Source organism: Equus asinus, chromosome 21 (assembly GCF_041296235.1).
Source record: "Equus asinus isolate D_3611 breed Donkey chromosome 21, EquAss-T2T_v2, whole genome shotgun sequence".
Taxonomy (NCBI): Eukaryota; Metazoa; Chordata; class Mammalia; order Perissodactyla; family Equidae; genus Equus; species Equus asinus.
In genome coordinates, this window is record NC_091810.1 from 52,432,820 (window position 1) to 53,009,535 (window position 576,716).

The following is a 576,716-nucleotide window of genomic DNA, read 5'->3' on the forward strand; positions in this document are numbered from 1 at the left end:
GTTGGCTGGCTGCTGGCTGATCTTGGCTGGCTCACTCCTCTGTCTATGGTCAGTTGGTTGGTCAAATGAGGGCTGGCTGATCTACCATGGCCTTGGCCAAATGACATCGCTCTGCTCCACTTGGTCTCCCACCCCCAGCAGAATGGCCCAGGCTTGTTCAGGTGACTTCTGGGCAGGACTCCAGTAGAGCGAATGAAGTACACAACCTTGTGATGCCTAGTCTCAGAACCGGCATCACTTCGACTGTGTTCTCTTGGCCAGAGCCGGGCGCGAGGCCAGCCCAGGTCTGAAGTGCAGGAAGCGGGACTCCTCTTGGTGTGAGGAACTGCAAGGCTGCTTTGTAAAGGGTATGAGGACAACAAGGAATGGAGAATTAGGACTGTTTCTGCGATCATTCTACCACAGCATCAGATCATCTTCCCTTCCTGCATTTATCTTTTCACCCCAATTCTCACCGTCCTTCTGGAAAATGCTTTTCTTCTCATCTCCCTGGCTCTTTCTCTCTGCACATTAGTCAGCCAGGCAGGTGGGAGATTGAGTGATTGGAGTCATTGGAAGACAAGCTAACTTACAGAATAGCGGCTTGTGGTGGTTTTAAAACATGACCCCAAAGTTATTTGACACTCTTCCCATAAGAGGTGGGGTCTGTAGCCACTCTCCTGGATTCTGGGCCAGCCTGGCACTGCTCTGACCCATGCGGAACAGACAGAGTGACATCATGTGACTTCTGGTGCCAGATCAAAAAAAGACATGCAACTTCCCCCTGGTTCTCTTGGACCCTTGCTCAGGTGAAGCCAGCCATGTAGGAAGTCTGAGTACTGTGAGACCCATGCTGAAGAGGTCGTATGTTGGCGCCCTACTTGGCAGCCAGCATCAACTGCCAGTCATGCGGCCTGACCCTGCCAGTCAAGCTTTCAGGTGACCACAGCCCCGGCCAACATCTGACTACACCACATGAGGGACCCCAAGCTAATGCCCAGCTGAGCCCTTTCCAAAGTTCTGACCCACAAGATAGTAAGCACAGTAAAATGGTTACTGTTTTATCTGCTAGGTTTTGTGGCAACAGTGACTGGGACACAGCTGAACGAAGTATAAGCAAGTTTGTAAAATCGCCTCTTTCATTTAATTGTGAATGAGCCAAAGAGAATGCCATTTCAAAGAAAAACTTGTTTTATTGGATTACCCCTTATGCTTTATCATAGCAGATCTGACTCAAGTGTTGTCTACACATTCTCTTTCCACATTCTCACTTCCCATTTGCTCCTCACCTATGCCTCGGAAGCCGCTTGTATCGAGGCCACCACAAGCCTTCATAGGGCCACAACCAGAAATGTTCCCTGTCCTCATCTTCCTCAGCCTTTCAGTATCTCTCAACAGAAGTGACCACTGCTCCTTCTTGACCTCTCTCTTGCTTGGCTCCCACACTACCCCTCCTCTCCCATTTCTCTTACCTAAATGGTGGCTCCTTGGTCTCCTAAGCAGGCTCCTCCTCTATCCAGCCTCTAATAGGAGGTTCCTAGAGCTGCATCCTGGCACCACCCCACCGCCTCTATTCTCTCTTGATCTCAGCACTTCCCATCAGCACAATACCGTCTTCATGTGGAAGGCCTGCAGATTTGTCTCCACCCGGGAACTCTCCTCTGAGCTCTCCTCTCGCATGGATAGCTAGGTGCCATCTCCACTTGGCTGGTTCTCAATGGAGCTCTGCAGATGCTTCCTGGGATTCACCCAGAACAGTCACATCATTGTGTTGGAGCTGAAAGACTGAGAACAGGCTTCTTGGTGTTCTGTTTACCAACTGCTGTGTAACAAATTACCCTAAAACTCAGTAGCTTAAAACAATAATAAGCGTTTTGTTACATCTCATGATTTTATGGGTCAGGAATTTGAGCAGGGCGTGGCTGGGTGATTCTTCGGTTCCATGTGGTATTGATGGAGGCCACTTAGTGGTATTCAGCTGATGGATGGGCAGGTCTTGTTTGTGAGAAAGGAGCTAGGGAAGATAGAGGCAGGGGACAAGGTGTGGGTGAGGGGGAAAGCCACCGCCAGGTGTTCTATGGCCCAGAAGTCTGCCCCAGCTTGGGGGCAGTGTCCTTGGACCTGCACACATGCATATACCTACATAGGAATCTGTGACTCCTTCGCAAAGGATTTGAGGCTCCACAGCTGTATGTGTTTGGGGAGGAGCCTAGGAAAGGGAGCAGGTAGGAACCTTCTTGAAACTGTGAGAAGGATGACATCGTCCTTTGCTAGTGCACCCTCATTGCCCACTTTCGAAGGAGGGGTCAGCAGGGCCTCTGCTGACACCTGTCATCATTTAGAGTTCGCATTTAGTGATATCTGAGAGAGTGTTGGCCAAGCCTATGCCCGTCCATCTTTGCATCCCCTGGGACTCGGCCTCGTACTTGGCAAATTGTTGATCCAGCCTCCAAAGCAATGGCTGGTTTGTCTGACCGTGGCAGGCAAGGTGGGATGGCATCATGCACAAAAGCCAAGGCTTGAGGACCAGATATACCAGGTTCATGTCCTAGCCTTACCAGTGACTAACTGCGTGACCTCAAGCGACTTACTTAACATCTCTGAGGCTCAGCCCCTTCATCTGTAAAACAGGGTTAATTATAGTTCCTGCCTGGCACAGAATAAACAAGCAGGGGGTGATGGCTGAAAGGTCCTGAGGGGAGACTGTGTCAGTCCTGTATATCACGGGGCCTGGCACGCAATTGTTGTGCAAGATCTCTTATGGTTGATTTAAGACGAGACAGGGCCTGTGTTCCCAGCCTTCTGAGATGAGTTCTGTGACTGATGCTTACCATGCTGCATAGCTGCTGGACACCCCATGCTGTTTACCCATTCAGTCTTAAATGGGCTCTTGGAATTGGCAGCCCCTGGTGAAAAGATTGTTGCCGGCTGACTTCTCTTTAAGCAGACACTGAGCTGGAGTTTGCGGTGCAAGATGTTTACTAGGGATCAACACCCATAAAGGGAAGTGGGAGGAAGCAGGATTGGGCAGAGGGAGATTAAACTGTGATGCAAATCTGACGAACCTCGGGTAGCCTGGCAGGAAGCTCTGGAGCAGACGCTGACTGTCAGAACGCCCCATCAGGCTGATTTTCTCTCTCCCCTGCCTCTCAGGCACTGGGTGCGTGTGGCCTTGGGTGACGAGGCTCTGGCCAGGGCTACTCTCTGCAGCAGAGGCAGACCTTGAAGGAACTGGCAGCTGGAGATTATGTGCTGACCACATTCCCTACAAGTTCTTTCCTAAGGGGTGATCCAGTTGGTGCATCTCCATTTGACCACTGATATTTCTTAGTTAGCTTGTGGTAGCAAAATTGAGTGTGACAAATAAGTAGATCAAGAGTGGAAAGAAACTCATAAAGAGTCACATGTGGGAGAGAGAGATTTGCTTGTGTTTTGTAGGCTTTTATAATATAAAAGTCAAAGAAAGACATTGAATGGGACATTAGCTATTTAGTTTGTCTGTACCAATAATATATAAATGATCAGAGAATACTCGCTGTCCCAAGAGGATGCTGGGCACAGACCTCAACTGTAACAGGAGGGGCAGATGTATGGGGAGGAAGAGACTGTATTGCAGAAGCACCATAACATCTTGGTTGTGATGATAATTCTAAAACCATGGTATTTATTAATCACACACAGTAAACAACTTGTCAAAGGAAGAGAGAGATTACTTTTGAGAATCTAAAATGTGCAAGGTGAGGGTGCTGGAGGCCATGATTATTTCCCTTTTTTCAAAGTCATTTAGAGCCCCTTGACCAAAGTGTCAGAGAAAGAGGAACAGCTCTAGTGGAGCGAGGTCAAATCCACCAAGGGGCGGAGATGCTCAGGCACTCAAGCCAGGGTCAGGATGCCTTTGCCCGTGCTTTGACCTGGACCCCATGGGAAGCTCTGACTTCTGAAGCCAAATCAGAATTAGAAGACCAAGCACACCTGTTCAAAGATTACAAACACAGAAAAACCATCTGGAAACGTGTGACAGCTTTTCATTTATTGAAGCAGAAAGTCAATGTCCAGAGGTTTCATGCTGCATGACAGCCTTCGCTGTGTATTTAAGCCCATCATGGAAACACTGCTGGTAACCACCACACTGAGAGGGTGGTAGCCTCCAGTGAAGGGCGACTGGATCAAAATGGAAGGAGCTCACTCGCAGCTGGTTGCCTTTTCACACAGGTCTATTTGTAACAACTACCATGGGCAAATGGAAGAAATGATAACCACACACCCCCTCACAGGAATGGGCAGGCAGTAATCCGAGCCACTCGCCAGCCATGGGAAGGCATTGGTGTCCAGTGCTACTCCAGCCAGCCCCTCCCTTGACCACAGCTGCCTATAGGTCATTACTACCTGATGGCATTACTACCCTAAGGACGTAATGTCCCGTTGCTCAAGGTTTCAGATCTTTATTTCTTTGAAGTTTTTTGGCAGCTGATTTCTGATACACAAAGCACAAATTTGAGGAATCACTAATTTTAAATTTTAACAAATTTGTTAGTTCTATATATTGTGTCTGCTACATACAAGGCATTGAGTGCAGGGTGAGTGTATTTGGCACATACCAGATCAGGAACACACACAAATCTGCTTGTCCAAGGGCTCACACAAAGAGGCTGCCATGTGTGCAGCTTATCCTGGGAACTCTCTACAAACCAGTTTATAAGCCACTCAAGGACACCAGTCTCGTGATTCTCAGCCAAGGGGGACCACCTGAGAGAACCTTTCATGCCACCTTCCGATATCTGAGTTCACGTGGCGCTTGGCTTTTCCATATTGCTACACTGTAACCATCTTGAGGGGAAGGGCTATTGTATTCCTGTTATAAACTCAATGACTGGAAAAGGACTGGCTCATAGTGTATACGCAAATGTTTGCTGAATGAATGAGTGAGTATTCTGTAGGCCTGAAAGACGGTCTCAAAAGACCAAACCTCTAGCCATCCAAGCTGACTACTTCAAAACCACAAAGCCCACTTGAATATGCATGTTGCAATGTGTGGACTTAAAGTTCATTTTTTTAAAAAATTTTTTTATAAAAAAGCTAATTTCTTTCTTGCTAATGAAAGCACATCATATTTCATTCAGTTTCTTAATTTTTCTGATTTATAGAGTTCCAGTAAAATGTTATGATATGCTATAATACTCTTTTTATTTTAAAAAATACTCATGTAGCATATTTTCTAGAAATGTTGGTCAGGTCACAACTTCCTCATGGATATTCCCGTGTTACTCTCCCAATGTTTTTATCTTAAGATAAACCTGTTACTGAAACCTAGTTTAATTTGAATGTAAAATGGTCCTATTTATGCAGTCATTTAAAAACTAAGACAATTTGCCAACAAAGGTACTGAAAAACTTTAAAATATAGTATGTTGTAGCGCATCTTTAATCCTACACTGAGTCTGCGTCAGGACTGAGAGGGTCCAAGAACAACAGTTGGACCCTAAAGGAGCTAGGCATGAGCATCGTGCGTTAGTGTGCAACGCAGGGTTCGTAGTTCTTGTGGTGTTCCCACTTCTCCTTTCTTAAAAATCAGAGGGGGAAAGGCAGAGTCCCTGGCATTTTTTTTCCAGTAATGTACATTGGCCGAAGTCTTCTTTACCTATAAACCCCACTAAGTCTCCATCACGTGTCCCTGAGCTAACTCTACGCTGAGTGTAGATTCAACAAGTACAATCATGGCTCACCCTTCCTCCTTCCATCCCTCCCCCCATTCTCAGCTCCACTGGGACCCCCATGGCATAGAGTGTCAGAAACACAGGATCCAAAGGGCATAGAATGGAAAAGCCAAACTCAATTGTGTTCTCTCCACCTGACTGCACAGTGTTATTTAGGTTTGGCCCATGCTTATTGCTCATGTTTCCACGTTCCTCAAAAGATATCTGGGTCTTCTCCTGGAATTGGTGTCCATATGGACAGCTCTCGCCATAGACCGGCCTAGGAGAAGTCATCCTCCCCTTGAGTGTAAGCGGTGCTTGCTGTCCTGGGGCCCACGCTGATGTGCTGGTCCCAGATCAATGCTTACTTGCCCCCGCTGTGCACCACAGGTAGCATGTGAAGGTAGTGAGGCCTTTGTATTCCCCCGGCTCTCCCTGCTGCTGCCCATTTTCTACTCACTTTATTTCTCACTAACATGTACTCTAGAAGTGGGCAGGGAGAAGGATAATGTGGCGGAGTCCATTACTTTTGTGTCCTCTTTGGAAGGGATGGCCTTGGCACTGAAACCAAAGTAACTGACAGCAACCTGGGAAGGTCAGATGCTTCCTCTGGAGCAAGTGGCAAAGCTGGGGTGGTTGATGGCGCCGCACTGATAGTCTGGGCCAACTGGGGACACTTGGGAAGTGAGTTTGACCAGAGGACAGAGAAAAACTGGCCAGCCAAGGTTGTCTTAAGGTATTTTGGAGATTTTATTTCCTTATCACAGTCTCTTATTCTTCATACTCCAATATGGCTATTTGACCTATAATTGTACACATTTAAAACACAGAGATGGCAAAGAAAGTGACAAGTCATGGATATTTTTAAATGGTCATTAAAAAGCACTTTTCTAATATATAAAATGTCTTTAAATGTGATAAATTTGCCAAAGGGCTAAAAGAAAGACACAAAGCAAAAGTGAATTATACTACTTTTTTTTTAGCCTAAGATCTAAGTTGAAAGCTTCTCAACATGTTAGCACTGTACAGTACGAAAGAAGTGTGGAGGCAAATATCACTCCAGCGGCCTCAGAAACAAGAAGGCCAAGAGGCCAACCCATTTTACAGGGAGCAGACAGAGCAGACCGATACAAAAGGCACCCGACGGAGTGAGCCCAAAACAGAGCCAGGGCCGGTCCCACCAACTCAGCTCTTAGTCTGCCAGCACCGACTGAGAGGACCACTTCCACGACACCGGTGGACGGGCTGAATCCTTGCCCAGGTCAACCCCGGAGCTGGGTGTGGAATCACAGAACCTCCAGCAGGACTCAGAAACGGGTTGAAGCCAACAGAATCCAGATGACTTGCTGGCATGGTCAGTTGCCCCAGGGACTCACTGATCAGTCCTGTCAATAGGTTCAAAACAGGAAAAAGGACCCTCGCTGGCCCAGAACAGATCAAGGAGACCAGAGGGGAATTAAATCTCAGGTTGTTTGGAAAGATTCTAGATCAAGAATCTATAAAGCCTGGCCTGGGTATCAGGCCCCAAAACCAGAAATTCTCCAAGATGGAAGTTTCCATGAAACCTTGTGCTTTCATGGACTATGGCAGTGGCCAGTGCTTCTGTGTCCCCTCTTGTAAGGGGTGGCATCAGAACTGAACCCACAGCAATTCACAGTGCACTGAGAAAATCAAAGACCCCTCCAGAGGTCAACCACGTTAACACTCGGGCAAATGGCAGAGCCAGGATAGTCTGCAATGCTGTTCGTTAGTCCTCCTTTGAAAACTGCAGTTATTACAGTCGGGAGCCAATCAGCAGTCTCCTGGGATGGCCGGTCAATTTTGAAAACTCTGGCTTGGCACATTCTGACCAAAAGTAATAATGTTGTCCAAATTCATCTCTTTCTGATTTTTTTTTTCTTTTTCTCACTTCCTTTTCCTTCTTTGGTTTCCCTTTGGTCCTATCAGTGGGGAAGCTATATCCGTATTTCTAATTACTTCCGAAAGGACCACCCACCTCATAGACAACCCCTCAGAGGGAGAGAGCTCCCGAGGTTGTCTCCAGCAACATAGAAGACAGCTTCAAGCTTCCCTCTCTCCTTGTAAACGAAACCCACTGAGCCTGGCTGATGCAACCAAAGTTCTTCAGGGTTTTCACAAGATCCCGGCGGAATCTCTCACCCACAAAAACGTAGAGAACAGGGTTCAGGCAACTGTGGAAAAAGGCAATGGTTTGAGTGACCTGGAAGCAGATGTCAATGTTGGTGGAAATGGCACAACTGGAAATGAACATGGCATAGGCGTCAATGGTCTGCACCAACAGAACACAATTATAGGGGAACTGAGATAAGATGAAGACAGTAAGGACAGTGATGGTCACCCTCAGGGCCTTGTGCTTGGATGACTTCTTGGCTTGAATGAGAGTGTGAATAATGATGGTGTAGCAGCAAGCCATGACTACAAAGGGAAGGAAGAACCCCAGGATCACCTTCAGGGTCAAGACAGTCGACTTCAGTTTGGTACTCTCATCACTAGGGTAAACCATGGTGCAGATGGTAATGTCAGATTCCTCCTTGATTTGGCTGTACAGGATTTCTGGGATGCAGAGCATGGCTGCTACCACCCAGACAGTAAAGCAAACCATTTTGCTGTACAGAAGCCTTTTCTGCCTCCAGGTCTGTGCTTTCATGGCCTGAGCAATGGCGATGTACCTGTCCACGCTGATGCACATGATCAGCAGCACACAGCTGTAGAAGTTCATCTTGTACATGCTGTTTACCACTTTGCACATGAAGGTCTGGAATTTCCACTGGTCAGCAGCAGCAATGGCCCAGAAGGGAAGAGTGACAAGGAAGAGAAGGTCAGCGATGGCCAAATTCAAAAGGAACATGTCGGTCATGGTCTTCACTCTTGTGCAGTACCAGTAGACAAGGATGACCAGACTGTTGCCCAAGGCACCCACGATGAACACGAGCCAGTACAAGGGTGGGAGGAAGTAGCTGGCGAACTGCCTGACGTTGTTCTTCTTACAGAATAAGTCAGTGAAGTTGAAGTTTGCATAGTCATCCACAGAATATGTGGAGTGATAGATGTAGTCTTCGGACATATCAAGGTTAAGCATCTACAAGGAGACACAAAACGGCATTAGGTCAAGGACAATCTTAGAGGTCCTGTCTGATGGCAGAGGCATGGAGCACTTGACCCTTCCAATCCTAAATGGCTATGATAGGACAAAAGAAATATGTCTGTAGAAAGTGGGAATTCTGAGAGCATCCGCTTAGATCATAATGGATATATTTATTCCACAAATATTTATTAAGCACCTACGATATATCAGGTGCTGTATGCATGTGAAAGATACGGTGGTGAATGAGTCAGACGTGGTTCCTGCTCTCATGGAACTTACCTACTCGTAGACGGGGCATACAAACAAGTGACCAATTACAGGATGCGTGATGAATGCTCTGACAGGGTAGGAAAGAGTGCTTCAGGACCACTGATGGGCACGAACTTTTATCAAACTAAGAGAAGGAATCTGATCATCCCTCTCCCCTCTATTCCACCCTCCCAAAAAGATCCTCAGGGCTCTTAAACTTTTCCGGGTCCAGATCCCTCTGAGTCTTCTGAAAGCCCTCTACTCCAGAAGCACCAACATACATCACACATGCGCACGTCCACACCTACACACTCACACTCGTACACTCTCACAGCCATGCACATACACAAGCACCAGAACAGGATACGTGATTTTCAGAGTCCCTTGTTCAAAATTTGTTAAGAATTTCAAGAAAGCAGAGGAGTAAGTCAGGCAAGTGGCACTTCTAAGCACGGAGACCTGTGCAACTGTACAAGTCGAACACCCATGAAGCCAACCCTCACAAGTACACATACGTACACACAAACACACAATGAACACACGCATTTACAGACACACCCACATGCGCACAAACATGCCTACACTAACGCTGGCATGCACACATGTGTACACTCACACACATGCACACTCACGCATACCCACACTTTCAGACACATGAGCACACACCTTCACAATGAGCGTGTGCACACACACACACCCTCATTACAATTTCAGTGGGTTCCTGCCCCGGAAGCCATCCTAGAACCCCTGCTAGGGGAGGAGGAAATAAGGGCTGGAGATGAGAACTCAGACAGGAGCCCTTGAGACAAGCCTGGGATGGGAGGGAATGGAGGAGAGGGCTTCGACATGGAGTGGAGACTCGGTCCTGCGTCTGCCACTTCCCAAAGCGGTGCTCACAGCTCCTCAGACGCCCTCACTCCCCACCCAGAGCTCCCTGTAGGGCTCCCACATTCCCCCAGGGACCACCAGCTCTAGCTCCCTCGCCCTGAGGCACACTCCTTGCCAAATCTCATCTCTACCTTTATTTCTCTTCAGACAAATGCAACAGTTGTTCAATTCGTCTGGATGCATTTGGACTAGAAGTAACCTCAAATCCACAATCGATTTTTATTCTGTTTTACATATTAAATATTTAAGTATAAATATTTAGTTTACATATTTAACTATTCATAGCGAAATAATACAATATCCTCTGCCAGCTTTCTGTTAGCTGGGTTCTCCCCATCTATATAAGTTATAATTTCCATCTGATTCTAATAGCTTCAACCAGCATTTCCCAAACCATGTTTGGGGTGGAATATGAATGGTTAAATAGTTGAGAATCTCTGCATATCACCTTCTTTGAAATTCACAATGCCTGTGAGCGTATCCAAGCCTCTGAAAAGGCCTGCAGAACTTGTTTTATTTTAATGGCACATTAGAGTAGCAAAGATTCTGCTAAGTCCTTCAGAAACTTTTGAATTTTGTTCAACAATGTTTCCTAAACGTATTTGAGCATGGGACCTCTTGCGTATGTTTGTTGAGTGCTTATTAAAATATCAGGACACACTGAGTTGACTGTTAAACGGCAGTAGGTGTCAAGAGGCTGTTGTCTCCTGACTTCTGAAGCTCTCATCAAGACCTGAGGGGCTGAGTCCATTCCATTTGGGCCCTGGCTGGTAGGAAGTACCAGGAGGACCCCAGGGAGGACACCCAAGTTGACTTGGACTACAACTAGGAAAATCTGGAATCTAGTCCAGACTCTGCCTGTAGCGTGTGACCAAGAGATACTTCTACTGCAAAGAGGGGGACCCTTGGGGACTGGATCTAGGAGATGGCTCTTTAGGACCAGGCAGCTAGAAATGGCCCGCTGCTGGAAGAGCTGAGCAAAACTCTCCCTGTTTTCTGTGTGCTTCATCCTCAGGCCTGATTCATCCGTTCTCAGTTTACATTTAAAGATTTCCCTTCCAGCCTTGGCCATTGTCTGGAAAGCGAGTCTGTTGGAAGGACAGAGCTCATGGGTGATACATATTTTAGTGAAGATGCCAGGAGAATTTGGCCAAAGCTGGACGTGGGTGCCAGGCATGGTCATGGCCCCCTGGGAAGGTCATCCCCTAAGAGGTGGGGTCTGAGTAGACTTTGAGCAAAAAGAAGCACTCTTCGGGCGGAAAGAAGAATATGAAGGGCGCGGAGACCCAAAAATGGGGATCACTGTAGATGTAAGAGGTTGGGAGGATGACGTTTTGGAGGAAAGTCAGTAAAACCATGCAGACGAGCAGGTGTCAACTGTGAATCCACATGATGAGTAGGCATGAAACTGCTTTCATAGGGGTTTGTTTTTTCACTTTTTTTTTGGTCAGATAGCTTTAATAGACTCTCACATGAGAATGAGCCCAAGGCTGTGAGGTAGGGAGGCAAACAGCATCCCCATTCACAGATGCAGCCCAAAGGGTCTCACAGAGGGGACCTCAGGCAGTCCCAGTGTCCCGAGAGACCCCACTGTCTCCACAGCCTGGTAGGAGGTCACTGCATCCCGCCTGAAGCACAAGGAGTGTGTTTTCTTGTTGGGTGAGGGTTGGAGGACCCAGTGCTTCAGCATAGAATTATATTTAGTTAGGAACTCCCCAGGCATGTTTTAAAAGTGGTTTTATTTACTCACAAAAAAACTGAATTTGTATAAATTTTGTCAAGACCGCATTTGTTGAGAAGACCAAGGTGAGCCTATACCATCTTTACAAGTTCAAAGCTTTGGCCATCTTAATGAGGCTAACAGAGCAAGAGTTCACGTCCCAGGCTAGAGGAATCCTGGATAAACATGTCCCACTCCTGTCAGGACTCATGGTCATAGCTTTGTACATGCCTGCTGGGTAAATGTCCTCTGGATCTTAGACACAGAATCCTTTGAAAATCTCCCAGGAGATGCACATGTCAATATTTACCAATGTGTTTTATTCACTACCTTTGGAATACCTGCTGCTATATTTAACCCTTGAGCTTCCAGGTCAGGGCAGGTCCCTTTTTCACATGACGGACACCAGGCTTCCAGGAGGAATTCGGAGGTTGCAAAGCCAGTCCTTCCAGCCTCCTTGCTCTCGGTGTTGTGTCCTAGAGACACTGCTCTTGCTGGAGAAGCTACCTACCAAGGCTGTTCTCACAGCCTGGGCCAGGAAAAGATCTGGAGAGAAGATGAGCAAAAGACCTGAAATCCACACACTTTCTACCCCATGTTCCATCGGAGAGCACACGCTGGAGCCATCTAGCGTGAGCACTTCATAGAGTGACTTCCCGCATGCTGCCCTGGCTTTATTCCCAGGGTCTGCAGTGAGGTGAGATCTAAGGTGCTGCCCTGTGCAGCCCACTCTCTCTGCTGAGGGGGAGGGGTCTCAAGGGTCTTGTCCGTATAGCCCTGCGTCCTGCACATTAAGACCTACCCTAGACCTTTATTTGGCATTTAAATCCACAGAAGGTATAAAGAAAGACTTTTATCTCTCCTGAAGAACAGGTGAGGGTTTTTTTTCTCATGAACCATATGAATTTTATGACTGATCTGGATTCCCTTTTTAAATTGGGAAGCTCAGCCAAATTTATAGCCCAATTACAGTAACCAGACAAGACCTTTTTAGACCAGCACCGTCTACTAGAAATATAAGGCAAACCACAGGTTAAGTTTGCATTTTCTAGTAGCCACATTAAAGAAGTAAAAAGAAACAAGTGGAACTCATTTTAATAATGTATTTTATTGAAACCTAACATAGCTAAAATATTATCCTTTCATTATATAAGCAATATAAAAATTATTGGGCTATTTTACATCCTTGTGTGTAAACTGAGTGTATTTTACATGACAGCACATCGCAACTGGAGCAGCCACATTTCAGGTGCTCAACAGGCCATATGGCTGGTGGCTGCCTCACCGGACAGCACAGCTTTAGGATGGAACCCCAGCTCTAACTCCTCTCGGTCTTTTCTCCCTATTCAATCAATTTCCTCTGACCCCATTTTAATTTACTTTTTTTTTCCTATTCTGTTGTACGTGTCCTCCTAAAGTGCCTCCAGTCTGTGATGGAACATGAAGTGGGCAGGGATAGGGTTAGACAGGGCCCTCTTGTTCCTAGAAAATGTCCTGGCCCTCCTCTCTGAAGGGGCTGACCAATTCTCATTCATATCTTATTGAAATGTCTAGAAATATCCTTACCGAAGGTTTCTCTTACTGTGTTTCTTACCAAACTATGTCGTTCTCAGACCTTCTTAAAAACATGAAGTCTTTACCAAAGCTACACCACTATTCACAGAAGTCTGAGCTAGATGTCAATTCTTCTTTCGCGTGAGGAGTGATCAGTGTTAGGGGAAGGAGAGGCCCGGACCTGGCCAGGACGGCGTCTTTGTGAAAATGTGACTGTCTCATTCCTGCCTGGACTGAGACAATGGCACGTTTACAGTGTAATTGTTCATTCATCCCACAAATACTTACTGAGCGCAGTCTATGTGTCAGGCAAGGAAATGACTTCCAAAGGACCCCATTTGTGTGGATGATGGACACAGAAATGGAGCAGGACACTGGCAAGCTCCCCAGCCCCGGGCCGGGCCCTCCCGTGAGGCCGGCAGATGGGCCGGGGTGAGGTGGGCCGGGAGAGCGCGAGGGCTGTTTGCTGCTCGCAGGTCTTGACGGCAGCTCCACAGCTCAGAGCCAGGGCAGCACCGAGCCAGGGCGCATTGTGGGACAGCTGTACCACTCCTAAGGAGTAGTAGGGGCTACTTAATTTGGGGATTTATTTCATTTATTTTGGATGATTTGTAGCATTTTGATCAAGGGAAAAAAATTCGTGCACAGCAGTCATAGATTTGAGTAAAGAAGGGAATGTGTGCAGCAGCGTGCCAAGTGGCCGGCCCAGGACTCGGCTACGGGGGCTGCTTCCTCCTTCTCACACAGGCTTTTGTTTCTGCTCAGGATAAAAATTTTGAAACCTCAACAGGTTTAGAATGATTTTGAGATCTTAAAGACCACCAGGTCCAACCCCCTTGTCTTAGAGAAGATGAGACAGAGGAGAGGAATAGAAATGTTCTGCACAAAGCCCTCAGCCGCTGGGGGGAGGTCAAGGTCAGGCCAACCCCCACCCTCTCAGTCTTAACCTGGGGCACTTTTAACCCCTTCGAACCCAAAGCCCTGCTCTCCATGTTCTGATGTTGTCGAAGTGGCCAGGACAAATCTGAGCTGCAGCATCTGGGTGCCCAGCACTCGGGACGCCCAGACAGAGCAGCTGTCAAGTGCCATTCCCCCCCACCTCCCCCGAAGACCATGGAGCAGCAGAGGACACCTGGCGCCTTCCTCAGCCCAGAGCAGCCAGGAGCTGCCTTTCGCTGGGGGCAAACCTCAGTGCACAGCCAGGGCAAGGGGCCTGCCTGTCCACTGATGGCCCTGGCAGGCTCTACCCAGTACCACAGGCCCTGGCTCCCATGCAGGTGTGTCCTCCTCCCCTAGGGAACCCTTGTACTCGGAAGCAACAGCCCAAGCATCCAGGGTTGTGCAGCTACTGGAGGAGGAAGAAGGTCTCCAGAGCTTTCTGAGGCCTTCCTCACTGACTCCTGTTATCTCTGGAAACCTCCACCAGCTCCAGGCCGCCTCATTCCCACCTCTGAGAAGAGGACAGGGCAGAGGGCAAAGGCTGTGTCCTACAAGGCTGTGTCCCCCATTCTTGCCTAGCAGCAAGGTGGGTCCCTGGGTAGGGGGATGGGATAAGAGGGAAGATGGGGGCAGGGCAGGAAGTGAATTCCTTAGGAGCAGTGGCAGTTGGCGTTGGCAGGAGCTACTGCCAGGACACTCTACCCTACACTTGGGGAAGTATTAAACCCAACAGTGAGACTTGATTCTCGGTGCCTTTGACATTCATCCACAGGAAGCCACCCAGTGAAGCCGAGAGCACTGAGAGCACCCTCATAGCCATTTCCCAAAGAATGTGGGAGTCGGGGCCACAGTGGTCCCATCTTTTCTGCATTTAAATGGTGCTGGGCGCCTCTGACCACAGAAGGTCATTATTGGGGTGCATTTTTTCCTCCATGGGGCTGCCTTGCAGAGTTTGGATATTTTCCAAGATCCCAAATGAGAAGACCGAATGACGGACAGTCTCCGGAGCTGCCCCGGCTCTGCCGCCCCAACCTGGCTGTTTCCACCGCATCAGGGATGAAGGGCAAGTTCTAACTAAGGAGAACGGAGGGGTCTAAGTCCGGTCAGGAAAATAGACTTACCTCATTGCCTCACCAGGACTAAATTCATTATCTTTTTTTGTTGTTATGGATATGCGACTGTACATATGCAATTCTAAACATCATTAGCATAGCATGAATGATTTACTTGAGGTCAACCATTCCAACCACAGCTCTCCACAGACCAGGGAAACCTATAATGTACTGAGAGGGCAGTTTGTTAGCTCCGCTAAGATGGCTTGATTCCAGTTATCTACATGTAAAACTCAGATTTCCCTTTGAGAAAAGCAAAATTAAAACCTTTCAATATTTTTGTGAGGCATTTATGAATATAGCAAAAGCATAAGAATTTTATTTGATTCTATAATTGATTACATTTGGCTATAAAACCACAAATGATTCTCTGGGTAATGACTTCACTAAATTTTGTTAGCCTCTTTGTCTCTTTCAGAAAAATATATACCATTATGTGTTTTTTGTAAAGCCTTCGTAATGTTACGTAAGAAATACAACTAAGGTGCCCACCATCGGTCTTTTAAAAAGAAATTAAATGGATGCTCTCTTGCCCTCTTTTGTCTGAATTTCAGAACAGACACATGGAACTAAGCACATCCTAGTTAAAGATCATAAAAATCCTTACATATTAATAAAATGCAAAATAGCATTTTCCTCTGCCTTCACAACATACCCCTAAGCACATCTGGCGCTCGGCGTGTGCAAAGCCCTCTGCACAGCGCATTGACCAGCCCTGTATGGAACACTGCTGAGCAGAGATCTTACCCTGGGAAACCACACAGAGAAATCCTCCCCCACAGTGGATTCCTTCCCACACCCCCAAATGAGGCCAGAAGAGAGTGCATTTTGAGGAGCGTGGCTGTACTCACTGTGAATTCTGTGGGGGCCATGGTGGGTCAGATGCAAACTTGCTTCTGGAAAGAGAGGACAGAAATAAAAAAGAGGATTGACTTGTCAATGAATAGTAATAAACACCTAAGATGGAGATTCAATGTTAAATCTGTTTGTTCTCATGAAAAAAAAAAATCTCAAGCAAGAGTTACAATCTCTGTCATAGTGATGTCAAGTCAAGTGGTCTAGATTGCAAAATCATCTTGGTTGTTTCCATAGAAATGAAAGACCCCTCCTCTGAGAACCCCGGGGGCTTTACCATTTGCCCAGCACGTCCGTTTCCATTAGTTCATTTTCTCTTGACTCAACTTCTCTATCAGGGTCTGTTTTGCTGAATGCCCCCAGCCCCCCATTTTATCAAGCAGGGATTCCTAAAGATCACAGGGCAGCAGTTGATTTGAGAATGCTCTGGGCCTGGACTCCACAGGGGAAGGGCGTCTCGGTAACCAGGTACAGGAACACGGGGGTGGGGTGGCTTCTGCCAGCATTGGGGTCCCTCTTTCAGAGGGGCCCAGCACCCAGCGCCTACCTGCACACTCGTTTACAAGCTCAGGGCAGGAAAATGGGCCATATGTTCTCTGTACCCCTGACTCCAGCAGGAGAAGGAAGATCCAGGGCTGTTTACCAAAGCAAAGGTAGTGCCCAAAGCAAGGGGCCCCGAGCTGACTGAAATAACGCTTGCTGTTGTCTCCACGTGTTTCGAATCTCTGTAAAACCCACTCCTATTGGACCAAGGGAACAACAGCCTGACTCTCTTCAAGGAAGGGGTCTGTGCCTGAGCCAAGCATTTCCTTTTACCCCTCTAGGAAGTATATTTCAAAGAAAGATGTCCAGCACTACACTCCGAGGTTCTAGAAGAAACTACACTCCTTCATAAATCCGTTCCTAACCTGTTGTTGTCCTTTCCGTAACACAAGGTCACGGCTCACCCTGCTTTCTGAAAGTGCAGTGGTTTTCAACACATCACTTGTGTTGAACGTGTGGTACAGCCATGTTGGGAAACCGTTTTTCAGTTTCTTAAAAAGTTAAATATAAACCTACCCTGTGATCTAATCATCCCACTCCTAAATATTTACCTAAGAAAAGTGCAATCGTATGTCCACACAAAGACGGACTTACGAGTGTTCCAAGCAGCTTTATTTGTAATAACCAACTACTGGAAACCAGCGAGATGTCCATTGGGTGTCATGAATGGATAAGAAACTGTAACATCCATACAATGGAACAGGAATGAGCGACGGATACACACGGCAACGTGCATGAATCTCAAAATCATTATGCTAAGTGAAGAAGCCAGACCAAAAAAAAGTACATACTGTGTGATTCTACTTATATAAAATTCCAGAAAACACAAACTCATCTACAGTGACAGAAAGCAGCTGAGTGGTTTCCTGGCAGAAGGGAGAAGGGGAGGGCAGGGCAGGAGTCCAGGAGGGGTGCCAGGGCGCAAAGGAGGCTTCGGAAGGCTCACTGTATGCAGTGTGATGGCTTTACAGGCGTGGATGTACGTCAGAGCTTAGATTCTGCACTTCAGATATTTGCAGTTTATTGTAGTTGGACCTCAATAAAGTGGTTGAAGTGAAGAAAGAGAAAAAAGCGACATCTGATGAAAACCTTCTGGGTTTCTTCTCTCCTCAGAATCATATGTAGCTGTTAGCAGGCAAGGGGAAAGGCAGCCAGAGCTGCCTCCTGCAGCCTTCCTGCCAGCAGCTTCTCAGAAGTGCCTTGTGCTGTTCTACAGAAACTGAGGGCTCAGGATGAACCCGTGGTTTCTTGTTTTGGTTTTCGTTTTTGTGAGGAAGATTGACCCTGAGCTAACATCCGTGCCAGTGTTCCTCTATTTTGTAGGTGGGACGCTGCCACAGCATTCCTTGATGAGCAGTGTGTAGGTCCACGCCCAGGATCTGAACCCGCAAACCCCAGGCCGCTGAAGCAGAGCATGTGAACTTAACCACTACACCACCAGGCTTGCCCCTGAACTTGTGTTTTTTAAGAGTAGATTAGATGAGATTGATGGATGGCTAGATAGATAGGTAGACAGCTAGGTAATCTGTGTGTAAATGTATATGCGTTTGTGTCTCATGTACGTATTTCCTGGCTCTGTCTGCAGAGAGGGCCTAATAGCAATGACACAGTAGAATGAGCACCTAGTGCCCAGATCTTGGTTTCTAAATACCTTTCTCCACCAAAAGGAACCAGGACTCCTTGGAGAAATGTCTGATTCCAGAGCTAGGCAGGGAAATGACAAGACTAACCTGAGCAAGAACATGCTCAAAGGATCATGAAGACTTATCAAAAAGACAGAGGAGCCAACTTGACAAGGCTCCTACTAGCCAAACTGAGGCGATATGAGCATCAACTTAAATAATGATAGCAATAATTATAGCACAGTCAATGAAATGAAGATTCATGAACCCATATTGAGGAACATAAATGAATAAATAAATAAATGAGCAGAGAAAGCTCTTCTTATAGTGCCAATTAATAAATATAGAAGGAATGATGGAATTAGAAAAGTCACCAATGGACGCTGAAGTCAGTGGGTGAACATTTGATGAGGAACAGGATATTTACCTCATCTCAAAGGATTTCCCCCCACATACATATTGTCCCATTGACTTTATCATTGTCTCTCTCCCTATTTTTTTTTTTCTGAATCATGCTCTAAAAAAATGAAATATTTTTTTAAATGCCCAGTTAAGTTTGGAAGATCTCAACTCAGCTAATTTACTACAGCTTGGGGAGAAGGGGGTATGGGTTTGGAGACATTGATCAGAAAACATTTCATGTATTTCTAGTACCTGTGGCTTATGTCACCTCCTTTTTACTTACATGAAGAGACTGAATATTAATCAGATAATATCTGAGAAAACGAATTCCCAAAGAAAGAAGCCGCATAAAGAAGAAAGAATGGCTTTGGCTGTGGTTAGTTATAACTAGTTTTAGGTTGAAAATAGGGATTGCTGATAATGATAAGGATAAGTTTGGGGAAAGACCTCTACACTGCTGTGGGGAGTATAAATGTTTGTGACCTTTTTTGGAGGATTAATCCAAATCTGGCAAAATTTACCAAACATAACAGCTCTGACCTAGCAGTGCACCTGCTGGGAACGTGCCCGACTGGCATTCTCACAAAAGAACATAAAGGTACATGTACAGGAATATGTTGCAGCCTCTTTTTTTTTGCAGAACAAAAAAACTGGAAACAACCTAAATATCCAGCAACTGGCAATCTTCTGATACATCCATTCAATAAACCACATATAACCAGTAAATAGAATAACATAGATCTCACACCAATACAAGCAGGTCACCAAGATAATTAGGTAAAAATGCAAGGTGTCGAAGTTATGTTGCATGATCTTTTAAAACATATATAACAGGTTACACACTTCGCTGCTGGTCAATACCGAAATATTTTCTGGAAGGAACTTGAACAACAATGACCAGTGGAAAGTGAGACTTTCATTTTTTCTTTTAGGTTTTGTAAACTATTTAAATATTTTACTTTGTGCATGAAATTTTATTTTAAGAACTATCATAAAAATAACTTCTCTGCTTTTTTGTTTTTTTAAAAAAATTAAGTCCCAGTGCTCTTTTGTTCCTTATACCTGTTTGCAGAACTTGTCCAAAGGAGGAACTCACAGCCTCCTCCAGCCAGCCTGGAAAGCAACTAGCACCAAAAAAACAAGTCTAGTCATTAAATTCGCTGAGGCTAATTTTTGAAATGTGAAATACAAAGTTGATCTTCCTTCCATTATCAATGTGTTCCTAGCTCAGAAAATTTGGAGAGAGCCGAAGAATAAAAATGAAACCTGTTCCTCCCTAGACGCCCCCCGACAAAGACACTGCTGGCGGCCTTTCTATTTCTCTCTACTCTTTGTCAGAATACTTTTCAAATATTTTCTTCCACAAACCCCAAAGTCTCAGAGATTGCTTTCGTTTTCTTCTTGCCCCTGAGAAGGAGGGAAAAACACAGGGTTGGGGGGGGAACCCGCATATGACAGAATATACTGAAAGCAAGGCACCTCTCAACGGTCTGTTGGGAGCACACTGGTGTTTGACTCAGCTCTGCCCCAAATCTCTCCCCTTACCACTCAGTGTGGCCTCATTATGGGCCCTGCGGCTGCTCAAATCTGAAAAGCCTGCCCCTGTTTTGCAGCAAAGTGGGGTGAGGTGGGAGGAAGCACAATGGACAGAAGTGAAAGCCCCCGTCTGTCCCTTGGTCCATCCCTTTCTGCCTGTGGGACCTTGGCAAGAAGTGGCATGCCCTCCCTGAGCCTGGGTCTCCTCGTCTGTAAGTGGAGGGGATAGCCCCGCTGACTGCAAGAGCTTGCGTCGAGGGTCTAGTGCCGTGCTGTGCTTGACTGCTCTTTGCAGAAGTCAGAGAGCTACATGAGAAGGAGGGAACACTCTTCATCCCACAGCTCACTTACTCAGAGTGCCTTGACACCTGATACACTTGCTTGGCTTAAACACTGTAGAAGACAGGAGCCATGTCCTCAAGAAGCTTGCGCTCAGGTACAGTAGATACGTCATGGCTGCAAATACCAACAATGGTAAATGCTATGAAATGCTTTGGGAATTGGGAGAAGGAAGTCGTGTCACCAGCACTGGGGAAACCCAGGAGTGCGTCATTGAGGAGGTGACATTTTTACTGGCCCTTGAAGGCTGGAGAGCATGGGGACATGCAATGAAGGGGGAGAACACTGCTCCAGGGCAGGGAAACATATCAACGAAGGCAGAAAGGCCAGAAAGCGTGAAGTGTGTACAGGGGCCTTGGAGGAAGAGGAAAGGGAGACAGCTGCAAATTCTCCAAAAATGGAAAGTCCCTATTAGAAAGTTAGCCTGGAACCCGTTACTATCCAATCGTCATTTTTCTATTCTCTACTGTCCTTAAGTAACCAACCTGAAATCAGGATGGAGCCACTGTGGATGCAGCAACTTCCCACATCCACAGCCCCCACTGCTCAAAGTAGCCCTGTGAATGGGATACAGATACCACTGTGAGTCAGAAGCGCGGGGCCTTACTTTGGTCTTTATCCAACTGGCTACACAGAGACTGAACCATCCCTTGCATTTTTTGGTAGCTCTGCTTTCTTCACCCTGCACAAAAGCGGGGGCTCTGAGCTGTCTATGAGACCATCAGCTCACCAAGCTTGGGTCAGGTGCCCCCATCCCACCTCTCAGTAGTCACAGCTCTGGGCTGGGGGGCTTCCCAGTGCGAGCCTGTGAGTGGGATGCACACAGGGGGCTTCAGAGCAGATAGACAGATATTGGAAGAGAGAGGCTGTGGAACTCCAGGTGTTGAAATGGCAGGTTAACTTTGGTTTGTTCAGTGAAGGGAGGGAGGAGACGGGCTCTCACAGACCGGTTGCTGGACCCGATTTCCAGTTCAGCGCTCACACCAACTCACCTGACACGCCAGCCGTCCAGGCAGCAACGGTTAATTGAGGACTAAAGAGGGGGCATGTTTAAAGGACGAACAGTACTCCTTGATGAGTCATTTAAAGTTAAGTAGCTTTGCTTTGTTCTGATTAGAAAGGAGCATTTTTACAACGTACCAAAAAAAAATCCCGAAAAAGCAAACATATGTAATGAAGAAAATAAAACTCCTTAAACACCCCTTTACCTGGGTTAGCCATCGTTAACTTTCTGAGATACATCCTTTTAGACTTTTACTCTGCGACACAACCTCACACACACACACACACGCACGCACACACTCGTAATGGTAAGGGAATCAGACCCCACAAGCAATTTTCCATCTTGCTTTCTAGGGACCAGTCTTTCGTGGACCGCTTTTAATGCTAGTTCCACATGGAGCTGTGTCGTCAGATTGGATGGCTGCTGAGTATTCCATTGTCTGCATATGTCCCAGTTCATTTAACCAGTCAGCTCTTGCTACAAAGTTTGCTAGTTTCTAATCTTTTCACTGCGACAAAGAATGCTGCCCCATACATCCTTTCCATGGGGCAATCTCTCAGACCCAAGGACCTCATGGGGACTTCACTCTCCCAACCCATGGCCACCTTCTTCTCACCTGTCCCTAGCACCTGCTTCTCCCTCCATGAAGGTACAAATCACAGACCAGGCTGCCTTGAACCTAAGCTTCACGTGTGTGGGTGGGAGGGAGGCTCATTACTCACCCTGGAAGCCCGGGAGGGCACCACCTGATCCGCCTTTGCCTCCCTCGCCATTTCTAGCAAAGCACCTGATGCTCATGACCACTGAACAAATGAGTGAAAGCTTGGATTCTAGGAGCCGTCGTGGCAGCACACAACTGAGGGCACAAGTGACACCGGGACAGAAGAGGAGGGAGGGAGATACTCACGGCGGAGGGCAGCGTGAGAGGCTCCGGGAGAAGGCGGCCCCACCAGCTGTGTGTCTTGGGGAGACGGCTGGCTTGCTCTCTGCCTGGGATGAGGGATAAGCCTTCTATGAGTTCTGAACAAACAGCTACCCGGTAAAAACACCAGAAAGGAAGCCAGGCCACCCCTGCCTGTGCTGTCACTGGTGGGGTGGCTCAGGAGGGTGGGGAGTAGGGAGTCACCAGCTGCAGCTTCTAGCAATCAGCAGAGTTGATGATTTGCAACTAGAAATGGAAAGCTGAGAATTGCAGGGCTAAGGGAAACCATCCTCTCTGAAGATGCATGTAGAGACTGATAACGTAAGAACAATTTCTTTTCCTAGACAGCACAGCTACTTACAGCGAAAGCCTTGTCAGGCTTGCTAAAAGTGTGCATTCATAAGCTTTCTTTGGGTGGTGGTGTCTGAACAGGCCTGTGAGGGATTAACATCCCCAGCACTGTCCATCACAGTGTAACCTTTTTGGCCATGACAGATGTACCTAAATCCTGGAGCCTGCCATCCAATACAGTAGCAACTAGCCACGTGTGCCTATTTAAGTTAAATAAAATGTAACTGGTTTCTTAGTCACACTAACCGCATTTCAAGTGCTCAACAGCCACATGTAGCTAGTGGCTACCACAGGTATAGACTATGCCCATCATCTGTGAAAGCTCTATTAAATGGTTACTTTAGAAAGTCATGTATGTGACACGTATGTAGGGACATGGAGTGCCGGGGAGGCACAAATGCCTTAAAATTGGCATCAAATACAGTCAGATTGTATTTTGACATGACCACTATACATCAGATACATTAACACTGATAATACATTTCATCTTACGAATCATGGGTGTTTAGATGAAATTTTGAAAAAGCCTAAACATACAAAATGTTATATTTTTCATGAAGCTCACAGGTGAAGTCTTCCCAGCCAAGACTATGGGGGGGCCCGCGATGACAATGGCACCCCCTGCGTCTCAGGGCCAGGGGCTGTGCCTGGCAATTGAAGGGCATTTAGGGAATGGTTGTGGGGTAGAAGCTCCAGTCCACAACCTGCACCGTCGACGACAGCAAACACCCAAGTTGATCCTCGTCGTCATTATGAAGAAGGTTTCTTTTTTATATTTGTTCTGGGGGAAAATCACAACTACACTCCAGTGGAGACGGATTTCTTCTTTTTAGTGTATTGATTGTCCTGTGGACTCAGCGTGGCTCTCCCGCAGAGCGGCCCTCCCCATCAAACAGAACAAAGTGATACCTAAGATGCAGTTGGATTTATTTTCTAAATAGGACAGGCCAATGAATGGCCCCTAAGAAAGGCACAGACTGTGGGCAGTAAGAATGAAAGTGAGGGTTGATTCAGCAGCCTTGAGAGAGCTGTGAATTCCCTTACCTTGTCCCACATTCGCTGAGCATTGTGTCTAAAATGGTACATAACTGAGAATCAGCCAAATGCTCTGGCCTTTCACTTCTCCCTCTAAGTTAGCAATTATTGACAGAACAGGAAGCGGCAATGGAGGGAAAAAAATGCTCCGTTAACTGATTTCTGGCTGTCTTTGGCCAGGGAAAGCCGTGAATTTTCTCCTTCTTTGTATTTGATTGGGACCTGGGAAAGTTTTCAGGAGGCTGGGACACACACGATAGTTGCAAGAGGCCTGGGCAAGGAAGATGCTGTACTTTCTACCTTCTCTTGGCTTAAGCTGTGTCATCACCAGGTAAGGGCATTCCGAGTAGATACTGCTTGTCCATCAAATGGTTGGGTGAGGTGGGTGGGAGGAAGGGAAGCAGGGGAGGAGGTCAGGGAAGAAGGGAAGGAGTAAATGCGCCGTTGTGGGAAGACCCTCTCCGCCATGTGGTCCCCCGTGGTCCAGATGGGGATGCTTAGGCAGCATCAAGTTCTGGAAGAGCTGCTTTAGAACTCCCAAGTCCCCTCCCCTGGGATGCAGAGAGGCAGCACGAGGCTGGGGAGGCAGGAAGATATGACGAAACAGTAGAGAGAACTTCTGATTTCTCAAAGAAGCCTAGGATAAATGTAATCCTTTTTGCTGTCATCCAGTAGAAATTCATTCCTTGGAGGGAACTCCCATTCTTTGTTTTCTGTGCTGTGTTTCTTTGCAGGTAGAATTCAGATCAGGGTGATTGTAAGAGGTTGCAGGTTCCCTTTTATAATGGGTATTTCCCTCTGCATTCTCACCCTACCAAAGGTGAGTTCCAGAGGGCAGGGTAGTGTGTGTGTCCCCTCTGGGTCCCAGGACCAGGTGCTGTGCTTGGAGTTGAGGGGCGTTAGGGAATAATTGTGGAATGAAGCTGCAGTCCACAAGCTCTGACATGCACAACAGAGGAAAAGACCCCAGATTTGTCGGAGGGGCCAATGGGAAGTACCGTGTCTGAATTCCCTCTTGCTCGTTCCCACGTTCCAAGTGTCTGACATAGTCTCTGGCAGAGAATAAGAGTTTTGCTTCTATCTGCTTCTTTTCAGATTCTCCATGTTTAAGACTAGATTTGTAATCTTGTTCTCCTCCTTCCTGAGCCTTTTGTACACATTGGGAAAGTCATATTCCAAAAACATGTTGGCATCTTGGAAGAGGACGATGCTAGATTTCTACTCTTCATTGAGTGATGCCTTATCTTCACTTGGGAACTCCAGCATGTCTTGAAGGAGTTCAGGGTAGCTTGGTGGGAGGGTCTGATAGAGTCAGGTACAAGGAGTCCCAGGGTCAAACTTCCAAGGAGTAAAATCCATAAGGACTCTTCTTTGCCCACTAACTCCATGAGGACAGGGGTCATGGGGACTTGGCCATGGTTGCAGCCCAGCAGAATGTTCTGAGAGTTTATTAATAATCTTTTGACTAAATTAATGGAAAAAAACAAACCTCCCTTAAGTCCTGGGAATCTAGAGTAGTGCTATTCACTAGAACTTTCTACAATGGTGGAAATGTTCCACGTCTGCACTGTTCGATGCACAGCCACCAGCCACAGGTAGCTAATGAACACCTAGACTGTGGTTAGTGTGACTGAGAAACTGATTTTCAAGAAATTTTATTTAATTGCAATTGGTTTACATTTAAATATAAATAGCTACATATGGCTAATGGCCACCATAGTGGACAGTACAGATCTAGACTGATCCATTTTGAGCAGCTAATATTTCTACCTTAGCAAGAGTAGCTAGGATGGCTCAGTCTATGACACGAACCAAGGGCAGCTGGCCCATAGCAGAAACACTCTCCTCTCCTCCAGGGCAGAGGGGCTTGAATGGGGAGCTCCTCCCTCCCCAGGAGGCTTAAAGCCAGCACAGGATTTCACTCCACTGGTTTTCTAGGACACCTCTAGATTCTTTAAATTTCTCGTGTTTTGTGGTTAGCAGTAAAAATGATTAAAGGTCAAGAATGAACAGAAAGGAGTCATTTTTGCTAAATTCATTTACAATGAATAGCCATCGAAGGTTGGGAGGCCAGTTAGGAGGCAATTGTCAAGAGAGGGAGAAGGGGAGAGCATGAGTGTTCACCCCCTGCAGCAGCAGCAGGAATGGAAGGCGGAGGGAGAGCGTGGCCACGCGACCTGTGAGAGCTGGCAAATGAGGTGCTGCAGGAGCGGGAGAGCAAGGCCATTTGGAGGCTCCAGGAAGACTTGGGCACTTTACTAGAGAGGGGAGGTGAGAGGAAATGTTGATTTTGGCAGAGAGTGATGCATTGAGCATTGGTTGTGATGTGCTTGAGGTGCTGAAGTGAAGGTATCTGAAGCTCAGAGGGGAGGTCAAGAGTTCACCGTGCAGCCACCAAGCTCTTGCAGACATGAGCTATTTATAAGGGAAACAAGTGTCCTCCACACCTCCTGAGGTTTTGTGCTCGCAGCATGTGAATCGTTAGGCTCGTTGCGGGATTTGTAATTTTATTTGCCTCCCCTATTAATGATAGAAATCTTCCTTCTGCCCTGACACACTTTATCTCACTGGAAGATCTTATTTGAGTTCTTCATTCAACATGTAGCTGTCAAGTTTCTACTATGTGCCAGCCCCGATCTAAGAGATAGGGATGTGGCAGGAGACAAGACAGGTGGTATGAAATTAAATGACAGAGAATTAAAGCAGAGAGAGATGAAGGAGTGACTGAGGGGCCTCCTTCGCACTGGCTGGTTAGGGGAGGGCTCACTAAAGAGGTCACATTTAGGACCTGAATTACAAGAAATTCCCATAAAGGTGACGGTTGGAGGGCCGGCTCCGTGGCAGAGTGGTCGAGTTCGCGCGCTCCACTGCGGCGGCCCAGGGTTTGGATTCTGGGCGCGGACATGGCACCACTCATCAGGCCACGTTGAGGCGGTGTCCCGCATCCCACAGCTAGAAGGACCTGCAACTAAGATATACAACTGTGTACAGAGGGGGTTTGGGGACATAAAGCAGGAAAAAAAAAAAAAAAAAGGACTGGCAACAGTTGTTAGCCCAGGTGCCAATCTTTAAAAAAAAAAGGCGACGGTGGGGATCACCATTCCCAGCAGAGGGAACAGGCGGCAGAAAGAGCTTGACGTGTCCAAGGATGAGAAGACCAACATGCTGGGGGACAGAGAGGTGTGAGGAGTCACCAGAGAAATGGGAGGGGCTGGAGGCCGGGGTCCGTAGCTTTGATCTGATGCCAGGTGCGATGGAAAGCCACTGAGGGATTTATGTAGACAAGGACATGATCCAGTTTCCATTTCTAATAGATCCTGGGCTGCCGTGTGGGGAAACTTCAGGGAAAACAGCCAACCCTCGTGGTTTCTCTGCAGTGGGGGCTCCCACTGGCCGGGACCAGCTGACTGAATAAGAACTTCCCCTTGCCTGGGCCACCGCGGGAGCCAGAACCCTCAGCCCTGCCTGCCACTGTCCCTTCTCCCACTTCCACCTCTAGGGAGGCATCAGGGTGGGTTCAGAGCGCTCGGATCCCTCCCTCCTGCCACCCTACATGGAGCAAGAGCACCATGCTAACTGCCTGGAAACTTTTAGTGATGATGACAGCTAGACAGCAAGAGGTGCTGACAGGCTTTTTTTTCCTTTCTTATAAATAGACTTCATTTTTTAGAACAGTTTTAGGTTCACAGCAAAATTGAGTAGAAGCTACAGAGAGTTCCCACATAACCCGTGTTGCCTCATACATGCCACCCCCTCCACTATCAAGATCCCGCACCAGAGTGGTACTTTTGTTACAATCAGTACACCTAAATAGACACGTCGTTATCACCCAGAGTGCATAGGTTACTTTAGGGTTCTCTTTTGGTGGTGTACATTCTATGATTTTTGACAAATGTGTAAGGCCATATACGCACATTATAGCATCATACAGAGTAGTTTCACTGCCCTAAAAGTCCTCTGTGCTCTGCCCATTCATCCCTCCCTCCCTCCCCGCTAACCCCTGACAACCACTGATCCATAGTTTTGCCTTTTCCAGAATGTCATATAGTTGGAATGATACAATATGTAGCCTTCTCAGATTGGCTTCCTTCATTTAGTAATATGCATTTAAGGTTCCTCTATGTCTTTTCATGGCTTGATAGCTCCTTTCTTTTTCAGTGCTGAATAATATTCCATTGTCTGGATGTACCACAGTTTATTGATCCGTTCACCTCCTGAAGGACAACTCATTTGCTTCCAAGTTTTGGCAATTATGAATAAAGCTGCTATAAACATTTTTTTTAAAAGATTGCACCTGAGCTACCAACTGTTGCCTGTCTTCCTTTTTTTCTTCTTCTTCTCCCCAAAGCGCCCCCCTGTACATAGTCGTATATTGTAGTTGTGAGTGCCTCTGGTTGTGCTATGCGGGACACTGCCTCAACATGGCCTGAAGAGCGGTGCCATGTCCGCACCCAGGATCTGAACTGGTGAAACCCTGGGCTGCCAAAATGGAGTGGGAGAACTTAACCACTTGGCCATGGGCCGGCCCCTGCTATAAAAATTTATGTGCCAATTTTTTTGTGAACATAAGTTTTGAACTCCTTTGGGCAAATACCAAGGACCGTGAATGTTGGATCACATGATAAGACTATGATTAGTTTTGTAAGAAAGCACCAAACTGTCTTCCAAAGTGGCTGCACCATGTTGCATTCCCACCAGCAATGAATGAGAGTTCCTGTGGCTCCACGTCCTCACCAGCATTTGGTGTTGTCAGTGTTCCAGATTTGGGCCATTCTAACAGATGCGTGGTAGTATCTCACTGTTTTTTTAATTTGCATTTCCCTGATGACATAAGATATGGCGCATCTTTTCATATGATTATTTGTCATCTGGATATCTTCTTTAGTGAGGTGTTTATTAGGACATTTGACCCATTTTTTTCATCAGGTTGTTTGTTTTCTTATTGGTGAGTTTTAAGAGTTCTTTGCATATTTCAGATAACAGTCACTTAGCTGATGTGTCTTTTGCAAATATTTTCTCCCAGTCTGTGGCTTATCTTCTCATTCTCTTGACATTGTCTTTTGCAGAGCAGTTTTTAATTTTAATGATGTCCAGCTTACCACTTATTTATTTCATGGATTGTGCCCTTGACGTTGTGTCTAAAAAATCATCACCATTCCCCAGGTCATAGTTTTTCTCCTGTGTTATCTTCTAGGAGTTTTATAGTTTTGTGTTTTACATTTAGTCTATGATCCATTTTGAGTTAGTTTTTGTAAAAGGTGTGAGGTCTGTGTCTTGATTCATTCTTTTGCATGTGGATTTCCAGTTGTTCCAGCATCATGTGTTGTAAAGACTATCCTTGCTCCACTGTATTGCCTTTGCCCCTTTGTCAAAGATCAGTTGACTATATTTATGCGGGTCTATTTCTGGGCTCTATTCTGTTCCATTGATCTCTTTGTCTATTCTTTCACCAATACCACACTGTCTTGATTACAGACAGGTTTTTAACTTGAGGACTTTGAATGACCCTAAAAATGAGACCATTAAACTTTTAACTCTTCTCTTCTTTTCCTATACAAAATGTAAATAAAAAATGGACCCCCATCCATAGCCTCACTCTGCCCCCAGTTTTCTCCATCATGTTGACCATTTTACCCTGCCCCTGGTCCCATACTTGATAATTTTTTCAAAACATGGAAGTTCAATGACTGGTGTTTTCAAAAAGTCAGAAAATTTCCACAGCATTAAAATAGCTGTATCAAAATGTCCTCAGTTTCAAAATGGCCACATCAAAACAACCACAACAAAAGGTCAGGTGCCTACAGTGGAGGCCCAGAGAAAGGCTTCTTGCAGCGGGGCAGTTGACCTGAGACCTCTGGGCTGGTGTCTCCTCTTTGTAGTCACACACCCGCTGAGCACACAGACCCTTATAGAGTTCCTGCCTGCTGGGTGCAGGGAAACACGATTTAAGACCCCAGCACAGCTTTCAGATTGTCACAGGGTTCTACCTTAGAAATAACAATGCAGTTTCCAATATTAACCACATTTGGAAAAAATATGCCCACAAAAACAACATATAACAGCCTTCCCAAGCTGAGTGCTGCGGCCCAGCAATGTGGGTAGGTCTTAGCAAAGGGCGAAATTCTTTGAAAACAGTCAAAGCAGCATATCGAAGGTTCTGAGAAGTCCTGCAGCAAAGATGTCTACTTCCTATTTTTTAAACTGGGAATTCATTTTTCAGTAGCGTCAAGCATTTTATTCGGTATATCTCAGGCTGTCGGAGTTAGGACCCCCCATTCTTTTCCCTTTCTCTGCCATGTCTTGCTGAACCTTTGCCCCTTGTGTTTGTGATGACAGAGAGGGAGGCAACTGCTGTCTTGGCTTCTACCTCTGCTGCGTGGATCCAGGGGGCTCTGAGGAGAGGCCGGGGCACAGTCCCCCTTCCACTGCTCAGTCTTGCCTCTACCTCTGAGACGGCCCGTCCTTCCTTTCTGTTGGCCTCCAACATTGATCTCATTTCTCTGTCTGGTTTAAGCCTCCTACTATCTACCCAGTTTCTCAAACTTTCCCCCCCACCCCGGGAATGGCCAAGGAAGAGAGTGAAAGGTCCAGTTGGGCAGAACGTGCTGGATGACTGCCACTTCCTGTGTGACCCTGGGCAAGGCACTTTCCCTACCTGTAAGATGTAGGGATGGCACCCCCTCAAAGGGTTGCTGTGAGGGCACAAAGGGGTAACATGGGGAAGAGCCATGCCGGGGCCTGGCGCTCAGCACGTGCTCCTGAGCGGTACTTTCTATTGAAGGGTGTCGTCATGATGTCATGGTGATATCTGGGGTCTGTCCAATTCTGCACTTACCTACACGGTGGCCTCTGTTGCAGAGCCTCAGTTTCCTCTTTTGTAAAACAGGACATTAACAGCTATTCCCCAGGGTTGCTGTCAGAGTTGCTATCTGAGAGTTCAGCACTCAGGAGGTGCCAAAGCAACAACGCTGTCCTTGTTTTGTTAAAAAATTTCATTTCTAAACACAGAGAACTTCAGTAAATGACAATGCGGGAACATGATTCAAATCCAGCACATTTACAGGCTTGCGCCCTGGGGCCTCCTTTCTGACAATCTTTATACCTCATGCTTCCAAAGCCCCTTGCTTACGGCTTTCTCTCCTGTTCCTGAGGGTCAGCAGCTGAGACTTCCTCTTGACTGTGATCCCCACTCTTCTCCAGGGATAGAGAGGATAAATAAATGTCCTGAGCACCCATTTTGTGCCAGGAGCTTTACAAACATCATCTCATTTAAACCCCATAATAACTATAAGATAGAGAGTGTGTCCTTTTTGAAGATGAGGAAACCGTCTTTGAGCAGCAGCTAACTGAACTGCCTAAGATCACAGAGTGAGTGGTAGCCGGGATTCAAATCCAAGTGTGGCTGATTGCAAAGGCCATTCTCTTTTCTCTTCCCCTTCCTGCCTACGATACGCATCCTCCAAGGAGACATTTTGTTCCACAAATTTAAATTTTTACACTAAAGCTTTTCTTCACCCAGAGAATCAAAAAGTAGAAGAATACAAAGCCTTCTTCTCTGAGTCACACTAAAAACAACAAAATATCATCAGTACGATATTTTACAATTTGCAAAATAATTTTTACACATTTAATCCTTACCACCACCATGGGAGATAGATATTATTTTCATATTTATATTGTACAGATAATAAAATTGAAACTCATAGAAGTCAAGGGATTTGCCCAAGGTCACACAGCTGATAAGTGGTGGATCAAGATTTGCATCCAGGCCTAATTCAAAATTCTGCTCCTCTCCCTTTGCCTCAGTTGCTGGGTTTCCCCCAGATACACAGCAACACAGTCAGCATTTGCAAATAGCGTGTTTGTTCGTTCATTCATTTACCCAAAACTGATTTAGTACCTACTATAGCCAGACGGTATTCTAGGTACAGGGAATCCAGTAGGAGACAAAACAGGCAAGGGGCAACTCCCACAGAGCTCACATTCAAGTGCAGAGAGACAGGAAACAAACAACATAAAGTGAGATAAGTGATGCGTGCTCTAAAGGAGACAAGCAGGCTGCACCCCTTGCCTGTTGCTGCATAACAACCCACTCCACAATGTAGTGACTTCAAACAATGATTATTATTTAGCTCATGATTCTGTAAGTTGCCATTTAAGCTGGTTTCAGCTGGGAAGTTCTTCTGGTCTCAACCAGCCTCAGCTGACCGCAGCTGGGTCTGCTCAGGTGTCTGTGGTCACCTAACAAGTTGGCGAGGGGCTGGCTTTCTCACATGGCCTTTGCTCTGGTCCACATGGTCTCCCATTCTCCAGTTGGCTGGCCGAGGTTTGTACACATGGTGATGGTAAGGTTCCAAGAGAGAGCAGAAGTACACAAGGCCTCTCAAGGCTCTGGGCTCAGAACTGGCACACTGTCACTTCTGTCACATTCTTTTGGTCAAAGCAAGGCACGGGTCAGCCCGGATTCAAGGGGTGGGGAAACAGACTCCACCTCTTGATGGGAAGAGCTGCCATGTCCATTTCAAAAGGAGTGGATAGAGGGGGACTGTTAATTGGGGACATCAGTGAAATTAACCTACCACGCAGGGTGATGTGATAGAGAGTTAAGGGAAGGGAGAGGATGGAGCTGCTTCAGAGGAGGGGAGAGGGAAGGCCTCTCTGAGGAGGTGACATTTATGCTGAAGTATGAAAAGGAAGAGCCATTCCAAGAGACAGGAAAGAGCCTCCCCTAAGAAGAAGTTGTATACAAGACACAATCCCCATAGCAAAAGGTCCACACCCTGCGCACAGACCTACTAGACAGACATATATTAAATAGAAGACAGCAGGTGCACAGGAGAGCAATGCAACACAAGCATAGCATCAAAATGCTCATCCCTTTGCCTCCCTCCACCCCAGTGGCCCCAAATGGCTGCCAAAAGCCTTTTTTCAGTGGCCATTTTCATGAAATAGTTTTGGTTCCTTAGAGAAAGATGCCTCCTAAAGTAGGGATGTGGGAGAGAGGAGGAAGAAAAAGGATTACAATGAAGAATGAAGACAGAGGAGAATGCTAATAAGAAAGGGGGAGGAGCTGGAGAGAGAAGGGTAGAAACATGTCCAGCATGTGGTGAGCCCTTGATAAACACTTGTAGAATCCATGAACGGACAAGGTTACCATCCACTGCGTAAGATAAAGCAAATACCAAACAATTAATATAAGACAGAATAAGAAACTTCATGAGGTAAATATATAGATACATTCATACGTTTATGTACATACACATAGGGGGGGTGTGTGTGTGTGCACATGCGTGCACAATGAAGGAAAAAGGGAGATAAAAGGAAGCAGAAGGAGACATCTCTACTGAGGGGAGCAGAGAAGCTAAATGGCTTCAGAAGCTTGTGTTACGATTTGAGCAATGAGTAATACTTCAACAGGTTGCATGTCAACCTATGGTGAGAAGATTGTAGGACAGAGGCAATGGTATTCTAGGAGGAGTAAATGGCTTGGGGAATGCTCATAGGCAGGAATGGTTTGTTTTTGTTTGAATTTGGGGAAGGATTAAGTGAGTGGGTGTAGGGACGTCTTCCAGAGAAAAGAGTATTTCATAGAATAGCTGTTATGGTGAACTTCTGGAGGAGAAACAGAGGATTATTTTGAGCAAGACATTGTGGGAAGAAAAGAAAGATAATTCAAAACTCCAGGAAAAACAAAAGGCTGTGTAAGAAGTGAAATATAATAACAGTTCACTACTTGGTCTTGATAAAAATTCTAAATAAAATGATATTGTAAAGATGGGAAAGTAAGTGAGGCTGATGTGGGAACGAAATCTTCATCTATTATAACAAGAAGTAGGTGAATAATGTCTAAGATGGATTACCAAAACATACAGCTCAAAGAATGATTTAAAAACTTCCAATACAAAGTGTGGTCTGCAGACCAACAGCAGTATCACCGGGAGTTTGTCAGAAATGCAGAATCTCAGGCCAGCCCCAGACCCAGTGAGTCAAATCTGCATGTCACAAGACCCCCAAGGGATGGGTGTACTCAGTAAAGTTTGAGAAGCACTGAAAAGTTGGTTTGGGGGATGGAACTGAGAGTGGGGAAAAAAAGAGCTAGGAATTTCTTGTCTTAAGCCTTCAAAGTATTATTCCTTTACTTAGCCATGTGCATGTTATTTATTACTTTAATTTTACAAGTTTTTAATGGTTAAAAGAATAAATACCTGGGTAGAATGCGGTCCCTTTCTCACTAATATTTATTCTCCCTCACAACTTAATCTAATCCTGGCTCTGGCCCTCAGCTTTGACTAGGGTGACCTTTCTAAGACATCACAGCTAGTACCACCCAGGACTTCAGTCTCACTTGCCTCTAGAAGCTCCCTGGACAGAGGTGGTCCCTCATCTGCCATCTGCAGACTTTGCCATTAGAGCACTTCTCAGAGTTTTCTCTGACTCTCTGCACTCCCCTCCCCCAGCAACCTGAGAAGAGACCACAGCCACAAACCGTCTTCAACACCTCCCAGCATCTGTTTTTTCTCCAATTAAAGGTTTCTCTGGCAACTTATCTCTAGTCCAGTGGTTCTCAAAGTCTGTTCCCCAGACCAGCAGTGGCCGCAGCAGCATCACCTGCACCTTTGTGAGAGCCGTGGGGTGCCTCAGACCCATGGAATCAGAAACTCTGGGCACAGGCCCAGCAATGTGTGCTTTAACAAGCCCTCCAGGGGGCCTGCTGCTCACCAAACCATCCCCTGTTCTACTGCTGGGTTGGTTGGTTACAAATCTCGCCTGGGCTCCCCAGGAGCATCTCAGTGATAGCTTCGGCTTCCCAGCCACTTTCACAAAGGATGGAAACACAACCTACTCCAAGCCTGTTTTCTAAAAATGGCTGGAGCCCCTCCCTGTCAAATCTTTTTAGACAGTATTTTAAAACAGAGGGTTAAAGGGATTATATCACACATATCCCGCTCTTTGCTCCATACCACACCCCATCTTTGAGGTTTATCCTTGTGTTTGCTCCATGGCCTCATCCGCATACACGTCAGAATCAATTACAAAGTTGACGGCTCTCCGCCAACTACAGACGGACGGTTCTCCTGCCCCCTTCCTTCTCGGCTCCTCTGCAGCCCATACGTGCCCATGCTCTCAAGCCCCCAGACTTCAGCTGTCACCCAGGAAGATGCCCTGTGGAGATAAGTTCCCTTGTGGTTGAAGATGAGTCAGTGAGCCTGGGCCTGCCACTCCGTGCCACCACCTGGCTGCTCCCCTGTCTCTGTCACTACCATGAGCGATGAGCCCTTCAGATAACCCCAGACGAGGGCTACAGACTTACATCACTTCTTGATGAGCAACCAATGAGAGCGAGCTCAGATCCTAAGCTCCCACTGTAGGAAAGATTTCTACAGGAATGAGTTGACCTGGGATTGCAAACCAAGCCTTCTGCAGAATAGGAAAGCCAGATTTCAGCTGTTGGCTGGAGATGGCCCTTCTTGTTACTAAGCATCTGGTGGAACTACTTTTCCTTTCTTTGTCTTTCATCTTTGCTGCTGCAATTTTCGGGGGCTTCACTCCATTTACTAAAGGTGTGTGGGCGTTAAAGTCACGCTATGGAAAAAACATCACATACACACACCACAGGCTTTTTTTCTCCATTTCTCTGCAAGCAGATGCTTTTATGACTTTCTGAAATAAAGAAAACTGGCTGTTACTACTTGCTTTTTGCAGTTTCTCTTAGAAGTTCTGCTCCTACAAACTCAAAAGAAAAAGACGAGTAACTCCAATTTTTAAATCTGCAGAAGTATGAAGAGGCGGTACCCAGGTGGGGGAAGAAAAACATCTGAAAAGATGCTCTATCTAACTAGTCATCAGTGAAACGCACGTTAAACAAGATTTTCACCCTTCAAAAGACAAATCTTTACGGGTTTGAAATTGGACATTGGGGTGAGGAACCAGGAACTCTCACACTCCTGAGAGTGTGTGAACTGGTTCAGCCACTTTGGGAGGGGATGATGGCAGGATCGGTTAACATATAAGGCTTGCATCCCTATGTCGCAAACATTTTCCAATAGTATTCCCTTTAGAGAATATTCATGTATGCCCTCAAGGAGGTATGGCAACAATGGTGCTTGTGTCGGTGAAAAAGGAAAAGAACTTACATGTCCATTAATAAGACGATGATTTCTTAAAGGATGGTATATCCAATCTATGAAATACTATGCAGCAGTGAAAAAGAATGAGGTGGATCTATGTGAACTAACAGGAAAAGATTTCCGGGGTATTTCCCTAAATGAGCAAAGCAAATTGTAGATGATATATTCAACATAATGGTATTTCTGATGGAAACAACCAAATGACATTATCTGTCTAGCCACAAATGCACATTTATAATAGCAGAGAAAAGACTTTAGAGAGATTTATACCCAAATGGCCACACTGCTTATCTCCAGGAAGAAGTCAGGGGTTGGTGGTAATCATTGAATATTCTACTATGAGAGTATATTCAGGAATAAATTGCATAATTGTGTAATTAACGTTAAACATTTTAGGATTCTAATAAAAGTGTTTCTATCTGTTAAATACATAAAAAATGTGTAACTTCTCTTGAATGTTAAGTAGACTTGTATTTGTGCAAGTATATGACTACTTCTTTTTAGAAAGTTACTATAAAACCATCCCATTTGTCCAGATCTCTCATTGTTCGTCTGATAGTTAAGAGCAAAGATAGATCCTCTGTAGGTTCAACCACAAACACACATATACACACACACACACATAACACACACACACACATACCATCACTCATCCTGGGCATAGCAATTTCCACCCCATGCCACATTGTGCTAACTTTCAGGATGTCTAAACCACATCCAAGCAGGCCTTTCTGATTAGCTGATAGCTTTGTTTCCAGGCTTCCGTGCCATCTGATTGTCAACTCATAATTTCAGAGCTGCCAAAACCAAGAGACACCTGACGTGGTGGTGGTGCCTGGGTCTGTGGGTGTAGCCTGACAGCCAGGCACCTGGTTTCCTGACCCCAAACCACACAGCTCCCCATGTGGCCTCACAGGCACCTTTGTATCATGCTGCCCTGTCCCTCCCACCAACCTGAGCTTCAGAGCAGGCACCGGGGAGATGGGGAGAGGCCTAGAAGGCTGCTGATCTGACAGAAGTTACCTCAGGAACGTCTTCCTTACGACCTTCTGATCTATACTCCATTTAATGAGACAACGTTATATGATGGGGAGACATGGAGATTTGGAGGAAAATGTAAAACCAGATGTCACAGGGACTCAAATACTTTTCTTGGCATAACCACTCTCCCTCTCTCTCCACGGGCAGACCCACTGAAGAAGCCAAATGACAAGGCTAGAGGAAATGGCTTTAGACGAGAGGTTAGAAGATGATGTAAATGTCATCTTAGGTTCTCCCAGACTTTGGGGTGAACTTTCCTCTCTGGATCAGACATAGCTGAATTCCTTTTTATTTCAATGAGATGAAGATTTTAGGGCACCAAAATCAAAGCTTTCCTGGGGTCTTCATTCCCTGCCAAAGCCGTGCCAAGCCCCCTCCAGACACTACCCACGCTGCTTCCAGCCACTTTCCACAAAGGAGGAGCTCCTCGATGAGGCAAGCAATTGTAGGCTCAGAGTTGGCCACATTTCTTAAAAATTCGAGGTGGCCCAGAGGAGATATGCTTCTTTTTATGGCTCTGTTCCCTCCCAGAGGAGGACAGAACTTGTCAGCACAGGGTAACATCCAGCCACTTACTTGATCTGGTACAGTGACCACATTCTCCAAGAGAAACATAAAGAAGTAAAAAAAACATGATGTGTAAATGAAGAGGAACTTTAAACTGATACCACAGACATGGCCTCTTCTTTGCCCTGTCTTCCAGGAAGGTCCTCATGAAGCTTGGACAATAAAAATGGATTGCAGTCTGCCCATCCTATGATCTTGAGGGTCTCCCATGACAAACATACCATGTCAGCGGGCGTGGCTGCCTAATGCATCCCTCACACAGCAGGGCTGACCTTGCCACTGGCCTTTAGCCAAACCCCTCGATCCGCGAGCAATGCTGGGATTGCCTGTCACGGTCACCTGTGTAACACTCCCTTCTCCATGCCTCCCTGCCTGACCAGCCCGTTTCAATGCACACGTGCTTTCTTTAGCTCTTCAGTCAGTGTCACACAAGACCTGCTGGCCAGGGGCCCACTCTGTGTCTTCTCAGTGACTCTGTGTAGCTCCGCTCTGGCCATGATGTGTACATTTGATGGCTGACTTGATGGCAGTGCTTTTCAAACTTTGATGGGCCTACAAGTCACCTGGTGATCTTGCTAAAATACGGATTCTGAGTCAGCGGGTCTGCATGGAGCCTGAGAGTCTGCATCTCTAACAGGCTTCCAGGCGATGCCCGTGCTGCTGAACCAGTACCGCACACTGAGTAGCACGATGTCAAGTTTGGGAGATGCGGGGAGAAGCCTTGCGTCATCAGAGCCTCTCGAACAGAGAAGGGTTGTCAGGGCCCGAAGAGAGAGTGCACCTGACAGGCCTTGTACGCTGTGGTGTGCGGGGAAAATGGTGGCTGTAATTATTACTTTAGATTATATAAATTCTATGCTTACTTTGGATTCAGCGAGAGCTGGATTTATCCCTCTCACCACTTATTAAGCAGGGGTTGAGCACGTCACTCAGTCTCAGTTTCCTTACCTATAAAATGGGAGGTTAGCATTTAAATAAAGGTATTCTTGCAGAAATTCTGAGTCAATGTATAGTTACATATTCGCCTTCTCTTTGTTAATCTAAATGAACAAAAGCTGTGTGTGTGTATGTGTGTGTGTGTGTGTTTAACTCACTAAACATTTCTGCTAGATGCTGAGAATCTGGAACCAGAACTTGGCTGAAAATCCACTCCAAAACTATTAAATCAAACAGCTCTGTTAAAAGTCATCTTGATTTTCTAAGGTTTACAGAGCTTCTTAAGAAACCCAGAATGATTTATGGTTTGCTACCACAACTATATGAAGCTCGTGGTTTCAACCAAGTTTCACTCACTCAACCCTGAAATTCAGCAGAAAGCTGGGGAAAATCCACTGGAGAGAAAATTGCTCCTCTGAATCCTTCTGATCACCAGAGCTATCCATGGCCAGAACTTGGAATCCACTCCATTGGGCCAACATTTATCTTTGGCTCTGATGAGTATTCTAAGGAGGTTTAACCAGGAACAATGTAAACCCCAGTGCTTAGTATTTAATTCCAACCCACTCAAAAGATTCTTCAAGCCAGGCCAACGCATAGATTCAAACTGGCAGATCCCAAGAAAAGGTTTTTGAATTGAGGGAATTTAGAGGGAGCCATGGGCAATTCTGGCACAAGAATGGCCCATAAGTACCCGTCATTACAATTTGCTCCCTGCCCAGGATGTCGCAAGTTCTGCTTTGGCATTGTCTCCATTAATCCTCACCACCACCTTGAGATGTGGAGACTACTATTACTCCCATTTTACAAAAGAGGAAACTGAGGGAAAGAGAAGTTAATTAACAAACGGATTTAAATGATGGAAAATTTAACTATCTTATTTTTATCTGCACAATGTAAAATTAAGTTGTTAACCTGCTTAACTGGATCCATTCATTGTTTTGGAATTGCCCGGTCATAGCCACAAGTCTTCCATGATATACCCAAGGGTTTATACACAAAGCTGAATATCACGGTGCTATTGATTATATTAAACAATTGTAAACAACCAAGTCTAAAATCAATTACTGTAGATCCAGACAGTGGAAGGGTGTGCAGCCACAAATATATTTTCAAAGAATTTTTAGTGACGTGAAAAATTTCTAATGACATAATATGCAATAAAGAGGGTATGGTATTTACACATTCATTTATTGATTCAAAATAGTTACGGAGCACTTGCTTTTCTGGCAGAGGGCTGGGAATACAGCCGGCACATCGGACAGACTTGTCCTTGTAGAACATACAGGCTGGTGGGTATGAAAACTTCTTGGAAGAAAAAGACCCCAAAATGTTAGCAGTGGTCTCTCAAGGGAGTAAAGGTGCTATTTATTTTTCTTCTTCATTCGTATGGAATTTCCAAATTTTCTATAATAAACATGTATTACTTTTTTTCCCACAGATTCATTGAGGTATAATTGGTGCACAATGAACCATGCCTATTAAAACATGCAACTGGATAAACTTTGATACAGTACACAGCAGTGAGACATCACAACAGTGACCATAGTGAGCATAGCCATCACCCCCAGAAGCTTCCTGTGCCCCTTTGTAATCCTTTCCTCTCCCCCTACCCCTACTCCCCATTCAACCACCAATCTGCTTTCTGTCCCTGTAGTTTGGTTTGCATTTCTAGAATTTTATATAAATTGAAATATATACCATGTACTCTTTTTTATTTGGCTTCTTTCACTCAGCATCACTATTTTGAGATTCACCCAAGTTGTTGTGTGTATCAATAGTTGTTCCTTATTATTGCTGAGTAATTATCTGGCTGTCCCACAGTCTGTTACCGTTCCGCATCTGGTGAACATTTTGGTTGCTTTCAGCTTTTGGCTATTACAAATAATGCTTCTCCAAACATCCATGCCTTTACACACACATGTATTTCTTTTTCTCTTAGGTAAACACCTTGGAGTGGAATGGCTGGGTCATGTGGTCACTCTAAGTTTAATTTTTAAGGAACTGCCAAACCGTTTTCAAGTAACTACTGTTTTTACATTTCTACCAGGAGTGTGTGAGTTCATATTGCCTTCTTTTTAAAAGTTACATAAAATAAATGAATATTTGCTGCTGTAAAAAGAAAATACAAAAAATTAGGCAATACATAGAGTAAGAAAAGCTAAAGTTTCATTTTCTTCCATTCCTTTCCTAGTTCCTCATACATATTTATTATTAAACGTTTGGTGTGTGTTCATCCAGAGGCTTTCCTTTGCATGTGTGTGCACATGTGTGTGTTTGCATGCACATGCATGTGCGTGTCTGTACGTCGGGTTCTGTGATGCCTCTGGCTCTGGCTTACCCTCTGCACAGTGAGACCTGGAGAGCTTGCCTTTCCTGGAGCTCTACCCCCACCTCCTGAACTGCTGCTGAGTATCCTACTTCAATAATCAGGGGAGAAAGTGATGTTTAACATGGTTAGAATTTTATTTACCCATCCCATGGAGAAGCAGCTTTCTTCAAAATTTTAAATTAACATGACACTTGATGAAGGTCCTTGTTCTCCCCCTCACTGAGGAAATGCTGCCCATGAGAAAGGATCGCATTTCCTTCGGTTGATCCCAGGCTCCTGGTCGCACCACAGGCTTGACCGCCCTTCCAGAGAGGGAGACAATATTCCGTGACAATGTGATGGGCGACCATAAGGTTTACACGGCTCTGCCATCACGTTCCGTGTGTGCCTCTCTCATGTCTCTGGGAGCAGAACTGCCTTTTCCGGTCTACCGTCTGCTCCGGCACTTGGTGAGGAGGCTCATGCAGTTTAGTCATTCTGAAAAGGGCAAAAGGGCTTCAACTCTTCAACTTTCAGTTTTGGAGGGGAATAAAATTAGAGGTTTCTTTTTATCATGTCAGAAAATTTACCACATCTACCCAATATGGAGAGAGAAACTACTCTCTTGTTTAAAACAGACAATGATATAATCCATGCCTGGAGAGCTCTACAATTTTCTGCTGTCTCCTCTACCGTGTTTTTCCTCTTATTTTCTTTTGGCGGTCACAAAGCTACCGGGACTGTGTTAGATGGCACCTCCTTATCCCTCTCTCAGCCATTCTCTGGGGGCTAAATCATTTACACTTACATAAAATTGGGACCATATGTGACACCATTATATATCCTGCACTTAACATTATACCATAAACATGTTTTCATGTTATTAAATATTAATCCAAAAGTTAAATTAAATCCAAATCTCATCTGTTAATGACTTCACAATATTTCAGATATGGACATACCATAATTTATCTAACTATTCCGTTATAGTGGATCAATTTTTACTAGTAGACGAAGATTTTGAGTAGTACTTAGTGAAGAAAAGTTATAAAAATCATAAATTGTGATCAGTGGAAATTAGATTCTGGTGGCAATATTAAAATTAAGTTAGTTATCAGGTCTTGAATTTTTTTTTACTTATTGTCTTATGGTAAAGCCTGCCCCATTATTTTGAACTGTTTTCTGCTACTCTTTTTCACTTTACTCACTTTAAAGACTTTAATCTTTAGAAAATGTACAGAATTTTTACTCATATCTGATAGCACATTACTGATAATTACACATGTATAATCTAATAATTACACTTTACTTCCTAATCTCTGAAAGTGTGGTTGGTTAAAAGTCTAGGTATGTTCAGCCATTCCATAGGGGACATGAATGACACAGTCTATTTCACACAGAACGTCCCACTGTGTGTCATCTGCAAAGAATAAATTGGAGACATCATGACATTATCCTTAAATACCTCAAAATGCATTTCTAAAAAGTAACACTTCCCTATGTGGCGAAAAATAACACTATCATACCTAAAATTAATAATCATTCTTTAACATCATCTAATAGCCAGTATACAGTCAAATTCCCCAAATGTTCCCCAAAATGTCCTTTATAGCCTTTTTGTCCAAACCAGGAACCAGTCCCAGACCACTCCTTGCACCTGGTTGTTACATGCCCTCAGTGTCTTTTATTCTAGCCTCTAGTCTCTTCCTTCATGGAATCTTCTTATTGTAGCCACTAGACGTATAAAACCCCCCTGCCTCGTGGTATCATTTATCTTGTTCCTCTCTCCCATGTATTTTCCAGAAGTTACATCTACAGGTTGATTAGATCCCAGGTAAATATCTTTGGTTAGACTGCATCTCAGGTGATGCTGTGACATCAGAAGGCATGACACCTGAAGACGTGTAATATCTGGTTGTCCCATCATTTCTGAGGCTAAGATCAGCCATTAGGTTAGGGTGATGGCAGTCTGATCCATCTGTTGTACAATTATGTTTTTCTCCTGATGACCAGAACCATATCGTTGTGGTGTTACTTTGGTTCCATATGAATGTCCAGGTCCCATTGACCATTCACCTAATGTCTTTAACACAAGTTGGTAGTCCTTTCTTGGGTCTGCATTCTCATTGGAATTGCAAGATTATGATTTTCTTTTTTGTGTGTAAGGAAGATTGTCCCTGAGCTAACATCTGTGCCAACCTTCCTCTATTTTGTATGTGGGATCCCACCACAGCATGGCTTGATGAGCGGTGTGCAGGTCCACACCCAAGATCCAAACCCACAAACCCTGGGCCACCAAAGTACAGTGTGTGAACTTAACCACTACACCACTGGGTCAGCCCCTAGATTATGATTTTCTATCATCCTTCTACTTCTAGCTGGCATTCTTCTGTTAAATAATTTTATCTCATCAACTGGAGCTATTTGGTTACCCTGAAATAAAGTTCCTACTGGAAAGACAGTAAATGTATTTTCTCTTTAATTACACAATTTCCAAATAAAAAATTGGTACTAGCAGCCTCAAAGGAGTTTCTTCCGACTTTCTCCTTTTTGAATATCATTATAGACTCATAACTTTTCATATATTCAATGGATGTGTTTTTACTGAATTTTTCTTGGCTCCCATGATAATACTGTTTTCATCAGAACCCAACGCAGCCAAAACTGAGTTTAATTTAAAACCAAGTTTCAAAACAAGAGTGGTTCTAAATATAGCCTTCACACATTGGAAAGAGGAAGCACTACTTTCTAAGAGAACAACAGCAAGATAATCTAATACATTATTGTTATCATTCTCATTCTCATTCGTGTTCTCTCCTCATCTTCACCATGTGGGAGAATTCCAAACATGCACCTGAACGAAGGCTGCAAGCTGTGCTGGTTATGCTCACTGACTGCCAGCAATTTAGATGTGTTGCTACTAACGCAGCATGGATGTACCCATATTCAAGGTCAAGAGCTAGTTGATTGACCCATGCTTGAAGATGCTTCCAAGCCACAATAGGCAACTTAAATTTTTTTTCTTAACGTGCAGCAAGAACCCAGTCTAAGCTCTCTTTCTTCCTCACATAACAGATAGTAGAAACAAGAGCATCAGAGCCCAGTCTCAGACGGTCGCCTCAGTCCATCATGGTTTCCCCACCACGGTTTGTGGGAGAAATGATGCGGAGACCAGGCATTGTTGTTGTTGTTGTTGTTGTTGTTGTTAAAATAACTGTTGAGGGGGGCATGTATGCAGAATCCCCTCTCCTCAACACCGTCCATGGTCTGCAGGTCTGCGTTTTGATTGTGCTGTTCTGTGTCACTCCTGGCCCCTTCCCTGGGGAGCAGATCTGTCTGCAGAGAGGCCACCACATCTCTACTCCTCACCCGGTGCATGACGGTGCTTCGTTCTCCTTCAGCAAAGGCTGCAGCGTTCCCCCAGGCTGCTGCACACGTCCCAGCAGTTCCAAATGGAGGATGCACAGGCTGCAAGTCATCTGTAAGTTTCTCCAAAGGAAGAACAGAATTTTAGAACCAATTCACACAGTTGTAAGACTCACTTTACCTCACAAGAGCAGAGACCGTATCTGTTTTCCTCACCAGTGTGACCCCCAGAGCCTAAGACAGTGCCTGACATATATATCTATCGAGTCTCAATATACGTTTGATGAACAAATAAATGAACTTGATTACGAAAAGTCCTTAACTGGGTATAAATAATTTTTATTCTTTCAGGAAAAATGAACTCCATAAAATGATAATGCTGGGGCCTACCCAGTGGTATAGCAGTTAAGTTCACGCACTCCACTTCAGTGGCCTGGGGTTCGCAGGTTCGGATTCTGGGTCTGGACCTATACACCGCTCATCAAGCCATGCTGTGATGGCATCCCACATACAAACTAGAGGAAGATTGGCATGGATGTTAGCTCAGGGACAATCTTCCTCAAGCAAAAAGAGGAAGATTGGCAACAGATGTTAGCTCAGGGACAATCTTCCTCACAAAAAAAAAAAAAAAAGAAAAGAAAGAAAGAAATGAAACTGATAATAACTGCCAGATAGGAAACACAATGCTTTGATGGTGGCTTGGTACCTTAGCAAGCCACATGGCTGTTTTGGATCTCAGTTGCCTCCAAGATGGGTTTCTAATAAATGATATGAATGTCCCTCACAGCTTTTAGCTTCTACAAATAGATTTCCTTTTTAGGTAGAAAGTGAGTAAATTCTTCCACTAAGTTCCACGGAGAGGTGTAGTTGGTGAAGCCTGAGAAAGGGGTAGACTTCAATCAGTCGTATGCTGCAGCTTGTAAGAAAATCCAGTAGCGCTGGGTTACCGACTCACCTAGGGTCTTACTCATCTGCGTGTATCTGCAAATAAGCAGGCTTGACAACACACACACACACCCCTTTGCAAATACAATTCACTCATTGGGAGGGTCAACCTACTCACAGGACTTTTTAAAATAGCCTCTGCCCCCTCCTCTGCACGTGTTGGAGCTGTAGTAAACGGTTTTTATCTGAGACTAGAGCCAGTTGGACAGACCTTTCAGGAATAAGGCAGATGTGTTTGACTGGCTTCTGGCTCAGAAAAAACAAACACTCAGCAAACCAAACAGCACTTCTGGGCTTTCTGAGCTTTTGCATTTTAATCAGTGTTCTTGATTTTGCTCACAAGCCATCTTCCCTTTTAACATTAAAAATAAATCTTCCCTTGAACTTTTGCCCTCTGAAGTTTTGATCTCTGAAGGGTTTTTCCCCCCCCCCCCCTTTTTGCTTCTTTGCATTCTTTCAGAATAACTACAATACCCGCAAGGGGTATCTGTACTGAGATGAAGCGGGTTTGGAATAAATGCTACCCCCAGCCTCTCTCTGGTTTCCCGGAAATGCAGCCGCCTCTCTGCCTGAAGCTCGTTCCTGCCAGGCCAGTACTTGGACCCTGTGCTGAATAGTGGCGCATTTTGTTTCTTATCTTCTCTAAAAAATAACCCCAAATAAAAGACCCAGAAGAAATACGCTCAAATGACAGCCAAGCAGTAAACTTTCGGCAATGAACTGGACCAGAAGTTGGGGGGCAGGGGGTCATTTAAGCTGAAAATCTCCTGGCAGCAGGAAAAAAAGTGGTTTTTAAAATTAAGGTGGGAAAAGATGAAACTGCTTCGCATGTTGTAACTAGCTCAGCTACTCCGTATCTATTACATAAACCCCTCGAGCTGAGTTTCCTTGTTGTGCCAGCCTTTACGAGACCAGAGACCTACGGTCCACAGCCCCCCTAGAGCTTTATCAGGCCTTTGTGATCCATTTTCAACATGACTTGTATGTTCCATGTGCACGGAAAGTCTCATAGTGAACTTTTACTGAAACAGATGAGCCTGGCCTAAGTATTTTGACAAAATCTAAAATAATAAAAGATTAATTTCAGGCAAAGAAGTTCTTTGCCTGCCTAAGAGAATTATTGAAAAGTAGATTATTTGAGTTTGCTGATGCTACTGTTCTCGTCACCTACAAAAAGCATTTATTAAGATAAGCTCGTGATAAATGCCCATCCACCATCTGAATTACCTTAGGATTGCAAAGTCCTTTCCTTTTTCATTTCTGCTCTGCAAACACACACACACACATTCGTGCACATGCAACCATTCACACACGCCCATACACTTGTACACACAGAGACATGCCCATGCACACAGCCACATGCATACGCACACACAGACATGCGCACACATACACTCATGGACACACACTCTTCTTTCATTCTCTTGGCACAGTTTCTTGAATAAATTATTACTTGTAGGTGAAAAATTTAAAATCTACATTAGATCTTTATTTTTTGCCTCTAAAATAACAGTGGCTATTCATCATGCTGTAATCATTAGAGACTATTAGAGCCATTTTCTGTGACTAGTATATAATTAATATATCATTCTATTTCAAGTTTCCAAAATTCTTATTTTTCGCAAAGGAAGTGAATTTTATTTCAATTCTTTATGTTATTTAATAGGTACCGCATGTACTGTTCTTTGTGAAAGATCCACATTCATTCATTTATTACTTTTTGCCCTCTGAAAATGAGAACTAGTCCATTGGTATTTTTTGGTGGTGAAAGATAAAAGTACCAGCATAAATTAGAGGCCCAGAGAGCAAAGACAACCTTCTGATGGGTGTGAGCGAAGTAGAAAATGTACACGAGAATTTTAGGTTAATTAAAAGCTGAAAAACTATCTCTGCCTAGCAAATTTTTAAAAAGTACAGGAAGAGAATAGTTCCTATTTCTGCCCCGCGTGTTGCGTCATTAACTCGCACTGTCCAGAGAAGCAAGATCTTGCATTTTCTTTTTAAGTTCAACTCTTAGAGCCATTTTTACTTTTTCCTGTAAAATAACTCTTACAAGGAGCAGTACCTCCGAGTGCGTCCCTCTCTCTCGGAGAGCTTGCTAGAGGCCAGTCAGTGGGTTTGTCACAAGTTTGGTGAAGTAAACCAACCACCTCCGAAAACCACGATTTGTAACTTTGTGAGCAAACACCGATTTCCATAGTAAACATCCCAGAACACATATTTGCAACCTCAAGATTCAAATCAACAATTCTTAGAATTATTTTTTCAATGATGACGTTACAGGGAAACTATTTGCTCTTTTAGTAAAGACAGACAAGTTTTTGGCGATGAGATAAAATAGGAGTCCAGATTTAACAAAGTTTGCTGTCCTTTTCCTTCGGATCTGGACAAAGGCACTTTCAATGCCATCGTGTCTATAGCTTCTCCTCTCCATTCGCTTCGATTTTTAATTGTTTTAAATTAAGATTTTTTTTTTAGTTTTTGTTTTTATAGTATACATAGCATGTAAGTACAGTTTACAAAATATGGCATCTGATTTTAACTTTAATGAAGGACAAAAAAACATATTAGTGGTATTAATAAGTTATCTCCATAACACCAGGTGAAAATGTAAACAAGTGTATTATTTGGTTCACCTGTCACTTTGAATAATCCTCTGTCACCATGTGTATACCCCAGTGGTCCTGTACACTAAGTCCCCCAGATGGTCCCTCGACTTTGGAGGTGATGTTGAAGGGCTAATTCATACTTGGCTAAAGTACTTACAAGCACAAGTCTCATGGGATCTTTCAGAGTAAAGAAGAGCAACACAAAGTAATTTTATTGTGAAACATCAGGTGTTTTTTTCTTGGCAACACACTCTGAGAGTTGGTAAAAGAGCCAAATACAGTAGCGTTTATTTTTAGTCTGCTATTCATATACTTATTCTTGGAAATGGACAAAAATTAGCTGGTATTTTTTTCCTGAAAATTGAGTGCGTAAAAGTGTGAGATCCCTGGACAGGCTTTTAAAAAAAAATTACGGCACATTAATTTAATCCATTTCATAAGAAAAATGCAAAATTAGCGGGCATTAACTGAACCTATTGTGTCAATTATCTTACAATATATGTAAATCAAACCATCACGCTGCATGCCTTAAGCTTGTATCGTGATGTATGCCAATTATTCCTCCATGAAACTGAAAAGAATTTTTTTTAAAACAGCAGTTCCTTGGTAAAACGATCATTATGATTAACCAATTTGAAAAAATCACAAAACACTGTTTTTTACATGTCAGAAATGAAAACTAAAATCAAATAGCCTTTCAGCCTATTTGCGCAATAACATCTCTAGCAGGGTTGGGTTTTTTTAACTTTCACTTTAAATATTTAAATATGAGTTTTAGCCCACTGGGCAATTTTGTTGGCTTGATTAACTTACAGGTTGCTGTAATTGATATACTTCTCAATTCACAAAGTCAGGTGTGCAAGAACCATCACTTTGATTTTCCAGGATACAATTACATTTTTATTTTGAACTCTCATTTCATGGGGAAGGAGGAGAATATCCAACAATTTGGACCCCACCCACCCAAAATTCTGCAATTTTCCATGAAGCTAGTTTAAATTCCAGTAAGAGAAAGCTCTGTAAATTGACAAGTGCTTTAGACACATCAGAATTATGGCTTGTTTGCTGTTGATATTGCATTTTTTTATTATTATTCCAGTTAGGAGGAATGGGATCAGGGAGAAAATATTAGAATGAAGAAGAGGGGAGTGGTGATTTTGAAAGCTATTTCAGGAGATGTAATCCCAAGATAACCAAAACCAGCAGGAGAGAAAGGAGAACTCATGGGGGACCCTGATCATCTTATTGGTGGATGGCGATAGAAGGATTGGTGATAGAATGGGACCAAGACAGACTGGTGGGTTATCAGTTCTCCTTGGATATGTTGAATTTAAGTAGCTTTGGGGACACCCAATTGGAGAAAACCAGAAATCTCCTAGAAATATTAGTTGGGTATGCAAGTGAGAAGCATGGCTTGAAGGTGTAGATTTTTTTCCCCCTGAGGAAGATTTGCCCTACGCAAACATCTGTTGACAAATTTCCTTTTTTGTTTTTTGGGTTTTTTTTTGTCTGAGGAGGATTAGCCCTGAGCTAACATCTCTGCCAACCTTCTACTTTGTATGTAGGATGCTGCCACAACATGACTGACAAGTGGTGTAGGTCATGCCCACGATCCGAACCCACGAACCCATTGAACTCCAACCACTCGGCCACAGGCCTGGCCCCTTGAAGATGCAGATTTAGTGGTCATCCTCATATGTGACAGATGAAACCCTGGGAATGAATAAAATTACACAGATAAGGAGAGTACAGTGGTAAGACAAAGCAGCTGAGGAGAGACTTTGAAGGGACACCAGTTTTCAGGGGTGAGCAGAACAGCAATCAACCATGGAGAGTGAGAAGGGACAGAAAGGAGAGAGCAGAGTAGCAAAAGCCCAGGAAGGTGTCACGAAGGAGGTGGTTCATCCTGTGAGATGCTGCAAGGCTGACTGAGATGCGGTATTAGATTTAGCAACCAGACCACTTGATGGCTTTGAGAAGTCTGTTTCAGCAGGGAGGAGAAGGAAAGTGCCAGACTGTGGGGTAACTGACAGGTGAAGTGTGAGCAGTCAACAGGGAGCACTCTCTCAAGGAGTTCAGCGATAGAGAGAAGGACAAAGTTAGGGCAGCCAATTATAGGAAACATTTGGACAAAGGCAGGGCTGGTTTGGGGTTAATATTTGTCATAGTTCTCTTTCGTTTTTAATGTGGAGGAGACTTGAGCATGATTTTAACTGAGGAAGGATCAAAGAGAAGAAGAAAATGAAGATATAAGAGCTAAAAAAAATGTCTGAAGGGATAAGTAATGGAGTCGGGTCCCAGCAGAGGTGGAAGGGCTTGGATGGGGTCATAGCTGGCCCTGGACAAGAGTTCCTCCTGAGAATCAGTAGGACAAGGAGAAGAAGGGACAGGGGTGTCTAAGAGATAAGACAGGAACCTAGAGTCTCTGTGTAGTCCCCAAGATACTTACCATCCGTTTAATAATGTTGTCCTCTATTTCTGGAAGGAAGGTGGCAATAATAAACTGTGATAATCATTGTTCTCAGAGTAAGTCACAGCAAAATTGATAGACACCTTTCCCATAAAAGACGCCCCATAATGCAGTAAAGAAAATGAGCCTAATGCGTGTAAGGTTCCCGTGTGATGTATTTTTGTGACCAAAAACATATGCCAGCTTCCCGTTTAATTTTGCTAAAATATCAGCATGGGACCTGCCCAGTGAACCTAATTCAGATCGGATAGAAATTTTGACAGGACCTCACCAAGGCCAAGCATTCCTGCTCAAACAGAGGTCAGGAACGGGATTAGGAAACAATCGCAAACAAGCAAAGTCCTCCCATTGGCTCCACCCACCCCATCTCCAGCGGGGAAGGCCTGGGTCTGTTCAGCCATCTGGAGAAAAAGGAAGCGAGCTAACAACAGAGGGCTGCAAGCAAAGTGAAAACATCTGAATGCTGGCAGCAGCGTTCGGAGTGAAGAATAAAGAGGAAAGGGCATGTTCCCTTGGGTAGTCTCCATCCAGGTCTCTGGGTGACCTGAAATTTCTGCCCCATTTCTTATTTAAAGAGAACAGAAATGAGGCCCGGCCCTTAGAAGTACAGTGCCTTGATTGTGGTGACCACATAAAACAATGGCAAATGTAACAAAGGGTGTTTTCATATCGGCTTTTATTTTCTCTTTCTATCGTTAAATTACAGAAGTAGTGCCCGCTTAATAATGAAATTCAAATTACAGACACATATAGAAATCCATCCCCCCACCAACCCTGCCTGTCGCCATCTATTACCCCTGCCTGGATCCGGGTAAAGAAATTTATTGCTTTGTCTTTCTGAATTTGTCTGTATGTGCATTTCTAAGTAAGTAAGTGCCGTCTTACTATGACTACTATTCTCCGACTTGATTTGTCATTTTATTATATATTATGGACATCTTTCTATGTAAATGCACATGGAGTTTTCTTTGTTCCTTTTGACAGCTGCAGAAAATTCCACTTTATTGCAGCATAATCTATTTAGTCATTCCCCCAAAAGAGAAACATTTAAACTATCTCAAGATTTTCACCACTCAAAGCCACAGTAAACATCTCTGTACACACTTCTTTGCGCTCTTTTTTTTCTTAAATAAATTCTGACGAGTGAAGACAAATCACTGGGCGAAAGGGTGTGTGCCTTTTCAGTTTTGAAACTAATTTCCAGTTTGTCCTCCAAAAAAGCCATACCACTTTATCCTCCTAGCTACATTGTTAAGGTCTTTCTCCTCATGCCCTAGGCAATACTGGGTGTTAATAATCTTTAAGTATTTCCTCACTTATGATGAAAGGACTCACTTTGAGCAGAAATGCAGGAGCATCAAGGGAGCTTATCCTAAAAAAGCAGAAGGGGAATCATCTGTTGGGATTGAAGAGGAGGAAGAAGGATGAATGCTTGAGGACTAGGAAAACTTTAGGAGACAGCCACTTGGATGAAGTGGAACAGGAGCTGACCCTGAATGTCTAAGCAGCTGTGAAGCTCAGAGAAAATAGAAAAAAAAATTCAAAAAGTTTTTATGAAGCCAATACAGTTCATTATGTGACTTTTCTGGCTTGGGAGCAAGACCGAAAAAATGGATGGCTGGATGGATTTAAGGTTGCAATTGATCAAGTTGGTGTTGTAACAGAGAGTCAACTGGTAAGAAGTAGAAACTTCTCATGGTTGAGTGACGACGTGGAGGACCAAGAGCAGTGACTCAAGGAGAAGGGATGATGGAGCAGAAGAAAATAGGTCACAGTTAGGTCACAATCAGGTCAGAGGCAAAGTTTAAGGAAAGTGAAGGAGCTGAAGCAGTGTTCAGATAGTCAGTGATGATCAGAGAGGGTCATTTCTGAGTTCAAGATTTCAGCAGTGCAATGGAGCTAAAGTGAAATAGGGCTAAAGGTTGCTGGCGGCAGCAGGCAGAGCCAAGACAAAGTGGTGCTAGATGGGTGATCATGAGGGATGGCAAGACAGAAGTCATAGGCCTCAATGAGTATGCTTGAATGAGTGAATGATCCAGAAGTTGGTGGAAGATGATTACTGGAAGACAGGCAGCAGTGGGTAACTAGAGACAAAAGTGGTTGAGGGAAGAGTCAGTAAGTGACTATGAAGGATGACTACCGGTCCCACCATGGGTATGTGCATTGAGGGGAGGAGTGGTAGGAAGAAGGAAGCTCCCTCTTGGATAAGGAGTGTCCAAGGAAGAAGCGGAGACTCTTAAGACATCAAGCAATAGAATGTATATTCCACAAGGCACAGAGGAAGCTGGAGAAGGTAAGTGTTGATTAGGATTGCTAACAAGCAATTTAGGGACCCTGAAAGGATTGAATATGGATTAGGGAGTTTGGGAATCAGGGCATCAGAAGATGGCTAGAAGGATGGAATGGTCCATGTGGAGCTTCCAGGTGAAGGTGTACTGCTACCCCGCCATGGCTGTGCTGCCAGGAGCTCTGAGAGTTAGATGATTGAGCCTGTCCATTCTGTAGGGGCTGGGAGACCAGGCAGCTGGCTGCTGGCCTCTACATATGCATCTTTCCCCACTGCTCTAGCAACTAGCCACATGACCTTGCAAAAGTTACCTACACTCACTAAGCCCCTATTTCGTCCCTTCAAAAATAAGAGTAATCACAGTACTCATCTTGTGGGGTTGTTTTTTTTTTTTGTTTGTTTGTTTTTAAAGATTTTATTTTTTCCTTTTTCTCCCCAAAGCCCCCCGGTACATAGTTGTGTATTCTTCGTTGTGGGTTCCTCTAGTTGTGGCATGTGGGACGCCGCCTCAGCGTGGTCTGACGAGCAGTGCCATGTCCGCGCCCAGGATTCGAACCAACGAAACACTGGGCCGCCTGCAGCAGAGCGCGCGAACTTAACCACTCGGCCACGGGGCCAGCCCCCTTGTGGGGTTGTTTTGAGAATTAAATTAAATATTGCATTTTAAACATGAAGCATTTGTTACTGAAATACAGTAAGGATGCATTAAATGACAGCTATAATGACTCACATCACAGAGAGTTTAAAAATATATATCCATTTTGAAGAAATGGATATACATTTTAAATTCTAAGTAAAAAATACACTGGGTATATGGACAGTCTTTCAAACATACACAGAACCTTCTTATGGGGATACAAGCAGAGATCCTAGTAGAAAACTAACCCCATGGTTTTAATGGTTTCTCTCACACAAAATCAAATGTAGAAATTCATACTTTACTTTAAATCTCTTAAAATGAAAAATTATTTCTGTTCTATACATGCAGATATTAAAGTTTGGTTTGTCTTCTGGTTTACACTCAGGTCTCACTATTTTTAAATAAGACCAAATTATATCAGATAAGAACAATTAGGGACCTTTTATCTCCAATTGAATTACTAAAGGTATTGAATCTGTGAGTATTAGCAGTTCAAATTTATCTTGCACAAGTTTGTTCGTGGTTGATTGAACAAAGCTGTCCCCACCACCTTTCTCTAGCTGTACTTGACGGTACTGGGTAAGCTTTGCAGGCTGATCAAGTGCGGGCCAAATAGAGTCGCTCCACTCCTGGAAAGACATGCTCCCCTTAGGTTATCACCAGAGCCTTCGGTGGATGTCTTAGCCTCAGTGGTAGCAGTAAACCAGATGTGTGACTTATCTTTATATCTCCTTGGTTTTTAGTGTGGGGTTGGGTTATTTTTTCCCTTTAAAGGTGGTTTGTTTTTCTACTCGTGACTTATTCACCAACATTTTGAGCAAAGCGTTGACATTTTTGGCAAGATTAACTCCTAAAAGTAGATGCTAACCTAATGTTTAAGCTCACGCCAGGCTGCTGCAGTTTGTTATGTTCCCTCTGCCCTTTGTACCTTGCGTTCCCAGCTGACTCTTAACAACCCTTCAAGATTCAGTTCAGGGATCTTCCCCAGTGCTTTCCTTGAAGCCCTAGATTAAGCTAAGAGCCCCTTCTCTGGTTTCCCCAAAGGTGACCACATTATGTGGACATGACCTTCTAATGGGTCTGTCTCTCCTTCTCCAGAGTTAGAAACCTCGAGAGCAGGGACGTTGTTTCAATCATCCTTGTTCTCCCAACATCCAATAGGCATTTAAGACGAAGGGCCTAAGGCCTATAAAATGTTTGACATCTGAAATACAATATTTCAGATATACTGTAATATACACTAAAATATTGTGGGCCCACCATATGAAAAGAAAACTACAAAATCTAAATTAGTAATTGTTTTATGGGATATCTTCAAAATGTGATATTAAGTCAACTAATCAACTAGCATTCAACTCATAGTTATATAAAAACATAAAGATTAAGTCACAAGAACTAAACAATTTATTCTCAAAAACTCATAATTATAAAAGTTATATAAACGATCCAGAAATTACATTTAACATGGGAAATAGGGATAGCTGAATGTGTTTGACATCATATGATACACTTTCCAAGAGAAGGCATGCCCAGGGCCAAAAACAACCCACAAACCAGTGTCTGGAACTCAGCAGGAATTCACAAATGTTTGCTGAAATGTTCTTGTTTATCTTCAATTCAGTTCTTCAAGCATTGCTCAGAGCTTATTACGGCCCAGCCCTTGCTGGGGGAGCTCAGGTTGATCATATAATAAAGATTCCTTCCTTCAAGGAGCTTGAAATGTAGTAGTAGGAAAGGCAAACAGCTCAAACTGACTAAGAGTGATATTTCCTTTTGCCTTCGTTCTATTTAACCATCCCATTAAGAAAACTTCCATTCATGAAGACAGCTTACACTGGGCCATTCAGACTTTCCAAAGGGACTACCACCCCACCTTTGTAAGCAAAACTTGCTCAGCAAATTTAAGTCTGTTTTCCATTTTCTAAGATGGGATGCAGTTGGTGAACGTCTTTACATTGACAGTAGTCCAGGTACACATTTAGCAAAGATCACAGATCTAGGAAGGCCCACATTCCTGAATAAGACACTAGTACAGGTACTCCATCATTGTATACCTCTTTTTGAAATTTGACCCTTGAAATAAAAACACGTCTAAATGTACATCTCTGGCCACTTCTACTGCCTCACCTAATGAAAATTCTGGTTCCTTGCTCAGGACAACCTTCTTTCCCTCACAATCATCATGCCCACCCACAACTCTTCCACACACCTTTGAAAACCTATCCCAAATTCCATTGCCGTGGGGAAGACTCTCCTGAACGTCTCCTCTCCACCTTCAGTAGAGGCGACCTTTCCCGTCTCTGAACTCCCATGCTACTTATTGTCTGCTTCGAGATTGTTTTGCGAGCTTGCATTTTCCCTTGACTCGATTATAAGGCCATGTTTGAAAGGGACAAATCACATCTTGCTCATTGTTCCCTTCCCATAGTGTCTTTCATGCATTCAGTTTTCCATGAACAATCGCTGCACAGAAGGACTGAGCTTGTGGGTCTAACTCAAACCCATTTGTACACACGAGCGTGTGGAATAAGCATTCGGCAGACATCACCATATTTACAATAAATTCTTCTTGTACTTCACAAGAAGGTACTTCTCACAACCAATTCCTAACTTTTTTTAGGTAGACTTCACTTTTTGATGACTTTAGTGTTTGTTTCCTTTGGGGTGTTTTAATGTATGGAGATTTATCAGTAAAACTAATCTACATTTGGGCTAAGAAATTACTGTCATCCACACAATCTTAAAGGGGGTTGTAGTATTTTATGGTGAACCACTTCCTTGCCTGACCTCCTTTAATGCATGTGATAGTGATTTCACTAATAAAATTTGTCAGCACCCTCCAGTACTCTGCCGATCACTGGAGCATTGTGAAACCAACCGACTGAGGGAGCAAACAGCAGAAGAACTGAAAATAGCCTCCTGCTCACTAGAGACCCACTCAAATGCCACAGCTCCTACAAAGACACTTTCAATCCTGGGTCCTTCCCTTTTTTAAAGTCTTGGCTACTTTCTTACTTGTAACGGGGCAGGGTGGGGGAAGTTGGAGGGGACCCTGGTAGTATTACATGCGAGAAGCCATACTCCAAAGGCTCTGCCTTCTTCAAGATAATCCCCCCAAATGATTTTCCCCTAACCATTGCCCACCTACTACCAGTTCAGTGTTTCTCAAACTTTCCTCTTTCCCATATCACCTTCAAGGTTCTTGCCTTTTCTGTGCACCGCCTGAACTATTTTTTACCCGATCATTTTCTTTGTTATTTTCTCTTTTTACTTAAGGAAAGTTTCACCTTAGTCCCCTCAACCTCACACAAAGATCTATAGAGTAGGGGAAGGTGGGGCCTCCTGAATCCTTCCCCTTCTCCCCCAAGATGCTCACTCTTGGCCACAGAACCTTGCATACAAATTGGGCTCTGTAAATAGTGGCAGAATGAGTGAATCTGTCAAAAGTGCTAAGGAGACCATGATCACCTCCCATTCCTCCTTTTTCCTCGTCTTCATTGTAAACACCCCGAATCTAGTGGTCCCAGTGTTGACTGGTAATTTATAAACTCATAAGAGTCTCATTTTGTAATAACCTAAAAGGACAGAGTTGATCCTCATTTTATTTATGTTGAATTATGCTAAAAGATATATAATGGCCTTGTCTGTATGCCTCTCATCTAGTCCTTCCAAACTGACACACACACATACATTTTTAAAATTGTCACAGCGATTAAAAAAAAAAAAAATAGCTCACTACTAAAGTAGGGTGGAGCTGTTCTCCCTCACAGCTCGAGCTGTTTACTTTGGTAATCAACCCAAGCTAGTAAACAACCTGAAGCACAAGTTCAGCCTTTTCGTGAGCCAAATTCATCAATGTAAGACCAAAATACATGTTCATATTTGCTGACACTGTTTAGACAGCTTATGTAACAATATTCAACTCAGCTGGGTAGATTGGCTAACAGTGATATTATAAAATCCTTGGAACAGAAGATTTTAGATCTAAAACAGAATTTTAAATTAAAATAACTAGCTGATGCAGCTTTTCAGAACAACTTTAAAAATCCCAAGCCACAAACATACTCACAAATAAAATATTCACATTATTCACCCACTGCTTTGCTCCCCCTGCATTAATAATACCAAACGAGGAGTTTGACTGTGGGAAAATACACTTAAGATTCCTAGAAATGCAAAGTGATGAACAACTTTGTTTACTTAAATGGCTTAAAAATGTTTACAAAATCCCTTCTTTATCTTGTATCCACAACACCTAGTAAAGTGACCTTCTCTCTATGTGAATTCAGCAAAGGTCTGGTAGTGAGAAAGAACCAAAGGTTGTGAGGATTAACTATTGGAATGGAATATGTCTAGTCCACAGCGGGCACTAAACAGTGGCAACTATGGTCAAAGTCCGCAAACACTCACTGAACAGAAATGTGAGAGATGGCATCAGAAAGTAGAAATTTACCTGAGCTTGGAGGGAGTGATGCTGGGGGGCAACATTGAGGACCATCCCTCCATGCCTGGGAGGGCTCCAGGCTACACACAGGGGAGCCTTCTCAGCTGATCTCGTCCCTGAGGCTTGAGATCCTTCCAAGGGCAGCTGCCTGCCTGTCATCCCTGGATTATCCCAGTGAAGGACTCCCGACTGTGCCCCAAGACTCTGCCGAGTCAAGTGCAAACTGAGGAACTACCCCTTGTCCCTCTGCTTCTCAACAGTCATGGGACACTCACAAGCTCCTCTAAACAGAGGGTGAGGGGCCTTACATCCAGAAGGGTGGGGATAAATTTGGAAGAGAAAGCCCTGTCAGCTCTATTTGGGTGGGACTAAGTCATCAAGAAACTCTTGCCGATAATCATGAGATTTGGATCCCGGACGTGGCCTGGTGCCTCTGTTACTGGGCAAGACACTTTACTCTTCTGAGCTGCCTTTCTTCATCTGACAACACTATTTCCTTCCAGCTCTTACTTTGTCTGAATTAAAAATTATCCGTTTAAATTATTTCCATTTTACTGTGTTGACCGTTTAACTGACAAACAGGTTTTCCTTGCTGTACTTCCTTTTCTAAAGACATCATCGCTTCATAAGTTAGCTTTATTCTACAGAACTTATCTTCTACCACTTTGTTCTGGCAATGAAAGTTTCAAATTTACAAAGTATTGAGCTCAGTTCTTCGGATAACTCCTCAGCTTTGTGCATAATTCTGCATATCATTTACATTGAATAAAATGAATGTGGCAAGAAATGAAAAGAAAAATGAAATTCTTGAAACCAGAATACGATTTAAGACCCAGTGTCCCAGAATAGTTCACACCTGCTTTCTGGTTTTGCTCTTGAAAACATATTTGTATTAGTTTCATCACAGACTTGAGGGTCAGATGCCCGCACGCAGCCCTCTGAGGTCTTGCACACGTGGCTTTGGCTTTCAGTCTCTTCATCCATAAACCAAACAGGTGGAACCAGGTCTCTAAAATCCTTTCTAGGCTTTTAGGTCCCAGTTGTGATCCACTTTAAGTCACACTGCGTAGCGGCCAAAATCAACAAAAATCCAAAAAGCCTTATCTAAGTTAGGTATCTGTTCATGGGTCGGCGCCAACGCCAAATTTCTCTTCTCAGTTTTAAGTTTCCCAGATTCCCAGAAAGCTCCCCACTCTGTACTCCTTTTCTGTGTCTATCGAGCTAAGCTCACATTTTAGCTTCTCGCTGCCTCCCCAGTGACTGTATCTGGCTGGTGTTTCTGTCCTCTGAGCCTGCTGAAATGCCCACTTAACCGCCTGTGCTTTCACCCATCCAGCGCCAAGCCCCCGGCATTCGGAATAATCTATCTCCTCCTACACCTTTGCCTCTTCTAGGACAGTGTTTTTCAGAGTGGTCCGTGATCACTCCTGGAGTGTCAGTAAAAACTGCAGCTTCCGAGGACCCAAGTTAGACTTCCTGATTCAGAATTTCTTGGGGTGAGGCCAGGGAAGCATCTATTCCACAAGCTTCCCTGGGGATTCTAGGTATAACAGTTTGAAATTCACCTCTCTTTTACCGACACCGTTTGCGATTATTTTTAAGGGAAAAGGTGCTATATTAGGGATTTTTCCAGAAATATCAGAGAAAAAAAGGGGACAGGGTGAGGCGAGAATCATTCAAAGCTCTATCCAGGGACCTGGCAGCGCTGGCGCTGGCGGCCTATCCAGGCCAAGAAGGAACTCCCGGAGAGAAGAGAAATAAGTCTGGGGCCCGCGCAGCTGATGCCACGTGAGACTGGTGAGAGGTCGGGAGTCAGCGTCCAGGCCACAGCCCTCTGGGCCGCCAAGGCGCGGGAATTGAGGGACAAGCCCTTCGCAGCAACCCAGACTCCGCGACTCCGCCACGCGCTGGAGGTTGGGGGGGCCCCCAGCGGCCACTGCCCTCTGGTTGCCATTAGCAACGGCGACCGGCCCCCCAAAGACAGCGTGGCGCGAAAAGGCGGGACTTCCTGGCTCTGGCAGTCAACGCGCATGCGGCGGTCGGCCAGTCACACTGCACTTCCTGTCGCGTGATCTTGAGGACCAATAAAAGTGCATGGCTCCTGAGTCACGTGCCTCCGTTCCCAATAGCAACCGGAGGCTTCTAAACAACGTGCCCTGGCGCCCCAGCCTCCAGGTCCGACTGCCCTCGGTGATCCGGGCCTGGCGAGGCTCCGCCTGGGTTCTCCCGCTCCCCTGGGCTGCTGACGCCTGCCTGCCGCCATGGTGAGTAGCCGGCCGGCTGGCGCTGCACCGCGCCGAGGAGAGGGCCGCGGCGGCGGCTGGAGACACGGAGCGGGGGCCCGGAATGATGGCGTGGCCTGCAGCGGATCTGAGGCCGCTGCTGGGCCTCCCTGAGATGGGGAGGCTGCGCAGGATGCAGAGGCTCGGTTAACCTCGGCCGAAGCCCTTCCGGGATAATCCTAGGTGAAGCCCTCTCCTAGCAGCTTCGCTCCGCCGCGTCGCTTCATTCCTCGCCTCGGCCTGGAGTGCCCGGGCCAAGTCACACCTCGCAGGTGGCTGGTGGAGAGAGCTGGAGGGAGCTCGCTGCCAGCAGAAGGCGCAGGGCGGGATTCTCGTTCGATTCCCCCAAAACCAAGTTTTTACACACACACACACACCACCCCCACCTCGTTTGGCAGCATAAACAATGACGTGTTAACGGGCCGGGGAGGGAGAAGGTGATCGAATCCAGCTTTCTGATGTGAGAGGGACTTTAAGAACCCAAGCCCCCCATTTTACAGCTGAGGAAACTTGGATGGCATTTCTTTTGGCCTGTTCAAAAGAGGCCACATTTTCCTGTCTGCTGAAACATATCCCATTTATCTCTCCAGCAGATTTAGCATGCCGACTTAAATAGCAACCGTACTTAGAACAGTGCGCAGTACTGAAGCGTTCGGGAAAAGGGATGAAACCAGGGTTGGGGGCACCACCGAAATGGGCCACTGAAATACCTCAGCAACCGGAATTCCTATTTAGCCCACACTGTGTTCCAAGCACTCTCTTGCAGCTGAGGTTACAACTGTGAACACCACAGACCATTCCCTACCCTTCTTGAGCTTAGAGCTGGTCCCACTCATTCTCTTGATTGCCCTAAAGTATCACGAACAAGAGGAAAAAATGATGATGGTAATCTTACCCAAAAATTGACATCTGTTCCCATTCTATCTTCTGTCATTCCTTTCTGTCAGTTTGCTTAACAACTGAGGCTTTGGAGTCAGGCTCAGGTTCTTCATTAGTAAATGCAGATAATAATAATTATGCTAAGGTTGTTAAAATGATAAATGAGAATGCATATAAAATAAATAGCACAGTACCTGTTAAAATATTAAACACTCATTATATGATAGGTTTTATTAGATTGTGCTCATTTTTATCATTACATTTCCTTATACTCTGCCCTCCCCCTCAGTGTATGGCACAATTTTAGGACACTGACTTGGCAATGCTCTGGTAGGATTCTTGCTCTATGTTTTTAGCTCTTTTTATTATTTTAATAGAATATTTCTGCCATAAAATTTAAACAAATTCTGATTTCCCTATTTGGATGCCTCCATTGTTTCTAAATATCTTAGAGCTGATCATCATATCTACCTGTCTCATTTAACAGATGGCAAAACTGGTGTCAATGAGGTTAAGTGAGTTGGTAACAGATGGTTGCATAGCTAGATTTAAACTTGGTTTTTAATCCAGTGCCTGTCTGCTTATCCCACACATCAACCTCTTCCTTTATTTCTTGAATGATTTGGCGCGTGTACATGGAGGGTACGTGTGTGCAGATGGGGAAGCACAGGTTTGTGAATGCCATCTCCTGAGCTGCTGAACTCAGCTGGCCCATTTCTGCCTCCTTTCTCCACTCCCATCCATTTTAGAGGAACTTTGCTGTCTTTTGTCCTAATGTTCATCCTTCTCAGTTTCAGTAATTTTTTTTCTTGGTCTTACGACAGTCTTAATTCTTCTTGAGAGGAGAGAAAATAATTAACAGATATGAATCGGCCACTTACTCTACCTAAGGCACTATACTAGGAGCAGTGTGGTGTAAGAAGTGATTCATACCCTCACGAGCTTAGTCTAGTTGGAGGAGCAACACCTGAGGAAAAAAAAGACAACTGATAGTACAAGGTAGTAATCAGCCTGTGGTGGTGCCAGATAAGTAGCAGAGATATGTGCCAGTTTTTGGAGGAAGGCATGAGTAGAATTACTGAGGGTATCTTGGGAGGCTTCACAGAATAGGTAAAACAGGTTTGGCCTTGAAGGATGGGTAGGAATTCAGTGATGAACTAGAGCATGCTTGTACGGGCTGGTGAGAGCCAACTGTGTGCATTTCTTCTCACCTCTGCGTTCAGTGATATTATGTTGGTGGCTTGAAATCAGTCATGGTGGGAGTATTTATGCCAAGGAAATCAGCACGGGCTACAAATCAGAGTTTTATATCCTACCTCCCATCCCCAGAAAGCATGTTGCTAAACATTTACCAGCATACCACTGGGTAGGATTCCGATTCCGGAGTAGGAATGGAGAGGTACTTTTAGTCACGATCGGGGTAAAGGGAGTGACAGTCTAGGTGGGCAATGTGAAGTCACGCTTCAAGGCTGAGGAGCAGACCAGTCTGACTAAAGTCAAGTGTTCTTACAGTAGAGTCCTGGGAGACAGTGATAGAGAAAGAGTTTGGGGAGTTTGGAAGGCTCATGAGTACAGATTTAATGGGTACTATAAACAATGAAGAATGATTGAGGATTTGTGTTTATGGGGATTTTTTTTAGCAAGTTGTGACGTTGTTTTGAGATATTTGCAAGTGGTGGGAGATTTTTGCCCATACTGATGTGACTGTAAGAGATGACATTGTTTCTCAAGTAGGTGTTCCGTTTTTGGTTTTTCAATGCCTGGTGGAAATCTGCCTCTTTGTGAGTTACCCTTTAAGTTCGTTTGTCGGCCACACGTTTGTTGTGTGCCAGGCACTGTGAGGAGTCCTGGGGATTCCTCAGGGAACCAGAAATGGCAAAGTCCTGCCCTTATAGACTTACGTTCTAAGGAACTTGAGACTGCCGAGGGGAGGTGAGGATGTGGATGCGGAAAAGCTGTGGTGAGGGAGATCATGCCTGAGGACCTTGGGGTCGGCCTCCGCTGTACTGGAGACAGCCCTGTGTGCTGAGCGTGAGAGGTAAGCCTGACAAAGAGGCTAGGAAGTTAGCCCTTTGTCTCCCATAAGAAGGCTATGAGAGACCGAGTTATTCTAAAATAAAGGTAATTCTGACTCATTTAGCCCTACATCAGATGTTCAGTTTTACAATTTCCTTCTTTAATTTTCAGAATAGCTACAAAATGAAAAAGAACTTCATTAATCTCCAGCACAGAATTGTCAAGCTCTCACCTGGTTTACAATCAAGACCAATTAATGGCTATTTCAAAAGCAAATAGATTTTTTAAAGCTGTATTAAGTAGGGTAAGGTTAAGGTGCTTTAATAGATATCCAAAACCAGTAGCTTAAAGAATACTGGAGTTGATTTCTCTCTCACTGGACAGCCATGTCACTGCTCATCTCAGAGGAGTGGGTTGGTGCTGCTCCACGACGTCGTTTAGATATAGGTCCCTCCCATCTTGCTGCTCCCCCAACCCCCAGGTTTCAGAGAAACAGGGTGTGGCAAAGGTGCGCCCCATGTCTGAAGGCCCAGGCTTAGGAAATAGCACTCATCTCTTCCGCTTACCTCCATTGCTGAGAAGTAGTCATGTGGCCACACCTGACTGCAAGGAGGGCTGGGGAATGCCCTCTAGATGGGCAGCCATGCACCCGGGAAGAAGGGAATGCCCTCTAGACGGGCAGCCATGCACCCGGGAAGAAGGAAATGCCCTCTAGACGGGCAGCCATGCACCCGGGAAGAAGGGAATGCCCTCTAGACGGGCAGCCATGCACCCGGGAAGAAGGAAATGCCCTCTAGACGGGCAGCCATGCACCCGGGAAGAAGGGAATGCCCTCTAGACGGGCAGCCATGCACCCGGGAAGAAGGGAATGCCCTCTAGACGGGCAGCCACGCACCCGGGAAGAAGGGAAGAGCAGAATTTAGTGGACATCTAGCAGTCTCCACGACAGGATGTCCTGGATGTTGTCATTGTTGGTCCCTTTATTACATCTGCAAGACTAACAATTACATTACTTTTCTCTCTTTCAGGCAGAATTGGGCCTAAATGAGCACCATCAAAATGAAGTTATTAATTATATGCGTTTTGCTCGTTCAAAGAGGGGCTTGAGACTCAAAACTGTAGATTCCTGCTTCCAAGACCTCCAGGAGAGCAGGTACCAGAGGGCTCCAGAGGACTCCAGTGGGGACATGGGTCCTCTCTTCTAGCCCGTTAGGGGGATGCCATAGCAGAGGCCGTACAACCCATTGCCGGGATTGTCATGATCAGTCATTCACAGAGGGCAGCTACACCAAGCCTCGTGGATTGTGAACCTCAAGAAACCGGATTGTGGTGGGAGCACTCTATTAGCAGACACGCACATATGATAATTATGGGATTACAAAGTTTCCGAAGGGCAGTGAGGAAATTGTGAAGTGCTTGTGGGTTAATGATTGACTTGGTGTATTAAAGATTCTAGAACTTTATTTACTTGAGTTATTATTTAAAAGATTAGAGCCATATGACATGACAACTAGCAAGAAAACACCTATGCAGTTCATATTGAAGAATTGGGGGAGGGGAACACAGTGGGAAACCGTGGAAAGGTTCCTGACGAGTACCAAGATTGTTAGTTGATTTGTAGCAAAAGATGATAATTAGTTTGGTTGGACCAATAATGGAAGATAATTAAAGTCCATAGAAAATTTATGTTTGATCTAGAGGATAATAGGGAAACCAAAGAAAAGGACTGAAAGAGACCTCAGATTCCTTGGGGATCAGACTTCAGCACACTTAAATGTCAAGTAAGACATAAATGAAAGAGAGCAACAACTGTCCTAAAGCCGTGAACTTCACTCAGTAGCAGACCATCCACTGGAGACCGTTATCTGTTCAGCCCATTGATCTAACCTGGTAATCTGGTTTCCCAGCCCCAGCAGATGTCAGCGACAGTTTAATTGGGGAGGCTGTGGGACAGCCAGAGAGGGTACTTCATTACTCACTTATGCATCTGGGTACCTTAACTGCTGTTCATAATAATGAACTTGGGTTGCCCAAAGAAAGCATATTTTTTAAGCAGATTTGGTATGTTCTATTAAAGAATATAAAAAGATTGTTAATATAGTTAATAAGGACTTTCATCAAAAATATAGTTTTGGGGGCCTGCTCCATGGCCTAATAGTTAAGTTTGGCACACTCTGCTTCAGCTGCCCAGGTTCAGATCACAGGCGCAGACCTACACCACTTGTCAGCCATGCTGTGACCCACATATAAAACAGAAGAAGATTGACACAGATGTTAGCTCAGGGCGAATCTTCCTCAGCAAAAAAAGTAAAAGTACAGTTTTGATTTTTTTAGAATAGCTAAATTCTGCTGGCTAAGTGAAACATTAAAGAATGGTAAATCAAATAATATTAACTGAGTGTAACTGTGATAAGACTTTGGTGCAGTTCCCGTTTGTCCTTTTGGGCATGAAGAGGAAGATAAAGCTGAGGCAGTCGCTCTTCCTCTGCTGAGTGTCTGATGGCTAAGAGACTGTGAGGGTGGAGGAGGGGAGAGGAAAGGACTGTGTTACTGTGAAACTGTCATTGAAAGTAGGCGTGCACAGAAGCTTCCCCCAGGATTCCGCTGTTGGGCGTGTTGCCGAGATTGCTGGAAATGATTGTGGGGTTGAGTCACCCCCAGTGGGACCATGGGCATGTCACCTCCACCCTCCAAGCCTTTGTTCCATCTGCAAAGTGAGGGGATTGAGGAAGACGGTGCTGACATTCCCTTCCAACCCAACCTTCTCTCTGTGAGAGTGGCTTTTTAACACTGTTGTTGATGATGTTCATTTTTGTGGAATGGTTAGTGGTCAGTGGAGCTTTGACTCCATTAACGATAAGTTAGGTTTTTTCTTTCGGGTCTCAAGAATGCTAAGAGAAGCAGTATATAATTACCATTGATTTTCTCATAGGCATTTACTAACATATGAATAGTTCATACAATTATTGAAATCCTAGACAAATAATAGAAAGGAGAAATTACACTTTTCAGGTGACTTTTGAAATTACTAAAAGTGATAAAACTAATTTTAGGGGAGATTAAAGTAAAAAAAATTTTTAACTGAAAAACTAAAGAAAAAACTAGATAAATTGGGGAATGTTTCTGAGCATGTGCTTGTATTAAAGGATGTGCACATTTGAAGAATGAGCCACAATTTAATTGTTTAGATAGACATCAAAAATTAATTGAGCTTAAATTATTTTCAATCTGTTTTATTAATAAAGAAGCTGGTTCCCAGAGGGATTTTCACTATAACCCTTTAATCCTTTAGATAACATGAATGTGGGTTTCTAAGTTGTGTTTTATTTTGTAAATGGTGTTTGTGGTTTATCCTGAATTTTTGGATCGCGGTTCTCTCCAGGCTGGTGGAGGAGACCTTCACCGCAGACGAAGTCTCGGAAGTCCTGAACGGGTTGCAGGCTGTGGTCCACAGCGAGGTGGAGTCTGAGCTCATCAACACAGCCTATACCAATGTGCTGCTCCTGCGGCAGCTGTTCTCACAGGCTGAGAAGTGGTACCTCAAGCTACAAACAGATATCTCTGAACTTGAAAACAGGTAATAAAATTTGTACCTGCAGTTATGACTGTAGAGGCGCAAGCTTGATCGCAGAAGTTAGCAAATGCCTTTGCAGCTGCATTTCTTGGGGCTGGTACGTGAGAAAGTTCGGGTAGGGTGGCGGCAGAGCATCCAGTTACTGAGTGATTTCTCAGGTGCCACTCACATCCTCTTCCAAGTTCTGTTTCTACTGCTCCTGGGTGTTTTAAAGGCCTTTCAGATGTAGGAAATTGCTTTTCAGGCCTTTATTAATAATTCCTTACAGTATCTTTATCCTGATCAGTATTATAATTAACTCTTTAGAGATAAGTCAACTAAGAAATAAAGACTATGGAACAGTTGAAAAATTAATTCAAATTTATCAGTCCAGTAGTATTGGAAGTTTATAGCTAAATATTTGCATTTAAAAGTATACACATCTTTTAAAGATGAAATAGGAAGTGAAGGAGTAGGGAAGGAAACTGTATAATTCACCAACTGTCAGGAGGTGATTGGTGAGAAAACTTTGAGAAACTGACCTATGCAGAAGCTTAGAGGAGCAGTTACTGCCATTCACTTTATAAGCTTTCGTACAGTCAGCTCTCGTTTACCTTCGCAAATAGAAGGAAATGATCGGGTGGATCACCCCCAAACCATCTGTCTTTCTTGAGAATTTATCATACTCTTTTTCAGTAGATATCATGAACTAATTCCATTTTTCCAAGACTACTCTATTAAAATCAGTTTGTCTTTCTTGAACATTTTTTCGCTAACAATTATATTATATAATAGAGCAAGCGCCCTATAGCACCTCAAAAATAGAGTTGACTACAACTTTCCAACACATTTGTATTAACATTGTGGTTCAGTTCTAGCAATTATATTGTATACTCAGTAGGTACAAAATACCAGGTGCTGTGGTGTTCAAATTTGAGTCCACATGGTTTGGATTCTCAGCTATAACTAAATATCCTATGTAGTTATATCAATAAAGATATATCAATGACATCCTTGATAATAACTAAATACCACCTTTGATATGAAGTTTTGTTCATCTTGCTCTGCTCTCTCTGGTGTGTAATAGATTGGTACTAGTGATTTTATTTTTCTTATGTGTGATACAAATCTATTTCAAATAAATATCTTCTCATATTTGCTTTTTATCTTCAAGAGAATTATTAGAACAAGTTGCAGAATTTGAAAAAGCAGAATTTACATCTTCAAATAAAAAGGTAATCTTTGGTCATTCTAAGTCCATATCTCAATAGCCTGTATTTAAAATCTTGAAGTCACTCAGAGCATTGAGAGGCTGAAATGAGAACTCTCAAGGAAGAGCAGTTAACTCAAGAGCAGAATTCAAAGACTGCCTCTCAGATTTTTAGACAAAAGAAGAAAACCTTTGGGAGTAACTATGAAAAACTGTCTATGTCTGCTATCTCACACACACACGTAGGCGAAATCCTTGTAGTCCGTCTGACTCCTAGATAAAGTCTTCATTCAGATGATACAGAGCACAGGCTGTTGGGTCAGCCAAAGCTGGGTGGACATCCCGGCTCTGTGACGCCCTAGCTATGTGATCTTGAGCAGGTCACCTGAGACGGCTGAGCCTCGTCTTCCTCATCAGTCAAGTGGAGACAATACTAGTGGTTACCTACTCCTTTTCTTAATCATTCTCATTTTTGCAGTGACCACTTAACATTCCATTGTCTAGATGTCCCATAAATACTCCGTGGTGTTGGACAGTAATACTGCTGGGATGAATCCATGAACATGCACTTACAAAATAATTTCCCACTTATTCCTTTGGTACATATTTCTGGCTAAGAAATCTCTAGGTCAGACAGCGTGGATTCTTTTGTTTTTAATACATATTGCTAAACTGACAGAATATTTGTGCCAAGTTATTCATCTATAATATAATTGCCTAAATCCTCATCAATATTACAGTTTCCCCAGAGTCTGGGGTTTAGGCAGAAATGTCTGTTCCAGCTCCCAGAGGTGAAAATCCCAGTGCCTAGATACTAGGATCTATATCTTCTCTGGGTCTGAGCGCCTTCCCTCCCTCCTGTTTCTTCCACCTCTACTTTTTAAAAAACATATAAGGATGAATTTCATTTTTATCTCTAACTTATATTGGGCCCTGTGGGCCAGGCACTGTCCCAGGCGCTGGGACGTAGCAGAGACGCAGACAGTGAAAATCCCCACACTGTGGAGCTGCCATCCAGTGGACATATTGACAGTGCCTTCCATTAGAAAGTACAAGCGTCCACTGATTACACATGATTTATTCTATGGCGATTTCAGTTTTGTTTCTTTATTTCATTTCAGCCCATCATAGATATCATAAAGCCAAAACTTGCTCCACTTAATGAAGGTGGAACAGCAGAACTCCTAAACAAGGTAATTTTGTCATCGTTTTGAGAAATGGCAAACCCTCTAATTACGTATTCTCATTGCCTGCACAACTCTAGGGTAGAGAACCTGAGGTGGAAGGAGGTTGATTCAGGCTTTGGTCCACTGAGGGTAATTAATCCATCATAGTAGTGTTACTTTATGTTACCCACTGGGCCAGAGGAGGGCATACTTACCTTCCAGAGAGTCTGAAACTGCTCCTGATTGCGTCTTTTCATGGTGAAGTGAAGAGCATGAAATTTTTGCACAGTGTTTACTGATGGATGTTTGAAGTTTATGATCTATGATAACAATGAAGAGATTTTTTTTATTAGGAGGTTTATAAAAATTAATTACCAATATACAAATATTTTTCATGACTCCTGTATTCTCAACACTATGGTAGATATTGTTAGATAAAAAGAAGAGCAATACCTGGTCCTTTGCCCTCAGAAACCTTATAGTCTCATTGGGAAGGGAAAACTAATATTCTAAAAATGGAGACGGGCTGGCCCCATAGCCGAGTGGTTAAGTTCATGGGCTCCGCTTCAGCAGCCCAGGGTTTCACTGGTTCAGATCCTGGGCGTGGACATGGCACTGCTCATCAGGCCAGGCTGAGGCGGTGTCCCACATGCCACAACTAGAAGGACCCACAACTAAAATATACAACTATGTACTGGGGGGATTTGGGGAGAAAAAGCAGAAAAAAAAAAGAAGAAGATTGGCAACAGCTGTTAGCTCAGGTGCCAATCTTTAAAAAAAAAAAAACGGAGACAGGGGAATGTTAACCTGTGGGCCAGGTGCCACAGGGTGGCAGAGAGGACACGTTCCATGTGGGTAAGAGTGGTTGAGGACAGCCTCTTGGGAAGGCAGTGCCTGAGCCAGGCTGAAAGGCAGAGACATGAAATCGTGAGAGGGAAGAGAAGGGCCCATGGCAGGCAGGGGGACAGAATGGGCAACAGTCAGAGGCAGAAAGAAGGCTGGCATGATTTGAAACAGTGCACTGCTCTCTGACCAGGCCAATGTGTGTACTGGAATGTAGTGAAAGGTAAGACAGGACTGACAGGTGGCTCTCATGATGGAGCTGCGTAAGAGCAAACGCGTTGGTGTCAGCTCAGTCAGAATCCTTTAGGGCTTGGACACAGAGTATTGGAATGGTGACGATCGTGTTTTTAGGATAAGTGGTAAGTGGTGTGCGATATGGGCCAAGACTAGACGCCAGAGTTGCAGGATCAGCTAGGTGAGAGATGGCAGGGGAGGGGGAGTTTAGAGAAAGACTGAGAACAGAGGGCTAAAGAGAGTCTGAGAGACTGTGAGAGAAGGAACTAGAAGTCTTAGACCCAAAGAAGACACAGGTGTTGAGGCTGGTAGGCTGGGTGAAATTGGGATATTACCAATAACCAGGGCATTTTGAGTTGTTATATAATTTTAAGATTAAGTTTTTAAGTGAAACAAGTAATTTCAAGTCTTAAAAATACTTTGGCTAAAATAATAAAACTTGAATTTACTCACAAAGGAAATCTTAAGACTTCAAGAAGAGAATGAGAAATTGAAGTCAAGGCTGAAGACTATTGAAATACAGGTAACTGTGAAATACTTTAACAAAATTATTGAAAGAGTTACTTACAGACTAAATACTGAATGTGTTTTGTTTAACCTTGATTATAGGCAACAGAGGCATTGAATGAGAAGTCAAAACTAGAAAAAGCACTGCAAGATTTACAGCTTGATCAAGGAAACCAAAAGGTAAATAAGTCGTAGCTATCTTTTTCACATTTTCTAATAGAATAAGGTTATACTTAACATTGTCTTAATGACTGTTCATTATGCCCCACCCCCTGCCACTCCCTGAGAGGGATGCCACTGTTGTCCTGCATCGGGACATCCTTGCCCAGGAAAGGTCAGGTGAGGGCCGGGGAAGGGCCCAGTGGCAGCTACACGGCTCACGTGCCTCACATGTTCCGAGAGCCCATTGGCATACAAGATATTCTTAAGTTTATTTTTTAAAAGTTCTTCCCCCTTTCACTTTGGCATTCCAATTACAATGGGCAAAAAGGCAATAAAGGAAGTGTTTTCAGTTAATTGAATTTGTATTTTGGTTTTATCAGAACTTATTATTACTTAAGTTTGCCTTCGGTGAGTATGACAAAATGGAATGAATTTACTGGTTGTGCATCTTCCAGCCATCAGTGTCTAGCAGTACCTGTGTACTGCACTGAAATCCAGTGGTGAAGTTCCCCAGGCTTGTCTGAGGGGAATCACTGACTGAGTATCGCTCCCCCTGCTGGAAGTTATTGTGTGCACAGTTCTGCCTCCTGTGGCCTTTCCATTAAGGGTGGATCCTGTACTAGGATTTCATGTCAGCAGGACCACTGCGATTTTCAGTGCAGCACTGGCTTTTCTGATAGTTGTATTGTCATTGTAAGTGTCTATTAAACAATCCCCAAACCTACTTCATTGGACTTTTGTTACGCTTTCTCTATGGAAAATTTCAAACATAAACAAAACTAGAGATAATAGTATAAGGCACCCCCAGGACTTATCACTCCACTTTATCATCAGGCATGGCTAGTCTGGTTTCATAGTTACCTTTCCTTTCCTCTCCCCTCCCCTGTTTTTTTTTTGGCAGCAAATCTCAGACATTACATCACTTTGTCTGTATTTTTAAAATAGGACGATACTTCTTATATGGCTTTAAAAAAAAGGAAAATATATATGATTTTCAATCATTATATACCAAGGACCATAGAGTTATAAAACAAAGAGCTAAATATTCCAGAACAGCTTTATAATTTCTCATAAGCAAAACAATTGCAAACATTTTTGGATGATGAATTTGTTTTAAAAGCCATTTTGGACTTTGCTCCAATTTTACTTTTAAGATTTTGGCACGAGCAAAATGCATACACAACTTCACTAGTTGCAATGAAATAAAATCTTTTTTAAAGACCAGATTTCAAAAATGAGAAAGGAATTTTTCTTTTATTGATAATACTGCTTCATCTTCATATTTAGCAATTATAGACCATTTTCCTGTCTTATTAATACAACTCTTCTGTTACAAATTTTATCCACTCAAAAACAAGACCCAGGTGGGGAGAAGATCCAGCTGTTGTGTTATACTGACAAAGGGTGCAAACATGCATATCACTAGTTAATATGAAAAACTTAGAACCTTGTAAATTTAGCAAACCATATAATCAGTAAGCATTAATTAGGTTCTCATATTTATTGAAAATGAGTAAAACATATGACTGTTACGTTTTTTATGTAGATTATATTAATGTTATTATTTTTCCATCTGTATCATTTAAAATTCTTCACCAGGATTTTTTTTAACTTGACTTTTCAAAAATGAAACCTAATTGCCATCCTAACCTATTTGACGCGCAACCTTGTCAAATTTAGAATCTCACCTCTCTCCTGTTCCTCTTCAGAATTCCAGCAGTTTGTAAATCACATTTTACGTCCTTGGAAATCAGTGACCGCTGAGTGTCTGCCGTGTGCAGGACACCCTGTGCACTGAGGGCTGAGGGCGCGCTGGGCATGCTGGCGACCCTCGCGAAGCTAGAGCTTTCCCAGGCTGGCAAGGGAGGCTAACGTGCTTTCATCTCATGATGTTGAATTACCACGCTAAAACAGTTACCGTGTAGGATGTTAACATGAATTTATGTTAATGTATGTATTTTTCATAGGATTTTATAAAGGCCCAAGACTTGAGCGACTTAGAAAACACCGTTGCTACTTTGAAGAGTGAGTTTGAGAAGACACTGAATGACAAGACAGAAAACCAGAAGTCCTTGGAGGAGAAGCTCGTGACAGCCAAGCATGACCTGCTCAGAGTTCAGGAGCAGCTGAGCCTGGCTGAGAAGGTCGCATTCGTTTGTTCCTGTCCAGTTGAGGGATGAGTGCAGTGTAGAGGGACGAGAGTACCTCAGGGAAAGGCTGGACGGCTGCAGGTTCACCTTGTTTTGTCAAGGATTAGCCAATATGTGTTCTAAAGGTTTATCATTTCTGGGCACCAAGAATCTTCCATCTTTGGCACTAAAATATCTGTGATAATAAAAAATCTCCACTCCTTCCTACGTCATGATCAGATGCTCCTCCCCAGGTGGCTTACAAGTGCTGGCCCGCACCCCACGTTGCCCTCCTGCCCATCCCTGCTGCAGCCCGGCAGAGGGAGGGTGACCTTTTTTTTTTAAAGGATCCTATACTTTTTTCTTAATTTATGTGAAATGCATAGAGAACGGGTTCTTCACTTTAAAAATGAGACTCTTAAGAACATGGGAGCTAAAATTTAACTAAATTGAAAGTCCTCCTCCTAAAACACTGACACTGCTCTGGATTTGGAAAAAAGATCCTGGTTCTTTTACCTGAAAATCAATTTACTATTTCAAATGTATTCCCCACGTCTAGGGCTTAGTATGTTTGAGTTATTTGCCAGCATTGCCCTTGGGAAAATGTTACTATTTTATTGGCTTCTCATTTGAAAGAATGTATTTTTAAAGTTTCAGTAGTCTTAATTTTATAGAAGTATTTTTTTAAAAGAAATTAGAAATGAAGATAAGCAGAATATTAGTAAAATTAGAGCAAAAAATAGACATTTTCATCAGATTCGTTATTTCTTTCCTTAACTGTTTCTTAGTAATGGGCTGACATTTTTCACTACGCAGGAATTAGAGAAGAAATTCCAACAAACAGCAGCTTATCGAAACATGAAAGAGATTCTGACCAGGAAGAATGACCAAATCAAAGACCTGAGGAAAAGACTGGCAAAGTAAGCCATGCCGACCCCACCCCTCGGGTTTGTCTCTCCACTGGGCTGACGTTTGTCCTTCATTGAATCTAAGCTGGCGTCAGAGAGGTCGGGCCGGTGGCCGTTGCTCTGCCATCGAGTCCAGAAGCCTGCGTCTGAGGGAGCAGAGGGGCTCTGGCCAGGCCTCGTCCGCAGTGCCCACCAGGGCTGCTTTTGAGGTCCAGCTGGAGCTTCAGACTCACACGTGACTACAATAGGCTACTCTCGGCAGTGGAGTCACTTAGCAGCATCAGACAGGAAACGCAGCAAGCTAGCCGGACAGCATTAGGCATTTCTCCTCAGTGGTGTCCTTGCAGCAGTCCAACACCTGGTCATATGTGTCCTCGAGTGACAGTTTAGGTGCTAGAGAATGAGGTCCATGCAGATGGGTGCCATAGCCAGCGTGGCTTAGACGTCTGTGCTCCACATGGGACCAGTATCTCTAGTACAACCACCTGATGCCCAGGGAGGAACATGGCTGTTACCAGAACTCACCGCAGAGACAGGAGCCTAAAGCTGCTACTCCCACCGGGTAGTCATGGTTTGTTCACAGTTCTGTCCACATGTGGTCATTTTTGTCATTAGCAGTTTTGCCTGGAAACTCAGCTGACATTTTACCTTGATCAGGGTTCCAGGGCCACAGAGCTAGAAAGTGAATCTGAGATCACATTTGTCCTTAGAGAAGGAGGTTTGCTAACCTTTTACTCACACAGCCATTCAGCTATTTGTGTCCATCTGACCGTTTAGATAATTAGTGAATTTCTCTTCTAAGCTGTCATGGATCTAAGTGCCAGATACAGACTCAGAGTCTGCAGGTATCTGGCAGTTACCGGGTCCATCCTCCCACCTACTGCAGAAATCCCGAGTCACCAGCTAGGTGCCGGGAGGTGTCTGACGTCTGAGCTAGCAGTGCTCTCACGGGAGAATCGCAGTGCTGCTGGTTTAGTCACTGGAGAGGTTTCAAGGAAACTCATTTGGTAACAACAAACAAAAGTCTCTCGACATTATGTTCTTGATTTCTCTCTCTTTCCAGGTATGAATCTGAAGACTGAAAAGATTTCACCTGGAAGCTGCCACAGCATGACAGGACAAGCTGTTGTCACCTCAGGCATGTATTCCAAAGCAGTTTATTAATTCCCTCTCTTTATTTTTCTAATATTTAGACTTTGCTTCTAAAATTTAGAACTAGAGTTTCTATTTCGGTTACCTAACTGAGAAGATAGAAAACCTGCTGACTGATTCTGGCCGCTCACCCCACACTCCTCTCTGCCGCGTGTCGCAGTCTCGGTTCAGACGCAGTGAGGGTTCTTCATAGTGAGAAGAGCGCCAGTGGGGAGAACAGTCATAGTCTTTGGCGTTAGTATCAAGAGTATACGTTTGTAATAAGTGTTAAAGCTGGCATTGTCTACACCTGTGCGTTCCCCAGGGTAAAAATAAATGTACTGTTATTAAAGATAGTTACTACGAATAAACCTTATTTTTAAAAATGAAATCTCATTCATTTTCTCTATTTGATCACCAAAAAAGATATGAATTCATTGAAAATATGAATACCATCTACTATAGGCAGCATTTTTACCAATTATAGGGAAAATTAACAGTGAGCATGAGGACTCAGTTAACTTCTTTGGTCTCTCGAGCTAAATGCTGTGTTTATCCGAAGAGGGTCAGACACTTTTTGCAACATGACTTATTATGACTCTATATTACTGATGGAGAAGTCAGATCCGTCCTGTAGTTCTCCAGTTGAGAAAATGTCTGGACTCAGAATAAATGTAATCTTTGTACTTCAGTTTCGACAATATTCTTTTAAATTACATGTTAAATAGGAAAACTTTTAAAAAGACTTACATTCAACATAAAATCGGTTCCCAGACCTCAGATTCAACTTTTGATTATAGTTTATTTATATACATCTACAGTAACTGCATTTTTGAGAGGTTTTGATTGTAGTTTCATTGGTCCTGCTTTTTCTTGAGTGATTTTGGAGAGAGCCTTAGGAATTAGGAGCCACATCTGCAGTTGTATAATGCAACTAAACACCATAAGGATAAGAAGTGAAATGCGCTTCATGAAGCCGTAATGCCTCAGAAGGAAGGTACTTACTTTTAACACATTATTTAGAAAGTGATTATTCCCACCTCCAAAAGCAGAGTATTGTCCCCTAAGTGAACACTGTCTAGTAACAGAGGCCGCTCCGCTTCCACAAATGAGGATTTTATTCACCAAAAAGAGTTTACTGGTGAGAGGATAAAGCTCGTTGTTATGTGTATTCAAGTTTTTAATACTAGCCTTGAATTTGTCATTTTTATTATAGAATCTATGTTAAAATATTGAAGGAACAAATGATAAAGGGCAAGATAATTTCCTCCCAAAAGGACACAGAAGACAGTCTTAAAAACATGAATGAATCAGAGGGAGGGAAAAAATCCGGTAACAAGCCAGCACTTACCACATATTCTTTCCCACCTGTGTCTCACTATTCAGGCCGCTTATCAGCTTCCGTGTCCTTTCAGAGCTGTCACTGAGGGTTCCAGTCTCACCCCTTATTTCTTTAGCCCCAAAACTGATACTCTCTCCAAAAATCTGTTACATTGTTTATGGACCAGGATATTCTATATAATTCAGAAACAAAACTCTTGATGAAATGGCTAGTGTATCCTTCAGAAACCGTTTAATTATTTTCTCCCTACACCTTTCTTAGTTTGATGCCCAAAGGGAAGATAAGTATGTTGAGAAACCTGTATTGCCAAGTACAATTCCAACTTGCTTTTTGGTAGCAACTTTGAAATATTCTGTGTAGTGTGTTTCAGTTCAATAATAAATTCAAAAGGATTTCTGATACCTTAAAACCTAACTATGATCCACATTAAGATAAACAAATATGATGTTCTCTGACATAAATCCACATGATTCTTTCACATATAAATACTTTCTGTGCTTTGGCTTTGTCACTGTTTTGTATGTGTGTGCATTTTTTAACTCATGCCCTTAGCAAAATGCAATTTAAAATTTTTATTTTTGAATATTTTCCTAGTTTTAAGATTTATCTGATTTAACTAAGAAAGCAAGCCCTTTTAGTCTACTTATTTCGAGTTTCTAAGAATGTTGGCTCAAGCCCTAATTGAACTTTCAGTGTGCTGAGCTGTGTAGACTGCACTGGTGGCTGTCATAATGCAGCTGTGGTTTAACTTAAATATTCAAGGCTCCTGCTAAATTAGGACTCAGACCTTTTGTTGACGAAAATCAAATGTAAGTGGTGTTTGTTACTAATTTCTTCTGGTCAACATTTAAGTGTTTATTTTTTCTCATTATGTATTACATTTTGTGTCTATATTAAATAAATGTTTCATGATTATTTGCTTGTCCTATATAACTCATTATAAGGAAAATATTGCTCTCCATTGAAGTTGTAATCCTATTTGATAAAACCTTTGCTATTTGCTATTTCTAGTCTGATGAACTGAAAAGGGTTTATAAAGATGTTTACATTTTTAAATGCTCAGTGCTGGGGCCGGTCCAGTGGTGCAGCAGTTAAGTTCACACATTCTGTTTCTCGGTGGCCCAGGGTTCACCGGTTCGGATCCCAGGTGCGGACATGGCACCACTTGGCAAATGCCATGCTGTGGTAGGCGTCCCACATACAAAGTAGAGAAAATGGGCATAGATGTTAGCTCAGGGCCACTCTTCCTCAGCAAAAAGACGAGGATTGGCAGTAGTTAGCTCAGGGCTAATCTTCCTAAAATAAATAAATAAATGCTTGGTGCTTTTAGATATATTGGACTGCAAACATTCGGCATTAATGATTTCCTTTTACTTATGTGTAAATGCTTATATTCTAAAGCTTTGCGATTAGAAATTCAAGACATAATTTCTCTCATGTGAACAAGTCTTTCAGAAATAAAAGCCATCTCAGCAAAATATTATTTAATATTTAGACAAAATAGTAATACTTAGGCAATAAAATATTTAAACAAAATTTTCAACACTGCTTAGAGAAAAATGTTTCAGTATTTTACAGATAAAAAACTACCAATGTTAGACAAAACAAAATTGGAATTTGAAAGTCCTTCATAATTTTTGAAAAGTAACAGTTGACCTACTATCAAATTAATAGCTTATTAAATGGATTTTCATGAGCACTTAGAAAAGAAACTTATAATCACCAGGAGCCAACATGGGTCTCCATAGCAAGAAATCATGGCAGACTAAACTCTTTTGTGTTTTAGGAGAGAGAGAGAGACAGTATATCAGGATGTCAGCAAGATGCTTGACAGACTTCATGATAACCTTGGTGAAAAGGGTCTTACTTGGGTTCTCCCAAATGCAGACTTTTAGATAAGGATTGGGGAGGTGATTCTAGGAAGTCCTCGGGAGACTGAGGAATTGAGACAAATTGCGAGAGTCACCACTATGGGCACCTGGGGCTCAGTTCTGCTGGGGACACCCTGAGGCACTGTATGGAAAACATCTCCAGATTCTTCCACTGTCTAGTCTAGATTTCCCCTTGCCCTCAACTAGCATTTCTGCTGGTCAACGTTGCTTGCGTACTGAGATGAGCCAGACCTTCCTCTCTTAGACATCTGAGCCCCTGATTCTTTTGCCCTTGTCATGCTGTCGTTCTGAAATTTCCCATTTATTGTTATCCCCAAGTATCACCAACAAGCACCCCATGAATCCTAAGTCCAGATTCACGCTATATAATCCAGGTTCAGATCCTGGGCGTGGACATGGCACCGCTCATAAGGCCATGCTGAGGTGGTGTCCCACATGCCACAACTAGAAGGACCCAGAACTAAAAAAATATATCTATACAGCTATACACTGGGGGGATTTGAAGAGAAAAAGCAGAAAAAAAAAAGATTGGCAACAAAAGATTGTTGGCTCAGGTGCCAATCTTTAAAAGAAAATAAGAATAGTCAATACTATTGAAGAAGAACAAAGTAGGCGGACCTACATTACCTGATGTGAAGACTTACTGTAAAATTGTGGTAATAAAGATGGTGTGGTACTGCTGAAAGAAGAGACAACCAGATCAATGGAATGAAGAGCCCAGAAATAGACCCACATGAATATAGTCAACTGGTGTTTGACAAAGGAGCAAAGGTGGTACAATGGAGCAAAGATACTTTTTCAGCAAAGGGTGCTAGAACAACTGGCCATCCACGTGCAGCAAAATGAATCTTGACACAGACCTTATACCCTCACGAAAAGCAGCTCAAGGGGGCCGGCCCGTGGCCGAGTGGTTGAGTTCGCGCGCTCCGCTGCAGTGGCCCAGGGTTTCATGGGTTTGAATCCTGGGCGCGGACATGGCACCGCTCATCGAACCATGCTGAGGCGGCATCCCACATGCCACAACTAGAGGGACCCACAACTAAAAATACACAACTATGTACCAGGGGGCTTCGGGGAGAAAAAGGAAAAATAAAATCTTAAAAAGAAAATAAAGTAACTCAAAATGGATCATAGACCTAAATACAAAATGCAAAACTATAAAACCCCTAGAAGTTAACATAGGAGAATAACCTTGGTGACCTTGGGTATGGCAATGACTTTTCAGATACAAGACCAAAGGCACAATCCATGAAAGAAAGAATTGAGAAGCTGAACTTCATTAAAATTAAAAACTTATGTTCTGAAAAAGACAACGTCAAGAAAGTGAGAAGATAAGCCACAGACTGGGAGAAAATATTTGCAGAAGACACATCTGGTAAAGGACTGTTATCCAAAATATACAAAGAACGCTTAAAACCCACCAATAAGAAAACAACCTGATTTAAAAATGGGCCAAAGATTTTAACAGACACCTCACCAAAAAAGACACACAGTTGGCAAATAAGCATATGAAAAGATGCTCTACATCATGTGTCATCAAGGAAACAAATTAAAACAATAAGACACCACTGCACATCTATTAGAATGACCAAAATCCAGAACACTGACAACACCAAATGCTGGCAAGGATGTGGAGCAACAGGAACTCTCATTTATTGCTGGTGGAAACGCAAAATGGTACAGCTGCTTTAGAAGACATTTGCGCACTTTGTTACAAAACTAAACATACTCTTACCATATAATCCAGCAATCACGCTGCTTGGTATTTACCCAAAGGAACTGAAAACTTCTGTCCACACAAAAATCCACACATAGATGTTTATAGCAGCTTTATTCATAATTGCGGGAAACTTGGAAGCAACTAAGATGCCCTTCAGTAGGTGAATGGATCAATACACTGTGGTCCAGCCAGACACTCTGCCCCCGGGGAACTTCAGCTGCTGAGTGGGACTGTAGAGCAACGGCAAGCCACTTTGGGCTTGTACCCAGATAGTGAGCATCATCGGAGGAGAGAAACTTGAAGATGGAGTAAGTATAGACATCTCCTGATGAGTTTTGCTATTAAACAGAGGAGAAAAAAAAACAGGGCAGAAGCCAGAGGGTTGAGATCTGGGGTCGTCTTGTTTACTGCTGCATCCCCCATGCCCAGAACAGGCCCAGCACATAGGCACATTCAATCACTATCTCTTAAATAAATGAATGAATCAGACCTGATAAACAAGAAACTCACCTTAGATGGTAAATAGGGCTCTAGGTACTTGCCTTGTAAGCATTTTCACCACAAACATTTTCACCACATAACTTAATTCGCCAGTTAGGCAATTTTGCCATAAAAGATAAAATAACAAAAAATAAAAGAGGGACATTTAAAGGACATAATGAAATGTGCCGTACACATCTGGACTAAATTTAAATGTTCTATCGCATGTCCAGTCCTTATATTTCACCAAATCATCTAAGCCAGATTCTGTGCCAAATACCAAAATTCTGTCCACATCATGTTGTCCACTGTTAAGTAGCAAAAAATTTTCATCACTTGCAAGAAACTTACAAGGAATCACATAACCACGTCCTTTTTTGGAAGGAACAGGAGGAGCTTGATTCTTCTTTTGCCTCGAACTTCTAATATTGGGTGACAAGTTTGGTAAAGACGGCATTAGAGAACAAGTGTTGTGTCTACTTTGGCTAAAGCATCGGTGACTAGCGCTCTCGAACGCTGTTGTGAATGATAGCCGCCTCCTTCACGTTTGCCGTAGCTTGGGCAACTTTGGGTTTTGAAGGTGGGAGGGATGACTGCTCACCGAAGGATTTGTAAACTATGTTATCGTTTTCTAGTGTAGTATGCAATCTAGCTTTACACTGTCTTATTTCACACCTCCAGGCAGTTTTATCCCTGTATTTTCTAGTTGAAACCGAACTATCAACCAGTTGTTTTATCTTTTATGGCAAAATGGCCTCACTGACCAGTTAGTTATGCAGAGAAAATGTTTGCAGCAAAATGCTTGTGGCAAAGATGTCTACAGCAAAGATGCTTATGGCAAAAATAAACAGTGATGAGTGCCAAGGAGATAAAACAAAGCAGGAAAGAGGATGTAAAATGTTGCAGTAGTTGACATTTTAGATAAGGTTATTACTAAGGCCTCATGAGGAGACTTTTGAGCAAAGATCTGAAGTAAGTGAGGAAGCTGGCCATGGGATATGTGAGAGAAAAGCATTCCAGGCAGAGGAAATGGCCGGTGCAAAGGCCCTGAGGCAGGACCAAGCCAGAGGACTGAAGAAACAGCAGAGAGTGCAGTGCCTGGAGTAGTTTGAACCAGGGAGAGCAGTAGGAGAGGCAGTCGTAGGAACAGTGGGGCTCAGGTCCTGCAGAGCCGAGTAGATCACTGCAAGAACTTTGCCTCTTGGACTTAGTGAGACGGGGAAACCACTTGAGGGGTTGAGCAGAGGAGTGAACTGACGATTTATATTTGATAAAATACAACATCCATACTCAGTGGCGATATGTGGAATGCTTACCCTTTGATCTTAGGAACACAGTAAGGTCTCCCACCATCCCCATTTCTATTCAACGTTGTGCTGGAGGTTCAAACCAAAGCCAGAGGCCACGAAAAAAAAAAACCAATCCTGTCCTTATCTATAAATGACGTGATCGTGTACAGAGAAAATACACAACAATCCACAGGTAAGTTATTCACATGGAAAGAGAAGTTAACACTGCTAAAGATAAACAGAGTCATCCCATAAGATAAAAGTTTTAATCTTCCAGGAAGATATAATGATTTAAAGTTTTGATGGCCCCTAATAGCTTCAAATTCTATAATGTAAACATTGACAAAATTAAAACAAGAAATAGACAAATTCACAATCGTAGTGGAAAATATTAACACTTCTCAGTGATTGACAAGGCAAGCAGAGAAAAGATCGGTGGAGATGTAAAAGGTAGGAACATGCAATAGCAAATGTGGCCGTCGGACACATACAGCTCTTCTAAACCGCAGCGCCCACTTTCTTGTCAAGCACACACAGAATACTGGTGAAAATTGGCCGTACACCATACGTAAGGCAAGTCTCAAGAAAGTTCAACAAGCCGAATCACACGAAGTATGTTCTCCTGAAAATCCCCGTATGGTATAATCATAAAATTGACTGTCTACAGCAACGAAAATGCACAAACGACAGCTACACACAACACGAATGTGTCCCACAAATACGACGTTAAAAAAAAGTAAAATGCGGCTCTCTCTCCATTTTGGTGGTGGGCTGGTTGAAGATGGAATCCACTGAGGAAGGCAGGCCTAGGTCTTCAGCATCCTGTGTGCCAGTGCAGAAGTGGCACTGTGGAAGCCTCTATAACATCTGCGGCAGACCCCCTAAAAATCAAGGGCCTGGGTCTGAACATTCTCAGTAGGAATGGTTAAAGGCTAATGGGACCATACAGAGATGATGCTAGGTAGCTGATAGATCTGTAGTTCAACTTGATTCCTAGATAGAAGCTGGATTCATCTAATACCAGAACCTGGAACTCCTGGGTGCTGTGAGTCCTGGATATATAATAGATGGTGACAACATCTTTCTTTTATGCATGAAGGTAGATGATTCTTCAAATTAAAGATGGAAGCTGACTTCTCACCAGAAATGGTTTATAGAATCAACTTACAAAAATGTAAGAGGCAGCAAAGGAAAGAGTAAAATATTTCTTTCTATCAGCCTTCGATTCTTTGCTAGATTGTAAACTTCATGAAAGCAGAATAACTTCCTTATCCCTAATGCCTGGCCCAGAATAGATACTCAAAAAATAGTTGAAATGAATGGAAATCTCCCTTGATTTTTTTTTTCTTCCTTTTTTAATCTCTGGAAAATGGCAACCATCGTAATGGCACTTCCACAAGACATTTACATGGAATAACTAGGACTTAAATTTTGATTCTGATGTAAAATGTACATGTAGGTACATTAAACTATCTTGGTAACAATAAGTCTACTTAAAACTCTTAATATTTGAGGCCAGCCCCTTGGCAAAGTGGTTAGGTTCTCATGCTCCACTTCGGCAGCATAGGGTTTTGCTACTTTGAATCCTGGGCGCAGACCTAACACTGCTCATCAGGCCATGCTGAGGCAGCGTCCCACATAGCACAACTTCAAGGACCCACAACTAGAATATACAACTATGTACTGGGGGGTCTTGGGGAGAAGAAGAAGAAAAAAGATTGGCAACAGATGTTAGCTCAGGTGTCAATCTTAAAAAAGCCCTCAATATTTGATTATGACTTGATCTTTTAAGAGGCAATGAAGAATGACTGCCAAAACAACCTACGTACGTAAGGAATAGATATATAAAAGCTTACTGATATTTAATAGGAAATCTTTTATTATGAACAGTTTATTTATAGCTTTATTGGATATTTATCACTGATAGAAATTGCACTTACCACTCATGTACGGTTAAACAGTCATTATTTCTGCTTTATATTTAATATTGAAATATTCTTAATTGTTTTGGCTAAATTAATACCTTGGGACTTTTTTTTGCCCTGTATACTGTATTTACATCCATGAGGGTATATTTAACATGCAAAGGGTACCAAATACTCATTCAAATAATGGAAGTCTGGTACATCTCACTGTGATTTGGAATGAGATTTAATACTCATGCTCATATCAGAATCACACAAATGGTATGAAACTATAATCACTTCTGTTAGAGTATGAAATCTATTTTTTAGATTAAGATCCTTCTATTGAAACAAATAGAAGTATCAAATTAGTTTTAGAGTAGATGATGCTAACAGTCTAAGATTCAAAGATAACAGGGGAATAATTATCTCAAACTCTTGGAGAAATATGGTATGTAAATACTCATAATATACCTGATATTTACTTAGAATATCTACACAAGATCAAAATCAAACTTCATGGTAAAAATACCAGTTTTGAAAGGTGAAAGTAACCTGTAATTAAATGGTATAAGTGATTTATAAGCACAAATTGTGCTGACAGAGTTTATCCAGACTCCTTACCATAGAAAGAATAGATTAAGGATCTATAAGTGAAAAGCAAAATTTAAACCTATAGAAAAGCAAAGACTGTGACATTGGAGTACATATAAGCACAAAAAGGAAAGTGATAAATTTGTGCACACTAAAATTTAAACTTATGTTTGCATGCCATGCACCTGACAAAGGACTCCATATGAATCAAGAAAATGATCAAAGGATATGAACAGGCAATTCATAGATGAGGATCCCTGAGTAGTCATTCATAGGAAAAGATGCTTAATCTCACTAGTAATCAAAGAATTGCACATTAAAACAACATTGATATACAATTTTACTGCCATTAGATGGGCAAAAATGAAAACAACATAAACCTCACACTTCCACACGTTGCTAAGTCTGGCGTGTTGGGCTCTCATCATTTCTGGTGTCACTGAAATTTGCTGTTACTTTGGAGAATGGTTTGGCAGCATCTAGTTTATTTGAAGATGCTTATACACTAACCCAATCTCTGGGTATTATACTTTATAGGAATTCTTGGCATGTGTACTCAAGGAGATATACAGAAAGTTCACTGTGGTATTGTTTTTAATTGTAAAAACCTGGAACCAATGTCCATTAGAAGGATGGATAAATAAATTGTGGTATATTTGTAGTATTTGGCTGTTAAAATGAATTAACATAAAGTATGTGTTAACTTGATTACATCTCAAAAATAATGATGACTTAAAAAAAAATGACCAAGTGATATGTGCTGTGTGATAAGATTTAGCAGTTTTAGAACACGCAAAAGTGTTGTGTACACTTTTAAAAGTGTAAAAGCATGCATAAATACCAAAATCTGGTTTGTTTACCTTCAGAGGAGGAGGAGAAAGGTAGATTGAGGTGTACACAGGGAATGCTTCAATTGCATCTGCAGTGTTACCGCATTAAAAAATAGCAAATGTGAGAAAGGTTTGGGTTTATTAAAGCTGAGTGATGGTGATTCTCCACACATTTTTGATATGCTTGATATTTGATGATAAAAGCCAATATTTTAAAAAGCAAAAAAAAAAAATGCGAAAGAGCAGACATTATGATTCCATTTATATGAAGATTTACATAAATGACTCCATTTATATAAAGTTCCAAACCAAGCTGCATTTTTTAGAGTGCATGGATAGATGTAAAATCACAAAGAAGAGCTAAGAAATAGCCTTACCACAAAATTAGGGTAGTGGTCATCTCTCGGGGGGTGTTGAACTGGAAAGGGCAGGGGCTGGGGCGTGCTCTTGAGCGCTGGAAATATTTTTTCTTCACGTGGGTGGTAGCTACACAGCCGTGTTGTAATTATTTGTTACACTACACACGTGTATGTATTTTTCTATATGTATGCTATATGTCGTAATTTTGAAAGTACTAGTACTGAGCAAATGAAGACAGAGCCAATTTGGAGTAGGTTGTACATTAGGGATGGAAACCAGGAAGTCCGAAGGGTGGTTGTGGAAGCGTGCAGGTCCTTGCAATGCAGGAGGCGACTGATTTAGCAAAAGCCCTGGCAGAGAGTGCTGGAGCTATTTCCAGGCAACGTGGCACCTTGGCAAGCAGGGAAAAGATTTCGGGCTCCTCAATTCTTGAGAAGAAAGTTTTGTTGCATATATAACAAAATTATCTTTAAGATCTTTTTTTCTGTTGACTCTGATTGTATTTTAGAGAAGAAATTTAAAAGGTGGGGAAAAGCAGGCAGAAGTAGACCATAAACAAGGGGCATTGGGGACAATGGGAAATGGCAAACGAAGGGGGATTCTGCGGGGAGGAGATCTGTGGATGTTAATAAAATGGGCGGGGGATACAGTGCTTCACTGGGACCCGTGTGTCTGTGTTTTAAAGCTCCACAGATGATCCTGACGTGCAGCCAGTTTAAGAACCCAGTGTGCTCCTGAGGCTTTAGCGTGCCTACAAATCCCCTGGGGGTCCTGCTAAAACTAGGTTCTGATTCAGGAGGCTGGGAGAGGGGCCTGAGAGCCTGCATTCTCAAAGTTCCCTGGTGGGGCCCAGGCTCCGCCATAGACCTCCTTTTGACTATTGATAGGCAAAAGAAATCCAATAGAATCTGAACTATTGAGCTTGTGAAATGAAGCGTGTGTGTTTTCTGGCAGAGGGAGATTGACAGGGCTTCTCCTGTTATGAAATGAAGGAACAAGCACAAAGCAGCCCAGCAGGACATAGTGAACGGCCTTAGGGGGCCACTAATGGAGACAGCGCGGCCCAGGTGTACCCTGACCCTTGAAAATATTTTCACAGTGCTCCGTCTGTTTTTCTCCATCAGATTATGCCTTCTAGTTGGTCTTGATTCCTTGTTCCCAACAAAAATGTTTGAAGTAAAAAAGTAAATTTAGCCAACACCAACAAAAAGCATGGAAGGATTCATCCCAGCTCTCTGGGCCACGTGTGTTCAGAGCACATGCCTGGACCTTACTAACAGGCGGTCAGCTGGGAGGTCGTGGTGAGAAGCCACAGTGCTTTCCAGATAAGCTCTTTTCTGCATCTGTTCTCTCTGACCTGAAAAATGCCTATTAGTTCCATTGGGGCCTTTCTAAACGATGTCCACTTGGTGATGTTTACCCAAATTACTTACTTCAGACAACATAAGCTTCAATTCACAGAAAATCCTTTCAGGTTACTCTGTTGAAACAGTTGTCCTTTGGAAGTGGCATATGGGCAAATGGACTCAGTTTATTACATTTATTGTTTTCTTTAACCTTACTCCGACTCTGAGGAAGCCCTGAGTTTTCACCAGTAGTACTGGTAAACTGTACAAATTGAAACATTTATTTTAGCATCTCGCTACATTATTTTAGGTTAAGGTTTCTTTACTTTCAAGCCTTGGACTTCTTTTCATTTTCTTTTCTCTCATTTTTAAGGCTGCCACTAAAGTCATCTGTGTCCCATTAATTTTTTTCATATCTCACAGCCAAAGCCGGTCCAGAAACAGAGCTGTGGCCTCCTGCTGCCACCCCAGTCCCGGTTCTGTGCAGCCACCCTGCCTTCGGGCCTGGCCAGAATTCCTCACCACCTCACCACCTCTCTGCTGCTTGTCAGAGTTGCCAGATGGTCTAAATTTCTTTGGAGTGTTCAGTGAAGAAGGTCAGTACTGTCTCCCATCTTGCAAATGTGAAGTGGAAACTCAGAGAGGATATACGCTGTTTCCCAAAGTCCCTCAATAAGAGACACTGTTAATGCCTAAGTGTATATACAATGCTATAATAGATGCAATATGTATTTCTATTTATTTACACACATAAATATTTATATACACACCCCCCATAAAAGACTAAATTGAACACGTTCTCTGCAAGTTACGGGGGGAAAGCCAGTGTTAAACCACCTCCAATGAAATAGTCAGACAAATCCTGAATGTAGGACATTCTGCATTTAAACAATTAGCCTGGCCTCTACAGAAAGTTAATGTCATAAAAACAAAAAGGTGGGAACAGTGTCCTAAAAGCAACTCTATTCATAACAACTAAATGCAACGTATGAACCCTAATTAGATGCTCGAGTGCTATGGAAAGCGTTTGGGGACCACTCCCTGACATTTTTCCTTTGTATACCTTCGCAAAGTCTAGTTACTTACCTCCTTAGAACATTTTAGCTCATCCCTCTCCTAAGTGACATGCTATTCTACCTGCCCAAGATTTAAGCTCTACCTTTTTATTTTTTCAAAATCCCACAAATTAAATATCCCTCTGCACTGAGACCTGCGTCATGGGGTAAGGGCTCACCATGACGTTCTGGAGCATCATGGTGATGTGTCTTGATACATGTTTCTTTTTTTAAATCCTACAAAGCAATCGTTGAGCTGCATAGATCTGTAGTGGAAAATGCTGAGCTCTTAGTACTTTAAATATTGCTCTGTCTTAGTCTCGCTGTCTTTTCCTTCTAGATTCTAGGTAGGTGTATGTTACTTACTGCCCTATATGTCTTAACTTTTTAAATATTTTTTTACCTCTCTCTTTGTGCAATGTTCCAGAAAATTTCTTCGGACATATCTTTGAGTTCACCAAATCTTCCCTCAGCTGTGTCTAATCCACTTTTAAACCCATCCATTGAGTTTCTAATTTCAATTATTGCATTTTTCATTTCTAGAAGTTCCATTTGATTTTTATTCTAATTATCTGCATTATTTTTCATTCCCTGTTCTTTACTTTTTATTTTCTACTTTACCAGTAATGGAGAGAGGAGTACAGAAATCTCCATCATGATGGCAGCTATGTCAATTTCTCTTTGTAGTCCTATCAATTTTTGCTTTCTGTTCTTAAAGGCTATTTTATTGATTATATTTAACTTTGAAAATGTTATATCTTTCTAGTGATAGATGTCCTTTCTATCACTAATAATAACACTTTTTGGTTTAAAGTCTATTTTATCTGGGGTAATAGAGCTCTCCTTAGCTTTCCTTTGGATAACATTTTCATGCTGTATCCTTTTCATCATTTCACTGTAAATTTTTCTGTGATCTTATGTTTGGTATCTCATAAATGGCATGTAACTGTATGTGTGAATTTTTTACTCCAGTTTTAGAGTCTCTGTCTTTCACCTGGTTCATTTAATCCATCCACATTTATTGTAATTACTGATATATTTGGATTTATTTCCCCTATCTTCCTTTGTGCTTTCTATTTGTCAAGAATTTTTAATAACTCTTTTTCCCCCCTTTTATGCTTTCATCAGACTGTGGAACAATATAAAGCAACTAGAACTCTCAGGCTGCTATGGAATTATTGGTACATATATATGAATTGATATAACCACTTTAGGAGTCATCTACCAAAGCTGAAACTACATACACACTATGTTTCAGCAATTCCACCCTTAGAAATGCTTGCATATGTGTACCAGGACACACATACCAGAATATCCCTAGCAGCATTCTTCATAACAGCCAAAAATTGTAAATAATCCAAATGTCCATCAGTAAAATGGATGAACAATATGTAGTTATAATCATATAGGGAATACAATAGAGTGGCAAAAAAAATCAACTAAATTTACATATACCAACTTGGATGAAACTTTAAAATAATAATAATGATAATGTGAGGCAAAAAAAGTCAGACACCAAAGAATAGCCACTATATTTTTCCATAATATAAAGTTCAAACACAGATAAAACTAAAGGAAAGTGTTTAGAGATTCATGCTCAGGCAATAAAACCATAGTGCCTAAGAAGAGAAAGGAAGGGACTGTTGGCAGAGTGCTTCCTTCTGCAGGGAGAAGGTTGGGATCTAAGAGGCAGGAGCGGCTGAGGGTCCTTCTGGGGTGCTAGCATCCCTTTCATGACCTGGGTGAGATGATAATCTTTGAGCTGTAGATTTTTTGTGTGCAATTTTCTATATGCATATTATATTTCACTATGAAAAAAAGGAATATAGTTAATATATATGGGTTTTAATACTCATTAACATCATTTTCCAAATTTCTCTATTCACTAATAATGTTGGTATCCTTGGGTTAAGTCCTCTAACCTTTACTTAAAGTTACTGTATACCTAGTATTGGCCTGGGTATGAGGACACAGAGGAAGTTGGAGGCGCACAAGGTTGTGGCGTTGGAGGGGGCTTAGCAAGGAAGAGGGGCCCTTCCCTGCCCCCTGTATTGTAACAGAAGGTGAAAAAAGGGTGGCTTATGTTTCTGGGTACATTTGACAGAGTGGATTCATTATAATTTAGGTCTACGTGCCACATTACTCTCTTATAAGAGGTAAGGGAGTGAACGGTGTGATGAGGAACAGAGGCAAAGAATGCAGGCCACACATTTGGATAAAGATTGGTGGTGAGTAGAGCTAGAAAGTTTTAAGAGATGCTCTTAGTGGGACCTAAGGATGTTTTTAAGCCAAAAAAGGAAAAAGGAGAAGCTATCAGCAATGCCAGGGAGAGCAGGGATGGCTGGTAGGAGAGACACAGGAGCCCCGGGAGGGAGTGGGAGCCCACGCCCGGCGAGGCTGGCAGGGAGAGAGAACTGCAGGGGCGCCCAGCCTGGAGGGAGTGCCCTTCGGCTGTCTGTGGGGCTCTCAGGACCTTTGTTAAGTCATCAGTGGAAGGAGAAGGATGGAAAGAGAGATTTGAGGCACACAGAGAAGATCTGGAACATTGGCCCAGGGTTGCAAGACTCCAACCAGAGAGGGATCTCAAAGAAGCAAACAGCAGCAAGGCCCTGCTGAGGTCTCAGACCTGTGTTTGCAGCAGACCGAATCACAGCTCCGTGAGATTTTTCCAGAAGGCCCTAACAGCAGTCTGAGGAGCCCAGACATCCTTGAGTTTGGGTGGAACAGGGCTGAGAGACGGTGAAAGGACCAAGGGCAAGGGTGGGGAGGAGGGAAGTATGTGGAACTGGCTGACGGTGAGGTGCAGGTCAGAGAGGGAGGCTCTGAGGAAACAGGCAGGACCAGAAACAGGGCCCCGGCAGGCAGAGAGCAGGAAGGGCTTGGGGCTCAGGTCCGGAAGACGGAACTGGGGTTTCCCATATTGCAGGTGGAGTGGCTTCAAGGGATGGACCCACCTACGGCGCATCTGGCCTCCTTGCGGAGGAGGTGGAGGAGCAGAGAGAGGGAAGGTCCCATCTCTCCTCTTCTGAGGACAAAGAGACAGCATCTGTGCTGGGGCTTTGTCTCAAGCAGGTGCTCACACTCTAGGCCTGGAAGAGGTAAAGCCCCATGGCAGGAATTACCACTGAACCGCCCGCCCACACCCACCCAAGTCAGGAGCATCCGATGCAGCTTCCTGCAGTGATGGCAACATTCTACATCTGCGCTGGCCAGCACAGCAGCCACGAGCCACAGGGCCTGCCACGAGCCACAGGGGCTGCCACGCTCTTGACATGCCACTAGTGTGACTGAGGAGCTGAAGTTTTAATTCAATTTTGATTAATTTAAAATTCAGTAACTGCATGTGGCCAGCAGCTGCCATACTGGACAGCACAACTCCAGGCCCTCTCCCGTCAGACAGAGATGTGGGCTCGGCAGTGGGCTTCTGCTATGTTTTTGGGATCTGAACTCTTTTGTCAAATAAAATTCCATACAGAAACATAACATATAGAGACATCATGGTGGGGCTACCCTGCTTGGGCTCCCAGCACCCCTTGCCAAGCCGTGGGCATGTCTTTGAAATTCCAGGGCTCTGTGGGGACGGTTTGTGGGCAAGGTCTGTGGTGCCCAACAGGGTGCACATACCACTGGGGGACATACGGTGGTTCGAGGCAGCACCACAGACAGACATTTTAAAACTTGAATATTTATCAATTTATCTTAAAATGCATTAGAAAAATGTTAGCTTTACATGTATGGTAGTGATAGAAGCTTTCATTTTTAAATGTATTCAAGTGAAAAGATGAATTAATTTAAAGGAAAAAATAAATCATGGTCCCTGCACACAAATACATACATATACACACGCACACGTGCACACACCATTCTCAGGCACACAATCACACACTCCCGGCCCCAAGGCAGGGGCTCCCCGGCTCCTGGAAGGACTCTCCTCTTCGCTGCCTGAGCTGGGCCAGGGCCCGCAGCAGCCCCAACGCTCCCGCTGCAGAATCTCCTCCCTGCGCTTCCCCCGTTGCACCGCGGGTGTCTGTGCTCCCAGAAGGAGAGCAAGCAGGCACCTCAGATAGCTCGGAGGGGAGGACAGTCATTTCCAGAGGTTTTGCCTCGACTCCCTGAGCCTAGCAGGCTCCTGGCACATAGTAGGTGGGCAATAAAAACTCGAATGTCTGAAGAAACGTTCTGCAATGCAGGCGTCTCAGGCTCATTGATGCTGTGGACAGCAGGGATGAGCTTATACTGAAGTGCTTAGAGTCCACAGCACACTTGTCATTTACCAACTGAGACTCAACTATGAGCCTGGCCCTAGGGAGAAAGGATGCATAGGACACGATACCGGCCACAGCCCAGTGGGGACACACATCTTGCACTCTTCGTGACAAGGCAGCACTGGAAGTGTTGGAAACCAGATATGCACCCCGGGCTTGGGGGCAGGAAAGAGGGACAGTGTATTCTGGCTGGGGATATGGGGATGGTGCTGCTTTTTTTTTTTAAAGATATGCTTTTTGGTGAGGAAGTTGGCCCTGAGCTAATATCTGTTGCCAATCTTCCTCTTATTTTTTTCTCCCCAAAAGCTCAGTACATAGTTGTATATCCTAGTTGTAGGTCATTCTAGTTCTGCTATGTGGGACGTCGCCACAACACAGCCTGATGAGTGGTGTAGGTGCTCTCCCGGGATTCAAACCGGTGAACCCAGGGCTGCCAAAGCAGAGCACACAAACTTAAGCACTCGGCCACGGCCCTGCCCCTGGGGCTTCTTAAAAAGGGTGCTATTTCATTGGGGTCAAGAAGAATGGATAGACTTTTCCTGAGTCGAGTAGGGAGAGGGTGTTCCTGGCTGACGGAACTGCCCAGAAGTATAAACATGCACAGCATTTTCCAGAAGGTGAAAAGTCTAGCTTCTCCTGGAACCTAGGTGAGCAAGGGTCAAATTCCTCGAGGCCTAATTAAAAAAAAAATCCTCAAGGCCGTACAGACCAGGCTGAGGAGTTTGGACTTTATCTTGTGGGGAACCAGGAGCCACTGATGGGGGTTAAGTAACAGCGGATCACTGGGCCGAACACATCATTGGAAGCGGTGTGGCCGTGGCCATAATTTGGGGGGGCGTGGGGGGGTGGTAAGAATCTGGAATCCTGGCCCAGGCGTGCCACACCCATGCACCTGAGCCAGGCCCTTCCCTCTGCCTCCACCCTGTTCCAGAAATAAGATAACTCCAGGAGGCTGGCCTGTGATCCCTGGGAATTGTCTTGATTGACATGTGGCACTGGGAGACCGGACAGGCCAGGCCACAGAAGCTCTCTTCCCTGCTGGTACTGGAGGCGCCCTGGGAGCACTCAGGCTGGGGCTCAGCTCAGCTGAAACCCTGTGCTCGGCGCCAGCCCACTGAGAGCCGAACTCGCCCCCCTGGCCCCCGCTGCACAGAAGCTGCTCCCCCAGCCCCAGGCGCCCGTGGAGCACTGGAGCCAGCTCCCAGAAGCTCGTGAGTGCCAGGTGGTACATTTTCAGGAATTTTGTGAGTCGGTTGTTAAACACAGCCATTATTAAAAATTGTTATACAAACTAACAATTAAATAAGTGATTTAAAACAGAGGCAATAAATACTCAAAACCCATCACTTCCTAATTATTTACTCCACTACTATCTATGCTCTTGAGGTTATGTCTACTGCTTATGTATGATGGAAATTTAATATAACGATGTGCTACTGCACGTCTCTCCCCAAATCCCCATTCCGGACATCACGTTGGTGGTTTGGGATCGGCCATAGTGGGAGTATTTACACCGTAGAAATTGGTAAATGCTACAAATCAGAGCTTTTTCTGCAGAGAGCTGGTTGTTAACCATTTACCACCACACCACTAACCTCCACCCCTGCTTTCCCGCTCCCTGTGGAGCCCACCCACCATCCCAGGCCTCTTCTTCCCACGTCTAGCAGCCACACAGCACGACTGGCCCATCAGGTTAGAGCTATCAGATGGATTTCAGGAAGGTGTGGGGACCTTATCAGGAGCCCTGAGCATCTGCCCCCGAGGATACCCTCAGTCCTGTTATGGGGCTGTCTCCTTGTGCTGCCCACAGCCCCTACCCAGGCCTCATGCCCTGGACGGGCTCCCAGGGAGTCCCGAGGTGTGACTGGAGGGAGTGCCGGCCTGATCCCTGGGGCAGGGAATTAAAGAGGGGCCTTGCCTGGGTCAAACCAACAAATGCCCAGCACCCCAGGTGCAGGCAACTGCGCTGGCCTCTCTCCGAGGGCCCAGTTCCTGAGAGCCACCACATAGCCAGGTGCCCTCTAGGGAAAATCCATTTATGAGAAGAAGAACACGCCAAGCGGCTGGCTGGAGGCAGCAGCATGCCTTCTGTCTACACTATTCAACAACATTAAAAAGGCAGCCCTCTCCATGGATCGCTGAGACTTGATTTGCCATAAATTTAAATTCTCAGAAATATCTTCATGACCTTGGGTTGACAAGGGAAAGATTTCTTAAAAGGACATTCCAAAAAAAAAGTCACTAAAGGAATAGATTGGTAAATTGAACTGTTAAGAACACCTGTTCATCAGAAGACACCACTAATAGAATAAAAAGGTGACCACAGACCGAGAGAAGAAATTTGTAATACATAAAACTGACAAAGAGGGACCAGCCCCATGGCCCAGTGGTTAGGTTCGCGCCCTCTGCCTCAGTGGCCCAGGGTTCACAGGTTCGGATCCTGGGGGCAGACATGGCACCGCTCATCAAGCCACGCTCTGGTGTCCCACATAGAAGAACTAGAATGACCTGCAACTAGGATATACAACTATGTACTGGGGCTTTGAGGAGAAAAGAAAAACTGACAAAGAGCTCATATCTAGGGTATATAAAGAACTGTAAATCAGCAAACAAAGAAAGACACGCCAATTAGCAACTGGCAAAAGACTTGACCAGGCACTTCATGCCATAGGATGTCTGGTGACCCAATTAGCCTATGGAAAGGTAGGCAGCCTTATTAATATTAGGGAAATTAAAGTGAAAAGCCACAGTGAACTATCACTACACACCCACAAGACTGGGCAGAACTTCAAAAAGAGAATGACAAGGCTTCGTGAGGATGCAGGGCAACTGAAACTCTCGTGGGAGTGTGGCCCGTGCTCCCTCCCGGAAGACAGTGTGGCAATCTGTCCTGCAGCTGATCACACACCCGCTTACCGCCCAGAAGTTCCAGCAACAGAGCGCTCATCCACCCAAGCACACACACGAGGAGGCTCATTCAGAACCACGTTATTCAGAAGAGCCCCAGACTGGAGACAGCACGGGCACCCATCAGTGGTAGATGAGAGCATGTTCACGCCCCGGGCCGCTCCGCAGCAGCAGAGCCAGAGCCTGAGTGAGTCCCACACCCGCAGCCAGGACCCAAGAACGCAGACCGCACGCAGGGAGTCCCTTCTGTCAAGGTCAACGCAGCTGAAACTAACCTACAGCAAGAGAAACCAGGGGAGTGGGCTCCTGTGGGAGGAGGCGAGGGGCAGGAAAAACACTCGAGAACCCCAAGTTTAAAAATCCAAAGTGTCTCCTGCCGTACTGCAGACTTTGTCTGCTTTTTGGAGGTAGAAAGTTCAAGGACAGGTGGTACGTCTGAGGGGTCTCCCCCTCCTCCCCACACCCCCATTCTCCCCTGCCACCAGCCAGGTGGGGGCTCCAGGGAAAGCCCAAGGAGGGACCGTCCCAGAGGGGGGGTTGCATTCCAGCTTCTAGTAAGATTTCCACCAGCAACCAGGCTTCTCCTCTCTTTTTAACTTTATGTATCTTTTTACTTATCAAGCATTTTCTTAGCTCTTGCTGTGTACCAGGCCCCGTTCAAAGGGTGTCACTAATACTCACTGATTTAGTGCCTGACGCATTCATTCATTCATCCTGTTGGGGCCTTATGAGAATGGCCTCTTGACTGAGCCCTTATTGTGTGCCAGGTGCTAAGCTAAGTCATCAATTAATTCTCACATGAGCCTTGGGAGGGAAAAACTATTTGTTCCCATTACAGGTGAGGAAACAGAGGCTGAGAGGTTAGTTAAGTGACTTGTCCAAGGTCACACAGCTAAGTCAGCGGCAGAATGAGATTCAAAGCCAGACCCTGAATTACTCCAAAGCACCTGGCTTAGTCGTGTCTAGCGACCACCCTGAACCAAATCACCTTTCCGGACTAATAGAAATACGAGGTTTCTCAGGCCCCAACCCTAATGAATCAGAATCGCTGGTCCCTAGACTGGGCTGAGCAGTAGAGTCTCCCACAGCGGTTGTTCAAAACCCGCTTCTTGGCCGCACCGACACTGCAGAGCCAGACTCCAGACCCTGCACACAGCAGGCGCCGAGGGCCCGCCTGTAGACCCAAGGAAACCCAGCGCCTGGGTGCTCTTCCTCTGCCTAGGGGGGGCATGCTGGGGGTGCGGGTGAATGGGAGGGGTGAAGGGGGTGGGAGGTAGGGGTGGTAAGGGGGTGTCCCCCACTTCCTTCCGGTCTCTAGGAAGCCCCTGCGACCACCCCAGCCCACCACCCGGGACTGCTAACCCCCTGGTTTTGCCTCAGTTGCCTTTCTTGCGTCTCTCCGTCGTATATATGGATTAGGATGAACCATATGAAACTGTCCTTTCTGTAGGTCAAAATAGTTGAAAATGGGACATTTTACCCAGTCCAGTGTGAGCATTTCCCTCTACCAGAATGTTAGCTCCAGGAGACTTGGGAATGGTTGCGTTGTTCACAGCCCTGTCCCCAGACAAAGCCTAGCACACAGCAGGCACTCAGTCAATGATGGGCAGGGGGTTGAGGGAACCAGACCACTCCAAGGAGCTCCGCACACGACACACGGGCCCGACGTCGAGCCGGAGGGACCGGGGCGCCGCCCTGTACCTCGCAATCTCGGGCGCCTTCCCGGCGGCGGTGGCCAGGCGGGGTGGGGCTCGTCGTCATCCATTTACCAGCCTCGCCCCTCCGACGGGCGCGCCGTTAACGAGATTAGCAATTAAAAAGCGGGCGAGCGGCAGCGACGCGGGCCACCCCAGGCCGAGCCGGACGGGACGGGGCGCCTGGCGGCCGCGCAGCGAAGCAGCAGAGCGCGGCGCCCGAGCGGGAGCGAGCTCCGCGGCCATGGAGAAGGCGCGGCCGCTGTGGGACAACCCGCTGCAGTTCGTGTTCGCCTGCATCTCGTACGCCGTGGGCCTGGGCAACGTGTGGCGCTTCCCCTACCTGTGCCAGATGTACGGCGGAGGTGAGTGCGGCCGGCTCGGCTCGGCCCCGCGGGACCGGCTGGGCGACTTCGCGCCGGAGGGCATTCACGCCCACGCGCCTGGGCATGCGCGCTGGGGTGGTCCCATATTCCAGACCAGTAAACCGAGGCTAGAGAGCGTCAGTGATTTGCCCAAAGTTACAGAGCCGGGAGTCGGATCCCGGACACCTGGGTCCTCAGCCGGGGCTCTGATCCAAATCTGCCTCCCGGAGCCTTCTGTAACCCCCAACCCCATCCCACGGGCAGTCAGCCCCCCACCACACCCTTCCCGGCCAGAGGCTGGCGGACACGGTTTTCCTGCCTCAGGAGGAGGAGAGGTGGCAATGGTCTGACTTCTAGTGAATAAACTTTACGTTCAAGTGTAAAATGTGAGCAGGAAATTTTCTTGTTCACCAGAAGCTTGCATATTGCAACTTTCAGATCAGAAACTTAGATTCCCGGCAGCACGATTTGAAACTCAGGTTAAAGGGATCTTGAGCCATTTCTTTAAAATTTTTATAGAAAGTTTGGTTTGGATTTGGAACCACGAAGGCAAGAAAAGCAAATCCTTCTGTTCTGTGTGTCTGTGTGTTTTTACAAATTTTCCTCTCAAGCATCATATCACTCTCACTGAATAGACGGACAGCAACACATTCACACTGCATCCCCTTAACGTTCCAGAGCTGGGGACCCCCTTCTGTGATATGCCACAGAGCCTCTGTGGAGGCCAAGTGTCTTTTTGGAAGGCAGTATGACAATAGAGATTGAAGTTTCAGCATTGAAAAAAAATTTTTTTAGTTGTTCAATTTCTAAAATTCTACCTAAAGGAAATCATCAGAGTTCTGACAGAAGGTAGAAAATAGAAGAATGATCTCGATCTTTTAATAAGAGCAAAACATTGGAAACTTCCTAAGCCCTCAACTAAAGGGGGTCGGATCAATGAATTATGCAACATCCATGCAATGGGGCTCTTTGCAGCTGTTAAGATGGAGTTTTCAAGCAATTTTCTGTGAGCATTTTCTCATATCATATATTAAGTGGAGGGAGGGGAAGTCAGACTCAAAGCTGTATAAAATGGATGATCTCAATTATGTTTAAAAATATGCAGAGAAAAGAGAATGGGAAAAAAATACACCAAAGCGTTAACACTAGCTATCTCTGGGTGATTTTTGTGTATCTTGTACTCTGTGTGTGTGTGTGTGTGTGTGTGTGTGTGTGTGTGTGTTACGTCTTCCATGATCAGCAGGAATGGTTTTTTCACCATAAAGAACAATGAAAGATATTAGACCAAAGTATTTACAAAATTTAACCCATTTAAGAAGACCATGACCTAAAACTCTGCTCCCCCATCCTCACCCCCACCAGCTCAAAAAACTCCCCAAAAAGGTTACTCCACAGAGGTTTTTTTAACTAGTGCATTTTTAATTCTCTGACTGTTTTTTTCATTTGAAGGGTATGAATAAATGAGAATTGTGGAGGGGCGAGTGCTGCCCCGTGCTCTAACAGCCTCGTACCTGACTTTGAGGGAATTCTTTGTCAGGGGGAGATTTCCTTGTCATTCTGTGTTCAGCACACCTACCCCTGATACCCTTATCCTGGTACACATTTCCCAACCATCAGACCAGGTGAGCCTTGCTGTCACGTGACTATTTAATGCCTTGTTTCTAACAACACCATCACCTGCATAGTCTGTAGGTGGAGACAGGTAGGGTGGAGTCATTCTGAAGTGAATATGTATAAGGAGTTGCTAGGGGAACCACAAGACCTTCAGGACCCAGAAAATATCTTGTGCCTGGTACAGAGTGTGCTTAGGCTGGATGAGTAGATGGATGGATGGATGGAGGATGGTTGATGGGTGGATGGACACTGAGGAGAGGATGGATTGGTGGAGGGGAAGGATGAATGACGGTTGACGGGTGGATGGACACTGAGAGGGTGGATTGGTGGGCGGGTGCGTGGAAGGATGGATGATGGTTGACAGGTGGATGGACACTGAGGAGAGGGTGGATTGGTGGGTGGGTGGAGGGATGGATGGTGGTTGACAGGTGGATGGACACTGAGGGGAGGGTGGATTGGTGGGTGGGTGGAGGGATGGATGGTGGTTGACAGGTGGATGGACACTGAGGGGAGGGTGGATTGGTGGGTGGGTGGATGGATGGATGAGATGGGAGTAGATGGATGTAGGTTGGGTGGATGGTGCCCCCTCAAGAGTAAGTGCAGAATAAAGACAAACAGCTTATCGTGGCATAGTGAGGACTTGACACCTAACACCTGTCCCTAGTGCCACCTCATTTCCTGCCACTCATCTTCCAGCACCCCCACGCCCCGGAACTATTCTGAACCACTCTCCATCAGTAAATGCCTACTTTCTGCCTCCACACTTTGCACAAGATATTTCCTCCCCCTGGGATGCTGTTGGCCTGGAGCTCTCCACTTCTCCCTCAAGGCCAGGCCAAACATTGCCTTCTTGCAGTTGCTCTCCCTTCCTGTCCCCACTGACTGTCAGGCCAAGTGAGCACCTGGTCAGAAGATTGCACATTGTTCTAGAGTTTCTCTTTCTCCCACTGGCCCCATCTCTGTGAAGTGACGGGGTCAGAGGAGGCACCCAATAAATATTTGTTGGATGAATGAGCAAAGTCTGTTATGAAAAGCTACAAGGTACCTGAGAGGGGGATGCTGGTTTCCCGGAGCCTTTCACTGCCCCGTGGTGTCACCGATTAATAAGTGATTCATGTTACCCGAAACCCAGACAGTTTACAGACCCATTCTTTACCTAAAGCTAAAGGGTAAACAAGCCACATCATGAAAGGCTTCCTTCTAAACAGAGTTGTGACTGCCTCACCCCCAGCCAACAAAGTGCTTGTTTATAAGCCATGGAGCCAAGCTGTGTCAAAATACTTCCCAGAACAAAACGGATTAGGGCCCCTGCTCCTTTCCATGGGGCCCTGCCCCTGACCAAGAGGCTTGTTTGGCTCCTGCCCTCCGGGCCAGGCCCAGCACGAGGAATGTTAATTCTGAAGATTACGTTCCAGGTACCAACCGCGTCTGTACAGCATGCCAGCGCTGGAAAAAAACAAAAGGCAGCCAAGGGAACGGCACCAAATCTCTTCTTAAAAAACTCAGCAGGTCTTGGCGACCATGTCAAAGTCTGAGGCACTGGCTGTTCAGGAAGAAATTGGGATGCAAACGTGCCACACACTAATGTGTGGAAAACAAATGCACCAGCAATTGATCTTGATATAAATAGGATCAAATTATGCAAGAAAGGCAGAGAAACGAGAATACTTGTGTGGCTGGTGGAAATATGGATTTTTTTCTCTAAATTTTCTCTATATGATATTTGAACCATAAAGAGGGGAAATCAGAGGACACCTGACGGTGCAGTGGGACAGTGACACTCTAAGACTGGATGTCCCACTTCCCCTCTCAAACCCCTTCTGCTCCTCCCAGGCGCTTAGCCTCTCAGGCTTTAGCCTTCCTGAGGATCTTGATGAATACAGCCTGCTGGACGCCAGCCCCGGGGAGTCTGATTCAGAGACCCGCGGGAGGGTAGGGTTCTGCATTTCTACCAATTCCTAAGTGATGCCAATCGATGCTGCTGGTCCATGGAGCACACTTTAGAGGAAGGGCCTCCTGAGGCCACCAGCTGCTGGGAGCCACAAAGTGGGGTGCTGTTAATGCTGAACAGCTGGCTTTTGGTGGGAGGAGCAGGACGTAATTTGTAGCATTTGCTGATTACCGTGGTGTAAATACTCTCACCATGGTCGATTTCCAACTACCAACGTAATATCCCGGAAGGTGGGGTTGGGAGAGATGTGCACAGCCGGCTCTTGTGAGCTGGTGGGAGCCAGCCCTGGCACAGCGCTGGAGCCACAGCCCTCAGGCCAGCACCCAGCCTGGACCTGAGCCACACCAGCTCAGTCCATGGTGGACCGGCGGACAGCACTACCACTACTCACCTGTACAGCGTGTGTGTGTGTGTATGTGTGAGCACACGCGTGCATGCGTGCACTCAGTCTGTGGCTCATGGTGTTTCTACAGTACTCCTGCGTGCTACAGGAACCCGAGCTTCAAAGGTTGTAAAGTATCAAACACATAAAATTTCCAAAGATGCTGGGCCCAAGCCATCAGAAATTGCAGCGAAGGAATCCCTTGAGAAGCCAGGTCCACTGCTTATCCTGGGGTTTCCAGACAGTCCTAGCAACAAGCACGCTGTAGGGCTCCTAGCGCGTGCCAGACACAGGGCCGAGCATCTTCTGCAGTGATTCAGTCTGCTCTTCACAACACTCCTGGAGTCTGTCCTGTCACCCCCACTTAGAGATGGGAAACAAGCCAGGGCTCTCTGCCCAGACCCTCCAGCTTCTACTTTAATCTGATAAAGGCAGGACAGGAGTGGCTGCGCAGAGGTCCAGGCTTTCTCCGGGACCTCTGCCGGACCGCCTTGGCTCAGGGCATTTCGTCACGCGGTTCTAATGGGACATTCAACCCAGCTGCACCTCCACGCGGGAGGCGTGTGGCCAGGCGCCTTGGGTCTGCAATGCGAGAAGCCGTGTGGTTCCAGGCCCCCTCTCCACCTCTTCTCCTCCCCAAAATGTCAGGGGTCCTCCCTCTGCCGGGTGCTCTGCATGTTCCTCACCCTCCCCCAGAAACCTCCTCCCTAAATTAAAGGCGACCTCTTCCAGGTAACCTTAGGCTAAAGCCGTCCCTCCCTGGCGCTGCTCCCTGAGGTCTGATGCATCCCCCTCCCGCCCCCAGGGTTGAGGAGAAGCACCCAGTCAGAGTGGCAGTGTCCGCCGGCTGGTGGAGAAGCCTCTAGCCTGTCTGCACGTTAGAATCCTCTGGGGAGCTTTGGAAAACACTGATGCCTGTGTCCCACCCACAGAAATCCCGATTGCAATGGTCTCAGGTGTGGCCTGAACAGTAGGAGTGTTAAAGATCCTTCTGTGCACCGGGGTTGAGAACCACTGTCTTATATCCTTTTTCAAACAGGAAGGACTGCCTAAAATTAAGCAATAAATAATATAAACCTGCTAGGCACTTAATTTCAGTCATTCAATAAATACTCACTGAGTATCTGCTGTAAGCCAGGGACTGTGCTGAGGGGGCAGTTTGCAAAGATGGTGATTTCATTTAAGCTCAGAGCAGGAAGAGCTTTACCAGAGGGCTGTTCAGAGGCTTTATTGAAATAACTCAAGAGGAAGGGGTAACTGCCCTAGAGAACCCAGAAAGGCTTCTGGCAGTGGCAACATTTAATCTGGGCCCTGACAGATGAGTCAGAGTTCATCAGGTAGATTTAGGGGTAAAAACATTCCAGGCAGAAGAAACCGTGTGTGCAAAAGGCGTAGAAGGGTGTGCATTTGAGGGGAATGGCCAGAAACTCTATGTGGCGGTGATGTATGGAGTAGGGGGCAAGAGCAATGGTGGGAGAGGAAGCTGGAGGTCGGAAGGATCCAGCGTGAATCCAGACTGAAGGGCCTTGAATAAGAGGCTAAGAAGATGGACCTTCAGTCTAACGGCAAAGCCAGGATTTTAAGTAGGGAAGTGGCGTAGTCAGAGCCGTGGTTTACAGACACTGCCAAGATGGAGGCCAGGGATGTGTTGGGTAGCTGGTGAAGTGATGATGCTGGCTGAGGAGATGGGTGAGGAGAGGAGGGGACAGATAGGATGGGAGTCTCAAAGTTTTAGACCAAGGGGTCAGGGAGAGTAACGGTGACTTTCATTTTTCTCATCTGTGTCTTTGTTTCCCAAAAGTTGACTGGGTTTGACTCTGAATGGGAAACTTTTTTAGGAAAGCCAAGATGGAAGGGAGTGAGTGAGGAGAAGGAAGGCAGTGGGGTGGAGAGTGGCAGAGTGTAGAACAGTGCTTCTCAAAATGTGGTCCGCAGACCAGCAGCTTCAACATCACCTGGGAACTTGTGCTTTGTGCTCCTTAAATTAAACACACACACACATGCACCAAAAAGGAAAAATCAGGTTAAAAAGTCCCTGTGTGGTTTTTGTAGAGGGCAAAGGTGCGTAAGCGGAGGGAGAGCAAGAGTTTGGAAGCCTGAGTAAATTTACCCCTGAAAATGGCTGAATCTGATTAATTTGTCTCCTCATGGGTCTCAGAGGAGACGGAGCAAGACGTGAGGGCTTGCAGAGATTATGTTCATACAGAAAGGAATTTCTCTTGTAGTGAGATATTTGGGTTTCACAAACAGACAAGACAGTGGCTATGATAATTAGAAAAATAAGTAGCAACATGCTATAGAATAACATATTTGTGTGTGTTTTGGGGTTATAAATGTAATACATGTTCATAATAGAAAATTTGGAAAAGAGATAAATGTACCAAAAAAAACACACCAAATTCCAGCACCCAAGGGTCATGACTATTAACACTCTTTTTATTCTTTAAAAAATTAGAACCGGGGGGGCTGGCCCCGTGGCCGAGTGGTTAAGTTCGTGCGCTCCGCTGCAGGCGGCCCAGTGTTTCGTTGGTTCGAATCCTGGGCACAGACACGGCACTGCTCGTCAGACCACGCTGAGGCAGCGTCCCACATGCCACAACTAGAAGAACCCACAACGAAGAATACACAACTATGTACCGGGGGGCTTTGGGGAGAAAAAGGAAAAAATAAAATCTTTAAAAAAAAAAAAAAAATTAGAACCGGGGCCAGCCTGGTGGCACAGTGGTTAAGTTCGCACATTCTGCTTCAGCTGCCCGGGGTTCGCCAGTTTGGATCCCAGGTGCAGACCTACGCACCCCTTGTCAAACCATGCTGTGGTAGGCGTCCCACATACAAAGTAGAGGAAGATAGGCATGGATGTTAGCTCAGGGCCAGTCTTCCTCAGCAAAAAGAAGGGGCTTGGCGGCAGATGTTGGCTCAGGGCTAAACTTTCTCAAAAAAAAAACAAAAACAAAACCATATTTTATATGTACTTTAGTGTCTTGTGTTTTTGTTTTACTTAATCTATTATAATCTTTTCCAAAGTCACTTAATATTCTTTGAAAATACGAACTTCAGCAGCCCCATAATATTCCATTTACAGATATAAAGTAACTTCTTTACTCATTCTCCAATGTGGAATTTTAAATTGTTTACATTTTTATACTATTATAACCTAAATGATTATTCACTTTTTGTGGAAGAATTTGATCCATTTATATTTATTGTCATGTTATGTTTGCTGTTATTCTTCATCATATTTGTACGGCCTTGCTGTTTTCTCTTTGTTGCTGTTGTTGTATACAATATGAAGTATATTTATTTTGCCTTTTTTCTCAAGTAATTTTTAAGGTATAAATCCTATTTTTGTTCTACTACAAGTTAATTTAAATTTTTGAACAAAAAGTGTACTTATTTTCCCTAATTATCAGCGTAAAGAATGAAATGTTATTTGTCAACATCACCCTATGAAAGTTAAAAAATTTAACACACTTGTACTTCTTGCTCCTTTCCTCCTCTTTTCCACTTTCCAATATTTCCAATATTCCAGACACGTGATGATGACTATTTTACCACTTATGTTACCTCTGTTCTCATTCGAGAATTACATTTTTCATCTGTGTTATTTTATAATGATATTAACAATATTGTTAGAATGAATCCTGATTCATATGTTTCTTCACCACTAGTTAGTCCTGTTATAACACAGCTTCATAGTTGAGGCCTTTGCCTTGATCCAATGCTGACTGGCTGCAGTTCATCTCCAAGTAATTTTTTCAGGAATAATAAATAAATGGTTCAGTTTCTAAGCATATCTGAGAAGATCTTTTTTTTTTGTATCCCACATGAATAAGCCACAGTCGTTTTTCCTCGAAACTCTATGGATGCTTTTCTGTTCGGTGAAGATTTTTCAGATTTTGGTTCTGTGAAGGAGAACTCTGCAGCCAGATTTATTTTTTATTAGTTCTTAGGTATCCTATATAGCTAAGATATGATATAAATTTTTATGATGTTATATGAAATTTTTACCTCAAATAATTTGCAAGCTCTATATCTAGGTATTAAGAATGTTTTCATCAGTTTTACCTAGGCTTGGTTTGGCTCCTGGCGTGAAGGGCCAGGGCCAGGTGGAGACCCTTCCCCATAGCCTTTGCTGACCACAAATGTCTTGAGCCAGCTCCTGACCTGCTGGAGGGTGTTCCCAAGTTCTTTCCAGGAAGTATGCACTTTTTGTAGATATTAGCCAATGGTTTCTTGTGAATGGGTTGCTGGGGCTGCCCAGTGGGATGCACAACAAGGTGAAACCCTCAGGGGTGGGCTCCCCTGGCAAGAAGTGCAGGAATCCTCCCCAGCAGAAAGGGCTGCTCTGCCCTGGGGTCCCCTTTTCCTCTCAGGGCGCCTCTCTTCTCCCCCTGTCCAGTTGTCCCTGGGCTTGTAGGAGACAGAGTAAACTTCCTCACAATTTGGCACTTGGTCAGCTCTAACTTGGCCCGCTGCAGATGGGGCTGAATGACCATGGTTTTCAGTGGGGAGAATCTTGCAGCCTGGAACACACAGACCTAAAGTTCTGGCCTCGGGAGAGCACACCCACCGTGTGTCCCTGGCACGTGGGACGTGGTAACTCAAAGAAAACAGAAAAAATTCACCTAGGACTAGTGAGCCCTTCCAGTGACACACCAGAGAAGCGTCTTGTAGAATTCGTTACTGTGCATGTTCCGGCTGCTGCGTCTGCCCCGTTCTCTCCTCCTTCCTTCTTATGAGAGATGGAGTAAATGCTTGGGCTTGCTGTCCAGTCTTATCTCTTCTCTTATAATTTCCACTTCTTTATCTTCTTCCCCTGGGCCACAGGATAATTTCTCAAGGTTCTGTTTCTGTTTCGCTTACTGCCTCCATTGGCTTTAAATTCAACAGTCCTATTTTTTTCATCTTCATAAAATCTTTTTTCTTCTTAAATTGTCCTTTCTTTGTCGTTGCCTGATGCTGTTCCATAAACACAGTGTCCTCTTGACTCTTAGAGACCATGTACTAGAAATTTGCTACAAATTTCTTGTTTCTCTCAGCACATTTGTTTCAGAGGAAGACGTTTCCTCCGATATGTTAGAGCGCTCCTTTTCTTTTGATCTACAGTGTGTTATCATAGGTCCAAAGTCTTCCTCCTGATTGCTCATCCTTCCTGAGGGAGGTGCAGGCCAATATAGACTTGCCCACTGTACATCGTACCTAATACAAGAATGAAATAAAGTGAGAGTAATCTTAAAGTAATAAAGTAATTTTATATGAAATTTTTAAAAACACTGTTTTTAGCAACATGATGAACTTTACCAGACCTCTCTGTCATCTCTGTAATAGCTTCCCAACCCACGCATCCAAGTAGAACCACTGCTGTAGAACCATTTACCACCAAGCAATCATTCAACAAACACTTATTGAGCACCTACTCTGTGCCAGGCCTTGTGTTAGGAGCCAGAGATTCAACTGTGAGCCAGTCAGACCGCATTGCTGCCCTCAGGAGCTGTTTAGGGAAGGAGGGGTCGACAGAGCAGTAGACACTCAGCAGAGGCTGGGAGACTGAGACCAGAGAGGGGGACCCCGACTTAGTTCTGGGTGATCTGAGAGGTTCCAGAAGGAAGTGATGTGTATGGAAGGTCCGGTGAGACCTGAAAGATTCCTTCCTGCATTCAACAAATATTCACTATGCTCTGCTCTCCACCCAGCTCTGTTCTGCGCAGAGGAGGGAGCCATGCTGGTGGAGACGGACACCAAACAGACAACTAAAATTACAGCGTAATTTCACACAAGCAACGGCTCTGAGGGGAAGTCCAGCAGGGGAAGAAGCTAGAGGGGCACTCTGGCGCGGGGCAGACCAGGAAGGCCGCTCTGAGGAAGGCAGGTGTGGCAAAGAACCGAAAGAAGGGAGAGAGCATTCGGGCAGAGGGAACAGCAAGGGCAAGCATGCAGAGGCCGGCCCAGCAGGAGGGGCCGGTGGCTGCGGTGGAGTGAGGGAGGTGAACAGCTCGGAGAGGAAGACAGAGCCCTGTCCCATAGAGCCTGAGGCTGCGGGAGGGCGTGCGGATGCCACTCTAGGGGGAAGGAGAAGCCGAGAGGGTTTTGACCAGGTGGAAGGACAGAGGGTGACGTGATCTGAGAAGAAACTGAAGGGGGCAGCTGTAGGGTGGACGCAGGAGAGAAGACCAGCAGGAGGGGAGGGTGGCCGCGTACGATGGCAGGTGCCGGGCAGGTGGTGCCGAGTAAGAATTAACTAGGCTAAGAGCTGGCTTTGTACCCTCCGAATAATTCTGTGACTGTACACATCCCACTCACTTCGACCCCGGGTGGGGTCACCCCCACAGGGCGGGAGGGGTGCCTCCATCATCTACGTCCGCGTCACAGACCACTCGAAACCTGAGGACTCAGAAGGAATGATGGAATTAGAAAAATCTCCCTTTGGCAGCCAACACGGTCATCATGGTTTCAGGCAAGAATCTTCAGTGGATGCTAAAACTAGTGGGCAGAGTCTGATGAGAAGTAGTTACCTCGTCTCAGAATGTCTCCCTCCAAGGTACTTGATAATGTCAAAAGGGAACTAGTAACTCTCAGCAGAGAAACCTGGAAGAGCCCACCTTAACCAAGGAAACAGAGTTCGCACTGCCAAGAACCGGGTGAATCGACCCCGTGTGCCTCTGGACAAAGACCAGGTCACCCTAGTGTTCCTGCCAAACCCCAAATGAGGGACATTCCGCAAAATAACTGGCTACATTCAGGGTCACGGGAGACTAAGCCTGAGGAGGTGCTCCGGACCAAGGAGACTAACGAGACGTGACAGTCGGATGCCGTGCATGACAGTGAGCTGGATCTGAGACCAGAGAGAAGATGCCTGTGGAATAATTGGTAAAATTACTGTAAGGTCTGTAGCTACAATAACAGTACTGTATCAGCATTAACTTTCTGATTTTGCTCGTTGGGATTATGTAAGAGAACACCCATGTTTTTAGGAAATACACAGTGAAGTATTGAGAGGTAAAAAGAAAAAAAGTAGTGGCTGAAACAGTTATTTCTCACAGTTTTGTGGGTGGCTGGGCATTTCTCTGCTGGTCTCATCCGGCCTGGCTGCGTTCACCGATAGGTGGGCTGAGCTGGAGGGCCCTCACACGTTGGGAGCTGGTGCCTGGGTTCCTCCACGTGGCCTTCCACCCTCCCGTAGCCGGGACTGGCTTCCGCTCGAGGTGGTCTCAGGGCTGCGCTCCAAGAGGACCAAGGTGAAGCTGCATCCTATTGGGCAAAGCAAGTCCCAGAGCCAGCCCAGATTCACGGGTGGGGAAATAGACTCCACCTCTTCACAGGAGCAAAGAAAGTGTGACAGTATTTCATCTCCCACAATATGCCCATCAAGATTTGTTGTTAGTGCCGTCGAGTTGATTCTGACTCCTAGCCACACCGGGTACAGCACAGAGGAACCCTGCCCAGTGTTTCTGCACCATTCTCTCTGGCACTGGATCAGACATTCACAGGGTTTTCATGGCTAATTTTTTTGGAAGTGGGTGGCCAGTCCTTCTTCCTAGTCTGGAACTGCATGGAAACCTGTCCACCACGGGTGACACTACTGGTGTTTGAAATACCAGTGACATAGCTTGCAGCAACACCCAGCTGTCACAGTAGGACAGCTGACAGATGGGTGGTGTGTTTCGCTGACTGGGAAACGAGCCGGGCCATGGCAGTAAGAGCACCAAATCTTAACCACTAGATCACTAGGCCATCAAGATACATGGGAGCAAATGACTCTCTTACAAGCCTCTGTCGGCCTCGCCCTGACACCAGGTCCTCCTCACACAGAGCCAGTGTCAGCATGTTTACATAGAAGGAGCATGGGGAACAGTCCAGTTGGAAGAGGGTTAATTAGTGGACTTGTTTTCAAACTGATCAAAAACAATGTTTTTTTATTGAGGTATATTTACATGCAGAAAAATTCACTTTTTTTGTGTACACTTCTATGAATATTGACAAATGCATGCAGTTCTGTTTCCACCACCACAGTCATGCCCCTCTCGTCGGCCCCTCCTCACTCTCAGCCCCTGGGAACCATAGATCTGTTTTCTGTCCCTTCAGTTCTGCCTTTTCCAGAATGTCATTGAAATGAAATCATAGAGTATGTAGCCTTTTAATCTGGCATCTTTCCTTGGCATATTGCTTTTGAGATTCTCCTATATTGTTGCATGAATCGGTAACTTATTCCTTTTTTGTTTTTTAAAGATTGGCACCTGAGCTAACAACTGTTGCCAATCTTTTTTTTTTTTCACTTTTTCTCCCCAAATCCCCCAGTACATAGTTGTATATTTTAGTTGTGAGTCCTTCTAGTTGTGGCATGTGGGATGACACCTCAACATGGCCTGATGAGTGGTGCCATGTCTGTACCCAGGATCCGAACTGTTGAAACCCTGGGCCACTGAAGCAGAGCACACGAACTTAACCACTCAGCCATGGGGCCGGCCCCAGCTTATTCCTTTTTATTGGCTGAGTAATATTTCATTGTATGGATGTACCAGATTTGTTTATCCATTCCCTCATTGGCGGACGGTTGGGTTGTTTCTAGTTTTTGACAACTCTAAATAGAGCCGCTATAAACATTCGTGTAGAGGCTTTTGTGTGAACGTAAGTTTTCATTTCTCTGGTGTAAATACCCAGGAGTACAGTTGCCAGGTCATACAGTAAGTGTATGCTTAGCTTTATAAGAAACTGCCAAACCCCTTTCCAGAGTGGCTGCCCTGTTTTACTTTCCACTAGGAACAAATGGGAGTCCCTCCGAATCCTCGTCAGCACTTGGTATTGTCAGCGTTTCTTATTTTAGCCATTCTAGTAGGTGCGTAGTGGCCTCTCGTGGTTTGAATGTGCATTTTCCTAATGAACACTGATGCTGAGCAGCTTTTCAGGTGCTAATTCGCCATTCATATATTTTCTTTGGTGAAATGTCTGTTCAAATTTTTTGTGCATTTTTTGAATAGATTCTCTGTTTTGTCATTATTGAGTTTTGAGAGTTCTTTATATGTTCTAGATACAGAGTCTTTGGCAGATATGTGTTTTGCAAATGTTTTCTCCCAGTCTGTAGCTCATCTTTTTATTGTGCTAACACTATCTTTCACAGAGCACAATTTTAAAATAAAGTCCAATTTATCAATATTTTCTTTCACAGATAGTGCTTTTGATGTTGTATTTAGGAAACCTGTTCCTAACCTAAGGTTAGAAAGATTTTCTCCCATGTTTTCTCCTCGAGGTTTTGTAGTTTTGAGTGGTACATATAGACCTATAACCCATTTTGAGATTTTTTTTTTGGTATACAACTGAGATAGGGGTTGAGGTTCATTTTTTCTGCATATGGATGTTCAATTGTTCTAGCATCATTGTTGAGAAAATGATTGCAGAGCAAATTCACTGGGATTGTGTGTTTGTCTGGATGGCTGGGGGGGCAGGAGGAGTGATGGAAGTCACTTGGGGGGTGCTGAAGAGCCGCCATGCCCCTACCTGGGCACCAGGCCTGGGGCTCCCAGCCTTCCCACGGGCAGTGGGCCATCAGGCAGGGCCTGTCAAAGAGAAAAGCCTTCTGTGGACTTCCCAGGACTCATGGGGTTACTGTTTAACACCTTGGGAGAAAATGAGCTTTTCTTATAACCACTGAGGGTTGGCATGTTGCTCCAAGCAGGTGGTGCCAACACAGCCTTTTTTTTTTTTTTCTGAGGAAAATTAGCCCTGAGCTAACATCCGTGCCCATCTTCCTCTACTTTATATGTGGGACGCCTGCCACAGCATGGTGTGCCAAGCAGTGCCATGTCCGCACCCGGGATCCGAACCAGCGAACCCTGGGCCACTGAGAAGCGGAATGTGCGAACTTAACCGTTGTGCCACCGAGCCGGCCCCTAACACAGCATTTATTGTTAGGTGTAAGGTGGCTGAGAGCCCCTGCCGGCCTCTCGGACTCCTTGCTATTGAGAGGAACGAGGTGAGACGCTGAAACACATTTCTGCAGGGCAGGGAGGGGGCAGGCCCAGCACAACCTTCAAAGCAGAGTCCAGAAAGGAGCCAGCAGGCTCTGTGGGCCCCGACCCGAGCAGGGAGGATGAGGCTGGGAACGCGGAGGCCAGCGGTGTGGGCCCACTCCCCTGGGCACACAGCTGTGCCCTTCTCTCTGTGGTGAGGGGGCCCCATGGGGCTCTGCTTGGTCTTGGGGCCATTCTACTTCTGGGCTTTCTGTCCTGAGGAAATAACCGAAGACGTGGACAGGCTTTGTCCCACAGCTTTGTTTAGGATGGCAGAAAACTGGCCACAGCCTGAGTGTCCCAGGACTGATGAAATGAATTCCAGGCTCCTTGTCCTAGAGGAATGTTACGCGGCTACTTAAGGGGTGACGTGAAGGTACATGGTGTGGTGGGGAGAGTTCTCGTGCGATCCCGATGCGGGAGAAGTGGAGGTGACAGCACTAGCTACGACGGAGGCATTTTTGTAAAGATTCGATGTTTACGTAAGCATCTGTATTTCGTTGTTTACCCTAACACGTTCACAGCCACTTCCTCTGTAACCAGCCCTTCATCCCTGCACCTGTTGTGTCGGGGTTTTATTTTAATCAGAAGGCCTGCCCTCTTCTCCCACTGGACCTTTTTTCAGGTCCACTGCCATAGAGCCAGGAGCCAGGGGAGGGATGGCTGAGGGGCCACGGAGAGGGCGGGGGCAGGCCCAACACGAGAAGCAGTGGCTCAGCCGTCCACAGGGGCGGGTGTGGTGGGCAGCCCTGCAGCAGGCTGTCTGCCTCTGTCCGTGTGTCTGGCAGGGGCAGGGGAGGGCTCCATTCACACTGTAGCTCCATTCACACTCCTTGGCTGCCCACTATCCCTAGGACACTTGTCTGCAGAGGCTTCCTTGGGAACTAATGGGCTTAAAATGTTATTAGTCATAGTACACTTTATTAAAATGACATTTGAGGCTGAAGGCTACTATATAAAACAGGTTTGCACAGAGGTGCTCTGTAAAGAGGTGGGAGCCTGGCTCATCTGTTGGGGAACCCCTTGTCTCCCCACACATGCGCACCACATCCCTGCCTCATCTCGGGAGATCTGGGGCCTGAAGGGCTCTGTGGCCCGGGACACTTAGGAGGTAGCTGGGCTTCTGCCCAGGTGACCCCTCAGGGCAGGGGCTGCTGACCTCCCATCCAGCCCACACCCAGCGGGGGCCAGACCTGGCCCAGAGGAAGCGCTTAGTCGAAAGGTTGATTAGTACACCCCCTCCCGTGGGGCACCATCGGGGCTGCTCGAAATGCCCAAAGCGAGTGTGTGGAGCTGGGCAGCTGGCTGGATGGATTCAGGGGTGACGTTCAAAAGATGTAACAACTCAGTGGTCCTGGCGCTGATCAATCATTAGTTGCCACAATAGAAGATGGGATGGGGGTTTCTGGCAGAGGGGCTGGGGCAGCTGAGGCAGTGAGGGAGGCACTCAAGGGCCTTGGGACAGTGGCAATTCATCACCCAGGATGGAAGTGTTTGAAGATTTTAACTGACATGGCTGCACGTCGTCCATAGATAGATGTACGAATGAGAGGTGGATGGATGAATAGAAAAATAAAAAGATAGCAGGAAGGAAGGAAAGAGAGAAGACTGGGTGGGTGGGAGGGTAGGAGAGTGGGTGGGCGGAAGGATGGAGAATGGACATATGGGGAAAGGTAAAAGAATAGAAGGAAGGATGGAGGATGGACGGGTGGAAGAAAATGGATGCATGAATGATAGATGGATGAGAGGAATGACAGGAAGATGTGCAAAGGTAGAGAGTGAGAAGGCAGAAGGATGGATGGATGGAAGGGAGAAGAATGAATAGACAATGGAAAGACTGAAGGCAGGAAGGGAGGATGGATGAAGGACGTTTGCCCAGAGGGTGGGTGGATTACAGCAGAAAGCCCATTGGTGATGGGCTGGTCTTGGTTCTGGATGCCTACAGGTAGTTTCCTGGTGCCCTACCTCATCATGCTCATCGTAGAGGGAATGCCGCTCCTGTACCTGGAACTGGCGGTGGGACAGCGCATGCGGCAGGGCAGCATAGGTGCCTGGAGGACCATCAGCCCCTACCTCAGTGGTGTCGGTACGTGGGTCCTCTCCAGCCCTCTCCCACCTGGAGACCCCCATCCTGTATCCTGGGCAGCGTGGGGTGGGGTTGGGAGCCCACTGGCAAAGCTGCTGAACAAAAGGCAAGCGTGAAGCCCAGGAGAGAGCCCTCGGCCCAGGTGGACAGATGGCCCAGGAGGGGGTGCCACAGAGTGTAGGCTGAGGGGGCTGGGCTTCTTACCCACAGGGCAGTGAGAAAGCAAGGATGCACACATCCCGGGAACTGACCCCACGTTGCTTCTCCTCTCTGGGCCTCAGTTTGCTCATCTGTGAAAGGAAGATGCTTCCCAGCGGTAACTCAGCGTCCCAGCTAGCAGCCATCTGGGAATCCTGTAATGGCTCCCTGCTAAGTATTAAGAACAACATCTCTCTCTTTAGTGGACTCCTCCTCTGTGCCAGGTGCCAGCCTGCACAAGAGATGAACAGAGCTCACTTCATCTTCACCCCACCGAGCAGCTGGGAGGTGATGGTGGGCACTAACGGCTCCAGGGTCTGGAAGCTGAGGCGCACGTGGATATCAGAGGGCGCTGCTTGACGTCCTGCCTCCCCTGAGTCACTCTGCGCCAGTGTCCGGGAGATTGTTAACCTGCCCCATGCAGCCCTCACGTTCCAGGGCCGCCTCCCCAGGCAGGGGGAACTTTGACCAGCGGGGGCCAAGATCTGTTCTGCTCATGCCTCCCACCCCTAGATAAGAAGGCAGGCAGGAAAGCAGAGTGACACTTCAGGAGCAAGGAGGGCGTAAACTTGTAGATGGCAGTCTCAGATGCAGAAGAAATGTGTCTAGTGGCCTCAGAAATCATCTCCAAACCCAAACTGCCTCCTCATCTTGGATGGCAGCTAATTTTTAACCTGGAGGAGTGTGGTTTTACAATCTGCCCGAGTAAGCAATCCCAGAAGGCTTCTCTGAGGCAGCATTTGCTGTGCAATAGGAAAGTTACTAGATGTTTGTGCCAGTCGGGGGTGCTGGTGAATGTTTAACCACCAGCTCTCGAGGTGGAGTGGTCTGGTTGTAGCATTTACTGATACTGGTGGTGTAAATACTCCCACCATGGCCAGTTTCAAACTACTAATGGGATCTCCCAGAGTGTGGGGTTAGGCGGTGGGGCATGCGTGGGCTGGCTCTGGAACACCACTGGTTGCCACCCCTCTCTCTGTCCAGAGCCCCCCAACCCCGATTCCCCGCAGGCCTCACCAGGTGGGGTAACCCCTGTCCCCTCCACTCCTCACACCCCTGTCCCTGCCACCACAGGGCAGGTGTGGCCCCAGTGAGCCAACTTCAGGTGAACCAGGAAGGGAGCAGCGGTGTCTGGCATCAGGGTGGCGCTTGGCAGGGACGAAGGCTTCTCACACTAGGTTTGAATCCTAGTTCTGCCACCTAACAGCCTGGTGGCCTGGCCTCAGTTCTCTCCTCTGTGCAATGGGGATTATAACACCCACTTCACAACATTGCTGTGAGGACCTAAAGTACTTAGCACAGCGGGGGACTCTTAGATCTCAAAAAAAGTCATCAGCCTCCTGTCCCAGGGGTTGGGGAGACAAGTGTGGGGAAGAGACTAACCCATAGAAGGCGCTCGCTGGGGCCTGGTCAAGGTTGACCGGCTCACAAGCCCGCAGAAGGAAGTTTTGCCATCCAGGCAGGCACTGCAGGGCGTCCTGGGGTCGGGGAGCCGGGCTGTGCAGCCTTGTCGAGCCGGGCGGGGAAGGCACTGCTCAGCCGCCGCCCTTCCTCGCAGGCGTGGCCAGCGTGGTGGTGTCCTTCTTCCTCTCCATGTACTACAACGTCATCAACGCGTGGGGCTTCTGGTACCTCTTCCACTCCTTCCAGGTGAGCGGAGCCTGCGCCCGAGCAGCAAAAGGAGAGGGGGATGGGGCTTCCCACGAGGGACCACGCGGAGCGCGGAGGTTGAGGGCGGCAGCCTCAGGGAGCCGGGAAGTGGTGCACAGGGCTGGGGGAGGCGGAGCACCCCCAACCAGGGGGAGGGCTTCTGACCCTGGGATCCGTGGACCCCTGCAGCCATATGTCAGGCTGTGCACGTGTATGCGCACCTTTCTAGGGAGGGGTACATGGCTTTCATGGGGTTCTCTCTGAAGGATGTGACCCCCAAAATATTAGGAACCGCTGCAAAGTAGGCCCCCCGGGGAAAATCTGTGGAGAGAGCCATGAGGAGGGATTCCGCCCATCTGGCCTTCCTCCTCCTTTTCGGTCCCCTCCTCCCCCTCCTGCTTCTGTCACTTGTCCTTCCAGGTTTCTGACTCCAGGCTGAGCTCCTCCTCTTCCCTGAAGACCAGAAGTCCCTGCAGACGGCCCACTGTGACCGCTGTAACACAGAAGGGGCTAGTCCCAAAGATAAAAGTTTCAAACATGCATTTCTGATTACAACCTCAGCTGACACTCGTAGGAAATGTGGAGTGGGTGGGGGCTGACAATCTTGGAGAAGAAAGAGCCCTAATTCCTCGCTGAGAGGCAGTCTTTGGATCCAGGCCCTGAGGACAGTCCCCTCTGCTGCCTACGTTCATTTCTGTTCCTGGGTGCCTGCCACTTGTGCTCAGGGACCCCACTCCCCACTGCCCCAACTCGCCCTCCAGCGGCCTCCTCCATCCCAGCCTCTCCCCAGATGGGACAGTGTGGGGAGACAGGAGCAACCCTTTGTGCTGAGCTGGGCTGTCCACGCATTGTGGACCAACCCCGACTTGTGGGACCTCTCTCTGGAGTGCTTGGGCACAGCCTCGAATCTTTGGGGCCCCAAAGAATGCCTGGGTGAATGACTTCAACACCAGGACTTGGCATCTACACTTGGAAGGTGCTACCTCCACGCCCCACTCTGGCTACCCCATCAGCCCTACCCAGGTCACCCATTGGAAAACACCCTGTGTACATCTATGATGGGAAGGACTCTCTGCCCCGAACTTTGTTGCCTCCCCTCATCATCTCCCTGGCCCAGCCTAGAGTTCCATGAAGACTGGCCACAACCCTGCCTCTCCTCCGCCTTCTGGGTAGAAACAGGACAGCTCCTCTTACACTCCAGCCTGGTAACCATTTCCCCTCCTCTGTTCAGGGCTGTCATAGTATAGTTGGACAGGTTGTGCACTGCACAATGCCACTCCAACTAAGGGGTTGCTATACACGTTGCAGGCATTATAGATCTGTATACTTAAGACAGTTTTCCAAAGGTGGAAGCAACGTGTCCTGTTCTAACAAAATCAGAATAACTTGACCATCTTTCAAAGGTGAAAATAACGTGTCTCAAGAAAAGGGGCACCTTTATTTAACCCTCAGAAGTGTGAGGGCCAGCGATTCCCGAAAATCACCTGACCATTCCTTCCATTCTTCAAGTCACACACACTTTAGAAGCGTTCACTCACGTAATCACCACCACAGCCCTGTGATGCTGAGAGCACTGAGTACCTGGGGAAGAGGGGAGATGAGTGGCTATGATTTCGAGCCTTCCAGCCTCATGTCCAGCTTCTCCCAGCAGGAGCACCAGGGGCCGTTATGAATGCAGATACAGGGACCCCCACCCGACCGCTGATCCCACCCCTAGTTACAGTGAGGGCAGGACCCAAGGCTTATTCATGCCAGGACTTCCAGGGTCTTGTGGAAATAAAGACCACCCAATGAGAACAAGCAGGGGCTGCCTGTTCAGAGCTGCTATGGTGAGGGCGTCAGCACCATCTCTTGCATTTGGCGGAGGCTCCAAGGCAGGCGGGGCAGTGAGAAAGTCATTAGTGGAAGAAGAGAGGACTTCAGGCGTGCCCAGGTTGGAGGCCGTGGGCGTGGGGAAGCCACAGGCGGGCTGTCTATGTAATCAGCTAGGGCGACTAGGGGAGCGGATCTGGACCTCTCCAGTTGGTCCTGAGTTGGAGGGAACACAAGCTGAGGAAGCTGGCAGTCCCTGATCAAGCCCTGACCATTCTGGGCCGATCACTGCGGAGGCTGTGGTTTGAGGCCCTGGGCTGGCTGCTGCAGAGGCTGTGGGTCAGAGTTCTGCCTCATAGACGGTCTGGCCATTGTCCATACGTGGATTCAGTCTCAGACCTGCACTCGAGTTCGGCAGTCTTCAACAAACACCTGTAGGATGGCAAGCGTGTGGAATCCTGTCCTCGAGCTCCTCCCCATCCCTGCCTCTGTCTCGTTTCCAAGACCCATCTGTGCCTTGACAAACCCTTGAGTTCCCTGTCTACCTTCAGGTGCTCCAGCCACCTGCCCTTCGGGGACCAGTGCCCTTCTCTTCCATGAGCCCCGTATCAGAGCCGCCTCCTGTCCTCCCCACCCCGACCTTTGGTCTCAGCACTCACCTCTCTGAATAATGCCTGTTTTGATCCCAAAGGACCCCCTGCCGTGGTCTGTCTGCCCACTGAATGGCAACCGCACAGGCTACGACGAGGAGTGTGAGGCAGCCTCCTCCACGCAGTACTTCTGGTACAGGAAAACCCTCAACATCTCGCCGTCCATCCAGGAGAACGGGGGCGTGCAGTGGGAGCTGGCGCTGTGCCTCATCCTGGCCTGGCTCCTGGTGTACCTGTGCATCCTGCGGGGCACTGAGTCAACCGGCAAGGTGGGACAGCCCAGCGTGGGGCTGGCGCTGTGGGTGGGCAGGCGGGCGGGAGGGCAGCCAGCCACCTCTGCCCCAGCCCTGGGCACTGCCAAGAGCTTGCCTTCTGCCATCAGCTATAAAGATGGCCAGCGGGGCTTGAAGTTGCAACTGTAGATCTCGAGATGAGGACTTTCCCACCACCTTAAAAGATGAGCATTTCTGTACCAGCCAGCCCCAAATCCATACTGCCCAAGTGGCACCAAGCAACTCGAGAGTGAGTTTTCCCTTCTTTAAATTTTAAATGATTGCAGATGGCCCCGAGATACCCTAGCCACTGGCTCTCAAAGTCAGCTGCACGTGGGTAGCACCTGGAGAGCTTTTAAAACTCCCATGTCTCAGTCTTATCCTAGGGGTTCTGGAGTAATGAATGTGGGGTGCAACCTGAGCATTGAGATCTTAAAAGCTCCCCAGGTGACTCGAATGTGCAGCCGAGTTTGAGAACCTTTGCTCTACGCCGCTTTCAATGACCGCCCCCAGAGCTGTCAGGCTCGATTTACAAACCTTTTCTCCCTGGTGCATCCCCGGGCTTCTACTCCTGCTAGGGCTGAGATGTTCCTTTAACTCTAATCTGCTCCATGTAGAAGGTTTTCTTGGGGTGTTTCCATCACCCGCCATCTTTCTCAAGCTTCAGCAGATGCCCCAGACCCCCAGCAGACCCCACCTCATGCTCAGTCACTCCTCATGGTAGATCCACCAGGGGTTGGGCAGGCACATTGCCTCAACCTTGCAACAGCCCTTCCTGGTAGGTTTCATTATCCTACTCACCTGAGACTTTGAAACCTAAAGTGACCTGCCTAAGGGCACCAACTAGTAACGGCAGAGCCGCAGAGCCGGGAGACCCAGCTTTGCCCCAAAGACTCCCCATTGTCTTGGTTTGGTGAGCCACCTCCCATTTGCTCTCTCCACACTTTCCATGATGTAATCAATCCCCACTTTTCCCTTTTGAGGTCACCTGTCCTCACCCTCTTGACCACCTGAGTTGCCTCCTCCAGCCCCACCCTGTTTTTCTTGAGGCATCAAGACCAGAATTACCCACAGTATTTTAGGTACCCTGTGATGACCCCAGTACCATGCCTGGTAAACATTTTCTTTTGGTTTCCAAGACCCTGTGACAGCCAGCATCTTAGCCCCAAAAGCACCCCATCCCACGGCCAAGCTAAGGCGCTAGCGGGTCTGCCCTGGGAGAGCTTAGAGTCGTAGCAACTCACTCTGTCCCATCTGGAAGCTTGGCTGATATTTTATGTTCATAAAAAATGTTTTGTAATTTGTCTTTGCCAGATTATTATGAACATGATCCCAAAAGATCTGAGGGCAACGTTTGCAAACTTGGAGATTTAACGGGGCCATCTCTTTTCCAGATCATTTATATCTTGGTTAAATAAGGTCATGCCATGAAATCTTATTTTTCTTACTATTTCCTCTGCGCGAGCCACACCCTTCTCCATGACAGAAGTGCCCCAACAACTTTGTTTGTGGGGATTAATTTTGTTAAAGCTCTGGGCCGTTTCCTGGCCTCCTCTGTTGGAATCTCCTTTTTTTCCTCCGAGAGTTTCTGTAGATTGGTCGGAAATGGTTTCTCCCAGTGGTGTAGGCTGGGTCGTGTGTCCAGCAATCCTGCCGGCTTCCCTGATGGGGAAGGAGTGAGCCGCCCTGGGCGAGACTTCAGAATGCCGCCGGGAAACTCGTCCCCTGAGGGGACGGAGGGCGGTTCCAAGGACTTGCCCTGAGTGTCCTCTGGTTGTGGACATTGGTCACCGTCCCCTGTTCCCTTGATTTGCTTCAGCTCACTGTCCTGATGCCCTCTCTTTCCACTTATCTATCTCCATCTTGAACCTCGTTTATTGTCTTGTAATCTTGGGTGGATTTATTACTCTTCTCAAGTTATGATGACCTCAGTTAAGAATCAATGATAAAAGACACACCCCACCTTAGCCTGCTCTTCCCAGGGCGAGAGGGCACAGAGCCCTCTCAGAGGGCACCCCGCCACCCTGGTGGCCTTGGAAGTTCATGGGAAGGTGGCGCCACGTCTCAGCGAGAATGGAGGGCCATGTGCAATCAGGTCCATCCGGACATGGGTCACCAGCTATGTTTCTCACAGGAGGACCCGAACTTTAAAGGAACTCCTTTCACAAAAATAAATCTTGCAAAATATTTCTTTGCTTTACATAAGACGCTCTGGTGAACATATGAGTTGATATACAGAAAAATTCCAGTCCTGCCTGGCCACATGTACACTTTAAGGTCTCTATTTTAAGGCTTTGTGAAAATTAGAATTAGTATAAGAAGCCACTGCTGGAGCCACTGTGAAAACCAAAGATTAGACGTCATTGAACTTGTGACACATCAGCAGGAAAATAAGATTCAGTTGACAAAAAATCCCATTTATGTGTAAATTTAAAGCCCGTGGAAGTGAGGCCTTTCATAAAAATCACATCGTTGCATGTCTGTCGTATTTATTGTAGGGACATTGTCTCCTATATCAAACGTCACTTCTTTTCCTTTATGAGCGCTCATGGCCAAGCTTCTCGCAGACCCCAGTCCTGGGAAATCCATCCTTCCTCCAAGCCCCTGAGTTTTTTTCCTTTTGAAGACGATATTTATATTGTCTTGTGATTGTACTTCCTGTTTTGCTTGGGCCACTAGGAAGCTCAGCGAGGAATCTGACTCAGAAACTGGATAGAGCCTCATACGCGTGTTCTGTGGGTTCCCTTTTCCTTTGGGCTCATCTTACCGTATTGCCCACATTTTCTTTTTACACTGACTTCTTTTCTAGCAATGAAAAGATGTTAATGCGATCAATGTCTTTTTGTGGGCTCCCTCCTTTCCTTTCTGGAATAAGGTCGGGCTGAAGGGAAGGTGGAGGGCAGAGGCCTCATACCTGTTTCCCTCTTCTCTGCTGACTCAGATTTCCTGGTGGTTACAGACATGGGCAGCTGCATCCGCTCACCCCACTCCCACATCCCAGCCCAAACTCAAAACCTGTGTCTGACCAAGAATCTCAAGGCCTTTTTCAGCTCTCAGCAGCCTGAACACCCAAGACAGTGTGGTGTTTCATGGGGACAGCTGATCTGTCCTGGGCAAAAGGGCCCTGTGGTCACCATATCTCCAAGAGGCTGACTCTGCCCTCTGGTGCCTGCAGGTGGTGTATTTCACTGCATCGCTGCCCTACTGTGTGCTCTTCATCTACCTGATCAGGGGCCTCACGCTCCATGGAGCCACCAATGGCCTGGCCTACATGTTCACTCCCAAGGTACGGGCTAGAAGGAAGGGGGCCCTGAAGGCGCCCCCATTCATCCCACCACCTTCCAGGATGGGTGGAAAGAGGGGAAGATGGAGGGTGAAGGGGAAGCTACAGTGTCCCCAGGGAGGTTGGTGTGAGCCTGGCAGCTTGTGGGAGGGCTGTGGATTGCCTGTGGGCACAGGGTCTCCTCAGACAGGCAGTCCCCAAGCCCTGTTAATTCTAGGGCAGTACGTCTGTTGTCCACCTCTCCTCCTCGTCCTCACTGCCCCCAGCTAATTGCTGCCCCAGCCCCACGTCTGGCCTCCTGGCCACGTCTCACCCCACCCCTCCTTACAGCCCGAGGACTAAGTTCTTCACCATGAACATCACTCTAGTCATCTGGCCCTCCTGCAGCCCTTTCCCTGCCGGGACAAATCCACAATTCGCAGGGCTTTCAGCGACCCCTGCCCAGCCCACCCACTCCTCAAGCCCCCACAGCCACTGCTCATCAATGGGGGTGGGGAGAACGACACTGCTGCCTTTGGGACAGGACAAGTTCTCCATTTAGCAAATCTGGCCCCTGGAAACAAAAGGACTGTGGCAGTCCCCCCTCCAAATGCCTACTAATGTCAGGGCTGAGGTTCAACCCAACCTGAGACCTCCACCCCGGGGCCACACCAGCGCCATCCCGGAGGCCCAGACCAGGGCAGTGCCTGGGGCATGGACCAGGGGCCCAGAACCTTTTAAAATGATTTTACCCTACACTTTTCAATCGCACACCTCCTTTGGGTAAGGAGCTGCAGAGGATATGACACAAGGAAAGCGTGTTTTGTCTGCTAGGGAATGGACAGGGCACCAGCCAGGGACCAGGATTGCTGCGCTCCAGCCCCAGGCCTGCCTCTGGCCGACTGTGTGCCATAGGCCAGTTCCCTCCCCTCTCTGGGCCTCCACCTCCTGCTGGTCTGAGAGTTTGGGATCCCCAGCCCTGTCCCTGCTGGCTTTCCAGATGGAGCAGCTGGCCAACCCCAAGGCCTGGATCAATGCAGCCACCCAGATCTTCTTCTCGCTGGGCCTGGGGTTCGGCAGCCTAATTGCCTTCGCCAGCTACAATGAGCCCTCCAACAACTGCCAGAAGCACGCCATCATCGTGTCCCTCATCAACAGCTCCACCTCCATATTCGCCAGCATCGTGACCTTCTCCATCTACGGCTTCAAGGCCACCTTCAACTATGAAACCTGTTTGAACAAGTAAGACTGGGCCGCCCCAGGGAGCCCCAGGCCTCCAGGGGGGAGGTGAGTCTCTGAAGCTCCAAGCAAAAGGGGCACCAGAAAGAGATGGATGCCGAGAAGTCAAGGGCTGTGGGGCAAAGGGCACTGGCTTGAACCCTCAATCCAGAGTTCAAGTTCGGGCTACCCCCAACACCACCAGTAGCTGACGGGCCTGTGGGCAGGTCGGTGTCTGCCTGAACAGATGAGGGAGTTTCCTATATTCAAAGCACTTAGCACCACAGGGCACTCAACAGCCAAACCTTAGTTTCTTCAGCCCCATCTCCCCCACCTCAGAAGTAACCGAGCGCTGTCTAGCTGAGCGTGGGGATTACAGAAGCTGCTTTCTGCTGCCCCTTTCCCCAAACACAAGAAACGTCATCCGGCACGCACACAGTCCAATACAGAAGTCACTAGTCACAAGGGGCTATTTACAAATTTAAATGCGAGTTAATTAAATTTTTATTTAAATTGATTTTCACTTCAATGTAAATCAATTTAAATCAGTTCCTCAGGTGCAGTAGCCACATCCGCATGCTCAGTTGCCACATGTGGCTAGTGGGTGCCGTACCGGACAGCACGGATGTGCATCATTTCCATCGTCACAAACATTCTGTTGGACAGTGCTGGTCCAGAGGTTCAAAGAGCCTGGCTGTGTGGGTTGGGTTCCTTTTGTCCTCTCTGTTTCTATATGAGGCTTCTTCAAAGCCATTCAGAATCATCCTGCCCTCTAAAAGCTCACCAATCAAAAGATCCCCTTTGTTTGAGTGACCTCACCTAAGAAGAGGCAGAGGGGAGCCCAGGCTTCTAAGAGGGTTTGGCGACGGCGTCCCTTCTAGTCAGTGAAGGGCGATCTGTTGCTCTGCTCTGCTCTGCAGGGTGATTCTGCTGCTGACCAATTCTTTCGACCTTGAAGATGGCTTTGTGACAGCCAGCAACCTGGAGCAGGTGAAGGGCTACCTAGCGTCCGCCTACCCCAGCAAATACAGCGAGGTTTTCCTCCAGATGAAAAACTGCAGCTTAGAGTCGGAGCTGAGCACGGTGAGGCGCTGGCAAGATCGCGACTCACTTCCCTCCACGTGCTTCCCTGGGGCTCTGAGAGCGGCCTGAGGGGCGTGCACATCCTGTGAAAGTCAAGGAAGATGAGTTCTTAGAGAAGGGCGCCATGACCTCCACCCTCCCCGGTGCTGCGCAGGCGTCCTACTTACTGGAAAGCGCGTTTGGGTTCTCCGTGTCCTTTCTTTCTTTTCCTTTTCTCTTTTTAAGTTTTAAAAATAAGGAAAGTACAAAGAATAATATAACAAGCACCCGTACATCTACCACCTGAATGAACAATTGTAAACATTTTGCCATCTGGGGCTCAGATTTTTTTACGGAAAACATTTCAGGGACGACGTCAAAGTCCCCTCTGTTACCAGTGCCAAGCTTTCCGTGCTCACCAGAGGCAGGAAGCTTCATTCTGACATTTTATTACGCACACATATTCTTAAATAATATTATTGTTTCCTTGGCAGTTTTTACATGGAAATGAGTGGGCCTGGGAGATATCATTCTCATTCAATGTTTTTATTTTTGAGATCTGTCCACAATAATATGTGTGGAATCTCATTCATTCATTTTAAATGCTGCATTTCATTCCATCACACAACTATACCACGATTTATTTATCCATTCTCTTACTAATAGACATTTGGGTTTTTAAAAATTTTGGCTACTGGGGCTGGCCTGGTGGTGCAGCAGTTAAGAGCAGATGTTCCGCTTTGGCAGCCCGAGGTTCGCTGGTTCGGATCCCGGGTGCAGACATGGCACGGCTTGGCACGCCATGCTGTGGTAGGTGTCCCACATATAAAGTAGAGGAAGATGGGCAAGGATGTTAGCTCAGGGCCACTCTTCCTCAGCAAAAAGAGGAGGACTGGCAGCAGTTAGCTAGGGCTAATCTTCCTCAAAAAAAAAAAATTCGCTACTAAAATCTCCCTTATTTATATTTTACAGAATTATCTTTGCTCTGCTAGAACCCTTATTTTTTCACATTAATTTTAGGGTGAGTTTGACAAGTTCCATTGAGGCAGAAAAAAATCCTTTTAGGAATTTTTTAGAATTGCATTGATTTTATAATTTGTAATTTTGTATAATTTGTAAATTTTATTAGAATTGCATTGAGGGCAAGCCCCGTGGCCGAGTGCTTAAGTTCACCTGTTCTGCTTCGGCAGTCCTGGGGTTTCCCCGGTTCAGACCCTGGGCACGGACATGGCACGGCTTGTCAGGCCCTGCTGAGGTGGCGTCCCACATGGCACAACCAGAGGCACTCACAACCAGAATATATAACTATATACTCGGGGCTTTGGGGAGAAGAAGAAAAAAAAAGAAGATTGGCAACCATTGTTAGCTCAGGTGCCAATATTTAAAGGAAAAAAAAAGAATTGCATTGATTTTATAATTTTGTAGTTTGGGGAGAATTAATATCTTTTGAATTGTGATTTTTGATTCAGGAACATGCTTTATCTCCTCATTCACTCAGATCTTCATTTATATAATTCTTCAGCTAATTTTCTCTCTGAATATCTGGCCCATCTTTCCTCAGCTTTTTTTTTTTCCAGGTACCTTAGTGTTTTGTTGCATTGTGAATGGTGCCTTTCTTCCCTATTTCTATCATTGTTTATTTTTGTTGCTAAAGATTGTTGTGTGTCGATCTTGGATCTAGCAACCTTGATGAATTCTCTTTTTAATTCTCTTATTTGTCTATATATTTGCTTCAGTTTCCTATGTAAACTCTTCGATCACCTGCAGATAGAACTTAGTGTTTTTCTTTTCAATCTTTATATCTCATTCCTTTTTCTTATCATATTTGCCAGGACTTCCAGCACAGCAGAAGTGGAAATGAGAGTGGGCACATCTGCCTAATTCCTATAGTCAACGTAAATACTTCTAGACAATCACGCTCGAGAACACTTTTCAAGAACGGGGAATGGTGAAGGCCCGTAGCTCTGGTTGCCAGCAAGCTTCCTTGGGGGGTTTTGGCACCTTGTTTTATGGGCGGAGCCATTCTAGGTCATCACTGTTCTCCTGGCTCCCTGCTCAGCCGGCCTGTGCCATGACTCTCCCTCCCTGGCAGGCCTTAGATCTCCGGTCCCCAGGCCTCAGCCTTCAAAGCCTAGATCCTGTTCAGATGACCCATGAGGCCTTTGGCTTCAGCTCCTGTTTGGTGCTCTCATTTCAAATTTCCTTTCTGTCTTTGGCACCTGGGAGTTTTCCTTTTTTTTCTTTTCTTTTCTTTCTTTCTTTCTTTTTTTTTTTTTTGCTGAGGAAGATTCACCCTGAGCTAACATCTGCTGCCAATCTTCCTCTTTCTGTATGTGGGTCGCCGCCACAGCATGGCCACTGACAGACAAGTGGTATAGGTCTGCGCCTGGGAACCAAATCTGGGCCACCAAAGTGGAGTGTACCGAACTTAACCACTAGACCACTGGGGCTGGCCCTCCTTGCTTACTTTTGAGCTTGGCTCAATGTCCAAGAATGATGTGGTCACTGATTTATTTAGACTTTTTTTCCCACTGTGTTTGTTCTTTTTTTTCTCCCTCCCTCCACTTTATTCTCTACTGTTTGGAATTTGCATAGTCAATTTCTCTTCTTGAAATTTTCCTATGCGTATTTAACAAAGTCTAAAGTTAAACAATGTCTTGACTTCCCTCCCAAACAGTACAAGGACTTTAGAACACATTCATCTCATTCCTCCCGCTGTAAATTTCATGTTTGTCCAGTTTCGGCTTTTAAACCTGTAGATCAGATGCTGTTGTTACTTTATACGACTGTGTCTGTATTCACCTCCACATCTGCCATTTTTGTGTTCATCATTCCTTCTTGCAGCCTGGCTGTCTTCTGGGGTTGTTTTTTTTCTCCCTTAAAATGCATTCCTCTACAGCAGGTTTCTTGATGACAAATTTTCTCAGGTTTTGTTTGTATGTAGATGACTATATTTAGACCCCACTTTTCAAAGACAGTTTTCCCCTGAGTAGAAAATTGCAGGTTTACAGTTATTTTCTCTCAACACTTTGAAGATAGTTGCCTTGTGATGCTGGCTTCCGTTGAGGCTGTTGAAATATCCCTTCGCTCTTCGTAAGCCCCCAGCTCCCCAGTTCTCTCTCTCATTTCTCTCTTCATCTTCCCTCTGTCCTGGGCCTCTGCGTGGGTGGATCTTTATTTACCCAGTTCTAGACTGGGATACAGTCGGGCTTCCAGGATCTATGGGTCCCTGTTTCTTGTCAGTTTTGGAAAATTCATGCCTACTATCTCTTAATCACTGCCTCTCTTTCTCTCTGTTTTCTCCTTTTCAAATTTCATTTAGACCTTCTCATCGTACCTTCCATGTCTATTAATTTGTCTTTTATTTTTCCCCATCTTTTCTTTTCTGCTTTATTATGGATTCATTCCTGGGATGTATCTCCCAGTTCACTAATTCTCTCTTAAGCTGCAAGTGGTATTTAACTCTTGATTGAGCCTTTTAAGTCAATAATTTTTTAGACACTATTTTTTTTCCAAATATACTTTTTATTCCAATAGTTTCCTGTTTATCTCTGTAGTTTTCTCTTCTGTTTCTGTACACACATCCTCCTCTGTGGCTGTTCCAGTGGAGGCCGTGGGCAAGACAGTGAGAGCAGTCTGCCCTGGAGGGGAGGAGCGTTCTATGCCTGACTCTGTTGCCTCATGATGATAACAAGCAGATCAACTTTAGTAGGTTCTGTCACTGTTTTAAATTCTCTACAAGCCATCACCCTTCTCTTGTCTGTACCCAGGGCTGACGAATTCCACTATCCCCATTGGTGTGCCATTGAGCAAACTTATATTCAGATTCTGACAGCCCAACATCTGCCACAGCTGGGGAAGGGTCTTCTAAATCTTCTCTCTTATTCTGACTCTTCACTCCTGCTGGCTTGTCTTCTTGTGGGTTTATAATTCTCTGTTTGCAAGCTAGCTTCTTGATGGTTCTGGTGGTCCTGGGGATAAATGGGGGCACGTTCGCCAGAGAGAGTTTGCTTCTGGTCTTCTGCTGTTGGTAGTCAGGGGCACAACTGACCATGACCCCGTTCAACCCCTTCAGGAGATCTGTCTTTAAGCAGCAGTTCCAGGCTCTGTTTCCACAGCTCCGGACCCCACAGCAGCATTACCAATGCAGGGGGCTGAGCAACCCGGCCCTCCTGGTGGCCTCTGCCAGGCCAGCTCCCCACCATTTTGGTTCCTGCTGCACTGTGGCTCCACCATCCCACCTCAGCTCCTGCCCCTGAGGCCTCAGAACACCTACTCAATCATGATACTGGAAGGAGAAATTATCCAAACATTGTTTTATTCTATTTTATCCAGAATTTATATGAGTTGGGGCAGGAGAGGGGAACTCAGTGTTCCAAGCTGACAGAAATGTCTCTTCACACTTTGCAAATATGGACTCCTGACAGCTCACATTTCTGTCCAGCCCGGCTAAGCCTGCGGGGCTGGTGTGCAGATGGAGGATCCAGCCTCAGAAGGTGGCTTCTCACGGCCACTTCCAAGGTCCTCCAAGTTGCTCAGCATTGGGGGTGTTTAAGGCATGTCCCTGGGATGTGTAACTGGTGTCTTCCCGCGTGGGCAGGCAGTCCAGGGCACTGGCCTGGCTTTCATCGTCTACTCGGAGGCCATTAAGAACATGGAGGTGTCCCAGCTGTGGTCGGTGCTCTACTTCTTCATGCTGCTGATGCTGGGCATGGGGAGCATGCTGGGGAACACGGCCGCCATCCTCACCCCTCTGACGGACAGCAAGGTCATTTCCAGCCGCCTGCCCAAGGAGGCCATCTCAGGTGAGTGGCCAGCCCGTGGAGGAGGGCCGGGATGTAGGGGCGAGCAGGTGGATGAGTTGCCTCAGAGGCCACATGCTGGTTGGGGTGGCACTGGGGGCTGCGCACCCTCCTGGTGGTCCTGCCATGGCTTTCTCCTCGTCCTGGGCCGTCAGGACCTGGTACATGTGATTCACTCCATGAATCTGGTTCTCCACATCATGGGGAAGTGACGTGGCCACCCGACTTGGGAAAAGGCCGGACTGCCTGGCCTGGTACTCGAAGCTCTCTAGGCTAGAAAGAACCTGCTTTTTTCTTTGTTTTCATTGAAGTAGAACAATTATAACATGTATATTTCTTAAGCACAAACTCAATGAATTTTACCTATGTATCCACCCAAGTAACCACCACCTGGTCCAGATAAAGAGACAGCATTTCTGCACCTGCTCACCTCTGCTCGCCCCTTCCCAGTCTGTACGCCCCCACCCCCAGAATCACCTCCTTCCGACTACTACCATTTTAGGTTGGCTTTTCCTGTTCTTGAACTTCGTATAAATGCAAGCACACAGTATGTACTCTTGTGTCTATTGTCTTCACTCAAACTCTGTCTGTGAGATCCACCCGCATTGTTGCAAGTAGCAGTCATCGTGCCTTTCCTGCCTGTGCAGGACCATCCATTGTAAGACCATGCAGCACAACTTATCCACCCGTTCTGCTGGTGGTGGACATTCTGGTTGTTAGGGAAGGAACTTGTTCTTCTGATCATACCTCTCCCCACTCCTCTCCACCACCCATGTATGCCACTCCAACCCAGCAGTGTCCGGAAGACCCTGTGGCCACCCGCCCTTGCCTTTGATGACACCATTTCACCACATCCAGGACGTCTCTCCTCCCATCCTGAATCAAACCCAGCTCCCATCCCAGCTCCTTGAAGTCCTGACTCCCGTGGGAGCTGCCCGCCCTTCATCAGAGCCCCCAGCATGTGGCATCCCGCCTTGCACCTGCTCTCGGGAGCCAGCATTATGTGTGCCGTTAGCTCCCAGCCAGCACATAATTTATTCTGCTTCTGTGTCCCCCTTGGGATGGCAGTGGGGCTCAGTGGCTGGTGGTATATGGTGTGGCAGTGGAAAGGGCAGGTGGGAGCTTTAGATTCAAATACTTCATGGGGTGCCCAAGGAAGGCAGCCAAAGGACACTGAGACAAGCACCCAGGTTCTGGGGGCAGAAGGGCCTGTGTCTGAATCCTGACTCTGCCACTTACATGCTGTGGGACATTGGGAAAGTTACTCAGCATCTCTCAGCCCTGGCTTCCCCATCTGTAAAAGGGGGCTCCTGATACCTGCCTCAGAGGCTTGAGGATCCAATACACGGCAAGCCTGGGGCACAGTGAGACATTCGTTTCTTCCCCTCCCCTCCCGACTCCCTCTTCTGGTCAGTCAGGAGTCCCCTCCAGGAAGTCCTGAGGGGGTGCCTGTAGCTCAAACCTCCTCCCTCGACTCACCTCCCATGAGCTCAGGGGCTGAGTTGTTGTGATAAACAGCATCACCAGACCCACAGCCTGGTGAGATCTCCCGACAGCAATGCCCACACTTTCTCCTTTCCAGTGAGCTTGATGCCCGCTGAAGACAGCTCCGTAAATTAGCATCAGTGAGTCTGCTGACACTCCTTGGGACACCTTGGCCTCCCCAACACAAACACACACACACACACACACACACGCACACACACACACGCACACACACACAGCATACGCATGCAAAGAGGCCAGTCCATGCCAGCTCTTCCAGCCCACGTGGAGGAACCAGTCAGCCAGAGTCCCCTTGAGGCCCGTGGCTCTGCTGCCGCCTAGAAAACTGGATGCCCAGGCGGCGACTCAGGCAGGTGAGCAGGTGTTCTCGTGGCCCCAGGTCTCCTGTGCCTCGTCAGCTGTGCCATCGGCATGGTGTTCACCATGGAGTCCGGCAACTACTGGTTCGACATCTTCAACGACTACGCCGCCACGCTGTCCCTGCTGCTCATCGTCCTGGTGGAGACGCTCGCCGTGTGTTACCTGTACGGGCTCAGGAGGTGAGGAGGCCCCGCCCCCGACAACTGCGCCCGCTATAGACCACGCCCCACGAGAAACACCACCGTTCCTCAGCGTGGGCTTCACTTTTTCTTTAAGCTTGGCTTTGTTTTTTGCCCCCAGATCTCAGCTAATTCTCTGCCTCACTCACATCCTCAGTTTGCCTTCAACCAGTATCTTCTCTCATTTCCTGTATTTTCACCTTTTATTATAGGCTATTTGCCTGTTGACCCCGCTGGACCCCAGCAGTTTACCCGGGCAGGGAATCGTGCCTCCAGGCACTAGGCACTCTGATCATCGGCCAACATCAGTATTTTTCAAGCAAGCTGAGCAAAGTCCAGTTGATAACACACGCCTTAGAAAGTCTGGCCAGGTCAGGATGTCAGGTTCTCACCCTGGTGCACAGCGCCACACCGGAATGTTTTAAAGCTCCCGAGGTGATGGATGTGCGGCCGGGCTGAGAACCGCTCATCTAGAGCAGCTTTTGTGCAGCAGAACCGCCTGGGGACGGGTTCACACTCTGACCGCCAGGCCACACCCCTGGGGGGTCTGGGGTGGGATGGGGAGGGGCAAGAATTTACAATGCTAACAAGTTCCCAGAGGAGTCTGGGGACCACCCTCTGGGGACCACTGGTCTAGAGAGCCTTGCTGCTCCGAGTGTGGCCCCAGAGTGGCAGCATCAGCTTCATCAGGGAGCTTGTTAGAAATGCAGGATCCTGGGCCCCCAGACCCGCTGAATCGGATCCTGCACTTCAACGTGCCCCGGGCCGAGGCAATTACACTTGAGGAACCACTGCTCCAATGTGAGCCTGATTAGAAGGATGTGCCAAGTCGCCATCCATTCCCCACCTCCCCAGGCTTCTCGGATCCTCCCAACTGTGGGAGAGGGAGGGGGAGGAGGAGGGGGACGACCAGCTTTGACCCTCTAGGAGCCAGGCCCCTTGAGCTGCATTCTCCACTGTGTCCCTGGAAGCACTGGGGTCCCATGCCACACTGAGGGACTTCCATGATCAAGTAATTTCAGGACATAGCAAGTTAAAGAAAGCCGCAGTTTCTCTCCTGTAGGACTTCTCAGAGCCCAAAGACAATTGTAAATCTCAAAGGGGGGTTATAACTCGCAACATTTCCAGAATTTCTACGGTCATGGAGGGACCAAAGGGCTTCCCGGGATGTGCGACTTTCCATGTTAAACCTGGGAGAGGCTTGGGTGAACTGAGACAGATGGGTCACCCAGGAAATGCCAGTCCAGAGCGCTGGTCACCCGAGCGGGTGGGTGTTTCAGGTAAAGAGAGAAGGTTGGGGGAGGAACAGAAGCTCGGGCCCCTGGGAGGCGCTGGAGAAGGGGCACAAGTCCATCCAAACGGGGTGGTGGTAAGTGGTGACCATGGAGGGAGAAACAAACGGTGCCCTGGGGATTTTGTGGGCGGCTGAGCGGGAGGGACCAGGAGAGGGGAGTCCCTTCGCTTGCTCAGGGGACAGCGCCATCTAGTGACCACTTAGTGACACTGCCGTGCTACCTTTTTATCTGCAGCCAGCTCTTCCCACCTTCCTCTGTCCAGGAGAGAGGTGTGCAGGGGACGTAAAGGGACAAGCGAACTTGAGAGGAGTCTTGAAAATTCCAGGTGTTCACAGTATGCACATGAGTCTTCGTGGCCTAGAGCCTAGGGAGCGCTAGGTCAGCAGCAGCGTGGGGGCGGGCAGTGGTCTCTACGCTCTCATGTGGGAACCCAGGACATACCGCAGGTCCAGGTGAGGCAGGTGGCTGTGGTTGCAGCTGGCGAGAGTCCCAACCCACCCCAGCCCCACCCCTCCTCCCTGGCTGCCTCTCCTGCCGTGGGGAGCAGCTTTAAAGTCCCTGGGCTGGAGGTAGGGCACCAATCCAGGTTCTGGGCCTGGGTCTGCCACTAGCTGGATGCCCTCAGGCAAGTTACCTCAGAGCCCCGGGCCTGGGCCCCTTCCTTGCAAAACGGGGAGATAGCTGGGTGAGCATTTCCCAAAGTGCGGACGATACTCTCCATACTTATTTGTGTGTGTGTTAGAAAAATACATGGTTAGCCTATCAAATCCATGATAAAATGAATGCTGTTGCACTATGGCTAAATTTAGGTGAAAGAGTCAATTTAAAGAAAAGGAAAAAGAGAGGTTTGCAGATATGACTGAACTCACCAGTGGTGGCCTGCGGGCGGCTTTTGCCCTCGCCAGCTCCCGCGGGCCAGGGCCAAGGGCCTTCCAGCCCAGGGCGGCTCCCCTCAGCCCCAGAAAACATTCTCTGGCTTCAGGGGAGAAAAGAGCTTCCCCTCTGGGAGCGTTTCTAATGGGCAGTAGAGTCGCTGATAGACAGCAGGGCACTGGGGGTTGGGGTGGGGGGCAGAGCTGCCCTTGGGGTCCCCTGGTGTTGACTGGCTTGACAGATGTCCCGCCTGATATCTGTTCCCGCCGCCCCGGGGAGCTGCCCTCTGGCTCCACCAGCAGCCTTCATCTGAAGGCCAGCTCAAGGAAGGTGTCTTCTGGTGTCGACTTATCTGTGGGGTGGTTGTCCTGGCTCTGTGGCAGCCTCAGCCCTTCTCCCCTCCCCACCCCCCAACACCCCTCTCCCCAGAAGGAATCAGGGAGGTCCCAGGGGTAGTGTCCAAACCCCAGAGCACCCAGAACAGAACCTCTCTAAGCGACTAGGGGTGTGCAAGCTGGACCCCCTCACCCCAGCAACATAGATAATCTAGACTTTCTCTGCCTGCTTCCCAAGTAGATTTGAAAGTGACCTTAAGGCAATGACCGGCCGCACCCTGAACTGGTACTGGAAGATCATGTGGGCCGGCGTGAGCCCACTGCTCATCATCAGCCTCTTTGTCTTCTACCTGAGTGACTACATCCTCTCCGAGGCCCTGCAGTACCAAGCCTGGGACGCCTCCCAGGTACCTGCTGTCTCAGGGTCCCCAGGCTCACTCGGGAGCACAGGCCTTTAGTTTTGTGAAACCGAGGAACTATCTCCACGGTGTGGGTGGGCTATTTGTCACAACACGGAAACGTCACCCAGGTTTTTGAAAACACCCAGCCCAGGACAGCAGAGCTGGGCTTGGATGTCTCAGCATGAGCCGCAGGAAGGAGAGTCAGGTCTGCTGTCCTGGGTGTGGTGGAGGCCTCCCCGCTAGGGCGCTGCTTCCCGCCCCTGGGCAGCGCACTCCTCCTCAGCCAGCAGGCCCCTGCCCTCATCCCCTTAGGCCTCCTTCAGAAAGGATGAGGCAGCCTGGAAGGCATGACCCTGGGCCCTGGCCCCTGACTGCTGACCCCTGGCTAGGACCCTCCGGGAGCCCAAGTGGAGCAGGGACTTGGGTTAACACTTGAGTTGCTGGGTCCTGGGAGGGTCTGGCTCTGGGTGAGGCTGAGACAGAAGGGGCTCCCTCACGGCGCTGGGCTGCGGCTGGTCACCAACCAGAAACCACAGCCAGGACGGCCACATGGGTGCATTAGGCCTCAGGGTCAACCCCGGCTGTCCTGACAGACACACTTTTGTAGAGAAAACTTACTTTTTGAGGAAAGTGATACTACTGGCCAATGTGGATTTCTTTTCCTGTGGGTAGAAGATGCTGTCCTTTAGCATAGAGTGCGTGGGGCTGTGCAGAGAGGGGCCAGCTCGCACGGCTCCACGTGGGCGCGGGGCTGATGGAAGTGGAAGGGCCCCCTCGGCTGGTTGCAGCAGCGTGTCGAGCGGGGCGTCTCAGGCTGTGGAGGAGGCCCAGGCTGCTTTCTCCGTCCAGTCCGTCCACAGCAGGCCGATACTTCTGTAAAATGCAATGAAGTGAATTACTTGAAAAATTAAATGAGAAAAGATATATAAAATATAAGCAACAATTACTTATTATCTTCGACAGACACAAGATTGTGCTGTCACATTGCTAAAACACTGTCCTACATGTTTCCTCCCAGTTTCTGTACTTATCCGTACAGAATGAAAAGAGTAGCAGGCGAGTAACAAAAAGTTTGTGGGCTGGTCCCCGCACCACACTTTGAGTGGCATTTTGGTTTACAAACCACACTTGGTTGACAGCAAACACCTACTTCCCTGGGCACAGCTGTCCCATGGCTCCCTCATGGAAAGGGGGCATTTATTGGCTTTTTGGCCTCATTTCTCATCCGTTTTGATGCATTTGCCTTTAGGGAAACATCCATCATCCCGCCAGCTAAGTCCAGAGGTCCATCAAGACTTCTCTTGAGACTGTAGCTGTGCTGTGCCATATGGTAGCCAATGTGGCTATTTAAATTTAAATTCATTAAAATTAAGTAAAATTTTAAAAAAATTCAGTTCCTCGGTCTCACTGGCCACCCGTTTCAAGTGCTCCATAGCCACCTGTGTCTGGTGGCTGCCATATTGGACAGCACCAACACAGCACATTTCTCTCCTCCCCGAGAGTCCTGTTGGACAGTGCGGGCTAACGTTAGCCCCCTACATTTAGGTGCCCTGAGTGGTGCCTCAAACGTAAGGCTCTTGCTTATCCATGTGGTTACTCTTACGATGCCTCTGCACAGTGGCACCACTGGTGGACGTTATGGAAGAGAAAGATGAGGGGAATTAGTCTACCCAGCGTAGACCAGTGAAGTGCAGAGCCAGGTGGCCCCGGTGTAGGGTTGCCCAGGCGCCCGTGCTCTCTGCCCACCACACGCGGCCTCTCCGCCGAGCCGGAGGGCCTGGGGCCTGGAGGGCACCGTGCTCTCAGAAGGTGCTGCCTGGGGAGTTCTTTCTGCTGACACTCAGCTTCTCCTTTCAGGGCCAGCTCGTGACCAAGAATTACCCGCCGCATGCGCTGGCCGTCATTGGGCTACTCGTGGCCTCCTCCATCATGTGCATCCCCCTGGTGGCCCTGGGCATGTTCATCATGCGCTGCCTCAGGAGGGCAGACACAGCCTCCGTGGCCTGAGAACTGGCCTTGCGGGGACTGCTGTCAGCCGCTCACGGTTTTACAGCTACGATTTACAGACGGAGCCTCCTCGGCGGCTTTTTAAAATATTTACTCCAGAAGTGCTCTGCCCATCATCCTCCTGAGTCTGTCCAGAAGAATTAGGAAGGCGTGGAGGAGGAAGATCCCCACCCCCCATCCCCGAAGCAGCCCTTTGTCCCCTCTGCCTCCCCCCAAGGTTATTGTCACCAAAGAGGCAGGTTTTTCAGGACCAGTCTTGAAGATATTTGCTTTCTTGATTCTAGGAAAGTCCCAGAATTAGGGCACACTGTGAGATGAAATTTGACTATAATTTTTATGGAATAAAATTTAAGCTTTTTTTTTTTTCTGAAGAGATCTCAAAATATTAGAGGGCAATCATTTTTAGATCAGTTTGAAAAGGAGTTTTGTAAGTGCCTGACATACTTGCATGTCATTGGTACAAAATTAGTTCTGTTTTTAGTCACAGTGAGTATGCCATTGCTGTGTTCTCCTTCACTAATAGGATTGACTGGCCGTAAAGAAAGAAGGCCTTTGTTTGGGGCCTGCGAGGGAACTCACTTTTCTCTAATCTGAGGTCTCTCACAGAGGCTCCAGGACCAGTCCTCTTTACAAAAATTGCCCCAACTACAGTTTGCAACCCCAAACCACCTCGGGCATGGTGACGTGAGGAGTCGATGCCCCCGGCCCCGCCCCTAGTGTCTCAGCGCACTGGAAAACGTGCGAGCCACCGCGAGGAGGAAATGAGTCTAGCTTTCCCAGAGGCTTCATGTTATATTTGGACGTGACAGCCAGTTCTTTATAGGAGAGACCACGAACATTACTTACAATCACTTATAAATTATTTATCTGTACAGAAGTTTTCTAAATATACATAACTTATAAGAGCACCTTATAAGTGAAGACAAGCTGTTTTTTTTTAGTTAAGATTATGATAGTTAACAACCTTGTGAAATTACAGTTGTACATCATTATTAGTCATGTTGTAGGTGCACCACTTCACCCCTAGTGCCCTCCCCCCAGCCCCCCTTTCCCCTGGTGACCACCGATCAGTTCTCTTTGTCCATATGTTAACTTCTACCTATGAGTGGAGTCATACAGAGTCCATCTTTCTCTGTCTGGCTTATTTCACTTAACGTAATACCCTCAAGGTCCATCCATGTTGTTGTGAATGGGACGACTTTGTCCTTTTTTATGGCTGAGTAGTATTCCATTGTATATATATACCATATCTTCTTTATCCAATCATCAGTTGCTGGGCACTTAGGTTGGTTCCATGACTTGGCTATTGTAAATAATGCTGTGATGAACATAGGGGTGCATGGGACTTTTGGAATTGCTGATTTCAGGTTCTTAGGATAGATACCCAGTAGTGGGATGGCTGGGTCATAAGGTATTTCTATTTTTAACTTTTTGAGGAATCTTCATGCTGTTTTCCATAGTGGCTGCACCAGTTTGCATTCCCACCAACAGTGTATGAGGGTTCCTTTTTCTCCACAGCCTCTCCAACATTTAAGACACACTGTTTTTATGATACAGCAATAGTCCATCACGCAAACGTCTCCTGTCTTTCTTTGATTGTAATCAGTAGATCAGGGTTATCCCGAAAGTGAGAGCATCCTCCTGCTCTAACAGTCTGTGCTTTGCTGTGGTCAGGACTCAGGAGAGTTCCTTTGGGCTGATTTGTACAGACATCTGTGAAGACACTAACACTCACTTGGTACATCAGCTGGAGATGTCGATTTTTTTTACTTCTTTCTCATGCTATAAACTTCCCTATAGCAATAACAGGCATTAGAAAGTTCTTACTGTCTTGAACTACCATCTTATCAATACTTCCAGCTTCGCCTGATGGCTAGTTATAAAGATCACTTGCCTTTAAAATACATGAACCAGCATTTATTTACCACAAATAGTCCCCTGATTTCTCATCAGAGGGTCCTTTAATGTCAAAAAGCCTCAGAAAGCCAGGCTTGAAGAGTGGGCACACTCAGTGGCAAATGCCAGCACAGAGCCCAATCCTGAATCCTCACAGATCAGCCCCCACGCCAGCGGGGTCATGGTTAGGGTCACTGTCTTACAAAATGGGCCGCCCTCCTGGGGTCAGTCGTCATGAGGGTGTTTCAGAATCAAATGTCAGGTACCCTCAGAAGCATAGAGACCAGTGCTGTCCTAGATCATGACTTCATTCACAGTCACTGTGCATCAGTGGTCCTCCCCTCCCCACCCACTCGAACCACCCTGGGACCAGCCAAATCCGAGAACCGGGGCCCCACTTAAGAAAGACGGAAAATGTGCCGGACATTTAGGAATATTTACAACACAAATGACCTTTAAAAGTTTGAAAGCATTTCTGAGCATTTCCAGTTGTATGGAAAAGTCGCATCTACAGAAGTTTTCCTCACAAAAGTCAGATAGATGAAGTCACACTATTAGAGAATAATGTGCTCCCGATGGCAATGTCTCAAGATTCGGTTCTGTTTTATTCTGGTTTCTGTGAACTTCATGAAGAGCAGAATATATCTCTATAATCCTCTTGAATCAGTAATAAGTGCTATTAAGTGTTGACAGTTTTCTAGGTGCTGCACAAACGTGGTTGTCTTGACATTTGTCCACCCCTCCTGCAGTAAGCTGGAGAGAAAAAGGGACGTTCCATCCCTGTACTTTTTTTTTTGTTTTTTTGAGGAAGATTAGCCCTGAGCTAACATCTGCTTCCAATCCTCCTCTTTTTGCTGAGGAAGACTGGCCCTGAGCTAACATCCATGCCCATCTTCCTCTACTTTATACGTGGGACGCTTGCCACAGCATGGCTTGCCAAGCGGTGCCATGTCCACACCTGGGATCCCAACTGGTGAACCCTGGGCCACAGAAGCAGAACGTGTGCACTTAACTGCTGCACCACCAGGCCGGCCCCATCCCTGTACTCTTAACAATAACCACAACATTACGGCCAGATCATGGACTCCAGAAAGCTTTGTGTTTATACTGGAAACAGAACGACCCTTGAGCTAGCTCTGAGAAGTCAGGTAGGGAAATATTTGGTTTTTTAGCAATTGTTGTCACAAAGAAAGCCGTAAAAGCGTTTCTACAGGTTTTTTGTCATTTACTGGCTCTAGTTTTAAGACCTCTCTTTTAACACAAGATTTCCCCTCTTTATGTAAACACACAAGCTAATTTTGAAAAAATGAAAAATAAACGAGGGGCGAATCCATTCAGTCTTTTTTCCTCTCAGCTTCTCCACGTTTCCCTCCTCACGTAACCTGTGGAACCACACCAGCGCAGCGTATGAAGGCCGTCACATGGGAGAACAAAGGGTAGATTCCACAAGAAAAATTAGGAAAACAATTCTGACTTTCTGGATTTAAAAGAGAATATAAGCTCTTCTGAATCACTGCAGAATCTTCGCAAGCCTTTTGAGAGGTGTCCCGAGCGGTCTGTCCATCTCTGTTTGGCTGAGGCCACGAGAAACCACAGCAGTTTTCACTGTGACCTCAGAACTGTCCTGAGGGGGACAGAGTAGGTAAACAGTTGTATTAGATTTTTGTATGAGTATTTTGTATTCACTAACTCACCCACCATTTTCTCCTTGACATCAGTCAGAGGAAGGGAAAAAAACAGATTTAAACATCCCCTTGCGAGACAAAAAGTGCATCTACAAATATGAAATTATTAACCAGAATTTCTTGACCAGTCTCCTACATGTGAATCCCTTTTCTCTCTGGCATTGCCCACCTCCATAGTGTCAGCCTTTAGTGAGATCGTCAACTGGTATTTTACATATCAGTCCCGGGGAGGCACTGGGGACAGTGCTGAACAGGACAGACATGGTCTCTGGCCTTTATGGCACTTACATTCTGGAAGGGAAGAGAGACAATGATAGCTAACAAATGAGATGATTACAGACTGTGATGGTTTCTAAGAAAGAAATGGGCCAAGACATAATGTGAGAGGGACAGTAAAGGAGGAGCTTTGTAGACTGAATTTTGAAGGAGAATAATGAACCAGTTATTGGAATTGCTGGAAGGTCTATCCAGGCAGAGGCAGCAGCAAGTGCAAAGGCCCTGAGGTGAGAAAGAGGCCTGTGGTTGGAATGGGGAGGAAAGCAATCACAGGTGAGCTTGGAGGAGTGGGCAAAGGCCAGGCCATATGAAGCTTTGTAGGCCACAGCAAGGAGCTTAGATTTTCTTCAAAGAGCAACAGAACCCCACTGAGGGTTTAATGTGGGACCCTGCACGATCTGATTTACACTTGAGAGATCACTGGTAGCTGTAGAGAATGGATTGGACAGCAGTGCAGATGGGGAAGTTGGAAAATCACTCCGGGAGCTGCTTCACTAAGTCCATGGGAAAGATGGGTGGCGTGGACTTGGAAATAGATGGAGAGAAATAGGGTTTGAGTTATATTTTGGGGAAGAGAGTCACCAAGACTTGCTTACACACTGAATGCACGGTTGAGGGAAGGAGAGGAATGAAATGCTGGACTTTGCGGGTGGAGGCTCGTGGCAATTTCTGGGATGGGGAAAACTGGGGCCGGAACTAGTCTGCAGAGTATGAATCAAGAGCTCTGTCTGACTGTTAAGTTTGAGCTGTCTGTGAATCAGATGGGAATATCCAGTAAGCAGCTGGAACATAAGAATCTGGAGCTTTGAGAATGGTCTGGGCTGGAGATATAAATTTGGGAGTCATCAGCATAGAGATGTTATTTAAAGCCACAGGTCTAACGGACGTCACCCAGGGTAAGTGTGTACATGGAGAAGAGGGCTCGGGAGCAAGTCCTACAAAAATTTCAACATGTGTTCAGACGTAGCCCCAACTTCTTCTCCATCTATCCCATTGAGAGATGGGGTCTGTGTCCCCTCCTCCTGAATCTGAGTGGGCTTGTGACTGCTTCAACCAACAGAATATGGCAGAAGGAACACATTTGACACCCGAGGCTAGGTCATAAAAGGTCATGCAGCTTCCACCTGGTTTGCTGGAACACTCGCTCTGGCAGCCCTGAGCCACCATGTGTGAAGTCTAACTACCCTGAGGCTGCCATGCTGCAAAGCCAGAGGAGTCCACCTCCCAGCCATCCTTGTAACGTACCAGTGCGAACCAGACAGACCAGCCCATCTGTCAACTGAATACCACTGAGTAACGTTATATCAGTGCCATTTGGAGCAGAAGAATCACCCGACTGAGCCATGTCCAGTTCCTGACTCATAACATTGTGAGATGATTTTCAGAAACAGATAACTAGGACAGGGTAAAGAATGGAGCTGTGAATAAAGTTGGACAGAACCCAGAAGAATGTGTGGTCCCAGAAGCTCAGAGAAGACATCTTAAATTCTCTTCAACATGTCTTACAACTTGTACTTTCTCCTTTTCCTAACCTCAGAATCTATGTTTAAACTCAACTCTAATAGGAGCTTAATTTAGGACATAAAATGTCCCATGATGTTTTAATGGGTGATACTTTAGCTTTGTGCAGCTAGAATAGTCAACAGGCAAGAGGCAGACATCACTGAAAGTGGTGAAGGAAGAAGTTGAACACCTGGACCTTTGGCTAAAACAAAAACTCATGCTCAGAATAATCTATCAAGGGAAGTGCTAAGAACAGGCCATCTAGCTACTTCTCCTGGGACCAGGGCATTCACTGTAACAATTAAACATGTCACAACTCCTTAATTGCACCCTCCCCTCCAGTGAAATCACATTCATGGAGCCTCTGCACAACGCCCAGCACAAAGGATGAGAGCTGGACATCAGGGAAGAGCTCCACCTACGGATCTACCTGGGGGTCTCAGCAGGTGTGTGCATGGATCTCAGGGAATTGCCATATGGATGAGAATTTCTAGTTAGGAGACCATCAGGTGCAACACTCAACTGAGGTTCAATAGATTAGAGCCCATGTTTTCTAGCTGAGATGCTGTAGTGTTCATTTCCAAGTTCGCTTTCTCCAAAATGAATTCCAAAGAAGACTGGTCCTGTGAGATGCTCCAGGAATAAGAAACTCCATAGATGAAAAAGTTTGGGTGCTACCGCACTCCGTCTACCCCCTCTAAGAAAGTCATTTTTCAAACCTCTGATAATTAGTTTAGACAACTTTTTCACTTTGTTTGATCCAATGTTTCCACACAGTTCTTACCACAGATCCTTGTCAAAAAACAACTACGAACATACAGGAGAACTCATGCTAATCGAAAACACACTCAGGAAAATGCTTTGGTGAACAGACTGAGGAGCTCATGGCAGAGCCAGGGCCATCCTGCAAGATGTGGCTGCGTGAGGATGAGTTCTGGGCAGTGAAAACACCCAGGCCAGTGGGACCAAAGAGAAAGCCCAAACGCCCACGAGTGGAGGGGAACTTGATGTGCGACAGCGGTGGCACCGCAGATCAGGAGCGAGGGCTTCAGGAAGGTTCTCAGCAACCCATTAACCATATGAGCAAAAAGAAAACTGGACTGTGTCAGATGCTATCAGACACTGCCACCCCTCAGGGGAGGAGTACATTCTCTTGCCTCAATTACTTCAAGTTTGGCCACACAACTTGCTTTGACCAATGAAATGTGAACAGAAGAGACTGTCCCTCTCAAGCAGAAACTTCTCCCTTCTCTTGTCGCCAGGACAACTCGCAATGCTCCAGAGAGAAGCTGTTCCATCACACGGGGTCCCAGAATGCAGATGGCATGTAACAGAGCTGCAGCCAACCCTTCGAGGATATACACAATTGCCAAATGAGTGAGAAATAAGCCTTTTTTTTTTTAAGCTGTTTAGATTTGGGGATCATTTGTTACCACAGCATAATCTGACCTTTCTTGATTGATACAGAGCTTTTCCTTACTCCAAAGTCAGTCTTAGATGGAAACAAGACCTAAAAGTGAAAAAGCAAAACTATGTGGAAATGTGTTCTGTAGAGTTGAGCAGAAATGGTGCTAGGAAAATACTAGTAATTCAACACCTTTGAAATTGTACACTCCTTTATCAAGTCACTACAAGAAAATGCAAAGACAAGCCAAAAACTGGGAGAAATACTTGTAGACCTATCCAGCACACTCCTCCCAGAGGGCAGGCTCCACTCCTCCCAGAGGGCAGGGAGCCGGGAGCTAGTTTTGGGTAGAGCAGCACCGCCCCAGGGCACTCAGGGAGCTGCCTGGATGGGGAGTTTGTTGCGTGCTTGCTCTCTCTTCTCCCCATCCTCTTCCTGCTTCCTCTTCCTCTCTCCCCGCTCTCTCACATGCGTGAGCAAGTTTCTGTTGATCCTAGGCCCCAGCCTTTAGCCACACAGCTGATGTCAAGAGAAGCAGAGATGAGCAATGCCTACTGGGCCCTGCCCAAACAGCATTATTTTTTGTGAGCAAAACAAATCACTGTTCTATGCACTTCTGGGCTAATTTGCTACACAGCATTAGAGAACCAGCTACACAGCGTTAGAGAACCAGCTACACAGCGTTAGAGAACCAGCTACACAGCGTTAGAGAACCAGCTACACAGCATTAGAGAACCAGCTACACAGCATTAGAGAACCAGAGCGCCTGGGTCCTAGCGAGAGCCCAGCTCCTGCAGAAGGCCCCCCCATTCCCTACAGCACTAGCTCAGAATCATGCCTTTGGATTTTTCTCTTACTGGTCGTATAGCCGACTTCTAAGACGACCCCCAGAGATCCCCTCCTCCTGGTATTCATGCCCCCAGGGTAATCCCCCCTCCCCTTGAATGAGCTGAATCTAGTAACTTGTTTTTAATGCACAGAATATGGCAAAAGTGATGGAATGACATTTCTGAGATTAGGTTATAAAAGACTATGACTTCCATCTTGCTGGCTTTGAGGAACCAAGCTGCCATATTGGAGAGGCCCAGTGGCAAGGAACATAATATTTTTAAGATTTATCATAATTTATCTGTCTTAGGACAATTTCTCCTGACATCAGGACTCTGAGGCAAGCTGGAGGAAAAAACCCAAAAACCCTTATTTATTTAAGCCACTTCCCCCAATGACACCCCTCCCTACCACACACTTCCTTCCCTCTTATTTGGGCTTTGGGTTTGTCACATTCAGCCAACTCTAGTCCTAACAAAAAAAGTGAATCCTACTCCATCAGGACTGTTGAATCTGCATCAAATGACTTTGGGGATCATCCCTACCATTAACCCTCTCCCCTACTCCCACCCCTGGGCACTGAACCCTGAATGGGACAAAGCTTTTCATTTTGTAGCTACACATAAAAGACTAAGAGCACAAAGAGATGACTTAGATAACATACTGACTAAATCTCATTCATACTAAAGTATTATCAGGCCATCAGAAGCATAGCTTATCTTTTACGCAGGAAAGAAGGGGTTAGAGATCGCCAGGCACAGAACACTTGTTAGTGTATCCAGAGGGAAGGACAGACGGTCACGAGGAGGGGTGGTGGCAGAGAATTACTGAAAACCCCTTTGCAGGAAGACTCGGCCAGCGCCTCTTTGCCAGTGCGTGTAAGGGGTGGGTGCTGTGTGGCTACGAGCAGACAGCCAACAGCAGACGAGCACGATGCGATCCAGGGCAGTTCCGCACAGCTCGTGAGGGGAGGACATGCCCTGGCTGCCACTTCCAAGGAATTCCACCTCACCTCCCACGCGCGTGAGGGTCTCCAAGGTGCCAGGCCGTCTACATCAGCACTTCCCACACGCTGACACCCTCCCATGGTCTGAGAGAACATTCCCTAACAAGCAATACTGTCTCTCTTCTCAGTTGAGACCTGTATCATTTTGAAAAACAAATTATACTTTGGAGGTGGGAGGGCAGGGGACATCTTTTAATGGACATTATACTTTACTGAATATTTCCCTGGTTTTATTTATAACTAACAAATAATTACAAGGATAAACACAATTTCTTAAGTGATCATAACCAAAGAAGATGATTTCAGAAGCTATTAATTTTCCTGCTTACTTATATTGTCTAATTTTTCTGTAATGATCAGGCAATGCTTTGCACGATTTTTAAAATTCTAAAATAAAAATGAACATCCTTTTCAAACAAAGTACAGGAATGACACCAACAGCAGTTAGAAAAGAATATGACATTTTATTTTCACTTATGAATGTACAGTACATGAATTCAGAAATAAAATCATTGCAGGGTCTGAAATATTGATACTTTAAGATCTAACATACAACATTAGTCCATTCACTGCAAAGCAGCCGCATCAGCAGTTCAGATTTGGTCTTTGTTGTAGTTGTTGAAATAAGTTCTTAATGTGAAATGCCCAGTAGCATCTGAGTAATACAATACAGCAGACATGACCTAAGTTTCAATATTTCATCTTTGGAACAAATTATGCTTATTTACATGTTAAGAACAGGTAGTTCTAATTACTTACCCTATTGTGAGTTTTAATGACTGGTTTTAAGCTACAGAGGGTTTTCCATCTATTATTTCGTTTGAAGTTTCTAAAAGCAACAACTCTTATTAATGTTTATAAAAGATAATGTTGAAAAAACAGTAATGTTGAAATAAAGGCGCTTTTAGAGATATTTAAGGACAACATATGGTATTACTATCGAAAAAAACTGTACATATTTTCAAGCACAACACCAATATTGTAGCAGTATTTAATTGAACTGTTTTAAAATAGTGGCAATTATACTACCTTACATACTTCTCTACTATTTAAACCTCATAATTACAATTTGAATATACAGTCCGACTTAGAACTATGCACAGCTTCTAAAGCATATTTCTCAGGTTTGTTTTTGCACATAAATTAAAGTTGAAGTTGGTCCTTGATTTGGAGAACTGTAACTTCCTGGAAGCACTAAATTTCAGACACACTTACTGACAGCTAACAAAACCTTCACCGCGCGAAGAGCATCAACAGAGCCACGTGGGGAAGAGCAGCTGCTGCCTCCAGGTGCAGTCCCAGATCCAGCATGGCCCCTCTCGGGGGTCTGCGGGCTCCAGGAACGACCCCTAAAGACGCCAAAACGTCTGGGAGGACGCAGCTGACCACCCAAGGGTGCGAAATTCCCACATGGGGCAATCCCTAAAACAGAGGCAGCTTTGGACCTTTAGCATAAGAGATAGGCTTTACATTCTTTGATTCCATTTATATCTTTTAAAAAAGATAAAGTATATTTAACCTCTTCCTCACACTTCAACTGCTGGTCTGACTGCAGCAGTTCCAGCTGCCCCAACTCCTAAGGCCGCCCACACGGACCTTCAGAAGCACACCAACTCCCATTCTCCTCCTCCCGAGCGTGAAGTCACAGACTTTCGTCAAACTTCTGGATGTCTGTAAAGACTTACATTTTATAAACAGAGTAGAGTTAGCTTAACATTAAACTTTTAAGAAAAGTCCAAAGATGTGTGGGAAAGTATGCTTGCTGACAGCGATTGCTTCTTCATCAACAATAACGAAACTGAGCTAGAAAAATAATTCTACTGTTTCAAATAATGAAAGAAGCTAGATTTTTTAAATATATTACTTATTCTGCAACCGTTGATTAAACTGACAATGAATAGATAGATTTCTTCCATTCTGTGAGATGAACTCAGGTTACACTTTAATTATAGAACAGCTTCAAATTATAAATATGACCATCCCAATAGTGAAGAGATCACCAAGACAGTAACATCAGATCAATTCTAAGTCATCACCCCACACAGCACAAAATGTGCTTTTGGATAAAGGCTTTAAGAAGACCTCAGGCTGATGTGGAAAGCGGGTCAGTAAAGACTCCAGTTCTGCATAATGGAATCTTCCAAGCCAAGCCGCTTTCCACAGACACAAATTCAGTCTATCTTTTCTTTCTGGACCAATTTAGGTGCATCAACAAAATCTTTGCCATTGTAAAGAATAATAAAAAATGTTCCAATGCTTGCAACTCCCCAGAAGAGCACATAGGCCAGTGTTTCTGTCCAAGTGTCACCTGTTGATATAAAAAAAGAGTTGATAAATAAAAGTCATTTTGTTGATACCAGATTCAATTTCAGCCATTGAGCACATCTTCACAACATTAAAGTTTACTAGCACATCTGTAGGAAAAATACAAGAACCTCTCAACTGAGATTCAAACCAGCAGTTCTCAAACTCTGGCTAGCATCAGAATCCTCTCCTGGGCTTGCTTGATAAAGCACCAAGTGCTGGGCCCAACCCCAGAGTTTCTGATTCAGCAAGTCTGGGGTGGGGCCCAAGAATGTGCATTTCTAACAAGTTCCCAGATAATGCTGAGGCTACTGGTCCAGAGGCCACACTCTGAGAACAACTTGACAACACTATTTCATGCTTTATCACACAAACAATAATTGCTACTTTTAGATTGTATACTTTAATATTATAAGAAACTATTACTAATAGTTTAGTTCACAGTCCTATCTATGACAGATATTAGCTACATAAAATACCTACACAAAAAACAACTTTGCAAAATATACATGCTTCAGAAAAGTTATGTATTAAAGTCAAGAGTATAAAACAAAACTCAATAATATATTTTAATAACACAGCACAGCTCTCCTGATAGGCATTTGTTTCAAAGTCTAGAGTTCATGAAGGTTAGCAGGCCAGTGGGAAAAGATCTATTTTGTTCTGCTCCTTGAATAGTTGAACCCAGTGTGGCTGCTCTCCTGCAACAGTACTGGCCTCAACTGCAGACAGGGAAAACGTGCAGAGGCCAAGAGGCAACAAGAGAGCGTGCTAGGAAAGACATCAGGTCTAGACTCTTTCCTAAGCAGCTGTCAGAGATCATGCTGCATTTATTTCCTATTCCTTTAAACACCAAAGTTGGGGCTAGAAATCAGACATTATCATATCTAAATATCACAAAGCTCATTATTTTACAATTAACTGATATGTTCCCATCCACAGCATCTAATCTCTTTCTACTCAAAAACACACCCAAATTTGCATAATTATTACTTTTCACAGCTCTGAGTTTTAAAATTCTTCTTGGGCAAAGAAGAGAGGCAGTTGCTCGCAAGCCTGCCCTGGGAAGCCCCCTAAAGGAATCGTCCATCTGTCAGGGCTGAGCTCTCTGTCTTGACGTTCCTGCCTCTCCAGAGGTTCTACAGGGAAATGTGAGTCTACAGTCAAGAAAACATAGAACAGGTCACAACAACAAAACTAACCAATTCAATAGTGGAGCGGCTCCCAGAAAACGGCATCCCCTGGGCAGTGTTTTAAAGAAAGAAGTCAGAGGATCTAGGGAGTGAAGAGACCAGCGTGGCCTCTGAGGAGTCATGAGAAGCACATGCTGGCTAGCCCTGTCCTCTTCTTTCCTGCCCCAGAGCTGCCACGGGACCCGCAGTCATGCCACACAGCAATTCCTGTACTCTGGAGCCCTCAGCTTGCTTTTGTACTGTGAGGTAAAAATGGTCCTAACGTTTTTAAAAAGTTGTTAACAAAACCAAACAAATAATGTGCAACAGAGGCTATATGTAGTTTGCAAAGTCTAAAATATTTATTACCTGGCTCTTTATAGAAAAAGTTTGCTACGCCCCTGCTCTAGAGTAACAATAGGATGGCTCCTTGCCCCCTGTCATGACAGTGTACAGTGCTGAACACCGAGGGGATGACAGACCTGAACAGTAGTGAGCCTCCCCTCAAGAAGCGGCAGAAGTAGCGTGGGGGTGTGGGGGTGGAATAAGAGTCTTTAATTCAGCAAGATTTTGCTGAGCGCTTACTATGTCCCAGACACAGGAGATAAAAAAGTGGGTAAGACACAGTCTCCGCCCTCAAAAAGCTGCTGATTCAGTGAGAAAGACAAATGAGTATGCAAATCATTACCACACACAGAGAAATACACACTGGGTATGTTGGGGATACCAAAGAAGTACACTGCCTCTGAAAAAGAAACCCCTAGGTGTTCATGAGGTTACAAGAGGAAGTGCTATAGGTACAGGAAGTGCCCTGGAGATCAGGAACGGGGAGAGGACGTCTGTGTGGGAGAAGAAAGGGACACGTTGTGAGAGGGGAGGAGCTGCATGGTGCCCTGAGGATGGGTGGAATTCACACAGGCAGAGAAATGTCAGCCCAAGGAATTCAGGACAGAGGATGGAGAAAGGCGCCCCTCCCTCCACAGTGCCTAAGGCTGCCCCTCGAAAGCAGCACGACCAAGTCACAGACTCAAGCTCCCAGGGCTGGACGGTAAGTCACGGAGACACTTTAATCTTAAACGTTCACTAACTTAGGAACAGGAAAACAGAGAGAGAAAAAAGAAAACCAGTAAAGATCTTAATAGCTCAGGTCCTTAGGCAATTTTGCTCTCAATCTATTAAAATTTAATAAGTAACGTATCATTCTATTAATAACATTTATTTGTCCAAAAATAGGTGGTTGTTTAAGTAAACTGAAGATCTCATAAAAGGAATACTTTGCAGCCATTAAAAATAAAGAACATGGGAAAATGTTTATATTGCCCAGTAAAAAAAAGAGATTACAAAAAAATGTATAATATCTCACTTTTGAAAAAATCACACACACTTATAAAGATTAAAACATCAAAATGTTAAGAGTAGTTAGCTTATCTCTAGAAGACAGGATGAAAATATTTTCTTCTTTTTTGCCTAACTGTATTTTCTATAATTACTATGAATTACTTTGGTAATAAGAAAAAACATTTTTAAATCTTAAGTGAAGAAAAAGAATATTCATCAAGCTACCGGGTGTATTTTTTCCTCTTGTTACCTCTGGCTAACTTCTTCTGCTCACTATACTCATTAAATTTAATAGGGAAACGTCAAGTAGTGAGTAGACGCAAAAACTCAAGATGTTGTAGAAGAAAGTGCCACATTCTAAGAAATGAACGTAAGAAGTAAAATCAGAGCAGACTCACCAGCCATCAGCAGACAGATAATGCACATGGAAAAGGCGACCACCATGATAATGGGCAACTGGAAAAGAAAATGGGAAGAGAAACCATCGTTTAAGAAGGCTAATCAGTGGTTACAGAATCAGTTGTGCATGCTTTGCTTGAAAAAGAATAAAACTCTTCTGCAATCTAATACTTTTTGCAACAAAACATCACCCTTTAGGGGTTCAATCATGACTACCCAATCTTCAGATTGGTTAAGTGGTAAGAGCTGAAATAGCATGGCTGTGCTCCAAACCAAGGAGGGCTGAGTGTAGGGAGAGCACCCAGATGAGAACCCAGAACACTAAGCCCCACTTGCATTCCAGGACACTTTGCCCACTGGAACGAGACCCCAGAGAGGCTCCTGCAAAGTCTTATCAACAGAGGAGTCAAAAAGAAGAGAAGTGTCAAAAATATATTCGCCTTCCACGTTACAAGTTTGCCTCTAGCAATCCCGGAACGTAAGGGCAGTGGAGTCTTACTGAAATGAGAAACCTTCCATATTCCCATTGCTTTTGTGTTCACACATAAAAAGGATGTGTGAAAGAGAGTGAAGTGTGAAAGAAAACAAACCTCCAAAGTTACCTCACTCCTCTCCCTGAACGAGAGTCTCCTTGGGGAAACAAGTATTTATATTCCATTTAGAACAACATACAATGTTTTAAAATCAAGGGGAGTTGGCACCATCTATACCTTTAGACACGAGGATTTTAACAACTTGAAAAACATAAAGGTTTCTTACAGCCAGGAACTTCAAATCCCTTGGAACACTTAAAGGACTATGAGATTCTAATTCATCCACAGAATAGTTCCCAAGAAATAAGTCTATTGAATCCTAGAAAAGAAAGAGGAAAATTAATAACTCCCCAAACTAGAGGTGATTACATTACTGAGGAACAGTGCAAAGATACAGCCACCTAATGACCAAAAATTAGCATCAAATACAAACTTACTTGTCTAAATCCATCAGAAAAGTTGTTCTTATAATACCGTATTAGTGAGTTCCATCCATCCATTATAAGTCCCAACTGAGTTCTCTTCCCAGTTCTGGTTAAAAGAGGTTAAGTCTTGAGTTACATCTTTGATATTGAATTCTCACACTGGTTTATGGCCAATAAGTATGTGCTATGAGGATAAGTGAGTTACAAAGATTTTTAAAACCATCTCTGAAAATATAAAGGAGACACTTCACAAAAGAAACCACTAGTAGATCCAAGAAACACATATTTTCTTCGTAAAATATTACCAAAGAAGGTACAAAGAAGAAAAACACTCAGTTTCAGTTGCAAAGACAAGAAATAAGAAGAGAAGCACATAGCCCACGTTAAGTGGTATGAAACAGCAAAAAGACTAGAAATCTTATTCTGCATCCAAGGCACCCATATAGCAGAAAAAGACCCAATCACATCTGTAACAAATGCAAAACATTCTAACCTCTCACTACCCAGTGTGGTCCTTGAAAGCAGCATCAGCACCACCTGGGCGCTTTTTGGAGCTGCAGACTCTCAGGCTCTGCCCCAGACCTGCTCGATCTGCCTGGGGTGAGTCAGGCGCACAGTACGTTTTGAGAAGAACAGAAGAGCTGTCGTTCTCTACCCTCACTGTGCGTCACAATCACCCAGGGAGACTAAAAACCCACCGGTGCCTGGGCCTCATCTCCCAGCAATCCAGACTTCACTGGTCTGAAATGATGCCCAGATGCTGGTGTTTGCTGTTACTGTTGCTGCTGAATGAAAGCTTCCCAAGTGATTCTGCCATGCACCACAACTGTGAACCACCGGTCTGGAATGCTATTTTGAAAGCATGGCTTGCCTGGTAAAGTCCGTCTTCAAGGCACCAGTCCCCGCGTACTGTTTGGCACAAGCATTTGCGTTGTCAGCCCAGGCTGTGAAAAAAGCAAAAATCAGCTGATAATGATTAAAATGACAACCAGCGATCTAAATACAAAATATTAATTTGTTTCAAAATTTGAGTAACTTTGCCCTTTTAAGAAATTACCTACCATTTTTGTAAATCTTCTCAAATTCATCTTGTTCTTCAAGCTTTTGTCCCACATGCAAAACTCCTAGTCTCTGGAATAAGAAGCACACCCATGTTGGTGTGTAAAATTTCAGCGCACGTGATTTAAGGCAAAAGAGCAGACAGCCCCCAAGTCGTACCCTGTGGTTCCCAGCTGCCGGCTGCAGGTAGGAGACCCGTTCTCCTAGCTCACCTCACCCTTCGCCCACCCAGGCCCGACTGCAAATCCTACCTGAGGGCCCCCTTCCTGACAGCCCCTTCTCTCCCTTGAGCCCAGCACCCGAGGAACAGGTAGGTATGTCTGTACTCAGGGAGAGGGGCAGAGGGGAAGGAAAAGGGCAGAAGTGGAAGCTGCTGCAGGATTCCAGCCATGACTCCCTCCTCCCCTGCCACCCCCAAAGCCTCCACTGCCTTCAGCCCTCAACTACTTCACAGTTCAGCATCCCCAGACTTCCTCGCCCCCAAACTTACTCCCTATCCCGGGGCCCTTTGAGAATAGGATGAATGCTACATATCTACCACCACATAAGCTGTGTGTGTGCACAGCCCTTTGCATGTAATCTCAGAAGATTCCTGGGCATCTTCAATCACCCTATGGACCCCCCTTTGGGGTTCACTGATCAGATTAAGAACTCCTGCCTTGGCCTTTGTCTTAGACCCTCAATCCTCTCAGAACCATCATTTTCACTGCTCACCTCAGGTGATACCACACTCTCTCGACCTCAGAATGGGGCACTCCTACCCTCAGACACAGCACAGGATCCACTCTCAATGACCTTTGGCTGCGAAAAACTGTCCTCCTCGGAGGCAGAAAGGCACAACTGGAGTCCCCACACTAGCCGGCACTGATGCTAGAGAGGTTCCTGCCCAAAGACTCTCTGAAGGTTGGTTCAGTTTTATACTATATTTAGCATGTAAAACAGATACAGATTACAGAACCTACTTAAATAGGTTTTTGTTAATCAACAAACTTGGAAACAACCATTCCTAATAGTGTGTCTACTGAAAAATACACTAAAGTAAATCCAGCAGATTGACAAGGACACAGTACAATACAAACTGGAGAACGCTCACACAGGGAACATGCTTCAGCATGTGCCACTTTAGGATTCCAGGACAATTCATTCTAGAGGAGGTATTTGACCTCCATAATTCCTTCCTGGTACCATAAAATTGTCATAAACCACAGTGAATGCTTACTAATTATTTAGGCAGGAAACCACATGGGGTGCACTTTGTTTGCCTCTCACAACAAATGCCAATGTGCTCTGGAAATCTGGACTCTACATATTTTTAATTCCAAGGATAAACAGAAGAAAACATTTGTATCTATTTTTCTTAAGAGCACAACCTTAGTGTAAAGCAAAGCTGTGTCACAAACTTTTTACCTGGGAGTTAATAACCTTTGCCAGTAATAAAAGAGATGCAAATTAAAACAACCTTGAGGTAGTACTTTGTACTACTAAGACAGAAAAAAAAGTCTTAAATAAAAATATCTAATGGGGCAAAACTTCAATGCAATGGATTGACTTATCACCACTGGCTGGTGTCAGTGTAAACTGGTATGACTCTCTCGGAAAGTAAATATATATTCTCTTTAATCCCATAATTCTACTTTCAGGAATTAACCCAAAGGAAATAATTCAAGCTAATAATTCTAATATATAACGATATATTCTCTATAGCGTTATTTATAAGCCAAAAACATAGCAACCTACATGGCTTAGTAAATTATAACACAACAATGCAACTCTTAAATACTATAATTATGGGGCTGGCCCAGTGGCACAGCAGTTAGGTTCGCATGTTCCACTTTGGTGGCCTGGAGTTTGCCGGTTCAGATCCCGGGTGCGAACCTAGCACCACTTGTCAAGCCATGCTGTGGTAGGCATCCCATGTATAAAGTAGAGGAAGATGGGCACGGATGTTAGCTCAGGGCCAGACTTCCTCAGCAAAAAAAAGAAGAGGATGGGTGGCAGATGTTAGCTCAGGGCTAATCGTCCTCAAAAACAAAACAAAACAAAAAACTATGATTATGTATAATGCTAAAGGAAAATGGCAAAATTAAAAACTGTGCATACATGTACTGACCATGGCTATGGAAAAGGAGGACACCCATGGACGGCAAGACACAAAAACAAAGACTTGGGTTAGAGAAGGGGGAATCTGAATGTTTTTGGTTATTGGTTTTTAAGGTGAAGGTTCTTTAACTTTTGTTACACTGTTTGTTTAATATAAAAAAAGAAGAATTTGTACCTGAAGCTGGGCCTGAAGCGAACGACGAGCTAACAGACTCTGGATCACGTTGGTTCTATCTAGACAATCCATGCAATTGCTGCGGAACACGCCTTCCTGGTTTGTCACCACCTTGCCAACAGGGTCCACTAGAAAATAACTAAAACATATTTGTTTAAACACTCTCATACCAAACTCATTCAAATCTACTAAGAACATTCCTCTTACAACAGAGGTCTTGTATCAGTAACATTATGAAAACCGGCAAATTAAAAGATCAGACAGGAGGGGCTGGCCCCGTGGCCAAGTGGTTAAGTTCGTGCGCTCCACTTTGGCGTCCCAAGGTTCGGATCCTGGGCACAGACATGGCATCGCTCATTAGGCCATGTTGAGGCGGCGTCCCACATGCCACAACTAGAAGGACCCACAACTAAAATATACAACTATGTACTGGGGGGATTTGGGGAGAAAAAAAAGAAGAAGATGATTGGCAACAGTTGTTAGCTCAGGTGCCAATCTTTAAAAAAGAAAAAGTCAGCTAGGAAATGTACGGTCCAAGTATATTTGATTACCATAGGTCAAAAAAGAAGTGTGGGAGGCAAGACAGCCCCCCATCCAAAAACAACTGTAGCATCAGAGGTCACCTGACCCAAGAGACATGAAAAAGCAGAGGTTAGGATTGTTCTAAGCGTTGCTATGGACAAGAGTCATGTTTCCCTAAGGCCAGAAGAGGACTTCCTTTGAAATAATTATTCCACCTATGTCCCAAATATCAGGATTCCTCCAAGCACAGTCCCTGAACTACCTGTATCAGAACTCCCTGAGCTTTCTGGTACAAATGAGGATGGCTGGCTTTGAGATAAACTGAGAACACTGTGAAGCAAGTGTTGGATATTGTGCAGTAAAAATATTTTTAAATCCTTTCTTAAAATGGGTAACATATGCAAATAATACAAAACTTATAAGGTACAATAGGGTATTATTTGAAAACTCAGTTTGCCTTTCTTCCCTTAACCACCCAGATGTTTGCACTGGAGCCAATCATCATTACCAGTTCCCACGTTTCCTTCAGTTTTAACCATCTCCTCAGATAATTCTATGAACACGAAAATCTGACAACACACAGAGTGGCAGTGAAGAGCATGGAATCTGGCAACAAACAATTGGTTTGCTAGCCTCAGCTCCTTAGGCAACTTACCAGCTGCATAACTTTAAATAATTAACCTAACTTCTCAGAGCTTGTTTTTTCATCCACAAAGTAGAGGTGACAGCACCACACTCAGGCTGCTCTAAGCTTTAACTGAGATAACGCATAATACACATAAAGTACTTGGCAGAGAGTATGGGACAGAACATACACAGTGAACACTAGATAATATTAATTTTATTGCAGTTATTCCCCAAAATCAAAAAAAAGGGAGGAAATGCAATAGATTTCACCAAAGGCTAAATAAACATCATGACCTTAAAATAAGGGCCAAAAAAATGTGTTAAGACTAAAAATCTCTATGAGGTTTGTGCAGAATTGGTGACGTTCATTTAGAGTTGGTGTTTATACACGTGTGTGCATGAATGCATGTGGGTGTTGGCCCCCCATTAATATTTATAAAATAAGTAGTAGATAATTTATAAATATCATTTCTTACACTATACAATAAGTCTATGAGGTAGGTATTATTACCATCCCTACTTTACAAATGGAGAAACCAAGGTTTGAAGATAACTAGCCTGCCCCTGGGTCACATGGTTAATAAGAGACAAAAGGAGATTTCAAAATGAGATGTGTCAGACCCCCAAAGCCCAGATTCTTTCCACTTCCCCAAAAACTCTTGGGAAAAAAATGTCCAGATAGGTCATCTGAAAGTCACTGGTGAAAGCTCTACTTTCCCTGTGGAACACAATGAGAGGCAACAGACACAGATTCCGGTGTCAGTCCTTCCTTCTGACACACCTGTGTGGCAGCAATTAACGGGTGAACCCAAGGAACCAAGCCCTCCGACAGTGTGCCAGGCCCAGCCAATGATGATACAGGTCAAGCCCCTTCACTAGCTATGTTCAGGACAAAACCTCAGAGAAAAACAAAGCAGATTTAACTAACAGTAGCTGATTACTTAATATGTATAAAAACATATTTTACAAAACTGAGCAAATGTCTATAGGAGAAGTTTTACTATGTTACTATGTAACTAAAATTAAAAAGTGCATTTGGCTTGCCAGAGTTATGACCACACACAGGGGGAACACAATGATAGAATAGTTTATAGACTCCTTCATAGACTCCTTCTTCTGGCTTTAAAATAAGTAAGACTGACATACGCATAGAGTACAGTAAACCTGTGAACCAATACGGTAGATAAGTAAACACACAGAGAAAGCACCGTAAAGATATCCAGATCCTGTGATCCATTAATCCTGCTCTCAAGAATTTATTTTAGGAACTTTTTTAAAAGAAGTAATAATATATACACCCAGTGATTCACTGCAGCACTTTGATGGTCAGGAGAAAAAAGGAAACAAACCGGATGGTCACTGTAAGGAGAGCATTTAATTGAAACTCTACTATATCACAACGAATACAGAAAAGCCATTACCCACCATCATTACAAAGACTAGGTAGGCTAATGAGAAAATATCTGTTTAGTGAAAACAACTGAATATAAAACAGTAGCAAACCAACTTCAATTATGTAAAACTTTGTAAACGTGTAGAAGATAATTCATAAAAATATGAAAATACCTGGCCTTGGATAGCTATTAAGAATTTTAAAATATTTTAAAATTACTAAGTCTCATCTTTCCAATAAAAAAACACTTTAAAAATAATAGTATAAAATGTGCTGTCAACCCAATGAACTGTACTTGTAAGTCTGCTAGATAACGAATAAATGATTAATATACACACATACCTCTTCCCTCGACCTCCATAAGGAAATAATATAGCTTACCTTAATTCATCTTGTGTTTCTGCTACTTGATCCAATAAAATACTCAGTCGATCCCATCTCATATTTTTGCATTCCTTATGGAAGTCAAAGGCAACATATCTACGAAAAGAGAAGACTTTCAGAAACTGACCAGATTATTCATTTTCCTTCTATTAATATGTTCATAAGCTGATTTTTCCTGTTTATATCAGAGCATACATATTTCTTGGGAACACCGGAGCGTCCTTCACTCTGAATTTACCACTACACACACCCTCTCCTCTTCACGTGTTGTTCTAGAAGCCCTGAGACGGGAGTAGAGAAGAGGCCCAGCAAAATGCTAGAGAAGTGAGCTCAGGTACAGCAGTTAGGTATGAATATAAAGCAGCCTTGTCCAATTGACTATCTAGCATGTATTTACTCTTTACTCCCATGTGCCAAGAACAGGGTCCCTTTTCATTGTTTTTCAAATCAGTTAAAATGTCCAAAATGGTGAAACTTGATTCAGTCCAAGGAGGATTAGATTGAGTGTCTGTTGTGTACTAAGGGTTGTGAGAAGAACAGAGGTAGGATGGTCCCCCTCTGGTTAGTTACTGTCCATCCTGACAAAAAATTCCCTGTCTATCTATAGACACTGCACATACACGTGGCAGAAAAATTTTGTTGGTCAATCTGTAATGGGTTGTTTTCAGTTATCTAATATTTCAGAGGCACAAATCCCCAAGTTAGAACACATCTAACAATGAAGATGTCCTATCATGAGTTGAAAAATGTTGCGTCTTAAGAGGGGAAAAGAAATCATGAACGAATTCCTGAAAGTCAAGGAAGGAAGGAAGAATACGGAGAACCTGAGCATCACGGATACATGAAGACTGTCATATATTCCACTCCTGCCCAACTTCCTACTCAGGGATCAAGTCAAGTGGGAGGACTGGAAGGACATTACACTCTCGTCTAGAGAGTAAAATTCAGATGAGGCGTCTGCTCTCGTGTGACTCCCTTGGCTCCAAAACACTGAAGGGGCATCAACAGAGTGTGGGCTTCTAAGCAGGCTGAGAGGGGCTCCTACCACCTCAGTGACTATCTCAGGTGAGAATGGTGTCCTAAGAAGTCAGGACAAAAACAGCGGTTAGCCAATGGAGAGGCTGGATGTTGCTGGGACTGGGAGTAGGGGAAGCATTTTCGAAGACAGCACCAGTAAAAGCGGCCGTGCGGCAGCTATTTCCGCAGTGCTCTGACCAGAACAGCTCTCGACTTGTCTCAAGAATTTAAGTAGCTCACTAGCACCTAAATATGCACTTGGATTCTTAAGCTTATATCCTTCTAAAATCACATTTCTTTCTTCTAAGAATGAGCTAGTTATATTTTGATGATAAACGAATTTAAATGTGTTATTTTACTTCTGAACGCCGGCCCAGCAGGTCTACTTCTTCCAAAGTTCAAGGAAGAAACCCTTAGAAGCAGACCACCTTGTACATCTTATTTTTTCATCCAGTTTCCAAAACAGTGACTTTCCATTGCGAACGTGTCCCACCATTCCTCAGAAGTGCAACCAAGTGATTTTTCTCTTTCTGGTCATTCACCAATCCATCAACTTTATTTAATTCACTCAGAGTAACAATGGTTAAAAAACCAAAAAAGTGAATCAGTCCAAAGGATATCTGAAAGACGACAATAAATCTACCATTTGATTTCACTTTAACCAACAGACTGATTTTTTTCCCCCTGCCAGAATATATATTAAGTAAAAAAGTATTCAAATACACTTTTTAACACGCTCCTCTGTCTGGGGTCTTTAGTGCTCACGGAAGGGAAATAACACTAGCTCTGGGGTGTTCACGCCCTGGCAGTAGGTGCCCCCCAAGTCCCCTGGAACACAAAGGGCACACCTTTAGACTCTGACTTACGCCTCAATTTCTCGAAGTTAACTGCTGCTGCAAACTTGAGACAACCTGGAGGCAAGCACACCTAAGGAAACCCTCAGGGGCAGAGGGTCACAGGGGTGTACAGAGAAGCCAGCAAACTTCCTCCAGAATATACACACCAGACTCCAAACCCAGGCATTCTGATTTTTCGGTCTGAGGTATATTCTAAGTAAGTTCCTCTGAGGATTCTGAGGCACACCCTGCTTAGGAATCCGTTCTCCGAGTCCTCCAAAGTGTGTGTGGGCAGGTTCCACTGTGCGAAGGTGGAAATGTTCATGAAGTGTGCATCAGAGGAATTTGCCAGAGCTTTTGAGCTGGACAAAAAGAGACTTAAATTCCTCCTCAAAGGTTCATTATAATCATCCTATTTGTTGTGTACGTTTAAAATTGTCCATAGGTTAAAAAAATTTCTCCCAAAATAACCCAGTACCACTTCTTTAGAAAGTTTTCCCCCAATGCCTGTGGCCACTTCCTACCACAGTAAACCCCAACCTCCTGCCCCAGTTTCCCGCTGCAGAAAGCTCCAAATGGGCTGACTCATTACCTTGCACCTTTCCACAGGGCCACTGTTGATATTTTAGACACTCCTCTTCTGACAAGGCTATACAGAACTTACAACTGTTGCCTGGTGACCACAGGACAGGCAAAGCTGCTCCAGACAAGGCCACCAGGCAATATTAAATTGCTCCAGCTCATGTGGTGATTGGGACCACAGACACTACACCAAACAATCAAGAGGAAGTGAAACGTGTGACCTAATGGCCAGAGCGACACAAAGCCTCAAGGAGGAGGTTTTAATCAAGGACTAAACCTTGACAAAATTTGAATTAAAACTGACTGTTCAGAAGTTATTCTGCAATATAAATTATGCCAGAGAAAATTTCAAGCCAACAAAATCATGTTTTGATCTAGTACTGAAATAAACAAACAAGCTGATGTATAATGCCTAGCTAGATCTACGAACTCATGTATGCATCTACGTGCACATCTGATCTGAAAAGACCTGCAGATTCCCAGTGACATACCTGATCATTCCACTTGCCAAGGAAGACACCATTGTTGCAAAGGCCTGTTCAAGTGGCTTCTCTGAGCCCTTCTGGTTAACCTGTGAAAAATTAAAAACACCAGAGCTTTCTTCTAAGTTTATTTAAAAGGTGAGAGTGACATCAGTAAAATGGCAGACCAGGAAGCTCCAAGCTCTTGTTCCCTTACAAAAACATCAAGAAAACCAGAAGCTGTCTGAACCAATTCTGTAGAAGCTCTGGAAAACAATCAAAGGTTTACAGCAACCAAGCAAATGCCCAACCAAGAAGAAGCCATCTTCAAAACTGTAGGGCAGAGTTGCAGCATTTTTACTTGCCCTCACTCCCCTCACTCCCAGCACAGTGCCCTCTTAGTCTCAAGCAGCGGCAACGTGGTTCAGTTCCCCTCCTCAAACCAGAGGGAACAGACTAGACCTTATTTGCAAATTACTGTGTATGTTTTGTTCTGACCTGAAGGACTGACTCATTTGTCTCTATTTTGCATAACTCTGAACACAGGCAGGAAAAGTGGTGGACACTGCTCGTAAAAGCCCCAACAAGACTACAAACCAACAGATGTGTAGAGCAAGAGATTCCAGGTGCAGACATAAACCAGACCATCTAAAGCCTGCAGAAGTGGGGTGATCAGGGAAATCAGGACATTCAAAAGCAGAAACGTGTAAGGAAGATTTCAGAAAGCCTTGTGCATACCCAGGCAAGACGCATGCTCAGAAAAGTCCTGAGAAGACCTTAAGTCTTCACCTCAGGCTGATGCCTGGGGGTTGCTTTCTTTTGTTTTTTTCTTTGTTTCAGTTCCTGGCATTCAAGAAAATCTGTCAAAACATTAGCTGAACACGAGCTAAGAGAACAGACACTTTAGTGAGCATGCACAACAAGGAATAGCTTGGAAAAGTCTCAAAACAAATGGATTACTACGGCCTTCAACAAGCAAAACAAACAGAAAAAACAGCAAACCCCTGGGAAAGCAGAATCTGACTTTCAGAGTTACCATATTATAACCATCCAACGCCCAATTTTGAACAAAAAATCACAAGGCATACAATACCAAAAAATGGGGAAAACAAGGCTTATTCAAGAGAAAAGGATAAATGGACAGAAACCATCACTGCAGAAGGCTTATTAGAAAACGGTTTTAAAACAATTGTCTTTAGCCCAGCCCTGGTGGCCTAGTGGTTAAGTTTGGCACACTCTGCTTTGGTAGTCCAGGTTCAGTCCCCAGGTACGGACCTGCACCACTTGCCTGTCAGTGGCCATGTTGTGGTGGCAGCTCACATACAAAAAGAGGAACACTGGCAGCAGATGTTAGCTCAGAGTGAATCTTCCTCAGCAAAAAAGAAACAAAAATAAAAAGTAAACCAAGTGTCTTAAATGTGCTCAGAGCTAAAGGAAAACACAGAGAACTGAAGGAAATCAGGAAAAGAGTCTATGAACAAAATGAGAATATCAACAAAGAAACAGAAATTGTGCAAAGAACCAAATAGTAAGTCTGGAGCTGAAAAGTACAAAACAGAAATTAAAAATTCACTAGAGTAGTTTAAAAGCACACTTGAGCACGAAGAATGAATCAGTAAACTTGAAGACAGGACAAATGATATATAGGCACACCTTGTGTTATTACGCTTCACAGACAGATACTGTATTCTTTACAAATTGAAGGCTTGTGGCAACCCTGTGTCAAGCAAGTCTATCGGCGCCATTTTTCCAACAGTGTTTACTCACTTTGTGTCTCTGTGTCACATTTTGGTAATTCTCACAATATTTCAAACTTTTTCATTATTATTGCTTGTGGTGATCTGTGATCAGTGATCTGTGATGTTACTATTGTAATTGTTTTGGGGTGCCACGAATTGTGCCCATATAAAATGGCACACAATAAATAAATGTGTGTGTTCTGACTGCTCCACTGACCAGTCATTCCACATCTTTCTCCCTCTACTCGGGCCTCCTTATTCCCCAAGACACAACAATATTGAAAGTAGGCCAATAAGTAATCCCACAGTGGCCTCTAAGTGTTCAAGTGAAAGGAAGAGTCTCAAGTCTCTCATTCTAAAACAAAAGCTAGAAATGATTAAGTTTAGTGAGGAAGGCACGTCAAAAGCTGACACAGGCTGAAAGCTAGGCCTCTTGCACCAAACAGTTGGCCAAGCTGTGAATGCAAAGGGAAAGTCTTGAAGGAAATTAAAAGTGCTACGCCAGTGAACACATGAATGATAAGAAAGCAAAACAGCTTCAGTGCTGATATGGAGAAAGTTCTAGTAGTCTAGATAGAAGATCAAACAAGCCATAACATTCCCTTAAGCCAAAGCCTAATCCAGAGCAAGGCCCTAAGTCTCTTCAATTCTATGAAGGCTCAGAGGTGAGGAAGCTGCAGAAGAAAAGTGTGAAACTAGCAGAGGTTGGTTCAGGGGGTTAAGGAAAGGAGGGTCTCCATAACATAAAAATGCACAGTGAAGCAGCAAGTGCTAATGTAAAAGCTGCAGTAAGATATCCAGAAGATCTAGCTAAGATAATTAATGAAGGTGGCTACACTAAACAACAGATTTTCAATGTACCCAAAACAGCCTTCTATTGGAAGAACACGCCATCTAGGACTCTCATACCTAGAGAGGAGTCAATGCCTGGCTTCAAAGCTTCAAAGGACAGGCAGACCCTCTTGTTAGGGGCTAATGAAGCTGGCAACTTTAAGTTGAAATCAAAGCTCATTTACCATTCCAAAAATCTTAGGGCCCTTAAGAATAATGCTAAATCTACTCTGCCTGTGCTCTATAAATGGAACAGCAAAGCCTGGATGACAGCACATCTGTTTACAACATGGTTTACTAAATATTTTAAGCCCACTGTTAAGATCTACTGCTCAGAAAAAAGACTGCTTTCAAAATATTACTGCTCATTGACAATGCACCGGGCCACCTAAGAGCTCTAATGGAGATGAACAATGAGGTTAATGTTGTTTTCATGCCTGTTAACACAACATCCATTCTGCAGCCCATGGAGTAATTCAAGGAGTAATCAAGGAGTAATTTTGACTTTTAAGTCTTATGATTTAAGAAATACATTTCATGAGGCTATAGGTGCCATAGACAGTGATTCCTCTGATGGATCTGGGCAAAGTAAACTGAAAACTTTTTGGAAAGGATTCAGCATTCTCGATGCCATTAAAAACATTGATGATTCATGGAAAGGGGTCAGAATGTCAACATTAACAGGAGTTTGGAAGAAGCAGATTCCAACCCATAGGGATGACTTTGATGGATTCAAGACTTTAGTGGAGGAAGTAACTGCAGATGTAATAGAAATAGCAAGAATACTCAAATTAGAAGCGGAGCCTGAAGACGTGACTGAACTGCCACGATCTCATGATAGAACTTTAACAGATGAGGAGTTGCTTCTTATGGATGAGCAAAGAAAGTGGTTTCTTGACATGCAATCTACTCCTGGTGAAGACTATTGAAATGACAACAAAGGATTTAGAATATTACATAAACTTAGTTGATAAAGCAGCAGCAGGATATGAGAGGACTGACTTCAATTTTGAAAGAAGTTTTACTGTGGGTAAAATGCTATCAAACAGCATCGCACGCTACAGAGAAATCATTCCTGAAAAGAAGAGTCAAGTGGTATGGCAAACTTCACTCTTGCCTTATTTTAAGAAATTGCCACAGCCATCCCAAACTTCAGCAACCACCACCCTGATCAGTCAGCAGTTATCAACACTGAGGCAAGACCTTTCACCAGCAAGAAGATCACGACTTGCTGAAGGCTCATATGATGGTTAGCATTTTTTAGCAATAAAGTATTTTTTATTAAAGTATGTACATTTTTTTAGACAATGCTATTGCACACTTAATAGACTACAGTATAATGTAAACATAACTTTTATATACACTGGGAAACCAAAAACTTAGTGTGACTCATTTTCTTGTGATATTCGCTTTATTGTGGTGGTCTAGAACCAAATCCACAATATCTCCAAGGCATGCCTGTGATCAAGTCTGAGGAGGGGAAAGAAAACAAACGAAGAAAAGTGAGCAGAACCTGGGGGACTTCTGGGACCATCAAATACTCATTTTAAGAATCTCAGAAGGCAACAGAGAAGGGGGCAGAGAGATTATTTAAAAAAAAAGGTCCCCAAACTCCCCAAATTTGATAAAAGACATAAATCTTCAAACCCAAGAAGCACACTAACCTCCAAGTAGAATAAACCCAAAAAAACACACACCAAACACATTATGATCAAACTACTGAAAGACAAAGACAAGAGAGGATATTGAAAGCAGCAAGAGAGAAGAGACTCTCATGTGCAAAGGGCTCTCAATAGATTATATGCCAATTTCTCTTCAGAAACCTTGGAGGCCAGAAGGCAATGGGATGATATATTTAAAGTGCTGAAAGAAAAGAATTGTCAACCAAGAAGTCTGTGTCTGACAAAACCAGCCTTCAAAAATGAGAAATTAAGACATTCTTAGATAAACAAAAGCTAAAGGAGTTCATTATCACAAGACCTACCCTAAAAGAAATGCTAAAAGGAGCCTTTTGGGTTGAGATTTCAGGATGCTACAAAGTAACTCAAAGCCACATGAAGATATTCAGATCTCAAGTAAAGGCAAATTGAAGGGCATATATAAAAGGCAGCATTATTGTAGTCATGGTCTGTAACTCCACTTTTTATTTTCTACAGGACTTAAAAGTCAAATGCATAAAAAAAAATATAAATCTATGTTATTGGGAAAAAATGTATAAAGATGTAATTTGTGGTATCACTAACATAAAGGGGAGGGACAAAGCTTTATAAGAGTAGAATTTTTGTATCAACTGAAGTTAAGTTGGTATCAATTAAAATTAGATATTATAACTTTAGGATGTTATATGTGATCCTCATGGTAACCACAAAGAAAATATCTGTAGAATATATGCAAAAGGAAATGAGAAGGTAATCAAAATGTGTCACTACAAAAACATCAACTAAACACAAAAGAAGATACAAATGGAAGAAATGAGGGACAAAATGCTATAAAATGTACTGAAAACAAACAGCAATATGGCAGAAATAACTCTTTATAAATCAGAAATTACTTTAAAAATGAATGGATTAACTCTCCAATCAAAAGGCATAGATTGGCAGAATGGATTAAAAAAACACGACCCAACCATATGCTATATAAGACATCCACCTTAGATCTAAAGACACAAACAGGCTGAAAGTAAAAGGATGGAAAAAGATATCCATGCAAATAGTAATCAAAAGAGAGCTAGGGTGGCTATATTGGGATCAGACAAAAAAGACTTTAAGTCAAAAACTGTTATAAGGACATTATATATTGATAACAGAGTCAATTCACCAAAAAGATATAACAATTAAGATAGGTATGTGCCAAATATCAGAGCCCCAAATATATGAAGCAACACTGAAAGAACTGAAGGGAGAAATAGACAATTCTACAATAATACTTGGAGACGTCAACAGCTCACTTTCAATAATGGATAGAACAACTAAACAAAAGATCAGAAAGAAAACAGAATCTGAGCACCAAAAACTAGTCAGGCCTAACAGATAGAACACTCTACCCAACAACAGCAGAATATACATTTTTCTCAAGTGTGCATGGACAGTCTCCAGGACAGATTACATGTTAGGAGACAAAATAAGTCTTAACAAATTTTAAGTAACAGAAGCCATACAAAGTATCTTTTCTGATCACAATGGAATGAAGCTAACAATCAATAAGAGAAGGAAAACTAGAAATTTCACAAATATGTAGAAATTAAACAACATATTCAAACAACCACTGAGTTAAGGAAGAAATCACAAAAGAAATTAGAAAATGTCTTGAGACAAATGTAAACAAAAACACAATATACCAAAGCCTATGACATAAAGCAAAAGCAGTGCTCAGGGAAATTTATAGCTATAAACATATACATTAAAAGATAAAACCTTAAATCAATGATTTCACATTACACTTAAGGAACCAGAGAAAGAAGAGCAAATGAAACTCAAAGCTAGCAAAGGGAAGGAAATAATAAAAGACCGGAGCAAAGATAAATAGAATAAAGAATAAAAGAAGAATAGAGAAGGGGGCTGGCCCAGTGGCACAGCAGTTAAGTTCACATGTTCTGCTTCTTGGCGACCCAGGGTTCGCCGGTTTGGATTCCAGGTGTGGACATGGAACCGCTTGGCAAAAGCCATGCTGTGGTAGGTGTCCCACGTATAAAGTAGAGGAAGATGGGCATGGATGTGAGCTCGGGGCCAGTCTTCCTCAGCAAAAGGAGAAGGATTAGCAGGAGTTAGCTCAGGGCTAATCTTCCTCAAAAATCAATAAAACCAAAAGTTGGTTCTTTGGAAAGAGCAACAAAACTGACAAACTTTTAGCTATAATGACTGAGCAAAAAAGAGAGAAGACTCAAATTAGTAAAATCAGGAATTACAGTGGAGACATTACTACTGACTTTGGAGAAATAAAACGTATTATAAGAGAATACTATGAATATCTGTAAGTCAACGATTTGGATAAATGAGATGAAATGGACAATTTCCTAGGAACACACAATGTACGAAAACTGAATCATGAAAAAACAGAAAATCTGAATAGACCCTATAAATAATAAAGAGATCGAATCCGTAACAAAGCAAAGCCCTGAACCAGATGGCTTCACTGTGATGATGGTTCACAAATTTTCTAACAAAAATGCAAAGAATTAACATCAATCCTCCTCAAACTCTTTCAAAAATTGAAGAAGAGGGAAGGCTTTCTAACTCATTCTATGAGGTCAGTATTACCCTGATATCAAAACCAGACAAAGACACTATAAAAGAAGAAAACTAAAGATCAATATCTCTTATGAGTATTGATGATTTGAAAAATCTCCAACAAAATACTAGCTGAATTCAGGAGCTTTTTTTCTTTTTTTTTGAGGAAGATGAGCCCTGAGCTAACATCTGCTGCCAATCCTCCTCTTTTTGCTGAGGAAGACTGGCCCTGAGCTAACATCCATGCCTATCTTCCTCCACTTTATATGTGGGATGCCTACCACAGCATGGCTTGCCAAGTCGTGCCATGTCCACACCCAGGATCCAAACTGGCGAACCCCAGGCCATGGAAGCGGAAGGTGCGAACTTAACTGCTGTGCCACCGGGCCGGCCCCTCAAGAGCATATTAAAATAATTATACAACAAGACCAAGTGGGATTTATTCTCAAAATGCAAGGATGGTTCAACATACAAAAATTAATACATGTAACACACAACATTAATAGACTAAAGGAAAAAAAAACTCATATAATCATCCTGATCGATCCAGAAAGAGCATTTGACAAAATCTTTCTTGATAAAAAACTCAAATCAATAATCTAGAAACAGAAGGAAACTTCCTCAACATGATAAAGGTCATATATGAAAAACCCATAGCTAACATCATACTTAATGGTGAAAGACTGAAAGCTTTTTCCCTAAGATCATGAACAAGACATGATGCCCATTTTTGACACTTCATTTCAACACAGTACTGGAAATCCTAGGCATAGCAATTAGGTACGAAAAAGAAACAAAAGGCATCCAAATTGGAAGGGAAGCAGTAAAATTATGTTTGCTGATGACATGATCTTATATGTAGAAAACCCTAAAGATCCCATGAACACCTGTTAGAGATAATAAATGAATTCAGCAAGTTGCAGCATACAAAATCAATACATGACAATCAGTTGCACTTCTATACACTAACAATGAACAATCCAATAAATTTAACCAAGGAAGGGAAAAACTACTGAAAACAATAAACCATTTCTGAAAGAAATTAAAGAAAACATAAATAAGACATATGGAAAGACATATGTATTCATGGACTTAAAGGTTTAACACTGTTACGATGACAAGACTACCCAAAGTGATCTACACTTTCAACGCAATCCCTATTAAAATCCCAATGGCTTTTTTTTGGAAAAATAGAAAAACCCACCCTAAAATTCATATGGAAGCTCGAGCAACCGCAAATAGCCAAAACAATCTTAAAACAGAAGAACAGTGTTGGAAGTCTCACATTTGATGATTCTAAAACTTACGACACAAAGCCACAGTAATCAAAACAGCATCATACTGGCATAAGAACAGACATAAAGACCAATGGAATGAAGAGCCCAGAAATAAACTCTTGCATATATGTTCAATTGAATTTTGACAAGGGTGTCAAAATCATTCAATGGGGAAAACATAGTCTTTTCAACAAACGGTAATGGGCAAATTGGATATCTACATGCAAAAGAATGAAGTTGGACCCATCCCTTACACCATACACAAAAATTAACTCAAAATGGATCAAAAACCTAAGATCGAAAACTATAAAACTCTTAGAAGAAAACATAGGAGAAATTCCTCACAGCATTGGTTTGGTGATGATTTCTTGAATACGACAGCAAGAAGACAGGCAACAAAGGAAAAGATAAAATGGATTTCGTCAAAATAAAAAAAACTTTTGTACATCAATGGACATTATGAAAAGACAACTCAAAAATGGGAGAAAATATTTGCAAAGTATATATCTGATAAGAGATTAATTCCAGAAAGTATAAAGAGCTACTATAATTCAACAACAGAAACAACAAAAAACCTAATTAAAAATGGGCAAAATACTTGAGTAGATATTTCTCCAAAGATATACACATGGCCAATAAGCACATGAAAAGATGCTCAATATCACTAGTCATTCGAGAAATGCAAATCAAAACCACAATGAGCCACCCATAAGGATGGCTACAATCAAAAAACAAAACAAATACAGAAAATAACAAGTATTGGCAAGGATGTGGAGAACTGGAACCCTGATGCATTGTTGGTGGGAAGGTAATGTAGTAGTCACTGTGAAGAACAGCATGGCAGTTCCTTCAAAATTTAAACATAATCACCATAAGATCCAGCAATTCCACTTCTAGGTGTCTATCTAAAAGAACTGAAAGCAAGGACTCAAACAGATACTTGCACACCAATGTATTATAGCAGCATTGTTCACAAGAGGTAAAATGTGGAAACAACCCAAGGTCCATCGATGGATAAATGGATAAACAAAATGTGGTGTATACATACAACAGAATATTACTCAGTCTTAAAAAGGAATGAAATTTTGATGCATGAACGGAGCTTAAAAACATTATGCTAAATGAGATAAACAAGACACAAAGGAACACACACTGTATGATCCCACGTAAAACGGGACACCTAGAGCAGGCAAATTTACAGAGACAGAAAGGGAACAAAGTTACCAGGGGCTGAAGGGAGAGGGATAATAGTAAGTTATTGTTTAATAGATACTGAATTTGTTTGGTGTGATGAAAAGTTCTGGAAATGGTCAGTGGTGATGGTTGCACAACATTGTGAAACGCTTAATGCCACTGATCTGCATGCTTAAAAATGGTAAACTTTATGTCATGAAAAAAAAGTTAAATTTTTTTGCTTTTGTTCCCCAAGAAACATGTAAGAAACATACCAGATTGATTATGACTTGTTTTCCATAAATAATTACTTGTGAATCAAAATGCCTTTGGAAACCATCCATCTAGAGAGGAAAAAAGAGTTATATACCTTATCAGATTACATTATAAGACTATTTACGAGATCTTTAAAGTATCTCCTTAAATGTCCTATCTCTATATTCAAAAGAATGACATTAGGATGGGAACCATGCCTTCTAGATATTCTAAATACCATGCAGTAAATAGTAATTATAAGCCTTTCTACTCTGAGCTGAAATACTACAATTTTAATTCTGAGCACAATCTCAAATAGAATATACTAAATACTCAAATAGAATATACTTAATAAAGCTGAAAATCTTACTGAGATCTCTAAAATCTAAATTTGCCATGCCATTCAGTTTGTTTTTTCACATTTCTAACATGCCATCTCTACAACCTTTTGGTTTAGAGGTTTACTATGTGCCAGAACCAAGGAGAAAGGCCTCAAAGATGTTGAATTCTGACTTATGAAGAATAAATACATGCTCTATATGAAAACTATAATGCCATTAAGCTTCTATTTCTAGCCAATGGAAAAAGCATGAAAGATACACACATGATTCGCTACTTTGTTGATCTGTGGCAATGGTTTGTACTTGAGGTTTGGTCTCTGAGACCAGAAAACTGGTATTGATCCTCGAGTCTAAAAAGAAAAGAGAGCATTGTTAAAAGAAACATACAGACACACAAACTTGTTTTTCTCAGCTTACTTACTGTCAGATATATATATGTATGTATATAAATATATATCAATGGCTGCAAAGGAAAAAGTATAAATACAACCTACCAACTACAAAAGAAGTCCATACGTACCGGTTCCTCAAGTTACCATTTTGTGAGAGCACATCTGCAAACAACCCTCTCCCTTCTGATTTTATACACATGGCACTAGTATAGTAGACAGTTCTGTGTTTCTCCTAAATTCTAAAATAAATCAATTTATCTACCAGTAAAAATTAACAAGTTACGTCTGTTATATAATTTGGCATAAAAATAAAACTAGAAAATTGTCTTATTCCTTCTCAAATGACTATGTCCATGAACTTATAATTATGTTTAACCACTAATGCTCTGGAGCAGCAAGGGATCCACAGCTCCAAAGAAAGCAACAGAAGAGAGCGATCACCTGCCAGTGAAGTGCCAGGCAGGAAAGTCAGCCGGGAGCCAGCGGCTTGTGCTATCATCACTGCTTCATTGTGCTATCATCACTGCCCTGAAGCCGACAGGCGGCTCCTCTCCAGAACCCCTGCACCTCCTACTCCACCCTCCCCTTTGGGGATTTAATTCAAGGTCAGGAAATGTCAGCAAGTGAGTGCCAGATTAATGGAATTTATCCTTGTATTGGGTGAACTTTTTCCACATTAGCAGACAATGATATTACTTTAAAAAAAGGAGAGAGGAGGGAAATTTCAACAACAGAAATTTGTGATCCAAGCAGAAAAGACCAACTGGCTAGCTGCCTAACAGACATATTAACTTGCCTGTACGAAAGAAGCCTTGCTCCCATTGTAGTGCACAATTTGTTCTGTTTCTACAAAGTTAGCTGCGTGACCTTCAGAATCAATTCCTAAATTGAAAAAAAGTTAAAATTAACTACATTTATTACATAAGAAATACATCAGAAACTCAGGAGAGAGTTAAGTCAGTTTGAATTAGTGAAGTACTTATAAAAATAAGTGTCAAACAAATGCACAGTACACGATCAGAAAGCTAATAGAAGCTCACCCATTTAAACAGGCTTAAAGTGGAGTATTAAGGACCTATTAATAAACAGATGAAACTGATTGCTATTTAATATATCAATTGTTTATAAATACAAAATTCCTCTAAAACAGTGTTTCTCAAACTTGACACATATTTTAAAGAAAAAACAAATTCTCGAGGACCTCTGAGAGTATGTCCACAGATGCCAATTTGAAAAATACTATTTTGAAAGTCATAAAACTATTAAACAATATTAAATGCAAATGTGGGCTACTGTGTTAACAGTATTTCATTACATTAATAGTATTTCATAATAATAATCCAAATTGTCCAACAGATGCTTATAATAATTTTAATTATCAAAATGAAAGCACAAAAATTGTATATGGTCCTAAAATTTCTATAAAACCAGGAATATACTCACAAAACCTAGTTTGAAAAGCACTGTTCTACAACGCTTAGTCTTGATACTGGTTAGTCCTCTCAAATATTTGAAGTATTCCTTTACAATCTTGTTTACGTGATTTATTTTTACTAAGAAAAGCTTGCTATCCAAAGGCAACTTTCAAGCTGGTCCCTAACTCAAGTTACCAAATTATCAGAAAGAAATCGGAGGATCTTTAACTGTCTCAAATATTTCTCAACATTCTTTCTGTCATATTCCACGAGGTGTGAGCTATCCGTGTTTTGACTAATATATTATCAGAAGGGGACAAAATTATTGAGGCAAATCATCAATGAAATGCCTTCTACAATTACTCGTCAGAGGCATGGGCTATACTTGGTTCTTTCCATAGTTTCCATAAAGGAATAACATCTCGTTATTTTAAAAAGTGAGAATGAGAATGAAAGTGAGATTGTGTGTGGGGTAGGGAGAGAAAGAGAACTTTTATGAAAAGATATCCAAGATACATTAAGTTTAAAAAAAAAAAGACAAAACCAAGGTGCAAGAAAATGTGCCCAGCATCCAACTACGGTCTATATGAGGAGGAAAACGCACATACCTGTAATAGCATAAAAACTATCTGGAAGGATAAATAAACTGACAATTGATTAACTGGTTAGGGGAGTAAGATCCAGCAGATGGGGTTGGAAATGAGAAATATTTTTTTTATTGCATATCTTTTTATACTTTTTGATACCTGAACTACATGAATGCATTACCTATTTGAAAAACTTAGTTAAAAAATATGTCTCCATCCAAGAAAATCTAGTGACAAGTGAGCTGCTTAGTCTAGTTCTGTCCTGTGATCTTGGCCAGGTCACTCACTAAACGTCTTTCTTCCTCTACTCTATCACCTGTAATAAGGGAGATTAATCAGATAACTTTTACAGCTCCCTAGCCCAAACTTCTCCGATTTATCTAATGGCCCATTGGATTTTATTCTGATACATTCTGGCTTAAAAAAAAAAAACCCAGAAAGAGTTAGAGAAACTCCTTTTCATAATGACAGTAACTTTTAAAACATATTTTAAAAGCTTGGTTCAAGCAAATTAGCATGTTGCTAGTACACAGCCTAGAGAACGCTCAAAATGTAAATCTTTAAAGTTGACAGCAGAAAGTCAAATGTGTAGCTTTACGCATGCACAAGACACCATGAGCAATAAAATACTTCCTGGTATGAGTTTAGGTTACTGAAAACTACATCGAGTTCAGTTGTGCTTTCAGACATCGAGCAAATAACATAATTCCTCTTAAAGCAGGAAGAAGCAGCCTACAGTATCTCATTAATATCTGCAATGTAACTACAGAAGCTGGAGTAAAGCAAAGACGACCTACCTAATTAGAATAATGAAGTAGGAGATAAATACTTAGGGAGGCTATCAAATGATAATGAAAATAAAATACAAAAGGTTACATTCATGTCACCATACGACAAATGTTAGTGATAGATATAACCCAGTAGTGAATCATGCTGACAAAATTAATCTCACCTCTTACATAATAGCGCACACCAGCTCTGAAACAACTTCTCCTCGAGATGAGAATCCAATCAAAGTATTTTCCATTAATAGAACACGAGTGCATAGTAATAACTTAACTACATTAAGAAAAATATATATAGAAATCATATGTATTATTTTCAGATTAAATTTGAACCTGTTTACCCTAGTAAGAATGATTCAGTCTTTAAGTGATAAAAAGAGAATACGCAAATCTTTTTTGATTCTTCATCAATATTCACAAGCCTTTAGTAGTGTAATTATTCAATTGTGAAATACTGTCAAGTCAGCGACTCTATAATGACATAGAGACCGTATGTTTAAGTGATTCTATACTGTTTCTATTTAAATAATATAATTTCCTTTCCCTGATATCCTCAACCACTTTCTAAAAGTAAAGAATTAAGTATTAACCATAACACCAAAAAACCTACTTTGAATGAAAAACATAAATTTAAAATAGATTAACCTTCAAATAAGTAGTGGGGAAAAAGGCTAGGCTACCACAGTTTAAAAAAAAACACAACTGATGGGCTGGCCCAGTGGCCCAGCAGTTAAGTTCGCACGTTCTGCTTCTCAGCGGCCCAGGGTTCGCTGGTTTGGATCCCAGGTGCAGACATGGCACCGCTTGGAAAAAGCCATGCTATGGCAGGCGTCCCTCATATAAAGTGGAGGAAGATGGGCATGGATGTTAGCTCAGGGCCAGTCTTCCACAGCAAAAAAGAGGAGGATTGGAAGTAGTTAGCTCAGAGCTAATCTTCCTCAAAAAAAAAAATGAAAGAAAACACCACAACTGAATCATATGCATGACTACAAATGTAAATTAGCCATAACAGTTGATAAACATATGAAGATTTACATAACAAACTGTGAATAAAAGATTATGCAGAAACAGAAATTTTAACTCTTCTTCCATGAAACGGAAAAATGAACCAGAATATTAAAAAAAGAATGTATCTCCCCAAAAACTTTTCTTAACATAAAACTCTTTTTCTAACTACTGGTAATAGTATATGCTACATGATAACTCACTCACTCAGTAATGTAGAAGAGCTGCAGAAGCCTTTGGAGATGGCAAACCTCTTACATTAAAATAATGTTATTACGAAATATAATAAATAGAAAGAATACATAATGTATATAAATATTTACAAAAACACTCAGGTATGGAGAGTTATGGCTTAACAGATACAGAATTTCTGATTGGGGTGAGGGAAAGGTTTTGCTGCTGTTTGTACAACGCTGTGAATGCAATTAACACCACTTACTAAATTGTACACTTAAAAATGGCTAAAATGGGAAATCTCATGTTAAATATATCTGACCATAATAAAAAATACTAAACAAATACACACCTACATGTGTACCCACCAACACCTCAGGAGCACCCAAAACACTCGCTCCTCTCTATCTAGCTCCCTTGCCCACCTCCAAGAAGTAACCCCTATCCACGCAGTTCATCGTTCCCTTGCTTGTCTTTCTAGTTTTGCCACTCCACTTATTGTTCAGTCGGAATAGTTTCTGACCTTTTTTTACATAAAAGGAATGACAGTCATGTGCTGCATAATGACATTTTAATCAAGGTAACAACAAAGTGCATATGCGACGGTGTTCCCATAAGATTAGCACCATTTAGCCCAGGTGTGTAGTAGGCTATACCATCTAGGTTTGTGTAAGTACACTCTATGATGTTCACACAACGACAAACTTGCCTAACGATGCATTTCTCAGAATGTGTCCCGATCATTAAGTGATACATGCCTGTTACTGTAAATATTCTTTTGGCTTGCTTTATTTCTTCACTATTATGTTCATGAGGTTCATTTGCTGCTATGGCTGTATGAATATACTACAGTTTATCCATTCTCCTGTCCAGGTTGTTTCCAACTTTGCTATCATCACAGTGCTGCAACATGCATCTCTACACGGACATGTGGGGGTGGTTTCTAAGGAGCAGTACTGCTGGGCACAGAGTATATTCATCACCTGACTTTATCGGGAAACACAAAAGTGTTTCAAGAATTGCTTTGACTCTTCATTTTTACTGACACTTGATATTGTCTCCTTTTTAAACATGCACCAGACCTGGTGGGCGTAACAGAAAGACAGGCTTCTTTTACTGTTTCAATGGCCTTACCTTTTTTCCTCCCTCATCTGTTTGGGTTTGCCCTATGGTTATTTTCTACACGTAACATTCTTTTCTTAATATAATTTGATTCATTCATTATAAAGTATAATAGTACAATAAAATAAAAATTATGAATCTACCATCCAACTTCAGAACAGTGCCAAAACCCTGAATCTAATTATCTGTTCCTTCTCCATCCCACCCATCTGCCTTCTCGCCCAGAAATAAAAACTATTCTCAGGCTTGCAGAGACAATTCTCCTGCCTTTTTAGTTTCATCCATGCAACCATGACTTAATAACACACAGTTTGCTTTGAGTTTTATAAAAATGGTACCGCTCTTTATAAACTTCAAGTCCTTGTTTATTTCTCCAAGTAAGTTCCTAAGATTCATCCTTTTACTGCCTGAAGCAGTTCATTCCTCTTCAGTGTTGTGAGCGATCTACAAGGACAATACCACAAGAGGTCTAATCCTTCTGCTGATGGAACTCATGGCATTCATAGTCTCTGACAGTGGTGCTGTAACCTTCTTGTAAATACTTCCTGGTATAAATGTATCAGGTACCCATGGAGGAAGCGCTGGTAAATTCACAAGAGAATGCCAAATAATGTTCAAAATCATGGGACCGAATGACACTAGCAATACGAATTTCTAATGATTCATCCCCTATTACCCGGTATCATCAGACTTACTAACAACTCATCCTGACCTCCTAATTCGCTCTCCTTTAAAACCCACAGCACTAGAGAAGAATCCAAGGAAATATTAATTCATTTATTCACCCAAATTATCAAAATAGAGCCAGGGCACAAGGATGAGAAATCCAAGAGCCTTCCCTTAAGGAGCTAAGCGTAGCATGGAATGTGACTGTTTTATAAATCATCTTCCTGATTACAAGACACATATACATACATTTCAGAGAATCCAGAAAGCACAGAAGGAGCAAGAGGAAAATAAAAATCATACAGAAGCACATCACTATGATATAACTTTTTAACTGTGAATGTCTAGTCTTGTATCTATCAGTTACCCCCGGAGCCATCCTCCCACTCAGCATGCCCATTTCACACTTTCTCCTCCAACACTCCACCCTCATCCCACTCATAGCTAAGGACATTGCTTCCTACTTCACCATGAAAATAAAAGCTATTCACATGCTCCCACCACATCTATCTACCCAGCATCCACATCCACATAGCCGCTTCCCTTCTACAATGGAAGATGAGCTGCCCGTGCCAGGCCTTCGACCTGTGCACTAGATCCCACCCTCCTCACACACTCAGGGACATCACTCCAGCATATGACTGTGCTTTCACCTTCTCCAATTTTCCCGTTCTCCAAAATCTTCGTCATCAGCATTTGGTAATATCCCCCATTTGGGGAAGAGAGTGGAGGGAGCAGGAACATAACCTCCCTCCCTAATGTTCATAGTTAACTAACCAGCAACATAGCAGATTACACCCTCAGCTTGGAAATACGATTTGCATTTGCTTCCGAGACACTACTCTCACTTGGTTAGTTCTCCTCTTCCTCACTGCCCTTCGCTGATTCATCTTCATTTTCTCAGAGGAATCCTACGACCTGTCCTTTCAGTTCACTCACTTTGGTTCCTCCACTTCAGATGTCTTTTGTCCTCATAGAGGCCTACAACATGCGGCTCTAGCATTGTTTCACCATCTGGAGTCCTCTTCAGGTTATCTTCTCTTTCTCCAGACCTTTTCTCTTCTCTATATGCATTCCTTCCTTTGAGGATCTCATCCAGCTTCCTGGCTTGAAATGCCATCTACGCCTTGAAGACTCAAACTTGTGTCTCCAACACGAACTTCTCTCCTCAACTCCAGCCCCATTAATCCATCTCTTTCCTGGATTTCTCTACTTGAACATCTATAGAAATCTCAAGCTTAACATGTCCAAATGGGACTCCGGGGACTCTCTGGCCTCCCTCCCAACTGCAGACTCTTTCCCACCTCAGTGGATGGCCTCCTTCCACTTACTCTGGCCAAATACCTAGATTCATACTAAACTTCTCTCTTTCACACCCCATGTATAATTTGTCAGAAAGACCTGTTAGCTCTACCTTCAAAACATATCTAGAACCTGACCATTTCCCACCACCATCACTGCTACCATCCTGGTCCCAGGCAACATCACCTCTCACCTGAATTATTGTAACTGCCTCCTACTTAGTCCTCATATCCTCCCTTGCCCACCTGCAGCCTATTCTCTACATCACTGTCAGAGTGGTCCTGCCTTATCATGCCAATCCTCTACTCACATCCTGACAGCTTCTCGTCACAGTTAAAGTAAAGACAAAGCCCATAAGACCCTGCATAATCTGGGCCCAGCTACTTCTCTAAACACAGCTCCCACCTTTCCCTGTCCACTCTCGCTGCTGTAGTCATGCTCCTGCCTTCGGGCCTTTGCTCTTGCTCACCTGTCTGTATGTATGTGAAACATATGACTATAGTTCAAGTCAAGACACTACACTAAACAAAAGCTAATTTAAAGCTTTACATTTAAACTAAATGGAGGGGCTGGCCCGAAGGCACAGCGGTTGAGTTTGCATGTTGCACTTCTCGGCAGCCTGGAGTTTGCCGGTTCGGATCCCCAGTGCGGACATGGCACTGCTTGGCAAGCCATGCTGTGGTAGGCATCCCACATACAAAGTAGAGGAAGATGGGCACAGATGTTAGCTCAGGGCCAGCCTTCCTCAGCAAAAAGAGGAGGACTGGCAGTAGTTAGCTCAGGGCTAATCTTCCTCAATCAATCAATCAATCAATCAATCAACTGAATGGATAAGCTCTTCCAAAATTGCCTAGGAAAGACTTCCATAATCTCATTTGATATTATTTGTCCATTCACAATCTCAAACCCCTTAAAGCACCATCTGAATACATCTATTCTTATAATGTCCTGAGGGGAAGCTTGGAAAGCTCCAGGGAGGGGAGGGGAAAAAACTAGAGTAAACAAAAACTTTTATCCTGAGATTTTCTGATTTTTATTCTCCCACAACTGTGGGAAATGTTTCCTCCATTAATTTTCTGCTTTAAGTATAACAAGCATAATAACAAAGGAAATCATATGGACAGAACGAACAAATAAATGACAGACTGTTGTGTTAATCAGCATCTTGGGAGAACGTGAGAGAAAGACCAGCTCAGTTTCTGCAGGGTGTAGTCCCCATCACAGGCACCCACCAGCATTTACCAGCCAGCTCGCTTTGCTTCCCTGTTTTTATTATGACGTCGACGATAAAGATAAGTTTTTAAAATGAACTTACAGTAAGATAATCATTACTCACTTCGCATTTGTACTTACTCCCCCTCCCCAAGAATTACTCTTCGCATACCGTTCATTTTTCTGTGGCTATTGCAAATACAATTATTAGCTGTAATTCTCTCCAAGTTGCTGGTCACCCTAGTTCCTGAGTCTAACTTTATACTAAGGAAAGTTTTCACTTCAACAGCCAGGTTCAAACCACTCGTTTATTGCTACAAAGTCTAACGAAAGCAAAACACAGTGCACAGTCCTTCTTTAAGATCATCACCCCCAGGCCTCTCGGACAGAAAGAATAGTTCAGTCTAAAGAGTTCATTCTTCAAAAAAAAACAGTCATTTACAACCATGATTCTAAGATTTTATATTAATGGATTTGATTTTATCAAAAGCAATTTCTACTAATTCTAAAATATCTTCTTATGCAATATTTGAGACTGTCTCTAAATCTGCCTTATATTTAAAAAAAGACTGTTAGAAAATTACTACTATGTAAGGATACAGCCATGTAATACTGGAAGAGCAAACCGATGGACCTGAAATGAAGATACACATTACATTTAGGAATAAATATACTTTAAAAATAAACAAAAAGCACTATATAAAAAATACTTACACATGGGGAAGTAATATACAAATATCACAAGGTAGTAAGCTTATGGGTAACTTTTCATTTTAAAGAAATTTTTCTAATGTAACATTGTCTTTTCAATTAAAAAATTTAAGTATGTGCTACAATCATGTGGGCCTGAATATGCACAGATTTTGGAACTCTAATAAAACTGCCTGATGTTGCAGGACGTTTACCTCCCTCCTTTTCAGTCTTTGCAAACAACTTCACTCCTCCAGGCAAAAGACAGACCCAAGCTAAGTGTTTGCAGCCCAAGCTACTTTTCCCCAAAAAGCAAAACAAATGACAAGAAATAAAGCCATGAGGCAAATCTATTTACCTATGTTCAACATACTATCCTTCCTGGCCGGGCCTCCTCGTTTACACCTCATTTGTATAAACTAAGGACAGAGGAAGGTGACATCTGTGCACGTTTCTCCTGGGTGACTGAAGGGAATCACACCCCCATCGGAAGACAAATGCAAAGCTCTCCACTGGCCTGGGACTTAGCCCTAGCCCCTCATTTCTCCATCATTCATCCACCAAGACCCACTGTGTCTCTCTTCTTTATAAAAAGCAAAGTATCTCTGGGTCTACTTAAGTACTTTTTCTTTACTTAAGGCTTCTATAGGGAGATTAGAGTAAAACAAGTGGGCCTCTTCAACCTAGAACAATGTGAGAGGGTAGACGTGATCAAAGTTTATAAGCTATAAACAGAGTTAAATTACAATTATTTATCAAACTCCTTGGTGATTAGGTAGCCATTTTATAATATATATTCAATTAAAACTTGTACTGTAACAAATAAGCAGGTTAAAATCCGCTTATTTAGTGTTTGTTACCTCTGGCTGAGCAGAAAGTTCTCTTAGAAGATGACCATTCCATACAAACCGCTGATCTGCCTAAGAGAGAAGTTGTAAAATTAATAAAATATCTCCCGCCAAGTTGAGCTTCTACAGAAACAAAACTCTAACAACCAATGTCTCCACCTGGTCGCTAGAAGCAGGTCTCTTTGACACGCTCCAAACAGAACTCTTCCCCTCAAGCCTCCCCCTCCTCTGGGTACTCCTGTCTTACTGCCAGACAGAAACCTGGGAGTCCTCTCAGTCTTTCTTTCTCTTATATTGAGTCAATTGTTAAGTCCTAGATCCCCTTCCAAATTCCTCCTTTCTTCTACATCTCTACTCTCACCACCGTCAGAAACATCTTACTCCAGCCTAACTACTAAAACAGCATCTGCCTCAAGTCTTGGCCGTGGCCTTCCCAGCTATTCCTCCACATGCTGTCAACAGGAGTTCTCCGACATGACAGGTCTCCTGTCTGCTGGAAAGGCCCCACTGCCTCTCTGTTATCTCAAGAACCAAATCTTCGCATGGCTGAACCAGTCCTGGGATCTGGCAGCCCCTACTTAACTCTCTGGTCTCATCTCTGGTCACTCTGACCTTCAAACTATAAACACAGAAGGTCCCTCAACAACTCAGGAGATTAACCAATTCTCTCCATTCTCTTTATAAAACACACCATCTGACATTCCCCCTACCGGCCCCTCCACAGCGGAACGTCACAGGGAGAGGCTCCTGCCCTTAGCCAGAGATTCAGATGTGCATTCCCAATCGGTTTGTGCCGTACTTGTTATTCACCATTACAGAATTTAACTAAATATTTTATAAATCAATAAAATATGACTTAAAAAACAAACTGCTATCTCTAGAAAGTTGAATGATTTGAATTTAACTTGATAAAAGGGAAGTTGCTAAACAAAACTGCTATTGAATTAAGAGTGGGAGTGGCAGCTATAAAAGATTAGAGAAACAGTAAAAATCTACGGGACTCTGCAAACAGACTGCTCTGTAAGTGTCAAAATCTTTAAAGAGACTCCACTGGAAAGCATTACGGATGTAATTATAAGGGAAAGACAATTAGCAATCAAGGAACCAAAAACAAAGAAAAGCCTTCGGTCCTACATTAAAAAACAGACCAGTCAATATAAATTTTAAGTTGAGATAAAATTTTAAGGTATACATGGTTCATTTATCATTTTTATGATTCCCTACGTTAACTGTAACTGACTCTTCTGATTAGCTGACAAAAGATTCCCTTCCCATTCGAACAGATGTGATGGCTTTTGTTTACAGTTTAACCTAATATTGCCACCATCTCTGCCTAGAACCCTCCCTCTCCCACTGCCACCTGACCAGTAAGGCCTACTCATCATTAAGTCTCAGCTCAAAAGTTACTTTCCTTTGTAATGTCGTCCCTGACGCTCCCCTAGACAGAGTGAGATGCACCTTCCTTCAGGATCCTACCACATTTTGTTACCTATCTCCATGACAGCAACTGTCTCTTGTTTTGTGATTGCCTGGATTGGCGCTTCCCCAGCACACTGCAGGCTCCCACAAGGCAAGGGCTGTCTCTTTTCATTCTGTGTCCCCAGTGGCTAGTACAGTGCCTGGTACACAGCAGGCATTTGAGAGACAGTTGATAAACAAATGGAAAATGCAGCAACTGCTTTTAAAAGCAACAGTCTTTTCGTAGTTAAAAGCCAAGTTTCTTGATTGCTTAGCTTACAGCTAAATTTACATCTAAGCCTACCTACAATTTTACTAGATTAGCATGTGAAATCTTAAAAGAGCCAGTCAACTAAAATACTGACTTAGGCTAAACTACATGAAATTATCACTTTTATTGGTCAAAACTAGCCAATTACTGGCAATTTCATATGGTCCAACCTAATAAATAACTGACAGCAAACTTTTAAATTCTGTCTCCCTCCTAAACATAGCTACTATGTTTGCTAATTAAAAAAAAATGAAGGCAACAATTATCCAGGTTCCTGAACATCAGAAATTTTAAGTTTTGATCATCCCTAGTTGATCAGGCCTAAGTTCTAAAGATACAGTCATCTTAAAAAAAAGCAAAATAATCAAAAAAACCCACTTAAAAGGATATTCTTCAAGTTCTCAAATCAATAAGTTGTTACTTTTCTAGCTTCAAAAACTGTAAATAACACCACTGCAGAAAGGACATCATCTGTTAGAATATTAATTTTATAACTATAATTATGTTGCTAATGCTAATAATTGTTATACTACAGAATACTGAGAGCTAGGAAATAACCAGCGTGTGTTTAGACTGGATTTCTGAATACCTACACCAGTGGTCCTCAATCCTGTCTGTGTAACATACAGACTCCGGGGTCCTGAATTTGGGATTGTGATACACATTTGAAAGATGGTATGTTTTCAAAGCCCCACACAAGATGCTGGTATAGCCAGGATTAAGAAAAATCAACATACATTTTTATGGATGAAACAGACATGTCCCTTAAAAAAATAAGTAAATAAGTAAAAATAAGTGAAGATTAAGCTTACCCTTTCCAAGAGACTCATTTCTTGGAATTCTGGACTAGTATTGGAGAGCCGCTGCAAAGTATGGGTCAAATCATAGGTCGTTGAAAAGTAAAACCCATCCACACTCAAGACATGGTTTATCATCGCTAGGAAAGTTTTATTATCTTGTAACTGTAAACAAAGGGGAGGAACAAAATCAGTCTATCTCATACTCGAAAAGGAATCTGTCAATATGAAAAAAGAATGAAAATAAAAACCTGTAAGTCCAGCCCTGTTAAATACCACTGGCACAAGGACCGGGCCAGGGAGGGGCATGCTCACCCGTTCCCAGGACCAAGGACAGTTCCTGACACACACCCAATGCTCAATAAATGGTGTACGGTATTATTATACTAATTGATCATATAGAACTCCTTCCCTCTGGTATCCTTCACAAATTTTACTCTAACGGGCAGAAGAGTTATCTTCACAAAACATCATCACCTTATGTCATGACCTACTGTGGCCAAAGGCTTTACATAGATTCTCTTTCATCTTCACAACAACCTGGCTAGGTTAGCGTAATTATCCACATTCAACAAATAAAAAACATAAACTCATGAGGGGCCCAGTACCATAGAGAGTAAATAACAAGAGAATAATACCATCCTCGTTCTTAAGAAACTTTACTGGTTTGGGCTAGATGGGAAATGAAATCGAATTTTTTTTTTAAAAAAACAAAGATTAAAAAGAAAAGTCCAGTAAAAGTAAAATTTATCTTTATTTGCTAATATTCATTTTAGTTGGCTTTCCCAAGGAATACCAAACTGACATTTGTTTTTATTTTTGTTCTAAAAAATAATTGTTGGGGGCTGGCCTGGTGGTGTAGTAGTTAAGTTTGTGCACTCTGCTCCGGCAGCCTGGGGTTCACAAGTTCAGATCCCAGGCACGGACCTAGCACCACTCGTCAAGCCATGCTGTGGCAGCATCCCACACAAAATAGAGGAAGACTGGCACAAACGTTAGCTCAGGGCCAATCTTCCTGACCAAAAAAGAATTTTTTTTAATAAAATAAAATAATTGTTAATGTTTGGTAATGTTTAATGATTACCAAATGATTAACATGCTAATCTACATGTTACAAATCTACCTACTACAAAATTTTTAATTTGGGCTCAGAAATATTTTTTTTAAAACAAAAGGCACAAGCAAAGCATACATAGTGAGCAATGCTAAAATCAGTTACACGGCCTGACAATAAAATGTAACAGTCAAGAAGAAACTGTTCAAGTCAATATTACTGAGCTATTAAATGAATATAACCATTTTTATTGCCTTAAAATATCGTGTGTCATAGAGAGTGAATACATTAATACATATTGATTGACATACATATAGTAAAAGAGAAATTTTAAGTTTAAACCAAAGTATAAAAAGCACATCCTGGGACCCGGTCTGGTGGCGTAGTGGTTAAGTTCGCATGCTCTGCTTTGACAGCCTGGGGTTCGTGAGTTCAGATCCCAGGTGTGGACCTACACACCGCTCATCAAGCCATGCTGTGGCAGTGTCCCATAGCAAAACAGAGGAAGACTGGCACAGATATTATCTCAGGGACAATCTTCCTCAAGCAAAAAGAGGAAGACTGGCAACAGATGTTAGCTCAGAGTCAATCTTCCCCATCCAAAAAAAAGGCATATTTATTACTGTAAGTTATAAATGTACAGGGAAATTTAAAGATAGCAAAATTAATATTTATTTAGTATACTGTAATTTAAAACAGAAACAGTGAGAATTAAAATATTTTATTTCTTGTAAAAAAAAGACCAAGAGTAGCTTGAACAGTGTTTGCCTTCTTATCATGTAACTTATGATACAGAGTACCTTTTCTACACCTTGGTGAATTGCCATACACCTTTCTAAGTCTGACCTAGCTTCTAACACTTTATCCTTTGCACTTTCAAAGTCGTGAAACACCTCTGAGAGAGCCTTTAATGTGAAGTCTGTCGCTGGCATCACTTCCCTAGGACATCGTCACCCTTTACATCACAACCACTTCACCATTAACGTCAATAAATTCACCTTCACTAAGACTTCTTGCTGCGTATCTAGACTCTCTTGTACAGGGACTGCATCAGTATTCCCACAGTCAGCTATTTCTTCTAGACTCGATTAATGTTCAATTCAAATTTCACTTCTGGAGTTGTCACTTTTTGTTTCTTTGTACTTTCATCTTTGGTGGGCTAATTCTTTAGTCAATAAACCATGGTAACTGAAATTTAAACCATGTTGTTGGGGGACTGGTATTAACTAAACTATGGTAAATGAAATCCGTGTATATAGGAATCGTACAAAAGGAGGACTTTTTGAACATATATACACACATATACACACTCATATTCACATGTGGTAAAAGTAAAAAAATTTTTCCTCTGCAGAAAAAGGGATGAGTGGAACTTCAAAGGTATCTAATATTTTATTACTATTTTTTTTTCCTGAGGAAGATTAGCCCTGATCTAACATCTGTGCCAATCTTCTCTACCTTGTATGTGGGTCACTGCCACAGCATGGCTGACCACGCCTGGGATCTGAACCTGTGAACCTAGGCCACCAAAGCAGAGCATGCCAAACTTAATCACTATGCCACAGGGCTGGCCCCCTAATATTTTATTTCTTTACAAAAAGGTTATAAAGCTAAATCTGGGCATTGAGTACATATGCATTTTCTATTTCTCCTTTTTTCTCCATATGAAATTTCATAATTTAAGAACTAAGTCAGTTTTTAAAAAACAAAACAAAAGCAATAAAATATATGAAGGATTTTTAAAAAAATACATTGTATGGTTAGGTATAAAGGTAGGTAGAGCGACCTTGCTCTATGAGTTGCTTAAATAACCAGGCTTAAAAGACACCCATCAAACATTCTTGGTATTCCACCTCCCTCCCCCACCCCCCATAGTACCATTTTGGGTTTTGCAATTAAGTGCTTCTACTTCTTACCTGAATATCAGTTAAGTGCAATATGGTCTTCTTATAAGAAAGGACATCAAAATCTGTTGCTTTCCAGATTACATGATTGAAAAATTCACCTATTTTTGTCTTTTTGGTAATGACAATTAGATAATTACCTACAAAAAGCAAAGCCAAACATTCATAAATATAAATAAGGCAATTCTTAAGCCAAAAGTAGCAGTCCTCATTGTTTAAACTCTAAAGGCTAGCACAATGAGACTGTACTGTGCTATTTAATAAAAGGCCCATACTTTATTTTAAAGCAATTTTAGAATTGACAAATAGAAAGACAAGCTTATTATTTGGAAAAATTCCTATTGAAAGGTCAAATTTTTTCTCAAAAAGATAAAAGCAAAAACTTTTGATAAGCAAAAAATGATCTTAGCAGATGAAAAGCAGAGATAGAAAACACTTCTCTCTCTCTGTCAAGCCCAAGGATACAGGCCTCTGCTCATGCATTTCCCAGTGTGCAGCTTAGGTCATCACAAGTCATGAGACGTGACCATTGCAGGACAATGTCCTGTCTACACCACTCCTATGTCCTTCATGTCATTCTCAATGGTAGAGAAATGTGCTGGGGCAGTATAACTAACTGGTTTCTACAACATTACAAAGATAAGTGGTCAGGAATCAGAGCGCCAGCACAGCCCCATGCACAATATACCCACCCTGATCCTGGCCACCTCCTCCCCTACAAATACAGCAGGGTAAGCCTTTACCACTAAATTAATTCTTAAACTCTGCCCACAAGTGCCTATGTACAACTCTCTCCTAGAACTTGTCACACTGTACCGCAGTAATTTACTATTCAAACGCCTCTCTCATTAGACTGTAAACTGCAGGACAAAAGGGACTTGCATCTTTTATAACTCAGCATCTAGCACAGTGCCTAATGCAACAGGAATTTTTTAAAAGTTCAATGAAATGAAACTTAGACCAACAAAATCACTTTCCTAATAACTCAGAACCAGGTAACATTCTCTAACATGCACTATGTCATATTCAACCCTATAATGGGGTTGAAGGTGTAGAATATTCTGGTCCATCAGTGCATTAAAATTTTTATTTAAATACTCTTAGAATTTATGAAAAATGTCTAGGTGACTAGGGGTTTCAACTCAAGTTGAAATAAAACCAAAAACAAAACTTTTTTTTAATAGAACCTCAGGCTGATAAATTTCACCACTTGCCATTTGAGGTACATTACCTTTAGAAATTAATGACAAATAGCTCACCTAAAGATTTATTGCCTAAAGCATGATATGAAGTATGCCTTCATCTTATACTCTACTAGTGTCAATTTAATTACCTTCTTTACCCATCTTAGCTTACCTGCCACCAGATGGATTGTGCCCAGTATACCAAATATTGGTCTTGTGACAGCTGACGGAGGAATATCTTTCTTAACTTTAAAAGAAAAAAAGAAAAAGCACATAGAAAAAGCTCATCAATAGAAAGAAATTTAGTTTGATTTAAATAGTTACTTCAACTAAATCAATACGTATGATTTGCTCTAAGAAAGCAATATTCCTTCATTAGTGTTAGACCTACATTTTGGCAGAATATAAAATAAAGATGCCCACGTTACATATAACCGTCTCTGCCTGTCTAGAATACGGTGCCAAAAGTAACATGCTTCAGCAGCCTCATCAAGTAAATTGCAGATTATTTCTAATGTCAATTTTCAACCAAATTTATTCAATGTTTTCCCAGAAACTAAGTCCCTATCCCTTTAAGAGAATTAGAAAGTAAACGAAAGGGAGGGTTGAGACAAGATTTTAATCTCTACATGCTACTACTGCAATGCAAAAAACTACTTCCTATCCAGTCTAAGAATGTGGGAAATGCAGGCAAATATCCTAGGGAGGAAGGAGCAAGGAAAGGCCTCCTCCTAGTGTCTAACAGTGATCTACACAGGTATGCAGTGAGGCATCACCATCAACTGTGATTTTATCAATACTGCCCTTAATAACAAGAGTAGCTTAGATTACAGGGGTCCTTTCTCAATTGTTAAACTTTAAGCCACTGTATTTCAAAAACTTACTTTGTAGAACTTTAGTTTAGGGAATAAGGCCTCAAAAAGGGAGGAGGTAGGGTTTCCCAGTCAAATGAGCTTATTTTGCTACATCCCTATTACCTCTGTTCCTTCTCCCAGAAAGAGTCACAAGGCAGTGGAAAATAAAGGCTCTGAGAAGGCCTACAGTAAAAGAAAGTTGTTCCACTGTTTAATTCAAGGTTTCCCAAACTTATGTGGCTATAAATTTTTCTTTCAGTCACAGTTTAATTATCATCTGGAACCCATTTTGAAACACTGCTGTAAACCCAAGTCTTATTTCTTTTTCTTTGCTTCCCCAAAGCCCCAGTATGTAGTTGTATATTCTAGTTGTAAGTCCTTCTAGTTCTTCTATGTGAGCCACCGCCACAGCACAGCTACTGACAGATGAGTGGTGTGGTTCCACAATCAGGAACCAAACTCAGGCCGCCAAAGCTGAATATGCCGAACATTCTAGGCCATCAGGGCTGGCTCAACCCAAGGTCTATTTCTTAAAACAGTCCTGTTATTCTGGATTAATTAATTCTGAACTATGTCTAAAATTCACTTCTGTTTCTCTCAATAATTCATTTTACTTAGCAATGCTATGTCACAATTAATTAACATGAAATATGGGAATACCAGTGCAGTGGAAAAGCTCAGAGAAAATCCTGAATATACGGAGATCATTTGATAAACTTAAATGTAATAATGATCAAGCTTTAAGTTATATTAACTGGAGTGTAATGGCAATAAAAGTACAATAATTCCTAAGAAAATATATTAGTTTTTCATGGGGAAAAAAATCCCTCTTTCTGTGGCAATGGTCTGTATTCCCAACGGTAAAAAGAAACTGGTAGAGAAACTGCGAGGGAGGCAGCCCCTCATCCTCACTGGCTTCAGTCCCACTATCTCTTCATGTCTCTCCTGTTGACTGCTTGGTAGCATCTTCACATCCAAACTATCCAGGACTTTTAGCTTTGTCCATTCAAATGGGTCTGCAATCTCTACCTACAAATAAAATGTCACTAAAAGACCAAAAATAACTGAAAATACTGCATCCATACAAAGATTTTATAAGACACTAGGTTGTATCAATACAAGACAAAGGAGTGTGATTAAAATCGAGGAAAAGTGCACTAACATCAGGTAAAAACAGGCTACCTTGAGAGAGCAGCCACCAAGCAACAGACACAGGCAACGCCAAATTATCAAACTAAAACAGAGCTCTAATTCCATTTGGTCAAAGGAAAACTATATATGGTTCTGACCAGAATAACCACATAACCAAGGAAGTGGAAATTTAGTCATATCTTTCTAACACTTTACTATCCTCTGCAAAATATGTTCATATTTCACTTTACCCCTTCAAAGGATATTTACTGTTTACTGAATGTCTACTCTATGGTTACTCAAATATTGTACTTAAGAAAAAAATACAGAACTCTAGAGGTAAATTTTTAAACAAATGAAATACGAAATTCTAAATGTGATATCACATGGCACATTAATTTGTCACTAAAACTATTTTATGTTAAGCTGGTCAGAAATCAGTGTTCCACACAATTGAAAAAAAATTGTTTTTCATACTCCAGAGAAGCAAAACCAAACTATAACTGGACAGATAGATAAGATAGATAGATAAAGCTTAGGAACATCATTTGCCTAAACCACAAGTTTTAGTCAGTGATGTATACATTATTTTTCATTTATTAAATTATCCTCCACTGATGCATATACTATTTTCATTTATTAAATTATCCTCACAGTCATGAATATTTTCAAAAACAAAAGCTGCTGCTAAAATTCCACACGATGCTAAAACAACTTTCTTACATTCAAATACCTTAAATCTTACGGCTAGAAAGGAACTCAGACATCAACAAAATCAATCATGATAGAATACAGATAAGGGAACAAATAAAGAAATAATTATGTTTTTAAATCCTCACAGATAGTAAAATGCTACCTAAAATTGTCAAGATCATTTCTCCTTTTCATAAAAAGGAAAAAACATAAAATTAATGCACAAAAATCAAACAAGGTAGCAAGAATTAAATTTTACAAAAAGACCCCCAGAGATCCACACACTGACATAGTTCTGATAAATTTATTTTAATCACTGCAACTTAGGTATAAAATCTTGCTCAGGCACTTCCGAATCTGGCTGTAAAATACCTGAGAGGGTGACCTCTGTGGACACGCGGTCGATGATAAGCACGTCATCTGCTCCATCATCACAAGCTTCCACATAAAATTTTTCAGGTGTGATATGCCTAAGAAGAAATTTAAAACCATAAATAACCAAACCAAGTGAAATGAAAACTTCTGAAATATTTATTAACACAATTTCAGCAGTGTTTAAATCTGACATCCTTTTCCTAGCTTCTGAACAGATGAAGCTGTTGTGTCGTCCTCACACGTTCACTGCAACTCTTTTCACTTATATATTTAATGCTGACAAGGTTTTAATTTGTGTAAAACCACCAATTTGACTTACACAAGAAGATCATAACAAAATCTAATCTTTATATCCAACATGGTGGAGAAGGGAATGTAGCATAGTATTCAGGAGAACAGTCTACACAACCAGACTATCTGTGTGGTGTGACCTTGGGCAAGTTACTCATTCTCTCAGTCCTTCGGTTCTCTTAGCCATGAAATAAAGATAATACCAGACTCATCAAACTGCACTGTTGTGAGGATAAAGTGAGCTAATCTTTGATAAGTACTCGGAACATCTGATACTTGGTAAGCAAGATCTAAGTATTAGCTAAAAATACTAAGAAACATATTTTTAATAAAACATTTTCAGAAAATGGTTCAAAATAAACTACTTGAACATTCAGCTGCTTTTTGGTTAGAATGTCACATACGTGTTCCTGAAAAAAACTTCACATTCTGCAAAATAAAAAATAAAGGAAGTAAAGTTCGCGTCGGGACAGACTACTCAAAATTTATGCAACTTTGTAACCAGAGTCCGACAAAAACAAGACGTGGTTCCACCGGAGGTAACTTGGACAACCCAGACAGGCAGTTTAGCATGGTTAGGGGCTGCTGCTGGAAATATTAACAACTAACAGAAATAATAAAGTACAAATGCAGATTTACAAGTGCTAAAACAATGCAGACTGAGGCTGTGAAGGTGGGCGCAGGACAAAGTACAACACTCTAGAAGCTGACCAAGGCTGGGGCAGGAACTAGTTTTTTCCCCAGGAACTCATCTTAATTGTTCTTAAACCACACTTGAAAGAATTTCTGTCTGTGCAGCAGTCAACCTGAGGGCTTGTTCCTTTCCTTCCTAATTCTACTCCCTCTTTCCACTCCCCATGCCTATGAAAAATCTTATCTGAACCCACACAACCATCACTGACATCACTTCTTAGGTACCAATCGTGAATAGGCAATTCAATTTATAGAAACAAGTCCTGTAGCAGAACAAACTGTATGGACCATTTTTGACTATAAGTTTTCAGAGGAATAATCAACCCTTAATTATCCAAACATAACTTACATCTTTTTATAGTTCATCTATAACTTTTTTTTTTTAGATTTTTTTTTATTTTTTTTCCCCTTTTTCTCCCCAAAGCCCCCCAGTACATAGTTGTATATTCTTTGTTGTGGGTCCTTCTAGTTGTGGCATGTGGGACGCCGCCTCAGCGTGGCTTGATGAGCAGTGCCATGTCCGCGCCCAGGATTCGAACCGACAAAACACTGGGCTGCCTGCAGCGGAGCACGCGAACTTAACCACTCGGCCACGGGGCCAGCCCCTATAACTAACTTCTTAATATTACACTAGTTTCCTCCATTTGGGGGGAGATGCTAAGATAATGAAAATCAATTTTAATACAAATCAAGAAAAATGCAACAAAGAAGACAAATCTATTTCAAATACTCCAATTCAAACTAAATACAATGGTTCACTCCTTTTTATTGCTGAATAGTATTCCATTTTATGGATACACCATAATTTGTTTATCCATTCACTTGTTGATGGACATCTGGGTCGTTTCCAGTTTGGGATATTCTGAATGAAGGTTCTATGAACACTCTCATACAAGGCTTAAGGCAGACATATGCATTCATTTCTCTAGGGTGACTATCGAGAAGTAGAATGGCTGGATCATACAGTAGTTATATGTTTAACTTGTGCAGAAGGGAAAAAAGGGAGGGATTACAGGCACAAGGAAACTATCAGGGGTGATGGATGTGTTCACTACCTTGATACTGCTGATGATGTTTCATGGAGTAAAAATATGTCAAAATGTATCAAACTGTACATTTTCTTTTTTTTTTCTGCTTATCTTCCTAACCCCCCCTGTACATAGTTGTATATCTTAGTTGCAGGTCCTTCAAGTTGTGGGATGTGGGACGCTGCCTCAACGTGGCCTGACGAGCGGTGCCATGTCTGCGCCCAGGATCTGAACCCTGGGCCACGGCAGCAGAGCGCATGAACTTAACCACTCGGCCATGGAGCCAGCCCCTAAACTGCACATTTTAAATACCTGCAGTTTACTGTATGTGAACTATACTTCAATAAAGCTATAAAAAGAAAACAAAGTGGGAGGTCCTAAAACAAACAAAAAGAAATACAACAAACTTCTGGACAGTCTACTCAGACAGTAGTTACCTCTAGCCTTAAATCACTAAAAAAAAATCCAACATATCAACCATATCTGCAGAGGATGCTTTCTGCAAGCATAAGTTACACTCTAAGGGTAAGTCATATGCTAAACATTACACAAGCACTAGGGACTAGGAGGTAGGTGATAAATAAAAAACAAACAACAAATAAAAAAAAGTTTTTTAAAATACAAAGCAGACCTAAAAAACAAGACTTTATAAAACCTTTTGAAAAAAGTGCTGTCTCTAAATCAGATGGCATTTTGATAAGCCTCATTCTTTAAAGTCCCTCCACACGCCCAATCTTAAAGGCTGTGTAAGTGTCTGTGCTGCAGGAGATGTCCCACTTCATTCTTTGGGGCTTACAGAGGTTCAAGAGGTGAAAGAGTCACATGAAATGCTTTCATACAATGGCTGGTGCTATCACAGAACATCCTGTCCTACCTCTAATATCCTAAGAAACTTCGTGAGTTCTTTTTATAAGGTTCACAGGAATAATAAAGAATCTCTCTTCTGTTATCTTACTTCTAAAATAATGATTACAGCATTAATAAGAAACAGTCTATTGCCAATGCTGCTTTAGTGTTCTAGTCTCAGTAATGTCAAAGCAACCATCCAGAATCACAATCAACAAACACACGTAGGCCCTGTTTACAGGGGAAATCAAAACCCAAGGCTCACATAACTGATCATAAGCCTCTAGTCAAAACACTACTTTAACAAATTATAAGAGCACTGCATTAGGAGTAGTTACACTCACAAGGCCTCAGGCTTTGCTGTAAAAAATACAGAGGTGCTAATTCTGACTTTACTAATTACCAGCTATGTAACGCTCGCCAAGTTCTGAGTGCCTCTTCCATGCCGCGCCTTGTTCTAGGTACTGGTGGTATAAAGTCCCTGGATCACAGAGCTTACATTCTAATGGGAAAGAAATCAGTGCACAAGCAAGTAATCAGTGATTTCAGACAATGGTGAACACCAGAAAAAAAATAAAGGTAGGGTTGGGAGATTTGGGGGAGGGGGCAGTAGTCAATCCTCTTGAAGATTAAATGAAACAACCTTTAAAACCTCCTGGCACAACCGTGAACCAAGAGAAGACATCTCTGCCCTTCACTACGCCTGGGGATGAGGATGCTTACCTAACACCTCAGGAGCAGTGAGAAGCCGTGAGCACTTATGAAGTACTTCAGCAGAGCATACAAAGGCTGACTCATAAGTATAACTTTTTGTCATTAACGAAAACATTCTTTAACAGAGAAGGGAGAAAAGCTGCAAATTGTCATGACAGGACTCTGAACACAGGATCAGAATGTTATTCAATTCATGCTTTAAACAAATAACATAACGGAAGGTATCGATATCACACAGACAATATCTGAGCAATTTAGTTTTGACAGGAAGATTCTGAAATCAAATTATATCCCAATTTAAATATATTGTTTGAACATAGGTAACTAGGATACCTGAACAGCAACATATTAGCTATATAACTGTAATTCATATCTATTCTCAATTGTATTAAGCTAATAATTATATATGTTTAATTAGGTAATTATTCCAATAGTGCTATTCCAAAAAGTAAAAATACTCAGGTTGCACATTTTGGCTCCAGAATTGCAATGAGAAGTCTGCTTTCCTCAACATAATTCCAAGTTTCTTAATACTTAAAGAACTAAGATAATTATTTTCCAACATATGTGGATAGAATTCACACCAATGTAAATTTGCATGTTTACAAGAAATATATTCTTCAAATCATAACATGACAAAAGCAAATCTGAGAGAAAATTACATTCCAAAATAAGAAACCAGAGTTGCGTATTAGGAGTAAATCCTCACCCAAAATATCAAGACTATATAAAACAGAGCTCTGATTTATCAAACACAAATATCCCGGAATAATAAAAAATTTGAATAAAAATTATAAATGAATGTCTTCCATGATTTATTTGTAGAGTTATAAGTCTATAACAAGAAAAAAGCTTTTAGGATAAAGGACAATGTCAGCTTTAAAAAGACAGCATGAGATCTTGGTTACACCCTGCCACTTCTTCCAGAAATCATTTTCACTTTGCATAGCTAAAAGTTTGAACAATTAAACTGCAGACATTAAGTTTCATTTTAGAAGTGATTGTGATAAGCAGAATTCTAACAATGTCCCCCCAAGATCCCCATCTCCTGATTATTCATTCAACCGAGGCACTGTCCTGCAGATGGAATTAAGGTTACTGATCTACTGGCCCTAAAATATGGAGATTATCTTGGATGGTCAGGGTGGGCCCGATGTAATCACATGAGTCCTTAAAAGCAGAAGAGGACAGAAGCGTCAGTCAGAGCTGTGGCAGAAGGGGAAGGGGAGATTTCAATCATGAAAAGCATTTGACAAGCTGTTGATAGCTCCTGAGATAACAGGGCCACGTGCAAGGATAGAAGAGGTCTCCAGAAGCTAAGGGTGGACCCAAGCAGACAGCAAGGAAACAGGGACCTTGGTCCCATAACTACAAGGAAGTGGATTCAGTCAACACCCTAAATGAGCTTGTAAGTGGATTCTTCCCCAGAGCCTCCGGTATGGAATGCAGCTCTGCTGACACCTTGATCTTAGCCCAGTGAGACTCCTGGTTGGACTTTCGACCTACAGAAAGTATGAGATAATACATTTGTCTTGTTTTAAATCTCCAAGTTTATGGTAATATGGTAGAGCAGCAGTAGAAAACTAATACAGTGATCAAATCCCCTGTAGAATGAAATAACTTTCACATTAACCCCTGGCCAAAACACATCCACCAACAGAAACACTTTATCTTCCTGGCATTAAGGAATGAGATGCTTCCCTCATTCAATATCTCAATGAGATACTGAATTTTTTTTTTAAAGATTGACACCTGATATAACATCTGTTGCCAATCATTTTTTTTCTTCTTTTTCTCCCCAAAGCCCCCCAGTACGTAGTTATATATTCTAGTTATAGGTCCTTCTAGTTCTGCTATGTGGGATGCCACCTCAGCATGGCTTGATGAGCAGTGCTAGGTCCCCACCCAGCATCCAAACTGGCAAAACCCCGGGCCGCAGAAGTAGAGTGCGTGAACCTAACTGTTTGGCCACAGAGCCAACCCCTCAACTGAATTTTTTGATACCTGGTGTTTGGGTTTCCAAGTGATAAAACTTTTTTAAAAACTTTACTTTTTGTTGTTGTTGTTGTTAAGAAGATTAGCCCTGAGCTAACATCTGTGCCAACATTCCTCTACTTTGTATGTGGGCTGCTGCACAGCATGGCTTGAGAAGTGGTGTATATCCACAGCCAGGATCCGAACCCATGAACCAGGGCCACTGAGGTGGAATGTGCCAAACTTAACCACTACGCCACAGGGCCAGCCCCTTAAAAACCATTTTTAATGAACAGTCTTAAATTTTATTAAACCAAGGTTTTTCCTAGTTTCTTAATCTAAGTAACAATGTTTCCTTGACTGACTAGGGTCTATTTTGAACACACCATTTCTGTGCCATCCTACCAAAAGATGATGCCTTCAAATTCTAGTAATATAGTATCATGAAAAAATTACAGAATTTAAACTCTTATAAACCTGGCGTGAATTCCAACTCCATGCTTACTATCACGAGTCGCTAAACAAACCACTGAACTTCCCAGCTCAGCCTCCTCTCCATTAGAAAGAGGTAAGTGATAGCAGAGGGTAAACAAGAGAACACATGTGATATGACCAGCACTAACGGGCTCCAGAGAACAGCAGCAGTGTTCTATTACTAAACGACCTCAGACCACTGGGCTTTGTTTAACTCTTCTGCTGTCTTTAGTCTCTGGACAAAGCCATCATTTTTGCCCCTTCTCAGCTGCTTTAGTCTTACATCTGAGACAAGTTAACAGGCTTCAGATAAAATGCGAGGATGGCTACACAGTCCTGAGCAGAGTGGAGTCCACAGTTATTATACTCCTCTTCATACTGCTCAGGGGTCTATGTTCTTCTAAGCTCACAGCTATAATTGGGGAGACAGAGTTAGCACAATTTACTTCTCCACACAAATAGTATGTTACTTCTTTAATAACTAATGTTATTCTTAATATAAAAAGATGATTAGAGCATCACAGCTGAGTGAGCTTCCCCAGTAATCTCTCCCCTCCAACATACAATGGACAGGACATTCATACTCCAACAGAGGACATCCAAACACAACACAAAAAACATCTGAGAGACCCACGGAGCCATACGATGCAGGGCAGAGAGGCTAGAGCCCCCCTCAGAGGAGGTGGAACAGGGTAAGAGAAAACTTCACTCCCTCCCATATAGGCTGCAATCTGGGACAGGGGGAGGCCTCCTAGAGGGAAGAAACAGGGAAGGAGACACAGGAACATCAAGGACCCCCGAGGGCCCTTGCAGCCTAGAGGGAAGACCTCTACCCGGGCAAAAGCTTTCGTGGTGTGGTGACCTTATCAAGCCAACACCCCAGGAGAGCAGAGAGTGAGAGCAGAGCGAGAAAACCCTGAAAGCATGCAGGAGAAAGAGTCCCTCCCCCTCAGCCACCCAGCGCAGCTCCAGCCCCTGGGATCTCAGCTGCAGGGAGAGGGCTCAGAACATGGGGCTCTTGACCCCCACCCAGTGGTGACAGGCGGTAATGTGATCAAATAACACCAGGATGCAAAAAAACAGAGCCACTCCCTCTAGCAATATCAAACATTATATTAGTTCTCCAGACCAGAGAGAAAATGACAAGTACCTAAGGACACAAAAATATGTAATCTAAATGACAAAGAATTCAAAATAGCTATCATCAAAAAACAAGTTAAAAGAGAATGTAGAGAAACAATTCAATGAGTTCAGAAGCTACTTCATGAGAGATTGAAACTATAAAGGAGAATCAATCAGAAATATTAGAGATGAAAGACACGATGGAAGAAATAAAACAAAATACAGATTCCCTGAATGCTCACACAGACATCATAGAGGGGTGTATCAGCATAATTGAAGACAGACATGTTGAAATGCTCCAGGTAGAGGAGGAGAGAGAACTAAGACTAAAAAGAAATTTTAAAAGTCTCCAAGAAATATCCAACTCAATTAGGAAATGCAACATAAGAATTATAGGTATACAGAAGGAGAAGAGAAGAAGAATGGAGCAGAAACTGTGTTCAAAGAAATACTAGCAGAGAACTTCCCAAACCTAGGGAAGGAGATGAAAAGCCATGTGGAAGAGGCTGCCAGATCTCCTAAATATGTCAATGTAAAAAGACCGACTGCAAGGCATATAGTAGTGAAACTGGCAAAAGCGAATGCAAAGAAAGAATACTAAGGGCAGCAAGGCAGAAGACAATAACCTACAAAGGCTTTCAGTGGATTTCTCTGCAGAAGCCTTACAATCTAGGAGAGACTGGAATGACATATTCAAATCTTTGAAAGACAAAAACTTTCAGCCAAGAATACTCTATCCAGTGAAAATATCCTTCAGATATGATGGATAAATGAAAACTTTCCCAGACAAACATAAGCTAAGGGAGTTTATAGCCATGAGACTGCCCCACACACAAAAAATCCTCAAGAAGGCCCTTAATACCTGAAAAAAAAAAGGGGAGACAGGGGTTACAAGCATGGAGTAAGGAGATAAATAGGTAGACAGAATCACAGCAGGAGAGCAAATACTCAAGTATAGCATTAAAGACAAAGGGAAGGGAAAATACCAAAAACAAACATAATCAGGTCATTTCAACCACAAACTCATAACACAAGATGGAATAAGATGTGAGAAAAACAACTTAGTGGGGGAAGAGGAAAGGGACTGAATCGGTTTAATCTTGGTTGGTTGTCTTTTTGTTTTGATCCTAGTTTCTTGCCTTGCAGAAGCTCTTTAGTCTGAGGAAGTCTCACTTGTTTATTTTTTCTTTTGTTTCCCTTGTCTGAGAAGACATGGTTTTCAAAAAGATCCTTTATGTTCAATGTCAAAGAGTCTTCCAGGGGTTTTATGGTTTCAGGACTTATCTTCAAGTCCTTGATCCATTTTGAGTTTATTTTGTGTATGGCATGAGATAATGGTCTACTTTCATTCTTTTGCATGTGGCTGTCCAGTTTTCCCAACACCATTTATTGAAGAGACTGTCTTTTCTCCATTGTATGTTCTTTGCACCTTTGTCGAAGATTAACTGTCCATATACGTGCAGTTTTATTTCTGGGCTTTCAGTTCTGTTCCATTGATCTGTGTGTCTGTTTCTGTATCAGTACCATGCTGTTTTTGATCACTATGGCTTTGTAGTACATTTTGAAGTCAGGGATTGTGATGCCTCCAGCTTTTTTCTTTTTTCCTCAGGACTGCTTTAGTACTTCGGGGTCTTTGGTTGCCTCAAATGAATTTTAGGATTCTTTGTTCATGAAGAATGTCATTGGGAAAGATTAGGAAAATCATGCAACCCTCTTCCTGTCAGGTTCCCAGAATGCTGGTGGCCAAGTTTACATCATCCCCCTCCCGCACCCCCACAGGAGCTTTGAAAACTGTTTCTGAAGAAACCTATTGGCCCAAAAGAAAAGATCTGCAACTGCTGACCTTTAGCCCTCACTCACCCCAATGAAAGAGCTGAGTTTCCGCACAATCACCTAGAATGAAGGCCACCAATGACAAGTCCTGACCCACGAACAGACCTTCCAGTCAATTTTTTAGTGACTCATTATTAAACATGAAATGACAACCAAGGAGTACCAGATATTTGAAAAAAGGTTCCATCACAGAAGATAAAGCTCAAAACAAACAGAAAAATAACTTTGGGTAAACAAACTATGCTGAGAACAGAACAAAATTTCAAAATACATTTATAATTGATAACCTCAGAGAGAAGATATTGTATTCATGAAACAAGAACAGAGTGCTACAAAAAAAGAACATTCAGAAAGCAAGAACATGTTCTCGGACTGACAGCAGAAATAATAATTTGAATATTCAACAAAAGGATTGAAAAGATGAAAGTGAAGTCTCCTTGAGAACAGAATAAAAAGATAAGAGCTGTAAAACAGGAAGGCATAGGAAGGAAGAAGGGTGGGGGAAGAAGGGAAAGAGGAGGAGGAGGGGGAAGGGGGAAGGTGGGGATGAAGGAGGAGAGAAAGAAAGAGAAGTGGGGAAGGAGGAGAGAGAAAGGGGCTCTATTAAGGATGTTTAACATCTATTTAGCAGGAATTCCAGAAGACCACGCAAAAAAGGAAAGAAATTATCAAAGAAATAGTGCAAAAAGCACAAAACATCAAAAAAACTCAAGCCAAAGGACAAATTTCCGGATGGAAAAAGCCCATCAAATAAATGGAAAAGACAAACACCAGGCACATTAAGTACAAAACTTCAAAACACCATATAGAGACAATCCTACAATTTCCAGGGGAAAAAAATCAAGAGAAAGAAGCATTGAAATATTCAACAGACACACTACTGGACTGTTCAACAGCAAGGAGTTTAAAATTCCAAAGGATGATAATTTCTAAGTGAGAATTCTATACTCCGCCACACTATCAAACAAGTGTGAGGATAGAATGAAAACATTTTCAGATGCGCAATGTCTCAAAAGATACCTCTCTTTCCCTCTTTCTTAAAAGGAAAGAGCGTTTCATTAAAATGTAGTAAATCAACAGAGTTAGACTTGGAGTCCAAAACTAGAGAGAGGTGAAAGAAATTCTCATGACAGTGGTTCCAGGACAACAGCTACACAACAGGCCTAAAGAACGGCAAGTCCAGACCAAAGCGGGGGGCAGAGAGCTCCAGAGGGAGAGCTCAGAGAAAACAATGAGTCCACAGCTACCTGACACATCTGAGAGGAGTTTTACTGCTGTCACAGAGACTGAAGATGAATCAGTGACAGGTACATTAAAAAAAGTCAAGTAAATAAGAAGAAAAAAGGCACTTCTTAATTCCAAGGAAAAACAAACGTTTTTATAGAGAAATGTAATAATAATATACTACTGACTTCATCTGAACCATATCTACAAGATCATAACAATGTGAACACTGAATATCTTACCATAACTACATTGAGGGGAGAGGCAAGGAAAAGAGAGACAGGTAATAAGTTAAATTGTCATCTTCTGAAGTAAGAAGTCATCACTAAAACCGAAAACAAATCAAGAAACAGCAGTACACGTAACCATGCTGTTTAGAAATGCGGAGTAAAATACCAGAAGGAAATGCTCAAAAAGTTGAAAGTAGATGTCTCTGGGACAGTGGCAACTGGGAGTACAGAAGGGTGCTCTTTTAGTATAAGCTTTGTTTACCTTCAAACCATATACAGGTATTAGACTAAAATAAACATTAAGTTTTAAAAAATGTGTTTAAACAACAGAAACAAAAATAAGAGTAATTGTGGATCAAGGTAGAGTTCTAGCCCAAGGGCTATGGGACCTTTGCCAGGTGTTACCTTTCAGAGACAGAAAGTAGAATGAGGGTTGCCAGAGGCTGGGTAGAGAGGGAATGGCAGATTGTTTTAATGGGTACAGAGTTTTAGTTTTGCAAAATGAAAACACTTCTAGATATGGATGGTGGTAATGGTTGCACAGCAATGTGAATGTACTTAACGTCAATGAACTGTACACTTAAAAATGGCTAAGATGATAAATTTGATGTTATATGTATTCTACCACAATTTAAAATAAAATTACTATTTGCATAGTCATGTCACAAAACTGTACCAAGTTTTTTCCTCAAAAATCTTACATAATTAAAGGCTAAATGATCAAATTTATCATATCTCTCGTTGAAAACATATAGGCACAAGAGTTTACTAGATTTGACGAGAAAAGGAAAAAGTAAGTAAAGAAAAGTCCTCGGAACTCACTATGCCCATCCCAGATGCTGCTCCTCCCATCACCCCTCATCCATCCTCCTTTTGGGTCCCAGCGGTCTCCCCATCACTGAGCCACTGCCTGGGCACGTCTCCCACAGCCCAGGTTCATCTCAGACAACACAGGAGTCCAACTTGATGCCAAACCCAGCCAATATTTCTAGGAAGTCAATTCATTTTGATTCCATCTTCTTCCTCAAAACCCCAAGGTCCCACCCACTTCCTATTCTCTGTACATCCTAAAACTCTCTCTAAAAATAAGACTTCTTTGGGGCTGGCCTGGCGGCACAGCGGTTAAGTTCATGCACTCCACTTAAGCAGCCCAGGGTTCACCAGTTCAGATCCCAGGCACAGACCTATGCACCACTCATGAGCCATGCTGTGGCAGGCATCTCACATATAAAGTAGAGGAAGATGGGCACGGATGTTAGCTCAGGGCCAGTCTTCCTCAGAAAAAAGAGGAGGGTTGACAGCAGATGTTAGCTCATGGCTAATCTTCCTCAAATAAAAAAACAAACAAAAACGAAAAAGAAATCTAAAAAAAATAAAGAAAAATAAAAGTAAGACTCCATCATAGGACCAAGCCTGAACACCCACCTAATTTGAAACTCTAATCCACAGCAAAATCTTCCAGAGCCCCAGGCCCTCCAAAGAATGTTTTCTACCAGTATTCTCTGGCCTCACTCAGCTTGGCCCAGCCCTAACGCACCCTGCAGAGTACTTAAGAACTACCCGGACAGCTAAACTTGCAGATACCCAGGCCCCACCTTGAGAGATTTTCACTCAGCAGGCCTAACATGGGGCTTCAGAACATGCATTTAAAACAAGCACCGCAAGTGATCTAATGCAGCCTGGCGCTAACCAAGACCCAGAAGCCCCAAACCAACTAATGCCTTGGATACAAACTCCATATCATCTGTGCCTAAATTTATGAGGATACTCTTAGCTTCCCTCCATCATTCCTTGCAGAGATGCGTGAATAATGTGAACATTCACTCTACTGGATAGATTAACGTCTTGATCACAGTGCAGCTTAGTTTACACCTGTCCTCAGGGCTGCACCGCATCTGCCCCCACTGACCTCACTGCTATGACAATCTTGTAAGAAGAAAGGAGACTTCCTAACAGAGGAAAAAAGGTTTCTTCAGAGGCAAGCTGCAGCCTGATTCACTTTCTAAAGGATTTCCTGCCATACACCTCTTTCAGCTAACCTTTTAAAAGAAAAGAACAGGCTTTAAATGTTTCCAATAACGGATTTCTGTTGTAATTGTTTTGTCATTTCAAATTTATCATTGTCTGACATTATCCATGCCTACTTGACTGGTTTAAAAAGAAAAAAGGAGTCGTAAAACAGTATATTTAGAACTTCCTGAATGTTTAAAAAGTATGAATTTTAAATTCTGAACAAATCAATATTGTTTTCTGTATTCAAAATGCATATGAACACGCCAACTATTTTCAGTTACAAGTGACTCATTTCTGCACCAGACATGTCCAAGGACTAAGGCAAGAGCAATCTGATAAGAGAAAAAAAGGTAATTTGAATAATGCAGTGTAATGGAAAGATCAGTGGACACTGGGTCTGCCGTGTTCCAAGGCCGGTTCTGCCATGGCTTGGCTGTGTGACCTGCTGGTGGGGCCAAGGGCAATTACTTCCCTGTATGTAACAATGATGGAGGATATACATCAACCTATGACCTCACAGGGGCATTGGAAAGACAACACTGTACACGAAATGACTTAAGCTGCTGCCACTTCAAAAGAATACATTCCAAATTACCCCAGATTGTGTTCTTTTTGAAGTACTGGCAGGTGTTCTACACTGGCAAGTTCCTTCCATTTACTCAGGTGATTCACTGAGGATCTGCTCTGCACAAGCCTTTATGCTAGGAACTGAGGACTAGAGGAGAAATCAACGTGTTAAGGTATGTCTAATGTGTTCTACATATTTGCAACCTAGTTGGAGAAACAAAGTCTATATAATGATTTCACCATTTCTAGGCGGCAGAGTGAGTGGTTCAAACAGTGCTATGGATCGATGATTCTTTCAGTCCTCTTGTCCACGAGACAGTAAATACACCGTTTATCAATCCAAAGACAAAATGAGCAAACGTGGATGTCTGGTGCCTAGTCCCTGTGACAGTAGACTGTTATGGGAGCTCAGTAAAGGGAAAGATGTGGAAAAAAAAAGCTTCTCAGAGAAGGTGAGTATCTGTTAAGTATGCTAGATATCTCACTGACACTCTCTTTCAATCCTTAAAACAATCTTGTGAAGTAGTAAATTCTCATTTACAGATGAAAAACTGATTCAGAGATACTAAGTAACATGGCCAGGACACAAAGCAAGTAGCAAGGTCAGGATTTGAATCTAAGTCTGTTCTGACTAAAAAAGCCTGAGGGCTCTCAGTTCTACCATGGATGTGATCAGCGTGTAAAGAGGGGGAGAGAGGAGGAAGGCATTCTGGGTAGAAGGATCAAAAGAAGTCCAAGCTTGAAGTTAAAAGAGGATGGCCAACTCTGGTAGAGTAGGGGGAAAAAGCATTGGGCAGTTAAGTGAAATAAAGTTAGGGATAGATTGTGAAGCAGCTAGAATACAGATGGCTAAGAAATGTGAGCTTAATTCTATCGGTCAGTAAGATGAAATTGTAAACAGAGGAGCAGAGGATGAAACCAGGGCATTAGGAAGGTGAACTTGATAGCAGGACAGAGATGAACTGGAGAAAACGCATGTGATAATATAGAAAAATTATTATTTAAAATTCCAAGCAGTTTGATATTTGAATAAACCCAGTAGTAATACTACATCTCTTGTATGGATCTTTGTTAAAACACACATCCAGGCACATTTTAAAAAATGGCTATTATGTCCTACTAATTCTTAGATGGATCAGAAACCACTTCCACCTCCAAATGCATCTAAGAAAAGAATACTCCTTAGGTGAGAGGCCCTATCTAAAAACCCGTCAGAGCAGGAAGGGCCGGAAAGAAGGAAGAAGAGCAGAGGCTCCAACTCACAAACTCCTTACTAAAGAAAAACAAAGTTGCACAAAAGTTGTGTCTTCACATTTACAGAAGTGCTCAACACTTTTTTCCAGGAGAAAAAAGCGAAGGACTGACAAATTAGAGAAGGACTTTCATATAACCCCACATTTCCTTTTTCATCTAAACAAATGTAGAGTTTCCACTTCTCACAAAAATCAATACAAAAGCATCAGCCTCACCACTTAAGGGCCAAATTTCCTTTCTCTTTTACAGATATAGAGCTCTTTTTTTTATTTTCGGTCTGGACTGGTGAATTTAGTGCCTCTTTGGCAGCTCATAAACAATCGTAACTCTCAAATTCTCCATCCCATTCAATCTTTGCCACAGGAAAATTCAATTGCATTCCGTAACCTAATGCTGAGCTGCATCAAGCCAGGGCTGCATACTGCTTAAACACACCTGAGACCTGGGGTAGGATCATATTAAACTCTTTAGTGACTATCAGATAGACCACAATAACCTAATTAGCAAGCAGAGCACAGGAAACACTTGCCCAGCCATTATCTTAGTCAAAAACACTTTGCGGGACTCATTCACCAACAAAGTGATCACCTTGCAAAGGGAAACTGGGAGAGAATAAGGAAACTTGGCGAGGAAAATGTGGAGGGAAGCATGCAGCTGGGGTTTTTCAAAGAGAATTACGGTACACAGAAGTGGCAAAGGTAAAAAGTAATCATCATCTTTCCTGCAAAATATCTGATGTTGAGCAGATCACCTCACTTCCAATTCTGCACCCCTAACTTTAAACTGAACCTTCCAGAAAGTTAAGTGAGCTTGCGCTTCTGGGGAGCACAGGAAGTGCCCAAACCACACTGTGAGATCCTCATATCCCTACAAAGGAAATGTGATACCAATGCCTAAGTACGAAGACATTTTAACTTATTCAGGGAGGAATAAGTTTCTCAAGAATTATATTTGCTTCCGCTGCCAAAGACATTCTTGGTCTACGGCCACTGGATTTTCAAACAGTCCCGAGGTAAAGCATTAAAACCAAAGTGAGGAGAAGAAAGTTATTCACAGGTAAGAAAAGTGTAAGGGCTGAGGGTCATGCTAAGGGAAATACATGTTTTTTATTTATCCAGGACAAGCCGAAACCCCTACAAATACCTAACTTACAACTCTAACGACCAAAGCCTTTTTATTTCTCAAAGCCTCAAGAACTTGGTTTTACCGAAAAGTCAATCTGCGGTGCCAAAACTACCGCGATTAGCCTCTGGCTGTCAATGCGGACTGAAGAACCTACTTTACGCTTGCGCTGTGTAAAATTTAAAGCCAAGTAAATCTTCCAGGATCTTACGAGTACTGACTGTACTTTCTATTTCCCCTGCATCCTAAAGACTGGTCAGGCAGGCTTCGATGCCCAGCGAGAGAAAGGTGTGTCAATTTGTGCGTGGACTCAAAGGTGCAGCCGCTCTGGGCCCATTAAAATAAGAAAAAACTTCCCTTCCAGCTCTGCTAAACTGTAAGGATAAATTTAGCCGCCACCTCTCCAAAAAAAAGTGGGGAGGAGCGCGCCTTGAAGGGCTGCACCCAAACGCCGACCCCGGCGTGCAGGGAGCCGGTCGGCAGCTTCGCCGTCCCGCCGGGGGCGCCGAGGCCGGGCGGGGCGGAGAATGGCTGGCGGGACCGTCGCTCCCCGGCCCGCGGCGACGCGGGCGGGGCCTCGGGGCGGCCGCAGCCCACACGCTCCCGGAAGGGCCGCGCCGGGCGAGGAAGGCGGGGAGGGCGCGGGGCTCGCACCCGGCCCGCCGACCGGACTCGGGAGTCCTCCCGCAGGCCGGCGGCCCGCACCTGCCGCCCCGCCCGCCGCCCCTCGGGCCGTCTCGGTCAACGACCTCCGGCCCGCGGGACTCACAGCTTCAGCTGCTCGTAGGTCGTCGCCGCCATCCTGCACCAGCACCTCCTTCCTCCTCTTTCCGCCCGCCCCGCGCCGCCACCTGGGCCACGGCGCCCCCAGTCACCAGGGCACGGCGGCTGCAGCGCTTGGCCTCGTCCCGCCCCTCTGCCCGCCCCGCCCGGCCTGCTAGCGAACGGGAGGCGGCGGTGGACAAACTTAGTGCGCGCGCACTAGCGAATGCAAGACGTGCTGCCCCAGGCGGTGCATTGGAGCGCAGGGGAGAGCGCGAGACGTCGCCGCGGCGGATTGGCGGAGCGCGTTTGCTGGGGAAAGGCGGAGCACGGGCCGCCGTGGGCCCGCGCCGCGGCGGCTCGCGCAGGGGCAGAGGTGTCGTGGTTGTGTCGACGAGCGTGTTGAAGCTGTGTAAGAGGTGATCTACATTACAGTGCAAGCTGTGCCAGCACGGGGCCAGTGGCGCAATGGATAACGCGTCTGACTACGGATCAGAAGATTCTAGGTTCGACTCCTGGCTGGCTCGAGGTGTGCTTTTTGCCACATCTCTTTTTGAGACTACAGGATCTCCTTGGAAAGGACTATGGCTAAAGTGTCGAAGTTGAATATCTTTAATTTTAACCCTACTTAGCCCGAAATGTCAACTTTTAAGCTGTGTTTGGAACCCGAAGTTGTGTGAGGTGGTTTGTAAATTGCAAAGCGCCTTATTAACGATGTACAGTACATGAGGAGTCTCTGTAAATGGGGTACATATAGGAAAACACCTGGAAAGGTGGCTCTTTGGAGTCGGGGTGTGCTGTGGCCCGAGGTTAGCTAGCAGATGACACAAAAGCGCATTTTAGGCAGCAGTTCTGGCCTTTTTTCCCGTAGAGCGGAAGCCCATGTGGTGAAATGGAAAGCGGCGCAGTCCCAGTTTCCCAGGATGGGGTGGGCTCCCGCTCTACCCCTCTGCGGAGAAGGAAACCCTGCAGCGCGCCTGCGCGCGTTAGACGGGGTCCGCAAAGTGCCCGGAGTCTACAGCCCCGTCCTCGGAGCTCCGGGTCCAGAGGTAACCTGGCCGCCCAATTCCGTCGGGAAACCTTAAAACAGCGGTGTTTTTACAGTAAGAAGGCCCTAGATAATCTAGTATATTACCCATTTTCTAGGTGCCTGGCTCGAAGAACTGAGGCGGCCCGAAATGTCTACCGCAGACGGGACTCGAACCTAAGGAATGGCTGAGACGTCGAACACTGTCCGTTAACCAACCAATCGATCAATCAATTATCTCTCCAATATGTTTTTTCCTCCTGAAGAAATTTTAGAAAATTTGTAAAATACAGAAAGTTATTGGGAATAAAAATAACGCGAATTCCCATCCCGAGATTATTACATCCCATCATTTTTTTCCCTATAGACTTTTTTTTCTTCCACACTTTTTAAAATATGGGTATACCTATACCCATATTTTTCCAAATTTGGGGTTGTGCTAGAAATGCCTTTGTGTTCTCATTTTGTCCCCGTAGCTTTTTGTCTGAGATTTAAGGTCATTAAATATTGTCTGCAGATATCCCATTGGAGAACTAGGTATTTTAAGCACTACCCTTTTGTTGGGAATCTGGGTTATTGTCAGTTTAACACTTTATAAAAATAACCCTCTGTGGAATTATTTCTGAATGTCTTATAAATTTCTAGATGTGGAATGATCAGATGGACATTTTTAACGTCCATTTCATGGACATTTTAAAGACTTTTGGTACGTATTTTCAAATTGCCCCCCCCAAAAATTAAACCAATACACACTTCCATCAACAGCATGTTTCCTTGCATGCTAACCCACACTGAGTATTATAAATTTCATTATGATTTCTTTGCAATTTTCATAATTGAAAAACAGAACTTCCTTTTACTTATTACTTGATGTATATATTTTCTCTTGATGTGTGTACTCCATTTTTTCTTATACATTTGTTAGACTTTTTAATATATTAAGGATATGAATTCTGGCTATCAAACACATTACAATCTTTTTCCAGTTTATCATTTACCTTTTCCTTATAATACTTTTGAACCTAGGGTAATTTTCACTTTTATATATTCCAATTTACCAAGATTTACTTTACGGTTTCTTCTATTGCCTATGTACTCTTTTGAAAATGTTTTTTGTTTGTATTGTTTTTTCCATTTACTTTAATTCATTTGTAAATAAATTTTGTTAGTCGTCCCAATGGAAAGATCAATTAAGGGTTAAAGCCTGTCGCTCTTATTGAGCAATCATGGGCTCTAAGCTCTTTACTTGCACTAATTGAATCAATCTTATAACAATCCCTTAAGGGAAGTTTGGTTGTTATCCCCATTTTTGCATGTGAGGGAACTAAGTTTGCTTAAGATCATTGAGCAATTAGGAGGCAGAGCCTGAGTTAGAACCTGAGTCTAGGCTCTTGATCCCAAAGCCGTCCCGCCTGTGGATAATGCATGTCAGAGTGGACTCAGGCCCACTTCCCTGTCCGGGCATGAATGGCGATCACATACGCACCTCACCCCTTCTCCCCTGCTAGTTAGCAATCAGAAGACCTCATCTCTAGTCCTATGATGATTCTACTCACCAGACCTTTCCTCTCCTTTAATAAAACAGAGATTTAAGTTGCAGCCTATCTCGTAAGGCTTTAAGGAAAGAATGTTTCCAGCTGGACAGCCACCTCCCTGCAGAGAGCTCCCAACTGTGCTCTCTGAACATGTCACCATGTAGAAATTCTGTCACCGCAGAACTAAGAGACACAAAGCCTGACCTTTCTTTGCCAATTGTGTAACACAAGCCAAGGCCTCTGTCAACATCAGTGAGACTGAAAAACAGAAACTGATCCAGGCAGAAACAGGCATTCTTTTGGGGTTTTTAAATGCTAAACAAGCCAAAATCAAATTCTAGGGAAAGCAACATTCAGGAGAAGAAATCAGCCAAGGATAGGTAATATAAATTGACCTCGTTAGCCAAGTTTTTTCTATAGCAAAATTATGTTACCTATGTAAATAGAAATATTTTACAAAATCTGCAGAGGCTTCCCATGGAAACAATCCCAGCTACAGATGAAGTTTGTTAGTCCCATCCAAATGCTCTCTGCAGCCCACTTTTACGTCCATACTTCCACAGGAGAGTGTGGCTCCCGAATGCTGCTCCCATGCATGGACTTTTATTCATTCTGCCTGTTGTGGGGTCTGCATTCCTGCTAAGTCTCCAAATTGGGTGTGTTCCCTCTCTCTCTCCATCATAGGCCTGCTGTGGGCCAGGTCCCATGGGCAACACAGGGCCCACAGCAGCCTGTCCTTGCGGACTTGGATCAGTTGGAGGAATATGTGTGTAACCAAGTGGTGGGTTGCGTTAGGCTGCCTTACACACCTGGGGGTATCTACATAACCAGGACTTCTGAAAGTGTTGCACACTTGGGCTGTCACATACCTGGGATCTTCTCCTGGACCAGATTTCTCTGGCTTCTTTTTCTCTCAGAGTATGATGTACTCTAAATATTTTTTTACACTTAGAGTCCAAAGTCCAAATCACTTTTACGTATGAACCACTTCTGTTTTCAACCCAGGAAAAATGCAAACCCTACTTTTAGCAATGCCTGAAGAAAATGCACTTAATATCCCCAGGATATTCTTTCATTTCCACCCAAAAAGTTTGTTGGCCTCTGTGGTAGGCTGAATAGTGCCCACCTCCCAAGATGTCTTGTCCTACTCCCCAGGGCCTGTGTGTGTCTTCTCTTACAAGGTATGAGAGACTTGGCAGATGTGCTTAAGGGTCATGAGACAAAGGGATTATCCTAGATTATGTGGGCGTGCCCAGTGTAATTGCAACAGTCCTTAACGAAGCAAGGTTGGAGAGGAGGTGTGCCAACCAAAGTCAGAGTGATGCAGCTGAGGAATGTGGGCAGCCTCTAGAAGCGAGAAAAGAGCAAGGAATGGCTTCTCCCCTGGCACCTCCAGAAGCAATGCAGCTCTGCTAACATCCCTGTAAGGCCTGTCTCTCCGGAACTGTAGGATAATAAATTTGTGTTGTTTTAAGTCATTAAGTTTGGTTATTTGTTAAGGAAGTAGTAGGAAACTAACACAGTCTCCAAACAGAGAGCAGCGAGAAGCCCTTCCTCACCCTCACAATGAGTCTGTTAGGCTAAGTAGCTGTAATGAACAAATACACTGAAGGACAAGTTATGGCCCCCAGCAGCCAGAGGGTCAAACAGCTCCCTCTGTGTGAGACTGCCCAGGATGGAATCTCTGCTCTATTTACTGGGTACTTATCGTCTAGAAAGTTATTTCACCCTTCTGTGTCTCAGCTGCCGTGTTGGTGAAACGAGGGATTATAAGGAATATGGTCCTTGGAACAGTATCTAGTACTTGAGGAGCACCCAATAAATGTCAGCTGTTACTGTTGCTCCTGCTTCAATCCTGGAATTTCAAACCAAACCAGATTCCCCACTGCTTCAGCCCAAATGGCCCAAAGACCTGAGCCAGCTAGCATTTGTCATGACTGTGCCATCTCTTGCCAGCTCCAAGTTCAGGGGTGTCATTTTGATAGCCTGAAATTGGCCATCCTGGGAGTGTTTATGTCATAGAAGCCAGCAAACACTCCCAATCAGGGCTTAATTTTTTTCCCCCCAAAAGCTGATTTACTAGCACACCATGGCACAGACCACCCTTTTACCTGACTGTATTTTTTCCTCGCTTGTAGCACCAGGGTCATAGAAAACAGCAGCCTATGTTTATAAAATCAGAAGAACTTCTCTCCTCACTTAAAAAGATGTTTTATTTTCAAGTAAGACAACCACAACAATCAGCATCCTCGCTCTCAGCTCTCCCATGTCTTTGGTACATGGGACCTGGCAACCACCGGAACGAAACTGAAGCCTAAAACAAGCCCATGGAGCAGTGAAAGGCAAGTAGCCGACCATCTCCCTCACCCCAAGGATTCTAACCACACACTCAACCCCTTCACTCTGCAAATCCTGCCTTCCTGCCCATGCTTGCCTCAAATCTAGAGGGCCACTCACCTCTCAGATTCTTTGGTCATAACCTCATTAGAAAAAATCAACATACACAAAAGGGAAGGAGACACTGCATGCCACTGCAGCATGACCTTAAGAGTCTCAGTGTTAAGGACTTGGTTGAAGAAACTGCCGATTCTTGGAAAATGATTCTCCAAGGGTCTCTCACATTCCTACACAACTGCCTTAGTTCCAGACTATCTTTTCAAAGATGTCTGTGAACAGTCTTGGATGGTAGAGACAGTGTCTCTCTCTGGAGCAAAAGTCCGGCAGGCTTATCACCCATCATAAAAGACTGTGGTTCACTAGGGTTGGGTTTCCTCTTGCAACGCAGGCCACTGCGTGTGCAGGTATCACCTGGCCCTCTTCATGGGGCCCTGCAGGAACCGGAGCTCAGGGAACAACTGCAAATGCTGATAAACTGAAATGCTATTGCTGTTGCTGTGAGTAATAAACTGTCCTTTGTCTCTGACTCAGGAGTCTCATAACTTCTGCCAGTGTAAGTGAACATAAGTGAGGCCATCTTGTTACACTAAATAACCCTTTCCTAGTTACAACCTTTCTAACATGTGATCATTATAAATTGCTGCAGGCTTTCAGAATTTTCCGGCCCTGATCCTGTACATGTACCCCTGCTGAGATAAGAAGGCCTCCAGGAAGAACGAACACCTGTAGGAACAATGGGAGATCTGGAGCCTGTCACGTAGATTTCTAAACCCCCTCCTTACTGCCCATTTTTCCCTATATAACTGCCTCAAGATTCTGTAATCCTTGAAGATGGGTTTTTAGACATTAGTCAGCTGTCTTCTAATTAGCTGGCTAATCTAATCTAATTAAAACTTCCTTTCTTGATCCCCAACTCGTTGCGATTAATTGGCTCAGACCACAGTGAGCAGAGCAAGCCCACTGCTTGATATCACCAGGATCCATGAAACCATGGCATACTAGCTTATTTAGCTTACAAGTAGGGTAAACTCTGAAACCCTTCACAGTTTTGGGGTTTTTTTAAGGTTTTATTTTTCCTTTTTCTCCCAAACCCTGCCTGGTACATAACTGTGTATATTTTTTTTAGTTGTGGGTCTTTCTAGTTGTGGCATGTGGGATGCCGCCTCAGCATGGCCGGACGAGCAGTGTCATGTCTACGCCAGGATTCGAACCAGCGAAATCCGGGCCGCCAAAGCAGAGAATGCGAACTTAACCACTCGGCCCCAGGTCTGCCCCCACTTCACAGTTTTGTGGGGGGTTTTTTGTTTTTTTTGAGGAAGATTAGCCCTGAGCTAACATCTGTTGCCAATCCTCCTCTTTTTGCTGAGGAAGACAGGCCCTGAGCTAACATCTGTGCCCATCTTCCTCTACTTTATATGTGGGATGCCTACCACAGCATGGTGTGCCAAGCGGTGCCGTGTCCGCACCCAGGATCTGAACCAGCAAACCACGGGCCACCGAAGCGGAACGTGCACACTTAACCGCTGCGCCACCGGGCCAGCCCGTCCTTCACAGTTTTGACACTTTTGTGTTCCTTTAAGAATCCACAGCTATAAAAGACCAAATCCAATTAGCAAAAAGCACTGGCTGCTGACTCCACACACAGAAAAGACGACCCAGGAAACATCATTATGTTGGAGAGCACTTTAATGATCTACAAATTGATGCAGTTTTATTGTCATGATATTTTGAATTTTATAGTAACAGTAAAATTTTGAGTAATTTTATAGTAACAATATTTTGAAGAATTTTATAGTAACAGTAAAATTTGGAATAATTTCATAGTAACAATATTTTGAATAATTTTATAGTAAAAGAAGAGACAGAGGAATATAATTTCCCTGCACAGTGAAATTTTCATACACCATATGGAAATTTCCCACATCTGTCCAGTTCTGGCTCAGAATAATACATAGCTAATATATTTTACTCATTTTTTCTATAACTTTTAAAAGTTACTTCAAATAGTAACTGGGGAATTAGGACCTATTCCTGGCACAAAGGAGAGTACAAAGAATTTGGTTTCCTGGCAGACAGAGTTTTAACAAGCGCATCAAGCAACAACAGTTTGGGGGTCAAGCTGAGCACACATTCTTTGCAAGTGTACCAGCAACTATCACAGCTCTCTTTGGGGCACATGGGAAACGGCACACAAAAACAGCCGGGCAAAGACTGTGAATTCCAAATAATTCCCTCAAGTCCTAACATTTCTGTCTCTCCTTTTGTAAGTGTGACCTGAGCCCATGAAAACAAGGTGATGGCAACACTTGAAGGTGATCAGAACACCTTGCTTATCGCATTGGCCACCCAGGTCTCAATGACATCATCTCAGTGGACTCAGCTGAAACAAGTTTTCGCTCGAGCACTAACCACGGAGAAACGGAACCTGCTGCCATGTACAGGCAATGACCCAGACAGGACTAAATGCTCCTCCGTGTTAAGAGATGAAGCAATCACTCTACTCAATGACAGAGGGGGGAAGAACATGAGAGAGAGAGAGAATATCCTGATCTAGCAGGCCAAACTGGGTTACTGGCTTTTCTCAGACCACCCAGGCAGTTTCTGAATGGCCCTAGCTAGGGGGGGAAAAAAAGACAAGAAAAAACTAAAGGGCAAAATGAGGCAAAGGAGAATGCTGGAGGCGGGCTTTGGGGTCTAGAATCAGGTCATAATTCTCCTCGTTGATCTAAAGTCCAAGAGCTGTCTAGAGAACTCAGGAAGGGCTATTTGCTTTACCTTTTAAGACAAACTTATTCATCCTGGTCTACCAGGTGCCTGTGTTTACCTTCTACGTGCCTATAAATACAACCTCATTACAGTTCTATTTTGCTAGAAACTTATAGAACATTTAAAATACCAGGTAGGTGGCCATCTCTTCATGGCTTTTGTGCATGGGCCCGAGGAGGAGAGAAACAAGTGGGGCAAGATTCCTACTCGGTGTCCTCTCCAGGGATGCTGATAAGACAAGTTGCTGCCCTGATTTCTAGAACGTCTGGAAATTCTCTTACGGCTCTTCAACGATTTAAAATGCCATATTTGCAGAGCTATCTGAATCACTTCAATCAAGGCCACTTTAAAAATTTCATTTAAAAAATTAATCACAGACTGTTTAACTAATTAGTTACCCAACTTACAAACAAGTCTCTGCCACTTCTGACAGTGGCTCCAAGGCAATTTCTTCACTCTGTTTTGACTTGGAAGTGGAGCGAAGGTGTGTCAGCAAGGCCAGAGACGTTCCTCAGTTGGCACAGGCAGGTTAAGACACACTGGCTGGCTTCATTTGCCCACCAGCCTTGCCAAAGCTGAGCTGAGCAGGTCGGTGGGAAGAGAGAGGTATGACCCCAGGGTTCACTTTGCAGGCCCCATGCATTTACGAGTTTTCAGGAGGCCCAGCCCATGAAAAGGAACCAATGAAAGCACAGGGCCCTAGCTGAAGTGACATGTGGCCAAAGAATTCCAACAGAATGAATTTAATAGTAACGGAAAAGACAACCCATGGTGCCAATTCTGTGCTTCTTAAAGCAACTGCTACCAAATGAGTGAAAATAAGGCCTAGAAGTGGTGCCAAGAGCAGTGAAAAGTCTGTGCGTCCCATGTGCCTTTGGGCTCCACTGACCACCCTCTGTGGCACCAACACCCAGTCCCCTGGCTCTGGGTGTGGGGTGAGGGGGTGGAGAGCAGACGCGAGATGCATCTCCTGGCCTGGCTGGCAGTGGTGAGACAGCCCCACCCTCCTGTGACAAGGCCACGGGGCCCTCTCCACAGGCTGAGAGAGCAAATGCCAGCCAATCTTTTTTTTTCTTTCTTTTCTTTTACAGCTTCTTCTCATTGAAATACCAAGGGGTATTGACCTCTGGCCTCAGGAACGTGACATGCAGGGCAAATTCTGCCTCTTCAGAGGCCTTGAAATCTTGCCAGCGTGTGGCCCTCCCTTAGCCCTTGCCACTCCAGGGTGGCACTGTGCTGAAATGCATAAGGCTATAGCACCTCGTTTCAATCAGATCTATTCCCAGTTGCCCTTCAGTTAAGAATACAGTGGCCAGGCCTGCTGGAGTCTAGCCTGTGTGAAGCCAGAGATTCCTAACATAGCTAGGAAGGTATCTGAGTCCAGGGTGAGGGCCGAGCACCTCCTTAATCTGCCATGTGGTAAAGCTCTTATCTGTGAGGTATTTTGTGTGTGTGGAAGATTGAAAGTGGAGGAAAACAAAAAAAGAAAAAACAAACAAAAGCATGTACCTTATACCGGTTTCCTCAAACATAATGCCTGTGCCAAGAACTGGGCAAGAGAGAAACCTGTGAAATGAATATCATAACTTACCCTGAGGCCCTCCCTCTCATGCTGGCCTAGAGACCTCACACACACAAAAACTCTCCTCCTTTACCAAGCGCTGGCTCTCAGTCTGCGAGCAGGACTTCACACTGTTAAATAAGCGAAAACAGGCACAAGAGATGTCCCCCCATAGCATCTGGAGTCTTGCCTTTGCAGGAGGGACTCCAAAGTCACAGACTCTGGAGAGCTCCAGATAAAAAGCACAAACAAGGGGCCAGAAGAGCCTGGTGCCTGCACCAAGTTCTCGTCCCGAAGCACAATTTGCTAGGACAGGGCAAATTTCCGTTGGGCCCCCAGCTGCCTGGAAGGGAGTGAAGATTTGCAACGGCACATGGTACGCTGTCGGCAGACGAGCAGGAAACCGTCTCGCTTATTTCAAAACTTAGCTCTGGCTGAGCAAGTAAATTCTCCCTAAGATACAGAGCACATGTTAGGGCTTCCCTCTTGCAATAATGCAATTAAAATTTGCAGCCATTCTACAGAAAAATCGAAGCTCAACATGGGTGGGGGGGGGGCAGTGTGTGTACATATGCGTGTGTGTACATGCACCCGGGGCAGGAGGGGGTGTTTGGGTGCAGGGACTTTCCTAAGCGGAGGGAAAGGGTTGAATGTATTGGCAGCTGAAATCTCTCTTCACAGGATATTGTGAAATACATTCAATGCAAACCTTTCCCTCTGAAGCACGAACTGTTACCAGAGTGGACAGGAGGGTTCATTCAGGTACGCTGATGCAATCTCCTGTCACATGCCACACACTTGCTGGAGTGTCTTCCTGAGTAATCTGGTGAGGGTGTGGCAGCGGAGAAAGGCACTTGGAAAATACACACAGACAGGCAGGGTCCACCTCCCAGGTTAAAGGCCAGGGATCCCACGTGGATGTGCAGGAACTCGCCAGCCTACCCTCCTTCCCCTCTAGCCCAATTCCACCCCAGGGGCCACTGGAATTAACAGGCAGATTTCTCATCGTGCAACCCTGGCTTTTCATCCCCGCCGTGATGTCTGTGAGAGGCTCCGGCTAGAAGCGGTGCTGGTGAAGGGCTGCGGACGAGGGGCCTTTCTCCAGCCTCTTAACGTGGCAGGAGTGACAGAACAGGTGGTCCTCCAGTGGGTAGCAGCGGTGACCGTCTTCATCATTGAGCTCCAGACCACAGTCCTGGGGTAAGGCAAAAATGTCCAGTGGTAGCAAAACAAAATAAATGGACTGCAAGACTGACACAGAGGCCACAGTCCCCACAACTAGCAGAAGGTGCTGTGTGATTCCATCCAGGTGGAAAATGCTGGTGCAGAAACACGCAGCTCCTGCCCGGGGAGGATCTGGACTGTGCTGTCCGACACGCAAGCCACATGTTGCTCTCGAGTACTTGAAATGGGGTGGATCAGAACTGGGATGTGATGTCAGTGTAAACATACACCACATTTCCAAGACTTAGGACAAAAAAAGATGTAAAATATCTCATGAAAAACTTCTTAGATGACAATGAAATAACATTTTTGATATATGGGTTGAGTGAAATATCACAAAAATGAATCTCACCTTTTTTTTTCTTACTTTTTTCATGTGGCTACAAAAGAAAACTTAAAATTACACAGGCCTTGAATTTGTGGCTCTACGATTTCTATTGGACAGCACTCGTCTGGACTGTGAGGAGAGGCCTGTCAAGCAATCGTTTCACCATTTTCTCCAGCACCTGGGGGACCACTGACAATAACTTCCACCTGCTTCTTCAGTGCTGGCAGTGGGATCAGCCTCACGCCACCACCTGCCGTTCACCCCATGCACAGCATCACAAAAGAAAGCTCCTCTCCTTCCACGGGTGAATCCACTTAATGCTGGCTGAAACTCCACAGGCACTTAAGTGTTTGCACTCTGCCCAAGGGCTGGTGAGGGGCTACCCCAGGCCTGCCTGACAGTCATGGGGCACCAGTGGCTCCTTCAGCCTGGGGTGTGACACAAGGACACAGCAGGGGCAAAAGGGCCCCCACCCACCTTCGCATCAACCAGAGACATGCCTGTCTCCAAGGTGGTTTTCTTCATGATTTCCAGGGCTCGGGTGAGAAAGGGGGTCTTGGCAGATAGAACAGCCAACAGGCTGGAAGGGAGGAGTCTCTTCCCCAAATCACACAGCTGCCTGACAATCTGGCCCCTAAACGGGACCTGAAGCTCCCCCTGCACATGACCCACCCAGCTCTGCAGTTTCAAGGAGAGCAGCTGTGACGGTTTCAGGCCTTGGCAGTATGAATGAGAAGATAGCAAAGCCTTTATACCCCAAACATCCTCTCTAACCTCCTCCCTAAGTCAGGCTTCACCCCATTTCCTCCATCAGCTCTGGAGGGCAGCCCCTTGCCCGAATCTTGTTGACCATCTCATGCCCCAGTGAATCCAAGATGCTTTTCTCTGGGACTTCTACAGCGGGCTTCGGGGGCCTGGGCAGGGGGCCTACCTCGCAGTGGTAACACTCCACATGGTAGTCTCTGTCCATGGACACGACACGGATGGTCTCATCTGAGCCCTGGAGCGAAGGAAAGCAGAACAAAAGGCCAGTTGAGGGGCCCACAGGGCTCCACATGCTGTGGGGGTTGGGGGGGATTCTGAGGTAACAAGTAGGCGGCCTTAGGAGAGGAGCATAAATGAGCCGTGGCTATAACACTGGTAGGAAAAAGGACACAGTCAGCTGATGAGAGGAAGTGGGAGGGACAGCAGTCCTACCTTCTGGAATGTCAGTCAACACTGAAAAGAACACCTGCATGGATGGTTATTTTTTAAAAATTAATAAAAGGCAAGCTTTCTGCTTATCTTCTAACCTCGGAGTTAATATCAGAGTTTGACCTGATTATAGGGTCAAGGTCACAAGAATGACACTGGCCTAGGGATGCCGGCTAGTGAGAAAGGAGCTTCTTGGTGAGGACACTGTTTCTCTCAGAGTTGAGATTTTAGAAGGGTCTTTTTTAAAGGCGGAAGGGTAGGACACAGATCTTGTAAAGCCCCCAGAAGCAGGTCTGAAAGAGCCTCTTACCTCAGGAGGAAGGATGGGAAGGCCACAGGCGGCACACTTGGGGGCCAACACCCTGCGGGAGAAGCAAAGGAGCCGTCAAAGGCCGCTGTGGCTTTTCTGGAGGCAAGGCCCCGAACGAGACTTGTGTGGAAGCCTGCACGGAGCCTGCCTCCCAGCCGGGGCTCTTCGAGTGAATCCCTCCAGCCCTCGTGTAAAGACGAGCGTGGCTCCCTCTCTGGGACATGCTTCAGTATTGCTTCGAGACTGTTCCCCAGGGTAACAAGCACATTTGGCCGCCTCTCGCTCTCCTGGGGGAGAGGCTGACCAGTCTGTTTACTCCTTCACGGTGCCTAGGAGTGGCCCAGGCAAACCAAGGGTGGTGGAGACCAGCACCGCTGAATAGGCGCCTTTTGAAGTTGGGTAAAGCTGGAGCCACAGGGCTTGGCGGCTAAAGCCTGAGGTGTAGCTAGGAATCTGATTATAGGGTTTTTGTTCTGTTTTTTCAGTAAACGTGATTCTTTAACCAGTTCCTGCCTGCAGGGGCATCAACTAACCTCCCAAGGCCCCTGCTATACCCCTCAGTGTTAAGCTTTGCCGGACTGTGGACTAAGGCACGAGCAGCCTGCAGCCACCTCAGCAGGTTTCCATCTTCGACTCTGCTGAGAGCAGCGTGGCTTACACGTGTGGCTCCCCTCGGCTCCCATCCCTCCTTACTTGTGGTAATCTCGGACGCAGTAGATCTTGTTCTCTGAGTCCACGGTGAAGGGCACGCCGTCCAAACACTCGTTACAGATGACACAGCGGAAACAGCCAGGGTGGTAGGACTTCCCCAGGGCCTGTAGGATCTAGGGGCACAAAGGAAGAGGCCAGGACTCAGCGGGGATTATGGGAAGGAAGGGATGGTAGAAGAGAAAAACACATCAGACCGAGGGACCATATGAGCAACCAACCACACGGGGCCCACTCATCCCAATTTCACTTGGACCAAGGTCAAGATGACAGGGCGGGAAAGGATCATCTAGTTAGATGTACAAACAGGAGGAAGCCAAACAGGATCCTTCTTCTGTACTTCATAAACCTCCAGGAGGGAATTTAGAGGGCCCCCTATCAAAAGACTTTTACAGTTCTTTGCAGGAACAATTCAAAGCAGGGCCACGAAAGCATCCATCCCAGATTTGGGAAGCAGCAAGTACATGGAAAGATTAAAGGAAATTCCACATGGAAATGGCAGAACTTGGAAAAAAACCTCTTAACTTCTGCCTCCCAGGTGCCCCTTCTAAGCAGCTTTGACTCTGCAGCCTGATAATCCAGAAACCGTGATTCGCCCCTGATTATCTCAAATCCGGTGTAAGCAAAGCCTCTTTGTTGTTGTTGTTGTTAAACACAATGAAGAGAAAGCCCCAGAAACCTTCCTCTCAGCATCATCCGATCTGGATATGATACCTGGAACTGTAAAAGGCCATCCTGAAACCAGGACAGAGCCCAGACGAGGAGGGGAGGAGCGAGAAGAGATGGCAGGAACACCCTTGGTGATGTCAGTGAGGAACCAGATTAACTCACCATGGAACTGCCTGCCTCCAAACCTCTTCTTAGGGCAGATAACACATTCTTCCTATTAAGTCAGTAGTTCTCAAAGCGTGGTCCCTGGACCTGCAGCAACAGCATCACCTGGGAGCTCATCAGAAACGCACACTCTCGGGCTTCACCTCAGATACAGTGAATCAGAAACTCAGGGGTGAGGCCCAGCAGTTGCTGTTTTCACAAAGTGGTTCCGGTGCAGGTTAAAGTTTGAGCACCACTGGTTTGAGTTAAAACGAGTCTGGATTTTTCTATAATTTGCAGTTGAAAGGATCTGTGCTGACTCAACAGGAGATTCATTTCTGTAGTTACCTACGCCACGAAACAACACAAACAACTGAGCTGTGGAATCAACACCAGCAAGCCTGCACCCAAATATCCATCTGCAAGGAATGTACAGAATGGGCATCAGGATTCTGGAGTCGTGGCCAGACAGAAAGCCTTCAAACAGGCAGAAGGAAGGGGACTCGGAACTGAGGAAACCCTTGTCAGTCCATTGTGAGACCTGTGAGAAAGACATGCCGTGTTCCGGCTCCTTCCAGCAACCTAGCGCTGCCTCCGAGGCCAATGCCACCCCTTGTGCGGGGCAGCCAAGGCATAAAGGGGGGAGTTTGTGCTATTCCAGCTTTCAAGCTTCCTCAATTCCCTCTGGGGTTTCACTAACCTTTGAGGACCCTATTAAGCTGCCAAATAGGAAGAATGACCGGTTGGGCTTCCAAAGTCCACTTGGCAATCTGGACCTTAGGATGTATTTTGACCTGTACTAATGCTGTCTTGGCAGAAGGAGATCCTTACATTAACTTAACCCACACTGTGCCAGAAGTGTGATAGGACAGATGCCATTTTGCTGCATTTTGACTAGCTGTAATTTTTTTTTGGAAGATTAGCCCTGAGCTAACATCTGTGCCTATCTTCCTCTACTTTATATGTGGGACGCCTACCACAGCATAGCTTGACAAGTGGTGTGTAGGTGCGTGCCAGGGATCCAAACCTGTGAACCCTGGGCCACCGAAGCAGAATGTGCGAACTTAACGGCTGCGCCACAGGGCTGGCCCCTGTAATTTTTCTTTATGTGGGAAAATGCCCAGTTCTAACTTTCAAGCCCAGAGTATCCTCCTTGATTAACAGAGCAGGGTACAGACAGACAATTCACACAAAGGGTTGGACAACTGAGGTTCTGTTGGAGAATAAAGGGCGATATCTGAAGGAATCTTCCTCTGCATTATTTCAATTCCTGGCAGCAGTTAAGGGTTCTGTTTTAAACTGGGGGTCTCTACTAGACAGACGTTTGCTAAAAGTTTTCAAGTCCTAGGGAAGACCTGTAAGAACCCAGGTTCAATCTCACGCTATCCCGTGTGCTAGAGATGGTCTCCAAAATACAACTCCTTCCGTTCCTGTACGCACAGCCTGATCCCCGCTTCAACAAGTGGAGAGTATTTCCCCTCCCGCTGAAGCAGGACTGGACTTGTGGCTGTCTTTAATCAATCAAATGAAGAAGAAATGAAGTTCTGAGATTTCTGAGTCAAGCACATAAGACTGGCAGCTTCCGCCTCCTCTCCCTTGCTATAAGGAAGCCCAATCTAGACTACTGACTAAGACTGTCAGCCACAGGGAGGGAGGCCTGGAGGGTGAGAGGTCATCTTGGCTGTCCAACTGTGCCATTAGCTGAGCACAGCTGAGTAAGACACCCCAGTCAATGTCACACAGAGCAGAAGAACCGCCCTGCTGAGCTCTAGCTGAATTCCTGACCCATGGAATCAGGATAAATAATAAACTACTGTGGTCTTAAACCACTAAGTTTTGGGGTGGTTTGTCATGCACCATAGATAAATGAAATACCCTGAGGCCCAAAGGCGGCTTAGGACACCCAGAAATAAGAAGAGCGTATAGTCATGTTCATAAAGTTGGACACTGCTGATCTCATATGCAGTGAGTTTTTCAGAAGGACTCTAAAATAAAGGACAAATTCTTTTTTTTTTTTGAAGATTGGCACCTAAGCTAACATCTGTTGCCAATCTTCTTTTTTTTTCCCCTTCTTCTCCCCAAAGTCCCCCAGTACATAGTTGTATATTCTAGTTGCAGGACCTTCTGGTTGTGCTACGTGGGACACTGCCTCAGCATGGCTTGATGAGTGATGCCATGTCCGTGCCCAGGATCCGAACCAGCGAAATCCTGGTCTGCCGAAGTGAAGTGTGCAAACTTAACCACTCAGCCACAGGGCCGGCCCCTCAAGGACAAATTCTGCTAAAGTCTGGCAGGCACTTGGGGAAGGTCAGGCTGAGGGTGTGTGGCTCCTACCTGCCTGGACCCCATGGGAGGAATGGTGGAGGGCCATGTTCCCACTGAGGCATGAGCTACTAGCGAGGACACAGCTCTCTTGGGCTAAGCTCAGCTGTGCTATGTCAGAGCCGGCCGACCGCAGGTTCTCTCAGGAACAGGGTCGGCTCTGATCCACTGTTGTTTTATATACATTAGCATAAAGCCAGCAGAAAGGAGTGTTTATGTCCATCAAAGACATGCCTAAGAGTGTTCAAAGCAGCTTTATTCATAAATAGCCAAAAACTGAGAACCACTCAAATCCCCATCAGCAGAGAATGGATAAGCAAAATGCTATATCCATACAGCGAAATTCTACTTAGCAAGGAAAATAAATGAACTAGCAACACAGGCGACAACATGACGAATCTCAAAAACATTTTTCTAAGTGAGAAAAGACAGACCCACAGGAGTCTATACCGTGTGATTCCATTTATATGAAGTTCCGGGACCAGCAAAACGAATCTGGGGCAATAGAGGTCAGAATAGTGGGTACCTCTGTCGGAGGGGGGCACTGTCTGAGAGGAGCATGAGAAGGAAATTTCTAGGGTGTGGGATGGAGGAGACGTTCTCCATCTTGATCTGGGTGGTGGTTACGTAGGTATATGCATATGCAACAATTCATTCAGCTGTACACTTAAGATGTACACCCTTTACTCTGAGTCGTTTCTCAATAAAAAGGTAAAAGGAAAAAAAAAATCAATGATTAGCAATTCCCTTCTCCAGAATGGAATTAATAGGTCAGCTTAGCGAGAGATTTAATAAGTCTTTCCAACTAAAAGAATGAAATACAATCATTTTCTCTCACTAGTATATTAATGAAATTCTACGGGGCCAATCTCCAATGGTGAACAATTTGATCCTGAGACAGAATAAAAACTCTGTATTCATTAACCTCCCCACCTTACTCTATAAGGAAGCCAGGCAGGAAGAACTGTCCCCACTGAGAGAGAAAGACACTGAGGCCCGAGACAAGCTTAGAGAGCCGGTGACTGAGCGAGGGACAAAATGTATAAAACTTACTCCTTGCTCCACTGCCCCAAAACTCATCTTAGGACCAGACTGAGTGGGGCAGAACACGGGGAAAAACCACCGTGTTTACCTGACTTTCTGCACCCGACTCAAGGGAGCTGAGGTTTGTGCGGTGAAAACAGACTCCATTTGCCATCTCACCCGGGACACCACAAGGATCACAGAAAATCGGAGGGAGGCCAGTGTGATCCGGACAGCCCAGAGGAGAGAGCCACACGAGAAACACGACATTGCGTGGACCAGACGGTTAAGGATGCTAATACCAATAAAAGCCAACAACGTGTGTTCTACTAGAGCAGGCAAGCTGCGTTGCATAGGGTCTTCTTTTAATAAAGCCAGCTGTAGGCAAAAATCAAGAGAGGAAATAGCGCTCTCAATTATGAATTTCTTTTTTCTCTGAATGCTTCTCCCGCCCACCACACTATTGTCTTGGTCGGCTGACCCTACTCACCATGTCCATGATCAGATGTCCACAAAGAAAACACCTGTCCGCAGACTGCTGGAACCCAGAGTACTGCAGAGGAGAGAGCAGAGCCAAGTCAGCCCCGGCGGGGCAGATGGATCCAGCCACCTCCCCGCCAGCCAAGAGGAGTTCAAGGCATTTCTCAGAAAGATGTGTCACTCTGTATAGGAATCTGTCATTTCCCCAAGGACAACACAGCTGTGTGATGAATGACGGAATATCCTCTGTATTACAAACGCTAAGACCACTCGCCCTTACAACAGCTCCATCCAGGCACCCACAACACACCAGGTCCGTGTAAGAGGCTGTGCACGGAGACGCCTTCATCTCGAAATCAGCGGTTCTCAAGGAGGAGTTCCCTGGCACCCCCTGGGAACTTGTTAGAAATGCAAAGTCTTGGGCTCTACCCTACACCTACCAAACTGAAAACTCAGTGGGTGGGACCTGGCAACTGTTTTCACAAGCCCATCAGGAAGTCCGAGGGATGCTCATGTTTGAGACCACTGATCTCATCCTTAAAACAATTCTGCAAGGTATATACTATACCATTTCTCAGTGGAAGCAAAGAGAAGCTCAGAGAGGTTAAGTGAACTTCTCAAGGTCACACAGTCTATAAGAGGTAAGGATAGCATTCAAATTCAAGTCTGATTCTGGTTAAAAAGCCAATGGCTTTTATAGTTAGCTTTGAGAAACTCAATAAATCTGATCTTCCTTACCTTACCAAAACACACACACACAGCTGGAGTCTTGAAAGAGATGAAGAACTCACCTCAGAAAATACACTAGATACGATGCACTGGAAGATACTAGAAGCTTAGATATTGCAAACACTTAATGGGGGAAAATGTAACGGAAAGGAAGGAAGGGAAAAAGAAAAAGGGAAACTTTCTGCCACTCTACACCAGGTAATGTAGTGGAGGTTTCTGCTGCCCGGGCCTCCTCCCCATTCTAGGGGTAACAGACATCCCACACCCACTTTAGGGTCCCCAGTGATTCCCGGGGCTGACCCCATGCTGTGTCCCAAGGAGGGCACTGATGCAGACCTGGCCAATCAGAGCTTCGCATTCCTCCAGCACCAATGATTTTGCCCGAGGACGGGCACGTGACCCAGTGAGAACCGGTGAGACTGCAGGAACATGACAGGCACTCAGGCCTTCTGACTTGAAACAGAGAATGTCGACTCTGGAGTACTGCCACCATGTGGCCCTCAGGAGGCCTGAGACAAGCCGACAGGCAAGAGCCGGGGCCACAGACTGAAGAGAAAATGACTCAGGGCGCAGCGCTGGAATGCGTTTCCTTTTTACTAAGCCAAGTTGGGTTTGCTGGTGTGTTACTGGCAAACACGAGCCATAATGAATCAACCCTCACATTCACAAAGAAGCTGGGCCTGAGCCATGTCCGGGTCTCAGCTCCTGATCCCTGAATACAGGGTCGGTTCAGCTACACTCACCGAGCAGCACTGTGCTTGGTGATGCGCTAAGGATCTGAAGATGTAAAGGGGAAGGGGCGCATTCCTGCCTCCCCAGGAGCTTATGGTCAAGTAGGGGAAAGACTTGTAAAGGGACGTGATGCAGGGCGCTCACTGCTCCACCAGGGCAACCCTGGCCAGCACAGATGGGGATGCTCCACTGTAGGGGCAGGGGGACAGGCAGGCTGTCGAAGCTGCCGGGGCAAAGGAAGGGTGAAGACGTTCCAAGCAGGGGAAATGGCACAAGCAGAGGCATGAAGGTATGAGGCTGTGCGGCGTGCAGAGAAGGGCAAGCAGCAGAGTAAGCGAGACACGAGGCCAGGGAGCAGGCAGCTCCGGACCGCAGAGCTTCTGCCCATGCTTGAACCCTGGAGACGTGGGGCCTAGGCAGGCCGCTTGCTACCACACACACAGAGTGGAGGAGGCCCTTAGGCTAGCTGGGCTGAGCCACGGTGACTGTGAGCTAAGCAGGCCCAGGGAGGACAGAGTGGCACAGGGCTCAATGTTAGCCTCATTCTGGGAGAGACGAGAAGGAGGAGGGGTCGAGGATGACCCTGGGAGACTGTTCTCAGAGATAAGGAGCCAGGCAAGGTGATGTTTCAGCTTCAGACAAGTGAAGTGTGAAGGGACAGCCCAGGGGACTGTCCAGCGGGCAGTGAGATGTCAGCAGCTGGCCTCAGGGGTATTGCTGGGGCTGGAGCTCAGATCTGGGCATCAGTGGCACACGGATGGACTTTCGACGTGTGGAGAGGCTGCAGTCACATGGAGAGCAGGCGGGATGAGAAGAGGGGGGCCCCATCCCAGTGCAGAGGTTCAGGGATGTGGAGTAGGCAGAAATGGGCGAAACAACAAGAGGACAGGCCAAGCGACCCCAAAGTCCCTTCAAAGCACAGAGCTCTGCAGTTTGTCATTTGCCTCGGGAACATGGGCCACCCCAGCCATCTACAGAAGGGAAGTCAGACCTCTTTCTCCATCAGTGCAGCTTTCCAACGGCGCTGGGCATCATGGGGAGAACCCACCCCTTCTGCCCAGCCCGGACCCTCCACATGCTCCCCACTGACTCTGGTCAGGACGGGGCGGGGGACCCTTGGGTGACAAACTCACCAGGAAGTCTTCCTCACAAAACACTTTGCCATTGACAAAATAAAAGGCTTTTCCTCTCAGCTTCCGGCCTAAGGAGGAAACACAAGGGCAGGGTAGAAAGAAAATGTTAATATGCAGTGAAGAGAGGGAGAAAAGAAAGGAAAAATCTTTTAAAGCAGAAATAAACATGCAGAAAATGCCAGCTGTCGATAACCATTTCTGGTTACTGCAGCCACTGTGGCCCTTGGCAATGGGCGGGCAGAAGGCAAAACACAGGGTCCCCTGGTGGGTGCTCCTTGGCAGGAAGACCCAGGGCTGACCTGGGAATCATCCTGCGTCCACTTCTCGCACTTCCTCTCTGCTGAGAAAGAAGCCAGCGAGACAGGTGGTGACAGGAGGGCAGGGGCACACACAAGTGGGGGTACCGGGCAACAGTCTCTGGTGAAGCTGCTGTTTCCCACAGCCATTTAAGACCATCACCTTTGAAATGTTCACCCAAGGACACTGGTGACAACCTATCAGAAAAATCCTATAAGCTGGTCAACTCTTATTTTCCTCATTTTCATGTCTTTTTTCATCTAAACTACTGAAAACATACATTGTTGGAAAGATGATTTTTCCTGTTTTCCCTTGATCTAAATGGGATGGGCAGGAAAGAAAAAATTCAAAACACTCTGCCTCCTTCAAGACGTAACTTTAGTTTCCATAGAGGTAGGACACTGACAAGAATAACATACTTTGTCAACTGCTTTGATCTCTTATGACAAAACACAGTGGGGCCATGTGTTTAAGGTAAGCGGGAGCATCATTACCACAGACCCCGGAGACTCAGCGCTTCCCAGATCTGAGAGCATTTGCAGGGCCAGGCACAAAACATATGTGACAGACTCCGTGGGAGTTTCGAAAACTGAATGAATTCTAAACACTAGTGGAATCAAACCCCTTGGGGCTAGGGTCCACAGGAAACCAAAATCACCAACGTCGCAAACATTAACAGTGCACAAGACACACAGAAACCCCCTCAGCAAACACTGCGTGCCCTCAGCCTGTGACTTCCCAGAGCAGGCAAAGAGCACAGGGCAACGGAGAAGAAACTGGCGATGCAGATGTGTTGGAGCTCAGAAAGGGATCTGAAAGCATTGATGCAGAGGAAAAGCCACAAAAGGGGAAGTAAATTTAACTTCAAAAAGCAAAAACCTCCAGACGGATTAAAGACCCCAGCGTGAAAAACAAACGCTATTATAAGAAAATACACACAGCTGTCTTTGACGTTGGCATGGAAAAGGATTTCTTAGGTAAGACATCAAAAGCACATCTTATAATGGTAAAGACGTAACTAGGACATCAAAAATCTAAACTTCTGTACAACACAAAATAACAAACACAAAGTTTAAAAGACAAAATCGTTGAAAAGCCAAACTGCTCAACAGCAAGGAGGAAGGAGGGTCAGAGGCCGGCGGACGTGAGGCCACGTGGGGAGAACACGGGGAGGAGCAGAGAGGAGTGCACCTCTGGCCATGGGCTGCAGACATGGAGGCTGAGGTGTGGAAAGGAGGGGCTGACCACCACTGTCCTGCCTCTGTGCCCCACCCATCAGCAAGGCCCCCCTCCTGGCCTGGTCAGACCCTTCTTTGTGTGGTGTTAGTTGCTGCCAGATTCGCTGTCATCGCAATGTCTCCCCAGCCCTCGGATTGGTTCCTACAGAACTTTTTAATACTCTGAGTATATGCTACATTCCTTGAGGATGTAACTGCAATTTCAACTCGGCTTCATACTAGGAGGGCTTGGCAATGGTCTAAATGGGGGACATGAATGCTAAGTTGAAGAAATAAAAGGAAAGGTGAACCAGGGATCAGAAGATGGCTACAACACATAAAACAAGGTACCAGTATCTAAAACATACAAAGAACACCAACAATTGCAGGAAAAAGACAAGTAATCCAGTGGAAAAAATGAGCCAAGAATAGGAAGGGAAGGTGCAGAGAAGAGAAAACCTGTTAAACTCTAGGCAATAACCATTCAAAAAGATGTTCAATCCCACCAGCAATCCAGATCTGCAAATTAAAACCACAATGAGATGCTATCTCATTCCCAGATGGGCAAAACTCATGGAGCCTGACACCCAACCCGTGTCCTGGTGCAGGTGTGGGACAAGAGGAACCCTTTCACACTGCTGGTGGGACTGTCGATTGGCACGACCACTTTGGGAAGAATTTTTCAAGAGCCCATAAAGCTGAAAATTCACATTACTCACAACGCACTCCCAGAGATGCCCCTTGAGAAGAGACCTCCCAACGCACAGAGGGAGGTGCACATACAGATGCTCCCTGCAGCACTGAAATGAACCTAGAAACCTAGACGCATCTGCAATCTTCACCAATAGAAAAAAATTGATCAGTACACTGAGGAAGAATGTGGACTATACTTAATAGATGTGATACTATACAGCAACCAAAATGAATGAACTAGATCTGAACATATTATGAACCGAACTAAACATACTCGTGCAAATAAGGAAAATAGCTCACGGATGCATTAATATGAGAGAGAGTACATATGTAAGTTAAAGCAAGCACACATACACACACACAAACTAGTACTATTTACTGTTTATTGATACTTGTATATGCGGTAGTAGTATAAAAGCTGGGACTGGAAGGATCCAGACACTCAATTCATGAGAGCAGCTGCCCTGGGAAGGGGGAAAATGACACAAGCAGGGGAACCAAGATGACTCCAATTTATCTGTAATAGTCTACTTCCCTTATTAAAAATAAACCAAAATGACAACATATAAATGTTTGTGCATTCTGGGTGGCAGGTAAATAAGGATTATTTCCTAAGTAGTTTCTTGTAGTTTTGTTGTTTTTTTTTTTTAAGATTGGCACCTAAGCTAATATCTGTTGCCAATTGGTTTTTTTCCTTCTTCTTCTTCTCCCGAAAGCCCCCCAGTACATAGTTGTACATTGTAGTTGTAGGTCCTTCTGGTTGTGCTCTGTGGGACGCCACCTCAGCATGGCTTGATGAGCTGTGCTAGGTCCATGCCCAGGATTCGAACCGGTGATACCCTGGGCCACCAAAGCAGAGCGTGAACTTAACCACTCAGCCATGGGGCCGGCCTCTCTCACGATTTTTTTTCACATTGCAAATTAAAAGAACATACCATGCTTTGTCTATCCAACTGGCAAAGGGCAGAAGGAATAGCACTCAGTTTTAGTAACAACACCGACAGACAGACACGCTCCACCCTGCAGGGACAGTAGACACTAAAACAAGCTTTTAAGAGAAAACTTGATATTAAATATCAACAGAATTTCGGGGCCGGCTCCGTGGCCAAGTAGTTAAGTTCGCGCGCTCCACTGCGGCGGCCCAGGGTTTGGATCCTGGGCGCGGACATGGCACCGTTCATCAGGCCACGTTGAGGCTGTGTCCCACATCCCACAACTAGAATGACCTGCAACTAAGATATACAACTGTGTACGGGGTGGGGGTTGGGGTGATAAAGCAGAAAAAAAAAAAAGGATTGGCAACAGTTGTTAGCCCAGGTGCCAATCTTTAAGAAAAAAAAAAATCAACAGAATTTAGAAAGTTCAGATTACTTTAACCCAAAATCCCACTGCAGAAATTTATCCTAGGGAAATAATCAGAGTCAGACTGTTGGAAGGATTTTCATCTCAGCGTCATTTATAATACCTTACAAAAAATAAGCATCAACCAAAGGTCTAATTCTTACCAAATAAGTTATGGCATATGTACTATTATGCAGCCACAAAAAAGACTGAATGTAGGAAATTGATGATTTTTGATTAGTTTTTTTCCTACAATGACTATATTATTTTTATAGCCTGAAACAAATTTTAAGGAGAGAGGGAGTATTAAAGTATGCTAGAAGGCAACAAGTCTTTAGCTCTCCAAACCTTCTCTCCCATCCCTCCTTCAAAGTTAGTTACCCTCTCTTCTAGAAGGGTCCCATTCTAGAATCTTGACAAGCATTTCCTGATTCTGCTACACTACGGTAACAAGAATGAGTGCCTACAGCTGCATGATTTCAGGGTTCACTAACAGAACCCCCTGGCAGCACGGAAGTTAATTTTAATTACTTTACTTCTAACTTTCCCCTCTATAAAAAGATTCCAGAGGACTCAAAGGTTTAGAAAGGAGGAGGAGAACCAACTGAGCATCCTTGCCACCTGCTGTCCCCACCACGCACCAGGGTGAGAGCTGATCTGCCACCTCCAGTCCCTCCCCAGCAGCCAAGGTGACAAGGACACAGACAGCCCACCCTAGCAGGAGCTGCCCAGCCATAAAGGGAAGCAATCCCCACATAGTCTGACCGCAAATGAAGCCCAGGTCCAGCCCCGTCTGTGGAGCTCCCTTTGCGGTTCCCTTCTGGGATTTCCCACAGGGGTGAACCGGGCTCTGATGAGAGGAAAGGAGGCGAGGCTGCAGCTGCTGACGAGGCCACTAGAGGGAGCAAGGAGGCCGTCTCGACCCAGCACAGGACTTCCTAGAGAGAGATGAAGCTTCTGACCCCATGCGTGGGGAACGCCTAGCTCTGGATCCTGGAATGGGGTCCAGGGAGTTCTAAGGAATCTGAGTGGGAATTAATTTTTTGTTCTCATCTCTGTTCCAAAAATCATAGAGGAAGATCACTAAACATGCCAACGCATTGAACTGTTAGTATTCCAACAAACACAAATAAAGCAAGAGTTTTTCACTTAAGATATCAACCAAGATTTTTTAAATGATCACATTCGTTTGTGATTGCTGTCACTGCATAATTCTGTAAACTACTGACAAGAGTGCAAAATGATAAACTCTCCCTAGAGACGAAACTTGAAAATGTTTCTCTCTGATTTACCGGGGTTGTCTGAGACTTAGCTGAGGGAAAGAATAAGAAATGCAAATAAATGTTTACTCAGACCCAAACTGACAGCCTCAGAGAAATGGTCACATAAACACAGTACATCTCAATGATGAAATATTATGGAGCCATTTAAAATGCCATGCAAGCGTTTTAGTGATATTGGAAAATGTTTATACTATCGAAGGATATTCAAAATACATTAGTAAGTGAAAAAAGCAAGCTAGATAACTGTATTTATAGCACAATTCCATTTCAGCAACTTATACACATAGACACACACACCACTGACATGAAAAAAAACCTAGAAGATTGCACACTAAAACTAACAGTGGTAGCACTGGTAGATACTATTACACGGAAATTTCACTTTCTATTTTATAAATTTCTTTTTTCAATTTATCTAGTATTATATAGCACTGACAGGTTGTATTAAAGCAAAATTTCACTTAGTACTTTATACATTTCAATACTTAAAAAATTTTTTCTAGTACAAGGTACACTGGAAGATGGTGTTAGAGAGAAATGTCGCCTTTTGCTTCACACATTTCTTTTTTTTTTTTGAGGAAGATTAGCCCTGAACTAACTGCTGCCAATCCTCCTCTTTTTGCTGAGGAAGACTGGCCCTGAGCTAACATCCGTGCCCATCTTCCTCCACTTTATATGTGGGACGCCTACCACAGCATGGCTTGCCAAGCGATGCCATGTCCGCACCCGGGATCCAAAATGGCAAACCCCAAGCCACCGAGAAGCAGAACGTGCGAACTTAACCGCTGTGCCATGGGGAATTCTAATTCCTAGAATTATATATTTATAATCTGAAAAATAATACTTTCTTTTTAATTTTTAAAAGAAAATCTTTATGTAATAATGTGAAAAGTTAAAAAGTAAGATCTAAAAATTGTGTATCTCAACTACACAAAGAAGGAATTCAAAGAAAAAGGACTGGAAAGGAAATCTGGCCAAGAGTGACAGTGCCTCTGAGTAGAGAGACACCGTAGCTGCATGATTGGGGGGGAGTGGGAGGGAGGTGGGGGGGCCTCGTTCACTAGTTGCTTGCTTTTTTATACCTTCCTACGCTTCCCCAAACTTTATTTATTTATATCGCAGTAACACTGGTTTATAACATTATATAAATTTCAGGTGTACATCATTATATTTCGATGTCTGTGTTGATTACATTGTGTTCACTACCTAAAGACTAATTACAATCCATCCCCAAACTTTTAATAAGGGGTAGGTGTTACTTTGATCATCATTTGAAAAACTGCCCAGCTGGCCAGACAAATCCTCTTGCTGCCAGGAGCTCCGAGAGCTGAGGAGCCCCATGTCCAGACCCCAGAGGCCAGGGGAGGGGCTCAGAGGCTGCATCTGCATTTCCTTTATTCAAAAAAAAAAAAAAAAAATTGAGGACTCTCCCGCAGCCCTGAGAAGGTGAGGCCTTAGTCTGGTCTGAAGGCCTCAAACTCCAGTTTTCACTAAAGTTTTACAAGACCACCTGAGTTTTCAAACTGGATCTCACATCCAAATCTATTAGTTTGTGTTTTGTCAGAGTGAGAGAAAAAAACTAACATGTGTAGACTGCCTTTTAAGTTTCAAGTACTGTATTTAGAATTTTCATGTATTAAAAAGGTTTTAAAGATGTTCAAAAAACACCCCTGTTATTGCATCATTAGCCCCCCTTCCTGCCCCTGCGCTGCCACACGCTTCTTCAAGAGACGTCCAAAACTCACTCCCCATCACCTGCTCTAGGCTCAGCGAGCGTGGAAAGCGTTCGCCCAAGAAACAGGCAGAAATAAACCCATCACAGGCCAACACCGTGGAGCAGTGCAAGGACGCGGGAATTGACTGCTCTTGGAAATCACTAGGAATGACACCTGGGGGGGCTCCCAACTCTTTCGGTTTCCTTCTCTCTCCATAAAAACACAATACTTAGAGGTTAAACATTATCATCTCCATTTCATAAATTTTGAGGCTCCGAGAGGCTTGCCCAGGCAGTAAGTGGGCAGGCTGGGAACCCAGGGGTGTCTGCTCTGAAGTGAAGGCTCGTTGCATTCTGCCATGAGCCCACCCGCACCTCTGAATGCTCATGGAATCCTGTTTCTCTCTCCCTCCCAGGGAACAGAAAAGGGAATTTCCATGTTTTAAAGTGTTTTCTGTGTCTTGGGCACTGTACCTACATCATATATCCTTAACCATCTAGACAATTCTGCAAAAGTCCCTGATAATGGCGCCCACGTGGATATAACTTGATTTGTGAGTAACGCCCATCTCCAGCGCAGGCACTCTGAGGGAGGCGAGGCCAGGCAGAAACGGCAAGCAACCTCGCCTTGAGAAGCAGAGAGGCAGAGAAAGTACTCTCCAGGCTGGATCACTCCACATCCAGCCACCGAAACAGACACCAACTAACCTGGAAATTCCTGGAATCACTGCCTGCCGCTGTCCTGCAAATTCCAATCAAGCGCAGGACCCAGAACCCTCCTCCTTGACATCGAAGCCAGAGCAGCCAAGCGCCACTAGGTGGCGCCAAACCACAGCCAGGACCAGGACAGGTCGGAACAGCACGCGGCCCTCTGAGAACTCCAGGCTGGCTAGCAGAGGAGGTCGGCTCGGGTCATTTCATTAATCCCGCAATAATGTTACCTCACATTTTGGGCAGTTTAACTCCACTTATCACATTATAGAGTTTTACTGAATCTTCATTTTTCAGATAGAGAAACAAAAGCTAAAGAGATCAGGCAAAATTGCCCATGTGGCTAAAACTAATTGGCAGAAGAGTTGCACCAGGTCTCGCTGGTGCAAAGTCAACACTCTCCCCACCACACTACACCATCACTTTGTCCCAAAAGGACTCTCTCTCAGACTGGGGAAGAAGGTGGATTTCTTGGCCTTCCCAATCAAACCTCTTCCCCACACTACTCCCTTGAGTGGGGACGAATTTCACTGTCCTCACTCACTCCCGATGGTGGCACATACTTGGAGCCAGCTGTGCTGTGCCAGAGCTCATGTAGACAGAAAACAAGATGGAATGGTCAAGGGGCGAACACCAAAACATTACGCCAGCGGTTCTCAAACTGTAGCACGTTTCAGAACCATCTGGCAGGTTTGTTAAAACACAGATTGCCGGGCCCCATCCTCAGATTCTGATTTAGTATGTCTGGGAAGAGCCTGAGAATTTGCCTTTCTAATAAGTTCTCAGCTGACGCTGACTGTGCTGGTGCAGGGACCACACCCTGAGAACCACTGGGTGAGGCTGTGCCTCAGGCTTGCCTCTGCACCAGCACTTCCCCCTGATGAGATTCATCTTGGTCAAACAGAAGTGCTAAGACCTACACCACCCCTGAACAGTTAGCATCCAACAGAGAGCTGCTGAGGGGAAAGCGCGTCACCACTACATCTTTACAATTCTAGTGGCAGAATCATACTGCTTCCCGCAGAGGAATTCCCTGCACCAGAAACAGCTAGTGATATGCACACTAAAAATATACCAAATGGATCTTCCAGAACTTTAGAATATAGTAGTTGAACTGCTCTTTCTTTTCTGATCACAATAGCTTATAAAAGATTGATTAATAAATACACAGACTCATCAAGAATCCACTCCAAAAAGCCTCTTCCCATAGCTGCAGTGAATGAATATTTTATATTTGCCTTTGGGGCACCTTCAGTTGAAAAGAGAAAAATACGGCTGAAGCCAGTATAGCCGGTAAGGAAACAGCAGTTGAGCATGTCACAAAGAGAGGTCAGCCCCTGAATCTGACAAATAACACTAAACTTGCAAATCTCCCCATTCTCCCTGCCTCTAGAAAGAGAAACAACTTACCTATTCTGGAAAAGTAAAGGGCCCTTAGCTGTAAGACTTTACCACAGATTTCAGTTTCCGAAATACCTCCCTAAAAAGTAAAAATGCAAGGTTTTCCTGACAATGAGCAGAGTCTCTGAGAAAAGTAAGAACGAGCAATTGTTCAGATTGTGTTTTTATTATAACACCCCAATTGGTAACTCCTGCCTGAGTGTCCACAGTGGCTACTGGCCATACGTGGCTATTCATACGTAAACTTGATTAAAATAAAGTAACAAAAATTCAGTTCAAGTACTTGAACAAGTACATTTCAAGTCCCTGAGGACCACTTGTGGCCAGGGCAGCTGTGGAACATCTGCATCATTGCACAAGGTTCTACCTTATCTACTTCTTCAAACAGCTTTTTCCAGAATAGGTTAACTCTTAAAAGGTATTGCTAATAACAAAGCAACAGAAGGAAACCAACCAAATTGGTTCAGCTCAAATGAAAGAGATCAACCTTGATTCCACAGGCTCATCCAGCCGCCACGGGCTGAGGAACCGAGGCAGAAGAGGAGAGAGGGAAACGCCCAGGGTGGGCTCCTTGCCTTTGCCACTTCCCAGAAATGAGAGGCTGGCCAGTTACCCAAGCCCCTGGGTTCCCTGCTGGAGGCTGAGGTGGAGAGGACAAAACTTGGGATCTTGGTGGGGAACCAGCACGTGGAGGGCTCATCCTAAGTATGTGGCGTAAGTTACTGTGGCCAGGATTCAAGGACCCTCTGTCTCCTCAACTGAAACCTACCTGAGCCCAAAGCCACATCCAGCTACATCTCCCTCTCTGTCCAAACCCTCCAGGTCACTCCTGCCCTCTCAGTTTACCAGTGGTAACGGGCCAGGTTTGTGGGGTTTTTGTCTTTAATTTCCATCTGTCAGACTTATTTTCCTGTAAAGAACAATAATGTGGAAAAATGAAACATAAAATCCAAGCCCCAAATGACTCAGTTGAATTGTTATAAAAGCTTCTAAACGTTCTCAGTTTCCGTGCTCCTCTCCTTGCGAGGACCACACTCTGAGCAGCACTGCGCCACACGCCCATTCACTTCTCACTGGCCACCCCCAAGTCTTCTTTTTCCTACAGTTTTACAAATCCATTCTCTTTTCATTTTCCTTTCCCACTACTCCAGACCATTATCATCTGGATCAGAAAAGAGAACGCCACACAGGGAAAAAAAAATCCTGCAGATCTGCAGTGGGTCTCTGCTGAGTACGCAGCAGAGCAGGGATCAGCACAGGCGTGTGAAGCAACTACCCACGGCCAGGGGTGAGAGAGAACAGCGCTTGTGTTCACAAGGGCAGAGACAGTGCCTATTCCCACCAGCCTGACTGGGAAAAGTCACAGTCCTTGGGGTCCTGAGTTAAACACTCAGGAAGGTCTTGCCCTGGGGGTGCAGAATAATTTGCCCTAGACTGAGCTCTGCATCAAACTCACCAAACAAATCATAAAAGCCAGACTAGAAAGGAACATTGTTTTCAAATAACTTATCTGCATTCCAGAACAAAGCTCAAGAAGATTTAAAAGAACACAAAAACATCCAGGACTCAACAAGGTAAAATTCTCAATGTGCAGCATTCAGTCAAAGATTACCAGGCACGCAAAGAGGCAGGCAAACACGAACCATAACAGGCAGAATAGTCAGTCTACGGAAATGAACCCAGATCTTACAGATAATAGAATCAGTAGGGAAGGACGTTACAGGTTATTGTTACTATTCCATATGTCCAAAAAGTTAAACAGCAACATGCAATATATTTTAAAAGGCCCAAACTGAACTGCTAGGAATGAAAATTAAAATATCTGAGAGGACAAATCCATTGGACGGGATTAGATGACACATCGCAGGAGGAAAGATTGGTGAATTTAAAGGCAGAGCAATAGAAACTATCCAAAATGAAACAGAGAGGGAAAGAATCTGAAAGATGAAAACAGCATAACTGAGTTGTGGGGCAATTTCAAGATGGTTAATAAAGGAGTGACTAGAGGCTTTGAAGGAGAGGGAGAAAAATTTGAAGAAATAACGGCCAAACCCATTCCAGATTTGATGAAGACTATAAACTCAAAGATCTAAGCAGCTCAACAAACCCCAAGCACAAGAAACACGAAAAGTACACCAAGGGACATCATAATCAAATTTCCCAAAATCAGCGATAAAGAGAAAGTCTTAAAACCAGCCACAGAAAAAAGATATTGTGGACAGAGAAACAAAGATAAAGATGACATCGGACTTGTGATAGAAAACAATGGAACAACATCTTTAAAGAAGTGAAAGAAAAAACTATCAACCTAGAATTCTATAACCCAGCAAAAAATATCCTTTAAAACCAAAAGTGAAATAAAGATGAATTCAGACATACAAAAAGCCAAAAGAATTCATCACCAGCAGATGTGCACTACAAAAAAAAAAATTTAAGGAAGTCCTTTAAGCAGAATGCAAATAGTATCAGGTGAAAATCTGGATCTAAACAAAGGAATGAAGAGGATCGGAAATAGTAACTGCATGGATAAATACAATTTTTTTTATTAATTAAATCTCTTTAAAAGATAATTGACTAGAGTAATGGAATAAAATTGAGAGACCAAAAACAAATCCTTCATTTAGGGTCAATTAATGTGAGTATATTACCTTTGTGACGTATAAGGTACTAAAAATAATAAACTTCACCGATCATTTCTTATGAATAAGTGAACTCTGGTTTAGGAACTAGACACTTTACCCGTACTGTCCAATATAGCAGCCACTAGCCATATGTGGCTATTTAATTTTAAACTTTAATTAAAATAAAATAATAGTTTCAATTCCTCAGTCACACTAGCAACCTTTCAAGTGCCCAAAAGTCACACATGGCCGTGGTTGCCATACTGGTCTGTGAGACTCGAGAGTTCAGGAAAGCATCCGGAGAGCTGGAGGCCAAACAAAGGTAAAGAGGGGTGGGTGGCGCGGCCAGCTGCAGGGCCACAGACAAGTTCCCAGCTGGCTGCATCAGGGCCCCGGGATACTCCTCGTGCAGGCGCATGCCTGGGCCTTGGCTCCACAGATTTCAGGAATCACGCACAGGTGGAGCCATGGGTCTGCATCGTAACGGGCACCTCATGACCGTGCATGATGCACAGTAAAGGGAGAGGACTACAGATGCAGGGGCAAGAACATACACCACGGAGCCACATGCTCCTGAGTTAGGACCCCAGCCCCCATCACGCACCAGCTGTGTGACCACTCTGAGACCACACTTCCTCTTGTGTAAATGAGGGTGGTTGGGAGGTAAATGAGGGGGCATGAGGACAGAGCAAATACTCTACAAACAGTGGCTCGTATTACAACCTGTGTCAGAGGCAAAGAAGCACCAATGGAAATGGCGGGTGCAATAGAAATTGTCAGTGAGGGGAGACAAGAGAGAGGAAGTAAGGAGGGAAAGGAAAGAGAAGGAAGATGAAAGAGCCAGTATCAGTCAGGGGTCTCACAAGGAACAGAACCGACAGGGGGTGTGTGTGTACAGAAAAAGGGAGACTTAGTATAAGGAATTGGCTCACGTGACTATGGAGGCTGACAAGTCCCAAGAGGTGCAGTCTGCAACCTGGGGACCCAGGAAGAGCTGATGGTACAGTTTCAGTCTAAAGGCAGGAAAACAATGATGTCCCTGCGAAGGTAGTCAGGCAGGAGGAAATTCCTTTACATCCCAGACAGTCAGCTTTTTTGTTCTACTCAGGCCTTCAACTGATTGAGTGAGGATCACCCACACTAGGGAGAGGAATCTGCTTTACTCAGTCCACGAACTGCTACTCCCATCTAGAAACACCCTTGCAGACACACCCAGAATAATGTTTGACCAAACATCTGGGCACCCATGGCCTAGTCAAGTTGACACATGCGATTAACCATCACAGGGCCAGAGTTGGGGACAAACATTTAGAGAGAAAAGAAGAGATGCTCTTAGCCAAGACAAGAGTGCCAAGGAGACCCAGGCAGTGTCTATGATGCCAGAATAAAGTTCAGACCCCCATGTAAGATCCTACTCCCTAAATCCAGGACTCTGGCTCTGAGATGAGGCACACGGTACAACATCTTCAAGCTAATTAGGGTGTCGTGCCCCCTGGCGTATCAGAGCACTCTCCATTCTCCTCTTAGAATTGAGGAGACAGATAACACACTGGGTACCACCAAATCTCTCACCTTGGTCTGGGATTACTGAGGGAAAAGGGAGCAGATTTCCACCCAAACTTTTACGCATGTACAATCTCAGGTTCTTGGAATGTAGATGTGGCAATTAATGGTATAGGTTACACTGGAGTTACCCTCTACACTAGAGCTCAAAAATCCCAGACTCTATCAATGTCACAGGCACGAAGAGTCTGACCTTCTCCCACCGTCAGGGACTTCATGGCCTCTGATAGGATCAACAAAGTCGGATCTGGGAAACCAAGTCGGGTCCAAATTCCGGTGCACCCAGCAGAACTGGGTTTGCTAGAGATGGACACAGTCCCTTTGATCACACACCAAGTACAAGTTGCCCCTCTGCTCTCTTCCAACCCACACAGCCCTTTGCCTGGCTCATGTATTTTGGTTGTTTCCGGATTTCTCTCTCACCCACTGATCTCCTTTCTATCTGCCCACTCTTCCTTTCTCACATTCTTGATCTTCAGCTTTTTCCTTAGATCCAGCTGACTCATTCAACTCAAACACAAATGCTGAAGATGACAAGTAATACTGGGACAATCAACGGCTCAGAAATTCAGGGATCAAAGGCCTTAGGAAGGAACAGATCTCTAATCCAAGTTCTGGATCCACTTCTCTCCTGTGGGTGTGTCCCGCTACTGAGTCCCGCCTCCCCTATTCCAAGCACAGGCCTCACAACTCGAGAGGATCCGAAAACCCAACCTTTGTTGTCACCCAGCCCCAGGGCAGCGGCCAAGATCCACGAACAGAGCAGCTTCCTTTCTTTAGCACATTCTAAGCAAACGTAATTTAATGTAGTGGCTGACAGCAAGGCCTGTGGGTCCCCACGGTCCTGGGTTCAAGCACTGACAGCTCTACTTAACCACAACGACCACCCACAGACAAACAACACTCTCCAAGCCACTGTCTGCTCTGTAAAATGAAGGTGGTAGCGATGCCAGGAGAACCCAGTGAGCCACCAGGGGTGGAGGTGAGGGGTGGCCGACAGTAAGCTGGAAGGCTCACCTACAAATGACTTACGAATGTTGCGAGGACTGCTTTAAGGAAGCAGGCCTGTTGTGGATTAAAGGAAGACCTCCCTAGCTCAGGCTCAACTATTTCAGCATCGGAGCGTTTTCAAAGGCTGGGCTGGCGAGGCAGTTTACAACGTCAGTGAAAAGGGTGACCCAGCTTCCAGAGGCAGTGCTTAGACTTGGTGAGAAAAACAGAAGAGCTGACCAGAACCCTCCTGTACTTCAGACGTGAACCTACTGGTCGGTGAATCTCCGGTCCCTGATCTATTCATTAAGATCCTCTGTTCCACAACACTGGACTTGGTTGTGGCTGTTTTATTTACCTGAATTAATGAAATGGCACTTTTTTTTAGTGTTCTCTATGGAAGCTTCTCACTAACTCAGACAGACTTCCCCCTGGCTGGGTCTACACGTGTGAGAGTTCACTATAAAACGCAATCTTGAAGAGGCACGGATGTTTGGGTTTCGGAAGGTGCGATGAGCAAAGGTGTATATTCTTAGTTTTGCTGTGTTTTCTTCCCTAAGGTTTCGCATCCCCACCCAGGAACACAAGCACTAGGTGACAACAACACTCAAGTCAGCTGTTCTGACTTGCACATCCAAGCTCTGTCCCGAGTGGACCCCACCTGGCCCTCAGTGCCTTCCTCTGAGCTCAGGCCTGCACTGCGCACTCTCCCCATTGGCCTCAGACTGGCTGCCTCCCGACCCCCGCCCCCAGGACCTGGGCACCCCCATGGCCTACGGGCCCCCAGAGAGGAGAGCACAGGGAATCCCCTCAGCTAACCTATCACTTCCCAACTCACACAGCTGAAAAATAACAGAAGCCAAGAACATGGCAAACGGGTTTCACTCCAGGACAGAATTTGTTTCGTCTTTACAAAATGAACAAAATCTTACTTTCTGGACCTGAAACTGCCTGGAGTGAGGACACAGAGCCTTGCCTTCTTTCTCCCTCATGGTCTATTCTGGAAGATGCCAAGGAGAACTCCACTTGACCCCACAAGCCCAGCACACTTTTTCTTCCTTTTCATTCTGCCTCTCTCAAGTCACAGATGGGCGCCAGCTTCTCCTCAGACAGGCCACTTGACATAGTGTTTGTGGCCAGTGGCCAATGTCATGCCTGCCCTCTCCATTGACCCTCCCTCCCACTCTACGGTGTGCCAATGGCTTCTTGAGAGTGTCCAATGGGAGGCACGGCCACCTCGGGTGGGCAGAGCCTGCAGGGGGAGAAAGGAGACCCAGAGAACACATCTCCATGGCAACCCAACACACTCGCTGCCTGAAAGGAGGGAACTTTAATAAACCACGTAAACACCCACACGCCGCACGCTGAAGGATTACTTCTGGGAACCAACACCAAGGAAACAATTCAGCAGAGGGAAAAAAAGACGCAAGCACAAAGACATTCGCTGGGGCTCTGTGTAATAACTGGGAAACCCAAAACGAGCTAAATGCCATGAAACTATGACACAACTCAGACGATCACTAAGTAACTGTGAAAATGATTATTACAAAGACTGCAGGACGTGGATGAATTCCTGACAGGTTAAATCAGAAAAGATACAACATTGTTTATAGCTATGATCACAACTCTAAAAAGTATGTATAACTTTGGAGAAAACCTAGAAGGGAAACCGTGCTAGCAAAATACCTGTGCTAGAGTAACATGACAGATTTCTGCCTTTAAAATTCTTTGTGGTTGTCGTGTTGTTCTCACAACTAAAAATGAGCTGGGGGCCGGCTCCGTGGCTGAGTGGTTAAGTTCGTGCGCTCTGCTACGGCGGCCCAGAGTTCAGATCCTGGGCGCGGACATGGCACCGCTCATCAGGCCACGTTGAGGCGGCATCCCACATCCCACAACTAGAAGGACCTGCAACTAAGATATACAACTATGTACAGGGGGGGTTTGGGGAGACAAAGCAAAAAAAAAAAAAAGATTAAAAAATAAATAAATAAAAATGAGCTGAACATTGCTGCTTCTTGTCAGCCAGTGGGGAATCCCATGCGTCTGTGAAGTGGAACCCACCAGGGCACCCTGGAGAACTCACACCATCCATGGGGGCAGAAGTTTGTCTGAGTGGGCGGAACACCTTGTGATCCTCCCAGGAACACAGGAGAATGAGAGGCTCCAAGAGCATTTCCCACTCGCCTCCCCAGCTCCCCTGGACACCTGCCACAACACAAGACAGTCGCTCATCTCTGATGCAGTGTGGGCTCTCTGCCCCACACCCCAGAATAGAGCTGCACCTGGGATTGGCTGCTCAGCATCCCACAACTTGCATGGCAGTCATCAGGACCTTTGTTTCAGGGTCGTCCTTTCTGCTATGTGGGACAAGGACCCAGGGAACTGGCACCTTTAGCATGTCCTTTTTGCTGTCTATGAAAGTAATAAACTGAACCTAAAAGTGGCTCATCTATCTTTACCAGTCAAATCAGTTAGGCCTCGGTCTTGTCTTATGTGTGAGCTTGACAAGATCCCAACGTTATGTGTTAATAAAGCATCAATAAAATCCAAGAAGTGAGTGTATGCATATGCATATGTGTGTGTGCCTACAGAAGCATCTCTCTCTCCATGGTGTTTTAAGCTAGATTACTTTCATAAATGAAATAGGAAAAGGGAAAACACACTCACACACACACACTTTAACCAACCAGAAAAACAGGGACGTGCAAAACTAATCCAGATTCAAAAACCTTAGATTCCTGTGCCAGCTCCATTGCTAGGTTTCTAATCTTGAGAAATTCTCTTCCCTGATCTGGGCTCCCATTTTCTCTGGCACCCACGAAGGAGGATATGGACTGAATGAGCCCAGCCGCAGCTGTGCCGTCTCCACGGCTCACAGAGACACACGTGAGAACCTGCAGAGCCAGGATGTGGAGCAGCCGGTGCCCCCTTCTGCTGAAAGCAGTTACAGGCAGCAATAAGTTAACGGAACAAAAGCAATTTACTTCTAGTGTCCAACAGAAGCTGCTCAGACACACGCCTAGGTTTCCAGCTGCTCCCCCAGAGTGGGGAGGAAGCTGTCTATTTACACACAACAGAATGTGTGGGAGCCCTGCAGCAAACAGGAATGCCACTGCACTCATGGGTCCTGTCCTCGTGCCTGCACAGCTCTGTTCTAGGGCCTGGTGTACCGGCACTGGAGTCGGAGAGTGTGGTTCAGTCCACATGAATGCAGCAACAAGAAAGCAGGGCATACAAGTTCAGGAGAAAAGGTTCCTCCTGCTAGGGCAACGGGGAAGGCTTCCAGGACAAGGAGAGTGTGAGCTGGGTCCTAAAGTGTGAGTTGGACAGAATTTAAACGTATGAAGTGAGTGGGGAGAGGAGATTTGCGATTCTAGGGAGCGTGTGTGATCAGAGACACGAAGTGGAAAAGAGAAATTCAGTCTGACTGATAAGTTAATAGGAAGCAATAAGACAGAGACCAGACCACAAGGGCCTTAAATGCCAGACCAAGCAAAAACCCAAACCAGCTCTGTCTTCCTTAAGTGTTTGTGCTTGTCATCATTTGAAGATAAACGGAACCCATTAAGGCATTGAGAGAGTTATACAGCCACAGGGGGAACCAGCAGACTCATCTATAGGGTTTTTTTCCTCCAATAATTTAGTTCAAATGGTAATTGCCTGAAATGAAAAACAACTTCTACTTAAGATTTTCTTTTTTCCTGGAAAGTAAAGCAAATATTGAGAAACAGCTGCAGGAGCCAAAAGTCAAAGATAAGTTTTAAAAGAAAGTATGATCACAACTCTTGTACAGATAAAACACAAAGATTTATTTAACTCAGTAATTAATGAGGGTCCAATAAGATGTTACAACTGGGAGACTGCAAAAAATCATACATATATAGGCCATCAGAAATGCTGAAATAAACCTGCTTAATAGATGCAAAACCAAGAGTGGTCCATCTCCACCGGACAGCAATCAACTGCATCACCCCCAGATACAGTCTGCATGCAAAGGACAAGAATCACATGCGTTCCATCAGGATTCTACAACTGACAGAGGGTTACACAGCTCAAAGGTAAGGACTGGCCCAGGGACCCAGAGAATCGATAACCAGACAACGCCTACATTTCCATTGAGGACACTCAGTAGACTTTTTGATCCATTTCAAAATCTTTCACAATTTTTCCCTGCAAAGGTGAGTACTGATCAACACAGAAACTGTAAACTCTCAGGTGGGTGCTTTACAGGTAACTGCAGGGAGGATGGCAGCCGGGCACAGGCCTGGACCATTAAGGCATGGCAGGTTAGGAGGCAGGTCCGCGCCCACCTGATCCACCTGAGCCTGGGAATCAAGAGGACCTCGGGCTGAGCCACAAGCCAGCTGAGAGCAAGTCTCTCCCCTTCCCTTCTCTGCAGCGTCTAAAATGAGCCTGGCACCAAGCCAGGCTGCTCAGCCCTGACCACACCTGGGCGTTACCTGAGGCGCTTTAAACAGTACACTTGCCCTACTCTAGAAATTCCACTCCTAGCTTCTGAATCTGCTGGTCGGGGTGGGGCTGGGGCATTACTGGCTTTTGAGATCTCCCCAAGTGTTTCTAATGAGCAGCCTGGCTTGACAACCACCCAACCAAATGATAAGGAAGACCTCTTGGTCCCTGACGCTCTGTGGCTTTGTTGTAATGTTTCCTTTTAACTGACAGCTGCTAGCCTCAGTATAGAACTGGAGAACATCAGAGAGACATTTTCCAAAAATGCTCTTCAAATTTAATCTTTGATAGAGACCATAAAACAAGCACAATTCACGACTTGGTTAGACTTGGCAAACATCCTACAATGTGTTAGAATCTTCGTTGTGGTTCCATCAATTCCACAAGCAGTTTGCTGAGTTGAGCACAGACTCGGTCTCCTAATTTGCTGCTTTAGTCGTAATGCGTGTACTGGAGTAGAAAGATGCCCACAGGTGTGTGTGCTAAGAGGCACTGACACTTGTGTAGTGTGTGCACGCACACAGGCATTCACGCAAAGACACTTCACACTCATAGAGCAGCCTCCAAATCAAAGATTGGGGTCAAAGAGTTATAAAGGGGCCCCACCTCACTCTGGGGGTAACTGATTAATCACCTCTTAAAAGGCTGGCTGGTCCCATAGTGGGGAGATAATTGACAACAGCACAGATGATGGTGAGTCCCAGCACTTCCCCTCCAGCTCTTCTGACACCTCCGATAGTACTACAAACCTGATGGGACCACTTTGAACACACTCAACTTATCACCGAAGTCTGCCCCAGGCAATCCCTGGTGCTCTGTGTAAGTCCCCTTACCCTGATAAGCCTTGTGTCAGGCGCTCTAAAGGACACTGGCCTGCCTTCCTGTGGAACCACGGAGGGCCGAGGGCCAAGCGTCTCCAGGAAAGATGCTCTTCCCTAGCCTCCCCTTCTCGGTCCCCATGATCCTTACCCCACACCCCAACACACACACACTTACTGCAGGCCGCACAGGTGAAGCACGCGTCGTGGTAGAGGTTCCCCATGGCCTGGCAGGCCTGACCGGCCCCAAACACCCCTTTGCTGCATTTCACACAGGCTCCTGCAAGGGAAGAACAAACCAGTGAGTCAGGAGGGAACAGTGGAAACTGAGTCATAAAAAAGCCAACGAACAAAGCAAGATACCCATCCCTCCCCACAACCAGCCATCACCAAATCCCATGGATTACTCCTTGGAAATGCCTTTCTCTCCCACGCTCTCCCGCTAGCAGCCTTTCAACTGCAGGAAACCAGCCCCATGCTCGACTTCGGGCCCCCACTCTCCCGCCCCACACTGCCCTCCACACTGGCATTAGTGTCCAGATACCTCCACTGTGTCAACCTACTCCCCTGCCCAAAACTTTCAAAGGCTCCCAATGTTTAAAAGACAATGTCCAAAAATCTGCATCATGATTACAATATGCGAAGCATGCAGGTCAGGCAATTTCAACTAAATTATTTCCTTTAATTCTCAGTGGGAACCACCAACTAGGATTTACTATCCTCACTTTTTACAAAAAGTATCAGGCTCCAGGTCTATCAGACTGCGAAGTCAGTGCTCTTCCTTGCCCCCGTGCCCTAACCCCTCACCTCCAAACAACCCCTCAATCTCAGCTCTTAGCCTTTGCTCCTGGGCTCCCCTCCCTGCCACCCTACGCCCACCCTCCCATCCCTTCACGTCCTCCAGGCCTTCCTCTGGACCGTCTCCACCACGACTCCCTCCCCTCTCCGACCCTCTGGCTCTGGAGGCAACATGATGAACCAGAAGATAAAGAGCCAGGTTCTAAGCTTGAGCCTCCCAACCACTCACTTCTCATGTGGTTTGCGTTAACCTGGTAAGTTCTCTGCGCATCAGCTTCTTAACTAGGAAGAAGAGGTTAGATGCCCCTGCCCTGCATGTTCCCAGGAGCAGCAGTAAAAAAGGCTGCTTGTAAACCAAAAAGTTCTGAAGAGTTCATCCGCCTCATCTACAGAGTGCCCATCGGAAGACCTGGTCTTGAACTATAACTCCACAATTTGCTAGCTATGTGACTGGGGCAGGTTATTTGAACTCTCTGAAGCCTGGTTGTTATTTATAAAATGATAATGGCAGCCCCCTTAAGGGTTACTGTGAGAGAGCACGTGAAGCATGCTTAGCCAGGGCCCTTCATCTCAATAAACAGGGATGTAAATAAGGATGATAATAATGTAACTGCACTCAGCAAGAAGTGGCTTCAACATAAAATGAGCTCTCTAAGAAGTCCCAGGCCTCCCAGGATCTCACCCTGCGCAGAAGCCAGACGTCTCTCTGTCTAGACCCACCCAGAATCTCCACTGCAATAACCCAGGCTCTGGGCTGGTCCACATAAAGGAGGCCTTGGAGTCTCCCTTTCAAAGAATTCTCCCGGGATAGTCAAATGAGAACATGGCAATTAAGTACATAAGGCATAAGATTAAAAAAAGATTCAGGAAGGAAACACACCAAAATGTAAAGAGCAGTTTCTTTAGGTTGTAAAATTATGGCTGGTTTTACTTCTTTGCACTTTCTGGATTAAATAAAAAATCTTACAAGAGCAGGCATTACTTTATGTCTGAAAAAAGTCTGGTCTCAAAAAAGTATTTGAATATGTTTAAATGCATTGTATAACGTTGAAATTTTTGAAAACTCAATTTTATTTATATATATAATTGATTTTTAAAAATTTAAATATATATAAAGAGCTGCCCCAGCATCTAGCAGGGTAACCAGCTCGAGTCGTTGGTCAGCAGGGGCACAGCATCCTTTCCTAACTCTGGTTCCCATCTGACAGGCTGTTCTCAGATCACAAATCCCCAGCCTTCTGCTCACAGGGCGGAAAGCCCTGTGTTTCAGAGTTCCTATCATTTCAAGTGGATAAACTGCATCACCTTCAAAGGAAGCCCAAGCTGACACATCCTTCATGAAATGCACCCACACCAGCCACAACCAGCCACAGTGGGTTCCCAGAGGACATGCTAGGTCAAAGGCCCTCAAGCTGCTTCACCCACACTCCCTTAGGAAGCAGGTGAGGCCACCTGTAGGAAGAGTATGGTGTCAGACAAGAAAACTGGCTGTTGGGGGAATTTGTTTATGAAAGCTCTAGAGAACACAAGCAGTGGTTACTTGTAGTTCTTCTGTTTCAACATTTTATTATGAAAATTTTCAAACATGCAGAAAAGTTGAAAGATCATACATGGAACACCCATATGCCCAGCATTCCAATTCTACAACTGTTAACATTTCGCTGTCCGTCCCTCAATCAACCAACAATCCATCTTATTTTTGATGCATTTCAAAGTAAGGTGCAGATGGCAGTCCATTTCACCCCTAAGAGTTCATTATTTGCATAGTCTTTTTAAGATAAAATTCATAAACAGTGAAATGCACAAATTATAAGTCTACCATCCAGTGAGTCTGACAAATGGCCGATGTAACACAAACCCAGATCAAGACACAGAATATTTCCAACAGCTCAGTAAGTTTCCCAATGCCCTTCCGGTCCATCTTCTCTTTAATGGCCATGAACTTCCTCGTATGTATCCATGCATGCGTGTGTGTGTGTAGGAGAGACTCCTGAACAGTTGGTATTTCTGCACCTAGCAAGCAGCAAAGTTAACAGGGTGCTCCCCTCACTATGAAATTGAAATGCCAAGGAATTCAGAGGCATCAGCATTTCCTTTTGTCTGATTATTTCACATACAACTTAGGCTGATCTTAAGTGAGGAAATACATCAGTTCTGGGCCAACTGCTTTCCCTTGTTGGCAGGCCCAGAGCTGTGCCCAGCTAGCAGGGAAGCGTGAAAACGGCAGGTTCTACCATGACCACTTCTCTTCAAGGCTCACTTCAGCAGGCTCATCACTCTAGAAGCCAGTGGTGCTGACGGCTGCTACTGGGAGCCAGAGGACTGGCCACTGGAGCAGGCCAGGCTGGGGGGGCCTCTGGGGTGTCCAGCATTTGGGAGCATGTGGATGTGGAAGCGATGGCGTTGGCACATTCACCACTGGACACGGCACCTACTGTGCTGTGGCAGGTTACTGGATACCTGGCACTGTCTGCCTCTCCTCGTGAGCTGGGAGTGCCCGCAGAGGGCCCCATCTTCACTATGGCCTCGGCAAGTGTTCAACGGAGAACTGTTGGGTTGAATCACTTCCTATGTAGCTCCACATACAGCCCTCTCCTCTTCCCCTCTTCCCTGATACTCACCCCACTGTACCCGGGGGACACATGTCCGTCCTCCCTATAGCCTTTTACAGAAGTTCAGAGTCTTATTCATCCCTGAACACCCCCAGCCACTGACAAAGCGCACTTAGTCTGCCCTCAACAAACATATACAGAAACAGAGAAATGGACTACACGGACATCTGCTGAGCAGAATTCAAATGGCATCATTCAAATGTGATGATGAGGAACACCATCTAGAAAATGTCAAATATCAAGCAAGGGCAAGGTATTAATGATGCTATTTGGTGATTCCAAGGCCCACTTCCAGACTCCCCATCCCAAGTCCCCTGGTTGACCCAACTCTAGATCTTTACAACAGCCACAAAGACCGAGTTCTCATGCCACAACCAAAGCAGACCCGGACAGAACATCAAAGCAACACAAACACCACTCTGCTCACGAACTCGGAACAAACCCACCCCAAAGGCAGCATCACTTCTTCCCTGTTAATCGTTGTGGCCTCTTCACTTAACTCACCGCAGAAACGTTAGCTGCAGAGAGCAGAGGGGTGGTGAGACCCAACAGCGTGGCAGCCCTTCCACCGTCCACGGGGTGAACGCAAAGCCAGGGCCAGCCTTCGGGATGGCTCGCCCAAGAGGAAAGCCGGGATCAATCTCATCGTCAGCGGGACTCATCTTGTTTGGGGAATAAATTAGACAACCTCTCCCACTCCTGCTTGTACAGCAAACGGCAGGACGGAAAGCGTCTTCCAGTGGACGCTGACACTGCGCTGGCCTCCCTGGGCTTCCTGCGACTTTCTCTCTCAAGGTCAGGCCTTCCCCTGCTCCCTGCGCCCAGCAGAGTGATACTCTCCTGGTGTCCTCTTATCTGAGGCTGTGACCTACTGCCTTCACCTCCCACTCACTCTCTTATTCCTGCAGCTCCAGTTCTTCAGCTGCTGACATCCTCTCACCACTCCGACCATTAGCACAGATACAAAGCAAGCAAGGAAGCCACTTGAGTTCTGAACTGGTAGGTACAAAGTGAGGAAGATCCCCCAAGTAGGCAGGAAAATATTTCATCCTTGTGGCTTGTGGTAAATGGACAGAAAGGTACTCCATGGACAGGAAACAGATCTAGTCTTCCTTTAGCAAGAAAAAAACAAAGTAAGTTTCATATTCTAGGAAATAATGTACCTACCAGACCCTGGGCTGGGAGTTTTCAGCCAGTGAAGGAGCCGCTGCCATCCCCTTTCTCAACCCAAGTTCTAGAAAAATGCTGTAACCTGCTCAAGGTCACGTTGCTGGTAGGTTTGAAAGATAGAATCTGAGCTCAGGTTCTAACTCAAAGGTCCCGTTATCCCTGTCTGGTTGGCAGCTGTGGCTATTCCTGCCACACACCGAAAGAGGAGGGGCTCCTTCCTCACTCCTCAATATACTACCTATTCAGGGAGTCAGACCCAAGACCAGCCCTGCCCCAGATATCCTACAGAACGCCCCGGCCCGCCTCTCACTCTGCCCTATCCCACACACACAGGTCGTCTTTCCGCCTGGGACCTCAACCACAAGGCCTTCCCCAACGTGGACCCTCAGTTCCTCCTGCCATTCTGGCAGGGCCACTGCAGCTGAAGCATTCACCCCACAGATGCTTCCCTCTCAGTCAGTCGGAGCCAGGCTCTCTCCAGACACTGGCAATAGGATGGTGAGCAAGGTGACCACACTCTGGCCCTGCCCTCAGGGAACGGTCACCCAAGGAGCCAGGAAACCGGAATCGGCCACCACTGCTAGGTGAGCTGCCCAATCTCACCCGGAGCCCCGCACTGTAAATCCACTGAGTGGCCAGGGCTGGGGGGAGGCTCAGGCCTGTGAAGTAACGAGAAATGTATATACTGGCCTCTGCCCCAGTCCCTGCTAATAGCTGGTCTTTGACTCCAGCGCCTGACTGGGGTCCTAAATCCCTTGGAACTTCCTGGGTGATAGGAGTGTCTTTTGTTCTAATGAGGCACCTCTTGGTCTTTCACTAGAAAGACCAGGCCATGATTACAAGCTTGGAACTTCCAGTCCCACCTCCATCCCCTGGACGAGAGAAAGGCTGGGAAATGAGTTAATAATCGATCATGCCTACGTGATGAAACCTCCATAAAAGTCCCCAATTACGGGGTTCACAGAGCTTCCAGGAGGGTGAACACATCCACGTGCCACGAGGGTGGCGCACCCCAACTCCATGGGGACAGAAGCTTCTGTGCTCAAGACCCTCTGGACCTCGGCCTATGTATCTCCTCATCCGGCTGTTCATCCATATCCTTTACTATATCCTATATAATAAGCTGCAAAACATATATGTTTCCCTGAGTTCTGTGAGCCATTAAAGCAAATTACCAAACCCAAGGAGAGGGTCATGGGAACCGTGGTTTACAGCCAGTTGGTCAGACGCACAGGTGACAACCTGGACTTGTGGCTGGCATCTGAAGTGGGAGGAGACAGTGTTACGGGACTGAGCGCTTAACCTGTGCGGTCTGTGCTCCAATTAATGTCAGAATTGAATTGGATCACAGGACACCCAGCCGGTGTCGGAGAATTGGTCAGTGTGGAGAAAATCCACACGTCCAGTGTCAGAAGTGTTGTGCGTGTGAGCAGTGGTCGTACAGGGAAGAAAGAGAAGTGAGTTCTTCTGAGACAGGGCTTAACAAGAAGAAAGGCCACGAGCCACACTCCGCTTTCACGTGGCCCCGCAGCCACAGGATTTTAAAGAAATGCCCAACAGAGCACCATAAGAAATGTCATCACACATTGCTACAATAATCCGAGCTCAGAAACCAGGGGGAAAGCGAGGAAAATAAGGAACTAAACTTTTAGAAGAGAACGGATATGCACTTTCCCCCCGCACTAACTGCCCATTAACCCAGTCTCCAAACTCTAGTGAGAATGACATTTTTAAACAGCTTTGATGCAGTATAAATGACATACAGTAAACTGCATATATTCATACAATTGATAAGTTCTGACCTTTTTATGCACCTGTGAAGTCACTACCACAATCAAGATAGGGAACTCCTCCATCATCCCCAAAGATTGCACACGTTCTGACGCCTTTTCTAACTCCTCCCTTCCTTCCTTCTCCCTTCGCCAGTCAACCACTGATCTGCTTTCTGTCATCACAGATTAGTTTGAATTTTCTAGAGGCAGTATAAATGTGCTCTAAAGTATGTACTCTGTTCTGTCTGGTTTCTTTTACTCAGCATCATCATTTTGAGATTCATCCATGCTGTTGCACATACGAAGCATTCATTCCTTTTCATTGCTGAGTAGTATTCCATTGTGTGGTAGGACCATAGTTTGTTTATCCACTCACCTGTTGAGGGATATCTAAACTGTTTCCAGTTTGGGGTTGTTACAAATAAAGCTTCTTGTGTACAAGTGTTTGTATAGACAAATATTTCCTTTTCTCTCGGGTAAAGACCTAGGAGTGGAATGGCTGCGTCTTTTGGGAAGTGTAGCTTTAACTGTTTTCCAAAGAAATTATAAAATCTTACAACCCCACCAGCAGTTTACTAGAATTCTAATTTCTCCACATCCTTGCCAACACTTAGAATGACAGTCTTTTTAATTTTATCCACTCTGATAGGTCCATCGTGGTATCTCACTGTGGCTTTAATTTTCATTTTTCTAGTGATTACTGATGTTGTGCCTGAGCAACTTTTCACACGCTTATTCACCATCCTACATCTTCTTTGGTGAAGTGTCTATTCAGTTCTTTTGCCCATTTTTTTCTTTTTGTTGAGTCATGTGAATTTCTTAGATATTTGGGATACGAGTCCTTTATCAGATACATGCTTTGTAAAAATTTTGCTGAGTCCTATAAACTCCAGCTGCCTTAGTGCCCCTGTACCCTCAAGTGCATTTCAACTCAAGGAGTCTCCGGGCTCTGCCTCACTTCTCCCTCCCTGTGCCAAGGCAGGAAGCTGTGGCGATCAGAGCACTCGCCTCGGGTGCCTCCTGTCTCTCAGGGATCACCGTCCTTTGTTGGACATCCGACGCCCAGTGTCTTGAAAACCTTTGGTTCATATATTTTGTCTGGTTTTTGTTTTTTGTTTGTTTGTGGTTTTCTGGTTGTTTCAGGCAGGAGGTAAATCTCGTCCCTGATATGCTATCTTTAGAATGGGCATTATTAAGCATCATATGTGCCAAGCACCGTGCTTGGTATTAGCATCATTTTACAGATCGTATGGTAAGAGCATGGTTAGTTTTGTAAGAAACTGCCAAACTGTCTTCCAAAGTGGCTGCACGGGATTCTTTTAAAAATCATAATATTCCCACAGGAAAGGGCAAGGACTAGCAATAGCTTCCTGTTTTAAAAGATGTACAACAGGAGGCCAAGAGCCACCAAGGACTATTCAAGCACTTCACCACCGCTCTTTGTGCCTCGTGGTTTTCTGCCACGTAGGGCTAGACATATACGTCTCCTCTCGTCCGGCAACAAATAGGCTTGCTGAGGGCACGGGCCTGGCTGTATCTATTAGCAGCTCCACGAACAGAAGGAAAGCAGAGTGCCTCACACACAGCAGGTACCAAATAAGTACTGAATGTACTGAAAAACCAGGCGGGGGAGGGGAGGGTGGCCCAGCTTCAGGAAAAGGGAAGGGAAGGTGCAGAGACAGGAAAGCCAGAGGCATGTGCACAACTGGAGGATAATGAAGGTGACGACAGTGAGCCAGCTGGACGGGAGGGAGGAGCGACTGGAGGCAGGGAAACTCCAGAGGGGACCCCTGAGCCAGAGAGTGAGCGTGGTGTTGGAGAGGAAGGACGGGAGAGAGAGACTCTGCACACCTAGGGCAGCAGGCCGGCCTCCAAAGGGGCTGCAGAGTTTCCAAGAAGGCCAAGGCCTCCTCCCAAAGGGCTCCAAGTCCCTGACCACTGTGGCCGAGACCTGCTGGGGCCGCTCCCACGCAGAACCTCCTAGAAGTCAGGGACCCTGCCTCACACTCAGACTGTCCCTCCCAGGTTGACCAGCTGTCCCGAGGGAGGCTATAGTTGGGGGGCCAGGGCCTTGGGCAGTTGTCCAGAGCTTTATACACAGTCTTCCACGAGACAGAGAAGAAAAACCGGTACCAATGACAAACAGCCCCAACACTATGATTTACTGGAACGTAACACCCTTTAAGAGGCCAAAGCAACATAACAGGCTCACTATGAGTGTTTCAATTCACCAAGAGTGAATAAAAAGTTTTCCTACTAAGGGACTCCAACATTTTATTATTACTGTTGTCCTCAGCACCATCGCTGTTGTTTCAGCTCCATATGAACGGCACTGGTGGGACATAACTCTTGGTGGCCTAACTCTTGGTGCACAAAGTGGTTTTCAAACTGCTTAAAGGGGGAGAAACTTTTCTCAAAAAACGTTATCAGTGGAACCTCAAATATATATAACCGACAAAAGGGAAACCTTTTCTTTAGGGTGGGTTTAGGGTGGGACAGAGCCCACTCTGCCTCCTGGAGTGTCCCGGCCCCCAGCAGCAGTTCCAGGAAGATTATTTGAAAACTAATAACACAGCGTAACTGATGGCACGCAGACACCACCCAGCCTGGCCTGGCAGCGTCCTATCTGAAATAAGTTACCCCAAATTGGTGTTAAATTATAATATGGCCACACATCCAGGGCCATGTTGCCTTCCCCACTCCCTTCCAAAGGCAGGATTTACAAACAAGGAGGCTGGCAAAGCAGGCTTAGCGTGAGGTTTGCCTACAGCAGAATTCCTGCCTCCTTCCTGCAGACGGCCAGGCTGAGGACCCTGGAGTCTCCTTCTACTGGACCCACAGCCAACCTGGGTGACGACGCAGTCAGCATGTTTTGTTGTTAGGAAAAGGTTTGAAAGAAAAAGGTTCCATCAGGCTAGCCAATGGGTGTGGCCCTGCACCCCCAGCTCACACCAGAGCCTCGTCCAAGTGACCGCTCCTCTCTCAGCCTCTCAGAGCTGCCCCCTACCCCCACTGGACATCAGGAAAGCTCTGCCCGGATGCTGCACATGACATGGGATCATGCAGCCAGGAACCACCTACTGCGCTGAAAGGGGGCTGAGGTAATGGTCAGGGAGTCCTTGCAAAGTTTGCAGGAGGGCTGGCAGGGGACAGGTCTACCCAGAGCATACCTGAATGAGTTACTCTGGACACAAGTTAAGAAAGGCTTTTTCTCAGCCCAAAACTGCAGCCTGTGGACCTGGGCAGGGCTGGGAGTCAACAGGTTCTGGAAGAGGGGCCAAGCGTTGGCAGAGATGGACCAACGATCCCAGGAACAGCCTTCCTCCTAGCTACACTATAAGCTCTCCAAAAACCCTGGAGGCAGAGGGTGCTGGGCTCCTGACTCACAGGCAGCCAGCCAGTTCTCAAGTCTGGCTGTACTAATCAAGGTGGATGCCCACCACTACCCCAGAGACTCTGGTCCCAGTCTGGGGCAAGGCCAAAGTGCCTCAGGTGATGCTAAGGTGCAGCCGAGGTTGAGAACCATGACTAGATAATGCAACAAACCACATCCCACCTGGCCTCCTGGGCCTCCCCTGCCTCCGCTCTCACTCCCACTCACCCTGCAGTTTCCGAGTCAAGAGAGGAAACTCACCAAGCCACAAAGGAAGTATTTAAGGCCATTCTGGGCTATGGGGTCATTGCACCAGTCTTCTTTCTTCACTCTGAAAGCTGCTTAAAACCAATGATGGCTTTGCTTCACTGCAGTGGGAAAGGAAGTTTCTATCCCAATTTCCCAATCACGGTAAGCTAGGGCTAGACTACCTGCAGGTGCCCCTCTGCCCCAGGGCACTCCCATTCTCTGGCCTGGATCACTCCCTGCCCTCCACTCTCCAAAGGAAAAGAGTTCAAGGTATCCCCAAGCACGCCCTGCATGCCCGCCCCCAACTGCAGCCACCGGAGCACCTCGCCTGTAGCTCCCGGGCTCCCCCTTCTCTGGCCTTCCCCTCACTGCCAGTCTCTCCGCATAGGGGCTGGTCAGCTTTCTCAACTCTAATCTGAAACAGGAACGGCCAATGAGCACAGGGCAAGACTCCACCTCGCCAGGAGTCAAACGCAAAGGCGGGATGCCACTTGCCACGTACCCACTGGCAACGACAGAAAACAATGATAACAACAGTCACTGAGGGTGCAGAGAAAAGGGCATTCTGGTCCACTGCTGGTGGAAGACTAAATGTGGACAACCGTTCTAGAGGGCAGTGTGGCTAAAGGTATCAAAAGTCTTAAAAAACCCTCACACCCCTTGACCCAAGAATTTAACGGAATTTTTCCTAAGGAAAAAAATCAAAGATGCTGCCAAAAATGGATGTGCACAGAGACAGTAGGTAGACAGGTGGGTGCCCAGGACTCGGGGAGAGGAGGCGGGAGTGGCCGCTTCATGGGGCTGGGCTTTCTTGTCGGGGTGATGAAGATATTCTAAATTAGACAGCGGTGATGGTTGCACAACTCTGTGAATATCCTAAAAACCACTGAATTGTACACTTTCAAAGGGTAGATTTACGGTATGTGAATTATATCTCAATAAAGCTGTTATAAAAAACAAGAATACTCATCAAAATGTTATTAAAACACTTAAGCATGAAAAATCGTAAAGAATATAAATACCCAAATGCAGAGGTTTAAATAAATACTATACAATTTTTAAAAATCATATTCTAGAGCAGCTCTGTCCAAGAGCACTTTTTCTGCAATAATGAAAATGTTCTACTCTGCATTGTCCAATATGACAGCTCAAGTGGTTGCTGAGCACTCAAAACGTGGATAGTACACCTAAGTATCTGAACTTTCAATTTTAGTTCATTTTAATTTTTATTTAATTTAAAATAGCCCAACGTTCTGAATAACACAGTTCTAGAGTATTATCTTACGACATGAAAAATGTTCATAATACAATGTTAAATGAAAAAAAGGGAGGAGACCACTATGCCATATGTACCACATTGTTCTCTATTCTGTTTTTTAATTTTTTTCTTCTGGTGAAGAAAACTGGCCCTGAGTTAATATCTGTTGCCAATCTTTCTTTTTTTTGCTTGAGGAAGATTGTCCCCGAGCTAACATCTGTACCAATCTTCCTCTATTTTGTATGTGGGATGCCGCCACAGCATGGCTTAATGAGCAGTGTGTAGGTCTGCGCCCAGGATCTGAACCCATGAACCCCGGGCCGCTGAAGCAGAGTGCATGAACTTAACCACTAGATGACCAGGCTGGCCCCCTGTTTTATCTTTTAAGTATATTTATACATGAAGACATGACCACAAGGATGCACAGTAATAATGATCTATGGTTACTGCTGAGAAGTAGGGAGTATGGATGATTTTTTTCTTTAAACTCTTCTGCATTTTTTATATATTCTACCATGAAGATACACTACCTTCGTAATCAGACACAAGTGGTTTTATTTTTTTAAGATTTAAAGAATGTTTTAAGTATAATGCAAATCCACTACATCATACTTCTGCTCAAACATCCTCACTGTCTCTGATCCCTACAGGAAAAGGTCAGCCCCCTCAGAGCATCCTGCAGCCTCACAACCAGCCTCACTGGGCACAGAGCTGCTGCCCCCGACCCCACCTCCGAGCTCATTCACCTTTCAGGTCTTCCCACATGATTTCAGACTTTCGAAAAAGTTACTAAAGTATTACAAAGACTTCCCATATATTCCTCATCCAGATTTCCCAAATGTTAACATCTTGTATGATCACAGTACATTTACTAAAAATCAGGAAATTAACACTGATATAATACAGCGTTATATATATTTTACACTATATATACTAAGTAAAGATATATTACGTCTCACTAATGTCCTTTTGTCTGGACCAGGATCCAACCCCAGAACTAAATCCATGGCATTTAGTTGTCATGTCTCCATGGTCTCCTTTAGTTGGAAACAGCTCCTTAATCTGTCTTTGTTTTCCATGACCTTGACACTTTTGATAATTATTTTGCCCTCTGCCCCTCAGCATGGGTTTGTCTAATGTTTCTTCATGGTCAGACGGAGACTGTGCATTTTTGGCAGGAAGATCAGTGATGTGCCCTTTCCAGGGCCCCACATCACAGACGTCAACGTGTCTTACTACTGGTGATAGCAACTTTGATCACTTGTAAAGGTGGTGTCTGCCGGGTTTCTCCACTGTAGAGTTACTCTTACTCTGTGTAATTAATAAGAACTTTATGACGAAATACTTCAAGATTAAGTAAACATCCTGTTCCTCATCATATCATATTTTTGCTCACTACACAGCATCCACTGATGATTCTAGCCTGAAATAATTATTAAAACGATCTCTCCAAAGGGTGACCTATTTTCATCATTCTTGCTTCATTTCACTAATGGAATCTTCTGTGTGAGAGTTTTCCCTTCTCCCCATTTACGCATTTATATCAGTAAGGACTCAGGGGTATTTATTTTATTCTCTGAGTTATAATCCATTTCTATCATTTTTTATTTAGTGGCTCAATAGTGCATAAATATAAACTACTAAAATAAATGTCAGCCTCCAGGAGAGTCTTGAGTCCATTTTGCAGGCTGAGTGGTACATTTACATCACTGCTCCCTTTCCCACCAGATTATTCCACATAAGCCCCTCTTGACATTGGTTCGATTTCCCTCCAGCACCTCAGAATCCCCCAGCCAACATCCTGCTCCCAATTTGCTTTTCTCCTGGATTATCTTCTTTCATTTGGCCTCACAATCTTCTGATTTCTCAAATAAGTCTCAGTTGTATTTCTCAGTCTTTTCAGCTCTCAGCTCAAACGAAGGAGGCCTGATAAAAAACAGCACACTCAGTTAAATTTGAATTTCAGATAAACAACGAATAATCTTTCAGTATAGGTACGTACCATGCAATGTTTGGGATATACTTATACTAAAAAATCACTTGTTTATCTTAAATTCAGGTGTGTATGGGATATACGTACACTAAAAAATTATTCACTGTTTCTCTGAAATTCAAACTTAACTGAGTGTCCTGTATTTTTACTAAATCTGACAACCCAAGCACAAGCATAAAGAAGAGCTGGCATTTATTGTCCATAAAACTAGCGACCAGTTTAGGCAAGAAGGTGAGTCGCTAAAACGTTTTACAGATTTTGTTATCCTTTTCTAAGGAGCGTTGTTTTTTTAAAAACGTTTTTGCTGAAGTACAACAGACACAAAGAAAAGCCCACAAAGTGTAAGTTTACGACTCAATGATTTTTCACAAAAATAGCACTCCTGTGTACACACTAAGTAGATCAGGAAATACAGCATCTCCAGGCCCAGAATCAGCGTCCGCTCCTGCTGAGGATGACCCAGCACCTCTCCTGCAGTGGCAATGGAAAGAGCAGGATTGGGCACAAACACTGGGTTCAAATCCCACCTGGGGCACAATTACAGTTTCCTCACCTGTCAAATGGGTTGTAATAACATACCCATCATGGGGTAACTTTGAGGATCAAATGCCATCCTGTAAGCGCCTAACACTGCTCCTGGCACATGGGAGGTACCCAAGTTCCTGTTCTTCCCTCCCTTTCCAGGATAGGTGTTTTCCTCCCTCGTTTCCCACCAGGCTTTAGGACTGAGAATTAATGAAAACAGAACAACCACTCTCCTGACGGACACCCGCACTCCCAATACCTCACAAACCTCCTGGGTTCTTTCCATGGGGACCCTCAGGCGCTCCACTGCCAAACAGCCACACTATGTGGTAACTGCTCCTCAGGGACAGCAAGGCCCTCGCCCAGCACACAGTAGGCGCTCAATAAGCGTTTGCTGAATGAAGGAACAAACCCGCCCAGTCCGCCCCATGGCTTCTCCCTTCCCACACAGCTCCACACATGTCCCCATTCAGCACTTTCTCACCCGCTCTGCTGCCCTCCCTCTGCCCCCACCCCACCCCGCCCCACCCCAGGAAAATACAGCCCGTGGCAGAGCACAGGGCCCACACAGGAGTCACAGGGGACTCTTGTGGGGCAGAGGGGCTCTGAGATAAGGGACCCAGAAGCAGTGAGAGGCCCTGCCTCAGAAGACTGCCCAATGCCACAGCTCTGGCCGGCCGTGCAGAACCAGAAGGGAACCAGCATGGAAATCCATTTTTTAGGAAACAACCCAAACCCTAACTTTCCTCAGTACCACATAGTTGATTTTAGAGATGCTTTAAATACACACTCCCCAATGAAGAAGAAAGGGTGTGACAGAGAAGGAAAAAAAACGACAAACGAGAAGTGCCGGGGGGCCTCAGAGCTGAGGGGGAATGTCTGCACTGTCCAGTGTCCAGAGCCCTCCCTCCTTCCCCCACCGCCCGGGTCAGTTGCAGAGACTCCAGGCTGGGGACAGTGTCCAGCGTGAGGGGCGGTCAGAGAGGACCACCACCCACAGTTTTCCCTCAGAGCACATTGGCGCGCTTCCCTCACCCCTACAGCTGACCCAGGGAGCCACCTTGGACAAGCTCCCTCACTTCTCTTTGACTCAGTTTCCCCATCTTCAAAAGCGGACACAATAATGGGCGCTCTGCAAGGCTAGTGGGAGCACGAGAGGGCACAGGCGAAAGGCCGCGCATCACTCGGCGAACACGCCTGGGAGCAGTGCGGGAGACTGGGGGAGTGCCACCGCCATACAGAGGTCTTAATGTCACCTTCATGCTTGACTGTGAACGACACACAGGGCGGAGTATAAATCCCCTTTCTGACAAAAGACAGAAACGTTACTTTTTAAGACTGTCTCATTTAGAATCTGCGGAGCAGGTGAGCTATCAGTGATGCGCGTGCGCGCAACCCACACCCACACCCCCCCCCCCACACACACACACACGACTTTCCTGGGAGTTCAAAGAACAGGGACATCTTGGCGGTGGGGGGGGGGGGCTGCTGAACAAGCAACCGACCCAGAAGGAGAAGACTGGAAACGTGATGGATGCACACCCACGCACGTGGGGGTCCGGCCACCCGGGAGAGAAGGAGCCTGGAGGTGGAGGCGGGCAGGGAGGGCCCCCAAGGTCTTTTCAGCAAGTGGGCTCCAGTTCTGAGGGAGGGATGGGGAAGAGGGGAAGGCAGGCTTCTCTCTGAGCCCCGGAGCGACAGGAGTCGGCTTTGTTTTAACAGGCTGGACCCTGCTACTGATCGGGGCAGGTCTTTAGGAAGACTGTTGCTGGGACAGAAGGAAAGCTTTCGAACGGGGGCAGCACTGGCCCCCATGTCTCCTCTCCGGCTGCCGCTCCCGAGGCAGGAAGAGGGGTCTGCCAGGAAGGTCTGAGGAGAGATCCCCGCTATGTGCATGGGGAGGCAGCCCCGCTTTCGGCGCTGACTCTATAGTTACTTGTACAGAATTACACTCTGGCCGGCCCTGCACAAAAACCAAACCAGCAACTGGAGGGATAAAAAGTCTCCCAGGAAGTTCCAGAAACCAAACGGAAGTGGCATTTCCAACAAGCAGCTGGCGGGGAAAATGCTTCATTCGCTGGCTTCTGAACTCCAGTTCTGTGACTCCTCTAGAGGCCGGCTATCAGCACAATTCTCACTGAAGTCTCAATTCTCCAACAAAGTTCATTTTAATTCACTCAGATTCTAAAAAACTAAATATCTGTGTGTAAAAAGCAAGTCTGCCTTAACAGTGAGTATCCTTAGGTAGAATGATGGGTGACTGTCAGTATTATTTTTCTCTGTCTATATTTTCTGAGTTTTCTAAAGTTAGCTTTGTTTAAGTTTTAAAAAATGGCAAAACCCACAGAAGTCTTCTGTATTAGAGAAAGCTAGTGGGAGAAATGAAACCCTTAAGAGAGCAGAGTAACCACCAAAAAAGGGATGAAATCGCTTATGAAGATAATATTTCAGCAGAAGAAACTGGAAGGGAATCAGCCAAGTGACACCAGCTCAGAGAGCAGGTGGTTTAGGAAGCAACAGGCTGAGCAGAGCCCAAAGAAATTCCTGAAACAGCTCGAGTGGAGGACCAGAGGAGAGCTCTCACGCCCCGCTGGTGGGAACATTAAATGGCACAGCCCCTTTGGAAAGCTTTTCGGCAGATGCTGGACAAGTTCAATCTCCTCCTACTATATGATCCATCGTTTCCACTCCTCGGTACGTACCCAAGAGGAATGAGAGCATATGTCCACACAAATGATCATAGCAGACTTACTCACAATGGCCCAAAACCGAAAGAATCCAAAGGCTCCTCAATATGGAAATGGAAAAACAAATTGTGCTGCATTCGTACAATGGAATCCTACTAGGCAGTAAGAGAAGGACAATCAACTGACACATGTGACAACACAGATGAATCTCACAGCCGTTATCTGTGGGAAATAAGCCAGGCAAGAGAGTGTTATAGTCGAGTCTCATTATTTGCAGTCATTAGGTTCCATAAGGTCATGCAAATACTGAATTAGCAAATACTGAACCACTGCTCCTCCAGGAAATATAGGGTTAGCTTCCCACCAGTCTATGGTCACAACACTGTCATCAACCAATCAATACATAACCTTGTTTTATTTGTGTTTCTGTTTAAAGACACCTTATTTAGTATATGTCGTTGATTCATTAACACTGAACTCATGACCAAGGGCACTATGACTCATGCCTGAACAAAGCTTACCCAACAGGCCTATTTTCTCTATAAGGAACATGACAGCCTTCTCGCCTTCAGGAACACTAGGCAGCACTTCAGCACTGCGCCTGGGGGCCATTTTAAACAGAAAGCACCAACAAAGAGCACAGAGATGCAAAAACACAGCACTAAATAGACTACAGAACAACACTTGTTTACAGTGTGAGAGATGACACAAGCGGGCAGAGTGTCACCCCAGGGGACCTCAGTTTGGGAACGTGTGTGGGGTGACACAAACTTTTCACAGCTCTGCGCATGTCCCTGAATGATCACCAAAGTGCTATGAGTACTGATTTTGAGGTTACAAATAAATTTTAGCAAGTAGGCAAATTCAGAATCCATGAATAATAAGGACCTACTGTATATGAATACCATATGAATCCATTTATGTTATGTTTTAGGACAGGCAAAATGAATAATGATGAAAAAATCAGAAGAGTGGTTGCCTGGGGTGGGCCTCAACTGAGAAGAGGCATGAGGGAACTTTCTGGGGTGGGAACAATTCTGTACCTTGACAGGAGTGTGGGTTAATTGAGCGCATGCATTTGTCAAAACTCACTGAACTACACATGTCACTGTATCTAAGTGTAACTTTTCAAAACACAGCCACAGGGCCAGCCCCAGCGGCCAAGGGGTTAAGTTTGGCATGCTGGGCTTCAGCAGCCCAGCTTTGGTTCCAAGGTGCAGACCTACACCACTCGTCTGTCAGTGGTCAGGCTGTGGTGGTGGCTCACATACAAAATGAGGAAGATTAGCAACATATGTCAGCTCAGGGCAAATCTTCCTCAACAAAAAACCAAAAAAGAACCATGGCCACAAACTCCTTGACACTCCTTCCACTGAGAGCTTGGGGTCCACAACTCTACCACTTGAACGGGGCAGGGCTTGTGACGGTCAGAAATGGCCACTGGGCCTGCCCTTGAGTATTCGGTGCAGAGACTGAAAACCCCACAAACAAAGTGGACAGCTGGGCTGAGGCCCTGGGCTCCCTTTTTCCCGCCCCCTGCCCCTCGGTCCTCTACTCTCTGGCTGTAAACTGGGCAGAGCTGCCTCTCCCCACACCCACACGCCCACTGTCAGACGTGGGTAACGAGGAGAGGTGGCAGCCACAGGTGGGCTATGGGCAGAGGAGGGACTGCTGGCTCCCGTCCACTCACAGCTTCTAAAACTGACCTCCACGGCCGTCCAACAACGGGCCTCTGTTCAAGCGCCAGCACCTGAGAGGAAAGCCTGTGCTCTGTCAGAACAGGCCCCAGACAATCGGGCCTTTGGGAGCTGCCTGGAAAACCACCGATGGGGCCACCCTCCCCCACAGCTCGAGGCGCAGGGTGTGGGCAGCCTGTCAGCGGGCCCAGAGGACCCAAATCCAAAGGGCCTCCCACCCGCCTCTCCTGACAGGACACCCTGTCTTCCACTGCTCTAACTACGAGAGGATGGATGGTCTCTTTTGATGCTCTACCTGTGCTCCCGACACTGAGAGTGTGTTCTTAAGGTCCCGGAAACCTGGCTCAGGGACAATCACCAGCTGTTCCGTCATGCCCTGTGCAGACGCCAGCTTCAGACCCCAGGACACCTTCTTGGTGGGCTCATTTGGGGGCTGGTAATCAGGAAATCAGTCGCCCTTGGACAAACTGCAATCTTTTTGTTTAGACATTTGTGAGTCTGAACAAATCAACTGAGCCTGGCTTTCAGATGGGACAAGGTAAAAATGCTTTGATGCCTTTGAGAAAACAACACTTGTGCCTGTGCAGTACGCAGGCACCGGGGGCCCCGGCCAGCTCTGACGCTTCACCCGCACAGCCCCGCACAACAGAAAGCCAAAGCCAGTCCTGCACCACTCCACCCCGACAAGGAGCCACTCCTACAAAGCAAAAGCAAGCGAAACTAACTTTAAGAATATCTTTTACTTAGCCCAATATATCCAAAACATTCTCGCTTCAACGTATAATCAATATAAAAATATTAATGAGCTATTTTACTTTTTTTTTTTCCATACCAAGACTTCAAAATCCAGAGTATATTTCACACAGAGCATATCTCACGTCGGACCAGCCACCTGTTGAAGGCTTACCAGCTGCAGGCAGCTAGTGGCTGCCATACTGGACAGTACAGAGAGCGCAGCGCCCCCTTATCTGTGGAAACACATTCCAAGACCCCCAAGGGATGCCTGAAACCGCGGATAGTTCTGAACCCTATGTATACTACGTTTTTTCCTATACACACATACCTATGACAGTTTAGTCTATAAATCAGGCACTGTAAGAGATTAACAGTGCTTCAGGGCCATTACTAAGTAAAGTAAGGGTTACTTGAATGCAAGCACTGCAATACTGGGACAGTTGATCTAGACGAATACTAAGAGACTATTGGGCGGGTAGCGTCTACAGCATGGATATGCTGGACAAAGGGATGGTTCACATCCCACCAAGACATTTCATCACACTACTCAGAATGGCGCACAATTTAAAACTTCTGAATTGTTTATTTCTGGAACTTTCCATTTAGTATTTTCTGACCACAGTTGACCATTGGTAACTGACACCTCAGAAAGCAAAACCTCAGGTAAGGGGGGGACTACTGTATACACTAATTAATTTAGTCCTCACAACAACCATACCCACATTTTCCTGATGGGGAAACTGAGGCATGAGGATGTTGAGCAGTCTGCCCAGGGCAGATCCAGCCATGGCAGACCCAGAGCCCACACGCTTATGTGGCTTTTCATTCCCACAAACAGCTCTCAAATTCTGACTGTAGTAACACAAATGTCTTTTCAGATAAGAACACGCCGACCTGCCAGCACTCACCCTGCCCTCATCCAAACTTCCCCAGGACTTTGGTGAGCTGGTCCCTGGAGCTCTGCAAAGTTTCCACCCAAACCATGGCAGCCCCACCTCTTCTGGCCCCTCCAGTCTTCAGCTACCCAAGGCACCTTCCACCCACGTGGGAGAGCTCATCTGAGTACCTCCTGGTCAGGGTGAGGGACGAGGACAGCTAGCCGTGCCCCTGCCTCCCTGGCACTCCCCAGCACATGCGTGTTGGGTGGGGGTTGACTCTGAAGTGTGTCTGTGTGGGGTGTGGGCTGACTCTGGAATGTGCGTGAAGAGTGTGAGTTGACTCTGGATTCGGGGGTGCTGACTGAAGTTTGTAGGGGGGAGGTGTGGGTTGACTGTGGAGTGTGTGCCCACCATGGCAGTTACATCCCCACTCAAAGCACTGACACTCAGGAGGGAGTCAGGGAATAACTCCCTTCCTCCTTTGGCCAGGGGTTCACTCATTCGTTCAACAAGCACTTGCTGAGCTTCTGCGGTGTGCCAGGTACTGACCTGGGCCCTGAGGATACACAGTGAACAGAACAGACACCCTATTCTCATGGAGCTCACATTCCAGCAGGGGGCTACGCAATCAGTCTGGCACAAAGGAAGCCCCACTAACCCTAATTCAGTCTCTTGTATACAGTAGGTGCTCCCTAATGGCTGTTAAGGGAATATGTTACTTGGGCTTAGAACTGGATGTGGTCATGGACAGAGGTGGGAGGAGGGTCTGGGGTAGAAGTGCAGTGAGGGACAGGTAAGAGCCACGGGAACCCAGCAGGAAAGTCAGTGACCCACTCAGGGTGCACGCCCACAACCCCAGCCTCAGGACTCCAGAGTCCCACCCAGCCAAGCAAGACAGGAAACATCCAGAGACTCACCCGGTTATATATGTCCGACTGAAATCCCCTTCTCCTCAAAACGTGGTCACGTCTCCAGTCCACTCTGGGGGAACAGCACTTCTCCAAGTTTACAGAGTCTGCAGGTTCAGCACCTCCAAAGTCTGGCTTCCACCCCAAGTCTGGCCCACCTGCCACTATCCATGTCACCCACGTCCTTGCCCAATAAGTTCATCCTTCAACTCTGACAAGCTGTCAAGGTCTGACAAACATTGGCACAGGGTGTCACAGCTACCACCGGGCACAAATTAGGGAGAAACTACATTTGTGGCTTCCGCTGTTTCTCAGCACACCATTGCGGAGCAGTGGCATTGTAACCAAGATATTTCACTTTTTTATTCTGATTGCGTAACGTGATAAATACACAGCATGATTCATTCATTCAACAAACACTTCAGGAGTAACTTCTATGGACCAGGCCCTGTGTTTTGTATTTTGACCCTCATCACTAATTCAGTGTTTGTTTTTATTTCCTCATTTTCCTTATTTCTAAAGTGCTGCTCTATCATATAGCTTAAATTTTTTTCCCAAAAGAATATAGTTCTGGTTTCATGAGTGAGACCAACGATGACCAAGCATTATTAGTGGGAGAAGGGCATTTCAGAGTCACCCTGGTTGGGACACGATGATCTCATGGAGGGACCTGGCAGGCCAACTCAAAGAAGTGACCTGCCATCACCATCCACTGGCCTGCTGCCCCGGGTGTGTCCATTTACACATGTTTTTCACGCCCTCCCCACCCCACGCTTCTCCACTCTGTTGCTAGCTTCTCTGTAAGCAAACAAGGGAAAAGCTTCCAAGTTCAACTGACACACACACACACACCCCCCAGACACAGCGTCTGAAGCAGGTACAGCCTCCAAACTCTGTCACCCTCAGAGCCAGGAGGCTCCTCCCAGCCAACAGACCTGAATCAAAAAGCGGCTCTGGAGGCTGGCAGCACGGGGAAGGAAAACAGAACTATAACGAGCACAGGACACGCAGTCCCCATAAGGTGAGGAAGCTGAGGGCAGCAAAGCGGAGCAAGGTGCCCAAGCTGGCACAGCCGGCACGCAACACAGGAGGCCTGCAACTTGCTCTCTCTGCTGCCAGCACACTTCAGGTGAGGAGAGCCCTGCCAGCAAATGCCCCGGAGCCAAGCCCCAGCCAGCCATCAGCTGGGCTGCCCCGAAACCCATCTCTAAACTCAACACCTCACTGCATCATCAGCAAGCAATGTCAACTCCGGTGGGGGAGGGGGCACAGAAACAGCGACATTTCAGCAGATGGAAAAGCTCCACCCCATCCCCAGGGCGAGCCCTGACCATCGTGGGAGCCCACACACCCTGCTGAAGGGACACCATAAACCCAACTGACAGGGAGCTCGGGAGAACAGGGAAGCTGCTGTCACGGTCAGAGGGGCTTCAGGCAGCAAAGGCAAATCTGCCACTATCTTATCACACTGAAATGACCGTCACATGCTGTCCAGCCGGAGCCTGCTGTAGTGTGTGCTCAACTCTGACTCCGGGCCCACGTTGTAAGAGGGGGGCCTTGTCCACTCAGTCCTCCAATTATCTGGGCCTCTACACATCCCACGATTGGCTGCAGGGTAGGCTCAAACTCAAGTCCCCTCCTCTTGAATGACAGACTGCATCATGGCAGGCTTCTAGAACTTTCCATGTGTTACAAATACATGTGGAGGGGAAGGAAGACAGAGGCCCCTGATATGCTCCCAACAGACTTCCAGTAACGGAGAGTAACCAGTTCTCGCTCTCCTGGGACACCAGAGATGAGTCACAGAACAAGAAAGATGAGAAAGGAACTTGGCCAAGTCTAAACTCATGGTTCTCAAAACTTAAAAATAACCTGGCCACGGACCCTCAAGTATTCCCCTTGAAACACTCAAGCAGAAAGTCTCCAACCTTCCAGCATGACCCTGAGATTCTGTGTCCAGCTGGTTTCCCTGGGATGGGACAAATGAAAAACAAGACCTAGAGAGATATAAATATTTGCTGGCAAGTCCTACCTGCCACTGACATGCCTTGAAATTGTGGAGGCCTGTTTTGTTTTAGGGAAAGGTTTCTGTTCAATTTGCCAGATGGACTCTAAGCATAGTTTCATCCAAGATTTCATTTTAAGCATCTCCACAGATGGCCTGGGAATGACACTGATCCTTAGGCCAAGGCATCCTGGCTGCCCCCAAGAAAAGTACAGGCTGACACACCCCTACCCTTGCCCACAACACTTGGGGGTGTTACACAAACAACCCAAGGGCATGGCCCACTTCCCCTAACCCACACCCTTCAGAGGAACACAGTGACAGGCCCCGAGGCCACTGTCCAGTGTCTGTGATCCAGTCTGAAATCCAGCACCACTGAGGACATGACAAGAGCCCATGGAGGAAGCCTGGAACATGCCACCAAAAACAAGGTCGGCAAGCCCCATAGCCAGTACTCCCAGCTGACCCTGCACTGAGGACCCCAAGTTTAACTGGAATGAGTGCCTCAAGAGGCTTCTGAGGTGGGTGACCACTGTCATACCAGCGGGTCCCCATGTCTGTTTCCTAAAGGAGATCTTCAGTCCTTTCTAGTCTCACTTTCATCAGACACACTCAGCAGAGTAAACTGACCTCTAGCTCAGCAAACGCTTCTGCATTTGACCAGAGCCAAGAACCACAGCACATGACGCATTCTGAATCACAGCGGCTCCGGCCAGGACTCTGCGCTGGGAACTCGCAGCAGAACATCTGAACACTGACTATACGAAGGGTGACAGGCATGCCAGCAATCCAAGGTTCTTGTTTTAACTGTATGTATTTTCCAGATATCTCAAGTAAAAAAGATTACCATTTGCAACAGAAAATGTAACTGGAACTATAATAAAAAATGGTGTTTTCATTCTGCGTAGGTCTGGAATGGCGGTGGACGCCAGGCTGTTCAGGCCCCCGCCTTTCCGGGCTCTTGCCACTGCCGACAATGATGCTGCCCAGTTCCTTGTTACTTGGTCAGCTAAAATTGGGCTTTTGTACACAAAGCCACAACCATAGAACTCAGGGAAGAACCGTCTGAGTTCGTCTTGGCTCCGCCCAGAGGAAGATGGGCTTGCCCCATGTCGCACCTGGAGCTGTTGGTAGGACCAGGCCCAGAACACCTGGTCTCCTCACTCCCAAATGCGTGCCTTTCTTCCACAGTTCCTTCGCCTGTGTGGGAGTCATAAATCAACAGATGTAAAGAAACATAACTTTTTTTAAAAAACTGGCAAGAACTGCCACGTCAAAAGGTCAGTTTCACGCTCTGATTATTAATGGAAACAGCAGAAGGACTGGACGGAGAAAACAAGACATTCTTTCCTGGCCACAGAGGAACAGAGCAGAAACACACCATCCCAAGGAGGGAGGACCTCAGGAGACAGTGTGATGGGACAAGGCAGTCACCGTGGGAAACCGAGGTCAGGATTCGCCAGGGCTGCAGCTGGAGACCCAGTGACCTGGGGGGGTTCGCAGGGGCGGGCAGCACCATGCTGGCCAGAGGGACGTTGGAGGCGAAGGGCAAGGCCAAGGGCCCTGGGGCAGGAAGGAACTCCTCAAGCTCAGGGACCAGCAACCAGGCTTGTGTGACGGGAGCCAGCAAGGACACTGGGCTGTGGGAAGGCCTGAGTGTGACCTCAGAGCCATGGTAAGTGTGGGTGTCACTGCCAGGGCTCCAGCCTGAGACTGACTCCTAGTGCCCTTTCCTGCAGCACCCAGCCCACTGCCCCGAACACGCGGGGACCTGACACATACACCTTAGTGGCATGTGGCCTGAGTGAACAGAAAGCCACTCCGAGTGAAGTTTGGGAGCTTCCTCATCATCTCCCCCCTGAAATCTCTGAAATGGGGTGAGCTGGCAGGTAGGGGTGGGGCTAAAGCACGTGATGAAAACCCATCCCTCCAGAGAACACAGAGGACCAAAATGATGTCCAAGCCCTGACGTCCAGTCACACAGGAGCAACCCACAGAACAGAGGGAGCTGGAGGCCCAGCGGGGGCCATGCAGCTGGCCGTGCTGACATTGCCAAGGCCTCACTACCCGCAGCTGCATGCTGATCGCCCATGTGCTCTCCATCCATCCCCAAACCTGCCTGTATGTTGTTAAATTGTTCTAAGGTTTTAGAAGTTACTTCAAATCACACAGTTGCTCAAAAACTCACATATACAGTCAGAATCACGACAGTTTCCTTGGAGGGTGGTGGTGACCAAAGGGGGCATGAGGGGGGGTTCTTGGGTGCTGGTCATGTTCTGTGTCTTGATCTGGGTGCTGGTTACATGGGCGTGTTCACTTTGTGAGCATCTATAATATGTGTATATTATACACCAATAAAAAATTAAAAAATATATGCCTTCCTGATCTTGAGGGAAAGATTACCTGATCTACTAAAGAAAATGCACACAGGCTACCCAATTTCTAAAGGGCTGGGTGTTTCCACAGCTCAGGGCGCGCACCTGCAGGGACAAACAGGAGAACCGGAGTCCTGGGTGTCGTATACAAAAGTCACCTAGAGGATAAGGAATTTACTTCCATGACAATGGAAGCCTGGATTCAGTAGGCCCAAACAATGGCACCATGTCTCCAAAAGGAATCGGGGTGGAAGTTCCCAGGTAATCACAATGGCCATGCCAGCTACTCAGACAGGGCCAGATGGCTAATGGTCTTCTGCCACCTTTTTCCACTTCAGCACTTGGTTTGGGTTTACTGAAACGCCTGATATTTGGGGGTAACCGGGGCCTCTAAGGGTACACACAGGCCCCTGTCCCGGAATTCTGGATGGGCTGCCCTATCACACGATTGGCCCCTGTTGTTTCCTTTTATGTGAAAAATGTTCCGAAACCACCCTCAATTTTTCATTCACGGCTGGATTTAAGCCCCATATTTCAAGCATCTGTTGCTAATAAAGGCAGATAAGGAGTGCTTAAGAGGTCATTAAGGCAGGGGCTGGCCCCGTGGCCGAGTGGTTGGGTTCGCGCGCTCCGCTGCAGGCAGCCCAGTGTTTCATCAGTTCGAATCCTGGGCACAGACATGGCACTGCTCATTGAACCACGCTGAGGCAGCGTCCCACATGCCGCAACTAGAAGGACCCACAACAAAGAATATACAACTATGTACTGGGGGGCTTTGGGAAGAAAAAAGGGAAAAAATAAAATCTTTAAAAAAAAAAGGTCATTAAGGCAATGTGCAGCTCAGTGTGTAAGGGGCTGTCAGACGGGAAGGAGCAGACAGGACACTTACGGGTTCTTGTTTGGACTGATTCTTGAACCTCGAGCGCATTGCTAGTAAAATGAAATCAGGTGTGACAGGCTCCCTGGCCCCTGGCAGGGGCAGAGCCATTCCCAGGAGGAGTCATACTGCGGTCAGGCTCCCAGGCTAAGGTGGGACTGCCGTTGTGGTCTTCTAGGTTCAAATACTGCCACAGGAATGTTCACTGAAGACAGGAAGACGGAAGACAGAGCCAGCCTCCTCTTTCTCCATGCGGGTGGGAAGGGGCCCAGCCACCCCCTCACTGGGTGAAGGAGACCTGGAACCAACTTCTTCTTGCCTCTCCATCTGCTAGTGCCTAACGGAGTCTGGCAGAGCCTTCTCCCCTCTGGGGCAGAGTGTTGCCATTAGCAGTGACCGAACCCCAGACCCACACACAGCGGGAGGGAAGGCACAGGGGGCTACAGGTCCAGAGTCCTGAACGTGGGGCAAGAAGATCCGGAAAAGGCAGGGAAGGCTGCTGATGCCCCTACAGCACCTGAATGGAGAGAGAATCCAGAGGGGCACACAGAGAGCCCCACCTCGGACCTGAAAGACCACCTCGTCCCACCGTGTGAGGGGTCAGAGCCCCAGATGCTGTGGAAGCACCACCGCCTACGCCTGTGTGGTCCTGAGCAACTCACGGGCTCGGTTCCTCAACTGGAAACAGAGAATAACCGTGTCTGGCTGTGAGGGTTAAATGACAGCACAGCCCACAAAACACGTACCCAATGCCTGGCATGCCACAGGCACTCAACAGTCGATAGCATTAGACTCATGGTGCCCAGGGGTACGTGAATGGGGTATATCTGCCCAGCAACAGGGGCTGCGATGGCCACCACAGTGTGCCACCCAACCTCCCTTCCCTGAAGGAGCTGTAGCCCAGCTGCTGGGGTGCAGCCAGGAGACGGCCCAGACCTGTCAACCCCTTTGGGCACTGCCCCAGCTGCACAGGGCCACCTCGCCCCAGGGCACCCCCTCCCAGGGCAGCCCACATCTGATGACTGATCCACAGAGGAGCGTGAAAGCCAGGCATCTCGCCACGACTCGGGAGAATTCTGAGGGGCTTCTCCAGTTCCTGAGTTCCCTCGGGGGGGTCCAGGCTGGTCAGGCCGCACTGCAGCTGGAGCTCTCCTCTGTCCACTCCTGCTTCCTTCCCCTCCCTCTGCAGGTATGGGTCCCTAATAAGACCCCTGCACACTAACTCATCTCAGAGTCAGCTTCCCAGGAGACCCAGGCTGTGACAGGTGGTCTATTCATGTCCTTTTTCCTTAGAAAGGAAGAAGAGGCCCAGAGTGAGGAAGACAAATGGATACCATGGAGGAAAAGGCCGAGAAAGATTAAACAAAAGGCACGATGTCCTCTTCGTTTCCTCTCAGTGTAAACAGTGGTGTTAAAACAGAAGCCACAGGGCCAGCCCTGCGGCTAAGTGGTTAAGGCCACATGCTCTGTTTCCCTGGTTCGGATCCCGGGCAAGAATATGGCACAGCTCATCAGGCCATGCTGAGGCGGCATCCCACACAGCACAACTAGAAGGACCTAAGACTAGAATATACTATATCCTGGGGGCTTTGAGGAGAAGGAGGAAAAAAAAAAACAACAGAAGCCACACCACATGGAGCAGCGTTGTCCAAGAGTGAGGCCTGGGAAGGCGGGAAACCCAACAACGTTCTCCAAGCAGCATCAAGAGTTTGTCCTTAACTCTTTCCTCATGGACAGAAAGACACAAAGAGGAACACTGGCGAAGGGAGTGTGGGCTCAGTACCAAACCCACAAAGATGGCCATGGAAAGTGCCAGAAGAGTCCTCGGTGATGAGCTGATCAGTAACAGGAAACCAAGGCGTCTTCAGACATGTGTTCTCCAAGGCGATAGCAAGGATTCTTGAGCTCTTCCACAATGTCAAATACCCACAGGGAGGCCTTTGTCTGACCCAGGAAAGGGCCTATGTAACCAAACATCCACTTTGCTTTGCTTCTGGCTAGAATTACCCCAACTCTGACAGTGACAGTATACATCCCTGACTCACTCTGGCAAGAGCCCTGGATCAGCAAATAGTCTTCTACTTGGAAGCAAAATTTAATCATTATTTAACAAATGTCGTGTGTCAGACAGACAAAATCTTTCAAATAACACCAGATCTAGGGAAGGGAAAGGCATCTGCTCGGTGAGCCTGTCAGCGGGTTCAGCCACCTCGCACTACAGATGAGGGGGGAGACCTGGAAGACAGCAGGGTCTGTTCAGGGTCCCACAGCAGGGCTAGGCCAGGAACTGAGTGCCCGATCTCACACAAGAGACTTCCTCCTCTGCCCCGAGGCTGGGCACAGGAGAGTGAATGGAAGCTCGGCTGGCATGGCAGGCTTGCGGCAGGCCCTCTCCTACACGGTTGGCAGTGCGGGCCCAGCACAAGCTCCACAGAGAGCAACCAGGAACAGTTAAAGGGCACAAAGCCCCCAACCCCACAGTCCCACCCTGGGAGATGATCCTACAGCGCGGCTTACACCTTGCAGATGGCCCCTTCTAAAGGGCCACCACGAGGGCTGCTTACGTGACCTGGGGCACATGCACACAGTGGTGACACTGAGCCAACTCAACACATGCTGATGTAGGACAACTGCCAAGACACACTGTGCAGTGGAAAAGGCAGAGAGCAGGTAGCCAGCATGCCACGACTGTGACTGCACACGTAAGTCACAGTATACCCAGGACACTCGACCAGAGACGCAGGTGGGAAGGGGACTGTTCACTGTCCAGTCACGCGCCACATAACCACGTTTCAGTCAACAGACTGTGTGTACGACGGTGGTCCCGTTAGGATTGGCACCGCATAGCCTAGGGGTGTGGTAGGCGACACCATCTAGGTTTGTGTAAGTACACTCTATGTTTGCACAACGACAAAATCACCGAATGACGCATTTCTCAGAATGTGTCCCCATTGTGAAGGGCCACATAACTATGTGTTTTTGCATCTTTTGAATTGTCAACATGAGAATGTAATACTTAGTTAAAAAATAAATAAAAAATGATTCCCTTTAGATGAAATATCCGGACTAGGTAAATCCACAGAGACAGAACACAGATTGGTGGTTTCCAGGGGCAGGGAGAGAGCGGGAAATGGGGAGCAACGGCTTTACGGGTATGGGGTTTCCTTTCGAGGTGATGAAAACGTCTTGGAATTATTAGAGTTGGGGTTTCCAAAACACTGTGAATGTACTAAATGCCACTGAATTGTCTGCTTTAAAACGGTTAACTTTACTTTATGTAAAGTTCACCTCAATTAAAAAAAAACAAAGCCATAAAAATAAATAAAATCGGTTTCCACATCTGTGCTTGGGAGGCAGCCTGGCAACGTTGGTTAGAAGCATGGAGGCTCAGCCGTAGGCAATCCAGCTCCCCCAGCGCCACCGCGGGGCCTCAGGGGAGTAATCTAACCTCCCTGGGCTTCTCGTCAGTGAAACAGCATCACGACAGAACCTGCTTGCTAGGGTTGCTGCGACGAGTAAATTAAACAGTCGAAGTTAAGTGTCCAGCACAGGACCTCTGCTCTTGCTGTCTGCCCGCTGAGCACACCCCTTCCACCCCCTCGCCTCCTTCAGCCTTTGCTGAAACGCCACCGTCTCCGTGGGATCTTCCCTGAGCGCCTGGTTTAAAACCAAAACCCTCCCTGACGCCTCCTACCCCTCCACTCCAGCCCCTCCTCTACCTATTTCCCTCCCTAGAACGTGCTTATTTATTTAGCTCGTCTCCTGTCTCCTACTTCACTGTCTGCTCTGGGGAGCTAGAGGACTGTCTGTCCTGATCACCATGCTCCCCAAGGCCTTGGACAGAGCAGGGCCCAAGGCAGGCACTCCATATACACATGCTGAACGAATGTATGAACAGTGTCAGCTAATGTCTCTGCTGCGATCCGGTGTGTAAACTCGCCTCCCTGAAAAAATAAAATTGCTGTTTTGGACTTGAAATTAAAAATTAAGCAAAAGTTTCCATTTAAAATCCACAGTACTTCCAGCTAAGTATTATTCCCAAAGGGTGGGAATTTGCAAAGGAGAAGACACAGTCCACAGTAAGACGGTGCTACGTGCTCTAAAATACAAACTAATAAACAGTCGCCGGCCTCTGACTGCCGAGTGTTTGTGGGAAATGGTCCCAGGAGGCTCTGAGGACGATCACCAACCCAATGCTACCATGGGCACCTAGGATCCATCCCTCCAAGAACCTGGGACAGAATCGTTCATTCAAAGCTGCCACCCCACTGGGACTCAGCTTCCCAGGGCTCTCAGGCCTCATATGGGGAAATCACGACCCCGTTATCCAGAGTTCAAAAATGAAAAACAACAAAAACGACCCTTAAACTCTTCTAAAAATAGGTTGTCTTTCTAGTCAGCTCTTTCATGAGACGGCTATATCATTACTCCACAGAAGAAGGTGTCTGCCTTCTTGCTGCCTCCAAACCCCATGTGGAGGGGAAAAAAAAGAGCTGAAGCCAGCAGTCTCCAAGAGTCTGTGGTTTTAAAAAGAGAATAAAACAAATCTGCAAGTTTGAGTGAAACCAGCAAGGAGCATCTTCCATCCTACTGAGCCCCAGTGGTGGGTGTAACCCCGGGATGGGGACCCAGTTAGGAGGCACCTAGTGCACAGGTCTCAAAAGTCCTGAATGTCAGGGTCACCCGGCTGGCTAGTGAAAACGCTGACTGCCATGTCTGACAACCCCCTGCGCAGAGTTTCTGACGCGGTGGGTCTGGGTGGGGCCCTATAATTTGCATTTCCCACCAGTACCCAGACAAGGGATGCTGCTGATGCAGAGACTAGACTTTGAGAATCACTGCTCTAGAACAGTCTTACAGGTTCAAGTTTCACCTGCCTCGACTGCACACAGTACCTGCAGACACACACAGGGCCGTAGAGAGCCTCTGCCCGACCACTGGTCCTCTAACAGGCAGACCTGCCTGACCCAGTCAACTGCTGATGGGGTGCTCAGGGGTACCTGGACCTGAGAAGCTGCTCCCATTCAAGTCCTGCAGGAGCCAGTCACTGCGAGAGGCTCTACGGCACCCCCGAAACCCTTGAAATCCAGAGTCAGAGCACTTCCCTTCCTGAGAGTCATGAGCAACCCCACCCTGCTTCACCCTTCACACATGGGCAACCCCCAGCTGTGAGATCCACTTTCTGCCCAGGGATGCTTTCAAGTTTCTGAATCAGAAGCAGCAGCCAAAAGAGGAAGCCAAAAAAAAGGCAGGTCACTCAATGAGCGCTGCATCATCTCTGACAGGGAGCACTTCCCCCAAACGCAGGGCAGGGACCCTGTCACCCACCGTGGGCAACGCCACCAGCCTCTCACTCACCAAAGTAATCGGCCTTCGGGTGAGCATCCATCTCACGCTCCAGACGTTGGGTGAGGGCTTCTAATTTCAATTCAGCGGCCGAGGGCCCAAGCTCAGGGCCCGGGATGAGGGTCTGGCAGGGTAGCCTCACCCTGGGGGTGCTGGGGCTCTCTGGGAGCACAGGCCCCGGGCTGCCATCAGGGGACCAGCCAGGAGGACCTTCTTTACAAGATAACTCAGGTGGGGTGGACATCACTGGATGGACAAGGCTGGTGGGGCTGAGCTTGGGACCACCACCAGGGTCTGTGCAGCCAGGCTTAGGACCCAGCCCAGGCGCCACATCCGAATGCAAACTGTCCGTGTTGGCTGGCGACGATGATGGGGCAGAACTCGGAAGGTAAGATTTGGGACCATCCTGGAACCAGGATTGAGAGTCCACAGTGGGTTTGGGCATCATGCCTGAAACCTCGCTCCCCACCCCCGAGTTTGTTCTTGGAAGAGCTCCTTGACTGGGGCAGTTCAGGGCCAGGGGTGCTGAGAAAGAAGGGGTCTTGGGCTGAGGGGGCCCCAGAAGGGCCCCGTTCTCCAGGCCTGGGGAAGGACGGCCAGGGCTCACCCGCTGGGAGGAAGCAGTGGTCCAGAGACCCGCTGGCTTCTCATTGCTGCGGCCACCAGCACCACCATCCTGGCCGCTCTCAAATGACCTGCTGGAGCTCGGGGAGAGCTGCGGCTGGTACAGGTGATGGTCCCTGGAGGGTTTGGGCAGTGGTGGGTCACTCCCTGGGGGACCAGGCCACCCACTCCCTACACCCAGCTTGACGATGGGGGACATTCCTGGTTCATCACCCCACTTTGAGCTTGCCAAGGAAAGGTTGTCATAATAGTCTCCATGGGTGAGGCAGGAAGGATCCTGGCAGGGTCCCAGGCGGTGGAAAGCAGGCTCAGAACTCTCCAGGCTCTCCCTGGAACCACAGTCCTGGGTGCCATGCCTCGTGGCACGGACATACGGCCTGGCCCTCTGCTCCTGGGGTGGGTACATGGGCTGCCCAGCGGCAATGGTGGTGGCTGCTCCAGGACCCACTGTCGGGGCAGCAAGAGGGGGCTTGGCAGCACCATCCATGGTCAGTTTGCTGCCCACAGCAGCTTCCCGGTGGGCCTGTGGGCCCAGGCGGCCCCCACCGTTGACAGGGCCTCGGCTCGCCCTGGGCAGGGTCTCCTCCTGCAAGAGCTGTTGCTGCTGCTGGAGGTGGATTTTGGCCATCTTGGTGGCAAACACCCTGCGTGTTTCCTCAAACTCCGGGTTGTTGCCTGCCCCCTTGTCCACTCGGAAGAGTCCATCCTTGGAGGCCTCATACATGTTCAGGTCCTCAATGAATTTACTGGCCTCCAGGCCCAGGTCGTCGTACTTATCCATGTCTCAGATGGGTGTCTGGGCTTAGTCCAGGTGCCAGGCGTGAGGGTGCGTGGGAGCGTGGCGGGGAGATGCTGGCGAAGGGTAGGGGCTCAAGTCCAGCCGGAGACAGGTAAAGCCTTCCACTTGCCCAGCATGAGAGTCATGACCCCAGGCCAAAGGGTCCAGCCGAAATTGAGGCCTCCGGGCCAGTCGGACCAAGTTTGCTTCCAACTCCCTTTCCCCTCGGAGGTGTCCACGTGGGGGCAGCTGGTGGGGCTTCGCTGTCCCAGGTTGCTGTGCGTTCTCTTCTCTTTTTCAAATCATAGAAGGAAAAAGAAATAGAAAAAAAAAAAAAAATCACATCCTCCTTAAGCGACCAAACTCGGAAACCCACAACAAGGCGGCAGCCGCCGGTCGGGGGCCGGCACGGCGAAGCCGGCTCTGCCGGGCTGTGGAGGCCGCCGACCCCCCTGCCGGAGCAGAGACGCAGCGGCGCGGGGCGCAGGCACGTCCCGGGCGCTCAGTCCTCCGCTGCTGCCCCCGGCGCCCGCGGAGCTGGGATCCCGGCCGGCGCGGGGAGGGAGCGCGGCCCGGGGCGCACGGGCCGGCCGGGCCGCGGCAGGAAGCTCCCGGCAGCCGGGGCGGGCGACCTATTGTCCGATGGCAGCGGTGGCTGGGCGCGCGCGGCCCGCAGGGCGGCGGGACGCGGAAGTGAGCGCGCCGGACGCCGTCCCCGCCGCTCGGTCGCCGGCCGGGCACGTCCCGGGCCTGCGAGGAGGCGGAGGCGGGGGCGGGGGCGGAGGCGGCGGCCGAGGGGCGGGGTCGGCGCGCGGGCGGGCGGCGGGCGGGAGCCCCGGGGCAGGCCTGCGCCTGCTGCGTGGCCCCCCCACCCCCGGCCGGGCTGGGGAGCCTGGAGGAGTGGCCCGCACGCCTCTTCCAGAGCTCGAGAACTGGGACTGCGCGGGGCTCCGCCGCTCCACCGCCGGCCCCCGCGAGTCCCGGGCCGCTCGGTCCTCCGAGCCGGCCCCGCCCCTGGGCAGCGCTGGGCGGGGGCTGCTGCGCGGGGATCGCTGGCGGGCGGCCCGGGAGGCCTGCGTGGGCCCGGGACGTGCCTCTTGGAGTTGGCGGGAGTCTCGAGGGCGCGCACTCCTCGCCCCACCGTGCCTCAGTTTCCCAGGAGGGAAGCCAACCCCATGGGCCGCTCGAGGCCGCCTTTGCTCGGCGGTGCCAGCCGCCCAGCTTGCCCGAGGTTCACGATTGGAGATCCAGGTGTCACCCATGGGCTGGCCCAACGTCCTCCTTGACAGGAGAGGAGACTAAGACACAGGGAAGTGTCCAAGATGCCAACGTGGGAGCCCAGGGCCTCTGAAAGAGGGGAAAAGGAAAAAATCACGTTGTTCCCGGAGCGCGCGCGTTTAAGATCTTCAGTGCACCAATAAAAACACGTGTCCTGGTGGCTCGTTATTCATATGGGGGATTCCTGACCCCCCAAGTCGGTCCGCGCGACCCCGGGGGCGCGCGGCCTGACTCCTGGGTTCCCCCGCATGGCCCGGCGCTTCCTGCACCAACTCCGAGGTGACCCTGGAGAGGTTTCATTTACCACAATGCAGCCAGAGTGATCCTAAGACAAATACCAGGCCAGTCACTTCCCTGCTTAGACCCTCAATGCGGACCCCAGACTTCCTGCCCAGGGTGGGTGGGGGAGCCTCTGCCTTCTCCAACGTGATTTGGGGGTCTTCTCTCCCTCGGCTCTGGCTGCGGGAGCCTCCTCGTGTCTGCCCAGAGCCTGCCCTTGAACTTCGTGGCTGTTCCTGCCCATCTCTACTGAGATCACTTCCTCCTAGAGGCCTTCTTTTTCAGCACCCTCTTTATTTCCTGATCAGTTCTGATCACTATAATCATTTGTCTGTTTTCAAGTGTTTTTTTTGGTGGTTGCTTGGTTTTCCACCCCATTAGACCATATCTGTATGCCCAGGGCCTGGTACATAGTAGTACCTAATGGTTGAGTGGTGAATTAGTGAATCTGTCTGCCAGGGTTATGACAAGGAACAAACAAGATAATATACATGAAAGTGCTTTGTATTCTGTAAAGTCTGTAAACTCAGTGTGGTTCATGGGCCAGTAGACTGGAATCACCAGAGAGCTTGTTGAAAATGTAGACTCTCATGCACACACCGCTCTCCCCCCACCGACTGAACCAGAATCTACGTTTAACAAGGTTCCTGGATGGTTTGTTTGACAACACAGTTTGAGAATCACTGCTGTAAAGAACTATACTAGAATGAGGTACTTTTAAAAAATCTTGGGGTTTTTTTTGTGGTTGTTTTTTGATGAGGAAGATTGGCCTGAGCTAACATCTGTTGCCAATCTTCCTCTTTTTGCTGGAGGAAGATTGTTGCTGAGCTAACATCTGTGCCAGTCTTCCTCTATTTTGTATGTGGGATGCCACCACAGCATGGCTTGATGAGCGGTGCGTATGTCCACTCCTGGGCTCTGAACCCCTGAACCGCGGGCCACCGAAGCAGAGCACACGAACTTAACCACTATGCCACTGGGCTGGCCCCAAACCTTTAAATTTTCTTATCTATAAAAGTAATACATGTTTCTGACAACTTTGAACAATACAGAGATACATAAACTTTTTAAAAATTGCCCACAATCCCCTTGTTCAGAGGTAATCATTATTAAACAGCCCTTAGGTATTCAGTAAGACTTGTTCATTAATAACAACATTTACTCATAAACTGAGTGATTTGCTTATGAAATTTCTAGAATGATGGCTCTCAAAGTATGGTCCTGGAGCCAGCAGCATCAGCATCACCTGAAACTGGTCTAAATCAGTGGTTCCCAAACTTGAACACACATCAGAATTCCTTAGGGAGCTTATTAAAATGCTGGGTGCTGGGACCTACTCCAGGTCTCTGATTCAGCAGCTCTGGCTGGGTGGGGGGCAGGGGGGGTTAACAATTTGCCTCTCTAACAAGTTCCCAAGTGATATTGATGCTGCTAGTTCAGGGACCGCACTTGAGAACCGCTGGTCTAAAGTCCTAAGTCCCATGCTTCCCCAGGACACTGTGGCAGTGACCCTTGGTGCACACAGTCATGAGGACATCTATCGGACTGGAAGCTTTGGCTCACTTTGCCTGACCCCCAAGTATCGGGGATGGAGCCCACAAAGCACTGGGACGAGGCCATCCCTGTGCAGTCTAGCAAGGCCAGAGCCAGCTTCCTGGGTGTTCAGTTCTAACGGCTGGGACTCTGGTGCAGGAGCCACAGACCCCAGCCAAGGCCTCTTGTAAATCAGTCTTCTCTCTTCCTCCTAGCTTGGCAGCCACCTTGGCCCATCATCTTTGTTCCCCTCCTGCCTCTCCTCCCATCTTGGCTTGCCTGGAGTGCTCAGAATCTACAAACTTTACTCCCCACTCCCACAGCAGTTCTAGAAGCAGCTGTGCCATCTCTACCAACTAGACACGTACACCTGAACCCACAACCCACATATTTCCTGACCAAACTGGGTTGTCCCCTCTTAGTCAGTGGCGCACCTTACACCTTTACAGAACAGCTTATAAGAATGCATCCCATAAGCATCAAACCACATAATAGATCCCTGTGAAAGGGTACTTAGAAATGCTAGACATGGCCAGGAGACTACCAGATGTTTTACTGCTGTGTTTAATACTTAGGGGGCAGAGATGCTTTCAAATTCTGTGCCCAACGTTTAAAATCCCAGCCATGGGTATTTAATACAGGCTGGTTTTGTCTGTTCCATGTGCTTGGAAACATCTGTTGATTAATATCTCAAACAATGTGTTAATACTGCAATCAGTTGTTTAAAAAGCAAAAATACAGAAGAGCTAAATATTTTTATCAATAAGTAAGCAGAGCATGGATGGTTTTGCTTAAGTATTTACCAATAATTTTTTTTGTTTTTTGTTTGTTTTTTATTTGAGTTCATAATAGTTTACATCATCGTGAAATTTCAGTTGTACATTATTTCTTGTCTGTCACCACATAAGTGCTGCCCTTCACCCCCTGTACCCACCCCCCACCCCCTTCCCCTGGTAACCACTGAACTCTTTTCTTTGTCCATGTGCTTGTTTATATTACACATATGAGTGAAATCATTTGGTGTCTGTCTTTCTCAGTCTGGCTTATTTCACTCCAGGCATAATTCCCTCCAGGTCCATCCATGTTGTTGCAAATGGGATGATTTTGTCTTTCTTCTGGCTGAGCAGTATTCCATTGTGTATATATACCACATCTTCTTTATCCAATCACCAGTCGATGGCCACTTGGATAGTTTCTGTGTCTTGGCTATTATGAATAGTGCTGAAATGAACACGGGGGTGCATATGTTACTTTGGATTGTTGATTTCGAGTTGTTTGGATATATACGCAGTAGTGGGTTACCTGGGTCATATGGTAGTTCTATTTTCAGTTTTTTGAGGAATCTCCATACTGTTTTCCACAGTGGCTGCACCTGTTTGCATTCCCACCAGCAGCGTATGAGGGTTCCCTTCTCTCCACACCCTCTCCAACATTTGTTATTTTTAGTCTTAGTGATTATAGCCATTTTAACAGGCGTAAGGTGGTATCTTAGTGTAGTTTTGATTTGCATTTCCCTGATGATTAGTGATGCTGAACATCTTTTCATGTGTTTTTGCCAATAATGTTTTGCTTTGCTGGGTGAGAAATGTTCTGTGTTCCATTTTACCAGTAAAGCCGTTCCAAGCAGTGCACATTTCCCATAGCCCTGCTCATATAACAGGAGCCGTTATCAACACACAGCTCTCCTTTAGTCTGGAAGTCTATTTTCATGAGCACATGGATGTAAAAATTGCCTGTCAGGAACACACTCGTGCAATGTGGAATTTTCAACTTGACTTGCCCAGAATCTCAGTAACATCCATCAGATCATGTCCCTCCCCAGCTCCAAACCCTCCAGCAGCATCCAGAACCACATCTCCACTTACACTTAGAGTAAGACACTCTCCTTGACCCTATGTGATCAGGCTTCTTGCCACCTCTACCCTCTTACTGCCCTTTATCTCCCCTTCTTACTCCACTCCAGCCACACTGCTTCCTCGCTGTTCCTGGCCTTGCCCCTCCCATGCATTCATTCACTCACTGAATAAACATGACCGGGCACCTGTGACCCCCTGGGCCCTTTTTCCAGATGTTGGGGATGCGGCAGTGAACAGACTAGACAGACATCCATGTGTTATTTGGACTTTGCATCCCGGGGGTTGGGGGGTAGACAATAAACAAAATAGAGCCATGCCTCATAGAGTATGTTAGAAAGTGATGAGAGCTATGGAGAAAAATGAAGCCGGGAGGAGGCCTTAAGGAGGGCATGCAATTTAAATGCAATGGTCAGAGGAGGTCTCACTGAGAAAGTAACATCTGAGAAAAGACTTGAAGAGCAAATGCAAGGAGAGATGTTGGAGACAGCCATCTAAACAACTCTTTCCAGGAGTTTTGTTGGGTAAAGTGGAATAAGGGAAAAGTGCCATCAAGAGAGGGTTTTTAGATTTTTTTTAAATATGGGAGATGGTATGGCATGATTCCATGCTGCTGGGAATGATCCAGTGAGGTGGAATTTGTGGAGAGGAGAATTGCTAATGTAGGAGAGAGGGAGAGAAGCGAGTTTTTGGAGCGGCATGCCTGAGGAGCAGACAGGGGCTGGGCTCCGTTGCACATTCCATCCATGGTAATAGGGAGGAAGGATCTGGGCAAGAATCAGGAGGTTAGTACATAGGTGTTGGATTCTTGGAGTGGCAGGTAGGTCTTCTGATTAATTTTCTCGTGAAACAGGAAGTAATGAGAGTGAGGCCAGGGGAATTGCTGTTGGGACGAGCCACCTAGGGGAGTGAGAGAGTGAATGGCCCAGAGAAGCATGGCGTGAAGAAAACATAAAGGCCCCCTGCACTTCTACCCCCCAACCTCCCACCTTGAGATTCTGGGCGTGAATTTCCATGAGGCCAGCCAACACGGTGGCATGTTTTTCTCTAGCTGGGGTTCAGCTGCACAGATGTGGGTGTGGAGTAGCTGGGGAATTGGGTCTAACCAGGGCTGGCTTTTGCCAAGTGAGTGCAGGTAACTAGAGTGGGTGAGGGAGTTGCCGTTTCTCCTGCCTGGAATCTGCTCCCCCAGATCTCCATGTGACTCTCTGGCTTATAACCCTCCGGGCTGAACTTCAATGGTCACTTCCCCAGGAAGTCCTTCTTAGCTCCCTTCTCTCCATCCCTGCCCCTACCTGACACCACCTGAACGCCTGTCTCCTCACTAGGATGCAAACCTCACCAGGCCAGGGTTCATTGACCATTTTGCTCATTGCCATATCCCAGAAACCTGGAATGGTGCCTGGCACACAGTAGGACCCCCTCCAAATGCTTGGTAAATGAATGAATGAGTCCCATCAGAACAGGGAGTACAGGTGTTGCTATCTATAGGTGGAAAGAATTAATTGAACTTAACGGTGACCCAGATTTGGAGAAACAAAGAAAAGAGGCTGCATTATCACTCTTGCAACTTTGTATGCCACTGCAAACCTTCTACAGGTCTTGTCTGATTACCTTGTACCAAATATTTGGTCTACCTCGTGTATTGATTATCTTGCTAGTCAGAGGTGTGACTAAAAATAAATATGTGTGCATGTGTGTTTGAATACATAAGGGATATTTGACTTAAGAATATCTGTTCGCATGCATAGGTGTGTATAAAGAATTGTTGACTAAAAGGCATTTGAAAAACCCTAATCCAATAGACTGTAAGCAATAAACGGTGCTCTGACACCCTGTGAATTACCAGGGGCCCGTGAGGCAAAGGGTCCCTGTCTTTGGACAGAGCCCTGCTTATTTTGCAGTTAACTGAAAGGCCCTTTCTGTCACTTTTGCTTGGCTCCGGGGAATGTCCCTGCACACAATGCTGTGTGTGTCCCAAAGCTGGAGAGCCACTCCAGGGAGAGCTCTGAAAAGAATCTTTATATTTCAGCTGAGCAGATGGATGGAGAATTAAGAACTCAGTTCCTTTGGGCTCTTTCCACCCCGCTGATGCCCAGAGCAGGCCAGGAAACCCTGGCCCCTCCGAATCTGTTTCCTGAACCTCGGGCCGCTCTGGCCCCAAGTTTTGCTGTGGAATTGCCCCGTGAATGGAGAGAAGCAGCTGTGATGGAAGGCCCTTTCCTGGCTCTCATAATGAGCCTTTGTCTCGTGATTGTCTGCCCTGGAGAGCTGCCCAGACCAGACTCAGATCTTAGGACCACGACCTTCCCCTGTGTGTGCAGCCTCTGTCAGGCTGCCGGAGCCCACTCTTCCCCAGTCTCAGTTCCGCACCCCGGGCCTTCCACCACACAGGAAGACCCAGCTGGAGGCATGTGCCCGACCACAGGGCCCCACGTGGCTCCCCACACACCCACGGGGGAGGGAGGCTGCCCACTGGCCCTGGCCCAACCCCGCCCAGGGCCATCTGCTCAGAGAGCAGCGAGAGGTGTTTCACAGGACACAGTGAACTAGAGTGCTGATTTCTAAATCAGCTCCAATCTCTGCTTAATCTTTTTTTAAAGTAAGTAATATGTGTATAGGACTTCCAATGCAAAAGGTGCGAGGAGCACAGAGTGAAAAGAACATGTTCCTCCCGCCCCTGAGCCCCAGGCAAGCGGTGCTCCCTCCAGAGACAACCACCATCCTGTTACCAAAGTACTTGGGCACGCACACTTCTTTTTTTTAACACAGAAAGTCAAGCTGCACTGCCCCTTGCATTTTGCGCTTAACGATAATCTTTTCACATCATTTCACATGCAGCTGCCTTGTTCTTTTTGAGGGCTAATATTTCTCTCTCCGGGTGAGTCATGGATTTTTTTAACCAGTCCCCTATTCACAGATGTCTAGGCTGCCTCCATGTTTTAGCTATTACCTATGCCACAGCAGTGGATGACTTATAAACCATTTCACACCTGTGCAAGCATATCCGTGGGATAAACACCTAGGAGGTGAGCACATTCTCCAGAACTCCTCTGTGCAGCTGAGACGACTTGGTCACCTGGATTTCTTCATCGACACCAAGGAGGTCTGCTTTGCTTTCCCCTGGTTACCATCTGGCTGGGGTCAGCGTCAGAACCGCTGATGAGTCATAACAAGAACAATAGTGATGGCGGACACGTCACAGCACCTACTCTGTGCCCAGCACCACTCTCTGCACTCTCCCTGTGTTACAGGGTTCCATCCTCCTAACAACACGTGAGATAGGTTCTGTTATCCACTCCTTTACACAGATGAGGAAACTGAGGCACAGGGGAGGTAAGGAACCCGCCTAAAGTTCCACAGTGAGGAGGCAGTGGATCGGGATTGGCACCCCGGCAGCGCGGCTCTGTGCCACCCCACCTCTCATAACAAAATCATCTGAGCGATTCCTTGGCTGCTGAAGCCCCTGGAGCTGCTTCCAGTGTGTGTCTATCAGCAGATGCTTGTCTGCAAAGCCCGAACGGGAAGCACGTCTTCTGTTTCCAATACCAGTGTGTGCCCGGAGGGAGGTGGGACTAGACTACAAGCTCTGTGAGGGCAGGGACCAGGTCGCCTTGTTCATCCTCGTACCTTGCACACTGCTCAGTTCATTACTGTTGAATGAATGAATGAATATTCTACTGGATGGTAATAATGCTAATAATAGCTGCCATTTATGGAGCACTGACTGTTTGCCATAAATTATCTTATTTAATCCTCATAATGACTCTCTGAGATAAATTCCATATTACTTCCATTTTACAGACAGAGAAACAGAGGCTCCCAGAAGTTCAGTAAATTGCCCAAGGGCACACAGCTGGTAAGTAGAGGCATTGGGATTTGCTCTCTGGGAGTCTGCTTGCTGCCTTGAGTGATTTCTGAGTGATGTCTGAGGTCCTGTCTGCACCTAAGTTTGTGAATCCATGAATTTCCTACTTAGGAATTTGATCTCCACTGGGTGCAGGCTGAAGGTAATAGCCACATGTCCTTTTTTTAATTAATGAACTTTACTTTTTAGAGCAGTTTTAAACTGAGTGGAAAGTATACTTTTGTGTTGTCAAAAGTACAGTTTTGAGTTTCATGGCAAAATTGAGCAGAAAGTACAGAGATTTCTCAGATATCTCCTCCCCCACCCCCCCAGAGCCCCCTCCACCATCAACATCCCCCACCAGAGTGGTACATTTATTACACCCAATGAACCTATGCTGACACATCATTAGCACTGAAAGTCCATAGTTTAACATGAAGGTTCACTCTTGATATTGTACATTTCTGTGGATTTTGACAAATGTATAACGACACGTATCCACCATTATAGTATCATACAGAATAGTTTCACTGCCCTAAAAATCCTCTGTGCTCCCCCTGTTTATCCCGTCCTCCCCCAGCCCCCCTGGCAACCACTGATCTTTTTACTGTCTTCATAGTTTTGCCTTTTCCAGAATGTCATACAATTGAAATCATATAATATGTAGCCTTTTCAGAGTGGCTTCTTTCACTTAGTAACATACCTTTAAGTTCTTCCATGTCTTTTCCTGACTTTATGGCTCATTGCTTTTTAGCGTTGAATAATATGCCATTGTCTGGATGTACCGCAGTTTATTGATCCATTCACCTACTGAGGACTTCTCGGTTGCTTCCAAGTTTTGGCAGTTATGAATAAAGCTGCTATAAACATCCGTGTGCAGGTTTTTGTGTAGACATAAGTTTTCAGTTCATTTGGGTAAATCCCAAGGATTGAGACCACTGGATTGTATGATAAGAATATGTTTAGTTTTATAAGAAACTTCCAAATTGTCTTTCAAAACAGTAGTACCATTTTGCATTCCCACTAGCAAAGAATGAGAGTCCTTGTTGCTCCCCATCCTTGTCAGCAGTTGGTGTTGTCAGTGTTCTGGACTTTGGCCATTCTAACAGGTATGTAGTGGTGTCTCACTGTTGTTTTAAGGTGCATTTCCCTGATGACACATGATGTGGAGCATCTTTTCACGCGCTTACTTGCCATCTGTCCATCTTCTTTGTTGGGGTATTTGTTCGGGACTTATGCCCATTTTTAAATCAGGTTGTTCCTTTTCCTATTGTTGAGTTTCAAGAGTTCTTTGTATATTTTGGATAATAGTCTTTTATCCGATGTGTCTTTTACAAATATCTTCTCCCAGTCTGTGGCTTGTCTTCTCATTCTCTTGACATTGTCCTTTGCAGAGCAGAAGTTGTTAATTTTAAAGAAATCTAGTTTATCAGTTATTTCTTTCCTGCATCTAAAAAGCCATCACCATACCCAATGTCATCTAGATTTTCTCCTGTGTTATCTTCTAGGAGTTTCATAGTTTTGCATTTTGCATTTAGGTCTATCATCCATTTCGAGTTAATTTTTGTGAAGGATGTAAGGTCTGTGTCTGGATTCATTTTTTTGCATGTGGATGTTCAGTTGTTCCAGCACCATTTGTTGAAAAGACTGTCTTTGTGTGCATCCTTCTTTTCAAAACTTTTGATAGAAGTAGGACATACAGAGAGCATATAGCATAATGGGTTTTCATGAACTGAACATTTCTGTGTAAACTGGATCCAGATCAAGAAACAGAACATCACCCAGCACCCTGGAAGTCCCCTTGTGTTCTCACCCATCACCACCTTCCCAAGGGTAACCACCCTCTTGACTTCCGAAAGCACAGATTAATTTTAGGTATTTCTGTTTTTCATGTATTAAATGGAATCACACAGTGTGATGGTTAAGTCTATGTGTCAGCTCGACTGGCCACAGGCTGCCTAGATTAGACATTGTTTCCGGGTGTGTCTGTGAGAGTATTTCTGGATGAAATTCACATTCAAATTAGTGGACTCAGTAGATTGTCCTTCCCAATGTGGTGGGCAGCATCCAATCTGTTGAGGGCCATGTACAGAGATCCGGCCTAGCAAAGCCTTTGCTAACCCAGCCTTGTCACTTGTACTTAAATGTGCCCCAGATCAACCATGTCACTGAATCGGACCAAGTCACGCAGCTCTCCTCTCTGACAGTAGAACTATAAAGGATGTTCCTATATAAGCTTGTTTCTGCTCAGTTGATCTTTTCTTTGTTCCAGCAGTCTTTTTGATCCATCACAAATAAAACAAAACAAAAAACAAAGATACTCGAAGCTACCGTAATTCAGATGTGCTGAGATGATTATGGAGGGGCCGAAACATAATGGTTCTAGTATCTGGAGATGAAATGACCTGTGAGAGGCAAAACGACCAGTGAGAAGATAGAACAGAACCAGAGAGGGGGGCGGGATGAAGGGACTCGAGAGGAAAGGCTGGCTAGTGTGTGTGTGTGTGTGTGTGTGTGTGTGCGCGTGTGTGTGCGTGTGTGTCTGTATTCAAGTAAGGGCTACGAGTTATGTCTGGGGAATCCATTATTTGACTCTGTGTGTTTGTGTCTCCAAGTGTGCATATGGATGGGGACAGGCTCTGGGTTGGTGACAGGTGGTTACCGTGGGTGGGATGTGTCTGTGTGGGTCTTGATTTGTCTCTGTGTGCATTGGTGTTTGTGTCTATGAGGAATGTATGTGTGTGTACCACTGTGCTGGGCACTTTACAGTTTCCTCAGTGGGTTGTCAACAGCCCCGCACATTAGGAGCTGTCCCCATTTCACAGAAAGTGAAGCTCAAAGAGGTCCTGAAGCTCTAAGGTAGCATAGCCTGTTTGTGGCGGAGCTGGACGGCAGACACAGTTCCTTTCAATACCAAAGATCTTGCTCTCACCTCAGCCCTCTAACAACCTCCGGAAGGCGGCCTCAGGAGCCGACTCACCCTGGAATTAAAGCTGGGCCCACTTTTGGGACTGGAACATAGCAAGAAAAAGGCGCTCACCAAACACCCCACCAAATGTGCCCTGATTGCAAAGCCCAATGACACCAAGTGTTGTCGAGGGTGGAGTAGGGAAGGCTCTGCTCAGCGCCGGGGCTGTACACACAGGACCACTTGGGAACCAGTCATCTCGTGGAGCATGAAGTTAGACTTGACCCCAGCTGCTCCACTCCTACGGCCTGAGAAACACATGCCCTAGGGGCAGGTGCTGAACTTTCATAGCAATATTGTTAGTAATAGCAGAATCCTGGAAACAGCCCCAAAGTCCACTGATGGTAGATTGGGTAAAAAGACCTGTATTCCATTCACACATTTTATGAACTACAGCTCTATGCATTATTACGGACGCATCCTAATGTCCCAGAAGACTACTTACACAAGAGACTATTTTTATAAAGTTCAGAAACAAGCGAAAGTATAAGGAAGTGCAAGAGAATGATAAAAAAAATAATAATAAACTTCAGATGTTGGTTACCTCCTCGTGTCATTGGGGAGGGGAACACATGAGCTTCAACAACGTAGAGAATATCCCAGTTCTTAAATGGGATGGTGGTTCTTGGATACGATTTTTAGTGTTATGCTTCACAACTTACATATATGATGTATTTCTATGTAACAACTATTTCCTTATTGAAATCTTTATGGAGGTATAATTGACATACAACATTATATTAGTTTCAGGTGTCCAACACAATGAGTCGATCTTTATATATATTGCAAAATGATCACCACGATAAGTCTAGTTAACATCCATCACCATATATAGTTATAAAATTTTTTCTCGTGATGAGAATTTTTATGATTTATTCTCTTAGCAACTTTCAAACCTGCAATACAGTATTATTAACTGTAGTCACCATGCTGTACATTACATCCCCAGGACTTATTCATTTTATAACTGGAAGTTTGTACCTTTTGATCACCTTCACCCATTTTGCCCACCCCTCAACTCCCACCTCTGGTAAACCACAAATCAATTTTCTGTATCTATGAGCTTGTTTTTATTAGATTCCACATATAAGTGAGATCATACAGTATTTGTCTTCCTCTGTTTGACTTATTTCACTTAGCACTTAACCTGTGAACCTTGGGCCGCTGAAGCAGAGTGAGCAAAACAAGAAGGCTTTTATCATATAGCTTCATGCCTCTGTCCCATTACCAGCCATACACGTCCCTGACCTTGGGCTCCACCCAAGAACGTGATGGGGGACATGTGAAGCTGCAGAGAACAGGCGTCATTTAATTGCTCAGCCAATTCTTTGTACTGCTGGCAGTGCGGCCCTCAGAGCAGATGAAAATAATCAATTAGCCTTTTGGTTATACACAGCCTGCCCGTTCTGCTAACACACTCACATTACTCATAGTCTAACAGGAGGAGATTAAGTACGGGGGAGATGAAAGATCTCTGTACAATAAAGCACAGGAATTTTCAGGGAGCCTTTTAGGGAGGTAATATTTGAAGGGAGCTCTGTAGCTTGAAGAAACCCAGGCTCTCAGATACCGAGGAGGAGCAATCCCACAGAGGGAAAGGCAATATCCCAGCTCCTGGAGAGCAAGGCCACTGTGGCTGGAGCAGGAGAGCACTGGGACAGCGGGGTGCCAGGCGGGCAGGGCTGGGGTGGGGGTGTCTCACTGGCCCATTGCTGGGTTTGCCATTGGAGATTGTTAAGGAGAAGAATGACAGGATCTGAGCTAAGCTCTGACAAGATTGCCGTGGCTGCCATGTTAAGAATAGAATTGGGAGCAGGGCTGGCTGCCAAGGGTAGCGGTCATGTGATGGCTGAGAAGGTAAGGAGGCTGTTGTGGTACCAGTGAGGCAATGGGCTGACATCAGGAAACAGTGGACGGACTCAAGAGGCTGGGAGGTGGGACAGACAGAGATTGTGGATGGAGATGTGGGAAATGAAGAAAGCGGGAGAATCCAGTAGAATTCCCAAGATTCCCACTTGAGGAGCTGGCAGGGTTGGTGACAGGTGTTGGGTCAATTACTGAAATGGAGCAGACTTGGAGAGAAACTGAGTTGGAGGGAAGATCAAGAGGTGAAGCAAAGAAGCCCACTGGGTGGCCAGAAGAGAGGGCTGGCTGGACCTTAGATTTGTAGTCAATGGGGTGTGAAGCCATGGGCTGAGTGAGCTCACCTGGGCAGGGGGTGTAGACAGAGAAGAAGAGAGGGCCCAGGACGAACTGCTGAAGAGTTCAGAGAGGGAAGAGCCAGAAAAGAAGGCTGAGGTGAGCCACCAGGGGAGGTAGGAGGGGAGGAGAGGAAAGAGCATGTTTATCAAATTCAGAGGAGAATGGAACCGTGTCCGTGGGCTTGGCAACATGGAGGTCATTGGCAGGGCAGTGTCAGTGGGGAGGGGCCATGACTTCCCCCAGGCTCATGGGATTGGGGGCTGGGTCTAGTTTATTTGGGTAATAAAGAAGTGAGTGACTCCAGAAGGCCAGAGGACTCGAGGACATTTGTGCTACATTTGTAAAGCAACATCAAAAAGAAAAAAGTGCCTGTGACATTTTCATTAATCCACATGGTTGGGGTGTGAGCTATGAAAGAGGCATCTCCCAGCTTGAGTGCAGCCTGAGGAAAACCCTGGAAGCTTCCAGAGAAACTGTGAACTGAGGATCTGGGTGTGAAGCAGTTCCCCATCTGCTACCTGGGAGGAGAAGTGACCTGCCACTTGGAGCCCCACAGACAGGAAGGAGGACTGCCCTGTTTATTTTAGTCTGCTTGATTTCAGGTCGCTGACGTCTTCACACCCACTCTCCACCCCTTCTTTAAGGCTCAACCAATTAGGAGATAAAAATATAGCCCTAAGGCCAAAGCTATGTGTCATGCTCCATCAATTTGGTACAACCAGTCTATGGGGAACTCAAAATGGGAAATACTGAGAAGTACAAAAGGCTCACAATCCTCTAAGCATGTAGAAAAAACAACCCAAAACCATGAAAAAGGTTTGCTCCACACGCTCTGAGAGCTGTGGATGGACCGTAACACACAGCAGGAGGCCAAGGGCGCCCACCTCATCTGAGCGCTGGTTGGAGCCACTACTTTTTTTCTTGTCAAAATAAATGGGGCTTTTGTGTTGAAAATGATTTCATGGCTTGATTTCCTCTGAGGATGTCCAGCCCTCACTGACGTTAGAGTGCCTCCCTGAAACTCCCGTGCTGTGGGCTGGCTGTCGGGGGGACCTTCACTCCAGGAGAGTGGGGAGGCCTGGTTGAGGAGGGCGCCTCCCTCCTGCAGTCCTCACCCACTTGGGAACTGACCTAGCTGGGATCCCCAGACCCCAGGCTTCTCAGCCCAATAGAGACCAAGCTGATGGCAGGGCTGGGAAAGGACTGTCGGCCCCCTTGACCCACCAGCAGCCCTCTGCTCTCCTCCTGGAGGGAAGCACAACTGCCTGATGCCCAGAGACACCCTCTGAATCCAGGTGTGCTGAGGCCACACCTCCTGTGGGCTGCTCCCTGCTCATGGCTGAGAGTGGCAGCGACACTAAGGCAGGCCCACTCCTGCAAGGTGTGGGGCTCCTCCAACAGGCAACTTTGACCTCAGGACTCTTGTAGGCAGCTAAGACCTTCCTTCCTTCTTGCTTCCTTCTCTCCTTCACAGGGCTCAATCTGCATCTCTGTCTGAGGGTTCCTCCAACTGCCGCCCTCCCCCTCCCATCCTCCTTTACAGGCATTTTCCCCCATAGATCTTCTGCATGTCTAATCTCATCTTGGTCCTTGCTTCTCAGAGGACCCAATTAACACACCCGGAGCTTCCAGAAATTGATGCGAGGGCAGCAAACAGCCCCAGTGTTTGTAGGTAGTCTTATAAACAAATGGGTAGTCTTGTGCCACTGCCTGTCCATAATTGGGGTCATCCCTCTGTCCCTTTCTGAAGAGACAAATTCCCTCATGAGAGGCGCACGTTGCCTCTCCAGGCCTTGGTGGTGCCTGCTGCAGAGGGCCAGCCCCAAGCCCCGGCCTGTCTTAATCGACGCCCACCCAAGTAACTGCATGTCCTCATGATGGGCGCCTCAGTGAGCTGGGGATGCCCACGTCCAAGTGCGAGGTCACGTGACTTCACACTGAAAAACACGAGGGGCGATGGGGCGTGGTCAGCGGGTCCTCCCCTTGTTGGTTGGGAGTTGTGACGTTGTTGACCTTAACCAGGGATTCTGGGCTTCATGAGATCAGAGAACAGGGAAGGGGTGAGGAGGGAGGGCACAAGGTGGGAGGGCAGGGGAGCAGGGTCGTTTCACCACTCACCCAGAAACTGGTACTTCACTTTCCTAAACGGGTTGTAAAGTCCTGTTGCCACTTACATCTCAGCAAGGACAGTTTATCAGGCTCCTTCCCAACGAGAGGTGGGGGGTGGGGCTGGAGGGAGCAGAACATCGGCAGGAAGTGAGAAAAACTGGACAGAAGAGATCAGCTGGAGACCTGCAATGTCCCCCGAAAGTTCACATCCTTCCTCACCCTCAGAACGTAATCATATTTGGAAACAGGGGTGGTGCAGATGCAGTTAGTCAGGATAAGGTCACACTGGAGTAGGACAGGCCCTAAACCCAGGGTGGCTGGTGTCCTTGTAAGAAGAGAAGAGACACAGGAGGAGAAGGGCCCATGAAGACAGAGGCGGAGGCTGAAGCGGTGAGCCGCAAGCAAAGGGATGTCAGAGAGGGCTGACCACCGTCAGAGGCTGAGGAGAAGCAAGGAGAGATCCTCTGGAGAGCCTTCAGCCAGAGCACGGCCCTGCCAACACCTGATTTCGGACTCTTGGTCTCCAGGACTGCGAGAGGATCGACTTCTGCTGTTTAAACCACTCAGTTGCCACGGCAGCCCTGGGACACTAACACCAGAGCCGTGCTCAGTGGCTGAAGTGGCCCATGGCGGTCCTTCAGCTCCCTTCAACCAGCCCCTTCCTGAACATCCAGAATCCCCCAGTGAGGCAGGGTTGAAAAAAGCGTTGCAATAACAGTTCATTCACCTATTCAACAAACATTTCTTCAGCACCCGCTCAGCGCCAGGCCTGCGCTAAGAGCTGGGTGTGCCATGGGAAAGAAGGTAGAGGTGCCCACTGCCCACGGAGGCTCCAGGCTGGCGGGAGACAGCCGCGCATGGACACAAGTGGGTGGAGAATTACGAGCTGTAAGAAGTGCTGGGAGAGCAAAGAACGTGGTCCTATGAGGGTAATCAGGCAGGAGGGGCAAGGCTTGGGGTGGAGTGGGCTAGTCGGGGAGAACTCTGTGAGGAGGTGGCATCTAAACCAGGAGTGTGTTGGAGGCGAAGAGGGGAAGAACCAGAGGAAGGGTGGCTGTGCCTGGGGGCCAGCTGCGACAGCTGGGCCTGTGGGCAGGCGGGGAACCAGGAACTGAAAGAGGGTGCGGCCCAGTTCAGTAGGGGAGGGGAGCTCCCCAGTGGGAGAGGGAGGTGGCCTCCTGGGGCTTGTAGTGGGTTCTGGATTTATCTAAATTCAGTGAGAAATACTCCTGCTCAGACCTTCACCCCAGGTGGTCATTATCCTGAGTGAATTTTAAAACGGTGAGGGGGCGGCCAGATGAAAGGCCCTGAGGAAACGTTGTCATCTCTGGGGAACAGTGGGTCACCCTGGCTGAAAATGCGCCCGTCTGCCCCTCCCTCAAGTGGCTCGTACAGACCTCACACGGAGTCTACACTGAGAAACAGACCGACATCTGGATTCCGCATTGAGGGGAGATGAAGGAACACAGAGGCTGGAGGGGCGGCCCTCTGCCCTTCACAGCAGCCAGCCGAACCCGTGAGGTGGGCCCTCCAGGGGGCAGCGCTGGGAGCGCAGATGCCCTCAGACCCGAACGGCCTTACTTCGGGGCAGTTCTTAGAGGAGAACATTCTCCGGGTCTCATCTCTCTCTCTCAGGGCTGCCCTGGCTCTCAGGACGCTGGGATCTGCATCATTCCATGGTCCAGTGGTCTTCAGTTCCGGCCCGGAGAGGGTCGTTCTGATCCACAGCCAGGGTTCAGACCACCAACATAGCCAATGGGTTCTTTGTGGTCTACACCCACGGCTGTCCCCACCCCTTTCCCCTTCCTGGCTCCCTTGGGCTCTGGCCCCAGCATCATGGTAAATAGAAAACTTGTTCTTTTTCATTCCTGCCTCAGGGGAAACATCCAGGGAAAGGCCAGGGACTGCTGGGCCATTACTGCACCACATTGTGCTCCTCAGCTTTCCTCTTTTCCAGTCTTAAAATAAACCCATAGTGCTTCCTCCAGCAGCTCCTTACTCCCTCTCCCGCTGTCTCCGTGTGGCCTTGGCTTGAAGCTCCCTCCCCAGCAGGCTTCCAGCCTCGGGCTCAGCCCAGCTCTTGACAATCAAGACTTTAAAACACACATGAACCATATTTGCAATAGGTGGTTGTGCTCCAATAATGCCCATGACTAACCCTCAGCAATGGTTCTGGGCAGCCCAGGCGAGGGGGCCAGAACCGAAGCCTTAACAGAAAGGCCAGGCAGGAAGCCATCCAATTGTCATGCTTTTGTTCTCCCAGCAGAGAAATCCCCAGTCATCATTTAGGGCTGCTTAGCAGTTTTCCATTTATAAAATATCCCCAGACTATTTCCAGCAGTTTTCCCTCCCAGGATGCCCATCGCTGGGTGAATTTTGCAATTAAGGAAATAAAAATCTCGGCTGTGTTTAACAGCTTGCTCAAGGTTACAGAGCCCACTTAGGGCCAGAATCAGAATTCGAAGTTGTCGCGCACCAAAGTTTCAGCCCCAAGTCTGTAATCACTTCTTGACCTTGGAATCCCTGTCGGACTCTGAACCAACGTTGAAGGTCAGTCTTTTAGCCCATCCTGACCTGCTGCTTAGGACTCCTAGGTAAGAGCATCTGCAGGGAAGATTTTGCTTAAAGGATGAGAAGCAAATCCACGGATCATCTCTACAGCATATTTGTACAAATGAGAAAAGCTGCCTGCTCTGGACAGAGTCCCACAGGCACATGGATGGGCCAGCAGGGGCTGGCACGGATTTTGGCCCCACTACCCTCCTGGACTGGACATCTTTGTGCAGTGTGCAACCTACACAACCATAGCTGTAGCCTTGCTGAAGAGGCAGCCCAGGAATTTCAAACTCTTTCCACTCTCCCACAAAAAAAAAACCCAACAACGAGCAGGAACCGTGGTGGCTGATATACAGGAGCACAGCACGACTCAAACCCACTGGTTGCCAGGCCATTGCCCTACTGTTTATTGCGTAGGTTTTGCAGACTCAAAGGCCAGCAAGGTGCCTCTCAGCTCCCAAGGAAGTGGTCTAGTGGGGAAAACAGACACCAAAATGATTTCAATACAATCGGGCCAATGCTGTCTTAAGAGGTTAACTCAAGGTAGTAAGCAGACTTAAATGGGACTATTGTGCATATTTCACCAACTTTTAAGACATCATTGATTTTAAGGTGCCCATTATTCTAAGTACCACATTAAAAAAACAAGAAAAAATGCTGCCATTAAAGCATGGCACCATGGTCTTTACTTAGACTTTTAATTTTGTGCTTGTTAAATTATATCTTTCTGATTTACTTAGATAAATTTTATCATATCACTGAGGCACATAACTAAAAAGGAAAATGTGAGTAAAATAGATTGGTTAAAGTATTGGTAAAACTTGCTCACGCTCAGAAGCCAACTCTTCTGAATCACCTGTCATGCAAGCACGTGTCTCCCACACCACCCTCTGGGCCACCACAAGCCCCAGGGAGGTGGCACGTCCCAGCACGGCCCTCCACTATTGTCTCTGGGATTTCTTCCCAGTTGCTGACGTCCACCGTGCAGGATTTGCAGGGACAACATCACAGCTGTCGCCTTTGAGAACACATCTTGCCTTCAGATGTTAGGCTGTGGAGAACCGTGCGCCTGAGAATGTGAAATGGGTTACCCAGCCGCAGACGCGCAGTGGGGCTGGGTCGCCGGCTCCGCGGCAGCCCATGCTCCCAACAACTGTGCAGCCAGCCACAGAGCTCACAGCTCCCTGTGCGTGATGCCGACTGCAACGAGATGCTGCAAAACTTCACCCCAACACCTCCAAAAAGGGCTTTTTCTCTCTCGAGCTGGGCAGTTCCCTGAGGGAGGGGCTGGGAGGAAAGTGAGCATCCCTGGGCTGAAGACCTCCAGGGCCTCTGCAGCCCACAAGTCCCACGGGCCTTGAAATGGACAAATGCAAAGGCGTAGAGTTGGGCCCTTCCCCCACCCGCCTCCTCACAGCCCCCCATCTCGGCAGGGAGGGAGGCCCCAGGGAGGCAAACGGGCACGGCCCCACAGAGGCCTCTCCATGGGCGGTGGGGTGAGACACTCCAGCGACCCGCGTTAGCAATCACACTCCAACGGCCGGCCCTGGGACGTGCCCACTGGAATGGACATGTTCACAGTCCACCCTATCCTGAGATCCTGGGGGTCTCATCTCCTCCAGAGGATACAAAGCAGGAATCAGATGTGGTGGCTCAAGGGTGCACAGCGACCATTCCAACCCAGGTCCCCTCAGCCTGTAGGCTCTGGGCCGCCTGAACGAACTTGCCCTCCTGGCTCTCCCTTCAAGGCAGCACTTTCTACCCTGGTGATGTGCTGGACATCATAGTCCTTCTCACCTCCTCCCCTGGGACATGTCACTTTGGCCTGTCCCTCCTCTCTCATTCCATGGCCCTGCCCTGTCCCAGAGCTCCAGCCATCCCCGAGGTCCGCACTGTGGCAGGCCCTGGGCAAGCTCTTCCCCAGCTTGGACTGGGCATTGGCCAATGCCTCCTCGTCAGTCTCCTTACCACCAATTCACCAGGCACACTACTGCCAGCAAAATGCGGCTCTGACATGCTGCTTTACGGCCTACACCCCTCCGGTGATTGCTCCAGGCACCCAAGGAGCTAACCAGGCACGGTGGGAAAGGCGTTCTGGGGAGAGGCAAGCCCACAGGAAGGTCAGGAGGGGAGGTGGAGAGCTGTTCCCGGAGGACCTGCATGTGCTTCTGGGGCTGGAGCGGGGATATGTGGTGGTCCACAAAAGTCCGTGCCCTCCGAATGCTGACATTCTGAAGAGGGAGATAAATGATACGACAAGATAAATATGCAAAAAAATCATTATTTGCTAGAGGGGGAGGGAATGCTGGGGGTGGGGTGGTATGTAGGATGGTCAGGGAAGAACTCATGAGGGCGGAAACCAGGAGGCGAGAGAATGAAGCATCTGGGGAGAAGCTTTCTCGGTAGGGGGACAGCAGGTGTGAGGCAGGAGTGTGCCCATTGTGCCTGAGGAACAGCAAAGGCCAGGGTCTCTGGAGCGGAGAGAGCTGGGAGGAGTGTGGAGAGAGGTGGGGTGGGGAGGACAGACCACGTGAGGTTGTGTCATTTATTCCCAGGTGCACTTTGCTTAGCACAGCACAGGGCAAAGCATGGCTGATCAAAGGCTCCTGGCAGCTTGTGGGGCCACAGATGCAGGTGAGCTCAACCCAGTGGGTGACCTGGTGTTTTTTACTGTCACCTGGGATCTGTCTTAGAGCTTCTTCTGCTCAGGCCTGGGAGGAAGGGCACGGGGCAGGTGCACAGGGAGCAGCAGCATCTCACCTTTGCTGCCCCCTCGGGTCTCAGGGAAAGATCAGCAGCTGGACAAGAACCAGGTGGGGTCTGGGAAGAGAGGATCCTCTCACTGCACCCCCCACTCCCGGCACTGCCTCTCCCTGATCCCTAAGGCCACCCTCTGGTGGGCTCATGTTTGTCACTGCCCCAGCAGGCCCCAGCCTGGACCTCAGCTGGCCTGACCCCTGCCGCAGCCCCCAGGGCTGTGCCTCAGCTCGCCCTTGGGAGCTCCTGCCCACCTGTGGCCGCCTGGCAGTCATGAGTGGCCACTGGAAAAGGAAGGGCTGCAGGATGAGAAATCCGTGGCTATCAAGGTCCGGTCTCTGACCCCTCCTCTCCCTCTCTGGGTGGACCCTCTCTCCCTCAGGGCCCTGTCTCAGGACAGGCCTTTCCCTGGGCAGGCCGGGGAGGCCAGGAGAATGGGGAGAAGGGGAATGGAAGGAACTATCCTGTGCTAAACACTTACCGTATGCCGGAGCCCAACTCATTGCCTTGCTGTGGACGCCTGTGGAGTGGGTGTAATTATGAGGAGATGGAGCCACTGAGCCTGGGAGACTTGGTCAAGGCCATGCTAGGTGGGTTACAACTGGCTTTTTAAAATATTTGGTGTTATAGACTTTTTTTTTTAAAGATTGGCTCCTAAGCTAACAGCTGTTGCCAATCTTCTTTTTTTCTGCTTTTTCTCCCCAAATCCCCCCAGTCATAGTTGTATATTTCAGTTGTGGGTCCTTCTAGTTGTGGCATGTGGGACGCCGCCTCAGCATGGCTTGATGAGTGGTGCCATGTCCGCGCCCAGGATCCGAATCTGTGAAACCCTGGGCCACCACAGTGGAGCGTGCGGACTTAACCACTTGGCCATGGGGCCAGCCCCCTATAGACTTTTTTTAAGTCAACATTTGAGGAAACACAGATTTAGAAAAGGCAGATGTACTAAGTGTACAGCTCAATCAATTCTCATAAACTCTGCAATCAGCACCCTGATCATGGAACAGCACCTGCCTCCAGACACTTACTAGCTGGCCACCTGAGGCAGGTTATCTGACTCTCCAAGCCTCAGTTTGCTCATCTGTCAGGTGGGGCCCCAGCTTGTTAACCTCCTCACGGTGTGGCTGGTGAGGATTACATGGGATAAAGCATAGAATCATAAGAATACTGGCCAAGTCCTAAGCCTTTTTACACACGTTAACTCACTGAATCCTCACAATGACTGGGGGTTGGAACTGTTATTCCTGTTTCCACAGGTGAGGAGATGGAGGCTCAGGGAGGTTAAGCCACCAGCCGAGCCGTCGGGGTCAGTAAATGTGGGAGCTGAACTCCGGCCGAGCTGAGCTCCCATCCTCCATCTCACTCGCCAGGCCATTTGTTGAGCCAGACCCCTGGCACAAAGTTAATGCTCAGTATACAGGCCACCCCTGCGAGTGGCGTTCTGACTCCTGTTACCGTGCTGCTGTTAACAATACAGAGGACTCCCACCATATGTGGGTGCCGTCAGAGTAGGGAGCCACCCCGGTGATGGCATCCCACCTGAGCCCATGTGAGGATGGGGGGCCTTCCTGTGTAACTGTCCCCCTTGGCCCCAGCCTTGGGCACCTCCCTGACAGCTGTGACTCTGATTAATTCTCAAGATCAAATTGCCCTCCCCACAACCCCCCCAATCACGTGACCGTGAGGCTCGACCTCCGTCAGGCAAAAAGAAATTACCAGGTACTTTCCCCCAAAGCAGGCCCTTGGCTGTGTGGTGCACCTGTGTGTTACGTGTTTTTTTGTGTGTGGTGCACGTATGTGTGCGTGTTGTGTGTGGGGTGTGTGGTATGGTGGGTATGTGTGTGTGGTGTGTGTTGTGTGTGTGGTATGCATATTGTAAGTGGGATGTGTGTATGTGATATGCATGTGCATGTGTGTGTTGAGGCGGAGTGGGGGGTGAGGTGTAAGTCTCCAGGACTAAAACATAGTGAAGCATTTGGGGATGGGTCACATTTCCACCCTGAATCAACAACCATGACCCTTCAGAAGCAGGAATCTGGAGAATTTCCCAGGCTTCCTGCAGGGCGTCTGGGAAACCTGCCCTTCTCTACCTTTCAAAACGTCCCACACCCTCCAAACCAACAGAACACTCCAGACTGTCTCCACAAACCAGTGTGTGAGTCTCACAGAGGAAGGAGAGCGGGCAGAACTGGGGACCAACAAACAAACCTTTGGAGTACAAATTGGTCACTCATAAAATGGCATAAGGCAGGTCTGTGATTTCACGCATCTCTGTGGAGTGCGGCCCGGAGTCCAGGACAGAGGGCAGGGCGGGATCGGCAGGGTAAGCGATGATCCAGTCTGTGACCACAAGCTGTTTGAGAGCCACAATTAGGAGCTTTCACAGATTTAGAGGGTAAACAGTTGTCACTCAGGAGACGTCTGTAAACCCAGGTGTTAGCAGACAACTGAGATATTTAGAAGATAACTTAGATGTACACTGACAACAAGAGTTTGGAAATGAAGATTGCTCAGGTGGCAGAGGCAGCTGGCCGCCCACAGGTTTGGGTTCCCCTTCCCTCATGCAGAGTTGTTGCTGAGAAGTGGCTGCCCAACCCGGACCACATTTCCCAGGCCCCTCTGAGGGCAGCTGACCGAATTCTGGCCAAGAGAAATAGGGCAGAAGTGATATATGCCACTTCCAGACCTGGCCCATAAAAATCTCCTTATGAAATTCCGTCTCTCTCTCCCCCTCGTCTGCAACCTGGATATCAATGTCCAGGGCGACCTTGAAAGCCAAGGGTCGAAGACAATGGGGCCTCCATCAGCCTGGGTTCCTCCATCAAGCTGGAACAGAGTGAACTTCCTCCCCGGCTCCCTTCTCCAAAGGATAAGACTTATGGGAATGAGAAATAAAGTTTGCTGTGTGAGACCACTGAGGTTTGGGGGTTTACATGTTATAGTTGCATTACCAATTAGCTGCTAATTAAAAACTTTTTATTGCTAAAGATGATTAGTAGACATTCACGATATTAGCAGGCCACTGAGGTATTAGTGCACCATTGAGGTGTCGCAGGCAATAAATGAAGTAACTGTCAGCTAAGAGGTCTACTCTACTCCTACTCGCTAAGAGGGGAACTGACACCTAATATGTCTGCTGATAACTTGGATTGTTTGCTGATGACTAAGATGTTAACAGTTGTCTTAGTTTGGGCTGCTGAAACAAAGTAGCATAGATGGGGTGACTTACAAACAACAGAAATGTATTCCTCACAGTTCCGGAGGCTGAAGTCTGAGATCAGGGGCCAGAGCAGTTGAGTTCCGGTGAGGGCCCTCTTCGGGCTTGCAGACTGCTGACTTGTCATAGGGTCCTCACATGTCAGGGAGCTGAGAGATGAAGCAAGCTCTCTCGTGACTCTTATAAGGGCACCAATCCCATCCATGAGGATGGAACCCTCACGACCTCATCTAATCCTAATTACTTCCCAGAGGCCATCAATTGGAGGGTAGAGTTTCAACATATGCATTTTGAGGGATATAAACATTCGGTCCATAATAGTAGTCAATTAAAATAGTAGTAACAAACTAAGATATTGCCTGGAAACTAAGGTGTTGACTGACAACTAAGAGATTAGCTGCTAACTAATAATGGAGCTGTTCAGTGACACCTGGCTTCGGTTCTCTCTTCTGAGCTATTTCTCTCAGCCTGTCTCTGTGCAGAGGCTGCCCTTGTGTCCTGCCACTGATAGTGAGCCCCCTCTGGAGCCCACCTGACAAAGCCCCTCTGGCCCACCCTGGCCCTGTTTCTAGCGGAAGGGGACCTTGCCTTTTTTCCTGATGGATGACAGGCCAGACCCAGTGGATGACATCACTCTGTGGGTGGCCCTGCCTCCCCTATTGACCCCACAGTGCCCATCACACCCTCCTCACACTCCCCCTCACCTCTGTGTTTGAGGAAGGGAGTCCCTCCTCAGGGCCGGTTCTCCTCCTGGTTCTGAGCGCAGCCCATGAGGGTGCAGCTGTGCAGGTACGGTGGGTGGGTGAGTTCTCCTTTGGGTGGGGCCAGGGGTGGGCTACCCCTCAGCAATCCCAGATGAGCTTCTTTCATTGCTCATGGGAAGAATGGTCTGGGGAAGACACTGGCTGGGCTGCCGTGAGGCCAAGAAGCTCTCCCTGTGACTGCAGGCCCAGCTCCCCTCCCACGGGATTTCCCTAACAGAATGTGGGGTTGAGCAAAATTGACTCCCTGACTTCTAGGTCCCAGTGATGGAGCCCAAAGGGGACTCTGTCTGCCTGTCAGAGGTGAGGGCTCCTTCGGATTGGCCAGTCCCAAGCACAGAGAGAGCCCTGACCCTCCCCAGGCACACACTAAAGTGGGTGCCTCGGAACACCTGGGATGTACTCACCGATTCTAGGTATTTGGGGGACAATTGGAGAGAAAGCCAGAAATCAGGACTGTCTGAAAATCCAGGAGGGTTGAGGGCTGTTTTCCATAAAGGCCTTTGGGAAGCAATATGGTGCAGCAGCATCGGAATCACGGCTCTGCCATCTTCTCATGTGTGTGGTCTTGAGCAAGACCCCTTCTGTGGTAAAGCACTTAGAACAGGGCCTAGCACATGATTAGTCCTCACAAAATGGGAACTATTATCATCGTTGCTGATCTCGGGGAATCACAGACAGTGACCCTACACACTGGGTGTCTGGCATAGGCGTGCTCTTCCTGGAACTGGACTCCAAGGTCAGAGCTTGAGGCATGCGGAGGTGAGTCATAAGTGCTGGGTTCCAGGCCCATGACTCCAGCAGCCTGGCCACCACCTACCCCCAGGGCCTCATTATCTCTGCGGCCCCTCCTTCACGTGGGCAGCTCTAGAGATGTGACGGAGGAGGCCCCAAGTGAGGTCAACCCTTCTGGACAAATGTTGCCCCACCCTTGGATCTGAGGCCTCTGCCCGAAGGACTGGCCCTTCCCTGGCTGCTCCAGGCTGTCCCCTCCCTGCCAGCACAGTCACCACCCACCCACTCTCCCTGGGGGCATTCCCCCCTTGCTCATTGTTGGTCACCCCAGATTCCAATCTCCAAACTCATCAGCTTGGATGAGAGCCTTCAGCCGCCCACCCTGGGAGCGTCAGACAGGGACCCAGCCCACGAAACAGATGTTTTCTGCTCGCTCTTCTCACAGGAAGAAGGGCGAGGGCAAACTTCACATTTTGTCTACCCCTATGCCCTTCCTTGATCCATAGACTGGGGTGCGGCTCATCATTATGAAAAAATTTACCCCCTGAGCTAAATTCTGCCCGGTGGTAGCACTGGGCTTTTCCTACAAAGTAGGGGGAGGGGCGCTGAGGGGATGAGCAGAGACTGGGAATCATCATACTTCATCACTTACTGCCTGGGTCTCAAGTGAGTCACAGCCTGTTCGAGCCATGGTTTCGTCATCTGCAAAAGGGGGATGATAACGCCTTCTGGTTTGGTCTTATCTACCTTTGAACCCAGCGGCACCGCCCGAGCCATGGCCCATGGGCATAGGGTGGGCCAGAGGCCGTTCGGCTTGTCTAGACTCCATGCACGCTCCACTTCTCTTGTGACTCTGGCTTCCGTCTAGTGCACTTCCTCACCCCTGGACTCTGGCCTTCTCTCCTTGTGGAGGTTGCCTTGGGTGCTCTTCCCAGATCATCTTCACAGGTCAATGTGCCTGGTCCCAGCTGCTCTGCACATTGCTTGCTGACAGCTCAGTGTCCTTTTCTGGAAAACTTTCCCTGAGCCAATGGGAGCCCCTTCACCCTGAGCTGCCCAGGAAGTTATTACCCCCCTAATCCCAGAAGTGACCCTCAGCCAATGACAGGCAGATTCAGGGTACAAACGCCCAGTCCTGTTCCTCCAAGAGGGACAAGTCTGTGGAGCCACACACATGCCAGAGCTCCAGTTCAGAATTCCCGGACAGAAGGAACAAGAACCAGCTGTATTTCTTCCCAAGACCCCTCCACTTCTTCTCTCCCAGAAGGCAGGTTGCTGCTGTGGAGAAAGCAAGAGGTGTTCACAGAAAGGCAGACCTGGGGCTGAATCCTGGCTGTACAGGTCAATACCGGTGACTTCGGTAATTCACTCTATTTTCTAGGCTTCAGTTTCCTTATTTACAGGACGTGGGTCATAATTCCCACTCTGTAACATCAACATGAGGATTCAAGAGCAGCAGCAAAGCCCCTTGACTGGTGCCTGGGGCTCCAAATGCCTGGATTGCCTTGGCTGCCCTTTCCTGTCTCTCCTAGTGGGGCAACCTACTGAGCAGGGCAGCAGGCTGTGGCCAGGCCTGCTGGTGCAGGAACCAAGCCTTTTCTGGACTCTGGTCCCTAACGACCAACTACAGCCCAGCAGGATGTGTTGTTGGCCCGGTTGCATGCTGCAGCAAGTCTGTGTGCACTAGTGGCCTCATAACCCGTCCCCTGCAGCTCAGTTCAGGAACCAAACCACACATAAATGAAAACTTCTGATTCTCAGTTCTTGGTTTGGAGGCCATCTTGTCTGAGTATTGGCCTGCCAAGGGGCCCCAGGCCACGAATAGTCTGCAAGAGTCTCTAGTGGACTTCTCCACTTGGCTCCAAACCTCCTCCAGCTCATACCACTGGGCCATCTGCTCCCAGCAGCCTCAGGCCATCAATCAGTAAACCCCAAGCCATGGCAGCAGAGGCAACAAGAATGATGGCTGCTCCACTCAGTCAAGAGGCTCCCCTAGCAAGCCCCAAACGCTCCTTCCATTAACTGCTGTTGAGGGAGGGATGCAGAGGTCACTGGAGATCCTACTCTGGGCACCACAGGCAGGACACTCAAGCCAGACTTGACCTGGAGGCTTAGATTGGACTCACCCCTATGGTTCCTAGCTCTTGACTTTTCATCCTTTGCTCCATTCCTTCCCATGTCACAATTCTACACGTCCTGGGACAGGAGTAGATGGCCACAGTGGGGCTTGAAGGAGGTTTGGGAGCTTCCAAGACCCTTCTCAGGTCTTTCATGGCCTGGGCCACCACTTAAGGCAGAGAGTATCTCCAGCACCAAAGAGAAATCACTGTCACACGGATGAGCCTCCCAGAAACTAAGCAGGAGGCTTGGAACCAGAAGCTGGGGAGTAGAGAATACTAACGTTTCAGGGCATGAGGTGAAAATACCATATGATAAGCCTGGTTCTGCCAACAGGATCAAAATCCCCCCATGTTTCCTCACTAAATGTTTTCCTCCGCAGGCCTGGGATGGCCAGGATTGACATTTGCAGGTGGGATGCATCTTTTTCTAAACTTTCCCTTCTCTCTGACCCAAGAGACTCCCTCTCTAGACCTTTAGCCTCTTCTTACCCAGGCAAGATCAATCATCCTAAGCGGTTCTCATTTATTGAGAGCTTACTAGGTGCCACGTGCTTTCCACACATTGTCTCTCTTGATCCTCACACCCTAAGGCATTATTATTTTTACTCCTGTTTTACAGTTGAGGAAACAAAGGTTCAGAGAGGGTCCATGGCTTGCCTAGGTCATGGAGGTTTTAAGTGACATAATCACAGAACCTAGGTCTGGCTGACTCCAGAGCTCACGCTCTTGGTCGCCATATATTGCTTTGTCCACCAAGAACAGGAGAGTTCCATGGAGGGACTGTTACCTTCTGTTCTTGTGTCCTCTGGTTGCAAGATCCCAAGGCTGAGAGATGAGAGAGAGCTTCCCACGCCTCCCCACACTGGGTGATGGTACAGGCGACAGCTTCACGGAGGCTGCTTTCTGCTTCTTTGGACTCCACTTCACACAACAAAAGGAGTAGGTTTTTCTAACTGGGGCACACCCCCAACAGGCAGCAAGATACCCTGACTGGGAGAAAAAAAAAAATCCAGGGTCCTCAGCTCATCTGGATCTTCACAGTAGGTTTTGATGTTTTTTCCCCAATAGTGAAATACTACATGGCCAATAAAAATTAGAAAATGCAAAAAAGTAAATGGAAGGAAAAAATAACTTGCAGGACTCTCAACCAATGATCTGTGGCAAATTCCTTTCTCTCTTTGTAAGGGTTAGAATTTAAAAAAAACATGGTTGGGATCACATTGTATAAGTATACTGCTTTATTTATGAGAAAATTTCCATATTACACTTTTCTTTTTGGTGAGGAAGATTGGCCCTCAGCTAACATCTGTACCAATCTTCCTCTATGTTGTATGTGCGATGCTGTCACAGCATGGCTTGATGAGTGGTGTGTAGGTCTGTGCCTGGGATCTGAACCTGTGAGCCCCAGGCTGCCAGAAGCAGAGTGCATGAACTTAACCACCCACTAGCTACTGGGCCAGTCCCATAGTACATGTTTTTTAAAAACCACTTTTTTGCCGGCTGCCTCGTCTTCCGCTGCCTGGCTGCACCCTGTTTTTCTTAACCAGTTCCCTGAAGGTGAGTCTTCAGGTTGAGATGAAGCGTGCCTATGCCGTTTCCCAGCTCACTTACTGTTTCAGGGTCTGGGAGATCAATTTCATTCTCCTTAGTGGACAGTTGGTTCCTACTGTGGTGGCATTTGCCGTGGGACTTCCCAGGCACCACTTTCCAGGTGCACAGACTCTCTTCCCTCATTTCCCTGACACTGCCCATGAGCCTGGGTCTTCCACTGCTTTGGCAGCAACCTTCAGCCCTGGTCCTGTGGAACCAACTCTGCGCTCTTGGCCTCTCAGCCACTGCCCGTCCCTGTACAAAGGGCACTGCTGTGATTTCCTGGCTTTACAGATGTGAAGACTTCACAGGAGGGAGCCCTGGCCAGACTCTGCTCAAAATGCTGGCTTTTGGCCAACATCTCAGTTTTCCTGACTGTGGTACTTCAAGCAAGATGGGCAATTAGGTGAAGGGACTGGTAGAGACAGCCAGGTGGCATAAGGGGATTTGGAGGCCAGAAGACGAGGGTTTGGATCTTGGCTCGTCTACTTTTTTGCAGTGGAAACTGAGCAAATTATTGAATCTCAGAGCCTGGGTTTCTTCATATTTATGAGAAAATAATTCCTTCCCTCTAGGGTTTTTGTAGGAACTAAATGACAGAAGGCAAGTGAACTTGTCGAGCCCAGGTTCTTACCTAATCAAGGCAGTTACTAAAGGACTGAGATCACTCCCCACCCCACCTCCCCACCCCAAGGGATCAGTTTTCTGTTCAGTTGCCCCATAATACTATCTCCTCGGAGTGCCAATGAGCTCATTTTCAAATGTTTCATCCTCTTGGAGAACAAGTTCTCCAAAGCCATTCGGGTCAGTCCAGTAGCCTTGAGGCTTTTCTGGGCCATTGCTCTAGCCAGATTATGTGCAGATAAAAGGCTCCCTACCCTCATCTTGTCGACTAGACCACTCAGCTTACCTTGGGGATAAACAAGACAATCAAGCAAAACACTCACTCCTCCCTCCTTGTACGAAATATCCTCATCTGTTTGCTTATATTTAATCCACATTTGCGGGTACATGGAATGGGACTGTGGACACAGGTCAGCTCTGGGAATGTCTTAAATACCTGCTCGAGAGCTCTGGCCCCTGCCTTCCCTTCTGGTCCTAGTCTTCCCCAGCTCCAGTGCATTTGTGTTTTAGTCCTGGATCAAACTCATCCTAATGAAGCTGAAGATTAGGAGAGGAAGGACTCGTTAGACATTACGGTTCAAATGCACCAATTAATCCAGTAGTTCTCAAACTTTGCTGCCCATGAGAATTACCTGTGGAGTTTTCAAGATTCCCTGATGCCCAAGTGCAGCTCAGATCAATTAAATCAAGATTTCTGGGCATGGGGACCAGGCATGATAATAAGTTTGAGCAAGTATGAGAACCAGTGACTTACTTGCTGTTGCTAATGTGCCTGAATCCATGTTGTCTACCACATTCTCTAAGTTCCGCATGCGTCTCACTTTGTAACACTCCATGTGGAGTCAGGCACACAGCCAATGCCTCTGTGGATGACAGAATACCTCAGTCTGTTCCTGATTAACTCCCAGATTTGGAATATGGTGGCTACTCCAAGATCACACATATGTCCCAAAGTCATACACGACAAACATTTTATTACATTAAGAAAAAGCCAACTGGTAATGATGTCCACCCGAAACTTACGTAATGTTATAAACCAACGTTACCACAATAATAAACACAAAACAAAACAACTAAGACCTCAGCTATCAACTAAAAAAACCCAAAGCCATCTGTTAGCTGCTGAACTGTAGCCACATCAGAGGCTATTCCAACAAATGGCATCAGAGAACAAATAGAGATTTTCGGCATCACAAAATGGCTAGATTCTCCTCTGCTTCCCGCATTAAACACTCCTCAGTGGCTCAGGCCAGCTCTGGGAAGAGCACCTACTGGCTGACTTCACATAAACCCAGGAAGGATCACCCTAGTATCCCAACCACACGTGTCCGTTCCTGGCCTCTCCCTGGCTGCCAGACTGCTGTGGCCTGAACACAGGAGGTAATGTTGGGTGGCATCAGCCCCCTCTGTCTGCTATGGTGTACTGGCTCTTCCCAATGACTGGCTCTGGGGGCCCTTCATGGCAGCATGACCATTTGGGGCCCACGTGAGCAGACTCTCTGTTGGGCTGTGGTGGGCTCTGAGATGGGTTCCATCTGAGATTGGAACCAGCTTGGTTCTGCTTCACTATGCAGCAAATTTTACACCCTACGGGAGGGTTGAGGAGGTGCTGCTGATCACTCATGGTAGGAAGCAGTGCTTCGCTCAGGAGCCTGTGTACCAGCATCAGAGCAGGCCCACAGGCGCATCCAGCTGGGCTGGGGAGGAAGCAGCCTCCCAGGAGAGCTGAGGAGCAGGGGGGATGTTGGTAGAGGGACTAGCACCTCTTGCCTTTTGGTTCAGAGCAGCTTCTGAAGACCCCAATGTCCATTCCAGATACTGGATATTTGGGCATGATCCAAATGGCTTCTCCATCTAGCCTGAAGGCACGGAGACCATCCGCCATGATGCTGAGGCTGTTACCCGCTCAACAGTGACTGTCCATGTTGCTCCTGAGCCCCGTGTGGTTCCTTAGTTCACCATCACGTTCCTGGGGTGTGCCTAAGGCAGCGCAATTTCTGGGATCCAGAAGCTCCCAGGCTCGAGAGGCACTGTGTTCATTCTCACTTGCTTCTCTTTTCTCATTCCTGCTCCTAACCGGCAATATCTCTGGCGGCTTCACAGGTGGTTTCCTCCACCCTGCAATGGCGGTGGGAGTCGGGGGAAGCACAAGCCGCCCCCTCCCCCTTCACTCATCTCTCTCCTCTGCCTACACCCGCCCTTACCCCTGCAGCAGGCCCCACCACAGAGGCGCCCCGTTGATGCCAGTCTGTTGAGTACGAAGGTAAATATTGAAGACATTGGTCTTTTCCCCTCCCCTGGGCCAGCAGGCTTCTTCCCTTCATCCCAGGCCTGGAGGAGGCTCCTCAGAGGCCCCCCTGCAGTCACTCTTGCACCAGGAAGTTGATGAGGGCAGTTCTAGGGGAGAGGAAGGCCTTCTTGATGCTTCGCCCCTGCAACAGCCTGACACCCAGCTCGCTTTGGAGAACAAGCTCGTGGACTTTGTCCTGGTCCTGGGCGACTTGCTGGGGCACCGGGATTTTGCCGCAGGCTTTGTTGTTGATCTGAGAAGGAGAAAAGCCAAGAGAAAGAATGAGGACAGTCCTGCGAGGGGCACGCTCCCCGATACCCAGCTTCTCAAGAAGACAAAGTGCAATTAGATGGGTAGGATTCATGTCTGACACTAGAGAGAGCGCGACCCCAGCACCGAGCGTGCACGTGAGCACCCGCACCTGGAGGGAGCACCACCTGCAGTGTCCTGAGTGCTACCCCATCACAGCTGTGGTGGAAATGATGACAAAAGTCCTCAGCATGAGAAGGCTCAGGCTGTTTCCGTGGGGAGAGGGATCAGTACATCACTGGGAATCAAGTCTGAGTTCAGACCCGGCTATAGGGGGTGTCCCGGAGGATTTTACCGAGGTCTCAAGTGGACCAATTTCTGGGCAATGCAGTCATCCTCCCTGTCTGATGATCGGCTCTGGAAGGGGGCGCTCAAGTTGACAACTTGGAAATGGGACCCACATCACAACTCTTCTTGCTTCTTGGACCAGTACGGTTCCAGACATCAGTGGGTATTCACTGAATGTCAGTTCAACAAGGACAAACTTCACATCAAATATGAATTGATATCGCCACCAGGGAAAGTGACCACGTGGCCCAGACAGCTTCGAACAGCCGTGCTTCAAATCCTGACGCCATTGCCCCAGAAGAACACTGACATTTCTTTCCCTAATGCTCCTGTTTTTCATGTGGAAAATATAGTCACTATGATAAATTACTAGGAGTAATTTAAGTTTCAACCAAAGCATGTTATCCAGTATCCATAATCACCCACTTCGTTTTTTCAGATTTGCGTAGAACTCAGTGGCATTTTCATCGGGTGCGTTAGCCTAGATCACCAGGTGGGAGACAAATGAGATGAAACATCACGTCCTGAAACATTCTGAAATACTGTTATTTTAAAAAGTGTGAGGCTCCATGATGCAGGGTTTTAGTGTTCTGAACCTGCAGAACCAGGATGTGCCGTTTGAAGGACCGTGGTCTCTCTGCCTTCGCATTTCTAAGCCATTAGAAGTTGCTTTCTTTCAAGGCCACAGGCTTGGTTTGACTGAGACCTCAGAAGGGACCCCTGACCCCGTCACACAGAAGCCACGCCTCTTGTAAAGTCCTGGGAGCCCCAAAAGTGGAACTCTCAGAAGATGCACTTGTTAATGAGTCATGTACCAGCCCCTCTGTCTCTGTTCTTACTCTTTTTCTAGGGAAGAGAGGCCTAGGGTAAGGTCTCCTCTAGCCACCACTCAGGATGTGGGTTGCTGGGGGAGAGACAGCATGCTCTCTTACGAGGGACAGACCCAGGTTTGATTCTCAGGCCTGGACTCACAAGCTGTGGGACCGTGGGGCATCTTCTTCAATGCACGGCCTTAGCACAACAATGACCCCTACTTCCTGGCCCAGCGAGCCTCTGGTGCTTCCCTGGAGCGTAGACAGGCCTGGCCAGTGATGGCTTAGGTCCAGCCCCCAGGCTGCAGCTGGGGCCTAGGAGTAAAGCACATGACCTCTGGATGTGCTATGGTGCCCAGCGGGCTTCCCCATGCTGCCTTGGGGCCCCTCTCCCAGTTTCTGGCTCCCTGGGACCCCCACGAGTTGCCTTACCCAGGGCAGTCCCTTCAGGGTGAGTGAGTCTCAATCATGGTCCCCCGTCCTGGGCATGAGGCACCACTTAAATGGACAATGGAAGGCTAGTTGGGACTCAATATGCAGCTTGGCTTTCAGAGGCCCAAAGGGGAAGAAGCACCTTCAAATCGCCTCAAACAGTGGCTGTTTGACTTCAGAAAAGTCTTCCAGTCCCCATTTGACGGCCTTGCAAGCTTCTGCTCCTCCATCTCTGCCATCTCCACTTCATCACTCAGCCTTGTTCTCCTGGACTTTTCCAACAGCTGCCTGGCGGGCCCCTGGCCATGGGTGCTGCTCCCCCCACCTTCCCACCCATCACTACTCCCCAACAGGAGGGTAGCCCTGCAATGGCTAACAATAAAGCCCCCGCTGACTGAGCGCTCACTGCGCCCAGTGAGCACAGTTGTGCTACACAGTTCCCCTGAGTGAACCCGTTTCTCCTCACCACAACCCTTAGCGCAGATGCACAACCGTTCCATCCCCATTTTACAGATGGCAAAGCTGAAGCACATGAGATGAAGCCACCCATCCCAGGAAGTGGTGGAGACAGGATGACCTCCTGGATCCTCTCTCTCCTCTGAGAATCCCTGCCAGCCCCCAGTGTTCTCAGTGATGGAGTCCAGCCTCCTCCCCAGTCCACCTGCCTGTGCCTCTGCTCCGGTCCCTCCACAGCTCACAGACCCAGTGTCGCCGAGGGCTCTCCCCTGCCTTGGCCCCTTTTCTCCACTAGGGAAAGGCAGCTCCTCCTTCAAAGTCAAGCTCCACGGCCCTTCCTCAGATGCCTCTTCCAATCCCCTCACTGCCAGAGCGGTGATGCTGACGCCAGCAACAGTAACATCTACCGGGAGAGTTATGAAGCCCTGACTGCCACCGTGTCCTCACCTGTAAAATGGGGTTAGTCTCCTATCAGCATCATCTGTGAGATGGGCTAACAGTGCCCACCTCACAGGGCTATTGTGCGGGGTAAATGAGTTCGTATCTGGAAAGTTCTTAGGGTGATGCCTGGCCCTTAGCTGGTGTTCACTACACATTAGTGGGTTTTGTCATCAGTGCATCCAGAAGCAGGCTAAGCACCTCCTGGCATTATCCCATCTAATTCTTTCAACAACTGGGGAAGGCAGGCAACTGCGTTTGCCTCCATTTTCTATCTGGGGAAACCAAGGCTTAGAGAAATTAAGTATTTTGCAAAACTGAGACTTATATCTCGGATGGTCCGACTCGCAAGCTCTTGCATCTTAACCTCGAGGCTACAGAAACACCCTGTATGTGGGACAACTCGTGTGCCCCCCAGCTGTCCCTCCTGGGTGCTAAGCTCCAGGAAGATAAGGTGGTGCCTCTGGGCTCCGTGTCCCTAGAATCTGGCACAGCCTGGCACATGGTGGGCACAGAGCACATGGGCATGGCTGAAGCGAATTACCCTGAATTACATTGTATTGTGCTGCAGCTTCTGTTTCTGGCTATGGCACCGGGACCAGAGGCAGAACCCAGAGCCCTACAGCAGCTCTGCCACACGGCATGGGGCCCTGACTCGCACATTCTCGAGTTGGGTGGACTTGCAGGGAGTCCTACACACTTTAAATTTTGGGTTTTCCTTTCAAAGATAATTTAAAATTACTTTACCAATTATCAAAACTAATTTCTTTTCTGCAGTGGTAATTTAAAGCGAAGAGACATTTTCATGGACTAAAACTTCAGTGTCTCAAGTTGGAATTTCTCAATCGTGCTGAGAAAGAGTACTCAGAGGTACACAGATACTTATTTTCATAAACATTACTCAAGTTTAAGAAACTGCCTCTCTGTGCCACAAGGCTGATTTTGGGTGAGGATTTTTGGAAGCCTACCAGGGCAGCCCCACCCCTCCCCTCTGCAGGGGAGGCAAAGTGGGTTCAGTGGGGAACTCAGAGCCAGGGGAGGTGGTGTGGGGACGGAGCAGCTGTGAAGGAGCCGGTCTCCTGAGTGACAGTCTGTCCAAACATCGACCTGCTGGTGGGCCCAGGGCTTGCACAGATGCAGAAGGGCAGGGGCCTCTGTGAGGCTGTCCTCTCCCTCAGCCCCGAGGGGCAGTTCGTGGCAACTGTGTTCACGATTTGCAATAATTTTATTTTTCTCTTTCCTTTTTATTTCCTCTCTTTTTCCCACCAGGCTTTAAGCTCCATGAAGGTGGGGACCCTGTTTGTGTATCGCCTGAGCCGAGCACTGTGCCTGAAGTAGAGTAGGTAACGTGGTAATTACTGATGAGTAAGTGAGTAAACCTGCGCGAGGTGAGGAACTCCTCGGGAGACGGTTTCTCAAGTGAAAAACGTGAGAATGGTAACACCTACCGTACAGGGTGCTAAGAGTTAAATTTCGGATGTAAATTACCTGGCCCCAGGTGTGGTTCAGAGATGTGCTAAAAGCTTCACCCTTTGCCCTCTTACCCTCTTCAGCTACATCAGCATATTTGAGAGATTCCTTATAACGTGTCTCAAATTAACAAATTAAATATGTAAAAATTACGCAAAAGATAAATGGTAAGAGTTATTTGCTCTATAAAAGGTTTAAACAATAAACTACTTTTACGTATTTAAAATGACCCAATTTATCCAAAAAAAGGGAGACATTTTATGTAGCTTTCTACAATATATTTTGCAGACTGAGGTGTTCCCGCTTTGCCAACCTCCTCACCATCACCCGCCCCCCCATAGAACCCAGAGCAGCAGGATGAAACTTAGATTGAAACACAGGTAGAAAGGAAGACAATGAGGACCTGTAAAGCAGGTCAGGTTTATTTTTTCTACCTTCCAGTCCCTCGAGGGCCATGAGTGTTTTATGCTCACAAGCTTTTGGTATGGGATGACCTCAAAACTGAAGGTTGGGCTGAGGGCTGGCTGGGCCAGAAAGGCCTGTGGAGAAGCCTCCAAACCCAGCTAGTGTTTGTGGGCCACGGGCAGGACAGTGACCCGCCCCACAGGTTTGCCCTGGCTCTGTGGCTGTGGGGACACTCACCAGAACCGCCATCTGCACGACGTCGGGCGGCTGGAGGAAGTGCGGGTCCACGGCCGGCCAGGCCTGCAGCAGCACGCCGGCGTCCCAGGCATAGTGGGCGCAGAGCTTCCTCGGCACCAGCGCCAGGCCTGCAAAGCCAAAGCAGAGGGTCAGTGAGCGCCAGCGAGCCTGCGGGAGCAGCGTCCACAGCTCCCGACCCACACAGCCCGGTTCGGAGCTGTTGAGGAGGCACCCAGAGGCCAGCCCACGGCTTTGCACAGCCTGCCAGGTGCTCCCCACTTACTTCGGCCCGGTTTATCATCCTGGGCTTACAGATAGCTATTAGTTTCCCCCAAAACAGTACCCAGAGCTGTGAAGATGGATAGACACGCTGTTCTAGAGCGTGCATTTGGAAAATCAAGGCTGCCGACTCGGTCTCTCGGCAGGTCTGCTGGGAAGGAATGCCTTTGTGCTCCTGAGAGCAGATCCCAGAGTCCTGAGCTGCATTCGCTTCCTTTCCTGCCCACAAATGCTGTGGTCTGAGGGCCGCCACCCAGTCCTTTCCTCACAGTCACTGGAGCCAGCGTGCTGAGAACAGCCGGGTGCCCCGTCACCACCTTCCCAGAGGGATCTCATCCTTCCCACTGAACTTCCTCTCGGGAGAGGCTCCAGCCGATGACCAAATTGGAAAGAGCCGTCCCGGGCTCAGGGTGGATCAAACCTGAGGAAGCAGTGAGGAATGAAACCCTCTCGAGTCTTGCTTCCCAGAGTGCTTCACGCTGCAGCCCCCAAAGCAGAGGCGGCTATGCCCGGGGCACTCCCTGCTCAGCCCCCACAGGACTGCACAGGGCCCACCGGCAGGGCCTCATGACACCAACCAGGGGGATTCTTAGGAGGGTAAGTTTTAGTTTCCAAGCCTCTGCCGATCTCGTGAGCACAAAAGATGCCCTCAAATGTGCAGGAAATACACACATCAGAAAAACAGATCCCTGGGCACTACTGGCAGGGTACTATCCCCACTGCCCCCCATCCTTCCAGAGGCAGGCCCTGGGCAGGGGCGGGCAAGTGGCTGTGGCCAGCGTGCCCATGCTGGGGTGGTGCCAGGGCAGCTGCACAGCCCTCATGTTGGGAATGGCATTTCCAGAAGTGGTGGAGGCGGGGTGGCCCTTGCATACCGCCCTGCTATTATTAGCCTTGAGACCAGGAGATGCATTTGAGGGATGGGCCCAGGGCTCAGGGGATAGCCTGAGGCCGAGTCTGGGACGGACGAAATGAATTGCACCAATGACGGTCCCAAGAAGCTGGCTGGGAATGACAAGGTTTTATTTTCGTTGATGACAAAAGTAATGCATGCTCCTTGCAGAAAATTTGTGGAAGGTCAAAATATAAAGAAGAAAATCATGTTCACCTGTGTAGCAGTTTTTAAACTTTTTATTGAAAGACAGTAATGTAATATATTTAATGAATATTTATATGTATAAATCAACACTACCAAACCAAACCAACCCACCATCAGGATCATGCTGTATATATAGTGTTGTATTCTTTTTTTCCTACATTTAAAAATAATTATTAAATTCATGGAAAGACACAATAATATAGATAAAATGGCCCTAGTTTTATTAAATATTTATTCGAACAGATAAAAGGCTGGAAGAAATAGTCACAACAGCTGCAGTGATTATCCAAGGAGGCAGAAGTACAGGTGACTTTTTAAAAAAAAAACCAAGAACATTTTATAGATTTTCTACCAGGAAGATTTATTACTTTTGTAATTTGAAAAGATATTTAAAAATAAAGTTTTTTCCACACTGTGAGATCAGTTCAAGATTTTCCTTAATGTGTCTTTTTAAGGTTTCATTTTCTTCCCCACTTAACTTTTGAATCTGTAATTTATTTTGTGTATAATGTGAAAAAACATTATTCTAAAAAAGACATGGTCAATTTCTCAAACCCAATTTGTTGACTAACCCTTCTCTTCCCCCTTGTTTTGTGATTTTTCTTTTCAATATATTATACCAGGGATGGTTTCAGGACTATTCACAACAAACCTACTCAAAGTGCCCGCCTGTGACGAGGGGAAGAACTGGCCAGAATGTGAAGCAACACACTGCTTCCTTCATTGAGAAAGTCTGGCCACCAAAGAATGGTCAGTCTAACTCAACTGCCTGCTTACTGACACAGCTGACGTCCGTGCTGAGCACAGCTCCTTATCTCGTCATGCACTGTCATAGACTGTTCCTAGAGCGGCCTCGGGTCCATGGACCGCTCCGAGTAGCACTGATCTGTTTTATTCCGATGACCTGTCTTAATTCTTGTGCAGGTGTCACCGATTTATTTGCTGTAGCTCTGTATGTTTCACTACCTGGCACTCTTGTTGTAACTCTGTGCTGCCAGTCAGTCTGAGGGAAGTGAAGGCCCATCCAGGTCTGAGAACCCAGTGGCGTAAGACTGCCCGCCCCCGGGTCCGGCTGATCCTTGTGCCCTGAGTCCCTGCGCTTCCTAAGGAATCTGCTCCATTTCTAACAGATGTGCCTTTTGGCAGAAGCAGAAAGGAGCTTCCTGCTTGTTCCCCAGGAGGGATCCTATTAAGACTTATATCTAAACACAAGACAGAGGTCACAGAAGGGAGATAATTGCTTCTTTATTTGAGCAGGCTGGCCCAGTATGGCCTGTCCCGTGACCCAGCTGCAGTGGGAAGAATCCCAAAACCTCCATATGGCAGTTGTACAGGATGCCTGGGAGATGAAAGGACCTTGGACACAAATGTTCTGGGCCGAAGCTGTTACAAATTCCACTTTAAAAAAATGAGGAAGCCTGGCCTTCCTGGAGCAATCAGGATGCTTATTTATAGGCCTGGCCCTGCCAGTATTTCCATATAGATGGGAGTGGGGCCATCCTGCTCAGCAGGGAGGAACAGAAACTCACGATCCTCTACGTAGTAGTGTTTTTGCCTCTCTGGTCTTTTTAGGGAAGTAAAAATACCTAACATTTGCATGGCAAATACAATGATTTTGTTACGTGACACAGGTCAGGTTGAGAGCTGGCCTTCGGGAAGCACATGGTTGAAGTCTGAGCACGGGCTGGGCAGTGGCAAGGCCCGGGCACACAAGGCCACCTTGTAGGGCCGGCTGCTGCCCACGGCCCAGCCCCTTCCTTCCCCTCCTCTGGGAGAGCTGCTGTCGTTGACCTTCCTGGGAAATAACCAAGCCTCTTTTCCTACTGAGAGCTGGCGAGGTCACCCCGCTGCCAGGGCACTCTGGGACGCATGCTGGGTGGCCTTGGCGCCTGCGGACAGCAGGCCTCTCCTAGTGGCCACTTCAGGCCTGCCTCGGCCCCCACCCCGTGCCCTCATACACACCAGGGAGGACTTAGGGACTCCGTGGGGACTGACCCCAGGGTGCCTCATCCAGCCTTAGCAATTCCAAGGAAGTGGACAGGAAGTGATACCACTTCTCTTTAGCCTTTTCCCACAGAAAGGGTTCTGCTGACAGTATTTTGAAATAACAACACTGACACAGCACACACATTCATGTATAAAATACCACTGGAACACCAGCAGATATCTTATTCTCCCCTACGATTATCTCACATACTCACACACACACTTGCACATGATTGCAAAGTTTGAAGTTTTGTTGAAATTCATGAATACAGCATATATGTACACAAAACACTGCAGCTGCAATATTTTACAGCCACTTGTATCTGACGAAGAAAAATGGATGTGTGGCAGCAGACTCATCCTTCAAGATTGCGAGTTCCTTCAGAATGCCCCAGGGAGGGAAAGGGTCACCTTGCTGTGACCTTCACCGTTAAAGTGCTGATGGAAGACAACGGAGATCACACGAGGTAGAGGCAGAAATCAAGACAGGACAGTCACCCCAGAACTATAAAAATGGCCAGGGAAACAGAAATGAAGATCTTGTCACCACATTTTTAATAACTTGTATTTTGGATAAGGGGCTAATCTCAAAGCAGCACAAAAAAGGGCAAAAGAAGGGAAATCACCCAAACGCCCACCAGTGGCTGACTGTTTAATAACTTATGGAACACTCACATGGGGAACCGATATAGCTGGTGACAAAGAAGGAGGTGGGTCTGCAACTGCTGCTGCAGAACTGCTCCTCCCACGTACGGGAAGAGAGGAAAACGTGTGTACGGAATGCTAGCATCAGTCTGAAAAGACTCACATTCCACACTTGTGCATTGAGGTCTTCTGTCAAACTGTTAGCAAACTAGTAGTGGAGGTTCTCAGGCAGAGCAACCGAGGCACCGGCGGGGGTGGGAACTTAGGACACACCCTTGGTCACAGCTGAATGTTTACGACATGCACATAGAAGGACTTTCCAATGAAAACTCCAGGTTTTGCTTTGCTTTAGGAAGCCCAGAGGCTACAGTGGAAGGTGGAGACACTTTCCCAGTCGGCTCAGGCACTTCTCCTCGGAGGCTGGGCCTGCACAGAGGGAGGTCACTCTCAAGGAGCAGTGTTCCTCGGGCACTTAGGGCAGGACACCCTGTCACTGTCACTGTGTGCTCCTGCTGGCCTTTATGCCCTCTACCAAGTGACACAGGAGATACGGTGCTTCAAATACTAGAGGGATGAAGGGCTGCATCTGGCCAAGTGTGTGTGTGTGTGTGTGTGTCTGTCGGTGTGTAGCACATGTCTATTAAAACCTTCTTCAACTGGAAATAAATTCCTTCTTCCCTTCTTTCTTCCCTCATGGTCTAAGAGGTCCAGAACCAGAATCTCAACACTCAGGGCTTGTGGGCTTAGAAAGGCAATTTAAAACAACAACGACAAAACCCTTCTATTTTGAAATAACTATAGATTCATAGGTGGTTGCAAAGAAATGTACAGGAGGCTCTGTGCCCCCCTCCCCAGCCTTCCCCAGTGCAACCTCTGGCATAATTATAGTACAATATCAAAACCAAGAAATGGACATTCGTACAATCCACAGAGCTTATGCAGATTTCACAAGTTTTAAAGGCACTACCGTGTGTGTGTGAGTGTGTGTGTGTGTGTGTGTGTGTGTAGCTTCACGTAACCACTACCACAGTCAAGACACAGAACTGTTCCATGTCCACAAGGCTCCCTTGTGGCTCCTCTTCTGTGGCTCCTGCCCCCTCTGCTCAGTCCCTAACCTCTGGCCACCACTGTGTTTTCCATCTCTATAATTTTGTTATTTCAAGAACGTTACATAAATGGAATCACAGAGTAGAAACCTTTTGAGATTGGCTTTTTTCACTCAGCATAATCCCTTGAGATCCATCCATGCTGTTCCCAGTTAGAAAGGTCATTTTTGATAATGATGAGATTGTCTCTTACCAGAGTACCACCAAGAAGCTGAGCTCCCTGTATGGTGATTTTCTGCTCTTTTACTGTCCACCAACAAAGGAAACCTGTGTCCTTCATCTGGAAACAGCATCAGTGACTCCAAATACACGAAATTTCCCTAAGCAAGCAGTGAAAACCCTCACAGACAGGACAACATTCTATTACGGTAAACAAAAGATAACTTCGTAACTTCACATGTGGTGTCTTGAGCTTCTCAGATCTCAAGCTTCAGGAAGGAAAAAAAGATTTCCTCATCCTGTTAAAGTTTGCAAACTGCCAAGACAGTGGTTCTGTTTCTTACTGAAGGTCTCCATTGACTCTTTAAGCATCTGATAGAGGACAAGTAGGTTCCAAGCACTTTGGGCTTCTCTGAAATCTTTGCTTTTTATCCAGGGCGATGATGGCCGTTTTGCCCACAGGACGCCAAATCTCCCCGAGAAGACAGGTCTCAATTCTGTTGCTCTGCGGGGAGAAGCTCTCCTATGAAAATCTGCTTCTCTGGGGACCTCTGGGAAATGGTAATTTCTGAACATTCCAGCCTCACTTACCATATTCCCATTATAGTGAGGTTATATCTTAGAGATGTAGGAATGAAACCAGAAGCTATATGAAAGCTAAGTTTTCTAGAATAAATGAAGTATGTATGAAAACTGTCCCAAAACCTTGAAATGAGAATGACTGACAGTGTGGGATGACAATAATGATGCCCTCTCACAATATAGTGCCTCTGTTTGCAAAGGACTTTCGACATCTTGAGACAATGGCCCTTATCAGCTGTAGACAGAGGCAGGAAGAGTTCATGTCCCCATTCTCTCCTGAGGGCACCTGACCAACACCTGTGAGTTAATAGCCTGGGTTGTATGCCTGGTGTGTGGGTCTTCTCACTTGATGGTGCCACACTACAGCTCCAGCTGCTCATTCAGAGGGGTGACACACATACATATGTCGAGAGCCAGGAGATAAAGGCTTCCCATTGCTTCTCTGAATTAAAAAAAAAATTAGTTGCTATGGATTTGTAAAGCTTGAGTGAAGACCTTCTCAACTGAAATGAACACAGACTCCAATGCTCAAACTGCCCTCAGAAATCAATCATGCCGGGGGCTGGCCCTGCGGCAAAGTGTCTAAGTTTGCACGCTCTGCTTCAGCAGCCCAGGGTTCACAGGCTCGGATCCTGGGTGTGGACCTACACACCGCTCATCAAGCCATGCTCTGGTGGCATCCCACATAGAAGAACTAGAATGACCTACAGCTAGGATATACAAGTATGTACTGGGGCTTTAGGGAGAGAAAGAAAAAAAATAAAAAAAGAGGAAGACTGGCAATAGATGTTAGCTCAGGGCCAATCTTCCTAAACAAGAAAAGGTAGGCTTTGCTTGAAAAAAAAAAAAGAAATCAATCATGCTGGAAGCTAGGAATGGGTGTGGGATTGACTAGTGGTGTGAGGAATCCTTTTGGGGTAATAGAAATGTTCTGAAACTGGATTATGGTGATGGTTGCACAAGTGTATAAATTTACTTAAATCATCAAATGCATACTCAAAATGGGTGAATTTTATGGTACATAAATTTTACCTTAATAAAGAGACATGATGACTAAAACAAAACAAAAACCACCTAGATACATACATACACGGATATAACCACTGATCTGCACTAAGATGTTGACAATGATTGTTTATTTCTGGGGGTAAGGGTAAGGGTGGGCAGGTTTCAGCAGAGCTTCCAGACTAAGACAGACTAGGAAGAAGGACCTGGCCACCCACTTCTGAGAAAATTGGCCATGAAGGCCCTATGAATAGCAGTGGAGCACTGTCTGATACAGTGCCCGAAGGTGAGAGGATGGTGCAAAAAGACAGGGCAGGGTTCCGCTCTGCTGTACCAGGGTCACTAGGAGTTGGAATCAACTCAACGGCACTAGCAACAAAGGGTAAAGGGATTTAAATTGTCTCCCACTTGTGAGAGAATGAGGAAAAGAAAAAAAAAGTAGCCCCTGACATCCGGGAACTGGTCTGACAATTACAGCTAGGCTTCAGTTAGAAACTTGCCTAGTGCTCCCAGCTCAGCCATGTTATCCTGTTGTGGGACATATGTGATCTCACAGAACACCAACGTCAGACTAGGTCACACTGAACCCATGGTAAATTCAGACAAAACAAAACCAAGTCATAACTTTGTCTAAGTACAGACCAAGACAACGTCATTGTTTTTTGTGACCCACAAAATACCAAATATACCTCTCTCTCAGCAAATATGGTGACTGCTACTTCTTTACCAATTACAACTTTATTCTTGCTTGGGTCTGCGCTCCCTATAAGATTTCCTGAGATACCCAGTCACAGAACTGTCCCTACTTGACGACTGCAGCCAGTCTAGAGCAAACCCCCACTTCCTTAGACCCTTTGCCAAACTACCCAACCAAAGCCTGAATCCTACAACAAGTCCTTCCTGACACCCTCTTACTGAGACGTCCCATGGTTCCCCCTGGTAATAAACCCAACTTGTTAAAACAAGTGTGTTCCTGGTGGTCTCTGGCTGGAGGACACTGACAGAACTGCAGGTTCACCGAGTTTCAGTTGAGACCCTCACTGCCTTGGACCGAGACTCTTGACTCAGAAAAAGTGCACATCTGAGAACTCTTGCATCGCTACTTGCTTAATGTGCCACCCACGCCTGGCTGGGAACTAAGCACAGACTGAACTGAGCTTCAGGCTTTTGTTGAAGCCGTTCAGCGCTGTGTTTACTTTGTTTTCTTGGCAATAAGTCCCTCTTTGGGTTTTTGATTTTCTAATCAGAATTGTACTGTTCTTTGGTGAAACCGTTTTCTAGCATCTCACACCTGCTTGTCTGACATCTTGTCTGTCTATCTGCTTGTGGAGTATCCTGGATGCTGTTTGTCTCTCAGAGGAAGAGTCTACTGGGAGAGGATCGGCATAGGTCCCATAAGGCCATCCTTGAGCCAGCCCTGGGGGCTGAGCTGCTCAATAGGTTTCTTCTCAGATCCCTGTCCTGTGGACAAACTTTGCCCCAAGTCACTATTTCAAAACCTTACGAGGACTTCTTCCTCAGCCTTGTTCTATTATTCCTGAGAACTGCTTCTATTTCAGTGTTGTCCACCTAGAGGCAGGAGGTTTTATCCAGCCCTGATCATGCTGGATGGGCTTTGACAAGCTCCAAGACACCAAGTCACACAAGCACCAACCTACGGATGCGCTGCACTTCTCGTGGGTCCTATTAACCTAAAACTGTGCCTCCTCCAGGCCGAGTCCCTGCTTGCTTTATGTTTTCTCACTATGTCGCTCACTCCTGTGCATATCTTTTTAAATAGCACAAATTTCACCAAAGACAATTTGGAATTACAGTGCCACTTTGGGGAACTTTTGATACGAATAAAATTGTTTCCTTGAGAGGTGCCTTAGGACAAAAAGGAAAGAAAATTCTGATTTTCCCATGGTCTGCTTTCTTTAATTGGCACGAAGAAACTTCTAAACACAATTCGAACTCGAAAATTGCCTCCCTTGAAAGATTCTTTAGCTAAAACTAATGCAAATATGAGAAACTTAAGAAGCTGTCTTCCTTGCAAATCCACCGAAAATCTGTTCCAGTTTTTCTTCTCTCGCCTTACCTCCCTTGCCTTCTCCCTTAGAACCCTGTTCAGCGCTCAAGAAGTCCGTATAATCGCCCCCTCTCCTCCTCCTCCGTCTCCATCTCCACTTTATCATCATTTAAAACCGCAACCCCTCCTAAAGCAGGACCCTGACACTGACTGGCACGTAGATTTTAAGCCCTCGTCATGTTCAGATCTCCATGCTACTCCTAGGGACTTCTCGAATCCCAGAATGGGAAGAGACAAATCCATTTAAGAGTTCAGACTTGTTTTGGATACATCCGGCCCAGGCCTCTCCGACCTCTACCGACGAATCCACCTGCTAGAGGGACAAGGAGATGGAAAAGCTTGGTTAGAAAAGGCTAAGTGGAAAGACCCAGAAAATGACTCAAAACATAAGAAAATACATTTTTACTCAATCAGAACTCTTTAAAGCAGGATCTTTCGGGAACTATACCACAGATCCTTCCTGTTAAACCAAACTGGACCCTGAGTCAGTCTCTCAAGCAGCACAGAACGAGCCATCAGAGACTTCAGGGGCAGACCTATCAGCATCTTCAGACAGTTTTCAGGACTTGCTCCTGATGTGGACATTTCTAATGCCCTTTCCATTTTTTGGTGGATGTTTAAAGCCAGAAATTGTAGATATGGTACATAAGCAAAAATCTGGCTGGTAAATCGCCCCTTTGCATGAACTTCAGCATTTGGCTGAACATTTTAAGGAGGCTTTAGATACCCAAAAGGCTAAAATCCAAATTAAGCTCATGGCTTTACATTGAAAGCAAGTAAACAGGTCCTCTTCTTCCTCAAGGGGTAAAAAATACTTTCACAGGACAGAGGTGCTTGCTGATATTGGAAGAAAGGGGGCACTGGAAAATGACTGTCTCAGCTGGAAAGTAAAAGGAGCCAACGCTCCCTCGTCTTCCTGAGGAATTATGAAGCAACTCTGAGAGGGGCTCTAGTGCCCACTTTCCAATGACTCCCTTAAAACAAAGAGAACTACCTTTTAAAAGAGGACATAAACAAGGCTTTCTGATGGATATGGGCACGGCTCTGCCAACTACAAATCCTGCCACAATTTGCAGTCCTCAGACTACTTGGGTGGCAGAAATTTCAAACAATCCTCAAATTCTCCTCATCACCCAACTGACACTGTGACTCTTTGTTCCCTCACTGATCAACCCACATTTCTTCTCTGACACCACATCAGTAAGTTTAGTTAGGAGAGATCTTTTATAGAAGTGGAACTGCCTAGTCAAATGCATTTCAGGTGGACTACTTCTAGAAATATCTGAAGACTGTTCCGTGCACGATCCTTTAGTAGCTCAATTACACGTCACTAGCCTATTCCTCTATGTTTGACCCAATCCCAATGTGAGAACGATGTGAGGTCCCTGATTCTCTCTGGGCCACAGTTCTCCCAATGTGGAGACAATTCTAGGGTCCGGACCCACTGAAGCAGAAATGGACTTCTCTAAACCCTTACCTCGACTTGCTCAATACCCTTTAAAGCCCAAATGTAAGGAAGTATTGAGGTCTACTGTGGAAGACTTTATAAAAAGGGGACTCATCATTCCTTTCTTATTTTCTATAATTAACATGAATCACTTCTGAAATAATAATTGAAAAATCCAAAGCAAAAAAATGGACTTATTATTAAGACAGCTCTTTGTTTTGTTTTGTTTTGTTTTTTGATGAGGAAGATTTGCTCTGAGCTACATCTGTTGCCAGTCTTCCTCTATTTCATATTTAGGTTGCTGCCACAATGTGGCTTGATGAGTGGTGTAGGTCCACGCCTGGGATCCAAACCTGTGAACCCGGGCTGCTGAAGTGTAGCCTGCTGGACTTAACCACTGTGCCACTGGGCCGGCCCAGTCGCTTTAATCTTTAAAAGACTGTAACAGTGCGCTTCCACTCAATGACTTTTTCCGTAGAGTCCGTGATCAATCCTACTTATTTCACACATTGATGCCATCCATATGACATCTCAGGGCTTTTGGCCGAGACATTCAGGAGGGCTTGCTGTGAGGTCTGCTACTTCTCAGAGGCCCCCAGATAAAAGCATTATGTCTACGTGGTGATCCAGGCTGCCTGTCTCCTGCAAGCTCCTCTAACACGTCCACAGAAGTCATGGGAGACCTCCAGATACAAGGTCTGGAGAACCACACCCAGCACAGCCATCATCAAGTCCTCCCGCACAGCATCTTCTTTCTTCACTCCATTTCCACATCCAGGCCTCCGCCGGGGTCAAGGGATGGTAATCATCCTCTGTGCCTGCCGGGATCCAGACCCCACAGCGCCGCAGCGAAACACTCCAACACTGCACTAACTTCCCGACAGGCACTGAGAATAACTTGGGCAAAATGATTCAATGGCAAATGAATTCTATTCTTTTTCTTCTGACAAAGGAAGAACTATAAACCTCATACCATTTAAAAAAGTAGTTCTGTAGTAACAAAAAATACAGATGAGAAAAAGGAAAGGAATTAACAGTTAAAGATGATAGCTTAATGTAAAGAATGTTTAAGTTACTTTTTAAAAGGAGATGAGATAGGTATTTCCAGTGATGGCCTTTTAGAATCCCAAGGAGCCCTGTAAAATGTTCTCAAGAGGCTGCCCTAAGAGAGAGAAAGCACAGTGAAGTCCTGTCGTAGGCTGTCATCTGAGAGCCAGGTCTCACAGTTGACGGCACAGTTGCCCACCTAACTGCGCACTAGAACCACCCAGGAGTAACTAAAACAAAGATTCTCCAGTCACTCCCCAGAGCTCTGAATTAAAATCTCCAGGGGGGTGGGGGTGGGGCAGAGGCCACATTTAACCCAAGTGAGCCCCAGGCAGTCAGACCCGCTCAGCGTGTGGTTTAGGATAATGGTTTGGTGGAGAGGACTGAATCATGGTCTAAACAAGTCAATTTTAGATCTGCAGTGTCATTCCAGGTGCCCTTTTCTCCATCTGTAAAGTGCGACTAAACATGAGTTTCCACCTTAAAAAGATAATATAGGGTCATGCTATGTGGCTACCAGGGGGCTGAGTTCTGAGAAAGAATGTTCAGTAATGACATCAAGATTCACATTAGTCCAGGCACATTGTTTCAAAGTGGGGAAGTGTCTTTCCCTTCAACAAGGGTGACCATGTGCAAGAAAAAGCATCACCATTCAGAGTACAAGACAGAGAGGTCCCGAGTGTAGATGCCAAACCTGGACCCCATGGCTGAGAACATCTGAGTTCTGAATAACGCTCAACGAGAGGCTTGAGCACATCCTGGTTAGAGTAAGTGGTCAGACAAGGGCTCCCCACCTACCTGCCCAGAGCTCCGAGGTTATGTGAGGGGCCATGGGAGCGGCCATCACCATCAGGGCACACAGGGCATCTTCAAACTCTGGGCTGTGGAGAACAACCTTCTGGGAAGCTTGCTGAGGAAGAGAGAAGAGCAATGTAAGAAAACTGAGGGGGACAAAATAAGCAGGGGTAGGAAGGCCACGAAGGCATCTGCAGCCGGGACACAGCAGGGAGGGAGAAGCCCTCGTCACCACCCATGTTGCTCTGGACAGAGAACTTTCCCCACTGACTCCGAGTATTAAAAATAGCTGCAGCAGCAGCAACAACAAACATTTCACCACGAACTGAGCATTTACTACGCCCTCAGTCTGATGCTGATTCACTCAGTTCTCACGACTACCCTCTGGGGGCGGTGCTTTTAATCCATTTGGCAGGTGAAGCAGCTAAGGTTTAGAGAAGGCAAGGAATCTGCCCCTGGTTACACAGTGAACCAAGCGCCAAAGCCCGGTAAGAATCCAGCCTGCTCTTCCTTCAGTCACACTCTTAACCACACTGCCAGGTTTCCCGCGGCTGCAGGACCAGTGAGAAATACAGAGACTTGCTCAAAGGTTTTGCCATATGGAAGCCCCAGGGCGGGGGTCCTCCTGCTCCCCTTCAGGGATCTCAGCAGGCCCCAGTCTCTTAAACAGTGTTGTCAGTCACTGTGAACACTCAGTTTCTCTCCAAGATGTGGCCAATCAGTTAACCCAGCCACACCCATTCGATTGGAGGGGTACCTACTATATGCCAGGCTTTAGGGATAAACCATCCAGAAGGGCATGGTCTCTGCCCTTAAGGAGGTTACAGCCAGTTGGGAAGGAAATGGACAAATGAATCAAGGATGTCACAGGATTCCACAGGTTCTGGTGGGGAGGGAGTGTGGTCAGCGCAGCTGGCTGGGAGCTGGGGTGTGAGTCAAAGAACGGCCAGGAAGGAAGAATGTTACCAAAGGATTTCATCGAAGCCGGTAGTTCTCAAGGCACTGTGAGGAAGTCATGATAAAAACTAGCTTAATGTGGTTGTGGCATTTGGTATACATTCTAAACACTCTGTCACAAAACAATTTTGGTTTAATTTTATGATGTTTGTTAAAACTAGAAGTCAGGGCACAGGTGATGTATTCTGCTGCGTAGAGAGAGGCCAAAAATATTATACGTGGTCTTTTAAAAAATGCATTTACATATATGTGAAATAATGGAAAAATATATATTAATTTCTGTCCCTGCCTCCTGGCACAGAGCTCCTAAGATCCTTGTACTTTCCTAAGTGATAAGAGCACCAGGAGCATCTTTTGCTCTCACATTTAGTCTTTGTCCTGGGTTCCTGATGTGGAGCTCCTAAATTCCTTGGAATTTCCTGGGGGATAGGAGCATATTTGTTCTAATAAGGTGACTCTGGGTGGGCTCTCGAATAGCTCCGGGGGGGGGGGGGGGCGCTGGACACTGGAAAGAACAAGCCATGACTAGAAGCTTGGAACTTTCAGTCCCACCCCCATCTTCCAGAGAGGGGAGAGGGGCTGGAAACGGAGTCAATAATTGATCATGCCTACGTGAGGAAGCCTCCATAGCAATCCCAGTAGGACGGGGTTCAGGGAGCTTCCAGGCTGCTGAACACGTGGAGGTGCTGGGAGAGTGGAGGGCTCAGGAGGAAGGTAGTTTTTCCATTATAGTTTGATCTTTGAAAAATCGCCTAAGAGATTTGAATATAACTTCATGGGTAAGGGTACAGAGAAAGTCTACTGGGAGGGCTGTGAAAAGAACTAGCTGGTGGGGAGTAGAAACTTCATTTTTTAATTTAATTTTTCTATATTTGCCTCTTTTTCATGATTGAAAAACCCCCACACACTCAGCACAGAAAATTTGGGAAATATAAAACCGCTCACAATTTTACCACCCAGAAAAAAAACCAGTGGATTTTATCCTAGTCTCCCAAAACGCAAAAATATATGAATATACACACTCAGACACAAAACATTTTCATGATGGGGGTTTTTACCACATGCACACTTTTGTATTGTGTTTGTATTTAACGTTATGTCGTGAACAGTTTCTGATATTAAGGATCTTGGAAGACATGATGTTAAGGGTGGTGGCACATTTCCTTCTTATTGATATGACATAAATCATTTCACCATTTCCCCATTGGAGGACATTTGGGGTTCCAAGTCTCTGTGATTACTAATCATCTGCCAGTGGATGCCCTGCCAATGGTGAAAGGACATAAACAACCCCAGGGCTACCTACCGACCTCACAGCTGGGGTGCCTCCTGGTGAGGTTGCACCAACCACACCCATCGCTGGTGCCTGAGAACCTATCTCACTGTCTGTGACAGCATGGAGAACAGTCAGGGTAAAGACTCTGCAAATTTGACAGCTGAAAAAATAGCATCTCATTTTAAATTTGCAATTCACGATAAGTAGTGAGGCAGATTTTTTTTCTCTGCAAATTTATTGGCTATTTCTAGTTCATCTTCTGTGACTTTTCACCATATCCTTTGATCATTTCTAGGCTAAGTATTTTCGTTTTAATATGTAAGAGCTCTTTATATATTAGAGACATTAAGCCTGTTGCCTGACATATTTGTTATAAATGTTTTTCCTAGTTTTTATCTACCTTTTAATACGGCATGTTTTAATCTACCAAAAATGGTAAGTTTTATGTAGTCAAATCTGTAAATTTCTTCCACTGTCCTTAAAGTTTGGAGAGTCTTTCATTATAAAAAGCATTTGTTAATAGTTTTAACGCATGTTTTTTGTTGTCCAAACAGCTGACCACTTGCCTAAGCTCCATTTGTTGACAAATCCTTCCCCTGGCAAGAAAAATGACAGTCACCTGTAGCAAGAAGATGAGTCTATATTGAAAGGCTGATTTTTGTTTTCTGTGAGAACAAATCTGATCCATCTACATTAAATGGATGTACAATGTTAAAGATGCCAAGGGGGTATCACAGATCATTCAGGAAATCAGGGAGTGGCAGCATGAAGAAAAGAGCAGAGCTAGAAGACAAGGAGGCCCAAGTCTGCTCCTGAATATATCACTCATCAACTGGACACGCCATCTAACCTTGGTGTCCTCATCTGCAAAATATAGGGGGTCGTGGGGAGGGGGTTTGGACCAGACAATCTTTACGGATCTTCTAGCTATAAAATTAGGCTGTGACTACGGAAAAAATGCTTCTTTAAGATAACAGAGCCACACTGAGGAGGTGACGCTGCAGTGCTGCTCTCTGTCCCCCACCTGGGACCCTGAAGGCCACCTCACCAGAGGGTTAGAAGCCACCTTCCCTCCTCTGCTACCAGCGAATGAGGGCAGACAGGCCACTTACCAGGAGGGCGCTGCTGAGTCCCATCAGATGAGAAATCGCAGAATTCAGCGAGAAGTCATCTGTGAAATGGGCGGTCACCTATTGGTAAATGTTGAATTATTCACTTTCTTCAAAATTCCTTTAAGCAGTCCACAACAAAACTGAATTATCCAAAAAATGTGAAATGAAATGAATGCAATCAGAGCGATTTATAAATGTTTTCACTATCTCAAGCACAGATCTTCCATGACTTACGATGGGGTTACATCCCAATAAGCCCATTGCAAGTTGAAGATATCAGAGGGTGAAAATGCACCTAATACACCTAACCCACCGAACATCAAAGCTCAGCCCAGCCTCACTCAAACTTGCTCAGGACATTATTACATCAGCCAACAGCTGGGCAAAATCATCCAAACAAAGGCTATTTTACAATAAAGTGTTGAATATCTCATGTAGTTTATTGAATACTGTACCGGAAGTGAAAAACAGAAGGGTCAGATGGGTATAGGACGGTCGTAGTGTACCAGTTGTTTACCCTCATGACTGACTGGAAGCTGTGGCTTCACCAGAGAGTATTGTACTGCACATCGCTAGCCAGGCAAAAGATCAAAATTCAAAATTCTAAGTATGTCTTCTACTGAACGCATATCGCTTTTGCACCATCTTAAAGTTGAAAAATCATAAGTTGAACCGTTGTAAATCAGGGACTGTCTGTAATCACTATGTGTCATCAGCACGAGGATTTTTAAAATCAAGGTCAGTGTTGTTTCCACCATTAGAGACTGCCCTCTTCCCCCTATCTGGGACGGTGTTGGCTCCTGTAGCAGGCAGGCAGGACCCGCTGCCGAGCGCACATCAAAGAACAGCCCCCAGGAGATGCGGTGAAGGCTGCCACTTCTCACGGCTCCCTGACTTTGGTCCAAAGGAGACTACGAGCACGTGGGATGAGGTTAGCTGTACTTTCAAACATACAGTCCACATGAGAACACTAATATGATTTGTCAGCTTTCTCCTGTTTGTGCGCTTTTCAATTTTGACCATGGGCAAGAACATAGAAAAACAACACATCTTTAAGATGTCAAGAGTTCCCAACTTGTTGAAATAACCCAATTCTATTATCTGACAGAAAAGAAGAATTTGCCAAATCCAGAGAGAAAATATGCAGTATGAAAACAATCCTTCAGCATCACTCAGGTCGCTGACTTCAGTTCTGTGAGCTCCCTTTCTCCACATCAGAACACACAGGACGGAAATACAGCTGAAGAAGTGTCACCAAATGAGACCATGCTGGACCCAGGGCCACTTCAGGTTATACCCAGAGAGGAAAAGCCTTCAAGGGCATCAGTTATCAGAGTCTAGATAAGTGACCTGGGCAGACTTTACAAGTTTGAATCAGCACATCTTAAAAAAAAAAAAATCAGACTAAGGAACATTTAGGGTATCTGGTACCCATTTAAAAAAGGCTTCAGATTTCCTAAATGCTTTCCTTCAAAGAAGGAACATATGGCATTTTTTTCACAAAGTTCCTATAAAGGCAAATGTCACTATATTATAGTGGACTTCTGGATAAAAAAATTTAAAGGGATTTGTTATCACTGAAGAATCTTTTGAAATGATTTAGACAATAATATACTATTCTCTAAGAAGCCAACATGAATAAACCATTTATCTGCAAAGATTAACCCACAGTAACTCATATGGATATTGTATAACAAAGTAACTGAGCAGGAAAGTCTCTGCTATGCTGAGCGCCAGGGAGCTTGGATGCTAGTCTCTGCTCAGTTCCTCACTAGCTGTGTGACTTTCCTCAAGAAATTTAACCTCTCTGTGCCTCATTTTTGTCCCCATCTGTAAAATGAGGAGGATGAAGAGGAGAGTCTCTTCACGCCCCTTTCAGCTCTAAAATTCTGTTTCTATTAACGTAACAAATGTGGTGCGTCATCAGCGTGATTCTGAATTTGGTTCTCTGCCTGGATGTGTTAAATATGGAAACAATGGAAGGTGGACAGCTTCCTGAGATCTGGGATGGACAAACGGGAGATCTCATTGGAGGGAGTCATGTTCTGCGAGCATCTCTTTCCATTAGAACGTTTGTACTGTTGCTCCACCTTGGTGAAATGTCTACAGTAGTAAGATAGTTAATCAAGGCAGGTGGGGCCACCCAAATAAGTAAGGAAGAAGACCCAGAGTGGCCCACCCCAAGGCAAGGTGGCCCACACAGACCACGAGTGCTCCGTTACAGAAACAACCAGTGGCCCCCGGAAAGTTTCTGACCTGAGAGATGACCGAGTTCTTGTATTCCCAGAGCTTCCTGGCCTCGGCTTTCTCCTCATCGTTCAGCAGCTGAGGCCTGGGAACCTTCCCAGAAGCCCTGGCCTCAATGAATCGGGTTGCCAAGGACCACAGACGCTGCTGCCATCTCAGCACCCCGGGGAGAGCGTCAGCTGGGTTCAGTGTTGGTAAATGAGAAAGAGAAAGAGAGACACGTGAGAATGAGTGATTTGGTTATACCTAAGAAGGAAGAGCACTGGTGAATTTCAGAGACACTTCATGGTGCCCTGATGGATTTCTCCAAAGGCAGGCTGAAGGCTCCTCCCTGGCTTCCAGTGTGTGGGAACTCAGAGCAGGACTGACTCCATCATCTCTCAGAGCTTCGGGTATGCAGAGCACCGGGTGGTAGAGCTAAGCAACGTGCTGCCAGCCAACTGTCACTGGCCTACGACGAGCTTAGAAGCTTGGGCCAGGATATGTATCAGTGCCCTGCCTCCTCGGTTAAGAAAGCTTGCTGTGACAAAAATGTCCGTGGAACTAACAACGTGCTTGGAGACACAGGTGACTTACCCTGGCGCAAGTTCCTCATCTCGCGTGGATGGGGAACACGCAGCAGCAGTGGTCTGCAGACCACACTTGGAGCCGCACTGCTGTACAGCATGAGGTGTTTTAACACATCCCTGTCCTCACTGGATGTGTGTGTATTACATATTTCAAACACAGTCATCAAACCTAGTTGCTAATCTGATCTTCTCGAGAAGCTGAACAGCTTCAAATGGTGACCCTGGGTCACATGGCTAGCCGAATTGGGTCCAGTCCAGGCCTTTTACTCTTTGTCTCTAGACTAGGCATTCTAAAGCCTGGATACACAGCAGGACCTTCTGGAAGGCTTGTTAGAAACAGATTCCTGGAGCCCATCCCTCAGAGACGGGTAGGGAACCAGCACCCGCACCTGAATGTCTGCTCTTTCTAAGTCCCCAGTGATTCGAATGCCGCTGGTTCTAGGACTGGCATCTGTGACCACGCATCTCATTAGAAATGGCATGTTGAGATAAATGGTGATCCCAGGCATCTGATTTTTTCTTCCTATAATACCACTTGGGGCAGACCACATGAAGGAAAAGGGAATGACTGTTGGACAGGTCAGTCTAGGATATCCAGGTACCCGAGATTATTTTACCTCCTGCCATTTTAGATCTAAACAACCCTGGAGAGACAAATCTCCCCTGAGGGGGCTCTGGAGGCTGCTGTGGGTGACGGAAGAGGTCACAGGTAACATCAGAACCAGGCCCCAGGAGGGGTTTTCTAGATTGGTGAGGGATGATGACACTGTTCTAGAAAAAACCTTTCTGGGGAGATCAAGAAAGGACTACAGTAGGCCCAGGAGTAGCATGGAAGCTGGTCTGTCTACAAGGAAATGTCCTCAAGGTGGGGTCCTCATAGAACCCGCATCAGAACACCACAGGCTCGTTAAAGGCCGGCTCCTGGGCCCCATGCTGAGGGCTGTGTCAGCAGGGCAGGGGTGAGACTGCGAGTCTGCAATCACAAGGAGCTCCCCAAATGATTCTGAGGCTCCCCGACAGCTGAGGACACTGGTCTAGGAATGGGACAGGATGTTGGACAAACTACTCCTCGCTTCATGGAGCTGATTCCCAGGCTCCTCCACTACTGTCTCCAGCACAGACATCTCCTTCTGCAGATTCCTCCACCGTCCGAGGCGGATCCCAAAGGAGGCAGGCCAGTAAGGGGAAGGGACTTACTCTTCACATCCCACAAGATGTCCTTCTCAGGAGGGGCGGCAAAGAGCAGGTAGAGCCGGATGGTGTCGAGGCCGTACTGCTCCACCACCTCCTCGGGGTCCACCCCATTGTGTTTGGACTTGCTCATCTTCTCCCACGTCACCTCCAACTTCTCTTTTGTTTCTGCATGAACAGGAACAGAACCTAGACCCCAAAAAATTCACAGGTATGGTATGTGGGATTCTGAATTGATTCTATAACACTGTATTCAATAAGAAAATACTGGGTGAGCAACTACGAGTGTCCATTTGAAGAATCTCACCAATTCACTTAATATGCCTCTTTCTCTCCTTCTATAGTATATGATAAAAATTGTTTTTATTTCTTTTTTCTTTTTCTTTTTTTTTTTTAAAGATTGGCACCTGAGCTAACAACTGTCGCCAATCTTTTTTTTTTTTTTTTTCTGCTTTATCTCTCCAAATCCCCCCTGGTACATAGTTGTATATCTTAGTTGCAGGTTCTTCTAGTTGTGGGATGTGGGACGCCGCCTCAACGTGGCCTGACGAGCAGTGCCATGTCTGCGCCCAGGATCCCAACCACCTGAAACCCTGGGCCGCCACAGCTAAGCACGTGAACTTAACCACTTGGCCACAGGGCTGGCCCCTGTTTTTGTTTTTAAATAAATGAGGGCCATGTCCCACCACAAATCTTCCTTTCATCAATATATACTAGTTGTAATGGGCTGTGCCAGCTTTTTCTCCACTGCAAAACATGATGAAGAAATTTCCCCCTTTATAAAAGTAAATTACTTGTATACAAAAAATGAAAGTAAAAAAGGATAAGAAAGACTCGCACACATTGCTGTTTTGTTTATGGCTTCAGGGTCTCCTCTGGAAGCTGGCAGCTGACTAGTCAGGGTCTCAGAGCAGCAAAGTACCCTGAAAGGTCACTTCACCTCGAGGCCTGGTCCCCCGTCCATGCCATAGTCACCAAAACATGGTCTTGCACTATTGGGGCCCATGGAGTTAACTCACTGGGCTCACACTAAATGTGCGTCCCTTGGCGGTGCTGGCCTGCCACACCACATTCTTTGACACGTCTCCGCCTCACCCACACACCACTGGTCCAGATGGTGCTGATGGAGGAGGCCTTCAATGGCCATGTCTGGATGAGGTGACCTTGTTGCCAAGCTCCAGTGGCTAGGACCAGGAAGGACATCTCATCAGGCCAAGCCTCTTTCTCAGGAATTGGAACTAGAGATGGAAACTGTTTCGATGTTGTTGAGCACTGGAACTATAAGGTCCTAGGGAGATGGGGCAAGACTTGGCACTGTGGCTCCTCAAGGTCACTCTGTAAACGAATTAGGGGGAGCTGAATTCAAGCCTGGCAGAGGAAGGATCAGGCAGAAGAACAGACAGAAGCAGGAAGAGACACTAGAGGCTCGAGAAAGAGGAGGCCGGAGTGGCCTGGTGACTCCCTCCGTGCCGGGAGGCCCGAGTGTACCTCCTGCAGTGGAGTTTGGGTGATGTCCCTATATCCCTGTGCCAAACCCACCTTTGGGTGGCTTTCTGTTTCTTCCAGGCAAATAATCCCTGACTCCAACAGCAACCAAACTCCCAATGGATGGTGTATCTACCTAAAAACCAACTCTAGACTTCACAAGAGGCACACCCACGAAGTAGATGGAGGCCTGCCCTTGCCGGTCCAAGTACGTTCGCTCAGGGTGCCAGTCTGCATAGGAAGGGAAACGACATCCATGACACGGCCTGGCCCCAGACATCAGAGCAAAGAGAGACTGAAGTCCTGGAAGATGTTCTATGCTGGCTGTGGTGAGGCTCAGGGAACCACTGCCTCCCTACCCCACACACCCTCTCCAGGCTGCAGCAGGCCTCTATAGCCCTATTGTGCGAATTAGGAAAAAGGCATCTTTCTGGGCAGAGGAGCTGAGAAGTTAGAAACAGGTGCCCTCTTTTGGCAGACGTGGCCCTGAGGTGTACAGTTTGGCAAGTGGCTGGGATTTCGGGCTCTGCTCACCCCTTGGCTGGGTGCCTTTGAGCAGTACACAAACTGCTCAGCTATACATGGCAGCCCTGCCCACAACACAGAGTACTTCACTACCAGCCGAAACTTGTTTGCCCCGGGATTTAGCTCCTTTCCCCTCTGGCCTATGTTGGAGAAACAATGCCAATTCCTGCTTCTCCAGCTTCTTGCTCTCCCATAGACCAGAGTGCCCATTCCAAACCCTGATATATCACTGTGTTAATTAGGTAACTCCACCGACTGCTTCCACCGGAACCTTCTCTCCAGTGTTTGGTTTGGGAGTCTGCCCACCATGTAAGGGTTGCTGGGTTTACCGCATCTCACCCGTCATGCACCGGGTTTTCAAAATGTAATGGCCAGAGTGCTGGGGGTTTCTCACAGCTGCCTCCATAGACTTGCCTCTCCCCACTTTCTAACATGCTGTTTATTTGTATGCCGGGTGCACATGATCCATCCTCACCACGCCCCCTAAACATCCGGCAGGAGGAACTAGTATCTTTGAGGATGAGTGAAAACAGAGCAGAAGGAAAAGGCTTGGGAAAGCTGGGGGAGCAGGGAAGTCCAGGGAATCCGGGAGAGGTCCCTACCAGGTGAGGGCCAGACAGCTACTCTGGGGTGCTGTGGGAGTAAGTACAGTGGTGGCCCCCGAGTTCTGAAATGCCCTCTAGACCAGTGGGGAGAAAGACTGGGAGTACCCCAGTCTTGGAAGAATGTCTCTTGGGTCCAGGGGCTCTGTCCCTGCAACGGGCTGTCAAACACAGGCTAGGAGAGGAGGTCATACCTGAGTAGCCTCTATGTTATATACAAATGAAAACCCTGCCAGAAGCTGAACTGACACAAGCTGGATGGGGATGGGGCTGAGGAGCAGACAGCCAGCCCCAGCCCCAGCCCAGCTTTCAGAGGGTGCTGGCCCAGAGCAAGCTGAGGCTTCGAGACCAACAGGCCAGCAGGTCCCTCTCCTGGATTCTGCCCCCAGCCAGGGCCTTGCAGTGTATACTTGCTTGCTCAATGGCTCTCAGGCCTGGCCTTAGTTCTCTGTGAGTCCCTGGATGGGCCATTCTTACCTGTGAGATCTACTTCCTCTCTCTGTACATACTGTCCAGACGGTAGGCGAAATGTCTGCCCCTTGATAAGGCCTTGAGCCAGCAGCTTATGAAAAGGCTCTCTGGGAAAAGATAACAGGAAAACACAACTGGTGGGGTTGGGATTCGAAGCATCTAGAAAAGAGCAATACAAACCTGACCAGCTGATGGATTCAGTCCATTGTCCTTTCTGAAAACAGGTAGGCTGACCAATGCCGCCTGTACACCCAACTTGAACAAATGGCTCCTTATAAACAGGAGACAAGAAAATTAAGTCAAATCAGCAGGTATTAACTATTTTCCATGGCGGTGAAGTGGAAAGAGCACCACGCTTCAGATCTGGAAGGCCTGGGTTTGCACCTTAGTTCTGCTTCTCAATGAATTCTCGGACACAGGCAAGTCACTTACTTGTTCTTAGCACTGGTGTGCTCATCCGTAAAACGGAGGTAATAAAAATCTGACTCAAAGGGGCGTTGGGAAGATTAAATGAAATGATTACAGGAAAATACTTGTGAATTTTAAAGAACCACACAAACATCAGCTACCTGCTGAGTCCAGCGTGTGGAAGGGCTCAAGAGGACACGGAGGTCTAAATGGGGCTCTGTTCAAGAGGGTACTTGACTCCTTAACCTTACACACAGTGTCTGCTTACAGTGCTTTTAATTTTTTTTTTTTGAGGAAGACTGGCCCTGAGCTAACATCCGTGCCCATCTTCCTCTACTTTATATGTGGGACGCCTACCACAGCATGGCTTGCCAAGCGGTGCCACGTTCACACCTGGGATCCGAACTGGCGAACTCCGGACCGCCGAAGTGGAACGTGCGAACTTAACTGCTACGCCACCAGGCCTGCCTCCTTTTAAATTTTTTAAATCATACAAATTACATATGAATATACCCTTTCAGTTCAAATTCAAACATTACCCCCTTTTTTCTAGGCCTCCTCCTCTCTGAGGAGGCGTTTTTTATTAATGGTTTGGTGACTAACCCTGGAAAAGTCTGGAGACTTTTTCTAATGCTTTTTCCATACAAACACGTATATACAGGTACATGGTTTAACAGATTTTTTTCTTTGGATTTAAATAAATGGGATCATAATGTACATATTACTTTGTGGTATTTCATTTAACAATCTGAATGGATTTTTCCACAACAGTCCATATAGATCTATCTCATTTTTAAAGTTATTTAGTATTCTATAGGATGGATGGTTTTATAATTTATTTATGGTGTCTATTTTTTAAAAAGTAGTTTTGGTCACACGCTTACTGGCTAAATAGTGAAATATGAACTTTTTTTCTGAGGAGGATAAGTAGAGGTTGACCCTCATACTGAAATTACTTTACTTCAGATTTTAAATAGTTTATTCTGAAGAATCCACCTGACTCAGTTTTGAAGCATGGGAGCAAGAGCTATTCCAGCGGCGAAGAGCGATCTGTGGAGACGCCTGCTGATAACGTGTACGTATTTCATATTCACAAAGACCGCGGTGGGAATGTCCACACGCGGGAGACTGAGTGATGTTCCCCACGAGCGTCACCAGCAGCACGACAGCCCTCTCAGCATACAAATCCTTTGGTGCTTCAAGTTCACTTACACAGGGGGGCTTTTATTGAGAGGTTCAAAACACCAGTGACTTCAAAGAGCCAAAACAGGCCACAAACCTGGCTCTAGTGGTGTAGGTAGGAGGTGGCTTTGCTAACTTAACAGGACCTTATTCCACATACGAGGCTGTCTCATTTAGATGAACTCTGACACTGAGTAAGGCCTCTGGACAGGCCTCTGATTAGTATACTGTGTGGTTCCTGTCATAACAGCTGTGCGGACAGAGATGGTTCAAAGGAAAGTTTCTAGTGGATTCTGGGGAGTGGAGGGGAACAAAGGGATTGACTGGGAAAGACATGACGGTCAGCTAGGAAAAAAGGATTCCTGGTCTTTGTATTTTAAAATCTTGTTATGAGCATGCATGTGTACATGTGTGTGCATGTGTGTTTGGGGATGGTTGGGGACAGAGGGGGATATTTTACGAGGTGGAAAAGATACAATATATTTAATGTTCAAATGAAATTGTAACACATAGTCTTGAGACCTCATTCAAATTATTCAGTGTCAGGCTGGCCCCATAGCTGAGTAGTTCAGTTCTTGTGCTCTGCTTCGGGAGCCTAGGGTTTCACTGGTTTGGATTCTGGGTGTGGACATGGCATGCCTCATCAAGCCATGCTGAGGTGGCATCCCACATAGCAGAGCCAGAAGGACCAACAACTAGAATATACAGCTATGCACTGGGAGGCGAGGTGGTGGGGGAGAGAGAAAGGGAGAGAGAGGAGAAGGGGGAGGGGGAGGGGGAGGGGGGAAGGAGGGGGAGGAGAGGGAGAGAGAAGGGGAGAGAGAGGAGAAGGAGAAAGGGGGGAGGGGGAAGGAGGGTGGAGGAGAGGGAGGAGGAGGGGGAGGAGGGGGAGAGAGGAGGAGAAGGGGGAGGGGGAGGGGGAAGGAGGGGGAGAGAGGAGGAGAAGGGGGAGGGGGAGGGGGAAGGAGGGGGAGGAGGGGGAGACAGAAAGGGAGAGAGAGGAGAAGGAGGAGGGGGGAGCAGGGGGAGGAGGAGGAGGAGAGGGAGGAGGAGGAAGAGAGGGAGGAGGAGGGGGAGGAGGGGGAGGAGAGGGAGGAGGAGGGGGAGGAGGGGGAGAAGTGGGAGGAGGAGGAGGAGGAGGGGGAGGAGGGGGAGGAGAGGGAGGAGGAGGGGGAGGAGGGGGAGGAGGGGGAGAGAGAAGGGGAGAGAGAGGAGAAGGAGGAGGGGGAGAGGGAGGAGGAGAAGAAGAAGAAAAGAAAAAGATTGGCAACAGATGTTAGCTCAGGTACCAATCTCTAAAAGAAAAAAATATTCAGTGTCATTCAGTGTTACAGGGCGCATCCAGCACACTACCATGTTAATTTGGAAGAAATTCCACATATGTGTGTGCACAAAAATAAGTAATCACACCATTGTTCACACTCTAAAATTTATCCTAATAATAAACTCTTTTGAGTCACAAAACTGCCTTCCTTCCACCTCCCCCAAGACATCCTGGCAAAGTCACAAGCGGCAGAATGATGTCTCTTTGTGCCACAGTTCACGTCCCAGCAAGATTCCCAGAAAATGTGAGTCCTTTACATAGAAAGATAGGAGAAATCATTTAAAAATCATGCACTTGGATCTTATGTTGCACTTTACTAGAGAAGCACCTTGGAGAAGGAGCAACAGTGTCTGTGGTTCCGTTTTTCAGGAACGCTGGCACAGATGCCACAAGAAGCCTTGTGTCCTCAGGCCACACAGGCCCTATCCAGGGCAGGTTGGAGTTTTGAGCCTAGGGACCCAGGCCCGCATTTTCCTCAGGAAGCTCAGAGAACTGCGGCCCAGACACTGAGAGTGCGGTTTTCTCTAGCATCAGCCGCCATCTACCTTTTGGTGTCTTCTCACTTAAACACACTTGCTCCTCACAGAGGTCACATGGACACTTGGTTGTTCCCAGAATGTGCCAGGCTCCCCGGGACTGGGTACCCTCTGGCAGGAATGCCCATCTCAGCCTGGGTTCTTGGGGAAACGTGGACTCACCCTTCACCACTGAACTCAGGCATTCCCTTTGCTGGTGGCCACCCCTGTCCCCTGCACACAGTCCCGTTCACAGAGCTCCGGGCTCTCCTCTGTGTCCCGCAGGGTCTGGCACACCCCATCATGAAGAGTGTGACCAGGCTGTGTTGTGATTACGTCACAAATACTGGTCCATCCCCTGCCCTACAGCCATCCTGGCAAGGACTGTTCTCTCATTCTTCCCTCTATGCCTAGCAGTTAGCACTGAGCCCAGTGGGCGACAGGCTCTTTAAAAATGTTCAAAACACGGATGGATGCTTGAACAAATGTGAATGAACAGACAGATGGATGGTAGGATGGAAGAAGACGACACTAGGTGTTTGCTGTTGCTGGCTCCTGAAGCCGTTTTGCTTTCCATCCAATTTGAGGTGGGACCTGGACTTCACCTCAATACATAAACAAGACAACAACAGTTTTAAAACAAAAGAAGAAAATCACATGGCTACTTTTTATTGGGCAGGTGAAGGAAGAGACTAGATATGCACGCATTTAAAAGCACAAAGCAAACTGAGCTAGTGTTCCACAAGGAAGGGACGCCTCCCCGCATCCCCTATGGAGCATCACTGAGCATCAGTGGGCTCCATGGGGCTGACCTGTGCTCATACTCAGGGTGCAGGTTTTTGAGTATTAGTTCATCTTTTAGATTGGAATCTTCCTCAAATAATTCTACATGCTGCTGCCTGACACGAAAGAAACAGACCGCAACCTTTCCCTGCTGTGCTCGGTGCCAGGAGGATGACTCTGCTGTTACTGTCTTAGGTGCCGGTGTCCCTGAACCTGTGTTTGAGGTTTTTTCCTCTTGGATCTCACTGTGAGTACATGGCTTTGGTAACTCTTCAGAGAAATAAAAAAAGAAGTCTTTGGGATGGAAGAAAGGAGGGAATAATCTGGATCCCAAAGATAAAGAATAGGATGATCAAAGCATCAAGTGGCATTAAGCCTCCAGAAATGGCAGGGGAAGAAACAGGAGTCCTGCTCTGTGCTCGCAGTTTATCAAGAGGAACAGCGCTGCCACCTTCTGAGAAGGGACAGAACTGCACCCTGCCAGCATCTGACCCTCCCTCGGCAAGTCTGCCTAAGGCTGCACTCCTCAGGCCTCGCTTTTACAGTCTTTTTTTTGAAAGTAAACTTTTTAATGAAGTACAGCACACATGTTGAAAAGTATATAAATCCTAGAGGTAAAATCTGACGAATTTTCGCAACATAAACACACCTGTGTAACCAGCACCCAGGTCAATGACCGGAACGTGACCAGCCTCCTGAGCCCCTGCTGCCCACTTCCAGACACTGTCTCCCCACCATGGTCACCACCAGCCTGGCGCCAACACTACAGATTAGTTCTGCCTGTTTCAAACCCACTTCTAACCCTCCCAGAATGAGGGGTCCCCAGGGGGAGGTCCACATGGGAGGTTCTCCCCACAACTGGCAGGCGTTCCCTCTCAGATAGCAGGGCACCCAAACCAGGGCCCGCTCGTGAAACGAGCGGGTCTGAATTTCGGAAAGTCGGCAACACCACTTGATAGCCGAAGCTCACCTGGGCTGTCTTCTCCCAGGGGTGAGGCACTGCAGGGGCCATCTCAGAAGGACCCTCTAGAGCAGGGATGGCGAGACTTGGCACGACGGCCCCAGTGCCCTGGCCTACCGCCACCCAGCCATCACTGATCCACGGCACACTCCTGATTCACTCAGACTGAGCCCCAGAATTCTTCTTAGTACCGCATTCCCAGGAAGCAGAGTTACCATGTGAAATTTATCATTGATTTCTTCAGGAGGCACTTGCTAAGTGCCTACTATGTGTCCAGCGCTGAGCCAGGCATTGGGGACATCACAGTGGGAGCCAGCTTATTTGCTATCACTGAACCAAACCAATGCCCGACCATTCTCCGAGCTGTGAGGGAAGAAAAGAAAGTCTAACAATAGCTGAAGATCAGCTCCTCCCAAATCAGGTCCAAATTCCTCAGTGTGGCTGTCAAGGACTCCTCTCCCTCCCTTTTAACTTCCTCCATTCTTTCCACATGTTGCCCATATGTGCTTCCATGTCCTCACTCACACTGTTCCCAGAGGTACTATCCAAATTGCCCATCTGACAAAACGCTACTCTTCCTTCCAGGCTTGACACAAATGCCACCTCACTGGGAAGGTGTCACCGGCCCTCCTGGTCGGACTTAGTTGCTCTGTCCTTGTTGGTGTGTCCAGCGTGTACCTTTAGCTGCATCTGCCAGATATTCAATTTTATTGTGTATTCAGGTGAGTTGCTTCCCTGTCTGCTTTCCTCCTGTGAGGAGCAGGAAGAGGAAAATCCTCAAAGACACTTCCCAGCGCCTAGTTCATAGCAGATATATTGTATAATTATATTACTTATAAATATAAATTATATAATTATATGATATATAAATGTTAACTGGTTTGAAGCAAATCAAGTATTTCCATGAATGAAGAAATAAACCTGCCAGCGACAGAGGTGGGGACAAGAGAAGAAGGAAGAAAGAGGCGGATGAAGGCAGGCACCAGATGCTATAGCTTCCGGTTGGGGCCAGGACCTTTTTGCAGGGAGAGGTTCGCTGAAAGATTTCAAGCTCGTAGGAAGGTCCCAGGAGCAAGGGAATGAGAGCGGCATTTCACAGCGGGGAGGGCGCCTCATTCCCAGTGGTCCCCCTCCACTCTTCCCGAGCACAGGGAATGCTCCACAGGGCTTTCGGCCTCTGGTTCTCACTCTCCTGGCTGAAGCTGGCCACATCCACCCTTATGTGTAGTTTAGCTGCACATAAATGAGGAGTCACACTTCTTAATTCATTCAACCTGTATTTAAGCAACAACTGGGTGCAGAGCACTCTGCAATTAACCAGAGAGTTTATGGTAAAAATGGGCGGCCCAAGACATGCTCATAAATAACCATCAACACCACAAGGAGGAGGCCCTAGGTGTGACATGGAGATGCACAGTGCATGGGAATGGGGGTCAAGGGGACGTCAAGGGCCCTGCTGGACTTGGAACCCAGTCCTGCTGCAGCAGAGATCACACCACACTGCCACGTTCATTATTAAGATTCACAACTGGTATAACGTATCTCCCATTTGTTCATTCATTCATTCGCTCAACAAGTGGCACTTGGGAACAAACTTGCAAAAGCAACTGAGTTATGCGTTCATCACAGGACTATGAACAGCAGGGGCTTTACAAGAAAGGGAAAAGGCTGCAACTCTAACCCACCTACAAACCCTTCTGACCCGGGGACTGTCAAAGATGGGAGCGTTGTGCAGGGCCTCGATTTGTACTCTTTTTTCTGAGTCAGCTTTCCTCTTACTCCTTCAGCACCACTGCTAGAGGTGGATTACGCCTGCGTGCACTGCAGCACAGCTACATGCAAGCAGAATGAGGAACAGTGATGGAAGCTTCAGGGCTTCCGCGATAGTCTGGACCGCACAGAGTCAGAAATTACAACACTTGATACCTGCTGGTCATTGAAGGCCACCTTTGTCCCACTAAGAAGGAAGAAAGAAAGAAGAAAGGCAGGAAGAAAATGAGAGGGAGAGCGAGGTGAGGCAGGTTGCTAAGTATGCAATAAACAAGGGAATTCAGAACATAGATTGATAGGCTATTTTAAGTGCCTTTGTAAAAATCACTGCATAGAAGGAATGTACCAACCAAGATGTGGCTACAAGAATCCCAGGACTCATCAGAGCGCTAACGAGTCACTGTGGACAACATTTCCCTACTTATGAAGCCCTAGACAGGTTGCTGCCCACTCTCCTGATCTGCTCAGGTGGCTACTACGTAGATCTGGAAAGAAGGAAACAGAAAGCTGTGGATCTCTGAAAACAGTCTCTAACTTGGACTTCTCAGACTAAATTCACCTTCCTCTTTTTCTTGGCCCTGTGCCTAGACTATCACGTTCACATAAGCAGCCAGTTTCTAAGTATTACACCATGGCTCATTCTTAAATGTCACCATTTCTATTTCCTAGCTGCCAGCCAGTAGCATAGAAGGAGGCCTCATTAATACGGTGAGACCCAAGTCAAGCTTCTCTTCTCTTCCTTCCCCTTTTCCCGACAGCTCTGTTTCTGGTGTGATCAGAGAAACAGGAAAAAGCTCCGTGGACTGGGGCCTGCTGAGCTCTCGCTGGGCAGCAGGCGGTTGTTAACCCAGGAGAGGCTTCTGAGGGCCACCACTCTGCTGACCGCAAACTGCAGGGAGAATTTCAGTTCAGGGAATTTAGCGTCTCTCTGAGTCGTTTTAAAGAGCAACCACAAAAACTGACAAGATTCCCATGTTACAGGGAGAAAAGGCTTCCTTATCTCAGTTCAGCGGAGATGAGCCGAGGCACGTTCCCCCTGTAGTGCGCAGCTTCCACCCTAGTGCTGACGACTGAGTGCTGACGTCCAGCCAAAGCTGATGCCTACCCCACACCCGTGAATCCAACTGGGAGGCTCAGTGCACTTTCCTGCTTCAGAGTGTTGACTGTAAATGACTTTGTTTTTCTGTTTATAAAGTTACATAATCATTGTAAAAAAATCTGGGAAAAAATCAGAAGTGCATTAAAAAAATAATAAAATCATCAGTAAGCTCTTCATCCAGAGAAAACTCCTGTTAACACGCTGGCATAATTTGCTCTACTCTCTCCTGCACACACGTATATGTGTATGTATGTGCACGCACATATATACACAGAGATAACCAGACTTTACCCACAATTTCATCTTGCTTTTTTCACTTCTCATTCAGATGCATTTCTCCATGTTATTAATCAGTCTTCGTAACGTAATTTTAAGGAGCTGCACAAGAGTCCTCCATATAGATGGGCCATGCTTGACCCTTTCTCAACATTTTGGGGCATTTAAGTTGTATCCAAGTTTTTAACATGAACACTTTGGTGCATAAGTTTGCAGTTCTGATTGTTTGCTTAGGAAAGATTTCTGGAAGTGCAATTAGTGTGTCAAGAGTGTGAACAGTTTTAAGGCTCTCACTATACATCGCCAAATGCTTCTGAGCAAGGGTGCTCCAAACCGCCCCCCTGCAGTACGAGTGGTGCTTGCATCCCAGCCGCTCTGCTATACAGAAAACAGCACCTCAACGTGGTTTCACTTGTATTTCCTGGACTGCCCGTGAGGGAAAAATTTTACAGTATGTTTCTTAATTATTCATATATCTTCTTTTGCAAATTTCCTGCTGACATTAATTCTGCCTTAATCTTAACTTGGTGTTTCAGACACACGACTAAGGCACTTGCTGTCCCATGTGGTGGCACACCTGACCTGGAGGCCGGCTTCTTATAAATGGTAAGGAGACCTTCTGAAAGCTCAAACTGCAAACCTAAACATACAAGTGATGAAAGAAAGGGCCAGGACTCTTTCAGAAAACAAGAGTGGTTACTAAATCCACATGAACCTTTCCTGTTTATATTTGAAGGAGTTTAACCAGAATCAGAGTGAAAGTGCTCAAAGGTGATGGAATTCCTAACATGTGGTCATGGCCCCTGAGAACCAAAGGGGCTAGGTCTCTCGTCCACACTGCCAATCACTGGCCCAATGAGCAGAGGTCTTTGGACCCTCAGTCCAGATCTACTACTCGAGACAGTGGCAAGGGGCTGAGAAATGAAAACAAAAGTGGAATAGTTGCAGTCTCAAATCTCTCCTGAAATGACAATACTAATCAAAGGGAAGAAAGAAATACAAACAAAATTCTGATTTATACACATTTCAGAAAAAATAGCTAATAAATAAAGAGGAATACACATGTGGTCGACAGATCTCAATTTTTCCTCCTAAATCGGCTTGCTAAGGTTGTGTGGAGGCAGTCAACAATTCTAACTGGAGAATTCTGAATTATTCATCACCGAAAGTGGGTGATTTTCATTGCATTTGCGGCGGACTGGTTTACTAAAACACCTCTGATACAGAGGTAACACTCAGAGTGAGTTTTCAGCGGCTGTTGTTGCCCTGATAAGATTTAACGTGAGTGATCCTGACAGCTGAGCCGAGACACAGAGATAAGACGCCTCTCTGCACCTTCCTCAAACATCTCAGACTTTTGAGCACTAAAAATAAATCTCCCTGTTTTTTAAGGGAGGGTATGGAATAGAATCTTCCTGTCTTGTAAAGAATGAAAAAAAAACCCAAAACACTGCACAGATATATTTCAATTTATACTTAAAGTTGATGGTAAAGCAAATTCCAGGTGTACCTGGAAACTTTGCAAATCAGAAATTCCTTTGAATAGAAACAAGTCATACCCCAAACCGTATTTTAAAAATTTTGTCAGAATGCTGCAAACCCTTTTTCTCCTCAAATACAGTTTTAAACCCCTGGGGAAAAGTCATAAAAGTAGCCAGGCCCTGTCCTAGATCTTAAAACAGCCATTGAATCACTTATTGACTCATTCCTTACTTCTACAAATAATTTTTCAGAGAAATGTGCCCCCCACTAAGGAGCCAGAAATCATTTATGGTATTTGTTTCTAGACCTACATGAGAAGGAAATATTTCTCATGCTGTATTTGTTCTTTGTACTTAACCTCTATCCAATTCTCCCTATCCCAAGGAGAACCTTTCCTTTGAAGGATGTGAACTTTTATGTGTTTATATCAAGGGATTAAACTCATGTATCTAAACAAACATTCTCCGAGAATGAACGTACAATATCCATGAGACTGTGACAGTAACAAGACACAGTTCCCATCCTCAAGGGTAAACATTATCTAGTGAGGTAAAGAAGTTTCCATAGAGAAGAAATGCAAGGCAGAATGGTAAATCCTGTAACCCAAGGTACCAACATTTTCACTAATTTATCTGCCTGACGATTAATGTTGCTAATGTGGTTAGTGTTCTTCTGATGCAGATAGGTTTATTGTTACACATGAAGGTCTCTGGGAGTAAGGAGAAGAAAATTATTTTAAGCATTTGATTTATATCCTAAATTACTTTTCTGACAGTAGACTTCTAATCTGTGTGTGCCTGCATGAGGAAGCAGGTCTGCGCGCGGTGTGAAGCGAGGCACCTTTCAGTGTGCTTCATTTTAATGAAAACGCATTTTAGTCTGCGTTACACAGGTTTTAAAACTAATATACTTTTTATCAAGAATTTAAAAACACATATACTTTGACCCAGCACTTCCCAGTGTCAGAACTTGAACCTACAGATATGATCCCAAATACCTGCCAAGAATATAGATAAAGAGAGTCACTAGATATTTTTTTTTGTAATAGCAATTGGGAAAAATAGATGACAAATAAATTATGATATATTCATATGATGGAACATTATACATAAATTTTAAAAATGGGAGATTTGTGCACAGTGATGTGGAAAGATCACCAAGATAATATTATTAAATCAAAAAAGCAAAATACATAAATATAATATCTGTATGTAAATTTTATATCACACATTCTATGTAATATACATATATGTAACAAACATTACACATATATAAAATTTTAAAATGAGCATATCAATAGAAACATGGAGATACACAAAATATTTTTCTGAAGAAATCAAAAGAACCTTAAGTTGAGGAGAAGGGTGGAGGGTGGGGTACAGGGAGGGAAATTTCAATGTTCACTTTGCGCAGTTAAAAACTTTTAATCTTAGATGTATTACTTTTTTATTATTTTATTTTTCTACTGTTAATATAGGTTATCTGGAGAGATAATCAGATATGTTTTCCCCTTCTCTGCAATTAAAAATTACTCTAAAACATGTTCTATTAAAAAAACAAAAAACAAAACACAACTGAAAAAAAATCCCGGGAACTATGCTCCTGGCAAACAAGAGAGCCTGAACTATTGTCCTGATGAAAAACAAGTGAAAAAGCCAGAAAAGATGCAAAACGGTTATTGTTTTAAATGTGTCTTTGAGCTGGCAAACTCTAAGAAATGAGGTAGAAATATACGTATTTTTAGACAAATAAGAACCATTGGATGAACCTTCACTAAAGGACATAAGAGATATTCTAAAGTGTACATTTCAGATAAAAGGGAAATGATTTCAGATTTAAGGTCAGAAATGCAAGAAGGAAGAGTGCGAAAAGATATTAGTAAATATTTAGATTCCATGTAATTCCAATTAAATTCCCAATAGATACCTCTGTGGAATTTGACAACTGAATCTGAAATTTATATGGAAGAACAAAGGTCCAATCATAGCCAAAATACTCCCAAAGAAAAAGAACAAAGTAGGAGGACTTCTCTTACTGGATATTAAGACTTGTAAAATTAAAATAACAAAGCCAGTAAATAATTAGCACAGCAAAAGGCAAACAGATCAATGGATAGACTAAAGAGCATATAAAAAGGCCCTTGCATATACCCGAAAACTTGATTTATGATGGAGCGGGCACTACAGATCAGTGGGGAAATGGATGGACTGTTCCGTTAATGGTACCGAGACACTAAAAGCAATAGCCGTAAAGGAAAAGATTATTAACATTTACTACATTAAATTAACAGTTTCTGTTCATCAAAAGATACCATAAAAATAAGCTAAGAGGTAGGAAAAAATACGTGCAATACATACAGCTGAAAAAGGATTAGCATCCGGAATATTAAAAGAATTCCTACAATCAATAAAAGACAACCCAGAAGAAATAAGGGCGAAGGACACAAACAGGGATTTAACGGGAAACACAGAGATTCATGAACATATTAAAAACATGCTAAACTTCAGTAAGTAAGCAGTGTTTTTAAATTCAAATTTAAGTCACAAAGTGATCCATTATATAACACCAGTTTGGCAAAATTTAAAAAGTTCGATAGTACCAAATGCTGTAACGATGACGTAGAGCAATAGCAACCCTCATCTCTGCTAGTGCGAGCGTAGGTTTTACAGCTAATTCGGAACACACTTTGGTGTTCCTTAGTAAAGCTGAACACGTGCATACCCTATGATTCAGCAATTCTGCTCTCAGGTACACACTCAAGGGAAATGCTGACATGTACGCCAGGAAACGTGTACAAGAGTGCTCACTGCAGTTCTGCTCATAACTGCACGAAGGAGTCCAATAACCATCAACGGTGGTGTGGACACACAGTGAGTTCTGGACTAGAAATTCCATTCCATGTAATGGGATACCATATAGAGGTGAAACCGAAACGAAGCACAACTCCATGCAGCAACATGTATGAATCCCAAAAAGCGATGAGCGAAGAAACCAAGAGAAAACACGTAAAATACCATTCTACTTACATAAAGTTCAAACACAGGAAAACTAAACAATACACATTGTTTCAGAATATACACAGAGGCGATGAACTTATAAAGAAAAGCAGGAAAATGAATAATTCAAGATTCAGGACAGGGGTTAACTGGGGGAGGGGTGGTGGTGTAGGAAGAGGGATGATATGATGGAGAGGGGCACCCTGGGTATTCTAAGGGACTGTTGAGCTCTATTTCTTAAACTGCAGAGAGGGTGCACGGATATCATTTTATTCTTTAAATTACATAATACACTAAATACATCCTTTATTTATATGATGTATTTCATGGGAAAAAAGCACACACACATTTTTCTGAACATAATAGGCAAGAGATGATAGGCCAATAGGAAAAGAATTTATCAATGGATGTACAATGTGATTGCCTAGCTTTTAATTCATTATGTACTTTTATCAGAGTGATTTATCAAGGTAGGATTCAATCAAGCTTAGAAATAGAGCTTACACAGAGGGACCAGATGATAAACATGACCTCACACGAGAAGCTATAAAAGCCATATAACATATGAACCACTCGCTCTTCTCTGCCTCACAAGTAAGAATCTCAATCACTTAACTCAGTTAAACAGAGAAGAGCTGAAGGCAAGATCCTCTGTGAGCACACAGCCCAACGTGCTAGAACTGATTAAGCAAGAGAAATGCACTTCAAAGGGTGAAGGCTAACAACGACCTCTAAAAGTGTACTGGAAAAACAGAATTTTTCTGCTACATATATTTATCTTGCTTCGGAAGAACTGACACCTGCTTTAAGTTGGTGTTCACGGAACTGAATTCTTTTGCAAAGCAGTGTAAATGCTCACCTGTGTTTGACCATTTTTTGATCATGGCAAAAATGACTAAAGAATCTCGCATAGAACAAGTGCATGACAGCATGTTCTTTCCCGCCAATGTACAAATCCACAGGCATCCAGTAATCGGCCAAAGCTGCGCTAAAAGGGCTGGAAGAAAGAGAAACTGTCATTTTTTAAAAACCTGCTTTGCTAAAATCAATTAGACAGACCAACTATAATTTGCATATTCCCTGAAATACATTATGTTAGAGAAAAACAGTGGTTTTCTTTTTAAAATATAATAAGAGAAAAGCTTATATAACAAAGGAGAAAAAAGTCAGATCAGTGTTGATTTATGATATTTATAAAAACTGTTTCAGACATATTTTAACAAAGGCAATTTTCATACAAAATGAGGGCAAGAGGAAAACATACCAGCCAAAAAAAGGTATTTCTGTAAAACGTGTATTTGAATATCTAGATTTATTTTAATTTTTATTACAATTAGATAACTGAGATTCTTGAGTTCTTACCAATAGAGGGCAATGTAGCACTTACAATGGAGATTAACACGCAGACGCTAAATGTTCATTTTAAAACAGAAATTCAATCTTCTTTTTAAAAGCAGCCTTAAAATACAGATAGTCAGCAAGAGCCTATATATGGCCTCCTGAATGCAATGAGCATATTTAGAGTGACTGTGATAAAACAGCCGAACGACTCTCCCACCTAACAGACACTTTAGTTGACAGAGATCCTAAAAGGAAGGGGTCCCCATACTCCCCAGTCCTAATGGATGCCGGGGAGGAAAGGAAATGCCACTTTCCTCTATTTTCTGGCTGGGACTCGAGGCGGAGTGTCCGAAGGGTGCAGGGTGTGTGTGTGTAAGTGCGTGTGCACGCCTGTGTGCGTGGCGGTGGTGGTGGGAGGTGGTGCTGGCTGAGGACAGAGCTCTTAATCCCAAAGTAACACCCTCACTTGAGGTGATCCAGTGAAGGAAACCTTTGCCCTTGGAGAATCTGTACTCCATGGCTTCAGATATCTGTGAATTCTATTCCCCACGCCTCGAAGCACCTTTTTACCCCAGCAGGGACCTGGCTGGCTCCAGCTCAGCCTGGGAGTAACAGCCTGGTGCTTGGCAAGTAGGTTCATCTTAATATAGCTTGGTTTTCTCTCCTCCAGTCACTGTGCCAGAGCTCTGGTAAAAAAAATTTTTTTTTTGAGCAAGACTGGCCCTGAGCTAACATCTGTGCTCATCATCTTCCTCTACTTTTTATATGTGGGACGCCTGCCACAGCATGGCTTGAGAAGTGGTGCATAGGTCCCTGCCTGAGATCCGGCCTGGCGAACCCCTGGCCACCAAAGTGGAGCGTGTGAACTTAACTGTTGTGCCACCCAGCCGGCCCTTCTGGTAAAATTTTAAAAAATACTTTTCCGTTCTGAAAAATGGTTCCCTTGAGAAATCCAACTGCTCATCTAGGTGACAGAAAAGAAAGGGAAATTAAGGATGGTACTCGGCCCAAAAACAAGTTTGGGATAAATTAAGGAGTGACATGTTGAAAGGAGCTATAGCTCGGATCTGTGATCTAGCCCGGAAACCACACTAGTGAGAACTCCAGCCAGTGCGGAAACTGAGGGCAGCATCTTCTGAGGGAAATGATGCGTTCGTGGTATTCCCAAAGTGGGGGGCGGTGCAGGTCTCAAGATGTCTCTCTCTAGTCAAGGGTCCCATCACTGTAACTTAGAGTCTCCACCATCTGTAAGCAGGCTTTCCTTTGAAGCATTCGGAGAGGCAGAGAGTCCTGATTCCCCTCCCATTCTAAGCCAGCTGTTACTAAGTGGAATGCACCAAAAGCCCCTTCTAGAAGGAAGACCCAGAAGGCCCCCTCTGTAGGTTAGCCGGGCCACCCTGGTGGTTCCCAGCCCCAGCAGACACCCTGCCTCCTTCCTGCCTCTGCCGGCTACTGTTGACTCAGGATCCCACTCATGTCTAGATGGCCTGAATCCGAATTACAGAATTGCAATACTGCAGGGTGGGATTTGAGTAGCAGGAGAGCAGGAGCACCCATCTCACTATATTTTATAACCCAGGAAGAAAAAGGGGGCATTTGTCTAGGTGGACTGCAGGGGTTCAGGATGACGGTTCTCCCACAGACAAGAGCAAGCTGGCGAGGCCTCTGAAGCACGGGGCGTGTGCCTTTCCTGGGTCTGCATAGTTTTCCTTTCTCTCAGTCCCTCTCCTTACCTATCTGCCTACACCTCTCTCTCCCTTATTCATGCATTCACTTTGGTCAAAGAAACATATGCACAGAGCAGAAAAGTCAAATAGGACTAGAAGGGTTATGATTTAAAACAGCAGTCTCCAGCACCTTCCTTCACCAACTCCCCTCCCCAGGCCTATCCCTTAGTCACTTTTAATTCTTTTAGCTGTTTCCTCTGGACATTATTAAAAAATATGTTTATATTCTTTGTTGATTTGTAAATTTAAAAATGATCTACTGACTATGTGGTGAGAGGTAAGGCTTCTCAGCTCCTCATACTCCCTACCTCCCTGTAGACTTACGGCATTATTTTCAGTTAAGTAAATAATATTACATCTTCACAATCACATAAATGCAGTTCACCGAAGGGCCAAGGAAGGTATTACAATAGCAATTCCTTCCTTTTTCTGTTTTTATTTTCCTTGTACTTGAGATTTACTTGGCTGTGAAGAATCTAATTTAATAATTTAACACACTCCCTTTACCAGAGTGAGCCTGTTTCAAGGTGCACAGCTGACCAACAGCTTCTAGCTGTTGCATCTTTGGATCTGCTCAGCGTTCATGCCAGCCCATGCTCTCCCAGAGGCAGGGGACCAGAGCAGAGGCATTTCTGCCTGACTTGGGACTCTCTGAAGGACAAGCTTTGCTCGGGGATTCCCGCTGGCCTGGCTGGGGCTTTCTCAGAGCTGTGCCACGATCTGAGGCTCTTCCTACCCAATCCTCTTTCTTTCCCCTTCTCCTTTCACAAGTATTAGACCAGCATCATGGTCTAAGGGCTCCCCCTGCTGACTCCTGCTCCCTCACCCCTTCATTCTTCATACGCATATCCCTCAATGAATCTCTTGCATGTCTAATTCCATCATGGTGTTTGCTTCTTGGAGGACCCAGACTGACGCATGCTCAGTGAATGCAGCAGGGCTTACCTGTGAGCATTCTGAGGGTCGGTGTATCTGAAGTAGTACCAAGCAGAATCAACAAAGGTATCCATCGTGTCTGTCTCTCTCTTGGCTGCTCCTTTGCACCTAAGAAATAAATGAAGTTCATCAATTGTTTTCTTTAAAGAAAATTTTTTTTAAAGATTGGCACCTGAGCTAACAACTGTTGCCAATCTTCTTTTTTTTTCCTGTTTTTTCTCCCTAAATTCCCCCAGTATATAGTTGTATATTTTAGTTGTGGGTCCTTCTGGTTGTGTTATGTGGGACGCCACCTCAGAGTGGCCTGATGAATGGTGCCATGTCCACGCCCAGGATCTGAACCAGTGAAACCCTGGGCCACTGAAGCGGAGCGTGTGAACTTAACTTCTTGGCCACCGGGCCAGCCCCTTCTTTTTAAATTTTAATGCAGTTTTCTGTCAGCCTTTGAGGAAGCTATGACAATCAGTATGAATTTAAAATGTCACAAGAACAATGCCACATCAAGAAAATTCAGAGAAAGCTCTCTTTTGTATTGTATGGTACATGATGTTTTAAAGAAATTTACAAAATTAAAAATTTCAATCTTCAACAATTAAAAGCCTTATTTACCCACTTCTTTAACATGGCAAAAATCTAACAACCCAAAAGGAGAAGATAAGAGTGAGTGTCTCTTTTGCACGTTAACTTCTATTTCAGGCATGTCAAGATTGCTTTCTGCCAAGGCCTACTTTATGATGCTTACGAGGCAAACCAATTTATGAAGAGAAGTTGAAAACCAAATGTATCAAGATGCTGTGCTGAAAAATGAACTTGGGTTTTTTTTTTCTATTTCTGCTTTAGGGTGAGGGGTACAGAAATCCACTGGTGAGACCTTAGGAGGATAAATCACCCTTGAGGCCCAAGGGCAGTGGTGTGCTGGTGCCAACTCATACCATCTTGTGAGAGTCAACTGTTAGTGTCTCTTCCCACCTCTGTGAGAAGTGATGTCAAGTTGGTATCCTGAAATTAGTCCCAGTGGGAGTATGTATACCACAGAAATCAGCAAACACTACAAATCAGAAGCCCCCCTCCAGAGAGCTATTTTTTTTCTGCTTTTTCTCCCCATGTCCCCCCTGTACATAGTTGTATATTTTAGTTGTGGGTCCTTCCAGTTGTGGCACGTGGGACGCCGCCTCAGCGTGGCTGACGAGCGGTGCCATGTCCGCGCCCAGGATCCGAACCAACGAAACACTGGGCCGCTGAAGCAGAGCTTGCAAACTTAACCACTCGGCCGCGGGGCTGGCCCCCAGAGAGCTATTTAATACACATTTACCAACACACCACTGCCTAAAGATAGGTTCCTTACAGAGGGTGAAGAGAGCTCTACTGTCCAAAAAAATGAATAAAGTGGGATACTCGGTGTGCAAAGGGCTGAAAAGAAAAAGCAATCCTCGTCCCAGGATGGAGTTGCCTGGGGAGGACCAGGGTTCCACAAGGGCCCAACTGCTGAACCGGTTTTGAAGCATGTTCTGTGAGACTGAAAGAACCGGGTGTCAAAAGCCACAACCTCTAGGAACCCAAGAAAGAATGCCCTTAGTCAAACCTAGCCTAGGAGGGGGCTCAGCCCCTTGAAGACCCCTCAAGGCCTGGATGAACAATGGATGGGTTGTATCAACTGTTAACAGGAACTCTTTGTGCCAGTGAGAAGCCACACAGCTCAGACTCCAGGGCCTCCCTTTTGAGGTATGGACGTGGGATCCACTCCTCCAAATGCTGCCCTTTTGGCAGTATAAGTCTTCGGGGGGTTCTTGGATAATTCAAGGAGGGGCATGAGGAGCCCCAAGAGGAACTGATGAATCTCCTGCTAATTTAGCATGCAAGGGCTTGAGTCTGTTTTTAATTTTTAAATAAAAGAAGGGTTGCATTTATATCTTGCATCTGTGAAGCAGTTCATACTAGCGTTATAAATATTACTGAAGGAAACAGCGACTGCCCACCTTCTACTTGTTAAATGGAAGTGGCTGAGCAGAGAGACAGCAGCCCCAGATCTGGTAGGGCTCTGGGACTCCCAGGGGCCTCCTGCATTTTAGTTAGGAGGCCTCCCACCAGGAATAGTGGTGGGTCCCTGGGGTAGGAGCTTATCAGAGAGAGCCCCGAGGGAATTCTGTAACCGACCACCCAGGCTTGTTATGAGATACTGATCTCAACAGTGCATCTCTACATTAAAGCCAGGTCTTTTTATCTGGAGAGCAATCAACCAGAACACAGATACTATTCTGGGAAATAATTAGAAGATAAACATTACTTTTTCTCCTCACCATTAGTGAACCCGTATACAAGTTAGGAAGAAAATGCAGGACTCAATTGATAAAGGAATAACATCTGGCTAAAACCTGCCATGCTGGTTTTCTTTTTAATGGTCACATTGGACTTGAAGACAATCAACATGTTTTATTGCTGACACTAAACGCTGGATGATATGGGAGAGGTTCCTTGCTAAGTAGGAGGATAGATGATGGTGACGGTGACATTATTATCATTATTAGCTCCAACAGTAATAATCCTAATACTGGGTGGCAGGCACTGAGCCAAAGGCTTCACAGACATTTTCTCATTTAATCCCCAGTAACCCTGGGGATTATGAGGTAGATGATGTCCCCATTTTGCAGATGAGTAACGTGGAATAAGAGAGCTTAAGAAATCCGCCCAAGGACTTGCAGCTCAAGAGTAAGAAATCCACATCTGTTGGACTCCGCTGCCTGTGGTTCTTACCACTATGCTGTCCCTCTTGGCCACGAGCTCCCTATGTTCCTGCCCACAAGCCCCATCTCAAATCTCCACGCCACCTGAGTGAGCACCTGGGAGGACCGTTAGCAAGTCCTGGCACGACGGAAGTAACACTTCCGTTCACTGAATGTTTGCGAGGGGCCACTGTGCAGGGTTACATGTGTTGCTTCTGGTCTTCTACACGGCCCTTCAAGGGAGTTATTTCAGTTCCTGACAAGGGAATCGAAGCTCAGAGAAGTTAAATGACTTTCCCAAGACCACACAGCTGGTTAAGGGGCAGGGCCAGGACTTGAGTCCACTGTTGTCTATCTGTCTGCCCGGCCTGAACCTTGCCATTGCACTATGTGGTTACCTAGGTACCAACCTTATAACTCAGCTCTGGACTAGCAGAGGACAAAATTATTTCTAAAACATCCTCATCATGATCTATAAGGCAGAGAAAAGTGGCTTCTCCACAGAAGGAAGATACTAGAGCTTGCTGTTGTTTACTTGTTTAATCAGCTGCTATGAGATCATAAAAATCACATTTGAGACATGCCAGTGAATTGACAGAAAAATGTAATCCCACTCCAAGATGAGGAGAAAGGAAACAGTGTGTTTCAGTATATTAAGCATGAAGCCCCTGAGCACACTCGTCACGGGTACTGTTCTGCTACTTGTGAGAAAGTCTCCACGGTCACCATGTGGGAAAACTGTAAGGCGGAAGGAGAAAATATTTCTCTCATCTCCAAGGAGCTCTTTGGAATATAAAATGGAAGAAAGTTGTCCTCTACAAAGGTATGATGCAAATGTGCAGCTTTTCTATGGGCTGGATCAGATGTTTCCAGGAGCAGTGTGAACTGACGCTGCCACTTCCACCAGCTCAGAGCAGCAGAGAGGGCGCCCATCACAGCAGCTAGGCCTCAGATCCCAGCCCCTTCTCCCAAAGGTCCCGAGAGGCCTAGGGCATTCTTTCCAGTCTGGTGGAAGTCCTGGAAAAAGGGAGCAGAGGGAGCCCCAGGAGGCAGGAGGAGTCTGAAACCCTGGCAGGGGGCTGGGCCACGGCTGGGGGACGTGGTTCCTTACCTAGGGCAGGAGCAGTTCACCCACTCCGAAGCTGTGGCCAGTGGGGAGCCTCCCTTGCCGGTGAAAGACGTGACGCTGGGCAAGGTCACCGGCAAGTCCTCCAGAGGCACCGGCACGGGGCCGCAGGCCGGGCAGTGGACCACGGGGATTGGCGTGCCCCAGTAGCGCTGCCGCGAGATCAGCCAGTCCTTCAGTTTATCACTTGTCACGTCTCCACCCACTCTCTTCCTCCGGGCTTTCTGAGTCAGGGCCAGAAACGCATCCTGCCGGGTCATACCTGTGAACTGAGAGGCAAAGGAGAGAGATCCGTTCCTTCCTCTCAGGAACAAGTTACCACCCCCACGCCACCCCCGGGACTGCTGTTTTTATGCGTGGTCTCTAGGGGCTACATTATGACTTTTGTGGGCCCTGGATACCTTTGTGGGCCCTTCCTTCTTAAGATAATAATAAAAGTTGTATTTTAATGTGTTGACTAAAGATGAATATAATTTTTGACCCTAAGAGTTCACTCTTCTGATTTTAAAAGAAATTAAACCTTTTTGGGGGCCCCTGAAAGTATTGTGGGCCCCAGGAACTGTGTCCACTGTGTCTAATAGGTAAAGTGGCCCTGGTTCTGTGACTCCCTCTATCACCTGAGCCCTGCCATACCTACAGAGAAAATATCAGCATTTAGCTGCCAGTAAAGACCTGCATGATACATATTTCTAATGACTACTCCTCTGTTGGGGGGAAAAATATCTAGAAAAGAAAAATTCAATATTATCCTAAAGCAGAAGGAATTCAGGCAAGTGGGGAACAAACTGAGGCCTGAAGGACCAGAACCACTCCTTGTGTATTTGAATGCCCCCATTTTATAGACAGCAGGCCAGGATACGACACTAGAAAAGAGAAAGTCTCTTTTCACCTGATGCTTTTCAGAGAACCAAGTTAATGATAAGAATCGAGCCAGTGCGGCTGGATCGTGGGTACCCTGGCATTGGTTCAGTGAAGACACAGTGCATGCCCACTATGTGTCAGGCCTGTGCTAGGCACTGGGGGCACAAAAATAAATCCAATCTGCCCCCCGCCCTCAAGGAGCTTACAGTCATGAGGCATAAAGAGTAAGAAAGTACAGCTACGTTTATCAAAAGCAGCTCTTTTCATTACGGGTCTGAAGTGTCTTCTGAAGTATAGAGCTCTCTGCCAAGGAACCAGTTATACTCTGGAGGGCATTTTCTATGTCCCACACTCCCACTATCATACCATTACAGTACCAGTGATCACAAGCTCTCCTGAAAGTCTATCTTCCCTGTGCATCACTGTCTTTACATTCCAGGAGCTCAGGGACGAAAGGAGCCTTTCACTATCCATTCTCTTTCCATCTGTTGAAAGAATGCCTTTATCCTAGATATTCAGTCTAGAGCCAGAAGATTCAACAGACCACCTGAAGCTATTTGAAAGAAGCAGGGGAGCATAATTAATGCTCAGTCGTATACTAAGGAGGGGGCATTTCTCTGGGAACTTCAGAAGCCTAATTTTGGCCCTGAGCGTCCCCTTTCTTGCCCTGCAGAGGGTTATCTGGGGTTCCCTTACAGAAACCTTGGCGTGGCTCCACATCCAGGGGGCCAGGTTTAAGGTTTGACATCTGAAAGCATGACTCATGTCTGGAGATACAATTTATGAAGTGAAGGCACAAACATGAGGTCAGAAAATGCTGTCACTCCTTATAAAGGAAAAAAACTGGCCATGCCCTTATTCTTTATATATATATAAACATACATATAACATCCTGTAGCCAGGGAGTCCCAAACCTGAAAAACCTGGATCTAACTGAATCAGGATCACCCAGGGTGGGGCCAGCAAGCATCTCCCAGGTGATTCAGACACACAGCCAGGTAGGCAATCACTATGTTAAGCCAGCAGTTCCCCGACTGCCGCACCTGAGAGTCACCTGCACAGCTGTGAACACTCTTGATGTTCGGTCCATAACCCCCCACCTCGTTACCATGAAATCAGAATGTCTGGGGTGGGACTCAAGCATCAGTATTTCTAAAAACTTACCAGGTCTTTCCAAAGTGCAGCCAAGTTTAAGAAAGAGGGCTCTAAACGAGTACTCAGAAATTTCAATGTGCACATGAATCACCTGGAAATCTTACTAGACTGGGGCAGGGCCCGGGAGTCTACATTTCCAACAAGTGGCGCCAATGCTGGTGGCCCAGGGACTCAGCTTGGGTAGCAAGTTTCTAAGCCAGTGATTTTCAAAATGTGGTTCCTGGATCGGCAGTAGTAGCAGCATCACCTGGAAATTCTTGGGCTCCACCCAGGACTACTGAATCAGCATCTCCGGGTGGGGGTCAGGCAATCTGTGTTTAACAAGGCTGCTAGGTGATTCTGCTGTGTGCTCAGTTTGACACTCATTGCTCTAAGCCATTTCCCACTTCTCCCCACCATGCCTCACCCTACCTCTTAAACCATACTTTCTGGCCCAGTTCAACATAGAGACTGGGTTCAAATCTTGGAAGACTTACCACCTGGCAAGAGATAACGACGACCAAATAAACATGTCTCAGAACTTCTCTGTTCATTTCTGTAAGTGAGTTAAACCTTAGGTGGAAATAAGTCAGTAATCTGAGGAGAACAGAGGTCTCTAGCAAGAACAGCCAATTTCAGTCACCTCTCCTAAGGAATGTTTCCCTGGAAGAGGTCACTTTTCTCAAGCAGAAGATTCTCAAAATAAAGTTTAGTTACTTCGATGACATACTATTGTAGGATTGGGTTTGACCTAGAGTTGATAACCTTCTAGTATTTTGTTTTCATAGATTAAGAAACGAGGTTGCGTGACTGTTAGGTGTGGGGACGAGTGAAATGGCAGGTGGTAATTTGCACCCAAAGGAAAAGGTCTCATCAAACTCAGGTCAAGGTCATGATTTTAGACGCAAGATCTTAGGCCCATGCCACAGGGCACCAACCTCCGCAGAGTTGCTCAGTCTCTCTGTGCCATCTGGCAAAGTTTCAATGACTTCAGAGTAGGATAAGCCCAGGGTTTGGGCTAAGATGGTGTCCTCTGAGCTGGTGCTGGGGATTCCTATTCAGAGCGAAGAAACAGAAAACATCTTTGTAAACACCCAAATCACAAAACAACCGACAGCACTGACACAGCTTTAGCTTCTTAAAGGAAACTATCTTCTTTAGTTACAGAAGTTATAAAACCACATCACATTCATTGGGAAAATGGAGAACAGTCTTAGAGAAAACCACTATCCTAACACAACCAGTTTACCATATTGGTAGGATTTCATTGAAGTCTTTTTCCTTTGCTTAATTCCTTTTTAAAAATAGTTACAATTCTAAAATATACAATGTTGGATGCTTTTGGTCACTAAAATAGTAAATCACAAGCATCTTCTTTGAATTCCCTCAGGGACAGAGGACACTGGCGTTCTCCTGAGAAGCAGGGCTGACTCCTCCAGCATTTCCTAGCACCCTAGAAAAATCCACTCAGTCAGGAAGTTGAAAGCTGGCAACCGTGTTTCTTCATACTGTGCTTCGTTCCCAGAGGCAACAGCACATTCTGAATAGACATTTATTCTTCAACCTATATATGCCCTTGAGGAGATGGAGTTGAGCATAAGGCAATCACTCACCCAGAGGGCCAAGGCCCGCGGGTTTGGCTTCAGCTATTCATAAACACAGGTTTTTCAGTTGTTGGTTCTGCAGGTCAGGGTTTCTCAACCTTGGCACTACTGACGTTCTGGACTTTGTTGTGGGGGCTGTAGGATGTTGAGCGGCATCCCTGGGCTCTACCAGTAGCACTCCCCCAGTTGTGACAAACAAAAATGTCTCTAAAATTGCCGAACGTCCCCTGGTGGCAAAATCGCCCCTGGTTGAGAACTCCCGCTGTAGGGTCATCTTTCAAAACTGCTGCCATCCTTGTGGACACAACACATCATGTGGCAAATGAGAGAGATAAAACTAAGGGTGGTATACAAAAGGCTTAAGTCAGATTTCTGAGAACAACCTCTCTGGAACACTGCCCTAAAAGGGTGATTTCATGTTTGGGAGACAAGTTCTGTGGCTCTTCAGTAAGATGAAAAGCTCTGTGGTATAATGGAACATTCCATGGTGTTCCAGCTGAGATTATTGACAAAAAGCATCTAATGAAGCAAATAAATGTTCAGAGTGGACTTGAAGGATACTAAAGAGTGAGGACAAATGGCAAGCAATAAACATCACTGAAAAGTGTTCATGGTCAAGAAGGGACAAAAGCCATTTACTACATTCTAAACGTGCATGGTTTGGAGTAACTAAGTCAAGTCTGAATGGAGACATTGTGACCACAACATTTATTTGACTACATAAAGAATGTTCTGGGCCATGGTGTTGGTCACGTGGGGCTCAGTAGAGAGCAAAGTATTTGCAACATGCAGGTGGGATGGCAAAAATACCGCTTGATCTCTTGTTTGTTTGTTTCTGTTCTTCTTGGAGGGCAAGAAGCCATAACTTAGAAAATGTTAACTACATAACTGTGGGAAATCAAGACAACAGGAAAAATGATTTTCCATGCACACCTAAAAAAAAAATCAGATTTTTCTGTTTGTCTTTCAGAATTCTCAATATTGTGTCAGTACTTTGACTCAAGTACCAAAAAAAAAAAAAACCAGCAAAAAAGCCACATGAACAAGAGCTTCCTTTATTGTTTATCTTGGCTGGTTGTATTAATTAGTAAAATTATAGAATACATAAAAATAATAGAAGGAGTTATTTCCTTTAAGCAACACACTTGCTAGGTTTAAAGTGTCAGAAGAGAATGACTTGAATGGCTTAATATCTGTTTTCTGTTTTGATGTTTTTTCAAATCACTTTGTCAAAAACAGATCTGAGGGCTGGGCTGGTTGCGCAGTGGTTAAGTTAGCGTGTTCCACTTCAGTGGCCCGGGGTTCACTGGCTCAGATCCCGGGCACGGACCTACGCACCACTCCTCAAGCCATGCTGTGGCAGGTGTCCCACATATAAAGTAGAGGAAGATCGGCACAGGTGTTAGTTCAGGGCCAGTCTTCCTCAGCAAAAAGAGTAGGATTAGCAGTGGATGTTAGCTCATGGCTAATCTTCCTCAAAAAAAAGAAAAACCCAAAAAACCCAGATCTGAGAATTGCGAGGAAAAACAAAATTTTGATAAGAAATGTTATTTCTCCTGTGTGCTAGGAAATAGAGAGGGTGGAAATAACTTTCTCCGCAGGGTTTTGGCACTTTGGAGACTGACTGGAATCTCCAGTAGGAATGTTGGTAAAGAGAGACGTTCAGGTCCATCCTAGGGGCAGATCCAGGATGCGGCTGTCATTAGCTTCTCATCCCTTGGTTCGTTTCCAGACTTCCTGTTAGGTAATGATAGTTTAGAACTCTCAGGAATGAGTAAGGCTGCCAAGGATATCCAATTTACAGTTCTAAATAAGCCTTCAATTTTGCTGCTGTTTCACAATCCTTTCTCGAATAGCTCAAGTTCACCTCCTCCACAAAGCCTTCACCAAAAACTCAGCCCACATGGATCATTTGTGCTTTGAACCCCCATCCCAGCAGCTGCTGTTGGTTCTATGAGTTCTGAAATTGGATTGGCATCTGAGTTATCTTATTCCCCACATGACATGTACAAGTCTCACCAACTAGCTCTACTGGCAAGATCCATGGGCTGGACATTCTTTATTATTCTCAATAGCAAATAGCAAGGTGTGATATACTTGGCAAGCTTTCAAAATGTAGTTCTTAAGTAAGGATGGTTAAATGAAGGGGCATTCATTTTTATCAAGAGGTGAAACAGATCATGGAATCAACAGTCAGCTCCTCCAGTGGACAGCAACAGGCTAGTATTCTGATTTTAAGCCTATTAAATATATTATCCTGATTACATCTTAATAGCTACTTACCTATTTTTGAATCCAGAGAGCCCTGAAAGTCAGCTCTGGCCAAGATAACAACAGGGAGCTCCTGCTGGGTGAGCATGTTCACAGCCGTCACGGGCGTGAGGCAATCTGAAAATGAGAGCAAGTCACTGTGGACGGCAGTCAGCTGGGGCGCCAACACGATCCGAATCTCAGAGGAGACAAGTGAGAAAATAAGCATTAGAACTTCTGTGTTTTGTGCTAATTGTTAAAGAATTTGTTCTTTGAAGGTATTAATAGCTAATTCGCACCAGTGGAAAATCAAAAGATTCAACAAATACACGAAAATGTTCATCTGTGCTCATAACCAAAGAAGTGAAAATGGCGTTTTTACTTTCCAGACGATGGAGTAAAGATGTTCCCACCACTCCCTTTTCCTTTTGAAAAATACCTCAAATATACAAAAGAATGAGAAACACAAAAATCTATCTATGATGAAACCAAGAGACGTCTGAAATTCCAAACTGTAACATGTGAAGATGGAAGTGGATAGGAGAGTAGAAAATGACTGAGCATAGAGGAGACTTCCAGACATACAAAGACAAAACAGCTCCTTCCCACATACCCTTTCTAAGGAGAGACTGGAGGATGTGTTCCAGCAAAAGGAAGGGGTAAATCAAGAAAGAGACGGACATGGGATCAGGAAACAGAGACTCCAACAAAGGAAAGAGGGTATGGATACTGGTAGAACAAAGTCAGAGGGAAGTCCTAGGATGACAGATGTACAGCAGAGTCCTGAAGAGTGACCAGGTCAGATTTGAGCAGGATAGAGGGGCCCAGGAAGCATCTTCAGGATAAAAAGGGAATCAATAGATTATTTGACATGTTGGAATATGTAGAACACTGTATTGAGAGGAGTTTTAAAGAGCTTCTGGGAGGGTGTGGAAAGATTCAGTCAGAAATTCAAAGAACACAGAGCAAATGAAAAAAATGAGGGCGTCATGAACCTTAGGAAAAACAGAAAGTATAAAAAGACTATACTTGGCTCAGTTGTGAACAATATTTACGGGGTCACAATAAAACACTTGACTTGGAATTATCCAAACAGTGTGTCATCTTAAACGAAGCTCATTACAACTACTGCAGCAGGCAGACGAGCCACACGTCCTGAGTCTTCACTGGATACAGGCAGGACTGGAAGCATGAAGACCCAGATAAAGGCCCACAGGATGAAGGGAAGAGAGAGGGGGCAAACCACGAGTGAGTTCTCTTGAGCTTAGTGCAACATAAACAATTAACAACAGTTATAATTTAGGAACTCTTACTATTTATATTTGCCGTGTGTTAAGACTTTATATAATTATCTAAAATATGTTTCACAAACCCCAAAGTTAAAATAAGCCTAGGAATTAGGATTTATTTTTCAAAGAGGTAAAGACAGGCTCTGTAGGCATGTAAGCCAGCTCTTATCTTCTTTCACCTTGGGTGTCAGGACGCACAGAAATGCAGCCCAAACAGCCCTCCAGAGCCTGCACCCATGGTACCACGGCTGAGAGGCACCTGCTGCCCAAACCACTCAAGCGCCAACACTTCTCAAAGTGGGACCCGTATTTCCGATTCCATACTGTCCCTTCTCAAAGAAGAGGTGTACATTTGTGCATTCTGCATGTTATTAGGAGGATGGAAGGGGAGGGCTGGTGGAGTGAAAGTCACTAGGTGATGTCTAGAACTGGTGAATCGAGAGAGAGCAGTGCAGGCCTATTAGACAGACACATGGCGGTCTGTACCAGAGAAACAGCCTGTGGCCCAGACTGCCAGTTGACCCCATCTCTGTCTCTCCTGGTCCAGCAGTAGAAGGTTTAGTTGGACACATGGCTGCAGAGCTCACGGCAGCAGTGCTCCCCTCCCTTGCACTAGCTGTGGCCGTGGGGGATGTGCAGAAGCAACTTCTGGGGGATGCTCTCAAAGGGAAGAAGCATGCCCTTCTCTCCTCCCTGCTTACTTACTGCAATGCAGCTGAAGTGCAGAACACCTTAGAACACACAGATAAGGGCAAGATCCTAGGAGGGCAGAGCAGGAAGACAGAAAGAGCCTTGGCCCCGGCCACCTCACAAAGTAGACTTGTCATACCCACTCAGAGTCCCATGTGGGCAAGAAGTAAACTTCTATCTTTTAAGTCACTGGTTTTCCATGACTCTGTCATAGCCACCAAACTGATATTCTAAGTAACATAGACTCCAAAATTAAAAGCAGCTAGGTAAGGAGGCTATTGTTACTGTTGTTGTTGTTGTTAGTAGTGTTTGACTTTCCACATAATATACATATATTGGATTTAAAAAAACACATTAATTTTTAAAAAGAGATATGGAAATTAAAGTAATCCTGAAATATTATTTTTCACCTGATAAGTTAGCAAAAAACTTTTAGAAAGGTAACATCACTGTTTGCAAAGCTGCATATATCATTGGCTACAGCGCTGTAAACTGAGAAAGTCCTTTCAGGAACCAAGAAAAGCAACAGGTAACAAGAACTAGAAAAATGTTCATAACCTTTGACTAAAAATATCCCACTCTTGGGAATGTATCCTAAGGACGTAATTCCATAGAGTCAAGAGCTATGTGGACATAAATGTTTATAGGTCCAAACATGAAAAAGGCCAAATGGTCAACATGATAGGGAAGATTTAGGATACTACCGTACACTGAATTGAGAGAATATGATGTATGGATTAAAAACAATTGCGAAGCCTGAATAAAAATAAAGAAACATTTTCTGATATCATATTAAGTGAAGACAGAAGCAATCTAATTTTTAAGATGCGTGTGTGTGGGAACAGGAATTAAAAAAAAACATATGACCACATACAAAAGAATGAAGTTGAGCCCCTATCTTTGCCATATATAAAAACTAACTAAAAAATAGATTAAAGATCTAAATGTAAGATCTAAAACTATAAAACTCTTATAAGAAAACATAGGTGCAAATCTTTGTGATCTTTGCTTAGGCCATGGTTTCTTAAATATAACACCAAAAACAAAAGCAACAAAATAAAAAATAGATAAATTGGACTTCATCAAAATTAAAAACTTTTATGCTTCAAAAACACCATCAAGAAAGTGAAAAAACAACTCAGATTTGGGAACATTTTTGTAAATCATGTATCTGATAAGAGAATTATATCTAGTGTAAAATTAAAATTCAACAACAAAAAGACAACTAAATTAAAAAATGGGCAGATGATCTGAACAGATATTTCTCCCGAGAAGATATACAAATGGCTAATAAGCACCTGAAAAGATGCTCGGCATCATTAGCCATCAGGTAAATGCAAATCAAAACCACAATGAAATACCACCTCACACCCACTAGCATGGCTATAATCAAAGAGACAGACAATAACGAGTGTTTAGTGAAGATGTGGAGAAGCCGTAACCCTCTCACAACGCTGATGGAAATGTGAATTAGTGCAGCTGCTTTGAAAAACAGTCTGATAGTTCCTCAACCAGCTAAAAACAGTTACCACATGACCCAGCAATTCCACTCCTAGATATGTACACAAGGAAATGAAAACTCACTCACGTCCACACAAAAATCTCTACCAATGTTCATAGCAGCATTATTCATAATAGCCAGAAAGCGGAAACCACCAAAATGTCCATCAACTGACGCATGGACAAACAAAACGTGGTTTATCCATACAATGGAATCTTATTCTGAAATAAAAAGGAATGGAATACTGACATATGCCATAACATGTATGAACCTTAAAAACATTATGCTAAGAAAAAGAAGCCAGTCAAAAAGGACAAACATCGTATGATTCCATTTATATGAAATGTTCAGAATAGGCAAATCTATGGAGACAGAATGTAGATTAGTGGTTGCCTGGGGCTGGGGGAAACAGGAAGAATAGGGGTGACTGCTAGAGGGTATGAGGTTTCTTCAGGGGATGATGAAAATGTTCTAAAATTGACTGTGGTGATGGTGTTCAACTCTGGATATACTAAAACCCACTGAATTGTACACTTTAAATGGATGAATTTTATGATATGTGAATTATATCTCAGTAAAGTTGTTATAAGAAAAATAAAGGAAAAAAGTAGAGTATGCATTACAGGGTTGGATTTTTTCCATTGTTCCACATGAAAGTTATGTTATGACAGTTTTTCAATTAGAAAAAAATGGTCTTTGAACTTAAATATTAGCATATTTGTAATCAATGTACAATAGCAACTTGTAGGCTGTCCCTGGTCAAAAGAAAAAATAAATCTAAAATCTGAAGTTCTTGCCCAGGGCCAGTCTTCTGTCAGTCATGTACTGGTGACGTGAAGCAGGCGTGCAAGGGGGCCATGGAGAAATCGGAAGTGACTGAAGCAGTTCCTACAAGGGTTAGATAACAGCAGACACTTCAGTAATTACAAAGGAAACATTCTGGGCACGAAGGTGCCCTCTGCCCTCAGAGCCCTCACTGCAAGGAAGGCAGGTCCTTCACGCCCTCAGGAAAAACAGACAAATGGCTTTCGTTCAGTGTTCAGCAAGGCTGTTTTCCATGCAACTCCGTCCCAGAAATACTGTGTGAAGCAGGGTTCTGAGGTCAAGGAAGAGTGAAAAGTGCTGCCTGGCTTCCTCTTTCAGACAGACACAGTGCAGGTCAGCACAGCGAAGGCACTACCAAGTCCAGAAGCAAGAAACCTGTTTATTTTTGTTTTATTCCAGGTTATCTGAGCACAGGAACTTTTCCCTCCATATAACATCGATTAACATCTTTGATTAAAGAACAAGCTATTCTCTTCCTCAGCCTTTTGTCTCACACCACCCCCCCCCCCCCCCCCCCCCCCCCGTGCTGATACTATGGAGACAGGGCCAAACAATAGTGAGCTATTAATTATTTAATGTTCTGGAGCTTCCAGGGAGATGGGGCTCTTGCTCTCTAATGGGTTGATAACGGCAGGGTTCTAAGCCACTCTTTAGGAGACCTCATTTACCCTTTTGACACAAATGCATTGTGTAGACCATTGGTGACTCAGAGCTGAAACGGGTGGTTCCAAGTCCCAGGGTTTGAATATTTTAATATTATCAATGTAAGAAAAGACTCCAGGAAAAGAAAGAACAGCTTCTAGAACTCTGCTGATATCTCCCTATTAATGCTTTTTATGGTTTCTAGTTCCTATCAAGTCAGAGCTTACATAACATGACTTAAGTCAGGGGTGGTCAGCTGAGAAAAGGAGGTAATGTCAATGATTATGGAAATAAACTCGATTTCAAGAACTCTAAAGGGAAGCATCTTACTTTTTGCTCTCTTAAAGGAATCTGTGCCAAATTAGAGGATGCTGAGGAAAAAACAGTACATTTAGTCAATAATGTCAGCAACCCAGTCGGCCAAGCCAGTAATCAGGGAGTCATCCCAGGAGCCTCGGCCCTTGCTGCTTCCAAGTAATTCTCAGAGCTGTTCCTGCCCCTCCACTCTGACGACTGCTGTTCTGCTGTCTTCACTATCTCTTTTCTTAATTAATGGGGAAGGCTGGTTCTCCTGCCCCGACTCTGCCGCTCGAGCATTACCCCGTCCACGTGGACCACCCTTCTCCTCAGAGCCCCTCAGGGCTCCTTCTGTACCCACAAGGCCCTCCTCAACCACCCTGCCCAACAGCCTCACCACCTGCTCTACTGAGAAGCTAAGCTTACAAGGGTGAAGTGGTCTTCCTTAAGTCATAGGTTGTATCTGGGATCAGAACCTTGGTCATCTTGTGCCAGCTCGGAGCCGATATGCAGAAATCAACTTAGCAACTGCAGGAATTCATGTTTGAAAATTGAAACTCTTGCAAGTGATAAATTCAGTCACAGCTGTAGACTGTCACGACTTTCAGTGGTCACTGCTTTAACACCAGTCACCCTCAAAACCTGACATTGGGACAATCCCTGGCTTCAAAATGTACTACAAAGCCATAGTAATCAAACCAGCATGGGACTGGTACAAAAACAGGCACACAGACCAATGGAACAGAACTGAGAGCCCAGAAACAAAACTGCACATCTACGGACAGCTACTCTTCAATAAATGTGCCACGAACATACAATGGAGAAAAGACAGTCTCTTCAATAAATGGTACTGGGAAATCTGGCCAATCACTTGCAAAAGAATGAAAGTAGACCATTATCTCATGCCATACACAAAAATAAACTCAAAATGATAAGTCCTGAAACGATAAAACTCCTGGAAGATAATACTGGTAGTACACTCTTTGACATTGAACTTAAAGGATCTTTTTGAAAACCATGTCTTCTCAGACAAGGGAAACAAAAGAAAAAATAAACAAGTGAGACTTCCTCAGACTAAAGAGCTTCTGCAAGGCAAAAGAAACTAGGATCAAAACAAAAAGACAACCCACCAGTTGGGAGAACATATTTGCAAACTGTATACCCAACAAGGGGTTAATCTCTATAATATATAAGGAACTCACACAACTAACATCAAAAAACCAAAGAGCCCGATCAAAAAATGGGCAGAGGATATGAACATTTTTCCAAAGAAGATATACAGATGGCCAATAAACACATGAAAAGATGTTCAACATCACTAATCATCAGGGAAATGCAAATCAAAACTACACTAAGATACCACCTTGTGCCTGTTAAAATGGCTATAATCACTAAGACTAAAAATAACAAATGCTGGAGATGGTGTGGAGAAAAGAGAACCCTCATACACTGCTGGTAGGAATGCAAACTGGCGCAGCCACTATGGCAAACAGTATGGAGATTCCTCAAAAAATTAAAAATAGAACTACCATATGACCCAGCTACCCCACTACTGGGTATCTACCCAAACAACTTGAAATCAACAATCCAAAGGAACATATGTACCCCTATGTTCGTTGTAGCACTATTCACAATAGCCAAAACATGGAAACAATCCAAGTGTCCACTGACCGATGATTGGATAAAGAAGATGTGGTGTATATACATACAATGGAGTACTACTCAGCCATAAAAAAAAAGACAAAATCGTCCCATTTGCAACAACATGGATGGACCTGGAGGGTATTATGTAAGGTGAAATAAGCCAGACTGAGAAAGACAAACACCATATGATTTCACTCATATGCGAAAGATAAACAAACACACAGACAAAGAGAAGAGTTCAGTGGTTACCAGGGCAAGGGGGGTGGGGAGTGGGCACAGCGGGGTGAAGGGGAGCACTTATATGCTGACGGACAAGAAATAATGTACAACTGAAATTTCACAATGATGTAAACTATTATGAACTCAACAAAAAAAAAATTAAGTAAAAACAAAAACAAAAAACCTGACATTTGAGGAAAAACCAAGCTGCTTGCCTGATTTGAGCCAGTAGGCAATGGTAAATGGCAACAGTGATATAATGTTCAGGTTTAAACTGTAATCTCAAAGGCCAAAGGAGACATAAATCCATATTCAGATGGTAATTTTAATTCACCTCTTGGGAAAACTGCATTACACTCAAAGCACTGTACTGGCCTTACGTGACTAATGCCATGTGTCAAAACCCACAGACTTGATGTGCAAATTAATCTAGAGACTGAATAAATTGACATCTGAAAAAAGAATATTTCCACTCTGAAAATTAGAATTGGAAAATTTAGAGCTAAGTGTAATGTGCCATTTGGAATTATTTCAGAGATTACTAAAAAGAGGGGAGAACAAAATAACGAGCCATTCAGTGCCAAAATGAAATGATCAGGCCCAGTCAGATGTGCCGATACCCAAATGATCGTGAAAACATTGCTCTTTGCGTATGCTAAAGTAATTTCTTACATATGAAAATGTTTTGAATTTAGATAGTGCCTTTCAAGTCAAGAATTCCATCTTTTATAACTTATTAGCTCATTAATCCTGTATCAATATTACCTCATTTGTGTCCCCAAATTAACCATAAGAAAAAATCTAAGGGCTAGATGTTTACATTTTTTAGTTTTTCAATTTTAGACATTATTCAGTCATCAGCCCTCAAAAAATCTAAAATGCTCATGAGAGTAAAAACTATGAGTTTTCTCTTTAAAGTAAACAGTTGAAAGGAATCCAATTTTTCTTCTGAGCAAGTAGAAAATAAAACAGAAAGAGAGCTACATTGGACTTTATAAGCACACACTGAAATTTTAACTCGAAAGAGTCTTTTCTCTATTTCAATATATAACAACTAAAGAGATGAAACCAAGTGACGTCTGTCTTGTGCTAGAGTGAATTACACATGCATCGGCTCCCTGTCAGGACCCCCAGAGGGCGGGACTGTCAACAGTCATCTACGCATCCCTGAGTGCTGAGCAAGCAGCAGGCTCTTAGGAAGCATTCACCGATTTGAACCTTGGCTGTAATGCTGTAAGTAAACAACTAGAAGTCTTAAGTAGAGGTAAGTTGGGATGATGTTGTCTATCTTTCCAATCTTATATCTAGAAATCTTTCATTCTGATTATTTTAAGAATAGCAATTTTTCAAAAATGTTACATCACCATCCAAAACATTTTTGTTAGTCAAATAATTCAAAGAGACCCTAATAATTCAGACTGTGTGCTTTGGGTTGAAGTTTATAGGCTATGAAAAGAGAATGGGGATGAGATTTTTATAGAAATGTTTACATTTCTCTGAGACCTACTTCTAATCGATAGGGGACTTCCTTTCGCCTGCCCAGGAGCCATATCCTCTTCTTCTAGCAGGAGCTGCTGAGTTTGTTTTGGAGAGCTACCCCTTCCTCACTGGTTACAGTCTTGGTGGTCTATCAGGGAAGGTGCCTAGCCTTCCCTTGGCCAAGAAAAAGGTCAGGGGCCGCAGTTATGTCGGTCAGATACCTTTCCCTGCCACAGGAATCTCAAACCAAGTGCTCTGAGCACTGAGGGTGAGGTGAGGGTAGATTTGCTGTCAGTGGCACTCAAGAGACTGCCTGTTAGTTCCTGCGGCCAAAACCTCTATGGCTGCCTGGTCCAAGTCCTCTACCAGACTGGTTCTTCAGCTGTTCTTAAAGTCAGAATGCTTCCCACAGCCTTCCAACATGTCCCCCTTTTCCTCCGGGTTAGCCAGAGATGGATTCTGTTGCTTGCAACCACAGAATCCTGACTAATGCACAGGTACTCCCCAAATCCCCATGACCAATAACAGTCGCTATGCCAATTCCAGGTCAGCTTGATCCATCCATTCAAGACCCGTATTGAGCAGGACTCTGTTCATTTGCTCAGATTACTGTGTGAATTCTTTAAAAATAATAAAATTTAAGTTGTCGAAAATGTTTCCTCCAGTTCTCACTGGCTTCCTTCCCATCCCTGTCAGCATAGTTTTATTTGATGATGGAATTATAAATTAAGCAGAAGATTCTACTCCTATTAGAAAAGAGCTTCAAATACAGAATATATTTAAAGGAAAAGAGTTGAGCTTTCAGTCAGAAACTCAAGAAGCAGATAAACTAGTAACTCAAAGTGAAACCAGGGGTAACAACATTTTCAAAACTCTTTTTAATCCTCATGTTTAAAAAAAAAAAAAGTCAGGCCAAGGTGAAGAACAAATCGCATGAGATGACATACATGAAAGGAACACAAACTCTGTGAAGTGCTGTCCAGACTTGAGGCATAATCCTCCTGTCTTAGCCTTCACTTGCCAGCTCACCTCTGCCGGGGACAAGTGCCTTCCGAAAGGCATCCTTCAGAGAGCTGTGCCCGTGGAGGAGTCGGTGGCTGGGAGAGATGGCGACATGGGAAGTGCCGTAAATGGCCTCTGGGGTGGCTGTGTAGGCAGTCAGCTTTTCCCCCGTGACTTGCCCATCAACCTGGCAGGGGGAAAGCAGGGTCATTTCATCTCTCAGTTGTCCCTCTGGGCTGTTGTGCTCCCAGCCATACTCCCTTCTTCCTCCTCTCCTCAATCCCAAACAGTGGGGACAGCTTCTGACCACAGCCCCAGGGACGTCCCGGCAGGGGCAGAGAAGGACGGGAGAAGAGGACTGGAGTTCCTCTTTGGGAAGCCCTCCCTAGGGCCCAGGGCAGGCATGCTTGGTGGCCCGAATCAAAGGTGGTCAAAGCATGATCAGAAAGATGCCTTCCCTGTTTTCCTGGCTCTTTTGTTCACATATCAAAAACAACTGTCAACGTTATAGTGTTTCTGTCCTGAGAAAAGGCCTATACTTTCCTTAAGGATTTAAGGGATAGTAGAAAACAATGGCATCTTGTGGCTGGCCCCGTGGCCTAGTGGTTAAGTTTGGTGTGCTCTGCTGCGGCAGCCCGGGTATAGTTCCCGGGCATGGACCTACACCACTTGTTGGCGACTCATACCTAAAAAAATAGAAGATTGGCACAGATGTTAGCTCAGGGTGAATCTTCCTCAGGAAAAAAAAATGGCATCCACTTTTCCAACCAGAAAAACAGTCATTGAGGCTAATACCATTTTGAAGAGGTAAGAAAGGACAGCCTGGGCTGAGCTCACGATTGAGTATTCCTAGGGCTGGTTAAACGCCTTTCAAGGAAGAGACATATGTTAGCCATCAACTGAGTGCCAATTATGTGACAGACACAGAGGACACAGAGAAGACAGATGCCCCCTTCTTCACACATTCATCAAACGCATTCAGAGGGCCAATGATGTGTGAGGCACTCAGGACCAAGAGCTAAAAAACAGTCCACACTATGGCCTGAGTGACAATCAGGTGTCACCTATGGAGCCAGACTTGGGGCCACAGAGCACAGCCACACGGCCCTGCACCTACAGGACTGAGACCATTCCTTCCCCTGGGACATCTCACTCTCAGGTGGGTCCAGGAATGAAGATAAAAACACTTTCATAATAAAATCTTGGGCAAGGGAGAGAACGTAGAAGACACTCCAGGTACAGCAGCCGAGTGACTCAGAGAACCACATCCTTCACCCTGGTTGAGAAGCAAAAGGCCTTCGACATGGGGACCAGACGCAGTCTAATGCACAGGACCCCAAAAGAGATGGCCTGGAGAGTCTGAACAAAAGGCACAGCTGGACTGAATTTCAGAAATCTCACCACCTCCTCGGAAAATTGGGAGGAGGAAAGCTCAGTTTGGGATCTGTTTTCCAAGGTTCTCAAAGTGCATACTCCCTTATGGGGGGCTTCCCACGTGTGCAGTTGGGGTGCTTCCGAAGTGTGTAGTTGGGGTGCTTCCCACGTGTGCAGTTGGGGTGATTCCGAAGTGCGTAGTTGGGGTGCTTCCCCCGTGTGCAGTTGGGGTGCTTCCCCCGTGTGCAGTTGGGGTGCTTCCCACGTGTGCAGTAGGGGTGCTTCCCCCGTGTGCAGTTGGGGGGCTTCCCCCGTGTGCAGTTGGGGGGCTTCCCACATGTGCAGTTGTGGGGCTTCCCACGTCTGCAGTTGGGGTGAGGTGGATCACTTTTGTGAGGAGATGGCACAGGGAATCATGAGCTCAGTGACAAGCGGCAGGTGCTCAGTAGACACCAGATATGGCTGTCAGTAGGAAAAGGTCTAGAAAGGTAGGTCAACTTTGTCTCTTGGCTGCTGTTTCCTCCTCCTAAAGGTTACAACTGAGATTAAGGTGAGGGAAGGATTTGGAGCTACATGAATAGGATGCAGAAGTCTTGATTAGAGAAGGAGAAATCAGAAGGATAATAAAGAAGACCCAGGTAGGCAATCACAATAGAACAACTGTCTAGTCAGTAGAGACAAAGAGTTGAGTTTGAGGGGCAACTTCTAGAGCAGGTGGGTCCGCAGTAGCGACCTTTCAGCAGTTTCTGCAGCAGGTCACCTCTTTTGAACCCTGGGTCAGCACATAGTCCTCCACAGCGTTACGTCTGCCTTGTTCTGAAACGGTGTCACAGTTAGCCTCGGCTCCAGTGGCTTTTAACCTGATTTGTGACATGAACCCCCTGAGAACACAACGAGAGTTATGGACCCACTGCTCGGGAAAATGCCCACACAAACACTCTGCCCAGAACTTCAAGGAGTTCGTGGACCCCCAGAAGATCGTCTTTATCTGCTCTGTCCAATATGGTAGCCAGCAGCAATAGAGCACTTGAAATGTGGCTAGTGTGTGCCGAAACCACAAAATATAACAGATTTCAAAGACTTCATACTAAAACAAGAATGTAAACTATTACCTAAATACTTTTTATTGATCGCATCTTAAAATGCTAATATTTTGGATAGGATGGATTAAATAAAACGTTATTAAAATTAATTTCACCTGTTTCTTTGCACTTTTAAAAAATGTGGCTACTAGAAAATTTGAAATTACGTATGTAACTTACAATATCTTTCTACTGGACAGCATTGTTGTAGAGTCCCAAGTTGATGGTCTATTCAAGGAGTTCTAAAAATGCAGAAGGGGCTTTGTGAGCATTAATTGCTAGAAATGTCATTGCTCCATCACCTTTAATGTGAAGTCCAGATGGCAGCCCACACAGTCCCCGATCCAGTGGGCCTGCATGCCTTTTATTCCATACCATTCCGGAAGGTCTGCCAACGCATCCTGCATGGCCTGTAGGAACAAAAGGAGAACGGAGAGGTAGATGCACGAAGCTTATTTAAGAGAAAGCAGACAGTTGGGGCTTGCTAAGGTAGGACAAGTGGGGACACTGAAGGAGGCTCAGAATTCAGCCGTCTTCTCGTTCACTTGCCAATCAGAGGAGCACAGCAAATGTCAGACACAGATGCGCTACCGTCACATTGCTTTGTGTAAACATTTGCTATTAGAAGCGCACAGTTATTTTCCTTGTTATTTGTCTACTTTTAATCCTAAATTCCTATAGAAGGGAAGCTTTTTAATAAATTATTCTCTTTGGTCTCAAGCACATGCCAGCCCTTATCACTTGAGGATGAGACACATTCCTTCAACAGATGGATTTAAAAGTAAATCATATATTTGTAATGTGGAGGTTCCAATTTTAAATTACTAATTGTATTATGGCTAATTCAGGCAACAGAATGATGCTCTATTTGTCTGGTGTTTCGTAACTCATAAAGTGCTCTCCTCACACACTCTGGTAAGGTGGCTCACTGTCAGATCAGTGAACTCATGTTGAGAGAGGTTATCGCTCTCTCATGCAAGGCTGCAAGAACAGACAAGCCAGGACCAGACCCCAGACTTACTAACAGAATTCTCTCCCCTACAGCGCAGAGATTCTTACTCTACTGTGTGACAAACAACACAGAGCATCTTCCATACCTGTCATCTAGCTAGCTGTCCATTCTCATCTATCTAGGAGAGTCTGGAAGCTTTTGAGATTCAGAAATTTCTTCTGAGGCAGAAATTGTGGATAATGGACACCATCGAGCTGACCAACAATGTGTTCGTTCATTTGTTTATTTCACCAGAATGTATTAATCACCCACTCCTGCACACCAGGACGTCACCCAGGCACTAGGGGCCTGGGCATCCCCAAAGCAGGATGTACCCGAGGCCCTAACATGAAGGTTAAACAATGCACGAATGAAGTCTGCTGCTATTAGTCGTTAACTGATCAAAATTCAATGTCAAATGCAATTAGCATCAAAGGAGCTGGGACACGGGTTGTGGAGATGAGTCAAGGGAAAAGGTTAATAGTGGGAAGGTAGGGAAGAAGAGGAGCAGAGTGGAAAATAGGGCGAGATACAGAAGAGGCGGTGGGTGGACCACAGGCAAGGAGAAGGAAAGTCACAGAGGGCAGGTGAGTGAGGAAAGAGAAGCTCCGAAAAGAAAAGCAAGCCAGGAAAAAGTAGCAGAATTTGAGAGCAGAAGTAGGGCAGTGAGGTAACGGAGAGATGGGGGCCAGTGAGGATAGGAAAACTGACAGAGGAGAAAATTGTATCGTGTGTGGTGTCCAAGCGCCACAGCGGCTGCCGACAGTCAGGTGCAATGAACTGCCGCAGCAATGCAAGGTACGGGGCTACCGCCTGGTCAATAACAGGGTGAGCCTTCCCACAGCAGGGCTGTCGATCTTGAGCAATGAGCAAAGGAATGAGGGACCAGCACTACACTTACATTAAAACAGAATCAGACGTGTGTGCACACTGGAAGAAGGGAGCACTGGAAAGCCTTGGTGGGGGTTTCAAGTTGTCCCTTTAACAGAGCATCACACTAAGGCTTAACAAAGGTAGGCCCTCTCCCTTTCTGCTACCAGCGAACCTGGCGACAGGACACTCAGCACAATCCTCAACGCAGAGACCCGACGACCCTGCTGGCGTTCATAGGTCATGGTCAACAAAGTGATCCTAGCGTTCTCCCATTTCTGGACTGTTAACTCAAGAAAGATGAAAACGCTTTTTATGAGGAAATGTAAACAAATAGAAACTTTAGGTATTTTAAAGTCTACCTGGTCACTTGAAAAGGAGATGCATGAAAACCAAATAGCTGGTAAAAAAGATTCAAAAAAATTTAAGTTTTGATAATTCAACATGAGTTTTGCTTAAAACACTTTATGATGTTGATGAAACGATATTCTGCTGGGTGTGCTTGCCAAACCTCCCAGGGTAGGATCAAGGGAATCTAGGATTGCAGTTTTAAGTAAAATAAGGAGCAGATCAACATGTGCTAATGCCACACATATGTTCCAGTTTCTTTTGACTGTGACAAGGCTTTCCATAGGAAATATAAATACTTTATGGTTACAGATACACTTGCCCAACAGGACCATTATGTGTCTGTATTTGCCTGGGTGAAAAACGACTTTTGAAAAGGTGATTGTTCATTAAGCTTCAACTAAAGCAGCTTGCTGTCAGTTTCTCAAAAATACCAAGCCTGCCTCATGGCCTTGGCACGTGCTATGGTCTTGCCTTGGAACACCATTTCCTCAGCTTCTCTATGGCAGCTGCCGAATCTCAGCCTAAATGTCACCACCTGAGAGGCCTGCCCTTGCCCCCTGGTCTACAGCAGGGGCTCCTGTCATTCTCCTCCTTGCTCTTCACCCTATCTAGAATTGTTCATCTCCTCTTAGATCCGCTTGCTTGCTTGTTGATGGTCTGGCTCATCCTCTGAGAGCAAGGATCAGGCTCAGTTTTTTTCACCACTGTAAACTCAGCACTTATAGTTCCTGATATATAGTAGCCACTTTGAATACGTAAAAAAAGTGAATAAATGAGAACCAGGCCTCTTGCCCAGGTAACATATAGAACAACCCTTTTCCCACCTCTTCTTCCCTGCTGGTAATGAAGAGGAAGCCCGCCTCTAAAATCTGGAACAGTCAAGGCTCTGGTTTCAGTAGACCTGTTCCAGGGGTCACACTGCTGACTGTGGACAGGTGGCCTCGTCCTCCCAGAGCAGACATCCAGCAGTGGGCCCCTTGACAGTCTTTCAGTTTCACTGGTGTCCCTTTCTTTCCCTCCCTCAAGGGATCTCAAGATGGCTCAATCCCATGATTGTAAGTCTGCAAGCTTTCTACTTTAAGAGAAAGTTACAAAAGGCAAAAAAAAAAGGTGATACCAGATTTACTTTTAAATGTGACTTCTGAGGGGTTTACAAATCACTCATGGTGGTGACTGTAGTCAGTATGAGATCTTGACTCATCAAAGAAAAGTTAAATTATATTCCAGATGTAGTTTACATATATGTAGTTGGATACTAATTCTTTGGAAACTAACCACATACATAAAGGGTACAGATGAAACTCAGCTAACTAGAATACTAACTTGATCGAAAGAGCTTGTTCCCAACTCATTCAGATAAACAACAGTTTCTGCACACTTTCCCTTCCTGGCTGACATAAATGCAACATGAATTTGCCGAGCTATATATGCACATAACAGTTTAAGAATGCTGGAAAACAAATACTAGAAACACGAAGAAGTTTCTGTTACTGTCAGCACAGACTTGAAAAGTTGAACAACTAATTTTAGCATGACTCAGAGGTTAATGGGAGTTCTTGGATTTGAGCTTTAGTACACTCTCTTAAAGATGCATAAGAGAGAAAAATGACTCAGATGGTAAGAATTGCAATGTACATACTTCATTTAAAATAAGGATTTCCTAGAAGTAAGTTTTTTCAAAGAAATTAGCCGCTTGGAAATTGGAAAATGGGGGGTGGGATCTTAATTATGAATGAATCACGTGCCAAAGTTTCCATTTACCTGTCAACTTCAATTACAAAATGGCCACAAAATTTGTACAAAATTACAAAATGAGCTCCTACATAGGAGACATTGTGTTTGGTGTAATAAAAGGCGCCAGGAAATCCAGAGGACACAGGAACATGGTGGACTGTCCTATGAGGGTTCAGTCAGCAAAACCCAGGAAACTCCATGGGCCAAACAGCCCAGGTATTTCAACAGGTAAATTGTAAGAAAAAGAAAGGGATGAAGAGGGAAATCTGTAGGTTAAGACACTTAAAAGCCATTATCAAATTAAAAAAAGTGAGGGTAAGGATAAACCACAGTGTCTAGGGAGGCATGTTTAGGTGATAAAACTATAGACAAATGTAAGGAAGTAATTATTCTAAAAATCAGGAGAGTGGCTACTTTGGGGGCAAGGGAGGCAGTTTATTATGGGAAGGGGCATATGGAAGGCTCTGGAGTGCTGGCAAAATTGAATATCTTAACCTATAAGAGCAACTGCTTTAAAAGAATTCAACAACCTATATATTTGTTTTATATGGTTACCTGCATTTAATTTTACAATAAAAATGTAAAAACAAAACAAAAACTTACTGCTAAGTTTGGTATTGCATAGGTCACAACTCTTAATCCCACAATGCTCCCAGAGAGGATGGCATAGGCAAAGGCTGGCCTGTGATCTCTCAGACTCAACTGCAAACTCTGGTTTTTCTTTATAGCCCACCAGGCCTGGAGCCTAGAATTGTGCCTTATACTGGGCAAATGCTCATTAAATCCCATTTACTTCCCTCTGCTCAGGGAAGAGAACCATAGAGCAGTACCGCAGAGCCAGAGACCCAGCGTCTAGGAAGGGAGGGCACACCTACTGTAGAACACTTCCTGCATGCCAGGCACTGTTATGGATGCTGCCTCCTTTAATCTTCACAACAGCACAAGTCAAGTAGTAGCATCTCCACCTTGCAGATGAGGAAACAAGTCTAAGAAGTTTTCCCTAAGTCACCCCACAACTATGGGGTGGAACTGAGAAAGCACTTGACGCAAGGTGTTATCTGACTCCTCAGTTCACATTCATTTCTATACGCTACTATGCAATTACTACTTTGCAACAGTAGTTAAATTCAGCTTTTCCAAATCCATAGCTCAGATAGTTTTTGCTTATTATTCTCTAACTTAGAAGAGGCACTTATTAGAGCTCTGCTTGCTTCTATTATCTTATTTATATTTTTAATTTATTCTTGGAAGGAGGACTCTGCTTACAGAATCACAGGGCTGAGGTTGTCATCAAAATTCCCTCTCTTTATAGATGAGGACACAGAGGCCGTGAGAGGTTTAGCCATCTGCCCAACACCACTTAGCTAACTGGAGCCAGGCCCCAAACTCACGTCTCTTAGTTCATTACTTAGCCTTCATTTAACTACAATGCACCTTCCTGATAACTTTTCTCCCCAATGGCATAGTCAGCTTCTATTGTATAGGTTGCTCAGCACCTGAAGTCTCTTCTTTCTTGGGGGGAATTGCACCACCAACTATGGAAGCTTGAAAGGAGGTACTTTCCCCATCTGACTCTCTTCCCCTGTAGAAGCTAAACTGTGTAACCACTCATAGGCTCAGTGCAGTCTTGGAACACTGAGGGGTGACCCAGAGGCACAGGGTCAACTGGTTTAAATGCCACACCCGAATGAGAGGCTGGAGATGCTGGTACCAATGGAAGCAAATGGCTTACCCAGACCATTCCTAGGGCAAGATCTTAGCTGTGTCCTTGTTCTCCTGATTCCTGCCTAAGCCTGGGTCTCTAGCCTTCCCCTCCAACTCTGAGTAACCTGATCTTCTGATCAATTCCTTTTTGGCTTAAGTTAACCAGAGTAACTTTATGTTGTTTGCAACCAAGTTTCCTAACTAATATCAATAGATTAAAAGAGTTTAAACATCCTGATGTACATCTGTATTAGCTGAAACTGTACTCTCACGATATCATTGTAGCCAAAGTGCAAAATCTTGACTATATTAATATGTTAATAAACTATGAATACTCTGATAAAATTATGCATTATAGAAAGCTTTTCAATTTATGGAGCAACTTAGGGGGTCTTAATGCCAAAAAACATGTAAATAGTGTATTATAAACTTTGAAAATGACCCACAGCTCTTTCTCTCCAATCATCAATAAGATTCCATTTAATTCCCAGGCAAACTTTCATGTGGTCTCATGGGATCTGATGTCTTTTCCATCAGATAAAACCCACATTAAATGATGTGAAGATGAGGTCCATCTCTCACTCTACCCTTCCCTGCCACAGAAAATTCGGAGTTGACAGCGTCCAATTCTGACAGCAGGTTACATCCCCCCTTCCCTTGCGTTACTGAGCTGCTAGTATAAAGCCCTCTGGTGGTGTTTTTCTTCTAGGTTGAATTGTCAACGCTGGAGTACTTCTTGTGGAGGTACTTTGCTTAAAATATTCAGATCTCAGTGAGGATAAAAGATTCAAATAGAATGAAATGTGAATGTTTTGATATGTTAATTATGGGGGGGGGGACCAGCTGGCTTAAAACCTTACCAATCTATGGATATTTTTAAAAACCAAAAGAAATTTAAAAACCAAACCAAATGAAATCAACACCTTGAGAACAACCCAGCAAGCCCTCTTTAGACCATGCTGTAAAATGGACTCATTATCCATGGCTGATTTCTGATGACCAGGCTCTAGAGAGCACCTGCCCGACAGCTGCAACAGCCTCTCCCGCATCCCTGGGCTGGCCCAGCACGTCTCCACCAGGACAGGAACGACGTGGTGAGTATTTACAGTGCAACAGTCCTTCCATCCAAGGAGGTGTTTCTATTGTTTGTTTTGGGTTTTGCTGAGATTTTATCCTTCCTCCTTTTTCTGGTACTGCAATTACAGTGATAGAGGACAGTATTCATCTCACGTCCTTACCTTTGGTAAACAGTTGGCAGTGCCTCCCTTCCCCACCCTGGCAAACCTCAATTTACAGGAATCTTACAGGTTCACAGAATCCTAAAACCTGAGGAAATAGTAGGTTTTGAGACTCTTTTAAAGTGCTAACAAAACCCCCTTTCAAATGAAATCTGAGGGAACCCAATACACAAGAGCTGAAAGCTAAATTATTCTAGGAGATGTCCTGCTTTCTCTTCTTAGCCCTCTCCATCAACTCCAAACACTTGGGCACAATTTGGAAACCATTAATTTATTCAACTTCCCCCATTTAATAAATGAAAAAACGGCTAACTCAACCAAGTCAACAGCAGATCCCAAATAATGAATTATCCAGATCTTCTAATTGTTCTGGGACCACTGTGTTTAGTTTTCAGGTATCTTTATGTAAATTAAACAAAAGACAAATTCTTCCATATGCAAAACCTAGAAATTAATAATGTGAATGGGCTTCTCATTCAATTTTTACAAATAATTACTGTATTTAATATTCATCTGAAGTCAAATTGTAAAGTTTCCCTGTGGTTATTATTTAGCATATATAGAACTACTGTGGTTTATGAAGGGACCTTGTAATCATTTTGGGTAGGACAGATCTGAAAAGACAGTCACTGTTGCTTTATAGGTACTCCATCTGAATGAAGATGCTTTAAGAAGTTGAAACAGAACTATCCATCAATGAGTCTGAACATGAGTCGGTGTTTAAGAACATGAGCCATTAGGAGATGGGCTGAAGCAAACAGCCAGTCAAAAAGGCTTTAGTAATACAAAATGTAATCAGGAATAAGAAAGAGAAAGATTAAAACTAAAAAGCTGGGGATAAAAAGGATTTGATATAACATGGCTAATCTGACTCTCTCTTCAAAGAAGCAGAAATAATGCCAGGAATAAATCGAAACTTCCCAAGAGAGGACAGTACGTGAGCTAAAGCATTAAGAACAGGTGCAAGAGGACCACAAATAAGGATTCTAGAAGTGGTTTTAGAAACATGATACATTTTAGAAGACTTTGGTAAAAAAAAACTTTAGGCAAACTGAGAAATACAGACCTTTTAAAACAAGTGGATTTATTAGCTACTAAAGAAAGAGTTGAGAAACCTTGAGAGCTGGACATAGATTTGAGACAGAATGGAAGAGACAAGATTTAATGAGATTTAATTAAAATGGACACTTTTTAAAAGCTTAACATTTAACCTACTTCTGAATAAGTATGATTTGATTAGCAATTATTTTGAATTATAATTTGTATATATTTTTTCTAAAACTTATTCTTGTTGCCAAGATTTTTTAATTCTTTTTGTGTTTGGAATCATTTCAACGCAATCACTCCAAAGACACAGCATATATTTGAGTTGTAAAAAAGGAAAATCAATCCTGACAGCATAAGATGTTTAAAAAAATCTAATGTCCCCCCTAGAATACTCTAGAGGAATAAACTCTCTCACACCCTAGTCTGCCACTCCTGCTTTGACTCTGGCATGAAGTTATGCATGAAGATTTATACATTTAAAAAGCTCATTTGACATGATGTTTACCTCCCTCTGACAGACCCTCTCTTCTGAAATGTGATGTGTATTTCTAGCAAAATCCACTTGTTGTGCCATCTCAATGCAAAACATTTATTTACAAATACGGTTGTGCTATCCAAGAGTTTTGATTCTTGTGAAGGTGCTGTTAACTCAGACAGGAAATAATCAGGTCTGAGCAAGGCATCGTGCTAAGGGTGTATGACTTGCCAGCAAGGTGTGGATTCACAGGACTGCAGGGGCAAAAGGAAAAGAGGCACCAAGCAGCCCATGCACCAAACAGCCCACACATACATCAGATGCACATCTCAAGAGCCATGTGAAAGAGAAGGACAAACCAAGTGCTATTAAATAGCTCCCAAACAGCTGGAAAAAACGGAGTGTTTCCGAGTACAAGCTTCAGGGACGGCCCCAGTGCATGCTTTGTGGGAGAGGATGTGATGAAGGAAAGCAGGATGCTGTGGTAGCAGCCAATTTGGCTGATCTCTTCTTATTCATATCCATATATTAACTCAGGCCACAAGTACCAGTCTTTTCTTCCTCTTCTGACCCAGGTAATCCACATTTTCAGCAGCAGAATGGTTCTAATTCTACTAATCCAAGAGATGGTGACTACAGTTTCTGAAATGTCACCACCACGCTCCTAAGAATGCAGATACCAGAGGACAAACTCTCCAAAGGACAGAGTCACCTGTCTGATGAGATGGGTTCTGATTCCCAGAGCCCACCCTCGTGACCTCAGTGCCCCTAGGTCAACAGGACAAAAGAGAGGCCATAACTGCTCCCCACAGGAGGGGAAAGAGTAATTAAATGGCTACATCTTGGGTACTCAGCCCAATCTGCAGCACTGGGCCGGCCTTGCCTGAAAAGGAGGTTTTGTTCCAGGAAAGAAGAGTCTTGGCAGCAAGATTCAAGCTTTTATTGGTCTAATCAAGAAAAACAAAATGGGGACAGCAGTCCCAGGGGACGTTCTGCTCAATTACCTTCGAGTTGGAAGGCTGCCTATAAATTAAAAACTTGCAAGAACATAAGACTATCCCTTTCCAAGACACTCAGGTCTAAAGAAGATGTGTAAATAAATGCTGACATAACCCTGCTGTCAGGCTGTTTTATGATAATCAAAATGATAATTATCATTATGGAAAATTTGGAAAAGAGAGAAAAGGATGAATAAAAATAACAATTACCCACAATCAATTTAAGCACTGAAGGAGATCACTATTAATATTTTGTTCTATATCCTTCCATCCTACTTACATCTCATCTTCCATTGATTCTAAGATGCACATTTCCCCACAAACTCTGAAACCAAGACATGTCTTACAATCAATGGTATCTTTGATTGACAGCATTTTTCTTTCTTAGTGGAGCATGAAATTTAAAATATCGTGCGTAAGAACTGATAAAATATAGTATGAGTGTGCGTACTTGTGTACACTTTTTTTTTTACACAGTTAAGATCATACTGTTTATATGCTCTTTTTAAAATACTAGAGTTTGCATTTTACCAGAGTTCACAACTTATATAGCTCTAGGAGGGATCAAATCTCTATTTTAAGCAAATCTGACCCTCAGAATTAGCCATGCTGGAACAGTAAGCAAAATATATAAAGAAATGAGAAGATGCTGTGGAAAATTCTCCCTTTCCATAAGAGGATCCTTTTTTTGAAAAACAACAAAACAATGTAACGGGCTATGTCTGTATCTGTTAATGACGGTTTGCCTCCTTAATGCAGTGGCAGCCACTGGATCAGTCTCACTCTTCTCCAGGCAGCTGGGCTCAGAAGGCCCTGGAGTAAGGACAGGGCGCTGGAGCAGAGAAGAATGACGCAAAGCCTGACACTGCTCCAGCTCTGAGGCCAACGAGACAATTCCAACTAGAAAACCTCTAATTACCGTACTTTCCATTACCTGGCCATTTGTGCCCTCTCCCTGGACCTATTCCATTTCCTAACTTGCTAATGCCCTGCCTTCCTGCAACATACACCTGCCAACTGTCTGCCGTCTGCAAGTGGTTCTTGGAAATGCTTGGTTGCTTGAGAACTAGTGCTCAAGGGCAGGTGGAAAGAACACAGGCCTGGGACTGAGCAGACCCAAGCTGGGTGCTGGCTTTCCTGGGCTTGGGGGCCTCAGTTATAAGATGAGGAATGGGCTGGGTCAGTCATTTTCAAGGAGACCTCAGCTGGCAATCAGCCCCCTGAGGAGCAGGAGGAGGGCAGGGTGTGGGTTGCTTAAAATAAAGCAACACCTTACCCTTTTATTTTAATTCGTTTTTAGACATCATATTGATTTTGTAATTTCAAGCAGCAGTAAAGGCAAGCATGAGGGGTTTTTTTGTTTGCTTCTATGTTTTTCAGATCAGGGCAGAGATTTAAAAGCACGAGAAACTCTCTCAGCCAAATGTGGGGGAAGCTGTGCAATGTTCTCTCAAGTTCCTTCCAGCTTTAAAATTCAAATGACCCCCTAAGCTAAAGAGGTTCATGGTGATACTCATAGCCCTCCCCAGCCCACCCAGGGCCTCCCCTACAAGGGGCTAAGAAATCTCCTTCCTCCCGGGGAGCCCAGGCTCACGCCTCGAGAAGGAAGGAGGCCTTCACACTCCAAAAGGGCCTGGCCAGGAGCCTGGAAAGCCTACTCAGGGTTTAAGGGCAAGACACAATATTCAGTTCTGTCTTCATTCTTTCCCAATCAAATTGACAATTTATTTTCTTTTCAATATAGCATAAGAAGTATATTATTAATTTATTTCTCCCATTTTCCCTTTGCAGTCAGTCCTCTTTTCTTGAAAATAAAAACAAAAGACAAAGGAAACCTTCCTGTTTGCAGCACGTGTGTGCCGACCTGGAGACCGTGCGTTCCCTTCACAAGTTCACTTTCATCCTCCCGCTCGGGAGTGGGTGCGCAGGCACAGCTGTCTTCAGTCCCTGACGGGAGGGATGGCAGGGTGGGAAAGAACTCAGGGGTGAGGGAAACAAGGCGGTTATAGAGAAGTGACCTAATAGCCACATACAGATGCGATTAGGCATTGGTGGGGGACATCCCGGAGACAGGCAGGAAGACACTGCATTTAGGGAAAGGAAATCTAACTGCCTGTATCATCTAGAAACACCATGGGTTCCCAAATCCAGAGCTGGGACCCAGCCCTGCACCAACTCTGGTGAACTTTTCCAGACAGAAGTCCCCTCTATGGCCTGCTCAGAGCCAGCCAGCTGCCTCCTCCCGGCAGTGTTGCCTTCACCCCCAGCTGGCAATGAAGCGCCTGCTCCCTCGGCTGTGGCAGTGGTGGGGACACAAGTCTCCTGGTCCACTCCAGGCAGCCTCTGGCTGGCCTGGGAAGTGCCGGGGAAATGTCAGCCTCACGTCGCCTACTTTCCTTCTGCTGCTGCCCCCTCCCACCTCCAGAAAGGCCTCCTTGTAACAACTCCCACCTCTGCCCCTTGGCACCAGCGGATGGTTAATCACCCTGAGGAGGGCTGAGAGGATAGGACAGAAGGCGGAGAACTGAGATCAATTCATAGCTTAGGAGAGAAAAGATTCTGTAGAGGCAGGGAACATAGAGAACAGAAAGAAGTAAGAGATATTACGTAAGAAGGAGGAGAATTTAACAATTAATTAGCTTGTGAGACAAGGAGTCAAACTAGATCCCAGGGACAGGAGCAGTCCCTTGTTTCCAAAAGAAGAGACAGGGGGGTGTGGGGGAGAGTTCCAGAAGGAATATGGCTCGCTTGGTTCCTCTGAGGGTATGTCTGGCATTGCTCTCAATCCCAGGGTCCAGAGCCTGTATGGAGTCTGCCACTCCTACCACTCAGAAGCTAATAACATATTTTTAAAAGGGGAGAAGGACAAGGCCACCCTCAGCCCTGACTAACCACAGCGGGGCATGGTGGGGACGAATGCAATGACAGCTTTAAAGCCACAGGGCTTTTCAGAGAAAACCCTCACAGTAGGCAAACCCAAGCACTCTCATCATTAAATCTGGTCCTGGTCTGTGTCCTCACAGCTTTTTATCCCAACAGCCCTGCAGAGAAGCTGACAGCTCGTTAAACGTCTCTCACTTGCTCCTCTTGGTTCTCAGAAGCTTTGCCTCCTCAGCCAACATCTAATTTGGGTGGGTGTGCACAGCCACCACGTGAAGGCCCAGGATGCAAACACAGGAGGAGGCACTGGGGCCAAGGGTCTTTCTTGGGGGCCAGCAGCAGGATGGGGCCAAGCCGTCAAACCTCACCCACCAATCCCTTTGCAAAGCTTCCTGCACCGCGCAGGGCTGACTTGGTTGTTGTTCCGGAGAGGCATTTCCTGGTACTACCTGTGAGCCAGCCTCTGTTCTGGGGCTGAGAGAGGATCTGAGGGTAGGAGCAAAAAGCCAGGCAACAGGCCCAATTTCTAGGAGACACCAACATGCTTTCACAAGTAACTCAAGGCCTCAGGATTGAGATGAGGGTGCCCAAGAGTGCACATTCCACAATGCAGGGACTCTTAAGCACCCAGGGGCACCTACTGGGGACTGGATCCTTGCACCACTGCTCCTCTGTGGCTGTCTTTCTGCTCCAGCCTCCTCCTCCACCTCCCCAAAGAGCTCTTGTCATAAACCTCCCTTCCTGTCCCTGATCTTGCCTCTCCAACCCCATATTTTCACTCTTTGCAGGCTCAAACAAGACCAGTGTGTTCTGGTGAAGGCACCTCTACTTTACCCGTAAGCTCAGAGGTGAAATCAGGGGAGGAGACGCACAACGAGGCAGGGCAATGGGGGGCTTGTTACCGCCCATGCCTCTGGCTTGCATAAGGGCTTACTGTTGCCCCGCTGCTTCTCATCAGCAGAAATTCTACGTGGAAATACTTATGAAGCGTGAAGTTTCCTGCATGACATTCTGCGCTTCCTATCTTTCATCACCTCTTCAGTGATACCTCCTGGGACCATAGGGCAGACCTGGGCCTCCTCCCCTTCACCTCCCCTGCACTCTCCTGCAGCGTGACTGCAATCCCACTGGGCTGTGACCACTCATGTCTGCCACTGTCTCCTGCACTAGCCTCCAAGCTCCTTAATAGCAGGGCCCTCAGCTTTTCTCATCTGTATTCTTAGTACCTAGCCCACAGTCTGGCCAGGCACTCAATAACATGTGGGGAAAGAATGAGTGAATTCAGACTACCTGAGAAGCAGTATAGACTGCTGGTTAAGAGCTCAAGCACTCGAATTTGAATCTTAGTGCTGCTACTTATTACCAGTGTGAGCCTCAGTTTCTTCTTCAGTAAAATAGGAATAACAAGAGTACCCACCCTCAAAGGATAAGGTGAGAGTTAAATAAGATGGGGTAAGTAGAGGCCCGAGCACTGATCAGATCAGGGGCAAGCAGGCAGGAAATGGAAGGTGAACACAGACTTTGCTCACAGTCCAGCAGTTGCCGGGTAACTCCTGAGAACTTAGAAAATACAACCACCACTTTGGCCTGGGGGTTGACTGAGCACCATAACGCCAAAGAAGAGCAGGGACAGAGTGCCCCTGTGGCTGAGGGCTGCAACGAGGCAGCCGCAGAAATCGAAACCACAAATCTACTAGAAAAGTTCAAACGGGAAGCTGTCTCTCTGTCTCTCCTTCCAGTTGTCACCTGCCGTCAGGAACCGCGGCGTTCCTTCCATCAGACGCTGAATCCCTTTTGCGTTCTGTCTGTGCGTCCCCAGTGCAGCCCCTCCCCTTGCCCTCACCTCGCCGTGCTGCCCACAAGATACTCCCACACGGCTCTGCCAAGAGTGATTCATGTTCCTCAGATCCTCCTACTGCAGGTTTTCTTTTTCACAGAACAAGGGGCTGAAACCACTTTTAATGTTTCACAAAGCAAACAATCCTAGGAACTGGGTGAGGAGCGAGGGGAGAAAAAACAAATACGTCACAAACAGCCTTGATAAAGGACTTTCATATTTCAGGCCTCCCTGTGATTTTTCACATCAGGCATCGTCTCTATAATTTGGAAGTTAAGTGAATGAAAGCAGGGCTCCTCCTCAGGCATGCTCCGGAGCAGACCACCAGCTGTCCCTCCCAAAGGCAGCCCTCAGAGCTGCAAAGCTGGACACAAACACAAAGCTCTAAGGATAACTGTGGCACAGCTCACTGGCCATCCCAGCACCCATTCCCCACCCCCTTCCCCCAACCACCTTGACTATGGAAGGTGAAAAGCTCAAATTTGCTTTCCTAGCCTCCCTTGAAGCCAGAGGTGGCCACATGGCACAACTGGGGCTAACAGAACAGCAGTGGAATTTTGCTTGGGGTTTCTGGGAAAGTTCTTGCTTTTCCAGACAAAAGGAACAGTCACTTGCACTATTCCTTCTGCTTCTTTCTGTATGAACGGAAGGATGATATCTGGAGCTGTACCAGCCATGCAGCAACCATGAGGTGACAAGCAGGAAGGAAAAGCCAAGAGAACCACTGAGATGCCAACTCAGAGCCCTATCCCAGTTCAGTCCCAGCAACTGGGACTTCTTATGTGGGAAAAGTAACCTCCCATTTGTTTAAGCCATCATAACTTGGGTTTTCACTTACTTGCAGCTGAAAGCATTAATAATTGATTCAATTTCTCATCCTTATCAATATAGCAGGACCTCTACACTAATTCAAGACTATTTCTATCATACCAGACTTTAAAGTAGATGTCCTATCTCACTTGATCTTTGAAGTTCTGGACCCATTTATCCAAGCACCTATAATTTTACATCTCTACTCAAATGTCTCACGGCCACTGCAAACTCAAAAGGGTCAGGCTATGTCTCTTCCAGGACTCCCTATCCCAGTAGGTAGCTGAACTATTCATTTACTGTCCAAATCAAGGTCTTTCTTTATGACACCATCTCATACATCTCCTCATTCGATATATTACCAAATTCTACAGACTTCACCATCTGAATATTTTTCTAACCTACCCATTCCTCTCCACTAATCCCACTTAAGTCTAAGTTATGCATGCCTGGACTATTGCAATAGTCTCTGCATCCACACTTGCCCTTCCCACAGCAAATTTATAAAAACACAAATCTGACCATGTCATTCCTTGCCTTAGAATCCTTTAACGGTTTCCCATGGCCCCCAAGATAAAGCCCAAATTCCCTAAGACCTAAAAGGCCTTGCCTGATCTGGCCCCCAACCACCTCTCTAGCCCTATCTTGAGTCTCTCCCTTGGGCTCTCTCAGTTTCATTCATTAAGACCATCTTTTCCTTTAAGTCCCAGGCCATTTATATAATAGATGCCTCTGGCTTATCTCCTAATTCCAACATTTGGATCATCTCAGGATATATTTTTATTGGGCTGCCTTTTTTTTTTTTTCTTGATTATGGGTCACAATTTCCAGCTTCTTTGCAAGTCTAGTAATTTTTTATCATATGCTGGACATTACAGATGAACTCAACCTTGCAGGGAGTCTGGATTATGATGTCTCCCTTTAAAGGCGTTAAGTTTTGTTATGAAAGTTCCTTTTGAAACTGTCAGGCTTGCTTTTATTTCTTATTAAGGTGAATCTATTTTGATTTTCTGCTCAGTCCTAGGGTGTCATCCATATTTCTAATATATGGCCTTTTGGGGGTTTCAACCACCTACCTTTGGCTGGAACATAACTCCAAGGTCTCCTAGCATGGGGCAGCACCCTGGTATCTCTGTTCTGCTCTCAGTCCCATAGCAATCATTTTCTATTAGGCCTTATGGAGTCTTGATCTGTGCATGTGCAGTCCTCAGCCAAGGACCTGCAGTGAACATAGATTTCTGCCTCTCTCTACCATTCCCATGATACTCCCTCTTCTGATTTTCAGGGCAAACCAAACGCTGACCTCCAAAGATAGCTTTTTCAATAAATCTGCACAGGAGTTCAGCAAGAACCAGGCAAGTCACCATGGTAACTAACCATTTCTGCTGAACAGTTGAAAATTCACGGCTGACAATTTAAAGAATAATGCCCCTCAGTTAGGTTATTACATTTCCAACTATAGGCAGAGGTCAAAACAAAATAGCTAATTAGGTGGCCTTTCCAATAATGCCTATTACAGAGTCATCTGACAGGTCCCTGACAGGTGACCTGGTATCCCTCCCGGTAATACAGTGGACCCCAACTGTCAGCAGATAGGGGCTCCTACTGCCTGGGATGTTAGAGAAAGCAATGTCCTCAGCTTTGTTCTTCTCACTCAGTCTCTCAACATTATTATGTGCTTAAAAGGAGCAAGGCACTGTGTTAACAAGTTCTAATGAGCAGTTTTCCAAATCCATATGCTGTTCTCTGCTACATTCTGAATAAATGATAATGGGAAAACAGCCTCATTTGTCTTCTGAGTGAGAAAACTGGAGGTCATATATCCATATGGCACTGGTATTGTGAGTTGTGTACTGCAGTTCTAATTCAGCAAATGTAATTGTAGTGATGGGAAGTTATTTATAACTTTGTGCTCTCTCTGCATATAAGAAGTGCATTATTGGATCTGACCCACAGTCATTTCAGTCCAGTCCCCTACCTCTGACAGAGCGACCAAGGGGCTACTAGGAAAGGGTACAACTATCATTCTCATGGAAACTATCACAGGAAAAAACTACCATGGAACAATGTCAGTAGCCCTTCATGATGCCTCTACTTTTTCAGATCCTTTTTCTGTCCATTCTTATGCTAAAGAATACAGAGATGATCAAATTACCATGTGAAGTGTCCCTGATTTGTTCTAATCACTCTTCGCTGGAGTTTCAGGGAGAGATCCCTCAATTCCATATCCTGAAACTTGGCAAGCTCAAAGAATATGTTGCACAGAGTTTTTCTGGCATACCCAGAATGGGTTATTTTGCTCAGTCTGCTGGTGATTTAATAAGCAAGCCCTCTCTTTCAAGGGTTGGCTTTGCCTTGAATCCTGGAACACTTAAAGAGCCAGAAGGCACCTTAAGGACCACTTGGTCCCACCCTCTCCTTTTACTGATGAGGAAACTCAGGCCCAGCGACTGGCACCGGTTTACACTGTTAATTAGGGACACAATAAGAGTTAAAATCCAGAACTTTGGTTCCTGGCTTAGCTCATTTTCACTCTGGCCTTCCCTCACGGAGAACTGCCACCTCTTCATTCTCTTTAGATGGGCTTCTCTGGACTCTCTGAAACGTCATTCTATCTTTCTGGAGGTCTTATAAGAACCACAGAGATGAAGATACTTTTTTTCCCTAGCTTTATTACTGATATAATTGCAGATAAAAATGAATGTTTTTTGGCCTCTACAGCAGTACAATGATGGAGTGCATTGGAAGGTCAGCAAACAATGGCTTACGATGACCTCCAGGTGCCATTCTTGACTTACAACTGAGAGACGCAAAACCAGCGCCCTCTAAGTGAGTGAGCTGAGGCTCATATGCTTCCTGTCTGCACGCCCATGGAACCAAGAGCCCTTCCTAGGGGCAGTCCCAACAGTGAGGCCCTCCAATACTCGAAAGACCTCAGTGCCTCAGTGTTGCCTGCCAACAAGTATGGCATTAGTGGGGAGCCACCTGGCTGACACTCACCTTTGCATAAGCAGTTGTCTTAATAAACCATTGTCTGAGGTACTTCTGTTCCACCTTTGCTCCAGAACGCCAAGAACAGCCATGTTCATCCACCTGCTCATTGGCAAGCACTGTCTGATCCACTGGGTCCCAGTTAACCAAGGCCTGTTATAATTCAGGAAACAAAATGATGCAATCTGGTGAGTACACTTGATAGGATCACTTTAAGTTTCCTTACACGTGAGAGGGTCTGCAAATACAATATCTCTGCTCTGAGACTGGAGGGCATTTCCTGGGACTACTGCTTGGCAAAGAAACCACTAGAAAGCTGTAAAAAGAGAACATGTCAACTGCCTCTGTGCTTTCATCTTATCAGAACAGGCTTGGAAAGGAAGCCTTTAAGCACACGTCTAACTCAAGTTTGGTGTCTTCTTGTATGAAGGGATGAACTTGCAGGATTGGACATTTTAGTCAACAGAGGAAAAGAAGAAAAAATAGTACCTAGAATTTGGCAGAACTGGGTTATCTTAGGGGAAACAAATATATTTATTTTACTATAAACAGCTAACATTTAATCACCATGTGCTAGATATTACACTAAGTGCCTTACTAAGGTTGGCTCTTATAATCTCCATGACAACCTTTTGAGGCAACAACATTATCCCCATATTGCAGAGAAGGAAACTGAGGAACAGAGAGATTAAATAACTTGCCTAAGGTCACAGAGTCAGTAAGTGACAGAGACAGGATAGGAACTCAGGTCTCTAGGAAGCGTAAAAAATTTTTTGCAATTTTTTAAAACTTCTGTTTATATTAAGGTGTAACATACACAGAGTAATGTGGATAGATCTCAATGAGTTTCTACCATCACTCACGCCAGGATGTAAAGCATTCCCAGGATGCCAGGAAATTCTGTTGTGCCTTCTTCCCGTCAACATCTGTCCCCAGTATTCTGAGACCTATCTCCGTGGATCTGTTTGAATGATAGAAACTGTAGTCTTAACCATTATAAAGTTTCTCTCTCCTTGGAGTTCTATTCATTTCTGTCTTCATGTAAAATAAATACCTTTGCCATCTGCATTCACTCCTTTATGACATTTAGGTACCACTTAGTACAAAGAAGGTAATGAGTACAGAGAGATGCATCCAGGCACTAAACAATCCTGACTTAATACACATTATTTTTAAAAATTTTAATAATCAATTCTAATAAGAGATTGTGATGAATATTGTCCATGTGTCCCTCCAAATCCTTTTTTCCACCCTGTTTTGTGCCCCCGGAAGCTGACCTCTGTGCCTGTACTAACTTGGACCCTTGCCCTCTGGCTGGGTTCAACCAATGAGAGGCACTTTGGCTTTCTGCCGGCTGGGCTTTGGCTGGCAGTGGCCACATGCCTCTACCGAAGGCCAGCGCCCCCAGTGGGCAGGCCTCTCCTAGTGCTACGGCTACTGCTCTCCCAGTTCTAGTGACTGCTCCCCGACGTTGCCCCTTCAGCCTGGGGTGGCAAAGGCTGCCTTCTGTTGTCAGCGCCAGGTGCTTAACCATCCCTTGGAGGTTCCCCTAAACTCTGTGCCTAATCCCTTTATTTCGTCTTCTTCAATGACTCCTTTTGGGTGTGCCCTCTGTTTCTTCTTGGGATCCTGAATACTCTAGAGACATCTAAAACTGACATAAAAAGTAAGAGTGGAGGAGAGGCTAACCCATCTGTGGGTTGTGATGTTACAACTAAAAAGTCGTACATCCACTGAAAAATGAACGCCTGTGAAGCCTGAAGTCAGAGTGGGAAAGACATGCATTCAATGATCCCACCCCCCACCGCCATTCTAGAGGCCCCAAATGCTTTGAATCCATAAATATATAGAAACCAAATATATAGCACAGAAGTATCTTAGAGCTAAAAACTTTAGGTTAATAAACCAAGGCTGATTTACTTATCTATTATCATTGCCCATATTAGTGGCTGGGGAGGGGTACCACTTAAAATAAAAAGCAAAAAGGAAGGGCGAAGTATTGTGTAGTAACATGGATAGCTCATACAAGAGGCAGCACCCCCCCCCACCCAAGACCCATGCACAACTAAAACTGTATAAAATATAAAAGAAAGGGAGGAAAAAAGCCTTCTCTGCCCCCACCTCTGCCTCCTGCCCACTGCGAAGCTCAGAGGGTACGGCAGAGGGTACTGCAGGTTGCAAAAACAAACAGGACTCTATTTCCTTATCAACATTTCCGACGGTCTGGCATCTCTCAGGCTCTAGGTTACAAAACGCAATGAGGGAGATGTGCTCCTAAGAGGTTTACATGTTATAGTAAAACTCTGGTGTCGAAGGAAAGACAAATAAAAGCAAAACACAAAAGCAATTTTTTCCCCAAAGAAAGTCTTGGGGAAAGAGGAAAAACACCAAAGGAGACAGCATCTCAAATCGAAGATGCATCAGCTGTGAGAACCCATTCTCGTTTCTTCCCGGGACCACGATCCACCTCAACCACAGAGTTGCAGGGTTCAGGCTCAGCCTTCCCACAGGTGGCTAACCCAGGGGTGGGCAAAATGGGGGCCAGGGGGTACAGCACATGCAGCCTTTTGAAGCCCTGGAGTTGCATTCTAAATCCCTTTTCTTGGGTCTCATGTCTTAGATATAGCTCATCTCTATCATATAGTTTCCTTTGAAGCCAGGGTCTTCTATCCAGCATTCCCAGATTTTCACATTTTGAACGTTTACTTTGATGGATGCCCTGATTTTTAAGCAAGCATAATCTTGCTACATAGAATATGTTTCTGGCACTTCACTGGCTATAGCTGTTTCCCTGGCTGATATTTATGTTCTCTATCACCTACTGAAGCCAACATCGTGCTCCTTTATAGTTAACTAGCCTTATTTGTAAAATAAAGCCTTTATCTGTGTTTTGAAGTCAACCTTAAATTAATATTGAAATCATTAAAATACCTGCAAACACAGTGAACTCTAGTAGATTTTGCCCACTGCTTCTCTCACAAAAGTTATCTGGCAACATCACAGAAGGAGCCATTTCAAATAAGAGATTTCCCCAGTTGATCAAGGGTGAACACTAGGATTAATATTTTTGTATTTGAGTGATTTGTGGGAAGCCTTTAGAAAGCACACCATAACACAATTATGAGCCCGAATCAGCCATACTCACAAGGGTCAGTTTTGCACAATGACGGAGGGTGCTCCATCAATTTTGCCTCCCTACCCCCTTCTTGGTCATTGGGTCCCTGGAGGTGTGGGTGACTATGGGTTGCTTTGGGGATTCTCAGGGCAACAGCATCCTGAATACATGTTTATTAGCTCTCCTCTCTGTGACAGAGCAGCTGTGGTATCCACTGTCCCAGTGTGCCTCCTGTTCCAAACCTCATTCTTTCTCATCTCCTCCTCCTCTTCCCGTGGATCCTCCTTCTCCTTGCCTCCTTGGGCCTCACCTCTACACGGGGTGCCAGTCCCTTCCAGATCACAGGCTCTATTAGCATGCTTTTGTCTCTTGACCAATGCACCACTCCTCAGTCCCCAGGCCCCTGGCTATTCTCCATCATTCTCCTTGCTTCTTTCTCCACAAGTTCTGCTTTTATACCACCAAAGACCTTTTCTGAGTACACTGTCAGGAGGGTTCCAGAAGGCTGGTAAAGTATATGTTTTGGGGTATTGATTTTCTCAAGGTCTACTAGCTTTTTTCTTGACAAAACAGTGCTTAATTAAGGAACACCACATAGGTCTTATTAAAAGATCTAACTCTCAAAATCAATCTTGCTCTATTCCATCCAGAATGGGCCTGAATTTGGACTGAGTCGGGGAGGGGGAAGTGTTCCCAAGGCTACTGTTTATTTGTTACTGCCACCACCTTCCAAAGCCATGACGGGGCAGAGTGGGAGAGGCTGCCTGTTGGTGCACAGTGTTCCCTTCAGCATGCTGCCTGAAGACGAGGCCACACTGCAAACCTAGCTTAGGTGGATGAATTAATTAGCACCATCACCAACTGCCACTGAAATCATGGAGACAGCCAAAGACAAACTCACAGACTGGGTGGCTCTCCATAGTTCTCTAGGATGTCCAAGCATAATACAGCAACATTCTTCTAACAACTACATCCATGGAATAATGTTTTGTTTTTTTTTTAACTAGAGGGGTGAAATGAACATTTTGATGGACAGTGCTTGTTAAAACAAAAGACTTAAACACTTTAGTTATGTTTAGTAATGCTGCTAAAAATACTTTCCCTAAATGTTCATTTATACAGCTTGTAGCAGAACTGAATTTAAGGGTCAAGGCTATCTTTTTTTAATTAAAAAATAAAAAGTTATAACAATGCTGTGAGAGGAAAAGTACTAATAATCTAAGTGATTTTTGGTTAAACATGCTTTACAAAGAATGTTATGTGTAGTCTTTCTAAAGTCAATGAACTGTCTAAAGTTAATTTCAAAAATTTATATTTTGAAATAAACCCTAGAAATAGAATGTTAACTGACATCAATATGTTTTATGTTTTAAAGCCAATTTGAAAACAGCTACTCAATAAGAGGAGATGCACCTGGAAAAAAATGCCTTGGATTAAGGCTAACTCTGATCTTCAAACAATGTACCAAGTGCCCATTTTTATACTCTGTTTACAATTTTTCTTAAGATCATGATATTTTAATGGTGACTTAAAAAAATTAGTAGACCAAAAATATTTTAAGTCAACAACAAAAAAACCCCTATCTTTTAAAATAAAAATCCATAAAATAATCTAAATTATTCTTTCTTAATACTGGTCCACGTACGGGCTGCCTTAGAATTAGCTAAGAAGCTACAGGATTTTTTTACTCTATTTTTCCAATCTAAATACCATAATGACTCGAGGTAACTTTGCAGGCACACTCAGTGAGCATTTATTGAGCACCTGCTCTGTGCCAGGCCCCATTCCAAGCATTCACCTGGTTAATCTTCACAACAAACCCATGAAGTAGGGAGAAGAGGATTGTGGTAGGCAGAACAATCATATCCCAAAGATGTCCACGTCCTATGTCACTTGGAACCTGGATGCCCATGTCACCCAGAACCAGTGAATATGTTACCTACATGGCAAAAGGGTCTTGAAGCTATGATTAAGTGAAGACTTTTGAGATGGGGAGATTAACCTGGATTATCCAGGTGGGCCCAATGTAATGCCAAAGATTCTTATATGAGAAAGGGGGAGGCAGAAGAGTCAAAGAAGGAGATGTGATGATGGAAGCATGGGTCAGAGAGATTTCAAGACGCTATGCTCTGGCTTTGAAGATGGAGGTGGGTCAAAAGTCAAGGAATACGGGCAGCCCCCAGAAGCTAGAAAAGACAAGGAAACAGATTGTCCTCAAGAGCCTCCAGAAGGAAAGCAGCTGTGCCAACATTTTGATTTTACCCCAGTGAGACTCATTTCAAGGACTTCTGCCCTCCAGAACTATAAGACAATAAATTTCTGTTAAGTGACCAAGTTGGTGACAATTTGTTACAGCAGCAGCAACAGTAAACTAATACAGGTTGTTCCCATGAGAGAAAAGTCAGAGGGGAAACTGGCCTATACCCCCCAGGGGCATGCATGCCGCGGGGAAGGAGTGCTGCACTGATGTGGAAACAAACAACTGAGGAGGGACATCTGGAGTCAGCAGGATGGCTGTGCTTGTGCAATGGGACCCTCCCCTGGAATCCCTTCCATCTTTAGATAAGTCACTCAGCTCCTAAGATGCTACATATGACCAACTTGGGATCCAATGCAAAAGTGATGAGGTTAAGTCTCCTATTTGGATTTAATGTGCTGGAGAATTGAGGCAGTGTGAACAAACCCCAAGTGTAGAGACAGAAAAGCAAGTGTCCTATAGAGGACTAGTACAGTAAATATTCAATACACTCAAAAATTCAACTTAAATATATAATACATATATACAAAAGAAAGAGTGTCCTATAAAGGACTATTACACAGCACACATAAGGGTTCCATGTGAGAAACGTCTACACGATGACATTAACGTGTCCCATCATTTCATACCCCATGCACATCAAACAATAAGCAGTAACCAAGCAGCCGAGGTAACAGTGGATAATCTAACACAACTGCTCACACTTTCCAAAGCACTCTTTCCTCTTTCCTGTGGTTCACCTGCAGGGGAGCGGGCTACAGACTTTGTACAGTGGTTCTCAAAGTGTGGTCCATAATCCTCTGGGGTCCCTGAGGCCCTTGCAAGGCCAAAATTATTTTCATGACAATGATAATGTGTGGGTGAAAAACCCATTCAAAGTGCAAGATAGAGCAACACACTTGAATGTAACGGAGTACAAAAAGTTCATGGACGTTGCAGATTCAACACCGCAGCTGCCTTTAAGAAACCACCGCTTGTTGAGTTTCGGCACACTATCAAAGAAGAATATTTATAATTATCTGAAATGGTAATTAAAACGCTTCTCCACTTTTAGCAGGTTCTGTTCATTAGTTCCTCTGGTATTTACCAGTATAACTTCAGGTAATAAAATTATACTTCAATTTTTGTACATTATCTTTAGACAGTTCTGCTGACCCTCTGCCACATAATATGAGATATTCAGCACGGTCATACAGCTTACCTCTCACCCCCAGCCCCTCTCCTAGTTTCTGCTATCTTTGTTAACTTTAGCTTTAATAGCTACCTTTCTAACTGAAAAAAAAAAAAAAAGAGTGACATTCTTCATTTATGCCTCCTTGTTATGAAAGATGAAAGGTTCATCTCACACTTGCTTTTACTCCTCTTCCCCAATTTCACCACCTAACTTTTGTTAGCTATACTATTTTTATGCTGTCAAGGTTTAAGACATTTTGGTTTTATTCTGAAATTCCAGATTGAGCCTTTTGCATTTGTGTCTGTATTGATTCAAAACATTTTTTTTTTTTAAAGATTTTATTTATTTATTTTTTTCCCTTTTTCTCCCCAAAGCCCCCCGGTACATAGTTGTATATTCTTCGTTGTGGGTCCTTTCTAGTTGTGGCATGTGGGATGCCGCCTCAGCGTGGGCTGATGAGCAGTGCCATGTCCGCGCCCAGGATTCGAACCAACGAAACACTGGGCCGCCTGCAGTGGAGCACGCGAACCCAACCACTCAGCCATGGGGCCAGCCCCTCAAAACATTTTTTAACTTAAAATGTGACGATCACGTAAGTACTATTCACTGCAAGACCAAGCAGTGTGATGTGGCCCACGGAAAAGTAAATGTAATTCTTTGTTGTGAAATCCCTCTCGTCAAGGAGAACGTCTCAAGCATAAAGGTACAATGGATTTCTACTTGTTACCTCTGAATTTTCCAGACCAGCACTGTACAACATTCTGTAATGATGGGAATGTTCTGTATGTGTGCTGTACAGTACTAGCTTGCCAGCACCTGAATGTGGCTAGTGTGACTGAGAACCTGAATTTTTAATATTATTTAATTTTAATTACTTTAAATTTAAATATCAACAAGCACATGTTGCCAGTGGTACTGTACTGGACAGTGCAGGTCTAGATCACACTATGATACTCTCTTCCTCATCTCCCACCATCTAAGGCTTACCTACTATGACTGGGCTCCTGCCATAACAAGTACTCCATTTCTTGAGAGACCACTATGTGTGGGCACTGTGACAGTTGCTCTTTAAATATCACCTCTCTCTTCCCTGCAGGGAGGATGTTACCACCCCACTTAGCAGATGAGAAACCATGATTCCTGGGGGTTAAGTTACCCAGCTAGGAGATGTGGAAATTTATAAAAGAAATCTTAACTAAACTGGAGTCGGAAAGGCCTGTAGGGGGAGCTCTCAGGCCTTTTCATCCATTGCCAATTACGCGAAACAGGAAGAGACCTACGCTTGCATCTTTGATGGGAAGTAAACCTACTTTGCAACCAAAGGAAGATTTCTCTCCCCACCCAGCAACAGCCCACCCAATGATAAGCCATTGCCACCTTAAACTGTTAGTTTCCTCCAATGAATTTTTGTTTAGAATAGCTTCTCCCTATTCCCCCTTTTTCTCTATAAAAGCAGCTCCCCTCCTTTGTTTTCTGGATTTGCCTATGGTTCACCACAGCATGTACATCCCTAATTGCAATTCTTTTGGCTATTCCCAAATAAACTCATTTTGAGGGTAAAATAACAGACAAAGTTGCTATTTAAGTTGACAGAGAGGTAGCCGAGCTAGGATTTGAGAAGCCTGCATTCCTCCCGTGGCCCCTCTTTGATGTCATTACACACACCGGACACTGTGTTACGTGCTGGAAGTCAAGGGTGAAAGAGGCCCGAGCCCTGTCCTGGAGGCACAAACTGAGCCAGGCAGTCGCTGCTTTCTGGGTCTGTTGGGAGTGACTTCATGAACGTGAGGGAGTGTTCATTTTCACTGTTACTGTGCATACAGGGTTTGTTTCTTATTTAACAACAATGTGTTCTAAGAAGATGGAGAGGATTTACAAAATTTTTATAGTGCATCTAAATTTAATTTACCTCCTTTTGATAGGCCAGTCCAGCTTCATAGAGTTTAATAAAGAGGTACTGAGTCCATTTGTAGTAATCTGGTAAACATGTAGTTATTTCCTGCCAAAGAAGGAAAAACATCATGTATAGACCATTGTAAACTTTCCCCTCCCCCAATGCATGCATCAGCCTTGCCCTTCAATTAAAAAGGAATCATACTGAAAAAATATTTACCAGCCTATAATAGTTTTACCAATTCGTAAGAAGCAATTTATTCCGAAAAGAGAGATGCTATCGAAATGCCACAGCCACCCGTCCCAGGGCATGTTCAATGATAGGGAATTCAACTTGCAGTCTTCTGTACACGCCCCTCCCCATCCCTGCAAGTAACAGGTTAATTAGACTCTATGAAACTGGGTATTACCGTTTTTGTCAGCACAAACATATTTGGGGGGCCATAAAGCTAATTCATGAATGTAGTTCATTTTGAAAGCAATCACAGAATTCAAGAGGAACGTTTGCTTGCTTCAGTACGATCCACATTTGAAAATAAACCCTGTGTTTCTACATATAACTGGGGCCTGGTAGCTCCTTTGGACTCATTATATTCCATTTATTCCATTAAGTGAATCAGGCTGTTGTCTACTTAGGAAGACCCATTAAAAACATTATCAAATATTAAACTTAGTGAGAAATCACCTGGCTTGTATTTCTAAGCCTAAATTGAAGGTTCCCGAAATTTATTTTCTGTCCTGAAAACACATTTGCTACAGAATCTTTAAAAGCAGTTTATTGATTAACCAACCTTTAAAAAAGGTTATTGATTAACCAACCTATAAGGTTTGCAGTTGATTAAGTCAAGTGAGCATAAAAACCTCTAACTACCCTGTCACATTATTTCTTTCCTAGTGCTCTTCATTAACTTCAAAAAATAGCTAACATAGAAATGGATGTAGGGCAGGGGACATTCCAAACGGTTCCATTAGTAATGGACTACTGATAGAAAGCATACAATAGTCCCCCCTTATCTGCGGTTTCGCTTTCCGCGGTTTCGCTTTCCACGGTTTCCGTTACTCTCGGTCAATCACGGTCTGAAAATATTAAATAGAAAATTCCAGAAATAAACAATTCACAAGCTTTAAATTGCACGCCGCTCTGAGTAGTGTGATGAAATCTCGCGCTGTCCCTCCCCCTCCCGCCCACGACGTGAGTCACCCCTTTGTCCAGGGCCTCCATGCTGCACATGCTCCCCGCCCATCAGTCACTTAGCAGCCTTCTTGGTTATCAGATCGGCTGTCACGGTAGCACAGTGCTTATGTTCAAATCACTCTTATTTCACTTAATAATGGCCCCAAAGTGCAAGAGTAGTGACCCCGGCAATTAGGATACGTCAAAGAGAAACTGTAAAGTGCTTCCCTTAAGTGAATAAGTGAAAGTTCTCCACTTAATAAGGAAAGAGAAAAAATCATATGCTGAGGTTGCTAAGATTTACATAACTTTTATTACAGTATATTGTTATAATTGTCCTATTTTATTATTGGTTATTGTTGTTAAATCTCTTACTGTGCCTAACTCATAAACTTTATCGTAAGTATGTATGTATAGGAAAAACTGTAGTATCCATAGGATTGGGTACTATCTGCGGTTTCAGGCATGCACTGGGCGTCTTGGGACCTATGCCCCGCAGATAAGGGGAACTACTGTACTTCTATCAAAAGTGCAAACAAGTCAGTCTTTCTTCAGATGAACAAATGAGGAGAGAGCTTAAAACCTAGGATGGGAGGGCAAGTGTGGCAGGAACTGAGCAAGGTATCAGGTAAATTTCTGGTGCCTCCAATGCGCTATTTTTCTCATGTAAGATTCCTGGGTCCTTTTATGTGATGTTTTGTAAAACTGGCAGAGTAATAACTATTAGAAAACAAATAACTCTAATCACTGGCTCCACTCCCCCCTACAAGGCAGGTTGTGAATAACCAGCCAGTCTAACAGGTTTGCCCATACTGTAGCACTGTCCCCTGCCAGCCAGGCCCCATGCGACGCCAGAGCCGTGATTTCTGAGCCACGCACATAACACAGCCTGTACCAGCTCCCGAGGCTCCACAGACACCAAGTCTGCAGGGGTGTCATGCACAAAGCCCTTTGCCAACCCAAGAATCAGATCAGCACGCTACGGGCGGGATTGTTCCCCAAACCCCCAAATTCATCCTCATCCCACCATCTTTTCCTCCGTGCAGGCTACACTCCTTGCAGGCATGACACAGAATTCACTTTCCTCAGTTTTCCGGACAAGCAACTTAAAAACTTCCATTTTCTAACAAAACCCAGGGCAGGAGCTATGTTTGGTCTGTTTTGTTTAGCTCATCATTGTATGCTCAGGTCGAGGCATCCCAAAATTGTTGTTGAATGAATAATAAACTAAATAGATACAGGAATATATGCATGTTGAATCAAATTTGTATCCCTCATGTAAGTTTCACAAATTCAATTTAAATTACCTTTGTCCACAGATGAACTGGGATAGAGGCTGGGGATAGAGGTAAGGGGGAATGTGGTAAAAATATTCCCAGACCTTGTTGCTGTGGCTGTGCTTTTAAACTCTTATCCATTAGAGGTTTAAAGAAATGTGAAACAAACATGACAAAATAATGACTGTTAAATTTAGAGGATGAGAGTTCTCTTTTCTCTATTTTTCTGTGTATTTGTTTTTCATAATAAAATTCAAAATGCTTCTGATGAATATATGTATGCATATCCGTACATGTGTATGTATGTACTTTCTCAGCCCCTGAATCCGCCTCCAGAGATTGACAGTAAAAATTACACAGCAATGGAACAGCATCAGTATCTTCATCCAGGTTTATGGTTTTGAAAATCACTTTTACCTCAAATAGAAAAAAGATGATAGATCCAGTCAGGAAAAAAAAAGATTGTTATCCAACCAAGCATTAGCCTACTTTCAGTCAGACGTGTAAGGCCAAGTGCCTCCTCTTTGGAAGTGAGGTGAGGTGACGAGGTAGGGGCATTCCAGGCCCCCTTCTTTCACCCTGACTTCAAACTTGGGTCTGACCTCTTTTATTTATATTGGGTTTTTGCATATCTCGTTTGAAGGAAAAGTAACATCAGCTGCTAAGAGTACAGCTTGAAAACCCTGGCTCCAGGACCATTATTCCACTCCGGACAGTTTTATGTTAATGCATGTTTACTGCACTCCCAGCGTCCCCTCACACTGAAGTGCTTGAGCTACCTGCCCAGAGGAGGCTGGGAGCGCTCTGAGGACAGGAACTGTGCTCCTGCCCACTTATTCCCATCTGCTGCACACAGGGCCCAGCCGGGACCCTCAGTGCCGTCCACTCAATGAAGAAAGGACAGAGCAGGCACTCGCAAGGCTCCCCAGGAGTCCAGTCTCACAAGAACCATAAACATGGTCAGGGATAGACTCCGCTCAGAAATGCATTTCCTGAAAAAGTTACAGAACCCTTCTGGAGCCTCTCCTGGTTTGCTGATTTAAAAAAGCCCTGAAACCAAAACAGCTATTTCTAGTCTTCTAATGCCTCATCTCAGCAAAAATAATCAAAGACATCTTTCTGAAATTAAACTGCTTAAAAGCTCTACCTTTTGTCAACTGGCTAGAAATCAAGACTCCTTTTCCATGTTTTGGGAACTACTTACTCAAAACCCAGCCCCACAGACAAGGGTCTTTGGGGGTTTCAACATCCAAAAAGATGTCAACAGCTATTCCTTCCTTCTCCTAAAGAAGTTGTGTTCCCAAGGGAGGCCTGGAGACATTTTTGTTTGTCACAACTGTGGTGGTGGTGGGGTGCTACTGGCATCTAGTGGATAGAGGCCAGGGATGCTGTTAAAAACCCGATAGTGTACAAGACAGCCCCTAGAACAAAATATTACCCAGCTCCAAATGTCAATAGTGCCAGGGGAGAAACACTACTCTAAGGGTTTCAACCTTTTTAGTTTGAGATCAACTAAACTAAAAGATTAAGGAACAGTGAACCAAGCAACTCTCTGGTGGGCATTCCATAAAACGCAATAAAACATCATTGGGAGAAGTAGAAACACGAGTAAGTTAACTTAGGTCTCCTTCTCCAGCAAGTGTGACTCCATCTCTGTTGAGCACGTCTTGCAGGGCAGACGGGAATGCTGCACGATGCAACCACGGGCCCTTCTATCAACTCTGAGACCAACCACCAGAGAGACCTGTCAAGTCCAGGGGTATAGGCAGATACAATTCTGAAACTCTGTGATGCACGCATAATGCTCCTCACTGGGAATGAGTGATTGATTTTACTATCTACATTTTAAACCCTTTAATATGCTTCCAAGTAGTTGTCTGACTTGGAAAATCTCAGGTAATACATGTCCTATTTCGAAGTTAGAGAGGCACAGTTTTTCTTGATACAACATCAGCTTATCCCCTCCCATAAGACTTGTGGAACAAGTAAGAGTTTAAAGATCATCTGTTGGGATCCTGCAGAAGGGGGAGTCCTCCGTCTGTGGGATGGGGATTCGTGTTGCCCACACCTGCCCACAAGCTGTGGGACAGCACCAACTTGTTAAGATTTCATCGTGAGACCACCAGAGAAGTCAAGGAAGGCTGTTTACTGTTCCTAAATCCTTTTTCATTCCTGTGCTTTCCTTTGCCCTGCTTTCCAAATAAGCCAACATCTATGTTGATGCACCTTTGTTTTTAAAACAAAAAGTCAGGCAATTCAAAGTTATAGCTCCAAAAGCAACTGCAATTCGGCTACACTCCACATAGGTCTATATAAAAGTGTCAACTTTTATATGCCCCTGAGCTTGAGAAAGAGCAATCCAGCTGACAAGAGACCAAATTTATGCATTGGGATCTCAACTAGAGTCATTCCTCCACACTGAAGTTTTACATTCTACAATACCTGGTTTTTAGCATTGAAAATATTTTGCATATTCACTGTCAAACACAGAGCCCGGCACAGAAGGTAAGCTCTCTCAGAATACAAGTGAGGCTCAAACACTATCCTTTGGGGCCTGCCACCCACGCCTCAGTGACTGCACAAATTAATAACTAAGCCAGCCTTGCCAGGAGTTCCTGTAGCACAGTGATTCGGCAATGACGAAATCCAAGAAGGCTGAGCCACAGAGGCCTACTTTACTGTCCCTGATATAAAATGGCATTTGGTTTGTGAAGGATGAGTCACGGCAGTTGGTTACCTTCTGTGTACCTACTTCACTGAGGTCTCCTCAGGCTATCTCTCCTTGCTCCAGGAAAAGAGTGAGAGAGAGAGTGATCTAAAAGAAAGACATTCCACTCTGGAGCCATTTGACTTCGGTTCAGCTCCTCGCATCATCAATAGCTTCTTGGCCACAGCCAAGTGTCCCTATCTAGAAAACGGGTAATGAAACCCACCTGAGAGGCCAGTTGTGAGAACAAACACAGTACTGTACATAAAGCACACGCTGGGCACACAGGAGGGATGAGTGGTGCTGTTCCCTTGGCTTGACTCAGAGAGTGTTCTGGGAGGAGTGAGGCTGGCTTCATTATCGCACCACTCAAAGAGGTGGGTTGATACCCTTGTTAGGCTACTGGGACAAGGTGAAAGGGAGAGGAAAGGACTGAGGTAAAAATAACTTACTATTACTATTTCTTACCAAATATTGGCTTTCTGACTAAAAGAGATGGTGTTTATGAGGGAAAGACCAAAACACACGACCCAGATGGAAGAATCCACACAAAGCTGCTCCCAGTCACCTCTGGTGGCAACCCACCATAGGGAGGGCCAGCTAGGTCACTTCTCACTTCTGCTCTGGCAGGATTTAGTGAGGTCTTTGTTTCTTGGTCCCCTTGCATCTCTAACAGTGATTGGTCCCAGATCACAAAACGGCTAACGTCACTCAAAGCCATTATGCATTTAATTTGCATTGCAACCTCACAATATTTAGGTTAGCTATCAGGATTTAACAAACTAAAACAAAAACCTGAGGCAACATGTTTATCAAGTCGGTCATTCGGCAGCCCTGTACATTGGAAAATAAACACAGTGAGAAAGGTGAGTACCCGCCCTGCATCACAGTTTGCAGCGACAAGGCGTTGCCTCCCCGTCCCCCAGTCTCACGGTGAGTCACCTGCTGTCAGACAATGAATCTTGGAGACAGAAGACAGAGGTACTCACATACCTCTTGTGTAACATGCATTTTTGTCATCTGCTCTTCATTCCACAGATCAAAAAGCAATGTATGGTAATGACCTTGTCTTTTATTCCCTCCCAGGTTCTCTGATTCTAAAGGGGAGGGGTTCTGAAAGCATAGCACAGCTCAAAGGCCAGAGAAACCAGCCTCAGGATTCATACTGTGCAGCTTAGTTAAAAAAACCTTGCAGACTGCATCAGATGTTCCTTGCTGGTGATGGTTCTAGGTTCCAGTCCACAGCTCTGCACCTGCTGTGTTGGAAGAAGGAACAGGGAGGCTCATGAGAAAATCTACTGGAATAGGACAATTATGACCACGCCCACACTAAGTCCTCTAAACTTAGCACTGACTCTCAAACTTGGTTGCACCTTGAAATGAAGCTTTAAAAGTTACCGATGCCTAGGTCTCACCCACCCCCAGGAATTTCACGGGTAGCCAGGGTTGAGAACCACTACAAAGGGGTTCCTCCCAAATACCACAGGAGAGACGGGGTCCTATCCTGCCCTTGTGTCTTCACAGAACTTAACGAGCCAGGCTTCGACAGTTAGTCCATATGAGATTTCTAAGAAGGTCCCCAGTACACTGTGCTAAGAGGAATATCTCAACAAGCCTGCCGGGATCCAAATCCTCCCAGCACGCCTCAGCCCTGCCCCAGCACAGATTCTCTGACAGTCCTCACTCCCTACATTTTCACAAAACAAGCATAAGAAGCAGCAATTAGGAAGTAACCACTTTAAACCCACCTTCATGGCAACAGATACAGAAACTTGATTTGGTAACTACCTATGTTCAGTGATCAGCTGTTTAAAAACGCCAAACCTACTGACAGCTCATTTCTCTCCCCAGAGGAGAAATGGTTCTTGAAGGGAAAGCTGCAGAAAGCCAACAAAGAGTGGCCTGGCCTTCCCCTGGGGCTTCAGGGGCAGAGGCCGTGTGGCAGATGGCTAGTTCCTCACTTAGATGCTCTTAAAGGATCCCCAGGCAGGAGCAGGGCACTGAGAGTGAAGGCAGACCACTCAGCACAGCTCTGGCTTTGAGTCTTAATTAGCAAATAACAGGCCACATTTGTATCCAGCTCTATGCTCCCAAACTGCTCGTCCCTCCACGGTCTCACTCCCTCAGGGGCTCTGTGGATGCTGCTCTACACAGGAGAAAACTGCACCTCAGGAGGGAGGGGCCCAACCAAAGCTGCCCAATTCTTGGGTGGCAGAAGCAAAACTGGAACCCAGATCTCTCCAGAGGGGCATTGGGCAGAGAAAAAGCACCTTGGGAAGTACAGCCTCGCTGTGCCCAGTCTGCCCCAACCGACTCAAACACGTGCTCCAAGGAGGTCTGGGTAAATGAAGCAGAAGGAATGGGCGGGAGCACTCCGAGATAACAGAATACCATGTGAACGTTCTTTTAGGAACAACAGTAGCAGTAATAATAACAATAATAGCAAACATTTACCAGGGGCTGACCAAGCACTGGGTCCAGTTTTGGCAGTTCAGAAGCATCTCATTTAGTTCCTACAACATTCCCAGGAGTCAGTTACTATGGTTATCAAATGTGGCTTGACCTCCCTCCCCATTTAAAATCACAATTCACCCCGGCCCTCCTGCCCCCTTTACTCGGCTCTACCTTTTTTCTTTCCCCAGCACTTATGACCTCCTACCATCCTGTATTATTACTTATTTATTATGCTTATCGCCTGTCTTTGTCTTCCCTCCTCCCCCCACCCTGCAGTAAACTGTAAGGTTCCTCCAGGAAAGAAAGGGTTTTTGTCTGACTCCCACTGATGTACTGCGAGTGCCTGGAACAGCACCTGGTACAATGGATGTTTAATAAAGGACTGTTGAATGAATAAATAATCATTGTACCGATCAGAGAATTGGGACTCATAGTAACTTGTTTAAGGTCACATGGCTAGTAGGAGGCAAAATTAGGATCCCAACATGGGTCTGAATGACTCAGCATCTGTACCACTGCAAACGAGTTCTTCCCCTCACTGTCACCTCAGCTTTGGTAAGACTTTCATGCTGGATTTGTTGGAAGCAGGGAAAGCCGTATGAACTAGATACATACCACATATAGTTAAACTTGTATTATGAATGTTTATGTAGTTTACATAGTTGTCTTTCTATTTCACTATTTGTACAATTTGCACTAAAACTAGAACAAATGAAATAGTTTAACTATTATATCCTTGACTTAGATAAATATTACATATAATATTTAATGACATGGGAATATAATATTTAATACAAAATTGAGTATATTTTATGGTTTCAATTATATAATAAAAAATGAACAGAATACTAGAAAAAATGACAACATATAAACAAACTCTGGATTGCCTCAGGATGACACTGACCATGGGTGACTTTTTTAAAAATTATAAACAGTTTTCTAAACTTCACTGATTTTGTACAGTGAACCCTGGGAATTAGCCTACAGTTTTACAGTTCTTGAAAACCAGTTTAGATTCAAAGGAAGAAGAAAACCAAAGAATTGAGTCTACAGTGGTAGACCCTTGTCCTGGTGAGAAGTCTTCCAATATACTTGCAATATACACCTTGAGACCACTCCCCACAGTGGAGTTTAAAGGAATCAGAGAGAGTGGTCTACAGACAAACAAATGTCCTGGGGTTACCATGGAAGCACATCCACAAGGCCAGCTCCAAGGCCCCTGGACAACCTTAGTGTATATCCATAAAACCAGTTCTGATGACCCAGACTCTAAAGGGAAAGATCTGGCCTAAGTGCAGAACCACAGGCGAATATAATGGGAGTGGAGGGGTCCCTGTCCACATCCCTGGGTAAGAGGCCCAGGCTGGCCTACCCATCTTCCTAGTTGGTATTACAAGAGTGAAAGAAGCCAGGTGGACACCTTTGCCTGTGAGTAATAAGCAAGAGTACGGCGGGGGGAGGAGACGACAGACAGGGGTCCCAAAGTTAGTACATTAGAGCTCAGACCCCACCTAGGGGTTGTGTGACACTAGGCAAGTGACTTGACCATATCTGTGCCTCATCTTCCTCATTAGTTGTGGCAGGCAGCCTCTAAGATGGTCCTCAACTATCCTTGCCTGCTGGTTTTCATGACCTTAGGAAATCTTCCTTCGAGTGTGGGCTGGGCCCAGACACTTGCTTCTAACAAACAGAATACAGCAGGTGATGAGATGTCACTTCAGGATGAGGTTTAAAGAGACTGTGGTTTCTGTCTTGGGCATTCTCTTTCCCTCTCTTTCTCACTGTCTCTCTTGATCCAAAGAAAGCCAGTTGCCATGCTGGGCGCTGCCCAATGGAGAGGCCCAGGTGGTAAGGAACTGAGGGAGGCCTCTGGCCAACAGCCAGCAAGAACCGGTCCCCAGTCCAGCAGCTAAAAACCACATGAGTGAACTTGGAAGCAGATCCTACCCAAGTCAGGCTTTCAGATGGGACCTCAGCCTTGGTCTTGATGGCAGCCTTAGAAGGGACTCTACGCCAGAGGACCCAACCAAGCCGTGCCTAGATTCCTACTCCACAGAAACTGTGAAATATTTAATAAGAGTGTATTGTTTTAAACTACTAAGTTTTGAGACAATTTGTTATATAGCAATAGATAACTAATATACTCATAAAATGGGCCAATAATTGGACCAAATCCTGGGATAGATACGAGGACTAAATGAGCAAATGTAGGTAATGTACTTGGCAAATGCTGACCACACAGATGAGAAGAGGATGGTAATGCCAGGGGCCCCGAGGGGATCCAATTACAAGGCTCCCTTCCCCACAGTGTGGGGGTAGAATCAGTCTGCTGCCCAGGCCACAGGGAAACGACAGGGAGACCTAATGCTCCATGCTCCACCCAACTGAGTCTTAAAAACCAAGTACCTTTAGGACCTAACACAGACTTTTTGGCCCTTTTATTTGAGTATCCAAGTTTTGTTCACCTTCCTAAAGAGGCTGTCAGCTCCTGAGGGCAGGTGGAGGGCAACAGATGGAAGGAGCAGAGGGCTGGTAGGCCAAAGACTGAGGTCGAGCACTGGCTCTGCCATGGACTTGATGGTGACCCTGGACAAATGACTCATCTCTCCGGGCCTCACTGTCCTCATGTGGAAACTGGGAGGCTGTAACTGTTGTGAGGATCAGGCATCTGAAGAGGGTTAGCTTGCCTTTCCAAAACTATCTGGCCTAGTATGGGTGCACAGCAAGTGCTCAATAAATCTTCATTAAAGCAACAAATATATCAAAATCATGTGGTCAAGTGTCACTATATTTAAAAAACAAATGAAAGCCTTGAGACAGTGCCCTTCCTAATTTTCTTAAATATAATAGGCTTTCTAAAAAAGTAGAATGTTTTTGTTCTTGGAATCATAATCTGGCTTATTCATACTAAATGTCAAACATGGGTTCACATGAGAAATGTTGCCCTGGTTTGTATTGTGTAGAATGCTTTAAGAAACCTATGTGCAGAACCTCCAAATCTCCAAAGGCAAGTCAAGAAGAATCACATATATCTCTGTTAGCAACTTCCACAACATCAAAAACAAATGATGACTTTTCAAAAGGACACACATGTGAGACCAGTTTCTCACTTCCCTGGCATAATGTTGATTCAGAATTTTATGTTTCTCTTCATTTAATTCACCAAAGAGGAAATATTCACTAAGGGTCTCTACCCAGCCCTTATGCTAAAAGACTCACTAATCAGCTAGGGTGACAGAGGGAAAATGGAGGTGCAGGGGAGGGAAAGAATGGATTTTCCACCCAACTCAAGGCTATTTGTTCATTCACTCATTCACTCACTGAATCATTCCAGACGTTTATTGAGTACCAACTATGCATTAGCACTGAATTAGGTAGCATGAAGATGACCTCTCCTCCATTACTGAGAAGATTAAGGCCATCTATAATGGCCTTTTCATGCTTTCTCCTCTCTTAAGCAAAGTTTATCTAAATTGTCATCCCTACCCCTATCTCATTCATTCCCATTTGTCCCTGAGGGAAAAGAGAGGCAATTCAGATTTTGGGAGATCTTGTCAAGATGGTGGCATAGGCAGACTCTGAACTCACCTCCTCCCACAAACACATCTAGGTTACAACTATTCTTGGAAAAATTACCCTGGAGAGAAAACTTTAAACTGGATAAAAGGAATCCCCACAACAAGGGACAGTCATGACTGAGGCGGAAGAGGGAGAAATTCCTTCTGGGGAGAAAAAAGCCATCTTTGTGGCAATAAATACATATTTACCAATAGCTACTTTAAATATTAACAGACTAAATGCTCCAATCAAAAGACAAAGGGTGGCCGACTAGATTAAAAAAACAGGACCCATATATATGCTGCAGAAAAGAGACACACTTCAGACCTACAGACACTCACAAACTGGAAGTGAAGGGATGGAAAAAGACTCCATGCAAATAGCAATGAAACGAAAGCTGGGGTAGCAATACTTATATCAGACAAAATAGACTTTAACAAGAGACAAAGAAGGGCGCTACACAATGATAAAGAGAAAAATCCAACAAGAGGATATAATGCTTGTAAATATCTATGCACCCAACATAGGAGCACCTAAATATATAAAGCAATTATTAACAGACATAAAAGGAAAAATAAACAGTAACACAATAACAGTAGGGGACTTTAACACTCCACTTACACCAATGGATAGATCATCCAAACAGAAGATCAATAAGGAAACATTGGCTTTAAACGCCACATTAGATCAGATGGACTTAGTAGATATATACAGAACATTCCATCCAAAAACTGCAGAATACACATTCTTTTAAAATGCACATGGAACATTCTCCAGGACTGATCACATATTAGGCCACAAAACAAGTCTCAATAAATTCAAGAAGATCAAAATAATACCAAGTATCTTTTCTGACCTCAAAGGTATGAAACTAGAGATCAACTACAGGAAGAAAATCAGAGAAGGCACAAAAACGTGGAGATTAAACAAAATGCTACTGAACAACAATTGAGTCAATGAAGGAATCAAAGGAGAAATCAAAAAATACCTGGAGACAGGGGCTGGCCCCGTGGCCAAGTGGTTAAGTTTGCGCGCTCTGCTGCAGGCGGCCCAGTGTTTCGTTGGTTCGAATCCTAGGCACGGACATATGGCACTGCTCATCAAACTATGCTCAGGCAGCATCCCACATGCCACAACTAGAAGGACCCACAACAAAGAATATACAACTATGTACTGAGGGGCTTTGGGGAGAAAAAGGAAAAAAATAAAATCTTAAAAAAAATACCTGGAGACAAATGAAAACACAACATGCCAAAATCTATGGGATATAGCAAAAGTGGTTCTAAGAGGAAAGTTTATAGCAATTAAGGCCTACCTCAACAAACAAGAAAAATCCCAAATAAACAATCTAACAATGCATTTAAAGGAGCTGGAAAAATAAAAACAAACAAAGCCCAAAATCAGCAGAAGGAAGGAATTAATAAAAGAGCAGAAATAAATGAAATAGAGACTAAAAACGTAGAAAAAATTAAAGAAACCAAGAGCTGGTTCTTTGAAAAGATAAACAAAATTGACCAACCTTTAGGTAGACTCACCAAGAAAAAAAGAGAAGGCTGAAATAAATAAAATCAGAAACATAAGAGGAGAAATTACAATGGACACCTCAGAAATACAAAAGATTTTAAGAGAATACTATGAAAAACTATATGCCAACAAATTGGATAATCTAGAAGAAATAGATAAATTCTTAGACTCATACAACCTTCCAAAACTGGATCAAGAAGAAGTAGAGAATTTGAATAGACCTATCACCAGTAAGGAGATCGAAAAAGTAATTAAAAACCTCCCAAAAAATAAAAATCAAGGACCAGATGGCTTCCCTGGTGAATTCTACCAAACATTCAAAGAAGACTTAATACCTATCCTTCTCAAACTCTTGCAAAAAATTGAAGAGGAGGGGAGGCTTCCTAACTCCTTCTACAAAGCCAACATTATCCTGACACCAAAACCAGACAAGGACAACACAAAAAAAGAAAATTACAGGCCAATATCACTGATGAACATCGATGGAAAAATCCTCAACAAAATACTAGCAAATCGAATACAATAATACATTAAAAAGATCATACATTATGATCAAGTGGGTTTTATTCCAGGGATATAGGGAGTGGTTCAATATCCACAAATCAATTGTGATACACCACATTAACAAAATGAAGAATAAAAATCACATGATCATCTCAATAGGCGCAGAAAAAGCATTTGACAAGATACAGCATCCATTTATGACAAAAACTCTAAATAAAATGAGTATAGAAGGAAAATATCTCAACAAAATAAATGTCATACATGACAAACCCACAGCTAATATCATTCTCAATGGAGAAAAACTGAAAGCTATTCCTCTAAGAACAGGAACCAGACAAGGATGCCTACTTTCACCACTCTCATTTAACATAGTATTGGAAATCCTAGTCAGAGCAATCAGGCAAGAAAAAGAAATAAAAGGGATCCAAATTGAAAAAGAAGCGAAACTGTCACTATTTGCAGATGACATGATTTTATATATAGAAAACCCTAAAGAATCTACTAAAAAACTTTTATAAATAATAAATGAATACAGCCAAGTCGCAGGATACAAAATCAACATACAAAAATCGATTGCATTTCTATACACTAACAACAAAGTAGGAGAAAGAGAAATTAAGAATACAATCGCATTTACAATTGCAACAAAAAGAATAAAATACCTAGGAATAAACTTAATCAAAGAGGTGAAAGACCTGTACACGGAAAACTATAAAACATTGTCAAAAGAAACTGAAGAAGACACAAAGAAATGGAAAGATATTCCGTGCTCTTAGATTGGAAGAATTAACATGGTTAAAATTTCCATACTTCCTAAAGCAATCTATAGATTCAATGAAATCCTGATCAAAGTTTCAACAACATTTTTTCACAGAAATAGAACAAAGAATCCTAAAATTTATATGCAACAACAAGAGACCCCGAATAGCCAAAGGTATCCTGAGGAAAAAGAACAAAGCTGGAGGTATCACACCCCCTGATTTCAAAATATACTACAAAGCTATAGTAACCAAATCAGCATGGTACTGGGACAAAAACAGACACACAGATCAATGGAACAGAACAAGAGAGCCCAGAAATAAGCCCACACATACACAGACAGCTAATTTTCAACAAGAGAGCCAAGAGCATACAATGGAGAAAGGAGAGTCTCTTCAATAAGCGGTGTTGGGAGAACTGAACAGCCACATGGAAAAGAATGAAAGTAGACCATTATCTTACACCATGCACAAAAATCAACTCAAAATGGATTAAAGACTTGAATGTAAGACCTGAAACCATGAAACTTCTAGAAGAAAACATAGGCAGCACGCTCTTTGACGTTGGTCTTAGGAGCATATTTTCAAGTACTATATCTGACTGGGCAAGGAAAACAAAAGAAAAAATAAACCAATGGTTCTACATCAAACTAAAAAGCTTCTGCACAGCAAAGGAAACCATCGACAAAACAAAAAAACAATCTAACAACTGGGAGAAGATATTTGCAAACCATATATCAGATAAGGGGTTAATATCCAAAATATACAAAGAGCTCATACATCACAAGAACAAAAAAACCAACAACCCAATTGAAAAACAGGCAAAAGATCTGAACAGAGTTCTCCAAAGAAGATATATGGATGGCCAACAGGCACATGAAAAGATGTTCAACATCATTAACTATCAGGGAAATGCAAATCAAAACTACAATGAGGTATCACCTCACTCCGGTCAGAAGGGCTATAATTAACAAGACAGGAAACAACAAGTGTTGGAGAGGATGTGGAGAGAAGGGAACCCTCATACACTGCTGGTGGGAGTGCAAACTGGTGCAGCCACTATGGAAAGCAGTATGGAGTATCCTCAGAAAATTAAGAATAGATCTACCATATGATCCAGCTATTCCACTGCTGGATATTTATCCAAAGAACTTGAAAACACTAAAGCATAAAGATACATCCACCCCTATGTTCATTGCAGCATTATTCGCAATAGCCAAGACTTGGACGTAACCTAGGTACCCATCAAGGGACGAAGAGATAAAGATGTGGTATATACACAATGAAATACTACTCGGCCAAAAGAAATGATGAAATCCAGCCACTTGTGACAACATAGATGGAACTTGAGGGTATTATGCTAAGTGAAATAAGTCAGAGGGAGAAAGTCAAATACCATATGATCTCACTCATAAGTAGAAGATAAAAACAAGGACAAAGAAACACATAGCAACAGAGGTTGGATTGGTGGTTACCAGAGGGGAAGGGAGGAGAGCCAAAGGTGTGATTAGGCACACGTGTGTGGTGATGGACTATAATTAGTCTTGGGTGGTGAACATGATGCAATCTACATAGAATTTGAAATATATTGCAATGTACATCTGAAAGTTATATAATGTTATAATCCAATGTTACTGCAACAAAAAAAAATTTTAAAAATTAAAAAAAGAGAGAGGCAATCCACTACCCATCTTAACTCCCACAGGCTTTCCAGGTCCTAGACCCATCCCTCCCACCTCTCCAGGTTCTGCTTTATTCCATCCCATTTGCATGTTTCCCAATAACTCTTTGTCATCTACAGACGCAGCCAGGAGTCCCCATCCTAGACCACATGGCCACCTCTTCCTCCTTCCTAAACTGTTATTCTCACTGCCCAGGCTTCCTCAGCCTCACTGGCTGCTTCCTTTCGGCCTCACCCTCTCATTCCTTTTCTTTCAACCATCTGTTAAATTCTATCTTTGCCAAGCTTCTGCTTCTGGTCTCCTTTATCTTCCCTGTTTTCCTCCTTTTTGCAGAGTTGAGGGAACAGGTATTAATATCAGGATAATTAATTAATCATGAACCTAACATTTGTCTAAGAACTCACTTTTATGTAATTATGTTCTTTCATCTCAGGACTAACTTTAGACTGAAAATGAGCATTTATTGAAAATTGAAAATGACAAATGCTAGACATTGTGCTTTTATAGAGCATGCATTTTATTCTTAAAGGTCTTGTTTTTCAAATCTAGAGCTACAGCTAAATTCTCAAGTAATTTGAAAGGTTCATGTTCTACGTGCTCTTGAAGCCAATTTAGAGAATTAATGCAAGGGAAATCACGGTCTTTGCAGTTTTAAAGACAACTCATCCTGTCTTTCTGAACTGAAATCAGCTTGATCAGTGAGCTCCTTTTTTTGCTATTTTCATGATCATTATTTTTTGAGCACTGTTGTTTTTATGGAAATCTGAAAGCTGTCTCCTGATACAAGCTACACAAGGTTCTGAGAACTATCTATAATCAAACAAGAAGCAATAATTTGCTTAATTTCTTGGTAATTGTTCTTTGCCAGCTGACAAGAATTTCATCAAGGCAGTCTAACAATACAGACAGCTTTTTAAACTAGACAGTTGGGAACAGAAAACCCTCCATTAAACTGCACATGAGATTAATGGGTTTGAGTTGTAATTTGTTATCACTCTAATTGGGCAGATGCCAGTATTTCAACTATCCAAGCCAAACCAGCTCTCTATAATTGTTCCATCGTTCTGGAGAGAAAAGAATATTAATTTTATCCATAACATATTTGAAAATTTCAGGATCAATGGGACAGAGTCATCTGAAAGATATTTTTGAGATGTGAGTTATCTAAGTTTCCTGAATAATATGAAGGCTATTTGTTAGACATGGGCATGGATCCAGAGGAAGAGGAAATACCAACTCGTCAACCGAATGGATACAAAACAGTGACAGCAGTGCCCAAAATGAGCTGTTCTGTTGCCTGCAAGCTCCATAAACAATGAGTAGTAGAAAGCTGTCACAGCTTGAAAGATTTCATATGTGATACAGACCAAGAAATAAAACTATAAACTTAGAAAAAAGTATAGAAAATTATTTTGAAGATCTTTTAGTCCAGTGGCCTTTAAGGGTAGGACTGGGGCAAGGAAGCACCAATTAGAATCTCACGGGAGGTGGGGGGATTTTAAAAGCTATACATGATATCTTCTTCTGGGAAGATGGAATAGATGTACTTTTCCCTATTGTTTCCACTAAGTACAATTAAAAACTCTGGACGTTATACGTATAAAACATATATAAGGTTCTGAAAACTGGAGACGTCAAGGCAGACTGGTTAGGAACCTCAGCACCTGAGGAATAACACAGTGGTGAGTTCCTGGATTTTCTTCATGCCTCATAAGTCCACAAATTGAAGCTAATGAAGCCAGTAACCCAGAAATGCCAAGCAGTGCAGGTACCAAAAAAAAGAGAAAAGCATGCTCTCTCTAACCAGAGTACCAGGAAAGGGACAGACAAGCAAGAGAGAAAATTTAGACAACTGCTCTACTCCAGCCGACACCACAGAAAAAATGACAGCCATACCCCCAGCAGCAAAGGCTTAGTGGAGAGCCTAGACTTACAACCTTGGGAGCCTATAACAGGGCATCCCAATCTCTCTGCCAGGGCAGTATCAGAGGAAGTTGAGTGGAGAGCTGGGAATTATACCCCTATTGAGTGTTAATGAACAACCCCCCTTGGTGGTGTCAGTGGAGATCACAGAGGCAGTCTGGACTTCTGCCTCAACCAGCAGTACTGATGGTGCCCTTCCCTCTCCCTAATAAAATAATGTCAGAGGAGTTCTAATGGAGAGTCAGGAAGTTCATCCCTGCTCCGTGGTAACAGGGCCACCCCCTCCATGGTGTCAGTGGGGTCCACATGGAGACAGCAACAAGGTGACCTTTCCCAGTCAGGGTGATATCACTGGAAGCCTAGTGGGAGCCTGTACTCCTACCCCTTCCCAGTAGTAACAAGACAGCCCTCCCTCCCCAGGGTGTCAATGATGGCCACACGAAGATCCTAGACTTCCACGTCCACCTAAAAGTAAAGAGGCAGTGTCCCTTTTTATCCGCTGGAGCAGTATCAGAAGAGGCCTACAATATGAGGTTTAAATAAGATCCAGAGTCTTAATAGAATCCCCCAAATGTCTAGGTTTCAAAAGAAAATCATTAGCCGTATCAAGAACCAGGAAGATCTCAAACAGAATGAGAAAAGATAATCAGCACACACCAACACTACGATGACCAGAATGTCAAATGATCTGACAAGGATTTTAAAGCAGCCATTATAAAAATGCTTCAACAAAAAAATATAAACACATGAAAAAAACAGCAAGTCTCTACGAAGAAAGAGAAGCTATAAAGAAGAAACAAATGGAAATTTTACAAGCAGAAAATAAAATAACTGAAATAAAAAGATCAATGGATGGGTTCACTAGCAGAATGGAGGGGACAGAGGAAAGAATCAGTGAACTTGAAGACAGAACAATACAACTTATCCAATCTGAACAAAAGAGAGAAAATAGACTGGAAAAAAATGAACAGAGCCTCAGAAACCAGTGAGACCATAACAAAAGATCTAACATTCATGTCATTGGAGTCTCATGAGGAGACAAGAAAAAGTGGAAATGAAAAAGTATTTGAAGAAATAATGGCTGAAATTTTCTCAAATTCAGAAAAACAACATAACCCTCCATATTCAAGAAGCTTAGTGAACTGCAAACAAGATAAACCCAAAGAAATCTACTCCAAAACATCTCATAATCAAACTTGTGAAAACTAAAGACAAAGAAAAACTATCTTGAGAACTGCTGGTGGGAATGCAAACTGGTGCAGCCACTATGGAAAACAGTATGGAGATTCCTGAAAAAATTAAAAATAGAACTACCATACGACCCAGCTATCCCACTACTGGGGATCTACCCAAGAGCTTGAAGTCAGCAATTCCAAAAGACCTATGCACCCCAATGTTTATTGCAGCATTATTTACAATAGCCAAGACGAGGAAGCAACCTAAGTGCCCATCAACAGATGATTGGATAAAGAAGATGTGGTATATACATACAATGGAATACTACTCAGCCGTAAAACAGAACAAAATCATCCCATTTGTGACAACATGGATGGACCTTGAGGGAATTATGTTAAGTGAAATAAGCCAGACAGAGAAGGGCAATCTCTGTATGACTCCACTCATATGAGGAATTTAAAAATGTAGACAAAGAGAACAGATTAGTGGCTACCAGGGGAAAGGTGGGGTGGGGGGTGGGCACAAAGGGTGAAGTGGTGCACCTACAACATGACTGACAAACAATAATGTACAACTGAAATTTCACAAGATTGTAACCTTTCATTAACTCAATTAAAAAATAAAAATAATGGAGAACCCCCCCCCCCCAAAAAAAAGGAAAACTATCTTGAAAGCAGCCAGAGAGAGACAATGCATTAGCTATACGGAGAAAACAATTAAAAGATAGTCAATTTTTCTCATCTGAAACCACAGGGGCCAGAAAGAAGTGGCACAAAATTTTTGAAGTGCTGAAAAGAAAAGAACTGGCAACCTAGGATTGTATATCCAGTGAAATGATCCTTCGATAATGAAAGGGAAATCAAAACATTCTCAGATGAAGAAAAACCAAAGAGAATTTGTCAAGAGCAAACCTACCCTAAAAGAATGGCTAAAGGAAGTTCTCTGCAGAAAGAAAATGACACAAGAGGGAATCTTGAAATATCAGGAATGAAGAAAGAACAAAGAAAGAAGCAAAAATATGGGTAAATAGAATAGAATTTCTTCCTCTTGAGTTTTCTGAATATATTATAAATGGGAAGGAGTAAATTAAGGTTTCTATACTTCATGCAAACTCCTAAAATGACCATATCAGTAGACTGTGATATATTATGCATGTAATACCTAAAGCTACAACTAAAAAAGCTACACAATGAGATACACTAAAAAAATACAATAGATAAATGTAAAAGGAACTCTAAAAAAAGTTCAATTAATTCACAGAAAGGCAAAAAAAGAAAACAGAAGAAACCAGAAAATAAATAAATAAAATGGCAGAATTAAGCTTTAACATATCAATAATTACATTAAATGTAAATGATATAAATACATGAATTAAAAGACAGAGCTTGGCAAAATGAATTAAAAAACATGAATCAGGGGCCAGCCTGGTGGCGTACTGGTTAAGATCGTGCACTCCACTTCAGGCAGCCTGGGATTCACAGGTTCGGATCCTGCGTGTGGACCTATTTACCACTCCCCAAGCCATGCTTTGGTGGCGTCCCACGTACAAAATAGAGGAGGATTGGCACAGAGGTTAGCTCAGGAACAATCTTCCTCACACACACACAAAATGAATCAACTATATTCTGTTTAAAAGAAATACACTTCCAATATAATGATATAGGTAGGACAAAAGTAAAAGGATGAAAAAAGATAAACCATGCAAAAATTACTAAAAAGAAAGGAAGAGAGGCTATATTAATGTAAGATAAAGTAGACTAAGGGGAGTGGCTATATTATCAGTACACTTTATACATACTTCAAAGTAAAATATACTTCATGTATAGTTCAGGTACTTCAAAGTAAAATATTATGAAGTAGAATTCAGAGCAAAGAAAATTACCAGTGACAGAGAAGGACATTACATAATGGTAAAAGGGAAATCAAGAAGACATAGCAATCCTAAATGTAAATGCACCAAACAGCAGAACTGTAAAACATGTGAAGCAAGAACTGATAAAACTGAAAGAATGGAAAAATCCACAATTACAGCTGAAGACTTTAACACCTCCCTCAAAATAACTGATAGAACTAAACAGGAAATAGAACTCAACATCATCCAACAGACTTTAACTGACATTTATAGACCACTACACCCAAAAAATAGCAGAATACACATTTTTCTCAAGACAAATACCATGACAGATCATATCCCAGGCCATAAAACAAACCTCAAGAATTGAAATCTGTGATATAATAGGAAATATATTTGGTCTTTATCCCTTTTCCTGGCACAAAGCTCCAAAAACCTTTATAATTTCCTGAGTGAAAGGAGTATCTTTTGTCATTCATAAGGACCGCTTTTGAGCACACCTGATATTATGCTAGCCAGCCCTTGTGGTCTAATGGCTAAAATTCAGCACTCTCACCGCCAGAGTCTGGGTTCATTTCCTGGTCAGGGAACCACATCACCCATCTCTTGGTTGTCATACTGTGGTGGCTGCATGTTGCTGTGATGCTGAAAGCTATGTCATGGGTATTTCAAATATCAGCAGGGTCACCCATAGTGGACAGGTTTCAGTGGAGCTTCCAGACTAAGACAGACTAGCAAGAATGACCTGGTCATCCACTTCCAAAAAAACTGGCCATGAAAACCCTATGAATAGCAACAAAGCATTGTTTTGTTTTGGGTTTTTTTTTCAGATTTTTTTTATTTTTCCTTTTTCTCCCCAAAGCCCCCTGGTACATAGTTGTATATTGTTCATTGTGGGTCCTTCTAGCTGTGGCATGTGGGACGCTGCCTCAGCATGGTTTGATGAGCAGTGCCATGTAAGCGCCCAGGATTCGAACCAACGAAACACTTGGCTGCCTGCAGCGGAGCGCGTGAACTTAACCACTCGGCCACGGGGCCAGCCCCAGCATTGTTTGATATACTGCCAGAAGGTGAGAGGATGGCACAAAAAGATTGGGCAGGGTTCCACTCTGCTGTACACAGTGTTGCCAGGAGTCAGAATTGACTCAAGAGCACTAACAACAAGTTTATGCTAATGAGGTAACTTAGGGTGGGGCCCCTAGATAGCCTCAGGATGGGACTGGTCACCAGAAAGAAGGCTGGAATTTACAACCATACCCACCAACCTCTGGTAAGGGGAAAGGTGAGGGGACTGGGGAATGGAGATTTAAACTCTATAAAAACTCTTCAGTAAGATTACATGAGTTTCTGGTGTAGTAAATATGCCGAGAGAGAGTAGCCCACTCCAGTTCCACTGGGACAGAAGTTTCTGTGCTAGGGACCCTTCTGGATCTCACTCTACATATTTCTTCATCTCCTTTGATGTCTTTTGTCATTAACTAGTAATCTAGTAGGTAAACTGTTTTCCTGAGTTCTGTGAGTTGCTCCAGCAAATAAATCAAACCCAAGGAGGGGTTGTGGGAATCTCGGATTTTTAGCCATCTCCAGATAGACCGTGTCAGAATTGAGCTAAATTATAGGACACACAGCTAGTGTTGCAGAATTGCTTGACGTGTGGAAAACCCACACGCCCGGTGTCAGAAGTAAAACAGTACTGCAGTAGAGCATTAAGAGTACAGAAGACACACAGAAGTGTGTTTTTCCTCTAGAAAATCACACAGAAAAATTCTCTGATCACAATGAAATCAAACAAGAATTCAGGAACAGAAATTAAACAGGAAAATCTCCAAATATTTGGAACCAAGCAACACACTTCTAAACAAACCATAAGTCAAAGCGGAAGTTTCAAGAGAAATTTTAAAATACATTTAACTGAATGAAAATTAAAATACAATAGATGCAATTTTAAGGGACACTGCTTTAGACATCAGAACTGAGGAAAAGTCTCAAATCAATAATCTAAGCTCTCTCTTCAAGAAACTAGAAAAATAAGAGCAAAATACACTCGGAAGCATAAGGAAGAATATAATAAAAGCGTGCATCAATGAAACTGAAAACAGAAAAAAATAGAGAAAAATGAATGAAACAAAAATTTGGTTCTTTGAAAAGATCAATAAAATGAACAAAGAAAACTGACAAAGAAAAAGAGAAGAAACAAATTACTAATACTGGGAACAAAATAAGGATATCATTATAGACACAGCAGACATCAAAAGGATAATAACAGAACACTACAAACAACTATACGTACATGAATTTGACAACTTAGATGAAATGGACCACTTCCTCAAAAAGCACAGACTACTACCACTCACCCAATATATAATTAAATACCTCCTCAAAACAAACAAACAAACAAACCAACCAACCCCAGGCTGACATGTTTCCACAGGAGAAGTCTACGAAATGTTTAAAGAATCAACAATAATTCTACATAGTCTCTTCCAGAAAATAGGAGAGAACCATTCCAAACTCATTCCCTGAAGCCAGTGTTACCCTGACACCAAAACCAGACAATCACAAGAAAACTGTAGAACATTATCTCTTGTGAATATAGATGTAAAAGTTCCTAATAAAATATTAGCAAATAGAATTAAGCCATACATAGAAAGAATTATTCACCAGACCAAGCGGGGTTTATTCTGGAGATGAAAGGCTGATTCAATATTAAAAAAATCAATCAATGTAATCCACCATATTACCAGGCTAAAGAAGAAAAATCACAATTATCATTTGATGCAGAAAAGGCATCTGACAAAATTCAGCACCCCTTCATGATAAAAATTCTCAGGAAACTAAAAATAGAGGAAAATACTACAACTTGATAAAGAACACTCATGAAAAACCTACTGTTGATATCATTTATAACGGTGAAAGACTGAATGCTTTCCTCCTAAGATCAGAAACAAGACAAAAGATGTCCACTCTCACCTCTGCTGTTCAACATAGCATTGGAAGTTTTCTCCAGCGCAATAAAGAAAGAAAAAGAAATTAATGGAATACAGACAAAAAGGAAGAAATAAAAATGTCCATATTTGCAGATAACATGATGGTTTGCACAGATAATCTACAAAAAAGCCTCCTAGAACTAATACGTCACAGAATACAAGATCAACACACAAAACTCAATTCTGCTTCAATAAACTAGGAATGAATACACAAAAACCAAAAGGAAAAATACAATACTATTTACATTCACTCAAAACAAATTAAATACTAAGGTATACATCTAACAAAACGTGCAGGATGTGTAAGCTGAAAAGTACAAAACGCTAATAAAAGAAATTTAAGAAGAATTAAATAAATGGGGATTCATTCTATGTTAATTAAGTGGAAGACAATTCTGGACTTAAGAAAATTATCAAATCTATAAAAACATTAGAATTAATAAGTGCTTAGCAACACTGTTGAATATGAAATAAATATAAAACAAATGATATTGCTGTAACAGAAAAAAGCGGATAAAAATTAAAAAGAAATAAACAGATGACTATTTTCGTTAGAAAGAAAAAGGAAGTGTAAAAGCCAAAGCAAGTGAAAAACACACAATGTAAGAATGACAGGAGGGCAACAGGAATATGAAGAAGGAAAAGCAGAAAAAGGGGTCCTTTAAACCATAAGGCGTACTTAACTGGAGTGTCCAGTTAGCTGGGCAACAGTAAATTAGTGCTGCACTTTGAAATCTTAGCATGTCCTTGAGCAATTTTTAAAAGCAGTCCTTCCTGCACTGAGAAAAGTTTTCCACCTTTTATTTTCACACCTGAATGCTTTTTTTCCCCTCCAATTTTTCAAATTGTGGTAAAATGTATATAAAATTTACCATGTTAACCATTGTTAAGCGTACAGTTCAGTGGCAGCAAATACATTCACATTGCTGTGCAACCATTACCACCATCCACCTCCAGAACACTTTTCATCTTGCAAAATGGAAACTCTATACACACTAAACAGTAACTCCTTATCCACGCCCCGATCCTAAGCCCCTGCAATGACCAGTCTACTTACTGTCTCCAAGATTATGACTACTCTAGGTACCTTATATAAATGGAATCATACTGTATTCGTCTTTTTGTGACTGGCTTATTTCACTTAGAATAATGTCCTTAAGGTTCACCCTTAAGGATGTATTTTATATCATACGTCAGAATTTCTTTCCTTTTTGAGACTGAATAATATTGCATTGTACGTATATACCACATTTTGCTTATCCAGGTCACCTGTTGATGAACACTTGGGTTGCTTCCACATTTTGGCTACTGTGAATAATGCTGCTATGAACATGGATGTAGAGATATCTCTTTGAAACCCTGCTTTCTATTCTTTGAGTATATATCCAGACGTGGAATTGCTGGATCACATAATAAACCTATTTTTAATTTTTTGAGGAACTGCTGTACTGTTTTCCACAGTGGCTATACCATTTTACACCCCCACCAACAATGCACAATGTTCTAATTTCTCCACATCCTCATCAATACTTGCTGTTTTCTGTTTTATTTTACAGTAGCCATCCTAACGGGTGTGAGGTGGTTTCTCATTGTAGTTTTGATTTGCATTCCTCTAATAACTAGTGATATTGAGCATCTTTTCATGTGTGTATTGGTCATTCGCACATCTTATTTGAAGAAATGTCTGTTAAACTCTTTTGCTAATTTTTGAACGAGGTTTTTTTAAAATTTTTGGTTGTTGAGTTTTAGGAGTTCTCTTCTGAATATTAATCACTTATCAGATGATTTGCAAATATTTTTTTTCCTGTTCTGTGGGCTACCGTTTCACTGTTAACAGTGTTCTCTGACACACAACTTTCATGAAGTCCAATTAGTCTATTTTTTCTTTTGTTTCCTGTGCCTTTGGTATCATATCTAAGAAATCATCATCAAATCCAATGTCCTGAAGCTTTTCCCTAGGTTTTCTTCTAAGAGTTTTATACTTTTAGCTCTTAAGCTTAGGTACGATCCATTTTGAGTTAATTTTTGCATATGGTGTTAGGTAAGTCCAACTTCATTCTTTTGCATAAGGATTTCCAATTTTCCCAGCACCACTTGGTGAAAAGATTGTCTTTTCCCTATTGAATGGACTTGGCACCCTTGTTGAAAATCATTTGACTGTATATGTGAGGGTGCATTTCCGGGATTGCTATTTTATGCCATTTGTGTATGTGTCTGTCTTTGTGCCAGTACCACACTGTTTTGATTACTGTAGCTTTGTAGTAAGTTTTGAAATCAGGAAGTGTGAATTCTCAAACTTTGTTCTTTTTCAAAATTGTTTCAAGAATAAGTTAGTAAGTGTTCCCTCCTCTTCAATTTTTTTGGAAAAGTTTGAGAATGACTGGTGTTAGTTCTTCTTTAAACGTTTGGTAGAATTCACCAGTGAAGCCATCTGTCCCTGGGCTTTCCTTTGTTGGAGGTTTTTGATTACTTATTCAGTCTCCTTATTAGTTATAGGTCTATTCAAATTTTTTATTTCTTCATGAGCCAGTATGGGTACATTGTATGTTTCCAGAAATGTCCATTTCATCTAGGTTATCTAATTTGTTGTGGTACAAGTGTTCATAGTACTCTCCTCTATTCCTTTTTATTTCTATGGAATCAGTAGTGACATCCCTACTTTCATTTCTTATTTTAGTGATTGGAGTTTTCTTCTGTTCTTCGTCAATCTAGCCAAAGGTTTGTCAATTTTATTGATCTTTTCAAAGACCCAACTTTTGGTTTGTTGCTTTTCTCTATTGTTTTTCCATTCTCTATTTCATTTATCTCTGCTCTAATCTTCACTATTTCCTTCCTTCTGCTAGCTTTGGATTTAGTCTGTTCTCCCTTTTATACTTCCTTGAGTTGTGAGGTTAGGTTGTTGATTTGAGAACTTTCTTGGTTTTTAGTGTAAGCATTTATAGCTGTATAGTTCCTCCTTAGCACTGCTTTTGCTATGTCCCATAAGTTTTGATACATGGTATTTTCTCCTCCCTTTGTCTCTAAGTATCTTCTGATTTCCCAATAGCTTATTAGATTCATTGATTGTTTAAGAATGTATTAATTTTCTCTTCATCCCATTGTGGTTGGAGAAAATACCTTGCATGATAGCTATCTTTTAAAAATCTACTGAGACTTAATTTGTGGCCTAACATAGGGTCTATCCTAGAGAATGTCCCATGTGTACTTGAGAAGAATGTGTATCTTATTGCTGTTGGGTAGAGTGTTCTGTATATGTCTGTCAGAGCTAGTTACTTTACTGTATCGTTCAAGTATTCTGTTTCCTTATTTATCCTCTGTCTGGTTGTTGTATCCATTATTGAGAGTGGAGTAATGAATTCTCCAACTATTATTTTGGCATCGTCTATTTCTCCCTTCAAGTCTGTCAATTTTTGCTTCATATATTTTGATGGTATGTTATTAGGTGCATAAATGATAATAGTTGTTATCTCTTCCTGCTGTATTAAACTTTTTATTAATATATAATGTCCTTCTTTGTCTCTTGTAAACTTTTTGCTTTAAAGTCTATTTTGTCTACTCTCTTTTGGTCACTATTTGCAAGAAATATTTTTTTTCATCCTTTCACTTTCAATCAATTCCACTTGTTTCTTTGGATCTAAAGTGAATCTCTTATAGACAGCAAATAGTTGGTTCACGATTTTTTTTATCCATTCTGCCACTGTCTCTCTGTCCTTTGATTAGAGAGTTTAATCCATTTACATTTAAAGTAATAGCTGATAGGAGAGATTTGCTTTTATGTTTTGCTATTGGTTTTTTATATACCTCACAGCTTTTTCATTCTTCACTTCTTGTATTACTGTTTTCTTTTGTGTTTTGCTGACTTTTTGTAGTGAAGCATTTTATTCCCTCTCGTTTCTTTTTGTGCATACTCTACAACTATTTTCTTTGTGGTTACTGTAAGGATTACACTTAACATCCTCAAGTTATAACTTGAATTTTAATTTACACCAGCTGAACTTCAGTAACATACAACTCTGCTCCTATACAGCTCCATCCCTACCCCTTTCAATTATTGATTCCACAAAATTACATCTTTTTATATTGTGTCTCAAAACATAAAGTAATAATTATTTTTTATGTGTTAGTCTCTTAAATTATGTAGAAGACAAAATGAGAAATTATAAACAAAAGTTATTACAATAGCTTTTAGGCTAATAATTGTTTTTCTAAAAATGTATTAGTCTCAAATCAAGTAGTAAACAAAAAGTGGAGTTACATATTACTTTTATAATAATACTAACTTTTATAATTGCCCATGTATTTACGTTTACTGAGATCTTTATTTCTTCATACAGATCTGAGTTACTGTTGAGTGTCCTTTCATTCCAACCTGCAAGACTCCTTTTAGCATTTCTTGCAGGGCAGTTCTCTCTCAGCTTTTATTTATCTGGGAATGTCTTAATCTCTCCCTCACTTTTGAAGGATAGTTTTGCCAGATATAGGATTCTCGGTCAACAGTTTTTTTTCTTTCAGCACTTAGAATGTATCAGACCTGCAAAGTTTCTGAGGAGAAATTTGCTCACATTCTTATTGAGGATCCCTTTCATGTGAGAAATCAATTTTCTCTAGCTATTTTCAAGATTTCCTCTTAGTTTCTGGCATTTGACTGATTATAATGTGTGTCATTGTGGGTCTCTTTGAGTTCATCCTACATGGAATTCCTTGAGCTTCTTGGATGTTTATATTCATGTTTTTTATCAAACATTGAAAGTTTTGGCCATTATGTTTTCAAATATTCTCTCTGTCCCTTTCTTTCTCTTTTCTCCTATTGTGTATACTCCCACATACTCCCACAATGTGTATCTTAGTTTATACAATAAGGTCCCATGGGTCCCTAGGCTTTGTTCGCTTCTATTCATCTTTTTTCTTTCTGTTCCTCAGACTTGATAATTTCAATTTTCCTATTTTTAAGTTCACTGATTCTTTGTTCTGACTGTTCAAATTTGCTTCTGAATCACTTTAGTGAATTTTTCATTTCAGTTACTGTACTTTTCAACTCTAGAATTTCTATTTGGTTTCTTAGGTTTTCTACTTCTATATTGATATTTCCACTTTGTTCACACATTATTTTCTCGACTTTCTCTATATCTTCCTTTAGTTCTTTGAGTATCTTTAAGACAGCTGTTTTAAAATCTTTGTCTAGCAAATCTGCCATCTAGTTTTTCTCTGGGATAGTTTCTCTTGCTTTACTTTTTCCCTTTGAATGGGTCATAATTTCCTGTTGCATTGCCTGTCTTGTGATATTTTTATTAAAAATTGGATATTTCAGGGGCCAGCCTGGTGGCATAGCAGTTAAGTTTGCACACTCCACTTCAGGAGCCCAGGGCTTGCTGGCTCGGATCCAGGGCATGGACCCACACAGTGCTTATCAAGCCATGCTGTGGTAGGCATCCTACATAAAAAATAGAGGCAGATGGGCTCAGACGTTAGCTTAGGGCCAATCTTCCTCAGCAAAAAGAGGAGGATTGGTGGCAGATGTTAGCTCAAGGCTAATCTTCACCAAAAAAAAAAAAAAAAGGGCATTTGAATGTAATAATGCAGTAACTCAGGAAATCAGATTCTCCTCCATTCTGAAGAATTGTTTATTTGTTTTTGTTTTATTTTGATTTGTTGTTGAAGGCTGTCTGTGTGCCAACAATCAGGCTGAGGTGTGTTTTCTGATTCTGCACCTTTCCCTGGGCATCCACAGTGACTTTCTAATTGCCCCTACGTATGGGCTTGCTTTTGAATGTCCTAGTCTTTAATGTCTGGTTCCCAAAAGAAGAAAAACAGAAAAATGAAGTGGAGGGAAGGGCACTAGCCCTTCAAATCCCCTAGAAGTCTCTTCAGATGAAGTGTAGGGGTTTGCAAAAGTCCAGGAGGAGAAAGCATGTTCAACAATGGGTGCCTGCTCTTGTTTCTGCACCTTTGTGATCAGAGTGGCAATAAGAACATAGATCCCTGATATTTGGAAGGTCCTTATTGCTCACCCTGGCTCCCTCAAATTGCTTGCAAGCTATTCCAGAAACACATGCACAGCTGCTTGCCAGCAGCCTGGGAGGTGAGGGATTGGTAGCCACTGCTAGGCTAAGAGCTGAAACTGACCAAAATTAACTGCGATTTACCATCTAATCCTTCCCCTGGAAGTTGCAAGACTTCAACAGACTCCAGAGTTCCAAAATAGTTACATCAGACAGATTTTGCCAGTGCAATCATTGTCCAGGTGAGGAGACAGATTCCTGGTGCTACCTACTCTGCCATCTTCCTAGAATCCATTCCCCCAAAGCTTGTTTTTATAATCAACTTGACCATCAGTGGCTTTCTGGGCCCCATTTCTCCCTTTTTTCCAGGGGCTACTCTTAATCTTTCTTCATGGAAACTCACTCTTCCCCTGGTATCTGTGGTACTATACTATTGCAATTCTCCTCCAACCCTGGGACTTTCTCTTGGCTCCTCCTTGTCTCTTGACCCTCCAAATCAAGGACATCCTGGGCCCTCTGTTCTCTCTATACTCTCCCTCATTGATTCCATCCATTTCTTCCATGGTTGATAATCTCCAAAGACAGCCACCAGCAAGTCCTTCCCTGTCTATATATGCATGCTGCTCTTCACATTAAGAGGTGGAGTCTAATTCCTCAATCTTCCTACCTTTTATTTCTTTTTTCCTTGCAAATTTGTTTAGCTGGCACTGTCCTTTGGCCATTTGCCAATTTCCCTTGGACCTTCTAGGATCTTCGTGGAAGAAAAGTTTTATATTTTCCTAGGCTCACCTGAAATTCATTTCTGCATAGAATTCCTCAAACACAGGATATGTTTTGACAGTAAGTTTGAAAGATTATTTGAAAAGTTAATTTAGGGCTATTAGATACTATGAATAACTCTCATTCTGGGATGGCTTATCCTTCAAAGTGACTGGACATCTTAAGTGAATTTCTCTTATAGGAAAGATATCTGAAAGCTAAGTGTGAAACTCCAGAGGAAACGCCATCCCCAGAACTTTCAGTATAATACAGAAAACACCTCATTAAAAGTGCCAGTTAGCCTCACGTCACTCTCTTGCCCTGGCCTGTTTTCCACCCCTGCTCTAAGCACTACTATTTACAAACACCATCACAGGCTATTTGTCAATTTACAAACCTAAAATGACAAACCAAACAATTCATTTGATAAACCCCCTCATTTCCAAAGAGTTTCATAAACCTGAAAACAGATGTCAGTGGAATTTAATTTAGTAAATTAAAAACCAAAAATATCAGCAAAATGCTTTAAATTGTGGCTTTCAGAAAAGGAGAAACAAGGCTAGACAAAGAACAAACGTAAGGCAGTCGAGAGGTTTTGGGGTAACCTCTGGGTAAAGGCCTGTCATCTCTCCAAGTTAAACAAAAATACCTAAAGCAACTCTTTCCTTCACATGGGATATATGAAATTGGATCCCTAGCTCATACTACTCACAAAAAAATCATTTCTAGGTAAATTGGAGATCCAAATGAGAAAGGAGAAACAATAAAGTTTTAGAAAATAATGCAGGAGAATTTCCTTATGGAATTACTTATAAAGAAATATTTTATAAACAGGACACAAGGAACACTAACCATAAAGGAAATGATTAATAAATTTGGTTACAATGAAATGAACATACAAAAGTCATCTTTAAAAGATTAAAAATGGAAGACACAAACTGGGAAAGGTATTTGCAACACATGTAATTGACAAAGGGATTCTATCTAGAATACATAAAGAACTCCTGCAAATCAACAAGAAAAGGAAGATAACCCATTAGGAAAAAAGCATTTCCCAAAACAAGGACATCCAAATAGCCAATAAAGATACAAAAAGGTGATCAACTCTATAAGTAATCAAGGAACTTAAAATCATAGTGAGAGAGCCACCAGATTAGCTAAATTTAAAAAGTCTGATAATACCAACTGTTGTGAAAATGTGGAAGAAAGGAAATGTTAATACACTCTTGAGCAGAAATGTAAATTGGTACAACCACTTTGGAAAATCAGCAAGAGCTACAAAGCCTGACCATACATACAGCCAATGACCCAGTAATTCTACTTCTAGGTATAAGCGGACAGAAATCAGTGCTCTGGGTACAAGGATTCAGACAGGAATGTTCATAGTAGCATTGTAATAATAGCAAAAAAAGGAAAAAAAGACCTAGTTCTACAACCAACAAGGAACTGAATTCAGCCAACACCCTGAATGAGGTAGGAAGTGGACTCTTCTGTAAAGCATCCAGTAAGGAACACAGCTCTGCCAACACCTTGATTTTGGCCTTGTAAGACCCTAAGCAGAGGATGTCAGCAACATGGCGGAGTGAGAGGTTTTCTTCATCTCTCCCGCTTTGAACTACAACTAAATAGACGTTCACTGATCAGTGGAGGATACTCACACAGTACCTCAGGACGCCTGAGAGACCCATGCTGCTATACATCAGAAGGTGGATGGACTATCCCTGGGGAGGAGGCAGAGATAGGTGAGAACTCTCTGGCCCCCAGACAGCCCAGTACCTGTGAGTAACTCTCTTCCTGAGCTCATAGCACAGCTGCAGCCCTGAGGGTGGGCGTGTGCATCAGCACGACTATGGAAACAGGTGACTGTAGCCCTGAGCCTCCCATGGTTGCTCTTTGGACCAGTGGGAAAATCCACAGTCCCACTGTGGCCTCAGGGAGTGACTTGGACTCAGAGCTGGTAGGGAGGCCGCCCACCAAGTGCAAAGGCTAGTGCGACCTAGAAGCAGACACGGCGTGGCTAAGCAAGTGAAGCCCCAGCTGCCTTAAATGCCCATAGCTCTGCTGCAGCCCTGAGGGGGCAAGTGAGATCCAGAGGGGCCGTGGAGCAGGTGGTGAGAATCCTGAGCCCCAGCGTGATCACTCCTGGGTCCAGTGGGAAAATCCACAGTCCCACGGGGGCCCCAGGGAGAGACTCAGCTTGGCCATAGTGGAGAGGCCCTGCCCACCAAGCACAAAGGCTGGTGTGACCTAGAAGCAGATGCGGCACAGCTCTGAGTCCAGGCAAACAAACTGCTGGCTGCCTTAAATGCCCATAGCTCTGCTGCGGCCCCAAAGGGGCAAGTGGGATCCAGCAAGACTACAGGGGCGGGTGGGGACAACCTGGGCCCTAGTGTGATCACTCCTAGGTCCGGTGGGAAAGTCCACAGTCCTACTGTGGCCTCAGGGAGAGACTTGGGCTCCATCCCAGTGGGGAGGCCCCCCTGACCAAGCTCAAAGGCTGGTGCGACCTAGGAACAGACAGCAGCATATCTGCTGCCCGGGCAAAAGTGCCCCTGGCTACCACAAATGTCCACAGTATCACAGCAGCCCCAAAGGGGCAGGATGACTGCTGGGACTGTAGAAGCAGGCAACAGTAGCCCTGAGCCCCTGTGTGACCATGCTCTTGACCAACGGGAGAGTCCACAATCCCACCATGGTCCCAGGGGGTGGCACAGGCTCAGACTCAGTGGGGAGGCCCCAACAACAAGCACAACAGCTGGTACAACCTAGGACCAGACAGCAGCAGAGCTGCAAGTCTGGGTGAACAAACTCCTGGCTGCCTTGAAAGCCCATAACACTGCTGCAGACCCTAAGCAGGGAGCGTGTCTAGGCAGGTCTGTGGGAGCAGACTGCAGCAACTTGGAACCCCTGTGTGATTGTTCCCACAGTTGACAGGAGACCCCACAGGGCCACTGTGATATCAAGGAGTGGCCCAGGCTCAGTGAGGAACAGCTGATGGGGATCCTGGTGGGCGCAGATTACACAGTTTCTGCCACCTCCCCCTAGTGGCAGCAAGTGGAAGCAGTAACCAAATTCTATCTCTATGCGGAGGCACAAATCCACGCCATCACGCAGTATGAAGAAATACATTAAATCTCCAGAACAGAGGGAAAATGACAAGTACCCAGAAAACAATCTTGAAGACACAGAAATCTATACCCTAAATGACAAAGAATTCAAAATAGCTATCCTTAAAAACCCCAAGAAGTTAAAAGAGAATACAGATAGACAACTCAAGCTCAGGAGCTACGTTACAAAAGAGCTTGAAACTATAAAGAAGAACCAATCAGAAATGTTGGAGATGAAAAACACAATGGATGAGATAAAGAGAAATCTGGACTCCCTGAACAGCAGGGCTGATAATATGGAGGACAGAATTAGCAGTCTGGAGGATAGGAATATAGAAATGCTTCAGATAGAGGAGGAGAGAGAACTAAGACTAAAAAGAAATGAAGAAACTCTCCAAGAAATATCCAACTCAATTAGGAAATGCAACATAATGATTATAGGTATCCCAGAGGGCGAAGAGAAGGAGAATAGGGCAGAAAGCTTGTTCAAAGAAATAATAGCTGAGAACTTCCCAAACCTGGGGAGAGAGCTGGAAATCCATGTGACAGAAGCCAATAGATCTCAAAACTTTATCAAGGTAAAAAGATCCTAAGCAGAGGACTCTGTCAAGCCCACCTGAATTTCTGACCTACTGAAACTGTGAGATAAGAAGTTTGCGTTGCTTTAGGATGCTAAGTTTGCAGTAATTTGGTGTGGTAGCAATAGGACACTAACACAGGGGACTTGTCTAGGATAAAAACAGCTATAAAAGACATTCTTTGGACAACTGTGAAATTCACATATGGGTTGGATATTAGATAATATTATGGAATTACTGTTAATTTTCTTAGTTGTCAAAATGATATTGTGCTTATGTAGGAGGATGTCTTAAGTCTTCAGACAGGAATGACGAAGTATTTAGGGGCAAAATGCCACCATGTCTGTAAGTTATGAAGCAAATAAGGCAAAATGTCAATGACTGTTGAATCTAGGTGGGAGGTAAATGAATGTTCATTGTACTATTCTTTCAACCTTTCCAAATGTTTGAAAAAATTGTATAATAAAATGCAGAAAAAATGTTGAGCTAAAGAAGCTAGACACAAAAGAACACATACTATGTGATTCCATTTATGTAACTTTAAAAGCCATGTGTAGGTGGTAAAACTATATTGAAAACAAGGCAGTAATGATCATAAATGCAGAACAGTGGTTACCTGCAGTGGGGAGAAATGGAGTCGTGATTGAAAAAGGGCTGACAGAGAGCTTCTGGCAAAGTTTTCTTTCTTAATCTAGGTGGTGGCTAAACACTACCATAATGTATTAAGCCACACATACATGTTTTATGCTCTAGTCTGTACATATCTAATATGTCACAATTAAAGAAGTTATGAAAATTATTCTTGTATTTGCAAAAATATTGCCTATTTTTTAAAAATTCATTTTTATTATTCATTTATGCTTTACCTTATGTCAGAAAGAATTGATGCTCAGCCTGTATTTTGATTCCTACCTAATAAGGTTTGGGATCATTTTTCCAAACAGAAAAACAAAATCACAGACCTACTGAATCACAAATTCTGGGGGTAGGGCCCAGAAATTTGTGCTTTAACAAGCCCTCTTGGTGATTCTGATGCTCGCAGAGTTTAAGAAAGAACCATTGGTATAAGTACACACATAAGTAATCCTTGTTATTTTCATGGAGTAACAACTTCATCTTCAAGACCTTTCAGATATTGCTTCCCAACACACTTAAAGCCCATGGTATCCAGACAACTACAGGCGCCCATTCCACCAAAGGTTGCACCTGGCTGATGAGTGAGACCGACCTGGAGGCCTGATTCAGCTGTGGAGAGGGAGGTTTTGTAATATTATTTTCTAAGGCATTTAAAGAGTGATTAATCTCTTTGATAACCATAAGAAACATTCCCTTGGAGAGAAGCTGGGGCTCAGAGGGGCAACAGATCATGCTCATTATGTGTGAATGGCAAGACTCACCCCTAAAACCCAGTCCTCTGAGATGTACATCCAAGATCCCATCTCCTAAAAGCACTTAACAAGCATTGAATCAGGAAATTCTATTCCCATTAGCCAGAGTGTCCACCCTTGATAGGGATAACCTGACTGGGATCACGACCACCAGTAAGGACTTCGGATAAAACAAAATGCTTCCTTGAATGGCCACATTTACTGAGCAGCGGAAAAGTCTTTAGTTGGGGCTGAAGAGTCCAAGAAGGCTATCCTGGCTGAGGCAAGGAAAAACTGACCGCATATGTTTTAGGCTGGTAAGAACTGAGCTGGCACAGCTCTGCATGCGGTCAGCTGCATGTGTGTTACGTATTCATGATGAAATGTGCTTCTCAACCTCAAGACGACTACAGTTTTGAACACAAACCTTACGTACCAGTACCAGCCTTCCTGTAAACAGGTGAGCGCTAAAAGATAAACCGTCAATTCATTTCAGCTAAAACAAAGGTATCACCTTTTCCCTCCCAACCAAAGGAAAACCTCTGGAAAAAGGTCAATTTTCTGACTCTGAGGAAGAACAAGTAATCCAAAGCCAGAGATCTGACAGACAAACTGCTTCACCTCTGTAAGGATTTGAAAGAGGACTTGGAAAGTCAAACACCTTGAGTGCCTGTTACATGTTGTCAAGGCAACCACAGCTCTGAGCCTTCACAACGGGAATCTTCCCAACCAGGTTTCCAGGCACTCACTTGTCCCTAAGTTCTTTTAGTTTTAAGTTATTCTTTAAATTATTTTAAAAGAAAAAACATTAAAAATATATCTTTCTGTTATCCTGGAGCCTGCATTATTTCTTGGAGTTTAATCCTTCCTATCAAACGTCTGGTCCTCTATGTAAATAAAATGCCAAGGTAGTAAGGGCCTTGAAACAGTAATAATTTGCACTTTGTAATCATACAAATCATGCTTTCCTTGAAAATAAACTCATGCAGATATGGGCCAAAGAGCTTGTGTGTTTTGGATGGCAAGGATACTGCTCCCAAACCATGATAATGACATGGGGTGGGGAAGAAAAGGCTAAACAACGACCAGCAGAAGTGCAGGGAAACAAACCCACAGTATAAAGAAATACAAGACAACCAGGGAAATCTGCAAAATGACTGGTATCCCATGATGTTACTGTATTATCGTTAACTGTTTTAGGTGTGATAAGAGAATCATGAAGAAGGAAGGAGTGAGCCTTTATCTTTTAGCAACATATACTGAACTCTTTACAGATGAAGTTATACGATGTCTGGGGCTTGCTGCAAAAAAATTCAGAGTAGAAGGGTGTAGATGAAATCAGATCGCAACCATTGAAGCTGGATGATGAGTGTTTGGGGGTTCCCTACACTATTCTCACTTCTTTAGTATAAGTTGGAAATTTTCCATAATAAAAAATCACACACACAAAAAAAGAGAGAGACAGAAGAAAAAGACGACGGGAGAAAGAGAAGAAAAGGAAAGCAGGTAAGTCAAGCGAAAGGGACGAGAGAAAACAAGAGAATGGAAAGAGGACAGTGAAAGGGAAGAAAGACGGAGAGAGAGTGAGAGAAACAGAAGCAAAGAGATCTGTGCACGTGGTGGAGATGCCATGAACACCTCAGCGGCCCCCCACGTTACGCAGGCTATGCAGCACTGATGGATAAAGCTTGAAAAAGCTCAAAGTCACCAAAAGCCTGTCCTGGTAAAGATTCTGATGGAGCAGAGTTGGGATGTGCCTCTTCCGCTGCTCCAAGATCGCCACACTCCACATCCCTCTCAGCCCACGCTGCCTTTGGGGAAGACGGGAGGACACGTTTGAGTTTGCCTCGATGGATGACTGTCTTAGGGGGCAGTAATTCCTGGGTTTGCCTGGGCCAAATGGGACCGATGGACAAAGCCGTCAGTCTCACTACTGGGCACCAACAGGTACAGAAGACTGAGCGTAGAAACACGAGAAGGAAATCAGACACAGAATTTAAACTCCAATGAAAATGAGTACAAATAAAAACTCATAACATTTCCATAATAAAGAAACTCAGCAAAGAGTCAACTCTTGATTATCCCAGTAAGGGAGAACAAGAAAAGTTTATCCAAACATCGTTTATGCCCAGTCCTGGAATACGTTTCTGTTTTGTTTTGATTTTACACTGGAGTATGAGTGCTTGGGGATTGCTCAGCAAGCACCATAACAAATAACACAGCCCTCCTCTGGAGGATTCCACAGGCGTTACCTTAAATCCTTTCTGGTTTGGATTTTTATTTTCCTGGTTATATATGTATGATCTTGAAGCAAACTCCTAGGGACTGTTCCCCAAACAATTATCCAGATGATTCCTGATAAAAATCAGGCCCCACAGTCTACTTCGATCAAGATTCATAGCCAAGGGGGCCGGCCCGGTGGCACAGCAGTTAAGTTCACATGTTCCGCTTCTCGGTGGCCTGGAGTTCACCGGTTCAGATCCCAGGTGCGGACATGGCACCGCTTGGCAAAAGCCAAAGGTGTCCCATGTATAACGTGGAGGAAGATGGGCACGGATGTTGGCTCAGGGCCAGTCTTCCTCAGCAAAAAGAGGAGGATTGGCAATAGTTAGCTCAGGGCTAATCTTCCTCAAAAAAGAAAAAGAAAGAAAAAAAAAAAAAGATTCATAGCCAAGGCCTGGTCCAGAACCAACTCAGGCACCAGAGCACTAGTGAGAAGGCAGAGATCGAAGTCGGAGACACACTTGCCTCAATGGGCCATACTAAGCAACTTAGCAGCTCATTCTGTCATTTGTCATAAGGAAGTCACAGGGCCATCCCCTAGGACCAATTCATGATCACCAAGACCATAACCTGAACCCAAAGGACTAGAATGGGGTCCACACCTGCTCCTCAGAAATGCTGCCAGTTCTCCACAAAGAAACACATCTACCTCATGGCACAGTCTGAAATTGCATTTCCTCTTTACTCTTCCCTTAGTAGATGTTCAGCTATGACAATTCCGCTTTTGGTTTCTTACTTTCCTTCTCCTTAAGACGATACAAGCTGTTTTGGGAACAACATTTGAAAAAGTGAAACACAGTTTCACTGTGTTATCATTTTGGCTCACCAGAAATGCATTAATTCCAGAAATGCATGCATTTTTTTTTTTTTTTTTATTCAGAGAATTAAGCCTTTATGTAAGAAAGACAAGAATGCAGCTCCAGAGCTGGACCATTCCTACAGGGATTCCCATTCAGGGAGAGGTAGGAAGAATGAGGTCATGACCCAGGTTTTGAAGTTGGTTTTCTCCATCTGGGGGAGGAAGATAACATTTCTGAGCCAATCTGTTTTTTAAATATTCTGTTAATTGTCAGCTAGCCATCTGCTGACTTCTCCAGCTTTTACGAGACCTTAGGAATGTTCCCTGCAAAGGAAAGATTCGCCTAATCAATTAAATAACCGACTTCTCTGCCTCCTCACTTTGCTGCTGCTCTGTATGAACAAACAAAACAGATTGTAAAAGTTTAGTAAAAAGCAGTGGTGGGCTCCTGGGCAAGAGGGTATTGAGAACACACACATCTAAACCTGTTTCCATTACTCCCACTAAAATGACCAACAGAACATCAAGATGGGGGTCGAGGGGACTGTGCCAGTACTGGAAACAACAGAAGGTGCCACTGCCATGCCAGAAATGTCAAGGAATTTTGGCAGATGGGACCAGATAGAAGAAAAATATCGTAAGCCAAGCCGCATCTCCCCTTCTTAAGAACAGGCTGAGTTCTTGAGAAGCAGGGCTCTAGCACCCCTTACTCAAAACGGCAAGGTCCAGTGGGGACAGTGGGCTACGGGACAGATGGAAAGCCCACAAACTGGACATGTCTGGCTGTGGGGGCTCAGCAGCACTTCAAGCAGTCACGGTCAGGGATGTCTGTGATGCTACACCTCACACCTGGGTAAAGATCAGACCAAAGAGAAAGATGACCAGGAGCGGTGGATTCCCCAAACTCAGAAATAAAGAAATGACGCGGAGACTACGAGCTTCCACTCCATTCCCCTCGGGCTAATATATCTCTACATTGATATACTAGTCTACCTCACCCAGGAATCAGGGGAAAAAATCCACATAGTGTCTATGAAAAGGTTCTTAAACAAATAAGGTGAACAGAGAATTCCAAACTTGTAAAAAGGTTTATCACAGGAAGCAAAAATAATTTTTCAAGAGCATCTCTTTGTATTCTCAAGAAAATTTCTGAACATATATGGTCTGTGAAGATGAGATAAAATAGCAAAAGAAAAAGGAAGAAAAGCATCTAGCCAAGAGGCTTGAGAAAGAAAATGGGAACTGAATGAGATAAGGAAAAATAAGAATAAATCTAAAAATACAATAGCGAAATTAACATCTGCATTAGAAACCATACAAAGCAGCAGTGATTCAACAGAAACGGAATCAGTGATGTGGAAAGCAAACATGAGAAGTTCTTCCAAAAGGCAGAGAAGAACAAAGAGACCAAAATCACGAGGGAGGCGCTGACAACAATGGAGGACAGTGAAGAGAGCACACGCCAATGGGCAGTGTTCTTGAGAGAGAGCCTAAAAACTGCCACAAGGAAAGACCCACAAGTGTGGATCAGAGTGGTCACTAAGCACCAGGCAAAATTAAAGGGAAAGGAGTGACACTGAGATACACTCTGATGAAAATTTTAAATGGCAAGGGCAGAGACAGAAAGAATCCACAAGCATCAAAATGGGAGTATAAAGATTATTACTATACGTACAAAGACAATTTGGGCTGGTCTCAGACTTCTCCACTAAAGACTAACAGATCAGGTAGTGGTGGTTGCATAAATCTATACATGTGATTAAGTTGCAAAGACCTACTATTACTACACACACACACACACACACACATACACACGTAACTGCATGTGAAAACTGGTAAAAATTTGAACAAGATTTGTACTGTAGCTAATAGTACTGCACCAGCATCAATTTCCTGGTGTTCATATTACATTGTAGTTATATAAAATGTTATCATTGGGGGAAGCTGGGTGAAGGGCACATAGGATCTCTCTATACTATCTTGGTGACTTCCTGTGAGTCTATAATCATTTAAAAAAAGAGAGAGACATAGATCAGGGATCAAGTCTACTACAGAGATTTGAAAGCAAAAAGAATTCCAAACCTCAGTAAATTGCTGTTCACAGGTGAAAGCAATGGAAAGTCATTTTCAATTATGAAAATAATGTATGATGTCAGAAAAAGCATGATTTAAAATTTTCACAAATCAAAATTTTAAAAACTGGCAGTCATGTTCTAAAAGGTCTACTGATGAGCAGTGAAACTAGTTAAGGAGCATCAACTTACACAATTGTTAGGAATGTGATTTTAAAACTAGAAGCTGTTGAAGAAATGATACATGATCAGAAAAATTACAATATACAAATAAACTAGGCCTAAAATCTCATAATATATATACACGTATACATATATACATGTATATTAAAAAAACACCTCTGAAAAATAGGTTTAGAAAGTGGGAAGTGTAACTGTCTGCTAACTTCCTTATTTTACATGGGGAACAAAAAATATATAATTTTTTATGTTGATACTAAATACGTTTTTTTAAAACTCTTAAAGCTATCTTTTAGCAGAATAAAAAATAGAATTGATATTTTTTTAAGCCTCTAGAGGCTTAAAGAAAGCAAAATTCAAAATGCAAGACACCATGGAAGAAAAGGACAGCTAAAACTATGTTTTAAAAAGTCTAGGGGCTGGCCCCATGGCCCAGTGGTTAAGTTCGCCCACTCTGTTCAGTGGCCTGGGGTTTCACCAGTCCAGATCCTGGGCGCGGACATGGCACCGTTCATCAGGCCATGCCGAGGTGGCGTCCCACACAGCACGACTAGAGGGAACTACGACTAGAATATACAACTATGTACTTGAGAGGCTTTGGGGAGAAGAAGAAGAAAAAAAAGAAAAAGAAGAAGATTGGCAATAGATGTTAGCTCAGGTGCCAATCCTTAAGAAAAAAAATAAACCCCCCTCCCCCCAGTGATTTGCCCATCTTTTAAATTTTTTAATTAACTGCATCCACAAGTGATATACCAAAAGAATTCAACAAATAAAGGCTAAAAGTTTAAGAAAATGGGCAAAATATATCAAAAAAACAGAAACACAAGATAGTAGGGATGGCATGCTTAACATGAGACAATAAGAGGAAAGCTCCATTACCAGGTTTTAAACCAATTATAAAGCAATAGTAATTAAAAATAGTTTAATAATGGTATTGTAAATGGATGAAATGGACAGAAACAGAACTTAGGCATAATAGTATAAAAGAACTAGGTTATAGTTAGGTAGCCTTTTCAATCAATGAGGAAAGGACTGTTTAAAAATAAAAGCCAGCGACAATTGGTTATTTAGAAAAAGTAGTAACTCCTTATCTTATACAGTAAAATAATTCCAGCTGAGCTAAATGTAAAAATTAAACCATAAAAGACTGGGAAGAAAATATGAATGCATTCATCTATCTCACAGCAGATCTTTCCAAGTACTCTGTGTGCTGACCATAATCCCACTATCCACAAAATGAAAAGCAAATGACGAATCGAGGAAAAGTATTTGTAACAAAATAAAAATCATTAAGAAAAGGACAAGCACTCCCTACCTAAATGAGCAAAAGACTAAATGATTTAGGTCATTCACACACACCCACCCAATTCAGTCAGTCATTAAACACATGAAACAAGCTCACTATCACCAATGAGGAAAGAAACACAGGTGAAAACACCCATGTAACAACTTGGGAGTGAGGATTTGCATAGTCTTTACACCTTTAAGGACCATAAGCCAAGTTATACCTTTAAGTATCCTTTAAGTACCATAAGCCTTAAACTTGTTCATGGCTTCTTTTAAGAATTCATATTAAATAATAAAATATGTGTACCAAGATTTCTGCCCCAGGTATGGGGGATAAACATAGCAGTCAAACTGGCCAGTGGATTAGCCCAGCCCTGCCACTTGGGTAACCAGCAATAAAATGATGTCAATAAAAGTACTTACATTTGGATCTAGGGATCCAAAGAGATAATTATGGGTGCCTGGCCCACAGTAAGTGCTCAGTAACTATTAGACAGTGGTAGCAACACTGTGACATTTATCTACAACATTGCACTGTAGGTTCAAAATCCTTTATCTCAAATGCCTGCAGTCGAATGTGATTCAGAATTGACATTTTTGGATACTAAAAGATAATAGTGTATTCACTCAGCTAGGTCTGGGAGAGTACCTGGTAGTCAATTATACTACGATTCCTATAGTGAAATATATGATATTCATTCCTAGGGAGATAAACATCAGTTCAGGTCAGGTTTCACAGTCAAGTGAGTTATGAAAAAGCTTTCAGTTTTTAGAGTTTCTGAACTCCAGATCTGCACAGGAGGGATTGAGAACCCGTGTTTATAATAGAAAGACCTCAGATAAACCTATCTAAATGTATGATAGTAAGGGAAAGGATACATAAGTAATGATATATTCATAAGATGGAAAACTATACAGCCATCAAAAGTCACTTTTTCAAAGAATACTTAATAAAATGGGAAAATTTTCATGAATAGTGGGTTAAAAAAAGCAAGATTAAGAAATACGTATATGAATTGAGTTTTAGAAAAGTAAATTACATAGATATTTATGATTCCAAAATAAAAGACGGCAAGGAACCATATAAGGATGTTAAATCAGCCACACTGACTTATGCTCTTCTTTACACTTTTTGGTACTTTCTAATCTTCTATGATGATCAGGAAAATAATCCATTAATTTTTTGAACCATTGATGGTTGACGTTCCTGTGCAGGACTAGGCTAGTTATCATCCTAGAGGGTTAACAAGTCCATCTTTGCCCTCAAGGAATCTGTCATTTCATCTCTAGAGAGCTCTGGGCATTACTTAGTTCTCTCTGCATTAGACAGCATTTCATTCTCTATCAGCAATTCCTTACTGCCCCTTGCCCCAGGTGCCAGGACTTTTCACACCTCCACCAAATGAAACACTGGCGACCTTGCAAGTCAGTGGTAAAAATGGCATCAGTGGTGCAATTAGAACTTGATTCAGCTCATGATCTTACCTAAAGGAGATACCAAAAAAAAGAAAAAAATCAAGGACTGTTCAAATGTGTTTGCCTTTTGCACTTTTTCACTGTACTCATCAAATCTCAATCATTTACGAAACGGTTGGGGGAGGAGGAGAAGGAAATCTCATTTGGATTTGTTCCAGTTGCTTTTCATGAGTAAAACGATGTGAATTTGAACTTGACAGGCCCAGCAATGAAAACTTCAATCATTCTGTGGAGTAAACGGGATGCCAAGAGGGCTTATGACATTGGAAGGGCCCTTCGTGGAGGGGACAAGCAGGAGTCGTCTATCTTACCTAACAGATCACTCATCAATGTCTAAGGAGTGGGCCTTTGGCTAGAGCTTTGAAGGGCTCAGTTCATATTTAGCATGAGTGTTCCTAACATCCAGGTGGTCTTCAGTGAACTCTTCCCAGGTCTGGAATTCTCCACTGGTTTAATACAGTTTGAAAGCATTTTATACGAATGGCTATCTGTGAAAACTCATTATGGGCTGTCAACTTCATACTTGGAACAAAAGGTAAATAAATGGTCAATCAACTTAACACCTAATTACCTAAACGGACCAATGGGTTGACATTTAATCACTTTTAGATAGATTCCAACAGTCTTTCTTTTTAAACTATTGCTGAGAACAGGAGAAATCCTTGTGCAAAGCTTTGTCCACACATAAATCATTGCCAACTGTGAAGTTAAATAAGAAGTTCACTCTTTTAGCTTAATCCCACAGAAAATTACTCATTTTCAGGCAAATTGTTTCTGGAATGCTCATCCTGCCCTCCTGTTTTCTGCCTCCCTCCCTTCCCTTATCCCAACCCAAGAGAAGGAACGTGGAGTAAGTGTGCAATCAGGACCTTCATTAAAATGAAGACCTTCCAGGAAAAAGGCAGACTCACCCTATCCCAGCTGAAGCACAGGCCCAGTCGATCAAGCTGTTTCCTCATGTGTTTAATATTACTGTGAAACAAAGGGAAGAGAGTTTGGTTTTTAGAGGAGGGAAAAGCCATAAACAAACGACACTTTGAGAATGTGAAGGGAAACTGTAAAAGTCTAGATTATTCAAAAGGGCTTTAAGTGTTGTTTTGTCCTGGCAAAAAAAATTAATCACTAAGAATCAACGAAAATATCAGCATATTAGAAGACACCTATTCTAGGGACTAATACAGAATCTACTAGAAACCACACCAGCCCTGAGGCGTGGCCATTCCTCTGGCCATTCAGATAGGCAGCCCATTTGATATGTGCACTCCAGGCCCAACCACATATCTGTATTTCGCACAAATTTAAGCCAAGCATTGACAAGTTTAAAGTCAACTGAAGAGAAAAGACCTTAACACACAAATTGTAGAAATCCAAAAGAAATCTGCTTTGTCAATCAAAACGTAAAATCTAAAACTGTACAACAATTGGGAAAAAGGGAGAGAAGTGAATTAATCAACTTCAATATAATATGAAATAAGGAAATACAGCCTTTTTTCTTCTCTTTTCATTAAAGAAAAAGGACTAATTCATTTCTACTGCATCCTCTCAGTTGAAGCAGACTGAAAATACGAAAAGCCATGAAAAAATTCTCTAGGTAATCTCTGAATAGCTAACAATAGCTTATTTTATTCCAGGCCTTGTGCTAAGCATTTTGCAGAAAAGTGCTTTCTATAGTCTGAACGTTTGTGTCCCCTCAAAATTCATATGCTGAAACCTAATCTCCAATGTGATGGTATTTGGAAGTGGGGCCTTTGGGAAGTGACAAGGTCAACAGGGCAGAGCCTTCATGGATGGGATTAGTGCCTTTATAAAAGAGACCCCGGAGGGCTCCCCTGCCCCTGCTGGCATGTGAGGACACAGAGAGAAGATGGCCATCTATGAACCAGGAAGCAGGTCCTCACCAGACACCAAATCTGCAGGCGCTTCGATCTGAGACTCCCCAGCCTCTAGAACCGCGAGAAATAAATTTCTGTTGTACATAAGCCAACCAGACTAGGGTATTTTTTTATAGCAGCTGACTAAGACAGTGCTTAATCTTTAACCATTCACATGAAGCAGGACCTACGACTACCCCTCTTTTACAGATAAATAAACTGAGGCACAGAGACATCAAGTAATTTGCTCAAGGTGATAAGCTGGCAAGAAGGAAAGGCAGGATTTGCACCTCGGTGGTCTGATTCAGGGGCTATCCTCTTAACTGCTATTCTCCAGTGGAGAGGTTGGCAAACTTTTTCTGTAAAGGGCCAGATGGTAAATGTTTTCAGCTTGGTGAGCCATATGGTTTCTGTCACAATTACTCAACTCTGTATCATGAAAGCAGCCACTCTATCACAAAAGCAGTCATGGACAATATGTAAACAAATGGGTGTGCCTGTGTTCCAATAAAACTTTATTTACAGAATCAAACAGGGCCAAATTTAGCCATGGGCCATAATTTGCCAATCTCTGGTCTAGCTTACATCAAATTTATGCCATATTTGATCCATTTTATTTGATCATCATTTCCTCCTTTTTTCATCACTCCCATTAACCTAGAATTAACCATAACTGAAAAAGTAGAAACTAGGGGTTAGGAAGAAAAAAGAGAAGTGGATGGTACAGTAGATGTTTATACAATGTAGCGTTGGCCAAGATAAAGCAAAGGGAGCTGAAGGACAAAGGGGACAGGCCTGGAACTGCCCTTCTACATGTCTGAGGGGTGAGGTAAGGAAAGGCCCCAGACCTTTGTGAAAGGGGCTGATGGAGTGAGCCCAGAACATTCTGCTGGGTTCTGATATGAGGGCCTCAAGACTTCATCAGGAGGGAGAGGGATGGGCACTGCTGGCCCATAAGTACAGTCACGCGTTACTTAACAACGGGGATGCGTTTTGAGAAAGGCGTCTATTTGGCGATTTTGTCGTGTGAACACCATAGAGTATACTTACACAAACCTAGGTGGTATAGCCTACTACACACCTAGGCTATATGGTACTAATCTTATGGGACCACCATCGTATATGCAGTCTGTTGTTGACTGAAACATTGTTATACGGCGCCTGACTGTACATGGAAGCCTGAGGCACAGGTGGGACTGAGAGTGCTTCCCCCTCGGAGGAAAGCACACCCAGAAAAAACTGGCCATATATTTTTGTGTTGAATGTCTAAGTTCTTCTCGCTTCCAAATAGTGAAGGCAAAACATTAACAGAGTCTTCAGAGAAAATTATAATGTGGAATTTGGATATAGCTCAAAATATCATCAAGAAGATGAGAGGTACTGTAGAAATTTAACAAATGCAACCCTCTCCTCCTTCTCCCTTCCAAATGCAAATACTCAATGGAAGAATAACTTTGTAAATAACAAAGCATCAAAATGAACACATGAATCGATACCCAAAACCCTCTTTGAGATTTCTTAGATAACAATACAGCACACTAGGGGGTGGCCCCTGGCTGAGTGGTTAAGTTCGAGTGCTCCACTGCAGCAGCCCAGGGTTTCTCCGGTTCGGATTTTGGGCATGGCCACGGCACCGCTCATCGGGCCATGCTGAGGCGGCATCCCACATGCCACAACTAGAAGGACCTACAACTAAAAATACACAACTGTGTACTGGGGGGCTTTGGGGAGAAAAAGGAAAAATAAAATCTTTAAAAAAAGAACACAGCACACTAAAAGACAAACATCAATAGATACAATTCTCCTTATCGCTTGGCAGCCTGCAATGTTTTGTTTGCTTTGCTTTCTATTTCTCATGCACAGATTTAAAAAATTTTTTTAAGTTTCTTTATATTAGTGCTTGAATATGCCTATAAATACATACCTTTGCGTCCAACTTTCTGGATGAAGATTCCTCTCAATGGCAGCATTTTCGGCAGGCAGTCCAAAAGCATCCCAGCCCATGGGGTTGATGACCTAGCACCCAGAAGAGAAACATCAGCCCCGGCAGATTGCTAAAACCTGTCTCAGTACTCTCTTCTGGGCAACAAACAGGCATTCTCCCCTACTAACATGTCTTATCCCTTTCTGGATGATTCTATACTACGCTTTTGAAAGCCAGCTGGCTACCTATGACATAAGCATAGATGAAAATTCAGAAGGTTAGACACTAAGGTGCCAACAGCAGTTATCTCTGAGTAGGTGGTTTTGGACTACCTTTTACTTTCTTCTTTTTCTTGTCTATATTGTCTGTAATGAACCCGAGCTGTTTTTCTGAAATTATAAAAAGTTTCTTTCAATTTTAAAAATATGTGTATATAAAAATGTATAGGCATTTAAAATGCTCACCTCATGTTAGTATTTTCCAATTAAGGAGCTGTGCTGTCCAATACAGTAGCCACTAGCCACATATGGTTATATAAATTTAAACTTTAATTAAAATTAAAAATTCAGTTCCTCAGTTGCACTAGCCACCTTTCAAGTGTTCAACAGCCATTTCAAATCATCTGATAGATATTTCCATTCTCTGAAGAACAGGGAATCCTAAGATTTTAGAGCTCAAAGAGGCTTTTGATATACGTCCTCCTCCTCCACCCCCTTAATTTGACAGAATAAGCAACTGTGGCCAGCAAGAGTTAGCAGCCTAGCTAGGTCACACCAGAAGCAACTACCTTAAGCCAGTAAGGTAGCAGTAAGATAACAGGCATGCCCCTCCCAGTGCTTGGAGCCACTTGTCTTAAAGGCACCCTTCCATATTTTCTTATTGGATTTTAGTAGTCTGATGGAAAAATTCCATCTCAAGAACAAAGACCTTGCATCTAAAATCAGAACCACTCTGACTCCTTAGGCTAGTGAGTGGGAAATGCTAACAAAGGCTTACTCTTCAGGAGGCTGTGCGGTTTGAGAGGAAACGTCCTAAACCCAAGCCCGCCATTCACTGACAGTGGGACCTGAGTACATTACTTACTCTGAGTCTCAGCTATTAATCGTGACTGAGAGCAGCCACCATGGATTGTTGAGAATCAAGCGCCAGGATGCCTGTGGTGCGCCCAGCATGGTGCCCAGCACAGTACAGGCAGCCAATAAATAGCAGTGCTGGCTGCTGTGGAGCTGCTGTCATCTGCTTGATCTTCAGCACCTCACGACATCGCACATCATCAGTTCCCTTATCAAGATTTCAGCCCACGTCTCTTCAACCGCATTTATTATGGCGGCTCTCTGATAACAGGTAGGGGGACACCTTGACCTCACACATGTCCTCATCCACGTACATTGCTAGGGGTGGGTTACTTATGACAAGACTCTGTAGCAGGCACGGGAAGTCCTTAACCAAACTGAACAGACCATGAGACTTAACAGGCCAGCCAGCTACTTGGCCCTCTTTTCCATAAAAGGGGCCCAGCAGTTCTTCCTTCCCACATAAGTCAAGCTCACATCAGGTGCTTCACTTCAAGCAGCCCAGCTGTTCTTGCCACAGCTGCTTCGGCCAGGGGCCGTCCCTGAGCCACGGCAGCCACGGGCGCGCTGGGCAGGAGGGCCCTGCCTCTGACTGCCCTGGGCAAGCACACTGCCTGGTAGATTTTGCCATATTAGGGGTGGTAGTGGGTCTGACCCACTCAGATCTGCTTTCTGGAAGGGATATAGGCTTGGTGAACAAACAGTACTGTGGATCTCTCCAGCTTGCTGTTGTTCCAAGACAGGCTGGTTTGCCACGTCCTCTGCTGTGCTTCCCAGGCTTGGGAATCTGGGAGATCTGGGAAGCCCTGGATTTCCAGCCTAAGAAGACAGGACTCCCAAGCTCTCTACCTTCAGGCCCTGCACCCACACCCCGCCTGAGGTCAGCCTGAATAGGCTCCTCTTCTTTTTCCTTTATTGGATGTTTCTCAAATTACGAACACAACACAAGCAGATTTTAACAAGTGAAATGATACAATACATTATATATAAAGGTAAAGCTGATTCTCCCCGCCCCCCGCCAATCCCTACTCTCAACTCCTTGATGTAACCACCAACACCAGCCTTTGTATCCTTCCATACCTTTCTCCTCACTCAAACACAGATATACAAACATATGAACACATATATAGGGCTGGTTTATTTTATGGAAATAGAACCTGTTATATACTATTTTATGACCTGCTTTTTGTTTTCATTTAACATATCACGGACATCTATACAAAATATGTAAGACATGTGTGTGTGTGTGTGTCTTTTCAAAAAATTCTAACATTCCCTGGGAATATCTATTCTATGTAGTTTTAGGAACCTGACTAGACATAACCAAAGCCAGTTGATATTTTGGACCTGAGGTCTCTTTTCCTCTTGCTAAATGTGGCAGACCCAAAGTGTTTCATCCTTCTAAACAGCATCCTCCCCTTCTTTTGGGAAACTGCTCTTCCTCCAACTTCATACAGTCCTGCTGCAGACCGCCAGTCGCAAGACCTATCCCTCTGGCTAAGAGGGAGGCACGTGCCTGAATCCTTCTCCAGGCCTGTCTGTTGTCTGGAGCTGGTGGGAGTCTGGGGGTCGAGGGGGCAGTGCAACATGGACTGGGATGACGACAGCACATTCTCTTCTCTCTTTTCTCCTTCGTCAGGAGAAACAAGGATATGAGACCAGGACTCCAGGCAGCCCTGCCTTCTACCTGGTGGAGACGTCTGAGAAAATAAAGCTGGAACATAGAGAGAAGCAGAAATGGGAGGTGGACAGAGACTGGGGATACTGACCTGCTTCAAGGACCTGGTCCAAATCCCAGAGACCCTGGTTCCTATATTTCCTCTGATTCTGTGAGTTACGCTAAGATCTATAAAACAAACAAAACCTACTTTTTTGCTTAAGCTGATCTGCGCTGGGTTTCAGTCCCTGGTAGCCAAGAATCCTGATTAAAACAAACACCCTTTAGGATACTGCTTTCTCTTCAGTATTGCTTAATCCATAGATGAAAAACATTCCCCTATATTAACTATTAAGCTTCACAGTTTTTCTTTTTCTTTTTAATTTTCAAAAGCCAAAAAAACCCACAACAACCCTATGTTGTGGATTTGTGCTGGATTGCTAGAAAGTTCTGTGGTACTTCCATGGACAACATGGGGTGCAGCTTCCAGCTGTGCTTCACGCCTCCTAGGGCTGCTCCAATGGCAGAATAATGTAACTGTTGTGTAACTGTTCCACCAGAAAAGGGAAAACTTAATTACCACTTGGTTTCTTTGTTGGAACTGCCAAAATGGCACAAGTTCAATGTTTCTGCCTATTAACATTCTGTTAGGTACCGTCCATATTTTTAAATAAAGCCAATACAGAGACAGTCGCAAAAAAAACCAGTCTGGATTTACGTAATATACTTATTCGGTTCTATTTTTGTTTTCAGATGAAATTAACATGAAAAGATATTCTTAGCTCACATGTTACCCAAGCTGTCCATGAAAATAAAGTTGAAAAATCTTAAAGCTTCTTAATATTTCATATTCCTACCAAAAATTAACAAAAACCCAATGTCTGCCCCAGCATACAGCCTGTGGGAAGGCCTTTTTGCATCTTGAACTCAGGATAGTTCTTTCACTCGTGGTCTGGATCGCTGGAGTAAATGCTCCCGTGAAACAGCAGAGGGTCCCATCACTTCTCTACACAGGGTTTCCCAGAGACCCAGTGACCAAGTGCAGAACTCACTTTTGTGCTATAAGATGATTCACTGGTGTCAAGGGGGAACAAAGCGAAGACTACAACAGGATTACACAATAGCAAAGCTTGTCCCTTTCCCCCAGGCAGCAGACTGCATTTGCTGTCAAACTGTTATAGCCTATTCATGTAAAAGATACCACGCCAGGTGCTTCCTCTGCCAGCCTCGTTCACCTCTTGGCCTCTTACATCGTCCAGATCAAATACCTCCACTCCAGGTATATGATGCCTACTTTCTTACCTGTGATTTCTCTGTGACCAAGACTATCCAAAATACTCACTGGAAGAACTCTGAACTATCCTTTTTAGTCCTAAAATTCCTATTCCTTTCTTTCTATCACCATAACTTGGTTTAATCCTTCCACAGTTCCATAAGCAACTATACCTACAGCTCACATGTGCCAACCAGGCAATTTACCCTTAAAAAACCCCAATATCAGGTGCTCAGGCCACCTGATCCCACTCAATTCCCTAGGAGTTAGCCTCTTCTTAGAAATGAGTGCTTTCTGCAGAAAAGGAATCAAGAAAAAGTCCTAGTAGCTAGAACTTGGAAATCCATAAAATAAACTTCCAGAGTGTGAAAAACCATCATTCCCAGCTGTTCTTCTAACAAATACTCTTAAGCATTTAAAATGAGTGAGAAGCCAAGAGGACAGCGAGACAACCCCTGAATTCAGAAGAGCGGGACAGCCCCAGCACCTCTAGACTGAAAGAACGAAGGGAGGAAGCAGAGTTAACAGACCCCAGAGGCCGAGGACAGCTGCAGAAGCTGAAACAGTATTAACGAAGACGACGCCAACCAGGGCAGAGAGAGAGGCACTCCCTGGCTTCTCCTCTCCTCCTGCTCTCCAGTCTTGCCGGAATTTCTATCGTCCGACACCAGCCAGAGGCTAGCTGACACCAGAGCTTGAGAAATGTGGCCTGCAGAGGTCTGCCCTCTGCCATCCAAAGCAAAGCAGGGGACGGAGTTGACAGCAAACTGGCCAGGGACCAGCACAGGAACATTAGCAGGCCTGCAAAACCTACCACCATTTGAGATATCAAATGGGAGTCAGGGCCAGCTACTGACGAGAGGTAAACACAGGGATCAGAGCCCTGGCGAGGCAGACAGAGCTGGCCAGGAGGTGAGGCCCAGGAACTAGGGTTAGGCCAGCCTCTGGTGTGGACGTGGTCACATCCCCACAGCTCACCCTAATAGGGCCTCCCTCCAGGCAGAGCCGCAGGTGTCTCAGGGTTGGCAGGCAGGATGGATAACAAGCCGATTTGGTACAAGAGAGAGCACAGTTACATATGGCAATGTACAGATGAGACTCTGGAGGAATCTACCCTGGAAAATGCCAGGGATCCTGCCCAGAAGGGCCTAGTGGGGGAGGAGGTGGTAAAGGGGACTGCAGCCTTACCTACGTTGCATTTCCTTTTTTCAAAAGGACGAATATGGAATTTTATGTACAATTTAAAAATACGTTTTTTAAGAAGGAAAAAAAAGACCAGGCAAAGATACAGTTCTTCCTCCGATGTACGAAGCAAGATCAAGTAGAGTTAAGAAGACTTTAGAGGTAGAAGGGAAGGAAGCTGGGGCAGCTGGTCGTCTGCCTTCCCAATGGAGAGAGAAGAAGCACAACCGTTACTATGAAAGAGCCAACCAGTTCCCTAGGAAGGACCAGCCTCCTCTCCCTTTCATCATAAAATAAAACTTTATATTTGAAACCAATTCAGCTTCTAAATGAGAGCAACCATGGTTACTGCTTCTCAAAAAATTGCTATTTTCAGAGAATGCCATGGTTTCTCTGGAGTAGATTCAACACTTTATTTCCAAGAAATGAGAAACACAACATTTAATTTTGTTTAGTAACTGTAATAACCCACCATTAATACAGATTGGGGATCAAAAGCAAACAAATACTTCAGAGTAAAGAATCCGAATGAAAGCACGTAGGCCCAAAGCGGAAGAGCTCCTCTGGGAACGTGGAGGGACGTGACAGGCAGAGAATTCAGCCAGTTTCCAATGAAGACACTGGACCAGGAATTCATTCTCCCCTTAAATTACATCTGAGAGGACGAGCCCTGGAAATCCACTCTCTACTTTCAGATGCTACAGAGATTTTAAAATTTGAAAACTAAACGCCACGCTTTGTACTCTCTGGGCACTTCATCAGCACTTGTTGACTAACTGGCAAACTGAAAACTGATGAAACGTACATTATGGGTCACTTGCTAAGAACTCCCCCCGCATCCTGATATTTGTGGGTAATTACATTATGATCGTGCAGCTGCTGGACACACAGCCTCAATTTCCTTCCTCCTCCGCAGTGAATAGCAAAAACTCTACTTGGACAGCGCCTGGTGGCCTGTGGCCTGAGACAAATTAGTCCAAGCCAAACTCTGTGAGGGGGTCTCAGCACCTTGATGCTTTAATCGCCTGGCTTCTGGCCCAGAAGGTGCCAGCCGAGGTGGGAGGTGCATAATTTTATTTTCCAACCACCTGTGCATATAACACATGAAAACACAACAAAACCACCCCATATGGTGCTAAGCTTTAAATACGTCATCAGACATTGTGCGAGTTTAAGAAGACACGGATTGACAGTGCAGCCTTTTCTGATTCCTGAAAGAAAACAATTTATCTCTGGCTTCAAATGGCCCCTGCTTAAACATCCAAACTGAGGACTACCTTATTATCGCTACTGTTAATTGGGTTACACTGGGAAATGGCATTATTGTTTTTAAAGAGTTTTCTCATTGATCACCTCACATGAAGCTTGCCACAAATCTGGGAGGTGGCTAGGGCAGGTATCACCATCGCTGTTGACGACGCCAATAAAGGCCCCAATTCCTAGTCAACTCATCACCCCGGAACCACCTACCTCTCCACTTATAAAGTCCACATCTAATCTGTGTGTATGTCCACGGTCGGGTCAGCTATTGGTGACTTTAGCTTTCCCCGGAGAACTGTAATGGCCATGGCTTTCAGGCACATCTCCATGAACTACAACAAGAGCAGGGGGGACTCAATGATCTCTCTACACTCTTGTCTCTTTTCTCTCCTTTGCACAACTTATTTGTTGCTTTGGGAGGAAACCCAAGTAAAAGCAACCTTGAACTTTCTAAGTCATCATTCTCACCCATTCTCAAACCAAATTACAGCCTCACAAAATGTAAGAAAAACCACAGAATGGGAGAAGATATTTGTATTGCATTTAACCAACAAAGAATCATTAATCCAGACTACAGAGAGAACCCCTACAGAGCAATATGAAAAAGACAAATGACCCAAGAGTAATTGGTAAATAATGTGATCGAGCCAATCAGAGAATAGGAAACTTAAACAGACAATAAATATATGAAAATATCTCAGCCTCATTAAGACAGTAATCAGGAAAATGTAAATTAAAAACAGTTAGATACCATCTTCTGTATACGAAATTAGCCAAGATTAAAAAATCTAACATTACTAAGTGTTGTCAAGGATGTAGAGCAGTATGAAAGGTCATTCATTGCTGGTAGGAATATAAACTGACCACCAACACTTTGGAAAGTGATTTGGCAAGATGCAGAAATGCTAAAGTTGTGCACACTCTATGAGCCAGCAATGCCACTTCTCTCACAGGCTAACAAGTCAGGTACAAGAATGTTCACTGGAGCAAAAATTCAGAAACAACATATAACTCCATCAATATGAAAATGGATAATTAAATAGCCATAATTACACAGCACATATAACAGATGAACTAACTCTATAGAGATATAGGATAAATCTTGAAATAAACTATTGAGCAAGAAAATATGCAGACTATTAAGATATCTTTTATATAAAATTAAAAACACACAATACTAGATATAAGTGCATATATGTCTCCTTGAACAACATCTACAGTAAAAGTATGAAAACATGAGGACAAAGAATATACACTAACTTTGGGTTACTTTGAATTGAAGGATTGGAATCTGATTGTGGAGAGGCACAAGTGTATCTGTAACATTTAAAAAAAGAGCTGAGGCTAATATGATTAAATGGTGATATCTATTACATCAGGATGGCAGGTCTGAGTATTTGTGATAATGTTCTCTGTACAGCTGTGTTGAAAATGTTTATAATTTTTTAAAGTATCATATTTAAACTAATGATGATAGATGAGACTACCTAGCAAAAGTGGATAGAGAAAAAAAGAGAAGGCAGTGTGGAACAGAATCTGAGCTGGGGTTTAACAAACTCATTGTACAACACAACTTCTTAAAACTGACACAGAAAGAAACAGAAGATCTGAATAGCCCTCTATCTACTATTGAAACAATATTTGTAATTTTAAAACTTCCCACAAAGAAAACTCTAGGCCTAGACACCATCACTGGTGAATGCTATCAAACATTTAAGGAGGAAATAATACCAATAATACACAATGCTTTCAGAAAATAGGAAGAATGGAACACTTCCTAGCTTGTTTTATGAGGCCAGCATAACTCTGATATCAAAACTAGACAAAAATATTACAAGAAAAGAAAATTACAGATCAATAGCCCTCATGCACATAGGGATATCAGCAAATTGAATATAGCAACATATAAATTTTAAAAACCCCAAAACATCACGACCAAATGAAATTTGTCCCAGGAATGCAAGGTTGGTTTAATATTTTTTAAAATAATCAATCATCATAATACACCACATTAACAGATTTAAGCAGAAAACCATATATCATCTTCATAATTGGTGCCAAAAAGGTATCTGACAAAAACCAACACCCAATCATGACAAAATTCTCAGCAAACTAGGAATAAAGGGGAACTTTCTCAACCTGATAAAGAGTATACAAAGATGGAGTAGAGCAGGAAAAACCTGTGGAGTACATTGGGAGAAAGAAGCCAAGATGCAGGAGAAAAACCTGGAGAGTGGAGTCTCTTGCCAAGATGGTACAGTGTTTCCGGGAGAAGAAAATGGTCTACTGTATTACATGTTGCTGAGGCTGAGAAAGATGAGGACAGAGACACATCCATGGAGGTCAATGGTGGCCTTGAAGAGAGAAGGCTTGGTTCATGGGTCTCTCCACTTTTTACTTCTTATAAGGCTATTTTTAGTGTCCCTTAGAATTACTTCACGTATCTCCATTCAAGAACAAAGCAAATCAATCAACAAATGAACAAGTTATAGAAGGGCCAGCCCAGTGGCACAGCCATTAAGTTTGCACGTTCCACTTCAGCAGCCTGGGTTTCACCGGTTCAGATCCCGGTGCAGACTTTCACACTGCTTGGCAAGCTATGCTGTGGCAGGCATGCTACATATAAAATAGAGGAAGATGAGCACTGATGTTAGCTCAGGGCCAGTTTTGTAGAAGAATATGGGCATGGATGTTAGCTCAGGGCCAGTCTTCCTCAGCAAAAAGAGGAAGATTGGCAGCAGATGCTAGCTCAGGGCTAATATTCCTCAAAAAAAAAAAAAAAAAACCAAGTTATAGAAAAAGGCCAACCTTGCTGAATTTTTCTTAGGCCACGGACTGATTTTGAACCTAAGACTCCAATATTTCTATTTAATACAGTAGAAAGCCCAGGGTTTAGAATAAAGCCGGTGCTCATTGACTACGTATTGAATGAATTAATCAACACATACATCAGACCCTGTTATTCCAGATTAGATATTCCTTCCCTGCTGAGAGTGAGCATCATTGAACTTGACCTGAATTCAGTGCTGCTCTACCTCTGGGACTAGTCCTGACATTGGGAAGGAAGGAAGGATTTTAAAACAACAGGAAGCTCAACAGGCTTTCACACCGCTGACAATTACTCCGAGATTTCTGTTTCTCCTTTGCCATATCACTTAAAAACGGCAGAATAAGTTTTCACCAAATTTGGTAGTTGTATGTGGGATGATGTGAGTTAAAGATGGGCTATGAAAATTAACAAATTAATTTGAGGAGAACCTGGAGGATACCCCGAAAAGGTAGCTTATCATCTTAAACAGAGCAACTGAAACTGAGGAACTAAGAGAATCCTAGGCACTGGGTGATCACACAGACTCAGATACCACAAGCCAAATAACAGTGTTTCAGACACCACTCAAGTCATAGGCTAGATAATACAAACCACAGGCAATGTTTTGCAGTCAAGTTGCTTCTCAGAAGGCAACTCTATGCAGCGTGCCCCAGGAAGAAGAGCACAGGGACTCATTGCATTTATTGAATTGTGGTGAACGACTTCCCAGAGTAAATCAGATCAGATCAAATAAGAATCATGGCTACCGCTTATTAAGGGATTATTATGTGCCAGACACATGTCCTATCTCATTTAACCCACACAAGAACCTTATGAGGGAAGAATTATTGTTATCTTATCTCTGTTTTAAAGATGAGGAAAGTGGGATTCAGAGACATTAAATGACGTGTGCATGATCACTCAGTGAGAAAGTGGTAGAATGGAGTTCAAACCTAGGCTGTCCCATTCCCGGATCCAGCCTGCCCTTGGGCTGCAGTTACACTAGGGGACTCCATCTTGTCTTTTGGGTCTGAGCTGCCTACAAGGGTCCCAGTACCTCTGGGCCTGGGGCTCTGCCTTGAGCTTTCGGTGTAACATCTCATCCATCCAAGGGAATTAGAACCCCACCTACACCCCCTCAACCAACCAGCTGCTACAAGGCTTCCCTGCACATTATTATAAATGTACAGTTTTGCTGTAAAAGCTTAATCTTCGGTGATTTGCCAACACTCACTAATTGTCCAAAATAAGTTAGCACTAGTAAAAAAATAAGATACATCTAGTTGAAGAACCAAAGTTAGATGAAGAATTATACTTCAGGCAAAGAGCCAATTTATTCTGCACCGCCTCTTTCTAATAAACATAGCAGAAATGATGGAAAGCAGTGTCTGGGAAAAAATAACATCTGGCATAAACCAAGGAGACAAACACCTCTGGCCATCTTCAAGTAGAGCACAAATCTCTGAACTTGATAGTATAAAGTTATTAACTCTTCAAGTGACAAAGAGACGTTATAACTTGACTTCCTTAGGAGTACTTCTTGCTGCCAATGTCAGTTCAGCGTAAATTTTCAAGCCAATTGTGACAACAAATGCACTTACCTTTCTAAAAGAAAACCTTTATAAAGAACTTGGAAGTAGCTCCTATCATTTGTTCAGGCTCTGACAGGTTAACAATAGCAATAGCCAGTAGGAGCGCCAGTGTATGTTTAACAATTGGCTCTCTAGAAGAAAAAGCCCTGATTTGTAGGGTTTGCTGATTTCCATAGTGTAAATACTCCTACTATGGCAGATTTCAAGCTACTAAGGTGACTAATAAACACGAAGTTGGGCAGACATCCGCACAGTGGGCTTTCTGGGGCTGGTGTGAGCAGGGTCCAGCTTCCGTTAGCAGTGCTAATATTTACTGGTTCTGCACCATGTGCCAGGTATATGCTAAGTGTTTCATAGTCATTCTCTTTGAATCCTTGTAACAGGCCAAACGGCAGGTACTATTTTATCCCCATTTTACAGATGACAGAATACTAGGTTTTAGAGAGGTTAATTAAGTAACTAGTCAAAGGTCACACAGCTATTAAGCGTTAAGAGCTGGCATTTGAATCCTGGCTATCTGGTTCAATGGCCCATGCACTCAGCCCCTCTTCGACCCTGCCTCTCTCGGTAAGTGATTAAAGAAGGTACCATGATTATTCCCACCTCACCTCACAGATGACGTGTGAAGAGCAGGCTCTGGTGTAATTGGCAGTGGGGTAAAGGGGAGTGACTCGCATCAGCCACGGAAGGGTCTTTCTCCTCCTATCCCAGGAAAACTCACTTTGTCCTTCAAGACCCATGTCAGATATTCCCCCTTCACTGGCGCCTTTCTCAACTCCCTGAGGGTTGTTACTCCCCAAATATTTTTTCTTGAAAAAATTTTACTTTTTCTGTTATGAAATAAATACATACTCATTAGAGAATATAGAAAATATTATAAATACAAAGAGAAAAATCTCTTGTGGCACCACCTCCTAGGCTTTGATCCCTATTCACACTATTGGATTCATCCCCCTATACAATGATTATCTATTTAGGTTTCACCCCCACCCCCAGACTGTGAGCCCCTCCTGGGGAGATAGCACGTGTTACCCACAACTGTAGCTACCTTTCACCCCACTCCCACCCCATATCCATCCGTAGCACAACACCCAGCACATGGCTGCCCCCAGTTAATCAAGATGCATTGTTATGTCTTCCAGTTCATTAAAGGAAACACTGAGCTTTCCATGTTTATCTTCAAAGCTATCCTAATCTTAACTAAAATTGGTTTTCTTCATTCATCTTGAACACATATTACCACATTCTTGTTGTCCTGAGTTGGGCAGAAGAGGGCAGTTCAGGCAGGCTTCTTTCCTTACCTGCATCCCTCTCATCTTCTGGAACCGTGCAATGGTGTCGCTGATGGTGTACACACGCACATGGCCCATGTGCAGCTTGCCAGAAGGATATGGGAACATGGAAAGCACGTAAAATTTGGGCTTTGATTTCTAGGAAAGAATGACAATAAGTATTTATTAAGCATTTACTGGGAACCCTGCATGTACATAATATTTTGGCACTTTACTTAAGGTAATAATTTAACCTTTTCAAAAGTTTCCTTTTAAAAAAACTGTTCCCATAATGTAAATTGACAAAAGTGTCAAAAACCAAAATGCATAGCCCTCGTTTAAGGTAAAGAATGTCCAAAATAATGCCGAACAACCTCTAAGTGCTAATTACCCATATATATTTTTAATCTTCTTTTTTCTTTTTTAAAAGCTGCTCTTTTAAGACAGCTGCTATCTAGGTCTTAAAGAACTGTATGCTTTTCTAAATGTAGCTCTAACACATATCCATATAATTCCAGGAAACAATAGCGAATCAGAGAGATGTGACATCTCTAAAAATGGAGCCCCAGCCTAAACTCCCTGAGGCTGCATTCAGACTTGGATTTAGCAGGAAGGGCAGGATTCTAAGGCATCGGTTTGGGTCCTGGGTTTCTCCGTTTCATTGTGAGCTTATCTTTCAATAGAAAAAGTTGAAATGGGAAGGTAATGAGAAAATCTTAGCCAATGAAGGGAGAAGGCTGTTGTTTCCCAGGAGTGATCTATAGGCAGCCACGGGCCAGGATTACATAACTCTCCAGCTTCCAAAGACGCGGCTTCATCATGAAAAACACAGGAAAACAGTACATGCATCCGAACAGAATGAACACAGGGCAGGCAGTCCTTATTGGAACGCTGACTTTGGGCACCTTCGTTCTCCCACCAGTAAGATGGTGAATGATGAACTGGTGCAGCCACTATGGAAAACAGTATGGAGATTTCTAAAAAATTAAAAATAATACCACACAATCCAGCCATCCCATTACTGGGTATTTATCCAAAGAACTTGAAATCAACAATTCAAAGAGACTTATACACCCCTATGTTCATTGCAGCATTATTCACAACAGCCAAGACGTGGAAGCAACGCAAGTGCCCATCAACCGATGACTGGATAAAGAAAATTAGATATATATACGCAGTGGAATACTACTCAGCCATAAAAAAGACAAAAATCATCCCATTTGCAACAACATGGAAGAAACTTGAGGGTATTATGTTAAGTGAAATAAGCCAGACAGAGAAAGACAAACACCATGTGATTTCACTCATACATGGAAGATAAACAAACACATGGACAAAGAGAACAGATTAGTGGTTACCAGGGGGGAAGGGGGTTGGGGGTGGGCAAAAGGGGTAAGGGGGCACATACATATGGTGACTGACAAATAATAATGTACAACTGAAATTTCACAATGTTATAAACTATTATAACCTCAATAAAATTAAAAAAAAACAACAACCATGAATGCTTCCATGAGTTTGGGCACATGAGGGGATAAGGGTCCAAAGCAAAGGTGGTAGCCGTTTAATTGATTCCTTACTGGAGACCTGTTGTTCAAGGGTAAGGACTATGTTTTAATCATCTTTCTGCCCAGCGCCCTGACCCCGGCCACCCCCAGCAGGAGTTTACTAACCATCGGATAAATGTTTGCTGGCCTCTGTGCTCTGAAAGCCTGACAACTGGCCTCTGCAGAGCACTTATTACTCAAGGGCATTTTTCCCAGCAAACTTCACAAATCCTGTCCTGGTGATGGGAGTGTTCCCCCTGGCCCGCCTTAAATCCCCCCAAGGGGGGGTCCTCTGAGAAAGGAGGAGCAACAGGGAACTGCTTCCGTTTGGTCACTGAGGGTTGGGACCATCTGATATTACCATTATTTCCTTTATTTCTGCCTTCTGTTTTTCTCTTCCTGTGCTTACTCCCTTCCTAGAGCTCTACTAGAGTTCTTGAAGGCTTTGCTTCCCCAAAAGTAAATAAAACAAATGTAAAGCAGAATATTCAAAACCGTCCTTCTGTGTATTTGTGTGTCGGGGTATATTTTTTGCTAAGTATTTCCAAGACTGAGAATGGATACAGCCAACTGTGAAGGAAACCAGAAATCAGATTCTTTCCAAATCTCATTTGACCCCTTGCTTTAAACTTTCTTCAGCAAAGAAGTTAAACCTTGAACAGAGCCACTACCATCCAGCTAGACTAGAGGGGAACATTTCTCTGTCCTGCTCATCCTCTAGAAATTACCAATGAGTGAGAAGTAACGTTGCCTGAAGGAAGAAAAGGGAAAAGAGGACAAATAAGGAGTCTGGATAACACATCAACTCAAAAATCACCTTGAAATGCTGAAGGGACAACTGCTGTGGATTTACATATACGGATGGAGAGCAGCACACTGGTCGTGCACTTCAATTGGAAACAAAGGATCCAGAACGCTTAAGGAAAACCTTGGGAGCATGAGAGAAGACCTGAGAGTCAGGAGTGGGTGGGAACTCAGCACTTACTGTCTTTAAGAAGGAAAGTGACAGATAATCCTCTCAGCTTGTACACAAGTCCCTCAGAGGAGGGGTGAGATCTCATTCTGTTACTTAGTAAAGAATCAGAGGCAAGCAAACTGTCCACTGCGCTCAGCCCTACTCCTTCCAGATCAGGCCGACTGCCTTTTCTTTGAGGATTTTAGGGACCTGCAAAAACAGCTGTTACAGAGTTCTTTGGCATCTGAAAAAAACTATCAAATCCCTGATATAAACTATTTCTAGTTTTTCATTTTAAACTTTTTACATTAAACCTATTTTTATTTTATTATAATCACCTTGTTTTTATTACAGTGATATATTTTTTAATATTATTTTTAACAATCCTTCTTGCCCCAAACATTTTCCACATATAGCTTCTTCATTAGCTCTCCTTTTTGTATGTCTGTCCAACAAAGATTAAATTTATAGCAAAATCAAGTGATTCATTATATACCAGCTAAGCCAAACTCCAAAAGTGAGTTTTATAGATGTATAAAAATGTATTGCTAGCAAAAGTCATAAATATTCATGAATATTTTTGTTTATTGCAGAAAAGTATTCAGCTGACTGCCTGCCCCTGCCTTTTGCTTTTCTGTGTGAATTAAGCTATCTTCCTCTGTCACAATGAAATAAGTTCTATCCTCTTGCAGGGGGAAGGAGAGAAGGAATTATGGGTGTTTCTTATAATTGAGCAGGAATCTGATTGAAAGGGAAATTTTCATAATTATATAAAAGTGCAAGGATTTAAGCCTTTAAAAGAAATTAAGATCATAAGCAATGGGAAAAGGATGGTTTTTATAAGTGAGTCCTATTATTTTTGTCAGCTTCTGGTGTCAGGAGAAAGCTAACTTCTGCCTCTTTATAGATGATGCTCCAAAGCTGCCGCCGAGTCCAGAGGATGGCAGACAGGAGAAGCCCAGACCTTAACTCTGGTCCTAGCCTTGCCACTAGCTTTGAGACCTTCGGCGAATTCCTCTGCTTTTCTGGGCTAGTTTACAATCTATACATTGATTTGAGCCAAAAGAAGGTGAAAGCAGGACCTCAGGAAGCAAGTGTGTCTGAGTTTGAATCCTGGCTCTGTCACAGGTTAGTTGTGCATCTCAACAAATTCCCAAACCCCTTTCTCAGCCTCAGTTTTCTTACTCCAAAAATGAGGATAATAATAGCTACCCTCAGGGTTGTTTCAGGATTAAGTGAGACAATAAATGGAAAGACGGTGCCTGACATATTGTAAAATGCTCATTAAATGGAAGTTCTTTTTATAATGATGACTATGATGAAGATGGCAAGATATTCAACTTCTAGCATCTCATCAGTGTGGATTTCACCTCACCAGAGTGAGGTCAATTATAAATGCTTCAAAATCAATCAGCATCCAGTCACACTCTCAGTTCTTGACAAAGACATACCACATATTTTTATCCTCTTGTATCTTTTATTTATATAACACTTCAGTTTGTAAAATGAGTTCAGCCACATTTTCTCATTTGGTTTTTAAAACCATTCTGTGAGATAAACAATGCAAGGAATCTGAGGATCAAAGGGGCTAAATGATGTGGCCAAGATCACATTGACTTTGGGGGCAGAGCCGGTATTACTGCCCAGGCTCCAGACTCCTCGTCAAGGGCTCCCTCCACTTTACCATCACCTGATTCAAACCCTGACAGAGCACCACGAGGGGCTCACCCAGTATATCCCTGACTGTGTTTCCCCAATTATTGAAATTTGGTTTATTTTGATCCATTTAATTTTTTTAAAAAATCATATGCTTAAGAATGAGATGTCACAAAATCAAGAAGCCACTTCAAAATGTTTATAAGTCACTAAATTATAATCTAAACCCAAAGAATAAAAAGCTAACTTTATGCTCCTCATTTAGAATTAAACAGCTCCCGAGAGTTTGTTTCCAAAATACATTTAGTTACATTAGTTCGGTCAGGTTGACACACGGGCCTTTCATTTCCTGATGAGGTAAGACCCAAGCTTTCATTGCACTGCAGTACATTCAAACCCTCCTTTTTGTCATTTCACTTGTTATACACTACCTCTCTCTCAATACCAGATTTCGCTTCTAACCAATGGCAAAACCATCTCCAGTTTAACACAAATAGCTCCTCCGCTCCCCCACTCTTCATAAGGACCAATCTCATAGAAAGAACGAGTCTGATAAGATGAGAATCAGGAGATGGGGGAAAGGCAATTCCAGTGAGTGCAGTCTTGCACAGATACATTTACTCAAGTGCTTGCCTCTGGCCTAATTTCTTCTATTAAATATAGAGGGGCTGTATTATGCGACTGGTAACTATTACAAAGGGATGGTCAGAATTTAACAGTAAAACTCTGTCTCATAGTGCTTTGCTCTGATCAGATTCAACATTTCATGTAAACAAATCACATATTCCATTTGTCATTTTGACCAATATTGAGAGGTGAGGCTTAATGCACCCAAGACTGATGCTCAGCAGGCTGGCCTCCCAGAGAAGGAGCCAGTCTCCAGCAGAGCATGCCATGGAAACCGGCGACAGCCAAGTACCTAATCCAATGCAGGGACAGTACTGAGCTGGTGCACACGGACCAGAAGCCAACAGTCCATTAACTCACATAGCTGCTACTGCAAGGTTGGATCCTAGCCCCAGATCATATCAGGGAAGGGCTGGGACCTCCCTAACCATGATGCTAAGGTAGCAGAACAGGGCTAGAGGACAAGGTCATGCCAGGGGAGGGGCAGGTGCTACTCAAAATAGGGAGCTTAAAAGTTCCATAGCTGAGTGGCCCAGGTGCCTCTCAGGAGTCTCGCATCTGACCCTGCCAGATCCCTGTGTGCTACCCCACCATGTAATGGACCACGAAGGACCCAACACCTGCTATGGCTCCTACCCTAATGAGCTTCCCCGGTAAGCGCTGCTCCAGAATGCCCAGCGTGGTGCTGTCTGCATGCACCTTGTGTGTACATGCACCGTACTGAAACTCTTCGAAGCACTAACCTTGTCTCATCTCACTTACCCCTCACGAGCATCCTAGGAAGCAGGCACGCACTATTATTATCACTGCCCATTACAGATCAGAAAACTGAAGCACAAAGAGATTCAGTCATCTGGATCAAGGTCACATACTTAATAATTTATTTGAACTCAGGCAGTCCGACCCCAAAGTCCTAGTCCGTGGCCCCTCTTCTGTACCCTCTCAGAATCTCCCAAAATACTCACATCGGTTTCTGAAATTTTGGAGGCCTGTTCTTTTATTCGTTGATGCCACCATTTCTCGACATCCTTTCTTGTCTGCAACGTATACTCTTTCGTCCACTTTCCCGTGGCACTGTAAATACCTCTGGTATGCCTTGGAATCACTCTCTTTCCCCAGTTGATGACATCTGGCCCACCATTTAGCTGCCTTTTCAGAAGAGAGGCATAAAAACCCAGTCTCTGCCAAGGAGAAGCCATTCTTCAGAAGGTGGGAAGGTCCTGAAAAGGAGAGCAGAGAGCACACTCGTGAGCTGCCCAGAACCCTCTCCTGAGCTCATCCTTCCATTCAGCACAGCCCAGTGTTCCCTGCCCTTACTTGCTTTCCTCTTACTCTTTTCATGATTTCTTTCCCTGAGGAGAATTCTTTAGAATTTCAATTGAGCTAAACACAACTTTCTAATGGAAATATAAAGGTGGTCAGTGCCCTCAAACACCAAAGATACAAAAACCCTGTAAGAACAGACAGAGACTGGGGTGGCCAGTGGCTGAATGGCTGTTTGCAGGCTCCGCTTCCGCGGCCCAGGGTTTTGTTGGTTTGGATCCTGGGTGCGGACATGGCACCACTCATCATGTCATATTGAGGCAGCATCCCACATAGCATAACCAGAGGCACTCACAACTAGAATATACAACCACGTACCAGGGGGCTTTGGGGAGAAGAAAAAAAAGAAAAATGAAGATTGGCAACAGATGTTAGGGCATGTGCCAATCTTTAGGGAAAAAAAAAGAACAGACGGAGACCACCACCTGCGCCAGCTCCTGCCACAACCTCACAGGCTGCAAGGGAGGCAGTGGAGTGACCCCCCCCTCCCCTTTAGGACAGCCCAGGGTGTGTCAGCAGGCTTCACTTCCCATCGACCAGGCTCCAGAAGAGCTCCAGCACATCTTGGCTTGGCCTTAGGCTCAAATATCAGAAGGGATCCAAACACGGGCCTCCCAGGAGAACCAGAGCCTCTGAGCTATTATTAGTATTTTTCATACATATTATGAGTTAAATATACTCAGTAGGCTGAGCCAGGTAATAACTATTATTTAGAAACTGTTTATTCATTTTGTTCTTCATTCATTTACCAAATATTTATTGAGTGCCACTAGGTCCAACACTGTTCTAGGCACTGGGGATACAGCAGTGAACATAAACATAGTCCCTTCTTCCATGGCACTTACATACTAGGAGGGAAAAGCAGATAAGAAACAAACAAACAAACATATAATATGTGTCATAGCGGTGAGTGCTATGGTTTTTTGGAATACAAGCCATAGGATGGGGCCCACCAGGATACCCAGCTGCAATTTAAAATTCAACTAGAATGTTTCATTGGTTTCCTCCAAAAGTGAACTCCAGAAATGATCTCATGGAAGAAGTTTCATGTTTTATCACTGTTTAAAAGGTTGAGGTGAGGGGCCAGCCCAGTGGCACAGTGATTAAGTTCACACGTTCTGCTTCCGCGGCCCAGGGTTTGCCGGTTTGGAGCCCCAGTGCAGACCTACACACCACTTGTCAAGCCATGCTGTGGCAGGTGTCCCACATATAAAGTAGAGGAAGATAGCCAAGGATGTTAGCTCAGGGCTAGTCCTCCTCAGCAAAAAAGAGGAGGATTGGTGGCAGATATTAGCTCAGGGCTAATCCCCCTCAAAAAAAAAAAGGGGGGGGGATTAAGATGATAGTTCATCAAATATTTAGGATTTATAACTAAATAGCCTAAATTTTCTGCCTTCTTGCAAAAAGCTTTCGAGAAGTGCTATGGTGAAAAAACAGATGAAAATAGATCTTTCAAAACTAAGAGAGAAATAAAGGAAGAACCTGGCACTCAAAGCTGATGTTAATTTTTTGATTCTCTCAAAATTTTTTCCATATCTACGAGGGTTTGGCCTGTGTCACAAAGGTACTGGGTCACAAATGTTGCCAAGAAGGTTCATTCTCAGCTTATACAAGTGAGTTTGACACTCACACAAAATGGCATCACAGTGCTGGCATTTTACAAGTTGGTCTGCTAAAGTTCTTGACACACCAGTTCTCACTGATTTAACACCTCTTGCTTCTTAAAAAAACCCTCCCTATACGTTGGGCTTAGCTATTTTAAAGCGTGTACATGTGACTACAGATATTAGAGTGAACTGTATGAAGTTGGTTGAATATTAACAATTTCCTATGACCAACCGAATATACAGACACTTGGTATAATTAAAGCAATCGCACTTATTTTTAGGTGTTGAGTTTCTACATAATTAGTACTATTCATGGGAGTCCTGGATTTTATGGTTCTCTTGCTAAGTCAGCATTTCTACATCTTTGCAAGCCAAAGAATGCCAGTTTAGCAGAGGGCACACAGACAGATGCCCGCCATTTCCCTCCTAGACTGCATTCCCTAAGAACCCATAGGAGAGTGTTTTGGACTATCCTCTCGAATAGAAACAATGGAAAACAACAAAATCATAAAATTACAAACTGACCTGAACTGTACTCTCACAAGTTTTTGGTTTCAATGCTGGTTAGCCGTTGTGACAAATGAAATATCAGAGTGCAGGCAGATCACCAATATGAGCAATATGAAACCAGGTCATTCTTTCACTTAAAACTCTAACCTTGTTTCTATAACTTACTTATACTATATACCGAATCATAAACAACACATAACAACCCCTGTCTACACAACAAGAATAAGCCCTGTAAAAATGTTTACATAATACCTGGCTCACTAATAACCTTCTCGTTACATAAACCAATGATATAGACTACAGAATCCTGAAACAGATCAGAGTTTCTAAAAGAACTTAAAGTTCAAAAAGTAAAAAGCACAAGTAGATTAGAAAGTGATAGATTAGTCAATGAATGAGGAAAAAATTCAAATTAGAGCCCTACTTCAAACCATAAACCAGAGTAAATCCCATATAGATTACAGAATTTTTAAAAAATACCTTAAAACAAGACAAAATTATACATGAGTATTTAATAATTCTTTCCAAGGTGTAGGATGTTCTGTCCTGAGCACAAAAGCAATGGAAGAATTCATAAAGGAAAATATTAATAAATCTCTCTAAAATATAAAATATCTGTATATCAGAAACACCGTGAACAAAATTAGAAAGCAAACCATAAGCTGAGAGGAAATTACTGCAACAACAAAAGGTTATCCTACTATATAAATAGTTCACATGAGAAGAGAAACATTAAAAACCTAATTTGGGGGTGGGCCCCCTGGCCAAGTGGTTGAAGTTCCACATGTACCACTTCAGTGGCCCAGGGTTTGCAGGTGTGGATCCCAGGTGCAGACCTACTCCATTCATCAGCCATGCTGTGGCGGCATCCCACATACAAAGTAGAGGAAGATTGCCATAGATGTTAGCTCAGGGACAATCTCCCTCACACACACACAAAAACCTAATTTTAAAACGGGCAAAGGGGAAGAGGAAATACAAATGGCTAATAAATACATGAAAAAGATCGACTTTACAACTAATCAAAGACACGCAGATTAAAACAACAATAAAATATTTTGCTTACCAGATTGGCAAAAAAACATGCAATGAAAAGGAATGTGCATTTTGTATACTGCTGGTGGGAATGTAAATTGACTCCACCTCTCTGGAGAGTAACCTGATAATACGTGTCAAGACTTTAAGAAAAGTTCATACCCTTTGTGTTAGGGGGTCCCCAAGACTCAGCATACAGTGTACTCAGGGCTATGATTTATTACAGTACTTCCTGGAGCTCAGCCCTGTTCCCTTCCTTTACTTCCCAGGCCCTGCTTTGGACCACTTCACCATCAAAAAGCCCTGAAGGGCACTGCCTCTTCCTGACAATAAGAAGCAACCATTCTATTAGAAGACTATGCCCATACGAGGAATGGGAAAGGTTTCGCTCATGTCTTCTATTTATGATCTACTTGGCCCTTTTCTCCTTAGTTCTGTCTCATCTAGTTCCTTGCCTAAATGTTTGGAATCTTGTTTCTTCTTCCACATCCTTCCAAATGATCAATCCCCACTACTCCACTCCTCTTTAGAGTCAGCCCCGACCGCAACCTCACTTAGAGCTTAAGGTTAAGTTTTTTGAGAACAGTGGGGGTAGTGATGTGTGACCACAGAGGGAGGGGCCTGAGAACAGGACCCAAAATGACAATCATATACAGACAGGGAAACCTAGGAAAAGAATAGAAGACGGGGGAAGAAACAGAACATATGGGAGAAGCAAATGAGGGCACTTGTGTGCACCCAAAAGAAAGTGTTCGAGAATGTACCCGGGAAAAGCAATTTTAAAGAAATAAAGCTTTGTGACAAAAATATACAGATCTTGACTTTTGCAACTACTAATTTCCTGTGTGACCTCAGGCAAATTATTTCCTATCTGGAACCTCGGTTTCTCCTTAAGATGAAGGGGTAAACCCAGATGATCTCTGAGGAGCTTCGAGCCCTAACACGCTGTGGTAATGACCTGTGGGCCACTGAGGTGCACTGATGACCTTTAACTGGGTCCAAACCCCCAGCCCAGGGAGCAAAGATCCAGGGACAAATTGGGGTAGAGGAGCAGAGCGGACGGGAACTTGAGTACAAAACTATATGTACATGTGCATTTTCCAGGAAAGTACCCGGTGGCTCAAAGAGTCAGAACCCAGATCTCAGAGACTTTTCCAGTTCAGAAATTGCACGGCTCCGGGACCACCTAACCCAGCCCGCACCTTCCCTTCCTGCCTCCAGCAAGTGGGAACCTCCCAGTCCAGGGAGAGAGGAGGTCGGGCCTCGTCTCTCATCCCGATGAGCCCGGCTCAGGAGTTTACCTGCTCACAGGCTCTGGCCTGAGGCGCCTTACGCGTTAGTTCCCACTTTAGGCGAACACGGCCCCGCCAGTCACCATGGGCGCCGCCATGTTGGCAGAACAACAACTTTATTGATAGCGGCCGCCGCGGACACAGACAAGCCGGGGCGGAGCCGGGGCAGGCGGAACGGGGCCAGGACGCGCGGACTCCCGGCAGCCCGTGGGGCGAGGGCGTCGGCGCCGCGGGCCCGGATTCCGCCCCAAGCTCCGCCCTTCGGATCCGTCCTCTTGTTCGTGTCTGGCGTCACGAAAACTCTAGACACTTTGGGGGTCAGATGCTTACAGTTGCAGTTGATGTGAGCGAGCCCTCAGTTGAATGGCCCCAGAATAAACTGGACGGCAAATGGTGTAAAGAGCGCTGAAGGAGGCCTGAGGTCAGGCTTTGGATCCCAGTGTAGCTACAGTCCCCTCCTGGGCTTGGGCAGGTCTCCCAACCTCTTGATCCTTATTGGACCGCGTGATGGTTAAAGCATCTTCTTCCACCATATTCCGTCATCTTCTAACCTTGGAGGGGAATCACCTGTCCAAGACTGGAGGTAAAGTGTCCTCTCCTCACCTGATACGTGGGCTGGGAGTCAGGAAATCACGATGCCTGACCGCCCACTATCCTAGAGAGTTTGCATTTCCCACCCTGTAACCTTCCGCATCCTGGCACGTGTTTCTTGCTATAAATAAATAAATGAATCAATGAATCAATGAATGAATTGCGAAGGACCAGTGGTGTTAACGTATCATTTTTAAAAAGGTAAAACCTGTTTAAAGGAGATTTTGAAGAACACATATATGTGGGCAATCAGGAAGGCTGAAGCGAATTTGCTAATTGTGCAGAACTGGTTGATACGTATAGGACAAGAAAAAATAATATTTGGGAGCCATCTTTTTCTACGGAGCTGAAATCAACTGTACTTTTATCAAACAAAATTCATCCCATTACTATCCATAATCTGCACCTTAATTTCTACTTTACAGAGCTGAACAGAAGACAAGCAAAGGTGCGCACCCCTAGTGCACGAGATAATCCCCAGACCAGCGCTCCACCCAAGGGACACACAGTCATATCTTTTGCCACTTTCTAAATTTTTAACAAAGTTTCGGGACAGTTCAAGATCCAAATGCTTTGTTACTCAAAGTGTAGTCTCCAGAGCAGCCATCAGCCTCACCTGGGAACTCTCAGGCCCCACCCAGACCTGCTGAATCAGACTCTGCGTTTTAACAAGATCCCCAGGGAATTCTTAGGCACACTGAAGTTTGAGGCTCATATCTTAGAATGTGAGAATTGGAAAGGATCTTGAGAACACTGAGTCCAGCCTGCTCATTTTACAGATGAATAAACCGAGGCCCAGTGGAGCTGACTGTCTAGCTCAAGGTCATAGCAAGTTAGTAGAAGGTTTGGTATACAAAACTGGGTCTCTAGCCTGCTAGAATAATACCCTTCCCAGATTGCAGGATGGAAGACCAGTAGGAGCTTAGACAACTTCCAGTCCAATCCTCTCACTTCAAAGATGAGGATGCTGAGGCCCAGAGACTGGATACAGCTTGCCTAAGGTCACACAGCTAGTTGACGGCAAAGCCAGGATTTCAGTCCAGGTCTCCTGATGTCTCTACCTCAAAACCAGATGCTTGGTTTAAAGTGAGACTGTGGAAGCATTGACTCTCCTGTTAACATGCCACACAAAGTAATTTAACCTTTAGGTCCGTCATGCTGTATTCATGTATAACTTGAGTGCTCTTTCTCTAACTTACCCAAAATACTAAATTCTAAGTAGACTCTACCCTTATTTTGGTTCAAACTCTCTCTTTCCTCTTATGAATTAAAGCTAACAGTGACATTTCTAGGAGATTATTTCAAATGGAATTTTTCTAAAAGTCATTTGCTTTACTGGAAAGTTGCTATTTTTACATCAAAGAAGACAGTAGCATGAAAGTAAATCCCTTTCACTCTTAAAGAGCTTGCTGCAAAGATACATTATTAAAAGAGACAAGTTGCTGGGCTGTGTAGAAAGTTATCCCTTTTTTTTTTTTAGAAAGGAAGGGAAATAAAAGAAATACATTTGTTCATCTATGCGTGCAAAGAAATGTAGAAAAATATGTCCCAAACTATTTCCTGCAATGATCTCAGCATAGTGGGGTTCTTTGGGCCTTTCTCCTCCTGATAGGTTTCTGTGTTCCTCTTCTGTTAGCTTGTGTGTTAGGCTGAATAATGGCTGCGAAAGATATCCAGGTCCTCATCCCTGGGACCTGTGAATGCCACCTTATATGGCAAAAGAGACTTTGCAGTTGTGATTAAATTAAGAATCTTGAGATGAAAAGATTATCCTGGATTATCCTTGTGGGTCCTAAATGCAATCACAAGTGTCCTCAAAGAGAGAGGCAGAGGGAAATTGGAGACAGAGAGGCAATGTGACCACTGAAACAAGATGCTACCCTGCTTGTTTAGAAGATGGATGGCAAGGAGTGCAACTCTAGAATATGAAAAAGACTAGAATATAGATTCTCCCATATGATCCAGCAATTCTACTTCTGGGCATATACCCCAAAAGAACTGAAAGCAAGGTCTTAAAGAGACACCTGTATACCTGTGTTCAGACAGGCCTTATTCCCAGTAGCCAAAAGGTGGAAGTAACCCAAGTGTCCATCAAGGGATGAATGGATAAACAAAATGTGGAATATACATACAATGGAATATTATTCAGCCTTAAAAGGGAAGGAAATTTTGACACATTCTCCAACATAGATGAACCTTGAAGACTTTATGCTCAGTGAAATAAGCCAGTTACAAAGGGACAAGTATTATATCAGTCCTTTCGTATGAGGCACCTAGAGTAGCCAGATTCCTAGAAACAGAAAATAGAATGGTGTTTGCCAGCTGCTGGATGTAGGGAAATGGAGACATTGTTTATGGGTACAAAATTTCAGTCTGGGAAGATGCAAAAATCCTGGAGATGGATGGTGGTGATGGTTGCACAACAACATGAATGTACTTAAAGCCACTGAAATGTACACTTAAAAATGGTTAAAATGATAACTTTGATGAATATTTTACCATAATAAAAAAAGAAAGAAAAGAAAACAGACCCCCTCCTAGAACCTTCAGAGAGAGCGCATCCCTGTGAACACCTTGACCTTGGCCCAATGAAACTGATTTTGGATTTCTGACATCTAGAACTATAAGAGAATAAATGTGTACTGTTTTAAGCCACCAAGATTGTGGTAATTTGTTACAGCCGCCCTAGAAAACTAATTCGTCTTCTATGACTTTCTATGTACAAAAAGATTAAGAAGGTTTTTTGTTAAATAAAGAGATTGGATGCCCACACCATTGGTTGATTTTATGCCTTATAGGGTGTTATATGTTATTAACTTTCTAATTTATGGATCTTCAGAAATATTCTTTACATGGTACCCTCTTGTCAAAGGAGCCTCACTTTCTTGAGTCACACCCAGACATTATTTGTCCTCTTTGGCCAGGACTGCTCTTGAAGAGCAGGTCAGGGTCAAACAATGCTGGAGACACACAGTCCTCACAGAGAAGGAGAACCTTCCTTCACACTTGAACAAGTGTTGATAATGGCTGTGAGAGTGGGCATCCTCATCTTATGCCATTGGTCTCTCACTTGTATGGAGTTACTTCTAATGTTCTACCTTTAAGTGTGATGCTTGCTTTAAATTTTTGGGTAAATAATCTTTGTGATATCCCACATCCAAGATGGTATCCAATAACCCCAATTCCTGGTATTCACATCCTTGTGTGGGTTCCCTCCCACGCTGTACCAGAGCTGGTTACTATGACCAATAGCATACAGCAGCAGTAAGGGTATGTGACTTTCTACAGTAGATTATAGAAAATATTGCAGCTCCTATCTTGGTCTCTGTGTGTCTGTGTATCTGTGTGTGGGGAGGTGGGGTGGGTGTTATATCACCACTCACTAAGGGGGAAGCTATGTCATGAGCAAGCCTATGGAGAGGGCTACATGGTAAGGAACTGAAGTCATCTGCCCACAGCCAGGTCGGTGGGCTTAGAAGCAGTTCCTCCAGTCCAGTCAAGTCTTCAAAGACTGTGGTCCCAGCCAACAGCTTAACTGAAACCTCATGAGAGATCCTGAGGTAGAATGCTCAGCTGTCACTCTCAGAAGCCACTTGAAATGGTAAATGTTTGTAGTTTTAAGCTGCTACATTTTGGAATAATTTTTTCTCAGCCACAGATAACGAATACACTTTTTTACCACATTAAGAGAGCTTCCTTCTAACAAAAAAACAACCCACTAACTGGGAAAAAATATTTGCAAGTCATATATCTGACAAAGGCTTAATATCCATAATATATAAAGAACTCTTGCAACTCAACCACAAAACATCAAACAACCCAATCAAAAAATGGGCTGGAGACATGAACAGACATTTCCAAAGAAGATATACTGATAGCCAATAGGCACATGAAAAGATGCTCATCATCACTGATCATCAGGGAAATGCAAATCAAAACTACACTAAGATATCACCTTACACCTGTTAGAATGACAAAAATATCTAAAACTAATAGCAACAAATGTTGGAGAGGTTGCAGAGAAAAAGGAACCCTCATACACTGCTGGTGGGAATGCAAACTGGTGCAGCCACTATGGAAAACAGTATGGAGATTCCTCAAAAAATTAAAAATAGAACTACCATACGATCCAGCCATCCCACTACTGGGTATTTATCCAAAGAGCCTGAAGTCAGCAATCCCAAAAGTCCTGTGCACCCCAATCTTTATTGCAGCACTGTTTACAATAGCCAAGATGTGGAAGCAACCTAAGTGCCCATCAACAGATGAATGGATAAAGAAGAAGTGGTACATATATACAATGGAATACTACTCAGCTGCAAAACAGAACAAAATCATTCCATTTGCAATAACATGGATGGACCTTGAGAGAATTATGTTAAGTGAAATAAGCCAGCAAGAGAAAGATAATCTGTGTATGACTCCACTCATATGAGGAATTTAAAACTATGGACCAAGAACAGTTTAGTGGCTACCAGGGGAAAGGTGGGGTGGGGGGTGGGCACAAAGGGTGAAGTGGTGCACCTACAACATGACTGACAAACATTAATGTACAACTGAAATTTCACAAGATTGTAACCTATCATTAACTCAATAAAAAAAAAAAAAAGAGAGATTCCTTCTGTTATCTGGTCTAGGATCCAGTCCAGGGTACACTCTGCATTGAGGCCTCATTCTGCTTGCTCTCCTCCAATCTGGGACAGTTCCTCTACCTTTATCTGCCTTTCACAACCTTGACACTTCTGAAGAGTACTGGTCAAGTATTTTGTAGAATGTGCCTCCTGATTTTATTCAGGGTTTGTATTTTTTGGCAGGAATACCACAGAAATGAAGGTTGAGCCCTTCTTGGTGCATTTTTTTCAGGGAATAGGAAATGCACGAACATGTTTGTAAGAGGATGGAGATGATAAAGTCAGAGGAGAAATGAACACTGTAGGAAATGGAAGGAATAACTGTGGGAGAGAAGTCTCTGAGAAGGTGAGAGGGCAGGATGCTGAGCTATTGAGGTGGATGTTCACATTTTACTTTGTATTAAAACACTGAGGTTTACTACAACACACATGGACTGCTTTTGTGATTAAAAAATGAAAAATACCGGGGCTGGCCCCGTGGCCGAGTGGTTAAGTTCGTGCACTCCGCTGCAGGCGGCCCAGTGTTTCGTTGGTTCGAATCCTGGGCGCGGACATGGCACTGCTCATCAAACCACGCTGAGGCAGCGTCCCACATGCCACAACTAGAAGGACTCACAACAAAGAATGTACAACTATGTACCGGGGGGCTTTGGGGAGAAAAAGGAAAAAAATAAAAAAATAAAAAAAAAATGAAAAATACTGTTGTTTCTTAACTCTAGGCTCAATCCTGTTTCAGAAATTACACTTCCCTTTTTTCCATATTGCGAGACGCTATGATGGCATGGACACTTGCAAATTTTACCTTCCTTCCAACATACTTACTCAAGTTTCCTTTAACGGCATTTGCTCTTCAGCCTGAACCGTGGCACATCTCCCACCCCGCATCTCCCTTTCCAGCTTCCTGTTGGCCTTCTCTGGGCACCTCCTCCAGAGGTTTTCATTCAGCCAGAGCGGCAAACACTGTCAGAGCCAGGCCTTATATCAGGAAATGGGCATACAATGATGAAGATATAGGCTCCTTGACATCAGGGAGACTCTCATATTCAAATTACTTCTTTAGTTCTCTCTGCCTGGGTGCCCCTGCCTCCCCTCCCATCTGTATGCCTTCAATATTTGGGAGTCTGGTCCTCCACGTTTCTCTCCCCTTCCTTCCTCTTCTCCCTCCCTCTCCCCCCACTTCTCTCTCTCTCTTTCAGTGTTTCTCTCTTCCCAACCATCCTTTCAGGTTGCCTCTTTCTGGTCGCTATCATACCACTCCTTGCCCCCTTCCCGCCTCACCTTGCCTCACCTCCTCTGTTGGAACCTGCCAAGGTTTAAGCATTCTGGATCAATTTGAGCCCTATTTAAAAAATTGTAATGACCAATTTGCTGAGTTGTTTGCAGACTCCCTTAACGTCTTTGAATTTTATCTGAATCAATGCAGCTTCACCTCTCTACCCTCTGTTCATTTTCCTGACCTCTCACATCTTGCTCTGCACTCCATCTGCGTGTCCAGAATTTGCAGGAATAGGAGTCTCCGTTTCTTTGACTATTTCTTCCCCTTAGTGTAAAAACAAGACTATTCCTCTCTGCTTCCCTCGCTTGGTGAGGCAGACTCACTAGAAATGACCCAGAAGTGTGAGAGTAATAAATAATTCCAACTTGACATTTATTTCCACGCTTTGGTGATCTTTCCAAAAATAAATCACTGGGCCACTATGTAAATTCTTCCCTGAGATGTCATGTTTCAGACATTGATTCAGATCTTCTAGGAACAGCTTTCAGTCTGCTATTATGGAGATGAAAGCAAACTCCAAGATTCTTGCTACTATATGGATTGTTTTTCAGTAAAAATGCCTCAGCTGTCATAATCAAATCACTTAAGGTGCTCACAGGCTTACCACCTGGGATGTTTCCCAGCAGCGCCTATTCCACCCTCTTTTCTGGTCACTGCTCCTGGACTTTCCTTTAGGAAACCACTCCTTGCCCCAGTTCTGAGCCATTTAGTCCTGTGGACTTGACCCCTCACTCCCCAGGTCTGAGGTCTGGCTTAATCCAATCTGCTCATTCCATCCCCTGCCCATGAATACAGCTCAGACAGGCACATGGCCTAAGCCAGAGCTATCAGAGGGAAGCACAGGACTTCTTAGAACACTAGAACCAGATTCTCTTTCCTGCTGTGTGGGAATAAAAACCTTAGAAGCTGCCTCAGCCATCGCAGGACCACGATGGGAGAGCCTGCTAAGACTGGAGGCAAGAAGCCGAGAGAGGAGTTGGGTCCCGGTGCCATGAAAGGATCTGCCAGATCAAGCCTTGCCTGAGAACTCTTAATTGGTCAAGCCAGTTCAACAGGAGTTTCCTGTTTCTCATAACAGAAAGTACCCCACTATACCCGCCTACCCAGCTGACAGGGAGTCTGTCCTTCTCGCTCTCTCCACATGGAACGGGTCCCCAAGTTTTTTTGGTTTTGTTTTTTCAAGATTTTTAAATTTTTCCTTTTTCTCCCAAAGCCCCCCCGTACATAGCTGTGTATTTTCAGTTGTGGGTTCTTCTAGTTGTGGCATTTAGGATGCCACCTCAGCATTGCTTGATGAGCAGTGCCATGTCCGCGCCCAGGATTCAAACTGGCGAAACCCTGGACCACCGAAGCGGAGTGCACAAACTTAACTACTTGGCCAAGGGGCTGGTCCCTCCAAGTTTTGTTACCTATTCTCTCAAGTAGTTTTACTGTCTTCTGCTCTTGCCCAGCACCTATTACAATTCCCCATTCCGGCTCTCCTCCCGTCCCACCTGCACTGTCACAATAGCCTGTACTCTGTCATGTCCTATTCATCTAATTGCCACTGTGGACGATACAAAGTAGGTACTCAGCATATGTCTTTTAAATGCAATCTTTTTAATGGGAAAGTGCAGTCCATTCTCATGATTCAAATTCTGTGTTTGTGAATTCACCTACTCGCTAAAATTTAACCCTAAATCAATAACCCTAAAATCAATGTAACCCTAAAATCGTGTAACCCTAAAATCAATACTCAACAGTGCTTTTGTGGTCATTCACTGACATACGCAGAGGATGACATGCACGTTCCGAGCTGAGAGTGAACAAAGCAGTGCTCTGTCACCTTGCTTCAGCTCTCACACTACAAACAGGGTCCTTTCCCCAATATACTTGGTGCCATGTTTTTTATATCTTTGTGCTTTTTCTTGGTGATTTCACTGTTTAAAATGGCTCCCGAGGATAGTGCCGAAGTTCTGTCTTGTGTTTCCAAGCACAATAAAGCTGTGATGTGTCTCACGGAGAGACTACATCTGTTAGATGAGCTTCCTACAGGCATGGGTTCTAGGCCTGTGGGCTGTGAGTTCAATGTTAATGAATCAACAATATGTATGAAATAAGGTGGCTTTCGACAGAAACCCACATAAAAGACATTGATTGGTTAACAAAAATGTTATGACCAGAGGCTCTCGGGAACCTAACCTTGTATTTTCCCCAGCAGCAATGCTTCAGTATTTCCTACTTTATTGTTCACGGTGACTTTGTAGAGTAAAACTACCATGAACAACGAGAAACGACTGCATGTGTAAAGCAAGCAGGAGGGAGCCAGGCTCTCTGACATCACAGGCTAGTCATCAAGAGCACATGCTCTGGGTGGAGGCAGCCTGGCTTTGAAGCCCAGCTCTACTACTTTCAAGGTATACAATTGTTACCGCCCAAGGTTGGGGGTGGTCCTCTGCTCAGGGCAAGACGTGCCAATAGTCAGGAGGCAAGGTGGTAGAGAGACAGGGTTTCTTTATTATAGCTTGCTAGCAAGAGGGAAGATGGCTGACTAATGGCAGAAAGAACTCTCTTACAGAACAAAGACTACAGGCCAATTATATAGAGGTCTGGTCTCTGGGCGGGGGCAGACATCTGGTCCTAGTTCCGGATAGTCCTTTGTTTACTGGATATGCATCAGAGACAGGAGCAATGCTGGTCTTTCAGTTGTCACTGATGATGGCTATCAGTATAGACTCTCTGCCTGGGGGTCATCACATTCCTAAGGAACTCAAAAGAGCAAAGTTATCATCTTGTCACAACCGGGAGGGGCTATAAAACCTAGAGCCTGTCTGGGCTAGTTAATCAGAGGTCATTTAAAGTTAAGATATGGTTTCTTTTCTACAATATGGCTCCCTTACTACTTGCTGCGCATCCTCACTTGATGTGAGTTAAAGATCTGTTGATGAAAAAGCAACAAGTCTGTCAAAAAGCCATCATCCCATGTAGTCAACCTCCTCCGCCTGACACAAAGGAAAGATGAAAAGGGTGCCTTGGTCCTTGTTCTAAGGTCATCGGCCCTAGTTTTCCTCAAACTGAGCCTCACCTTCTTTAGAGCAGCACTTCAACCGCGTGATGTCCAAACAGGCCTTGTTTCAAGAGTTTAGTCTTGTGAACCTCAAGAAAGTTTTAAGTTATTCTCTTGGAAGCACTGACAAGAAGTCAGTTTCCCATTAGCTGTAGCCTTTCCTTCTTGGGAAACAGGCAGACCAGTCGTTCACTTTAGTTCTAACAAAGAGTGTCCTTGACCAAACTTTAGTCAGGTTCCTCTGAATCCTCTTCTCAACTTTTGGACCTCTCCATCTTTGCATGGCCCAACTGTAGCAAGAATCCTGCTAAGTCAGTTTAGTCAGGCTCCACCCTCCCTGAAACCTGATTACCCTTGATATCAGATTGAGTTCCTCATCCTTCACCACCCCTCAGGTGGTATCTGATCCCCCGACCTGCCTCAGGAAGAACCTTGTTAGGCTGGTTTAGGATCCCCTTATTCCTGATGTTTCCTCTAAGTAATTTCCCATCCACTGACTCCCACTCTGCTACTTAGCTATAAATTCCCACTCTTCTTTGTTATATTCAGAGCTGAGCCTAATCTCTCTCCCCTACTGCAAAACCCCATTGCAGGAGTCCCTATACCCATCACAAAAGTCCCCCTGAATAACATCTGCCTCGCCCTTTTAACCATAAGTGTCATGGATAGTTTTTTCTTTCTTTCTTTTTTTTTTTTTTGAGGAAGATTAGCCCTGAGCTAACTGCTGCCAGTCTTCCTCTGCTTTATACATGGGATGCCTACCACAGCATGGCTTGCCAAGCAGTGCCATGTCTGCACCCAGGATCTGAACCAGCATACCCCAGGCCGCCAAAGTGGAACGTGCAAACTTTACCGCTGTGCCACCAGGCCAGCCCGTGGATAGTTTTTCTTTAACAGTTCTTGCTGACCAGAAAGTTGAGTGTAGCACTGATAGGCCAAAAGACTCATGAGGATCTCTGCAAAGCCAGTGTCCAAGGCCAGCCACAAAGAATGGGAGGAGATGCCCTTCTGAAAGGTGTCACAAAGCAATCTTGGCTTTGAGTGGCCTGGAGTAAAATCAGTCTTTTCCTAGAAGCCTGGTATTAAAAAGTACCCATTTTTGGCATCCCTTCCAGGGTACAAAGTTTGCTGAACGTAACCTCTTCTGCTGACTTTTAAAATTTTGAGGTTTTTTTCCCCAAAAATGACATAGCTCTTGAGCGTGTATGAAAAAAATCACTTAGAGTGACTCACACCACAATTATACTTGGACATAGAGACCGACTTTGGGATTAAGCTTTTAATCTGTCATTACAGGGGAGAAAAATAATCCTTTCCATTGCTACAAATCTCCTTAGGCCTTGTGATTGCTTCTAGAAAAAGATAATCCTATTTGAAGAAATAATGTATAAAATGGTGTTGAGTTACATTTGACCTAAAGATATTCAGGATTTGTTATTGCTAGTCTAAGAGTGAGCTATGGGTAACATATTTATTTGCAAATGTATGAAACACATCTTGCCCCTCTTTTGGTGATATCTGATAAATGTTAATAAGAAATTATAGTTCCTACATCTCTGCCCTTAATTTGACATTTAGTCATACCACCTTTTGGCATCTCTTGTATTCTTGTAGAGTTAATTAGCCCTTGAATTTATGTGCATGTATCTTCTCTTCTCAAGTAGACAATAAATTAATTAAGTCAATGATCATGCTCCTCTGATCCTTGATCAGCAGTATAGTTTTATATACGAAGGACAGAAAATCGTGTTACTCCCAAAGATCTAGTTTAGTGTTTTCCAGCCCAAATTATACAGCAGACAAATAGAGAGAGCACAGGCCTCAGTTTCCTATTCTGCCCGATTTGTGAGGTGTAGGGATCATGTATGGGAAGAATTTAGCAAGTGCCAGACACTGGAGGGAGCTTAGGAACTGGTGGGCTGATATTAACGGTAACGATAATGTAACTGCCTCTCAGTGTCCTGCAGTGGCTGGAAGGACTTGCCAGCATGTCTTTCACCTAAGAGTGGCTTCCCAGTGGCTGATCACAGACACACCCCAAGCAGAGAGGATGGTGTGAAACATATCTGTACTTTTTCTCTCATCACCTTTCAGAACAAGCAGAATACGCGTCTGAGGAGCACCCTGGAACCACTTCTTTCTAGTCTCCCCCTTCTTCTCTCCTTCCTCGTTCTCTGGAGTCTTTCTTACCCTTCATGTTCTTCTCCATCCCATAAAGAGTTTCTAAATCTACAAGACAAACCAGCCTTTCTCTTCCTAATAGTGATTGTCTTCCATAGCAGAACTTCATGTTCTTATGCTGAATGACCTGCTTCCCACCAGGTAGAAGATGAGAAGAATAAAGGATGAGAAGGGACTGAAAATCCTGGCCGGAAAAACAGTAACAACAACAAATGCACCATCGCCATCACCACTACCGTCATCATGACCCTTACCACCACCATCGCCACTGTCATCACATCACCGTCACCATCATCTAAACTCTCTTCCTGGAGCCCATGGTGAAAGGAGCGAGGGACACAGAAGGAAGAAAGAGGAGCTGAGCTGAGTTCAAGTGCTTAACTAAGTAGGGGAAAAGGAAGAGGAAAAAAGAGAAGGAATAGAAGGAGGAGGAAGACAAGAAAGAGAAAGAGAAGGAGGAAGGGGGAGGAAGAGGAGGAGAAGGAGAAGAAGACTGAGAACGAGAAGAAGTAGAAGGAGGGGAGAAGACTGTGGCAGAGGAAGAGGGATTAGCTTTGGGATGGAGCAAATGATGAGATATTGTCCCTGGCCCTCAGCCCAGGGGAGGGAAATGCCGTTCTAGAGTCCACAAAGGGTTGAAAACAGAAGATGACCGCCACAATGCAGTTTATCAGTCAACTGGACTGTTCTGTAGCCATTTAAATCTGGACCACTCTGTCCCTAGAAAGAGGAGGAGGATGCTAACAGCCTTCAATTATAGAACCCTTGTTACAGGATATGTACTGTGTTAAGCTGGGTGGCAGCAAGCAAGCTGTTTCACCTTTCTAGTCCTCAGGCTCCTCATCTGTAAGAGGATGGGGTGGTACCACCTCACAGATTTGTTGTAAGGATTAAGCGAGAGAACACATGTAAAGCAGTTGGTACAGTGCCTGGCATAATGTAACGGCAGCCTTAGTATTGTATGTGGGACTGCCCGTTCCAGGAGCTGCGGATAGAGCAGGAAACCTGGGCAGTGTGTAGATCCAGTGAAGGCGCAGGCTGCTTCATGTTGATAAATTGCAAAGAAGTGTGTATTCAATACTTTTCTTCTGGTTCAGTCCCCACATCATCTACAAGGTATGGGACAGGGACATTGAGCAGGTTAGTTAAACCTCTGCTACACAAACATGTATGTGTATATGAATCCCTCAAGGATCAGAAGGTCTGGGAAGAGCCTGAGATTCTGCATTTCTAACAGGCTTCTGGGAGATGCTGATGCTGGAAGCCCATGGACTACGCTGTGAGTAGCAAAGAGCTAACTGATAGCTCTGGTGTGACAGAGTCGATTGCAGCATGAAAGCAATGCAGAAATAGACAAGATGCATGACCACCGATTTACTTCCCAATACTTACTTGTTCTGTTCATTTTGGGGGCAAAGGCCCATCTTAATGAGTGGCAAGCTTGAATAATGAAACCTTAATAAAAAGGAAGGAAGGATGGACAGACAGGTGGATGGAAGGAAGGAAGGAAAGAAAGAAATGAAATGAAATGAAAGTGGATTACATCTAAGGCCATAAGTAAAAGACAACAAGAGTTAGAATTTTGCTAAATAGAGTTTGGTCCTATTGAACTTACTTGAATAAATACATTTACGTCATTTAAAATCAACCAAATGTTCACCAAATGGAGGCTGCCAAAGAGCTTGGAAAAGACTTTTTTTTTAAAGAGTGCATAACATCTCTTCACCTGAGTCTTGTTTACATATTAAATTTGCTTAGCAGATCCAGAGGCAAAAACTAATCCGTATCAAAATAACCAAGTTTCCTTCTGAATTGAACTAACCACATATGAACAATTCAACTCAATCCATCAAACAATGTCTGAACATCCTGTGTGTACTGAGCACCATCTTCTATCTGGAGATAATGAGAAGAAAGATACTGAATGCACGTTCTCAGGAGCTGAGGGTCTGATGGTGGAGACAGACAATTGAATCCTCCCATAATCGATGATGGTGGTAAGCACAGGGACTGCGGGACACAGAGGAGGGACACATCTTAGCCTGGAGAGAAAGGAGAGGGCACAATGGGTAGGGATAAATCAGGCATCCTGGAGGAGGTGATTTGAGTGCTGTCCTGCTTGTGTGATTGGAAAACAGCCTTCTGGACGTTCATTCTTCAAGTCCCCAAAACTGGATCTGGGAACATTGGTAGCCTGTGATCAGAAAAGCAGTCTCTGGAGTCCTCTGGAATCCTCTGGCCCCCATAGTCATGAATTACTGGCTGGAAGGTCTTCAGTTCTTTGGCTTCTTTGCCACCCCGAATGCACCCCACACCACGGCCAGCAGGGGGGCAGAGGCAGTGGCCTTGAGCAAAAAGAAGTCTCCAGGAATAGCACTGAAATTACACTAAAGTATGTAGTAGCATCTCATTAGCATCTTTGCCAGCAGAAAGCATGTAAATAATTCATTGGTTCTGCTCTAGAATATCTGATAGAGTGGTCCAAACTTCCTCAAGAAGGAGGAAGCCTCAAGAGCTCGGGAGGGCTGTGATGGAGCGCCAGCTCTCAGGCTGAAAAGTCTCCACTCATGGACCTGCAGTGCTACTCTGATGGAAGAGAACAAAGTGATGCATCGCTTTCCCTTTACCAAGAAGGGGACCTCTATTCTTCTATAAATGAGACCCTCTAAAGAGTGGAGACCGATGAGGGTGACACACTTTTGAAACAGAATAAAGATTCATTGTCAGGAAGCTCACAATAAGCCCAGATCAGCCTTCTCCAAGGCTCCAAATGTGCTATACAGAAAGAGAGCTGTGGCCAAATTATGAGTTGTGCAACATAGAGATTTTTTTTTAAGGGCTCAGCATTGCTGGCACCTTTTTTTTTTTTCGCTGAGGAAGATTAGCCCTGAGCTAACAGCTGTGCCAATCTTCCTCTAGTTTATATGTGGTTTGCTGCTACAACATGACTGATGAGTGGTGTAGGTCCACACCTGGGATCTGAACCTGTGAACCCGGGCCACAAAAGCAGAGTGTGCCAGACTTAAACACTATACCACGGGGCAGGCCCAACACAGAGATTTTTTGAAGTATTGTTTGACAGAGGGTTTCCCCAAACATAATTGACCATGGAACCATTATTTTTAACAGCTGAGGACTTATTAACATTCATCAAAAACTAGTGTTCCATGGAGCTCAGAGTTGCAGTTTTGAGTCCAAAGCCCTCAAGGCCTGTTGGCAGAATTCCTTCTTGGGCAGGGGAGGTCAGTCTATGTTTTATTCAGGCCTTCAGCTGATTGGATGAGGCCCACCTACATTATGGAGAGTAATCTAATTTATTCAAAGTCCACTTATTTAAATGCTAATCTTACCCAAAAAACACTTTCACAGAAACATCCAGAATAATGTTTGACCAACTATCTGGGTGCTGTGGCCCAGCTAAGTTGACACAAAACCTTAACCATCACAGTGCCCTATTTGATGTCATGTCACCACATGGTATCAGCCAGGGAGCTCGGCTGGAGTTGAAGGACCAAATTTTCCTAGCTGGCTCACTCACATGGCTGGCCTGTTAGTGCCGGCTGTGGGTTGGGAGCTCAGCCAGGCTGCTAGGGTAGAGGTAGGGGGCCTGGTTTGTCTCTCTATGGGCTTCTCCATGAGGCTGCCTGGGTTTCCTCCAGCAAGATGACTGGACTTTAAAAGTAGGTGTTCTAGGAGGTATTACAACCCACCCTCTGGCCTCAGGTTCTTTCCATTTCTCCCACATGCAAAATACACTCACCCCCAAAATCTCATCCCCTTACCACATCTGGACAGAGGATTAGGATCTTATCGGTGAAATAAGGTTCAGGTGTGGATGAGGCTTCTGAGTTCAAAGATAGCCACAGAACATTCCATTCACTGAGAAGTCGGGTGTATGTAACCTCCCCTTGAATCTGGGAACGGGGAGCTCTGTTGATTATGTTGACAAATGGCAGATGGCAAAGCGACATTGTGCCAGTTCCCAGGCACGGGCCTTAAGAGCCCGGTGCTTCCGACTCTCTGTCTCTTGGAACACTGGCTCTGGGCCCTGAGCAGCCATGAAGTTCAACGGCTCCGAGACCAACATGCTGGAGAGGTAATGCGTCAATGTTCTAGTCAACAGTTGCTACTGAGCCCAGCTTTTCCATCACCCATCAGGCTCCAGATGTGTGAGTGAAGGCATCTTGGACCCTCCAGACCAGCCTGGATGCCGGCTGAGTAGCACTGAGGAAACTTAGTGGACACTGCGAGGAGTAGATCTGCCCCGATTCCTGACCCACAAAATCATAAACTAAAATAGTTGTTTTAAGCCACAGCAATGAATAACAGGAACAAATGGTATTTTAACATCTTTTAGTTCAGTAGTTTATAACTCTGGGTTTTATGTTCAATGGCAGAAACCTCTTTTCCGATAAAATCTCATGTGGAACCCTAATATGTAAAGAGATCCAAGGGGAGCTACTTCGCTTGAAGTAAGGATGGCGACCTGAATTCCCTCAACCTCCTTATCCCTGCCCCATGGCTAATGCACCTCTGAAAACAGGTAGGGTCCTCAGAACACAATTTAAAACTGCAAATCTTGTCCCACTCCTTGTTTTACAAAGATTATACTTCAGGTCCAAGGGCTAAATGACTTGTGTTATGTAAGCACTTCTCAAAGTGTGGTCCCCGGACCAGCAGCATCAGTACCATCTGGAAACTTGTTAGAAATGCAAATTTTCTAGCCATACACCAGATCTACCAAATCAGAAGCTCTGGGGTGGGGACCAGGAATCTGTGTTTTAACAAGCCCTCCAGGGGCTCTGACTCACGCTACAGTTGAAGAACCACTGCTTTATATCATAGAGTGAGGTAATTACCAAGCAAATACGTTGACTTGATCAGCCCTGGTTTTAAATCCTGGACACTTCCTAGCTTTGTGACTTTATGTCTTAGCCTCAGTTTCCCTGTCTGGAAAGAGAAGAGAGTAGTAACTACTGTTGACTCCCTCTTCCATTCTTACTCCCTCCTCTGATGGTCCCAACCGTTCTGGGAGATGGAAAAGGGGAGAAGGGGTTAAGGCCCAGACTGATGTGGTGACTCTTAGCTCTGCTGGAAGAGTGAGTGGCTGCCATTTCCTGAGCCTGGGGTTCTGGAGTTTCCTTCTAAGCATCCTTGACTAATTCAAAAAGAACAGGGGAGGCAATGAGGATATGCAACCATTGAGATTTAATTTGCACTGAGTGGCTTCACTAGAATTTCTGAGTGAAATCTTGGGTGTCTCTAGCACATTGGCTCAAGTCCACCACTGTACAGGAAACCCCATCTCTCCCTCTAGTCCTCATGCCTCTGTCTGCGGCACCAGCCCACGAGCCCTCTGCCCCTCCTGGCTCTTCCCCAGACCTCCCCACGAAACGAAGCAGGCCAGACCCCAGCTGGTTCGCCTCTAATGACTGTTTTCTTCATTTGCCTGTTTTTCCTTCTTACTCACAAAAATGTCAATACCAGAAGGAGGAAGTTGTCAGGGCAACCCAGAGTGGAGGCAAGAAGTCCATCTTTGACCAAAACCTTAAGTCTGGTTGGTTAAACACCCACTGAGTTCTTGGCTGCTCTCTGTTTCCAAGCAAGAATGTAAAAATTCAACATTTTTCTGTTTATCTCCTCTTTTCTCTCCCTCTAATAATCTCTCTCTCTCTGCAAAGTCGGCTTGACCTGTGCACATTTTCCCGAATTTACCAGCTTTAACTCCTCCTGTTTCTGTTAACTAACCCTGGTATCTTTTTCTCCCTAACACATTAGATCAACACCCTCCAATACCCTGTGTGATCAGTACTGCCCACACCCGCACAAGGCTGGGGGAGGGATTAGATGAGACCAAGCACCAGGAGGGCCCGGGAATATGTGGCAAAGTCGTGGAAGTCAGGGCTGGTGGTGTTACCGGGTTATTGACCCTGTCTCCCTGGCCTGCATTCTCTCCATTACAAAACTAGAACATTGGTTCTCAGAGTTGCTCAGTTGGGTTACGATGCCATTTAAAATGATAAGAAAGAAGTCTGGAGAGGAATATACCAGAATACAGACAGAGATTAAGAGATGAGATAAAGATTTTTATGTTTTTCTGTATTTCCTGAAGATTTTTAAAAATGTGAATATATTACCTTTTTAAACTTTCTTTTTGAAATAATTATAGATTTATAGGAAGTTTAAAAAATAGTAGAGAGATCCCATGTACCCTCTACCCAGGCATATATTACTTTTTTTTTTTTTTTGCTGAGGAAGATTTGCCCTGAGCTGACATCTGTGCCAATCTTCCTCTATTTTGTTTTTGGGTCGCCACCACAGCGTGGCTGACAAGTGGTGTAGGTCCATGCCTGGGATCTGAGCCCATGAGCCCAGGCTGCTGAAGTGGAATGTGCTGAACATAACCACTAGGCCACAGGGCTGGCCTCATGCATATATTACTTTTATAATAAAAAATGAAAATTACAAAGAAATTCACACAAGAGTCAATTTGAGAGAGTTCCCAATGGCCAAATCTGAGATAATTTGAGCAACAAATAATTATAGTAATGGATTATAACCCATAGGAAAAAAAATCAAGGACTCCATACCATTACAAATAAATACTTGAATAACTAAATAAGGAGGAGAAGGGACAGTTCTTTACAGTAGAATTCCAATTAATAAATGTAGAAGGAATAATAGAATAGGAGATCAGCAATAGGCAAATAGCACAGTAATAATTATTGTCCAAAAGCATCATCAATGGAGGCTAAAATTAGTAGGCAAACGAATGAAAAACAGGGCATTTGCATAGTCTCAAAGTATCTCCCCACAAGATAGTTATTAATTACAAGGGAAAAATAGAAACTGAGCAGACACCCACCACCTTAAGCAAGTGATCAAAGTCAACATCACAGGGAACAAGACGTGTTGGTATCACGTATCCCTGATGTGATTCACAGTGTCACTTCCGGCATTCTTGTCCAAAAGCATTACCTCAATCTAATCATGAGAAAACCTCAGACCAACCCAAATTGAGGGACGTGCTACCAAGTGCCTGACCAGCCCTCTTCAGAAGCGGCAAGGGCATAAAAGACAAGGCAAGACTGAGAAACCGTCCCAGGTTAAAGGAGGCTGAGGAGACAGGACAAGTAAACGCCATGTGGGAATCGGGGATTGGCGTCTCAACTATAACAGGAGATTAGGGGGAAAACTAACGAGTGTCTCAATTAGGATTCTCCATGGTTAGCAACGTAAACCAACTCTCGTTAAACAAGATTCGTTGGCAAATCATCAGGGTGGGGAGGAACTTGGATTTGAGCCTAGGCAGACTGGCTCTGTTACAGGCTTTTAATTAATACTGGCCCTGGTATCACTTCCCCTACATTGAACCCAGCATATATGGGCTTAAAACCAAAAGCACACATCCTCTTTCCCTGCTTCTTTACTTACATTCATATGTAAACATCTGTTTCTTTAACCTTTGACTCCCTGAGCTTTACAACCAAATAGAAGTTACAAATTGTTAAAGCCCAGATGGCATCATGCTGGGCTCACACTAATGTTTTGGCTAATCGCGGGTCCTTGAAGTTTATTACAGGGAAACTGATGTCCAGAGAGTATCAAGAAAATGAAGCTTCCCAGGTCCCAGCTCCTCGGCTTCCTGGCACTAGAATCCACCATCCACTGTGGAGACAGACAACCAAGGACACCAAAGGCAGATTCCCTTATCTCACAGGCTCCTCCTCCCTACAACCAGCCCAAGACGGGTGGGAAAGTCCTGACCAGCAAGGTCACAGGCTCCCTACTCCCTAAAGAAGCAACCCTTTGAAACCCTTTACCCATTTCTTAAGGAGGAGCCAGCAATTCTTAAGGCACGATGGCATTGCTTGCTCCCTCCACCTGGCAAAGAACATAAAGCTGTTTTTTCCTTTTCACCCAGGACTCTGTTCTTGTTGTTTGGATTGGCACCAGGTTCAGAGATCAAACTTTCAGTAACGGCTCCAGAAGTCCAGCTCCTGACCACTCCATTTTTCTTCCTTTTGACAAATAAGCATTTCCTGAGACTTTCTGTGTTCCGGGCACTGGAGATACAAAACTGACAAAGAATTGGTCCCTAAACTCAATTATTCACAACCACGTTGGTATCCCAGTTCTGAGCACAGTGCCAGACTCCTGGCAGTGATTCCCACTTCCTGATATTGACCCCTTAGGGAGCCCCCTACTATAGTAAATAACGTTTCCTGTGGGACCAATATAATATGGTAGAAGTGATCGTGTGTGATTTCTGAGGCCGGGTCATAAAAGACACTGTGGCTTCCACCTCCTTTTCTAGGATCACTTGCTCTGGGGCAGCCAGCTGCCATGTCACGGACACTCTAGCAGTCCAGGTTTACAGGGTGAGAAACTAAAACCTCCTGCTAACAACCACATGAGGGAGCCATTTTGGAAGCAGATCCTTGGGTCCCAGCCAAGCCTTCAGATGACTGCAGCTCTGGCTGGCATCTTGACTTCAACATCATGAGAGATCTTGAGAGCAAACAACCTGGCTAAGCTGCTCCTAAATTCCTGACCCACCAAAACTGTTGATAACATTTATTGTTGTTTTAGGTAGCTAAGTATTGGGGCAGTTTGTTACCCAGCAACAAATAATGAATACAATCAGTGAATGAATGAATGTCAAAACTACTCTTTCCTTCCTGCACCGAGGGCTTACCATCATAGGGTTGTCGTGAGGATATTTGATTGTTTACATGCCTGCATCACCTGGATGCCCTGAGGACTGAGCTGGTCCTTTATCTCTGGGTCCCTACTGCCTGGTGCCATACCTGATATATAGCAGGTACTCAATAAATATTTGTTGAATGGATGAGTGCAAAGAGACAGATGGAGTCCAAAATCCATCTTTTTTTTTTTTAAAGATTGGCACCTGACCTAACATCTGTTGCCAATCTTCTTTTTTTGTTGTTTTTTTTTCTTCTTCTTCTCCCCAGAGCCCCCCAGTACATAGTTGTATATTCTGGTTGTAGGTCCTTCTGGTTGTGCTCTGTGGGACACTGCCTCAGCGTGGCCTGATGAACGGTACCGTGTCTGCACCCAGGATCCGAACCAGCGGAACCTCGGGCCGCCAAAGCAGGGCATGGGAACCTAACTACTCAGCCACGGGCCAGCCCCTAAACCCATCTTTACCCAAAGTTATTGCTACTGAGGAGGAAGAAAAGGGATAGATTTTTATTTAGAATCCTGAACCAGTAGGGTTTTTTCTGCCTGACTTCCCGTCATCAATGTTTCCCAACAGTATGTGAAGTAGAAGCAGAAGTGTTTAGTAAGGAGATGAATGCCCTCCCACTGCCCACCTGAGTTGAGGAACGGCACCTCCCTCCAAGCCGCAAAGGTATAAAAGTAACCTTTCACAGGTCACCTCAGTGGGCTGGCTTGTCACTATTTTGCAAATAACAAAATGTGTAGAAATCAGTTATATTCAAAATATGCTTGCTTCCCTCTACTTGGAAAATTAATAAGCAGCCATTAAAAATTATGAGAATTATTGATCAATATGGAAAATGTATAATGTTCAGTGGAAAAAGCAAGGATAAAATTACATGTGCGTCACAAAGACTGTATGGGACACCTTTCTAGATCCGCTTGGCCCCACCTGTCTCTCAGTCTAGCCAATGCCATGGTGACCAGTTCTGGGTCAACTCCAGCCAGCTTCTTACAGATGCAACCATGCTTCTTGGCCTCTCACCCTGGGGCTTCTCAGTTAATGCCACTGCCCGGAACCAAGAGGAAACCCATTCAGCGCCTATGCAAGGGCAGCCCAGAAGAGTGGGGAGTTACCCCTTGGGAAAAGACTTTGACCAATGGAGGGCTGGGAGCCAGTGGAAAAATGCTTCTCCCTTTCTCCCTCAACCCTTGAAAGGTCTTCATATGGCTCTTCAGATGGTTTTGGATCCAGCACCCAGGTGCACTCAGTTGTGGCCAATTCCATAATACATTCTTGCCTGCTTTGCTCCCCCATTCCTCATTCCTGCTCCCTAGAATCATATTCCTCAATGAAATACTTGCACAGAAACCTTGTCTCACACTCTCCTTTTTGGGGAACCCAGCCAAGACAAGCATCACAATGTTAGAACAAAATATATTTATAGGGACAGAGACCACAGGGGAAATCACCAATATGCTGGTAGTGGTTGTGTCAGGGTGAGGGTGTGGGGGATAGAAGTGATTTTTTTTCTTTTCCCTATTTTAAACTTTTTCTTAAATGAAGCTTTACTTTTCTAAGTAAGAAACTTACATTTAAAAAATAATTTCCATTTTGAAAGTCATTGTCAGAAATGGTACTGAACTAGATAGAAAAAGTGACAGGATGTCATTTGAAGACCTCTGCTCAGAAGTGAATTGTCTTCCATAAGGGGCAGGGGCAAGGGAGAGACTCTGGGAAGGCATCCTGCTTTGTGCAGGGGACACAGGGAGTAGAGTTAACTGGCCAGAGTGTTGCTAAGGAGAATCTATCTCTTTACCTGCTGGTTTCTGAGTTTGACATAGAGTGTTTTTCAGCATTTTAACCAGCTCTGATTTTGGCATTTTCTTCCACTTAAAAAGTCTCTGTTAATATTGATGTATTTAAACATCCCAGGAATCTTTAAGGTCCTTCTTTGGGAAAAGCTCTTCAGTTCTTGTGGGGTCTCCTCATCCCACCTAGTCAGTGGCCAAGGTTAGGGCTGGCATCCCCAGAGGAATGCGGTATGAGGCAGAGGTTCTTGTGGGAGACAACCTATGGGTTCTTATGGATAGGGACAATCTAGACAGCATCTTTTGGGTAGGGAAAAAGCCTTGGAGCCTGGAGGAGGACAGGACTGACAGAAGGAAGATCAGGAGCAGAGCGGGGCAGGGCAAGCAGCGACGTCCCCTTTGGGCAGGTCTGGAGCCTTACAGCCCTCCATCTCAAGACTGGTCCAGGTAGGTGACACACTTAAGGCTGTCAAGTCCAGCCAAAGAAGGGTGGTAGAGATCCAGAAATTTCAAGCTCCAAATCCCTTCACTGACTGCATTTTCCAATAATGTTTCCAGAGTCATCTAGATGTGCTGGTTTTTCTTTTCATGCATTGATTTGAAAATTACCCTAGACAATCCCTGGTGTTCCAGGAAGCCAGGTGACAGGGCTTGGGGCAGCATGTTGGGCACTCTCTGGGCTTCTCTTCACTTCGTGGGGGGGTGGGGGGGGTGGTCAATCAGATCCCCCCAACCGTGAAATGTAAGCTTCAGAACAGAGTCCCCCAGGACCCAACTAGTGCCTGCAGCAACCCCCTTCTCCCCTCCCCACCATCCCCACCAAAAGCACACAGTGATTCTGAGGTTGCCTGTTTGTATCTGGGCCTTTGAGTCTTCAAACACACTTTTACAGCACCCTGGAGGTGGCAAGGGTAGAGATCCACATCAGCACTCCCATTTAACAGACGAAGAGGCTGAGGCCAGAAGAACTGAAGGGACTAGAAGCACAATTATATGCGATGGAGCTAGAACCTGGACCGAGCCCTCTCACCCTCATGTTTAGTGGTCTTTCCATTACTCCACAGTCCAACAGTTCGCACACTTTTCGGTCTCAGAACACTTTTCCACTCTTAAAAATTATGGAAGACTCCAAAGAGCCTTTGTAAGCTCCTTGGGGGCAGGGCCAGGGGTCAGCTGGTTCTCAATTTTGTGTACCCACCCCTCCCCACTGAATACACACAGTAGGTGGTCAATTCTTGTGGCTGGATAAGAAAGAGAGAGGACGGAGGGAGAATGAAAGGAAAGATAACCCCAGGCCCAATGCGTGACCTGCCCTACCCTCTCAGCAGCTCCTCTTCGGGATGCCCCCGCCTGCCCTAAGCACTGCCCCTCCAGGAATGTTCAACAGTGACCAACAGTTGGAGCCTGCAGGCCAGGTGGAGCTACAGACAGTCGTCATCGCCATCAAAGAGCAGGTGACACTGATTGAGCACTCACTATGTGGCAGGCACATTCTGTTACTTTCCATGGATGATGTTCACTCCTCAACAAGAGTAACCCTCTTTCTCCGCTGGTATTATTTTTACAGATGAGGAAACTAAGGCACAGAGAGGTTAACCTGTCCAGGGTTACAAAATTAGTAAATGGAACCAGGGTGTGCTCCGGACTCTGCTGGCTTAACCAGTACTCAATGCTGCATCTCAAAGTGGGAAAAAATAATTTGGAAGGGGCTGCCACAAGATGGGGGCACCTAAAGGGAGATGATGGGGTCTCAGCGAGGGAAAACCAGCCAGGGAAGCACCCTCTGGTCTACAACCACCCCTGCAATCACATACAAATAGACCCAAGTTCAGTGGTGTGCAGGCAAACGTCTAACAGTCAGCTCTCTGGAGTGGCAGGGCTGATTCATAAGCATGTGCCCATTTCCATGGTGTAAATGTTCTCCCACTATGGCCGATTTCAAGAGAACAACGGTTTAACACTAGGTTACAAAATTCCTGAATATTTAACAATTGGCTCTTGTGAACCAGTATGAGCCAGCTCCAACACATCACTGTACAAGCCAGCCCAGCAGCATTGATTAGGCCCCAGGTACCCAGCAACACGCAGGACACTAACTGAATGACTGCTGTGAGATGGGCTGTTATTAGCAGCTTTATACAGACAGTGACTTTGAGAATTTCTTTTAATAATTTTTAATAATTTTCTCGCGGCCACAAAGCTGGAAAGAAACCAAGCAGGGATTCAGATTCAAGCCTCTAGCCCTGCACTGTCCAGTACGGCAGCCACGAGCAACACGTGACTCCTGAACACTTGATGTGTGGCTGGTCCAAACTGAGATGTTGCTGTAAGGGTAAAATATACACCAGATTTTGAAGACTTCGTAAGAGTAAAAAAGAATGTAAAATATCTCATTTATATAATTTTATATTGACTATATGTTGAAATGATAATTATGGATACTCCGGGTTAAATAAAATATATTTTTGAAGTTAATTTCATTTTTTTCTAATGTAGATACCAGAAAATTTTAAGTTACATATCTAGCTCACATCATATCTCTGTTAGCCTGACTCTACACTCCTGGTCCAGTGCTCTCCCCACAGAGCATCAGGGATTCACCATATTCAGAGATACACAAATCCCTGCAAATGCCTATGTGCAAGTTTGCACATGTGCACACACACACATAATCCCACTTGTGTAGGACCAGTCACACTCGCTGCCCTCTCCCTGCTCCCCAATACTCACCACTCACTCCACAGGGTCACTCAGGGAAACAGGCCCCTGAGCCTCAAAAGTACACAACCCTCGAGACCTGCCCACAGAGCACCTGCCTGAGGACCTCACCCCCTCCTTCGGCCTCGAGGGAAAATGCTGTTCTGGAGCATCTGCTGGGGGTGCCTCCCATCCACAGATCAGCATTACTCTGTCAGGCTGAATGGTAGGCAGGTGGCAGGGGGCACCTTTACCACCAGCCCTAGTCTCTTTGAGAGTTCTTCTGAGAGAAGGATATTTGCCTTGATGCTGAAACATTACTGTCCGTGAATTTTAGCTCCAAGACTGACCCTTGGTAACAGCAGCAGTGGCTCCGTGTCCAGGATGAAAGTGGCTTCTATTTGGACCTGGCTTTTCCCAAGCTACGTTCTTCCTGAATTTTCCCACTTGAACTTTTCCTGACAGTGGTCACCTGTGACAGAGGATATCATATCAGAAGGCTGTTGCTGTGAATTTGCACACTCTTGTATGTGTGTGTGGGGGGGTGGATATGTGTGTTTGTGTGAGGAAAGCAGGAAAATCAACATATTTTCTTTCAGGCTCCTCTCTGCCTCAGCCACAAGCACACTTGTTCAGCCTGCTGCTGACCATGCCCTGGCCTCATCACACTGCTTCATTAACTTTTAAGAGTCAGGCTTTTTCCAAGTTCACAGTCGTTGAGCATCTCCAAAGAGTCTTGTTTTTCTTCCCTTAAGCAAAAATCAACAGACCTTCTGGCCCAGGTGACATTAATCTGACAGTCACATGGAGGTAATTATCCAAATGCAGACTTTGGATTCTGTAAACAGACACTGCCACTACCCCCACGGTGGCCCAGCAGGACCCTGCTTCCAGAGGTCTCAGCAGCCCCTGGCATCCATCACAACAACCGGTGAGGGTTTATAAAGACTCATCAAGAAACACTGGTAGGATCCGGAGATGAAGCCTTCCTGCTCATAATTGCTTAATTAGGTGGAATATTGCCTGCTGGATTCAAATCAGATGAGCTTCTGTAGACACATCTGACTACAGAAGGCTCCGGGCTGATGGGGGCAGGGCAATGACTGAAGGTTCTAGAACCTGTATGATAGGATGAAGCTGTATTAGGAGAAGGGAGTTAAGTCTCTTGTCTCCTGCTACCATCAGTTAGGGTTTGAGACCTGGATACATAGCTGTCTCCCTAGGCCTTAGTTCCTTCCTCAGTAAAATAAGGTGGTGGTGAGTTGGTCTCTTTCAGGCTCTGCAATATCCTACAAGTAGCAGAAAACCCCAGTTCAAACTGGCTTTTCATTTGTTATTTCACATAACAAGAAGCAGAAGAGGGTGCACCTTAGGCAAAGTACCATCAGCAGCTCAGTGTCATCAGATGCCCAGGTTCCTTCTCTCCTAGCTGTCCTGCTTAGTAGCACCTTGTGGTCATAAGGTGGCTGTGGCCATTCCAGGTGTCACATCCCAATCCATAGTGTTCAGAGGCCAGAGGGCCCATCTCTCTTGCAGTCTCCTTTTTGAGAGGAGGAAGACTTTCCTAGAGGCTTCTCCCAGAGACCTCTCCTCTCATCTCATTGGAGGAATTTGGTCACATGCCCATTCCTGAGCCAATCATTGGTCAGGGATGTGGAACTACCTTGATGAGTTTAGAGCCAATCTGGATTTAACTCTTAGTCATCTTCCTCTGAGTCATTGGAGAGGGAAGATGGTGCCTGTTAACAAGGGAGGGGGAAGAGGACGGATGTTAAGTGGGCAACCTATAGTGTCTGCTTCAGACATGACTTACATTTAAATGGAAAACAGAACAGCTCTGGTCCTGTACCCTTCCCACCATCCCCTATTTCTCTCTTCTTCTTTTTTATTCTTTTTATCCCTCTATTTATTCTAGTTATAATTGCAGGGAACATAAACCAAAAGAAACTGGTTTAAGACTTTATTTTTTAAAAAGGCATTTACTGGCTCTCATAACTGAAAAGTTGAAGAGGAGATTAGACCCAGCTTGATCTAGGAGTGTGAACTGTATCATCAAGGAGGGCTGGGTCTTTCTCTCCTCCTCTTCATTGCCAGCTCTGGGCTGGCGTATTTCTCAGGCTGGCTCTTTCTCTCTCTCCACTTGCCAGCAGATAGAACCTTTGGCCACTAAAGGCTTGTACGGTCCTCAGTACCTAGGCTCTGGAAGGAAGGTGTCCCAGTTAATAGGAACCATCTAACCAGTTACTGCTGTATAAAAAATCACCCCAAAACTTAGTGGCATAAAATAGCAACCCTTTATTATGCTTATGGACTCTATGGGTCAAGAATTCAGACAGGGCACAGCCAGGGTGCCTGGTCTCTGCTCCACAACGTCTGGGGTCTCAGCTGGGGTCTTAGTCAGCTCAGGCCGCCATAACAAAATACCATAGTCTGGGTGACTTCAACAACAGGAATTTATTCTCTCACAGTTCTGGAGGCTGGAAGTCTGAGAACAGGGTACCAGCATGGTCAGGTTCTGGTACAGCCTCTCTTCCTGGCTTGCAGATAACTGCATTCTTGCTGTGTGCTTACATGGTCTTTCCTTAGTGATTGCTTGTGGACTGCTCTCTGGTGTCTCTTCTTGTAAGGGCACTAATCCCATCATGAGGCCACCACCCTCATGACCTCATCTAACCCTAATTACCTCACAAAGGCCCCATCTCCCAAATCCATCACATTAGGGATTAGGGCTTCAACATACGAATTTTAGAGGGATACAAACATTCAGTCCATAACAGCTAGTAAGTCTCAAATGGCTGGGGGCTGGTATTACAAAAGCGCTTTTTCACTCCATGTCTGGCACCTGGGTTGGGATGACTCAAATGAGTAAGGGTTCATTCTCTCTGTCCCCTCACAACTCTCCAGTGTAGTGGCTCAGGGCTCTAAAAGCAAGAGTTTCAGCAAACGAGGCAGAAGCCACATAATCTTTTAGGCTGGAGCCTTGAATGTTAAATGGCATCACTTACATGTTCCATGGTCAAAGCAGTTAAAATCCTGCCCAGATTTAAGGGGAAAGCCATGGGCTACAATGTTAAGGCAGGGGTATCAAAGAATTTGTGGCCATATATTATAGTCACCATGAGGGGGCTCTCTCTCGTAGAGTCCTTACAATCCTAGAAGAGGACACTGATTGGCCCTGCTAGGGTCCCAGAACCATCTCTAGACCAATAACCATCAGCACATTTATGTAGGGCCCTAAGTGGTCCAAGTCCTGGATATAAGCTTTATCCTGTGCCATTTGATGGATTGTGTGACCTTGGAAAGAGAGGGCTTGACTGGGGAGTGCATGCAAGGCTAGCAGGAACCTTTGAGTTCATGGCTAGAGTCTATTAGTCTTAAAATGATGAATTGTACAGCTTCTTTTCCGTCACTCCACAGGGGTAAAAATTGAAGAAGAAGGATAACTCAAGGCAAATAACGTTAAAATTGTGCCCAAGCTAACGCCACTCCCCTGCCTGTCTCAAGACTGTCCTTAGCTTGAAAAGCCAAGGTAGAGAATTAGTCACCACACCACTCAGCCCCCACTCGGCTTCCTGCCAATTCCCATCTCCATCTGGTCTCCCTATCTCTATTCTCTTCTCCCTCCAAACCACTTCAGACTTGGTCAGATTAACTTCCTGAAATGTGGCTTCTACATAGGATGTTCCATGGTCCAAACTCCTGATCATGTCATTCAAGGCCAGTCAAACCCTGGCCCCAACTTACTTTTCTGACTGTATCTCCTGGAGGTCATCAGCACGAACACCTATCTGTTTTCAGGCAGCTCCTGAGAGCATGCCTAGGAAAGCCCTGGCTCCACCTCTGCCACCCTTCCCTGCCTTTCTGCTCACCGGCACCTGAGCCAACCTTCAAGGTGCAACTACAGTTCATCCACTCCTGACATCATCCCTGATCACCCCAGACTGTGGGGATTTCCTCCTTCCCTGAACAAATGCTCTGCACATTCTGGTCCATTCCTGGTCTCTGAAGTTCATCTTCTCCATCCCATCCCCAGCAGAGCCCACCTGCAAACTTGGCACCTCCACCCCCAGGAAGGATTCCCCTCTGAAGCAGGAGGAGTTTAAGAAACTCCAGGGATTCAGTATTAATTTACTCCGGGTGCCAGTTCAGCTCTGACCTTGTGTCCCAGTTCTGATAACTGGGTTCCTAACTTGTGCCCTGCAACAATATTGACATCCAACATTTCCAAGCACTGTCTAAGTGCTTTGCGTGTGTTGTCTCACTTCAGAGTAAAAACAATACTAGTATTTTTCCCATTTTACAGAGGCAACTGAGACACGGAGAGGTTAAGCAATGTGCCCCCGTTCAAAGGAGAGAACCTAGGCTCCACCTCTTGATGAAGAAGAGACAAACTTTTGAAAGAGTATGTGGAACCAGGACTATTGCTGCAACCATTTTTAGAAAATACAATCTACCACACCATGCTCCCCTTTTAACAAATACTTTTTATTTTCGAATAATTTTAGAATTACGGAAGAGCTGCAAAGATAGTACAGAAAAATCCCGTATGCCCTTCGCCCAGGTCCCCCTGCTGTTAACCTCTTACATACCTGTGAGACATCTATCATGGCGCATTCAGTCATTGGGTCCCCTTAGTCTCCTCCCGTCTGTGCAGTGTCTGGGTCCCTCCTTATCTCCCATGACCGTGCTGCTTTTGGAGAGGACTGAGTCAGGCACACACTCTCATTGTGATAAATGCACAAATCTCACATCCTGCTCAGATGACATATGAAATTTAAGAAGTAAGTAAAGTTCCATAACCACAAAATAGCTATCATGTTGTGTGCTTTTCCCACCACACGTGACCATGTAGAGACTGTGAATACCTCACCCTAGGGATGGGGCCCTCTTTCTTATGTGGAAAACTATTCATTGGCTAATCTGAGCCTCAGTTTCCGCATCTGATGATAAAGGAGGTATGCGGCGTGCTAGATGGTCTCTAAGCTCTGCCTCAGCTCTAAAAGTTGATTCCATAAGATAAATTTCATTAAATTAAAATAGATTTTTCGATCCTTAATTATTGGTCAAATTTCTACCTTAATTTTAAGCTAATTAAACAACTTTAAACCAGACTTTTAAAGTCTGAACCATATTGTCTGTCTTGAGGCGTTCCTCACCCCACCAGACTCAAGGCTCTGGGAGGGTGGGGTGGGAGGGGCCCTCTGGCTTTGCCACACCCCCACTCAGCGTAGTGGCGAGCTCTCGTCAGCACTCAGAACGCTTCCGGTGGACAAATGAAATCACCTGCAGGTGGACTGCCCCATCTGCCTCCATGTTGCTCTGATTCTGTTACCAGTTCACTAGCTTATTTAACTTCCTGGTATATCTTTTTCCTCCCAAATTACATAGTCAAGTCCTCAAGGGTGGTGACCCGGGGTACTGTTTCCTTTATCCCCTCCCACACTGTGCCTCCTGTATCCACTTCAGAGGGCAGCCAAGGAATGTTGTGGAATGACCCTCTTGCTCCTTGGGCATCAGCAGGATTGGCCCTGGGTATATCCTAGTGAAAGAGTTTGTCATTCATTCATTCAACAAAACCTTACTGGACACCTCATATATGCAGGGTACTCAGCTGCATTCTCTTGGCCAGTCTCTTGGATAAGATGACATTTGAGCAGTACTCTGAAAACTTCTCACCCATTGATGGCTAAATGTAACGGAAAGACAAAATAAGGTATACGTGATATCAAAGCAATGTGTGTCTGGGTTTAAAAAGGAACAAGACATTTTATGAATCTTGTTATTGTTATGTTATGTGAAGTATGAGATTGGTTTTGCTCCATTTTGCTGGTTGGTCTTGGGTTATTCTATTTTATTTTGTTTTGTTTTTGACTCAAGTAGCCTAATCATGAGGAAAAGCCTGAGTGCAAGGACAGCATAGAAATGTAATAAAAGTAGAATGAAGTGTTTGGGTTTAGATTTCATCTCCTTTAGAACAGACAATTAGGCCAAGCATTTGGAAGTAGGTCTTGGCGTCTCAGCAAAAGCCTAGCTTGATTAGAGCTGCTCACTCTGCTCTGCCCTCCAAACTGAAGGATGCGATTTGGAAGTCACTGGACAGCAGGAGAGCCCCTAGTTCTTCTGCAAACCGACCCCCTCTTCCAGTTCTGCACCCCTTGCTCAAATGACCTGTCAGCTGCACCCAGAAATAGCCTACCCTCCCTTGGGTTCCGGGTACATGGGGACAAACCCCGCTTCTGAATTCTCCACACCTGGCGGGACTCTCATTTCATTGGTCTCTCTTTGTTAAAGAAAGGAATCCTTTTCCTTTCAAATGAGATCCAAAAGTTTAAGGAGGAAAAGAATCTATTGAACATTGTCTCCTCCTTTGGTCTCTGGGTAAGACAGATTTGGTTTTGATTCTGTCAAAATGAGACATTTGCCTTGTTCTATAAGATCAGAGATTGGAGGGGTTCTCTTTTCTTTTTCTTTCTTTCCTTTTTAAGCCCTCAGGGGCACTGACTGTCAAGGGAGCCGCATCTGCCTTGGGACTGCCCAGCACGGCCGGCTCTCCCTCTCCCAGGCGCACACTTCAAGCGCAGCCAGCACGTGCTCCCCATCGCCCAGGAGTCCAGCCCAGGGCGCTGGGTTTCGGCACCATGAAACCCGCCCTTGTCCATGATGGGGCAGTGCTGTGCCCGACAGATTAAAGAAGGCTCCCCTCTTGATGAGGCGCTGGAACTCTGAAGGGCTGGGCTGTGTAATGGCAGGAGTTAGTCATCTTGCCTCTAAATTGCCATGTGACCTTGAGCAGGTTGCTGAGCCTCTCAGACCTGGGCCTCAGCTGTCAAATATGGGCTTGCACCAGGTTGCTCTTTCATTACCTGCTGGTTCTTTTTCTTCACACTGATGCTGACACAGCAAGAGGCCACTATGCTCAGGGCTCCGTATTGACCAAACTCGGTTGGCCCCATAATAAAACATGTAGAAAGTGTTTCTCTCTCCCCAAGCACCAAGAAGCATGAAGCTTTTCTTTTTCCTGTTTTTTATGGCAGTAGCAGTATAAACAGAATGAATGAAGAAGTGAAAGAGTACCTTGGAAGAGGGGGCCCGGGGTGAAAGATACATTTACAAATATAGTAAAAGGGGACTTAGGGGTATGCTGCAACCTGTCGTTTGCTTGCTGGCATCCATTCCCCTTTCTCCTGTCAGGTTCTCTTTTGGGGAACCCATCTTGCCCTCTGGAGATGCTCTTGAGGGACAGTAAGTCAAGGCTCCCTGCCTGCTGGGACAAGGGGCTGGCAAGGGGCCCAGATGAGGCCAGTAAATCTGCTTCCCAGGAAGATAGATAGTGGACACAGTGCCAAGCTTGGAGCAGGCGGGAAGGGCTCTACCCAGGACACTCTTGCTCTGAAGAGACTCTCCGTTCTTTCCCGCTGCCTAGATCCCCACAGCTGCCCTGCTCCTGTCTTCTGAGATCCAGATGTCAGCTTTGTCTTCAGTTCTCTGTCACTCCATGTCCTTCCACCAAATTCCAGCTTTCATTTAAGTTAGTCAGAGTCAGATTCTGTTGCTTGCAATCAAAGAATTCTAACCCTACTGGGCATTTTATTTCTTTTCTTCCTCTCTTTCAACCTTTTCTGAAAACGCAAAGAAGGAAGGGGAGAAGGAAGGAAGGGAAGAAGAAAAGGAGGAAGGAAGATGAAAGAAAAGGACGATGTTAGTGTTTTTAAAATTTGTTTTAGCCACAGAGCCATTTTTCCCTAATTAAATTAACGGGGACTACTTAAGACAGAGCTCCTTGTCATCCTATCTGTTTCTTTTCAGCTTCCCCAGATCTGCTTCCTTAGAATGCAGAAATCTCAGCCCCCATTTTCTCTGTTAATACTTACATGTGAGAAAGTAAAGTTTCCTTGGGGAGGGGCAGGGAGAGAGGGGGAGTGAAGCAGTGTTTATGGAACACTGCCTGCGCTCCAGGCACAGCGGGAGTTTCATTTCTGCTGTTTTAGTTAACAAAATAAACCTACAAGGTGGGTTCTGTTATTATCATTTCGCGGATGAGGAAACCCAGAGATCAAGCAACTGGCTGGAGGGCACACAGATACAAGCCGCAGCGCTGAGGTTTGAACCCAGGTCTCCTGCGACCTAACACAGGGAGATGGTCACCCATTTGGTCAGGGTACACAGCATGCCTCTCCCACCCCTGCATGTCCATACCACCCGGAATCCTGGCCTCCTTGCCATTGGGTTTTTTCCTGTGGGCCTTTTGCTGCCTTTGCCTTACCCTAAATCCTTCCTTTTCCATCAACACAGCCTTCCCTAAAGCGTTGAATGAAAGAACAAGGAACACATGGAAGGAGTACAGTTCGAAGGTTGAGAATACAGGGTCTGGCATCAGATGGCCTGGGTGAATCCCAACTCCGCTGCTCATCAGCTGTGTGGCCTTGGGCAAGTCACACAACCTCTTTGCGTCTCATTTTTTCTCACCTGGAAAATAGGAGATAATAATATTACCTACCATGGTAGGCAGAATAATGGCCCCCAAAATGTGAACATTCTAATCTCCTAAACCCCGGAATGTATGAATGTATTGCATTCTATGGCAAAGGGGAAGTAATCAGCTGCCTTTAAAATAAAGGGATGATTCATAATTATCCAGGTGGGTCTGATGTTATCACAAGGGTCCTTAAATGTGGAAGAGGGAGGCGGGGGAGTCAATGTCACAGAGCTGTGGGGTGAGAAAGACTCGACTGGCATTGCTGGCTTTGAAGACAGAAGGGGGCCATGAGCCACGGAATGCAGGCAGCACCTAGGAGCTGGAAAAGGCGAGGAAATGGATTCTCCCCTGGAGCCTCCAGAAGGAACGCAGCCCTGCCGACACCTCGATTGAAGCCCAGTGAGACCCATTCCTGGCTCCTGACCTACAGGACGATAAGAAAATAAATGTGTGTCATTTTAAGCCATTCAATTGTGGTGACTTGTTACAGCAGACACAGGAAACTAACATACCCGTCTCATAGGGTTGTTGTGAGGATTATAGCAGACACTGCGGGCACCCGGGAGCGCACTGACATTGGCGGTCCTTGTTAGTTGGTGTGCATGGGTGGGAGCTGTCCAGCGTGGTGGTGAGCTGTGCCCTTCTTTCTTCTGACCATCCCGGTCCGTTCACCCATCCCTAAAAGAGAGCCCGGTACCTTCACACCTTAATTACTTTGGAACGTTCCCTTATAATCACATACCTGATGACTCCCTTCATCATGCTGAATTCTAAATTGCACTTGAAGTAGCTTGTACAGTGTTAGTCCTCTGATTAGCTTCTTTCCGAGTTCCAAAACGAGGGTAATCAGAGTGCAGGAAGGATCTTACCATGTACCCTGGAGGGAGGAGAGGGCAGGGGATCTCTCCACGGCAATTTTCTAATAAGGCTTTAAGAGCTGTTAAAGAGCCGGCTCATATCACCCTGCAGGCTGGTGGTCATCCTTCCTCCTGTTCCTTCCACAAACACGAGTTTTCTCAGACTCGCCCTTCCAGGATCTGACCGCAGCTGCATGTGGCACCTCCTTCACTGTGGTCTCTTCTCTGGGATTTTACTTCGTTTTTGAGATTAGGAAGGTGATTATAACCCAGCTGTCAGTCTATTTAGCAAGTCCCTAAGATCTAGGTCAGCTTGACTCAAACTTCCCCATTGCATGGCCAGAGTCCAAAGCCCCCTCCAAGATCTATGAGGATTTCCAAGTGGAGTCTGGCTTTCCTGGGTCACATCTGCCCAGAGGGAGATTTGTAAGAAAGCTAATGAAGCTTCAACTCCAGGGCCACTCACTCATGGGAGGCCCAGTAAAGTGTTCACATGGTCATGTGTTTTAGTAAAATCTGCAAGAGCTTGATATCTATATATTCTTTTTCTTTAAGGGAATCCCACTAAACTGTATGCACTTCAGGTTCTACGAGATTTGCGTCTTCTCCTGCATCCAGCCCCCTGTCTCCATGACACAGGGCATTCGCCCCCACACAAAGCTCAGCCTTTTGTTTCCTACCAAAAGGCATCAAGGTACGACTAAGTGTGGTACACTTCTCTAATTGTGCGGGTGTGTGTGGGGAAGGGTGTGTGTTTTGTGTGTTGGGCGAGGGATGGTGGTGGGGATGTGAAGAAAGGTTTGACAACTTACAACTGGCCACCAGGCGTCATCATTCTTAGGAATTTTCTTTGGCCAACAGCATGAGCCATCTGTTTCTGTGACCTTCATCTCGAGGGCCACTCTCAGTAACTCTGGCTTCTCTCTGTCTCATTTCTCTTTACTTTTTTCTCTCAGGAGCACAACAAATTCCTTTTAGCCTCTCATTTCTAACCATTACTTTTGGGTTCCTACCTTGTGACCTCCCTGCTCTGCCCTCAGGAAGTGGATCCTGCTATTTTCCCAGGCTGGCTTTCCTAAGACGGTTTGGGGAACTTCTGTTAAGAGAGTGTACTTTTTACATCAATACATGGTTATACCAGAAAGTATTGGGTTTCTCTTTCTGGGGAGGGAGGGGTGAGCAAACCTGAGGGCCTGGGGATAGACGGTAATGGTGATGCAGGGGGAACTTCCAAGCAGATGTGACTGGGAAAAAGGGGGTTGGCTGAGAGCTTTGGTTAAAAAAAAAAAAAGGAGTGTGTTGAGATGCTGGTCTAGGTCCATTTCTTTCAACTCTTTGGAAAGCCCCAGGGCTCCCTGCCAGCTCAGTAACGCTAAAGGGAAGGGCGTGTTCCCGCCTTTGTGCCCAACGGGATCCTAACAGCTGCTCAGGGTGGCTCCCATAATACTTTATTGTGTGTTTTTGTTTGTGCACCTGTCTCTGCCTCCACAATCCTAAGTCCTTGATGCCAGGACAATATTTTATTTATTTCTGTTCCTTCCCACTTAACGTAGGGTTTGGCACACTAAATGTTTCTTGAAAATTTCTTACTTATGAAATAGCAATAATATTAGCCATTATTCCACAGAGTAATTATACAGATTGCATGAGATAATCATCTAAAGTTCTTAGCATAGAGACTGGCAGAGAGTAAACACTCAGGAAGTGTCCCTTGCTAATATTATTGAATAAATGAATGAATGAGATCCTTTGGTTCAATTTGATAGCACAAGCCTTTACATAGGTTTGGAATTCCTTTTGTGTCCTTTCTCTTGCTACATAGAACTAAAAGGAATGGCATGATAAAAGGAAAGGAAGAAAGATAAGGTGGAAATCACAACTACTTAATCATATACATTTATATATAGATATGGATTTTTTCCTTTTAAATTTCCAGGAGACTGACAGTAATTGAATGCAGCGCTACCTATTGGCTGGAGGAGTGCATGCATTGTCAGTGAACAATGCCTTTTTTTTTTAGAAGACTGAAAGTTATGTGCTAGGTGTGTTGCCTACATTCTCTCTTATTTAATCTTCACAAGAACCCTATAAAGGGTGTCCTACTTCGTGGCAATGTGGAGAGAGAACAGAAGGATGGGTGCGGAGACTCAGAATGTATTCATAATTAGGAGAAAAGAGAAATAAAAGAGGGCTTCCAAAGAGAAGATCAGCTGGAGAGGTAGGAGATATGGTTTCAAGGAAAGCATGGTAGGAAAGAGTTCCAAGAAGTAGGAGTGTTGAGCGGAATTAAAAGTGTCAAGCAGAACCAAAAAGAGAAGACTGAGTAAGGTGGTGGGTCTGACAGTTGGGGGGCCCAGGGTGAGTTGGAGGAGAGCAATGTTGCTGGAGCATCAAAGGCAGCTGTCAGAGGGCAGGCTGTGAAGGGTTTGGGGGTGTGGGGAGAAATGGAGGCCTGGAGTGCAGACCTTTCTCTTGAGAAGTGTGGCTGTGATCTGTGTTTGGAGTGGCATGGGGCTGGCCTAGTGGAAGGAGAGAGGGAACTGGGATGGAGAGGGCAGAAGCAGTGGCAGAAAGGGCTGAGGAGTTGGGAGGAAGAGGAAGGTGCTAGACTCTAGGATGCAAGGATGATACCAGACCTCTAAATCTCAAGTTCATGTGCTGGATGTGCAGCAAGCCAATCACTGAGACACCAGTGCTTGGAGGTAGAGAAAGATTTATTTGAATTGGCTAAAATGAGAAGGCAGGAGGATAGGTTCTCTTAAATCCACCTTAATGAAAGAAGAAAGCAGGAGGTCTTTCTAGAGCTGAGGGGCTTGGGAGGAGGAGTTTTGGAGAAACAAAGGGAAATTTGTGTTTCTTTCACTCCAGATAAGCCCTTGGGCAACCAGACTTCTTGGCGTCAACAGCAGCTGGGGGCTGGTTGTCTGGTGGTCATAACTTCCTCAAAGGCATTATTTTTCTTCTACAAAACAAGCTCATAAATCCTTATGGCCCTTGAGTCACAATCTCAGGTCCAACAAGAAAAAAGCAAATTAACAAGCTTATAATTATACGTGGATTAACTTCTTTTCATCTGTGTCTGTCTTGGGAACAAGGTCGAAGGGTAACCATATTCTTGTTGAATATTTACAGTAACTCTCAGGTACCGGGCTTCTGGGAGAGTGAGGGAGAGGAAGAGGTCAGGGTCCCGCTGTTGATTCTCAAGGCCCTGAGGAGTGGCCCATGGCAGGAAGAGGTTATGGAGAGAGGATCAGGCAGCCTCATCTTGGATGAGGTGAAAAGGAATCCAAGAAAAGGGAAGGAGAGTTACAGGACAGAAACCTAGTCAGGTCACCCTCTCAGAATGAGATTTCTCAAGGGTGAGTGATCTGGGCACGTTTATGGGCAGAGGGGAAGGACTCAGTGAAGAGGGAGAGAGTGAGGATAGGAGATGGATGATGACAGCAAAGCTTTGGAGGAGGTGGGGGAGGAGAAAGAATGCAACAGGTTGGAAAGGACGGGGGCTGCCCTCACTTCCTCTGACATAGAAAGGAAATGAAATCCATGTGAACCCAGAGCTCCATGTGATCCTGCCAGGGGACAGGTTGCATGCAAATAAATACCAGGTCAACAGTTGAAAATAATTGAAAAAATCCTGTTAAATTCCTTCAAATCTTCTTTATTTCTCTCTCTCCGATCCTCCAACCTCCTCTTTCAGCTAAGACCCTGTGGGATCTGGTCTCGTCCTCTCTCTTCCTCTCCTTCTCTCCCTCCCTCCGTCTCCCTTTCCTAACCTTCTCCTCCTCCCCCTCCCTCTTTCTCAGACTCTATTCTGCAGGTCAGTCTGACCACTCTGATTTTCTATTCATCCAAATCTAATTTTTAGTTTTTCCTGTTCACCTATTTCCTGGATTCTACAAAACAAAGAATCCTGACCTGACAACCCTAAATCCCCCTCCTTAGAAGGGGGCATTTAAAATTCTTCTTAAAAATCCCTATCAGAGAAGAAAGGAAAAAAATGGGCAAAAAGACAGAAACACCATGAGCTAGCCATGGAGAGAAGGCAGAGGAGACAGGGAGCTGAAGATGGGGCATCCTGGTGAAGTCTCCAGGCCCCGCAGCAGGTACACACTCCTGTCTCCTCCCTTTCTGAGTAGATGTCCTGAATTCAGAGCTTTGGTCCAGCCTTCGTCCCACTGAGGAACTAGGAAAGACTGATGGGGAAATGCCAATCAACCAACCTTGCCTGTGTGTTGGGAGGGAAAGGGGATCATAGGATGCTTCAGATGCAGAATGCCTCCAAAATGCCAACACGAGAGAGTGTACGATATCAGAAAAGCTGCCTACACGGCTCAGGAAAATAAAAAGATTTCCAGATTTGATTTTTGGTAAGCACTGATCTTTGACTTTATAATCAGTTGCAAATTCTGCTCAAATCAAAAGGGCCAGCTGGTCTCCTCTGGAGACCCAGATTTTGGTTGGGAAAAAAGAGGAATGCAAAAAGTATTCACTTAAAAAAATAGTATTTTACATTAAGACGTCTTTGTGTTTAGTCACAGTTTACAATGAATTCCTTTTGGTTTCAAAGCATTCTAATTATTTAGAATTTATGAGGATTTTAGGACCCATCTACACCATCCCAATTATCAAGATGTGTTGCCCCTAAAAAGAGTTACATAGTAGTAGCCTGAGTTTTTATGCTAGTATATAATTAGCCTGGAAAAGGATTTATATTCCCATTCTATCAAAATTATACAGGCTGTTTTGGAAAATACTGCATCATTTATGTTAATCCTTGGACTAGAAATGACTTCAAGGGTCTTACGTCTATCCCTCTGCTTTCTGGAAGATCTCTGACATCTGAAGTCAATGATTATTTAAGTCTGTTTTGGAAAGCCCTTGAGAGTCTGGCTTTCACAGTCTCCAGTTTTTGGTACCTAATCACGATTCGCACCGGGATGTTCTTTCCAGAGAACTTGATTTTCTCCAGCTGCATCTTAAGCACGGTTCTATAGAAAGTGCTGATGAACCATTGATGTGGTTTTTAAGGACACATTCCCCAGAGTTAAGGCATCTCTGGGTGAGCCAGTTATTTTCTCTTTGCCTCTCCCCTCATCCGTTCTCTTCCCTGCCCTGTACCAGGATGCTGGTTCTGAGGACTCATTGCTAGGGGTTCCGTTGCCTTTTGGATGCTGGTTGGGTTGGCTGACAGAAGGCACCAGCAGAGATCTGCGTGGGGGAGGAAAAGCCAGAGCAAGTCTTCTCTGTTGGGCCCCTGCTCTGGGCCTGGCCGTGGCCTCATGACCACCGCTCCTGTGGGGCAGCCCCTCCTCCACTGCTCCAGCTGGCTCAGGGCTCTGAGAATACCTTTTCCTCCTTCTTACCTCTTCAGGTCCAGGGGTGGCAACAGCTCCCCACTGTGGCTGCCTCTGGGTTTCCTTGAGCTACCCGGCCTCTGTAATAGCCCCATCACTGAAGTCTCTTGGACCACACAGGCCGGATTCTGTTCTGGCCAGGACTCTGACTGATGAGCCTGGTGACAAGATGTCTTAGGCCTTTTTGCAACATAGGAGCACCCCATCAGGTGTCATGTTTATCCTGTCCCCTCCCTGAATTACCTCAAAGGGTCTGGGTTTCTCCAGTTGTTCTGATGCCAGTGGGACCTCTGTCTGTCATGGACAAATTGTGCCACACCCCCCATGAGGAGGTTCTGGAGGGGGAGCTCTGGGTGATAATGAGTAGAACGTACTCTGCAGTCTAGCGCCAGATGGGAGCCGACAGAGTAGACAAGGCTGACTTCAGGGTCATTCTATTGATAGGGAAGGACATTTGCAGCACGAGGTGGGGGCTGCAGAGACAGCCTCCAACCACAGCTCCCTGTGCCCTGCCTTCGGTACGCTCACTCCTTTCATGCTGGCCTTTGCACTGATCCCCTGTTGACCTCGGCCCAGCTTCCCCTCTCCTGCTCTGCATAGCCCTCCTTCTGAGGCTGTCTCAAAACATAAAACAAGAAAAGAGAGAAAATGCCTCACGAGCAGCCAATGACATAGGCCTGTGAAATAATACCTGTGACATGTGAGAAGCCTCTTCTCTCTCTCTGGGCCTCAGGTTCCCCATCTGTAAAGAAAAATCCGGCCCACGCCCCAGGGGTTATCAAAGACTCTAACAATATGCACGAGAGACTTTGAAAATTGTTCCCAGGGCAGGACCCGTGGCCAAGTGGTTAAGTTTTCCCTCTCCACTTCGGAGGCCCGGGGATCCCCTAGTTTGAATCCTGGGCGCTGACATGGCACCGCTCATCAAGCCATGCTGAGGTGGCATCCCACATACCACAATTAGAAGGACCCACAACTAAAAATACGCAACTATGTACCGGGGGGCTTTGGGGAGAAAAAGGAAAAATAAAATCTTAAAAAAAAAAGAAAAGAAAATTGTTCCCATATAAAATCAACTCTGGCATCATCTGGTCTTCTCTTTTTCCTCTGACACCCACATCCAAGACGTCGGGAGATCCCATCAGCTTGTCCTTCAGAATGTACCTGGAATCCGGGTGCTAGACCACCAACAACTTCCAGACTGGTTTTCCTGTGTCCACTTTTGACTCTACCCCCAAGTGTGTTCTCCACTCGGCAGCCAGAGTAATTCTTTAAAATACATGTCAAAAACAAGTCAAGATCTGAAGGCTCCCCAGCTCACTTGGGCAAAACCCAAAGCCATTTAAAGTCGTCTACCAGGCCCTCGTGATCTGCCCCCTTCCCTGACCTCGGCTGTGACTCTTTCCCTGATCCTCTCCCCTGGGAGTTCACTTCCCCAGGCCATCTGCCTTCCAGCGGGCCTGGCTTGCCAGCAGGCTCCCACCCCGGGGCCTTTGCTCTTGCTGATCCCTCTGCCTGAGCCCCACCATTGGCTCCCTCCACTCCTTCAGCTCTCTCTCAAAGGTCACCTTTGCAGCAAGGCCTTCCCTCACCACCACTGCACCCCCAGCCCTGGTGCTCCTGCCCCCCCTTACTCTGCTTTACTTTTCTCCATAGCACCTCTCTCCCTATTATGCGCTATCTGCTTATTCCTGGCTCCCTGCTCCAGAATGTCAGTTCACTGCTACCCCCACGGCAGAGCCTGGTGCCTAGCAGATACTCAGCAAACATTTGTCAAGTGAATGAATACATGAATGAGATGTGATTTTATCCCACTACTTTGACATAGGTCTGTTTGTCCAGAGGCAAGACCTGGTCTGTGTTTGGATCTCTGTAAGGTAGTGCATCATATGAAACAAACCTGTGTAGCAGGAGTGGGAGTCATGGCTCACGTGAGTTCATAATGACAGCGGGGGAGGTGGCGGTGAAGGCCCACAGGAAACTTCAACTGTTAAATGGGAATATCAAAATTAGACTTGGAAATCACAGTCTTAAAAACAAAAGAGGAAGCTGGGACTGAAATATGCTTAGTGCTAATATTATTCGACAGACATCATTCCAAAATTGTAATGTCTTTATGATTTCTTACCTCATGTGACAATAGGAGAGGTTTGATGCAACAGCTCCTTACGGAAAAAAATGATGATGTTGAAATAGCAAGTGGGAGGGGCAGCGCGGTGAAGGAGAACAGGAGGGGGACCTTCTGGAGGGCACAGGCTTTCACAGCTCAGACAGGTACGCCAGGAGTTCAGAGGACGAGGAAGCCACTGGCTAGTGGGGAGTTTTGTGCAAGAGGGAGAAATGTGAGCTGGACCTTGGAGAGGGGAATGGTGCTTGCCTGGTAGGAAGGACATCATGAGCGAAAGCAAGAGGTGGGATGGGGCTGGGTGTAGATGACCTCCCTTAGAACAGCGAGATGAGAGGCTGGTTGAGAAAGTTGAGAAAGAGTTTCACAGCGGGGTCAGGAGTTCTGCCTTCAGCCTCGGGCTCCCAAGCCTCACCCTCTCTTCATCTGCCACGTGTGGATGGAGCACTGGGTGTGGCACAGCTGCTGGTCTGGTGGCAGCATTTACAGCAGTGAGGAGGCGAAGCCCCCACCCTGGAGCTCTCCTTGGAGCCCTCAGTGGGGTCTGAGTGGGGGCTGGACTGCGAGGCTTCTGGGCTCTGGGGCCAATAAAGACTGAACCCGCTCACCACCTCTCCGATTGCCACCTCCCCCAGCCCAGTAACCCTTTGCCTGACCAAAATGACTCCAGATGAGCCCCAAGGACTTTAAATTTTCAGTTTGTTTCCAGGCAAAGGGGAGCTCCAAGTGTCACAAATGGACACAGAGGCACGACAAGGCCAAGCAAGTGATTTGTGATCAGACGGCTCTGGGTTTGAACCCAGACTGGCTCTTGGTAGCTGCGTGGCCCTGGATGTGGCCCTGGCTCCTCCAAGGCTCACTTCCTCCTTGTCTGTGCAACAGGAGAAAGCCTACAGCCTGCCTCCTGCTTGTGGATTCAGTGAGGCAGCAACAGAAAACTTGCAGCCCACTGCCTGCCCAGAGGAAACCCCTGGGGGCCGTGGTCATGACTATTGCTAGCAGGAAAATACAGCCTGTAGATGCTTCTCAGACACGGACTCTTCTTGGACAAGAAGGGGGCACAGCCAGTCACCAACCCGGAGCGGGAGGGCTCAGTTTCCAGGAGATGTGTGTTAATGAAAGTGACCTACTTTTTTGCAAGGAAAAGCACACTTACAGACTTCTCACCTTGGCCTGCTGCTTTCAGCTGGTCCACGCATTTCCACGTCTCCCATTCCCTCTCCTCTGCACAGTAGGACAGATGAAGGAGGGGGAACACAGGAGTGGCAGCCCAGCCTGTCCCAGGTGTCACTTGACTGCGAGCTCTGAGGACAAGTGGCCCTGGCCAAGTCTGGCAGTGTCGCATTGGCTGTCCTGAGCATCCTTGTCACTCAAAACTCAGCCTTCCCAGAGCCCAACCTGTATGAGACTAGGCCGTGGCCAGGAATGTCATCCTCCCTTTGCCCTCCTGAGGCTGGAGTCCGGCCCTGGTTCCTGCCTGAGCTTCTCCTCCCCTTATAAACGTCTTCCTGCTGAGGGGCAGACGGCACAGAGGCTCCTCTCTCACTGGTCCCCTCCTGCCATCTGGGCACCATGACAACAAAAGGCACCTCCCGGAAATGTGGCTCTTCCACTTGTTGATTCTGAATACCACTACTGCCCTGGCCCTGGCCAGGTTGACCCCACAAGTATCCACAACTATTTAGAGCAAGCCCCCCTTTCAGGTGCTGAAAGCTGAACTGCTGGCCATCTTTCGGAGTCACCCCAACAGCAGGTCCCTGCTCTCACTGTTGGCTGCAGGACGCCCCCTGGAGGTCTTTCCTGAATCCCCTGGCCTCGCCATGCTTTAAGAGAATGGCGTCTGTCTCCTTCCTACATTTGGAGATCCTTGAGGACGGGACTCTGTATTTGTTAAATTTGCAGCCATAGCTCCCTACACAAGATAGGTACTCAGAAAAGATTTGCACAGCATGCCTTGGTGCCTGGCCTACACAGGCTGTGACAGGAAGGACCAAGGACTTTCTCAAGGTCAACAGCTCACCAGTAGGGGGCCAGCACTGGAAACCATAGCGTGGCATGGTGGCAGCCAGAGCGTGTTTGTGGCCAGGCTGCCAGGGTTTGAATCTTAACTCCACTGCATATTAACTAATAACCCTGAGCAGGTCATTTTAACACTTCTGTGCCTCAATTTCCCATCTATAAAATGGAAGAGATGACAGTATCTTTCCTTCCAGTACCTGCAAGGATTAAAGGAGATAATACCAGTAGAGTGTGAGAAAATTGGTCTTGGTACATAGCTAGTGCTCCGTATGTGTTGACTGGCAGTATTTAATAATTTGGGTATGCTAAAGTGAAAAAAAAAGTTAAAAACCAGAATATTTTGTGTGAGCTATTACTATATGTATGTGCCAAAAACAAATGGAAACAGATACTCAAATGTACCAGTAAGGGTTATCAGTGGCTGGTGGGATTCTGGATGACTTTGGGTTTCTTGTACCTATTTTGCCATAATTTCCAACTTTTCTACAGTGAACTTATATAAAATGACTTTTGAAATTAGATATTCCAAAAACTTGTTAAAAAGCCACCTGTGACCTCTAACCACTGCCTCCTCTACTCTGAACATGATTTTGTTTTTTTGTTTTTAAAGATTGGCACCTGAGCTAACAGCTGTTGCCAATCTTTTTTTTTTTCTGCTTTTTCTCCCCAAATCCCCCCAGTATCTAGTTGTATATTTTAGTTGTGGTCCCTCTAGTTGTGGCATGTGGGATGCTGCCTCAACATGGCCTGATGAGCGGTGCCATGTCTGTGCCCAGGATCCGAACTCTGGGCTGCCGAAGTGGAGTGCACGAACTTAACCACTCGGCCACGGGGCCAGCTCGTGAACATGACTTTGGATTCTAAGGAGACGCCCCTCTGTTTCCAGTTGCCTGGGAAGGAGAGGGAAGCAGACGAGAGCTTTCAGCTGGAGAAGCAGAGGCTACTCTTCCACGGTATTTTGCTTGTACACCCAACTAGAAAAGGAGACATCTTGTGTTTTGAGTGAATCTCTTCCATTAATCATGGGGATACTCCAGGTCTATCCAGCAGAGTGATTGGTATAATTACAGCCTCCGTCTGCAAGGATAATGCCAGCAGTCAAGAGCAGTGTGCGTGAAGTGAGCCTGCGTCTTCCTAGAGCTTGTGGAAATATGATTGCCTCCCTGAGCCATGGAAGCTGAAGGTGAGAAGGCCTGGGTGGTCCTGAGATTTCAGGTGGAGATACAAGTGTTGTGATAGCTACCGAGAGGATTTCCCAAGGACTCTCCCGTATGTGAATAAACGCAGTGTCAGGCTGGAATTAGAAAAGGATTTCTACAGTCCTGGAATTTCCTTAAGGACAGACTACCCGAAGAAGCGGATGGGAAAATAACCAATAAAACATGTCCCTTCCCAGCCCTGGGGTCACCTGCCCTGGCTGTTCCCTACCCTCTGTAGTAGCTGTGGACTCCTGTGGGTCTTTGGGCTATGCCAAGAAGATAGAAACTGACCCAGCTCTGGGGACCCTGGAAAACAGCATCCGTCTCCCTCATGGTGTCCACTGTGTTGAGGGAACATGTCTCAGGCACAGCTCAAAGAAGAAAACTTCTATAGTGGTTTGTACAATTCATGCCTCTGCCTGTAGATCATCACATAAAAACCCAAAGCCTTCCCCATTCAGCCCTCCCTCATCACCGTAACAACCCTCATCCCCTGATAAAAAGGGCAGCTATCAAGACAGACAGAGTGAGCAGCTCGATGTTTTTCATGGGGGTTTCTCAGCCCTCCAATCGGCCTGTGGTTTTGGCATTTGGAAGCATACGACATGCATCAGCGAGCCCTGGAACCATCCCCAGCTGATCCTGCTGCCTACAATGACCCTTAAATAGCTGTTTGTCCCCTCAACCCAGGCCCCAGCCTCAAATAGAACCAGCATCAAAGCAACATTAATCACACAAAGCAAACAGGAGAGAGATGGAGCCTTGGAACTAAATCTACCCTACTGCATCCTAATTCCAAAAGGAAGAGAAGAAGCCCTAAAAGGACTCTGAGCAGAGGGTACCCCAGTCCTGGAACAAAGAAAAACAGATGTTCAAAGAAAGGATTAGCCACCCTAAGTGCTAACCAAGGAGCAGCGGCTACTGCCTCTGGGAGGTCACAGTACAGCATCTGGCAGTGATCCTGGGCTGTTGCTCTAAGTGAGATAAAGCAGTTGAGACAGAAATCAGACTTTCATTCCTCAGACTGGGTCATAAGGAAAATTTAGCTGTTAAAAATTAAGCATTGTACAATTCAATAATAAAAAGACAATACAATACAAAAATGGGCAAAAGATTTGAACAGACATTTCACCCATGAAGATATGCAAATGGCCAATAAGCACATGAAAAGATAACTCAGCCTCATTAGTCATCAGGGGCATGTACAGTAAAACCACAACAATACACTACAACACAGCTATTAGAATGGCTAGAACAAACAAAACAACAAAAGCTGACAATACTAAGTGCTGACAAGGATGTGGAGCAACTGAACTCTCATGCATTGCTGGTGGGAATGCAAAACAGTGCAGCTACTCTGGGAAACAGTATGGCAGTACCTTTTAAAATCAAACTTAAACTTACTATATGACCCAGCCATTCCACTCCTAGTTATTTATGTAAGAGAAATGGAAACATACATTCACACAAAGATGTGTGAGTGAATGGTCATAGCAGCTCTATTCATAATCACCCAAATCTGGAGTCAACCCAAATGTCCATCACCTGTGAATGGATAAACAAATTGTAAAATATGCACGCAATGGAATACTACTCAATAACAAAAAAGAAAAAAGTAGCAGTACGTGGAATAGCACAGATGAATCTCAAAAACATTATGCTAAAGTGAAAGAAATCAAGCACAAAAGATGGTATATGATATGAGAGCATTTGTGTGAAATCCTAGAGAAGGCAAAACTATGGTGAGAGAGAGCAGACCAGTGGTTGCTTGAGGCTGGTGGCAGGAATGGAAAACTGCACAGGGCACGAGGGATTTCTTAGGGTGGAAGATGCTTCTGGTCTGGATTGTGATGGTGGTTACACAATTGTATACAATTACTCAAACTCATCAAAGTGTACATTTAAATGGGTGAACTTTCCTATATGTAAATAATATGTTAATGTAAAAATGAGCACTGAGTTCTGATGTGACAGCCTTGGGGAGAGGGCGCAGTTGGAGACAGGACTGCTTCTGATGGACAGGAATGGGTGATGGGGTGGGAGGGGCTGCCAGGCGTGGCTCGTCCATGTGGGGCCCGACCCCGGGGATTTATCCTTTAAGATCAAGCCCATCACATATAACTGGGAACCAAACACAGCCAAGCCCTGTTCCAGGAGGAGTTAATATCATATCTATAGTTTTTTTTTATTATACAAATTTAGTGCTTTTATTGTTATATTGATTTTTATTGTAGCTGCAAAGGGAAGTGAGGATAGGTATTATCATATATCAAATAGCAAATCAGGAGTGGTGAGGGCAATGTTAAAGGAGAAAACATATGTGAAGCAGAGTTCATAGAAGACATCACAAATGCCAACTCTTATTGTTTGCCTATTGTTGCTGTGGTCAGTGTCAAAGTACGAGCCCAGGCCTCTCGCAGGAGAGAAGCAGCACAAAGGGCTGGGGACAGGCTTAGTGCCGTGGCTCTCCAGCCTGTCAACCCCACTGACTTCTCTTTGTAACAGATACTTTATGACCCCCTTTTTGCTATCCTGAATGGAATAATCTACCCGTACACGTGATGTTAAAAACAATGAATACGAGGCCCTAACTTCAATAAAAAGAAGACACAAAAGGAAAAGAATTTATGATAAAATAACATTCACTTCAACATGTAAATTCTTGAGCACGATTGTGCCAGAAAACATCATTGACACAGACATGAATGTGGTTGCTCTGAAATGCGGCCTGAGACGGGTGAGTTGAATTGCCACTCAAATACCGCCATGGCATTTCTATTGGTGACATGATTTTCCGACATGGTGAACAGTTCTTGGAAAAGTCCCAAACAAAGCTGTGTCAGTCGGGGGCCAGAAGGTAAAAGGTAGCAAAATCAAGTAAGAGTTCAATCAAGACACTATTTTCAAAGGTGAAGGCAGCCTGGAGGGGGACTAGAGGGATGGTTTCGAGGCCTGGGGTTAGGAAGAGTGTGTGTGTGTCTGTGTGTGTCTGTGTGTGTCGGGGCTGGGAGGGGCTGGGCTACTGAATCCTGTTCCTAGAAGCTGCATCTATAGTAGGGAGGGCCTGGATACGGAGACAGCATCTCAACAACGTGGGGCTGGGAGTGAGAAAATTGGAGGCTGCATGGCTGTTTTCCATCTTTTTTTCTTTGTCCAAAATAAGTTTCTAACAGAGTTGTTTTCTTTTAAAAATGTTTAGTGTAAAGACAGCTTAAATGATCTAAAACATGCAGGTGGGCGGGAAAGAACTAAAATAGGCTATGGTAAATTGTTCCAGCTAGCCTGGGACCCTCTCTGAAGCCCCTTCTGCCTACAGCTTCGCTGCTTTCAATCTAATCTCCTGTTCCTGGTGTCCGGGGCAGCCCAGTGGTCCTCCCAACCCCAGAGCTCATTCAGATCCCCTCCAGCTGTCTCTCTCTCTGTCTCTCTTTCTCTCTAGCTCTCTCTCTCTCTCCCTCCAAGTTGAATTGCTGCTTTTCAAAGTTAATCCAGGACAAAATGAGCTGCACGTGACTCAGGATGCAGAGAGATGAACATCCTGGAACAGCCGAGGGGAGCAGGGCCTGTCTCTGGGCTTCCCTTCACCGCCTGGGAGCTCCAAGTCAGCAAGGGCTGGGCCTGGGTGTCCAAAGGGCCTGAGATCAGCAATGTGTGACTTTCTTGCTCCTCCCTCTTAGGCCATGTGTCTATTGCAGGCTTTTACAGAGAGTCAGCAATGCGTTCCAGTACCTTCCATGTGCCAGACATTGCCCCAGGTGCTAGGGACTCCAAGGCAAATGGGGAAAGTCTCCATCTTCCAGGCACTCATAGTCTGGTTGGAGGAGATGGGCAAGTCACTGGTGACTGCGACATGGAAAACTCAGAGCGAAGGTTTAGAGAAGCTGTTCTGGGGAGAAGCAGAGGGAAAAAGCTCTCTCTCCACACTATTTTTTTAAACAGAAAATTACTTTCTATCTACTTCCCATTAGAAAATTTTTTTAAAATATCAGCCTGATTGGCTTGCCCAGGATGTCCTCATGCCTCAGGCCAGCCTGGACTCAGCTTCCTTCAGAGGCACGCGCCTCCCTCTGCTCCCACCGCAGCTCCCAGCCTTTGCAGCTCTCAGAGGTGCAATCCTTGGAGCCAGGCACCTCATACTGATTGTGGTTCTGGGGTCAGGGCTTCTGCAGATGAGGCTGTTGTAAATGGGGGGCATGTCTGCAGGTCAGCTGAGGGAAAATCAGGAGGCAAATCCAAGCAGGTCTGGCCCCACGAGGAGCAAATGGACAGAGAGGAATGAAGTGGGAGGTGGGAAGGCAAGGTCAGGAGGAGCTCGGAGCTTCATCCCGGTGGTTTATTACAGGGTCCCTGTGGTCACAGGAGGGTGCATGTCGTGAGGGCCTATTGGGGTCACGTAGGGATGGACCTTTGTAAGGGCAGCATGTACCCGACCTTTGTGAGCGCCTCCCGTGTGCCAGGCAGTGCGCCTGTGCATTCTCCGTGCCATACCTCCTACTCCGTCGGCAGTTCAGAGAGTCCAGTCTAGGTCCCCGGAGAGAAGGGGCATGAGTGAAATCCGAGATTGCCTTTCATTTTATAACTTGATAAGAACAACATATGTGACAGAGGATTACTCTTCCTAATACAAATAAAGAACCCTACAAACAAGAAATTATAGATAAAATTATACTAAAAAGAAACACGACAGGCTAATGAGCATACGGAAGGGTGCTTAGCTTCCTTAAATAATCAGGTAGGAAACTAAAATTAGATACCATTATGTTTTCGTCCATTAAAAAAATTTTAAAGAAAATTATGGCTTAGTGAAGTTTTGGCAAAATGGACAGGCTCACACATGGCTTCTGGATGTAAAAATTAATCAACCATGGCACCTTGTCAATGTGTATCAAAAATCTCATGCATAGTACTGGTCTAGTAATTCCATATGAGAAGAAGATCGATAAGGATTTGTGTGCAAGGATGTCTGTCACATATGTAAAGAACAAAAATTGGAAATTACCCAAATGCCCAACAATAGGAAAATTGATCAATATATAATGGTTGGAAGATGGATCTCACACACACACACACACACACACACACACACTTCACCACAAAGAGAGATCGTGAGCTTAATTTTGTTCTTAAAAGAATATTTACGTATTATCTCTGTCTCTTTTTATATACATGCAGAGAACAAAAGATTGGCAAGAAATTCACCAAAATGCGTGTATCTTGGGATGGTAGAATTATGGACTATCTTTATTTCTTTTTTTCTTCAAATTTTCTACAATGAATTTGAATTGGTTTTATTGTCAGAAAAAAACTATTTTAAAAAATCTGTGAAATATTCTCACCAAAGGTGAATCTAATCAAGACTTGAGCCCTAACCCCTACTTTGCATGAAAGAGAGAAATATGTGAAATGACACCAGGAAGAAACAACTGACAAAATCCAGAAGGTGGAACATTCTATAGGAAACTGATCGGGGCCGGCCCTGTGGCTGAGTGGTTAAGTTCATGGCCTCTGATTTGGTGACCAGGGGTTTCATAGGTTTGGTTCCTGGGTGTGGACCTAGCACTACTCATCAAGCCATGTTGGGGCGGGATCCACGTAGCTCAACTAGAACGACCTACAACTAGAATATACAACCATGTACTGCGGGGCTTTGGGGAGAAGAAGAGAAAAAAAAGGAAGATTGGCGGAGCCAATCTTTAAAAAAAAAAAAAAGAAACCGATCATGTTCTCCAACAGTCAATATGATAGGGGACTGAAAGGTTGGGGAACCATCTAGATCAACTCAAACTAAAGAGGCACAGCCACCAAATGCCATGCCCAAACCTTGATGGGGTCCTGACTCAGAACCAGTCTGCAAGCCATTGTAGGGACTGTTGGGGAAAGTGCAATATGGATTTGCATCTTGATTTTCCCTTGGCCAAACTATACACGCGCTGCCCAGTTGGCAACTATCTGATCTGCAGGAGCCCCACGCCCAGAATCACAGTGCATGTTAGACGCGTCCAGAGAAGCCATCACAGTATGTTCCCAAACCTAAGAGGAATTCTGCACAACTTCTGAATAGCACGTTTTTCTTCTCCATTTTACATAAAGTACCATCAGAAAACTATCGAAAGTCAGTTTAGATAACTAAATTTTCGGTAGGTACCCTCTGGTTAAATATTAATTTCTTGGCTATTGCACAGTGATTTCCCCCTGACTTGCATTGAGCAGGCCAACATCAGATGCTGAAGCTGGGCTAGAGGAGGACAAGGAAGACGGCCCGGTAGCGTCCCCCATCTCCTCACAGGCACCTGATGTCACCCGGGTTAATCCTGAGCCCAGGGCAGGTGGGAGGTTTGTCTACTTCCACTTAACAAAAGGTAAGAAACTCTTGGTTGAGGGCCCAGAATTTCTCAACCAGCGGCCGATTTTACCTCACTAGATTCTATTTGGTTCAAAAGCTTCTGTTTGAGGCAGAGGGACAAAAATATCTAACTGCTAATAATTGTCCCTAAGGTTTATACAGCAGCCTACCATTTACGGAATTATATTACAGTCATACCACACTTAAAAGACTTCAGATCACCCACGTGGGCAACCGTGCCTTTCCGTCGCGGAGACTGTCCTGGCTGGGGAGGATTCTTACTGGGCTCCATTTTTCAACTGGTGCGGGCCTGGGGCGAGTGGGGACCCACAAGTCTGTGTGGTGGGCGCAGCAGGGAATTGTTATCCTCATTTTATACACTTTATAAAGTATAAGTATAAAAATATGTAATATAAAATATATTGTTGTTAGCGTAGTCAAGTTGATTCCAACTGCTAGTGACCCTGTGCACAGCAGCACAGAACGCTGCCTGGTCTTTTTGCTCCATCCTCTCACCTTCTGGGGCTGTATCGGACAGCACCCTATTGCCATTCACAGGGTTTTCACGGCCAATTTTTTCAGTATTGCGTGGCCAGGTCCTTCTTCCTAGTCTGTCTTAGTCTAGAAGCTCCCCTGAAACCTGTCCACCGGGGTGACCCTGCTGGTATTTGAAATACCGGTGGCAGAGCTTTCAGCATCATAGCAACACACAGCCACCAGATTGTGGCAAGTACAGACAGTGGTGTGGTTCCCTGACCGGGAATTGAACCCGGGCCGGGGCGGTGAGAGTGCCGAATCTTAACCACTAAACCACCAGGGCTTACTATAAAATATGTATTTATTTATAATACTATGTATTTACATATGTTTAAATATAAATATAAAATATAGGAGATTGACGCTCAGAGAGGTGCCAATTGCCAACCCCATGCAGACTGCCATCTAGACAGCGTGTGGCGCCAGCAAAGCTCAGAGTATTGCTTTCTGCAGCAGGGGGGGCCACTGCCTCAGAATGAAGAGCTCAAGGGGCCATGTCTATAAAATCAGGGGGTCTGGTTTAAGGTGGGTCTTCATTTGTGGGGAGCTGATTGGGATTGGACTGAGTTCTTGGTATAATAGTTGAGGATTGGGGAACACAGAGAAAGGAAGGTTTTGAATGAAACTTAAGAGTAAACAGTCATGGGCCAGCCTGGTGGCATAATGGTTAAGTTTATGCTGTCTGTTTCAGCGGCCTGGGGTTCACAGGTTCAGATCCCGGGCGTGGACCTACACACTGCTCATCAAGCCATGCTGTGGTGGCATCCCACATACAAAATAGAGAAAGATTGGCATAATTGTTAGCTCAGGGACAATCTTCCTCAAGCAAAAGGACAAAGATTGGCAACAGACATTAGCTCAGGGCCAATCTTCTTCACCAAAAAAAGAGAGTAAACAATCATTTGATAAACCCAACTGAGCCATCTACTGTTCTGAGAAAAGGGCTATTCACCCTGATGAAGGCTAGTTGAGTGATAAATAAAGTTAAGATAAATAGATTTTCAAGAAGTTCATGAAACAAATAATAAAGTCCTTTGTAACTTTGCCTTCCTGGGCAGGAATTTCCTGCAGAGAGTAGAAGCTTAATTTTAATGTACACAGCCTTCGACCTCAATGCTATCAAGCTGTGGGGCTGCAGGTGGCTTCATGCTCTGAGCTGGCACATTGGAAATTGACCGAAGTCTTCGGATCCAGGCCTTGGCTCTCTCTCCTCACCCCAACGTCTGTCTTCAACGCTGTGGTGCTGAGCTCACCCTGCTCAGACTTTGCCGAAAGACCCCTCCCACAGACACAGTTCATGTGGTCTCTGCAGTAACACCAACTCATGCCTGTGGTGGCTCCACAACAGGTGTAGGGGTGAGGGAGCAGGGCAGAGCTGCAGGGGAGGGGCTCGTGGTCCTGGAGTGGGCAAGCTCCAGGGGTATTGCATTGGGTTAAATAGTGTCCCCCTAAAATTCAGGTCCACTCAGACCTTTTTTGGGAATGGGGTCTTTGTAGAGGTAATTAGTCAAGATGAGGTCGTACTGGATTAGAGTGGGCTCTAAATTCAATGACTGAAGTCGGTCTGAGAGGGTCGTGTGAGGACATGCAGGGAAGAAGCCCATGTGACTGTAGGGGCAGATTGCAGAGATACAGCTACAAACCAAAGAAAGCCGAGGATTGCCAGCCACCCCCAGGAGCTGGAAGAGGTAAGGAAGGATCCCCCCCTGGCGCCATCAGAGGGAGTAGGGGACACCTTGATTTTGGACGTCCGGCCTCCAGAACTGTGAGAGAACAGATTTCTGTTCTTTTAAGCTCCCCTCCCCCAAGCACACATCCTTGCCGTGGCACCCCTGAATGGGAACCCTGGTGCCTGGGGTGGGACTGTAGCCCGCCTCGGGCTCTGACGGGGGTGGGGAAATCTGATGAGGGCAGAGGGATGGTGTCCAGGCCAGAGCTGTTTCTGGCAGGCTAGCCACTTGGCCAACATTCAAGAAGAGACCCTTTGAAAAACATAGCTCCAACCAGTTGATTCTGGGAAAGCTTCAAAATGCAATGTTGCTCCCCACTGGGCCTCCCGATTGTCCCCTCCAGAGGGGACGGCCTCGTGCCCTGTCAGTGTTACGCAGGAAAGGAACAGAGCGTGTGGGAGGGCAGGCTCATCGTCCTCCCTCCTGGCGGGCGGGCAGAGCCACGGTGGCAGCCTTTGTGTTAGGACAGGAGCACTTAGAAATCTGGGCCACATCAGAAGCCTCGCAGCGGGAGCCAGCAGCTGTTTTAGAGGCCCGCGCTGAGCTCCGAGTTAATCCGCCGGCCTGAAAATAGCTTGCTCCTTTTCCCCATGAGAACAAGGCTTAATAATAATTAATTTGGCAAACGGTGACTGGGGAACCCTGTGAGAACACAGCAGTGACTCCTGTTGGAAATCAAGAGACGAAGGACACACGGTCACGCCCTCCAGGGTGCCGCTGGGAAAATATCAATGAGGGTTCACATGCTTGAGTTTCCAAAGGGAGTCCTTAGGCATCCTCTCGTCCACCTCCCCCGTCTTGCTGAGGAGAAAGCTGAAGCTCAAAGAGGCTGAGTGATTTGCCCTGGCCTGGGGCCCTCAGGGAATCTCACCCACCAGGCAGAGCTGGAACCAGAGCTCAGTTCCCAGTGCCATGTTCTGCCCCTGGGGGCACGATAGGTACACACACTCCCAGGGAGAGAGGGAGGAGTGGGTGGCAGGAGGCAGTGGCAACCCAGGGCCAAAGTTCCCAACTGATCCTTGCGTGGGCGAGGGAGCAGCCTAGTGAAGGTCTCAGCACAGCAGCAAGGTGGAAATCTGAGGGCACCCAGCACCTGCGGGGCGGGCGTGGGGCTGGGGAGCATGGGACCTCAAATGCAGTCTTTTGAGGCCATCTCCAAAGATGCAACGGTGAAGGGTCAAATGGACAAACCGCTCTTGATGACTTGAGAGCTGTGGTCCTCAAGCTGTTACCACAAAGCTTTCATAGGGTGGAGAGTAGGGTGCGGGGACTTGAAAATCCTGAGCCTGGATCCCAGCCCCAGAGAGTCTGACTTCACTGGTCGGGTGTGGCCTGGGCCTGGGGTTGTCAGAAACCCCAGAGGGTCCCAAGGGCAGCCAAGGGGGCCAACCACTGCTTTAGAGACCTCCCAGTTTTTCTACCCCATGCCAGTATTTCTCCTCCTTCTTTCCTCCTTTAAAAATTCATAGAAGGAACCTCAGGAGTCGTAGGCAGGACGTGGGGTTAACATCAGGCCACACAGAGGCCTACGGGCGTCTAGGGGAAGAGAGCAGGCCTAAGGACACTGAGTATGTGCGTTCTGTGCATATCTAAATTTAGGAAAAATTTACATATAGTAAAATTGACCCTTTGAAGTCTACAGTTTTATGACAGCTTTGACTGATGCATGTAACCGTGTAACCATCAACCACAATCAAAATATAGAACAATTCTTTCACTGCAAAATAGTCTTGGGGGACAATTTTGAATGCGGTTCCAGTGGCATGACTGGGGGTAGAGGTTCCAAACCTGAATCCCCTAATTCTCTGCTCCTCTCACAGCGGTGTGTCTGAGGTCCCTCCTCCCCTTTCCGGCCCAGGGAACTTTCCTGAGAGTCGGAAGTGCCTCTTCCCGCAACAGCCCAGCTCTCCTCATTAGAGCCTCTGTTGAAAAAGCCAGGTCACTGATGTCACTTTCCTTGCTTCTCCTGAGACCAATTTTCCAGACCTGCGCAGGATCCACCATCAATACCTCCCACGAGCTCTGAGGCGACTTCGGGTGGGAGAAAAATTCACCTGTTATCCAGAGCAATCACGGCGCTCCCCTCGCGCAGCTGTTCCCAGCTGCTGAGAAATCACTTAATTGGTTTGGAGGTCACAGGATCCTCTTCCCATTTGGGTCCCGTGATGCCACCTGCCATCTGCACTGGGGACAATCCAGACGGGCTTTGAGGACAAACGGTGGTCCACTTAGAAGCAGCTCTAGTCGTGAGCAACTGTCAGGCTCCTTTCCAAAGGCAGACTGCCCTGGAGGCTGGAGCTCGGCTTTCCCTCCAGGTCAATTATTTGGGACTCAGGATGGAATGAACAGAACAAGAATTTTCAGCTCAGCCTCCTTCCCTGTTCCAGAGCAGCCACCGTAAAGATAGAACGGGGTTGCCAGGGCAGGGAGGGGCCCTCAAGATCTTGTCTCACGGACTGAATGGAAGGAGCTGCCCACCAAGGGGCCTGTCAGCATGGGGACTCCATCACCCCCTCCCTCCCCTGTGGTGCTCGCACCACACAAACTCTGACCTCAGCTTCCAGGCAAGGAGGGGACCCAGGGACAAGCTGAGTGGCAGGAACATGACAAACAGGGAGCAGTGGGTGTGTGGAAGTATGTTTAACAAAATGTCCCCATGTAGGAAGGACTTGCAAGAAAATGGACAGGGCCAGGGTGGGACTTAGGTCACATGGTGAAGTCATGAAACCCCAGCTCGAATGACTTCTCCTCCACAAATCACTCCTCTGAATGTCTAAGTATGTCTGCTCTGCTCCCAGGACCCTGACGCTCAGCGCTCCCCTTGGACCTTGCAATGACTTCAGTTCCGGCAAAGCCTCCCAGACAGACCCGGGCTGGGGGCCTTGAAAGGGAGCTGAGAGGCTGAACCTATACCAGAGGGGATTCATCTGGACCCCTAGTTCACCCCAGCAGACTTGCTTTTTTGTTTTGTATTGTGGTTGTTTTTTTTTTCAAGAATTTATGTTTTTAGAGCAGCTTTAGCTTCACAGGAAAATTGAGAGTAAGGTACAGAGATTTCCCCCACACTCTCTGACCCCACAGCGTGTATAACCTTCCCCATTATCAACATCTCCCACCAGAATGGTACATTTGTTACAGCTGATGAACCTACACTGACACATCATTATCACCCAAAGTCCACAGTTTACCTCAGGGTTCACGCTGGGTGGTATACATCCTATGGGTTTAGACAAATGTGTATTGACATGTATCCACCACTGGTGTCAGACAGGGTAGTTCCACTGCCTTAAAAACCCTCTGGGATCTGCCTTTTCATCCCTCCCTTCCCCAGTCCCTGGCAACTGCTGATCTTTTTACTGTCTCCAGAGTTTTGTCTTTTCCAGAATGTCATATAGTTGGAATCATACAGCTTGTAGCCTTTTCAGATTGACTTCTCTCACTTAGAAATAGGCATTTAAGTTTCCTCCATGTCTTTTCATGGCTTGACAGCTCATTTCTTTTTAGGGCTGAATAATATTCCATCATCTGGATGGACCACAGCTTATTTATCCGTTCACCTAATAAGGACATCTTGGTTGCTTCTAAGTCTTATCAATTATGAATGAAGCTGCTATAAATATTCATGTGCAGGTTTTTGCGTGGACCCAACATACTCATTTTTCATCAGAATGGGGAGAGGGAGCCTGCCTGGCCCCAGGCCTGCCTGGAGACCGTGGCAGAGCTCGTGGGCATTGCAGCCCCCCGGACCACGCTCCCTGCCTGTGAAAACTGCACATGCCCTAATTAGGCCTGGGCCTAATTACTTCCCAACTTAGAGAATCCTAGAGTCAAAAGCAAATAACCCTAGCTGAAATGACTATGCTATGGCCACGTTTTCTAGGAAGAGAAGCAGTACCCTGGTGACAACCAAGCCCACTGGCCCGCCCCCAGGTTTCTTGGGTCTCTGCTCAGGCTCCCCACACACTGTAAACCCTCCCCCGCCAAACCCTGCCTGCTCTGCAACAGCTTGAAGACACCTTGTCCACAAAGTTGTCCCCAAGGGCCCAACGAGGAAGCAATGCCTCCTCTCCTCACCCCCTTTTTAATAAACCTCTAATTTTAGGACAATTTTAGATTTACAGAGAAGTTTAGAGACAGTCGCGGGAGTTTCCGTATTCTCCACACCCAGTTCCCCGCAGTTTTAACACCTTATGTTACTGTGGTACACCTGTCAAAATGGAGAAACCGACAGCGCTGCATTACTATGAACTAAACCTTACACTTGATTCGGATTTCATTAGTTTTCCCCAATGTCCTTTTTCTGTCCCAGGAGCCCCTCTAGAATGTCACATTACATTTCGTTGTCACTTCTCCTTAGGTCCTCTGGTCTGTAACAATTCCTCAGTCTTGATGATCTTGATAGTTTGGAGGAGTGCTGGTCAGGTATTTTGTAGTAAGTCCCTCAGTTTGAGTTTGTCTGGTGCTTCCTCTCGTGCAGAAGGGGTAATGGATTTGGGGGAGGATGGGCACAGAGGAGAAGTGCTCTTTATCCTCATCATTACACCTTGCCCTTTACTACTTATCGCCACCTCCTCCTACCTCTCTTCCTGCCCCAAGTCTTGTCCAGTTTGTCCTCCACAGAGTAGATCACAAGAAGCACCTACCTTCTTATGTATCTGCATGATAATAAGATGCCTGAGTGGAAGTGATGTGCCAGGCACTGTCCTAGCCCTGAGGTCTGTGAGATAGCACTGGAGAATAATAGTAACAATATCGAATCTCTTCTCCTGGGTGCTTAGGTCTTGGGGTAGCAAAGAGAATCGAGAAGCGGGGATGGTTTCCCATCATTGGGAAGGATCTTGTGTCTCTCTCTGGCTCCCTCTGGTTCTGTCAGGTGCTGGTGCCTCTGCCAGTGGGATACTCTCTATATAGATGGTGTGTGTGGTCCTCATGAGGTGTGTTCTGCCTTAAATTGGCCCACTTTGTTACGGAGGATGCCCTCAGAGAGGGACAGCTGGACTTTCTCTCTATGGGGGAGTAACAGCATCCTTTCCCTCTCCCCATACAAACATGGGATTCATTTAGGAGCAGCTTTGAGTTCGCTTGAGTGAAGTGAGGGGCCAGACGAGCAGATGTAGGTCAGGAGGCAGTGGGGTGAGACTGGATAAAGCCCGCTGGTGTCCTGGACAAGAACAGACATTCATCATCTGTCATGCCCTCTCCCTATGGGTAATTCCAAATAAAGATCATAAAGCACAAAATTTATAAGTATGTTGGAATTGTAATAATTCTTACTTAATTATCTGTTTGCCACGGTTGTGCATAGGTTTGTTGGATTTTCCTCCTTCCATCTGCTTTGTCTCCCCACCGCGAGGCGCAGCTCAGTTGGGAGGGCCCCCTCATTTCTCGCTGCCTTCCCAGCACCTCTCCTCCCAGTCTCCAGAAGGTCAGGAAGCCTCATCCTCTTCTGGCTCTTCCGTCCAGCCCACTGGGCCCCTTTGACCAAGTTGAGACCAGTTGTTTTTCAAACCCCAATCTTGTAAAGATCTTGGATGGTTTCCCTTCTGAGAGAGGAGAAGGACAGTGCTCAACTCCCCATCGCCCACATACCAGGATTTCTTAGCTGCAAATGACTCAAATTCTTCAGAAAAGGCAGGACCGAGAAATTATACGCATGGCACAGCCCATCAAACAGACCGCTGGGCTTTCTGAACCAGCCAGAGGCCACGGCCAGCCCATGGCAACGCTTCATTCCTGATGAGTGAGCCCGGCTCACACTTTTTCACTCACACCCTCACTCAAGTGTGCTGGAGTCACTTCTAAAGGCTTGTGAGAGCACACCATGTGCCTCCCTTCCCACCTCTGTTCAATGGCATCATGTTGATAGCTTGCAATGGGCTGTGATGGGAGGGATTACACCACTGCAATCAGCAAACGCTGCAACCCAGGGATCCTACTCTCCCCAGAGCTGGTGGTTAAATGTGCACCAACCCATCACCCTTACCTGGAAGCCAGGTTTCCCACAGGGACAAATCGGCACCATAACCCCCTCTCCAAGAAGCCAGACCCACAGGGCCTCTCATCCCTTCAAATACTCCACAGAAACCCCATCCTTTCCACGGATTCACTACCTCCATAGTCAAGCAGCAGGTGTCCTCCTTCCTAGGTGCACGCCCTCGGGCAAGTCCCTGGGCCTCTCTGACTCTCCTGTCCCTCATCCGTGAAACAGCGACAATACTATTTATCCCACAAGCAGGTGGCACCTAACTGGACTTTAGAATGGGCCTATGCCGCTATAATAAGTGACCTATGGACCATGTTGAGTCTATGCCTCTCTCCTGTGGAGGGAAAAGGCCTTCCTCTTCCCCACCACCAGCTCCCTGGCGGGGCTCTGCTCTGTGGATACTGGATCTAGTTCTGGAAAACCAAAGGAGTGTCAGTGGGAGTGGTCTGCCCTGAGAGAAGGGAAAACATGGGTGCATTGTCTGTAGAGAATTACAAAAGAACACTAGACTGACCAAAAGTTGGCCTGCTTTTTCAAAATTACCATGCGTCAGTGACTCCAAGAAACGTCAGTGATAAAATACTCTTCCCTCTGGGGTGGGGGAAACTGCTCCCACTGCCCCTCCCCCTGGGCAGGCCTCTGCTGGCTGCTGCCCATTCTGGGTATTCAACAGTGAAGGGAGGGACCTGGGGGCAGTAAGGCTTTGGACACACAATCACGGCCTCTCGGGTCTCTCATTGCCCTCCACAAACACCCTGCTCTCTGGTGTTCTGGAAAGATCCAAAGCATTTTCCTTCACTGGGATCTGTGGTAGATTTCCAAAATGGCTACCATATTTTGCAACTTGTCCCATCAAGTCATGAAGGCTATTTCTCCTTGAGTCTGAGCTGGCCCGTGACTTGCTTTGGCCAATAGAATGTAGCAGGAGAGATGATGTATGAGTTCCAAGTCTAGGGCTCAAGAGGCCTTGCATGCTTCTGCTGTCACTCTTGAAACTTGGCAGCACCACATGCAGAAGCTCAGCTGGCCTGCTGGGTGATGAGAGGTCACGTGCTCTGTCACTCCATCACCCCAGGCAGCAGCCAGCCAACACCAGAGGTGTGAGTGAGGCCATCCTAGGCCAGCCACTCACCAGCTGACCTGCCAGCTGACACAGACACATGAGTAAGTCAGGCCAAGATCAGTCATACCTGGTCCAGATGCACAGAACCACCCAGCTGACTGATGGAATCAGAAACCATAATAAATGTTGGTGTTTGAAGCTACTAAATTTCAGGGTGGGTTTTTATGCAGCAAAAGCTAACAGTGTTTGCTCTTGCTGGTCACCTCTCTCCATTTCTCCATGTACGTATGATGAAATTCTGCCTCTCCCTCAAGGCTTAGACTGAAAGCTACTTCCTTCATACAGCCTTGTCAAATTTCCCAGGTTCAAATTCATCTCTTCTTCCTACAACTCTTGGTTCCTCAATTTCTGTGTTTAGTGCAATTTGCTTTTTCTTGGATCTATCTATACACAAGCCCTCGGCGAGGAGGCGTATTGAGTCTTGATCATCATCGTAACCTCTCAAGTACCTGAGATGAGTAACCCAAACTTTAACTTTAATGAGCAGGAAAAAATCACCTGGCGAGCTGGCTAGTCTTGCAGTTCCCGGCCCACTGCCAGAGACTCTGATTCGTTGGGTCTGGGGTGGGGTCCAGAATCTTTTTGCTTAACAAATACCCCAGGGGATTCAGACGCAGGTGGTGTGTGGACAATACTTAGACCAACACTGCAACTTGGAAACATCCATGAAATAAACACAGGAGGACTTTGAGACCTTGGGGTGGGGTGGGGTCAAGATCACACACCTGGAGAGTGATAAAGCCAGGATTCAGACCCAGTTCCAGACACATGTACACATACTCTGTATGTATTGTCTGGGAAGGAGAACATACCATGTGAGCCCTTTGTATAGCTCCAAACTCTGAAAGTGATCACAGCAGCCATTATGGGCTTTCTTCCCGTAAAGGAGATAAACGATTTCAGGAAAACATGTGTGCGCACATACACACACCTTTAAACAGCTGTTTCTCAGAGAGCCTGTCCCAGCTGACGGCCCTCCTCCTGCTCAGTCATCCTTCTCTGCTGCACTGGGAAGGTGTTGGACTAATTGCCAGATGTTGCTGGCATTACCTCTGATGAAGAATCAGCCTTCTGAGAAATACAGGGAGCTCCAGGTCTGAGTCCGCCTTCCCCCTCCCCAAGTCCCCAGTGAGGTAAGCTTCCACGAGGGCCCAGAAGGGGGCCAGGTATGAAAATAAAGGAAGACCACCCAAATGAGAACAAGTCAAGGCTATTTATTCAGAGCTGCGATAGCAAGGGAGTCAGCACCGTCCCTTGCATTTGGCAGAGACACCAAGGCAGGCAGAGGAGTGGGAAAGTGTGTTAGCGAAAAAAGGGAAGCCTTCAGGGATGTCCTGATTGCAGGCTGTGGGCTTGGTTGGGGGTGGGGGGTGGATAGTGGGTTAACTAGAAGCAGGGCATCCTATGTTACTGGTTAGGGGTGCACATTTGGCTTTCTCTGGTTGGTCCTAAGTTGGAAAGGGGACACACATTAGGGAAGCCAGCAGTTACTGATAACATCCCAGCCATTTGGGGCCGACTGTTACAGGGGTTGTGGGTTGGCTTCCTGAACTTGTAGTTGCAGGCCGTGGGTCAGAGTTCTATTTTTATATATGGTCTGGCCACATCCATTTGTATATTTAGTGTCTCACAGGGAATTCAACTCCCAACATATTTCTCCTCAGCCATTCAGCCCTGTCCTTATGTCCCACAGAACAATCCAACGGCGCAGTTTCCACAGCGAGAGAGATGTGCTTTCCCCCAAACCCCACAAGCTCTCAGCAACCAAGGACACAGCTGAGTGGAGCTCAAGCAAAAATGCCACCTCTTTGGGGACTCCAGAATGGAGCTCTGCTCCCATTCATGTTCCAATCCATCATCAGAAAGGTCTGTGGAGGAAAATCCGCCCTCTGAGTCACCAAGAACCCTGTCTCCCCCATCCCCACCCCATTTCCTCCAATACTGTTCAGACATAGTTAGTGACCTTTAAGTTTCCACCCTGGGGCCTCTGAGGGGGAAATTTTGCACAAAGGGCCTCTGACATCACTAATTGTAGAATAAACAGACTTCCCAGGGACATTCTACCCTCTGGCTTCTTTTCATGGACAATCCTCCATGTGGTTGATGCAAGGAACCTGGGAGTCGTCCTTAAAACTGCCTGCTCACCTCCACACTCACTTCAGTCTTTCCCCAAGTCCCATCGATTCTACTTCCAAAAACTGTCTCAATTCTGTCCAGTTCCCAACTCTCTCATTCCCACCGCCCCCACCCTAATCCAAGCCTGCAGCATCTCTCACCTGACTTTGCAAAAGCTCCCTACGAGTCTCCTGGGTTAATTTAAATGAGCCGGCGAAAGCTAGCAAGCTCTATTTAACAAAGAATTACAAAGGGGTATATTTTTCTTATAAAGACAGATTAGGGGAGAGTTAACCTTCTCCTCCAGGCTTAAGAAAGAAATCTTGCAAGGACTTAACACTTTTAGAAAATAAAGATGCCATTTTAAATCTTACTACCAGGGCGATCAATTAGGACTAGAGACATTTTAGAGGTTAAAGGTCATCATTATAGGGCAGAGCAACCATGTCCAAAATCCAAGCGTCTTAGAGAAGACCTTGTCAGAAATCGCATTTGCAAAGACAGTTTAAGATGTAGACTAGCCCCTGCTTTTCTACAGCTGCAGGGAAGGAGGCAACATTTTTCTCTCTTATCCTGATGAGAATTCCTTCGCCAGCATTTAGAGTGACCTGCAGCTTCAAGATCAGGCACTAGAATCTGGTTAGGAAGCATCAGAAGAGTTTGCCTAAGTGACTCAAAAAAAAAATAAATGGCAGAAAGAGAGCGCTGACAAGTGGAATGGGGTGCAGGTGTGAAGGGTCGCCTCTGTGCCCCGCTTCCCTCCGCCCACACCAGCTCACTCCTCACTCAGCGGCCAGAGGGATCTTGTGAACATGACTGTGTCCCTCCTCTGCTTAAACACATCCTTTGCCTGTGGGACCCATTGCTTGTTGAGGAAGGCCCGCGGCCTGCTGGGGATGATGAGGTTCTGTACATGCTGCCCCCCATCTCCCCCTACCCCGTCCCCACCTCCCCAGCTGACTCTCCTGTCCCTGTCCTCCTCAGTAACTGGGCGTCAGCCCCACAGGTCTTCCTTCAGGTCCCAGAAGCTCCAAGTTCCTTCTTGCCTTGAGCCTCCCACACACTGTCCCCCTGCCAGGAACACTGTCCCTCCATGCCTGGCCCACTCCTGTCACCTGCCAGGTCTCAGCTGAAATGGTTTTATTTCAAAGAAGCCAGCTCTGACCTCCCCTCTTCAAAGACATCTTTCTATTATAGCCTTTCATAGCACCCTAAACTTTTACAACATTGTCACAATTTAAATATGTGTAACATATAATATATATGCATAGTTTTGCTTCTTTGTTTTATATCTGTCTCCCCTCCAGACTGTAAAGTCTGTGAAGGCAGGAGCGCTATCTGATTCATTTCAACACTGTATTATCATCCATAGCACTTACTAAAAATCATAGCAGTTAACATTTACTAAATGCTTGTAATGTACCTGGCCTCATTCTGAATGCTTTAAGATAATCAACAACCTTTAACAGTATTTATTGAGCAACGACTACATGCTGGGCGTGGTCACAGATGCTGGTAATACATCCATGAACAAAACAGACAGAAGCCACTGCCTTGTGGAGCTGACATTCTAGTAGGAAGACAGACAAGAAACAAGATAAGTAAATTATATGGCATAGTATAAGGTGATAAACGCTAAAGAGAAAGATAGCGCAAGGAAGAGGGCGGAACAAGCTTATGAGATGCATGTTTTCCATGTCTCATAGACGAGGAAACTGAAGTAGAGAGAAGTTAAGGAACCTGTTTAAAATCTGATCCTTTGGCTATTAAGTGGCAGATTCAAGATTTAAACCCAGATTCTGACACCACGTCCCTAACCATTATACTCTTCTGCTTCCCAAAATAGGAATTCAATAAGTAATTGGATGGAGGAAGGAACAAAAGAATGAATCCAGGGGTTACCTGTGCTACTCAGAGACCTGAGCATGCACATCTGGAGGGACCATTGTGGTTTAGACAACTGGTTTTCGTGGTGACTTAAGGTTCATAGAGACAGCTCAGGGGCCACCGCAGGAAAGTGGGAGCAGGCAGCCAAGGACATCAGGCTCCCAGCCCCTCTCCTGCCTCCAGCTAGACCAGCTCTCCTTTTATCTGTCATATATTGGGCTTCCAGGTGGCCTGTCTTTTGAAGAAAGGATAAAATTTTTTCAAAAACACTTGTTCTAGACAAAAGCACAATCAAGGCAGCTGGTATAGTCAAAGTCCATGTTAGCGCTGGCGAGGGCTTCAGACACGGCTACTCCAATGTCTTCATTTCACCGAACTGGAAAGTGAGGTTGAGAACAGCGACACGATTTACCCAGAGTCATATAGCCACAGACAGAGGGAGCACTAGGATTCCTGTCTCCAGTACAATCGCCTTTCCTCTGCAACCACTGCTGTTGACAGACAATTGGGCAGCAGGAAGGAGGGAGAAGAGTGGGGCTGGCAGAGGCCCCCCTGAGGCTGCTGTGAAGTTGACTTGGCCAGTGTGGTGCCAGTTAACCATCACCAATTCCATTTCCTCTTCTTCCTGGGCACATGGCTAGGCTACATTCCCCAATTTTCCTTACATATTCATTTCCAGATTCCTTTGAGATTAGATGTGGACTTGTGGTTGAGTTCTTGCCAGTAGAAAGTGAGCAGAAATGACAAGCATCACTTTCAGGCCTGGCCCATAAAACCCTTCCACATGGGGTCATCCCTGCTCTTTCTCCATCTACTGGCTTGACTTAGAGGAAGCCACATGTCAAAAGTGACAGAACCGCAGGACAGGGAAGCCTTGGTCCTAAATCACTACTTGGAGGAGAGCCACCTGTCAATCAGGAACATTTGTTTTAGACTTTGGGTGAGTGAAAAATAAACTCCTATAATGTTGGAATCATTATAATTGTTAGGATTGTTTGTTCCAACAGCTAGCATGACCTTACCTAACTAGTCAGGGTCTTTAATCAACAGCTCTCAGAATCTCTTTTCTGCTTTTTAAGATGAGAATTACATTACCCACCTTCTGGGGTTCTTAGAGCATGGTATGGAATTCCCAGCATGGGGCCCAACTCAACATGTGACAATGGAGCTAAGTCGTAAGAAGGCAATGCTGCTGGAGCTGTCAGATGTTCAGAACCACTTTCCAGGATGACTGAGAGAGGACAAGAGAAACATAGTTGCCTATGATAATAAGGTTCTCTCAAAAATGATGGGTTGTGATTGCATCAGAGCCTAGCAGAAAAACTGAAAGAAACAGCAAAATATAGGGGCTGAATCCAGGCTTTGGAGTTGGACAGAACTAAATTTGAGTTCCTGCTTTCCTACTTAGAAAGCTCTGTGACTCTGACCATTCTTTTAACCTCTTTAAGATTCAGTTTCCTCAAGAAGATATCAACTAACGAACCCCACAGGGAGGGAATCCGAGTGTGTGGATAAGGACTCTTGGTTGCAGGCACCAGAATCTGTTCTAGCTAAGGAGTTTATTACAGAGAAGAGAAAACTTACAGAATCATATAGGGGTTGAGGAAATTGGCTCTGGGCTCAGCTTCCATAAACAACCACCAAAACCACATGGCCAAACTCGTCCCCCAAAAGAGCTGCTCCTCTGCCTAATCGGAAACTGCAGGATCAGAAAGCAGGTAACTGAAGAACCATGCTACCTCTAGCCCAACCTGTGGCAGGAAAATGGACGCTTCGTACCTCACTTCCCTGCTCAAGTAACTCAGTTGCAAATCGAACTCTCACATGAGATCATCTGGTGCATGGAACGCACATCACATCTGGAAACCAGCTGTTAGTGGGTCTGGAAAATGCCTACCTTTCCAGTCTTTGCAGTATTGGAAAACGACTGGAAAGGGTGTTGAGAGAGTCCATATCTCTATGGAAAACACTTAGCGTGGTCTCTGGGATGTAGAAGGAGCTTGGTCTGTTCTAACTAGATTGGCAGAGCTTAGTTGTTAAGGGCCTAACCTCTGCAGCCACACTGCCTGGTTCAAATCCTTGTTCCACCACTATCAGTGCGTCACTCTAGCAAACTACTTCCCCTCACTATGTTTCAGCTTCCACATCACACGGTTAGGTTTATTTCAGTTTACTCATCATAAAATAGGCTTTTTATAGTAGGTCATCGACCTCACAGGCTTGCTGTGACTGTTGGGTGAGTCAATAAGTGAAGCACTTGGAGAAGCTCTTGGTCATGGAAGCTCAATTAACATTAGCTGCTACTAGCCCACTGTTTGTCCTGGTCTTTATGGCTCCAAAGAGTAATTGCATTTGCTAGAGGCCTCTGTAACACCAGGTGGGCATCTAAACTCTGCAGACTCTGCAAGTCAACTTTGCCTCTCATTTGATCATCTCATTCCTTTCCCCAGATGCTATTGAGTCAAAGAGCCTGATGATGATAAATAGCAATAGCTAGTCCCTCTATTAATTGCTTTATTTGTAAGATTGCGTTAGTTCTCACGACATCCCTTTGGAGATTGGTATTATCATCCCCAGTTTACAGGTTAGGAAACCGAGGTTCAAGGATGTTAATTGAATTGCTAAGGGTCCTATGGTTGGTTAGTGTCAGGTTTACTATTGGAAGCCAGCTCTCTGCTCACGGTTGTAACACACTAACCTACCTTCTCTTTTACACTTTCCCTAGTTCAAACGGAGCAGAGCTGTGCTCTCCTTGTGGTTCAGTTCTGATTTACCCTAATTCCTGGAGCACAACAGTAAACAGTAAATAAGAAAGGGTCCTTGTCTTAGAGGAGCCTGCAGTCACCTAGCATATAGATAGTTAAAACAGGACCTATGCAATAGGAAGAGTGTACAAGGTACAGAAATAACACAAAAGGGCTCTAGATTAACTAGGGCTTCAGATAAGGGCTTCAGGGACGAGGTAAAGCTGAGTAGGGTGACAAATGCTAAAGTTGGGGCAGAAAGCAGAGCAGGAGGAGAGGACACATCACACAGAGAGAGCAGTATTTGCAAAGGCACTGAGGTGTAAAAGCAGCATGGGGTGCCCAGGCAATGACAAGGAGGTCTATGTTTTGCAAGTAAAAGTGTGATGTGAGGAACAGCAGAAAATAGGATTTGCAGGGATTATGAGGAGACTTGATGAGCCACATTAAGGCAGTGGGGAGCCAGGGAAGAGTAAAGGGTTTTAATTAGTTGAAGGACAGGTGTGACACATTTTAGAGCAATTCCTGTTTCATGTGCAGAGCTGGCTAAGGTGCAAATAAAAATTTGGGGTCCCATATTCAAAAAGTAGGAGAAAGGTGCTATTAAAAGTACTAATATATGAAGTTTTTTCTTTAAAAATATTTTATTACTTATAAAACGTAAATTTTGTTTTTCTACTATTTATTTTATTTATTTCTGTCCTAATCCTTGCTTTCATCCTTTTGCTTTCTTTGGATTTAGTTTGCTCTTCTTTTTCTAGTTTCCTAAGTTGGAAGATTAAGCTACTGATTTGCGATTCCTTGTTTGTCTTTTTAAAAATATGCGCATTTAGAGCTGTAAATTTTCCTCTAAGCATTGCTTTAGCAGCATCCCATAAGTTTTGAGATGTCATGCTTTTGTTTCATTCATCTCAAAGTATTTTCTAATGTCCCTTGTGATTTCTTCTTTTTCCCATTGGTTATTTAGGACACCAATGTGGACATTTAATTTCCACGTATTTGTGAATTTCCCAAATTTTCTTCTGTAATTCATTCCTAAGTTGATTTCATCGTGGCTAGAGAACATATTTTGTTTGACTTCATCCTTTTAAATTTATTGAGACTTGTTTTATAAATTAGCATGTGTTCTGTCCTGGGGAATGGTCCATGTGTGCTTGAGAACAACATGTATTCTGAATGGAGTGTTCTGTAGACGTCTGGTGCATCTAGTTGCTTACGATGTTGTTCAAGTTTTCTTTATCCTTGTTGGTCTTCTGTTTAGTAGTTCTATTCATTAGTGGGGTATAGAAGTTTTCAAGTATTATTATTGGGTGTTCTGTTTCTCCCCTCAATTCTGTTAGTTTTTGCTTCAAATATTTTAGGGCTCTGTTGTTAGGTGCATATATATTTATAATTGTTATATCTTCCTGATGGATTGACCCTTTTATCACTAGGAAATGTCCGTATTTAACTCTAGTAACATTTTTGTTTTAAAGTCTGTTTTATCTGGTATTTTTATAACCACTCCAGGTCTCTTTGGTTGTCATTTGCGTGGTATATCTCTTTTCATTCTTTTACTTTCAACCTACTTATATCTTTGACTCTAAAGTGCCTTCTCAGAGAATAAACATCAAAAATGGTAGGGTGGGAACACAACAAGATTTGGAGTTAGTACTCAGAGCTAAGATTTAAATCCTGCCTCTGGGAGCTGTGTAAGTTTTGTTATGCTTCTTAACTTGTGTGAGACCCAGTCTTGTTGTCTGCAAGATGGAGATAACAATGCATCCTATTGTGAACAGTAAGATGGTATACATGAAGCTCATAGTAACATTTCTGGTACATAAAAGAGAATCAACAAAAATTTAAGGGCAATGATAATGAGTAATTCCAAGCTGCAGGCCTAGATGGACTGAAGGATCCTTCAAACTTTTTGAAGGAGGCCTTTAGAGACATCCTAAAACAACTCATCTCTTCTTCCATGTAGAAATTTAGAGATTGGTTTTTAAAAGTTCTGTAGCATAATCCTGATTTTAATGGGTATCTCCTTGGCTGTCCTTTAAACACAAAGCCACCTGCCGTCTTTGCTCTCACCCAATTCCCCTACTCCCATTAGTACTCCTCTCCAGTTTGACATTAGACTTGATAAAAAGATGAGAGTTTCCTTTGCGGACATGAGAATTGTGTTGTTCCAACAAAAGCTGACAGAATCCTTCTTGGATGTGTTGACAGCATTTTTATCACCTAGACATCCGCTAAAAGACTTGAGCATGTCTAGCTTTTAATTGCCTTGCCCACCCACACAGAAGCTGTTTGGAGCATTAATCTGGGCTGTTTAGTACTTTCTGATTGCAACTCTACTGATGTAAACAGAACCACAGTTCTTTGTTTGAGAAGAGGGGAGACTTTAAATTTCTTGTTCTTCTCTGGCAGGAATTCCTCAAGAATCTATGACCAAAAAGCCCATCCACTTCATATTTACAAGGGATATATGAGGGTGAGGTCAAACTACAAAGTTGAGATCAGAATTAAAAGAAGAGGGGAGTGAAAAAATGTAAGAGAAAGACCTTATGGGGAAAAATAGTTATTTAATGGGATCAATACCAACATCATCCTAAATAAGAAGAGTGGTGAAGGGGGCCAGTATGCATACTGTGCATCTCTTATGCATCAGCCACTGTGTCACAGTGAACAGCAATCAAGAAGACTCTAATCCAAGCTGGTACCACCCATGCAGGTGGCTGAGAAAGAGGCCATTTGCAGGTGCTTTGGCAAATCTTGTTGGGGCAGAAAAAGTCAAATTCTCCTTGCCACAGTTATGCTAGGGGTATGATAGTCATGCTCATGGCAGGAAGAGACTTTCCTTATATTGTGACTGAACTTACCTCTTTGGGAAACAAGGTCAATGCTTGCCTTTGTGCGTTTGCTTGCTTCTTAGATAATTTAGTGGGGAAGTCAGTCACGGCTATTATGGGTGGGGGGATTGGAATGGAATCCAAGTATCCACCATCATCCTTAGCAAAGGGGCCGGAGAACATCAGTTAACTTCCAGCCAAACCTGAGGTGCCATGTTTATAAGATGCAACAGGAGATGGAGGGAGGCAAAGCCTTTCCCCTTTGGCATGAAGCAGTGGCAGCACCAAGGGAGATGAGCTGTGTCTGGAGATAATCGCCACCAGCCCAGGCCACCCAAATAAAGTCCTAATCTCACACTTGTGAATCAAGTATGTAGTCTTTGCCCCATTTCCCCACCTTCCATAGAGATTGCTGCATTCTAATCTCCTTCTATATCCACATTCTGGAACTGTGAGAGGAGCAAATTGCTTAAAGGGAATAGTGGGGCTCCGGAGACTTGAAAGAAAGACTTGCTGGGGTGAAAGGAAGAGGGATTTAAAGGAAACAAAGAGAAGAAGAGACAGATTCCACATGGAGAACTTTCCTCTTTTTCATTAGTTTTTTTAGGACCTTGTGCACTCAGAATTAAGTTGATCATATTCAATATGTCATCTACAGTCATGGATCCGTGCAAGGCCTCTCTTTTGTTTTATTATTTTTTTTTAATCTCCAGCTCTTTAATCAATTCCATACATCTCCTGCTGCCTTAGCAGACAGGATAGAAGTATGATGTGCCTACTGCCAGATCTCTCTCCACCTTTGGTCTCTGTCTCTCTCTGCATTCCCTCAGACCTCTTTCTCCCTGTGTATGGGACTGAGCTGTTGGCTTATCTTCCAACTGCACCTCTAGAGACAGACTCTAACTCTCTCTCTCTCCAAGGCCAGAAACCCCTAAACAGTGTTGGATTGGCCCAGTTTGGGTCTGAGCCCCACTCAGACCAATCACTCTGGCCAGGTAGTTTGAGTCATGTTTCAATATGGCTCTCCCAATCAAACTATATGGTTAGAGTGGGCATAGAGCATTTCCCAGAAGGGAGAGGGTGCTTCTCTGGGCAGACAAAACAAGGGATGTCTGCGTAGGGCAGTCACTGAAGTTCATGGGTTCTTCACCACACCTTAGGAAGGACTTTTTGCTTTTATGCTAATTAGATGTTGTGAACCCAGCAGCTAGCTGACATCATCCTGCACCAGTTTTTCACCTCCTCCACAAAAGCCTCTCATAACTCCCAGTCCTATTTTCCCATTGTCCTTTGAGCTACAAGGAGGTGAGGATGGTGATCATAATGATGCTAATTACAACAACTAGTTAATAAGAACTCACCATGTGTTATCAACTCTACCAAGTAGCTTCTATACGTTAACATTCATTTTATTTTCACAATAATCTCAAGACTTAAGCACTATTAATATCTCATTTTACAAATAAGGAAACCAATGCACAGAGATTAACTTGCTCAAGATCATAAGGTCAGTATACGATAGAGCCCCAGTTTGAACCCAGATCTGCTTGCTTCCAAAACCCAGGAACTTCCATCTTAAGTTCTGGTGAGCAAGGTACAAGCTAGAGCATGAATGCAGAGAGAGCAGGAACTCACTTCTTAGCTCCTGGAGCACCAAGCACAAAGCTTTGCACATCATAGGAAATTGCACATTTACCAAACTGAGTTGAATTATGTTGTGCAGGGAGATGTGTCTGGGTTCTTCCCTTGGACAGTGAAGCATCAGTTTCAAGGGCTGCATTTACCTGGAGATTGTTGAATGAGGGAGCTGGGTGGCTTGTTCAGAGTTTGTTGCAAGATATCTAATAGGCAGATTAGGCTTCACGTGTACTTAGAGCAAAGGCATGTGACTGTGGTACATGCTGATTTGTCCTCTTTCTGCCATATTGTACTGCAATACCCATAATTTTCAGATCTAAAGAGATTTACATCTGAGTTCTTCAGAGTTTTCACAGACTAATGATAGCATGTCTATCCACATTGAAATTGTCTGTTTTGAGAGGTTAATGAGTTTGTTCAGCCACTTGTCTTCTACTGATTTGGCAGACATGTTACTATTATTTCGTAGTCTCCAGATGATCCCAGCTAAGAGCCCAATGAGAAATCAAAGGCAGTCTCGATGGGAACTCTGGTTCTAAGGTTTAGTTATTGTTTGTTATATTATTACTGAGGTTCTGGGATAAAATGGAGAAGTGGACAGAAATGTAGGAATAAGAAATTTGGGGAGCAGGTGAGCACTAGATTTCATCTTTAACACGGCAAGAGCAGGCAAAGGGCACAGGAGAGGATGAAAAACATTCTGAGAGGAAAGTCTGGTGGCTTCTCACCAAGAGGCTGGTGGGAGAGTAAAACATGGGAAGGGTGGCAGAGTGGAATGGAACTCTCCAGATCCTGACTGTATGTAGCGGGTCTGGGTTCCCTGCGGGGGTCACCTGTTGCCTTGTGACCTGCACCTCTCAGAGATCTGCAGCACTAGAATGGCGCTCAGTTCTACTAAAGTGTGAATTTGTTGTTGAGGTTGCCCAGACCCCATTGCCAACCTTCTGGAATTCTCACTCCACATTTCCTTTGGAACCTCATCCTGTGTACTCATTCAGTCATTGGCTCAAGTGGGACTAATCCCACGTTGGCCATGAGGCCCAAATCTGGCCAATGAGAGCACTGCATCCCTCTGCCACTTAATTGATTGAGGCACATGACATGACCCAAGATGGCCAATCAGACTTGAGCCAGGCAGACTGAAGAGCCAGCCCCAGGAAATTTGTCAGAAGGACTGTGAAAGAGGCCCTGTTTTTCTGGTGATGTTTCTCCTCAGCTGGTAGAGCCTGCAGTTGCTGTTAACCATCTTTGCCACCGAAGAGAGGAGCCTAGATCGTACCATTCGAGGCGCTGATTCTGTCTTTTGAGTTCCTAGCTATGTGAGCCAGTAAAGTCCTCTCTATGATTAAGACAATGTAAGAATCCCAACGCAGATGCCAACACCAGCCAATTGGTAGTGGCTGCCTGAAGCTCTGTGTTAAGGACTGTGTAAGGCTGCATCCTGGCTGAGTGGGAAAAATACTATGATTGATTAGCAATGTCTGCCTTAGGCAAGGGATGGGAAAGTGGAAGCATGTTATACTTTATATATACCTTTTCTATGGTTGGGGTGATACAATCATTGCTGGGCTTTGTGGAATAACTATCCACAAAGTGGTACATCTAGTCTCGTTTCTATGGATGGCGTTATGGATTGAATGTTTGTGTCCTCCTCAAATTACACATGTTGCAGCCCTAACCCCCAGTGTGGCTTAGCTGGAGATAGGCCTTTGGGAGAGTAATTAAGGTTAAATGAGGTCATAAGATAGGGCCCCGATCCAACAGGATTAGTGTCCTTATAAGAACAGACACCAGGGAGAGTCCCCCACCTGCACACACCGAGGAAAGGCCACGTGAGGACACGGCATGAAGGCGGCCATCTGCAAGCCAGGAGGAGAGCTCTCACCAGGAACTGGCCCTGCCAAACCTTGGTCTGGGACTTCCAGCCTCCAGAACTGTGAGAAAATCAATTTCTGTTGTTCAAGCTGCCCAGTCTACAGTCTGTTGTTGTGGCGGCCTGAGAAGACTGACACAGATGGCAAAGCTAATTGTGATACATGGTGACGGGGGATTAATGTTGGTACAATCTGACTTTTTGATACAAATGGCCAATATCAGTCAGGACCCAGAAGCTCTTCTGGACTGTTTAATGTTTGGACCTCTACCAAACACTGAGACATGTGCCCTTGGAGCGGCCGTGACGAGAACCCTTTATCATTTGGGGGCAGTGCCCCTTGGAGTAGGTTATTACCTGGACCAAGAGTATGTATCTGAGAAACGTGGAATCCCTACCGACTGTGAGGATGACAGGGGGAGCCTGTCGTCAGAAGCCTGTGAAGCATAACCCTTAATTCTCCAGTCCTGGAGGTTTCTCTGCAGGAAGCAGAGGCAGCCTGTTTGGTCTAGAGTCTAGACCAGGTCACATTCCTCCAAGCTTTTGGCCCCATTGACCAAGAAAGCTTTTTGGTCTCATCTGAGCAAGTTCTTCAACACAGACATGAGTAAGTCTGGAGCTTATTATCCACAGAAACTTGTTCACTCTCTCAGGTTCACTCTATTGCTTCCTTCTTCCTCTCCTTTGGTCAACGGCCCAACCTCCATAGATACCGGATCACGCTTTGCTCTCAGACTTGGAAGAACCATGGGGTGCCCTGGGTGGCCACCGATGGGCCCGGTGAAGCGGTGCAGAACTGTGGGGGAACAGCTCCCCATGAGGTGAACTCTGACCAAGGGGAACAGGCGGTGGGAAGGAGCCAGATGAACCGGAACTCCTTTCTCTTCCATGGACACTGTAAAACGGCGGCTCTCCCAGGCAGTTCTTTTGGGGAAGTCCCACGGGCTGAATGAACACGCCTACTATAGGCTTTGTCCCTCCTCAGCTTGTCATGAGGTGGCATCCAGGGGGATAACAGGTTGCATCACATTGTTTTGCTTCTTTTCTTATACCCCCCTTCCCTTTTTCTTCACTCTCACCACCCAGGAAAATGCACTCCTCGAATAACTAATGGCAATGGTTTAATCTTTGCTTCAGGCTCTGCTTTCTAGAGGACCCAAGCTAAGAAAGCCTTCTCATTGCTGCTTTCCACCCAGGTATTTGATCAAGTCCAGACTATTCAAGTCCTTATAGAATCTGAAAGTGGCTGCCCTTCCTTCCACCAGAGAACAGTTTGCACTCGACTGTAGTATCAGTCACATAAAATAAAAAAGGAAATGCGGCAGGGAAAGATAAAAAGCAATAAAAATTTTACAACCAATCACGGAAACCTTTCTTTGTAAGGTAGATAGTTGTATTATCCCATTTCGCAGGTGACAAAACTGAGACTCAGAGGTGTCGTGTAGTTTAAGTGATTGAACTGGAACGCTTCCCCCATTTTCTGAGTCCTCACTCACTACTGCCACCTCTCGGGACCATGTATTAAAGCCCTGCTCTACTCAGCTGCCAGGAGAGAGCAATGGGATCTCCTCACATGTAAACAGCGTGTGCTTGGGCAGAATTCCAGGGGCTCTTACCCAGTGCAAGTGAGATGGCTACAGGCCCCGCCTGTGCTGATCCCATCCTCTCTTCTCCTCCAAGAACTGAACTTCTGCCTTGAGTTTCCTCAGTGGGGAAAATGGTGCTATGTCAACTCTCTGCCTACCTGGGGTCCCTCAGAGCAAGGGCTGGGTGTTCGCAGGCTTGGGGAAGGGCTCGAAACCCCGAAAAATAGTTTTCTCTGACAGCCAGCTCTTCTTTGACAAAGAGATTAGCAAGCTATCCTTTGTTGCTTCCTCTCTTTCGTGATCACCCCATTGACTTCTGATCATTTCACTGTCAGCCCTAGGCGAGAAAGGAGAGATGCCACTCCAATCAGCTGGTCTGCTATTTATAGATGTCACTGTTAAAGGTTTCACTGGGGAGAGATGCTTGCATCACATGTGGATTTCTTTCACCCAGCGTTACTCAAAGTGTGGTCCCAGACCAGCAGCATCAGTATTACTAAATTTGCTCAATGCAGAATCCCAGGCCCGACCTCTGACCCTCTAGTCCAGAATCTCTGCTGGTGGGGCCCAGGAATCCTTGCTTAACCAACCTCTCCAGGTGACACTCATAAGCATTAAAATTGAAGAGTCACTGCTTAAGCGGATTTCCTTCTTCCTCTCCTTAACACAAATGTTGAACATTGGCTAAATTGCCCAAGCAGCTTCATATGACAGTTGGAGAGGCAGCAGGTAGAGTGGACAGTGACGGACTTTGGAACCTGGCAGACTGGATCGCATGCCTCTCTCCACGTGCACTGTGTGAGCCTCTGGCTCCTTATTGATAAGATGGACATGATCACAACCACTTTATAGAATTAGTGTGAGGACTAATTGAGAGAGTAATATGTTAGACCTTTGCTGCACGGTGGGAGCTCAACAAATGGTTGTTGTAATAGTCATCATCATCGTCACTATCATCATGTTTCATCCTTAGTGGTGAGTTTGGGGCGTGTTGTAAACATTTGCTATGTCTTATGGCTTCCCAGCACCTTTTGAACCCCATTGCTAACTTTGGGAAATAACCATCTGTGATGGTTAGTTGTATGTGTCAACTCGGCTCTGCTACAGTGCCCAGTTAGTCAATCAAACGCTAACCTAGGTGTTGCTGCGGAGGTATTTTGTAGACGTGGTTAACATCTACCATCAGTTGACTTTAAGTGATGGAGATTATCTTTGACAATGTGGGGGAGCCTCATCCAATCGGTTAAAAGGCTTTAAGAGCAAAACTAAAGTTTCCCTGAGGGAGAAAAACTTCTGTCTCAACAGTTCTGCGCCAGCTCCTGCCTGAGATTTCTAGCCTGCTGGGCTGCCCTGAGGATTTCTGACTTGCCAGCCCCATAATCACGTAAGCCAATTCCTTAAGGTAAATCTCATTTACCAGCCTTATGAATTCTACTTGTTGACAGTAGAACCCAGAAAACTCAGTTCGCCAGCCTCCTTTGCAGCTGAGACATAGGCACATGCCCTATATGCCAACTCTCAGACGCATCTGTCTGAGATTTAATCTCAGAAATACGCAACTCAAAGAACGAGGCTACATCCAGAACCTTCTGCAGGGTGGTGGCAGAGGTACCTGGCTTTGAGGGTCAGCAGTGGGTACAAGGTCACTTCCTGGGGAAGAAGCAGCCTCAGTGGGGGTGGGGTGTGTTCCTCTCATGCCAGAGGTGGTGGTGTCCTCCTCAGGTCAGTTCTGCACTGTGATTCTGGAAACAGCCTCGGGCGTGATTCTCCAGCCCTCCCAACACTTACGGTGAACGTGTTTTTAATTAAATGCCTTTCCCGCTTAGTCAGTCAGAGTCAGCTTCTCACCATTGGACACCTGACTTATTCAGAATTGGGACCAGAAGTGGTTGCCAGCTACAGAACCGTGGGGAGGAATGTGGGATTGGTTATCTGCCCCAGTTGGAAGGGATAATGCTGAGAAGCCAGCTAGCACGAAGGAATGGGACCTGGCTGGCCCAGGCATGAGTCTTGAAAACAGTGAATTCAGCTATTTCCTGGGATCACCTTGAAGAGCACAGTGAAGGCAAAGCTCAGAGGGATCTAATAGTGCTGCCATCAAAAGGAATGACAAGTGTGAGGAATTCAGGGCCAGTCGGGATAAACTGACCACGTCCAGCTACACTGGACGGCTTAATGGGGGCAGCCGAGCCCCACCTTTGCCACCGCCTTTGTCAGAACAGTGTCCCCTTCCTTCCTGTTTGCAGAGGCTGTCCCTGCCTCGCTCGAGGCCCTGGAGTGCCTCGTCCAGAGAAGTTACATTGCTGGGGAAGTCCAGACCTCTCCAAGCCCCCTCACCCCTGTCACCCCCACTGATGGTCTTGAGACCTATGAGGAGAATCAGACCCCAGCAGTCACGGGGGCCAAATGCAAAGTCAAAGTTTACGTTTGGAAGAACAGGCATCTATATTAAAAGAATTGCCAGAATTTGCTAATTCGTGCCAGAAAGAAGCCTGGAGGTGTGTATTGGAGTTAATTCTGAAGATGCTGGACCAGGGAGGGAGGAGCGTTATGTGGCCAGGGCTGCGTTTGTCAGCAGGCGTGCTCCGACAGAGTCCGTGCTCAACTGGCTCTCTTGAGTAGGTGGTTGCTGTTCTAATTACTCTTTCTAATTGATTGATTAACTTCATCCTGGATTTAATGGCAGCCAACATAAAATGGAGTTCCGGAAGTTCCATGGCGTAATGGAGAACAGCAGCTCGCCAGCCTGGCTGCACGTCAGAATCACCAAGGGCCTTTCAAAACACTGATGCACCCCAGACCGATCAAATCAGAGTATCTGCGGATAGGGCCTGGCATCAGTGTATTTTCAAAGTTCCTCAGGTGATTAAAATGTATCCCCCAGGTTCTGAAGCTCTGATGTAGAGGAAGGAGCTGTCAACATGGACTGGATTAATTCTATGAGATCCGCTTACCCACCCCCTAACTAGGTCCTTGAAAGGGCCCTGAAGACTCTCTCTTTGCCAAAGTATTGAGAAGTACATTGACGAGAAAAGAATCAGAGTCTTTGACAGGTGCTGTTGTAGCTTTTACCCGAAGGTCGGAGCTACTGGTGGGAAAGAGTGCATTAAAACAGGTTCCCTGACATCACTGCGGGTTGTAGGGATGCAGAGTGGCTGAGGCCAAGTGGTGACACCAGCTTCTAGAAGATGATTCAGGGCCACAGCAGTCAGCAGAGAGGCTGGGGTGGCTCTCCGAACAGTCTGACCACAGAGCATTTTGGAGGAGTCAGGGCATCACTGAGTCCTTAAGACTAAAATAGGCTGGCTGTTAACTATGGTCCTACTTATAACCCAAAACCTCCAGTTTGGCCAAGTGCAGCTTAACTTGAGCCACCAGAACAGTTTCCAGATCTGAGTTATTCAGAAGACCCAGGGCCCTTGATAACATGGTAATTTTGAAGATTCACACATTATGTCATATATCTAGCCTGGGATAAACTGGCTTCTTCCAGTCACCCTGGATAGCTTAGTGAGAGAGATACCAACCCCACTAATCCACTCTTGCCAGAAAGTGCCCCTTCCTTCCCAATGTGAGAGGCTCTTTCTGCCTTCCCTGAGGCCCTGTAATGATGTCACTGAAAGAAGTCACTTCCATGAGGAAACCCAAATCTCTTCAAGTTCCGCCACTCCCCACCATCACCACTTCCCGCAGGGCCCTTGGCCACTCCCCAGGGTGACTATGTTCTGGGGAAAGGGAAGTCATCAGACCATTTGAGAAGAATTGGACGTCTGCTCTGAGGGACCCGGGGCTCCTTGTTGGTCCTTTGGGACCAAAGAGAACAAGTTCACCTCAGTCAGGCCGCTGACGTCTTACACACTATATCCTGGCACATAATGGCTAATGTCCCGGTTCCAGGGTATAGAGTAGGAATAAACATATTCAGCGAGAGGAAGACTACCCACACTGCCCCTCTGACCTCAGACTAGAGGCAATTATAGCAGGAAAGTCCATGAGGGAGCCCTGGAGCCTCTCTTGCGTTCCAAAATCGTAAACCAAAAATAATTCTGCCCCCGTGAGGGAGTTACCAAGATCAGTTATTAATTAAAATGTAATATTAATCAAAATTTAAATTAACTAAGAATTAATATTGGAAATATTCAAAGATGTAGGGGTATTGATTTCTATCATATCCCCCATTTAACTCACCAATTTAACCTGTGAACAACAAAAACGGGTCTTGCACAATGAACAAATTATCATAAGCCTAATTAGGAGAGGACTCCACCTGCAATTACTGTCCAAATGCAGATCTTTACTTCAGCAAATCAACACAGTCTCTGGAACCGTAGCTATTCATCTGGAAAAAAAATTTTTTCTATTCTAATAAACAGAGAAAACTAGAAGCAATTTGTTGACGCTTGACGAGAGCAGTGGTCCACCGTCACCATTTTGCCTCAGGGCTACGTCAACTTTCTCACTCTAATTGACTCTACGAGGATCCTGCTTGTTTCACCATCCCGCAAGACATCATATGCTACATTGATAATATCATGCTTCTAGAATCCAAACAGCAGGAATTAGATGGTGTTCCAGAAGGCTTGGTAAGATACATGTATGCCAGAGATGAGAGAGAAAGCCCATGAAAATGCTAGGTCCCAACACCTTGGTGAAGTTTCTTGGGAATACGGTAATCTGGGAAATGATGTATTAAATCCATCTTGAAGGGGCAATGATTTGTCCTCAGGTCGTAAGAGCCCACTGTGGATTTGAATTTGCCTTCCATGGCTGCCATGTTTCTTCCAGCAACATCATCAATAGACTTAGCAAATGGTTTACTCCACCATTGTTGTATCCCACACCACATTGTATTGCAGCAAGTATTTTATTTTAGTGTGAAAGAACTGAGGAAGAGAGATGAAAAATGGGCATTCACTGACCTAACAGAAGTTTAGAATGTTTAATAAAGACTCAGAAACAGTGTTTGCTGAGAGAAAACCCCTTGCAAGTTTGGGCTGGTCTTATCGAATGAGTCTATGCTTTGAGCTAAAAACCAGTGTGTGAGGCGGGGTGTCCCACACACAGAATGCCTGGCTCTGAGGAAACAAGAGGGCGGAAGTGGGACAACATCTCTTTCTATGACACCCAGCAGCCCTCTTGCAAATGCTTTTATTTCCTGTTCATGTTGGTCACTCTGTATTCGTTCCCCTGGATCCATTTTCCCGTTCTCTTTCTGCCCTGCTATCGCCCTGCAGACTGTCTTACTTGACCCCCTGTGCTGGCTAGCTCTCAATCAGCCAAGGGACAGCATGAGCAGGGAGCAGAGGCAAGAGGAGAAGGAGAGCTGGGATTTCTTCTCCACTCTCTCCAAGCTTTGGCACAGCATCTTTGTCAGGCGCTACTTTTTCCTAAATATGGCTGCTGCCAGGTGATCTCCCCTCAGCCCCCTCACGGGCTCAGGTAACACTCATTCCTCCCCTTACCCTCTCGAGCCTAGGGGTGGTAACTGCTGTCTGCGCTGTGTTAGTCTGTGGCTGCCTTGACATCATGTTAGGCTCCCTCACCCTGCCCTCCCCTCTGGAAGTGGTCCCTCAGGAAAGTCTCTTCATTAAATCAAATGAGTTGAATTCAGTTTCTTGCTGGGATCCTGACTGATACGTTATTTCTACAACTCGGCTCTGCTGGCTTCAAGGGCTAATACCCAAGAAAGGAGACAAAAGAATGGTCCCGTTGTCTTGAACATGGAGACTGCCACCTGTCCATCTCAAGGTCTTCATGCCACTTGGTGAACAGGCATGAAGAGGGCTAGTGATAGGCTGCAGTGACAGGTGCCACTATACAGACAATAGGGGCTGGAAGCAGTGCTGCCTACACGATAGGGAGGGTAACACCCAGTTAAGTCAGGCCCAGTGTAAAAAAAAATCAATAGAAAACTTCGACAATCCCATTCAAGCAGGACCGTCAAGGACTCAGATTCCTCAAAAATCATAGTTTGGGGCACTTCGCTGTTGCAAGAGCTCTGTGCAGCCACGATGCTGCTAAAGGGAAAGGGAATGGGGAATAGGTTTAAGAGGAAGGATGTCATAGACACCAACTATGGCTGTGTGAACACGGTCGGCAGAGATGAGGGCTGAAATATCTACCTATATTTTCTTCCATGTAAGCGTTTTAGCTATCTTTCTCCTCACCTCGTCCCCCACTGTTTTCATGACTTATTCCATGGGTAGCAGACTATCAGATGGGATTGGAGGGACTCAGAAGAGGAGCACGTAGTACCAGAGGGAGTCTGGCTTGGGAGCTGGATGCAGTAGCTGATTACGGTTTGACCTGACCTCTAGATTTCTTGTTACATGGGAAATGATTCTTCCTTTTTCTTCAAGCTACTTGAAACCCAGAGAGTTACTGACAGCCAAACACATCTTCACGATACACATGGGCTCCACCAAATAAATGCAGTCCCGTAAGCTGCACTGAGCACAGAGCTTGGCACAAAGCATCCTTCTCTCATCCCTCTCACCATAGACACTGACATCAAGTGGTGTGTGCTCCCTGCCATCAGTTCTGCGGTGGGAGGCAACAGCGAGGCCTGCAGTGTGCAGGGAGGCTTCACGAAGCCAGGGATGGGCTTCAGCAGGGTAACATGGAAGGGTCGTGCAGTTGGGCAGACCTCTGATGATAGCCAGGGCAATTGTAGAACAAGGACCAGACCAAGCTTAAGTGTGCGGCACGTGAGCAATCTTGGGCACCGCCCTGAGATAGGGGGCTTGGAGAGCGGGAGCCGAGCATGTAAGGGGGAAGGGTGAGTCCGTTGTGTTTGTGTGTTTACTTCATCCTCTGTCACAGGGATTGCCCCACGTGTGGAAAATCAGACGTAAAGCAGACGAAAGATGAATGAGTCGATACCATATTTGGCTTTCTCTTGCCCTTGGGACAGATGGAAAATAATGTTTTACTTTGAGAAAGTGACTTGACTTAGAGGCTTGGTCATTTTGGTTTTCAAGACAGACGAGAAACGGTGCCTGTAGTAGAGGCAGGCGAGCTCCTCTTTGCCTGGCCAGTGTACCCATCCCCCAGCTGCTGTGAGTGTCAGCGACTAATGGCTCACAGCTGTTCCCTGCTCCAGAGATTTGGCCTCAATAAGGGAGCCACCTCACCCAGAAAAGCCTAGGAGGTTCTGCCCTCCCCCAGGGGCAGCCTGCAGCCAGCAGTGGCTGATATGGGTGTCTAAAGGCCAAAGGCCTTACCTCAAGGTGGAGCAGCCCATGCTTCCAAGGTCCATGTGGGATCAGGCTGAGACTGGACTTCAGTTGCATCTACCTGTCTGCCCAGCTTCCTCCCTATGCCAGCCTGATTCCCTCACTCCCTTACAGGGAGTGCTCCCTTACCTGGGAGCAGCCCTCCCAGTAAACTCCTGTCTCAGGCTCTGTTTCTGGGGAACCCAACCAAAGGCAGTGCCTCTGGGGCTGTCGGAGGCGGGGGCTCCACAGAACAGAACTCGTGACCGAATGGGGCTGGCTCCTTGCCGCTCTGCCCTCTTGCCAGTGGTCCTGTCTGACCCATTCTGTGGGCATTTGGGAAGACTCTGGTAACTCCACTGGTTTGATAGGTAGGCCTGAGGCCTAGAGGAAATCCAGTGCAAACCTGTCCACTCTCAGGCTCACTCAACTTACACTTTAGTGCATCTCTGAGGAGCAGAGGGAGCTCGTTAGATCATCTGTGGCACCTTCGAGCCCAGCGGGTATTTTTAACTACATGGCCCCTGCTGTTCCCTGGGCATCTTGAGTGAGGTCTATGAATCACCTGCAAGACTGGCAGGATGTGCCAAAGGGCATCCTTATTATATTTAGCTGAGACTGTTTTTGAAAGACTTAGGATTGGGAAGAAAAAAATTAAGCTTCATGATGACAACTTGTAATATGCCACATACTGGGCCTAAAACCTGGGAGCTGAGTGGCCTGGCTGAGGTGGTTCCTCTTCCCCGGCTGGCTCTGCAGAGGAGACTGGCAGACACCAGGGTGGGCGGAGGGGGATGGCTGAGTAGCTCAGAGTGGTTCCGCAGGGGCCATGGCTGGTCCTCAAATACAGGGAATGCCCCAGAATAACCTCAGGACACTGGGGGCTGCCAGAGAGCAGGAGGGGCTGGTGTTTGGGGTCCAAAGACAGTTATTCAGGTTCTAGTTTTGATTTCTACTAACTACATTTCTTTGAGCCGGTTACCCTTCCGCTTTCCACCAGTTTTTCCTTTCCTTTAAGATAAGAATAATACCCAGCTCACAAGGTCTCCGGGGAGTGTCACGTGAGGGAACATGTGAAAGGGCTTTGTAAACTACAACACGCTGGGCAGAACAGCAGTTGTCACAGGGAGAATGAGAGAGGAACCTTGGAGCCTCCAGCACGTCCTCTGCCACCTGGGCAGGGCGGGGTGACCTTGAAAGGAGGCCAGGCAAACTCCCACAATGCCCTGGGAGAGGAAATACCTCAGAATAAACACACTGTAGGTCATGTCCCTTCGTTCTCACCAGTCTCTCAGCGGAAGGGTGTGTTCAGGGGTGTTTAGTTGGTGTTTTGGGATGAGCAGCTACATGGTCAGACAGGATGGGTTGGGGGTGATCTACATTTTGATGGTGGAAGAGATGCATCTGGGCTCGCTCAGCTCTCAAGATCCTCCTCTGTGACCACACAGTCGTAGATACACTGTGTCCCTGCCAAGCGTGGATGCCAACCCGTGTCTGCAGCAAAGGAGGGTGCAGGGAGCTGCTCCAGGGTGCTCCGGTTTACACCTCTCTTCTCAAAGATGGCTGTTCAGGGGGAGTCTGCCTGTCCTGCATACTTAGTAAATGAAAATGTGTTTGCATTTCTCAAGTCCTGTGAAGCACACCAGAGAGATAGACCCAAGCAACCCTTTCTTTTGGTGAGTTCTCAAAGAAAAGACCTTTGTTTCATTAGCAAGCATAGGTTCAGCCTCTTCTGGGGACCCAGCCTCATGCTGGGAACGGCGAGCAGGGCTTCAACAGACGGCAGCACTCCAGCTCCTGATTTACAAACCACGAAGGCAGGGAGTCCTGGACTTGGAGTTAAAGGGCCCGGCCAAGTTACTTCACCTGTCCGTGACTTGGTTTCCTCATCTTTTAAAATCTAAAAATGGGAGTTCAAAAGATTGTTATGAGGTTGAAATGAGAAAATAGATGAAGATGTCTCATACATTACGAGGCAGAAAGAACAGTTTATAACAATATAATTGTGGAATAGTAGAGCTGGAAGAGACCTTAAAATGGGGTAGCTGGTTTCCAAAAAAATATGCCTCCTCCCACCAATGAACCAAGCCTCTCCGTATTCATACCTCCCAGTAGTCATTCCCTTAGATTGTAAGAAGCCTTGAAGCTTCAACGAGTGGGTCTCTTGGAAAGTTTGCTTTGCGGACACTCGCCCTTGGAACCCAGCTCCCACGCTTGGGTCCCAGGTTGCCAGTCACATGGGGAAGCCATGTGTGAGCCCTGACAGCCACAGCTGAGCTCTCGCCCAGCAGCCAGAATCGACTGTCAGCCACGAGAGTGAGCCATCTTGATGGCCAACCGGTTGAGCCTTCTGATGACTCTAACCAACATCTGATGGCAACCGTATGATAGACCTCCCCCCCCCACGGGATAAGAACTGCTCAGCTGAGCCCAATTCAATCCGAGGAAAAGTGAGTGATGAGAAATTGCTGTTTAAGCTACTAGATTTTAGAGTGTTTTGTTATACAGCAACAGAAAACTAAAAGAAAAATCTTCTATTCCAATGGTTTTTAAAATTTGGTGGACATGGGCTCCTTTGAATAATAACAGTACTCACTACATTCTAGGCCTTATGCCAAATGCTTTACTTCAGTTAATAAGATTAAATAAGAATTCTGTTATTTAATTCTCATAATGACCTTATGAGGTGGGTACCATTATTATCATCCTCATTTTACAGATAAGGAAACAGAGGCTTGGAGAGGTTGTCTGATGACAGCTATGGCCTCTGTCCCTAGAAAAATGTCCTTGTGCACCAATACTGATAACTTTTTGACATTTCTCTGAGAATCCTGATGACTCTAACTCTTGAACTTGACATTAGCCAATTGTGTGATATCGAAGTGAAGCAATTTGCCTAAGAGTATTGCCTTAGTCCACAGGAAACCTTTCTCAAGTTGGCGTGTACAAGCCCATTTCAGCCAAAAGCTGGTGAGCCTCCCTAAGTAAATGGGCACCTCAGTCAAAACACATGTCCTTTATACATGGCTGCTCCCCAAGCAGAGTGTATGTGTGCCTGTGTGTATGTGTGTACACACGTGTGTGAACATGTATGTATGAGTGTTTAAGGAATGAAACTATAAAAGTGCTAGAAAACAATGATGGTAGCTTACAGCTAACAGAAGTTTTGAGTGAATTCTGGAAGATAGAAAGCTGATGAGAATGCGTCGAGTTGGCAAAGTAAAATAGGATCACAGAAGCTTCTTCCTCTAACTCGCTAGGAAATGACAAAAACAGGAATAAATAAATAAGCCAACCAGAAAAATTTACCAGTAGGAGCCAGACAAGGGCATAATCTAATGACATAAAAATTCAAGAAGTGGTGACAAAGGGGCAAAAATAACTCAGAAGATGATGGAGTGCAGCGAACCTCCTACATACAGCTCCAGTGAGTCAACAGAATCCTGAGAATTCCCCTCATAGACCTATTCTGGAGAGAAGTGACATTTTCTTTTCCTCTTCTATTTGGGTGAGGAGTGGGAGGGAGAGTAAGAGTAGTGGAAACAGCCACCGAGAGGAGAAAGGAGATACTTTCTCAGATAAAAGCAGGGCTTCAGGACACCACAGGAAGTTAGGAGAACCGCCATCCCTGCTCCACACTCTCAGGTTACAGAAAAGTAGAGAGAACAAGAAATACTTGTAGGGAAATTTCTCACAGAGTATACTCTGTGTGGATATTGCTCTCCACACTCAAACTCTGAAAACATACTACAATAAACAGAAAGAAAGAAAGGAATAAAACACACAAAAGATCGTTGAAGAACACATTCTAAGAGAAAACACAACTCAAAAAACAAACATGAGTGCTTCTTCCAACGAACTCAATGAAACAAGAACTGAAAGGTGAGTTGATAAATCAATAGACTGAAGTTAAAATAGATCTTTCAGAATTAAGAAAACAAATTGAGGACAAAAACAATACCATTAAAGAAATAATAAAAAATATTACAAACAGTAAGAAATAGAAGACTCGGGGCTGGCCCCGTGGCCGAGTGGTTAAGTTCGCGCGCTCCGCTGCAGGCGGCCCAGTGTTTCGTTGGTTCGAATCCTGGGCGCGGACATGGCACTGCTCATCAGACCACGCTGAGGCAGCGTCCCACATGCCACAACTAGAAGAACCCACAACGAAGAATACACAACTATGTACCGGGGGGCTTTGGGGAGAAAAGGGAAAAAATAAAATCTTTAAAAAAAAAAAAAAAAAAGAAATAGAAGACTCAAAATCAAGTTGCTAGCATAAAACAACATGTAATAATCATGATAATGTAAAGAAAAAATAAAAAGATATTAATGCAATTAGAAAAAAGATAATAGATATTATGAACAAACACAAGCCAATGTAAAGGAAATTAGAATCCTGAAGAAAAGAAGCAAACAATTTGAACAACCTGAGACCTTCTAGCTAAAAAATACCTTAACATGCTAAATACACACACACACACACACACACACACAATTTCCTTTATAGCTATGAAGTAGTCTGCAGGAAATTAAAGGGAATCACCTGTGATTTAGAAAATGAGAGGAATATCAGCCTTCAAAGGTAAATGAGAACCAAAAAGCACTTCATGGCTTGAGGTAGTCTTTAAAGAAAAGTGACCCAGAGTTTCCTCACAGGGAAGCAGATTGGGGTGAGGGGCGGGTGGGAAAGGAGAATAGGCCTTAGACCTGAGCAGTAATACGGATCCAGAGCAGTAAGACCTTGCATAAATCCAGGACCCAGAGGGGTTACACCCTGAGAAAAGGGGGGAAGTAGAAGAAATCCTGCCTATCAGAGGCTAACTGTAAGAAACAGTGACTCAGAACCAATTCTGTTGGAGAAGAAAAAAAAACTTCCCCTGAGATTTCAAGGCCACTGGCCCACCCCAATATAGGTTTGTACACTGAAATACATCAAAAATCCCAAGGGAAGAATTTAATTTAGAGAGACCCAGGCATATGCCCTGGGGATAGCAAGCATGTACCCTCAACCCAGGCTTCATAAAACTCCCACAGGGAAAGTTCCATCATATATGAGTTCACAATATAAAATCAGAAAATTCCCAGGTAAACAAGCCATCATGAGGAAGAGTCAGTAGGAAAAAAATTAAAATTTACTCATAAAGATTAGATATTAGAATGATCAATTATAAAACATTATTTTAATGATTAAGTAAATAGAATGTAAAAGGAAGAAGCAAGAAACCATAAAATAAGCAGATGCACTAAAAAAGAACCAAAAAGACTTCTATGAATGAAGAATGTAACATAAATTAAAACATCTTTGAAAGAGTTGAAAAGCAAAATAGACACAGCCAAAAAAAAGAATCAGTGAATTCAAACATAAATCTGAAGAAGTTACACAGAATGCATCGGAGAGAGACAAAAATACAGAAAACTCTGGTTAAGAAAATTGGAAGATGGATGGGGGCTAGCTTGGTGGCATAGTGAAGTTCGCACACTCCACTTTGCCTGCCCGGGGTTCATGATTTCAGATCCCAGGCGCAGACCTACACAGTGCTCATCAAGCCATGCTGTGGCAGTGTCCCACATACAAAATAGAAGAAGACTGCAATAGCTTTTAACTCAGGGACACTCTTCCTCAAGCAAAAAGAGGAAAATTGACAACAAATGTTTTCTCAGTGCCAATCTTCCTCACCAAAAAAGAAAAGAAAAGAAAAGATAGAATGACAAGTTTCATTTTAAAAAAAAGACAGAAAATTAGAAGATGGAGTGAGAAGGTACAACGTAGACCTAATCAGGGTTATAAAAGCAAGTAAGAGAGAGAATGTGTGTAGAGGCAACATTCAAAGAAATAGTAGCTGGGAATTTGGCAGAATTAAATAAAGATATAAATCCTCATATTTAGAAATTTCAAAAAAAAAAATCCCAAACAGGGTAAACCATAAGAAGGCTAAACCCAGACACATCATAATGAAACTATAGAATGCCAAAGACAAAGAGAATATCTTAAAAGAAGCCTGAAAGAAAAGACAGATTTCCCACAAAGGTTTTAAGATTAACATCTGACTTGTCAATATCAAATATGGAAGCCAGAAGACAGTGGAAAATGTCTCCAAATGCTGATAGAAATAACTGTCAACTAGATTTACAAAGCCAACAAAACTATATTTCCAGAATGAGTGAAATAGAGACATTTTCAGTAATATAAACTTTGAGATGATTGACTACCAACAAATCCTCACTAAAGAAACTTCTAGCGGACGTACTTTAGGAAGAGGTAAAATACCTCAGAATGAAAATCTGAAATGGAGGAATAAAGAGGTGAGGGTGATCTTTCCTGTGCTCCCCGCATCCTCCCTGAATCGTTACTCCCTTACCTCTCCGTCAGGGCAGAATGCCCTTCACTTCCTTGCCCTCATGGAAAATACCTGCTCGTCTCCCAAGAACCACATCTTCTAGGAATCCCACCCTGGATCCCCAGCTGGAACTGATGCCTCTTTCATTTGAGGCCCCAGCGAACTTTCTACAAACTTTCAGAACACTTTCCTTCACGTAGTCATCTGTCTGCTTCCCTCTCCTACACTGTGAGCTCCTTGAGAGATGATTGTAGGATTGATCTCTACTCCTCAGGGCAGATATCAGTGTTATCATGATCATCTCTTGGTAGTGGAAATTTTACATCAATAAGCTCATTATTCTTTAGAGAAAGAAAAAACGTCATTTAGGATTTTGAAAATGGCACTGCAAGAACAATAGTCCTAAATACCACAGGTAAAAACAGTCATTGCCATGGGCACCCTAGAGAAGTTTCCAGCTTGGAATGAACAAACAAAAACTCAGAGGTGGGCTGGGGAGAGTCAACAGAACCATTCCTTAAGGAGCTGCTTTGCAACACTTGGGCTAGTCAGGCCTCCATTTCCTCTCCTCTCTTTTCTTCCTCCTGTAAATGGAACGTGCACAGCTGGAAGCTATGGCTTCCTCCTGAATAAAAGCTCTAAAGAAAGTGGGGTACCTTCCTGGGGCACGCTTTGGATCAGGTTATAGGGACTTGAGAGAGCAGCAAAGTAGAACAGAGTTGGAAGTCATAGGATTTAAGCTCAGGCCCTGAGCAGAGGTGGAGAGGGTTTGGGGAGAACAGGCCGCTCCTTCCAGGAGTGAAATTCACTGGAGGGCTCTGTCCCCAGGGAATGTCCTCCTCACCTTGGCCTCTGGGAGTATCCAGTCTGCCAGGGTTCCTCATGCCCTGTTTACCTTGGAAAATACCACCAGTGGGGCATCTCAACAGCCCACCCACGGCAGCCTGGGCTAGTGGACCATGCCAGACTAACTCCCGCACCTGTGCACGGGGAAGAACCGAGCGGAAGGGTGGAAGCCGCATTGGGCTGAAGGGTGAGGGGCCTTTTCTCTATTCCAAGGAGCTTGGTGATCACCTTACTATGTGAGATACTAAAACTTAAGTTGTTCATTTAGAAAAAAGTAAATAATGTGACATTTTTTCTATGCAAGGGTTCTAGGGCATCTCACCCTTCTTTTCCAGGGAAGACCATTTTTTTTCAGAACAGAATGGGAGGTGGTGGGAAGCTGTGCACGGTGTTAAAGCCCTCAGCCTCCCGTGTCTGAGGCTGATGAAGGACGGGAAGGAAGCGCGAGACTTCAGCAGGTGATCACCAGAGAAAAACTGGGAACTCTTAGAAGGGGGTTGCCCCTGGGGAATGAAGCTGGGTCCGGGAGAGGGTTTTTTGTTTTAGACCTTTCTAAGTGGTGGTTCGATTTCATTTTGATCAAGCATATGTGTTTCTTTAATAAATACAACCATAACAACCAGGCATATTTTTCAAAACCCAAGCCAAAGGGTATCCTCATTAACCGGAACCCGTTAGATAAACAGAAGTTTGCTCCTGTGGTGGACTACTGTGCAGCGCTGAGAAAGGGAAGGCGGTCTCCACAGAAATGGAAAGATATTACTTATTTAAGTGAACAATTTTTTTAATTAAGGTGATGACCAATATAGACGTTATCATGCCAACTGTGGTTTTTAAACCTCTGTGAATAAGCATATTATCTGACTCAGATAGTTTTTATGGCAGAGGCTGAGCTTTTAAGCAAAAAAGGGGAAATGAATTGGTTCCTATAACTGTAAATTCTGGGGGCAGATCTGAGCTTTAGCTGCAGCTTGATCCATGGGCTCACCCAGCTCAGACAGCTCCAGCCTCACATCCTCCAGCCTAGCAACCCCTGAGGAAAGACCCTCCAAGGAACCCCTGAATCCTGGGGTAGAGAAGATGGCTCAGCTTAAGTATGCACTGGGGGCGGGGAGATGCTTCACGGGCAGGCCTGGGTCACGTCCTAGCCTTGATCCAGGAAGTGGGGTCAGCCCCCTGACTGAGCCTCACAGGCTCACTGAAAATGAGAGCTGGACTGGGGGTGGGGTCCCCCGAGGGAAATCAGGTGGTTGTTTTCAGGAGAGGGTGGAATAGAATTCGGATGGATTCACTCAATCAACATCCACCACATACACATGTGTCATGATTCTATATGGTCAGGAAAAGATCCAGAAGGAGACACTTAAGTTTGGATTTAGTTGGGGAGGAGCAATTTCATTTTTTGAACAGCTTACACAAACCCAAGGATGACTGGTTATCATGGCCCCCAGACCCTTTCTCTCCAAGATCAGTTGTAACTTCATCTTATTCAGAAGCATTTTGACTGCAAGTGGCAAAAATCCACACAAAGGAGCTTAAGCAGAAAAAGGAAGGAGTCGCCAAAAGGATCTAACAAGAGTCCAGCCCAGTGGCACAGTGGTTGGGTTCATGCACTCTGCTTTGGCAGCCCAGGGTTCATGGGTTCGGATCCAAGGCATGAACCTACACAGCACTCATCAAGCCATGCTGTGGAGGCATCCCACATACAAAGTAGAGGAAGATTGGCACGGATGCTAGCTCAGCGACAATCTTCCTCACCAAAAAAAAAGGATCTCACAAAATTCAGCCTGGGGAAGAGAATCAAGTAGCATTCTCCTCCGATGCTGAGGAGGCCAGCAGGGAAGACCCAGAACTCTCTCTGCTGCTCTTTCCTCTCTTTATTGCTTTTTGTTTGTTTGTTTTTTGAGGAAGATTAGCCCTAAGCTAACATCTACTGCCAATACTCCTCTTTTTGTTGAGGAAGACTGGCCCTGAGCTAACATCCATGCCCATCTTCCTCTACTTTATATGTGGGACACCTGCCACAGCATGGCTCGCCAGGTGGTATATAGGTCGGCATCTAGGATCCCAACCGGCGAACCCCTGGCCACCAAAGCAGAATGTGAGCACTTAACCACTGCGCCACCGGGCTGGCCCCCCTCTTTATTGTTTTAAGTCAACTTTATTGTGGTATAATTTACATACAGTAAAATGCACATTTTTTCTTTCTTTTTCTTTTTTTTCCCTCTCTACTTGCTACTCTAAGACAGCAGGCATCTTGCTCAGTCCCAACACTGCCACTTACTGGTGATGTAGCTTTGGGTGAGTTCCTTAATGTCCCTATGACTCAGTTTCCCTCTCTGTAAAACATAATCAGTAGCTGTCCCATAGATGGTTGTAAAGATTAAATAAAATATATGTAAAACACTAAACATAGTGCCTACACATAGAAGGCATTCAATGAAGGTTAACTATAGCCCAGAACCCAAAACCTGTCCCCAAAATGTATAAATGGAATGAGAGGAGGGTAGCTGCAACCACAGACGAGGGGTCAGCAAATGATAGTGCAGCGCCTCGGAGAATTATGCTGCCATTTAAAAAAAAGAAGTTATGAGAACTATTAGGTAACCTAGGAAAATCCTTAGAGTAGTGAGAAGCAGGACCGACACCTGAATGTTAAACTGTGTCAGGACAACATCATAGAAGGAAACACACTTCAGTGGTATCAGTGGTGGTATTAGGAGAGTGGGGTTTTGAATTGTCTTAATACTTTTCTGTAATGGGATTATTATTTTTATAGAAAATTTGAATTTCCCCAGGCCTCACCAAACTAGAGAAACAAGTTGAGAGTCACAGTAGCTGTAATACATTGCTTTGGCTTTGACCCCTAACGGATTGGTGGATTGATAGTGGCTGCTTGTGATATATTCTGAAGCGCCGTTGAAGCTCAAGGGCACAGAATGCTGCAATCAATTAATAATGTCTGCCATGGGTGCAGAAGTGGAAGTAGCAGTATGGGTGTTTTGCATGTGCCATCCTAGACCTAGGGACTCCAATTTTCCTTGGCTTTCTAGAAAAACTGAGATATAACTAGCACAGAGCAAAGTGCAATGATCTTAGATGTTCAGCTTGATGGGTTTTGACAACTGTCTACACCCTTGGAAGCACCACCCAAAACACGATATAGAACATCTTCAACAGCCTGGAAAGTCCCCTTACATCCTCCCAGTCCCCTTCCCCACTCCCAACTACGTTCTGATTTCTGTCACCACAGATTAGTTTTTGACTGTTCTTGAATCGCACAGAAATGAGTGTGGTCTCTTGTTCAGCATAAGGCCTGCGAGATTCTTTCATCCTATCGTGTATACCATTAGTTCATTCTTTTAAATCCTAAATATATTTCATTATATGGAAAGTGTATTTATCCGTTCTCAAGTTGATGGACATTTGGGTTGTTTTCAGTTTGGGGCTATTCTGAATAAAGTTGTTTATGAACCTTCATCTATAAATCGTATTGTGGACATGTGTTTGTATGTTTCTTGAGTAAATATCTAAGAATGGAGCTACTGAATCGTAGGGTAGATGTATGTATGTTTAACTTTGTAAGAAACCGTCATACAATTGTCCGAAGGGGTCATGCCATTTTGCACAGCCCCCAGGAGTTGCTCCACATCCCCACCAACGGGTGGTGTCCTGAGGCATCCTAATGGCGTGAAATGGTTTTTCATTGTGTTTTCAATTTTCATTTCCTTGATAGCTAACAAATTTGAGGCCTGTTTCTTATGCTTAGTGGTGACCTGTATAGCTTCTCTTCTTCAGTGTTCCCGTGTGTTACTTATTGAGTATTAAGATGGTTTCATCCTTAAAAGGAAGTGTACATGAAGCTCCTCCATGGGCTGGGATCTGGCTTCTGTATCAAGGTTATTTCAATGTTATTTGGTTGCTATGGAATTCAGAAATTCCCATGCCTGTCTGGCTTTCTCACCTCCAGTAACCAGGTGCTCTTTTCTCCTGTTTATCTGGCTCTCTGAGCTCTCTGCCTTGGGATATCTTACTTCGCCTTGAGAGGCTGTGGTCTTGAATTCTGCTTGCCATCCCGCCACATGCCCCTTGGTTGCCCTGCCTTTCAGAGTGTGTGCCTGTTGCTTGGTTACCATCTCACAGGCCCAGATCTGGCTGGTCCAGCCCTGCCTCACATCCCAGCTCCCCTTGCCTCAGAGCCAGGCATCTGGAAGTGTCCACTCTGGGAAATCTGGAAGTTCAATGGTATTGATTTAACACCCATTAATGGCAGCTGCAAAAGACACAGGGTGATCCAGTTGTCTGGCTGTCGGGCTTGTTTTTCCCCGAGTGAAGTACTTTCCGGGTACATTTTTCCCAAGTGGAAAAAAGAAAGATAAAACTATTTGTCGCTACTCTAACTGAGAAAGAAAAACGCTGCCATCTTCTCCTTTTCTCCACATCCTGCTGCCACTTTTCCCATGGCCCTCCCCATGCATTATTTCTTAATTAAGATCAATATTTAGTTGTGAGCCTTGATCATGAGAATAGAACTTCATCTCTCTGGCTGTGTCTTACCAAGACAAGTTTATAGCACAGTGTCCTGCTGGATGGTCCGCGGGTGAATGAACAAAAACAGGAGAATAACCAGGGCTTTTCCTGTCATGGCCCCAGCTGCCTGACATGTCCAGGCTGGAAAGACAGTGGGCACAGCTGGCAGAGTTCCAAGGACCAAAGCTGTGGCGTTTTGCTGCAAGTGTGCTTGGCCATCTGTTTCCAGGATGCACGAGGGTGTTGGGTGGTGGTGTGACCTGAGCTTAGATTCAGCTATGTCATGAACTGACCACGACTTGGGCTGGCTCTTACTCTCTTCCACCCTGTTTTCACCTCTGCAGAATGGAAATAATAACACCCACACTGTCCATTAATGCATTTGACAAATAAATAGTGAGCCCTGTGCCAGCTGGTGGGATGGTACTTCACCAGCACAGAGGCCATCTCTGGCTTCATGGAGCGAGCACTCCAGCTGAGGAGTCGGACGATTGAGTCAGGAAGTAAGTAATGAGTGATGAGCTTCATGATGGAGAACAGGGAATTATGAGAGCCTGGAGGAAGAGCACGTAAACCACGCACAGGGGGTCAGGGAGGACTTCCAAAGGAGGCGGCATCTAAGCAGCCCCCAAGTGAGAGTGGGAACTAGTCAGGCAAGGTGGTGTGAGAAGAGCATTTTGGACTGGGAAGGGCGTGTGTGGAGGAAGGACCTCAGTAAGAGAAAATGCAGAGCGTGTTAAGGAAACTAAAAGGTTTTCCGACGAGTGGGCCTGGAAAACACAGCAGGTAGAGAAAAAGGCAGGCTGGAGAGAGCTGAGACTTGAAGACAGCATGGAGCAGAGACAACTGTCTTTACCTCGTCCTGCTCAAATTCTGACCCAAAGAACCCATGAGTGTAATAAGAAATAGTTGTTGTATGCTGTTTTGGAGCAATTTGTTACAAAGCAATGGGAACACAACATGTGAGTTATTGTAATGAAGTTCAGTGAAGTTAAAGCAGTGGAATAGATATGCTTACAAAGCTGTGAGCATCCCCCTCTGCTGTGTCCCAAGCATCCACAGTAATGTCCCAAGGGGGCGTCACACTCAAGGAAGCTTGGTGCAGACAAGTATTTTAATCTTAATGCATGTTTCTCTCAAAGATATCAGGGAGTCTAATTTAGGCCACAGCAACTCGTGAAAGTCTCCTGCTCTCTGCTCTCTACCTTCCTGAAACTGCTAAAACCCTTTCACTCTTCTGCTCCGACATGACTCTCTCACCCGTGCTGTCTTTCCCCACCGTCTTGGTCCCTTGAACTCTTCTCTACAAATGCATTTCCACCCAACTGTTATGCTAAGCAGCTTTAGGAATTCTTGTTATGCTATGATGACCTTTCTTTTTTAATCACCACATAATTTTTTCTTTCAATCTTTAAAGCTGGAGAAGGGTAAAACGTGACCCAAGAAGAAGCAAAATCTGAATAGTTTTATATCTATAAGACAATTGAATTTATAATAAAGAAAAAAAAAAAGCTTGTTACAAGAATACTCCAGGCTCACTGGTGAATTCTATCAAAAACATAAGGAGGAAATAATATGAATCTTATATAAACTCTTGAAAAATAGAGGAGGAGGGATTTCATTTTATGAGGCTAGCAGATCTCTAATATCAAAACCGGGCAAAGACATTGTAAAAGAAGTACACACCAACATCCCTTATGAACTGAGACAGAAAAATCCTGAACAAAATACTAGTAAATCGCATTCAACAAGGTTTTAAAGGATAACATATCATAGCCAGGTGAGGTTTATTTCAAGAATGCAATATTTATTTCACATTCAAAAAGCAATCAATGTGCATATTAGTTATCGCTTGCTGCATAAAGAAATCGCCCCTAAAATTTAGCTTTCTGAAGCGATGAACATTTATTGTCTTGCTGTTTCTGTGGGTGAGGAATCCAGGTGCAGTTTAACTGGGTTCTCTGGCACAGGGTCTCTCCTGGGGCTTGCTGTCAAGGGGTCAGCCAGGGCAGTGATCTCACCTGAAGACTTGACTGAGGGAGGCTCTGCTTCCAAGATCACTCATGAGGTTATTGACAAGATTCCGTTCCTTTTGGGCTGTCGGACTGAAGCCCTCAGTTCTTTTCTGGCTATCGGCCAAAGGCTTCCCTCTGTTCCACACCATGTGGATCTCTCCACAGGGCTGCTCACAACATGGCAGCTGGCTTTCCTCAGAGCAAGTGAATGAGGGAAGTCACCCAAGGTGGAAGTCACCGTCTTTTCATAACCTGTCCTCAGAAGTGACATACCACGACCTCTGCTGTATCGTATTCATTATAATGAGTCACTGTGGTCTTTCTCAAGAAGAGGAATTGCACACAGGCATGAATACCAGGAGAAGGGCATTACTGGGGACCAACTTAGAGGCTGCTAACCACATTGTAATTCACCCCACTAACAGAATAATGGAGAGGAAATATGTGGTCATCTCATTGATGAAGAAAAACTCTTTGACAAAAACTTTCAGCAAATTATGAATAGAAGGCAACTTTCTCAACCTGATAAAGGGCTTCTATGAAAACCCTAAAGCTTACATGGTATTTAATGGTGAAAGAAAGAGTGCTTTCCCCTAAGAGCAGGAACAAGGTAAGGCTGCTCACTCTTACCACTTCCCTTCACCATTGTCCCAGAGGTCATTGCAAGCTCAATAAAGCAAGAAAAATAAATAGAAGGCATACATATTGGACAGGAAGAAATAAAATCATCTTTATTCGTGGACAATATGATCATGTATATAGAAAATCCTAAAGAATCTTTAAAAAAATTACTAAAACTAATAGGTGACAGTCACAGAATATAAAGTCATAGAATATAAGGTCAATATATAAAAATCTATTTTATTTGTATGCACTGTCACAATTAGAAAACAAAAAATTTTAATGAGGGGCTGGCCCCGTGGTCGAGTGGTTAAGTTCGCACGCTCTGCTGCAGGTGGCCCAGTGTTTCGTTGGTTCAAATACTGGGTGCGTGTGGCATTGGCTGGGGTCACTCACTCACCTGCATTCCGATTGTGGCTGGGCTGGATGGGAAGGTTCCAGAAAGAATCTGACACCTCAGGCCCCTCCACACGACCTCTCCTTCTCCCTGTGGCTCTTGTCATCCAGCAGTCCATCCCGAGCTGCTGCATAGCACGGCGCAGCCTCCAAAAGGGTAGGCCTGAAACTGGCATAACGTCACTTCCACCACATTCCCTTGGTCAAAGCGAGTCATAGGCCAGCCCAGCGTCAAGTGCAGAGGTAAAAAAACCCCAGCTCTTGATGGAAGGAGTGGCATGCATGTACAGGGAAGGCAGCTGTGATATTGTGATTTATAATAAGAAATATATATTTGGTCTTTGTCCCCATTCCTGGCACACAGCTCCTAAAACCTTCAGAATTTCCTGATGACAGCGATAAAGGTGTATTTTGTTATGTTAATGAGGTGACTTTTGGACCTCACCTAAGGATGAGGGCCGGTTGCCAGTGGAGCCAACCAAGTGATTAGAGGATTGGAACTTTAGTCCCATCCCCAGACCTCCAGGGAAGGGAGAGGGGCTGGCGATGGAATCAATCACCAATGGCCAATGATTTAATCAATCACGCCTGCGTAATGAGTCCTCCATAAAAACCCAAAAGGATGGGGTTCTGAGAGCTTCTGGGGGTGAACCAGAAACATTCCACGTGCCACCCTGCTGGGCCCCAAGCTCCGTGAGGACAGACGCTCCTTTGGTCAGGACCTCACCCTATGTGTCTGGCTGTTGATTCGTTTCCTTTAATGTCCTTTGTAATTAACTAGTAATTTAGTGAGTAAATAAGTTTCCTGGGTTCTGTGAGTCACTCCAGCAAATTAATCGAACCCAAGGAGGGAGTCATGGGAGCCTCCAATCTGTAGCTGGCCTGGTCCATAGGAAGCACAGGCGACAACCTGGACTTATGATTGGCATCTGAAGCGGAGGGCAGTCCTGTGGGACTGAACCCTTAACCTGTGGAATCTGTCTCCAGCGGATAGTGTCAGAACTGAGTTGAATTGTAGGACAACCAGCTGGCGTCGGAGAATTGCTTGTTGGTGTAGGGAACACCCCGTTCCCCACTCACTGGAATTGGACGCAGAACCCATTAGCAGGAACTGATGGTGTGCGTCTCTGAAAGCTATCTACCGCAATTAAGGGATGAAGAGATGAATGAACAAATGAGGTATCACCTTCCTCCCAATCCCCACTCTGGTTACAGAAATGAGGAAACTAAACCCCACAATTCTGCTTCCTTTAAGCCTATCTTTCCTTTAAGCAGAGCATAAATTGCTGACAGATTTTTCACCTATTTCCTGGTCTGTGTAAACTCCAGTAAGGTGTTAGCTTACTACAAAACGATGGACAGCCTTTAGCATCTTCCCTTAGCGTCCTTTCGGTTCCTCCACCCCCTCCTGCCTTCTTCTTCCATTCAGTTTCTTATTATCCTCTTCTCCAAAATTCATACTTAAGACTAGAATCTCTCATTTGCAGATGAGGAGGCTATTTTCACTATGTCCACCTTACAAAACCCAAAGAAATGAACCTCTAATAGTAAAAGGTCACCAGTCTGGGGGAATTGTCTTTGGGAACTGGGACCTTCTCACAGAGAGCTAAAGTTTTATCCCACTGACAGCTCCACATCCTCCATTTGGAAGGCAAGTTCTGGTCAAACCCAATTACCATGTGGCTTGCAGGGCCTCAAGCCTCCATAGTTACTCTCCAGTTCGACTTGAATCCCCTCGCCATCCTTTTGTAGCTCTGTAGCTAAAATATAACAAAGGTTTTATGCTATCCAATAAATGAAAAGCCCCATCCTGACTAACAAGCCAGGAGCACACATAATAAACAGTGGGGAGTCTAAAGGAGCCAAAGGCCCTTTCTTTCACACATAAAAGAACACAGCCCGCTCCAGGAAACCAGCGACTCAGAACCACTGCAGAAACCAACGCAGGGCTTTCCATCATGTACAGGATTTTCTTCCTTAAAAGGGGAGGTACAAAAAGGAAAAAACTCACAATATTTCCTGGAATTTGGAGCCCAGACAATGCTTCAGTGTTTCTTTATCCCGGACATTCTGGAGAAAGATACAATTACCCTGTCCCTCAGTACAAGATGAGAGAAGACAGCGCTGTGCGAGTCCTGCTTGCCCACTGCACTGCAGCAGCTGCCAGAGACTGGCAACACCAATTTCACCTATTTCATTGAAAAGAATGTGTGTGTGCGCCCTGGTGCCCACAGCTTTAATAATGTCCTCCTTCCTCCTTCTTTTAGAAGAGAGAGATCATACATCATTCGAGAGCTAGAAAAGATGACTGAGATCACACTCCCTCATTGACAAATGAGGAGGCAGAGGCCCAGAGGAGTAGAATGACTCACCTGAGGTCACGCACAATCAAACTGAGCTAATCGGAAACAGGGCAACAACGACGAAGCCGGTCCCCAGTCTTCCAGTTGTAGAGTTTGTGCACCACCTAAATTCAGATGGGCACCTGCCAACACGTAACTGTGAACTTGGGTACAGGGAATCGACAAAAAAGGAGCTTAAGTGTGCAGCTTCCAGAACTATGCTATCCAATACGGTAGCCACTAGCACACGTGGCTTCTGAGTGCTTTAAATGTGCCTAGTGTGACCGAGGAACTGAATTTGCAATTTTATTTAACTTCAATTTAAATGTCAATGTAAAAACTTCTACTTGATTCAGTTACTGGGAAACTTTAAGTTTATTCGGAACAGCTTAGGGACATGTATCTATGTTTTCAATGTAAATTTCATGAACTAGAAATACAAATCGTCTTCCCAATGAAAATATAGTGATTGAATTGAGATGTACTATAAGTATAAAAGACACATCAGACTTCAAAGACTTAGTATAAAAATATAAAATATCTCAGTAATTTTATATTGATGATGTGTTGAAATTATCTTTTGTATCCATTGAGTTAAATAAAACATTAATTTCCCCTGCTTCTTTTTGCTTTGTAAACGTAGCTACCATAACATTAAAATGGCATACGTGGCTTGCATTATGTTTCTATTGGACAGTCTAGAATCTGACTGTCCACATTGAAGTCCCTGCTCCACCATATTACCAGCTCTGCGGCTTTGGGCAAATTATTGGGTAGTTTGAGGAGAGATTGTCTCTTCTGAAAAATAAGAGAGAGAAAGATGTGAGTTTTCTTTTTATTGTGTCTATATGAGATGATGGATGTTAGCTGAGCAATTGTGGTCATCATTTTCACTATAATGTAAATCAGATCATCATATTGTATGCCTTAAACATGTACAGTGATGTATGTCAATTATTTCTCAATAAAACTGAAAAAAAAAGAATAAAGAATAATTAAGGATGTGTGGGGAAAAAAAGGGGTAAGGATTTTTTTCCCCTTTATTGTCCTGTTTCTGGACCTCACTGTGTGATGACTTGGTGTTTGGGGCAATGGCAGCAATTTTTAAATAATGAGAAGCAACATGGCCAATATACAAAGCATGGTAAGGCACACACAAGGAAGGAAAGGCCAGGGGCCTTGAGGCAGGACAGAATGGCTGAACTAGCCCTGGAATGGCCAACCATGGGACTTTTCATTAAGTAGGAAAACAAATTCCATAGTTATTTTAGTCACTGTTCTTGCAGATGAAAGCATCCTGATACAACAGATGAGTAAAATCATTGTGCAATAAGGCATCTTGGCAATAAGATAAAAGCATGTAGATGCTACAGTGATGTCCAAACAAAGGTGGGCCAATTCTGCACAGGTTAGAGCAATTGAAAATTAGAATATATGATGTTTGGGCTGAGAAAAGGTACAGGGCAGACATTTCAGCAAAGATGGCAGAGGGAGTGAAACCAGAGAGACATGAAATCTGGGAGACAGCCAGGACCTCAGCATCCATCCAGCGTGGGCCTCATCCTTTCAGTGAGGGTGTGAAAGCTCTGTCTGCTACAGGACAGGGGTCATTACTGGCCATTGTTTTATTAACTATCCTGAGGAAGAAAGAGATGTAAACATTCAATTTAATGATGGTATATCCCATGATTAATTTCAGAAAAGTAAAATTGTCCCTTTGGGATAGAGGAAAGCAGAAAGTTGAATGAGGAGTAGGGAAATATGGGTCTCAGTCTGGTCTCTTCCATGTAATAGCTGGGTGACGTAAGCAATTCACTTAACTCCTGAGTCCTAGGATACTCATATAGCATTTAGGATGTTTTGGGCTGCAAGTAACAGAAAACTCTAAGCAATTCAGAAAATCATTCCTTCACAGACCTGGAGGTCCAGAGGTTGGATGCCATTGAGCATACTCAGAGGCTCAAAATGTCCTCCGGGATCCAGGTTCTTCCCATCGCTCCACTCTGCCATCTTGACGGGTTTTATTACTGGGTTAGTAGCAAGATCATAGCAGCAGCTCCAGGAGTCACTCCAGACACAGAAATTTCCAGGCTGACTCTTTCTTAGGAACAAAGAAAACTTTCCTAGAGACATCCAGCAAACTTCCTCTCACTCCTCATTGGCCAAAGCTGAGTCAAGTGCAACAATCATTGCATTGGAGTTATCAAATCGAGAGCTACCCTTGAAGTCGGAGATATGGTCACCTTCTTCTGAGTCATGCGAGGCAGAGATAGACAGTGAAACAAGATTGAGGTTTGGTAAAGAAGGAAGAAGGTAAAACTGAAGGTGTCTTCCACAACACATAGAGTAAATGGAGATGATATTGCCCTGATTGTCGCATACAGAGTACTTCTGAATATCAAATGAAAGGACTAAACATTCTTTTAAGGTCCTGTAGAACGCAAAAGCTAAGGGGTGAACAAGGATAGGCCCAGAGGAAATTGTTTCGGAACATCATCCAGCTAAGATTGGACGTTAGCCCAATGTGCCGTTTGGTTAGGTTGAAATCTCCCTTTACCTCACTGGAATGGAATGAGAGGGGGTGATCTTGAGTTCCCCGTTAAACTACCCCCATGCTTGACCCACCTTACTCTAATTTCATCGGAATCCAAGGCAATAGAGTGCTTGGTGCTATGGTTATTTAAATTTTCAGCTGTAGGAAAGTTTTTCTTCTTTTTGTGATTTTACAAAACTCTGGGTTCTGGCTTGAATCCATTACATTTCACCATGTTTTTGGAAGAAAATTATTATTTTTCTTGAGAAAAATTCCTCTGCCTCCAAGCCTTAAGCAAGCCAGAACGGTTGATCCAACACCCCCTCTTTTTTCACCCCGGGTTTTTCAGCAGACCTAGACTTCCTCTGCAGGGTGGTCACGCCTCTAAGTCCTGTTAGCCCCCAGAACTTGTCTGCATGGTCCTGGTCCCTAAAGGTTCTGGAGTAGTTTCCAGAAAAAAGAGGCCCATCTGGCTCAAAGAACATGGGTGACGTCACTGTTCTTCTCTGGCCAAGGTCAAAGGGACACATTGTAATTGAGGATTATAGAAGTCACAAACACTGTTTCTGCGGTGACTTTTAATGATGGTGATGATGATGGTGATGTTGGTGATGATGATGGTGATGATGATGATGATGGTGATGATGATGGCAACATTTCATTGAGCATTTACAATGTGCCTATTGCCATGCTAAATGGCTTCAACACTTTATCTTGTTTAATACTCCCAGAAAATCTATAGTTTGGTATTATTATATTCCCCATTTTATAGATCAAAATACAGACTTAGAGATACTAAGCAGCTTTCCCCTGGCCACACAATTTTCTTCAGTTTCACCCCTTTTCTCCTCCTCGCCCCCATCCGCATCATCACCAGAACCACCTGCAGTCTAGAGGGGGTTCAGCTGTCGCTGGAGGAGATTAGAGAAGTGACCTCTGCTCTGGGTCCAGGCTTAACTCAACATCTTGCTAGCAAATGCATCATTTGGTCCTCCCTCATGTCCGCATAATCAAGGGCTTTCTAATGCCAGAACCTTCTCTACCCAAGATTACAAAACCCTTGACAAAAAGTGTCCCTGATAGTCAGGCTCCTCTAAATCCCCTTCCCAACTAGGCCTCCGATTTTTTTTTCTCCCCAAAGCCCCAGTACATAGTTGTGTATCCTATTTGCAAGTCATTCTAGTCTCTCTATGTGGGATGCCACCACAGCATGGCCTGATGAGCGTCTGCACCCAGAATCCGAACCAGTGAACCCTAGGCTACGGAAGCAGAGCATGCAAACTTAACCACTTGGCCCTGGGTCCGGCCCCCTAGGCCTCCACTTTTGGACTTCCATTTCCGTATTTGCATGGCCCAATTTTAGCAAGAATCCTCTCAAGTCAGTTCAGCCAGAATCCCCCGCCTTCAACATCTGATCCCCCTTGATATCTGATGGAATTCCTCTTCCGGTGAGGTAATGTCTGATCTCCCTGACCTGCCTTCAGCAAGGATCCTGTTAGGTCAGTTTAGCAAAGAATTACCCTACTTTGTTAGTAATTTCCCATCCACTGACCCCCTCACCCTGCTCCTTGGCTGTAAATCCCCACTTTTCCTTGCTGTATTTGGAGTTGAGCCAATCTCTCTCCCCTGTGCAAAACCCCATTGCAGTGGCCCCCTGAGTAAAGTCTGCCTTAACATCCTTAACAAGTGTCCAAATAAGTTTTTCTCTCACACCCCACAGGCCAACTGTGAGGACAGTGAAGGCCAAAATGATCTAGGTCAAACCATCAGAACCTCCGGGGTCGGGAGGGGACCCCCAGCATCGATATTTTTTAAAGCTCCGCAGGTGATTGCTCGGTGTAGCCAAGGTTGAGAATCTTAAGCTAAGACAAAAGGAAACTCAGGAAGCTCCTGTTTAATGAAAACTCAGTGTCAGGGCTGGTGATTCCTCCCCGGTGCTCTGCCTGCAGTGTGGGCAAATTTCGAGTACCCCAGATGAATGCCCAGTCCTGGAGGATGTGATCAGTGTTAGGAAACCTGAGCAGGCGTAAGGCCTGGGTCCAAGGACAATTAATCCACCTACAAAAGACTTCACCAAAAGGTTCCTTAAACTACAAGTCTCCCAGGCAGCAAACCCATCATTTGCTCTGCAGGACTCAAGTTGACAATCACCCTTTCCAAGTGTGTCTGTCTGATTCCTTTTCTATAACGCACAAAAGCAGGCAAAGCTGACCTGTGCTGTTACACGTCAGCAGAGGGCTGAGTGGAGGGAGGCAGCTGGGGCTTCTGGGGGAGCTGGTCACGTTCTGTGTTCTTGACCTGGGTGCTGGTTACAAGAGTGTGTTCAGTTCAGTATGTTAGCTTTAACCAAAAGTTCGCAAATGGCATCAGGTCTGTAAGTCAAAGTGCTCTGTAATTTCTTCTCCTCCAACAAGGGAGACGCGTCCACCTCCCCCTCAGCCGGACATGTAATGGGGCTTTTCCGGGCCAGCTCTTCCATAGGAAGATGTCTAGGGAAGGCCTCCGACTCCCCATTAGGGATCTCTTAGGTCCAGGCCAACCCGGGGACTCTTCAGACATCTTCCCCCAGAGTCGATTCCTCTTGCTACATCCTGGGCTGGCGGGTCTCCAGGGAAGTTGCAGCATCTCAGATGCCCATGACCACCGCTAGGGTGGAAGGACCGAGCGCCGCATAATGCAGTTCATCAAGCTGAGAAGCAGGCCGGATGCACACATGCACACACGCACACTCCTTCATCTGTGCCTCCACTCTTGGCCTACACAAACAGAATATCCTAATCAACCTGTCTGTTTGCTGTATTCTTCTGGGCCCCAGAACACAGAAAGCATTAAAAATAACGCCTTTTAACATGGTAATTTATTGCCACAATCAGCTTCTCTGCATTGTTTGCAAAATTACCCTCTCAGGAACCACTAGCAACAGAACTGCCAGAAGGCAGCCCTGGCCCCTGTGACGGCCGCCCTCGTTGGGGCCAGGGCGGTCTGCACCACAACAGGGTGGGCT

General features: G+C 45.1%; 6 protein-coding genes, 2 long non-coding RNA genes and 1 other non-coding gene across 13 annotated transcripts; 4 read left to right on the forward strand and 5 right to left on the reverse strand.

The window, feature by feature from the left end:
• Nucleotides 1-6,399: 6,399 nt before the first annotated feature.
• Nucleotides 6,400-22,618, reverse strand: CCR9 (C-C motif chemokine receptor 9). The gene is made up of 3 exons (XM_014852428.3): nt 22,447-22,618; nt 16,091-16,135; nt 6,400-8,771 (listed from the first exon to the last, which is right to left on the reverse strand). Exons 2-3 carry the CDS (start codon nt 16,109-16,111, stop codon nt 7,683-7,685), a joined length of 1,110 nt encoding a protein of 369 aa, XP_014707914.1. The 5' UTR covers nt 16,112-16,135; nt 22,447-22,618; the 3' UTR covers nt 6,400-7,682.
• Nucleotides 22,619-23,864: 1,246 nt separating this feature from the next.
• LZTFL1 (leucine zipper transcription factor like 1) lies at nt 23,865-90,898 on the forward strand. Of its 4 annotated transcripts, XR_011496288.1 has the most exons (13): nt 23,923-24,178; nt 63,797-63,921; nt 66,151-66,345; nt 67,496-67,556; nt 68,653-68,724; nt 70,232-70,297; nt 70,384-70,461; nt 72,411-72,587; nt 73,389-73,492; nt 74,544-74,618; nt 86,792-86,964; nt 89,549-89,651; nt 90,350-90,898. XR_011496288.1 is itself a non-coding variant. In XM_070492440.1 (10 exons), exons 2-10 carry the CDS (start codon nt 63,845-63,847, stop codon nt 74,560-74,562), a joined length of 849 nt encoding a protein of 282 aa, XP_070348541.1. In that variant the 5' UTR covers nt 23,865-24,178; nt 63,797-63,844; the 3' UTR covers nt 74,563-76,868. The 4 variants fall into 4 exon arrangements, 2 of the variants coding, with proteins under 2 accessions (XP_070348541.1, XP_014707915.1); XR_006517355.2 differs by lacking the exons at nt 23,923-24,178; nt 89,549-89,651; nt 90,350-90,898 and adding an exon at nt 59,704-59,855 and having other exon boundaries at nt 86,792-88,584; XM_070492440.1 differs by lacking the exons at nt 86,792-86,964; nt 89,549-89,651; nt 90,350-90,898 and having other exon boundaries at nt 23,865-24,178; nt 74,544-76,868.
• Nucleotides 90,899-96,306: 5,408 nt separating this feature from the next.
• Nucleotides 96,307-137,802, forward strand: SLC6A20 (solute carrier family 6 member 20). The gene is made up of 11 exons (XM_014852431.3): nt 96,307-96,654; nt 112,551-112,691; nt 114,448-114,539; nt 117,043-117,270; nt 120,449-120,559; nt 121,536-121,777; nt 122,674-122,836; nt 127,416-127,620; nt 129,503-129,662; nt 132,407-132,572; nt 134,424-137,802. Exons 1-11 carry the CDS (start codon nt 96,534-96,536, stop codon nt 134,571-134,573), a joined length of 1,779 nt encoding a protein of 592 aa, XP_014707917.1. The 5' UTR covers nt 96,307-96,533; the 3' UTR covers nt 134,574-137,802.
• Nucleotides 137,803-143,616: 5,814 nt separating this feature from the next.
• Nucleotides 143,617-204,576, reverse strand: SACM1L (SAC1 like phosphatidylinositide phosphatase). Its single transcript, XM_044754185.2, has 20 exons — nt 204,415-204,576; nt 188,258-188,355; nt 185,380-185,454; nt 184,036-184,163; nt 181,081-181,230; nt 178,552-178,611; nt 177,602-177,635; nt 171,688-171,789; nt 169,530-169,615; nt 168,605-168,691; nt 168,021-168,089; nt 158,530-158,609; nt 155,601-155,699; nt 152,678-152,816; nt 150,405-150,474; nt 150,215-150,287; nt 149,356-149,449; nt 149,145-149,237; nt 148,385-148,442; nt 143,617-145,480 (listed from the first exon to the last, which is right to left on the reverse strand). The coding sequence occupies exons 1-20, from the start codon at nt 204,444-204,446 to the stop codon at nt 145,344-145,346; spliced, it is 1,764 nt and encodes a 587-aa protein (XP_044610120.2). The 5' UTR covers nt 204,447-204,576; the 3' UTR covers nt 143,617-145,343.
• A 285-nt stretch (nt 204,577-204,861) lies between these two features.
• On the forward strand, nt 204,862-204,934 carry TRNAR-ACG (transfer RNA arginine (anticodon ACG)). The gene has a single exon. It is a non-coding gene; the product is annotated as a tRNA-Arg (tRNA).
• Nucleotides 204,935-211,034: 6,100 nt separating this feature from the next.
• Nucleotides 211,035-277,227, reverse strand: LIMD1 (LIM domain containing 1). Its single transcript, XM_014852434.3, has 8 exons — nt 275,079-277,227; nt 243,987-244,088; nt 224,690-224,757; nt 222,106-222,168; nt 217,443-217,573; nt 216,750-216,801; nt 216,177-216,245; nt 211,035-214,888 (listed from the first exon to the last, which is right to left on the reverse strand). Exons 1-8 carry the CDS (start codon nt 276,469-276,471, stop codon nt 214,751-214,753), a joined length of 2,016 nt encoding a protein of 671 aa, XP_014707920.2. The 5' UTR covers nt 276,472-277,227; the 3' UTR covers nt 211,035-214,750.
• A 10,298-nt stretch (nt 277,228-287,525) lies between these two features.
• LOC139041336 (uncharacterized) lies at nt 287,526-302,386 on the reverse strand. The gene is made up of 5 exons (XR_011496289.1): nt 302,236-302,386; nt 301,772-301,848; nt 301,080-301,216; nt 300,059-300,203; nt 287,526-287,663 (listed from the first exon to the last, which is right to left on the reverse strand). It is a non-coding gene; the product is annotated as an uncharacterized lncRNA (long non-coding RNA).
• A 5,467-nt stretch (nt 302,387-307,853) lies between these two features.
• LARS2 (leucyl-tRNA synthetase 2, mitochondrial) lies at nt 307,854-471,685 on the reverse strand. 2 transcript variants are annotated; one of them, XM_014852435.3, is made up of 21 exons: nt 471,548-471,685; nt 466,737-466,991; nt 461,017-461,145; nt 448,870-448,961; nt 445,986-446,046; nt 401,608-401,697; nt 393,162-393,305; nt 375,529-375,636; nt 372,798-372,957; nt 363,216-363,320; nt 360,267-360,382; nt 357,319-357,602; nt 353,497-353,595; nt 350,343-350,480; nt 336,694-336,794; nt 333,611-333,793; nt 331,854-332,023; nt 329,598-329,675; nt 326,256-326,367; nt 314,035-314,162; nt 307,854-309,440 (listed from the first exon to the last, which is right to left on the reverse strand). In XM_014852435.3, exons 2-21 carry the CDS (start codon nt 466,968-466,970, stop codon nt 309,261-309,263), a joined length of 2,712 nt encoding a protein of 903 aa, XP_014707921.2. In that variant the 5' UTR covers nt 466,971-466,991; nt 471,548-471,685; the 3' UTR covers nt 307,854-309,260. The 2 variants fall into 2 exon arrangements, with proteins under 2 accessions (XP_014707921.2, XP_014707923.2); XM_014852437.3 differs by lacking the exons at nt 307,854-309,440; nt 314,035-314,162 and adding an exon at nt 315,628-317,903.
• LOC123279705 (uncharacterized) lies at nt 311,542-313,610 on the forward strand. The gene is made up of 3 exons (XR_006517970.2): nt 311,542-311,943; nt 312,700-312,792; nt 313,192-313,610. It is a non-coding gene; the product is annotated as an uncharacterized lncRNA (long non-coding RNA).
• Nucleotides 471,686-576,716: the final 105,031 nt, after the last annotated feature.

Excerpts from the sequence above, each read along its gene's own strand:
- CCR9 (XM_014852428.3), bottom strand. The coding sequence starts at position 16,111 with ATGGCCCCCACAGAATTCACA. Across the intron at positions 8,772-16,090 it reads TGGCCCCCACAGAATTCACA|ATGCTTAACCTTGATATGTC; the intron begins GTGAGTACAGCC and ends GTCTCCTTGTAG.
- LZTFL1 (XM_014852429.3), top strand. Across the intron at positions 70,298-70,383 it reads TGAAGACTATTGAAATACAG|GCAACAGAGGCATTGAATGA; the intron begins GTAACTGTGAAA and ends CCTTGATTATAG. Across the intron at positions 72,588-73,388 it reads AGCTGAGCCTGGCTGAGAAG|GAATTAGAGAAGAAATTCCA; the intron begins GTCGCATTCGTT and ends TTCACTACGCAG.
- SLC6A20 (XM_014852431.3), top strand. The coding sequence starts at position 96,534 with ATGGAGAAGGCGCGGCCGCTGTGGGACAACCCGCTGCAGTTCGTGTTC. Across the intron at positions 112,692-114,447 it reads CCCCTACCTCAGTGGTGTCG|GCGTGGCCAGCGTGGTGGTG; the intron begins GTACGTGGGTCC and ends CCTTCCTCGCAG. Across the intron at positions 127,621-129,502 it reads GCCCAAGGAGGCCATCTCAG|GTCTCCTGTGCCTCGTCAGC; the intron begins GTGAGTGGCCAG and ends TCGTGGCCCCAG.
- SACM1L (XM_044754185.2), bottom strand. The coding sequence starts at position 204,446 with ATGGCGGCGACGACCTACGAGCAGCTGAAGCT. Across the intron at positions 169,616-171,687 it reads TGTGCGCTATTATGTAAGAG|GAATTGATTCTGAAGGTCAC; the intron begins GTGAGATTAATT and ends TTTTCAATTTAG. Across the intron at positions 145,481-148,384 it reads TATCTGTCTGCTGATGGCTG|GTGACACTTGGACAGAAACA; the intron begins GTGAGTCTGCTC and ends TTATATCAACAG.
- LIMD1 (XM_014852434.3), bottom strand. The coding sequence starts at position 276,471 with ATGGATAAGTACGACGACCTGGGCCTGGAGGCCAGTAAATTCATTGAG. Across the intron at positions 222,169-224,689 it reads TTTGTGAGGAAGACTTCCTG|TACTCTGGGTTCCAGCAGTC; the intron begins GTGAGTTTGTCA and ends TCTCCTCTGCAG. Across the intron at positions 214,889-216,176 it reads TGGAGTGTTACCACTGCGAG|GACTGTGGTCTGGAGCTCAA; the intron begins GTAGGCCCCCTG and ends GCCTTACCCCAG.
- LARS2 (XM_014852435.3), bottom strand. The coding sequence starts at position 466,970 with ATGGCTTCTCCTTGGCAGAGACTGGGTTTTTATGCCTCTCTTCTGAAA. Across the intron at positions 375,637-393,161 it reads AGACAACTGCTTATGCAAAG|GCCATGCAGGATGCGTTGGC; the intron begins GTGAGTGTCAGC and ends TTGTTCCTACAG. Across the intron at positions 363,321-372,797 it reads GGCACTTGTCCCCGGCAGAG|ATTGCCTCACGCCCGTGACG; the intron begins GTGAGCTGGCAA and ends TCTCATTTTCAG.